This window comes from Lathamus discolor, chromosome 3, assembly GCF_037157495.1.
Source record: "Lathamus discolor isolate bLatDis1 chromosome 3, bLatDis1.hap1, whole genome shotgun sequence".
Classification (NCBI taxonomy): Eukaryota; Metazoa; Chordata; class Aves; order Psittaciformes; family Psittacidae; genus Lathamus; species Lathamus discolor.
Window position 1 is genome coordinate 2,010,110 of NC_088886.1, and position 478,952 is coordinate 2,489,061.

Below are 478,952 nucleotides of genomic sequence, written 5' to 3' on the forward strand. Positions count from 1 at the left end.
ACAAGGGTGACTCCCTCCAGCCTGCTCTTCCTGTGTGATCTCTAGGAATATCTGTTGGTTTCTCGCTCTGGTTTTGGTGATGAGGTTCCAGAAAGGAGAACAGTTTCTAGGTCTGATTGTACCAGGGACCACACAGGCAAATCTGAACAGCACTGAATGAGAGGTCTCTGGACACACCATGAGCACTACATTGATCTTACTGTGGTTGCGTGCTGTTGCAATGTCATAGTCCGTGGTTTTATTGCGATGCTGCCAACCCTCTATCATCAGCCACTATCCCTATGGACAAGATGCTCTCTGGCTCTTTGGTGCTGAGCTTTCAACAGCTGAAGACCGGGATACTCAGGAAGAGCCTTCTGAACAGCAGGGCCACCATGGGCGGCTGAGGACAGGGACTTCTGGAGCAGATGGAGCCAGCAGCACCAACACTTGGCACGTCAGCCCTCTGTGGTCACCAACCCGGCATACAGCACCAACACCAGAGCCTTCGTAACACTTGAGAAGCTGAAAGAAGGTACCATTAATTCAGTGTTGAATATGGAATAAACAAAACCAAATCACAGGTGGTGTTATTTGGAATTGTGATCAGCTGGGTATAACTTAGACTTGTAATAGAGTCGCACAATCCCAGCCTGGTTTGTGCTGAAGGGAGCTTAAAGCTCCTCCAGCTCCAAGCCCTGCCACGGGCAGGGACCCCTTCCACTGGAGCAGCTTGCTCCAAGCCCCTGTGTCCAACCTGGCCTTGAGCACTGCCAGGGATGGGGCAGCCACAGCTTCTCTGGGCACCCTGTGCCAGCGCCTCAGCACCCTCCCAGGGAAGAGCTTCTGCCTAAGAGCTCAGCTCAGTCTCCCCTCGGGCAGGTTCAAGCCATTCCCCTTGGCCTGTCCCTACAGGCCCTTGTCCCAAGCCCCTCTCCAGGTTCCCTGCAGCCCCTTTAGGCACTGGAGCTGCTCTCAGGTCTCCCCTTCAGGAGCCTTCTCTTTGGCTCCAGAGCAGGGCTGCTCCAGCCCTCGCAGCATCTTCATTCTTCGATGCAGTTTGCGGCATAGGACAATGACTCACATCAGCATCATCATCCGTGGAAGAGGTGGAACCACTGCACATGTGGTTGATGGGACTGGAATTCTCAGTCTGCTGAATGTCAAACCGCAGCCCAGGCTCACACAGTTCTGCCAGGAACTGAGCCTGGCCTTGTCATTCCTGCTGCCATTCTTGCAGCCATGCAGTCACTTCAGCTGCTTTAGTGACTTTTAGCTGCTCAAATGCTGGGTTCCTTGCAGCATGGAGTGGAGTTTTGGTCCATAACTCTGCAGTGGTATTGAAGGTACTGCTAAAGCAATAGAATAGGCAATAACTCACTGCAGTAAGTTACTGCATGTTTGCACATCTTCAGTATTCAGGCAGTCTGTGGGCTGGCTCCATTAGTTTTGCATCTGCTGTGTAGATGGTGATTGTGCATCATACAGGTGATGTGTGAGACACAGCACCACCCTGCATCCTTTAAGAGGTTAAGAACTGTGGTTTTTCCTAATATTCTTGTGGCAAGAATCATTCTTTTCTGTTAAGGAAAGTCTTGCTGTTCTGGTAAGCAGCAGTCCTGAAATCTCCTTTAATAGATCACTTCCACGGTTTGTTTTCTATTCATTGTGTTCAATGCTTTGATCGTCCATCTGAATCCTGCTCCCAGTGCTTTACAAGTGGTATTTCCATGGGATGTGGCTCTGTGCAGCTGACATTCAGCGAAGCCAGTCGAGACACAAACCACAGCCTCGCTTCTCACATCCTCTTCTATGAAATGCGAGTTTGGTTTCAGTCCCCACCGTTGTGCTCAGCTCCTGTACCCCGTGAATAATCCCTCTTAAAGAATTAATCCTCCCAAAGGCAAAGGGATGTGAGAGGCTGTACCAAACAGCATCATTTATATTGGATGTTCCTGCTTCTGTTCTGTGGCCATTTCTTCTGCTGTCACTTTTCCATCATTGTGTTTTCAAGCGCCTTTTGCTGATCCAAGCATTTATCTGCAGCTTTGCCCATAAGTGTTGGTCATAGAATCACAGAATCATAGAACAGTTAGGGTTGGAAAGGACCTCAAGATCATCCAGTTCCAACCCCCCTGCCATGGGCAGGGACACCTCACACTAAACCATCCCACCCAAGGCTTCATCCAACCTGGCCTTGAACACTGCCAGGGATGGAGCACTCACAACCTCCCTGGGCAACCCATTCCAGTGCCTCACCACCCTAACAGGAAAGAATTTCCTCCTTAGATCCAACCTAAACTTCCCCTGTTCAAGTTTGAACCCGTTACCCCTTGTCCTGTCACTACAGTCCCTGATGAAGAGTCCCTCCCCAGCATCCCTGTAGGCCCCCTTCAGGTACTGGAAGGCTGCTCTGAGGTCTCCACACCACCTTCTCTTCTCCAGGCTGAACAGCCCCAACTTCCTCAGCCTGTCTTCATACGGGAGGTGCTCCAGTCCCCTGATCATCCTCGTGGCCTCCTCTGGACTTGTTCCAGCAGTTCCATGTCCTTTTTATGTTGAGGACACCAGAACTGCACACAATGCTCCAGGTGAGGTCTCACGAGAGCAGAGTAGAGGGGCAGGATCACCTCCTTCGACCTGCTGGGCTTTGATCTTCTGTCGATGCCTTCAGAAACCCCCAGGGTTCTGCTGCTGTTATTTCAGCCATGTGAAACATTGAAGCTTTTACTCCCGGTTTAGGCTCTGCAGTGTATTTATCTGCCAGTAAATCCCGTCCCCCATTTACTGACAACCAAACGCTGCAGACCTTTCAGCATGGAGCAGTCGGGAGATGATGCAGAACAGAAATGAGCAGCACAAGATTACTCAGAAAATGCTTCTGTTTTCTTCCTATTCTTCTACTGTTACCAAATGCCGCACGGTGCTTTAGACCCTGAGGCTTTGCTGCAGGTAGTAATTGTTACTGTCCCGACTCTGTGATAGAGAAACGGAGGCAAAGTGGCTTGGTGAAGGTGATGCAGCCAGTTGGTGACTGAGCTGAGACTAAAACCCACCTCTCCTGGGCTTCACTCACTAAACCAGAATGAGTGCTGTGTCGTCCTGCCGGAACCAAGGCAATGGTGGCAGAGCAGCAGTAGAAATGGTTTAAAATTGTAGCTATTGATGCATAGTTTTGCATATTGATTGCATGTAATTGTAGCTATCGATGGATACTGAGGCCTGGGAGCAAGCTGCTTCAGTGGAAGGTGTCCCAGCCCATGGCAGGGGTTGGAGCTGGATGAGCTTCCATGTCCCTTCCAACACAAACCAGTCTGGGATTCCATGACTCCATACGTTTAATGCCTGAATTATGCTGCATGAAGTTTATTCGTTGTTTCTTTATTATGCATTTAATTTAACTAATTTTGAAGCGTGCTGTTTGAAGAAGGGTGATGACCATGTGCCAAAGGGAGTGTCTCTGGCTGCTCTGCACCAGCGCTGTTGGTAACTCCTAGTGCTGAGCTCAGGGCTTGTGCCCCAACAAGTTCACAAGTTCACACTTGGTACGCCCTTTACTGGTGTGATAGGATGGAGATAAGAACAGGCAGGGGATGGGTCTGCTGTTCTGAGCCTGCTGAAGCTCTGAAGAGACTACACCCAATCTTTTACTCGTTCATTTGTTCTCTCCTTCCATTTATATAAAAAGGTCTATCTGCAGCTTCGACTGCAGCTGCTTTCTCTGTGTTACTCATTCAGCACAGAAAGAAAATGTCCTGTCACAAAATAATGCCATGCAGATAACACAGATGACTTCGCAATATCGTGCAGGTTGGGTGAGGGTTGCATAAGAGATCAACACTTGTTGGTGCTCTCTGTGGGTAGTGACATTACTCAGCATATACTTCCTTTATGTGCCTCCAATATGCATAACCCCACATTGCAATGAAGCTGAACAACCCACAAAATTCATTGCAAAGTGATAAATAACCTGTGGAAATCAGCTAGCACAAGATATGGCCACCAACAAGATAACCAAACCTAGGAAAAGGTTCAGAAAATATCCACATCAAGACTTAGTATGTAATAGTTGAGGGAGGGAGTAAATGCTGAGGTGTTACAATAGATGTGCTGAGAGCAGCATCTTGATTTGACTCAAAGCACCAGGCCATCCGTATATCCGAGGGTTGCTCACTATGAGGATCTCGGTGTTGGACTTGCTCGCCAATAGTTCAATCCCTGTCACTCTGGATGCTGGTTTTGCACCCCTAAATACTGCACTTGGTGGAAAGAAGACACAAGAGAGATACAAAATGCTTTCCAAGGGTAAAGAAGGTGAAGACAAACAGCAGAGCAAAAGAATAGAGCTGAGAAGTAAGAATCTGGAAGTGAAGACATGAAGGGGTATTGGATTGTTACCAAAATTCCTGCTGTCAATTTATTCACCAATGCATTCATTGCCAGAGGTGAGCATCACGGGTAGACTCATAGGGTGGTTCAGGTTAGAAGGGACCTTAAAGACCATTAAGTTCCAACCACCCTGTCAGATCATTTAGCACATTGTCAGATGGTTCAAAAGACGCAATCAGATACAAGCACTGTCCAAACGGGTTAGAATGGAGGGAGAGGGGGAGATGTATTGTATGTTAGAATTTGCAAGGGCCTTTAGGGACAGGCCAAGGGGAATGGCTTGAACCTGCCGGAGGGGAGACTGAGCTGAGCTCTTAGGCAGAAGCTCTTCCCTGTGAGGGTGCTGAGGCGCTGGCACAGGGTGCCCAGAGAAGCTGTGGCTGCCCCATCCCTGGCAGTGCTCAAGGCCAGGTTGGACACAGGGGCTTGGAGCAAGCTGCTCTCGTGCCCAGAGGAGCATTTTCACCCGCAGGGTTTGGTAGTTGAGATGACAGAGGCAGCGCGAGCCTCAGGATGTGGACATAGAAAAAATACCTTCCCCACCTCGCGTCTGAGCTGCCGCCAGCCCGCGGCTGTTCTCTTACGGTTTCCTTCCTGCACAGGCAGCACTCACTAATTTTAGACTCAGTTACACGTAAAAGTCACATCTCTGGCTCAGAAACAGTTTGCTGCTTCTAAAGAAGTCTTTCCAGGTAGCTACTACCCTGTAAATGTGAGCAACAGATCTCTTGGGTTGCTAGGAGGAAACAAGTGCAGTGCTCAACAGCGCTGGTTTGAAGGTATCCAGGGGTAGACAACACAAGAAACCCATTTGGGCAACAGCAGTTAGAGAAACACATAGAGTGCCTAACAAAAACTGAAGGGAAGATTCTAATATCCAGATGTAGCAGTTCCACTGCAAAAAAGTGATTTCATGGTAAGAAAGTGGGTAACTCTAGATAGGTTATAGATATATCGGTTGAGGAGAACCCTGTATTTCATTTTCTGGGTGTCAGAAGATCCAAACCCATGTGCTTAATAAATGCTATTTCACCGTGTCACGTTGTGCTTTACACAGCAAGGCTGATGCGCTGACAAGCTGCTGTGCGATGATAAATCCCTGGCCCATAGTGGAGAATCTGTCCAGTGACTAATTCCAAGGGATTTAAAATCAGCCTGGCAGATGATGGAGGCTTGTTCTTACCTGATGTGTGGATTGTTAGTTAATGGGAGGGAAAATGAAATTGAGTTAGGAAAAGATTCCATGTTCTTGGTACCCGTGTGTGCTGTATGATATATAAATTGTCCTCAGTGTAGTGTTGCTTCATTTGGAGTGATCCCAAGATATTCCATACGTTTCCATCAGGATGTCTAAGGGATGGTTTTATCCATCTGAAGTGCAATCAGCTCCAGGGATGAAATACTCCAAATATTCCAACCCAAGCCTCTTCTATGATTTAACAAGAGAATGGTTTTGAATAGTAATCGAAGCATTTTGCACCCTGCAGCAGTCACCTGGTTTGTATTTCAGTTCTTATGGGAATCCAAGTTTTATGGGGTTTATGCTTGTGGCAAAATGAGGTAAGCTGAAGATTGTGATTTACTGGCCGAAACATTCCAGCACCCACGAGAATTTCAGATCTGGAGGTTCTGCCCCATCCCTGGCAGTGCTCAAGGCCAGGTTGGACACAGGGGCTTGGAGCAAGCTGCTCCAGTGGAAGGGGTCCCTGCCCGTGGCAGGGGTTGGAGCTGGATGAGCTTTAAGGTCCCTTCCAACCCAAACCATTCTATGACTGCTGTTTGCAGTCTCTGAGGCTGACAAGTGCCATGCTCATTGCTTTGGGGGGTTTTAAACAGAGCTGCACCTTCTCTCAAAATAATCTTCCCATGTTCTGTGGGAAGCAGGTTTGTATATCCACCGACCGCCCATTCATGGCTCGCAGGCAGGAGAGCAGCTCATCGGGGACCAGCATTTGCTCTTGAACCTCACTGGCCGCAGTGTGTCCCCACTGGTTGTCCAGGAGCGAGCCACATCCCGCCTGGGTTGAGCCGAACGTGTGGCTTTGCCCGCTCTGGCTGCTGTTCAAGACGAGGTTGATCTTCTCCAGCAGGCAGACGTGGGGTCCCCCTCCCTCCCCGTCCCACACGTGGGGAAAGGGGCTCGTGTAGTCTCTGAAGAAGAGGTTTGTCTCCGGTTCCGGGAGGGATGCTGGGGGCTGTGTTTGGTAAATATTGGCTGCTACGTATCCCAGCGCATTCCCATCGGACACCTGAGGTTTGTAATCACTGATGTGCTCGAAGGGCACAGTGGTAGCAGGCACACTGCTCTCCTTGTGCTCCCCATCCTTGGGGCTCTCTCTGCTGGGATTCCTTCTGGTGACCATGTTCTTGTACACCTCATGTGCTGGCACCTCCTCTACTTCCATAACTGTGGGGTCACTGGTGTCCACGAACGGCTCATGGAAGCTGTTCCTCAGGAAATCACTGTTTTCCTGCAAGGGAAATGATCGGGGTAGTAACAAACTGGCGGGTATTACCAACAGGAGAGCTATCAGTAGAGCATCCCAAGGAGGAAATGGGGCAACGACTTGGTGTCTGCATCCAGTCTTCCTTCCAACCTCTCTCATTCAATCTCCCCTGCGAATGAGACTGCAGTGAGGTGGATGAAAGAAGACAGGGAGCAGCTGTGCCCGTCTCTATGCTTCTGCATGCTCTTCAAGGCAGCTCGCATCCACTGTGGTCAATACACTACATGCAGTAAAGAGTACATTAAGGCAAGGTTTAAAGGCCTCAGCTAAGCTGGGCTCCCATGCACTTTGCAACTGCCTGGGTAGGAGATTCCTGATCAGTTCCTGGTCCATTGCAGCTCAGTGCTTTCCCCACCCTTGTTTCTCAGAGCTCTGGAGCAAGCTTTAATCTAAGGGGAGACAAGCGAAGCAAAGCTGGGAGCTCACGGTGCCATTACCTGGAGCAGCTTCACCATGTTGCTGTTTTCCATGTGAGGGATGTCTTCAAAGAGCCATTTTGGCAGGATTGACACAACCAGGGCATGAATTCTGTACCAAAAGGAACAGATAAACCCCAAGGTGTTAGTCTGTGCTATTAGTCACTTGTTCTTCATGCAGGATGAAATGTCCCTCAGTAGGAGAGGCACACAAAGTGCATCCATTCTTTAAGGATAGCCTGCAAGCTCCATTTGAATGCTAGCTCTGCATCTTTCAACCTTTTACCCCCCCAGATTAGATCCATGGTGGTGCAAGCCTGGAAGTTAAATGACTGCAGGTAAATCCTTGACGTAAAACTTCTCTGCATGTGAAAATGTTGTTATTCTGAGGGTCGATGGGAGGAGGACCGAGCATTGAACCAGAGGAGATGCATGCCTGGAGCTGGTGAAAGCAAACGCGCAGCACTGATGAAAGCTGATTTTCCTGCAGCCAAAGCTGCAGCAGAAATGAAAACCATTGGCAAGAGACTTGAATTTCACTGCTCTTTGCATGCCTTGGTGCTGGGAAACAGCCCCTGTTGCTGCCGGAATGCCCGTGTTTCACAATGACAGCGAGCAGAAGAGTGAGGCTGGGCTCAGGAACCGAAAGAGGCAGCTCTTCAACACCCTCCACCCCCAGCTCTCCTCTCCCGTCTTTCATGTTTGGTTGGGAAGGTCTGTCCAGCGCCATGTGCCATAGAGGTCTCCCATTCCCATGGGTCTGTGGCAGGGACAGCAGCGCCTGGACCCCTGGACATCCCCATTCCAGTTAAAGGGCAACCTCGGATAGATGAGCACTGGTTTGTGAGGGTGCCCAGGGAACAGCGGTTAAAAAACAGTGTTAAGATCCTCTCTGTTGAGTTTTCCAGATGCTCCAGTCTTCAATCTCTGCCTTCAGCATCCCCTCCTTTGCCAAGACTGGGATATGCTTTAATCCTAGGATAAAACTTACCACTGGAGATTATGGTTTTCCTCTCTTTTCCTACCCCTGCCCTCATATCTCTATAAAAATATCACATGTCCCTCAGGCCGGCCTTTACAGAGGAATGACTTTAACTCTGTGTTGGTCCCTGACTCGCTACAGAGCACACAGATGTCTCTTCATACAGCAATCTGGCCATTGGGTGGACTTGCCCTCAGAAAGAGCAGGCTGCAGTGAAAAGGACTGGTTTCTGTAGGCGGCTGTCAAATACTCTGGAACACAAGCATGAGTTGGAGATAAGGAACAGAAACTGGAGGTCAAAGTCATACCTTTTTCTGGCTGATTTTTTAACCATCAGGGTTACAAAAACAACCGATAATATGACCACGCTGATGCCCAGTCCCAGGAAAAGTCCAATGTCATCATCTGAAACAGGATAGAGAGGAAACAAGTCAGTCCATTGCCCCATTGCCATGATGTCTGGGCATGGACTCTTCATCAGGGACTGTAGTGACAGGACAAGGGGTAACAGGTTAAAACTGAAACAGGGGAAGTTTAGATTGGATCTAAGGAGGAAATTCTTTCCTGTGAGGGTGGTGAGGCACTGGAATGGGTTGCCCAGGGAGGTTGTGAGTGCTCCATCCCTGGCAGTGTTCAAGGCCAGGTTGGACAGAGCCTTGGGTGACCTGGTTTAGTGTGAGGTGTCCCTGCCCATGGCAGGGGGGTTGGAACTGGATGATCTTAAGGTCCTTTCCAACCCTAACTGTTCTATGATTCTATAAAGGGCAGATCTTTGCTAAGACAGCCTCCAGCATTTCTCTTGCCCCTTCGTTCCTCAGTTAAGGAAGCAAAGGCAAAACTGTGACCAGAGCATCTTTGTGCTCATGGCAGGAGGTCACTCAACTGATACTAAGAAGTGTGGTCACTGTGTTTAACCATTTCCTACCCAGCCTGACCTTCCAGAAATGTGGAAGTGAATTCCTCAGCTGTCATTGGTTTTGCTTTTGGTTTAAGTAATGCAGCAGATCAGAACGGAACCTTCAGCAGAAGATGTGCACACCAGAGCATAACCAAAGTTAGAAAAGTGGATGGGAGATGCTTAAATGAGTCTCTAGTTCAAAGTGCAAGATTGAAACAGCCTGTTGCTGTTGTGCTACATAACATTATCTTGTATTTCCTTGTTCTCTTATCTCCTACTTGTAATGTACAGTGTAGTGTAAGTCTCATTAGGAAGCAAAACTGAAGGCACACACTATGTGGGTGCAATCCATTCCTGAGAGCACTGCATGTGTCTCATGTCCCCATCAAGTAAAAAGCTGCTTTGGTGGCCCTAACCTCTCCGAAGCGCAAGGGAGCTTTCTCTTCCCCATCACCAGGTGCTGCAGGTGCTGCTCAGGCTAAAACTTCCACTTCTGGTCAAGGGGAAAGGTCCGGCTTACCCAGCCTGAGCTACTGTGCTCTTACCATGGGAGAGCTCGCTGTAGGTGCTGCTGTAGGTGCTCTCCAGGAGCTGGTCTTCTGGGAGGACTTAGGGAGAGAAAGAAAATGCCTTCATCTATGGGATGACAGAGAAGCTGTGGCTTACTTTTGTTTTGTTAATCTTATTTAGAAAAGTTAATAATGAGAAAAATAAAGCCCCTAAAGTCATTAAAAACTTCAGCTCTGGCTGGACTCTACATGATGTCCTGTTGCTCATGGATCCAATTCAACGAGATGCTGATGAATGCATAACACCAACTACTAAACATCTTCCACACACATCACTCCCCTCAGCACCTGAAACAAGAATTCCATCTTCCTGAGGAATTGCACATCATTCTTCATGAGCACCTACAGATGATTTCCCAAAGTGCCTGAATACCACGGGGCTGAATTTCTGATAGTACCTGGCTGTGTGATGGGCTGTGCAGTGAGGGATGATCTGCAGCTAAAGAGCAAGAAGTGTCTTTTTGCTAAAATAAGCTTTCTTCATGGCTAAGTTCAGCAATTCCCTTGGGATCTGAGACCCTGGCACAGGGTGCCCAGGGAAGCTGTGGCTGCCCCATCCCTGGCAGTGCTCAAGGCCAGGTTGGACACAGGGGCTTGGAGCAAGCTGCTCCAGTGGAAGGGGTCCCTGCCCGTGGCAGGGGTTGGAACTGCATGAGCTTTAAGGTCTGTTCCAACACAAACCAGGCTGGGATTCCATGATCTCTTCTCCTTAACAAGCACCAACACAAACCCAAGGCCAAATGCAATTTTTTCCTCTCTAAGGGGAAGAAAAATCCCAGGAAAGTTGTTGCCTCTGATTCTGTGCATCTGAAGCACACACACAGTTCCTAGCAGAGCTCCCGGAGTTCAGTATATCACTCCCATAAGCAGTGTCTCCATTACAAGTCCACCCAGCTGGAGTGCGCTGCAGATGCTGCAAAACATCTCTCAGATATATGGGATTGTGGAAGGAAAGTGAAGGAATACATGCTCTGCCGCCTGGGAATTCAGCAGTTCTGTGTCACTGGCACACTGACCGTGTATAAATGAGCAATAATATGATTATAGTAATGCCTTCCTGGTGATTGACAGGCTCATCTGAATGGGGTGAAGAATGGGTTTCAGCCTGTGGGGTCAAGCTGGAGGACTTCACTCTGTGTGCTTTGAAGGCAAACCTAGCCACAGACAAGAGCTTCACTGCTGCCCCTTATTGGTACTTTCGCACCTGAACCCCCAAGCTTCGTTAAAGGAGTCTGTGCTAAGGATGAAGTCTCTATTTTATTAAGCAATTAACACATTTCTAAGCCATTGTTAGTGCTAAGGCTAGAGCATCCTGCTTCTGACACCTGGCTCTTCCCCATTCTCTGGGCAGAGCCCTAATAGGCAACACCTAAGAGCTAGGGCTAACAGCCATGAGCAGCCTGGGATGAACCGGTCAGGAATATTTGCTCCTATTTGGGGTGAAAAATGGAATACGTGCCCCTCTCAAAGCCACGGGGGGTGCTGACCGCAAACACGGAGCTGGTTTGGCACAGGGAAAGCATCTGGGCAGCTTCAAAGAACCCATCTAAAGCAGCAGCGCAGCAGGGATGGGGAACTGGTGACCTCCTCAGGTGCTACCGACGCCTGCAGCTACTGCCGGCTCTGTCAGGGGATGCAGGGTGCTAACAGGGCTGAATGGGACTCACCTGGGACCTCTACCAACCCCTGCCCGGGGCTCTATATAAGCTCATCCCTGGGTCCCCACTCCCTTTCTAGGATATGCTGGAAGAGCTCTGGAGAGCTAAACCTTGATCTGACTTTGTGGCTTCCTTATCCCTATGGACCTGCCCAGCCACCACCGAACGCTGTATGCAGCACCCATAAACGTTTTGCCTGTGCCGTGGCATCCATGGAGCAGGTACAGTGGTGCTGGGAGGTGTCCTCAGTGCTCAGATGCTGAGCTGTGCATGGGTTATCTGGGGTGAGGACCGGCAGCAGGGTGGAACAGCTCAGGGACCTGGTGTGCCCTGCTCTTAAGGACACCCAAAGCCAACCCATGCAGTGCTGGAGGTGATGACAGTCCTCGCCTTCCTTTGTGAACTGGTCCATGCTCTTCTCTAAAAGAGCTTCCAGAAAGGAAGGCCACCTTCTTCCCACTCCAGATAAGGAATAGTAGCCTGCAGCTTGGCCATTTGGTCTCTATAAAAGTTGTTCTGTGTATTTTGGTTTATCTGTAATGCTTCATTGTCAATGTTTAAAGCAGCAACCTCATCTTTTCTGCCACAGAAAGGGAGAATGGTGTATCTTGTGGAATGAGTGTGGTTCTCATGTGTTAGATCTGTGCACAGGAGCAAAGATCAGCTAGAGAAGGCTTTCATGCAGATGCATTGATTAAAAGCCTCTGTTTTCATGCCCTGCAACCAAGAGGCTTCCACCCAGAGTCCTGCTTTCCTCTGGTCAATGAGGTGGGTTTCCATTTCATGCCTAAACCCTAAGTAATTCCACAAAGCCAGCAGACTGTGGGAGCATCAGGAAGGAAGCAGCAGGCTGAGCTCGGCAGCCCCATTGCAGCAAGCAGCAGCTTCTCTGCCCAGCCAGGCTTACCTTGGCTGGAGCTGGCTTTGCTGACACCATCGGGGTAGACTGCGTATACAGACACATCAATGCGACCTCCTGCCTCTGCTGGAAAGAAGCAAGATTTACCTTTAAAATGTGGCTGCAAGCTGCTGTGGAAGCTCTAGGCTTGTTCGAGGGCTTGTTGTTGCATGGTGAAAGTAGATGGAGGTGTGGGGGGATGCCCAGCTCTGAGTCTTCCGTCTCCTGGGAATAGCCATTGTGTGAGGTGTCCCCCAAAACACAAGTGGAAGAGCAAAAGCTTCATCATGTAACCAGCTAAGAAGGACCCCCCAAACCCAATAAACATCAGGATTAATGTGGGATACAGGAATGGGGTGGGATGGGTCCTGAGATGCTTGTGTTGTTGGGCTCAGGCTGTGTTGGTAAGGACCTGCAGGCTTGTCCCTCTGCGCACGGTGGGGAGGAGAGGTGCTACAGCAAGTCTTAGTGCATCTCTGCGTCCTTGAAATAGGTGCATCTCCTGTGCTTGGAGAGGCCTCCACAGGTCTGGTGTGGCTTCCCTGCCTGCCAGCTCACTTCTCACTTCAGTCTCTTTCCCTGTAACCTTCATCTGGAGGTCCAAATCCTCCTGGCTGTCCTCACGTCTCCTATTGCTTCATTCCCCCTTTCTCCCTAAGGGCTCTTCATGGTTCCACTCCCCAAAACCCATGGAGAGGGGCTCAATAGCAAATGAAGCTCTGCCTTTAACGTAGTTTGGCTTTATAATAACGCCCTGATGAGCTGCACCAAACAGCAACGAGACTCTTGGAATATCCTACCTTGGATGTCTGTGTGTGTTTCCTGGTACGGGACTTTCTTCCAGAAGTACTGCTCCTTGGGGCTGTATGGGGTGGTGGAAACCCATTCCACAATGAACCACAGAGGGGAGCTCCTGCTGTGGCTGGGGGGCTGCCAGGCCACCGAGACCTTGCTCTGGTTCTCAGGCTTGACCTCCACAGCCACTGGTGCCGGGAACTCTGTGGAGAGAGACGGAAAGGGGTCTGTATCCCAACCTCCCCTTGGAAGAGCAAGAGAATGGAAGGGTCAGCTAAGCACAGGCAAAATGAGTCTTGCAGGGTGGTGTTTCAGGACTGAAGAGGGAGCCTCTACCACTTTGTGATTGTTCTGCCCAAGACAGCCTCCAACCATCACATCGCCCACAAGCCCTTCTCTGTTCACAACCAACAGGCCCAGCGGGTGCCTTCCCAAGCTGGTTCCTTCCCTGTTTGTGTTGGGAAGTTCTCTTGCACACGCTCCATGAACCTCCCAACCTGTTTCTGCTGTATTGCATTTCCAACAGACGTCTGGTAAGTTGAAGTTCCCCACAAGAGTAAGAACTAGTGATTGTGCTTATAGACTACTTCATCCGCCTCTTCACCCACATTAGTGGTCTAGAACAGAATCCCACCATGATATCTGCTCTGTTGTCCTTCCCCCCGATTCGTACCCATAAACACCCAATCCTATTGACACCAGCATTAAGCTGTAGACAATCAAAACATTCCCTTATCCCACTGCCTCTTCTTTTGTGTGTCCCTTCTGAGGAGTTTACAGCCATCCACTGCAGCACTCCACTTGTGCCGGTCATCCCACCATGTCTCCATGATGGCAACTATGTCATCGTTGTTCTCCCTCTGCACAATGGCTTCCAGCTCCTCCTTCATTTGTTACCCATGCTGTGTCCATCAGTGTAGATCATGGAATGGTTTGGGTCAGAAAGGACCTTAAAGCTCACCCAGTTCCAACCCCTGCCATGGGCAGGGACACCTTCCACTAGAGCAGCTTGCTCAAGGCCCATCCAACCTGGCCTTCAGTGAGGCTGTTGGTCCCACCACCCTTTTGGAGGGAGAAGCCCTAACTCCTACATGACTGTTCTTAGACCCTTTCATGTTTTCTAACACATCAGGAACCCTGGCATCTTTGCTGGTGTACGCATCTCCATCCTCTGCCTCCACTGAGATGGCAGACTGAAGGACCTGCTGGCCTCTGTCCCTCCAACATCAGCGTGCTGCCCCAGGCTTATCTCTAGTGAGACTGGTTTTATCCCTTTCCCCCTTCAAATCTAGCTTAAAGCTCTTTAAACAAGCCCTGCTATCTCGTTTAGGGTATGTATGTGTATGTGCTCACATACAGGTATCACAAAAACACACCTTCACTTTGTCGTGCCTCTTGTGAAATGCTTTACTTGTCATTTCTTACAAGAAGGGCTATGATTCTGATAAGTAGGAGAGATTAGAGTGGGTTTTCCACCTTCTTCCTCCCTGGTCTCTTTTTAGTAACGGATTTGTCCTCAGTTTGAATGGGGCTTTCCCCCCAGCTGCTCATTGAAAGAGTCAGTTTTCACAAATAAGAAAGTGATGGTTGTGGGGAAAACCACAGCCTGTGGTGCAGGGAAGTGGCCAGGAAGGGTTGGTTTTGTCCCCTCCCTTTGTGCTTGCAAGGACCCAGCTCACAGCAGGGACTGTGTCCCTGGCAGAGGAGCTGATTTGCACTCAGCCGATGCACAGCACATCCCTGCCAGCCAACACAAGCAGGATTAACTCATGCTTAAGCTTGTTGCTGCAGCCTTCAGAGGCCAAGGGCTGAGGTACATGACTGTGGAGCATCTCCATCTCCAGGGAATGCTGGCTTTGCCTGGAGGATGATGTGTTCCTCAGCAGAGCAGGCAGAGCTCTGCCGGGGCTTTTCCCCTTGCTTTCATAGAATCCCAGCCTGGTTTGTGTTGGAAGGGACCTTAAAGCTCCTCCAGCTCCAACCCCTGCCCCGGGCAGGGACCCCTTCCACTGGAGCAGCTTGCTCCAAGCCCCTGTGTCCAACCTGGCCTTGAGCACTGCCAGGGATGGGGCAGCCACAGCTTCTCTGGGCACCCTGTGCCAGCGCCTCAGCACCCTCACAGGGAAGAGCTTCTGCCTAAGAGCTCAGCTCAGTCTCCCCTCAGGCAGGTTCAAGCCATTGCCCTTGGCCTGGCCCTGCAGGCCCTGTTGAAGAGGGCAGCTCCCAAGCCATGCATGCACAAGCTCCCCTCCCATGCCGACAAAAGCCCATCTCAGTTAAGGCTGCGGTCAGTGTGAGTTGGATCCTACCTTCCTGGCTGTTGCTGCCCTGGGTGAGGGTGATGTTGGCGGGGCTGGAAGCCCCCTTGGAGTTGTGAGCGGTGACACGGAGCGTGCGGGCTCCCGGGGGCACCAGGACGCTGCACCCCGTGCTGGAGGTGTTGCAGAGCAGCACCATTCCCTCAGGGATCTCAGCGGTCACGGAATAGCCCAGGATCCTCCCGCGGGCATCCTGGGGTGCCAGGGGCTGTGAAAGGTGAGACAGACAGTCCGTGGGGACGGGTGTGGGGTCCAGCACTGAGACACCCCCGTGCAGGACAGACACCCCCTTGGCTGGGCAGCATGGATGGGGTTTGCAAGGCTGGGGAGATTTTGCCCCAAAGGACACGCTGGGGTCTCCTGTTCTCGTCTCTTTGGTCACAGGGCTCTTCAGGAAGGGCATTGCCTTCTGCCGCCTCTCGGCGGGCGTTCTCCCAAGGGGAGGAGCAAAGCACGCACAACTTCACTGCCGCTGCCGAAGCCAGACCTTACCTTGATCAAGACCGTCACCTCGTGGCTGCCGTTCCGGAACGCAGGGCCCAGGCGCCGCCAGACCTCGGGAGCTGCAGTGGGGGCTGCAGGAGAAGTGTGGGATGAGCAACCCCAGGGCAATGAGCTGGGGCTCCCATCCACTTGGCTGGTGCCTCCATGCAGGGCTGGTTCCTACGTGGATGGTGATGGAGCCCAGCAGCAGCAGGGACGCAGGTTGGGAGCCCAGCAGCAGTCTCCTTGCTGCACAGCTCTGCCGCTGTGGTGAGGAAGTGACCCAGACTACAAACAGCAGTGAGCGATGCTTTTTTAGGGCAAGCTTGTCTCCAGGTTCCTCACTGTAACCAGGACGTGAGGGCATCCCTCGCTGGGTGTCTCTGTTGCTGCAGGCTGAGGTATCTGAGCGTCTAAGCTCATCCTGGTGTTAGTAACCAGGATGCAAAGGGTGGAGGTCGACCCAAGACAATGGGAATTTGTGGCTGGTGGGACACCTTGGATGATGTGGATTTTCCATCTAGGGCAAGAGGTGCTCCCTGCTGCTGGGGAGCAAGAAAGCTGCCAAAGATGGATAAGCAGATCCCATCCCTCTCTCTGTATGGAAAGCCCTGTGCTTGCAAAGCCAGTCTGGTTTCTCTTCTGTTCCTACCATACTGCAGCAGCCTCAGGAATCTGCCTAAATCACCATGACCTGCAGCATGCCACAGGGCCGGGAGTGCTTGGAGGGCATGAGATGAGCTGCCAGCATGTGACAGTGCTCATCCCTCAGCTGCAGTGTGGGGATGGTGATGTGGCGGCAGTCCTGGACCACAGCATCATGCCTGGTACGTGCCAGCAGTGTCTCCAGGGATGTACTGGCTCCCATTCCATGGCCAGGATCCCACAGAGCATCCCATGGAGCTGCTGGCTGCTTGGATAACGCAGTGCTGAGGCTGAGCTTACCTGCCTCGGGGGTGGTGTAGAGGAAGGGGGAGCTCCAGGCGCTCCAGGGGCTGTCGGCAGTGCGGAGCCGGCACCGGACCTGGAACACGTACTGGGTGTCACTGTGCAGGCTGTGCTGTGAGCGGGACCCGTGCTGGGCCGTGCTGTCCCACACCTCCACCTGCAAGGGAAGCAGCGTGCCCATGGCTGGCGGTGCTGAAGCAGAGGGGTGGGCTTTGAATGAGGCCAGATGCTCCCATGGCCTGTGGGTGCCCAGCACTGGTGCGTGCCCTAACGGGCAGCCGTGCCCATGGGAGGCGGGGGTCCCAGGCTCTCACATGCCACGCTGCGCTGCCCCTGGCTTTGTGCCGCTCCTCACAGCGCACGCTCTCCAGCAGTGTCTGCCTCTTCCAGTGGATGGTGGTGAGGGGAGCTGAGGTCTCTGTTGTCTCTGCACCGGTGACCAGGGGCAGAGTGGGGATCACTGCGGGGAGAGAAGAGAAAGCATGGGCTGGGGGGCTGGCATGCCATGGGGGGCATGTCCCTCATGTGAGCTGCAGTGCTCATGCAGGTAATGGAAGCATGGAACGGTTTGTGTTGGAAGGGAGCTTAAAGCTCATCCTGTTTCAACCTTCCCTTGGTGTCCCGAAAGTGGTGTCTCGGGGCAGTGTCTGTGGCCATGCAGAGCCCAGCACACAGAGCAGCTCAGGATGGAGGGGCAGAGGGATGGGGATGGACATACCGAGCTCCTGCAGGTTGAGGTGCTGAGGGGCTGAGCGGGCAGCACCCAGCACGTTGCTGGCCTGCACCCATGCCGAGTAGTGGTTCCCACCATGCAGTGTGCTCAGTGGTACCAGTGAGCCCGCAGGGAAGACCTTCTCCTCCTCTTCATTATTGTCCTCCTCCTTAGCATCCTCTGTCACTGCTGCCCCCGCTCTGAGAAGAAGACAACGTGGTCAGAACCCTTCCAGCAGCATGCACCCGTTGGAAAAGCAGCTACAGCTCTCTATAGGTTGCAGCTTGTGACTGGGGCGCAGTCATCTCCAAAGCCAGTGTCTGTCACTCCTAAGGTGAACTAGAAAGTGGTGCCCTCAGTTCTTGACCTGTCTGTGGAGCATCTGTGTTGGCAGCATCACTGCTGGAAGAGAGCATTCTCAGCCCTCTCTGCACAGCTCAGTCCGAGCCCAGGCAGACTCAGGCAGGTGGTTAATCACTTCCCTTCACAAAGCCTGCGTACGACGGGATTTAGTGCCTTTGCTTTACCAACTGAGTCAGGCTGGCTTTGGGAGCCTGCCAGTCTTGTGTCACCGGGGCTTCGGCGGCAGAAAGCAGCCCCGGCTGGGTAGGAAGGGCTGCGGCGCAGAGCGCGGCTGCTTCGGGTTCCGTCTTTGCACCCGGCTGGAGTTTCAGTTTCGGGGCTTGGGCGGTGCAAGGTGCACGCACGGCTGCACCCTCTGCACCCCCTGAGGCTCGGAAGGACTCCGACCAGCTCAGACGCGTTGCTGTGATGCGCTCCGACACGAGGCAGTGCCCACGGCGCTGAGCACGCGGAGTCCACCCAGCCGGATCTAACCCGCGGTTTAACGAGAGGTCTGCAAGCGGGGCACCGGCAGGACGCGAGCTTTAGGAAGTGTAAAGTAGGGCACGGGTGCCAGCAGCGGAGCAGCGCCGGCGTCACCCACGTCTGGGGGGGACCGCAGCGCCATGTGCCGGCTCCGCCGGTTACTGCCCTCCCTCCTGGTCCTGTCTCCATCCCATGGGCTCCCTCCCGGCTCCCTCCCGGTGCTTCCATCCCGAGGGAATTACCTGCGCAGGTGGAGGGTGTACTGGGTGGGCAGGTGGGTTGTCTGCCCTGTATCCCATGTGCATGCCATGTGTTCCGAGCGCTCGTGGATGGCGCAGGTCAGGTTGCTGGGGGGGTCCGGAGGGTCTGTGGAGACAAAGTCAGGCAAAGAGTGTGGAAAGCCCCGACTGGTGCTGCAGCTTCCTCAGGGCTGGCAGCTTCACAAAGGCCGCAGAGCTGTGAGCAGCTCTGAGGCAGCAGCACAAGAGGGACGTGGAGCTGTTGGAGAGAGGCCAGAGGAGGCCACAGGGATTACAGACCAGTCAGTCTCACCTCTGTGCCTGGCAAAACCTTGGAGCACATTCTCCTGGAAGGCATGCTAAGGCACATGAAAAACAACAAGGTGCTTGGTGACAGCCAGCATGGCTTCACTAAGGGCAGATCCTGCCTGACCAATTTGGTGGCCTTCTATGATGGGGCTACAGAACTGATGGACAAGGGTAAAGCAGTTGATGTCATCTACCTGGACTTGTGCAAAGCGTTTGACACTGTCCCACACCACATCCTTCTCTCTAAATTGGAGAGATATCAATTTGATGGATGGACCCCTTGGTGGATAAAGAACTGGCTGGATGGCCGCACACAAAGAGTTGTGGTCAATGGCTCCATGTCCGGCTGGAGACCGGTAACGAGTGGTGTCCCTCAGGGATCGGTGTTGGGACCGGTCTTGTTCAACATCTTCATCGCTGACATGGACAGTGGGATTGAGTGCGCCCTCAGCAAGTTTGCCGATGACACCAAGCTGTGTGCTCCGGTTGATACGCTGGAGGGAAGGGATGCCATCCAGAGGGACCTTGACACGCTTGTGAGGTGGGCTGATGCCAACCTTATGGAGTTCAACCACGACAAGTGCAAGGTCCTACACCTGGGTCAGAGCAATCCCAGGCACAGCTACAGACTGGGCAGAGAAGAGATTCAGAGCGGCCCTGCAGAGAAGGACTTGGGGGTGCTGGTCAATGAGAAAATGAACATGAGCCGGCTTCAGTGTGCGCTCGCAGCCCAGAAACCCAACCGTATCCTGGGCTGCATCAAAAGGAGTGTGACCAGCAGGGCGAAGGAGGTGATCCTGCCCCTCTACTCTGCTCTTGTGAGACCTCACCTGGAGCATTGTGTGCAGTTCTGGTGTCCTCAACATAAAAAGGACATGGAACTGCTGGAACAAGTCCAGAGGAGGCCACGAGGATGATCAGAGGCTGGAGCACCTCCCGTATGAAGACAGGCTGAGGAAGTTGGGGCTGTTCAGCCTGGAGAAGAGAAGGCTGCGTGGGGACCTCAGAGCAGCCTTCCAGTACCTGAAGGGGGCCTATAGGGATGCTGGGGAGGGACTCTTCGTCAGGGACTGCAGTGACAGGACAAGGGGTAACGGGTTAAAACTGAAACAGGGGAAGTTTAGATTGGATCTAAGGAGGAAGTTCTTTACTGTGAGGGTGGTGAGGCACTGGAATGGGTTGCCCAGGGAGGTTGTGAGTGCTCCATCCCTGGCGGTGTTCAAGGCCAGGTTGGATGAAGCCTTGGGTGGGATGGTTTAGTGTGAGGTGTCCCTGTCCATGGCAGGGGGGTTGGAACTGGATGATCTTGAGGTCCTTTCCAACCCAAACCATTCTATGATTCTATGATGCTGCGAGGGCTGGAGCAGCTCTGCTCTGGAGCCAGGCTGAGAGAGCTGGGCTGGGGCAGCCTGGAGAAGAGAAGGCTCCTGAAGGGGAGACCTGAGAGCAGCTCCAGTGCCTAAAGGGGCTGCAGGGAACCTGGAGAGGGGCTTGGGACAAGGGCCTGTAGGGCCAGGCCAAGGGGAATGGCTTGAACCTGCCCGAGGGGAGACTGAGCTGAGCTCTTAGGCAGAAGCTCTTCCCTGTGAGGGTGCTGAGGCGCTGGCACAGGGTGCCCAGAGAAGCTGTGGCTGCCCCATCCCTGGCAGTGCTCAAGGCCAGGTTGGACACAGGGGCTTGGAGCAAGCTGCTCCAGTGGAAGGCGTCCCTGCCCATGGCAGGGGTTGGAGCTGGGTGAGTTTAGTTCCCTTCCAACCCAAACCATTCCTTGGTTCCTCGGATCCCTACAGCCAGGGGTACTCACAGCCGGCCAGGACGGTGGTGCCGCACACGAGCTGGTACATGTTGGTGTTGGGGCATCGGGCGAAGCAGGTCACGCTCCCAAAGGGCATCCGGAAGTCCTGCAGCCGGAGCTGGACGCTGCTGCTGTTGAGGGGGGCCGGGGTCCCTTCAGAGTGGCTGTAGTTGAAGAAGATGCGGAACTTGGCCCAGGGGCAGCCGAGGGTGGAGATGCAGTTGATGGAGATGTTGGTGCCCATCCGCACCACCGGCGAGGGCTCGATCCAGACGTGTCCCGAGCACCTGATGTTGGCAACCCCTGCACCAGCATCAGCTGAGTCAGGGCAGCTCTGGGTGGGAGCAGGGGATGCTCATGGGCTGCTCTGCTGGGATGCGGGCAGCAGCCCGGCAGGACCCGCAGTGGGGTCTGTCCCTTTGCCCCCCCCCCGGGGTGGGGATAAACCCCTTTGCTTTCAGCACAACCCAGCACCCCCTGACTCCTCCCCCTGCTCACCAACCCCTCCTTTCACCAGCGCTGGTTCTGCTCTAACGTTAAGTGACTGCAGGGAAATAACCTGTTGTCTCGAGATCTCTGATCCCCTGAGATTAGAGCAGCAGCCCCTGCGCTGCTCCTCGCTATCAGATGAGAGCTCTGCACCGTATCCGGCTCCTTTTGCCTTCCCGGAACTAGTGTGCTCTGGCTCTATCTGTGCAAAGGCAGAACCATGTTGCAGCTGGATGTGACCCCACTCCAAGGATGTGAGTGGGAAGAAAAGGGTGCAGTGGGAGCTCCCTGCAGTGCTAACAAAGCGCTCCCCAAACCCCATAGCTGTAGCCCCATCCTTTTCCTTCTCCCACTGCAGTTCCCTGCAGGTCCATGGTGTTTGATCAGTGGTCAGTGGGGGTGATGCCCCTTACCTGCACACAGGCAGCAGAGCAGGATGTGCAGTGCCAAAGCCTTGCTGGACCCCGCCATGGCCTGGGCTGTGGTCACTGCCCGCACGTGGCATAGTCTGGAGGGAGGCAAGGTGGGAGCTGTCGCAGCAGGAACACCGCTGCCCCGTGCAGCCGCGTCTGCCCGCACCCTGGGGTATGCAGGGGCCATCCCGGAGGTGGGAATGGGGATGCGTGGCAAGGATTTCCCTGGGGCTCTGGGGTCAGGCAGGGCTGTGCTCACAGTAGGAGTGTGGGGAATGAGCCCGTGGGCACTCAGGAACTGAGTAACCCAGTGTCTGCCCCGGGGAGCAGCCCCGAGGCCCCTTTCCCCATCTCCAGTGGTGTTCCTCTTAGCTTTCCTATCCGGGAAATTCCCGCAGTCCTTCACTTCTGCTCTCGCAGAAGCACATTCCTGCGGTCCTTGGTAGTCCTGGGCAGGGAGAAAGATGCAAGGAAGTATCCTGGAACCAACCAGGTTGGAAAAGCCCTTTAAGCTCATCCACTCCAACCATTCCCAGCCCTGCCAAGGCCACCCCTGCCCCATGGCACTGAGGCCTCGTCTCCACGCTGTGTGAGCACTTGCAGGGCCGGTGCCTGCAGCCCTGCCCTGGGCAGCCTGTTCCAATGCCTGAGCACCCTCTGGGGCAGGAATTGTTCCTCAGCTCCATCTAAACCTGCCCTGGGGCAGCTTGAGGCCGGTTCCTCTTGTCCCATCCCTTGTTCCTTGGGAGCAGAGCCCAGCCCCTCCTGGCTCCATCCTCCTGTCAGGCACTTGTAGGGAGCCATCAGGTCCCCCCTGAGCCTTCTCTTCTCCATCTGAACCCCCCAGGTCCCTCAGCCGTTCCCCATCACACTTATGCAGGTGTCTGATGGGGGAGCAGAGGTGAGGGAGCCAGGCTCCTGTCGGTGGAGCCCAGGGACAGGACGGGAGGCAATGGGCCTACACTGAAGGTGTGGAACTCCCCATTTCCACAGTTAAACACAAGAAAAGGCACTTTAAGGTGACCACACAAGGGGCCGGCAGCGCTGAGGGGTTTCCCTGCAGTCTGCAGCCCTGGAGCTGCTCAGAGCTCCCCGGACACGGTTTTGTGGAACAGGAGCTTTCCCCATTCCCACATCATCTCTGCCACCCCTTTGCTGTGGCAGCTCCTGCCGCAGCCCAGCCGTGGCTGATTCCAGAACCCCAGGCAAGGAATTCCCCCCTCTCCCAAGAAGCCACACTTCCACCCCACATCCCGCCTGAATTATTCCCTGCTCCCTTCGCCTCCCTCCGCAGCCTCTTTGGAGTCACCCAACAAGGCGAAACCCCCTCAAAGGGGAAGCCCAGCCCTGTGGGGCTCAGGGCACAGGTTATGGGGCTCAATGGCTTTGCGGCAGCCACAGCACAGACCAGTGGGGTGCAAGGACGCAGCTCCTGGAGCTGAAATCAGAGCCAAGCCTTCCATAGGGCTTCCATAGTTTTCTTTTTAAGCCGTCAATAACTAAAATCATAGACGGTTTGGGTTGGAAAGGACCCGAAGATCATCCAGCTCCAGCCCTCTGGGCCGGGGGGCTGGGATACCTCACACTAGAGACAGAGACTAGAAAGGACTAGAGCTATAGACCAGAACGAGAGATACACACCAGCAATAGCCCCTGCGCAATCTGATGCTGCGAACAGCAAGTTTTCCCTTGAGGAACGCACCGAGCCGGAGTCAAACCAGCTGCAACGGCTCCCAAATGCTCTTGTTCAACCCAAACCAGGCTCCTGACGCCAGCGAGTGCTGCTGCGCTTCTCTGCTCTGCGAGCTGACCCCATTTGGTTTAAGGGCTGCTGAAGTATTCATGAATGAGTCAAATTTCAAGCGCTTTCCTATTACCTGACCCACTAAAAGAGCTTGAAGGGCCTCTCAGTTGCTTGCAAACGTGCAAGTTAGAACAAATGGGGGGGGGGGGGGGGGGGGGGAAAGCATCAAATCCAACCTTGTGCTGTATGGAAAGAGCTGAAAATAGAGCAAATCTGCCCCACTGCCAGCCCTGGGATGGGATTGCAGCTCTGCCTCCCCTGGGATTGCTCACACGTGTGGTTGTATTCCAGTCTGGAGGCACGTGCAAGCTCCAAAGCCAGGTGGAACGAGACGGTTCCCCTTGTCGCAGAGGTGACAGCCCGATCTCGCCTCTGTTAGAGGCTCCTTGTACATTGGTGCTGAAGAAATGCAAACTGCAGAAGGAAAGAGCTGGCCCTGCCTGTGCAAGCCCGAACCGTGCGAAGGCTTCGCTGGCAGCGGGTGTCGGACACGGCTGAGACACACAAGCAGCAGCTGACACACACAGAGCGGGGCTTTGGGGCTTTAAATCCAGGTAGGAGCAGGCTGGAAGCTGGGAAGAGCAGGGAAGGGGGGTTCTTACCTTGCCAGCGCTCAGGATGTGCTGCCGGGCCCCTCTGCCTGTGGCTGGGGCTGCCGAGCGCTGCGAGCAGCATCAGCAAGTGCGAGCCTGACCTAGATAGAGAAGCTGAGAGTTTCCAGGGTGAGTCAGTCCATGGGGAAACCCAGCATCCCCTGAAGAGGAGCCCCGGGGGGAGGGCTTCCCTTGCTCCTTCGGTGTGCAGAGAATCTGGAGCCACCCCGGCAAAGTGAAGTCCATCCCAAGTGGATTTAGGATGGAGTCAAGGAGCACAAGGTGGCAGGAGCTCAGTGAAGGGGTTCTGGGGAGCCCCACCAGTAAAAGAACGCGTTTCTGCTAATCCCAGGAGCACACAACGAGAGCCTCCTTAAGGGCTGAGGTTGTTGTCACCCCCTCTGCTTGTGCTGGTCCTAAGGGGGTGCTGATGGACCCCCTGCTCCCAAACCAGCCCCGCTGCAGGGCCTGCGGCTTCCTCTTTCATGTCGGTTGAAGAGTTAACCTCAGTAAGTGTTAACCTCATTAGAGTGCTGCAACCACAGGAAATACCACACTGCTCACCCGCCTCTGCCCTCAGAGGGGGAAACACTGGGGGGCTTAATTCCCCCTCCCTCGGCAAGGCAGACTCCCCCCCACCCTGCCTCAGACCTGAGCTGCTCTGGGTCTGGAATGATCCATGGGGGTTTCATGTTGTGGAAGCAAAGGGTGGGTGAAAGCAAGAGCATCCATCTGCTACCACCATGGCAGCGGAGCCTCGCCGTACGCTGGGACCATTACAGTAACATACATAACCCATCCGTATGTAGAGCGGTACGCACCGCGAGCAAGATGGGCAGGGGGTCAGTGGGAATTCTTTGTGCTATGGATGTGTTTAATGCCTTTTGTCAGGAAAGGATTTGTATGGATCGCTCAAAAACCCGTTTTGGGAGGCAGAGGGGTTGGGCTTTGCTGTGGCTCGGGGGTCCTGGCATGGAGGGGACTGAGCCAAGGAGGGCCCCAGGGGAATCCCAGCCCCTCTGCAGGGCTGCTGGGGCTGGGGCTGAAACCCTGTGGGGCACACATCTGGGGCCAGGGCTGCACATCTGGGCCTGGAGCAAGCACGTGCAAGCCAGGTTATGTCATCTGGATCCAGGGTGGCACTGCGGGGCTGCACATCTGGAGCTGGGGCGGCGCCAAGGGTGAGCACATCTGGCTCAGATAGCACATCTGGAGCCAGGGCAGTCGGGGTGCAGGCATCTGGAGCCAGGTGGCACATCTGGAGCTGGCACGGCCCATTTAGTGCTGGTACAGCACATCTGGAGCCAGCACAGCACATCTGGGTGTGCTGCCGCGTGCCTCCAGCCACGGAGCGTTGCAGCAGCTCCCCAGCACCCATGCAGCCCCAGCCTTTTCCCAGAAGGGGTGTCGCAACCCCCCCATGCTGCTGGTTCCCCTATGTCCCAGCCCATCACCGCTCTGTCTGGTGCCGGTTAAACTCGTGTCTCCTCATCACTTCCTGAGTGGCCACAGGGAGCCGCGGCTCCGAGCCCCGATGCAGCCGGGCCTTGGGCAGGAGGGGAGCAGTGGGAATGCTCCTGCGGGGCCCTTCCCCATGGCTTTCTCTTTCCCATCCTTGGAAATTCCGGGTCCTTTGGCCTTCCTCCGGGGCAGGTTACGCAGGGGAAAGCCTCGGCTTCCCCAGCTCCATCCCGCATCCGGCTCCCCTTGGGGCACTTGGCGATTTGCTCGGATCCTCCCCATAGCCTGGGGCCAGGCTGAGAGAGCTGGGCTGGGTCAGCCTGGAGAAGAGAAGGCTCCTGAAGGGGAGACCTGAGAGCAGCTCCAGTGCCTGAAGGGGCTGCAGGAAACCTGGAGAGGGGCTTGGGACAAGGGCCTGTAGGGCCAGGCCAAGGGGAATGGCTTGAACCTGCCCGAGGGGAGACTGAGCTGAGCTCTTAGGCAGAAGCTCTTCCCTGTGAGGGTGCTGAGGCGCTGGCACAGTGCTTCCATGGTTCTGCATCCAAAGGTGGGAATTTTGCTGCCACGGAGAGTCCTTCCGGAGGCTGGCATGGTACAACACGGCACAGCACAGCACAGCAGGGCAGGCTTCTCCCAGCACGCCCCAGGAGGGTGCCTTCACCGCTCAGTGCCTGTTTCCATTGGGATCCAGGATGTTCCCAGCCTGTTTCCAGCTTTCCACATGCTGGGGTGCACCCAAGCAGCAGAGAACATGGGCAGGGGAATGTGGGGCCTCTGCAGCTGATTGCATCTCAGACACTTCCTCACTGCCGGCACAGACCTGCCTGCCCCTGGCCCCGCACCAGCACCGGATCCAAATCCTGCCATCGCCTCTGCGCCCGGAGACCTTCCCTCGGCCTCATCCCGGCCTATGGAACCCGTTTTATCCCTCCCCATCCTTGGATGTGCACAGCACGCCGGGGTCACAGCCAGTTTGGCACCGGGGGAGCCCTCTGCCTGCGCCGGTGGCCAAATGAGATTGAGTGGGATTAACGGAACGTTTGTGATCCGTGGTGGGCTCGCCTCTGGCTGGGAATGCTGGAATCACTGCACTGAGTCACAGGCTTGGTTTAGCAGGAAGGAAAGGTCGGGCCAGGGCGGGATTTGCTGCCAAAGTGAACACTTGTGTCATACCCGGAGTTGTGCTTGGCACGGGGGATGCAGGGGACATGGGTATGCCCATCACAAGCACTGGGCATGTCTCCTTCTCACCACGTCTGCAGCTGCATCTTCTGCTGCCAACCAAACCCAAAGGGTCCAAAAGTCTGACCCTAAACCCTCCGTCGTGACGTTTGCGCTGTGGGTGCTGCTGGGGGACGAGGGTGCTGCACCCATGGGGGCTCCCCGCACCCTGATGGGGTTCCGCGTGTGCCAGCAGCTCTGCCAATCACTGCGGGGTCACCAGCGCTGCCAGCGGGGACGGATGTGCTGGCGGAAGGGCAGGCTGGGGAATGGGGGCTGCTTGCGTCAATCCCTTGGCGCTGGGGCCCGGGCAGGATCAGGTTCCTCTGTGCTGCTGGAGGAGTAAACACCTCCCGGTCCAAGCCCGCGCTGCAGCTTGATAAGGATGGACAGGACCTGGGGCAGGAATGAGGAAGGTGGTGCCAAGGAGAGAGCCTTTGAGTGTGGTCCTTGGCCGGGCTCAAAGGGCATCCTCAGTATGGGAAAGGTGCTCCTGGGGTTTAAAGTCGCCCTGTTCTTGCTGCAGCTCAGTGTGAGCCGTGCTGGGAGCAGCCCCTGCTCCTCCTGCTCCCCTTTGCTGGGAGTGGGGTGGCAGCAGGGATACGGGGTAAGAGAGGGGTTTGCTAGGAAAAGGAAAGGGAAGGTCAGGCAGAGGTTTTGCTTTCAGCCCGCAATGGCAGGGAGGGAACGTGCTGGGGCGAGCAGCAGCTCGTGCCGTGGGGTGCTGATGCTCCATTCGACGCTGGAGGGTTGGTTGTGCCCGGGCAGGTCTGGTTGAGCAGGGAGATAATTGGGAATAGGAAGTTTTCCAAAAGGGGATGTTTCCTCTGCCAACAGCACCATGGCCAAGGGCAACAAATACCCGCAGCCACTTTACCTCCAGAGCGCTGTGGCTGCTGGGCTGGGCCCATCCGACTTTAGCTCGTGGAATCATGGAATGGTTTGGGTTGAAAGGGATCTTGGAGATCATCTTGTTCCAACCGTGCCATGGGCAGGGACCCCTTCCACTGGAGCAGCTTGCTCCAAGCCCCTGTGTCCAGCCTGGCCTTGAGCACTGCCAGGGATGGGGCAGCCACAGCTTCTCTGGGCACCCTGTGCCAGCGCCTCAGCACCCTCACAGGGAAGAGCTTCTGCCTAAGAGCTCAGCTCAGTCTCCCCTCGGGCAGGTTCAAGCCGTTCCCCTGCAGCAGAGCCCCCCCGCCGCTCTGCCCCATGCACCCCGCAGGGCGCTGCTGCCTCCCCTCCAACCTGCCCCGGGTCGGGAATTCCCTCCCACGGAGCCCGTCCCGGGGGCAGGTTTCACCTCTGGAAGGGAGAGGCCGGAGCCAAACGCGCGGGGTCACCCGAGGGCAGCCCCCGGCTCGGCGCTGGCTGCCTCAGTGCAGCCGGGCCTGCGCCCGGCACAGCGGGGTGCCCCTTGCGGGGGCCACCTTGTCCCTGCAGGGACCCCCACCGCGCAGTGCCCTCCCCCAGGCCCCTGTGCAAAGCCTTCCCCCTCACCCCGACTGCTGTGTGATGACCCCCTATGCCATGCCCCCCATGCAATGCCCCCTATGCAATGCCCCCATGCAATGCCATGCCCCCTACGCCATGCCCTCCATGCAATGTCCCCCATGCAATGCCATGCCCCCTATGCAATGCCCCCATGCAATGCCCCCCATTCAATGCCATGCTCCCCATGCCATGCCCCCATGCAATGCCCCCCATGCAATGCCATGCCCCCCATGCAATGGCCCCCATGCAATGCCCCCATTCAATGCCATGCCCCCATGCAATGCCCCCATGCAATGCCATGCCCCCCATGCAATGGCCCCCATGCAATGCCCCCATTCAATGCCATGCCCCCATGCAATGCCCCCATGCAATGCCATGCCCCCCATGCAATGGCCCCCATGCAATGCCCGCATTCAATGCCATGCCCTCCATGCCATGCCCCCCCATGCCATGCCCCCCATGCAATGCCCCCCATGCCATGCCCCCCCATGCAATGCCCCCCATGCAATGCCATGCCCCCCATGCAATACTATGCCCCAACCCAGACCCCCGTGCAATGTCCCCTGTGTGATTCCCCCCCTTACCGGACTCCTGTGCGATACCCCCAATGCCCCCAGCACCAGACCCCCGCTCAGTGACTCCCTATGCAGTAACCCCGCAGCAGACCCCGGTGCCGCACTCCCCGCTCCAGAGGGAGCACGATTCCCTGTGCAATTCCCTGCTCCCACCACCAAAGACCCCCCGGGATGCTCCTCCCGTGCCGTGCCCCCCCGTGCTCTCCCCCCTGACCCCCACGCGATGCCCCGCTCCATGCAACGCCCCCGCTGCGGTCACCTCGACCCCAGCCCTAGCTCCCCGCCCCGCCCCGCCCCAGGCCCCGCCCCCGGCCCCGCCCCGGCCCCGCCCCCGCAGCCATGCCGCCGCGCAGACGCCCGGTGTCCGGTGCCGAGGGGGGCGCCCCCGCGGGAGCCCCCGCGCGCGGCGATGCGGAGCGGCGCATGGCGCGGTGCGCGCGGCCGCTGTCCGCGGCCTTCTACGGGCTCAGCTCCTGCCTCATCGTGGTGCTCAACAAGAGCGTGCTCAGCACCTACCGGTAACGGCGCCGCCGGGCCTGCCCCCCCCCCCCCCCCCTCCCCCCCCCGCCCCGCTCCCCGGGTACCGCCGCGAGCCCCCCCCTCCCCCCCCCGGCTCATGGCGGGGCCGCGGGTCTGGGGGTGCTGCCCCTCCCCCGCCCCTGTGCGCGCGGGGGGGTGCGGGGCTGATGGGGCCCCCCTCCCCCCCCCCCCCCCCCGGTGCGGGTTCCCCCTCCCGCCGCGTGTGGGGTGCCCCCCATGTGGGTGCTCCCCTTCCCCCCATCCCAATATGGGTGACCCCTTCCTTCCTTTGCCCCCTGTGTAGCTGCCCCCCCCTCTTCCTTCTCTGCTTCCCCCCTCAGTGCCGGTGCCCCCCTTCTCCCCCCATCGCTGGTTCTCCCTTCCTTTTAGGTGCCCCCTTCCTTCCCTTCACCCCCAGTGCAGGGGCCCCCCTTTCTCCTTCCCCCCCCTTGTGCAAGTGCCCCTCTTCCTTCCTTCCGTCCCCCCTAACGTAGGTGCCCCCGTTACTCTCACACCCAAATGTAGGTGCCCCCTTCCCCACCCTCATGGGGTGTCTGCCTCCCCGCGATGTGGGGTTCCCCCCGCATGTGAGTTCCCACTTTCTTCCCCTCCTAATGTAGGTGCCCTTCTTCCTTCCCCCCCCCCTTTATATAGGTGCCCCCTTCCCCCCCGATATGGGTGCCCGCTGATGTTTGCTCTCTGCCCGCAGGTTCCCCTCCTCTCTATGCGTGGGGCTGGGCCAGGTGAGTGGGGTCCCCCTGCATCCCCCTACCCCGATCCCCCCCATGCAGGGGTTGCCATGGGGCTGACCCCCCCCCCCCCCCGTGCTCTGTTGCAGATGCTGGCCACGGTGGCGGTGCTGTGGGCAGGCAAGGCGCTGCGGGTGGTCAAGTTCCCCGACCTGGACAGGCACATCCCGCGGCGGGTAAGGCCCTGCCGTGCCCCGAGGCCACGGCGATGGTCTCAGCCCCTCTGCCTGCCCTCGGCTCCACCGGGGTGTTTGGCACTGGGGTGCTCGGTCTCCTTGTCCTGGGAGCCTGTGGCAGTGGAACTGGGGGGGGGGGGAATAATACGTGTTGCTAAGATAGGGGTGCTGCTGGCTTCTTTCCGTTGCTCACTCGTGTGGTATCCCGCTTACAATATTCTAGACGTTTCCTCTACCTCTCCTGTATTTTGGGAACCAGATCACAGGACTGTTCAGCACAAAGAAGCTCAAGTATGGATGGCTTTTCTCTATTGGGGGGGGGGGTATAAACTGGGGTGTTTTGGGGGGCCTGGTGCTTGTGGGGAGCTGCTGCCAGCCCTGAGGCTTTGCAGGGGTGAGGGTGACCCGAGCAGGAGCCGCTCGGGGCGATGCGGTTCCTTCTCTGTCCACACTAAAAGGAGCCATGTGTGCGTTTCCATGTGCTTTACCCCAGCCAGAGGCACTGGGTCACCCCTGGGTGGGGGTTTGGGGCTGTCCCCGCGGTCCCCCACGCTGGCAAGGGCTGATATAGGGGATATCTTTTGGGGTGTGGGGGTAACACCGTTTCCATAAGGAAGCCGCAGGGTTTCCAGTGGCTCCGTGCTCCAGAGGTGCGTTTTGCTGACCCTCATTCCTCTCGCAGCCTGCCCATGTTCACTGTCCTGCGACGCTTTTCCATCCTCTTCACGATGTTTGCCGAAGGATTCTTACTCAAGTGAGTGTTCCCAGCCCCATTCCGTGGTGCCGGGTAGCGTCAGAGGATGGGGTAAAGCTCCCAAGGCCTGGAGGTGTTGGGGTGATGTGCGGCGTGTGAGTGAGCTCTTGTGTGTTGGGATATCCATGTGGTCAAGGGGTTTGGCGCTGAGCCGGGGCTTGGGGATGACGGCGGGAGGAGGAAGCGGATGCAGGGAGCTGCAGTGTGTTACGTGGTGTGTTACTTGCCTTGATCTGCTCAGCCCGTCTCTGGTGTGCCTGGAGGGAGCGGGTGAGACGAGGTGCTGTGCAGGGAGGGATGGATGCACTCTGGCCCTGCAGGGTGGGTGTGGAAGCGGAGGGTGCCGTGTCCACCCCATCTCATGGCTCGCCCCTGCCCCGTGCCCAGTTGAGCCCTTCTCTGCAGCAGGCAGAGTCATGGTGCTCTGGAAGTGCTACTTTACTGGCCACATAAGTGCTCAGTTGATGGAGCGCGGCCAGAGAAGGGAATGGAGCTGGTGCAGGGCCTGGAGCACAGCAGTGATGGGGAACGGCTGAGGGACCTGGGGGGTTCAGATGGAGAAGAGAAGGCTCAGGGGGGACCTGATGGCTCCCTACAAGTGCCTGACAGGAGGATGGAGCCAGGAGGGGCTGGGCTCTGCTCCCAAGGAACAAGGGACAGGACAAGAGGAACCGGCCTCAAGCTGCACCAGGGCAGGTTTAGATGGAGCTGAGGAACAATTCCTGCCCCAGAGGTGCTCAGGCATTGGAACAGGCTGCCCAGGGCAGGGCTGCAGGCACCGGCCCTGCAAGTGCTCACACAGCGTGGAGACGAGGCCTCAGTGCCATGGGGCAGGGGTGGCCTTGGCAGGGCTGGGGAATGGTTGGACCTGATCTTACTGTTCCTTTCCAGCCGAGCTGACTGCATACACTCGCACCTCACCGATGCCAAGTCGTGTTTGTTTTTAAATCACAGAGATAATTGTGTAAAACCGTCCTGTTTTCACTTGCTGCAACGCTTTGCTTGCGGTGTTCTCCCCCTCTGTACGTGCCGGGAGGAAAATCTTCTCCCTCTGTTCTCGCAAGAATTCAGTGCAGGTTTGTGCTGCCTCTGTCTTTAGGAAGAAGTTCTCTTGGGGTATTCAGATGACGGTATTCGCCATGATCATCGGTGCCTTCGTAGCTGCCAGGTGAGCTCCCCGTTTGCTGTCCCCTCTCCCGGGGCTCTGAAGGGTGCCGGACAGCAACGCCAAAGGGAATCCGGCACCATGGTGTGCTCCAAGAATAGACAGAGGGATTGCTGCCTCCTTCTCTCCCCCCCGGACATGCTCTCTAGTAGGAAAGAATGTTTCACCGACCCAAATCCCAGCCCTTCCTCCCATGATTAACTTTTTCTGACAACTTGCTGGCTAAACAGGAGGTGGAAGGAATCTTGCAAGTGCAGCTTCAGACTTTAACTTCGTTTTTTTTCCCCCTCTCCTTTCCCAGTGCTGACTTGGCATTTGATCTGGAAGGATATATTTTCATCCTGATTAATGATGCCTTAACAGCTGCAAACGGGGCCTATGTGAAACAGAAGCTGGATTCAAAGGTAGGCTGACCTTTGGTGCTGGGCACTGCAGCGTCGCTGCTTGGTTCGGAGAGCGTTAGCCCATCCCTCTCCCAAAAGCTCCTGTCCAGAAGGTTTGGCAATACCTTGCAGTGCCAGTGCTGCCAAACGGCACCAGTCAGAGCCACGTCCCTGTGCTGGTTATGACCGCAGCCTCTTGTGACAGCAAAGAAATAGCATTTTGATTGATGCAGACCATAAAGGCTGTTGCAAACTTGTTACCTGAGTCTGTTATTTGTATTTATATATATGTGTGTGTGCATACACACACAGAGCTATATTAATGTGTATATATTAAAATATGTAAAGTTATAAGATATAAGGAGGAAATTCTTTCCTGTTAGGGTGGTGAGACACTGGAATCGGTTGCCCAGGGAGGTTGTGAGTGCTCCATCCCTGGCGGTGTTCAAGGCCAGGTTGGATGAAGCCTTGAGTGGGATGGTTTAGTGTGAGGTGTCCCTGCCCATGGCAGGGGGGTTGGAACTGGATGATCTTGAGGTCCTTTCCAACCCAAACCCTTCTATGATTCTATAAATATCTGCATTTATATAGAGAATTATGGAATGAATCAGAATGGTTGGGGTTGGAAGGGACCTTAAAGCTCATGTAGTTCTGACCTCCCTGCTTCCAGTATGTATATGTATATATGTGTGTATATATCTCTCTATATATATAGAAATCTATATATATGTGTATATAAACATTATATCTGTATCTGTATAGTCAGAAAAACATAATATCTATATATAGATATTTATCTATACAGATAGATATCTACATATCTTTGTAGATATATATATAGTTATATAGCTATATATTTAGACAGATCCATATAAAACCACCCTCCAACTCTTCTGTCTCTGAGAATCCCCCATGGATTCAGCTCACAAACCCAGTCTTCAGCAGCACTATGAATAAGGTTTTATGTTTCTGTTTGGAGCCAGCTTAAACACACAGATGTGTCTTGTTTCTAGGAGCTGGGGAAATACGGTCTGCTCTATTACAATGCACTGTTTATGATCCTGCCCACCTTGATCATTGCCTACTTCACTGGAGATGCGCAGAAGGTAGGATTCCTGCCCCAAAAGACTACCATCTTTATTGGCACAAGAATTTAGGGGCAGAATGGGTTGCTGAGAAGAATGTTTTACTGTTCCTTATAATGTGCTTTGCTGTAACGTAGCCTTCTTAGGAAAAAATGGGAAATACTCAAAATGAGAAACTATAAAGTTGTTTATTAGCCCCAGTTTGCTCATAGGAACCACTTAGTGCCTGAGGGAGGAAGTTAGGGCAAAGGATAGGAGAGTAACCACCCCAAAACCATGTAAGCAGAAAGGAACTCAGCCTTATGCCGGACTTACTTTAATTCCACAAAGTTGCTCCATTCAAGCATTTTTGTAACGTTTGCATGGGGAAGTGGAAGAGCAATAGGTGAGACAATATTATTCAGAACAAGGAAGTTGAGTGTTTTCAGGATGAGTTTCTTCAAACTCCCTTGTGCCCTTCCCTCTTGCTGAGACAGCTGAGGTGCTGTAGGGGTCAGTTTGCTGGTGCTGCCTCATCAGGGCATGGTCGGATTTACATGTGGTTACATATATGTTACATTTATATCGTAGTATAATAATATTAATGATTTCACATTATTAATTATTAATAATAGCAATAATTAGTATGAATAATTATTACTATTCTGATGAATAATTATTGCCTTAGCTTATGTGCAGCCATACTCGGTTGCCTCTCCTGAATAAGAGCACTCCCTTTTCACTCCTGCACGGGTGGGCATCCCTCTCCATGGTTAGTAAAGGCAAATGTTGAAGGCTGGAGGTGTTGCTGGTGCCCCATAGACACCCCTGTCTGTGCCCCCCAGGCTGTACCCAGAGGGCTTTTCTCTCATTAGGAGCTTAAATCCCTAATGATGGCCCTCAGTAAGCAGCCACTAAGATAAGGATCTGTGATTAGTGAGGAGAGGTGACTGCTGAGGGTGAAGGGAGCTCAGACCCTGCCCTAGATAAGGGTTGACTTTGCCCGAGGGGAGACTGAGCTGAGCTCTTAGGCAGAAGCTCTTCCCTGTGAGGGTGCTGAGGCGCTGGCACAGGGTGCCCAGAGAAGCTGTGGCTGCCCCATCCCTGGCAGTGCTCAAGGCCAGGTTGGACACAGGGGCTTGGAGCAAGCTGCTCCAGTGGAAGGGGTCCCTGCCCGTGGCAGGGGTTGGAGCTGGATGATCTTGGGGTCCTTCCCACCCAAAGCAGGCTGGGATTCTATGATAAAGTGCTCATTTATAGGCAGGAGCTGGCGGGCAGGGAGCAGGATGTTGCTCTGGGCTGCACTGTGCAGCCTCTGTTCAGCCCGTGGAGAAATCTCCTTTATTTTTAGGGTTTTTTCCTCCCCTGACCAAACTCCTCTCTCCCTGGCCGAGCTCCTGGCAGCCGGAGGCAGACAAAGATGCGCTTGTTGGGGCTGCTGCCAGGAAACCACGTTTGCAGCCTCATGAAAACCCCCCTTGTGCAGGGCGTGCAGCCGGACATGTCCTGGGGCAGAGCAGGGCTGGGGGCTGCGTCGTCGGGGGGTCACGCTGGGGAGAGGGGGGGTTGCATGGGAAAACTGCCCCCATCCATGTGTTAACTCTTGTAGTTCATTAACAAGCATCAAAGGCAATGATTGTTATGTGAGAGGCAGAAATGGGGGTGCTGATGGTGGCAAGCAGAGCCCTGCATATAAAAGATAACTCCTGGGGGTTCCATCCCCCTGAGCGTGCTCTGCCCCAGGCTGAGCAGCCCCATCTTGATGAGCTTTATGGTCCCTTCCAACCCAAACCAGTGTGTGATTCTATGGTACTGTGGTTTATAACATATGTGTGAAATCCTCCTTCACGGGGAGGTGCAAAAGAGCTCCTTGATTTGGAGGTGACGCTGACGTGGACAGCCTGAGGACATCACCCTGAGCCATGTTAGGGTTTGTTTCTTCCTGCTGTGACGTGAACACCAACATCAGGAGCTTGTTTCTTGTCTTGCTGTGAATTACTGCATTTCCTTTTCCTCCTCTAAGGCTTGGGGTGTGTTTCTTGCAGGCGATGGAGTACCAGGGCTGGGCAGACACGTTCTTCATTGTGCAGTTTATGCTGTCGTGTGTGATGGGGTAAGGTCATCCCCTGCTGTGGTGGTGGGTGCTGCCATTTGGTGGTCTGAGCCATTCTGCGTTAAAGAAATAATAAATCCTTAGTCCTGATGGGGACAACATCGCTGAGAGCTGTGGCAGATGGAAATCATTTCCTACCCTGCTTCAGTGCAGGTTTAGCCTAAAAAAGCAGTGGTATAAATACCACTATGGGTGAGATGGGTGGTGATGCACAAAGCGTGTCCTGAAAGCTGATGTTGGCTCTTCCTCCTGCAGGTTTATTTTGATGTACTCCACGGTTCTTTGCACTCAGTATAATTCTGCTCTTACAACTACAATAGTTGGCTGCATTAAGGTAAGTGGCTTTCCCTGCTCCTTGTCCATCCAGCAAGAGCCCTGAACAGCCTTCGGGCATCCACAGCATCCCTGCAACTGCTTCCACTAAGCATCCTTATGGTGCATCCACACTGTGCATCCCCTGGCTCTGCCTACACAAGCACAGGGGCTCTGGGGCTTTCCTCAGGTGCTGCACAGGGGGCAGGACCGCTCCAGTGGGATTCATTTTTTAATGCATTCATTTCTTTGCTGCTGCCTGGAGTAGAGGCATACTCTGTGCATGGTTGCGTGGCAAGGAGCTGTGTGTGGCGCTGAGTGTGGTTGGTGCACTCAGCTTCCCCGGGGTTAATGATGTGGAAAACACCCAGAAACAGCTACAGCCCCTGTCATCTGCTGGGTCATTGTGGCCCAACAAGCCCATTGCATGAATAGATGGATGCTCCTGGGTGTTACGCTGGGTTTCAGTGCCCAGCAGTGGGTGCTGAGGCTGCTCTGGGTGGAGCCTCTGTTCAGCAGCTCTAAACCTGCCCATCCCTGGCAGTGCTCAAGGCCAGGTTGGACACGGGCTTGGAGCTGCTCCAGTGGAAGGGGTCCCTGCCCGTGGCAGGCGTTGGAACTGGATGAGCTTTAAGCTCCCTTCAACCCAAACCATTCCACGATTCTATGAATCCAGCCTTGCCAGCACTTGACTGTTCCATGCTTCCTGCACCAGAGGTTTCGTGTTTCCGTAGTGGTTAATGCATTGAGCGTAGGCTTGTCTGGGGCTGTACAGAAACTTGTGCTCTTGCTCCTCATATCTTGTTCCTTTGCAGAATATTTTAGTAACCTATATTGGGATGTTTTTTGGAGGAGACTATATTTTTACATGGATGAACTTCATTGGTCTAAATATCAGGTAAGAACAACTTTGTTCATAGGTTTTTGTTATGATTTTAAGGGAAAACTGCTGTCAAACTGGAATGGTTCGACAGGCTCCAGGCTTCTTTCAAAGAAATCCCTGTGGAATTGTTATCTATCTGTGCTGCAGCAGAGGAGCCAGCATGGTGTCGACCCATATCTTGGAGCCTGAGATGAGTCCAGCACCACTCGGTCCCTCCCCCCAGCTCAGGCTGGAGGAGCTCCTGGATGGACTTGGGTTGTTTTAAAGTCTGGAGAATGCATGAGCATATTTTAGCAGCAAACTGAAGCTGTTCTCAGTGTTGCAGTTGAGAATCCTGTAATTAAGGCAGCAAAAGAAGCATTCTTTGGCTTATTTCAGCTGTGTTTTAGCACAGCTTTGGGGAATGTTGCCTTTCTGTGTTGTGAAAAGTCTCCTTGTCCTTCAGCAGGATCCCTTCAGCGGGTCCAGCACCAGGTTAGGGACTTGGGGTAGCAATGTTTGGGCAGGAATTAGACCAAATACCTTGTCTTAGGAGGCAAATGGAGAATTTATTTGCCAGTTGATGCTTGCAGCAGATCCTTGACCATGGTTTCTGTCTCATGATGTCTCCACTCATTTTGCAGTATTGCTGGAAGCCTGGTGTATTCCTACATCACTTTCACGGAGGAGCAAAAGAGCAAGGAGTCCGAAGCTGGCAGCAAGATGGATATTAAAGGAAAAAGCTCCGTTTGACCAAGCAGAGGCTTTTTTGGGAAGCAATCTATTTCTGCTCAGCTGATCACGGGCAGAATGTGGGAAGGAATCCAGACATCTGCCATGGAGTAACAGTGATGCTCTTAATTTGCACAATCTCGATGGCTGCCTTTACAAATCATTGGGAAGATAACTACACGGTGAAGAAGACATCTAAATCAGACTGATCATGAGGAATTAATGGGGTTTTAATCACGCTGAGATTTGGCAGAAGTGATTGGCACAAGCAGCATGTGTTTGAATCATGGAGGACTGTGTTGGCTCTGAGGGCTGTACCTGAGCATCCTCGACCACATCCTGTCTTGGTGCAGCCACCACCAGGGTGGATGCTGGGTCTGCTGATGGTGCTTTTATGAGGCTTAGGGACATTCCCAACAAGAAGGTTTTATATCTCCCACCAGTGCACTTGGCAGGGCCACAGCCTCCCTCAACCCACCCCAGGGTCAACACACTTTGGATTTGGGAAAGCTGCTGGCTGTGCTGGGCCAGGGACCCTCACAGGGTGCTTTGGATCAGTGGGGAGCAGATGCAGAAAATCCACTGCTCCTGCCGTCCTCTTCCCACCCAGAATAATCTGGAAGAGGCCCAGGGACTTGAATCCTAGAATCCCAGAGTAGTTTGTGTTGGAAGGGAACTTAAAGCTCATCCAGCTCCAACCCCTGCCACAGGCAGGGACGCCTTCCACTGGAGCAGCTTGCTCCAAGCCCCTGTGTCCAACCTGGCCTTGAGCACTGCCAGGGATGGGGCAGCCACAGCTTCTCTGGGCACCCTGTGCCAGCGCCTCAGCACCCTCACAGGGAAGAGCTTCTGCCTAAGAGCTCAGCTCAGTCTCCCCTCGGGCAGGTTCAAGCCATTCCCCTTGGCCTGTCCCTACAGGCCCTTGTCCCAAGCCCCTCTCCAGGTTCCCTGCAGCCCCTTTAGGCACTGGAGCTGCTCTCAGGTCTCCCCTTCAGGAGCCTTCTCTTCTCCAGGCTGCCCCAGCCCAGCTCTCTCAGCCTGGCTCCAGAGCAGAGCTGCTCCAGCCCTCGCAGCAGCTCTGTGGCCTCCTCTGGACTTAACAAGTCAATGGGAGCTGCCTGGGGTTTTGAGGTGTGGGGTTGGTCCCTGCAGCACTGAGCACCAGCACTTCTGCTTTGGCCAAGCCCCGTCCTGCAGGTTGCAGGGTTTTTGATATTAAGTTGGTTTTGGTTTGTGACCCGTAAGAAGAATGGGGGTTTTAATATGTTGGGCAGTGTTAGCTGATTTTTAAAGGTTGTTTTACACAGCACTTCTTTCTAGGTCTCTTCTTGGATTGTCTTTTGGTTTAAAAAGGATTGTTTATAACTTTGGTTAAAAACACAATTTTGGTAAAACCGTATTTATGAATTATTTTGTATACGCTGCTTTGGTAACCAGGAAAACAGCTTCAACAGACACTAGAATTTGTTTCTGGAAGATACTTGCTAAAAACATAACTGCTGTTGGGCAAAGCTGCATCTATGGGGGTGCTTAACACTGAAATCCTTACATGTGATGTGGATTTCTGTAGCAGTGCTGCAAAAGCCTCATGTGCTGGTATGAGGCTGCTGCTGCCTGCTCCAGAGTCCCACTTCACCTGCGAATTCCTTCTGATTTTGCCACATTTGCTTGTCATTTGGCTGTGCTGAGGCAGCTGCAGTCAGGATGTCCATTCTGTCTAAAGCTCTGATGGGTTTTGCGGTTATTTTTTGAATCTGCTGGTTAGATTTGTTGGTCCAAATGGTAAGATATTTTTTAAAGCTTATTTTGTCTGTAACCAGGCACCCTTCAGTGCCAGGCTCTGGATGGTATTGCATACACTGGGAAAGCAAACAGAGTTCCTACCATGCTATTTTCTATGCTATTTGTCAACTAAAATTGTTTTCTACATAGAATCTATTTACAAAATGACCATTTTAGTGATTAAAAGGGTGACCTTTTGATTTGAATGTATGCAGGCTTTGGATGTCAGTCAGTAATGAGAGCAAAAAGAAGTTTATGTGCCTATGTATTTTTGTACTGGCTTCAAATAAACCAGTGTCCTTCCTTCCTCCTGCCCTGCTCCTCCTGCCACGAGCTGGCCTGTGCTTCCCTAGAGCAGCAAGAAAAGGCTGGAGATGGTGACAATAACAGGGATGCAGCAGGTTTGTTGTCCCTTGTGTGTACGGGTGGAGGGAGTGGGGGGTGAGGGAGGTCTCTTGGGTTTTCAGCTTTGACTCAGAAGTTAAAATTAACTAAGTAACAACCCACAAAGAAGTAAGTCATAGCCCACAGCTCACCCATTGCTGCCTCTCCTTGATGTCAGCACCAGCCTTCCTTTATGTGATGCTGCCTTTACATTAAAGCCCACAGGTCTCTGGGCTGCCTCTTCAGCTGCTCAGCTACCACCAGTCCTGGGCTGCTGCTGCCCTGGGCCAGTGTTAGGGAAAATGGATTCAGGAGCAACCTTGAAAGAAAGAAACAGTGCAAAGTTTAACCAGAAAAGGGTATTTTGTTTCTGTGGTTTTCACCAAGCTGCTGCAACGGGGTGGGTTCTTCACCTCCTCCCTAAGCAGAAATCCTCTATGCCATGCTTTGAGCAAAAAAACTCAGGAATTGTTTCTGCAGACAAGTTATGTTTAAAAAATAGTTTAATAAGCTTTTTCAGAATTGCAGACGGAGGGAGGGGGATAAGAGAAGGGAATTACTAACAGTGCAAAATTACTATGTGTGGAAAATGTATAAAACTAACTCGTAAGTTTTGTGTGTGTGGTTGGTTGGTTTTATAATATCCCATTTAATCCTTTAGGAAGCCCAGCAATGAGGCTGACTCTGTTGAACTGGGCTCTCCATGCAGACTGCAGTCTTAAAGCACTTCATCATGACAGCACTTCCAAAACACACCCAACTCGTGATGTGAGGCTTCAGCGCAGTTTGGAAACAAGGCTCCGAGCTCCAACCTGCACCAAAGGCTTTGCAAATGAAATCAGAGTTACTTTAGTTCTAGGCTTTTAAATAGCTTTAGTAGTGCAATGACTTATCAAGTTATAGTGGCTGCGGGTTGAAGACCATGAACAAAGTCTTGTATAAAACACCAGCATAAACAAAACCTAAATCAGAATTAAATATTCTTAAAGTCTAGCTGAGCATTACAGAGCTGCTGATTATGGAATGTCAGGTGTCTCCTATGCATCACCAAAAGGAAGGTAAGATACAAACCAAAGCAACAGTCCTGAAGATATACACGGTGCTGTATTTCACACACAAGCCTGAGACAATTGACTATCAGGTTGTGGAAGCAAACAAAACTGTATCAGAATAAAACTGAAAATAGAACTCTAGTTGCAAAAGAAGCACTGCACCACCGTCAGTCTGAAACGGTCTCAAGCCCATCCATGATCCAAGGCTGTGATGCTTTGGGTTTGATGAACCAGACTGGGAAGTTAACAGCAACCTCTTACTAAAGCAATCACTTCATTACTTGATGAACGCAGGCTGTAGTTAGCAAACCTCTCTGCTGTGCCTCTCCATGTGAACTGCTGGCTAATTCTAGGCAGATGTCACTTTCCACACGTCAGCTGGACCAGTCAGAATGGATCATTCACAGCACTTCTGGGAACAGCAGGTTAACAGCTCCTGCAACCCATCATGGTGACAGAACCAGGCCGGATCCAGAGGATTTGGCTCATTAATGACCATAAAGTCCACGTTCACATAGGTGAAGAAGAAACTAAACCAAACAAAACCTTTAGCAGTTGGGTTTTAGGGTGATAAATCAGTTTCAAAGCATAGGACCATACATTTAAAACCGGAATCATAAAGACTCATAAATGTGAAAATAACCCATTAAAAAAGGCCAGCATGCCTGTAAGCCACAGAAGGAGGAGAACACAAGATGACAAATTATACAAATGAACAATTTTCCTATTTTTTTAAATATAGTAGATGTGGCTTTAAAAATAACAACAAACCAAAACACTGGTATAAAAAACTTCTCCTATTTCATGGATTTGAACCCTACCTGAAATACTCTCACATTCTGCTAGTGGGATGGTGAGCATCACACCCTCCACATACACTATAACGAATCCTCCTTTCTCCTACCTTAAGCTTAAAATCCGTACCTACTCTCACTTGTTACATGTGAAGCTCTATACACTGAGTGTATCTTCTATGCCAAATACGTGTATATGATGCTCCTGCTCCCACTGAAACACCCATCCAGACAAGGCCCACTGGCTGTCAGACATTCCAGCCCAGGTTCCTGGCTGCATGTCCATTTCCAGGCTGTACAGCCAGAATCCCTTCCCACTTCCCTACCCTTCCTGTGCTTGGTGAAATGTGGAAGATGACAGTCTGCAAAGAAAGCAGAGGATGAGCTAACAGCTGATCTTGGTGAAGCATTTAGCTGAGGTGAAATTTAGCTGAGTTCAAAAAGAAAAGAGACCATGGCTAAGGGAAGCGAGGGACTTTGTGCAACGCAAGCATCATGCTTAACACATCCTTAGCATTACTATTTGCCATAAAAAGTAAGAAAAATCATAGTTTTCAAAATCAAATGACTTGTAACCATTCTTGATGTCAAGTGTTGACTGTTCTCTGATAAGAAAATAACATGATGGTGGCTAAAAAGCATCTTTTAAGTCGATTGGTTTGGTTTAGGGGTATTTTTTGTCTTTTTTTTTCCTAGAAAAGACTTCAGCAAAACAAAAGGAAGCTGACATTAGACTCAGGATATCAATTCTCTCATAAAAGTTTACCAACTGTACAAGTTAAGAAAATTATACAAGCTTTTGTTTTAAGAAAGGACAGTTCAATCAAGACATAAGTACTGTAAAAATCTTTCAAAGGCTACAAAGGAATCTGGAAAAATACAGAACGTATTTCTTTAGCCCAGATAAAGAATATGGAAAGACATCATTGATGTCAACAATTTTACATAGACAAACCTGACCTGGTTTATTTATTTACCTTTTAAAACTTCTATATATAAAAATAGTTGTGCTCATAACTTTCAGGATTCGTAAGGGTTCCTTAACAACGGGATGGTGCTTTCCTCTCGCTCTCGGTGCCTGCTCTGATGTGTGTCTTCTAGTTCATTTTAACTTCCTGCAAGGTTTGAACCAGCCCCTTGCTTCAAATAGGATGCTTTGTTCACTTGTACAATGCTTACATGGTGTATTGCACACAGAAGTTTCTTTAAATGGATCAGGCTGCGAGTATTTTTGTACGAACTCACTGATTTGTTTCACTAATGTTTTTAAGAGCCTTACTGTTGCTCCCAGAACTGCAGTTGCCAGCTCTGAGAAACAGAATAGTCTCCTACTGCTCTTCAGCACTGAATAAATCCCCAAAACTCATCATATCTTAAGAGCCACCTAGAAGGTAATAGGAAAAAAAATCTCAGCAGATTGCTTTAGGGAACTGGATTTTGCAAGGTAACCCATCAACCCTGAAAATTTTAGACACCCAAAATTTACTCCAAAGAATAAACTCAGCTCCTAGCACTCAGTCATCCAAAGTTTCTAGTTCTTCAAGCTTCCCGTGTGAATTTGATTCTTGGAAGAACTCTGAAGAACCTGGGCTCTCTTTGCCATTGCTGTTAATTCTTCTTCTTTTTAGAGGTCTTTCGTTTTTTTCTTCAAAATCGTTCTCGTTTCTTGAAGCTGAATGAGCAAGTTTTGGGTCGAGGGAAAGGTTCTCAGTCTCATACCCATTTGTATCCAGATCCGTGTGAGGTGTTTTCTTCCCACTGGTAGGTCCATTTACATGCAATCCTTCAGTTTTCGCTTCATCTTTGTTTGGTATCTCACCTGGGCCATTAGCAGACACCCCTGTGTTCCAGAGACACAGTGTAAGGCACACAGTAGAAGCATCACCAGTAACAGTACAATCTGAGACAGGTCAACAAAGCAGAAGTGTAACTACCCCATTCAACTAAAAAGCCAGTATTGTTCTCCAGATCCTTGCTGTGTGATGGACAAGTGATTTATTTGCATACAAATGACAGACTTATCACATCAGAGTTTCTGGAAGCCTTTACAAGCAACACAGCCAAGAAAATGTCCTGGAATCCCCTAACTGTACAAGCTGCAGGTGGACTGTCCTCACCTGGGCACTTCCCATAGCTTCCTCTTGGCTTTTACCACCTGAGCCACCCCCAAGTTCCTTCCTCCTCCTGCTACTGCTTTCACCAGCTCCTTTGAAAAGGCTGTCCCTTGCTTTTGAGGTTTTCTTCGCACATGAGTTATCTTGTCCTGGCCCTTTTTCCCATTCCTAACTGGCCTTCAATGCCTCACGCCTGGTAAGAACAGCCAGAGGTGCTCCTGACACAGGCAATGAAGTAGCACTAACGCTACACAATAGCCCAGTTCCCATCTTGGTCCCTGCACTGGCTAAATGCAAACGTGTAGCTGTTTTAGAAACATTTTGAACTTGAAGGTGCTAGCACCTTGGAAAACATTCAAAGCTACACTAGGTTTGTTTCTCCCAGGTGGCTTGTCACCTCTGATCATCTGGCAACTGTTTCAGAGGGACAGGGCAGGCACTCACCATTCTGATTGCTGCTGCTGGTTGTGCTGTCTTCCCGCTCAGACTGGCTGGTGCTGCTGTTGGAAGTTGTAGGAGGAGGGGATGGAGCTCTACTGGATGCAGCACTTTCACTTTCATCCAGGAGACGGTCCATATAATCCCTACACAACAGAAACAGCACATTCAGCTCTGCCTTTGCAGTGTGAAGTACTGGTGTTATTTGCACATAAATATTCCCTGTACATACTGCAAGTGTGACCAAGTCTCATTTTAGATCTGTTGAAATGCACAGGCTTATCTTGCAAAGTTGACAACTTCAGTATCTCCTGGGTTAACTTCCCCAGGTATGGTTTGTCCACAGTAACCATGTGTTTACTGACCAACCTCACAGCCAGCTTCTATAAATTCAGCCTGGGCTTACACTAAGTCCCGTAAGATCATGCACAAGCAGGAACTTCAATCTGCTGTGACGCTGTGGACTCTTTCAAGGAGATGCTCTCAGGCAGCTTTGTACTAAGTTCTTGCAATTTGCTGCAGCAGCAGTAACATACCATTAAGGTGTAAAGCAACACCATACCATTAAAGTAAGTTTTGTGCACGTACAGCCTCCACAAGGCCAAAGTTAAAAGGAAATGAAAAGCTTCAGAGTGAAAGACGATTTCCGTATCTGAAATCTATTACAGTCCTACAATTTAGGTCACTAATAGTAAATCTCTTATGAAAGATTTAAACAAACAAAGCTGGCTGGTAAAGCCCTTACAGTACCCTGGATTAGCTCCAGGAACAGCACAGCCTCACACATAACTATTCTGGAACTGATACTGCACCCTAAATTCCCACATCTATCTGCAAAATCAGTCAAGAATAGACAAGTACAATCCTTAATGGCACTTCGGTTCACCACATGCAGGTAACTGCAAAAGGATCGGAGAATGTTTGAAGTGATTAACAACCCAAAATGTCCATTTGGAAAAAAATAAGATGGAAGAAAAGGGGGAGACAGACAGTCCCGGAGAACCCGTTAAGAAATTAGCAGCTTCTCTGTAACAGTCTGCTTTACAAAGCCACAGATGGCAACTCTTAATGTCATACTACAAGTTCACTTCAGTGGTCCAACAGAGTTCAAACCATTGAAAGAAACACTGATATTACACAGAAGGATCAACAGAAGCCAGGAGCAAACTAGAAATGAAAAAAAAAACAGTAGAAAGACTTGGAAAAAAGTCAGCGGAAGGAGTGGGATAGTAAAATCACTGCACTGGAATGAAGGGCAGAAGAACATGTTGGCTCACTTGCCCAGATTTGAGAGAAGAGAATACTCAAGTTACACACATCCCCTCTCTGCCTATTTGAGATGAGAATGGGGAAAGGAGCACTGTACACCCAAAAAAGCTCCAATATGGAGCACTGTGCTGGCCAGCTCTTGCCAAACACCACATTCCGAGACTATAGTACAGCACAAATCCCTCCTGAAACTTGTGACTAATGCCTCTGTATAAAACATGTCTTTAAAGTAAACCAAGCATTTAGAAATAAACCCACATATTTGCAGAAATGTTACATTTGTGAAACACTTCAGCAGCAAAGAAGCTAAATTAAATAGCTGCTCAAAGCAAATTGTTGGCCTTACACCAAATAAATCTACTTTAGAAGCCAGATTATACTTTTCTCACACCTTGTCTGGCTTCCTGCTGCAAATCAGGACTATGGAATCCCCCTGTTGCGATGCCATTTCATATGAGAGCAGTATAAGATGAAAGATTTAGATGCAACATGTAAAAGCACATAGAAATAATGCACATCTTACGTTACACCAGGGTGAAGATTGTATTTCTTCTTTCCAAATCGCGTCTGCTGCGCAAAGAAATCATAACGCTCTGATTTCTTCCACATGTAATAAAATGCTACACACTCACCAACTGATCGTGTTCGTACCTAGGAAATAGGTGCCATGCAAGTTTGGGTGAATTTCAAGATCTTTTTTTTTGCCAAAAAGCTACTATTTAAATCAAAAGGTGGGAAATTCAAAGTCAATGCTTCTTTAGACAAAAGAGGAAACAGTGGAAACTATTGACTCAAAATTCCAGAGGCCCAGAAATGGAGATGTAAAGTTTAATAGTGTTTTGGAGGATAATGAAGATATCCTGAGGTGCTGCAAGCAACAGCTTCAGGAGCAATATTCAAGTCTCTTTCAGTGGTCCACTCAAGATCCAAGTCAAAGACCCTAGGGATGATGTAGGCACAGAAGGATTTTTGCACTTCCCTGAACTTTGGGTTCCCAGGCACAGTTATAAAGGATTCTGGACTTTGAGAAACCAATTTGGACATATATATATAGGAAAAACAGAAGAAGTAAATAATTTGTGAAGGAAATTGAGGGTAAGATTTCATTTATTATTACATTGCTTTAAATAAAATGTGAGAACTACGCTTAAAATCAGTTTTACCTTATTTGCTTGAATCACATGAAAATCCTTGCCATAGACTTTCAGCCCTTGTTCAAAGTTCCTGCATTCTTCTTCTGTCCAAACAGATAATTCTTCTATAGGACGAAAATGCAGTAAATAAAACACTTAACCAAAAAGCATACGGTCAATAGAAGAAAATTTCAGTGACAGCTTCTTACACCATCTGCTGACTCAATGAGATCCACCTCCAGAAACTTCACTTACTGATACCAAAATGAAACTCTCCCTTCTCTAGTGAGTAGGTGGGCAATTTGGCTGCCTTCAGGAGCTTGTCAGCAGGGACTGTTATAAACTTCAGCCCTGCCACATGGGGAAAATAATGAGGCAGCAGAAAAGAAGAAGAAGGGGGTTGAAACCTGCTCTTACCCTTCTGCCCCTACAGCCATAGGAAGCAGATATCCTTCAAGCCAGGACACAGCACAAAGGAGTTCATGCTGTGGACTCAGACTGATTGCTGGTAGTTGGTAGAAGCATGGGAAAAGGAATGAGGAATGAGATCTTCTTTACTGATGGCAAGAGCCAGCAATGACAGGCTGTTAAATCCAGGCAGGTAGTATAAGAAACTGTGTTGCTCACACTATTGGATGGGAAAACTTGGTCCCACTGAAGCCAGAATAAACCCCTAACAACTTTCAGCTACACTTCTAAGAACTTACTATAATTTGGCCTTATTGATTGTTAAGGTCAAGAATAAGGTTTAAGATAGTGGGAGAACAACCTAATCTTCTCTATTTGATCATTCTTGTCATGTGATTTGCACAGGTCTGAAAGCAGAACCAACAGATCAATGTGCAAGGAAAATAACTTGTGTCTTCTCTTAGTTTCTTGTTCCTTTGAGTGTAAGGATCAATACCAAACCAGGAAACGCTGAAGGCTCCCAAAGCATCTTTAAGACCAGGGTCTTTTTAGTGTTGCACTTTGTTAAACAAAAGGTTTAGATGCTCATTCTTCTTTATTTAGAATTGTGCATTATTTCATTTTTTATTTCATGGTTGTTCCATTAACTTTGATGACTGAAAAGGTCTAGAAGAACAAAGAAGAAATGTGCCCAAGGAATGCACAATTCAGTTCCTAAGAAGTCGTTTTAAATTTTAGCCTGTTATTAAAGTCACAGATATAAACCCAAGCTCTACTGGCAGGAAGTGAATTTACAAACCCGCTTTGAGCAGGTACCTGTTCATACTACATCTGCTGATTTCAATCTCCCAGAGAGTAGTAAGAGATTCACTGAAGGTGGCATTTAAATGGGCACTGGTGTATATGGCTTACAAGCAGTCAAGTTCTAATAAAACTTCTCAGCCTGCTGACAGCAACACCTATGCAACAAATAAAACCAGAGTCTAACAATATAAGCTTAACTTTCAGTATACACCCACCTCTGGCTGCTTTCACGTTAAATCTCAGCCTTCGTAATGATTCTTCAGTATCAAAATTGCACTTAACCAGTTCATACAATGCCTGGAAAGATGAAAAGACACACATTTAACATTCCAGATACCACTCCATTTACATTGTGCCACTGAAGCACACTTAGTAAATCACTAATACTTATTAAGAATAAACTCTTTGAATGAATGAAGTATAGTTTAAAACAGCACAAAGACATATTTTGCCTGCTTCAATTCCCAAATCTCTCATTACTTAACCAAGAATACATCCAGGCAAAGGATTTTAACATTTTTATCCACTGCATACATTTGGAAAATTGATGGTTTCTTTGTATGAAGAAAACAGTAAGTATGCATTCATACAGCTTTAAAAAGATTTATAACTGAAAGAAGCCATCCATACACAATTATTTATAGCTAAAATAATGCACTGATGCATAAAGCAACATTAAGCCAAAGTTAATAGTTTAATATTTATGGAGAGGTAAAAAACCCATCACATTTCCATTTCCACAAGGAATAATAAAGCTGTTTTGAATACAATTTTAGTTCTTGGGAATGAAATAAAAAAAAGGGATAATTTATTCTGTGATATTAAACTACAAATCCTCATTATTCTTATATACCTGCTCATTGTCTTTAATATGTGATCCTTCAGGAATTGCATCCAGGCCTTTCTCATCACCCGTACGCCTTGATGCTTCATTTAAGAACTCGATCACTTTATCTTCTGGTAAGAAGTCAGGATTCCAGAGCAGCTGGTCATCATTTTCATACACTGAATTAACCACAGGAGAAACACAAGCAAGTTAAAACAATATGGAAGTTTATTTTCTTATAATGCTAGTGATTATGAAGCCTTGGAAGACCATTAGAGCACCAACACTGATCCAGAACACACATAAGGACAGGCAAAAGGGAGTCTCAGGAATGCTGTGATCCAAATGACTAGGATACTATACCTTAAACTGTCTTCAAATCTCTGTCATAATCCACGCTCTAGATTCTAGGACCTATTTATGATATTCCAACTCCACCCTCCCTGTCCTCCTCTTACAACCAGGAGGTAGCAGCACTATCTGACACAGTCCTGAATGATCGACCGACCCATCCATCCATCCATCCATCCATCCATCCATCCATCCATCCATCCAGCCATTCATCCATCATGCCTTTTTCCCTAGGCAGCACAGTTTTGCTGCTGGCAGTCAACAGGCATGGAAAACTGTTCCAGAAACTAATCATATCTGTTTTCTTGCAAGACAATTGGGATCAGTCATGTAAAACCAAAAAGCAAGACACCAAAAATGATGCTAAAAAGAGTGCCAGGTGCCTGGACCACTAAATATCAAAGTCTCAGCCAACATGGCTGGCAAAGCCAGCAACAAGGTCCACTGCTTCTCCACGGAAAATGACTCCATCCAGATCCCAGACATTCTGACGTCAAGCAGCTCCTGAAAGGAAACTTTGCAAAGACCTTCCTACTACTTCCAAAAGATACTTCCTAAAACAGAATCAGATCATGGGGTTTAAATACTACCAAATCTCTGCTGTTCTTTCAGAGCTTTTGCATAAGCTTTCAGACCAGGGAAGCCACGATAAACAGAAATTAACTGGAGAAACACAGCCAAATGATGTATCCTTCCAATTGCCTTCCATTTTTAGTTTTCAAGAGCCTAGAAGCTTTGCAGGATTAAAATACAAGTACAGCTGAATCAAAGCAAATTCAGGTCATTAAAAAATCTAGAATGAGGAACCTTGCTTGTGGCCCAGTCTTCAGTGAAAGATAAACTTACAAAAACGAGATTCTATCAGCTTGGTAAGCACCTCTGACAAAAGGAAGGTGGGGAAAGCATGGTCACCATGGAAAGGGAAGACACAGTAGCATTCTATGCAGGTGGAAAAGTCAGAGTGGTGGCTAGACACATCTCTGCTTGAAAAGAAGTATTTTTAACAGGAAAACAGACTACAAATAACAACCCAAAGCTGGTAAGGAGAATTATGAAGCGTCTTGCAAAGAAAGACAGTTTCATTTCATGAACAACCCACTCTTTGGCACCAGCTCCCAACAAATTTCTGGGAGCTTTTTGCTTCAAAGGCATCAGTCCTACTCTGATGTTTGCTTGCTCATTCAAGAAAAAGGTTCCAGGTTTCTCAGGATTCAAACTCCAGAAGAAACAACAATTCTTTTCAGGAGGTGACTGATAATCAGTTCTAAGTCTCCCTTAATGATGAAGCTACATGCATGGTGGTGCTTATGAATGACAGTGGCTGGTAAGTCTCAAAACAACTTTGAGACTTGCAGTTTTCAGAGCTATCCTTTGATTTTTCAAGCCCAAGCCTTCTGAAAACTTATATTTTAACTCCATAGTAACCTGAATTTGTTTAGTAGCAGCCAGGTCTCCAGACATACTTCTCAGAGAGAAGCCCAGTAATTAGCCCAGTGTAGATCCCATGGTCGTGCTTTCCTTGCACCAGCATGCCAGAACACATTCTGAAAAGCAGTGTGGTTATTCTTCAGAGTTCCAGCATTTTTGTGCTGTTGCTTACAGGACTGGATATGAAAGGACTAACCACCTTGGGAATTTTACAGTCTGAATTTCCCCTTCATTAGCGACCAACTAAGATGATGTGATATGTACATGAAAGACATACTCTCAGACATTTATTTTCCAACTTTTTCAGCTCCATTATTAATATTCCAGTTGGAGTCCTGTCAAAGATTACATCCAAAGCACAGCAGAAAGGAAAGAAGTATCTGAAGATATATATATATGTGGTATATAAAACTGGAAGTGCCCTAGTATGATTAGTGAACCTATAACTTTTCCCCTCAGTGGTTTTGCCCATGACGTAGGTTCTTTGTTCTGCAAAGAGCAGTGTGCAAGCCTATGAAAACCTGTTTTATATGGGTTACTGCAATGCTCAAAGCAGCTATATCTTTTTTACTGCTGGAGGCCAGAAGCCATTTAGAGCTGAGTAAGTACCAGGAAAAGCAGGTGACCAGTAAAGCGTAACTTACTGCATTTAGGCAAACAACATAGTTTGAGCTCTATTATCAGACAAAGCAGGAAAGCTTGTAAAGAGCAACTTCTACACAGCTAAAAAGCAGATGCTTGCTAATTTGTATATTCAATGGAAGCTCCTGACTTCTTGCATAGCTTTAAATTCCATTCTCTTCAACCTCTCTGGCTCTCCAGAGCTGACAGAATCCTGCTCTAAAATCAACAGCAGGACTGATGCTCTTCCTACTCAGTTCTTAGCTAAATCAGTCTATAGTGTAGCTACTGCAACCTGGCACCTGGAGCAAGACAACTGCTACTACCCGAGTACATACTCACATACTAGGAAGGCACTGAGTTTTCTGCTGGTTAAAGAACTAACTTATATAAACCTACAAAAGAGGCAGTCTCAAACTGACCCGAGTGTAAAGAAATTCTTACTAATGGGCTGAATAAGGAGGGAAATTTGCTTCTTTTATGCTCACAGCTGGGTTTAAACTGGGTCTACCCTTCCTGACTTGATTATATTGACAGCATACAGCCAAACACTCCGGTTGTGAGGGGGGAAAGGTTGGGAAAAAACCCAAAAGTAGAACAAAAGGTTCTTTAATACTGATTGAAGAGTTACAAAATGTGAAGATCAAAGCTGCTGGTACCATTTTACCTCTTTTAATGTGTTAATCCAATTCCAGCAATGCAATTTCTTTACTACCTATTTTGTTTTCCATATACTAGGTGAAGTGGTTAACTATAAGCTATATAAGAAAGCTTGTGTACATTACCAGATTAGAATATAAGGGTTCAATAGGCAACAGGCCAACAATATAATCCTTCCTTTCCCCATCCATGACTCAAGCTTTGATGGTAAAGTACAGGATGAACTATAGCTTGAGATGATGGCTCTATTTTCCAGCTGAACGAGCCCTTTCATTTTGCAAGACACATAACATCAATCAAATCTTTTATTTCCTCCCATTAGGAAATTACCTTAAACAATGGTAATAATGCTAACTCTCACCTTTCTCATTCTCTTTGTATTTGCATGTGCCAGCTGGAATTTCAGCTTGAAACATCGAGCCCACCATGATTTCCTGTTTGGAAACAACAGAAACAAGCAGTTAAGCACCATAGCGGTGATATTTTGTTAGCAAACAAGAGAATCATCACATCTCTTTTTACCCCTTCAAACTTTCATTGTACAAGATCTAAAAACGCAGTTACCAGGCACTATGTGGAAATGGATTTTTTGACTTTTTGGGAGGTCTCTAACACTTCTTACTGTCAAAACTCTGATATTTATAGGGGAAAAAATGGAGAGGATTTGGGTGATCTATAGAGCTCAGAGTTACTAGGTAACCAATCAAATTATTATTCATGAAATACAGACATTTCTTCACAGCCCATAGTATTTACCTTTTTCCAGTCTTCTGAGGGAATATAATCTTCGTCTTCTTCAGATTCCTCTTCTATTTCACTGTCTACAAGAAATTGTTCAACCATTAACACAAAACGAGCTGTGATAGAGCCTGTACACACCAACAGCAGCCTCCCCCCAAGTGGGCTGAGCGAGGGGCCTGGAAGGTCAGTCAGCTCTTGGGAGCACCCCAGCAAGGGCGACAGGAGAACACATCCCACCCCGTCATCCCAGAGCCTCCAGCCACACGCAGCCCTGCTCAGCTTCACTGCCACCTCACCTAATACCATGCAAGTGCAATTGGCAGCTTTAGTGACAATAATGATGCTTCAGCATTGATAACTTTGAAGAATGACCCACAGTAAGCTCACAATTAGAATGGATTCAGATACAAAACGGGTGCTGAAAAGTTAAGGCACAAATGAACCTATCAATAAATTTTACTACTAAATAAGTAGTATTAAAACACAAAGAAGGATGTGGAGCTGTTGGAGTGAGTCCAGAGGAGGCCACGAAGATGCTGCGAGGGCTGGAGCAGCTCTGCTCTGGAGCCAGGCTGAGAGAGCTGGGCTGGGGCAGCCTGGAGAAGAGAAGGCTCCTGAAGGGGAGACCTGAGAGCAGCTCCAGTGCCTAAAGGGGCTGCAGGAAACCTGGAGAGGGGCTTGGGACAAGGGCCTGTAGGGACAGGCCAAGGGGAATGGCTTGAACCTGCCCGAGGGGAGACTGAGCTGAGCTCTTAGGCAGAAGCTCTTCCCTGTGAGGGTGCTGAGGCGCTGGCACAGGGTGCCCAGAGAAGCTGTGGCTGCCCCATCCCTGGCAGTGCTCAAGGCCAGGTTGGACACAGGGGCTTGGAGCAAGCTGCTCCAGTGGAAGGGGTCCCTGCCCGTGGCAGGGGCTGGAGCTGGATGTCCCTTCAACCCAAACCATTCTATGGTTCTATGAACCATCATTTACTGTGCTTGGACCCCATGTTTGCAGGATGACAAACTGCACTGTTACAGCAATCAGAGCAGTGCAGTGGAAGGATTCACACTGTCTGAGAACCTGCTTTTTCAAAACTGTAGAAATTTAAAATTTTCCATAGATTTAGTCTTTTCAAAAGAGACTTTCACAGAGTCCCAGATCTGCAGAGATTCAGCATTCAGCAACAAACAGGGCTTTTTTTTTTGCCTGTTATTTTGAGTATAATAACAATAAAGAGCAGTGTTACGAAGGAGATTAAACACAGGTTTATGGGTACCAACATGTGTATTTCCAAACCAGAATCCCACATTAACTAGAGCTGTTCTTAAGCCAAGGTCAATCCCAGTGAGATGACTGTGCTTAGAGCTGAACTTTACATACTTGTATCAAAATATTTACATCGACGAGGGCGAATTATCTCCTGTGGATCTTGAGAAGCAACAGATGGTGCTGGGTCGTCATTAGATGACTGTGTCTCATCCTCCTGCCCTGATGAATCTTTTATGGTCTCCTCCTTAAGCAGAGAAAAACAAACAAGAGATCAGTTATTCCTTGTGACAGACACTGTTTTGGCAGTATTTTCTCCAAAATGGCCTATATCTCAACCCCAAATATCTTTTAGGTGACTTAGAATCATAGAAGCATAGAATAGTTAGGGTTGGAAAGGACCTCAAGATCATCTAGTTCCAACCCCCCTGCCATGGGCAGGGACACCTCACACTAAACCGTGTCACCAAAGGCTTCATCCAACCTGGCCTTGAACACTGCCTTGAAGTGACTGCGTAGATTGTGGCCTGTCCAGACTGAGCCACAACAAAAGTGTAAACACATCATATTATTTATTGACCAGGATTTAAAGCAGATCAATTTAAACCACTTAGACTCCAACCTCCAAATCAGAAATGTGAACCACCATTAAATATCACCCCTAGTTTTTTAAATCAGGCAAGCAAATCCTTGTGGGTTTCATTTAATCTCATTTAACTTGAAATTCTACTTTGGTCTTTAAACCTTTCCTTATGAATTTTCAGTAAAAAGAGGAGGAATTGTTAACTGGCTCTATTTTCCTCAATCAAATGGAAATGTTACCTTCAATAAATATTAATGGCAATCGTGTGGTTCAGCCCCACAGGAACAACATTTCAGTAGACCCAAGTATGCACATGGAGTCATCAGAAGAGGAAAAATCAGAATCAGGTTCTTTATTAGAAGACAAATCACAACAACTATGGGAATTATTACAACTACGGAAAATTAAAACAGTAAAGGTTAAAATATATATTAATGTTTTCTATTTCAATGCATGTTGTCAGTATCTTTTCTGTGGTTCATGTCTATGCTGTAAGCACTCACATTTGCTAGTTCTAACACAGAAGCACTGGGCACAGCATGCGTTTATGTCTACCTTTACCAGCAGCCAGAGTATTATCACATGTACAGCTTAAAGCAGATTAAAAATAGAAAACAGCTAAGTGCAGTATAGCCAAATAAGCTGTAGAAAGATGAGCACTTGCAGAGAAAGCCTGAATGATTTATAAAACCATTCCACCCCCACAGATGTATTTTACTGCCTCTCTGCTAAGAGCACAGAAGCATTTCAGAGCTCTCATTCTTCTACCCTGAGGCAAACAACCACCACAGGTTAGGGGCTCTCTTTGTGCCCAGTCCTCTCCACCACCTTCATTCCAACCCTATCCAAACTGGGGCAGAATTGGTGAACACACACTGACAACCCCTGTGCCAGGTCTGCAACTGGGCTAAACCAGTGGCTGTGTTTGCTGGGCCAGATTTTGAACTGCTCCTGCTGATGAGAGGAATGTGCTTGCTTCTGCAGCACAACACAAAGGGTCAGTGCCCAATAGAGGGAGAAAGATGACTCTTTTTGCTGCTAACAAGACACTTGAGATTTTATCTACTGAAGAGCAGATAGGCAGTACCTTAAATTAACTGGTAACAGAACTGCAGAACTACAGAGGAGGTCATGAGAACAAAGAAGCTGGAAGTTGTGTCAGGAAGTGATTAAGAAACAAGGACATAAGAAGAGAATGAGACTTCAGGAACGCCACCATGCACAACTGCGTGCCTAGAAACGCTGTGACTGCCCCATCCCTGGCAGTGTTCAAGGCCAGGTTGGACACAGGGGCTTGGAGCAAGCCGCTCTAGTGGAAGGTGTCCCTGCCCGTGGCAGGGGTTGTGAATGGATGAGCTTTAAGGTCCCTTCCAACCCAAACCATTCCATGATTCCATGATTTCCATTTTGCATACTTCATGTTATGTACGTTTCTCCCCCTCTCTGTCTCCTTGAAACTTTCCTGATGTAACAGAACTAAGAATCTTCCTTCTTTTTGAACTACTCAACCCACACAAACGGCAATCTTTTACAGCATCTGTCAAGGGAGTTTGCAAATCCTAAGAACCTCATTTTCTGAATCAGATGTATCATCCCTCATCTCTGTGTCACATTCCAGAGATTCTGTAATGGGTAACATATAAAAAAAAAAACCCAAAAGCAGCCTTGTAAAAGCCAGCTTGGATAATACAACTTCCATTAGTGCCTGAGCTTTTTTGTTGCTGACAATACAAACGGGTTTGTATTTTAATGGAACTCAGGATGCAGCTCTGAATGCCACCAGTAATGGAGAAGTTACAGCTGTGCCCATGACAGGATTGCTGCAAATACGTACAACAGGAGAAAGGTCTAAAATCGGAACATTTCTTTTCAGAGCACACAGAAAAGGGTTTTAAAGTGCTAAGTTCAACCCTATACAGCTGGCAAAGATACTTGAAGCAGTATCCTCAGTTAACAATTTAAGTACAACCAAGGCTGCCGGGCTGAAAAAATACAATTTCAAATGCTAACGAGAGGAAACTTGCAGCAACCTCCAGTGCTCTGAGACACATTTAATTCAGTTCTACATTGTTCAGGTTCAGTAGAACAGCTTTTCATCTCGAAACAAGTATTCAGCCATATCTACTAAAGTGTCTTCAGGCATTTAAACCTTCAGGTTTGAAGTCTTACTGTTGCTGAAGGACAATTACAATCTCTTCTTACATGATACTGCAGGTATACATGTACTTTAATTTGCTTCTGCAACAGTTTGGAATGATACAGATGAAATTACTGCAGCCTTTCAATATGTTAAGGGACCTGTAAGAAACCTGGAGAGGGGCTTTGGACAAGGGCCTGTAAGGACAGGCCAAGGGCAATGGCTTTAACCTGCCAGAGGGGAGACTGAGCTGAGCTCTTAGGCAGAAGCTCTTCCCTGTGAGGGTGCTGAGGCGCTGGCACAGGGTGCCCAGAGAAGCTGTGGCTGCCCCATCCCTGGCAGTGCTCAAGGCCAGGTTGGACACAGGGGCTTGGAGCAAGCTGCTCTAGTGGAAGGTGTCCATGCCCATGGCAGGGGTTGGAGCTGGATGAGCTTTAAGATCCCTTCCAACATAAACTACTCTGGGATTCTAGGATTCAAGTCCCTGGGCCTCTTCTAGATTATTCTGGGTGGGAAGAAGACAGCAGGAGCAGTGGATTTTCTGGATCTGCTCCCCACTGATCCAAAGCACCCTGTGAGGGTCCCTGGCCCAGCACAGCCAGCAGCTTTCCCAAATCCAAAGTGTGTTGACCCTGGGGTGGGTTGAGGGAGGCTGTGGCCCTGCCAAGTGCACTGGTGGGAGATAAAACCTTCTTGCTGGGAATTCTACGATTCCATGAAGTTAAGAGCAATGAAGAGAGATACAGACAGTTAATCAAGAATGAACATTAGAATTCAGCACACAAAACATCTGAGATCAACTATATTATAGATCACTTCTGCCTTGATCTGGCATCATGAGGTGTTGTCCAGTACAGAATGGTTGCATAAAATCAGGTTGAAATTAATGTAAACACTTACTTTGTTTTCACCACTACAGCCACTGTTGTCATCATTATCAACATCATCATCATCTTCTCCCTCCTCCTCTTCCTCTTCCTCATCTTCATCATCATCATCTTCTTGGAGTGGAATGGTACCATCATAGCCGTAACGGCTAAGTAACTCCTGGATCGGCATGTCACTTTCCTGGTAAACAGCCAAACAAAGTTCGAGGTTTTAACAGGAATATTTCACATCCCACATCAGCTCTACAGCTTCAAGGTGCACACTTTGACCATAACACAACAAAACAGCTAGATGATGATCACTTACACCAAGAATGGCCACTCCAAAGAGAATGGACAGTGAAACCTTGAAGTTTTGGCTCCTAAGAAAAATGTGTATTTTCTTATGCAGGGTTTTTCTTTCCAAATCCTTTATAAATTCACTGCAGACCTCACATACCAGCAACCTCTCTGAGGGGCCATAAAGCTCATTAAAAGGCCACCAAAGGGCTGTATGCTCCATCCTTCCCTTGGTACTTGTCTACTACTATTCTACCAAAGCACAAGCACTGCAATGTGGCATGTTACATCTGGTTACACCGTATCGCCTTCAGTACATGGAGCAAATACACTCTTTTGTGGGATATATATTGTTTTCCCCTGAACTACCTGAAAAAAAGTAGTATTTAGTACACATTTGTAGGAGAAACAGGTAAAAACATGTGTCAGCAGCAACTATTTCACAGAGACAAGATACTGACTGTTTTGGCAGGCAGGACCTTGCTCTAGTGCATGGCAGTGATTTTTGCAGTGTCTCCAAGAATTCAGCAAAATAAGGACCAGAACTTGCAGTACCTGGCTTGAACATGGAATTACATCTTTCTTCGGTGAGTTTTACTATAGGTGCAATTCCACAGAGTTCTTCAACCCTGCCTTTGAAAACAAAACTGCACCAAAAATGCACCTCTTTACCCCATACCTCTCCTCATTCTGGGCAAAACTAGAAACTGAGGGGTTGGATGGGGATGAGGGTTCGCTTTATACTTAGGATCACCTGGTATCCAGGTAAAGACAGTAGTAATGTTTACAGATTCCTACACATTTTAAGTCAGCTGTCTACAAAACCATCCACAGATGAAGCAAATCTGCTAAAATATGTACACAGTTAAAAGTCTTTATCCTTCGAATGCTGGTCCACTCTGAAGAGCCACTGCAAATGATACAGCTGGTTCTCAAATGTAGTGGCTCCCAAACTGTTATCAATTGCATTCACTTTATTAATATAAATCATTAATTGCCATGTTTGCAAATTACTTAATCCCTTTTAATACCTTCATCCCCAGCCCTCAGGGGCAGCATGTGGCATCCCTAAGGAGACCTTTCAGAGCAGAAACTTTCAGAGGGCATTTTAACATGATCTCTCTCACACGATCAAATCCTTTGTTTGTTATTTAGAGCTGTCTGCTTGCTCTAAGTATTTCCTCTTAGTATGCAATGTGCATCTTGGCTGATAATCAGATTTTGTTAGTTACTGGCTGGCCTTAGTGAATTCCTGTCCTAAGGCCTTCACTCAACCACACAGCTCTAGTTTCTGGAAATGTAGTAACAATACCAATGACAAAAGGCATGTGTAGTTAGTTCTGCTGTGTAAGAGTAGGAGTAACACGGGTTAGGAGTACTCATTGTCTGTGTATCTTATTTTACTTCAAAGAACTAAGCTATTCTGCTACTCATTGGTCTACTCTTTGGTTAAGCTATATACACAGTAGATGCAGACCACGTGGACCTAAATGTCCTCACCTTCCTTCTTGAATTACTGGTCGCTATCATACCTAACTGTTAGAAATGGGGACCTATGTAACAGGCTTATTACTCACTATGTGTCACCTAGGAAAGTGGTCTTGCATTAACAACATTTTTCTTAGGTAGAGCCTCTTAACTTCAAATAGACCATTATAACACAAAAAGCTCCAAGGGCCAGAAACTCTCCAAGATAAATACAAATTATGATTTCTGTATTGCTTCAGGAGACAGCAAAAAGAGAAAAGGTTGAAAAAGGAACAAGGATTATCAAAGATAGGAATTTCTTATGCGGAAGGTGCTCAATAACAAGAAATGAATTCTAACGGATGTGTCTGGAGTAGAGGTGAGGGGAGTGATACAATGGAGAAGTGTGTCAGAAGCAGCACAGAGAAAGTAAATATAAATAACTCTTCTAATGGAAGAGCAGCCACTGAAATGGACATAGAACAGGCTGAAAACCCAAACATGTTTCTCACTAAATGAACTGTGCAACACTGCACATCCCTCGTGGACACTATGGTTACAGAGACTAAAAACTGAATGGATAAATCCACAGGAAGAGGGAAAATAAGACTAATGGGCATTACAGACATAGAGACAACATCTTTTTCATATGTGCCTGAACTGCATCCTGCTAGAGGCTGGAAGAGTGAAACAGTGTGCTCCCATGTATGGTTCTCTCATTTAAAGACAAGAGATGCTGGTGCATAATCCTAAGAAAGCTAAAAGCCCTCCCTGAAAAGGGGGACCCCAAAAGGAGAAACCAAATGATTATATGGAACAACAAAGGGGAAAAGGGAGGAAAAAAAGGCTTACAAATCTGTAAGTAATAGAGGGAGGCACCATGCACAGTGCCCTGGCAATTCTCACCCCATCCTAGAGGCACCCAGGGAGGCACACAGCACCCTGTAGTGCTCTGCCCATAGACAGGGCAGCACAAAGGTGAAGAACTTGGCCTCACACTCATCAAATCCTTCATGTCATGCTACCTCCAGCTTAGCTGAGAGCAGGAGGAAACCAAGTCTGCAACTTGCTGAGGCCTGGTCGTTTATTATGTCCAAGACAGACTGTGAATGCAGTTTCCTACTACCAAAATCATGCTGCCAAGTTTCCATGTGCTTTGGGAAACTGCAGCATCAGCATATGCCCAGGACACTGAGAGATGTGCTTTATCCCAGCACACATTCTCTGGGGCTGCTGAATGAACACTGGTTAGCCAGGATGCTGGTCACACCTGGTGTAGCTGCTACTACATACAAAACCAGTACTACTTGAATACATGTCTGGATATAGAATTCTAGAATGGTTTGTGTTAGATGGGACCTTAAAGCTCACCCAGCTCCAACCCCTGCCACGGGCAGGGACCCCTTCCACTGGAGCAGCTTGCTCCAAGCCCCTGTGTCCAACCTGGCCTTGAGCACTGCCAGGGATGGGGCAGCCACAGCTTCTCTGGGCACCCTGTGCCAGCGCCTCAGCACCCTCACAGGGAAGAGCTTCTGCCTAAGAGCTCAGCTCAGTCTCCCCTCTGGCAGGTTAAAGCCATACAATCAAGGTTAGTTGCGGCACCACCTCACTGCCCATGAGAAATTCTATTCAAGAACTATCACTGAAAACCACAAATTCTAATACTTCTGATTCACCAGAGTTCACCCAATAAGTAGAAAAGATGTTTACCCTCAGAGGAAGGTGTAATTCTTACGACAGTCAGGAGTGAAATCACCAAGGTTCAAAAATGCTTTTGCAAAACCTGACTGCCACCTCGCCTCTGAAGGAGCTGAACTAGTAAATCAGGCACATTCACAGCCTGGGGGGGAATCTGAAATAATACATGTAAATGTTTGGGGGGGGGGGGGGGAAGAAAAAGACAGGATAGCACTTGTCTTGACAATAGTCTGAGATTTAGATTGCCTACATACAAAAGTGAGCACTGATGTGCTCACAGGTTGAACACAGGGGCTTGGAGCAAGCTGCTCCAGTGGAAGGGGTCCCTGCCCATGGCAGGGGATGAACCTTAAGGGCCTTTCTAACACAAACCAGTCTGGGATTCTAGGATTCTGTAAGATCCTATGGGCATGGAAGCATCTGAACCTTAGTGAAAGCCCTACCTGCAACACATACAAAGTGACCACAAGATTCGCTGCTAGTCCGTAAGAGCATCCTGCAGCGAAGGGCAGCACAGGAGCAATGTGAATCTGTTGCACCACTGCTCACTGTCCTGATCTCATAAGAACTGACACATGGAGGAATAATACACTTGAACAAGGATATGAGGGAATAAACTGATGGCTGAAATACAGTTATAAACAATGCACTGTAATGTGGTGATAGAATTACACAACAGATGTTGACTTTTCACAAAATATGAGGGGAAAAACATGTCATAGGTGTGGAGCTCCATTCCTCCATTAATCTACATGAAGCATATTTAGATCCACAAACTATTTATCTTTATGTTTACCATTTAATATCAAACCTCAAGTTACCAAAAAAGAAATTATCATTTACATAGAATCATAGAACAGTTAGGTTTGGAAAGGACCTCAAGATCATCTAGTTCCAACCCCCCCGCCATGGGCAGGGACACCTAACACTAAACCATCCCACACAAGGTTTCATCCAACCTGGCCTTGAACACTGCCAGGGATGGAGCACTCACGGCCTCCCTGGGCAACCGATGTGAAATGTAGATTAAATGCACTAAATTAAAGTCATACTGACATAATCATTTATACTGAACAGGATTTATACATCAAATATGCATCTAAGAATCACTGATGATCCTAGGTTCAGGAAGTGTTTTCAGCCAATGAGGCCACAGACAGTATCTAAATTACTTTGTACTTATACTGAGCCTAGTTTGTAATTTAAATATATTCTTTCTACCTGAGAAGTGATTTAAGATAATACATAAGTCACCCTAAAATGCCAAATAAAGCTCATATGCAATTATTTCAGGAGACACATGTTTTATTTCTCACTATTGACAATAGTTCCTAGTGAGAAACAGATCAGGAGTTCTGATCCTAGCTCTGATGACAACTTTTTGCTTTGAGCCAATCATTTCATCTGTATCTCCATTTCCTCTACCTTAAAAATGAAGATACTCCTTTATGCTCCACTAAAGTGCTATACAAATGTTTGTATAAATATGCAAAAGAAATGTAAGATTAGGAGATTTTTTATAAATCAACATCTATCTGCACTAATCAAGTGCTTTAGAAAATAACACTGGAATATAGAAGTTTAGTGAGAGCATACTTTAACCTATATTATTAGCTCTAAAACAGGAATCCTATAGCAGCACATATATGCAAAAAGAAATCAAACAAGCACAGCGTTATACATTATTAAGTATTTAGGTACCAGTTTCCTTTTCCCACCTTTTGAGAACCTCATATTTAGTTCAGCTGCTTTCCCCCATCAGTATTATTTACCTATTAGTGATTTTGGGGTGTTTCGTTCTTTTTTTCTTTTTAAATCCCAAATATAAGGGGAAAAAACCTGTTTTGTGTGAGGCTGTGGGCTGTGGTTATGTTTTATGACTACTTAAGGCTACCTACCCTGTTAAGATCCTCTATTTCAGAACTGAAGTTTGTTTCTCCTTCCATCATTTCCTCCTCTTCTAATGTCCGTTCATCATCAAAGTCATGCACCAGCATATCAGCTGATGGATCAAATTCATGGTCATCAGATGTTGCTGAACCTCCTGATAGAAAACATTTTAAAGAATGTTTTTAGTTAGATCATGGCCTCACAGAGTTTAATTTTTTTATTTTGGTGACATTTTAATACTCAAATTATACTCAGAGATTAAAATATCTTTGAAATCCCTCCATCGTTTAACTCAGGGAAAGCCAATCTTGTTATTTAGAGGACAGTAAAAGCTGCCCTCTGAGTGGTAGATCATGGGGAAAAGACGCAGGAGATGCTGTTTAACAGCCAGATCTCAAAGCCCTACATATCTGGACATTAGGTCCCTAGTTAAATGCTTGTAAAACATTCAAGTTCTGAAGACTTAATTCCTAAATAATCATAAACCTGCCTGAATCAAGAGTTCTACTGGGAGCAGAAACACTCATTAAATATACACTCAGGGCAGCTGTTTCCTTTATACTTTGGAAGCTTTCTTGTTTTGCAGCTACAAAGACAGTCTAATGACTTTTCCAGACTTTAAGCTTCAGGTAAGCTCCAGAGTTATGCAGATTTTATTTATGATGCAGAATCCTTAGTTATTTTCCCCCCATGCCTTGTTTTTTCTTGTAGAGAAGTCTGGTTAGATTTTGTGACAATGAAAACTAAATGGATGGATGAATGGTTTGGCAGATGTAATTCAGCAATACCTGATTTCTAATTCCAACCCTGCTAACATTTTTCCACTTGTCTCCATGGACAACTTCAATTCCATTTTCCAAAGCTTGTGGAGCTTGCATGCGAAGGGTGCAAGAGGGAGGGTTTGCCTATAAGGGTTAATAATACTTTGTAGCTTGAAGTGTTTAAAGCAATTGATTGCTTCTCTGCAAGAAGAAGAGCTCAAGGGACAAGGGCAGTCCAGCTAAAGTAACTACGGGAAAGCTTTTCCACAGTAGGATGCCAAAAAGCTTGGAAATAAATAACACTAAGTACAGTAGGACCAAAGTGGACAGAAAAAAGCCTCCAGTTAGTCATAATTTACACTTAGGCTGACTACTAGATAGTGACTACTGCAACCAGTACTGCCACCAACCTATTCATCAAGTGATATCCTTAGATTACTAATAGCAAGAGACCAGCAAAACTCATTTAAAAAGGGTGCTTTGAAGTTTAGGAACCATCAAAAGTATTTACCTGGGCTTGAAGACTCAACAGAAGGCTAAAAAAAGAAAACACAGGAAATGATTAGTTCTGGGGTTGAACCTGCACAAGTGCAATCCAATAATTCATCTGATACAACACAAGTCACAGCAAATGATGTATTCACAAATAAAGCACCACAAACAGGCGGAAGCAAGTTGAGGTAAACAGTAGCCATTTCATCCTGCATGTATCAATATTGCTGCATGATTTCAGCAACAGTAACTGGAAGAAATGCCCTTTTTGTGGTGCAATAATTGAGTTGAACGTGTAAAATAAAGCAAACCAATTCATTCTGAAAGTAGCGTTACAACTCACAGTCAGCTTTAGTATGGCATAAATCAGTGCTGGGGCCAGAGGGGGCAATGCTACTTTCTCTCCATCTCTGCTCATTTTCAATTCTCCCTTTATGCCAGCACAAAACTGGAGACTAATAGTAGTGATAGTTTAGTTTTTAACAGATCCAGCTTTGATTTAACTCCATGTATTAAATCCCCTTTTCTACAGCCAAGGTATATGCCAGATTACACTGACTGGAAGCACAGTTTAAGAGAAATCATTCTTCCTATTTAAAACTGCACGTTATACAATACACAAATTCCCTGTCCTATTCAAATGAAGGTGCACAGTTAACAGGTATTTACAAATTACAATGAGAATCCCTCATAGAACAAAAGGAAAAAGCCATTTAATCTTGTGCTCAAAAACCCAGCTGTGAGAAAAACAGAATAACATGACTTTGTAAGCAAGACTTTCTTCCCAAGTACATTTTAACACAAATTAATATGATCACAGACTACAAACCAGACACGTATCTTTTAAATACAGGGGGGAAAAGAGACTTCTACAACAATTTCTCTGTAACAGAGACACCCTTTGGCCCACCACACTAGGTAATTTCACGTTTAGAATCAGAACAAACGTCGTCTTCCATGAAATTCTGCTTTCCTTGGCTTCTAACTTTGCCAGTCTGCAGCCTCCCGGGCTGAGATTTGCATGTCAGACATGCAGCCCTCATTTGTTTTGAAAATCCAAGCAAATGGTGCAGCTATTTTCAGGAACAGCCCCAGTGAAGTGGGTCTGTCAAAGCTGGAAGATGGATTTTGGCTTCGGAGAGCTGCAGTAGCCCTTTTCCCTGCCACCTCCTGCAAACTGAGATATCGTTTGGTATCACAGTTAAATTGCAAGCAATAATAATACATAATATGTGATGCCGTCTTCATGGAAAAATGCCTGGGTTTGGCCAGGGAATTATTGGGAAAGCTTCGATTTGCAGATTCACGGTAAGTGCTTTTGTGTGTGTGTAATACTCTGGCTTGGTTGTACTCCTACTAGAACTGCAGGAGCTGTACACCCTGCAGTATATGCAAAATTAAAACAAGTTACTATGTTAGAAACTGGGAAATTTACACTCAAGTAAAACCTTGTGCCATTATTCCAAGATTTTCCTTCTCCTTGACTTCATCTCACGAGGCACAAGCTGCTTCCACCCACAACAACCGGCCTAGATATGTAATGAAGCAAAAACTAGAAGTTAAAAAACTCCCTATAATTGTAAAGTTCTTTTCTATTAGCATCTCTACAAGGTGAAAAGAAATACGTCTCCTTATGAATCAATGACCAGAAGTCACTTACATGTCTGCCTATATTTAGTAAGAGTCTACAACGCACAAGTCCCTTTTCATCAGTGACTGTAGTGATAGGACAAGGGGGAAGGGGTTCAAACTGAAACAGGGGAAATTCAAGTTAGATCTTAAGCAGAAGCTCTTCCCTGTGAGGGTGCTGAGGCGCTGGCACAGGGTGCCCAGAGAAGCTGCGGCTGCCCCATCCCTGGCAGTGCTCAAGGCCAGGTTGGACACAGGGGCTTGGAGCAAGCTGCTCCAGTGGAAGGGGTCCCTGCCCGTGGCAGGGGTTGGAGCTGGATGAGCTTTAAGGTCCATTCCAGCACAAACCAGGCTGGGATTCCATGATGAGACAGTATTTGGATGCAAACTATGTGGAGGCTACTGTACTAGGTCAGTTCCTTGTTAAAAGGGGACCCTGGGATTGCAGGCATACCAGATAGGGTAGGTCTTCTGAGGGAAAGGGAGCACCCACTCCACTGTGAATTAAGGATAGCAGAAGTTCAAGCAGACAGAATCTAACATGGTGTAACAGCAGCAGTTCTGCCCTCATGGAGGAAAAGCCAAATCCAACCCCAGACACTGTTACGGATCTGCCAACAGCCAGAAAGCCTTGGAGGAGGCCTCCTGGACCATGAGCCTTGTGTAAAGGGGAACAACTAACTCCCCACCTTGATTAAGCAGGTTGGAGTCGTCAACAAGGAGAACAGGGTTTGCTCTTAACTCTGCCCTGCAGCAGTGCAGCATCCTTTGGATTCAGATACACTTTGTATGGGTTTAGGTGCATGGATTTTTAAGTGATCTGTGTAGAAATATATAAATGTTGGAGCCTCTTGTTTCAGTCCCACTCGAGGCTTCTATCACCCTTCACAAGTTTTCAGGATGGCAAAGGCATCATTCCCATCTCCAAAGACAAGGATACAGAGACAGCCTCAGCCAAGTGATGGAGCAAACACGAATGAGGACAAGGAGGTGATGGGAGCAGTCAGCATGGATTTACAAAAGGGAATTCATGCCTGACCAGTCCAAAAGCCTTCCTTGATGAGAAAACTGGCATGGTGGGTGAAGGGAGCACAGCGGATGTTGCTTGTCTTCATTTCAGCAAGGCTTTCCATGCCATCTCCCATCCCACCCTCACAAACTGATGAAGTAAGCCTGGACAAGGAGGGATGTGGATGGAAAACTGGCTGAAAGGGGCAGCTCCAAGGGCTGAGGGAGCTTTGATCCTCTGACAAAGGAGAGGCTCAGAGAGCCAGGGCTCTTCCTGGGGTCAGGAGCATCTGACCCCATGTCCAGTATCTGATGGAGGGCTGTACAGGAGACTGAGCCTATCTCTTCCCAATGGCATCCAGCAACAAGAGTCAATGGGCACAAACTGGAATACATTTAAACATACATTTAAATATATTTATATTTAAATATAAATAAACATATATTTAAATATATAACTGGAATAGCATGGAGAAGGCATGCCAGCTCAGGCAAGCACACAGCCTGGCCTATAGGCTAAAGTACTGCAGAAGCCGCCTCCTTCCCAGCTTCAACAGCATTGCTAGAACACTGCAGTGCCAATGGAGTTCGGCATGACTCCCAGGACTTTTTAACAAGTCCAAGTATATAACCAGTACAATCTCAGCCTATAGAAGGGACAAATACAAGCCCCAAGCAGATAATGTTCAAAACCCAATCACCTCCAGAAACATTAAGTCCATTTCAAGCTACCTCACAGAATTCATCTATCTTTTGGGAAGTTCTAGTTCATTCTCAGCCACAGACTCCATGGCCAGCTTTTAGAACAGCCTCTGAGTCTCTATTATTTTCAGCTAAGCTTTGCCTACCATAACTACCTAGTCTGTGGATTACCATCTCTTCCTTTCATGTTTCTAGTCTAAGTGATGCAATGTCCATCATCCTCTGCCTTCTATTCCTAGCTAGATGCAGTGTTACATTACATCTCAACTATATTAATGGCCAGCTGCTGCCAAAAGTAGTATGTGACCTCTTCCCACCGCTCCATGTGCTTCTGCCGCTTGTGCCAGGTCCAGCAATGAGGAAGCTGCAGCATGTGCTGGTTCAGCAAACCAATCTCAGAGAAAACTAACCCTAGTTTCTCATCCTATGAGTGAGCCAAAGGGCTCCAGCCTGGGCCTCTGCAGTCCCCAGTTGTGCTGCAAACAGCCCAGAGCATGACTGGAGCTGTGGCAGCAGATCAGGGGTAAACCTTTCAGTGACCATCTCCTAGCACTGCACATAAGGTAAAAGAGCATCCTATGATTAAAGAGTTGAGACAATTCCTGCAACGGTCTGTTATTCAGCCCTATTTCCTTGCTCCAAGTGATCATGACTCTGGACAGGGCAGCATAGATGGCTTTGAGGGCATTTGCTTATGAGAATTCCCTGGCAGTTATTAAAGATCATATGGCTACATTGGTGCCATCAGATCTTAAGTCCTAAGCTATGGTACATCAGGATAACAGGAATTCCTGTGAAAAAGATACCCTTGTACTTCAGTGGCTTTTCATTTGCCGCTGCAGCAATTCATAGAGAAGTACAAAGCACTTTTTTTTGCCTCAAGAACACTCATGGGATCAAAGAGCTGCTACCTACAGAATGGTATCCAAGGCCCAGGACAGAAAAACTATGGGGTACTTACAATATCTGGGCTGACACAACCCAATTGTTCTGTGCATTTGATTCTATTCTCAGAAAAGATAACAGTGACCATTTGTTGTGGGTTTAAAAGAATGAAAAATCATACATTAACTCCTAATTCATGGAAAGACTCAAAGGACTGAAGGAATGCTGCTGCACGGACACACCACCGAGCACATCGTTAATACTTCAGATGAACAACAGGAAGGAATGCCAGTTCTGAGACAGGAAGAATATAAACCTGATGGTAAAGAGAAAAAGACAAGACACTGAGCAGAAACACAGCATGCTTGGGTGACACTAAAAGGATATGTCACTGGTTTTATTCCATGTGTATTTTGAGGAGTCTCAGGAAAGACATGCAGAGTAGGTGTTTTCAAAAGGTCAGTGACCAAGATCATATCCAACACATTCTCCAGTGTGTGGATACAGGAATAGATGGGACCGAAGTCTGTAAGTCTTCTTCAGACACCTTCGGACTGTCAAGGGATGAACCCAGCAGACATCTGCAGTGTTACTCCAACAGCAAAAACTCACTGGGCTTTTGGATGCCTTTATTACTGTATTTTGTGATGGAAGCTATATGGTAAAAGTAAAGCTGGGTTGGCATGAAGACAGCTTTATGTAATGCAAAACAGTTCCAGAGACATCACTTTTGCAGTGTATTTTTGAACCCACTACTTCAGAACAGGGGTGGGCTTCCAGGCAATGCCATTTCCACATGCTGGCAGGAGATATTCCTGTTTATTCATAGCTTCATAGCTGCTGGGACTGGAATGGGATAATCCAAAACACGAAGGCTGTGGAAGCAATGCACTGAGTTTTCTCTCTTTACATTTCACCTACAGCAGGCAAAGAAACACCTGAACTGTCAGGACATAATACAGCTTCACTCCTACCCACAAAACTACTCCTGTATTTGCCAACATCGCTTATGCTATTTAATATAATCAATTCATAATGAAACATCTTAAAATTAACAGTATCTGCAGCCCCTAAAAGACAAATATAACTGAGTAAATTTGAACAGGACGTACCTTCAATAGCTCTTTAAGATAACTAAAATTGAATATTGTCTACATTGAGAGCAATAAACCTGCCAAATTCATCAAATAGATGCTCAGGTCTTTTGAACTCTGTTACAGGAACATATCAAAGTTAACTTCTGGGCTGCAGTGCCTTGTTTTAGCCACAGAAAACTTACAATAACCTCATAAGTATTCATATATGTGGTGTCAGCATCACTAAAGCTACATTTCACTAAGCAGACTAAATGTAAATCACTGATCTGCAAGTAGTAGTATGCATTCTGCTCTTAACAACTCACATTTATCCCCAAAAATGCAGACATACAGTTACATGAATACTATTCAAAGAGGGAAGTTTTGAATACAGATGGTTCAGGCACTAACCCTGCACTTCAGACTTAGAACAGGAGTCCTCAGCTAAAAGAATGGCATCTAAAATCCCCGCCTGAGTAAGTGGCAGCCATTTAACAACCTCCCCAGTGAGCAAAACTAAATGTTGCTCTGGAGAAAATGTCTAGTTAAAATGGGGGAAAAAACTCTTTTCTCAAGAGGGCACATGTCCCTTCTCATAAAGAGGGATTGCAGCGCAAAGCTCACAGCTCCAGCCTGTCCCTCTCTCCCCGTGCTGCGTATTCAAATCACCCATCAGCAACATATTGAAGTAAGGAGAAAACACTGATGCCCCTCATTTAACAGTTTCACATGTGAACACTTCTACAGCCAAAACCTAAAGGGACATCTAAGCCCTCTGCTCATGAAATGGAAGCCTTTCTACACATGGAATTTTTACTTGATTTTAGTTTGGTTGCTGAAGGAGGAAATTCTTGTAGAAGACAAAGCACAATGTTTCAATTCAAACATGTCCATCTAAGCCTTGAAACTACCACAGCATAGGTGACCTGGCTTGGCCATTATCTTCCTAGACTTGATTCCACTTAAGAGTTTATAGAGACAACTTTGACCCCCATGAGTCTCTTTGCTTGGAGATTTTGAAGACCAGACTAGAGGCAGCCCCAAGCAAGGTGATCAGACCTCAGAACAGTCCCTGCTGTGAGCAAAGGTTGGACCAGAGACCTCCTGAGGTCCCCAACTTATCTCAATCCCAAGGCTTGAGATTTGCAGGTAGCCCTGAAATGCTACTTATTTGTTCACTTTCCTTTCCCTGCCTGCTGCTTCTGAGAACAACACTGGGTAAAGGTTTGGTTTCTTCTGGAGAAGCTGCCCATCAAAGTGCCTGACTGTAAGAGCCACAGGCTGGGTTTCAATGCAGCTGTGTCAGTCCTGTATTACTCTACCTGTATCTCTGCACGAGGAAAAGACTGGAAAAGGGAAGCAGACAATGCACAGTGCTGCACAGGGGATAGTGTTCATGTGGATCTTTCAGACGTTTGGTTTGCAACATGGCTCCATACATCTGCAGTGGGAAGGGAAGCAAACTGCAGTCTAAGTCGCTGTACCACCTGAGGGCATTTTTCATATTGTAAATACCAGTGAAAAGCCCTAAACAGAAAGGGATTTCAACTGCAACTCTAACAAGAGCAGCAGCTGGTACTTTAAAGGACTAAAACCAAGCTGCGATTCAAGGGAACACAGAAGGATGTCAGGTGATGACTCTCCCTGGGGGGATTTACCTGCTATCTGCTTCACACTCATGTCGGAGGTTATCACACCACAGCAGGAGCAACAAAGTGAAAGTGCCAACAAAAGAGAATCTGCATGAACTTACAGGTTTCCAAAGGGTGATGCTGTAATACTTTGCTTTCTGCCACACTCACTGTAGAAGAAGTAGCTTCCAGCAAGAGGAAATAGCACCTTGGAAGTCCAGGAGGGAAAACACAGCAGGACAGACAGATGGCAATGACATAAAACTGTCAGGGAAGCTTCCAATCACCCTTCTGATCTCTGAACTAAAGGGATTCATTACCTCACCAGCCAGAACACTCACAGCACAACCTCTGCAAGAGGTACTGAAGGGAGGTCTTAAGAACATCCCAGACTGGTCCGGGTTGGAAGAGACTTGAAAGCTCATCCAGCTCCAACCCCTGCCACGGGCAGGGACCCCTTCCACTGGAGCAGCTTGCTCCAAGCCCCTGTGTCCAACCTGGCCTTGAGCACTGCCAGGGATGGGGCAGCCACAGCTTCTCTGGGCACCCTGTGCCAGCGCCTCAGCACCCTCCCAGGGAAGAGCTTCTGCCTAAGAGCTCATTCTCAGTCTCCCCTCTGGCAGATGTAGCCACATTTTTCAGGGTTGTAAGTCAAGAGACAGCACATTTTAGGGTGACAAAAGCAGCTTCTGTCCAATGGCTCATGACCATGCTGCTGCTGAATCATCTGCTGAAATCCCATGCTAATAGAACATATTTACAATAAAGTGGAACTGATTCTTATTCTCCTATGAGCAGATGACTAGAACCAGGAACCATCAACTATACCCTGAGGTAGTCCTCCCCGCTCCAAAACCAGTGTCCATTACCTGAAGGATTGAGGACTTGCACTGGAGCTGAGAGAGCTGGGCTGGTTCAGCCTGGAGAAGAGAAGGCTCCTTAAGGGAAGACCTTAGAGCAGCTCCAGTGCCTAAAGGGGCTGCAGGGAACCTGGAGAGGGGCTTGGGACAAGGGCCTGTAGGGCCAGGCCAAGGGGAATGGCTTGAACCTGCCCGAGGGGAGACTGAGCTGAGCTCTTAGGCAGAAGCTCTTCCCTGGGAGGGTGCTGAGGCGCTGGCACAGGGTGCCCAGAGAAGCTGTGGCTGCCCCATCCCTGGCAGTGCTCAAGGCCAGGTTGGACACAGAGGCTTGGAGCAAGCTGCTCCAGTGGAAGGGGTCCCTGCCCGTGGCACGGTTGGAACAAGATGATCTCCAAGATCCCTTTCAACCCAAACCAGTCTGGGATGCTATGATGATCAGCAAAACCGGATGGAGGAAGCTGCAGCCCAAGGGGGATGCCTTGGTTGACAGGACATTTTGCTCACTACAACTTCAGCATGAGAACTTCCATTTTCTAGGAGTATTATGAAACACAACCACAACAGTTACTCAGAATGTCATCTGTCTTATCTGAAGCGCATACTTCAACTGGACATTTTCTAACTCTTTACTGTTCATTTCCATCACAAAATACAGCAGCCTCAAATTCTTATTCTGAAATTCTTCACTAGAAGGTTTGGAAGTCTATGGAGTGATCACATCCCACTGTAAGATTTCAGATGGAACCAGATACACTCATATGCCAAGCAGTGCAAGAACACGTCCTGATGCACAATTTATGACATGACTGGATTAGCAGTGAAATATTAATACAGACCGAGGCCTCTGGCCAGGAATAAGCTCCAAAAGAAACTGAACTTCGCGACAAGTCCACTGCCTACCTTAAATCCCTCTGCTGTGTTTGAAGGAACTCTACACCCCAAACAGTAAGATCACAAGCATCAATATTCTATCACACACCAAGAGAGTCCACAAAACTCTTCTATTATAACAGAAAAAAACAACTCTTATCCAAGATTGGAAATGCAGAATGTTAAATGCTGTTGTTTTCCCTTCAAAAGCTTGCCAGGAAACCTGAGGGAACACAATCAATAGAATATAACCAATCACTTTGGAGTTTATACTCTTACCAAGGAAGTGAGAAAACTGGATTCCCCAATTTGCATTAGGTTCACATATACCTCTGTGAAGTATTGAACAAAAACTGCTCCAAAATGAAACAAAGCAAAGTTAAACTAAGATCAAATGAGTTAAAAATACTTTTGCTCAACAGGATGAACTGATGTGAATCACCAATTTCAATCAGGGTTTACAGCAGTCAGAAAGGATCCTTGATTTCACCTATTTTGACCTTATTTTGTACCCAGGTGTTACTCAAAAGCTGTCCTCCTTCACTGCTAAAACATATCAGTTTGCAACCCATTGGTGATGGTGTTAACTTCACTACTGCTTCGAGCCTATTCCATAGATATGCATATTGCTTTAAAGTAATAGCATAGCTTAATAAAAATACTGAGACTAAAAATGTAAAGGACGTTATTAGGAATGGTTATTAGCAAACGTATTTCTGAAATATTATGTCCTGAAGTTGTTTCAAGCTGCATAACAAAATGAGAATTTAGCTACATTCATAATGTTTAAAACTCTCCAACTGAAAGAACCTTAATATTCGGGAAGAAGGAAAGTTTTACCAGACATTATGAATTTAAAGGTGACTTATTAAAGCACCGACACACAGTATTAACAAACTGGTTTTCTGGTCAAAAGCAACAGAACTTTGAGAAATCCAAACAGCAATAAAATACACTCAAAGACATCAGGCTGAGTCAGTCTAACTAACCACGGACATGAGAAGTGGTCCTGCTCCTCTCGAAGACACAGAATCCCAGACTGGTTTGTGTTGGAAGGGACCTTAAAGCTCATCCAGCTCCAACCCCTGCCACGGGCAGGGACCCCTTCCACTGGAGCAGCTTGCTCCAAGCCCCTGTGTCCAACCTGGCCTTGAGCACTGCCAGGGATGGGGCAGCCACAGCTTCTCTGGGCACCCTGTGCCAGCGCCTCAGCACCCTCCCAGGGAAGAGCTTCTGCCTAAGAGCTCAGCTCAGTCTCCCCTCGGGCAGGTTAAAGCCATTGCCCTTGGCCTGTCCCTACAGGCCCTAATGAAGAGTCCCTCTTCAGCATCTTCATAGGCCTCTTTCAGATACTGGAAGGATGTCCTGCTTCTTCCCATATCTGACACCTTATGATGCTAATTGCACTTTTTAACCGCACTCTGCAGAAGGGAAAACCGAAGTTCTCACTCCAGAAAGCTGAATAACTTCATTGAGCAGTGAGAAACACTAGGAGCTGCCATGAAGGTGGCTGCCTGCTCAAGGGATGGGAGAAACAAGACTGCATTTATCCACAGCAGTAATGATGAACAGCTTCCTGCCATCAGGTCAGAGCTGCACAAGTCAAGGATATAGGCCCAGGAGAAGCTGAGCCAATGCCATAGCTTGACGTTTTTGGAAGGAGGACTGTATCATCCTCCTGCTGATCCCCACAACTGGCTCTGCTACCCCACGCCACCCCTCATACCCGCCTGAGTCTGCTGGATCTTTCCATGAGCTGATACAACTGGTTACCCTTCAGGAAACTTTTCACTTCTGAGCCAGTGAACCGGATCAACCCATGGCAGAAGCTTTGGGAGCACCTACACAAAAGCAGCAGGAGGAGCAGGATCTCTCCTTTCAGGCAGCTAGGAGCTGCTAGACCACCTCGACTGTTTCCATACCCCCTCAAGCCATAATTAACATCAGCTTGAAATTTACACCAACGTATGCCAATTAAAGGCAACAACAAAATTCGGTTGACAAGAAGCTCCTCATGAGCAAGCTTCAGTGTGTGCTGAGCTGCACCCCCAGAGTGTGAGCAGCAGCTAAGGGAGGGGATCCTGCCCCTCTGCTGCGCTCTGGGGAGACCTGAGAGCAGCTCCAGTGCCTAAAGGGGCTGCAGGAAACCTGGAGAGGGGCTTTGGACAAGGGCCTGTAGGGACAGGCCAAGGGCAATGGCTTTAACCTGCCCGAGGGGAGACTGAGCTGAGCTCTTAGGCAGAAGCTCTTCCCTGTGAGGGTGCTGAGGCGCTGGCACAGGGTGCCCAGAGAAGCTGTGGCTGCCCCATCCCTGGCAGTGCTCAAGGCCAGGTTGGACACAGGGGCTTGGAGCAAGCTGCTCCAGTGGAAGGGGTCCCTGCCCGTGGCAGGGGTTGGAGCTGGATGAGCTTTAAAGTCCCTTCCAACACAAACCAGGCTGGGATTCTATGATACTACATCCCTAACTCTCCCATCCCACCTCCGACCAAACAAGACCACTCTCCTTCCCATGCAGCAGCCCTGGTACTCTTCAGTTAGTAAAAACCAACCAACACAAACCCTCACTATTCTCCCATGACTTTTGCCTCTTCAGTATCCTGGCAAGTGCCTGTAGCAACCTGACTGACGCATCCTACCATGGCACAAAATAAAGTAACAGCAGGAATTCAGCATGTCTGGAAATTACAGGCATTATTTAGCTGCCCATCCCTCCAACACAAAAGTCTGACCCGGGCTCTGCAAGTTCTTTGAATCAGAAGATCTCATTCTGACAATTTATTCAGACATTATAATGGCTGAACAAACAAAAAGCCCCATTCGCTTTCACCTACCAAGCTTTTCAGTCCAAAAATCTTTTCTTCTCAATAGGCATTAAAACACTCATACTTTGGAAAAATATGTATCAGCATTCACTCCTCCACAAAGCCTAAATAAGCAGCTGAATGCATGATACAGTGATATTCACAAAGCCTGAGCTGGTCTGAAGTTCAACATGTTTTCTTTCTGATTTAAGACTCGAACAATCTTCTAACGTGGTGGAATATCAGGACTCAAACCAGTCATGTGAGCATGCTTTGAAGTAAAATGAAGCTCTAGCACAGGCAATTAACCCCAAATCTAAAGCTAGTTTAATATATAAACAAAATCTTTTGGGTTTGGTCTGTCCTTTACTCAAACTGGTGCTTCTGCGAAAGTGAAAAGCATTTTTTGTTAATTTAGTTTCAGTTTCTGGCCTCATTTACTCATTACCCAGATTCAGAGCTCCTGTCTGAAGAGCCTTCCCGTCAAAGGCAAAAAGGTTCGTATTGATATCTTTTAATTGTTGAGGTTTGTCTCTCCAGCATTAAATCCTAGCTGATTCTTTAGACCTAAAACCATTTTCCTAAAGGATGAGTTCCTGTGCATCCCTTCAGAAGAGCTGGAGTGATACTTTCCACTGGGAAAGCGATGGGAAGAGGGCAGGAGACACAACAGCAGCATTATTTTTTCCACCCACATTTTCAACCCATGCTCATCCCAGGCCCCTTGTGTGCTGTGACAGCAAGTCCTAGGGCCGCCTGAAGGATCAGTTTTCCCTCATTCCCAGTCAACATAGCTTTATCCCAACACCCCCTCCTTCAGCACACCACCACAAAGCTGCGGTTGCCTTCAGTTCCTCCAGGCAGATGGCTGACACCATTCAGTGAGACTTCCCATCCTATCCCTGATATTTCCTAAATTGTGCTAGGATCCATACTGAGGACGTTGCTCAGCTTAACTCACTGACAGAAGTCTTCTTATCTTTCAAATTCCTATTATTCCTGATGCAGAAGGCAGAGCAGCCATGCCAACAGTTGTGTGCAGGACTCGGCAGCTGTGAAGGAATGTTAGCCAAGCTGCTGCTGCCACCCCTGTGCTACTGAACTCATCCCACAGGTGGATCAAAGCTCTCACAGCCCCTTGATGCTGCTCCTGCCCCTTAACCTCAAATCAAGAAGCCAAAATAGGACAAAGAATTCGCCTTTGCTTTTCTTCACAGAACCCAAATGCTGAGGGGGAGGGGGGAAACCCACAAAACTCTTAGTTTCCTAGTAAAATATCAAGACCAACACATAATAGAAGCCTGACCCATTGGAACATCACCCACGAGGTGAAACCCAGAATCTGCCTGACATCCAGAACCCATGGACCTTTCACTGCTTTCTGCAGCACGAGTCCCCTCCAACTCTCAATGCTGTCACTGCTGCAACGTCAGTGCAAGTACGTGACAACAGAGAATAGGAAGTACTGCAGCGTCCTGCCCGTGCCTCTTCAGCAACATGGTGACTTGAGCTCCCCACAAGAAGAGAGCTAAGCAGGGGGATTTCACAATAACGCTGCATTTAATTAACTAAACTTACAAGCAATTGGTGAAACTTGAGACACAAGCCCTGAATACTGCGATGCCTACACCAGCACAGGCCCCAGTGCGCCTCTGTCACTTCACAGAAGACAGGGTTTTAATAGCCATGGGGTTTTGGCCAAGGAATAGCTCAGAGATCAGACCTGTGATTCTCTGCCCCTTGAGATACAGTAAAAAAAAGCCTAGGCAGATCCTTTAAACTTCTAAGATTAGATTGGTACGGCATGTACTAATAACAGGAAGAATGCTTCATTATGGTTTTCATTTGGGGGGGAAAGATAAAATAAATCTCAGTAAAAAGCCACACATATTCAGGAATTTCAAGGGAAGAAGGAAGAAACCTCATCTGTAAAATATTCTGATCCCAGTACCTTGAACAACCCCCCAGCCTGGCTGGAAGAAACTGCTGTCCCACACAGGCAAGGTGTTGGTTGTTGTTGCTTTAACAGCATACCTTTCAAACAAGCATTTCCAATTCATTTGTCAACACTGCTCAAGCAGCAAATTACCTTCAGATTGGAATCTTGGGATCATTTGAAGAAAACTTAATGAAACATCTATTCATCTGTCCTAACTTGCCTCCTAAGAAGCAAAAGAGCTGTTCACCCAGATCCTATCGGGATGGACAAATCCACACCTCAATAATCAAACACGTATCTCGCTCTGCCTCCCACAGAAGAAAAGAGGTCAACAAGCCTTTTCCCATTTCCCGCAAGCCTTCTGCCTTCTTCAGGAGAAAGGTCTCCCTCCCAGGCGACACCGTTCTACCTGTAAAGGCCGTTCCCCTTCGTCCCAACGGCTACAAGAAGGTATTTCAATATACGTTTTAACCTCAACCAACGGTGCTCTTATCAAAGCCCGGGAGGAACGATTCTTTCGCGCTGGGACAGACGGCCAGAGCCGGCAAGAGGCGCATCCCTCTGCACCCCGAAGGGCTCACACTCCCCCCAGCACAGCAGGTGAAGCTGCCCCACTTCCCTCCCACCCCCGCAAAGCTCAGCCCCGTCCCCCGGGCGGCACAGGCCCCGCTCCCCTCTGCCCGGGCGCGGGGCCCCTCTCCAGCATCGCCCCTCGGCCGCTGCCGCCGACAGACCCCCGCCTCCCCGGCCCGCGGGCGAGGCGCAGACCCCAGCCCGGTGCCGCCCTGGGGCGGGAGCCACCGCCTCCAGGCCCCCGGGCCGCGCTCAGGTCCCGCCCGCGCCCCGTCGCCGAGGACGGGCCCGGCCCCCCGGGGCTCGTCTCCCCGTCCCGGGGCAGCAGGCCCCGGAGCGGGGTGCGCGGTGCCCGGCGCGGCCTCCCCGGCCCCACAACTAACTTATGGGACGCTCCGCCCGGCCGCGGCCCCGCGCAACAAGTTCCCGGGCGGGCCCCCGCCCCGCCGCCGCGCTCTCACCTCCGCCATGTTGGCTGCGCGGGCGGGCGGCGGCGGCGGCGCGGGGGGGCAGGCCCGGGGAGGGGTCACATCGCCGCCGCGGCGGAGGCAGCGGCGCCGGCGGGTCCCGGTCTGCGCGGCGGCGGAGCGGAGCGGAGCGAGGGGAAGGAGGGGGCACGCCACGCACGACGTCACCGCGCACGGGCGCGCGCCGGCAGCGGCTGTCACTCAAGGCGCAAGGCCCCGCCCCCGGACTGTCAGAGCCGAGGCGGCGGCGCCGGGCGCGCCCCGCGGAGGGGCCGGCTCTGCAGGCCGGGTCCCCCCGCGCCCGGTGCCGCTGCCCCCCGCCCGGCTGCTGTCCGCCGGCAGCCGTACTCACGCGGTGAGGTGCGGGGAGCTGTCCCGGCGCGCTGCGAGGTCCTCAGGGAGCGTGGTGGGAGGCTCCCGGCGGGGTGACCCCGGCAGCGTTATGTTGGTCCTATGTAAAGGAAAACACTGAAAACAAGCCCCAAAACAAGCGCCCAGACCTAATTCTGCTGCTTTTCTCCCTAAATCCTCCCCCGGCTGCCTCACCCGCCCGGGCTCGCTTCCGTCCCAGCGCTGGCGCAAGGACAGGCACGGTCCTGCGGGCCAAGGGGAAGAGAGCTCCTGATGCAGCAGCCCGGCATCGCAGCGCCGGTAACGGCGAGGAGCGCCTGGGGCGCCCTGCCCGGCCCGCGGCGGCTCCGTCCCGCTCCGCCCGCGCACAGGTCGCTGACGACCGCGGTTCTCCCAGCCAAACGCGTTTCACGCCCTCAAAACGCTCCCGCGGCACAGCAACTGGGCCACCTCACCCCCCCGTCCTCCCCCCTCCGAAAGCCCAGACCTGCTCCGATCCCCGCCACCGGGGCAGAGCTTTACGGAGGGAGCTCCAGTCTCCCCCGGGCCGCCGAGGACCTTTGTGCTTCAGTGACAAAGGGGGCGCGGGGGCTGGCGGCAGGGGAGGAGCCCCGGGCTGGGCGGGGGGCGGTGGAAACCTGAGGCGAGGCCGAGGCGGGCGCGGAGGGGGCCCGGACACGGGCAGGCCGCGGCCCCGCGGGGTCCCTCCTCAGGCGGGCGGGCGGGCGGCCGCGGGGTGGGTAGGGGGGAGCACAGCGCAGCCCGCGCTGCCGCACGGCCTATCGGCGGCGTCGTCCTTGGCAGCCAATCCCCGCGCCGCGTCTTGGGGGCGCGTTGCCGTGGTTACCGCTCGACGCGGTGGCGCGGCCCTGGTTGTCGCCATGCAGGGCCCCGGCGGCGGCCGGCGGGGTCCTACGTGAGTGCGGGGCAGCGGCTCCAGCCGTGCCGGGCGGAGGGGGGAAGGAGGGACCGGGGCACCCCGCCACAGCAGCCCCACTCGCGGCACCCCTTGCCCCTTCACTGCCACATCAGTTCCCGTCAATGAGCTCCTCCAGTTCCAACCCCCTGCCACGGGCAGCGACACCTTCCCCTAGAGAAGGTTGCTTCGAGCTCCGACCAACCTGGCCTGATTTCAAGATTCGCGTCCTTCAAACCATCCCTGAAAGTTAAGGGATGAGTAGTTCAGTGCTTGCATTTGCTTGTTCACGTTTTACTGATCGAAACAAAACTTCTGTGGCCAATTCCAGGCTCAGGCAACCCTCGAGAACAAGTTTTTACAGTTACAGACAGGGGAGCGTCGCAAGCAGTATCTACAGGTACAGAGCGGGGAGCTGCAGAAGCCAATCCACCACGTCCGAGCGAACCGCAGAGAAGTACGGCATACGGGTGAGGAGACAGTTACGCTGCCCCAACAGTTCTGAATATGTAGTTATGGTGGGTGTTAAGAGCTCTCAGGAAGTACGAGAGGGAAGAGGAAAGGCTTCTCTGAACCTGAGCTGTGGAGGAAGAAAATGATCACAGAGCTTAATCTGTTCTGAAATGGCAATGATGAGTGTCCAAAACCAATCTCCAATGATAATAGTAAAAATTTAAGAGTAACAGCTCTAATCCTAATCTGGCAGTGTTCAAGGCCAGGTTGGATGAAGCCTTGGGTGGAATGGTTTAGTGTGAGGTGTCCCTGCCCATGGCAGGGGGGTTGGAACTGGATGATCTTGAGGTCCTTTCCAACCCAAACTGTTCTATGATTCTATGATTCTATAATCTGACTGGCTTTCAAATCCATGTGAGACGTTGCCTGTAGCACTTCTGTGTCTTCACCTAAAACCATGATCTGTTGTTTAAAGACCTTCTTGAATGCTTCCCTACAAGAAAATAATCTGAGCAGTACAATAAAAAGGATGCACAATTGTTCCTTTGTTGCTTTTGCTGTACTGTTAATTTGAGTTGAGGAGATACAGTCCATAAGCCACTGTTGGTAGTCATTACAGATTAATACTATAGTAATTATAGAATAGTCATTTAATAATAATAATAATATAATAATAATAAAATGTTAATAATATATATTATAGAATATATAATAGAAGATATCTAGAATATATAATAGAATAATTATAATATAATTTTAATAATCTAAATAATAATAAAACTATTATTATTGTTGTTGTTGTTATTATTATTTGAAAGGGACGCTAGGGCTGACCGGGTCTGACATCCACACAGATACAGTTTTTCCAGCCATTTGCAGCCATTTCTATAGAGAGAGTTCCAGAGGGCTTTCCCATCCTTTCTGCCAGCTTCCTGCCTGGATCCAGGTCATCTTCCTGTTCCAGATGAGATAAAATGTTGCAAGTGTCATCACTGTCACTTGTTGTGGGGAAACAGTGGAACTATTGTAACTATTAAAGTATTTCTCCAGGTTTTTGATGAAGGAAAGGATGTGACACCCCATCCACTCTTCCAATCAGACCCAAGTACTGCTGCACTCAGGCAAGACAAGCTCTCTGGAGCCACAGGATCCATTTTGCTCGCTCTTTTTCCCACGCAGCAGCTATCAAGAACTAGTTTAGCCTACCTCTCATGGTAAGTCAATGCACTGGTTCTTAAATATGGCCTCAAACCTAAGGCAGCCACACTCCTGCTCTTCACAGAGCTTTGGAGCTGGAGTTACTGTGCAGGACTGTCCAAGTACAGAAACACGCTTGTCAGTCTTCACTTAACATTTGGGGACTAGCACAAGCACAATGAATGGAATTTGTCTGTATTCATGACTATGTTGGAACTCCTGCTGAAATGCTCACAGAGGTGGAATCAGACTGAGACACACACTCCTGTGATATCTCTCATTTCATTCAGATTCTCCTTCCTTTGATTCTCCCCCTCTACTGCATAGACCCTCCCGCAGTCCTGATCCAGTTCTGGGGCAACAGCACAAGAGGGACGTGGAGCTGCTGGAGCGAGGCCAGAGGAGGCCATGGAGCTGCTGCAAGGGCTGGAGCAGCTCTGCTCTGGAGCCAGGCTGAGAGAGCTGGGCTGGGGCAGCCTGGAGAAGAGAAGGCTCCTGAAGGGGAGACCTGAGAGTAGCTCCAGTGCCTAAAGGGGCTGCAGGGAACCTGGAGAGGGGCTTGGGACAAGGGCCTGTAGGGCCAGGCCAAGGGAATGGCTTGAACCTGCCCGAGGGGAGACTGAGCTGAGCTCTTAGGCAGAAGCTCTTCCCTGTGAGGGTGCTGAGGCGCTGGCACAGGGTGCCCAGAGAAGCTGTGGCTGCCCCATCCCTGGCAGTGCTCAAGGCCAGGTTGGACACAGGGGCTTGGAGCAAGCTGCTCCAGTGGAAGGGGTCCCTGCTCGTGGCAGGGGTTGGAACTGGATGAGCTTTAAGGTCCTTTCCAACCCAAACCAGTCTGGGATTCTGTGATTCCTAAACCACGTATTTTTAGGTAACATACCACAATGGACCACTTTTAGAGATCACGATGAGCACCTCCTGGTTCAAACCGACAGCCACCTGAGCAGCAGGCTTTGCACTGGTGAAGGCTGCACACAAAGTTACAACAGAACCTACACAGGCACATCACAAAACACTGTTTAGACATTGAGGAGGCAGTGCTCTGGCTGTGTTCTGGTTGGCCAAACAAGGCTGTGCAGTGGAAGTGGGGTGCTTGTAGCTTGTTAATAACACTTCCTTTAGCTACTTCAGATCCTTTCTGCCTTTCCTAATCTTGGGTTGGTTTTTTTTTTCAAAACTGGAATATATCAACACCTGCCCATCTGTGGGATGGGAAACGTGAGGCCTGGTTTCACTGAAGAGCTACAAATTTATTGTAAAGAATTTTGTCTGTTTTAATGACACTTCTTAAGTACAGAAAGTCCTTTTTACAAACTCGAATGTCTCATTTCAAATACCTACACACTGTTAACACAGGAAGAATCCTCTATTTGAAACCAATTTAAGCAATTTAACACTCTGTGATTATGTGCATCCATTTCAAAAGATGCTCTTACACAAAAAATTGAGATAGAGCTGCTGAATTACATGTTTCACTACTTAGGAGCTTTATTTACAAACCTTCAGTACAGAGGGAATAAACAAAGTCAATGGACTTGAGCCATTTTCTCTTGGGGTGAGAGATTCAATTAAGTCATGCAAATGAAGGTAAAGGATTATTTGTGTTTCAAATGAAACATAATGAAGCACATCAGTGTATCAAACGGTGTGTGCTCACTCAGACTGCACAAGAGAAGATGTTATGTATTTAGTCCAAAGGGACTAAAAGACTGGTAAAGTCAGCACTGGGAATAAAACACAAAGAAAAGCTTTATTTACTGTTTTCTTTGGCAAAGTTAATGCCATGGTGATGTCTGAGAAGGAGGGATTGCAGTTTGGGAACACTCTCCTTGTCATGTTTCCTAGGCTGGCTGTTATAAAGGATAATCCCAAAGGAAGGGATATTAAACAGGAGCAAACAGACACAAAAAAAACCCCCGACTGAAGAATAAGAAGTGTCTCCTGAAAACTAAGCTCATCGTTTTTGGAGACAAGAGGGCTTTATTTAACAGACAAAATGAAACTATTTCACTTTAGGTTTAAATACAAACCTTAAAAACTGTCTTTTTCGACTGCTTTTGGTGTAACTGCTCGTATTCAGCTGCTGAGGCAGAGAAAATCTGCTGACAAACAGAATCACAGAATCACAGAATCACAGAATCCCAAGGGTTGGAAGGGACCTAAAAAGATCATCTAGTCCAACCCCCCTGCAAGAGCAGGGTAACCTACAGTACATCACACAGGAACTTGTCCAGGCGGGCCTTGAATATCTCCAGTGTAGGAGACTCCACAACCCCCCTGGGCAGCCTGTTCCAGTGCTCTGTCACTCTTACAGTAAAGAAGTTCTTCCTGATGTTAACGTGGAACTTCCTATGTTCCAGTTTACACCCATTGCCCCTTGTCCTATCACTGGACACCCAGTGAAACCTCCCAACTGTACCCAGTTTTGTGTTTTACCTCTGATTCTCACACCTACCCCTTCTGTGAACATCACCAATGGTTTTTAACAAGCTTTTCAGTGCATGCAAAGCACCAAAGGATGTGAATCCTGGTGGAGACAGGTGCTGTCTATGGGTGAGCCTTATCACACAGTGGGCAGCCAACACTTCACGCTACTATATGCTAGGGCTGAATCCAAGAGCTCAGCAGCTTCTTTTCCAGCAGCTCTTTAATTCCTCAGGACTTGCTGTCAGAGAAATTCTTCCTTTTTAAGTCTTTTTCAAACCATTTATTTTCTTTCCTGAGCCTTCTGCAACTCCTTTCACGACACAACCATCACCGTATGTGCTCTTACCGTCTTCATGGTTTATCCTGGTAACAACACTGCTATTTTTGTGGCATTTTGCTAACTGACATCTGGACCCTTGCATACTATTTCTGCTTATTTCTTTGTTACTGAAGGACATATGGAAGCAGCACCACTTCTATATCAAATGCCTCAACGGCTGAGTCTGTACTGGACGAAACGGCAGAGCCTGGCTCTCAAGGGGACAGAACCGCTAGTTTCCCTGGTAAAGAACATAAGTTATATAATTAAAGGCTTAATTCTTCTTTGGCACACTAGTTACCTGGTAAAGAACATGTGCTGTATAATTAAAGAATTCATTTTCCTTCAGGGCACTGTGATTTGTGGGACTCTGCAGTCAGTGGGTGTGAGATGCCTGGCACTTCACTCAGTGCCTCACAACTGATCATTCAATACTATCAGAATTAATCTGTCTTCCTTGACATTTTGAGCAGAAAAGGTCTCACTTATGGATCTCATCTAATTTTTCAGATGTGCAGGGGAGACAAGAGGAGATAAAAGAAGAACTGACAGAAGCAGACTTAGATAGGAGAGTGGATATTTACCTCACAGAGACAGAAACTATCTGGATACTGGATCTGCCAGCTGTTGTGATGTCTACAGAGTCAGAAGATGCTGAAAGAGTTCTGTATGTATCTCTGTAGTTGTGTACACACACGTATGCTCAGCACACTCAATTTCTGCTGGCGGTGAAGTCCTGAACAGGCTGCTTACACACAGGTTCAGTACTCTGACTACCACAATCAGTCATTCCACTTTTGTTTAAAGCCATATTGGGCTCAAGTCTCTCTTTTGATACAACAGCTTAAATTTCTTACAGCTCCATCTTGTTGAGTAAATTAGTTCTCTCTTGCACTGGTAAAAGAAGGCAGATTAGCAAAGGCAGGGGATGGTAACCAGAGAACACACAGGTGATAGGGGAAAGAGGAGATGGAGAACTGTGGAATACAGGAATTACAGGATTTAATTTTAGTGAAAACAGTACGAAATTGTAAACATTTGCACTGATTCTTGTGTGTAGCTTTACAGCTATTCATGTATTAGTAACAAAAATACAAACTCTTCAGGCTTCCTCTGAAGCTCTTCACAGTGCTGCTACCTAGAAGAAACCTCACCCCACCATGAGTGACCTTGCCTGTTAAAATACTGTGTGTCCCCCCCTTAGTTGCATCTGGTGAGTTTCTACTACAGTCTCCTCCCTGGACTGCCATGACCTTTGATAGGGAGTTAACACAGAGCACACAGGGTTTTGGCTTACTCCCAGGAGCTGGCTGGGACAGAGTGCAGCAAAGTTCTTTCCATGATGGATGTCAGACTGCTTGACTTGTCACACGGCTTTTGTAAATGGCAGCCCTAAAGCATGGGATGCACTGGTCTGCAGCTGGCAATTCAAACAACTGACCTAAGGGAGTTTTTTCTGCTAGTACAGAATCCCAGCCTGGTTTGTGTTGGAAAGGACCATAAAGCTCATCCAGTTTCAACCCCTGCCACGGGCAGGGACCCCTTCCACTGGAGCAGCTTGCTCCAAGCCCCTGTGTCCAACCTTGCCTTGAGCACTGCCAGGGATGGGGCAGCCACAGCTTCTCTGGTTACCCTGTGACAGCACCTCAACACCCTCACAGGGAAGAGCTCCTGCCTAAAATATGTATTTATTTATAATATATATATATATACACATAGATATACACACACAATGTTCATGGTAGGACACCAACCCCCACTGCCTGTGAATCACACTGGTGTGATTTTGGGGAAAAGGGAAGAGGAAGAGCACCTTATGAATCAGACTTAGCCAGTGTACACAGCACACAGTGCCAACCATATAGGAACAGGCAGTGATCGCTCCTGAGCACAGCAGCCTGTTTGTGATCTAAGGTGGGGTATCACCTCTATCTGCTATTAGAATATTTAAACCAGAACAGTAGAAAAAGCTTCACAATGCCCACTGACCATTCCTAAGAACCTGAGGGCTGGATGAAACAGAAATACTCTAGTTTCATTTCTGTTTCTTGGATGCACTGCCCTTCACTCCCAAGCGATGAGAGCTACACACTTCTGAACCCCTCTGAAACCTAACAAAAGTAGCTGGAGTAGCTGATGTCTACCTTTGCAGGCCATTTCTGGCTTAGAACAGCATCACAAGGTCACAAATAGCTGCTGAAAGCCAATATATGGAGTGAACTAAAATCTAGCAATCAGAAAAAAACCCAAGCAGTACATTTATGCCATGGAGTATCCTCTCCTGTCCAACCTGTGGTTAAATACACCAAGAAGTTGAATGCAAATGGTTTTCAGACTGTCAATGTACACTTTTTCCCCTTCTTTCTGAGGGAGCGGAACAAGGTTTACACTGACATGTGCAAGAGCAAGGCTGACGAAGACCGTTTTGTGGAAAAACCAATGCAAACCATCAACGGAGCCACCAAGAACAAGGAGGTGCAATGTGACAGAATCATCATGGAAAACAAAGGTAAAGTTCCCAAGGCCCATATAGAAAGAGTATTTAATAAGAACAGGCTCTCACTGATTGTACCCTCGGCAGTTTATTATTAGAATCATACAATCACAGAATGGTTTGGGTTGGAAAGGACCTTAAGATCACCCAGTTCCAACCCCCTGCCGCAGGAAGGGATGCCTCACACTAGATTATGTCACCCAAGGCCCTCTCCAGCCTGGCCTTGAACACTGCCATGGATGGCACAATTACCCCTTCTTTGGGCAACCTGCTCCTCACCACCCCCACAGGGAAGATCTTCCTTGTATCTAACCTGAACTTCCCCTGCTTAAGTTTTAACCCATTAGCCCTTGTCCTATCGTTACAGTCCCTGATGGAGAATCCCCCTCCAGCATTCAGTTTACTTACTAAACATTTATTTGGGCAAACTCCAGCATTACAGCTGTACTGTGGGACCTCAGCAGACTCCCTGCGCACAGTTTGGATACTGAGGAAAGGGTTTTCTTTCCATCTTCCATCTCTAAGCAGAAGATGTCTCCTCAACTTCAAGAGCCACTTTGATTTGGGGTGGCCTTTTCTGTCCTTCCCAAAACTCAAGCACTGGTTTTGGTGCGCTGTATCTGTTGCAATAAAACAGGCATTACTTTAGCAGACAGCTGCTGTGTCCTTCCTGCCTTGGCACCCTGCAAGCAGAGTTTGCTGTTCAGAAGGCAGAACTTTCCCCTAATACTCAACTATGCTCCTGAAATATGAAAGGACAGTTCCCTTTTTTCCCCTTTGCTTCTCAGTGATGCTGATTTCTATTTCTATTTGTCATAATGCAAAGAGAACCTCTGGTATGAGATTGAATGTCTTGGGGAAAGCAGAAAATCTTGGCAGTCTCACAAGATAGATGCAATTTTACACAATGTTCAGCCTCAACGCTCTAAAAAAAGGTTATAGGGGAATACCAAGGTTTTAGATGCATGTGCTGAGCTTTGCTTCACTAAGGGCATTTTTTTTGGTGTAGGAGGCCAAAGAAAACCATGGGAATTGTCATTGCAAACATTTTTCCTTTGTTTTCATTAAATGTATGTAAAATGGGGGGGAAAGAAGTAAAACAGATATTGATCTGATTTGAATAACTTATCTTCCCACTTTCTGCGTCCCTTGAGCATCAGCAGAGCTCATTCCAACCCACACCTGAAAAGCTGAACACGCAAAGGGAAGCCTATAGAGCATTGTTTGACCCTGTTGAAGGGAAGCCACATACCCAGGAGACCCCACTGGAGCTGTTACAGTCACACAGCAACTGTTGCTACAGCCTTGTCTGACCCACAGTTGGTTTCAAATCTCCTCAGCCAAACAGTAGGGAGCATAGTACGGGAAGTAAATCTTTGCTCAGCTGTACATAGTCTTTACCATAAGGAATCAAAGAGTGGTTTGGGTTGGAAGGGACGTTAAAGCTCACCCAGTTCCAACCCCTGCCATGGGCAGGGACACCTCCCACTAGAGCAGGTTGCTCCAAGCCCTGTCCAACCTGGCCTTGAACACTGTCAGGCATGGGGCAGCCACGGCTTCTCCATTCAATCCATTCCAGTGTTCCACCACCCTCACAGGGAAGAACTTCTGCCTAAGATCTCATCTAAATCTACCTTTATAGTAACATACTGAAACAAGAGACTTGCGTAACACAGTGTAATTCATTCCTAGGGGAGATGGTCACTTCCTGGGACTTTTATGATACATTTAATGCATCGGAAATAGAACCAATGTTCAAAACAGAAGGCAGCACAGACAACAAGACAGAGACGGCAACTGAAACAAGCAGCAAACCTCACACCACTAAAAAGCAGGATCAGACTACCCCTGTCTCTTCTACCAAAGGTAAGATTCTTCCAGTTTGACATTCCTGCCATGTTTTCATCCTTCTAAACCATGCACATCCCTACGGTGTGTGACGAAAATGCTTGGTCTGCCTGCCTGGCACTTGGAAGAGAGTTTGCCAAAGAATCTTGGACAGGTCTGCACCGAGACCGTCTGTGAACTGCCATCATATCTTAAATCTATTTATCTTAAATACAGATTAATAGCCAGTGACAAAGTTTGCTGGTATTTACTTAGGACAGTAGAAGCAAAACACGAATTGTGAATAACTCCACTAGTGTCTCATCATAGTACTTGAGCATGAAAATAATTAACAAAATTAAAGCCAGAAAAAATTAAGAGTGGATTTTGATGATGACAGATTCTTCTATGCTTTTTGCAGGTGGAGGAAGAGGAGATTTCTTATCCCCTTGATTTTTATGTGCTAAATATTTTCATGTTCAAAGTGTCTTTTCCTGTGTTATCTGTTGTCAGGCAGCACAACTTCTGTGACTTCGGGAAGTGCTGCTGTTGCCAAGAACCAAGAGGAGGAGGAGGAGGAGAAGGAGGAGTGCCAGTCAGAAGCTCTCTCAATACCAAGAAACCTTCAGGAGGCTTTATTTTTCATGGAGAGGATTGTAATGGAGAATATTTTCCAACCCAAACTTGCAGCTTATCGGCAGTTTCCCATCCTTATAGGTTTGATTCTTATTGACTACCCTGTTTTCAGCACAAGGCTTTGCATGCTACTGAGTCAGAGTCCTGTCCCTCATCCAGTGTCTTTACAGACAAGTCATTTAAGAAGTAGACAAAGGAAAGGAGACTTTAGGAGATGGCCATATGTACTTTGTAGTTTGAAACTCACTTTAACACACATCCCTACCATAACTGGTACAAAAACTGAATACATGAGTCCTCCCTCATCACCACAAACTGACTTAAAATATCAGTCAAACTTGTTTCCTGACAGTTAAGATACAGATTAATTCTGCTACTTCTCCAACTACCTGTTTTCATTGGAATGTCTTTTATAGTTTGTTTGGTGAGGATTTTTTGAGGTTTATTTTATGAGGACACTGATGGTAAACAGAAGTTTTAGCCTCATGGATGCTCAATGTCTAACAATGTACATTCATTGGAGACTGTAAGAGGCATACCCTGGGCCAATGTTCTAAGTAATATTTTATCTTGTACAGGAATTCCAAGTTAACATAGGGATTAAAACAAAAATCAAAGGCAGAGCCACACTGCTGATATTGTATGGTACCTCTATGTCCTAGAGTTACAGTTTCTCGAGCAATGAAAGTGTTACATCCTGTTGCTCTTCAGGAACTAACTACAGTGAGAGCACAATAAAGGCAAGGAAGACTATGGCAGTTTACCATGTTCTTACTCAGTTAACAGTGATCTGAGATCAATTTATGATTTGTACATTATATAAAGGGGTGACTAAACAAAAATACTTAGCAAACATAGTCTAAAAACATGCCCTACACTTGATTTTCCCAAGTAATGAGCAACTTAACTACAGTACCACGTAACTTACCTATGGTGTTGCAGCATCAAGGTGTAAGTGTGGCTCTTTAAAATTTGGCTTCTAGAAGAAAATCCCTGTTTAGACACATTTTTAAAGATGAGAGATTAGAAACATTCCTGGTAGGGGGTGAACATACATTCCTAACTTGTTGCTGGGTAGCTAAACCCACTCATTAAATCCCTGGAGCATACCTGGCACACCACAGCCAAATCCAGCCCCATCAACATTTTTGTTACGGTTTTATAAGTTAGGATGTCTTAATTCTTCAAATCTTTACTTCATTTTGGGTATTTTGCTAGTAAATATTTGCTGAAAGGGTAAATATTTCTTCTGATACGAATGACTGGAGTTGGATGAGTGAAATGTTACTACCCAGACTCTACCATATTGGTGTGTTACAGATCCTGGAGTTACATCAGACAGTAGTGGTATAGAGGAAGACAAAAAAGAAGCTAAACAGGAAGAGGTTGACAGGCAAAAGGATGAGCAAGAGGCAGCATTCACTGATCCATCAGTTCTGTCAACTCTAAAAGAAGAAACTACACCAGTTCCCACACTGGAATGGCTGTGGTCTTATGCAAGTGGTTTAACTAGTGGTCACAGCGTGAGCAGTATGGCCTGGAGCAAAGTAAACCCCGTGAGTTCACAAACCTTCTAAGCTGTTTCAAAATGGTCTAAGCCATTGTTGGTATAAAAATAACCCCCTGATTTTGATGTACTTTGTTGGGAGGGGATATCAGAGAGATGGATTCATCTTTACAGTCAGGTGGGCTGTCATTGCGTCTCACCCTCTGCATTTTGTCATAGAATCATAGAATAGTTAGGGTTGGAAAGGACCTCAAGATCATCCAGTTCCAACCCCCCTGCCATGGGCAGGGACACCTCACACTAAACCATCCCACCCAAGGCTTCGTCCAACCTGGCCTTGAACACTGCTAGGGATGGACCACTCACAACCTCCCTGGGCAACCCATTCCAGTGCCTCACCACCCTAACAGGTCATATAACAATATTGCTACATTATCCTACAGGTTGGACCACTGCAATAGACTTTCCCTACAAAATCTGTCACAAGAGCTTTAACTGGTTCAGAATTGAAGTTAATTGGTCCAGTTTACCAGGGGCAGTTACCTGAACAACAATAACGTTAAGATAATAGACTTGGTCTGTTATAGAATTAGAAGATTGACTTTAACAACCTCCTGCTAAACTTTTTTCATCACAGTTTATAGAATCCCAGCCTGGTTTGTGTCAGAAGAGACCGTAAAGCTCACCGAGTTCCAACACCTGCCAGGGGCAGGGACCCCTTCCACTGGAGCAGCTTGCTCCAAGCCCCTGTGTCCAACCTGGCCTTGAGCACTGCCAGGGATGGGGCAGCCACAGCTTCTCTGGGCACCCTGTGCCAGCGCCTCAGCACCCTCACAGGGAAGAGCTTCTGCCTAAGAGCTCAGCTCAGTCTCCCCTCTGGCAGGTTAAAGCCATTCCCCTTGGCCTGTCCCTACAGGCCCTTGTGCAAAGCCCCTGTCCAGGCTTCTTGTAGCCCCTTCATGTATTGGAAGGCTTTTATAATGTCTCTCCTGAGCCTTCTCCGGATACCACATCTTTGTTTCTAACTACAATCTCCCAGGAAAGCAGCATTCATCTAACTTTAAGGACAAGATGCAACACAACAGGCACAGATTTCTGAGCAGCTGGCCCAAGTTTATTCAGTTTGGTTTCAGTGCAGGTGAGAATGACTCAGTCATCTCCTCTTTCACTGTAATGTAAGGCTCAGTTTTTCCAACAGAGCTCTCTTATGGCCACAACAAAAATAATGAATGGAAGGAAAGTAAAAAGCAGGTGAGGATGAGAAACATAAAACCAGGAAGATTGCTCCAAGGGAAAATGGAAGAACACAAAGACCATTTCACAGTGTTAGCACACCAGATGCCCAGATATGATTAAGTTGGACACATTTATAGACATCAAACTTAGAATTGGAGGGCAAACAAATACCTTTTAAAGTGTTAGTTTCTCTGGAAAGAGACATATTTTTATGCTGGCAGGAGTGGGGATTGCAAACACAACTGACAGCAGCTATAAATGCACTTTTAGTTGAACCAGCTTCCAGTACTCCAGAAATTCTGTTGTTCTTGTGTGTTATTCCACTTGCACATGAGCATTATTTTTCCAGACTTTGCACTGTTATCAGAAAGTTGCCTTTTAGAAATACACAACTGAACTTTCAGTTAAATTGAGGTTATTTATGTTCATCTGTGCTTTCAGGATCTTTTAGCTGTTGGTTATGGAGCATTTGATTTTAAAGGCCAGAAGAAAGGCTTGGCTTGCTGCTGGTCATTGAAGAACTCCATGGTAATGAGCAGCCACTATGTTTTCTTTCTTTTTCCTCAGTGCATTTTCCTGCTACACTATTTCTGCTTTATATATTTCCCTCTTACTGTTTCTAAAAGCAAGACCTAGCAATGAGGTCAAATTTTATATTACAGACCACGCATCTCTGGAAAACTGACAGATGGCAGTACCTAGCAATGTGCTTAAATCCTGACCCCAAGAAAGCACCTGTAGGAAACAGTTCAGTTCTATGCCTGTCTGTCCTCTCAACTGACACTTCCAGCAGAGGTGATGATTGTATTGGCGGTTTGGTAACATGAACAGCTGTTCACAGGAACTAAACTCATTACAGGCCACCAAGTGGCTAGCAGATGGTCACTACTCACAGGTAGTACCAGTCTATGCCAGGCAACATAGCAATGCAGGTCTCTGTACACCATTTCCAATCCCTAGAGCCACCTACCCAGGACTCTAAACCTGTCTTGTTACTATTGTGGGTAGGCCCAGGTATGCAGAAATCATTATTTAGACTGGAAAAAAGTCCTGAGCACAGCAGATGTGAAAATAAATCCATTTACATTTTTTTTTTCCAAAATTTATAGGCCATTTGTTCAGTAACTCCAAACGCTCATCATAGAGAACAAGTGAATTTTAAATTCAAGGATTATCCTTTCCAATCCGAGAAAAGAAACCAAATCAAACAAACAAGACCTTCACACTGTATTCACATACCTCAGTCTTAGGGAACTTGATTCTTAGGTGGTTGGTTTGGAATAGACCCATCTAACTTATTTAATAGTGTAATATTTTGCATAGTCTTTATTTTCCCCTAATTACATCAGCTGCAGCAAGAAATCAAAGAATCCCAGCCTGGTTTGTGTCGGAAGGGGCCTTAAAGCTCACCCAGTTCCAATCCCCTGCCATGGGCAGGGACCCCTTCCACTAGAGCAGCTTGCTCCAAGCCCTGTGTCCAACCTGCCAGGGATGGGGCAGCCACAGCTTCTCTGGGCACCCTGTGCCAGGGCCTCAGCACCCTCACAGGGAAGAGCTTTGGCCTAAGAGCTCAGCTCAGTCTCCCCTCTGGCAGGTTAAAAGCCATTCCCCTTGGCCTGTCCCTACAGGCCCTTGTCCAAAGCCCCTCTCCAGACTTCTTGTAGCCACTTTAGGTATTGGAAGACTTCTATGAGGTCTCCCCAGAGCCTCTCTTCTCTAGGCTGAAATAAACTGAACCCTTTAGAATAGAGTACCTGATTTCCGTCTGTGTTTCTATAGTCACTATGGTCATCAGCACATGAATTCTCCAGCAGAGCCTGGCAATGCTGAGAAGACAGAAGTAAATTAAGAAACTAATTTAAAACATCCTTGTGTTTTCCTCCTGGTCAGTGGCCAGAGCGCATTTTCCAGTGTGAGTATGGTGTTACTGCTCTGGATTTTTCCATGGCAAGCCCAAATCTCTTGGCAGTTGGAATGTACGATGGATCTGTCACAATCTATGATGTACAGAGCTGTAATGACACTGTGCTCTTGGACAGCAGGTAAGGCAATGACTGCACATCTCCTCCCACCTTCATCACCTCTTAAAAAGTAAAGTAATAGCCACAACTGCGGAGCTGAGGGAATAGTAACAGCTTAATCTTCAGCCACCAGCATTCTCCTTCTGCACTGCCATCGTTCTCTACTCTTATTCTGGCTGATAAATGCTTAGATTACTTTAACACCACTGGTCCTTATCTGAGGTATGACACTCTCTGTGCCTGTTACTGTGCATTCAAAGGGAGTTCCCCGTGTTGGAGAGGTGAAACAAATGAGCACCATGCTCTAAGAAAGTTAATGCAAGTTACCACCACATACCATTTCATACTCCAGGTACTTACTAAGACAACCCTGCCCCACATAATTAATCCTTATGCGAAACCAGTTGCAGATTTTGGTGTTTTCTCACTGATTCCACTTGTCAAACAAGGAAAGAACATCTGAACAGGAGAGGGATAAGCAGGAGTTAAGAAGAAAATGGGGGGGTGGGGGGAGGAATTAGGGAGACATGTATCTTTAAGGGCACTCTCCTACGAGTCTCCTACAGGCTGATTTCATGATTCAGGTGTCAATGAAAGGTGTGTCAGCACATTAACATTGCCCTGAACCTAAATACCAAACATGCATGACAAACGAAAAAGTTTCCTGGAGAAAAGAACCAATGTTCAGATTTCTTTCGTTTTGTTTTTAAGAAAAGCTAACAATATCTTTGTTGTAAGACTTAACGTTCATTACAAAGTGGAAGGTTAATTATTTCTTGGGTTTGTTCATCTATGATTTATTACATGCATCTTTTGTCCCAGTGAATCCCCAAACAAACACAGAGGTCCTGTGTGGCAACTGAGGTGGGTGGAACAGGACAGAGGTGAGGCAGGAGGTGGCAAAAGAGAGAGACTGTTCTGTATCTCAGCAGACGGCCGAATAACCGAGTGGTATATACAGAAAAGACTTGACTGCACTGGTAAGCACCATCCTCTGCAGCGTTACTGCAGAGGGATAACACCTGAACTGCTCCATTTCATTTCAGGTGACATTTATACCAGTTATCATACACAAAACATCTAAGAGCATTCCAAAGAAGCACGAGTTACTCGTAGCACTGTCACATTCTTGTTTGACAAAAACTCTTGCTATTTGCACAGATCTGATGAAAATAAAGAGAAAAGAAAGTGAGAAGAAAAGACTACCAGGTAAGAAAGAGAGGAAAAGCGAAGCACTGATATCTCGACAGGCAGCTGGGATGTGCTTTGACTTCCACCCAAAGGTAGGCTCAGAATATCCATCCTGGTTAAAGTAGTATCTGGGAAAACCACACAGGAGGGGCAAGACCCTTAGCTGGAGCTACTTTAATATGCACTAGGCTGGGACTTGGCACTGGTACTTGAAGCACATTTAGTTCTGAAACAAATTGCTTCTTAGCTAGTAACAATTTTACCCAAGACGGATGAAATGTTAAATCAAACATAACCCCTGTATGAGAACAACTACATCATTTCAGCCATGTTACTCACATTCACCTTGGGCCAGATCCTAGGGCAGATCTCTGTGTGTTGGTCACATCAGTGAGAACTTGACTGCTCAGCAGCTCCCGTGCCCAGGCTCTACAGGGCTGTGCTCCTCCTCTTCAGCCAGCTGAATATTGTCCACAGAGCGCATGAGGAATTCATGTGTTTGCCCATGTGGACTGCATAAAGTCTGAGATTTTCAGGAGTCAGAACTCACAGTGTATGTTCCGCACAGAGAACACACATCACAGATCCCACACATTCTGGCACCACTGCATCTACTGCACATACACCTCAACAACTCAGTGCACAACAGCCTGGCAGCTCCATCCTTCTTCCTCAGTTTTGTCACTGCCAAACTCATGTAGTCCTTTCACAGACTTTCAGATGAGTGAGAAATAGGTTAATCCAATTTAGGCTACTTTTACCTTTCTTTCAGGATACAAACGTTTATCTGGCTGGAACAGAAGAGGGCTGTATCCACCAGTGCTCCTTTTCAAGCAACGGGCAGTTTCTAAAGACATACAGAGGCCACAAGGTGAGTGATACGTAGAAAAAGCAATGCCAGCAGAAACTGCTCAATTAACTTCACAAATGTATTAGTTCCTTTGCTTATTTTTACTAAAGAAAACACCTGCAACAAAAGAAACCTAAACTACTTCTATCAGGAACACATTTCCATAGCATAAAGCATCACAGTCTTATCAGATGACTTTCTATTAGGATTTTTAAGTAAGCTATTAAAACTTGTATTATAAACTGGTTTAAAGCTCTAGTTCTGGCTTTATATTAAGAAAACAACCAATAATGTGATTGGCCTGCAAACTACAGTTAAATAGTCTCACCTCTGAGGAAAAGGTGGCAGAACATTAACAGCACCTCTTTTGCGGTTAAGTCTCTGCCTCATCCAAGAAGCTGCCCTCTCACCATCAGCCTAACAACTGGTGAAGGGGCAGAATCAGCTGAATGATTTTTATTCCCAAGATCTCTCCTGCCTTATCACATCAGCTCCATCTTAATTTCCAATGGGTGACACATGATGCTGGTTTTGCTCTCAGGGTCAAAGGATAGCCAGAGTATCCATGAAAGGTCCCTATTAAAAATCATCCTGGGAAACTGTAGCTCTAGAATAACACAAAATTCTTTGTTTCTTCCCAAACACCAAGGGTCCTGTGTACAAAGTCACCTGGAACCCTCTCAGCACTGACATGTTCCTCAGCTGCTCTGCAGACTGGAGCATTATCCTGTGGCACCGGGATTCACAGACACCTGTTTTAACCTTCAGTTCCATCAGTGCTTTTGTTCATGACATTATGTGGTCTTCAAAATCAGCCTTCATGTTCGCAGCAGCGAATGAAAGCAGAGTAGAAATTTGGGATCTTAGGGTCAGCATGTAAGTAAACACTTTTCTCAAAGAAGATTCTGAAACTTAATGGCACAAAGGCTGCACACTATTGCCTCATCAGTGTTGTTACTCATCAGTGAGCATTTGCTTGCTCAGCTATTGAAAGTATTGCATTTTAAAATACTCATTTTGTAACAGCACGTGGTGGTTACCAGAGAACTGTGATTACAAGAGAAGGAGCTGGATGTTTTATGGAACTGCTAAAGGGCAAACTGGGCTCTGTTCCTGCAGAAATAACAGATTTCTGCCACAGTTAAAAGAACTGAGACACTTTGATCTTTCATAAAGACAGGATGGTCAGAAGTTGAGGCACCTCTCACATTTCCCCTCTACTGTAAAGCAGGTGCACATCTCACCTCAGTTAACCTGTGGCCTTGCACTGCTGGGCTGTTCCATTCAGTATTAACCACAGCCCATGGGGAGAAGGGGCCTGTCAAGTCTGGTGGCCGCAAAAAGCAAATTCTCCATATAATAAAGATATCACCCTCCAGCTCATATCAGGCAATAGAACAGATTTTAGGCAGCCAGGATAACTTAGTTAATTGCAGCTGGGATTTTGTTCTGGTAGAGGCCTAAACAAAACACTGTTTCACTTCTTAAGTTTTTGAGTGCATCTGGAACATAGAAAGTAAACCACGCAACACCTATCAGGCTCAGTCAACACAATGTGACCTGTTAATTCTGGCCTTCACTGCAGCTTGGAGCCTGTGCTGTTTCGCTTTGCCAACCCAACAGTCAAATTCACATCTGTCCTCTTTGCTAAGAACACCGACTGCCTTCTCGTAGGAGACAGTCAAGGAGAAGTTGGTGTGTTTTTGCTGCAGAACATGGCTGCTCTCAACAATAGTAAGGTATGATCTACATGGGAATGGTGGTAGCTCATGGAGGCCTGTGTGCTTGTCTAGCACGTCATTCATCTGCAAGGAGGTTTCTGCTAAACACTAGCTAATAAATATTGAAATAGGTGGAATCAGATACAACCCCATGAGCAGATTAAACCCTGAGACAGTTCTTGCTCTTCTGCATACCGTACCACTAGAAACCTCAGGAACGATGAAGTAAACGTTCAACTTTAGGTTTCACTTGATCACAAATCCAGAGGTTGGCTACAGCTGGATTTGGGAGGGACCCCTGGGTCAAGGGCAGGAAGGTAGAGCTCCTCTAAATACAGTCTGCAGGTGACTGTACTTGGCAGAATGCCTGTACATGCTGACAATGCAGGACCTGCGCTCTTCTGGCCACCCTCAAGACAGTCTTACTTTGCTGGTGGCAGCAAAGCCATCAGCCCTTCGGCTCTGCATTGCCCTCACTCTTCCAGAAGCCACTCTGGGTGCTCCAGCACCAGATGGATCCCTCCTCTGATCCATCATGCTGATATCCATCTAAGCTTCATTCTTAGGGTAATACAGATTAATAATTCACAAATGTCAGCTTTGCATTTAGAAATTCTGGTAATTACCAGCTTCACTTGCCAAGTGCTGTAAAATACAGAGCAAAAAGACAGTTCCCTTAAAAAATAAAAGCGAGGCCATTGTCATCTCAATCTCCCCTCTGGCAGGTTAAAGCCATTTCCCCTCGTCCTTTCCCTACCGGCCCTTGTCCAAAGCCCTTTTCCAGGTTTCTTGTAGCCCCTTTAGGCACTGGAAGCAGCTCTATGGTCTTCTCTTGTCCAGGCCGAACAACCCACATCCCTCAGCCTGTCTTCACACCATAGATGTATCATCTTGAAAATTAATTTCCTTTCTAAACAAGATATATGTTTGTTGCTGACACTACAAGCAGAATCCAAGCAGGCCTGCCAAAAGTGCTGTTTTCAAGGAGCACTGTTAGAAGTAAGCAGTGTATTACCAGAGTTCCAAAGAAGAATCAGCTGACACAACACAAACTACCTCAGCCTGTTCGCTGGATGCTCACCATGCAAGAGGCTCTGCTCTCAGTTTGTAAACAGAAATTGTGAATCACTGCACATCTTACACTGCTCTTTTTTTATCTCTTATTTTACAGGTTTAAGGCTTTACCTTATAGGATATAATTGGTCCTGCTGTAAGTGTTTAACAGTAGTTAAACAATACCCCTTCTCAGAAGGCAGAGAGTGAGAAAGACCTATTATAGTATTAACAGAAATCATTTTAATGATTGAAAAAGAATAAACTTTTCCATGAAACCATACTGGCTAGAAACTGCCTTCAAATGCTCTACATTTTCCCCTGGAAGTTCTCCCCCCAGTAGACAAGCAGTATTAATACACAGGGGGAACAGAATGTTCTCCCTGATCTTTTCTCCTTGGAGTTTTCTCCTTCATTTTTCCACCAAGGTGTTTTCTCCTTGGGTTACTCAAAAAACAAAAAAGCCAAAATCACCTCCTGCATAGGTCACTCCAAAACACAGCCTAAACCCCTACCAGACTGGCCTGCATCTGCCCTGTGAGATCATACACTAAATTAATGGAATTCCCATGAGATCATAGTATCATATAATCCCAGACTGGTTTGTGTTGGAAGGGAGCTTAAAGCTCATCCAGTTCCAACCCCTGCCACGGGCAGGGACACCTTCCACTAGAGGAGCTTGCTCCGAGCCCCTGTGTCCAACCTGGCCTTGAACACTGCCAGGGATGGGGCACCCACAGCTTCTCTGGGCACCCTGTGCTAGCGCCTCAGCACCCTCACAGGGAAGAGCTTCTGCCTAAGAGCTCAGCTCAGTCTCTCCTCTGGCAGGTTAAAGCCATTCCCCCTGGCCTGTCCCTACAGGCCCTTGTTGAAAGCTCCTCTCCAGACTTCTTGTAGCCCCTTTAGGCACTGGAGCTGCTCTAAGGTCTCCCTGGTGCTTTCTCATCTCCAGGCAGAACAAGCATCTTGTCTCTCATCCCATAAACCACCACTGAGATGGAAGCTGAGCTCTGAGAGGCACTGAGTGGTCTGGGAGCTGCAGACCAGCATACACCAGGCACAAGGAAAGACCAACCTTGTTCACCCTCTGATGAATTAGGGTAATATCAAATTGCCATTTAAACTCACTGTGTTCCACACAGACACTTTCAGAAAGCTCTTTACATGACATAAGTGTCCAGGCTGCTGGACCATGGTGTCTTAGAGAACTTCCAGAGCCTGACTGCTCTCAGAAAATACAGAGCATTTCTACAGATGAGCCACTAAGACCAAGGATCTCTGTCACAGGAGCGGGGTGACACAAAGCTTGGCTGTAAAGCTCCCTGCCCACCAGCTGATGGGGGCCATAGCTGCCTGCTCCCTCAAGCATTACATCTTGAGACATGTATTTCATTGATACAGAGCATTCAGACCCTCTCATTAGCCTGCCAATAAACATCCAACATTTAAACACATCACTGAAGTTAAAGACCATTTGTAAGGCATTAACGTTTACTTCCTCCTGCATTCTGCACATTTTACAAGGACTGTGCAAGCTCACCCTGGACATAAAATTAATCTTTGTGCATTTCAAAGAAGGACACCCATTAAAGTGAATCATGTGTTAACCATTATTACAGATCTGAACAAAATACACCACATATTTTCCATTGGTGGTTCTAACTGTTTACTTACTGATGCTACCAGTAAAAAACGAGCTTTCTGTCAAGGCTGTAACACATTGTAATTCCTCCTTTACACAGTGTAAACTTGTCATCTGGAACATTATGGTGCTGGAAAACACTCGTGGTGCTAGGAAGTGCTTGAGATCTCCTAAGATCCTCCTGCATTTTGTTCTTATCACAGAATTTCTGACCTCATAATTGCCAAGTTTTCTCCTTAAGGCATTTTATTGCAATATGTTTTTATAGAAGCTGATGGCAACTACAGCCAACAACATCCAAAGCACCAGGAAGGGACCACTCTCATAATCTACTAACCTCTGGTCCCAGAGCACAGTAACACCACTCCACCCTGCGCCAGTAAACCCACTTGTGTCTTTCAGCTACCACCAAAAAGACAGCCAGAACCCTGATCTGTAGCTGTTCCTGCTCTGTTTAGAGCCATCTCCTCTTTTCCCTGCCTTTTTGGAAATGGGCCACATCCACAGGCCTCCCTGCAGAGACATTTGAGCCCTGCAGCTGCACTGGTGCTACTTCCAGGCAAATACCTACGGATGCAAACTCACAACCAACTCCATCACTCTGTACAGTTTGTCATAGCCAGTTCACAGCCAGCTCCATGTGCTGCAGGATCGCATCCTACCACTCGGCACACCAGGAATCAGAGCAGGGCATCTGCAGGCTCTGGTGCCTGCATGAGCCCCCACTTTTGTTGTGAATGACTGCCCAGCACTGATAGGTTACTTCAAAGCATCCACAGTTACCAGCCTGACAAAGAACAAGGCAGAGGTAATGCAAAAGCACACAGTTGTAGACATCACAAGAGTTAAATCCCTCTTAGTTTGTGATCACCAACAGAAAAAGACCTGATGCCACTCAAACTGTAGTAACAGGCATGACTGGGAAGAGGCTGTATGCTGTGTGGGAAATACACAGGGATGACACTCATTATCTACAAACCATGTAAAAGCACCCTCTCACTTCTGCAGAACATACACATCAATGGTATCAAACAGCCTGCACCCTCAAAGCGTGTTATACATACCACATATGTTTGTATAGGAAAGCAGTTCTATAAGGAACTCCTTAAGGAGGCTTTAATACCTGACCAAAATCCCAGCACAAATCCTGATGCACATAAAACATCACATCACTGGAAGGAAACAAGCCATCAGCTTGTTTTCAGCAAACATTAAGTCATCCTCAGAATGAGCCGCTACTCAGTGGAGCGGACGGGCCCTTGGTATAAAGGTGAGTGTGGCGGCAGAACTCCCCACCTTGGCCTCGCAGATCCTTCCTGCCTCACCAACACCAGCTTCCAAGCACCCCGTCTGCAGCATGAGGGGCACAGTGCTAGCACTGGCCTCACTTGCACTCCTGATCACAGCACAGGAAGGCAAAGGTGAAGGGAACAGCATGAGGCTCTGTGGGAGAGACTTTGTCAGAGCCATAGTCTTCACCTGCGGCGGCTCTCGGTGGAAAAGGCACTTGACTGATTATCAGTACCTGTTTGGTAAGTACTCATTAATGCATTACAGTCTTATTGCCCCCTGGAAGGTGTGCCCAGCTCCAAGGGGATTCAGAAGAACCATGTCACCTGCACAAGGGCAGAGCTGTGCCCTCGGCTCTTGCTGCTCCCCTGAACAGGCACATCTCAGATGCCAACATCACAGGGTCTGCCTGGAGACAGAAAGTCTACTGTTTCCTTGCAGCTTGCTTGGCATAGCTTAAATAAAACACATTTAGAATGAGACTTTCCAAATCAACCTGAGAAACCATGAGTTAAGGCCAAGGCTACCCCCAGGAATCTCTATAGCCATGACATTTTAAATGTCAGGGACAGCTTTGCACAGTCCATGCAAGTTCTTTACCATTGTCTTCAGTAGGACACACTGCTTTCCCCACTAGAAACTATTTTACAACCTAATAATATTATAATTAAAGTATGTTAAATACATACTCTGCAATTTAAGTACCTTCATGTGGTAGTGTATATATTTGTATTTATTAGCAGTTTTAGATAGAGTCAGAAAATTTGGCAATTACTACTAGTAATTTCTAACTCTGATAGGTTAAAATAACTAGAAAAAGGAAACTAAATGAGGCAGATGAGAGAAGCTGAGGATTTCTACACCTTCCATTCAGTAAGTTCTGCCTTTTAAGAAAATTCTATCGTAGTGGCAGCTTTAAACAAACATAAGAAGTGATGTTACCTGCAACACCCTGCCTGAGTCCGTTACTGAAGAAACCCCTGCTGCTAATCTAAGCCAGAGAACTACTGCACCTTTACAAACTCCACGAGGCAGTGCCCACTTGTACCATGGTATTTAAAACGAATGCAAATTGCAAGTGTAACTTAAGTTGGAACATCCAGAACTTTGGAATTGTGGGGTATTTTGATGCCTTAACACCTGCTTTTCAGGAAACCCACACACAGCTCCAGGCTAACAGGCTGGTCAGGTGCCACTGACACATCAAATCACAGTTCTACCCTTCAAAACAAATATATGAGTGTGAGACCGATAAGGCAACTGCACCTACAAAGAACACTCTTTAATATAAATCCATGAATTACTGTTTTTTTTAACGTGTTAATCACAGAATGGGTATTCAGATATCTATTTTAATACTGCCCCGGTAAAAAGTCAGTGATCTGGTCCATCTTGGTTGTTCACACTGGAAACACAGAGCATAGATAATACCTTCAGCTCCCTGGCCATAGGCTGGTCTGTCTTTCTAGTAAAGATAACTATTAGAAACTGCTCATGATTCCATGACTTCTAATTTTTATGTGCCAGAGAGTGAAAATCCCCTGCCTCTCTCACAAGAGAACAATGGCTATGCTGACCCCTCGACATACGCAGACCAGAGTCTGGAGACCGACAGCAAAGAAATCCACAATGTCAAGCCTGAGACAGAGCAGGACTTGCAGCACTCCAGGAAAACATTTATGCTGCAAAAGCGTGAGGTAGCTAAGCTGCTCACATCCTGCTGCAGCATCGGCTGCAGTGAGAGGGATATCAGCACCCTGTGCTGAAACACAGCAGATGTTGATGAGGTTTGATGTTATGGCTTTCACATAATAAATAATCATGACATAAACCACTATTATTTCAGTTGTATTCTTGAACCGTAGCTTTATTCTCTGGAGCACACTAGGGAGTAAAGGCTGAATGTTCAATGTAGTGCAAGCTAGTAAACGCTGCAAGGACAGTTCAGGCTGGAATGCCTGGATGCCACAAAGTCTTCTCACAGCGGTTTAGAATTAAACTTCTAGTCATCAGTACAAATATCTCTTTCCATCTAACTACTGTTCTAGTTCCACATAAAATGCAATAAACCACGCAATTTATTATATGCTCATTCTCTTATGAAAGCCCAGCAGCAGGTTTCAGCTGTGAAATATGGGTAGCAACAAGTCCTTTTTCAGAACCAGAATCAAACCCAGGCCATGCAGACAGCTCTGTTGGAGTACCACACAGTGCAGCAAGTCAGCCAGACCCCACTACTGCAGCAGGGAAGGGCTGCAGCAGGCAGAGGCTGCCATCAGCCATCACCAGCCCCAAACTGGGCAGGCAATAGCCAGGATAAATTTCCTATTCCAGCTACTTCCAGTAATGACTATACAAGGTCCTATCAAGTGAACAGTTAACCTGCACCCAGGGAGACTGGAAACACACTTCCGAGCTCCCAGGGCTGTACTTCCTCTCTTAGCTATAGGTAACTATCAGCTGAGAACCCCAATTCAATTTTTCTTTGCTGGGTTCAAGCACCTTCAACAGAAGGGCCCAGATATGTTAGATCTATATACTTTAAACATGATATAGTTTGAAGATGTTTTCCACTTGATTCCAAACCCTATGGGACTAAGCTAGTCTCCTCAAATCAGAACCAGACACCTTCTCCTGGCCACCTTTTCTGTACTCAGGGTGCAAGGGGAGCCAGGCCAGAATGGCTCATTCTCCTTTCCTCTCTTCAGCAGGAAGGTTTGAAGATACCCCCCTGGCCTCCAGGCAGGGCAGGGTAAGTCACAGCACCAAGTTATCACAGGTTGATGGGACACAGCATCTGCAACACAGTATGTGCATGGGGCCAGGGCCACAGGCCCAGCATGTGTTTCCCTGCCTGCAGCTGCCATTTAACAGGGACAGTTTTAAAATGCTTTTGGTTTACTTTCCCAAAATCCCTCTGTGTTTTCTACTTGGGGTTACTCAGTAAGAGCAAATTCAGGGAGAAATAAAGTATTTCAGGGACACCCAGTTCTGAAAGCAGCTAGAATCAGGTGCAAACCAGTATGTCACGGCAAATCACGTCCCAGAGGAAACTCTGGGAAGTACAGTTACTACATTCACCACCGGAAGGCTCATGGTAACCACATTTCAAAGGTGAAAGTTGCCTTGGTCCTTCACAACCCTTTTCCGCAACAGAAACAGGGAGAGTTAGGCTGGATATTAATTTCTGCTGCTGTTAAACTCTACCTTATTCAAAATAAACAGCATAGACATTTGCAAGAGCAAACAGTGAAGCGTTCTTGAACACGTACGATGAAAACGTATCGCTCACAGGATCCCACAGGCACCTGCTTCCGATCTGGATGCTCGGCTCGTTCAGCTGCCCAATGTGTGTCACCACAACGATCTTGTACCTGGGTATCATCAGGTCTTTTACCCGCGCTTTAATGACCTGCAAGAGAAAACCAAGTTTAGACCGCAGTGAACAGCATGCTCTCCTCTGTACAGATAAGCGGTTACCCGATTACAGGGGGAAAGGAAGAGCAAACAGCACCCCTTTTTTAATGCCAGTGAGCAATTCTGAGCCAAATCAGCTGAGAATGAAGGGTCAGGACAGTCTCCCCTCAGCAACAAGCCTGGGTTTAACTGAGGAGGCGTTTGCACACCTACCACTGCTCAGAGGGCAGTCACTACGGTAACTATGCTGCTCTTAAGAGGTCTGATACATACCTGGATTTAGTTACGATATTCCCGGGCACAGCAACCACGGCGTGCAGGTTTTACCACGCCATGTGCTCGGCCAGAGCCACCGCTACTCGAACCAACCTCATCATTCACTCGGATAAACCCACACCCGCCTCAGAGCAACCTTCGGTGCGCCCTGTCCTCCCCCAGCGTTACTTTTACACTTCACAGCTACACTGCGGACCGCCCCGCGCCGAGGGCCTCCTCCCTCACACCCCGTCGAGGCGTGAGGACAAAATGGCCGCAGCGGTACCTCAGCGATGTCCTTCACCATCTCCCTGCACCGCACCGGCTCGTAGGGCTGCTCCCGCAGGCAGCTGCCCAGCACGTCCCTCAGGATTGCATCCACCGCCGCCACCGGGAAGCGCTCGGAGGGACCTGAGGGGCAGGCGGGGAGGTTAAGCTCGCTTTCCTGAGGGAAAACACCGCGCTGAAGCCAGAGGCCGCCGCGTCCCGACCCGAAGCGCCCGGCGCTGGGACCTACCAAACGGGGGGGGCTCGCTGCCGGCCGCGCCGCCCTGCATCCCGCTCCGCTGCTGAGGGGAGCCGCAATGGCGGCGGCGGGGCGGCCGGCGCCGGAGCACGGCTCCCGGCTCCCTGCGGCCGCGGGGCGGCGCTGCCGGCCCCCGTCCCGCGCAGCCGGGCGGCCGCCATGTTGGCTCCGTCCCCGCGGGCCCCGTGTGCTCGGAGCGCCCGGCGCCTCCGCGGACCGGAGCAGCCGGTGCAGGGCCCCCAGCCGCGGTGGGTCTTGTGTGCCCCCATGGCCCCTGTGGGACCTCAGGACCCCCATGCCCTCCACAGGTCGCCATGTGTGCCTACAACCCCCATGGGCACCCACGGCCTCCGCAGGACCCCACATACGCCCATAGCCCCCATGAGCAGCCGTGGCCTCGCATGTCCCCACATGTGCCTACAGCCCTGACGCGTCCCCATGGCATCCACAGTCCCCTCAGTCCTCACAAGCCCCCAGAGCCATGATGCCTCATGTCCCTACAGACTCCATGCATCCTGTCAGGCTCCACTCACCCCCATGGTCTCCGGGAATCACAGAACAGTATAATCCCAGCCTGCTTTGGGTTGGAAGGGACCTTAAAGCTCCTTCAGCTCCAACCCCTGCCACGGGCAGGGACCCCTTCCACTGGAGCAGCTTGCTCCAAGCCCCTGTGTCCAACCTGGCCTTGAGCACTGCCAGGGATGGGGCAGCCACAGCTTCTCTGGGCACCCTGTGCCAGCGCCTCAGCACCCTCACAGGGAAGGGCTTCTTCCCAGTATCTAACCTGACCCTCCCCTGCTCCAGTTTGAACCCATCACCCCTTGTCCTATCACTGCAGTCCATGATGAAGAGCCCCTCTCCAGCATCCTCGTAGCCCCCTTCAGGCAATGAAAGCTGCTCTGAGGTCTCTTCTCCAGGCTGAACAGCCCCAACGTTCTCAGCCTGTGTGGCTCCCATCTCCCCACATCTGCCCCCACACCACCCCCAATGTGTCCCCAAGCCGGGATGCTACACATAGCTCCAGCAAAGATGATGATTTGGGGCAGGGACATGGTAGCCCCTGATAGCTCTGCTCCGCTCCTCCGGGTACTCCCGCACCTGCAAGCAAAGCTCACTCAGAAAAGGTCGTGGTTTACAGATTTTTGTTTATTTTCAAGGAAAAAAAAAAAATAATAATCACATTTAAATTGCAGCTCAGTGGGGGATTTAACGTGGTTCTGATGTATAGAATTCATCAACTTTGTTCTGACGCGGGGGTTCGTTTGTTGCAACGTTAGGCATGGTAAATAATTGCATATTCAAGATTTTGTGAAATGGGCGACGGGGGGAATGGAGGGGAGACATTTATAAAAAACATTATTTACAAAAAAAACGATATCCACATCGTCGTCTTCTACCCTATAAGGCAAGTAAACATTTAAAATATGTTGGTTCATGATTATCTTCAACGAGTCAATACAACACATTCATATTACCAGTGGTCAAATACAAAGCTTTGCTGCGAGAGTCCGTGTGCAACAAACCCATACGGCTTTTACAGTGGTTTTTTTCTCTGAGAACAGTAGGTAAGCAGCAAAGTTTTCATCACAGACTAAGCAGTACCTAGGCCATCGTCGACTAAAGGTATAATATATCTCATTGCACGTTTAGGCAAAAAAGGCCAGCCATTAATTAACTTAAATCTTAAAAATAGACCTGTGCATCTTAATCCACAAATATTTATAAACATTTTATACACAAGGGAGTTCATAAAATGATACAGGGCGATACTTGGGGAAATCCAATTCGATTCCGGGGCATCCTCTGGGTTCAGAGGTGTCACAGTGAGGTTCTCCTGCGCCCTGTGCCCTTCACCCACCAACCCGGAGCTGCAGACCAGAGCCCAACCCAATCCCTCTCTCAGACCACAACTGACATCTCCAGATGTTTTATGCCATCCAAGCAACCACGTGATTTCATCAACCTTGGAGCATCCTGGAGTGGAAAACCCCTCTCTACGTGGATTACAGTCCCAACAGCCGGATGGCATGTCTGCAACCATTCACCCCATGTCCAGAAAGGGGGATTTCTAACAGGAATAAGATATTCTGGTATGTTTTATCACATACTGCTTGGCCTGAAGTCCTGCTCAAGTGCAAACCTTTGAATGCTTGTGATTTTAAGAGCAACTGTCAGCAGCATTATCTGCAGTCTCTCGTAAAGGGATAGGGTCACACAGAGTAGGGAGTATTTCTTGCAATGAGATAAGAATTGAAATACTGATAATCATAAAAACTTCCCAACTCTGCAAAAATGATTTTCCTTGCGAAATTGTGAGAAAGAAAAGAATTCTGGTTATGAAATTAAATCTTTGAGACAGTAATTTTTTACTGAGAAAGTTATTATATAGTGATGGTACAGATTTGGTCACACTAAGCTCCCAAAATGAAGTATTTTAACCAAGATATTTTCAAGTAAAACCAAGAAAAGGGTAGGGGAAAATCACTCCGCATTCAGTGTATTGAAGTGGTTTCATCAGGTAGATGTTGGGTGCTTGGGTAACAGACCCATGGGCTGTATTTCCAAAGATAAGATGAAACGGAGCAGAATTCCTCTGTGATGCACTGTGCCATGTGCCTGGCAAAAGGAAACTGCTTTCCTTCCCTATCCCTCCCTGCCTGCCAAAACAGGATGGCATTTTAACATAAAACTTCTCTTTGCCATCTATGTTTTAAAATCCTCCTATAGATAAATCTTGAAAGGGCATGCTGAAGACAAAATTAACCGAAATACCAAATAACAGCACTAACATCATTAAGTCCAACCTGCATCCGGAGTTGTGTAACTTACTCAGTTTGAGATCGTGCTCATGTGACAAAGCTTTTGGGAGTGAATCCACACACGTATGCATTAAGAACTCATACCCGCTGAGCAGGAATAGGAGTTTAATGAACAGTGGCCTCCTAGCAAAATAATAGAAGAAGATTATAACAGGCGTGTGATACAAAAATCAAATTAAAAGCTTATTATTTGGTAGTATTTGGTAGCTCATAGTACTGAGCAATTTCATAGTTACTAAGAAATATTGTTAGAGGACATTGGTCTGAAACAGAGGGGAGATTGAGATGAGCTCTTAGGCAGAAGCTCTTCCCTGTGAGGGTGCTGAGGCGCTGGCACAGGGTGCCCAGAGAAGCTGTGGCTGCCCCATCCCTGGCAGTGCTCAAGGCCAGGTTGGACACAGGGGCTTGGAGCAAGCTGCTCCAGTGGAAGGGGTCCCTGCCTGTGGCAGGGGTTGGAGCTGGATGAGCTTTAAGGTCTCTTCTAAGACAAACCAGGCTGGGATTGTATGAAGCAGCCGACAAAATAACCATCCCTGGAGCGCTTTGCCACTGCTCAGACACCAGTAAGGCAGCAAAACTAAACCATCAACATGGAGCAGCATCTCCTCACAAAGGTCATGCTGGGAGGGAAAGGGGAGACACATGATCCAACACTCCTGAGCAAACACCTACTGAACTACACCACCATGCAAAAACCTTGCAAAAGCAGTACACAAAAACATCCCAAACTGTCCCAAACTGCTGGCTTTGATCCCAGTGTAATAGGCTGGGAATAGCTGTTTGGTGTCTCCTGCTGGTGGCTGGAAGGGGACCATATAGAATGGGTACGGGACATTCTCATCTCTCTACCCAAGCTGCATCCCAGCACCGCCACACACCCGTAGTAGCTACCTCTGTTTTGTGGGACAGCACAAATGGACAGGCTGGGAAGCTTTGGGTTATGGGCTTTTTTGTTTAAAAAGCATTTAAAACCCCAATGCTAATGTAAACACTTTGTCTTTCAAATGAAATATAAAATAAAATAGCTATGTTCTGGTAATATTTACATTACAAAATCCTAATTTTCTGGACTACGATATAGATCTCTTTTGGAAGCGTGAGTTTATAACAATTGTACACAGCATCTACTGACTATGCAAAACCTGATCCTTATATTTTGCCCTATATCCCTGTGTCACAAAGGGGAAGGTTACACAGTTTATACGGATTCCTATTTCAGGGGAAAAATTATTAACAGAATTGAACACCCCATCCAGGAGTACCAGCAAGTGGACTTTCAAAAACTGCAAAGGGAAATGAAGCTGCATAACTGAATTGTGCTTAATCTTCTTTTTAACCTGCCCGAGGGGAGACTGAGCTGAGCTCTTAGGCAGAAGCTCTTCCCTGTGAGGGTGCTGAGGCGCTGGCACAGGGTGCCCAGAGAAGCTGTGGCTGCCCCATCCCTGGCAGTGCTCAAGGCCAGGTTGGACACAGGGGCTTGGAGCAAGCTGCTCCAGTGGAAGGGGTCCCTGCCTGTGGCAGGGGTTGGAACTCGATGGGCTTTAAGGTCTCTTCTAAGATGAACCAGTCTGGGATCTATGATTCTGTTTTGGGAGCAACCACGCAACTCAACCACCCTAACGTACAAAGGAGTCACCTTAGAACTGAAATATCTCAGATTTTCTTATTTTCTTTTCAGATGGGCATTGATTTCTGTTTTCTTACATCCCTCCAAACTGCTCTGCAAGCAAGCACTTCCCAACACGCACAGTCTGAAGTTTTCCAACACAAATGCACAAACCTGATCCTGGCAACATTTGCGACTGTAAAATTAGCAGTATTTGTCATCGTACACATTTCTGAAGTCCCAGCACCCTGTACAACAGACGCTCCCATGCTTCTCTGTGCATCTGAACAGCAAGTGCATTTAATTTTGGAAAGATCACTACTTTTCCCCCCCATATCACCACATTCTCCCAGGCCATGCACAGGGATGAGCAGCACAAGGTGCAGGAGCCCACATCGGCTCAGGGAAAATGCAGAGGGGCAATTTCCGCCCCACAACCTCCAGTTTAGCATTACCTAAACCCATGGGGCTTTCAAAAATGGGGGAAAAATAACCAAACCAGGAAAAGCAAGGAAAGGAACACAGAAGTGCAACCAAAGAACTGGGAGCTGCTTGGGAAACACATCCGTAAAAACAGCAATCACATTTCCAGGCAGTGCTGTAAGCTCAGATTTACTACCCAGCCTCTTAGCCTGCTCATTTCCTTATCTGCATCCCTGCAAAAGGGAAGGACACTAAGCAGAGAGAGGCGCTTATCACCCATGCACTCCCTGCTGGCACTCCTGAAGGTTAATCTGTGGCTGCAGGAGAACACTTGAAGGAGGTTTTTTGTAATGGAAATTTGAAGGAAATACTCTTTGAAGTGACTTTTTCCCTTGCATTTTGCTGGGAGACTGAATTAGGAACCTCCACATTTACATCAATATCCATCTGGAGTTAAACCAGCTAAACCTGAAGGTAGAGCTTTTTATTCATCACCGTGAGACGTACCAAGGACTGAAGTAAAAATAAATCAGCATGTCAGTTGTACTTAACTCTCTTTTGATGAGGCACCCCCTTCATAACAGCTATCAGTATTGTATTTAAATCGTATATATTGACAAAATGTAATCTACCTCTGTAAGCATTGTGCCATTCAACAGTACTACTATTAAATTTATATACCACAGTTTAAATTACATCCATTTCATGAATGGTAAAATGCTAAAACTCAAGTGTCTAACTGCCAAAATACAGCCTTACTGGAATGAGTACAATTTACAAATACAATAATTACATTTTAAAACCATTAACAATGTTACATCTAGAAGTAAATACTGTAGGACTGGTCAAGACGGTGTTTTCCAAGGAAAAAAGAAATGCTGAAAGTTGTCGACACTTCCAACAGAAATGTCCCGAGTGCAGGATTTAGTTCATTTTCCTTAAACTGTAATTAAAACCCGTTCCACGCACAGCAGTCCTTGGGTATTTTTCCATATTATTTTCCATAGACTTGCATAAGCTTCCTTCAGTTATCGGCCAAGTATTTACCTAGAAATGGGATCAGAAATCAGCTGTGGTGACAGAGCAGCCCTGAGTCCTGGGGGATGGTCACCCGCCTCCGCCAGACCCTGCACACACGGCAACGCACGAGCAGCACATGGAAAAGTACTTGTATTTCTGTGCACCAATGGGGCAAAAGCTCTTCCTGGAGATCCCCAGCCCTTGCTTTCTCCATGCAGGACCCATGAGTGGAAAAGAACCCATGAAATTCAAGGCTCTCACAGGCAGCAGCAGGATTTATTTCCTGCAAAGGAGCTTTTGCCCTTCTGCCACAGAGCAGCCCCTGTCATTCCCTGATGTAGCAGGACCTCTGTGCTTGAATGGTCAACACAAACACAGCAGGGGCAGTCCCAGGCATGCCAGCAGAGTGGAGGGGACCATCATGGACACGGATCCCAAGAGGAGCCACCAATGAGGCACCTACCTGCCGCAAACCTCTTCTTGATGAGGGAGAAGCGGTAGCCGGCACCGACGAGCTCGATGTCGCAGCTGGACAGCGTGCTCCCCTCGCTGGTGAACTGCACGGCCAGGGGGGCCGGGGTGCTGGGCCCTTCCGAGAGCTGGAATCGGGCCAGCAGAGACCCCACACCTGCAATTTAAAATCCCATGAGATCATTACAAGGCCGGAGGGGAATTCTGTGCATCCCCGAGCCGTGTGTGCCAGCAAAGGCGATGAGATGCCCAAAGCGCTGCAAGTGAAGCACACTGCTGTGGTGGTACCCAACTCCTCAGTATCCCCTGGATGGGGCAGAGCAAACCCCCTCATCGTCCCAGCAGATTTTATCTTTTCAGACACTGCCGCGATATGATGCAGAGGAGCTGCATCACTTACATGCGGAGAAGCACTATGGTTCCTCAACCAGGATGCAGCATGGGACATCAGACTTCAACGCAGAGGGTCAAAGGAGCATAAGACATGGCAAACAACCATGTCCAAACCAGGTGTGTTAATACCCATCTGTGATGCCAGAGCTGTTGGCAAAACAGTACGAGCAGTGCATACCACTGCTTTGTTCCTAGCTTTAAACAGCTCCCTCCCTGGCAAGTGCCAGCAGGCATCTGTGTGTCTGTGTTTGTGTGCAGGCGTGATAAACAGGTTACTGTCTGATTTCATTATTCAAAGTTAATAACATGAACATTTATAGGATTACCTCCGTTTTCTGACTTCTGAGAGATATCAGGGATCTTCCACAATATCCTTTGCTGTTCAGCATTCCTAAAAACACATCAAGAGGAGAATTGGCTCAGAGAGAATTGGCCAGGAGAAAAGAAGGCTCAGGAGAGACATTATAAAAGCCTTCCAATACATGAAGGGGCTACAAGAAGCCTGGACAGGGGCTTTGCACAAGGGCCTGTAGGGACAGGCCAAGGGGAATGGCTTGAACCTGCCAGAGAGGAGACTGAGCTGAGCTCTTAGGCAGAAGCTCTTCCCTGTGAGGGTGCTGAGGCGCTGGCACAGGGTGCCCAGAGAAGCTGTGGCTGCCCCATCCCTGGCAGTGCTCAAGGCCAGGTTGGACACAGGGGCTTGGAGCAAGCTGCTCCAGTGGAAGGGGTCCCTGCCCGTGGCAGGGGTTGGAGCTGGATGGGCTTTAAGGTCCCTTCCCACACAAACCAGGCTGAGGTTCTTGAACACTGCCGGGGATGGGGCAGCCACAGCTTCTCTGGGTGTTCAGCCCTGACCCTTTGCTTGTGGGAATGGCAAGAAAAAAGCACCCAATTGGGTTTGCATGCTTCCTGTGCAAGAGGAGGACAGGTCTGGGTCCCCAGCATTCCCCCACCCACAGCCCCTTCCCCAGGGTGATCCCACAGGATCCTGCAGCCAGGAGAGCTGGTTTAAGCAGGGGCATGGCAGAAATGGCAAGCAAGCTCTTCCCCAGGGGAGCGGTTCTTACCATACAGCAGGAGGAAGCACAGCTTGAAGTTTGGTTACTCCTCCGTCGACGGGAACGAGGAACTGGACGTTGTTTAGAGCTACCGGTGTGGTCATTGCCTCTGTATTGTATTTGTAGTCGATGCGGAGGTCAGTGCTTGCAGGGTCACACCGCCAGCTCACTGCAAGGTTTAATGGAGTAGACTGAATACCCTGGGCAGATACCTTCCAAAATGACAGAAAAAACATTTAGTTTCCATAGGGGTGAAGGGAGAAAGCCCATTTTATAGAAGCAGTAACTGCATTTGGTTTCAGAGGAGACAACACCCTGTGTTCTCATAGGAAAGTTTGAACTGGGCTCAAAATCAGGCAATCTAGTGACATACAGAAGGGTTACATCCCCCCACCTCACATTATCTCCCCTCTGCACTAGGGAAATACCATCTTTTACATCTGTAAGTTAAGCACACATTTTTTGGCATAGCTTTATCTTACAATAAAGCTCCTACCTGGTATTTGAGCATATCCACATTGTAATAGGTGGCTTGTGGTTTCTGTTCCGATACCTTCTTCAGGTGAGTCATCAGATTTGGCATGTTGACCCAGAACTCCTTCATGTTGGTGTCACTCTGGATGTTGTCACTGCACAGAGGTAGAATTAACACTTTGCATAAGCCACCTCAGCAGAAGAAAGCTTTTCCACCAAGCATGCAGGACAGCAGCGCCAGCCACCAGCTGAGACCGCAATAACCCCACCCCACGTTTAGGGAAATAATCCCTTCCTCACACACATCTCTGGCTTGTCCTCAGTCACATCCAGGGAGGAACAGCAGATGCAACCTGTTGGTCATCTTGGTTTGCAAACAGGAGGTCTGATGAGCAGAGCGAGGCATGAAAGAAGCAAACCCTATCAAAGCACTTGCTCCTCTCTGCAGATGCTCTTCTGCCTGGCAAAGGGGCTGATCTCAGAAGGGGTATTCAGCAAATAAGGAGCTCATGAAGTTCAACCGGGCCAAGTGCAAGGTCCTGCCCCTGGGTCAGGGCAATCCCCAGCACAAACAGAGGCTGGGGGATACTGGATGGAGCATCCCTGAGGAGAAGGACTTGGGGGTGTTGCGTGAGGAGAAAATCCCCATGACCCAGCTTCAATGTGCTCTTGAACCCCCCTGTGTGCTGGGCTGCACCCCCAGAGCGTGAGCAGCAGTTCCGGGAAGGGATCCTGCCTCTCTGCTGCTTCCCCAACTCAGGGCAGGCCTCCAGGGAAGATCATAGAATCATAGAATAGTTAGGGTTGGAAAGGACCTCAAGATCATCCAGTTCCAACCCCCCTGCCATGGGCAGGGACACCTCACACTAAACCATCCCACACAAGGCTTCATCCAACCTGGCCTTGAACACCGCCAGGAATGGAGCACTCACAACCTCCCTGGGCAACCCATTCCAGTGCCTCACCACCCTAACAGGAAAGAATTTCCTCCTTAGATCCAATCTAAACTTCCCCTGTTTCAGTTTGAACCCGTTACCCCTTGTCCTGTCACTGCAGTCCCTGATGAAGAGTCCCTCCCCAGCATCCCTATAGGCCCCCTTCAGGTACTGGAAGGCTGCTCTGAGGTCCCCACGCAGCCTTCTCTTCTCCAGGCTGAACAGCCCCAACTTCCTCAGCCTGTCTTCATACGGGAGGTGCTCCAGCCCCTGATCATCCTCGTGGCCTCCTCTGGATTTGTTCCAGCAGTTCCATGTCCTTTTTATGTTGAGGACACCAGAACTGCACACAGTGCTCCAGGTGAGGTCTCACAAGAGCAGAGTAGAGGGGCAGGATCACCTCCTTCGACCTGTTGATCCTGCCGGGCCATGTGTTTTTGCGCAGCACCCTGCTTTCCTGGATACCCGCATGCCTTTGGGATGCTGGTGGGGTGGGTGCTCACCAGCAGAGGAGCTGGGGGTTTGGCAGGACGTGCTCCAGCCTGTTGTAGTTCAGCACGCGGAAGGTGAGCACCGCTGGAGCAGGGTTGTTGGCAAAGTGTCGGGTGATGCCCGCAGGAAACGACAGCACCATCTCCCCTGTGATCTTCACAATACACCTGCAGCGCCGAACAGACACCAAGGGGGGAGGAAATGAGGGGCTCAAAATGCAGCAGGAGGGGACAGTGCAGTGACAGCCCCCTGCTTCCCTCCCACCACACTGGGGGAACGACCTCCTGTGGTCCTAAACCAAAGCGAGCAAAGTCTGGCCACTTGCTAGGGATGGGGACTGATGCTCATGGGGATGCCCCATGAGCATCCTGAGCCTGGACCTCTGCCTGGTGAACTGATACACCAAGACCAAAGCACCTCTTTTCCTCCCCCTCCCCACACTCACCCCCACCTCAACAGCACCCTAAGCCTGTCCTGCCTCCAGGACCCCCCATATCAACGCCCAGACCCCACCGGTTGGCACCTACTTGCTTGGGTCAGCCCCTTTGAAGTATGCGTTGACCGTTTCTGTGAAGGCAGCAGCGACGGGCAGGGTGTCCTGTGCCCCCATGGTCAGGGGGCTGGGGCCCCGCGATGAGCCTGCAACAGAGCAGAAACCTCCACTTCTTACCTGCAAAGAGAACCCACACTGCTCCCCCCAGCACCAGGGCAAAGGGGTGCTCCCCATGAGCCCCAGCCTAGCTTTATGGGCAAATAATAGCAACAAGTCCCCCAGGCTTGCCTTTGGGTGAGGCTTAAAAAACGCTCTGAAACGATCTTTCTCCCTCCCAACTGCTCAAGCAAGCAAAGAAATAACAGAGGTGCCCAGGCAGGAGCAGCATGCAGGGCAGCAAACCCCCGGCACGGCTCCGAGGGGCTGCCGCACAACAGGCTTTGCATGACAGTTTTTGCAGTAGGTTTCTGGGTTCCAGCAGGAGGGATTGTGGAGGTTCCCTATTGCTTGGCTGGAGAGCTCAAGTTGCCTGTGGGAAAGTGGGATGTCAGTGGGTTTCCTGCCCTCATCCTGCCTACAGCAGCCCCAACCATAGGGAGACCTTGCAATCCCTGGCATGCTCCCCTTTCCTGCCTGGCAAACCCCTGCTCACCCCACCAAGCCCACGGCACACTAGAGCACATCTGCAAATCGTCATAAATCTGGAATTGCAAAGGAGAACATGGGGACTCTGGGTGCAAAAGCCAGAGCTGTCAATCCACAGTAACAGCAGAAGGGGAAAAGTTTGCTTTGGTCGTGGCTGCATATCCATGGATGCTAGCCAGGCTCTAAATAATTCATCCCTGCATGATCACACACAGGTTTCCCTTTGCTGGCCAGGAATTCCAGTCACTGAACAACAACTGAAGATGAAAGCAGCACTGCAAGAGGACGCCAGAAGCTGTGGGCATGTTGGAGACCCTGCATGGGGAGCAATGTCCTGCTCCCTGTGCCCACCACCAAGAGAAGAGCAATGTGGACTGTTGGCACAGCAAAACTTTCCTCTTTTCCCCAAGGAAAGTGCTAGAATATCAGCTTGGGGTTAATTTCTGGTCACTCACCCAATGCATATGGTGCTGATCCCCCGGGCACCCAAAAAAGCCCTCAGGAGGTCACCAGCCCTGTGCTAGCATCACCAGTTCATATTTTTCTGCAATGTATCATTTTGGAACCCTTTCTAGTATCACAGTCTATGTGTCAGGTTAAGCACAAGGATTTAGGCCAGGCTGGATGAAGCCTTGGGTGGGATGGTTTAGTGTGAGGTGTCCCTGCCCATGGCAGGGGGGTTGGAACTGGATGATCTTGAGGTCCTTTCCAACCCTAACTATTCTATGATTCTATGATTCTATTGTTTTACCCAAAACCAGCTAAAAAGGAATGGCGAAAGTCTCTGGAGGGGCACTTCCCCAGAGACCCTGACACCCCCTTTACTGTTACCTTCATTTACAGTGTCTGAATCAGACAGGTGGAAAGGGGCTATTAAGTGAGCCCAGGGTTTTGTTCAGAGCATGCAAGCATGGGTCAGCTTCAGCCCAAGCCATACAGCATTAAATGCTGGCCTGGGGAACGGCAGCACCTCCACAGGCAGTGGAGGAAAGCAACTGAGTGAAGTGCGGCTTGTTTCTGGTGAGCTCCTGCTCAGGCTGTCCTCAGAAATAACCCCCTCCCTTCTTTATCTGCTGCTTCCCACCGCTGCCCTGTTGGCTGTTGCTTTTTTCTTTGCATCTAAGCAATCTGCCGTGGGTTTTGTGTGATGTGCAGTGAGGGCCTGGCTCACCGCTGCATGTTTTGTGCGAGTAGATAATAGGGTTTGGCTGCAGGGAATCAGGATTGGGAACATTTCCTGAGGAAAGTGCTTCTGTCACTTAGATTACACTTTGAGTTGTGATATATTAACTGTGAAAGAACGTGGCATTCGTAGGATTCCTCCTGCCTTACAAATCCATCCATGCAGGCAGTGAGTTAATGCATAAAAACACAGCCACTCCCTCACAGAGGCACACGTGAGCTTCTCCAGTGCTGGGATTTTCCCTTCCAATGTCTAATGGAGCCTAAAAGGGTGTAAAAAATTAATGTAGCCACACATCTCCTCTTGGACATACATTTTAAAAGACTCAGGGGAGTGATTTCAGCCATGGCCTGGAACAGTGATGCTCAGTAAGGGCAGCGCGTCCGGCTGTCCCAGCACCCGGGATGGGCAGGCCGAGCATGTCACACACACAGGACAGACCCATCACCACACACACATTAATTATCCTAATGACCCCAGGGAGGCAGCCTGGGCTCCCCAAGCCTTCTGCTTCTGAGGCCCCAGCCCCGAGCTATGCATCCATCAGGAACGTGGCCAACATCCTGTTAAAGAGCTGACACTTCCCATCAGTGCCAGCCACGCAAAGGCAACATGTTTTGTATAAACTCTTTCCACAACACAACTAATGGGTTATCAGGGAGCACAGCCTCGCTCCACACACACAGCAGCCACCCCACAGCACGTAGAATCCAGCTGAACACAGTGAGATATTCTCATCACATCCACCCAGAAGTACAGACGGGATTCAAAGCCATCAGTACAGACTGGCTATAGAGGGGAGAAAACTGGAGGTATCACTCAGCAGGGGAACACTGGGTTAATCTCAGCAGGGAAGGTGAGAGGAAGGTCTTTAACCATCCAGCAGCAGCAAACCCCGTGATCCTTGGCAATGCAATCATTGTTATTTGGGAGAGGAAAAAAGCCACCTCCTGAATATACGTGCTCTGGCACCAGCTGGGTTTAGCCTACACCCTGCATTGGGACATCAAATGAGGGGTTAGCATCTCTTATACCAATGTGCCTTACCCCTGATTTTCAGTCTCATTTCTTCCACTCATTTCTCTGCATGTACATGAGATTTCTTCATTCTCCAGAATGAAAATCCTATGTGCAAGAATAAACCAGCTCATCTCACATAGCTCTATCACCAGGCTCAGGTGGCCTTTGAAAATCTGAGTCTGTATGAACAGCAACCAAACATCCTCCACATTTCCAATCTGGCTTTGCATAAAGATCAGGAGGATGTAACTGGCATTCCCGGCTCTCAGTTCCCTCCACACTTCCCTCGTGAACCTCATATTCTTCTCTTAATGGCTTCAGAGACTGAACAACTGTTTCAATTAAAACTTTAACGTGAAAAGAAAAGTATAATCTATTTTAAACCCAAGAATTCTCTTCCAGAAACTCGAGAGACAAGTCTGGTTCCCCTGGAACGTCCCCACCAAAAATCCAGCTTCAGTGACTGCTTCAGAAGTCATTTATAGAAACTTCTCCTTTTGGCAAAATGACCTGGTAATCCTGGAGGGGAAAAACCCCCAGCACTTTCTGAAGCTTTGGACCCAGCCATATGCAGCTCACCAGGTTCATTTGTGTTATTTTCCCTACACAAAGGTGGAAAATACAGACATGGAGTAAGGATGGCTGAGTACCAGTGATCCTCGTAGGCAGCTCTGCCCCTGCATACAGGACAGCATCACCAAACCCCACCATATCTCATCACACATGAACACGCTGCCCTGTGTTCTGCAGATACACAGATCCAAACACAGAAAGACCCAAGCCCAGAAACATAAGATATCCAAAAGACCTGCTCGAGTCCAGAGGAGGCCATGGAGCTGCTGCGAGGGCTGGAGCAGCTCTGCTCTGGAGCCAGGCTGAGAGAGCTGGGCTGGGGCAGCCTGGAGAAGAGAAGGCTCCTGAAGGGGAGACCTGAGAGCAGCTCCAGTGCCTAAAGGGGCTGCAGGGAACCTGGAGAGGGGCTTGGGACAAGGGCCTGTAGGGACAGGCCAAGGGGAATGGCTTGAACCTGCCCGAGGGGAGACTGAGCTGAGCTCTTAGGCAGAAGCTGTTCCCTGTGAGGGTGCTGAGGTGCTGGCACAGGGTGCCCAGAGAAGCTGTGGCTGCCCCATCCCTGGCAGTGCTCAAGGCCAGGCTGGACACAGGGGCTTAGAACAACCTGTTTCACAACCTGCCAGCATTCCCTGGACAAGCCCACCTCCTGCTCCAGACCATCCACACTGCCAGGACAAAGTATAAGATTTCCGATATACCATTCCAAAACATTGACATACAAAACCATAGGAAAACCCCCAAATACTAAATGTTCTCACAGTGCTGGTGCTAGACAGAGTGAGGAGGAGAAGAAAACACAGAGGAAACACGGTGCCAGGTTATAACTACTGAGGGATACAAAGGTGGCTGCTTTGACCCAGCATGAGCTGTTCCTCCATGGCCCCCTGCCAGGTCTATGCCAGGAGCTGACATTGGAATGGGGAACATCAAACGGGGACCTTGGGACCCAGCCACTGTGGGTGATGAAAAGGCAAGAAGGAAGGGAAAAAGAAACCACTCTCCTGGTTACCACCACCTCCATCCCTGCCTTCTGCTGCTCCTACAGTTTCACGCTCACCAGAACGGGGTTTGCTCCATAAATACAAGCAGCCCGTGCTCAGCAGCCAGGCAGTGCAATCCCAAATCCCAGCCATCCGGCTGTTTACTGGAAGGGACACACTTATGGATCACAAATGGGATCCATCCTCTGGTATGTCCTGTGCCATTAGCATCTCCAGTTAGCCCCGGCACAGCTCTGCCTGCAAGTACTACAGCAGCTCCAAAGCTGGTTTTAAAGCACCGATTCCTGCTGCTAGCAAACCTCCCTGCTTTGCTGTTTTATAAGGAAACATGTTGGCATGGTGTCTGTGGGACGAAGCTTATTTCAAAGCCTCAGGGCTCTCAAGCAAGGCTGGCTGCCCAGCACTGGTGCCTCTGCCCTGTCCAAGATGTGATGCTGCTCAGAGAAGTTGCCATCCACCCCAAAACAAGCTCTTCTCCCCCTGCATCCTCCCCAAAGAGGCTTCTCACGGACTAGGGACCCCAAAACTCACAACACCTCTGACCAGCCACCCCAGCAGCACAAACTATTGGCATTTCAGCGATGCTTGCTGGCAATGCGGCACACCTCCGAGCCCTCACCATGGAAAAATCCAATGGGAAGGGGGCCCAGGCTTGGCAAAGAACCCGTCACCCTTTGGTTTGTAGTTAACCACACCGTGCCACAGCCTGCTCAGGGTGATGAGCAGCTCGCAAGGGAGAGTAGAAGGAAGCCCTGGTTGACAGAGTCAAGTTCCTCGGCAGTGCAAGCGGTTTGGCTCTCTGGTTTCCACCGCAGTCTCAGTATGAGAAGAGTCTTTTGGGTTTTGGTTTGTTTGGGTTGGTTTTGAATGAATAAACAGGGAAACAGATCATCAGGACAAATAGCACAAATCAAAATGATTCCGGATCCAACTTGCAATGTCATCTAAGTAGCCGTAGCATTTCGCATGGAAAGCCGGACTGGAGCCTTGGAAGGAAACCCCGGGAGTCAGAGAGCAAGGGCAAGGAAGCAAGTGGTTACCGGGTATGCTGTGCACAACTTACCTTCGAAAGTCAAATAAAACTTTCCTCTGTCAAACCAAACGAGGGAAGGCTGTTCATTCTCTGTATGGCCGGGAGTTGAAGCGGGATGGGAAAGGTTAAGGAGAGGGAGAGAGAAGGACACAGTGTGAGTCACAGAGCAGGTCATTTATCTCGCTACGGGGAGGGGACGAGGCACTGCAAGCCGTTCACGTGCAAGGAAAGGAGGGGCTTGAAACTCTGGTTTTGGCTTAGGAAACAGAAAGCAGAAAGCAAAGCTATGGAAGCCCAGATGGAAGAGTATTTTTGCCTGCTTGGTAAGGATTTCAGGGGGGTTTCTCTTTCTTTGTCTAGAGTAGAAGCAGCTTCTTGGCTCATGCACTCCAATAGCGTATTCTAACTGCACTGATTTTAGGAACCATGCCCTTATCCTCTTCACTTCCGGTGATGTCTCAGACAACAGCGTTTTCCCAGTGGGATGCTGAGCCGCATGCCACACCGGTGTGCAGAATAGGTGACAGTGAAACATAGGTGCTTTGTGTTGCATTTCAGGACATAAAACTTGCGGATAAACAGACACACACAGAGCAGGAGATGCCTAGCTGGAAGTTTCCCTTTCCTATCACAACTACCAGCTCCCTGCACTCAAACTGCTTCAAGAGCCACACTGGATAACAAGTCCTGTCCAAATAACTAAGGGCAGGGGTGGAAAACGATGTTTTGAGCTGTTAAATTAACCTTTTTGAACTCAGGAGGTGATGGTGTTTCACCTCAAAGTCCTTTTTGTCACTCAGAAACTGTCATGCAAGGTGCTGTGAGCGATGGGTGCCGGGGCGCAGGGTGCCCGCAGCCTCCCCACTCCAAAGCCAAGATGTCTTGATAGTGCCCTGCTAATACAGTACCTGCAGGCGTCTCACAGCGCCTTTCAAACGTGGGCAGTTTGTCAATAAAAGCATCATCTTCTGATAACACAAGCAGAAGAAACGCAAAAGAAAGGAAACAAAACAAGAATGAAAAAGCGAATCCCAAATGAAATCGAGCAGCGCTTTTAACAACGGGAAGAGACAGAGAAGGATCTTAACGAGAAGAGCAACAGGCGCTGACACAGGAAGAACAGCTTCTTTCCCTGCTATGACTTATTCAGACTGCACATGCAACCACAACGAAAGCAAACCAGACCAGCACAGAGGACAAGTAAAGGAAAAGGCACTGGAACAGAACGCCCATGGAAATTGTGAATGCCCCATCCCTGGCAGTCTTCAGGTTGGACACAGGGGCTTGGAGCAAGCTGCTCCAGTGGAAGGGGTCCTTGCACGTGGCAGGGGTTGGAGCTGGAGGAGCTTTAAGGTCTCTTCCAACCCAAACCATTCCACGATTCTATGATTCTATGGAATAACTCTTCCACATGCTCTCTGGACTAATTTCCTCAGACTTTGCCATGGAAAACAAGAGATGCAGAGTGTAGGGGAGATGGACCCAGCAGCAAGTGCTCTCATGGGATCTCCAGAGGTCCCTGACCCGCTGTTGTGACCAGACATCCCTGCTCCCTGCCCTGTACACCTTTTACCGTATCTTCTTTGTATTCTAAGCAATAAACCCATGATGGGTTTGCAGCCAGCACAGCGAGGTGAGTGCTGAATGGATGCTCACCCAGCACCGCTGCCTGCCCTCGCCCTGGCCACCTTGGTGGGGAGAATGGGGAGATGCCCCATCTGCCCCTGCCTGCCCCCTGTTCAGCTTATCCCAGGCCAAATCCTGGCAATAAGGCACCCACTGCTTTGTTTGCGTGGAGCTGGAAAGGCAAAACATGGAGATGCTGCTCCTGGCTGTCATGTCCAGTGTCCCTCTGCCATGGGGTGACCCCAGAGCCATGATTTCATCTCTCTGCCAAGGAAAGCCCCAGTGAAAGTGATAGGAGCCAGGGGACTGGAGCACCTCCCGTATGAAGACAGGCTGAGGAAGTTGGGGCTGTTCAGCCTGGAGAAGAGAAGGCTGCGTGGGGACCTCAGAGCAGCCTTCCAGTACCTGAAGGGGGCCTATAGGGATGCTGGGGAGGGACTCTTCATCAGGGACTGTAGTGACAGGACAAGGGGTAATGAGTTAAAACTTAAACAGGGGAAGTTTAGATTGGATCTAAGGAGGAAATTCTTTCCTGTTAGGGTGGTGAGGCACTGGAATGGGTTGCCCAGGGAGGTTGTGAGTGCTCCATCCCTGGCAGTGTTCAAGGCCAGGTTGGATGAAGCCTTGTGTGGGATGGTTTAGTGTGAGGTGTCCCTGCCCATGGCAGGGGGGTTGGAACTGGATGATCTTGAGGTCCTTTCCAACCCTGACTATTCTATGATTCTATGAGGCCAGCGGACACAGCTTCTTACCCACTCTGAATGCATCAGCCCCCACTGCTCAGGGTGGGTACATCATTAAAAACATCAAGCAGCAATTTTTGTTCACAACAATATGTGTGTTAGAGAGAAAAACAATAACTTTTAACCCAAGAGCAGGACCCGTTGCCTGCTCAGCCTACAGAACCAGCACACCACCCCCACTGCCTCTTGAAGACCGCACAGTTATCCCTGTCCTCAGCCTGGCTGCTCCCCTCCACCAATATCATGTTCACCACCATGCCAAGGCCACCAACAGCCCCACCACCAGCAGCCAAAGCTGCAGGACAACGGGCACAGACAGGACCGACACACGGGGGACGCTCGGGGCTGGCCAGCCCCTTGCTTGAGATGCTTCCTTTTCCCCACAGCACGCTGTGACGGTGACCAACAGCCGGCAAACAGGTACAAGCATCTACAACACCTCGAGAGTGAAGCAAACAACAGGACGGAGACGCAGGTCGGACACTCCAGTAAACCTACAGGGAAGGTTTGCATGGACACCATGGGCATGGCACCCACTGCACGGCACATGGAGCTGGGTGGTGATGCCACCACTCCCCATGGCTCATAAGGTGACAGCAACAGGACATGCTGCAGCCAGGACCATGGCCGAGCACACACAACCACCAGCCTGGTTCGGCTTCTCAGAGGGTTGGGTTTCCAGCTCCCCATATGGAGCCCATCAGCCAGCCCTCACCAGTGATGGACTGCAGAGCTCCTTCCCCACCACGCAAACCAGGAGTGCTCATCACAGGAGACATGGGAAGGAAAGAAAAAGGAGGAAGGTGTTCCTGGAAGATGGAGCTGCGGGAAGCAAGGGGCAGCAGGGCTGGCAGCCGGGTGGGATGGCAGGGATGGAGGAGGAGGAGGGAGCGCCAGCAGCCAGGACGGAGGGGATGGAAGGGATAGAGGGGTTGGAAGGGATGGAAGGGAAGCACAGTGGGGGGCCTGGCATATGGAGCCTGGGAGCTGCCAGCCAGACTTCATTCACATTTCTGATTCCAGGCCCCAGCGAGAGGCCTAGAGGGGCTTGGCAATATCCATGTTTTTCAGGACATTACTCCAAAAGAAAACTACAGCACTTGTATCTGTGTCCAGGTAACGGTTTGGAAGGGCCTCTTCCAAAACCCATTTCCCACTGCCACTTTAAGGGGAGGTTTGAATTTAGGTCATTCAAAGCGATACAGTATTAGTTGTCTCCTGGATCCCAAGGTCTGGCTTCCAGCCCCCCTCCCCTCCAGGCACAAGCATCTCCCGCTGTAAAAAGCTTATTTTGACCAGATGTACAGACCATAATCACAATGTACATTATATTCACTTGGTGACAACCTCTACCTTCACCAGTCATCTTCCCCATCATCCGGGGCTGCCACAGAGCAAGCTTCCCTAGCAGCATCACGCTCATGACACATCACACCCCCCCTCAAATCCCTCTTTGCGTTTAAAAGCCTGATGAAAGCTAATGAATGTCAACCCAAAGAACCGTACTGAAGGACATTCAGAAGTAGGAAAGGGGAAAGAACAGCAGTGCTGTATGTGTTTACCAACGGTGGGAGTGGTGGCTGCACTCAGGGAATTGGTGGAAGATATGGAAGAAGTACTTTCAGCCCGGGCTAAAGGTGCTATCGGAGGAGGGCTGGAGGAGTGAATAGGAGGGCTGAAAGGCCTGGACTGTAGAGAAACATAAAATAACAGCAGGTTAAAGGAAATATGCACAGCAACATTTGCATCAAACAAACAGAAGCTTTCGCATCAAGCCGTAACCCTCTGCGTACCTCCAGGCCCGCCAGTGCCACTGGCATCCCAGGGCAGCCCCACTGGGTTAGTGCAAGCCTGAACAACTTCAGTTCTTTTAGTGCCAATGGCGTTTTAGTCTGGACCTAGAAAACTGCCAGATGATTCCCAACATCTTGTGGGTCTGGGTGTTTGAGGTCCCCATCCCCACTGAGGATGGGAATTCTATGGCCATTAGATGGATTGAACGCACTTAGCATTGAAACGGGAGCAGTGCCCATCACGTGCCAGCTCACCAGGGATCAGCTCTTTATGTCCTTAAGGATCCTTTGTGGATTCCAGGCCAGTTGGACTGGGCTTGGAGCAAGCTGCTCCAGGGGAAGGGGTCCCTGCCTGTGGCAGGGGCTGGAGCTGGATGAGCTTTAAGGTCCCTTCCAACAGGAAACCAGGCTGGGATTCTGCAATGACTTTATATCTATAAACACCCTCTATAACTTACCTGAAGCAGCCTGGACAGAACCCAACAGCCCAGCCAGCACGTTATGGTGATGGCCACCCCCTCCCCTAGCCAGACACCCTTCCCAGCACAGCCAGAGCTGCCTTGCTCTGCTCCAGCAACCAGGCTGGGAATGGAGACCCACCAGCCCTCCCGGTGCACACCACACTCCTGACCATGAACATACCACATCGGCCACAGCGGGCTTGCCGGGGGGCAGCTTGGGCCGGGAGGGGGGCCGGGGTGGTGGCGGTGGTGGGGTGCTGCAGGTAGCCAGCGGCGTGCTGGGGCGAGCCGGGGACGAGGAACCTGCAACAGAGGAGAGCTGTGAGTGCGCTGCAGGCTGGACCCAGAGCTGCCCACCCCGTGCCCGTCTGGGTGCAGGGACCAGAGGTCTGTCCCGCAGGAGCTGGTGTGGGTGCTCACACATGCGCTGCACACGCTTCCATGGATCATTGCTCCACACCAGCAGCATGGAGAATTGCTTTTTGGCATTGCTGATGCGAGTGGATTTCTCACAGGGAATGCCCGTCTGTGCCGGGTACTCGACTCCCTCAGCCAGCATCCCTATGCAAAAGTAATGGAGGAATCTTATGGCTTTCCTGAGAACCACACATGGGCAGGAGGAAAACGATGCCTCACCCCTGCAGCAACTGATGCTGATGCCCCAGCTCCTGGGGTGTCAGAGCCAGTGAGCAGGGTCAGTCCCCCACCATGGCAATGAGGGGTCCTGGTCAGAGGGGTAAAGCTTTGCCTGAACAAAGAAGAGTGGAAGAGCAGGGTTACCAGATTTCCTGGAAGCTTAATGTGTTTTCCAGCCCTCTGGAAGTGTTTCAGAGAAGAGGGTGCTGCTGTTGGGATTCCTGTGGTTCCCAGCAGCCACTGCCTTGCTGCGAAGGGGAACTTTCTGCAGTCAAATAGAAGCGCTATCCGATGCTGAAGAGGATGCTCAGCAGATTGTTTTGCTCCAGGTACCGCAGCTCCCCCCAGGTAAGCTCAGACAGTAAATCCTGGCTGTTCACTTGCACAGCTCCAAAATTCAAACCTTATTTATTTAGAATCCTAACCTGGGAACCCGAGTGTAAACTTTTCCCTCCATATCCCAGTGAAAGCCTGACAAAACAGGAATTATTCAGGGAAAGCAACTACCAGCACTGTACGAGTGTCAGAAGGTGGAGGCTTCAAAGGTGCCCTTTGCTCCAGCTCAGAAGCAGACACCAGCTAGCCAAAACCCTGCCAGACCTCAGCTTTCATGCAGGGAGGTTTAGACCTCAGGTAGTGAAGGTCCCTGGGAGACCCATGTACCTACCTCTAGATAGCCTCTACAACAAGAAACTGTGACACCCGGTTGTAAACCAGCATGAATCAGAAGCCTACTTAGATGCTGGGCTTGGAGCAAGCTGCTCTAGTGGAAGGTGTCCCTGCCCGTGGCAGGGGTTGGAACTGGATGAGCTTTAAGCTCCCTTCTAACCCAAAGCATTTTATGATGATTCCATGCTGGTCCCAGCCCTTGGTGACACCCAGGAACCCAGGCAACCACGGGACATGAAGGCAGGAAGGTGCCCTAGGATGGTTCTGCTCCCTGGCATGTGAAAGCCCAGGGAAGGGTGCAGCAACGGTGGTCATGGAAAGGTGCAGAGGGCAGGAGCAGGACGGTGCTGGATCCACGCTGTGCATCCAGACTGGCTGCCACAGGATGCAGCTTTCCAAAGATTTCCCTGATTTTGATAGGGGATTTCAATACTGCATTTTTAGAGCCCGCTGTCCTGGGTAAGGCTGAGGTGTGAGTGGGCTGCAAAGCGCACCAGACAGGAGATGATTCCTGGGGAAGACACATGGATCCTCCCAAACAGGCAGCGCTGCCTCGCCAAGTGGGTTTTCTCCATCCATCCGGAGCCACCGGCACATCTGCATCCTGCAGATCTCTGCTCACACATGGCACTGGCTCACTTGGCACGGAGGTGGGGAGCAGTGTGGGAAGAAGCTTGCTCTTTCCTGCTGCCAATCTCCTGGAGAAGTCTCAGCTCCAACCAGTGCCCCAGCAGTCAGTCCCTGTCCCGCTCACCCACCCCACCGACCCAGCACAGAAAAGACATCACCACTGAAGCAAAGCCACACTTGCAGCAACAGCCACGCTCAGGGGGATGGCCCCAGCACCCTACATATATCTGTGGAGGTGGCAAGCCCTCAGAGCAACAGCATGGCCTTCAAGCTCACACGAGGCTGATGACAGCGGTTGGACACCCAACACACCCATCGTCTCCCACCACTGCCTGCATGGATCTGCAGGGGTAATCCTCCAGAAAAGAACTTTTCATGGATGCGGGATTTCTGGTGCGGATGGGATTTGAGCGTCACACTTCACTGGTACAGAAAGTGCCCTGGGGTCAGCCTCTAAAGTGGCACGATCAGGTTGCACCTCCTCAAGCACCGTGGGCACTGTGTAAGCTGACCCCTGCGAGCTCCTTTGCCCTGATGGGCACACAGACATTCATAATTCAGCAGGCGAAGCCAGGCAGTCAGCACCATGCTGCATGAACTGCTCAGGTTCTGCCCCGGTGAGAGGTTCACCCTGGAAGCTGTTCCTCCAGAGCTGGCTGGACACCCGAGCTCTCACGATTGAGTGACCAAGCACCATTCAGACCTGTGCCGCCTCTGAGTTATTTGGTATCTGCCACCCTGGGGTGACCAAATGCAGTGATCCATCCATCTGCAATAGGTTTATACCCCCCTTGGTGTGAGGCTTGCTCAGATCATTCACCTGACATGTTTCCACCTATGTTCACTCTGAAGCCTACTTAGGATGGAGCTGCAGCAACAGCCAAATTTTGCATGGTGGGGGTTATGTGCATAGCAAAAGTGGGAAGAACAGCTCAGGGAAGCTTTGGGAAAAGGCTGTCAGACCCATCCGACCATCAGACACGCAGCAAGGAGCAGGGGAGAGGGTGACACAGGAGGCAGAGTGCAGACGCTGGACGCGGAAGCACGAGACGGCTGGGTGGGAGCACGGCGCCCGGCACAGGCACAACCAGGCGGGAAGGGGATGACGGATGCGGTCACGGCCACCCCGAAGCACAGCCAAGGCCGCGGGACGTACCGCTGGTGCTGCCCGTGCCGCTGCTGCCGCCCGGTCCGGGTGAGGAGACCACCGTGCGGTAGGTGGGAGGCGGAGGGGGAGGCGGGGTCGCTCTTTGTCCCAGCCCAAAATCTTTGGGAGAGGCGACCGGCTCCAAGTTATCCTCCTTAAGGTGCTCCGAGACCTTCTTGGGAGCCTCTTCCAGGTGGAGCGGCGAGGGGAGCGGGCGCGAGGGCTCAGCTGCCGGGGCACCGGCCGGGCTGCCCGCTGCCGGGGACCCCGCTTTGTCCCGGGGCGTCCGCTCCGGAGTGGCGCTTTCCGGGGATTGATCGGAAAAATTGACCCATTTGTCTCCTGCGTTAACAGCAGCAGACTTGGGGGAGAGCACGGGGCCAAAGATGCTGTCCAAGTCATTGATGGACGGGAGTTTGTCACCTTTGAGCTCTGCTGCTGTCTGGTCCCCTCCTGTGGTCAAAGTAGTTGATTTTACACTTAGCATGAACCCAGAGCACTGTGGTCGCACTATTCTCTATGGGGCTCTACATCAGCTACTTCCTACAGGAGATGCTTTAAAACCACCTTTTCTTATAAGCTGCCAGGGAATATAATTCATGTGCAAGAAAGCTTCTGCATCACATCATGTGCCATGTAGAATGGACCACACTGGACTGAAATACATACACTGTATGAGAGAGCATGCACCCCGGGCCAAGACTTCCTCATCGTCATCGCTCCACACACACCAGTCCCATATCATCCCAAAGTCTGGAGCTGGCTCTCGGCCTTCGCTCTGTATCATCCAAATGATATTGCTGCATCATTATCATCACTCTGAATTATCAGCAGATATTAGACTTATGCACTCAGCTCTTGCACAGTCCCCTGAATATATCTATTTATAAACACATACATCTAAATATATCTGTTTAAACATGCTGGCTTGACACTCTCAAGAACTAGGACTGGGCATGCAGTGCAGGGAAGCAGACAAGGTGTATGTATTTCAGTTGCAAGCAGCAGCAGATAAGGGTATTTTAGGGCTCTGCTCACTGAGCTACCACATGTTGTTGTTCCTATCCAACTTCATAACCATCACAGAGACAGGGCTCATCAGCAAAGTGTTACACACCCAGAGGAGGGAGATCCTCCTTCACTTGTTTTCTTGCATTCATGTTCCCCAAGGGCTGGAGCTTGGGGATCTGGCAGCTCTCTAACACCAGGAAAGCTGCCCACTGCTTTGTGTTTCACAGATTGAATGGAAGGATGGAGCGCGGACCATGGCCCTGCTACAGCCATGTGCATATGGATAACACTAACGTGCCCTCTGGGCTCCTCGTTTTGGCATCCCACCCCTGTTCCTGCATTTGGGGGGAGCCATCTGCTGTTCTACATTTAAGGGATAAAATACAGTCTTGCTAAGACAAGGGGAAAGAGACTTCTGCTGCTTGCTCTGCTTGATGCACAGGCTGACGTGTGCAGCAAACCAGACCCCAGCAAGTAAACCACAACACATGGCTGGGCATCACGTCTGCTCTGGTTGATGTCTGTAGGAGAACGCTCTGCCAGCCTGGCTGCTTACATGGACAAATCAAGCTACGGAGCATGAATGAAATCCTGACAGAAAGAGCAGTCAGCTCAGAGCAGGGAATTTCTTCATGGTGATGGTGATGACCCCCCAAGGTGCTCAGTACATGTGGGTGCAATGAGGTGGTCTGTACCCATACAGTGCCTACACAAAGATTGAGAACACGCTTTCCTTCCCCAGACCAGCCCCTCCAACAGACAGCACCCTGCCAGCAACATGAATTATATGCTTATAAGCACTTTATGTCCTATTGCAGCGTTCAACATCATCTTTCAAACCCTTCTTTCAGGCTGTCCTTGGTTCCAGGTTTCATTCTTTCTGCCAGCCCCAGGGAGCTTTTCCCACCATCCCTGAGAGCACTAGGAATTGGGGAGGGCAGGACCAGCTATCCCCCAGCACAGGCAGGCACTGCATACCCTGTTATTTCATAAGCGGACTGCACAGTGCTGCTCCAGGTAGTAACAGGGCTCTCTTTATTCCCAATTTTGAGCAGGACTTTAAGGCTAATGTTGCATTTCATTTCTAGAAATGAAATTGATCTAGAAATTAGACTCATTCCAAAGGCACTGGGGAAGAGGGAACATTAATTTCACCAGTATGACACCAAATTGGGTGTTAAAGGCATCTCAGCACCAGTCCTAAAGCATCACCCTGACTGCAGCATCCGCTGAAGCACCATGGATGCAGAAGAAGGAGGATGCACCAGGGCTAAATCTGCATCCGAAACTCAGCCGCAGGGACACTACCCCCCGCCCCCAGAGCAGCCCCTGGATCAGGCTTCCAAGGCTGTGGAATGGCACAAAGTGCGGTGCTGGGCTTTTACCTATTCCCACAGTCAGAGGAGAGCCGGTGCGTGGCGGCGTGGCCGGGATGTTTTTCGGTGGGAGTGGTGGAGGTGCTGCAAAAAGAGCAGAGAGAGGGAAAGATTCAGTGGGGGTGCATTAGGAATCATGGAATCCTGTAATGGACTGGGTTGGAAGGGAGCTTAAAGCTCCTCCAGCTCCAACCCCTGCCACAGGCAGGGACCCCTTCCACTGGAGCAGCTTGCTCCAAGCGCCTGTGTCCAACCTGGCCTTGAGCACTGCCAGGGATGGGGCAGCCACAGCTTCTCTGGGCACCCTGTGCCAGCGCCTCAGCACCCTCACAGGGAAGAGCTTCTGCCTAAGAGCTCAGCTCAGTCTCCCCTCGGGCAGGTTCAAGCCATTCCCCTTGGCCTGGCCCTACAGGCCCTTGTCCCAAGCCCCTCTCCAGGTTTCCTGTCAGCAGGTTTGCTGTGAAAGGAGGATCTGGCAGCACCGAGCAACAGACGATCACTGCTGGCTTTTTTGTTGGGTTTTAGTTGCTGTTGGTTTTCATTTTTAAGTCTTTGATTGTACTGATGGTTTAAAACCCTGAATTACCATTTTAATTAAAACCCGTAGCCTCTGAGGCACATACCTGCCTCCGCGTTCCTCATGTGCTCATCCCGCATGAATCGGGGATGCTCATGTGGGAGGGGAACATCATGGCTAATTAACCCAGTGCTGCTTTACAGGGCTATTTTGGCAAAGCAGATGCAGAATCAACTAGGTTGGAAAAGACCTTTAAGATCATAAAGTCTAAGGATGCTATGTAAATAGCATCCAAGTTCTAAACACCTGGAGGCTTGGTTTCCTCTTCTAGATGCAGGTCAGCACCATTAAGCACGGTGTCCCTGTCTCACTTATAACAAGATTATCCTTAAGGTCCCTTCCAGCCCAAACCATTCCATAATTCTATGATGAAGCAACCATTCCAGTCACAAGCATCACCTTCCCCTGGCAAGCTCATGGTGTGAGCAGGCATTGCCTTGACCTTGCCACATCAGCACTGGCAGCCAGCAGCACCAGGGCTGGGGATGGGTTTGGCACAAAATGGGTTGTGCTAATTGCTAGTAAGGGGGGAAATGAGCAGGGGAACAAGGAAGGAATAACTTCGCAGCTAGGGAGGAGGAGGAGATGTGATTCCCCCAGCTGTGCCAGGCAATGGGAAAAGTTCCAATGAAAACCAGGGATTTAGAGCTGTTTGCCTGGAGAAACCGGTGCTTCCAACCTAAATAACCAGATCATTAGCATGAAGGATCAGGTGCTCCTTGCTCCGAGGGCAGGGTGGGTTTAACCCCTGGTTCCATGCAGGCCACTTGCCTTGGCTGGAGATGTTCCACCTTGCACATTTCCCCAGCGAGGCTGTGCATCATCCCCCCCACCTTGGGTACCATCCCTCCCCCATCTTTATCCAACCTGTGTCCTTCCTCCACCATCATCACTGAAGCCAGGGGAAGTGAAACCCTCTAACCTGCTACATGATTAAAACCTGCACAATTCCAGGAATTTGGATGAGGAAAAGTGAAAGCTTTGATTCAGTTTCTGTAAATACTGAGGAATTTCTGGTTGATACTTGCACGGTCACTTACTTCCAGTTGGAAAAGGTCTCGGTAGCTTTGGGGACTCTATGCTTGTGTTGACGGGCTGGACCGAACCCCATATCTCAGGCTGATCTATAGTGGCTGGAAAATAAACAGGCACACATGTAAAGGTGATGATCAACCCAACAGTCCAACAAATACCAGCACACAGAGACGAGACACACTCGCGTGACGAGGGGAAGCTAAATAGTGACAGCAACTCCTCATTAGTTAAAGACAGAGGGGGTTCTGTAATGTCAGATAATTACAGGCTTGCCTGATTGTTAAACGTGCAATTAGTTTGACACTCACGCTGCTTGACAAACAAACCGGTGCCATTTATGTATTTGGAGGCTTATTGCATTAAGTGAGACACTGCACTAATTGCAAAAATCATGAGGAACTCTAGGATATGCTGAAAAAACCTCCGGGTCTTAAAAGGAAAGGATCCAATTGTACTCACAGGGGTTGTAGGAGGGAAAACCCCGTTTTATATCTCATTTAAACTACTGAGAGGGGAGCTACGTGTAGGGAAGTGCGCACAAGCACGGTTTGATTAAGAGAATGAACTGGCATCACTGACGACGAGACAGAGCCAGGCTACAAGGGGCAGCGGCCACTTCGTGACAGCTGAGCAGAGCCAGGAGGAGGAGAACTCTCCGGGGACAAACCGCTCCAGCGGGTGAATGGGGTTTTTCATTGGGGAGAGCAAGCCCTGCAGCTCCCTGTGCCTTGGGAGAGCTTTGGGAAAAGAAAGGCTGGGAAGGGAGCCAAGTGTCACCCTGCTCCTGTGCAGGGGAATGCTGCTTCTGGGGGGAAATGGCATTACTGAGATAGCATCTTCATGGGCACGGGGAGCTGCAATGCAGAGAGCTCCATTCTTGTCCTCCTTCAATGAAATCAGTGCGATGCTGTGGTGTGCAGCACCGCTTTGATGTACATCAGCAGAGCCTGGTGAACAGGCGTAGCCAGAGCTTCATGTGAAATCGGTGGTTTTAACATCTGTCAGCTGCTGTCATTCAGGATCTGCCCCAAGACCACACAATTAAATAACTGATTTAAATACTCTGTTTCTATAGAACCTGCACATGCTCCATCCCTGGAAGTGTTGGACGGGGCTTGGAGCAACCTGCCCTAGTGGAAGGTGTCCCTGCCCGTGGCAGCGGCTTGGAACGGGATGGGCTTTAAGGTCCCTCCCAACCCAAACCATTATAGGAGTTGATAAACCCGACCCCGCAGTGACTGTAACACATTCATCCACCCTTTGTGTTCTGCTTTAGTTTTGCCTTCCTCCTCTTCTAAGAGCTCCAGGGGGTTACTGACCAGGGCTGCCCCATTGCAGGCAGAGCAGGGTGCTGTGAGCCAGCCCCAGGGCATGGCAGAGCCGTGGGGCACTGCCAGGAGATGCCCCCCGTGTCCCTGACCCACCGTCCAGCTTCTGCTCCTCAAACGCTGACTCCAGCGGGGGCCCAAAGAGTGGTGCCAGCGCAGCCGGGTCCTCCGCGGGTTTCTTGCTGTGGGATGAGGAGACAAGGGCAGAGGAACCTTGAGGTTCAGGTACAGGAACCTTGAGGCTCAGGTACAGGAACCTTGAGGCTCAGGTACAGGAACCTTGAGGCTCAGGTACAGGAACCTTGAGGCTCAGGCTTGCACTCAGACCTGGTGCTTGACTGCAGACCTGGAGGTTTCCAGGGAGTGTTTATGCTCCAGACTAACAGGCACCAGGCAAGACACAGGGGTTTGGGCAGAGAAAAAGGAGCGCAGAGTGGTAACATCGGCTGCAGCACTGCAGTGCGGACCCAGTAATGCCCCAGCAGCCACTGAGGCACTGTGCATTGCTTCAGACCACATGGGAAAGGGGGAAAACAAGTCAAGGTCTGGACCATGCTTAGCTCCAGCACAGCGTGAGTCGAGCTCTGTGGCTGCGCAGGGCACTCTGCTCCTGAGATTTGGCTTCTAAATCAATCTATACGCACAGCACACACATGCCAGCTCTCCCCAAGAGCAGGCTCAAGGTGGGTTCTAACAAAGGACGTCCTTGCTGCTCCTGTGGAGAGCCAGAGCTGTGCCTCTGAAACGAGGATGCCACGGCCATCAGCACCTCCATTCTGCATGGATTTGTGTGGCCATGTTCTGGGGCATCCATCCCCCTTCATTCCTCATTTACACAGCATCCAAGCAGAGAGCCCATGGACCAGCAGTAAATACCCAGCGAATTTAGCACCCAGAGGGTGCTGAGGCGCTGGCACAGGGTGCCCAGAGAAGCTGTGGCTGCCCCATCCCTGGCAGTGCTCAAGGCCAGGTTGGACACAGGGGCTTGGAGCAAGCTGCTCCAGTGGAAGGGGTCCCTGCCCGTGGCAGGGGATAGAACTGGGTGAGCTTTAAGGTTCCTTCCAACCCAACCCAGGCTGGGATGCTGGATTTGGCCTATTCTTCCCACTGAGCAGCGGTGCAAACACGCAGCTGCCCACTGAAGTGCTTAAAGACCACATCAGGGCGATGGGCCTGTGCTGGATGATGATCCCAATGGACGCTGCACTGACCTGGCAGGGTCTGGCGTTGGTGTGGAGCGCCGGGGCCGCGTGATCTCCTCATCTGCAGCACAGGATGGACAGCGCAGGGTTAGAGCCCTTCCACCACCTGCCCCAGACATCACCCTCAGCCCCCTCGGCCCCCCCGTTGGTGTGAGGCTCACACCACGCACAGCACGTGTCCCATCCCATGCCTGCTATGGGGATCCTGGCAGGAAAAGGTCTGGTTTTTAAGCTGGATTTTGTTTCTGTAGAGAACTAGACCAGGTAGCTGCTTCTATAGGTACCTCGAGGATGTCCCCTATGGCCTTCTTCAAGGAAGGCATTTGGATGCCATCATTTCTGCCAGAAGCACTGTAAAGCAACCCTAACCCACTCCCCTATATCCCCCCTTCCCGCAATACCACCGCCACACATATAACAACTGTTTCTGAAGGCTGCAGAGCATACTTACTGGATAAATTCCTTTTAATCGTCCCCTGGAATTAGAAACACACGAGGTAAGAGGGATGCACAGGGACACGGGTGCACGGCAGTTGTCACCCAAGGAGGGACACAGCGGGAGCAAAGCAGCCCAGCAGATGCAGCAGGAATTGCCTGTCTTGGGTGATATCTACTGTACGTGGCTGAGATATGCCCGGCTGCACATGTGTGTTGTGAAATCCCATTCGCTCCCAGCACACAGGGAGCAGAAAAAACCCTTTGAAAAGGATTTTTAGCCATGAAAATGCATCACCTGGCATGCTGCATTCACAGCCATCCCGACTGCCAGGGGCTTACAGGGGTCACTTACAGCTTCACCCCATGGTGATGGCACAAACCCCAAATCCTACGTTTCATGGCTGCAGATTGATCTAAATAATGCCTTTTTAGCAATCTAAATCCTCCCTTTTTCCATACAACACACATGGGCTTGTGCACAGCAAAAACCACCCCCACCTGGACCATAGGAGCTGGGGCTTCACGGCAGAGGGGGGAGCAGGATGGGCAGTGAGGGTACCCCAGGACCACAAGCAGCATCCCCAGGAGGGTTGCAAGGATGCAGGTCAAGCCACAGAGGATGCCCATCACTGGGGCCCACTTTGCCGTGGTGACAGTGACCAGGTCCTACCATCACCTGGGTCACACAACAGCGTCTAACGGCACCAGCACCCTTCCCCTGCGCTCACCACGTAAGCCCAGCACAGACTCAGCCCCCCCAGGCCCCCCATGCTCGAGCAGCAGGGGCAGGAGCAGCGAGCACGGGCGCTTACCGGGCTGCGCCGCTGCGGTCAGCGAGAAGGAAGAGAGAAGAGACACCTGGTCAGAGAGCAACAGGTCAGCACCCCGAGTCCCCAGCACCCGTCACACCCTCATCATGGCTTCGCAGAGCACAGTGCACGGGGGTTCCTCCTCCACGCAGCCCCCAGCACCCACCAGTGGGAGCAAACCCCTTGCCCGTGTGTCACTGTAGCCATGGGGCATAAGGCAGGGGGAGAGCAGCATCCAGAGAGCCCCCTGAGGAACCCAAACCCTATGGAATGAATGAATGTCCCCATTCTGGGCTTAGAATCACTGGAAGCCCAATCCTCTCAGGGAAGCCATCACCACTGCATACAGCAGCACTGCAGAGGTCATGGACCACCGATGGGGTTTTCTGCCTTCTCGTATCTTTTGATATGCAAGGATGCACGTAAAACATGCGCAGGTAAAGCCGTGCCCTCAGGCACCTTCTCCGACATGTGCCTCACCCACTACAGGGTGAAACTACACAGGGTTTGACGTGTGGGTTGGCACTCTGACGTGGTTTAGTGGTGGCCTTGGCAGTGCTGGGGAACGGTTGGACTTTGTGATCTTAAAGGTCTTTTCCAACCTGGTTGATTCCCTGGTTCTGTACGCCCCCAGACTACGCACAAGCAAAGCCAGCCTAGCTCCATAGTAAAGTGCTCCAAGTTAAATCAAGGGAGAAGGAAAACAAACATCACGCCTTCCAAACCAGTAGGATTTGTTATTTGCATTTCACGTTTCATTCTAGAGACATGCAAAATGGGGAGCGTGCAAACCAGAGAAGATTGTGTTAAGAAGCTATGAGAGACAAAAAAATGTATTTCTTACCGGACTTCTCCTCTAAAAGAAGGCAGAAAAAGGAAGAAAACAAATGAAAAATGAGAATATAAGAGATTTTCTATAAAGGGATAACAGAGAAGTAAAAGATTTGTATTATGAAGGACATTTGAAGGATTCACACGCTTTGTCATTAACAGGCCCCGTTAGCTATAGACTGGAAGGGCCATGTAAGAGGAAAGATAAAAGGAGCAGGAAAGAGGCCTGAATATGCTGGGATGTTGCTGATATGGTACATGGCGAGGTGCAGGTTGCCCCATCACTTATACGTGCGAGGAGTGAGACCCAAGCTACTGGGCTTCAGATGGAGGATGCGGCCAGCACCAGTTTACAAGAGCATCTCCAGTTTCCTGCTTGTCTTCAAGTTGAGGCACCATAGCTTACACCCCAGATGGATGGGGAGGACAGTGCCTATGGACACAGCACCCCACTGCTCTCGTCCAGGAGAGGCCGATGCACAGGAGGGATGTGGTGCTGGAGCAGGGCTTTGCAGCTGGTTTTGGAGAGGAGACGAGCCCGGAACAAGGGCATGGACTCAGACAAGAAAGGAACTCCCTTGGATACAACACTGCTTCAGCCAGCTCCTGCCCAGGGCACTGGTGCTTTCCCGGGCAGAGGGGCCAGTGCTGCTTGCCAGGATCCGGTGTACTGGGGAGCAGCACTGCTCATGTCTCCATCTGCGCCCTTTGGCTCTGTGCGATGGGATTTGGATCCCAACACAGGGAAGCAGCACTGTTCCTTCTGTCCAGCCTGGCACAGGGCTTTTCCCTGAGCCCTCCAGGTTGAGCAGAGTCTGCACTGTTCTACAGGGAGGCACCGGCTCCAGCCCCATGCTGTGTTTACTGCTAGAGACAGCATCACTTTATATGCACAGACTGGTTTGGGTTGGAAGGGAGCTTAAAGCTCCTCCAGCTCCAGCCCCTGCCACGGGCAGGGACCCCTTCCACTGGAGCAGCTTGCTCCAAGCCCCTGTGTCCAACCTGGCCTTGAGCACTGCCAGGGATGGGGCAGCCACAGCTTCTCTGGGCACCCTGTGCCAGCGCCTCAGCACCCTCACAGGGAAGAGCTTCTGCCTAAGAGCTCAGCTCAGTCTCCCCTCGGGCAGGTTCAAGCCATTCCCCTTGGCCTGTCCCTACAGGCCCTTGTCCCAAGCCCCTCTCCAGGTTCCCTGCAGCCCCTTTAGGCACTGGAGCTGCTCTCAGGTCTCCCCTTCAGGAGCCTTCTCTTCTCCAGGCTGCCCCAGCCCAGCTCTCTCAGCCTGGCTCCAGAGCAGAGCTGCTCCAGCCCTTGCAGCATCTCCGTGGCCTCCTCTGCCCTCGCTCCAATGCTCCACATCCGTATTTTTGGCTAGGCTCTCCAGAACCCCTACACCCAGGGCTGCAGCCCAGCATCAAGGAGCAGCTACTCCCACCTCCGCAGCGGCTGCGACAGAGCCACCAGCTACACCCGGGGCCAGCGAGTGCCCTGTGGTGACTGGAGCAGCAAACCCCGCAGGCAGGGGCTTGGAATAACGTCAACGAGGGGAGGAGAAGGCACCCAGACTTGACCCCTTTTGTAAGTTCTTAGTACTTTCCCTATCCCATTCTTAATGTGTTGCACTATTTCCTATCTCCTCACAAAATCACACTGTTTCATACGTTATACGCATATACATGTGTGTACCAGACTGCTGGGGCCATCACTTTGCAAAACCAAAATCAGCTTGGTTTCACAATACAAGATTCTGTGGGTTTTTCCCCCCTCAATCAAAATTATCCACCTCTTAGGCACGTAATTGCAGCCTCCAAAACTCCCCCCATCCTTTCTGCTGCATTTTGAGCTTGGGTTTTTAACTCTTTTTTCCTTTCTGTGCTTCCCAAAGCAGCCAACTGCAGTCTCTAACCCCTAAACCTCCCTGGTCACAGCACCGGCAGCATCCAGAAGTGCACATTGCCCAAAGGGACAAGCATCAGGGGGAGCAGAGATGTGCCAGGGGCACCCCGAAGCTCTCATTAAACTCGGCCACGTCGCATTGGTTTGGAAAGAAGAAATAAAACGCATTCATTCGATCTCATCTTTGCTTCGGGTTTGAGATTCATTCACACTTCAGATACGGGCTATTTATAAATCACAGAAAGCTTCATCTGAAAAGACACTAAAGCCCACACTGAAGCCCACTGAAAGGGAAAAACCAAATCTTTTCACAGCTGAACAGATTGGGATGAGATGACAGAAATCTTGACGAGTCTTAGGGAAACCAGAGGGTGATGGTATTTATACCATGTATACACAAGGAGAGGTGACCTTTCCTTCCAGGAACCCCACATTCACCCCTGGGGTGAGAAATCTCCCTCTAACACCCATAGCGGTGGTGTGGAAAGCCCTGGGAATGAGGGCAAGGCCGATCCAATTTATGTCCTGGATGATGGTTGCATTGAAAGATAAGGGGAAAAATAAGGGAATAGTATATTCAAATCCCAGTTGCCCTGTTTTATGAGCAGGAAAAGGGGTTTTTAAGACATTTGAACTGGAAACATCACTGCAATACCTCTGAGCTCTACCTGCAGTCACATTATTAGTTCCATATAGACTAGACCTTATAATTAAGGACATAAAGAGAAACTTCTCCCTCCTAAGGAAGAGCTTCCTGGTCACTTGGGATGAGCCCTCGGGAGCACAACTGCTTTTGTAAGCCAGGGAAGAGACAGAAACACGAGGACTCACCACGGGGGATGGAGAAAGTGCAATGTTGCCTATTGATGCCTTCAGCTCGTCCACCGTGGCCGCGCTCTTCAGGATGTCTTTAGCCTGCAAAGGCTTGATCTTGATGTTGAACTTCTTATGTGCCTCCTCTTCCTCTTCGGATTCACTTGAGGAGTAGAAGTGCTTTCCTTTGGTAGGTAGAGCACAGTTAAAGAAGGTTTCCTCCTGCTGTGAGGGCAGAGCCTTGCCAGTCAAAGGCTCCAGCACCCCTGAAGAGTGGGAATGAGGGGTTCCCAAAATGCTTATCCCAAACTCCCATGGATGGGATTAGTGTGGAGGGGCAAATCCTCCTGCAGTGCCTGCCACTACTGTGATGTTTCAGTGCTTTATCCATATGCAGGAACTGGTGCTCACAGGGATAAAGCCAACCCTGGTTTAGCCCAGCAGTGATGTGCATTAGTGCCTACATTCCTGGACCATGCGCAGGCTCTGGCCTTGAACATCGCATGTGCACCCACCACAGATGCGATAGGACATTACCTTCCCCATGGGATACCCTGCTGGGATGCTTCTGGCACTGCTCATCACACCTCCTCATTTCACAGCAGTGGATCAAAGGCAATTAAAATCACCCTCTGCTCTACTGCCTCAGGTAATTCCCTGTGGGATCCACTTAAAGCTGTGGAGTGACAGCTCAAAAGGGAAGTAAAAAGGGGGAAAGAAATAAGCATAGAATCACAGACTGGCCGCTTTCTTCTTGGCCCCGTTAGGCACTGGAAACTGCTCTAAGGTTTCCCAGAGCTTACTCTTCTTTAGGCATGATGATGATGATGATGATGATGGTAACAATAACAGTAATAATAACAACCATGTCAGTGGCCTGCCTGTGAACCCCAGCTCATCTTACAGTTGGTACCCCAAGAGGCAAAGCCAGCCATAAAGGATATAGCCTGGTTCCTCCGGCCGGATGCTGTATCCTTCCTCATCAAGCTCAGGTGAGTTCTGAATAGGGCACAAAAACAAAACCAAAAGAAAGAATTGGGAATGCTAATTCCATCCCTGGAAAGCTGGAGCAGCTCCTTCCTCCTGCAGGAAGAGATGCCCATCACAGCTCTCTGCAGCCTAATCCCACCCAAGAGGCACAAGGCAGCACGTGAGCACAGCCCAGGTCCCATTGGGAGCTGTATGGGTGCTGGATGGAGGGCAGGTTCCGTGGGGCACTTACATATCTGTCCCAGTCAATCTCTGCATAGAATCCATTCGGGGCTCCATTTGCTTTCTTCTGCAAGACATTGGAAAGGAAAATGTCCATGTTTTAAGTTAAGGAAACAAGAGCAGAGCATCTCTTATACGTGTGCATTGACACAGCTGGGATGGCAGTGGGTACTGCAGCAGCTGCCCCTGCAGGCACTACAGCGAGCTGCTCTGCATGTGCACATCAGCCATACACAACAGCACTTCCCACTTTGGGAATGTCTTCCACACCAGAGGGGTAAAAAGGCTTTTGTTGAACATTCATTAAGTGAACTTAAGAGGGGCCAACTTAAGAGGGGCCAACTTAAGAGGGGCCAACTTAAGCAAGAGGTGAAATGACCATTTCTCTATGTGCTGGGATGCTCAGCCCGTGGGGAGAGCCGGCAGCAGTGGGATTCCCCTTGCCCATCGAGCACAGGTAGCACCACTGTTTATAGGGAGATAATTACCTTCCCCAGAACACACCGAAAGCAGGATTCAGTTTGTGTTATTCAGCAGCCCAGCCACCCATGGCATGAGCTGGGTTGCAGCAGTGAGCGGTCTCTGGGCTAACCCAGCTGTGACCATGGAATCCCAGACTGCGTTGGAATGGAGCTTAAAGCTCATCCAGGTCCAAACCCCTGCTTCTCCATCCCAGAGAAGCTGCGGCTGCCCCATCCCTGGCAGTGCTCAAGGCCAGGTTGGACACAGGGGCTTGGAGCAAGCTGCTCCAGTGGAAGGGGTCCCTGCGCATGGCAGGGGCTGGAGCTGGAGGAGCTTTAAGGTCCCTTCCAACCCAAACCATTCCAGGGTTCTAGGACTGATTCTATGATTTGCTCTTGGCCACTCCGGTGGCTGCAGATATTACAGTGAACACATGTTGTAGGAAGAGAAGTTACATTAAATATCTCCATCCTCCAATTCCCCTGCCCCACATATGTTCAGTGGCTTCCTTATATCCCACAAATTGCGTTTCTCCATCTTTCAGCTTGCTGGAGCACTGGAGCCTTTTCCTGCCCTGCACTGAGCTCAGACAGCAAGCCTCATGGAGCAACAAGAACATGAGCCTGCCTGAGGGCACCTGAGCTCACCCGAGGTCCCTGCACCAAATCCTGCGAGGACAGGCTGCCCACAGCACTTCTGCTGGTGGAGGAGAGAGCTCAGGGCTGCCCCTTGCATGTTATTTGTGTGTTACTGTGAACAGAGCCTTGGTTCCAGCCCTACCTGAGCTGCAGACTCCTTTTTGATCCCTATTTCTTAACCATCTCTCACAGACACAGGGCAAGCCCAAAGCCATGCGTTTGGGGTCAGATGTGGAAGAAAACCCAAACCAAAGAAGTGATACCCCAGTTTTTGTTTGGCTTTGTCACCCCAGCATCACTCCCCTTGCTGAGCCTCCCGAGGGTCTCATTATTTTAAGGTGAGCTTAAACATCCGAATTTGCTCCAGAAAAACCAACGCAGTCACAGTCTGAACCCAACACTCATCAAGCTGCTACCAAATGGCGAAAGGAGATGCGGTCATTCCACTACCCAGGCCTAGCAGGGCCGTTTCTCTCACCATAAATCAAAGCAGCAAGAATCAAATTAACAAAACCAAGTCTCCCCTTGCTTTCAGTTTAACATAGGAAATAAAAACAGACACTGGAAACAGCTGTTCTGGCGACATCCCCTTAACCCATCCCACAGCAAATCTGACCCAAGCCAATTAGCAGGAGTGGAAATGGGGATATGGAGCCAGGGGGGGTTTAGCCGGACACGTGGGCCCTCTGCCCGAGGCTCTCTCAGGTGTTCGTTGTTATTTTCTCTATGTTAAACCCGCAGAAATCCTGGGATGTGCCATTATTTTAAACGGCTCCTGCCCAAGATGTATTTTCTATATGAAACCGAAATGAAGAGACGGTTCGCAAAGTGCTGATGGGGGAATTACCACTTAAGGAGCCGTATCAGGGGGGGAAAGCAGGATGAGGTCCATGCAATACTTACAATGCCATCCCTGTCTGGTGACCCTCTGGAAAGAACAGAAAGAAGCAGAGTGTTAGCTCCCAAACTGCACTAGTGCCCAATTAACTTGTGGAGATGGTTTTAATTACGAAGCTATCAGCAAATCTGAATTACCTGCCACGTGCTCTATATGAAACCCACACAGAGGTCTCAGTGCTGCTGATCTCATGTTATCAGGTGACAAATGCTATATTTATTCCTAAAGTGCTCCTGCTGATGATCCCATTCTCCTGCTGAGGAGCTGGGCTGGCTCCTCCTTGCACCCATACCACAGCCACAGCCCTACGCTGTGTGCACATCCTATGGCAGAAGGCACTAAAAATGACATACGGAGTGAGTCAGAGGTTTTATTCCGGCAACAGCACAGTCACTTCTCTTGAATGGATTTGAAAGCTGAGGAGATCCTCAGGGATCCTAATCCCCAACCACTTACGGGATTTAGACCCTGATCACGGCAAGCAGCGTGTCCGGCTCAGCAGCCGCATTCAGACGCTGTCCAAGGATGCTAAGTTGGTTAGTGAAAACACAGGTATGCTCATGAAAACCACGCGGCTGCTCCACCTCTCCCATGCTCCCTGATGCGTTGCCACAGATTTGCCAGCAGTTAATGTCTGGCTTAGGACATCACAGGAACCCTGCTGGGATCTGCTGCCCATCGAACTCTGGCTTGAGAGAATGACGCCTTTCATGGAACTTCTCCAGTTCACAGGTGTCTGGTGTCTGCCTCCCATCTCTCTTATCTCATATTTAACCTTTTTGCACAAAGATCTGTGAAATTCTTTGGAAGCAGCAAAGAATTCTTTGGAAGCAGCACAGATTGCTTCTGTATAGACCCCACACCGCCTGAGCTCCAGGGATGTCACCTCCTGCTCATATCCCAGCTAGAATGGCTATGGAGACCCTTGACTGGTGGAGGGAAGGTGTGGAAAGTCCTTTCTCACCACATAGCAAATCCAGCCCATTCCAGAACCCAGACAGCAGCTCTGGACATCCCACCCCATGGTGCCTATCACCAGGTCCATGGCAGGGGGTGACCAGAGGGTCTGTCCCAGCCTCTCGCTGCACCTCCCAGCCCCACACCGGCTGCTGATGTGGGATTTGGAGAGCACTCAAAGCCACTTGGGGTGATGACTGGGACGTGACCCTGTGCTGTGCTAATCACTGCTGCCTGCTAATTGCAAGTGTCTCCTCCACAGCAGCCTTTCCGCGAACTCATTGCCATTGGATTCGTTTACCATCTCCATAGGCTACCACCTTCCCCAGCCTCCAGGAAGAGCCGGCCGCTGCCAGCAACTGGTTAAAGGCAGGCCCTAGACCTGGAGCCATTGATTTTCCCTGGGCAGACGAGGATGCGGAGCAGCCCGATTCCTGCCCAGCATCCTGATAAATTATAAATGAAGCCACACACGGAGCTCCTGGCTGTCCCACAGCCTGCTTGGGGATGGACAGCCACCATTCCTGGTGACAAGCCAGCAGGACAAGGGCTTGGTGCTGCACAGCCCTCTTTGGGGATGCTCTCCATAGAATAGAATCAATGAGGTTGGAAAAGACCTTTAAGACCATCAAGCTGTACCCCATATTTTCAGGCCCCATTTTGCAGTGGGCAGAGCCTTGCAGGTGCTGATGCAACCAAGGCTCACTGTGGTACCAGGAGCATGGCTAGGGCTGTGGTGGCTGCCCTTTTGCAGAGGAAACCTCAGCAACCACCAGTGACATAGAAAATAGCTGAGGAAAGCAAATCTGAACAAAATAAAGCCAAAATCCCCCAGGGATTTTGTTGTGCAAGGCATTAAATACCTGTATGACGGTGAGGGAGAGGGAGCGGGGCTCCTCACTGCCTTTCCCCCTCTCCTTTGCCACACTGCTTTCTGATACACACCCCAAAATACATCAGTGGCAGCCAAGAGCCAGGCCCAGCGCCCCACCAGCAGTTCTGCACCCAGATGTGAGGAGACCCCTGCCAGATGTTCTTCCAGGGAGCAAAAGCATCTCCCACATCAAAGCCAAAGGAGCCCCACGCACCCTCATCATCCCGAGCCTGCCCCAACCAGGGCTCTTGGCTACCTGCTTGGATGCCTGTGCAGGCATCTGCTTAAACGAATTTGCATCTAAAAAGACCTCAGCAGACGGCAGATCAGGAGCTTGGGCAGGGATTAATCGGCTGAAACTCCCAGAGGAGCAATTTCCTCCTGATCACCGCTAACTGTCACCATCAATCGCAAACGCCGGGAGAGCCGGCTGGGTGGCACAGAGGCAATACCTGATTTGCTGTCCAGTGCCTGTGCGAGGGGAAACAGCTTAAATGTATTTGTTATTCCAAGACTTGCTCCAAGGGTGATGAATGCCTGTGGTGCTCCGACTTCCTTCCTGTGCTGGCACCCTGGCAGCAGCTTCTCCCCAGTATCATTATGCATTAATGTGGTGTATAGCCCACTGACTTACGTGGAATCGGTATCCTTTTCTTTCTTCCGTATACCAAAGGCCTTCCTTGTACGTTTTTTCAATCCTGTGGATAGAAGGGGTATAGATAAGAGTGCAATATTGACATCAGCCTTTACAGAAATCCTCCAAAAGGCTCCTTATTCCTTTGTCAGCTGGAATCTATAACTAAGGTTAAACTAGAAAGACCCAAACCCAAGAACCACCAGCAGGACTTTGCGGGTGGTTTCTACAATTGCTTATGCCTTGTATTTGCCCACTTAACACTCATTAACCTGCTCTCAGCATGTGTGACTACATATTTCACAGCTAATATTTCTAAGCTTACTGTCTCACTGATGCATATGGGGACTGATGCTCAGTGGGGAAATCTCTTTTTGGTGCAAAACCCACACAGTTTAAACCATGAGGCTGGTTGTTCTGCACTGCGCTTAAAATGATGCCTGGCACCAATGATGCTGGAACCAGCTTGGAGCCCATCACCGCCGTCACCACACTACTTAAAGAATGAATGGAGGAGAGTGGGTTTCTGAGATTTTCTCCCTCTTTTCCATCCTCAGAGCTACCCAGGAGAGGGATTTTGATGGCTGCTTGCAGCAAGGACTCCAAGGAAGGGATTTGGAGCATTTTCAGCACATTTCAGTTGGCTGGTTTTCATGCAGATGATGTTCCAGCTGTGACTGGAAGCTGCTCTCGTGCTGGCCACTGCTGGCCACGCTCGTCATGAATCTCTGCCAGGAGCATGACAGCAATTAATGTAGGTCACAGCTTAATTTAGGGATTCTGGTAGCCACAGGAGCCAATATAAACCACAGATCTTGAGCCTAGAACAGCTATTTCTGGCCTCTTTTCCTTTCACAGCTCCTAGGAGTTGTGCCTCGGTCTGGAAGCCACCCAAATGTGCTGTGACATGGGTCAGACGCTGCTGCAAGGGTGCAGCAGTGCTGTCGGGAGGTAGATGCAGTGCTCGCACTGATCCAACGAGCTGGCCTGTGTCAAATGGCCAGAACAAGGGTGCAGGGACTGCAGCAGGCCCCTACCCTGAAACCTCCTGGAAAGCAGAGTCAGGCATGACAAGGCAAAGAGGGACCATCACTAACCACAGCCCACAGGGATGGAAGGGAGGAGGAGCAGGGTTGGCAGCACCCACCCTGTCCTGCTGCCTCCTCGCTGGGTGCCCAACCAGCTCTGCAGGGACTCAGCCATGGGTGCATGCACGCAGCAAGGAAACAGCTACAGGGCGAGTCTGCAGGAAGATGAGGACGCTGCCATCGTGAGCCCTGTTGGATGCACGGATGCCTGCACAGCCCTGCACACCTTCCTCTCCCCAGTGCGGTGTGCAACAGCTTTCAAAGGTGAAGGCAAGGGTCAGTGGCACAAATAGAGGTTGCCAGGACTGAGACGTAGCTAACAACCAGTACACTGCTGTGCTCTGTTACACCAGAAGCACACAGCTATACCAGTGCTAAAACCTGCTTTGCTATAAACCACTGACCAGGTTTGGATGAGAAAACCTCGAACTTCAACCTCAAGCAATGTGTTGAAAGAGCCAAATCTCCTGTAGCTCCCCTGAAACAGGCTCTGGATACCCCAGGAACATGGGAGCACTTGTCCTAGGAGCTGTGTGCCCTGGCATAGTTCATTTATAGAATCCCAGCCTGGTTTGGGTTGGAAGGGACCTTAAAGCTCCTCCAGCTCCAACCCCTGCCACGGGCAGGGACCCCTTCCACTGGAGCAGCTTGCTCCAAGCCCTGTGTCCAACCTGGCCTTGAGCACTGCCAGGGATGGGGCAGCCACAGCTTCTCTGGGCACCCTGTGCCAGCGCCTCAGCACCCTCACAGGGAAGAGCTTCTGCCTAAGAGCTCAGCTCAGTCTCCCCTCGGGCAGGTTCAAGCCATTCCCCTTGGCCTGTCCCTGCTTCCCCTTATGATGCTACTGGGGGACAGTGGGTTCCTTTGGTCTGGCTCCTGCTTTGAACCTGCCATTGAATTGAAATTATTTCTTGTTTTCCAAGGAATATCCTACTCTTCTGGGCACTGGCACAAGCAACAAGCACTACAAACATGTGCTTACTGCAGCACATCATTAAACACTGGGTTTAAGTATTACCAAAACACAGTGGGATGCTTCATGCTTTCAACAACCCATGGCTGGGTGGTTTTTGGGCCAACGCTAGGACCAAACAAGCCAGGGCAGGACCAGGAGATGTCCCCTTGGTGCTGCTCATGGAGCTTTGCTTTGGACACTATCCCCTATGAAATGAGAAACTAAGAGGCTGCTCCTGAAAATCAAATGCAGTGCACTTCCCTTCTCTGCCCAAGGCATTACATGGTCAGGGATGAATGAATCCCATATAGGATCCCACACAGCCCATCCTGAGGAAGTTGGGGCTGTTCAGCCTGGAGAAGAGAAGGCTGCGTGGAGACCTCAGAGCAGCCTTCCAGTACCTGAAGGGGGCCTATAGGGATGCTGGGGAGGGACTCTTCATCAGGGACTGTAGTGACAGGACAAGGGGTAACGGGTTAAAACTGAAACAGGGGAAGTTTAGATTGGATCTAAGGAGGAAATTCTTTCCTGTGAGGGTGCTGAGGCACTGGAATGGGTTGCCCAGGGAGGTTGTGAGTGCTCCATCCCTGGCAGTGTTCAAGGCCAGGTTGGATGAAGCCTTGGGTGGGATGGTTTAGTGTGAGGTGTCCCTGCCCATGGCAGGGGGGTTGGAACTGGATGATCTTGAGGTCCTTTCCAACCCTAACTGTTCTATGATTCTGTGATTCTATGGGATCAATATGCCCCCAAAGTGCTGAAGCCGTGGGCTCATCCTGCAACCTTACATGGACGTTGTTTTTACTACATAGTGCTGCTCAGCATTCCTTGTGTTTCTTCAAGACTCAAGCGAGTTATTAATAACCAAGGAAGGTTTCCATTCATCTCACCCCCTGGAATAACTTCATCCTCCAAACTCAAAGTAGAACAGGGAGGGCCGAAACCCCCAGAAATGAGTTCTTGTTTAGTCTTACGTGAAGCAGCACCCGATTTGGCTGAATCCTGTAACAAAGCCGTCTGCTCAGTTACACAACAGGCCCACCATCTGCTTTAAATGGGAGATGACTGAGCAAAACATGGGCAAAGTGGCTGGCCCTTCCAAGGTACAACAGCTTCACATGCTGCAATTGGTCCTCATCAAGCCAAACGGCTTCAAGTGCTCTTACTCAAAGCCTCAGAGTAGCCACAAGCCAAAGCTGAACTAAGCACTGTGTGCCAGGGATCTCATTTCAAACACCAAAGGCTCTCCAAATTTGGGAGCATTATTCATCTTTTGTTTACTATTGCTCTTTCTTTTCCTGGTATACCTAATAATTGGCATCTGAGAAACAGGAATCGGTATTTAACACTATGAAGCTCTCTGTATCTTACTCTCAAGAACAACCGGCACCTTTTTTTCCTACACCAAAGACTTTACACCTATAGAAATAACCCCAATGTCCCAAACCCCGTCTCTCGCCCTCCATTCCCAGGCAGCTGGAGCAGCTGCTGCTGCTTCTGGGACTTCCAAATACTGAAGCAGGTCCCTAAAGGAAGAGCTATTCACTCAGCAGGATGGGCCTCGTAAAAGCAACACACCTCTCCAACAGGAGAGACATCAGGGAGAGTATCTTTGCCTTAAATGCTCTTTTGTAATGACTAAAGGAAAAAGAAATGATTGAAATTAGTTCTACTTGGTCTGTGCATGAAGATAAACGTTATCTATTGCCATGCCAGAGGCTCAAGACCAAAGTAGCAGCAGGGAGGGGAGAGAATAAGGAAGAAGGGGGAGAAATAGGGGAGGAAATGAGAAATACTCACTATTAGCTTTGTGTTTTCTTTGTTTTGGTGTGTGGAATTGTTTTGCACGCAACTTGGAGCTGGATTTGAGCATCCTGCTTCCCCACCGCACACAAACCTGTGTCTTACTGAATGTGCCGAGTCCAAAGACCTGGAAACGTGCTGCCGTTTCATAGCCAAAAAGCTCTCTGTATTTGGGTTTGGCTTGATTTACTAAAGAAATAATAATCCTCCCTTTGCTCAGTAAGACAAAGCAAAGGCAAGACAGAACTACTGAAAACCTGAGTCATACCCAGAGGAAAAAGTCAAAGAGTAAATTAAAGCCCCAAATAAATAACCCAAAGGACAGTGTCTCAAATGCTCTCTTGACACAGCACCTTAGGCCCAGCTGCCGCACCAACATTTTACATGAAAATGAGCATGTTTGGGCCATTGCAAACCCAGAGATTCTCAACTACTTCACCCTCAGCAGCAGAAGAGTCAAGTCTCAGTGGCCACACTGCTTCAGTCCACGTTATTTTTGTCCTTTCCCCACTTTATATGATCAATTTAATTCTATTATATATAATTAAATTAGTATACATCATGATAACATTTTAAATGCTTTACCTAACCCAGTCTTTGCATTACAGCTCATTACCAGCCTCTCAGCAGGCTTAATAACGCAGTGAGGAACCGAGCCCTCCGCACACTGCCTTGGTACAGTCATTAAGATTTTACCCCCCTTCATTTACAAGTCTAATTGCTCCACAGAGGAGAGGATGGACCCTCAGCAAGCAGCAGTCGGGCAGCAATGGCACCACTTCTGTTGGCAGCCCGAAGGGGCTCGTTCTGCAGCAACCTGGTCCTGCAGACCATGGATGAATCCTCCAGGAGACAAGGTCATCTGCTGCTGTGGTGTCATGGTAGGCACCAGGCTCCAGCCACAAACCCATCACCAATAAAAGACAACACAGGCAATAAATAACATGCTGATGTTAGTTATTGCCACTGTTACCGGATTTCCTTCCCAGTACAAAACGGTGCATCTCAACTACCGCAGTCTTAGTAAAAAAATCACTTTTTAACCAGCAGCACTTGTATTTATCACTGACTTAGCATTCCATCCTGGTACACCAATAGTTTCCAGTGCAAACTGGCACCAAAATACTACATTTAGCTTTGCCATGGTGGGCTAACAAAGCTGTCTTTGGTAATGAGCTTGCCAGGTGTTAAAGGGCCTTTCTTCACCCTGTTGGGCTCCCAGGGTACTGAAAACAGTATAATCTAGATAGCAAAGTCCCACACATGTGCATTACAATCTTCCACTTGCTTACAGCAGTTCCTACCTGTTAGGAAATGACAAAGACAAGGAAAAAGGGATGGTGGCCTCACCACCGCATCAACTGCTCTCTGCCAGAGCAGAACATGGTTGGGGTCTTGCCTGTGGCTTTCAAGAAAGGAAATACTTGAAAATTAAAATGAACAACAACAGTTGTAGGCTTCTTTTTAAAAGATACATAAATTCATGCTGAGAAGTTCGCTCCTTGTCGGAGATTCCGGTTGGAACACACTGAAGGACTAAAAAGTTCTTCACTTTGAGTGGCCCCAGAGCAGATCCACAGCTCATGGGAGAGTGATGAGGGCAGCCAAAAGGCTGGAGGACATGGTGGTGGGCACCTGTAAGAGCTTCAGCTATTCAGCGCAGCACCAAAACCTTGTCAGGAGCAGCTGCATCAGGATCCAAACGTAACCTCGGGAATGGAAACGTGGCGATGAAGGGATACCCATTCCAGTGGGTGGAGGTGATAAAAGACCCTGTGGCTGATTCAGAAATACAGTCACATTTCAACCATGAGGGTAGCGGAGTCTCTGAACAGGTTGTGGTGAACTGCCTGAGGAGGTTTTGAATTAACATTCAACACCTTCCCAAAATTACAAATCTTATTCCAGCCACTAGATGTGAAGAAGAACTTGGAGGAAGCCCTGTGGCCACCACCATGGGTCCTGCCTGTCCTGCAGCAGCAGCAGCCCCCATGTTGGCTCTGCTCCGAGCATCCCTCCCCATGTATCAGGAGGAGTTTGGGCTCCTAGGACCTTTCCATCTTTCCCATTCCCTTAGGTCTGCACCTTTCTCCCTCTGCAAACCACCCAAAAAATCCTTGCAGCAAGTCAGCAATTCAAAGGGCTGAGCACGTAAGGACTGCTGAACATCAGAAGGATGCCGATTGTTGCTCACAGGTTATTCACCAACCTCAGTAGGGAAGCTGCAGGAATACCTTGCTGCCTGCTGACCCCAGGGATTGTTCATATCAACTTTGGGAGCCCCCAGGTGTGGGACAAGCAGGGACGTGGGACACAGACTTCTCCACCGATCCTGTCAGTGAATTCAATGTGGGTACAGTCGTGGCTTTCATTCCCGCCTGGCACACACACAAGAACACCAGATGCATTTCTAAAGGTTGCTGTGCTGTGTAAGAAGTTGCCCAGGACAGGCTCTCCCTCCCAGATGACGCTCAGGCTTCTATTTTTAGGAGGTTTCAGGTTTTTGGTGTATCAGGAAAGGAAGACAACAGGGCTCCCAGATGCCTCCATTGGCACCGAGCAGCAGGAGGGCATTGGGATTGTTCAGGGGAACGCACACGGGAAACATCACTCATGCTGGTAATTCCTTCCCACTCCCCCAAAGAAAAGCCCACTGCAAACCTCTCCTCTTTGCAAGGCTTTGCCATCACCTCTGCTCCTCAGCCAACAGCAGCTCCCATCTCACAGCCCTGTTTTCAAAGGCATCTCCTTACAACCCATTGCTCCACGCACACCACAGGTTCCCAGCAGCTCCTGTGCCAATTTTCCATGAAGAACACACCAATTTTCCTTCTGTGCTGTTCACGCAGAACATAAGGACCCTACTAAACCCCACCAAATCCCTTCCCACTAAGAAACAGCCTTCCATCCGCCCATGACTTATTGACCAAGGCAACCCTACTGCAGCCAACATCCACAGGCTCCCATTCCCGATTTCCCAGGTGAAGAGAACACCCAGGCTGGCAGGAGATGCTTCCCTGGGGATAAGGAACAAATCCAGGCGAGCTGCAAGGGAAAAGCATCATTTGCGCTTAGTTTGGTCATCCCATAAAAAATAATTGGCAATATTCACATTCGCATATGATGAGGATTTAAACCCAAAATAAAGCCTGACGAGACACTTCTTCCCAGTTCCTCTCCCCATCCTGTTCCTCCCACAGTCTGCTGTCAAACCATTATCCTGATTTTAAAGCAGTGATTAACTGTGGCAATAGTGTAACTAAAAATAAGAGCCGGAGACCTGACCTGAAGAAAAGCTTCATTTCCAGGCAGTGTTTGACTAAACTGAAGGAGCTTCTTCCACCCATCTGTCTCCCTGCAGAGGAACTGTGCAAGAGGAAAGAGCTTGAGATCCCCATGGGAAAGGAACCGGGTAACCATGAGGCATAGATAACCTTATAATAACTAACTTGGACAATATAGATGACCTTATTGTTAATAACTTATACAGGCTTCTTTTGCATCTTCTGTACTAACACCAAAACCAAGCCAAACCCCTGCAAAACTCTAAACAAGGGGAAATGAGTTTAAACTTAAACAGAGTAAGTTCAGGTCATGGATTAGGCAGGAGCTCTTCCCTGTGAGGGTGCTGAGGCGCTGGCACAGGGTGCCCAGAGAAGCTGTGGCTGCCCCATCTAGGCTGATGTTTGAGACACGAGATGCTCTTAAAGCTGATGCTGCCTGTAACAAGAGCAGGGCACAAGATCCAGCCTGTCTGACCTGCACCCACTGGGCGATAAGCGTGATGCTGGGTGATGTTTTAAGAGAAGCACAAAACAACCAAATGCCCACTGAAATGCACGCATGGATTTAAGAGCCTAACAACCATTTAGTATTAATTATGAGCTCTAACAACAGGGTCCATCTTTAGTGATTTCTATAGACCCAGCTTTAGAAAACCAACATATTTGTGCGGCTGTATGAAACCCTGCAGGCACCCAAACTGGGGGCTGCAATGGTGTCGATTATAGAATCCCAGCCTGGTTTGTGTTGGAAGGGACCTTAAAGCTCCTCCAGCTCCAACCCCTGCCACGGGCAGGGACCCCTTCCACTGGAGCAGCTTGCCCCAAGCCCCTGTGTCCAACCTGGCCTTGAGCACTGCCAGGGATGGGGCAGCCACAGCTTCTCTGGGCACCCTGTGCCAGTGCCTCAGCACCCTCACAGGGAAGAGCTTCTGCCTAAGAGCTCAGCTCAGTCTCCCCTCGGGCAGGTTCAAGCCATTCCCCTTGGCCTGTCACTAGGTGATGAGGGCAGGCTGTGAAACCTGCCCCCAGCAGCACCACAGCTCCTATCCTCCTCAACCAACCCATCCCAACCCCTCTGCGAGATCCCACACATCCCACACATGATGACATTAATCTCAAGTTGATGTTTTAAATTCCCTGAAACACGTAGGTGGAGACTTGGAGATTTTTATTCCTCAATAACTCCCTCAAAAAAGGGTCATAATTTAAATGAATTTAAATGCAAAGAAAGATGTGCCAGAGTCACGGGTGCTTTTCCAAGGCTGGGATGGGTAAGGGTCAACTCCCAGATAATACAGGCTGCAAAGTACGACTTTCCCAGTCCTGATATCTTACTGCTTTCAAATAATATAACCATTGTCAGCACTAATCCAGTGTAAATGGGGACGTGGTAGGGAATTTCCCCTTCCCACCTCTGCAGTGAAGCCCACTGGCATGGATGGGAGGAGATGGGGTTTGTTGGACACGGTATGAAATCAAAACACACTTAAAACTAACCTGAAGACTAAAGTGAAGAGTTCTGTGAGGCTGGAAGTGCAAAAACCCCTCTTTCATTCACACAGATAAAGCAAAAAAACCTTCAAAAGCCCCCAGAAACATCAGCCTGCCACTGAACTTCAATTAAAAACAAAGAGCTGAGGCTATTCAATAGCTGGCAAGGCAAACAGGGCTACACTTGTACTACTGCGCTGCATGTGAGCATCCCGCACAGCTGACAAACACACTGTGTGGCAGCCAGGTGTTTGCCTTTTTCCTACTGAACCTGCAGGAACTCAAACATAGTGTCTTAAAGTTAAGAAAAGAGGCTATATTGGGCCAGCAAAGGAAAGGGGAAGGCCACCGCATGTGAGACAGCCAGCATCACACCCCATCGGCTCCTCAAAGGCAGATTTTTAGTGACATTCTCCAATTACAGCAGGATTTGGGCATCCAAATAGTTTAAGGTTGCTGCTTTAGGAAGGAGCTCTGCCCTTGCCCCCCTTCCAGTTTTCCCTCTGAAATGCTCCCTTTCAGACCCCAGCCATGGGGTCCCTGGAGCAAGTGCTGGGCAAATCACGTTTTATACCACCTACAGCTTCACAGCCTCAGCACGAGCATTTAGGGAAGGGTGCTTCCACTCAGAACCATGTTTTTCATAGAACCCCAGCCTGGTCTGGGTTGGAAGGGACCTTAAAGCTCACCCAGTTCCAACCCCTGCCACGGGCAGGGACCCCTTCCACTGGAGCATCTTGCTCCAAGCCCCTGGGTCCAACCTGGCCTTGAGCACTGCCAGGGATGGGGCAGCCACAGCTTCTCTGGGCACCCTGTGCCAGCGCCTCAGCACCCTTGTGTTGAACAACCCAACCATCTGCTCTTGCACTCCTGAAAGAACAGTTTCCACACCAACACCAAGGCCTGTCGGTTATGCAGCAGGTTCCAGCAGGTCTGTAAAAATCCCCCTTGCATCCCAGAGGACACAGCTGGAGATGCTCCTGCAAGACAAAGCCTCTTTGCAAGCCCAAGCTTGGTCATGGACTACAGCTCACACAATGCATTGGAAAACAGGTCCTAGTTTAGTGCTATGGTCCCAATGGATCTCTGGGATGGTTTTGCCATCCATGCCCAGATTTAGGTTAATTGTATCAAACCTGCTATTGGCTTTCTCAAATAAACCCCAAACTTTTCTACTAGGTCATTTCCTCGCTGAATCCCACACTGAGCACATTTAAACACACCAGGTACTGAAACCATAACACCAAAACAGAACAAAGCCATGTTTTTCCCCTAATCAAGAAAAAGACTTTTTAATGTGCCATTAGATTCCTCTGCTCCCAGCACTTCCTGTTCAGCACAATGAAAATGCAAGACCTGGAGACAACCACTGCCAAAGATGACTCAAGAAAGTTTTGGCCATTTTGGATGTGCCCAGTTATCCATGGAAGTCCCCAGAGGACCCCGCTTGCAGAAACATGTGCAAAAAAGCCTGGAGAGGTGAATTCCAGAGATATTTCCACTCTGAGGCAGCTTACCTCCAGCAAACATGAGATTTGGGCTCCGAAGGAACACAGGTACTGTCTCCTACAGAAGAAGCAATGACCTTCTCCCATGTAACCATGGCTGCTCCCATTAGCCGCAGTGCTGTCTTATCTTTCTGAACATCACAGAGCTTCTGGCTTGAGTGATATATTGCAGCAGTGATTTCAAAACTTAATTAGGCTGCATAAAATACCTTCAGTGCATTGGAGATGCAACAGATGGATTGGAAAAGGAGATAAACTTGTTCCTGTGCACGGATGTTTACCTTAACAACACATCCAATGTTTTTCTGAGTACTGCAGAGTTATTTTACAATCAAAGAGAACATCTAATTACCTCTTATAGCTACAGACACACATGCAGAGACCTTTCCAGCATGGCGTGGGACCTTTACCACAGAGGTTTGGGTCCTAGACCTAGTGCTGGCATGCAATACACTTCTGCTTCAGGTTATATGCCCCATCCCTGGCAGTGCTCAAGGCCAGGTTGGACACAGGGGCTTGGAGCAAGCTGCTCCAGTGGAAGGGGACCCTGCCCGTGGCAGGGGTTGGGGCTGGAGGGGCTTTAAGGTCCCTTCCAACCCAAACCAGGCTGGGATTCTATTCAATGATTCCATTTTTCTCACTTCAGACCTGGGAGGGTTTTAGTCCCCATCCCCAACACCTACTTTCCGTGTGTTTAAGTGAAGCCAGCCATGGCAAAGCCATCCCTAACGTGGATGGTGAGCAACAGCAATACTTGTGCACACTGCATCCCACCACACTATGGAAGACCATCTACTTCTGGTGGTTGAGACACCATGAGGCATGGGTTCAGCAAGGACTGGTTTCTCGAGACAGCATCCACACTTAGGTATCATTGCAATTTTTAAGCATACCGTGAAAAATATGCACCAGGAAAGAGAGGGAAAAAAATCCATATTGGGTTGAGAACAAACTAGTACAAATCGCAAAACCGGCATGGTTCCCAAGGAGCCAAATTCTCTCATTTCCAAAGAGGAGGATCTAAAACCACCAACCAAGCCAGGCTCATCCCTCTGGCCAAGGGTAATGCTGATGGCTGCATGCTCTGCACCCATGGGTACCAGCACATGCAGGGCAGGCAAAGACTGGCTCATCCCAAGCTCCACCCTCAGCTTCCAATATTTTGGTGAGACAAGTGATTTAAATAATTGTAACACTAATAAAACCCCTTAAAATGTTTAACACCCCATATAAAGAGAAAACTGGGGCTGTTCATCCTAGAGAACAGAAGGCTCCTGAAGGGGAGACCTGAGAGCAGCTCCAGTGCCTAAAGGGGCTGCAGGAAGCCTGGAGAGGGGCTTGGGACAAGGGCCTGTAGGGACAGGCCAAGGGGAATGGCTTGAACCTGCCCGAGGGGAGACTGAGCTGAGCTCTTAGGCAGAAGCTCTTCCCTGTGAGGGTGCTGAGGCGCTGGCACAGGGTGCCCAGAGAAGCTGTGGCTGCCCCATCCCTGGCAGTGCTCAAGGCCAGGTTGGACACAGGGGCTTGGAGCAAGCTGCTCCAGTGGAAGGGGTCCCTGCCCGTGGCAGGGGGTGGAGCTGGAGGAGCTTTAAGGCCCCTTCCAGCACAAACCAGGCTGGGATTGTATGTTTACTTCAGGGAACCACAGATATTATGTGAGTTTCCAAGTGTCAGATGAAATCTAAGCGCTTCCAAAAGCGTACTTATCTTAAAATAAAAGCATACAAATGAACACCTCATCAAGGTGTCAGTGTTCCAGTTGGACATCGCTCACAAAAGCCTCACTCTCCTACAAACAGAACCAGTTTTCAACTGGTTAAAAACTCAAAAGCAGTAATTATTTCTTCTCATTTTCTTGCTATCCTTCTAGGTTCCTGCACCTTTGGATAGCTGGGGAGCTATGTGTTACGCAGCTTCGCAAATTGCAGATAATGGGGAAATTTTGGAAATAATAAGTAAAAGCTACCCATAACAATTTTCTTTCTTAATGCCTGGTTCATAAAAGGTGATTCCATGTTCACCATAGACCAGTGAACCAGCTGCCCCAGACCTGGCCAGCATCCCCAGTGCCTTGGCCACGGTGGCCAAGACTCCTGCACAAGAGCAACCCATGGGCATGTCCCAAGCAAGGCAAAAATCCTCCAAGAAAAACAATCCACACCAAAACCCTTCCAAAATACCCCCCCCCCAAAAAAAAGACCCCAAGCACCCATCCGTCTGCCCCCCATCCAGCCTCTAAGCTAGTTAAATAACACAAACTGAGAACTGCAGGAGGCCAACTTCAAATTATCCACGTTCATCCCTCCGCGAACACAGGCGCTTCCTGGAGAAACCATGCTATTAATGATATCTTCTCTAAAATGCCCTGTTCCTGCAGGGCCTGGGTGCCTGCTTCCCAGTCATGTATGTCAGCATGGTGTAATGGGTTCGATGTCATGGCTTAAAATGAAAGTCTCTTTTGATCACGACTATCATCAGTATTAAAGGAGACGTTGACATGAGGCATTTCCTCCCATCAAAGAGCAACACCACTCATTTTCTTAATGCCAAGACATAGAAAACATAGCAGGAAGCAATTCCGGTGTGCTCACACATGGCCATCACAGCACCTGAATTACCAAGGTTAGGCAAATAATTCAAAGCAATAGGAGAAGTCTTGATGACACAGATCTTGATGCCTTCCTAGGTTAATGTGGAGTGGGTGGCAGAGCGCGATTTGCAGGGACACACCAAAAGGAAGCCCTATTTCTGCCTGTCATCTCGGGAAGGCCGGTTAGCATGCCGGCAGCGCCGCGAGCACTGTGCTGGATGCGGCTCCATGCAGCCCTCCCCAGGCTGGGCCCTGCTGCCTCGGCCAATGGGCCAGGAAACACAAATCCGAGGGAATATTTTGACATCCTCAGGTCTCTCCAATAGATCATTTTTATTTATTAGGATTAAAAGAGAAATATATTCCCTCAAGTACCCATTCTGCTCAAAATACAAATTAAAGTCTTCCTTCCCCTGCATCTGACTCCAGCAGGCATTAAAAAATTAAATAGAATTAAAAAGAGCTTTACATACAGTCGAGACAAATGACATAGGTTCAAATCTCTTTAATGCCCAAAGGCTTTTCCCACACACCATCAGACACAGCCTCACAACACTCTTCTGCTCGGAGCCCATATTTCCTTCTCATTTATTCCAATAAGCCACAATCCAACACCCCCCCACCAGAGCCTGCACCTTCAAACCAGTGACACAACATGGCAAAAATGACCCTAAGTTCAAATATCCTTGTTTCCTGCTGGAAAGATGGTCCTCCATGCAGTGTAAAGCCACCGAATCCCATTGAGCATCACCAGGCTTCACAGCCCTGGTCTGTGCATACAGCTAACGCTTAAATTCACCCTCTGTGCATCACAGCAGGTGGAAGAAGTGGGTTTCCAAGCAGAGGATAAAATAATGTCTAAAGGATCCTAATTCCAACCAACCCATCCGGGTTGGGGTTCATCTCCCTGCCCAGGCTGCTGCCTGGAGCGGGCAGCTCCGATGGATAGCTGGGTGTTTGCCTACCCCGAGCTGCCTACACAGGGCTGGGGAGGGAACTGCAAATAATCTGATGGGCTTGATATTATATCACCATCCGCCAGCTTGCCGGCAGTGGGCAGGGTGCTTCGGTTCGGCTGGGATTAGGGGGAGGGGAGGATCTCATTTTAGTATCATTATTATTATTATAATTATTATTTTAGGGGGTTTTAATAGGAAAAGGATTCACACGCGCAGGTTCAGCGCATCTTCCTTCCCCCACGGCTTTGAAAACTCCAGTGATCCCGAAAGACATGCTCAGATCATCACCTACCTTCCATCATGGTGGCAGAATTGCATTCCTCAATTTCCAAGGAGCCTGAAAAAATACAGGAGAATACGATCCCAGTTACCAGCTGCTGAACGGGAGCCCTTCCACCAAACGCCTCCAATCCCGTACAGCTGCCGGAATAACGAGGAGGGGAAAAACCCGAGTGCTGAGGCTAAGGGCAGGCCATGGATGCTGCTGTGCCTGTATCACCTCCAGGAGCACCGGAGGATGCTGAGAGAAAGGGAGGACGAGCCGGGCTCCGGCGCAGCCAGTCCCTCCCGCCCCGCACCTCCTCACATGCGCGCTCGCTCCCGACACCCCCCCCGGGAACACACCAACCTATTGCCCATTTTTTTCCCCTTTTCCCCCCCTTCCTTTCCACTTTCACCAAAAGCATAACCCCGCTTCGTACCTCGTGACGCACTTCCCCTCCCTCTAATCCTATTGCAGCGGCTGGGGGAGCCAGATTAATTACCAGGCGCTGTCAGATTAGGGAGACGGGCTGGAAACGAGGGGGGAAAAGAGATAAACCCAGGCTGGATGAGGCAGCGGAGCTCGCTCCGGGCCCTGCTCCCGCAGCCATTCAAGGGAGAAACGCATCGGGCTGACGTCACATCGCCTGCAATTAGCCCCGAAAGGATGATGCGGGAGCAATTTCCCCCGGGATTGCCTTCCGACAGCGCCTGGGAAGCGATTCCATGGGAGGAGCGGCCCCAGCACCGCCGGAGAGGGCAACAGAAGAGGCTGGGGCGGGACAGGGGCTGCAAGAGCTGAGCCCCGGCTCTGCCTGCGGACCCCTGCATGGGGACCCCCCATTTCGCATCACCAGGGGCACCAGCAGCCGGTGCCGCCCCCCAGCAGATGCCATCAGAGCCTGCCCCAGCCAATTGACACATCCCCTATTTGTCTGTCAGCCACAGCTCCCCTCAGCACAGAGCTGAGCCTCGGCCGGCCCCTAATGCACTGTGGGACGCTCACTGGCTTGGGAAGCGCCTCTCAGAGCTGCTTACAGGGGCTGGGGGTGACAGGGAGCTCCAACACAGGGGTTATGCGGGACACCACCGGGATTACCCCAGTAAATAGGTGAGGTACAAATGTGGTCCTGGCAAAACGGGTTTTAAACAGCTCAGAAAGTTCGGACACCCCTGGGGAAGAGAAGGCTCCTGAAGGGGAGACCTGAGAGCAGCTCCAGTGCCTAAAGGGGCTGCAGGGAACCTGGAGAGGGGCTTGGGACAAGGGCCTGTAGGGACAGGCCAAGGGGAATGGCTTGAACCTGCCCGAGGGGAGACTGAGCTGAGCTCTTAGGCAGAAGCTCTTCCCTGTGAGGGTGCTGAGGCGCTGGCACAGGGTGCCCAGAGAAGCTGTGGCTGCCCCATCCCTGGCAGTGCTCAAGGCCAGGTTGGACACAGGGGCTTGGAGCAAGCTGCTCCGGTGGAAGGGGTCCTGGAGGAGCTGAAACCAGCCTGTTTCAGCATTTGCAAATGCAGCTTTTCTGGGGGACTTTGTGTCTGATGGAAACTCAACCTCCACCTCTCACCCTGCGTCACCATCTTTAGGACCGTTCAAGGCAGCCACACATTTCTCAGGACCTCACTCTGCTCACAGGCAGGGAAAGCAAAACCCACATCATTTTCCTATTTGAAAAAAATAAACCTTTTTTCTCCCATTTAAAATCCTACCGTTTTTCCCATAAAAAAAAAAAAAAATCCCCATCTTTCCCCATTAAAAATTCCTATCTCTCTTCCATTAAAAAAAAACAACCAACCCAAACCACACAAACCAACTCATTTTCCCCCATTAAACAAATAAATCTCATTTTCCCCGTTAAAACACTCCCAAAGCCGAGCACCTCCGAGGGTCTGGATGCACCACTGGGGAAATGAGACTCAACCCCACAGCAGAGCTTCCAGCCTTGAGTGTCCCAACCCAAAGTGTCCCCAGCTGCAGCCCTCACCCATCACAGCACCGAGGTGCCCCCACGGGCTGGGATTATTTAGCAGATGGTGGGTTAATCCCTGCAGGAGCCCCTGTGACCTGTCCCAACTCCCAGCACCTTCTGCACAGGGCCATGGGATGGGGATGGTGCCTGTGGAAAATCCCTTTGTAATCCTAGGGCGAGCACAATGAGATGAACGTGGCTCCATTGTCCCCCCCCAACACACCCCAAGGAGAGAGGCTGGCACAGCGACAGGATGCCCGGGTGATGGGCACGCACACACCAGGTCCAAATCCCTCTGGACACACCGAATTAACACCTACTCTTGTCACAGCGCTGCTGTAGCCATCCCGCATCCCAGTGATGCTGCTTCCCATGACCCTCCTCAACCAGGTTTATCCTTCTTAACCAAGCAGGAAGAGCTGTAACTTCCCTGCAAACACCTTCCCAAGCTGGCAATGGGTAAATAAGTTGTTGTCACCAAACTCCTCCATTTCACAGCATCCTCCACACTGTGCCCCCATAATCCAGGGGTCCCCCCACCTGTGCCAACGTGGATTACTGCTAATGCCAGCACGGCTCTGCCTTGCTCAGCTCTGTGGGATGTCTCGACCTTATGAAATAATTCCTGCCATGTGGCAAGAGCGAAACTCATCTTCCTGAGGGTAAAGTTAACCCTGTGCTAACCCGGGGCCCCCAGCACAAGAGGGATGTGGAGCTGTTGGAGCGAGGGCAGAGGAGGCCATGGAGCTGCTGCGAGGGCTGGAGCAGCTCTGCTCTGGAGCCAGGCTGAGAGAGCTGGGCTGGGGCAGCCTGGAGAAGAGAAGGCTCCTGAAGGGGAGACCTGAGAGCAGCTCCAGTGCCTAAAGGGGCTACAGGAAGCCTGGAGAGGGGCTTGGGACAAGGGCCTGTAGGGCCAGGCCAAGGGGAATGGCTTGGACCTGCCCGAGGGGAGACTGAGCTGAGCTCTTAGGCAGAAGCTCTTCCCTGGGAGGGTGCTGAGGCGCTGGCACAGGGTGCCCAGAGAAGCTGTGGCTGCCCCATCCCTGGCAGTGCTCAAGGCCAGGTTGGACACAGGGGCTTGGAGCAAGCTGCTCCAGTGGAAGGGGTCCCTGCCCGTGGCAGGGGTTGGAGCTGGATGAGCTTTAAGGTCCCTCCCAACCCAAACCAGTCCGGGACTCTGTGACACCACGAACCTGCTCCCCGCACTGGCTCTTCCCATACCCAGGAGGCACAGGGAAAGCCTTGTTACTGGCACCCCAGCAGGGCAGCGTGCCAATGAGCCCATTCATTCCAAGGCAAAAATCGCTATTTGTGGATTTCTATACGATTTCCAACCGCACCAGCTGACACGCAGCCATTTCCCAGCTAAAGCACTGGCAATCTCAGGCAGCTCCTGAAGGATACGCGCTCGGAGGCTGCGGCAAACATCAACAGACAAGTCAATGGCATTAACAAAATGAAAGGCAGAAAGTGAGTCACTGAGCACATTACTCACATCCCAGCAGAGTCATGCTTGAGGTACATGTGACAGGCACCGGGAGGAGCCCGGCTCGGCCCCGGCCAGGACAGGGTGCCCCTGGGATGCAGCATGGACAGGGATTTGCTATATAAAGCTCCAATCCCTTGTCCCTGCGCAGGATGTGGCCCTGGCAAATCCCCCAGCATTAGCAGCAGTGATGGGCAGCCGGTGCCTTGTTTACATCCACGTCTGTGGCTCCACAACCCCTCTGCTAAACCATAATTAAACCTTCACTAAAATAAGCCCATCCTTCATCTGGCGCTGGAGGGAACACGGTGGAGGAGGCCAGACCCTCAGCAGCCTCATTACTGGTAGCTCCCATCACCACACAGCACTGGGGATTCCTCCCCATCACTGCAAAACAGACTTTCCAACAGGGTTCCACTATTTGCCTCTAGAAAATCAGGTTATTCCACGCAGGACACTGGAGGTTTTAAATCCCGGGATGCAGGACTCACTGTGAACATCGATGGCTTTGTTCTGCCATAGGACGGCTGGAGACAAACCCAAAGCCTCGCAGAGGCTGCCATCTGGGCTCTGATAAAGTGACGTATTTACAAGATACCTTGCTCAAAAGGCTTCTCCCGACCGGGGAAGGGGGCTGGGAGATGCAGGGCTCAACCAGGACCATCTCACCCAGGTCTCCTGCATGGAGCCAGATCAGCCCATCAGCCACATCCGCAGCACCAAACACCTCACACAGTCTTCTCAGGAATGCTGCGGACTGTGGAGCTGAACCTAAACATGCTGCACCTTGGGATGCTACTGGGCTGGACCATCATACGATCATAGAACAGTAGGGTTGGAAAGGGAAAGAATCTTAATACCACCCCTCACATCATGCTTTGCACAGCCATCACGCATGCATTGAGTCCCATGGCAGGAGCAGGGCTGGACCAGCCCCAGGACATCACAGGAATGAGCCCCCAGCTCATCCCTTGACCCTGACCACAGGAGCCCATCACCACCCTTCGGGGTGGGAGCAGCAGGGACTAAAGCAGAGGAGCATCTCCCACCCGCATCCCTGCGCATCCCGGGCACAGGGCCCCTTTCAGGCCGCAGCTGCTCCTCGCTCCACAATACAGCCCGTTACCTTCTGCTCTATTAGTTTCCTGCTCTATTCATCCCCGGTTTTCCCACGCACAAAGAGCCACCGAGCCCTTTCCATCTCACTGAGCTGCTCCGAGGACTGACACAAGGGATGCGGGATGAGCCAGGTCCCTGGGAGAGAGCCCTCTCCCCGTGGGACATGGACTTGGAGAGGGCGGAGAGCTGGATGGGTGCCTGCTTTCCCAACAGCGCCAGGGAAAACGTGCTTATCCTGCATTTAAAGGGAGACTCGGCGCACTGGGCTGTCCTCTGGGTAGAGGGGAGGGCACAGCCACAGCATGGAAGCAGCTCACCGGGGAAGCACGAGGAGCAGAGCACAGGCGCACGCTGCGCCCCAGCCCTTTCAGCTGCCTCTTGCCTTCACCCACTGGCACATAAGGAGCAGCCCCAGGGAGACACAACCACGCTGGCCCCCACATGCCCCTGCCAAGTGCTCTGCACCCTGTCAAACACCCCCAGAGCACCCAGCCCCTGCCCAGAACCAGCCCAGCAGCACCCCGCAGGACCCCAAACCATCCTTGGTGCGAGCAACCCCTGTAATCCCAACCCAAGTCACAACCGGGCTGGACACAGGCAGTGGCTCCCTTGAAACCCCCGCATGGGACCGACCACCTCCATCCCCAGGCCTGAGCTGGATGTGGGGCAAGGAGGGCACCGAGCAGCCACGGCCCGGCAGCAGGGAGCTCACTCAGTGGCCCCCAGCACTCACATTCTGGCGAGCAGGGCCCCTCCGCCGTGGCAGGGAGGTGCTGGCAGGGCAGAGCCACAACGTGCGCGCTCAAGGGGTGATTTAGCGCTGCCGGAGCCAGCTCTGCCGTGTTTGATCACTACCATGTAAGCAGAGGTAATCAGGCTACACCCTGGGGCGCCCAGGCACGACGGGAGCCCCACGCACACCCTGCTCCCGCCGGGATCCTGCTCTGTGCCACCGCACGTCGACCAGCAGCGACCAAAACCCACCTCCGCCGCGCCGGGAGGGCCACCGCGGGCAGCGCCGCGCCACAATGCGCCTTCCTCTGCTCTGCCCTCCTCTTCCTCCTCCTCCTCCGAGCAGCCTCCTCCCAGCACCAGGAGCTCCTCCTGGCTCCCACCCACAGCCAGGTAATGAGGGTGAGCACCTGCCCCAGCGCCTCAGCTCACACCCAATGGGATGAGGAGCAGCTGGATGGGGTCCAGGGATGCTCTGAGCTCCAAACCCAGCACCTCTGCAGCCCCCATACACCCAGGTGGTCACTGCTCCTGGGTATCAAAGGGACCCATCGCCCATGTGCCCAGTAAAGAGACGGAAGAGGGAACACTGGTTTGGTTTGGGTTTTTTTGCTGGGGAGAGGGGCTTTGGACAAGGGCCTGTAGGGACAGGCCAAGGGGAATGGCTTGAACCTGCCCGAGGGGAGACTGAGCTGAGCTCTTAGGCAGAAGCTCTTCCCTGTGAGGGTGCTGAGGCGCTGGCACAGGGTGCCCAGAGAAGCTGTGGCTGCCCCATCCCTGGCAGTGCTCAAGGCCAGGTTGGACACAGGGGCTTGGAGCAAGCTGCTCCAGTGGAAGGGGTCCCTGCCCATGGCAGGGGTTGGAGCTGGATGGGCTTTAAGGTCCCTTCCAACACAAACCAAGCTGGGGTTCTATGAAGAAGGCATTTGGGAACACTGAAGAAGACCTCGTGCACCCCACAGTTGGCGTTTGCAGCCAGCAGCCCCACTTCACACCCCACATCTCAGCACTGCTGAGCCCATTCTGGGTGTGATCACTGAGGGCATCAGCATTTCAGAATGGGAACAGCCCTGTCCATGTGCCCCCTGGCACGGGTCAGGGGTCAGCGCTGTGCCGCGGCCCCCAGCAGCCCCACACTGCATCCAGCATCCCCATCAGGCACAGGGAAGGGGCACCCCAACTCCAGCCTCTGGGCGTGCACGGGGGAGCCCCAGAAGTGCCATTTCATCCAGTTCCACCCAAGGAGACATTGATTTGATTTGAAACGCCGCACCCTGAGCGGGGGAAGGAGCTCGGCAGCACACGGGGAGGGGGGGAGCAGCATCAGCTTTCAAACGGAAGATGAAGTGTACAGACCAGTGCCAGCTGTGGGCATTGCAAAGAAACTCCTTCTGTTTTGGACATCGCTCCCTCCTTAGACATTAGAGACATTAAACCAGCTCCGAGCTCCTGTGTTGTTCCCCTCTTCCCAAAGTTTAAGCATTAACTTAATGAGGGTATTAATGAGCAAGGGGGAAAGATATCAAAGAATGAGGCTGGGATTGCCGATGATCCACAGCAAACCACACTGAAGGGAGCTTGTGATGCTTTGGGGGTGCTGCAAGGGTTTATGTGGATTTTCAGAGAACCAAGGAATGGGTTGGGTTGGACCTCAAAGCTCCTCCAGCCCCAACCCCTGCCACAGGCAGGGACCCCTTCCACTGGAGCAGCTTGCTCCAAGCCCCTGTGTCCAACCTGGCCTTGAGCACTGCCAGCGATGGGGCAGCCACAGCTTCTCTGGGCACCCTGTGCCAGCGCCTCAGCACCCTCACAGGGAAGAGCTTCTGCCTAAGAGCTCAGCTCAGTCTCCCCTCGGGCAGGTTAAAGCCATTCCCCTTGGCCTGTCCCTACAGGCCCTTGTCCCAAGCCCCTCTCCAGGTTCCCTGCAGCCCCTTCAGGCACTGGAGCTGCTCTCAGGTCTCCCCTTCAGGAGCCTTCTCTTCTCCAGGCTGCCCCAGCCCAGCTCTCTCAGCCTGGCTCCAGAGCAGAGCTGCTCCAGCCCTCGCAGCAGCTCCGTGTCCATCTTCTCCACCCAGCCTGTGTGTGCTGGAGGAGCTGCTGCTGGGGTGTCAGGGTGCTCCTGGGGATGCTCCACAGGGAGATGCCCACCGTGGGGTCTGCAGTGCCCGGGTATCCCTGGGTCAGGGGGTGCTGTTATAGATCCGCAGTGCCCTGCGCAGGCAGGAGGGGAAGTTTTGCCCTCACCAGTTTCCAAAGCCCCAAGGAGATGCTCTTCAACCCGTGCAAACGGCACGGTCCTGTTGTCTCCTTCACCTTCTGAGGGTGCTCCCAGACCTCTGCTGCAGGCTGGGTGGTGGCAGTGCTGTGTGCAGAGGTGGTGGCCAGCCTGGGTCAAACACAGCGTGACTGCTGCTGCTGTGTGTGACCTCAAGCCTTGTGACTCCCCACCTTTGAAGTGGTGCCAATGTCACATTTGGCTGAGCACCCATAAACACCTTTATGTGTTTGCATCCTCCAGCCACCAGCAGCATGGCCCACATGGCCAGGGAGGAAACGTTTATCCCTCCCTTATAGTAAAAGAGTTTTCTGCAAGACCTATATATTGGGAGCTGAAGGGGTTTCTTAGAGGGGGGGGACAGAAGGTGAGAGGCAGAGATGTGTGGCCGTGGCTGGGTGCTGGGTCAGGCAGGTGGGTTTGGATCCCACCAGCTGCATTTGCACATCAGCGCCAGGAACGTGGAGCCATGAGCTCCTGTGGGACAGCAAGGAGAAATGCAGGAGTAGGCTGGAGCAGGAGGAAGGAAGGAGTTGTGCTGGGAAATAGCTGAGTGATGGGGCAGGAAAGGCAGAGAGATTCCCAAAGGTGAGGGCAACCCAAAGCAGGCCTGGAGTTACTGCCTCCAGATGTGCGGGAATCCAGATGTGCGAGAACCCAGCTGTGCTCAGTCTCCAGCTGTGTTCAGTGTCCGCCTATGAACTGCTCCAACTACAGAGGCACCCCAGCCATGCACCCCTCCATCAGTGCCTGGCTCCAGCTGTGCGCTGCTCCAGCTGTGCGCGGCCCTGGCTGTGGGGACCGCAGCTGGACATGTCTCCAGCTGTTGAAGGTCCTGCCATGACCCGCTCCAGCTGCCCGTGGCTCCAGCTGTGCACGGCTCCAGCTGTGCCGGACCCGCACTGCGCGTCCCTGCAGCGCACATCCTGGCCGCGCAGCGCCCCGCAGTGCGCGCCGCGATGTGCAGTGGTGCAGGGCCTCGGCAGATGGAGCTCTGCAGCTGTGCAGGCGCCGTGAGCGAGCAGGATGGGAGCTGCGCAGATGTGCAGCAGCCACGCACAGGCAGGGGACGGGGACAAGGAGGGGGAGCCACAGCAGGACCTGCTGCCAGCAGTGACCCTCTCCTGAGGGTAAAATGCCTTCTGCAGCATATAGATATGTTTATACGCATATATATATGTATTTAATTGCAGCAATCTCTCTGTGGTGAGCAGCCTGCCGCGGGGATGAGGATGTCCCCAGGCTGGTCCCCTTGGGGACTGGGAGTCCTCAGAGACAGGGAGCCCTTAGGGACAGGCACCCGCTGTCACATTTGGAGAGCTAAAACACTTGAAGGCATCTTAAATCGCATCGGCTGCCCCACATTCCCCGTCCTTCCCGGGATCCAGCCGGACTCCCTGCTGCCAGACCCACCTCCCGTTCGCGCCGAGGCCACCGGAGCCGTGAGCCCTCGGGCTGGGTTCCAGCGCCGCAGCCTCGATAACATCAGTGCTTCGGGCGCCAGCCCCAGCTCCTTCCTGTTTTTGACTCCAAAGCTGTCAGCGACGGATTCTCGAGTCTCTCTTTTCATCCGTAGGGCTTTGAAGTGAACTCTGAACCGGTGGCACCTACACCTCCTTGGCTGGCGAATCCTTAGGGCTGCGTTACCAACCTCAAAGCAGTCCCTGCCAAGCATAACTAAAGGCTGGGGGAGACTGGATGGAGCAGCCCAGAAGAGAAGAACTTGGGGTGTTGGGTGAGGAGAAGCTCCCCATGACCCAGCTTCAGCGAGCGCTTGAGCCCAGAATCCCCCCGTGTGCGGGGCTGCACCCCCAGAGCGTGAGCAGCAGCTCAGGGAGGGGATCCTGCCCCTCTGCTGTGCTCTGGGGAGACCCCCCCCCTGCAGCCCTGATCCAGCTCTGGGGCAGCAGCACAAGAGGGACGTGGAGCTGCTGGAGCGAGGCCAGAGGAGGCCATGGAGCTGCTGCGAGGGCTGGAGCAGCTCTGCTCTGGAGCCAGGCTGAGAGAGCTGGGCTGGGGCAGCCTGGAGAAGAGAAGGCTCCTGAAGGGGAGAGCTGAGAGCAGCTCCAGTGCCTAAAGGGGCTGCAGGGAACGTGGAGAGGGGCTTGGGACAAGGGCCTGTAGGGACAGGCCAAGGGGAATGGCTTGAACCTGCCCGAGGGGAGACTGAGCTGAGCTCTTAGGCAGAAGCTCTTCCCTGTGAGGGTGCTGAGGCGCTGGCACAGGGTGCCCAGAGAAGCTGTGGCTGCCCCATCCCTGGCAGTGCTCAAGGCCAGGTTGGACACAGGGGCTTGGAGCAAGCTGCTCCAGTGGAAGGGGTCCCTGCCCGTGGCAGGGGTTGGAACTGGATGAGCTTTAAGCTCCCTTCCAACACAAACCAGGCTGGGATTCCATGATTATACCTTGGGAAACACGAATCACTCCATCCTGCTGGCTGGCATACTGGGGGAAACAGCGCTGTGCACCATGGTGCGCTCAGGCACATGGGGCATTCCCCATGAGGCCAGCCTTGGTGAGGCCAAAACACGGGCAGAAGCTGTGGCAGGGACCAGCATCACTTGCAGCTGCTGGCATGCGCCTCTGCAGCAGACGGCAGGTTGGAATGCCTGAGCTCCTCCCTCACTCCTATGGACCAGGAGGAAAAAAGCGCATGGAAAAGCATCCCCACACCCAGGAGAGCACCATGGGAAGCCAGCAGAGCGGGTTTGTTATTTCATTTCTTTGCACCATGGTTTCTATGAACAGCGCTGACCTCCGGGGCAGGAGTTTCCTGGCAGTGCTGGGGGCTCTGTGGGACCCTTGTCCCTGGGCAGCTGGGAAGGGCCGGCCCCGCTCCGGCACAGCGAGCAGCAACTCATCCCAGGACTGACGCCGTGGGGAGTTATGGCTGGTGGAAATTCCCTCTGAAACACCAGTGGGAAGCTATGCCCTTGAGGACACGGCCGCTTGGGCACTGCTGCAGCAGGGGTGTCGGGGGCATCCATCATTAACACTGGCAGCAAGAAGGGGAGAGCTCGTGGGTCCTTATCCTGCGTCCCTGAGGCTGGGTCCTGCACCGTCCACCCTCACACAGCACAGCCCCTGCTGCGCACCTGCACTGCACAGCCCTGTGCACACCCCAGTTGCATGCTGCAGTTGCACAGCTGGATGCACACAGCGGTTGCACAGCTGGATGCACACCCTGCTTGTACCTGGGAGCCCCCCCCTCTCCGGAAGGACACGCTTCCTGCACCCTGTTTTCCTGCAGGTTTTCTTTTTCATCCTGTTTTCCCCTCCAGGATCTGAGCTGTGGCCATTCCAACCCCTCTGGGTGCAGCCAGAGCTGCTGCGAATGGGGAGAGCACTGGGAAAGGGGAGCGGGACCCATCATCTCACTGCATCAATCTAGGAGGAAGCACCACACTGCATTGCTGCCTCTACGTGGACCCGCTTCTGATGATGACGGAAACCATGCAAACCCCATGGGGCGCTCAGGGCCAGTCAGTTTTGATGAAGCAGACCCAAGAGGCGTCCTCGTTCCCTGAGAAAAGGACAAAAAGCACCAGCAGCTGTCCCGCTCCTGAACTGGGATTTCCCACCCCAAAAATGGAAGGAAACCAGGAGGGATTTAGGTTAGCTTTGCAGCATAGCTGCCACCAGGGTGTTTCTCTGCTGCTGCAAGAAGGAGAAGTGAAAGGAGCTGTTATTTCAGTGCCAGAGCAAGAGCACAGTGTTTGCATGTACTTGTGATGAACCGGCCTGGCAGAACGAGGTCACTGGAAGGGAGAGAAACAAAGCAAGAGAAGGTTGGGGGGGGAACGGGGGACAACCGGGGCACCCTGTGCTGTGTCAGCCCCACACCCGGGCGCCCCATGTCCCAGTGCCATCCCTGGTGCTCTGGGGTTGGTTGTTCACCCGCAGCTCCAGCTCTTTGCTGCCTTCTCCACCCAGAGCTGCCAATGCTCTTCCACTCCAATAACCCCGTGGCCCAGCTCTGCACATCCCCGGGAGCCATGAGCGCAGCGCTGGCTGCAGCAAGGGCGAATGGAAACGATGCTCGGGGGGGAATTCATGGAGAACAATTTGGTATCGGCACCACCATGAAGCCTGCACCTCAAATCCATGCCAAGGGGCTGGGAGAAGCACCCCGGGAGGCTGCAGCCCCATTCCCGGTGTTACCATCGGCTGCTGAGGCTGCAGCCCCCTTCCAGCCGGATGAGAGGTGCTGGCATGCAGCTGTCCCCCATGAAGTGCTGGGTGAGAAGATGGGCATGGGATGGGGGATCTGCACTTCCACACTGCTCCTTCGGAGCTGGGGACCACTGGGTCTCCTCCAGGTACCACCAGCTCCCCAGCATCACCCGCAGCAAGGGCAGCCGAGGGGGAGTCCCTGGTCCCCCCCATCCCCTCATTCCCCCCCCCCCCCCCCCCCCCCGCCACCAGCAGGATGTTTTTGACTGGAAATCCCGTTGTTTTGGGTCAGGCCGGGACATGAAAGCATCCCCGAGCCCCGGAGCCGCCCCGCGCGCAGGCTGCGCTGCGGCCATCGCCTTCCTGTCTGCATCCGCTTTCCTGTCGCCGCTGCCACCGGCACGGCCCCGCTCAGGAAGGAGAAGGTCTCCACATGGAGAGGGGTGGCCGTGCCCTCTGCCCGCAGGAACACGTCTCTTCCCCTTTGTCTCTGCTGGGGTTGGGCCATGGGAGGGTTTGGTGTTACCGGTGCCAGCAGCCGGGTCGCAGCCGCCGTCGCTTGCCCACACCGACCTGTTAAAGAAAGCAGCAGCCACAGGGCAGGGTCATGCTTTCGTTTATTCACTTCATATAAAAATCTCTTTTAAGAATGCATCTGAACACAATATATAATACTATAACATACATTGTGTGAAACTTGGGGTCGGGGGGGGGACAATAAAATAACCACCTGGAACAATGCGGTGTTCAACAGACATACAAACCCATTGATCATGCACAACTGTGCTATTTTCATTAACTAGTTAGTCACAAGTTGGACCAAAAGCCTGAAACATTATTTTACAAACTGAGATTTGACACGGCTCACGACTGCCGGACAAGCTTTGTCAGAAGAAGTTTCACAGCACAATTATTACATCAGTTCACATTGGGTTGTGTGGCATAGAAATTCACATTGGGTTGTTCAGAAGGCGGAAGGGGATGTTTAAAAGCCAGCCCCACTGGGGGGGTGTGTGGGGGGTTCTTTGCTTAGGTTCCTTTCTCCAGGTCTTTTCCAGCGTTTCCATTCATTGCCATGGGGTCTGGGGCTGTGAAGATGAACCCCCCGCAGGCGGCTGCCACCCGAATGCCCTCCCTGGGTTGCGTCTGTCTCTTCAGCTATGTTCAGGGTCGTGTATTTTATGCAATATAAAAGGTTAGAAGGAAGAGGGTGGGGGGGAAAAGGCAACTCTTGTTCGAGTTTTCTACCCCTTGAACATCGCCGCCGAGAGGCGATGCCAGTTCATATATAAATTAATAACTTACAAAACATTACAGTATATACATGACGTAATAAATACACTGTTATAAACAGTAATGGAGGTGTTAGAGCTCAAGGCAGTGCAGGAGGACGACGGTGGACCTAAACCTAGGAGACGTGGAGGGGGGGGAAACACAAAGATCCGAGCGTGCAAATTCCACGGAGCCGAGGAGCTGCCGAGGGGGAAGGCGCGTCACGTCACATCACGTCACGCTGCCTCATCACTGCTTAGAGGGGTACGGCAACCAACGACCCTCTGTCCTGCTCACGACAGAGAAGAACGCCCCGTGGAGGAAACCCCACTGTTATTCCTAGCAAGCAAACGGAGATGGTGCATGAAGGGACTGTAAATGGGTCGCCTGGGGTAGCAAGAGGACGATTAAAGGTGCAGCAATGCAAAACAGAGAGGGTTTTCCCTTCTGTTTAGTCTGTAAAAGTGATGGACTGCAATAAAGTGACAGGTATTGCCATGGAAAAAAGGAAGACTGCTTCTTGTAACAGGAAGAATCAAAAAGGAATCCGTCAATTCTGAAACACTTTTGTGTCGCTTTTGATACTAAACTCCGTGTATTTCGGTTAAGAGACTCTTGAAAAGACATGAAAGTGTTTACAAAGAAGGCACACAGGTCTGCAGACAGGTGGTCAGGTGGACAGCTTTTATATGGAGAGTTATTAATCAGTAGTTTCTATCAGTCTAACTGGTATAAATTCCAAAGCTAACAGTATAAAATCTCTCAGTTGTGTGTCATTTACTCTTCAGTCACGACCCGAGCCAGCTCCAGGACAGCAGGATGCTGGGAGCTGACAAGGATTAAAACCACAACGTAAATCACCTGTTAATTTCCTGAGCAATCATTCACTACACGATCTTTAACCCTGACTCCAATCTCAAGTAGCTGGGGAGATCTTTCAGCCCGTGTTAGACACAGACCTCAGACCCAGGCTGCAGGCAAGTCCGTGAGACTGCTGCATGCTCCTCAAGTGTTTGAAATCCACTCACACGGGCGCAGGACATTATGTGTCCACAGGAGATGTGTCTTCTGTCACAATCTCTATGTTTGCCTCCCTCTGTGAATCCTCTTCCCCAGGCTCGGCCACGCTGAGTGTCTTTGTATTGCTGAAGTAGCCGATGCTCTCGCCGTCCTTCTCTGGTCCATCCGAGTCCTCCTCCTCCAGCGTCAGTTCAAACTGGAACTTCTCCATCAGGCCCTGGCAGTCCCTGCCCCGCTCCTCCAGTGGAGGAGATGGGCTCTGAGGTATCATGCTCTGGTACCAGTTCCTGTTGTCCTCCAGCGTGTCCAGGATGTCCTGGGCATCGGGCTGCACCAGGTCAGCCCACGTCTCCCAGAGCGGATGGACGATGTAGTCAATGAATCCCACCTAAGAAACACAGCAATATGCATGCTTAGGGAAAGGGAATGGCCAAGATGGATCTAAAAGGTTCAAATGCTGTTAATAGATGAATTTTACAAGCAAAATACCACACCCCACCCAGAGCAAGCCCCAAACCAGCACAGTCTAATTTCAGGTATAATGAAGATGCTGCAAGGGCTGGAGCAGCTCTGCTCTGGAGCCAGGCTGAGAGAGCTCAGCTGAGAGAGCTGAGAAGAGAAGGCTCCTGAAGGGGAGACCTGAGAGCAGCTCCAGTGCCTGAAGGGGCTGCAGGGAACCTGGAGCTTTGGATGAGGGCCTGTAGGGACAGGCCAAGGGGAATGGCTTGAACCTGCCCGAGGGGAGACTGAGCTGAGCTCTTAGGCAGAAGCTCTTCCCTGTGAGGGTGCTGAGGCGCTGGCACAGGGTGCCCAGAGAAGCTGTGGCTGCCCCATCCCTGGCAGTGCTCAAGGCCAGGTTGGACACAGGGGCTTGGAGCAAGATGCTCCAGTGGAAGGGGTCCCTGCCCGTGGCAGGGGTTGGAGCTGGGTGAGCTTTAGGGTCCCTTCTAACCCAAACCATGCTGGGATTCTATCATCTGACACCCAAAGCTGCACATACAACATTGGGTCAGGTCAATGTCTTGTCCAAAATCAAATCCTGGATGAAAGTTTAAAGGCAGGAGCCACAGGGAAACTCAGTGATGGAGCTGCCAATCCCATCCCTGGCTGCATGCATGATTTTAAATATCCCTGGAGATGTCTGCTCCTGACCAGGGGCTCAACCCCTGCTCTGGGAAAGTCAGGGTTAGCCATCACTTTGAAGACAGACCGTGCCACTGAGGGATGCCTCCCACCAGCTGTTAATGCAGAGGGGCAGTTTAGAGGATTATTGCCTCTACCATAAGCATCAAGAAAGTTTCCATGTCTCCAAGAGGATTCCCTGGTGGCTGTGGACAAGGCTGGTGTATTTATGGCAACGCTGCCATTACCCCAGGGTATGGATGTGGCTGGCAGCTGTGAAAACACCAGTGCTCCCAAGGCCACCAACTGAATGTCACTGTTTTTATGGACTAAAGTTTGACCTTTCAGTGCATTTTACGACAGTGTGTAGTTCGTACCTATTCTGAGCGGCTTCATGCCCTGCATCTTTAAACACTTCAGCACTTCTGCTCTACTTTGCAAGGCAGCCACCATGGTTCTCTGTGGAGGTGGTAGAGATTTCCTTTCCCTTCACTTTGGTTTGGAATGAGTGCTGAAAGCAGGTCAGAAGTGCTCCTCCTACACGAAGGAGGACAGAGCACTGCTGCCTGAGTCCCATGGAATGACATCCAGAGGTGGAAACGATGAGGGTTGTGGCCGAGCCTGTCAGCCCTTCCGCCGGCTGGAGCGTAAGCCCTGAGCTAAATCACTTTTCAATTGTCTGACTAAGAGGACGTACGTCCAGGATGGAGAAAACTCAATGGCCATAAAGAGGATTGAAATTCTTCCGTCTTGGCAGAATGTGTCACTTCTTGTTCTGCTGGACAACATTTCTGTGCAGCAGGAAAATGGCTCTCAGAGGGGCCAGGCTCAACGTGCAGATGTTTGCTTTGGAAATCGCACATGCCTCCTTCAGACACAACAGGATGTCAATAGAACTATTAACATTCAATTGTAACGTACTGGGGAGGCAGCTTAAACAACAAGGTGATGAAAATTTCCTGCAGCACATGTTCCAGAGCACTTTTAAAGTGAAGAAAGAAAACCATTCTCTATGGCTCGCTGATGGCTTCACCACCACCCAAAACGCTCCAGGGCTACCCAGCACCGATGGTGAGAGATCAGTCCCTTCGGAACCAGGCCACTGTTTCTTTAAACAAACATCCCTAATCATGGAATAGCCGGCCAGCTGGCTGAGCATTGATCTTCATGATTTTGATGTAAAGAGGTAATATATGAAGGCAGGCTGAGAAAGTTGGGGCTGTTCAGCCTAGAGAAGAGAAGCTGTGTGGAGACCTCAGAGCAGCTTCCAGTGTCTGAAGGGGGCTACAAGGATGCTTGAGAGGGACTCTTCATCAGGGACTGTAGTGATAGGACAAGGGGTGATGGGTTCAGTGTTAAACACGGGAAGTTCAGGTTAGGTACAAGTAAGACGTTCTTTGCTGAGAGGGTGGTGAGGTGCTGGAATGGGTTGCCTGAAGAAGTGGTAAATGCCCCATCCCTGGCAGTGCTCAAGGCCAGGTTGGACACAGGGGCTTGGAGCAAGCTGCTCCAGTGGAAGGGGTCCCTGCCCGTGGCAGGGGTTGGAGCTGGAGGAGCTTTAAGCTCCTTTCCAACTCAGCCCATTCTATGATCCTCTGATCTAGAGCTTTGCAATACTTGCATACTATATTGTAACCACTTCCTTGTTTCGCTCCAGAACAGACATGCCACCTCCCTTTCACCTCCGCCACTAGCTGGGATTTCAACAGTAGCCATTTTGTGCAACTCCTTTCTTGCATGGCAAAAATGCCATTTTGAACCTCTATGAAGCGCACATGTGAAACAAGAAATTAACTGGGGCTCACATGAGGAGCACATGGGCCTTTTCCGGCCAAGCCTTGCTGAAGGATTCATTTCTCATTAGGTTAACAAATAAGACAGATTTTTCCAACAAAATCACCATGTGGTTGAGTGAATAATTTTGAAACCACTTGGCTTAGCCCAAGAGGACATTTGGAAACAATTATCATCAATTTTGTTACTTATTCAAGCTGAAAACCCTCAATGATGACTTGCTGGAGTCATTTAGGAACAGCAACCAAGACACCATTATGTAAAGGTTGGAAGATGTTGAGGCAAACATAAATTACCAGCTTCATTACAGACTAACCGGGTGAAATTTTATGGCCTGTGCTACACAGGTCAGAACAAAATCTGGCCTTGAAACCATTTAATCTACGAATCAGAACTAGGGATGAGCTGGTTCATCTCAAAAAAAGAGAGATATCCAGCTCCTTTTGAGGTTTATATTGACAGAAACAAGTATTTCTTTGATATACTTAGCACACAGCACTCCATCAACCTCGAACTTAACTGGACAGATTGTGCAGTGCACAACTGCTCTGCACAAGGCTGAATAAACACCGCTGTCAGACCTTTCCAGTGTCCTCAAGTGGATCTTGGCTGGGAGAAGCTCCTAACGCTACGGTTCAATGCAGCTGGCATTGCTGTAACTGTCTAACATGAGGTGCAATGTCAGTAGGTTTAGGAGGTGCTAATTAAGGAGGCTGGGGGCTTTGAAGGCAGAAGGAGGGGGAGAGCAGAACTGCACTTTTTCCAGCCTGGGGAACAAAAGGAAACCAACTCACTCTGGAAACTGGGACACAAAGAGCGCAAGATGAAGAGGCACTGGAAATGATTTGATGCCAAGGGGTAGGTAAAGGAGCCTGAACAGCCTTGCGGGTCTATATGAGCTTCAGGCACAGCTGGATGTCAGGGTCAATCAGAACAATCTGAACAGCTGGCTCTTTGCCTAATTGTGCTAGAGAAAGCAGATGAATTTGGTCTGTGCTTTAGAAACACAAGCCTGGGCAGTACAGAAATGCAGCTCCCAGCCAATTACCTGGGATTTTTCCACTGACGCTGTGTGTTTGTCGCACATTGGGCTGATTTCCATCCCTCTCTCTCGCTCTTTGTCTCCCTGCTGGAAGAACTCCTCCATGATCCTGTCCGTCCATTGCCGGTACAGCTCCAGAGACTTTGTGGGATTACTCAGGTCTGCACAATGTACCATATTTCGGAGAACCTGCAATTACATTAATCAGAAAAGTCGTAAAATCAAATGGAAAAAGAGGATGGTTTCAAGCTGTATCTGCTTGCTGAGTTCAGAACATTTAACCACAAGACTCTTTGATTATGCAACAGCCTACAAAAGTATTAACATCCCAACAGCTCCATATATGAGACTGACTGCTATGGTCCACTTCAGGACTGAAATATGCCCTATGTTTTTCAGACATCTTACACAGGGTGTAGTTGTAGCCATGTGAATGACATCATACAGGTTTGTTTTTGAATGCAGGTGCTTCCCACCATTCAGACTTTATTTCCATGCTCTCAGGTGGTTAAATGCTCCTGCCTCATTAAATGAGTAATATCCCTTCCACACACACACAAACACTGTGGCTGCAAGGACCTGGACAGCAATGGAGTGACCCGTTTGAACATCAGCAGTCTTAAATAAAAGTGTAAGGAGAGGTTTCCCTGCTCTTAACAAGTTGGCCATCGAAAGTGGAGAGAAGATCAGGATATATCTTGTCCTACTAACTATGAAACCCTGCTCCAGTTTTAGTAACTGCTTCGTTCTTTCTGCAAATAAAGGATTAGATTATACAGGGAACAGACTGCACATCACTAATTTCAGCTCAGTGTGAGAGTTGCCTTAGGTAAGGGGTTACAAATTCACAATGCTCCAGCAATCTTGCTGTACTTTTTTTTTGACAGGAGGAACAAATGGGAATAAGCAGCAAGGAAATTCAGGAGCCCTCAAAACCTCAGCCTTGTAAGGCTGATCAGCTTCAGAAGAACGTGCATGTTTGCAGCTCCATGCTGTAAGTGCTAAAACATAACCCCATTTATCTAAAAAACATGGGACTATCTTGTGCCTCTTTGTGGTGCAGAACAGAAGAAAATCTAGGTCAGTAGCTTCTATATTTAAAAGTCACGGTAAAAACCGGAGCATGGTTTCACAGAATCAAGGAATGGTTTGGACTGGAAAGGAGCTTAAAGCTCACCCAGCTCCAGCCCCTGCCACAGGCAGGGACCCCTTCCACTGGAGCAGCTTGCTCCAAGCCCCTGTGTCCAACCTGGCCTTGAGCACTGCCAGGGATGGGGCAGCCACAGCTTCTCTGGGCACCCTGTGCCAGCACCTCAGCACCCTCACAGGGAAGAACTTGTGCCTAACATATAATCTAACAAGATACATAAAATCCGGGAAACCGGCTGACCTACCTGTATTCTGTCTGTGTAGTTGTCCAGAAGGAGGACCCCTGAACTGGTCACTTTCTTGGTTTCCACCATAGTCTTCAGATCAGCTAACAGACTCATATGCTTGGACATATCCGTGGCCAGCACCTTTACAGAAGTGAAAACAGGATCTCAGTACAGGCAACCACGCAAAGCAGCCAGTCTTTTGTTTAAGAAGAGGAGCAGTGTATGCATAGCTCATACCATGTCAATGACCATCTTCCTGAGCGTCTGACGCTGCTTCTTGGTCAGGTTCTGGAAGATGTCACAGTGCTCCTCTTGAAGCAGTTTGAAACCCACGGCGAGATGGTGGTTCTCCAAGACAGATTCATCATTGTACATCAGGGCTAGCTCAGAATCTAGCAAAGCAACACAAACATGTGAGTCCTGCCCGTGAAATGTGTGATTTCAAACAGCAAACTCTTGTCCTGAGTAATGAAATGCTGATCTCTATGCAACAAATTGGGCAAAGTTTCCTTCTTTGGCCTCATGTGTGCCAACAGCGTGCGGTTTTCCAATCTGAGCACATATGTATATAATATAAACAGCCCTTTGCTCAGTTCTAATGAACGAAATAATACTTGGTTGACTTAGTTACAGGCTTCGGAATCACTGACAACAGAGAGCATGAATCCTACAAACACACTTTCCATAAAAGAACAATACCCATCTTTTGGAATCAAGATACATGCTTAGGCTGTTGCAGAGCACAATATGAACCGCAATATTTAGCTTCATTGTTGTCAATAGCAATAGTGTTATTTCTCTTTTATTAACAATAAAATTTGCACTCAGGCCTGGAAGAATTATTATGCATTAGCAAGTAGTAATACTCATAAGCTTCAAGGGCACTTTGCAAATTGTTCTACAATAGCTTCCTTTGTTAGGAATTTCATTGCAATTACTGCTTATTTCATAATGTCTAACTAGTTTACTGCACAATAGTTTGAGAAAGTCATAACGGGTGACCCCACTGTAAGGGAAAATGCAGTTCCATTAGATTCCAAGTTTGAGGATGAAGTTATGACTGTATCTGAAACAAAACTCACTTGTGTTAATGAGAAATTGATTGGAGACCCCGGGGTGATCCACATCATGAATTGCAGCTGCAAAGATTGCAGCGAGGATTTCCAAATCAGTGAAGACAGCCTAGAAAAGAGAAAAGGAATTTATCAGAGAAGTCCTCATGTTTTATCTCTCAGCAGTTTGGGAGGCTGATGTAGAGAAAGAAACTGTGCTTTTTAAATGAGTTTTCTGAGGGCAAGACATTTAGGCAGAAGAAAGGTCGACAAAGCAGCATGTGCCCTTTTAAGATGAAACAGAGATTACAGGTAAAGCTGCTGCTGAAATTTCTCACTGGTGATTTCCCTGGCAGTAAACTGAGCCCTCAGAAGAGCAGAGAGCACACAGCCTTTTGCAAATCTGAGTGCTACTGGCCACCGGCTCAGCTTAAGGTTTCCCTTCTATATTCACATAGGCAATGTGGTGCTTTTAAGCCTCCATCCCACCTTTAAACCCAACAAACAACTGCCCAACACAAAGCACTGAGCTCAAACTGAGAAACTCACATCCAGTGCGGGGGTAGAGAGCAGAACGTGTGTGGACTGGGCAACATCAGCAGCGTGGAGGCTGTTGTGGTAAGCCACATCAGAGTGGTAGTGGTCTTCTAGTGTCATCATGTACGTCACGAAAGTGTCTGATGAGATCTTGAATGTTTTCAGTAGATCTCGCTCCTGTGTAATAAATGGTACAAGGATACATGCAGATATCAAATGAGGATGTCATGCAGTAGAAGGCAACAAGACAGGAAGCAATTAGGAGCTCAAAGAGCAGCAGATTTGATCAGAAAACCACCAACCTGAAATATCGCGTACATAATGCAGGTGAGCGGCCGGTTGTGGGAATACCTGGCCACGTTGAAGATGTTGAGACCCCACTTATTCAGATCCTCCAGTTCCTTTGGAAAGGACAAAAAGGGAATGGTTACAATCTTTTCCAAGGCAATTCTGCCTTTAGCACTTGCTCTGCATCTTTTGCATTTTCCAAATGTTTAAAGAGATGCAAATTCAATGCTCATTGTGGGAATTAGGTGAGTGAACGCATGTACTTAAAGCACACCGAGACAGAGGAACTGGAAAGGGCTGATGCCAAAGCACTTGTGCAAGGAGATGCCATTTGTGTGGCAGGAGTTATGCGTGATGTGTGTTTCCAGGCTGCAAGAAGAAATGCCCTGGCAAAGGCCCCACAGCCAGTCTGCTGGACATGGCGTTGTTATAGTTTCCTATGTCTGATAACTGCTCTCCTCAGCCTCCATCATATTTTTATTATTATTTTAGGGATATTTCCAAGGAATTTACGAACATAGAATATGCTGTTAGGGCCTGGAGCCATTAATTACAGTATTTGTAATGGCCACATCACTTCAGGGATGCCAATTCCAGTTTTACAAGGGGATACGGTCCAGCCAGCCAGACCATCCCCAGCTTCCAGATAACTCCCAGTTCTCACAGAACTGTCGTACCTTGGCCAGATGGTCTTCCTTTTCTGTCTTCACACCAAATCTTGAGATGCTGGTGTTATTTAAGCTTGAACTATGCATTAATTTTTTCACTCCACTGATCTGTGTCATGAGCTGCTGTTTTTTCTTCTTCTCTCTGTCTTTCTGGGTGGGAGAAGGAATCTCCACATCATTCTGCTTGTCTGTAATCAAGAAAGGTGGAATGAGTCAACGTTGTTTGCAGTGTGAGCACCATCACACCCCGCAAAATGAACCCTTAGCTCTGCTGACTAAGTTCAAGCCCACATGTTTCTGCTGGGGCCTTCTCTATTCTGGGGACTGAACTGAACCAAAAGCAAAGCAAAACAGTCACTTAATCTCCGTTTGCCCTTGGCAAGGCTGACCCTTCCCACTGAGCCCTGCTGGGCTGCCTTCAGCACAGCCATTGTCAAGCTGCATCACTTGGGGACACGGCACGTGTCCAGGACACAGCTCTCCATGCCTGAAGGGTACCAGGTTCTGCTTATGGATAGATCTCAATTAATTTTTCTTTCCTATTTTCAGGAAAATAAATGTATATTCAGACCAACACATTTTTCCTCAATAAAGATGAAAAGTAGATATAAGTTTGTATTTTCATATCCATTCTGTTGTTACTTATTACGGCCAAACCCATCTCCATATCCCCTGCTCTTAAAACACCAACCCAGTAACAAATTGATGTCACTGATTTATTAAAGGTTTACCCTTTACTTATGTATAGAATATCTATAACATAGAATCATAGAATAGAAACATGTATAACATATATAGATGGATGACTATATTATATATAAAATGTATATATATGTATAGCATATATAACAATGACATGTATAGAATAACTCAGCCATATTTCTGTTGTCAGGCTCGGAGACAATGACAATATTAATGCACATTAAGTAGGCATCTATCTAGTGGGGCACAAACTTGGCTGAGGAGATGTGTTGAACAGATAAGTCTATCCACATATGCTACTGACTGTCTTTACCACTGATTTATCTGCTGCATTAGAATGGACATAGAGTGTCTCATTACTTTCACGCTAACCATGAACTCTCAGGAGAGGATGCTATAATCTGTTTGCACCTTTGCATCGCTGAGGACCTCTGGAGGACTAAACATCAAGGCATTAGTTACCTTTGCCTTGGCTTAATTAAATATCTCTCAAATAAGAACTACCAGTGTGTCTGCAACACTGCAATTAAGAGAGAAGCCATTATTCACAGCCACAGTAAGCTGACATCAGTGGGTGTTTCCCTTGTGTCTTTCTGCAGAACAACAGAAGGACTTTCCTCTGTATAATCTCTTTAGCAATGACTTACACCAGGGTAGAGTAAAATGGACATTCTTGAACAGAAATGGCCAGTTTGTTAAATCAAGTCCCCATGGTGGTGGCAGCAGCAGCAACACCCTTCACCCCTCAGGAAAGCGCAAGTGCTGAAAGGCCATTGTGATCTTCCTCATTCATGTGGTGTGGCCAATGAACAAGGGCCTGTAGGGACAGGCCAAGGGGAATGGCTTGAACCTGCCCGAGGGGAGACTGAGCTGAGCTCTTAGGCAGAAGCTCTTCCCTGTGAGGGTGCTGAGGCGCTGGCACAGGGTGCCCAGAGAAGCTGTGGCTGCCCCATCCCTGGCAGTGCTCAAGGCCAGGTTGGACACAGGGGCTTGGAGCAAGCTGCTCCAGTGGAAGGGGTCCCTGCCCATAGCTGGGGCTGGAGCTGGGTGAGCTTTAAGGCCTCTTCCAACCCAAACCATTCCAGGGTTCTATTCTATCGAAACCACCAGTTTTCATCTTTGTCCTTCATAGGGATTTAAAGCTGAAGTCCTTGCTCTCACTGACCAAACTGACAGCAGTTCTGGCCCCTCTGGTCCCTTGGCTGTTGGTGCCTTCCTCAGCTCATTTAATAAAGTCTTGAGACTGAATAAAAGTGGAGGGTTTAATATCTATGTTAGCCCCTCTAGTACTGGTTGAAGATAAATTAATAGATAAATCCTATTCACTTGTTTCGTTCTGATTGCTTGTTCAGCTTCCCCAGTCGTAGACTCCTGTTATTTTGGGCATTAAATTTTCAATCAAAAGGGAGAAAAAAGTTATTTATAAAGGTGTGACAGCACGAATTCCTAAAAAAAGCTTGAAGATCCTTTTAAAAGCTTTACTCATTTCTTTTTAATATGCGCAATTAAGCCGCAATCTGCCCCAATCTGGTGAGCCTGCGCCACTTGGCAACACAGCCCAAAGAGGCTGAGTGGCTCTCAAACTGTCACAAACCGGGGAGGACGTCACCGTTACAAGACTGTGTGAGAAGAAGCAGAATAGGGATGAATAAGACCCATTGTCAAGACCTGCAAAGGGAAATGCAGTTACCTGACCCAGCCCAAATGCAGGGAATAATAGAGCCCCATTAGCACCAAGAGTGGCTTCAGCTAATTAGTCCCTGGTGCAATAGAGACTCCTCTAAGTTGACTGTAGGTGTGGTTTATGGGTTTTACATTAGGTCCACAGTTTCAAGCCACACTGGGTATCTCTGTCCAACAGATATATGCCTACTGGTAAGAGCTGCCTCAAAATGCAATGGTGGTCACGCTCCCCAGGATGCTGTGTATGCCCCAGGCTCTTTAGCTGAAGCAGCAAGGCAGCCTTGCTTCTACTCCCTGCATTAAGTCATGTTCTGGATGTCATGATGAAGCTAAGAGGTAAGACTGGGCAAATGGATTCCCACAAAGCAGCTACAGACTTACATGGATTACTAGTGATGTGATGTGTCCTAAATGCACGCAGTAGTTCCAGTTCCAACTGGCTACTGAAATCACTATAAAATCCCTTAATGGGAATAATTGTGTGTCATACAGTGAATGCATTCTGAGACGTCTTAACCGCAGGGCACGAGTCCCCACGAGCTCCAGCATCCCACATACACTCAGCACTTGAAGCTGTTGGACTCAGCAGTATAGAATCCCAGCCTGGTTTGGGTTGAAGGGACCTTAAAGCTCACCCAGTTCCAACCCCTGCCACTGGAGCAGCTTGCTCCAAGCCCCTGTGTCCAACCTGGCCTTGAGCACTGCCAGGGATGGGGCAGCCACAGCTTCTCTGGGCACCCTGTGCCAGCGCCTCAGCACCCTCACAGGGAAGAGCTTCTGCCTGAGAGCTCGGCTCAGTCTCCCCTCGGGCAGGTTCAAGCCATTCCCCTTGGCCTGGCCCTACAGGCCCTTGTCTCAAGCCCCTCTCCAGGTTTCCTGGAGCCCCTTTAGGTATAGCCCAAAGCTTCATTTTATATGCAAATGGTCACACATTCTAAAGCTGCTGGAGAACACAGAAGATTCAGGGGTTTATAGCAAATCTCTTTTGTAAACCCAGAGGATTCATTCCTCTCAGTAGTCCTACGAGATCCAACAAAACTAATGACATCCAAAATACTGTTCCTACTCTTTATTCTGACTTCCAGTGCAAAATGAGCAAATACACACAGAGTAATATAGAAGATAAAATGGCTGGGCTGAACCTGCTTCTCTGACCCCTGTCTCTGAAGGGGGAAGATGCAGCTGCATGAGGCAGCAGTTGCAAGGATGGGACGATGCAGCTGGGCTTGTGTGACTTTGTCCTTTATGTAAGGTCAACACAGAAGCAAATACTGCACAAGGCAGCTACCAGCAGCTTAATGCAATCTGAGCAGAAACCTCTTTTCATCTGGAGAAGGCATTCCTCTGTGGATAGACTTATCCAAACCCTGTATTATTCCCCTCCCTTGATCCATTTTGAAAGTGAAAAATCAAAACTAATGCTCTGCCCTAAAGGCAAACTGGGCACAAGTGCTGACTGGTGGCTATGAGGCTTCCATTCATCATGAGCTTTGAGTCACCCGAAAGCTTGGGATGTGATTCCTTACCCAGGAAAGTGTTGGAAATGTACTCGGACACCTGGTTACCGGAGCGGCTCATCTCGGAAAGGTGTGTCAGCTCCCGGTTCAGCATCCTCTTGAACTGGGAGGGAAAGAGCACAGACAAAAGATGGTATTTTTCTGGATGCTTTTCCAAATTCACACAGCTTTATCAGAAGCGAGTTCACAAATGAGATGTTAAAAGCAAAATCCTGGAGGTATTTGGAATGGAGTCAGCTGCATATGGTTTCATTTAGATACTGCTCAGCAGCATCATGACGAGAGATTTCCTTTCAGTACACTAAACTGCAAAATTCATTTCCTCCACAGATACATACTAGTTTTTACTGCAAGGAATGAGAAGATAACGTTGCAGGTAATCTCTCTGAACGATCAAATTCTTGCATTGGTTTTAAATCCCACATCCTATAACCTTCTTTTGTTCTGCGTTTCCTAAGTTTGCTCCATTTTGTATTATGCAAGTAAAAGACAACTGCATAGAAGAGCATAGCAGAGGAGAAATATGCCATAAATCTGACCATCTGCTTGGATCATTGCAGTAAAATGCAGGATTCAAGCATTGATTCACTCAGAGATACATGCTACGACCCTCCTAATTTTACAATCACATCTTTTCATTGCTGCATCATGTTATCCTGCACCACTGAATTCCCAAAGGGGGGAAAAATTGCATACATGTAAGCTGCATGCACAGTACAAACGTATGTACATCTCTTGCCCTGCGGTACACACAAATAACCATTTAAAAGCACGTTTTCCTTATAGAGGTTCTATCCAAGCAATAGAGCACAAAAACAGTCACTTACAAGCCTCGAGGATTTAAACCCACCTTAATATAACCCCAAGACACAGACAATAAATAGTTGGCTTCAGGCATTTTGGAAAACTCCTCAGCACCGTCCACAAATCCTCACGGAGAAGTCGCCGGTCAGATGGGAATGCTCCTCGGGCACACACGCACACCCCCTCCCCAGTCAATCACAGAAGGCAGCATCCATCAGAGCCGGCGATCCCCCCGAACCCGGCGGTTGCTAATCCCAGACAAAGCCAAGCCCGGCACAGCATCTTTGCGGAGGGCTGAACGTGGGTGTATTTGCTCGCAGGAGAGAATAATGAAATCAGGGGCTGCACGGAGGAAGGAGAACTGATCCAAACGCATTCAGCTGGAAGCACTTAGGGATTACGAATGGTCCTGGTTGCTTAATTGGCTGAAGGGGGTCCCCACTCCACCTCAGCCTTGCCCAGCTGCTCTCTCTGACACGAAAATGATGCTGGTTTCCGAGGGGCTGCCAGCTCTAGTCACACAGCCATCTTTTGATGAGGGAGATTAAAATGGAGGAAGCTCTGTGCATATTTAAATAAGTCAAAAGTAGGCAGTAGCTCTTCTCCATTTCTGCTTTGGTTTAATCCTCTTCATTAGATGCTGAGGATGTCCAAAGCAAGGATTCGCATAGGGGTTTTGAAAAGCATCATTTTCACTTTTTCAGTGAGATGAAAGAGATTTCTCCCTTACATGGTGAAGGGCAAAATGCAGCAATGTAGCAAAGTGCACCTTCATGACATAGAATTATTTTTCAGTAATAAACTAATAATTACCTTAAATCTGTAATGCCAGTGTGCGCTTAATAAATCCTTCCTTACAAGTATATATTCACAACCCCAATGTCAAGATTCAATCCTTTCTGTATTTTTCACTTGAGACTGATATGCAATGACTTTATTAGGAAGCTGTAGCTGTCCCTTTTAGCATCAGATCAAAAGCAAAGCCCGTTGCACTGCGTATGTGATAGAGATCACAGTGAGGAATCGCCGCTGATGCGCAGCATTCGCTGCTTTAGGACGTCCTTGGTGACTGTTGGCTGCAATACACTGCGCGACAGCAGCCAGCATTCCTAAAATAAAAGTGCAATCTGTGGTCTAAAATCATTTCCTTTCTCCATTAAACGTTATCAGCCTCGCCTGGAATGGCATCACGGGGCTTCCTCACGTGCTGCAGGACATGCAGGGATGGGGGAGCTGGTGCTGCATCGCATCCCCTTGTCCCTGCTGCAGCAGCTGATGCAAGCAGGGAGATGCGGAGCCTGCGGACAGCCCATGCAGAGCCTGCAGCTCCCTGAAAATCACCCCTTGCTGGTCATGCATGGCTCCACCTGTGGCTCAGCACCATCCAGATGGGACTGGCCACAAGAATCACAGAGCAAAATGAAGCTGTGAAGGCACTGTCTTCTCTCCTTAAATTCATGATTATCAGAGGTGGAAAGCTGATGCCATCTCCCTTTTGCCATGTGAGCAGACCAAAGATGGGTGCCATCTGCTTGGACTCTGTCACCACAATCTCTGCTGTCTTCTCTTACAGCAACCTGCCTTGCCCTGACAGTGTGAATGCCCACTTTCCCGGTTACTCAACCAGTTTAAATATTGTCTCATAGGATCTGGGCAAGAGCAGGATGTGAAGGATGCCATCTCATGGGATACAAACAGGAGTGGGCAGTGAAAGATGCCATCTGATGGGATATGGGCAGGAGTAAGACATGAAAGATGCCATCTTATGAGATATGGGTGGGAGTAAAAGATGACAGATGCCATCTCACTGGATACGGGCAGGAGTGGGATGTGAAAGATGCCATCTCATGGGATACAGGCATGAGTGGGATATGAAGGATGACATCCCACAGTGCTGGGTCATGGGCTTCAGCTCACAAGGTCCCCAGTAAACTTCACGTCAACCAAGAGGGACAAAAGCCTTTTGAAACTCCTAAGAGAGACCTTAGTGATGGAGAGTGAGTGGCAGGAAGATAAGAACCAAGCAAAGAAAGCCCGTGGGAGGAGGAGAGCTCTGACCCCGTCATTCCTCACACTGACGTACTTTGGCTGGTCACAAGCCCTGGCCACCAACACATGGATGCTCCCACAGGCTCCCAGCGAAGCATGTGCTGAAACGCTGCCGTGGACCGAGGCCTTTATCTCCACACGGAAAACACCACAATCAGATGATGACACAAACACCCTTTCGGCAATGTTGAATCAGGCAGGTTTGCCATACAATCACCCCTTTCAGGCAAATAATCACAAGGGGTGGGCAAACAGCTGAAAAAATGCCTTTACCTCACAACTGCCTTCCTCCAGGACAAAGGGTGGCTGCTGCCTTCTCACACAGGCACAGAGCCATTACTTGGGTTCCACAGGGTCACCCAAGCCATCCACAGCAGAGATGAGGCCAGATACAAGACCTTGGGATTCTCCTCTCTGATCTTTAACCAGAAACCTGTTCCCTTCATCTCCTCCAACAGCCTCACTCCTGCTCTCTTTTCCAGGCTTTTAATTAGCAGCCTCTTATGAAGGCAGACAGCAGGATCCCAGTGCTGCTAAAAGCACTGCGGGGGCCAGACCCAGCCGAGACACCCACAGCACTGTGAGAAAACACACATGCTTTGCAAAGCTCACTGTGGTTTAACGTCTGAGTGATGCTGGCACCTAAGGAGGGTTGCTTAGAATCCTGGAATCAACCACGTTGGAAAAGCCCTTTAAGCTCACCCAGTCCAACCGTTCCCAGCCCTGCCAAGGCCACCCCTGCCCCATGGCACTGAGGCCTCGTCTCCACGCTGTGTGAGCACTTGCAGGGCCGGTGCCTGCAGCCCTGCCCTGGGCAGCCTGTTCCAATGCCTGAGCACCTCTGGGGCAGGAATTGTTCCTCAGCTCCATCTAAACCTGCCCTGGGGCAGCTTGAGGCCGGTTCCTCTTGTCCCATCCCTTGTTCCTTGGGAGCAGAGCCCAGCCCCTCCTGGCTCCATCCTCCTGTCAGGCACTTGTAGGGAGCCATCAGGTCCCCCCTGAGCCTTCTCTTCTCCATCTGAACCCCCCAGGTCCCTCAGCCGTTCCCCATCACACTTGGGCTCCAGGCCCTGCTCCAGCTCCGGTGCCCTTCTCTGGCCCCGCTCCAGCCCCTCAATGTCTGTTGTAGTGAGGGTCCCAGAACTGGACACAGGATTCGAGGTTTCCCCCTCACCAGGGCACAATCACTGCCCTTGGCTCTGCTGCCACACTGGCGCTGACACAGGCTAGGATACCCTTTACTTAATAACACCGTACCTTTAAAAACCAACCCAGTTCAGCCTGCTGATGGTGCACATGGAAACCATGATGTCTTCACTGCTCCCAGGGGGTACCTGGGACTATTCCTGAGCTTCCCTTGATGTGAGGATGCTCGGGAGTGACACTGCTTGCTCTGAACTGCATTGCCATTTGCCTGCAGGCAGAGAAAGCAGGTTGCTGCCTCTGTCCAGATCGATGCCTGATGTCATGTGCAAAGCTCTGTAACGATCCCTTCATTGAATTGATGTGACAGCAAAGGGTAAAACAAACAGATTGCACGCTAGCGATGAGAAAATACCAACTGCTCTGCCACTGAGCAAACAGAAGTGTTGCTGCTTCTGAGAGCTCCTGCGTGGCCCTCAGCTTGGCAATTAGGATCGTGCCCATCAGCAACATAGGGAAACGTGCTCTTATTTTCATAATTAGTAATAATCGCAGAGCCTTTTCCAAAGGAAATCAGCACTGCTAACTCCATGTGCAGATGGGAACTGAAAAATGCATGCGGATGCAATAGGATGTACATGGGAGGGGATGGCCACCCCAGTCCAAGGGGGTCTTCATTGAATCCCAGACTGGTTTGGGTTAGAAAGGACCTTAAGATCATCCACTTCCAACCTGCTGCCACGGGCAGGGACCCTTTCCACTGGAGCAGCTTGCTCCAAGCCCCTGTGTCCAACCTGGCCTTGAGCACTGCCAGGGATGGGGCAGCCACAGCTTCTCTGGGCACCCTGTGCCAGCGCCTCAGCACCCTCACAGGGAAGCACTTCTGCCTAAGATCTAACCTGAATTTTCCCTGTTTAAGTGGGAACTCATCACCCCATGTCCTATCGCTCCAGTGCCTGATAAAAGAGTCCCTCTGCAGCATCCATCCTTAAAAAGAAGCAAAACCAAGAAGCAGGCTTAGTGCTCCCGTCTCTGTACCCCAAATTTGACCACAGGACCACGCAATCAGCTGATGAAAAGAGTGCAGATAACGTGTATAAGATGAAGCCCCAGCTGAGGTCTGTATTAACCAACCAGCCATGGTGCTCCAGCTGACCTTCCCGGCAAGTCACAGAGGTCTAAAACCATCTGGAGGGCTGTGTGAGAAAACGCCATCGCATCGCGTGGAGCTTTCCTGTTTTGCATGCTCTGCAGTAACTGCACAAGGCATCTGAAGCAAATTAAGTCTCCCAGAAATTGAATCACTCTTTGATTACCAGCAGTGACCCTTTCTCATGCGTGCTCTGCTAGAGGGAATCACAGTTGCTTTCCAGCTTCCCAGTCGTGCGTGTGTGTGGCAATTTCCTTGATTACTGTTGGGAAAGTTCCCTCGCGGTTCCCCTCCTGGCTGCCCACGCCGCTGCTCACGGCTTCCCTGCACTGCCACTTGCAGTGGTGGCTTTTACGTCTTCACTGCAGCGTGGGGCTGAGCGCTGGCCCCAGCACAAGGCTCAGCAAGGACACGACCACGGGGACCTCTGTGGCGGCATCGGCACCGAGCGCATGGCAGCTCCTTCAGCCCATCCTAACCAAACACTGCAGATGAAGCTCACCTGCCCTCGTTTTTGTGCTGAGGAAGAAGATTTGGCCTGGTTTATGGTAGGATTTACCAGATTTAGGAGCCCAAGCAAGCCTGGAGTGCACTGGCTCCAGGGCTACCACGTGCGATACGGGGTGGAGCCCAGGGCAGCATCCAGCCCCAATGCTTCAATGTGGAAAATCCCACCTTCTTGGCTCCTTATGGAAGAAGCAGATCTCCTCCTTTCTCGGGAAGGTTAGGGAGAGCCACACAGAGCTCTTGGCCTTTCCAGCCCCATGCTGTTACTCCCGTTCTTATTCCCCCTTGGAGTAGGGCATGAGAGGTGTTGCTGGTGCTTTACAGGGAAAAGAAAGACAGGAGGATGGATCTGCTGCTGATGTAAAGCCTTTGAAGTCAATTTATACCAGCTGGGGCTCCCTGAGGCCAAGAGTCCTTATGCAAAGAGGCTGCTTAAAAAAGCTGTAGTCCTCTGCAGGAGCTGAGGGCAATTTCAAGATAAAAGAGCTGCAGAGATGCTGTGGGCTCCAGCCTGGAGAACCTGAGGAGAGTGGGGTCCCACCCCACACTTTGATGAGGAATCTCGGTGCAGATCTCCAGTGCGTAAAGATGTTTATAAACCGTGTTCCCGGCGACCCACCCTTCTGACGCAAACATCACGTCCCTCGCTCCTCCAGCGCTCCTCGAGACCTCAGAACAAAGGGGTTTGTGGTACCAGGGCTCCTCTCGCCTTTGATTTCAACCCAAAGGCAGCTGGGCTGAAGCCTCCTCGGAGTAATTGCCCTGGTAAATTAGTACAGGTCCAGAGGCACAATTAAACTACGGTGGATCTGTTTTAACAGCTTTTCTCCTAGGAGTAGGGGATGGCCAGCCCTGGGAGCTGGGGAGAGTTGACACTCACCTGCCTGTGTGACGGAGCAGGAATGAGAGTCCAGCCGGAAATTATTTACACACAGGAGGGAAATTACTCATCCGTGGATACAGCAACCAGGTCCAGGAGTGAATGCGTAATGCTTTTGTCTGGAGCCCTGGTTACTCAAGGGGAATGGATGTGACACTCGTGCTACTAGAGATTTCAAACTGAGATTCAACTCATTGTCTGCATTTGAGAGCTAGAAGATGGGTTTGTTAATTCCTAGCCCTCTCTTCCCAACATGGATACCTCACTCCTGTATTGCACACAGGCACCTGACCCTTAGGCAGACAAAACTCCAGGAGTTAAGACTTTGCTTGGGCACAGGCAGAGTGATGCCGACTGGGTGCCATGCTGGGTACCCCTGGTCAGAACCAGACTTGGTACTTCTGCTCCTGAGAGGTCCAGGAAGCACATCTCTGGCACACCAACACCGTGTGACTTGCTGAAGGCAATTCTTCATTCCTCTGGGTTTTATCTCAAACTACATTTGGAAAACACGGTGAGGCGCTGGCACAGGGTGCCCAGAGAAGCTGTGGCTGCCCCATCCCTGCCAGTGCTCAAGGCCAGGTTGGACACAGGGGCTTGGAGCAAGCTGCTCCAGTGGAAGGGGTCCCTGCCCGTGGCAGGGGTTGGAGCTGGATGAGCTTTGAGGTCCCTTCAACCCAAAGCACTCTGGGATCCTATGAAAACCTGCCGATTTTGGAGGCTGGAGCATTTCTTTTGTTGTTTCTTCCAAGGTTTGCAAGTCAAAAGAGTTAAAAATCTCTGCTTTACAGGAACAGTAACTGGATCATGATCTGCCTTTTCCTGACATTACCTCACTTACAGAAACTATGTCAAACACATTCTCAGCTGTCCTTGTTCCTTCATAATTCCCATTGATTTTCCTTTTTAAGCACTCCCATGAAGGACAGTGGGATGGGGCATCTCAATGTGTAAAGAAATAATGAACCTGTTTCACAGAAGAGAACGGTTTCAGGCATATTGCAGTGCCTGCAGAAAAGTGGGATGGTTGCAGTCAACTATCAGTCATTAAAGAAATCAAATGCTTTTTTCAGCTCTTTCTTAGTTGCTGCTTCCTAAAACAATATAGTTTTTAATGTGCGAGAAACTATTTTTAATGAGATACAAAGTACTATTTGTTTTTTGGGGTTTTCTTGTTTTCCCTTCAGCTTATTTTTTAAACCAAAAAGTAAACAGAGGGTTATGAAATCTCCAATTTCACATCAAAGGCGAGTTGATTTATATATGTGTTCAAAGGCAGACTTGAAAGGAGTAACATCATGACCAACTTGTTGGCCTGATGTTATTAGAATAATTTAAAAATCCACAATGTAAATGTTGATAAATAAATAGCACGTTGCCATAAATCAGCATGTGGCTGCTCATGAAAGCACCGAGCTCTATCTGATGTAGACAGAGCAATATTCAGATTTCACCAGTGAAGTTTAGCATTTCTGAAAGCAGCAGAACCTCCCTGGGGTGGGATGGATTGATGCAACACAGGGCTTCAGAAGCGATGGAGTGGAACCTGAAGCAGGAGCTTTAGCACCGGTACCAGTTCCAGCTCATTTCCAGACAAATGAGACTTGAAACATGCAAATTGCATTCAAATGCCGGAAAGGAACAACTCCCCATAGGATCCTACCCAAGGAAAGTGTTGTGAATTAGCACTGCCTAGAAATGATACTGAATTTCCTTATTGAAAAGCACATTCGGGGCATGTTACTCACTTACTGGGAACAGGTAGGGCAGAGGAAAAACCCCCTCCACCCGATGCTGGGGAATGGATAAGGTCATGGAGAAACTACCCCGTTTGCTTTCCTGAAAGTGGATGTGTCATGTGTTTGTAAGGTGCGCCCTGCCCGCTGGAGCTGTTGTTGGCACAGGGAGAAAACGCCTGCCATGCCCTGCAGGGACAAATCTGCTCAGCACCTCCCGGATCCGGGCAGTCCTGCAGAGCCTGGTGCCGAGGGATTCAAGTCTTGGTGTATCCAGCACCATTGTGTTTGGTACCCCACAGCCCTCGGTTCGGATTTATGTTTGTTGGGATTGATACGGGGTAGCAGGGCTGAGAGAGTTGAAGATTTCATGCTGCACGGTGTGACGAAGCGCATGGTGTGTATCTTCTTGGGTGGAAAAGACATTACTAATCCTCGGGTGGATTAGACATTAAGAAGCTCTTCCTTGTGAGGGCGGTGAGGCACAGGGTGCCCAGAGAAGCTGTGGCTGCCCCATCCCTGGCAGTGCTCAAGGCCAGGTTGGACACAGGGGCTTGGAGCAAGCTGCTCCAGTGGAAGGGGTCCCTGCCCGTGGCAGGGGTTGGAGCTGGAGGAGCTTTGAGGTCTCTTCCAACACAAACGATTCTGTGAAGACCCGTGGCAGCAGGGTATGGCCCAGGCTGCAGCTTGAACTGAAGCTTTGGCTTCCTTTGGAAGAAGCTCAGATTGGTTTCTGCTTTATCCAAAATACTTTTCCTGTACTCAAGTCTCTTCTAGCCAACTAATACACACAGCTAGACCTGGAGTCTACAGATCAGCTTATTCGATTTGGTACGGGTTTCCTCACCAGCAAGTACCAAACTGCACACAGCAAGAGCTCTCAACTGGACACAAGCTCAGCAGTGATCCCCTGGGAACCACACTCTCTCTCCATCATTAGAAGGTGCATTTTGTAACATAAACCAAATTGCAAGGAGGAAAGACCACACAAACGGCACGTTAGAGGGAAGAGGCAACCCCCAAATTAGCACCATTTCTTCCCAAGTGGCTGAGCACAGCGTGATGAGCGCTCATAGCAGTTTTTCACCCCAGCCCTGCTTTGATTCTTCACTCCAACAAGAGGCGAGGAAGTAAAGCCAGAAACAAGCAAATAAACCACATTTGTTCTGCAAAATCACTTTTACAGAGTGGTGGAAAACTGTTTGTCATGTTAACTGCAAGAGGAAAATCGTGAGGAAATGATGCCGAGTGCCAGCCTGGGCTGAAGGCTTGGAAGCACCAGCGGAATGGAAACCTACAGCAGCTCGTTTGTTGGTCTTAAGTTGATTAAAGAAAGACCTGCTGCAGCTGACAACATCTGTGGCCTGGAGAGCAGCGAGTGCTCCAGGAGGCTGCAGATCTCAGACCAAAATCTGCTGTCAGTCACACCCATGCAAACCACACTGCTGAAGCCTCGAGTGCTAAAGGAAGCCAAAGGACTACGTCAAGAGCCCACAAACCAGCGCAGCTCCTCAGCCTCTCGCCCTGCTGCGGAGCAGCAGAGGCACCCCTGCTCCCCCTGCCATAGGCGATGCTGGACCCTCGGATGCAATATACCTGGGTTATATTCTCAAGCTTCAGGACAAAAACAACTGAGAGGGAAGAGCATTTGTCATTTAACAAGAGGGCAATGCAATTAAACAGGGGGTTTTGTTAATTGTATGAAGCAGCAATTTAAAATTCATTTAAATTTGAGTCAAGCTCTGCAGTCATCATTTAGGCAAATCCAATGGGGTTTTACCTGAGTAGGAGAACAGGCTTTGGAAAATTCAAATAGCTTTGTGCCCTCAGATGACTTTTCCAAGGTGCCCATGATGAGAAAAACTCTGGTAGCTTCTAATTGACAGAGGTCTGATTTGCTTCAGAAAACACAGGCTAAAGAGCAAGACACCAGTATAGCTCCACTACAGCAGTATCTCCCCCAAAACCTGTGGCCGTTGGTCCTGCCAAAATGAAAACGAGCCTAATGCAAGCCCCCAAACCCTCCAGAAAGCACTAATTCATGTAAATACATTTAAATGAAAACTCCTCCTCGCACAGAGATAGGCAAATGATTCGCAGAGTAACTTTTCTGCAGCGTTTGCCCAGCTGGGCTAAACCAGCAGCAAGGTGAGGCACTACTTGTTTGTTTGCTTTAAAAACAGAGCAAAGGCTTTAATCAGAGGAATCTCTCCCTCTAAGAGCTCTGACGGATGAGCCTTGAAACCAGTACATCTCCACAACATGTCCTGGCTTTGATAACACCACATCTTTCAATTAGGTTTCACTTAGTGCAAGCATTTTGATCACCAGCTGCCTCACTGAAAGCAGTTGCTTTGCAACTGAGTGAAAAATGAGGAGTTTGGAGCCAGGGTGTAGGATCCTGGTGCACAAAATCAGGGTCAGGGTGAGGACTACTCCAAGGGTTAAATCTGCCTCTGAAACCCAACTCACCCTCATCCTAAGGGATGCTTCTCCTCCGAGGTTTCGTGCGTCTCCAATATCCCCACTTCACTTGCAGAGAGGTCACTGCTCTGAACAGTTACTCACTCTCCAGTCCTTCCCTCAAATCATGATTCATTTTGAACCTGCCTTTGAGCTACTATTTATTTAAGCCCCACCCTAATGTGTTGTAACGTCAAAGTCTGAGAATGCAGAACTTTCAAACCCAGCACATCCTACAAGCAGAGATGTTTAAAGGACACCCTAGAAGGTCCTGGGCACCGGCATGTCCCAGTGGATCATAGAATCTGGGGATGGTTTGTGTTGAAGGGACCTTAAAGCTCATCCAGCTCCAACCCCTGCCATGGGCAGGGACCCCTTCCACTGGAGCAGCTTGCTCCAAGCCCCTGTGTCCAACCTGGCCTTGAGCACTGCCAGGGATGGGGCAGCCACAGCTTCTCTGGGCATCTCAAAAGGTGGTGCTGGCTCCTGACACTTTTCACACGGGCGCAGCCTTCCCATATTTCATTTATTTTAATATCTGAATCAGTTACCCAAGATATCTGGCAACTGACAGCCCAGAGGGCTCGCAAGACCAACAGATGAGACGGCTAAATAAGCCCACGTACGGCCCCACTGTCCCACCCCACTCTTATGACATATTTGATCTAATCAGAATGATTTAGAGGCCAAAGAGCGAGGGAGGAACAATAGGATGGATACAGAGAGAGCTACCCTAAAAGTCCATTTATGACAGCGATAAGAACAGATGCGCAGGAGGTGACTCAAAGCCAGGTCCCCAGGCCTTGAGGGCTTTCAGTCAGAGCCCCAGTGCAGAGCTGCCTCCTCACCCAGGACTTCACTGGAACCTGATGTTTGCCACTGCCAAATGCCTCTGTCAAAATCCTCGGCTCTCACATCCCACATAGCTTTGCCTTAAGAAATACAGCGCCGTGTCCCCCAAAACAGGGACATCCTCAGGACAGATGAAAAAGCAACCAGATAAAACAAAAGCTGGAGTGAATATTCCCAACCTCAGCCAGAAACAGCTCCCACCTACCGCAGTTCTCATGGAGCATCCCGACCGCCGAGGTCCTGCTCTGCAGCCAGCAGCTGTGTGGCTCAGAAACAGTTAAACCACCACCGACGTCAAACCGACACGGGCAACTGCGTTAGGGCTCTGCAGGGACCAGCTCTGCAGGGACCACGTGGAGCAATGCCAGGGGCTGCTCCGACCGTCGCAGATCCCCGTTTCCATAACGTGAGTCCCCGGGCGAGGGGAATACCGGCTCCGGAGCTCAGTGATTCATCCCGGCTTGTAAAAACAGGAGACGTGGAAGTCTCTTTGTTTCGCTGGCTGCTGCACAGGCGAACAAGCCTCTCTTTGTGCGGCGCTCCGGCTATTTTAAAGCACGTTAAACAAAGGAAGTGCCAGCGAAAGACTAAACAGCTCGGCACCACTTCAGGGAAACATCACGTACGAGGAGGACAAGATTCGGGGCTGATGGCCGGGCAGGAGATGGGAGAGCAGTGTGGAGGCTGTGCAGCGCGGCACATACGCCGCTGGCACTTGGCCCCGCACCGCACTCGACCTCCACCACTCCACCGAGGAGTTTACATTAGCGTCCAGATGTTTATTTAGCCACTGGCTCCTGAACGCTAGGTGCGGCCTCGCTCCTCTTTCTGACCAAAATGCCCTTGGAAAAACAAGCAAAATGACATCAGTTGTGTTTATCTTAACAGCTTCTGGCCCACAAGCAACCAAGATAGGAGTGTGGAGCCCCAGCGTGCCCTCAGCCGCTGCCCCAAAGCGGCCTTGGGTGGCAAGGTTTGGGTTGGGTTATCCAGCACTTGGGAGTAACGGAGACGTCTCTAAGAGCTGAAAGAAGAGAGCTTAAGGATTTAGTCTGCAGTGGTGGCAGGGAACAGTCTGGGTGTTGAAAGTTCCGAGAGCACAAGGCAGGCACCCTGACGACAACACCTCTGCCTACTCAGAATCAAAACATCCCCACAGACCACAAATTACGTTATCTGCCCATTTACTTACTCAATGGACTGTAAAAAGCTCTGAATAAGACTGAATTTAAGGGGGTGGGAAGGTGCTGCTTAGGTCTGTTCAATATATCTATTTTACCTGTGATCTGGGCTCTATTCTGCACGGACCAGCAGGCAGATGTTGAGATAAAACACATTTTCTCCATCCTTCATTTCTATAGTAAGTTCTAAAAACTTGGAGCTGGCCAGATCAGCTTCAGCCGGGAAAAATGCTTGCTCCTTTTTATGACCCCAGGGATGGATGATCCTGTCCTCCCCAGATCCCAAATTAGGTAATAGAGCCGAGGGGTCCTGCAGGACAAGTGGGGCTGCGGACAGCTGCCTATGTCAAATGCAGCATTACAGGGTGGCCACCAAGAGAGAAAATCCCCTGTCTTTTATCAGCAGGCTCATGACTCACAAATCCTTCAGAGCCCCAGCAGTTGCCTGAGCTGGAAGCTGGAGAGGGAGATAAATGCAGGGAAAAAAGCCTATATGTGTTATAATGAGGTAAATATGTGCTGCCTGCTTCTACAGGCTGAGCGCCTCCGAGTTTTCTGCAGGTCATTCTGTTTCACTGCAAACTGCAGTGCCATACTCTGTTCCCAGCAAAAGATAGTGTTAGGAAATCAATTCCCTCCACGTCGCTGGCATTCCCTGCAAGCAAGGAGTTTTCCAGGCAGTTACTTAGGAAGTTAAGGCATTGCGCACGGGCAGTTGTTCGGTAGCAGAGGCTGGCAGCTGGAGCAGGGACTCTGCTCTGGTAAATGCGTCAGGACTCACGGATGCTGCCAACACACCCAGGGCACAGAGTTCCCCTCTCTGCCAGTTTATGTCTGATCCCTGCTCTGGCACTGCAGGGTCCCACTGTGGAAGCAGCGCTGCTCCCCTGGCTCACACTGATGTCAGTGCAAGCAGGCTGTTAGCTCACAGCAAGATCAGCTCCTCATTTCCTCACTCCTCCTGTAATTAACTCACACCTTCCAAAAAGCACACGCACATGTTTGAACCCATGCTTCCCCAAACCCATCAGCTTAGAGCCAGGATGCAATCCACATGGCATCCCCCCCACCCCTTCAGCGATTCCTCTCTGGTGCAGGACTTCTGAGAATCCCCCTGCGAACACGTATGCCGCCAGCCTCCCCCTCTGCCTCGCTGTTGTTGCAACTCTGGGTTTTCTAAACTACGTCTGTCAGGAAGGAGACAGGAAATTCGAGTCACACTTGCAACAGCTGTGCCATGCCTACTATCAGTCGCAAATGACGTAGTTTGGCTTGGGTGGCGTGGGGCCAGGAACTCGGCGGAGCGGAGGTCAGGGAGATAGGTCACTGTTTATACTGCTCTGCGCTTGGGAGCATGCCGAGCCCATTTGCTTTCTTCCTATCTCTACTGTTTCTCTTTCCGTTTTTCTTTAATAACGTGGAGCCCAAGCATCCTGTTTTCAAAACACCGGACTCCTTTGCTGTTTATCGGTGACAAATTCAAATGCCTCTGACCGGAGCTGGCACTTGAATGGGTCACTTGGCTCCGGGACAGACAAGGACCGCTGCAGCCTCCTCCTCAAGATGCACATTTCAAACCCAACAGCTTCTCACACTGCAAGATCGCCCTGCAGATAGCGTCTGCCACCAAAACCACAAGCACCCAAACGAGCGTGTGTCCCTGTTCATCACTGATGAGGAAAGGAACCGAGCTGTGAGGCCATTTTAGGCTTCTCTTTTGCAGATGAAAATGATACTGGAAGTTGACCAAAAAGCGCAGACATGTCAGAAACTGGTTGTGAAAGAACAAAGTTTGGGGAACCTTCTGCTCGACTCTGCTCTAAATCGTTTGCACATGGAGGGGTCACAACTTTTAATCACTGCAGTAAGCAATTTAGTGAGTCTTTCACCTTCACAAGTCCAGCTTTGGCACGCAGCAGGAAGAAAATAAACTCCAAATGAAGGGCTTTAGTGTCCACACGGGAGGTGCAGCCTCCTCTGCAGCCTGAACCTGTCCCAGCTTTCACCCTGGCTTCCCTCAACACAAACTCAGGAAAAAAAACTATATTCCTTTCTTGAAAGCTGGGTCTATAAAACTTTTATTGCTTCCTTTGCCCCTGCACATCGCGGTAATCACAAACAGAGGAGGAAGCTGAAATAACACGGGATTTCTTCGCTCAACTTTTTCCATAAAATCAAGTTGGTGATTCAGCATTTCTAATTTCATTAATTCCCAATTAATGGGAAAAAATCACTAATATGGGGTTCCTGCAGCACAACTCAGAACTGGGTTTGGCCACGGCCACTGGTCAAAGGCAAGGCTGCAGCAGGCACAGTCCCTGTCCCAAAGGCGGGGGAGCCACCCTGGGGCTCTGACCCTCTCCATGGGACAAGGCACGGCTGTAAACGCTGCCTTCAAGCCTGGGTGCAAACCCGGGCTCGCCAAACCAAGACAGAGATGGGGGGAGCTGCCAAGCGCTGCCCCAGGGGAGGGTGCGACTCCTTCCAGCAGCATCACCCGGGCGACTTACGGTCTGCCCTGGGGAGATGCTGCAGAGAAGGAGCTTGGCTGATGCTTTAGCTCGGAGGGACGGAGCTGGGGAGTCCGGCTCCAGCACCGCGGGGGGTGTGGGGGTGTGGAGGAGGAACATCAACTTCCAGCACTTCACCAAGGCGTTCAGACCTCGCACTTCGCCTTCCTTCCCCTCTGCTGCTCCTCAGTGTACTCCTGGGACTCCGCTCTCCCTCCTGCTCCTGACTCGCAACACAACGCACTGTTCTTTATGTTAGCACCTCACTCCTCGCAGCAAACTCAATCTCCCTTTTCGCTCACGACGCATTAAAACCCCCCCAGAAAGACCAAAATAAGGTGGCGGGAGGCGGGGGAGCAGCTCATTCCCGCTGCACAGTCCTTGACTTCGCACCCTCCTCATGCGCTGGCAAACGGTGTGGAGCCAGCCCACCACATTAACCCCCAAATTAAACGCTTACCGAAAGGACAGAACAGCAATAAAATAACGCACCACTATGTTTAGAGCTTGCCGCTATTACGGACAGGCAACAATGAAGATAATTGAAATCTGACGTGATAATCTGTTAAAAGCGGCGGGTTTTACAGTGTTTCTGGTTAAATCGGTTCTGAAGGGAGCGCTCATTGAAAGCTCTCTGACTTCCCAGGAGCGAGCCTGGTTCGTTACGGGGAAGTCAGAGAGGTGCGGGTCGCTCTCCCCATACTGCCCCACCGCCAGTTTTATCTGACGGTGCCACTGCGGGGGAAACCCGCATCTCTTTTGCCGGGAGTAACTCGGAGTTACTCTCCCGCACTCCCGCTGCCGCGCACCGCATCCCCGCCGCTCCGCTCACCTTGTTGGATGCCATCTCACTGACGGAGCGGTAGGTCTGGATGGTCTCCAGCTGATCCAGGCACCAGTCGAGCTCCTCCAGCGTCTCCATGGCCAGCTTCTGGTAGGGCTCCTCTGCGAAGAGGCACACGGACATGTACTCGGGCTGGCGCGGCTGCAGGCTCTCCATGCCGGGGCCACCGCCAGCGCCGCCGGAGGTGCCGCACCGCTCCCTCATCATGCGGCCGCCGCTGCGCTCCCCTCGCCGCCGGCGAGCAAATCCCCGCCCGCCGCTGGCACCCGGCACGGCCCCGGCCCCGGCCGCCCGCCCCGGCCCGCCCCGGCCCCGCCCTGCCCCCGCGGGACGGGGAACCGGGCGCCCCCGGGCAGGGCCCGGCCGGGCTGCGGGAGCTAAGGGTGCCCCCGGCCCGGCTGCTGCGCGGCCCGGCACAACCGCGCTGCGCTCGCCCGCGCTGCTGGTCCTGCGCCAGCCCCGCTCCCCAGCCTCTCCTGGTCCTGCTCCCCGTCAGCCCCGCACCTCAACCCTGCCTGGTCCTGCTCTCCCCGTCAGCCCCGCACCTCAACCCTGCCTGGTCCTGCTCTCCCCATCAGCCCCGCACCTCAACCCCGCCTGGTCCTGCTCTCCCCATCAGCCCCGCTCCCCAACCCTGCCTGGTCCTGCTCTCCCCGTCAGCCCCGCACCTCAACCCTGCCTGGTCCTGCTCTCCCCATCAGCCCTGCTCCCCACCCTCTCCTGGTCCTGCAACCCACCAGCCCCGCACCTCAACCCTGCCTGGTCCTGCAACCTAGCTCCAGAAGCCCTGTACCCCAGCCGTGTCTGGTCTCGCTCCCCTCCAGCCTGCCTGCCTAACCTGAACAGCCCTGCTCCCCAGCCCTGCTTCGTCTTGCTTTCCAGCCCCACAAGTTCTGCTCCCCAACCCTGCTAGCCCTTGTCCCTAATCCTGCCTGGTCCTGCTGCCCGCCAGTCCCTGCTCCCCAGTCCCACCAGCCATCATCCCTGCTCCTGTCAGTCCTGGCTCTCCAGCTCTGCTTCCATTGCTCCAACCAGCCTTGACCATGCACCCCACCAGCCCCAAACCTGATGGTACCACTGCAGTGCTATCCTCCTGTGATCCCCCCAGGCCCTGCCACCCAGGCCCTGCACCCCAACCCTACCAGCCCTGTTCCCTGCTCCCACCAAGTTCTGCTGCTTGACCCTGCCACAGGACAACGTGCTCCTGAGCAGCATTCAGCACAGAAGTTCGGGTTTACATAAGCGGATACAGTGAATCATAAAATCTCCCCATGATTGTAACTGCTTCTCATAACAGCAGTGACATGTGCTTACCACATAAATCTGTCAAAGTTAATGGATTCAGCATTTCTGATGGCACTGGCCAAGCAGGTAACAGTGACATCAGAGGTCAGGATTGCTGCGATAGACGAGCAGCAACGCATCTGCTGTGCAGTGCACACACTGCATACACATAGGTCTCGTGTGTGTACACCCATGTCATCCCTGTCACACGCTGGTTGGGGCTGCATGGGGTGTGCTCTCCCACCAAGGCCCCCCAGGTCCTTGGGAGAGGAACCACACCTCAAGCTGCCATTCATCCACCTGCCTTCACAAGGATTCTCCCCATTCCCCATCCCCATCAAGCACTGCACAGCATTATAAGTTCTGTATAGAGACCATGTGTTCATCGTAGAATCCCAGGCTGCTTTGGGTTGAAGGGACCTTAAAGCTCATCCAGTTCCAACCCAGCCTGTCCATACAGTCCCAAGCCCCTCTCCAGGTTTCCTGTAGCCCCTTTAGGCACTGGAGCTGCTCTAAGGTCTCCCCTTAAGGAGCCTTCTCTCCACATGGCAGACAAAGAACCACTGCCAAGGAGTAATTCAGCAATGAACTCACAGGGAGCACTTGGCACAGGCACACTTTAAAGATTCAGTAAACCCGAACCTTTGTGGCACTGGAAGTTAATGTTTTTTTTTCTGGGCTCACAGAGCTCCAAACATGGCAAATAATCTCGGTCTTGCATACTTGTGTGATACATACATCAAAAAGCAGGTGGCAACAGCCAAAACACACAGGACTGGGGTGTATTTTCCTTTCTAAGACACCTATTCTCTATCAGCTACTTTATCATGTCAATGAGTTGACCTGGAAGGGCTCAAATTCCTTGTAATGGAAAACGTTTGCATTGATAAAACTAACATGGGCTACATCGTGATTTTAGGAATAGGGAAAAAAATCTCCTCCACCCTAGGGAAGAGGAGCTGCCTGTATGTTTAACTAAGGCACTGTGCTGCATCCCATGGGTCCTCCAGCTCCAAGGGGTTCACAGAGGGGAGAGCCTGTGACACCAGACCATAATTTAGCCCTTTGGGGTTGTCCAGTCCTGGCCAGGGTCAGGTTTGTGGAACCCACTGTCCCAATGGCTCCTCCTAAATCTTCAATTCACTTAAATCTCTGAAAGAGCCCTCCGAACAGAAATCAAACCTCAATATTCATAGAATCCCAGCCTGGTTTATGTTGGAAGGGATCATCTGGTTCCAACTTACAGCTCATCCAGCTCCAACCCCTGCCACGGGCAGGGACCCCTGCCACGGGCAGGGACCCCTTCCACTGGAGCAGCGACCCCTTCCACTGGAGCAGCTTGCTCCAAGCCCCTGTGTCCAACCTGGCCTTGAGCACTGCCAGGGATGGGGCAGCCACAGCTTCTCTGGGCACCCTGTGAGCTCCAGAGCTGCTGATGGGTCCAGGCTATTCCCTTAGGTTGTTTGTTGAGTTTTGGGTAATAAAAGAAGACAAAATAAACCAAAACAAAATGCAGAAACAAGGAAAGAGGGTACTTATGCAGCACCATCCCTCCCTGTGAGCCGCTTTACTGCTCCACTTCAGGATGACCCGAGCAGTGGGGGGGGTCCCTTCAGGCTGAAGCCTCCTTTGCCCATGTAAAAGCATTATCACTCACAGAGGCCTTGTCAGCAAAACCATTCAGAGGACAATAGAGGGACGATTTAACTGCAGATGTTTTGAGAATTGCCACTTAGAGTATCTCCAGTCCTTTCAGTGGCAAAGATGGAGTAGGGTGATAGTGACCAGTTCTGGTTAAGTACCATTTTAAGACAGAAAAAAAGTGAGTCCTGCTGCTGTTTAGGAGGTGTTTGTGGCCCACCCTACAAGTGTATTTCCATCTAAAAGCGCTTTTCCTTCAGAACTTGCTTTGTCTGACACTACCCACCCTGCCCATTCCCACTGGTCTGCCCACAGCCCCGCCAGGGTCTGGGGACCGGGGAAAGCTGCATCACCCCATCCTGGAATGGCTCTTCTGAAATTCCTCAGCGTCTCCTGGGTTTGCCTAATCTAAGGATTTGTTCAAAGAATCACAGAATCATAGAACAGTTAGGGTTGGAAAGGACCTTAAGATCATCCAGTTCCAACCCCCCTGCCATGGGCAGGGACACCTCACACTAAACCATCCCACCCAAGGCTTCATCCAACCTGGCCTTGAACACTGCCAGGGATGGAGCACTCACAACCCCCCTGGGCAACCCATTCCAGTGCCTCACCACCCTAACAGGAAAGAATTTCCTCCTTAGATCCAATCTAAACTTCCCCTGTTTCAGTTTTAACCCATTACCCCTTGTCCTGTCACTACAGTCCCTGACGAAGAGTCCCTCCCCAGCATCCCTATAGGCCCCCTTCAGGTACTGGAAGGCTGCTATGAGGTCCCCACGCAGCTTCTCTTCTCCAGGCTGAACAGCCCCAACTTTCTCAGCCTGTCTTCATACGGGAGGGGTGCTCATTTCACTCATTTCCTTAAGTAAAGGAGTCCTGAGAAGGTTTCGATGATGTGTGTGCCTCCTTCCAGCAGTGTGCATGCATCTCAGCTCCTGCACCCTCCTTGGTGCTCAGCCCCTCATTTCTCAGCCTGCTTCAGGGCTTTAGCTCGATTTCCTTGGCCAGTAGCTCCATCAAATATACCACATTCCTATGAGTTCCAAGAAATCGATCAAGCAGAAGAGAAATCCTTGTCCTTCTCGATAGAAGGAGGACATGCCGAGCTCAACCCTTCCTAGAAACCCAGTAACTGTCTCCCAAGCCACTTTCTATGTAATCCAGGCTGAGACCAATCAAACTGGAAACCCCAACTGTTATCAAAGCAGCCCTCCTTGGGCATGGACAACTGTTAACTCTATTGTGTTAAATTGGTGTGAGCATTTACAGATGCATTGTGAAAGCAGTGGCTACAATTCCACAGATCAGGCTAAAACCGCACCAGGCATTTCCAGCATGTGAAATTAAAATACATGCTCCAAGAACCCAGTGAAATGCTGAAAACTAGTCAAAGCCAACATTCAGGGGTAACACCAACTAGAAACTGCTCTTCTAGGAATGTAATAACTTTCTACAGGAATGACCTCAAAGGGAATAACACAGATTTTTATAGAATCCCAGCCTGGTTTGTGTTGGAAGGGACCTTAAAGCTCATCCAGCTCCAACCCCTGCCATGGGCAGGGACCCCTTTCACTGGAGCAGCTTGCTCCAAGCCCCTGTGTCCAACCTGGCCTTGAGCACTGCCAGGGATGGGGCAGCCACAGCTTCTCTGGGCACCCTGTGCCAGCGCCTCAGCACCCTCACAGGGAAGAGCTTCTGCCTAAGAGCTCAGCTCAGTCTCCCCTCGGGCAGGTTAAAGCCATTCCCCTTGGCCTGTCCCTACAGGCCCTTGTCCAAAGGGCATTTTCTAACCTTAATAGTTAATATTCATGGATATATATCACATTAATCACACTCAACTATGTTAACATTAACCATACATTTTGATACTGATAATAGTGACCATACTTCAGAGCAGAGCCCAACACAATCACTACCAGAAGGAGCAGCTCCTTTCTTCCTGAGGCCACCTTCCACCCTGCTCAGTGGTCCCACAGCATCTCCCCTACAGATGGCACAGCCGGTGCTGTGTCCAGTACAGCACAATATACAAGATACATTCTTGACATCCCATGATTCACGAGCACTCAGTGCCATGGGTTAGTGGTGTCCTCGGCAGTCCTGGGGTAGTGGTTGGACTTGATGATCTTAAAGGTCTGTTACACAGTTGATTCTATTCTATGATGCCATGACTGCCTGCTTTGGTAGAGGTGGTCATGAAGGGCATGGGAGGGACTGGAAGCAGTGGTAGGGTTAAAAATACAAGCAGAAGAACCCTATAAAAGCAGAGGGGGACAAAAACAAGAGGTGGACAGGGAGAAAGAAAGAGGCAGAGGAGAAAGATGGAGCACATCAGGATCCGCTTGCTGAGTGCCATCTCCAGGGATTCACATAAACAGTAAACACAAGTTTAGGAGCGATGTGACATGATCTTCCCCTGACTCCAATGTGAGCGTCCCGCTGACATCAGGAGCACAACACCTCTGCCAGAAACACTCCTCAACCTTCTCCTGTCGCAGCCCTCGATAACCTTCCTGGTACAGCTGATGCACACGGTCACTTACGGAAAGAGTCCCGGAGTTTCTGGATGAGGACTCCTGGAATCCCATCTGACACAGCTTCAACTGTATCGTGTTTCAGTTTATATTTGGGTGTTGCATAACCCAGCCCTTACCCGTAAAACCACAACCACCGCTTCTGGCCCTTTTCTAGAGCCCTACACGAAACCATTTCAGAGACTGAACAAAGAACTGATCAACAGCAGGAGTCTGCTTCAGTATTCAAGTACTACAGGGTGTTTGTGCCCGACTTTTGATCCCGGTGGCAATGGAGCGGGCACTGAGGTGACATTTCATCACAAGACCTGATTTGCTGCCAGTCCATCAGAGGACAGGCTAGTAGAGCCCTCCCAAGCAGCACATGGTTCAGCGGTTTCCAGCTGGCACTTAGAAGGCTGTAATGTACTGAAATATAATTCACTGATGGGCCAGTATTTGCTGTAACTGCATTTTTGGCATTTTTTGCTCTCCATTCCTTTTAATCTCTATAAGATGATGGAACATACAGGAACTCTCGCTAGAGCAGAGACTTAGCAGCCCATTTTTAGAACCATAGAATCCCAGTCTGGTTTAGGTTGGAAGGGACCCTAAAGCTCATCCAGCTCCAACCCCTGCCACGGGCAGGGACCCCTTCCACTGGAGCAGCTTGCTCCAAGCCCCTGTGTCCAACCTGGCCTTGAGCACTGCCAGGGATGGGGCAGCCACAGCTTCTCTGGGCACCCTGTGCCAGCGCCTCAGCACCCTCACAGGGAAGAGCTTCTGCCTAAGAGCTCAGCTCAGTCTCCTTTTCTTCTTGAACACTTAACAAGTGACAGGTTTTAGTGTCCTCCTTCCTGGGAGTGCTTCAGGGTAAGAGCAAACGTGAACTTCCTGAATGTGCTCTATGAAGTGTTGCAGATGAGGAGGGGGCTTAATACGACAAGCCTTTGCCTGACACCCTCCAGCCCTGCCTGTGTCTGTCTTCCGTACAGCACAGAGCTGCAGCCCCTCACCGCTACCCAGGATATCTCTGAGCACGAGGCAGTGTTATCTGCAGCTGCAGTTGGTTCCTCTCTCAGCCCTCAAACTCGCTGTCCGCATCCTGTTACCCAAATGCCCCAAGTAAGGAGGGATGGTGGGGCAGAGGCCCTTGCCCCCACACTGCAGCAGTGAACAGCGGTGGCTTTACCCTTGATTGACACAGGAAAGCAACCAAGTTAGGAAACATTTTGAAACCAGATCCAAACACCAAAAGACAAATCGAGTTTTTCTCTCCTGATTCTCTCATGATTCTCACTTGCCACCCTCGTCCCCTTTAAATAAATACATCAAGACACAGCATGTCTTGCTTCTGGCAGAAAGTGTAAAGGCTACAGAGTTTTAAGAGCAGGCAAAGTCAGGTGAGTCAAAGAAGTTGCAGAGGAGTTGCAGTTCTCTTTGTTCAATAGATTACTGCAGGTGCCAAATAACGCCGTTTTCCATGATGCAGCAGGTTAATAGCATTAACGGGTTTCTATCTGGTGAACAGATCATCCAATTCAGCAGGTGAGAAACATGAATACAAATATATGCAGATGTATTTAAAAACTCAGCTCTCCTCAAGGCTTAAAGATTACATTATGATATTGATGCTGGGCTGCACCCCCAGAGCGTGAGCAGCAGGTCCAGGGAGGGGATTCTCCCCCTCTGCTGCACTCTGGGGCAGCAGCACAAGAGGGACGTGGAGCTGCTGGAGCGAGGGCAGAGGAGGCCATGGAGCTGCTGCGAGGGCTGGAGCAGCTCTGCTCTGGAGCCAGGCTGAGAGAGCTGGGCTGGGGCAGCCTGGAGAAGAGAAGGCTCCTGAAGGGGAGACCTGAGAGCAGCTCCAGAGCCTAAAGGGGCTGCAGGAAACCTGGAGAAGGGCTTGGGACAAGGGCCTGTAGGGACAGGCCAAGGGGAATGGCTTGAACCTGCCCGAGGGGAGACTGAGCTGAGCTCTTAGGCAGAAGCTCTTCCCTGTGAGGGTGCTGAGGCGCTGGCACAGGGTGCCCAGAGAAGCTGTGGCTGCCCCATCCCTGGCAGTGCTCAAGGCCAGGTTGGACACAGGGGCTTGGAGCAAGCTGCTCCAGTGGAAGGGGTCCCTGCCTGTGGCAGGGGTTGGGACTGTGTGAGCTTTAAGGTCCCTTCCAACCTAAACCAGGCTGGGGTTCTGTGATTGTATGAAATTATGGACTGACTACAGCTAAAAGAGTTAATTCCTAATTCTGCATAGAAAATAAATAGTTGCTTCTAATGGATCGTAACTTCACTCATAAACCTCAGGCATGTAGAGTTTAAGACTCAAAGAAGCCTCTAATAGTCTCTATAAAAAAGGGCTGCCAAAAAACCTCTGGCAGCGAAGGTTCTAAAGCAAAGCATCCCAGCTGATAGCAGCCTTCCCAGCTTCAGCACAGCGTATCCTATTCCACATGCACAGCCACTTGTTTACAGTGCCAGTAAGACATCTACGGGGTTATTTACCTTTAATTGCATCCTGGCTGTAAGAAATTGCAGCTCTTTATAATTAGAAACTTCTTCACGACTCGAGGCTGCCCTTCCCACGAGCACATTGAGCTCAGCTCCTGCCTTCAGAGCAGAAGGTCATCCCAGACCCAAGGGATGGCACCGAGTCACCAAGTGCCCATTTTCCAGGGATTCCAGTTAATTTAGTAAAGAATACTTCACTATCTGAACCGATTCAGACCTGGGATCAAATCTGTCCATTTCAAAGTGAAATGAAGAAGCAGAGTTGCCTTGGAAAGACTTAGACACTGGATCTGTTCCCAACTCCAGTATGTACAACGTGGCAAGAGGCAGGCACTGAAATGTTCCCAGAATGTCTAACAAAGTGATAAAACCCAACAAATCCTGAAGCAGACAAAGCTCATAAGAAATAAAAGATTAAAATAGAAGTATTACAGAAGAAAACGCTTCCTAACTCCCAGCAGGGACAGAGAAGGAGGCAGTAATGGGCGTAATGGATGAACTGAGCTCCATGATGGCTCTTAGGTGAGCTGGGGCTTTGGAGTCCTCGTGTCCTTGTAAGGGAACACATAGATGTTTATCCCAGTGCAGGGAAGCCCTCGCACGCACTGAATCCTTTCTTTAGGAAATGCCTGAAAGCACATTCCCAGGCTCTTCACTTGAAAAGTACACTAAGGGTGCAATTGTAAAATGGGTAAAATTCCCAGTGTGAATCCATAGGACACAACCCCTGTCCCGGAGGTTTTGGGCACATTTGAATGTTTTGCTTATTTTCATATATTCAAAGTCATTTACAAAGCCAAAGAAAAGCAAGGAAAGCATGTTCAGATATGGCTTCTACTTAAACATCATAACAATGTAAATGACGAGTGTTTATCACTCAGAATTCAGCAGAGGACTTTCAGACAACCCATTTTAATGATATAATGTACTGTATTTATGACAGATTATCATAATTGTTGTCATTATTATAGATGACAGAAAAGATTAAGAAGAGAAGGGAGATGCTCTGGTTAATCATGTGAATGACAGATTATTACTTTGTGAGCAGTGTAGATATCATTGATGTTTACTGAAGGCTGCATTTACCTTTCTCAGCCCTTGACTGCTAATGACTAAGAGCTCGTAGCTCAGCAGGCTGGCAGAGAGCTCTCTTGCAGTGCTGGTCCAGCTCTGGGGCAGCAGCATAAGAGGGACGTGGAGCTGCTGGAGCGAGGGCAAAGGAGGCCATGGAGCTGCTGCGAGGGCTGGAGCAGCTCTGCTCTGGAGCCAGGCTGAGAGAGCTGGGCTGGGGCAGCCTGGAGAAGAGAAGGCTCCTGAAGGGGAGACCTGAGAGCAGCTCCAGTGCCTAAAGGGGCTGCAGGGAACCTGGAGAGGGGCTTGGGACAAGGGCCTGTAGGGACAGGCCAAGGGGAATGGCTTGAACCTGCCCGAGGGGAGACTGAGCTGAGCTCTTAGGCAGAAGCTCTTCCCTGTGAGGGTGCTGAGGCGCTGGCACAGGGTGCCCAGAGAAGCTGTGGCTGCCCCATCGCTGGCAGTGCTCAAGGCCAGGTTGGACACAGGGGCTTGGAGCAAGCTGCTCCAGTGGAAGGGGTCCCTGCCCGTGGCAGGGGTTGGAGCTGGATGCGCTCTGAGGTCTCTTCCAACACAACCCATTCTACAAAGCCCTTCTGGGATCCTCACACACCATGTGCTCCACAGAAGACTGGGTCACCAGCTGAACTCACCCGATTTTAAGTTTTGGTGGATATTAGAGGAGAGAAAAAGAGGGGAGAAGGAGGAGAAGGAGACAAAAAAGGCAGGGTGGCCTGTGTGATTTAACAAGGTACTCGTGTGCTCATGGCTTAGCTAAAGGTCACAGCAGGAGCTCCCATTCCCTTCAACAAGAGCATGTGGCTATTTTAACTGGAGAGCGAGATTTGCTACCTGCCCTGCAATCATCACCAGCCAGTGTCTGGCATCCCTCTACAACCCGGGAGCATGTTCAGGAAAACAGGTTTATCAACCAAGGGCATGCCAAAACTTGATAGGAGAGGGCCTTGTGCAGGCTGTCAGCCATTTACCCTTTGCCTTCCCTAATGTATCTGTGGTTACTTACAGATCGTGTGGACATGTTTACATATTTATCCTTGACAATGCCGAGTGAATAACTGACACCAGAGGATGTATTTGTTTAATGTATCCTGTATTCATGACTACCCGTGAGCAGAGAGCTATTTCCTTGAATAAAACCACCGTTCTAACAGATACAACAAATAGAGCTGTGCAAATGGTCTGGAGATGGGCTTGAAAATCCACACGAAGGAAAATCAAAGGGGCAAAGGACAACTGCAGTGATTCACGTAAAACCTGCCATGGAAATGTCCAGGTCTGATAGCACCATCTTATAAACTGCAAGCACTGAAAAAACCCTGTATGTCCAGGTTTCCTTATAGGTGCCCTCTATGTTTTCCAATATTCAGGAAGCAGATTTCCAACTACTTTCCCCAGCAAAGAATCTAGACATGTACCTAAGAGAAGGTATCATCTAAAAGCAAGATGTACCCAGCAAAACTACCCAACATCACACGTGCTGGTAACGCTGCCAGAGTACTAACATGTTCCCTCTTGTAGGTTTATGGACACTTGTGCACTCCCAGTCCGCTGGACTGCGGGGCTGGAATGACAGAGCAATCTAAAATCATGGGAACGACAGCAGGATTGATGCACTTCCCTCCTCCCCAGCAGTTCATTGTATGCAATAAAACTAATTATATCTTTTGCAAAGATAAGTGCAGATGTGCTAAGAAAGGCACAGAGCCCCAGCACCCGTGGAACAGGAGGAGCCAGTATGTTCTTGAGCAATTCCCTGAGCAAATGGATGAGCCTGCCCTGCTCCCCCCTCCCCATCATATTTCTGGGGCTCCAGTTCAACCAGTAACTCTAGCTGCCCCCTCTCACATTTCTCACACCTGCAGCTATGCTGCAGCCTCCCTGCAGCGTGCAAAGGGAGGTGGGAGTTAGGGAGAAGGGCTCTTGGTTTGCTCCCCAGCACCGTGCAGCTGTGATGGGCACTGGGAGAGCCATGGACCAGGGTCGGAGCTCGGCAGGGGCACTGCAGAGGCCACATGCAAACGAGCAGAGAGCTGCGTGTCTCCAAGGAACACTTTCAGTATCACAGGATCCCAGCCTGGTTTGGGTTGGAAGGGAACCTAACACTCATTGAGCTCCAACCCCTGCCACGGGCAGGGACCCCTTCCACTGGAGCAGCTTGCTCCAAGCCCCTGTGTCCAACCTGGCCTTGAGCACTGCCAGGGATGGGGCAGCCACAGCTTCTCTGGGCACCCTGTGCCAGCGCCTCAGCACCCTCACAGGGAAGAGCTTCTGCCTAAGAGCTCAGCTCAGTCTCCCCTCGGGCAGGTTCAAGCCATTCCCCTTGGCCTGTCCCTACAGGCCCTTGTCCCAAGCCTCTCTCCAGGTTCCCTGCAGCCCCTTCAGGCACTGGAGCTGCTCTCAGGTCTCCCCTTCAGGAGCCTTCTCTTGTCCAGGCTGCCCCAGCCCAGCTCTCTCAGCCTGGCTCCAGAGCAGAGCTGCTCCAGCCCTCGCAGCAGCTCCATGGCCTCCTCTGCACTCGCTCCAGCAGCTCCACGTCCCTTTTTTTGCACAAAGCCATTTCAGAAACGTGGACTTTTCCATCCCCAGCGCTAACAGAGGAGATGTGGTAAGAGAGGGCAGGGTAGTGAAACCCCCACAAAGAGCGATGATGGGATTAACGGGCAAAGCCACTGCTAGAGGTGCACTGAAGAGGTGGCACTGGAAGAGATCCAGCTGTGGGGGAGCACAGGCAAAATCTTAAGAGAGGCTCCAAAGCAGCAGAAACAATGGAGTCTGTGTTCGGAGATGACAGGGGAAGATAGAGACCGAAAAAAATGAAGTGAAAGCTTTCTACTGCTAATTGCGAAAATGCCAGGAAATGAGCGAGATGCTGCTGCCAGGAATAACGCCTGAGAGGCTGAAATTGCTGCTGAGAGCATCTGACAACCACAGGCAAAGCCCGGCCAAGGGTTTGGGGGGCAGTTTGCTTTGGGGGTTCTGTTTTCCTAACAACAAGGAGCAGAAGAAATGAGCTCTTCTGATGCACTGCTGAGGAGCCCAGCTTTGCACGTTCCCTAATGAAAGACAGGTCCTTTCTGGGACACACCATTCCGGCTGCCCGGAAAGGCTGCTGGGAAAACGCAGCTCCTACTAAAAAGGCTCCAACACTGCTGAAGATGCCAAGGCAGTGATTAAAACAGCACCCGCCAAGAACATCAGGGACACATCCAGGTCCAAACGGGAAGACTCCGAGGAGCCAGCAGAGATGCCTCACGGCGACCGGGGAGAGGAATATGAGAGGGAGAAAGAAAAGCCTCCCTCGTGTAGGGAATGACACAAACCCAAATGGCTTCACGTCCCCATGCCGCAGCCTTCCCAAGAAGGAAGAAGGCACAGCTCATTTCAGCACTGAAGCAGAGGCTCCCAGTGACGGAAGGAATGCCTGCAGCGTGACTCGGCCACGACGCGAGGAGCCCGAGCCGCCTGCTCCCTGCTCCACTGCCATAGTAGCAGTGATGTTTCTGAGTCAACAGCCGAGGCACTCGCTGCCCCATCAGCTGCGGTGTAACCCGAGCAAACCAGAGCAGCAGTAATATTAGCCTGCAGAAATGTCACTGGGTGGGGGGTTCAGCTGGGCTATCTTTAGCCATCTACAAGTTAATCACCTAAGCTCCCGCAGCCAGTGGAAAGTGGCTGTGGGACCTCCGAGGGGTGATCCTGGTCTATTCTCAGCACCATGGCTGCAATGGGCTGAATCACCCTCCGGAGGTGCCTGTCATCTTCCATCAGCTACAGAAGGCAGCTCTCTATCCCGGTCTCAGAGCTGGCTGGCAGGGACCTTTGGATGTCATTGGCTCCAGCCTCGCACCCCCAGCAGGACTGGCCCCAGTATCACCAACACAACACTGACGTGATGCTCCAGGAGCTGCAGGGCACCATCAGACACCCCAGGCCTTCCTGTCAGCAGCCACCAGCTGGACACGCAGCTTCATCACCACCCTTAGAGACTGGCAGTGCAGCAGTATCCAACCCTGCCAGGAGGCTGTCTGTCCCACCAATGCTGCTTCAGCTTCCACCCGGGAATGCTGTGGGAAATGGTGCCAAAGTGCCTATGGTATATGCACCCGCGGTGTCCCCACAGCCAGGCCAGACCCACTAGCCCTGGCAGGAGGAGGTTGGAGCTTTCATCTACCATTCCCAATCTACTTTCCTGTCCTTCGTGTGTTTGGAAATAGACTCCGGTGGACACCCTCAGTGACCTCTCCAGTGACCAACAGTCTGAGTGTTCCATAGTTCCCCAGATCCCCTTTGCCTTTCTCAAACATGGACCTTTTTCCTGCTGTCACAGACCTTCCCAAGCACCACAGTGTTTCATGAATGACACACACTGACCCTACAGTCACATCAGCCACCGCCTCCAGCCTGAATCCCGTCCAATGCCATGGGCCTGAACACATCCACCTCCTCTAAGTCACCCCTAGCCTGCTTCTCCCTTACTGCCCTCCATCCCTCTCCTTCCTAAGCAGGCTTGGATGTGCCAGGGCCCAGGAAAAGACTGAGATAAAAAAGACACTGAGTACTTTGGCCTTCCATGTACCAGGCGTCACCAGGCTGCTTCCACCATAGACTGACATCTTCTCTGAAGCTCCTTTCCCTACTTCATTGGCGTCCCCTCATTAGTCACAGCTCTACCAGCCTTTGGTCTGCCCTGCTTCACCCCTCATACCCAAACAGCACTTGTACATCCCCTCCTTCATTGCCAGTCCTTCTCACTTTTGGCCTGCTCTTTTTGCACGGACTCGCCAAGAAGCTCCTTGCTTCACCCAGTTGGCTTCTGCTGAAATTCCTGATCTTCCTGCACAACAGGATGGTTTGCTCCCCAGCTCACAAGATGTTGCCTTCTAAACCCAGCCACTACTAAAGATGGGGCTATAATTTTCAGGTGGCCGAAGGCAGGTGAAATTAATCTTGTGACAGTGACGGAGCCTTGAGACCAAGCAGCAAATGGAAGCCCTGGGCAAACAGAGGAGCTTCTGCAGAGCCCTGGTGCTGGGCAGCCTGCTCCCCTGAGCTTTCCTTTGACCCCAATTCCTGCTTCCCAGCCCAAGGTGAGCAGCAGGGGATACGTCACAGGGGCCCAACCATGGTTTTGAGGCAAAGATGAAACATTTCAAGGAAACTCACGGCAAGAGGTGAGCCTGGAGCGAGAGCCAAGCCCTGATGGAGCCAGTTAAGGCAGAACTGGACAAACCTGCAGGAGTGCTGATTGTACCCACCGGTGGCTGGGGTGGATCACAGCCAGGGCATGAGAACCAGGTCACTGCGGACCCGCTGGCAGCTCACTGAGCAGGCCACTGGCTGCTAGCAGTGACCAGGCAGGTGCTGAAGCAATTGGTGTGGGTCCAGGGATTGCGGTTTATTATCGCGGGTGCTGGAGAGGTCCCTGGATTTTGCCAGGTTTTGCGGCAATCACTGCGGGTGCCCACAGGCGGCACCGATCAGAGAACCTGGGAAAGGTTTGGGATGGAAGGGACCTTCAAGCTCCTGCAGTTCCAATCCCTGCCAGGGGCAGGGACCCCTTCCACTGGAGCAGCTTGCTCCAAGCCCCTGTGTCCAACCTGGCCTTGAGCACTGCCAGGGATGGGGCAGCCGCAGCTTCTCTGGGCACCCTGTGCCAGCGCCTCAGCACCCTCACAGGGAAGAGCTTCTGCCTAAGAGCTCAGCTCAGTCTCCCCTTTGGCAGGTTAAAGCCATTCCCCTTGGCCTGTCCCTGCAGTATAAAGACTAAAGATCAAGATTCCCAAACACTGCACCTTTTGCATGACAATGAGTTGCAAAACCAAGGAGTAATCACCAAGAACACCTTAATGTGTCTAATAGGAGCCAAGGAAGCTTCCCAGAGAGATAATTTCTGATCTGAAGATAAGCCTAAAGGTTTAATCTGAAATGCTAATGAGTGAGGAAAACTGGAGCAGCTCTGCAGAAGGGCTTAGATTGGAGATACCGCCTCATCCTGGAGGGGGATGGAGTTCTACCACAGGGCAGTTCCCATCTCGGCAGTGTCCTTCTCCCCCAGCAGCCACAGGAGTGAACAATACAGTGTCACCACCACAAATCAGAAGGGTAAGTGACAGTGCTTTTATGGTGCCAAATGGAAGTAACAAAACGCAGGAAGCATCTTGTCAGATGTCACTTAGCAGTGATATCACGGGGGAATCTGGGAACGGGATTTGCCTGCATAGTAGGAATTCCTCAGTCCATGGAGAGGGAGAAGCAGAAATGGCAAGAGGGGCAGAATCTAATCTTGGCCTGTGGAAGGATCGGGAAAGATTGTTCAGTTCCAACTTTATCTCGGGGAGCAAACACACGGTTTGGCACGTTATCATTTTACTGACCGGGCTTGATTCCTGCTGCCCTGTAGGATTCCTGCCTTCATCACGAGACAGGAGGGAAAACACAAGGCAAGGGAGACCTCTCCTCCACAGGGTCTCAAAAACTGAGTACAGAAGACTGACAATGTACTTAAAAGAAAGGCCTTCAAGGAGAACGCTGGAAATGATTTACCAGACGATGCTTTGTACGGGAACAAACCCAGACCTCAGACACCTTTCTGAAGACAGATCACAGTTACCAAGGTCATGATGAGTTTTTAAACGAAGTGAATCCCCATCACTCCTCTTTCCTCAACTGAAAGTGTGTGTTTGGGATACACTCAACTCTCACTGCCCCACAGAGCACAGTGAAAACAGGCCAGAGAGCTGCAGGCTGGGGATGGAGGTGACCATTGGTTCTAACAAGCTGCCGAAAGAAGCCTCAGCCCAGACCTATTGCTGAGAGCAGGGATTAAAACCCCAATCCCCATTTCCTGCTAATCATGGGGTGCCCAGATTGCGGTTTTGTTTTCCTAGCTAAACAAGGCAAGGCTGGATCAGAGTAAGAGGTTGTGTGAGCAGAAATGTTTTCTTCCTGAGCACATGGCCTGCATGTGAACGCAGGAGTGTGAGAAAGCCACTGAAAAAGCAGGATATGATTATGAAATGACTTCGGATTTACCTGCGCCGTCTATTATCTCCCTTGATACATGTGGGCAGGCTCGCAGAGGGCTGGTAAGCTTCCACGTGCAGGGAAACCAACTTGGATCCTGGAAGCAGCAGCGCTGTGCTAAGGAGGCACTCCACCTAGGAGTAATTAGCGCTGCCTTTCAACAGCATTAATTAGGTGGGGCACCATCCTGGGCTGTTGTGGCGAGACAGCTTCCGGCTCCGGAGCTGGCTCATCCGCAGCCGGGCTGAGGACTTCTGCTCTGCACTACCTGGTGCCACGCTCTGATGTGCGTGTGCTGGAGCAGGGATCTCGGCCCATGGCTGAGCCCACTGCCTCCATCCCCTGAGCTGTCCCCATGCATGCTCAGGAGTTCAGGTTAGGTACAAAGGCAGAAGCTCTTCCCCGTGAGGGTGCTGAGGCGCTGGCACCAGGTGCCCGGAGAAGCTGTGATTCTATGTATCTGTGCAAAGCTGAGAACTTCTCCTTGAGAAACCACGAGCTGACTTTCACAACAGGCCTAAGACAAGGAAGGAACTATCTAGACGGACCACAGCAACGATTTCAATTCACCAAGATGGGAAAACCCAAACCGAACCATGAAAGATGCAAGGGACCAACCATTCCCTATTTCACTGCTTCATATGAGTTTTGTAAGCCACAAACAGAAAAGTCTGCAGTGGGATCTGCCACAGAATTCAACATTACTTTCACCCACATGCCCATCTATAGATGGTAAATCAGCTTTTAAGACTGGTTAACCTGGAGATAATAAATATCCTGTCAAGAGTTAAAGCCCTTTGACTGCGGTGAAACAAATCCTGGAGTAGGGAATGGAAAAGGAACCTCTGCAATGAATCCTGGCAGTAAAAAGCACAGCGCTGATTTACCTGAAAGGCTCCACTTGGCCACAGGCATCTGATATAAAGACAAAGTTTATGAATAATCCATAGCTCTTCGTGAGGAACATTACTCAGAAACTCTAAATGAGGGTCGGAATAAAGCAACCAGCAGGGAACAGGCTCTTGGTAACATGTTAGACGTGCTTGAATCAGTTTCCTTCACTCCTGGAAAGGTTGGGGATCAACACAAAATTGTCCTTCACTTCCTCTCCATTTAATTTCCTGAAGGTCTTCAACATAAAAGTTAAGAATGTGGCTCCTGGAAGCATCCCAACCGCAATTCACTGGAATTCTTTAAGACACATACCAACCTTCGTGTCCTGATCTCAGCCTTGCAAAGACTGGGCATAGAGTCCTGGTTGTGAGCCACCATGCCAGCCATTTAAATGGTATTAATTAGCAAGTATAATTAAAAGGAGAAATAAATATAATGTGGGGCTTTTTCATGTCTAAATGTAATTTTTTGAAAGCATTATCCTTTAGGATGGAAGCTTGAAAAACTGCCTCAGTTTGGAATTTTAACCTGGATTCCTACAGCAGGTACTTTACGCACCCAAAGGGTAATGCCTACCTCTCTGATTTACCTCAGTTGAACTCTCTGTCCTTATTTTGCCTCAGAAAGGAACGGAAGAAGCTGTCATCCTGCAGCTGAACCCCAGAGCCATCAGGTACTCAGCACGTTGCAGAAATCGGCCTGTTTTGCCAGATTTGCTTTTCAGGTGATACTCTGAGTAAGCCCTATCGCCTGATCTGCAACTGCACGGCGCTACACCGTGGGTAGGCAGAGCATTGCTCACTGCGGCTCGTGGGTCGGGTACGGAGCAGGACCAGCAGAAACGGCATGAACCGGCTGAAAGCACACGCAATGAAAAACGATGTTTCTTAATCTGTGCTCCTCCTGCTTCTGAAAACATGGAAAGTTCTGGATGTTGAGCTAATGCCCTTCACATCGCTCTGTGGCGGCACCCTGGGATGTACAGAGTCACCTTTCGCTCAACCAAACACTGTTAACATCTGGAATGAGCCTCAAGTCCCAAACCTAAAGACCTTTAGACCTGCAGCAGCTGAGAACAGAGCCCAAATATTCTGTGTGCCAATCGCCTGTATTAATCCACCCTTGTGAACCACCTCAGCTGTCGGAGCAGTGACTCAGTGTGCTCTCTGTTTACTACTGCACGTACAGCCTGTTAGAATAAGCTGTTTGAAATCACAGAGCAAGTCCCAGGGTAAAAGGGTGGGGAGGAAGAGGGAGATGTCAGTATCCTACAAACCAGCATCATTTGTTTTGACAGCTTTTAATATTCCATATTAATCCTTTCACGTGCTGATCTCCACTGTGCCTCTGTGTCACCTTCAGGCTGAGGCCATCACACCCTGGGCACCAGGTTTAACTGTTCTATGATTCCATGTGTTTGGGACATGGGTCAGAACTGGACCATATTTCCCCAGACCCTGCCAGGGACACAGCAATGGGTTCAATACTTGCTTATCCATAATCAGAAATAGATAAAACAGAACATGAGATAATAATTTATCTGTGTTTTTTCCTTACATCTGGACCATTTTAGGCAGAAGGTGATTAAATCTGGAGGTCTGAGTCCTGTACAACTACTCTCCCCAAACCTAGGCTCTCAGTCCTATCCCAAATCATGCTGTTAACACCAGAGCTGAGCAGTAAGAGATGCCTTCAAGAGGCAGAGGGAGGATAAACTTGACCCCAGCAATGGAAATGCCAGGCGCTCTTGGAAGTGTAAGCACTTGGCAAATCACTGCAGCCAGCACAGGTAAGAACAGCCTTTCACTCCCAAAATACATTTAATTAAGGCCCTCAAAATATACTTCTTTAAGCACCTCAAACTGAGTTCAAGGAAATCAAAATGTCAGCTACATTACAGGCACCTTTATTAAGAATCCCAGTTAAAATATCAGATTAAATGGCCGTGGAAATGGAAACGTTCCCCACTGAAGGTCAAACACGGGTTGGCTGCCGCAGATGATTCCAGTGGTTACTTTTTATGATTCAAGTTTTATGCTCTGTGGCACCTTTCAGAATTTCTGCCATTTAGCAGCATAATAGAGGCAGATTGTGTGAGCCTTGGCCGAGGTCTCTGCCCCATCACTGCTTCTCCTAAATCATCAATTCTGTGGAATAAGTTGGGTGAAATTCATGCAATTTCTGTGAAGCATCTGACTCGAAGCTGCACATGACTTCCACTCCGGGCAGTCAGCAGTCAGAGCCATTCTAGCAGCATGTTAAACTGACCACGTTTGGCTGCGGTACAAAGGCAGGCTCAGAAGGAGCAGCTGCTGCTGAAAAATGTGCTGTGAGCATCATCTCTCCTTGGGTTTCATTTTCGCGTTGCTGATCTATAACGTGCGAGTAGCAGAGTTTTGGCTTTTAGCTACGGAGCCTGTTCCCACTGGAGGTGGATGGAAACACTGCAGAGTTTCACACCATGGAGTTGAAACTCAGGAAGCTGCAACCAGTGACATTTCAGTAACAGGAATTTTGGGAAATACCCTGCCCAAAGAGCTTGAATTGAGATGAAGGCCCAACATTCATGTTTGAGTGGGATCTGGATGCGGACCACATCCCATAAAGTACTACTGCTAAACCAGAAAACACTCACACTGGAAACTTGTGTCTGGATCTCTCTTCTTCAAGAAGGATCTTAGGGAAGGAAGGGAGGGAAACGTTTCACAACTAGCAAATTCTAGCAAGATCGGCTAGTGACAAACCCTCACGGGTGTTTGCTAACCTGTGAGGGAGTAAACATGCAATTCTGCCCATGGCTTGGCCCCACATTAGGCTCAACTCGCTGGAGCAGACGGTTATACCATGTCCTCTAGAGCAGCAGATCCAAATGTCCTGCACTCAAGTTGGTAACAGCAGGACCACCGTTTCAGGTCACTTTGGATGAAGCCAGAGAGAGAAGGAGGAAGGAAGGGAGGGAAAAAGGCAGGGAGGGAGGGAAGGAGCAGGAAGGCAAGCTGCCTTTTCCACTTCTTGGAACAGCACTCTGGGTTTTCAGAGAATACAATTGCTCCGTGTCCTGCTTTTGTCAACTTAATATATGGCATTTAAAGAAAAATACACTGCTTGTAAAATGTGACATTTTAGACTCAGTTTGGTATTAAGTGCTAAGCTCCTAAGCCCAAGTGAGGTGTGAAAGGCCTAACTGGATTCAACTCATTTTAAGGGAAAACACTGAGGTGTCTGGAACATGCTGGAAAGGCCCTGGCAGGCTGGACCCAAAGCCCTGCTCCCAACGCCTGGACCATGAAGCCTTTTAGGTACAGCACAAAAATATCTGTTAAAGAGATCTTTTGCAGAGTGTGGAGGTGTGGTGGAAGGTTTTCATAGGCACAGATGTTTAATTTCCTCTTGGAAAGGTGTATTTATGACAGCAGGAGATTTATACCAGAATATCTATATTAGAAAGCATAGCTCTTCTAGAATTCAATCTAACTACAGAAGTAGTTAGTACTGAGTAATGGCTCCTACGTAAGTATTTAGTACTGAATAATGGCTCCTAGTGAACAACACAAGCCAGTGTCTAACCTTGGGTCAGCCCCTGCTCCTGTTCTGGTTGGTAGCAGGCTGTTTGCCTCTGGCCTTCAGCAGGTAAAGGACTGAAGACAAAATCAAAAACCAGTCACTGTCAAATCAAGACCGTGCTGGATTTTGGGGGTTTTTCTTTCGGTTGGGTTTTTTTTTTTCTTGGTTTTTTACATTCTGAATTCCTAAAATTATGTCAATCAATGACGCCCTACAATATGAAAGCATCTTCCACAGGGACAGGCTTACTTAGACGGTGTTTAAAGTCTACTGCTTAAAACACGTCAATCTTTGCAAGCATCCATATTTTGCCAGTGAGCTGAGTTAACTTCAGAACCTGGCATGTTTTATTAATAACCATAAATAATTAACAGTTGTTTCCTCCCTGTCAAAAAAGTATTGCAATTATACACTACTTGAGGCTGTCATTTAGACACTTCTCACAGAGAAAACACTATTACAATAAAGTGTTTCATTAAGCAGTAGCGCAACATTCGTTACCGGTTGCACAACGCCATCATGCTCACAGTAATAAGCATTCCATGCTTCCCTATAGAAATCTTTTGAGTCAATCAGGAGATGAACAGATACCAGGAACAAAACCAGAGCATTACTGGGGAATTGGAACATTGGAGATGGTCAATATGTTCATTGTTGAGGATCACCGGTTGGGAATTGGTGAGTCTAAACGATATCTCAAAATGGATGCAATTCCCTCATGGAACAGAGCTAAAAACGCATTAGCAATCCTTTACTCCTGCTTTTAATTCTAGATATTGATTTTAAAAGCTCTTAAAGTTTTAATCTTTATAACTGTTATCCTATAATTGAAGAGTTAACTTTGGTAGGCAAAATGCCTACCCTAGAAAGTATGATCCTAGAGGATCACTGTCCTAGAGAGGACAATGATCAAATTCCATGTGTACATCAGATTCTGTCCATCAAGCCCAGTCCTTTACCCTCTGTGCATGCCCCCATAAACCAGAATCAAACACTGCTCCCACCACCACTAAGAAAGACAAAAGAGTCAGTGGGGTTCCTGCCCAGCCACGCACCGAACGATTTGGCCACTGACAGTCAAAACACAACAGCCAGAAACAGGTTTGAAAACACAAGAAAGCAACTTACACTTGGAATCAGATCCCCCCCGGAGGACAAAGCTGGGAGCACTGGGGCTGCCCCAGGCCAGGCTGGTGGCTCTGGGATCTGTGCAGTGCATTCCCCTTGGGAAGGTCTCCGCACAGAGCCTGGGATGCAGCCCCTCACACTCCCATGGCCAGCTGTGTGCGGGACACAATGCTGCAGCGCCGAGCTCAACCTCGGGGGAGGAAGGAGACACTTACATATAGCTGCTGCGGGGATGAGCTGCTGGGTGCTTTCAGGAGCCCGGTTCAGCTCCCACTGGCTGTAAAAGGCTGATGACATGGAAGTTGAGGGGGCCCAAATCTGTGGGACAATGAAGAACCCTATTCATCACTAAGGCATGCACAAACTGTGCCCCACGACCTACAAAAAAAAAGGAATAACTTGGGCTGCCAGAAGTTTGGTTTGGGTGGTTTTTGTTTGGTTTGGGTTGGGTTTTTTCTCAGCTCTCGTACACATTTCTCAAACTCATATGGAAGTGATTCAGTCCACTGAAGGCTGCGCTGTCAAAATCTCACCCACAGCAACTATTATCATTCTATACAGAAAACAAAAGAAACACAGATTTTATCAACTCCGATATTAGCAATGGCAAAGTCTTATTGTCTTCACAGAGGCCTTAAGCAATCCAGTCCAAAGAAACGGGAACTGAATAAAGCAATACAGGGCTTTCAGGGCTTGACCTGCACTAAAAGAGCACAGAGAATGTGGGTACGCAACGAGAACATGCCGCTATGAAGATGTCTCCGTTGCCACCTTGGTTTTGCAGTTGCCTGGGTCATTCAGAAGGAAACCATCCATCCCAGGGAAGCCCTTTTCAGAACCTATGCCTGGTATTATCCTGCGTAGCCAAGTGTGGTATCACCAGTGAAACGACCACCTCAACCAAAAAAACCCCAAACAACAATGGTTTGGCTCCTCAGCTGTTCTTCAGGAACACGCTGCTGCTGTTGATTACAACATACCTGCTTATCTTGTCAAAGCAAAGATACTCCTTCCACCTGGGTGAGGATGCCATCTATATATATCCTTAGGTTCTCAGCCCGCAGCCCCTTTGGAGCCCTTGTCTGACAGCCAGAGCCATTCCTGACACTGGCAAGGAGACCTGCACAGCCCAGCGCTGCCTTTAGCAATGGACAGGATGGCAGCTCCGGGAGGCAGGGATCTGCCTGGCCATGGGCATGAATGGATGCCTCGGCCAGCCCGGCTCAGGAGTACAGCGGGACAGTGTGAGTGCACACAGGGAGTCCCGCTGGCACGGCGGCCGCAGAGGGCAGCTGGGCCCCAGGGAGGAGTGACAGGCTCCTGATGGCAGCAGCACGTGTAGCATCTTCATGTGACATCCACAGGTGGGGCGGAGGGGAAAACAGTTTTTATGCGTTGCTATGGAGTCATGATTAGCTCGTATGCCTTCAGAGCCTGCCGAGGAGAAATGAAGGCTATTTTCTTATATAGATGTCATGAAATCAATCCTTGCAGAATTTCTGGAGTCAAAGGCTAAACAGGTTTGCCTGAATACCTTCTGTCACTTGAGACACAGATAAATCTAGCTGGGAGACCTAAAACCAGTGTCATTTTTCAGCTGGTTGCAAAACCCCTACTCTTTTAGTCTCATTTGGAGTTGTTTATGCACACAGCAACACAACAGAAGCGTGTTAAATAAAAAGCAGCAATTATCTTCACACAAAATGGGGCTTAGAAAATGAAGCGAAATAAAAAACCCACCCTAACCCAAAGCCTTATTGCAAAGCACAGGGACTTCAGAGGAAACTTTTCCCTTCTTCTCTCCAAATGCTAAAAGCAAACCTGATGTTCTTCTTTTAAAATGTGTCTGCCTCTAGGTCTTTGGCACAGGTTTGCTGATGGGAGGGCCGGCAATCTATTTAATGACTGCATTGACGTCAATAGCATAACTGAAATACTTACTAAGATGCATGAGTCCAACTCGCAGGGGGGGTGTGTGCACAGCAGGCGCAACACGCGAAACGGACTCGCTGCTGGAATGAACTACCCCCAAAGAGCAGGAGCTGCCTCGGGATGGCCCAGTGCTGCCCGGAGCTGGGGCACCGCGCCGCTGGCTCTGCAGAGCATTCCCGAAGTTCACCTTGAAACGCAGCTCTGATTTCTTCCAGCAGGAAGGATCGCTTCAGCATCCCACAGCCTTCACTTTGCTCTGTCACGTCATGAAGCTGCTCGGCTACCTGATTTCCTTTAGCTCTGCTTAGCTTCTAAGCAACCTGCATCGCTTTAGCACTGCATCCTTTAAAATGAGGATTTGTAGGTAACATTATGTATAGGTAAGTGTCCAGCACCACTGAGTTCACTGTGCACAAGCAGTTACTTCCTAGCTCAGCTATTTGGTAACAGCACTCTAGTTAAAAGCCTGAAACACCACATATTGACTTGTATAACCCTTCTCAAAATCAAAGGGCCACATCTTCAGCCAAACGTACAACAGACCAAGGGTGTTTCAAAATGAAGCCTCTATTTCATCTATGCCCAGAGCCATTCTGCACACGCCAAGCAGAGGAAGTGTGGTGCAAGAGCATCAGCTCCATGCTAATTGCTTGGGATACACAGGTATTTACAATCGAGAGCTGACTTTCATAGAATCCCAGACTGGTTTGTGTTGGAAGGGACCTTAAAGCTCATCCAGCTCCAACCCCTGCCATGGGCAGGGACCCCTTCCACTGGAGCAGCTTGCTCCAAGCCCCTGTGTCCAACCTGGCCTTGAGCACTGCCAGGGATGGGGCAGCCACAGCTTCTCTGGGCACCCTGTGCCAGCGCCTCAGCACCAGATGCAGATTTGATGCGCAGGGCTCCTGACCAAAGTGCTGGGACGCGGTTAGCACGGGCACCAGCATTATCCAGTGGTTTGTTTATGCTCTGTACGAACGTTCGTGCACGAGTCTGTGTGCATCTTACACCCACATAAGAAATGAAAGAGCCCAAGTTTGGAGTTCGTGTAAAGGCATGCGAGAGGTGCAGACAAACGTGCAGATGTACAGGAAAGCAGAGGCTAAGGCACAAGCAAGAAAACCGCCAATCTTTCACTCCCATCCCCAGGGAGGAATTTAACCAAGCTTTAATCCCATGAGCCCTGAAAAGCCAGTGTGGGACATATCCCAAAGCACTACACCCCCAAAGCCTCGGGTTGCACAGCACAGCAGCCCTGTTACATGGCTGGGGACAGTTAACTCTGGGGACAGGCCAGAATTGCTCAGTGTTGAAAGTATCCAAGGAGCACGTGGTTGAGAAACGTTCCTGCAGATCCCTCACAGCTCCGGGAAGAGTTTGACACCGTTTGCTCCCTGACACTGTGCTGTGCTCCTGTCACCATCGCCCACAGTTAGAAGTTGTTGCCTATGAAATGAACTGCAGAGGGAAAATACTGCCCATCTGGGTACTGATCTGACAGAAAGGTGGCACTTCTGCCCCTGCTCATAGAGTCACAGACTGGGTTGGTTGCAATGGTTGGATTGGACCTCAAAGCTCATTCCCTTCCAGGGATGGGGCAGCCACAGCTTCTCTGGGCACCCTGTGCCAGCGCCTCAGCACCCTCACAGGGAAGAGCTTCTGCCTAAGAGCTCAGCTCAGTCTCCCCTCGGGCAGGTTCAAGCCATTCCCCTTGGCCTGGCCCTACAGGCCCTTGTCCCAAGCCCCTCTCCAGGTTCCCTGCAGCCCCTTTAGGCACTGGAGCTGCTCTCAGGTCTCCCCTTCAGGAGCCTTCTCTTCTCCAGGCTGCCCCAGCCCAGCTCTCTCAGCCTGGCTCCAGAGCAGAGCTGCTCCAGCCCTCGCAGCAGCTCCATGGCCTCCTCTGCCCTCGCTCCAGCAGCTCCACGTCCCTCTTGTGCTGCTGCCCCAAAGCTGGATCAGGGCTGCAGGGGGGTCTCCCCAGAGCACAGCAGAGGGGCAGGATCCCCTCCCTGAGCTGCTGCTCACGCTCTGGGGGTGCAGCCCAGCATTCACCCAGAGAGGCTTCTCACTCCCTGCTGTCTCACGCCTGTACAGCGCTTTCTCCACAACCCCTGTGATGACACAGGAATGGGATCATTTACCCAGTGCCCACAGAGGGGACACAGGCTTTTACACAGGCACTGCAAAGGTATGGGTATGGCAGAAGGAGCCTATGCTAGTCAGGACAAACAGCAAGACAAGGTACACAAGCACTGGTGGCCAGTGTGGGAGAGTCTGTTCTGAGCTGAGAGAAAGAATGTTGGTAAAATACGAGCAAAACACAAAGGATACAAAAAGGACTGAGAAAAGACTGTACCAAGATGGGTGGAAGAAAGAGAGGCTCAGGCTGAATGTGGCAGCCAGAGACAAACGATTTAATTCAGAGAGAATTAGGGCCAAAGGAACAAAGCTAAGCAGGAGCTGCCAGATGTGTTCATGACTTTATTAGCTGAATCAAGTGGGTAGGAACTAAAGACCTTCTGCTGATGCCAAGGCAGCAGAGAGCTGAATTGAAAGAAGGTGCTGACGGATGCACTGAGCCCCAGGTTGAACAAAGGTCAATGAAAGCAACTGTGGCAGGGGCCACACTTTGAAACGAAGAAACCAACGTCACAGACATCTATGTGACACCACGTGAAGTGTGCTCATGTCATCGTTTCTGTAACTCCAGAAGAGGCAACTGGGTAGCATTCATTTATGATCATAGAATAAGGTTGGAAAAGCCCTTCAAGCTCACCCAGTCCAACCATTCCCCAGCACTGCCAAGGCCACCCCTGCCCCATGGCACTGAGGCCTCGTCTCCACGGGGTGTGAACCCTTGCAGGGCCGGTGCCTGCAGCCCTGCCCTGGGCAGCCTGTTCCAATGCCTGAGCACCTCTGGGGCAGGAATTGTTCCTCAGCTCCATCTAAACCTGCCCTGGGGCAGCTTGAGGCCGGTTCCTCTTGTCCCATCCCTTGTTCCTTGGGAGCAGAGCCCAGCCCCTCCTGGCTCCATCCTCCTGTCAGGCACTTGTAGGGAGCCATCAGGTCCCCCCTGAGCCTTCTCTTCTCCATCTGAACCCCCCAGGTCCCTCAGCTGTTCCCCATCACACTTGGGCTCCAGGCCCTGCACCAGCTCCATTCCCTTCTCTGGCCCCGCTCCAGCCCCTCAATGTCTCTCTTGCAGTGAGGGGCCCAGAGCTGAGCACAGGACCCGAGGTGCGGCCTCACCAGTGCCCAGTGCAGGGGCACAATCCCTGCCCGGCACAGCTGTGCTCTGTATTGCTGTACACCGCTCCCGAACCTCATGGTCTGAAGTATCCCCATTGTCCAGGTGCTCATTAAGGGTTTATGGCTTTGTATTTCCATGTTACGGTTTCTCGGTTAATTCACGCAAGCAATTCTGTGCGTTCCTGTGATCTACAACAAAACAACAGGAAAAATCTGCCACATTTACCGAAGCCGATACCAAGCGCAAAACACAGGATGCTCAATACACACTCCCCTTCCTTTTATGGCTGTGGTGGTAAGGTTAAGAAAGCTCTGAAATTCATGGTGACATCAGCGTGGGCTCTGAGAGCGCTTTGTGCCATGAAAAACCTGGCCAGGCTTTTCCATACATTGAGGAAAATGAAAGCAAAGCAGAACTCCATCATTCCAACACAGCTCATTCCCTTCACCCTGGGCCTGGGTCCTCAGCAATGCAACTCCCTGCGAGTACAGCGGCCACAGATCTGCTCCTCCAACTGACAAAGCCTGAAATATCCTAGCTGGAGCAAACAGCTGGCATGTGTTACCTCCAGCACAAATGCTGGATGTGATTTGCCTCCCTCCAGGGTACTTTGATTAATGTATGCCTGTTTGCTTCAAACCCCGAGTTCTGCCCTTTTCGTAACAGGATATAAATCACTCCACTAATGACAAATAGAAGGAGACATATACGAGGTGCTCATACTGATGTCAACTGATGGTGGTAAATCTGTGAATCAATGTGTGACATGGGAGAGCTAAAATACAATTCCAAGCTTTGCCGGCTAACCCACGTAGAGGATATCAACACGTTTCGCTTCCAAACACATTCTTTTATCCAGAGGGATGGAACTCAGCACAGTCCCAATCAAAACACTGCTGTTTCCTTCTCCAAAGCTTTCAGGAAGAACACCCCGTGTCCTTTCAGACACAGGAGCCATTGGCACAGAGCTGGAAGTGTTCCGATAGGAAAAATCTTTCCTTCCTCTCATCGTTTCCAAATCAGAAGCCATCCAGGGAAAAAAAAGCTGTAGAAAAATAAATAATCCCCTAAAAATCTTTGTTCTGCTGCACTGAAATGGAAACTTCCTTAGAAAGTCAATGGCTGTCATTGTTTGCTGCTGTACTGAGGTGGGCTCCAATATGCAACAAGGGCTGTAAACAGGGAAAGGAAGGCAATCAAATGGATGGAGGGAAGTGCTCTACAGAGTGACTCCAGCCTCCTACAGAAACCGGAGGGGCTTTGGGAACTGGGAATGCAGCAGAGTGGGGACACCAAATGCAACAAGTAAATAAGGCCAGAGGTCCAGGACAGTCCTGGTTTACACACAGCGAGTAACTGCAGGATAGAGCCACGCTGGCGCTCCTCACCACACCTCTGTCCTCACGTGGGCATGGGGAGCACATGAGCTGAGGGCACACAACCCATCACAGAAGCGAGCAGGAAGGTGTCCGGGTGCTGGCCTCCCCCAAGGACAGCCTGTCCCATCTCCCAGCTAGGGCCCCAAATGTTCTAAACCACCTGTTTCGGGCTGGTTTTCAGAGTCTGGCTCTGATGTGCGACAGCCACTGGTGCTCCTGCAGGCCCTCAGTGCAGGGATGTGATCCTGCAGCCAATGCAACAGCTTGGTCTGGCCAGGAAGGTATTAAGAGACCGGATCCTGTGGGAGCTGGTACCATCCATCAGCACAAATAATCTGAAATGGAATTTAACCAAGAACCCCAGGCTCTTTCACAATGCCAGTATTGGCTTCTTTCCTGTAGGAAATCACACAATTCCCTATGAATCTCAAAGATGTTTCTTAGTCTTAGAATCATAGAATAGCTAGGGTTGGAAAGGACCTCAAGATCATCCAGTTCAAACCCCCCTGCCATGGGCAGGGACACCTCACACTAAACCATCCCACCCAAGGCTTCGTCCAACCTGGCCTTGAACACTGCCAGGGATGGAGCACTCACAACCTCCCTGGGCAACCCATTCCAGTGCCTCACCACCCTTACAGTAAAGAACTTCCTCTTTGTGTCCAATCTAATCTTCCCCTGTTTAAGTTTGAACCCGTTACCCCTTGTCCTGTCACTACAATCCCTGATGAAGAGTCCATCCCCAGCACCCCTATAGACCCACTTCAGATACTGGAAGGCTGCTAAGAGGTCTCATCTACAAACTGTCACAATTTACCTCATGTAATGATATCACTCACACTTTTTCGTTTCGTTTGAAGACTTCACCTAAAGTCACTGAAGATTCATGGTTAAGAACTCAATTTACTTGAGGAACGCAAATCCAGCCTATGCTTCCCTACTTAACACAAATCCCACAAACCCTGAACTGCAATCTTCTTCCACAGTCACCAAATAAAAGCCTGTGTATGGAAAACTCATCCAGCGTGGCTCATTTCCACATCTGGTCATTCTCTTTTTCCACATCCTAGGTGAGACATGAATATAATTCATTTTAGATCTGTTCACCTGTAATTACCAGGACTGAAACATTAAAACCCATGAGTCAGGATCACAAGGCTAAAAACGCTAAAAGTTGGATTCTTCTCAGTGGCTTTGTCTCTTGGAGCTTTGCAGGGAACACAAAACTTGCTCTACAGTTACGTGAGTCAGGCCCTTCAGTCAAAAAGGAAGCTCAGATTTTAGTGCATGCCCAGCTTTAGAAGCTTGGCTTTGCTGGAAGGGAACAAGCATCCTACAGCTCTCATTGCAGAGAACTCTCCACAAAGCGTTAACACGCCGAAAGCCATTGTTTCCACAGAACACGTTGAGAAAGTTAACCTAAAGATTCCTGGAAGGGAATTCTCTCCTCGTTCTCGCAGTCTGTAACTCACACAAACACATCTCGGGAGAGCTCATGAAATTTTCCATGGCTTTTTTTTCCACCCAGGCCACGGAATCAGAAGTCTTGCTGGAACAGATCTCTACCTGAGGTGACGAGCTGCATTCCTGCCAGCTCTGCCTCGGCACTGTTCACAGGCAGGGAGGGAAAGAGGACTTGAGGATCCTGTCGTCCAGTTTTGTTTCTGCATCAGAGGTTTCCGCATCCCATTAACAAGGCTTGAGGAACCTAATCTGGACTACACGTGTCCCCCGACAGTAAATCCTACCCAGCATGAAAGGAAATGCTGGATAGTTATCCAGGCTTCACACACTGTAAAAATTAAGCTTTACGAGTCCCTCCAAGCACGTAATTATTGGAAAGGCTGAGATTAAGCCTACAAATGGGCACTCCTCCAAATCTTATCTCCTTCCCCGTGGGAGTAACCTTTAAATCAGTGCAAGCAGGGCCAGCTCTGTTCTGCAGAGGGGTCCCACAAGCCTTCAGCACTGCATGGCTAAACCCAGGTGTGGAAATGAACTTGCCCTAAGTAAGCGGCAGGCTGCCTCTGCTTCTCCCCCTCGCACTTCACCCTACCTTGCTCCTGGGTTGTAGTCAGACCTATCTGTGTTTGCTGTGGTCTCTGAGCTGACGGGGGGGGGGGGGGGGGGGGGTGAGGACAAGGGGGCTGAGGGACATGGTGTGCAGGGGGAGCAGACAGGGAGAAGCTGTGATCAGCCACGCTGCCTGACTTCTGCTCTCTTTTGATTGCCACATGTAGGTGTTAAAAGGGCACAAGCCAAGAACGAGATGGAAAAATGCCCTTGCTGGGCAGCCCGCTGAAAGCGGGGGAAGTTTCACCTGAGCGAGGTTTTTCAGATCACATTTTTTACATAGATCACATGGAAACAAACTGAAATAAACAGGGTAAAAAAAAATACAGCTGTGTCTGAGCCTGTTCAAGGCTCGTAGGCTGGGGCTTGTCCAGGCCTGTGCAGCACAGGGACTCAGGAGAACAGCAGTCACTGTGGCCGTGACTATCAGACCAAAATCGTGTTCATCTTCTATGCTAATACACAAGGATAAACCCCAACCCATCACAATAACAACATTTTGGGCTTGATGGTTCTTTCATAGTGGTTTTGCACGAGTAAGCCAGAAGCAGCTCTATGAGCACAGAAATCCACCAGGGAGAGGGGGCAGAGAAGTAGCTGTTAGTAAAATGATGTGCAATTTGACCTTGCAGGTGATTATCAAAGCCGCACACGTACCTTGCAGGTTAACTCTGGACACAGGAGGCTGACTTGTTGCTGGAGATCTCCTAAAAGAGATAAAGAACACTCTATCAATCGGCAACATTTTACCAGTTCAAACTGCCACCTCCCACAGTCCAAAATCCTTTTCCATATTCACAAAGAAACCCAGACACCTCCAGATTTGGCAGTTAAAGAGCACTATCAATAGACCTGTTAGAATATGCCTAGCCAGGTACGTCCCTTGGAAAGAAGGCATTCCAGGGAAGATATGCCATCATCCCATGCTGCCTTCACAATTCCTGCTCGAAATGTGCCTGGGAGGAGGCAAGGCCCAGTCTCTGTGGCTGAAGGGGTCAGTGGCATCCCCAGAATCAAGGCCTTCTCCCAAACAGCTTCTCCCTGCAAGATCTGGACCCTGAAGTAACATCAGAATCTACACAAGCACGCAGGCTGCAAGGCAAAGGGCAATGGCATAGCTGAGAAATGGTTTAAACCCTGCAGTTAACACTTTGAACTGCACCTGGAAGCAAGTAAGAGGACACTGCAGTCACTAAGAAAGCTCTGAAGCAGCTGAAGGACATCTTTTTGATGAGGAGCACTGATTTCATCAGGAAAGTCTGGATTTCAAACGCTACTTGATGAATTAGTTCAAGGCAAGGCAACAGGGTCTGACTGGAAAATGGCTGCAGCATCTCTTCAAATGTCAGAGGATTTCACTGAGAGATGTGCCAAATAAAACTGATGATTTTTAAGGCAAAACCACAATTTACTTGTGGAAAACAGAGACTTCTTTAAAACAAGAACTTGAACAGAGTCGACACCAAGATGGAGATCCTTTGTTTTGCACTGAACGCGGTACTTCAGGCTGACCAAAACCGAAACTTTGGGCTTTTCCTTCCTTCAGAAGTCCCTGATACATTTGAACCAAAGGCAGATTTCCCCCCACTCCCTCCCAGCCAACCTCCTCACCCCCATTTTTTGAGTCAGGCACTGAGCTGAAGCATCCATTATTTGCCAGCTCGCCTTTGAAGCTCAAATCAAAGCAAGTGAGCGGCTCAATTCTGCTGCAGTTGTAGCTCCAGGGGGGTTCTTCAGCCCTGCTCCAGGAAGGCCTCGCTAACCGGGTACAATCCGGGTCAGTGTCCAAAGCCTGCTCCTGAGCAGCAGCACCCACGTGCCAGCGGGGATTTGGAAAGCTTGTTTTTAACGGAGGGAGCTGCAGGACCCAGATTCTTCGAAGGGTTCAGCACAGGGCGCACAGGTTGGATGCTGACTGCTCTAAAATCTGCCCTGACCTGCCTCTGCTGAGCCTTTGAAAAGCCAAATCTTGAGATCTCTCAAAAACAGAAACTCCCCAATGGGGACACCACTGCTGCAGCGCTTCCAGTATCTGGGGAGACGTGCTCCAGGTATCTCCAAACCCCGCGCGAGCTGCACAGGCATGCCCGCGGGGAGGCGGGGAGGGATGAACACGAATCCAGCAGGGTATTCCCCGCTGCAGAGCCTGGAAACCTGGAAAAGGGAACGGCACCGCTCCCAGCATCCTCCAGTTATGTCCTGGCCATGCCCATCCTGGTTTCTGCAGCAGCCAGGGTGCAGACAACGGAGACCCAGAGATGGAATCATAGAATCAATGAAGGTTGTGAAGGACCTTAAGGTCATCCAGTTCCAACCCCTGCCACGGGCAGGGACCCCTTCCACTGGAGCAGCTTGCTCCAAGCCCCTGTGTCCAACCTGGCCTTGAGCACTGCCAGGGATGGGGCAGCCACAGCTTCTCTGGGCACCCTCTGCCAGCGCCTCAGCACCCTCACAGTAAAGAACTTCCTCCTTACTTCCAACCTGAACTTCCCCTGTTTAAGTTTTAACCCATTACCCCTTGTCCTGTCACTACAGTCCCTGACGAAGAGTCCCTCCCCAGCATCCCTATAGGCCCCCTTCAGGTACTGGAAGGCTGCTATGAGGTCCCCACGCAGCCTTCTCTTCTCCAGGCTGAACAGCCCCAACTTCCTCAGCCTGTCTTCATACGGGAGGTGCTCCAGCCCCTGATCATCCTTGTGGCCTCCTCTGGACTTGCTCCAACAGCTCCGTGTCCTTTCTATGTTGATCTGGGTTTCCACAGCACTGTCCCACCTTGGATACCACCCCACTCAAGTGGACATGGCTCGCACTTCCCATTCTTGCTCTCTTGCCAGTGGGCATTCAGAGGAGTAGGTGCTGGATGCTTTCTGACCATGTCTTGTCCCGCATCTGCCAAACTCAGGCACTCCAAACCCATTAATCATACACTCTTCTATTCCAATCAGGAAACTGCCTGAAAACCCCTGATGCTGAAGTCCAAAAAACACGACTTCTAATTAGGGTTTTTTTCCCCTCCAGCCCTCAACATTCATATTTTCCATCATTTCTGCAAATACGTGGGACAGCATCCTCTTTCTTTCTTGGGACAGGAGGAAAAAGAGAGGAGAGGACAGGCTGCAGCAAAGCTGAGATCCTCATGATCCCCAGAGCAGTAGCTGAAGTGAAATACCACGTATCATGAGACATATGATAAAATCATGAGCTGTAACCCAGCAGAGCTGGTTGGAAACAGTGCGGGAAGCTCCGCAGTGCCTGGAAGCACATTCCGCCACGGACTTGGATGGTTGGTGCATAATGGTTTAAACATTTCACGACTCTTATTTTGGCTGGGCAAGTGACTTTATACCTCAATCAAATCTGGGAATGCTTTCAAAAGGGCACTGCAAGATGCCTGTGTGTCCTACAGGCTATGCCCTCACTTCCTTCCGGCCCTGTCCAATTTCAGATTCCTCATTAGGAACTGCTGAAATGCTGGAGTTCTTCAGAAAAGCTGGAAGAAGGGAATCTACCTCCGCCATCTGTTTTTCTATTAGCCTCCATCTTGGGATGCGGTGGCTCCTTCCCATCAGAAATTGCAAGGAGAAATCAACAGGAGGAAAGCCGCCTGGATAAAGAGCTGGGCTTCATGTAACATACGAGTGTGCACTGGAAGGCGGAAACCTGAGTCCATGGTGGGCACCCAGGTGATGCCATCTTCATGTGCAGTACTGAAGCAATAGCATGGTGTCCTGATGGAGTCCACTTTTGCACCCCATATTCTGCTTCAAGAAAGAGCAGGATGCTCTGGATGAGCAGCCCCAGGGTGGGATGGATGGATGGATGGATGGATGGATGGATGGATGGATGGATGGATGGATGGATGGATGAATGGATGGGTGTGTAACCAACGTCACCAGGAACAAGTGATGCTGGTTTCACATAGAACAACTCTCTTGGGACAAAACAGGGTAGAAAATGATGGTGACTGGCTCATTATAAATAGCTACAGGGAAATGATGGTTCCGGACACAGGTGTAAAAAGGAGTTTGTTTGGTTTCTCCTGTTGAGCAGGTATAAAAACACACCTTCCTCTTACGTTCATCACCTGCCACATTCAGTGCAATTACAGTGTGAAATGAAGCGAGGTGGGCTCCCTGCCTGCAGGAAGCAAAGCCTGCTTCTCTGGGCATCCCCTCAGACGCAAGCCCTGGGTGAAATCCTCCCCATCCCCACATCCTCCTGCTTGGCATCTCCCTCCTTTGGCTGCGACCCCCTCTCTCGCTGCCAATGCAGGGCCAGCACCACATCTCGACCTCCGCTCCCAATTACGCACCTAACACACACCTGGGCCACCCCAAAGCGCCGCACATCCCACAACCCACCGTGCCCAGAAACACATCCCATCGCCTTCCCAAGCGGAAATCCATCGCTCCATCCTTAAGGATCGCTGCGGCGACCCCGAGGTGAGGCGCGGCGGCGGACTGCGCTTTGGCGCCGCCTGGCGTCCAGCATCGGGAAGCGCGGACCGAGCAGGGACGGCGCAGGGGAGCCGGGGGACCGCAGCCGCGGTCCCCCGGCTCCCCTGCGCCGTCCCTGCTCGGCCCCTGCTAAGCGATAACCATAAAGGACCTAAGAAGTACTTGCTTACTTGTTGGAGGTGCCGTGTAAATTGGTAAGGAGCGTGAAGTTGTTCCTCACGCTTCGTAGGCTGGCCAGCACCTATGGGGGAGGCGAAAGCAGAGATGTTACCTTCCCCGCCTGAGGTTTTCATAGAATCATCATAGAATAGTTCGGGTTGGAAAGGACCTCAAGATCATCCAGTTCCAACCCCCCTGCCATGGGCAGGGACACCTCACACTAAACCATCCCACCCAAGGCTTCATCCAACCTGGCCTTGAACACTGCCAGGGATGGAGCACTCACAACCTCCCTGGGCAACCCATTCCAGTGCCTCATCACCCTAACAGGAAAGAATTTCCTCCTTAGATCCAATCTAAACTTCCCCTGTTTAAGTTTTAACCCGTTACCCCTTGTGCTGTCACTACAGTCCCTGACGAAGGTTATTCATGAGGTTTTGTATTCATTGAACAGGTCTCCCACTCACCTGGGCGAAAGGTGTGACAATCAGGTCGTCCCCATGCCTGAGGAGAAAGGGAAATGTGTGAATTTGTGTGAATTTCCCCAAAACAGGTCACTTTAAGTACAGAGAGTGAGTTTTCACCCAAAACCCTATACTTTAACCCATGCAGCACGTATTTAACACCACATAAAAACCTTGTTCCTAATGGAAAGGTCTTTGCAATGTACATCCAAAACAACCTGGCTGGAGAGCCTGTTCGGATTGGTAACACTGGGCAATAAAAGCCAGGAAATACAGAAGTTAAGGCACACGCTTGCACCGTGGTGGAAAAAACCCTGTAACAGTCCAGGGAAAGGTCAGCTTTGAATTTCCTGGCATTTGCTGATCTCTGTCACAGACTTTAATGTTATTCAGGCGCTGGGTTTTGTCCGGCTGTTTTCATCATGGAAGATTTTCCAGTGCCTGAAGGGGCTGCAGGGAACCTGGAGAGGGGCTTGGGACAAGGGCCTGTAGGGACAGGCCAAGGGGAATGGCTTGAACCTGCCCGAGGGGAGACTGAGCTGAGCTCTTAGGCAGAAGCTCTTCTCTGTGAGGGTGCTGAGGCGCTGGCACAGGGTGCCCAGAGAAGCTGTGGCCGCCCCATCCCTAAAGGAACTAGACCGGGTTGCTTGAACACTGCCAGGGATGGGGCAGCCACAGCTCCTCTGGGCACCCTCTGCCAGCACCTCAGCACCCTCACAGGGAAGAGCTTCTTCCTTTATCTCCAACCTGAACTTCCCCTGTTTCAGGTTGAACCCATCACCCCTTGTCCTATCGCTACAGTCCCCGATGAAGAGCCCCTCTCCAGCATCCTTGTAGCCCCCTTCAGACACTGGAAGGCTGCTTTCGACTGGAGAATTCACACTGGGAAGTGGCAGCTCCCCAAGTGCTACAGGAGCCTTTACCCTGCAGTAAATGGATCTGCTGAACTGCAGGCAGCTGTGAAGCTGGGAGCAAACAGGGTGGTAGGCACATCTGGATGGGGATCTCCCCACCCCAGCACAGCTGGCTGGGAGCACTGGGCAACTGTTAAAATCCCCTGTTTACACAAAACATGGTATTTGCATAATTTGGAGTGATTACTTGGTCTCTGGTAAATATTTACCAATTGTTAACTAACAGGGAGGGACATTCTAATATCTGCATTTCTACCTCATGACAAAGCTTGTAGGGCTTTCATAGCAGAAACCTCTTTTCCTACCTTAATGGTCACTTTAAAGCTTTAAACTGGGCCTTTTAGAATAAAGGGCTGCAAATCTAGGACACTCTTTTAAGCTCCATGCTCTGTTGTATTGATCCTCTCAAGCTCAGCCATCTGTCTGGGCTCTCTGCTGTATTTTCCGCTCAGTTCTAGTTAACAGCCCATGACAGAAACCAGGATGGAGAAGAGCAATACTGTAAATGTAAGTACAGTCATATTCCTCTTGTCCAGCCTAATGGAGAAAAGAGCAGAGATGATGTTAACCAGGCTCTGCGAGCACGCACTGAGAGTATGATGGCAAAAAGGGAGCGTGAGCGAGCCAAGGACTGGAGTGACAGGGTTCTCCTGCCTCCAGGTTCAATGGAGACTAAAGGACCTCACAGCAGTCTCTGCCCTGCAGTTAGCTGCAAGCACTTCATACCACCCCCCCAAATCCCCGTGTGAAGAACTGGTATCAAGAAAGGTAAAACGCAAGATTTCTCTTATTATTGCAGGATATGGATGGAAAACTGCTGCTAAATTATGGAGAAAAGGGGAATACTTTCAGGGTGGGTGGGGAGGGGGAAATCATGCCTTGGCAGACCATAAAAGCACCCGTCTTGGGCACTCAGGCTGTGAAACGCGAGTACCACCCACAAGCTCCTCTTACCAGAGCCCTGAGGATTACAGGAGGCCATGTAAAGCTCTCAGTTCCCATAAAATATGATGTGAGCTGGATGTATGCTTACTGCTCGCTTGGGAGAGAGGAGTTCCTGGACATGGTCTTTGGTGATAAGTCATAGTCGCTGTCGGATCTGTACAGGAACGACTCCCGGCGCTGGCTGTGGCCCGGGAACGTGGTGTGCAGTACGAGTCCTGACGAGGAGCTGGCCTGCGGGTCCAGCGGGCTGCGACCTGGGGACGGGCCATTTTCCACATCGAAGCTGCGAACAGAACACACGCTGCGTGTCACGTGCATCTGCCAAGAGAGGGTTTCAGTGTGCGGGTCACGTCTGCATTGCCCACACCGCGGCCGTTGCTCGGTGCAGGAGACATGGGGCTGTATTTACTGGAGCTCTCACTGGTGTATTCCTGTTGCATGCAAGCAGGACTCTGCAATGATTTACACTTACCCCCTAGGCTTCTATTGGCCTACACAGAATCCTAGCCTGGTTTGGGTTGGAAGGGACCTTAAAGCTCATCCAGCTCCAACCCCTGCCACAGGCTGCAAGTGGAGAACTGTTCAAAAAGTGTTAAAAAGGCCCTAAACCTTCCGTCACCTTTTCCATTATACACCCATTTCCTTACGGTGTCATAACTTGGCCGCTGCAACTGGTGGCTGAAGTCACCCTGGACACTTCAGCAAGTGACACCCCTCATAAACCCTGAAAATAAGCAGGTTGGCCTCCTTTGCTTGGGCATTTGGATCCCGTATAAATACCACGGGTGACCACGTTCCAGCTAAGCCAAGTGGAGCACAGCTGCATTCAGGATGAACTTTCTTGCCTTTGGAAGCCTCAGGGTTCATCTCACTTGCAGTGAGAGCTGAGTTCTCCCTCCCCACAGGGCACATGACTCCCCTCATTCCCAATGTTCTCCCAATTCTTTTGGCCTGTTGGATGTGATACCAAGCTACAATCCCGGTCATGCATTTCTCCATCCCTCCTCACTGCTGCTTCCCAAAGTCTTAAGTCCAAAGATCTCCCTCTGCTCTGCAGAGCATGCAGGGTGCTTCTAACTGCATGAGGAGGCAGATGAAGTATAGGGATGGAACAGGGCAAACTTCTGCCACATCTGAAAGTAGTGCACATAATCATGGAAGAAATAAGGGAGCCTATGTCCGCTTGTAAAATGTATCTCAGCTTAGTCCCCTTCCCTGCTGCAAGTCCATACATGCACACAGAGATTCAATATAGGGTGACCAAGGGATGAATGAGAAGGGGAAAACAAACACCAAACACTGCAGAAGGGAATCACAGGTAGAAGAGGTCTTGGAGATTACTGCTAACATGAAGGTACCATTGCTGAACCTGACCTGCATTATTAACATGTGAGGCTGCAGCAAACGGAAGACCAAACAGGCCCGAAACCAAGATAGCCTCCCCTGTTTGGGCACTGACCTGACACTTAGAAGCACTGAGACCTTCTACCCCCTGACCAGGAAATCTGATTAAAATCCAAAGTTCATGGCATAAACAACAACCACCTCAGCCTTAGGTTCTGCAGAAGCGTTTCAGCTCCTGTATAATAAGACCATAGAAGCCCCAAGCTGTGGTGTGACACCAAACAGTGATGCAGCTGGGGGATGCAGGAGTGCCCTGGAAGTAGCCCTGATAGAGGAACACAGGCTGCATGCCCTGATGTGGTGCAAGCTGCTTCCTGGGATACACCAAACTCCTTTGTATGAACACCCCCCAGTGAATTACTGAACAGTTTATCAACAGTAATAACACATTGCACGTGGGGATTCTATGCTTTGCTCAAGCAGTTATATTCACAGCATAGATACAGATGTTTATTTGCAGTTATGCATGTGCTTGGGAGCAAGGGGGTGCTCAGGCAGCTCCTTTTGATGTCTCATGAAACTACTCACTGGGATAGGCCATGGGCAGGGACCCCTTCCACTGGAGCAGCTTGCTCCAAGCCCCTGTGTCCACCCTGGCCTTGAGCACTGCCAGAGGTGGGGCAGCCACAGCTTCCTACCTCTAGCATGCCTCACTGTAGCATTTACTTACCCAACTGCTTAAGTACATCTTGAAACTGGTAATGGCTCAATTAATATTCTTTTCTTTCACTCCTTATTATCTGCTCTTTCACCATTGACAGCTCGAGTACACTTCCTTTGTACGCACACAGTAATCAACAGAAGCAGCTCAGCTCTGTAACTATGGCATCTACAAACAAGAGGCAGCTGATAATTAATCCTACCTATTCAGAAAATTAACTGTGATTACTCAAAACACTTTGGTGCAAAACCTTCAGTCGAGAACATTGAGTTTACTGACACGAATGGAAATACAGCACTGCGCTAAATCTGAGCATTCAGCTGGGCAGAGCTTCTTCTGGCTCCTTGATACTGTACCTGCTGCGTGCTGGTAGGTGTTAGCAGTTGGTTCGGGAGAAGAAGTTAACCCATGAGGTTTAGAGAGTGTGTGAGAGGTGAAGGGAGGGAGATGGGGCAAGGCTGAGGAGGGGACCTTTTGCAAAGACATCTACTCAGCAGCAACGGTGTAAGTTTAATAAGAGGGGAATGATCCACCAAAGGTGGGGTTTGTGTTTGGGGTTTGTGGGGTTTGTTTACTGCAGCACGGCTTCTATGCCGTAAGGTGGGTGGAATATACTCAAATCCCCTCCCCTTTCCTCCTTTTTAACATAAAGGAAACCCCCTCTCTGCCAGCCTAGGCCTATTCTGAGTCACTCCTGCAGAAATTCCCACCTGAGCCCCAGGGATTTTTGATATCCTTGAAGGAGTTTTGTAGCAGAGGTGTAGGAAGAACCCTCATGCTCTATGACCTGGGTTAAAGGTGGAGGTTAAACCTTGGCCAAGGCAGAGATCCCCAGGAAACAGTTTGCCAGATTCCAGCAGCACTTATAGCTCATGCTGGGATGAGCTGGAGACATTCAGGCTGCAGGAGCAGGAAGCCTGGCATGGTCAACGTGAGGATGCTGCAGCACAAACTACACAGTTAATCCAGCGGCATCCACCTCATCCAACCTGCTCTAGTGGAAGGTGTCTCTGCCCCTAGCAGGGGTGGAACTGGAAGAGCTTCAAGCTCCCTTCCAACACAAACCAGGCTGGGATTCTGTGATTCTAAAAGCTGGGTGGCTGCAGAGCAATGCTCAGCAGGAGGTCACTGCAAGCGATGGGGCAGCTCCGTCTCCTTTGTCCCTAATAAACCAGGATGCTAATGCAGTGAAGAGCAAAGGAGACGGCAGGTGGCAGGAGTTAGCTGCGGCTCGCTCCGACAAGCGTCTGAACGAGGCCCTGGCTTTGGACCTGCGGAAAGATGCGGCTGTGACACAGTAACGAGGGGAGGACGCACACACGGCGAGCCGGGAGAAACCCCTGTAAAACACACCGGGTTCCATGACTCACTGTGCAAAACAAAGGCAATTAATACCAGCAATCCCCAACTGCCCAGAGTCTGCACTTCTACAGTAATGACTACAACGTCTCCGCATTAAAAACTACGAAGTCCTTCAGCACAGGGGAAAGTCCAACCAAGCCTCTGCAGGCAGAGAGCTCGTGCTATGGGACCCCTGTCATGATCCAGCCATCTCTGCTCCCACCCGGGGACCAGGCCAGCTCCCTGCAGTGAGCATGAGGACCTGTTCCCATCACACCTGCCCTAAATCATTCCTCAACCAGCCCTGCTCCTTCCCAGAACACCACCCTCACATGAAACTATGACAGGCGTCAAGGTGTCCTGACACAAGTCCCACTCTGAGGGTGCTGAGACACTGGCACAGGTTGCCCAGAGCTGTTTGTGATTCCATGACTCAATGTTTAAGATGCTGCCTCCGACTTATCCAACAATTCAGGCTTCCAAGCTCTTGGATCTCCCTCTGCAAGGGGGTCTTGACACAAAACTTTTAGTGGAGTGGCAATAAGGAAGAGACAGCATGGGGAACACGCAGTCCTGGATTAGCATCGTCTGCCAGCAGCCCTGGAGTATGGTTAAGATAAAATCCTAGAGTGCTTCGTGTTGGAAGGGACCTTAAAGCCCATCCAGCTCCAACCCCTGCCATGGGCAGGGACCCCTTCCACTGGAGCAGCTTGCTCCAAGCCCCTGTGTCCAACCTGGCCTTGAGCACTGCCAGGGATGGGGCAGCCACAGCTTCTCTGGGCACCCTGTGCCAGCGCCTCAGCACCCTCACAGGGAAGAGCTTTTTCCTTGTATCCAACCTAAATCTCCCCTATTTAAGTTTGAATTTGGCCTAAAACCTGACAAATATGATTGCACCACCATTTCCAAGTAATTCAGAGTCATTTGACCAGTCAAAGAGTTATCCCGAGAGAGCTGCAGGGCCCCACAGCTTGTTTCTAGGACTGTGATGTCAAACACAACACAAGGCACATTTCAGTCTCTCAAACCAGGCAGGCTGGGATGTGCTGTTTATGTTACAGGCTTACACTTTTCCTAGGGCTGACAGCACTGACTCCATGAGAGAGCTTTCCATCTGCTTTGCCTTCCCTGACCTCCTAACTATGGCACCACCTTGCTATGGTACCAAATCTGGTTCCAAAAGGCAGTATTGCAGGAAGTCTGAGCAGACTCTGCTATTATAAAGATCCTCTCACAGTCGTTAGAACCCTGTTTCTCACCAAGATGTTCAGCTGGATTTTTAACAGCATTAGCAGTGAAAAACACTGTTCCTTGCACCTTCAGATCCATGCAGACACAGCTGCTTCTCGCTGCTATCTAAGTTTGTGCATCTGTTTCCCATTATCACAACAGCTTGCTGGTTTTCCTAAATAGTCATTCCCAGGGAAAAGACTGTGCTTGGAACATCAGCAGGATGTATGGATGAAATGGAGCTGGGTCAGACACACAGTGGGCACACTGGGGCTGAGCATGGCTCCATGAGCCTGACCACTCTCAGCACCACAGGTATTAGTGCCCTTTTATCCCCTTCTTGACCTTCTCCCACCAAAGGGACAATCGTATCCTAAAAAACATGCAGATGAGGCCCTCAGTGCCATGGGTTTGTGGTGGTCTTTGCAGTCCTGGGGTAATGGTTGGCCTTGATCTTAAAGCTCTTTTCCAGCCTGGTTGATTCTATGATTCTGTTGCTCTCAGGGCCCTCTCAAAGAGTTCAGATCCCACTGCCAGGTTCATCCCTAAGGCGGCTCCTAACTCTCTTTTATCTCCAGTGCCTCCTGAAATACAGCTACCAAACTCCTTGCAACTGAACCTTGTATCACAGCTCCAAACGCATGCAACCCCAAACTCCTCCCCTCCCAGCACCATGTGGCACAGCTGCCCAGCGCAGAAACCCAGCAGCACTTCCTGAAGCGTAGACTCTCACCTGCTGCTAAACATGTTTTAAGCCTTTTAGTGCCTTTTAAGTCTTTTAAGCCTTTTAGTGCGTGTATCACAAAACCAATGTACATGTTTATTTGACTTTATCTCTGAATATAGAAGTTCACTCTTCAGCACCTGGAGCCCAATGCAGACTCAAGAGCTCGTGGTGCTCCCTTTGCAACCCAGGTGCATCTTCAAGATAAAGATGAATATACACAGCCAGAGCCCCAACATTCTTCGCTGTAACTCATCAGCAGTCCCCTCGCTGGGCTAATGCTCTGCCCAGCAGCAAACACGGGTTCAGTCCCAGCTCAGCACAAGCACTGATGGGTTTCAAAGGACATCACAAAGTGCTCATTTAGTTTTTAAAAGCCCCATTCTCTATGAAGGAGCCATTGTGCTTCCTGCTTGTTCAGAGTCTGCAGCAATTACTGTCTGAAGCTGCCTTGCACATCAGGTCCTCAAGCCATTACTTCTCCCCATGGCCATTCACTCACTGGCACTGGTGAAAGCCACCCAGCTGCGGAGCTGCTGCATGTCCCAGAGGATGTCTTGCGGCTCCATGTGGCCCCACATCACGCTGGGTCACCACAAGGAGGGAGACGGTTGGAAAAGTACAGGGGGGAGGTAAAAATGAGTTTGTATTTTCTTTCAGCAGAGAAGGTTCCAAAAAATCTCATCCTTTTCATGTTTACTCCAGATCAGTAGCTTGGCATTATCCTGTAACCAGCTAACATCATGTGGCTGCTTAAGTCCCCCAAAGAAGGAATCCTTGATTATATAAACCACTGCTATTTTTCCAAATGTACATCCTGGGCTATTTTATCATCTTGCTATGGTTCACTGCTGTTAACCTCTGGGAAAATTCAAGGAATAGAAACCACAGCAGACACCTTTCCTATTTGCCCTTCCAGAGCTTGTAAAAGCAGATGGGGATGAGCAGGGTCACTCTGGGCTCAGGCAGCAGTGCCACTTCCTAAGGACTATTTCCTCCTGAAAATATCCTAGCTATCAACTGGCAGTTTCCTTCCTGGCTGCTGCTGCCCACGCCAAGGTATTCATGAGGAATTGTGCTCCCTATGCAGCACGTACATGGCCCTTCTATGCGAGTGTTTCTGCCCAGCACCTTCCACTCCCTTCTTAGGGAAGAGCTTCTGCCTAAGAGCTCAGCTCAGTCTCTCCTCGGGCAGGTTCAAGCCATTCCCCTTGGCCTGTCCCTACAGGCCCTTGTCCCAAGCCCCTCTCCAGGTTCCCTGCAGCCCCTTCAGGCCCTGGAGCTGCTCTCAGGTCTCCCCTTCAGGAGCCTTCTCTTCTCCAGGCTGCCCCAGCCCAGCTCTCTCAGCCTGGCTCCAGAGCAGAGCTGCTCCAGCCCTCGCAGCAGCTCCATGGCCTCCTCTGGCCTCTCTCCAACAGCTCCACGTCCCTCTTGTGCTGCTGCCCTGTAGCTGGACACAGCTCTGCTCTGGCACATGGGCTGTGTTCTTGCCGCACTGAAGGACCTGGATGGCTCACCTTTTCCATGCTGGAAAGGTGCTGGATGTGCAGTTGCATGCTGGTGGCCAGGACTTCAGGAGGCACCGGGACAGCACAGTGCTCCTCAGTAGACACTTGTTGGATTTTGGCATCACCTGCTCCACAAAACAGTGATGTTCTGCAGCACAGACATTTACATTCAAGTTATGGGACAGTATTTATCTCTGTCTGCCCTGGCTGTTATGCTCTGCTCAGTGTCAGTTCAGCTTTTACAGCTACACAGAAGGACTGTAACATTTCACAGATTCTCTTTCCCAATATGCAAGACACCTCCATAGGAGGCAACATCCTTCTTAAAGCTTAATGGCTTTGAGATGAAACAGGGGAGGCTGAGCTGAGCTCTTAGGCAGAAGCTCTTCCCTGTGAGGGTGCTGAGGCGCTGGCACAGGGTGCCCAGAGAAGCTGTGGGTGCCCCATCCCTGGCAGTGCTCAAGGCCAGGTTGGACACAGGGGCTTGGAGCAAGCTGCTCCAGGCAGCCTGGTCTGTGAGTCTATGACACAGCCATATATTAAATCTTTTATCAATACATCTTAAAGCACCTCATATACGTTTTAGGTATAATGTGCACTTAGCACTCTTCCCAAAGCCTATAGTGCACTAATGGCAAGCACATCCAATAGCACAAGCCTCAAGGGTCCCACACAGCAAACAGCATCTGCTTCCAGTACATAGGGAAGTGTTCCCGTATCTGTACAGAACCGGAGCATCAGGAGGCGGCCAGCCAGAGTCATGGCTTATTCCATCCTGACCTCAGGAACAGGATCACTTGGCACAACTCCAGGAGGCACTTCTGCTTTTTTAGACAGGCCGGCGAGCGCTTTGCTCTGCCCTAACTCCATCCGGCTGCATCATCCAGCCACAAATCAAGTAGCTGCTCTGACCTGCAGTCAAACAGACCGGAGACAGGAATACGGCAACAGCCATTGTAACGAGCTGCAGAACCCATGGATTTTTCCATTGTACCTGAACTGGGACCGCCTTGGAGTCAGATTTTCTGCACTGATGTCCATCTGTGACACCCCAAAATCCAACAGTGGATGTGTGGAAAGCTGCTGCACTGAGACATGCACCAAACCTTTCCACTTTGATTCATAGAGTCATTATTTGACTTGGGTTTTGGATTTAACACCATAATCTGTGTCTATGTTTCCTGCCAGCAAGAAGACAATGGAATGTCCTAAGATGGTATTTGGATTATTAATCTTTTGGAGGCTCAGCCTTCCCATAAATAACTGATCTGGTTGGGTGCATTTCAGCAAAATCTTACTTGTTTCACATCTTTCAACTGTCTGTACTCTTCATCTCCGACACCAACAGGCAAAGACACCGCACACAGCAAACGGCAAAGTACATGATGCCATTGCAAGGACAATCTATTTTATAGCTCTTAGTGATCCTCTGAGGCCCAGCACAAACTTCATGCAAAAGGAGCCTCATCCAAATCAAGGGCATCAGCCAGCTGGCACTTTCTGAGGACAAAGTATTAAGGGTGGAAAAACTTGGGCCTTTGGCAAAGCTGCAGGTTTATTCAAAGTGGCTTGGCACATGGACCGAATGGATGGTTAGAAACAGCACCTTCTTCCAGGGTACCAACACCCTGTGGTTAATACAACTTCAACTGAGTATTTGCTATAACTGCATCAATGGCAATCACAGTATATTTGTCATCCCTGCAGCCAAGCAAGTGCAGAGAAATAGGATAGATTACAAAACTGCCAGAGAGACTGAGCTGAGCTCTTAGGCAGAAGCTCTTCCCTGTGAGGGTGCTGAGGCGCTGGCACAGGGTGCCCAGAGAAGCTGTGGCTGCCCCATCCCTGGCAGTGCTCAAGGCCAGGTTGGACACAGGGGCTTGGAGCAAGCTGCTCCAGTGGAAGGGGTCCCTGCCCGTGGCAGGGGTTGGAGCTGGAGGAGCTTTAAGGTCCCTTCCACCCAAACTATTCTATGATGGTAAGGCTGAAGCCACTCTGCCGCTGATCCTGCTGACCCGCCCCCAGAGGGATGATGCCCAGCTTCTGTACAGGTACCAGGGGCAAAGGCCAGCAGAAGAGACAAGATCCTCAAAGAAAAGGACAACACTGGCACAGGAACAAGCAGGTATAAACCGGACATGAATAAACTGAGGCAGGAAATCAGAAGGAAATCTTCTGCCTCAAGAGCAGGCAGATCACTGAACAGCTTTCCTGTAGGAGTGATGGGGGTAAACACCAACTTGATGTTATTACTGGTGGGATTAATAGCATCACTGACTACAACACTGCAGGATGGAGGAGAAGGCTCATCCCACAGTTGCACTTGAGCTTTGCTCAGACACCTCCAGCATCACCTCTGCCACCAACACAGCTACCATAGCTCCAGATATCACCCGTACCTCAGCACACAGCAAGGACAAGGCACGAACAACACAGGGTTTCCATACATTTGCATGTTTACTGATGTTAGTGAGCGGGGAGGGACACCCAGCACAGCCTCACAGCAAGCAGCAGTGACACGCTCTGCCTGCCCACACTCCCTCCCGTCTTCCTCAGGCTGTTTGAAAACAAGAGGGGGCAAAAGAGAGTGAATTTAAAATGTAGGCTTTTATTTTCTGCTTTTATTTTCTGCTATCAAATCAGATGCTCTGAAATGAGCTTTAATAACTCTGGGAAGCAAACGGGATTTAGCAGAAGGAAAACCTTCTACAGCGTGGAGAGATGATAGAACTGGTGGGGAGCAAGAGTGAAACCTTCTATAGGAGCGAGCATGGGCCCAAAAAGCCAGGCAGGGCAGAGGACCTGCAGCAGAATTCATGTAGTTTATGCCAAATGGTGAGCGTATATGGATTTTGCAGGTGTGGTGGAGCTCAGGATGTTGGGCCTTGCAGACCTGCCAGCTATTGACCACAGAAGGAGGCAACCATTATTACCCATTACGTGTGACATCCATTATCTGGGGGCTGGGTTTTCTTTTCCCTTTAACCTTGCTAGCACTCTTAGGGCTTGCTCCCCAGTCCAAACCAAACCTTCAAAGCACGGAGCCTGCCTGCACACGGCAGCTCTGATCAACGCAGCTCTCCTGCTCTCACCCAGACAGCGCAGGAATCTCTGCTCCCTTCCTGGCTCCTGCCGTGCAGCTGAAACTCCCAGCTTGCCACATCCCCTACCCAGAGTTTCACAACCATCTTGTGACTCCTCTGCAGCGTGTTTGTGCTTGCAACAGTCTACATCATCTCGCTGCCAAGTTACCTCCTTGCTCAAGTCCTACCTCAGCTCATCCTCGTGCCATGAGGCTGCTGCTGGCCTCCTACACTGCCTCCTCACATGCTGCACCTCAACCAACTCCTCTGCTCCGCGGTTCTAAAACCCTCTCGGGAAGGATTTATTTCCCTGATGTGAAAGCAGATAGTGCCCCGTTGGCACCCAAAATATCATTTAATAACACTGTTATTTTCCTTAGACCTGCAAATCTTCCTAAGCCCTGCTTCAGGGCTCATTTTGATCTTCCTTAATTAGTGATCCCTTAGAAGCTCTGTTTCATGTTGAAAAATCACTTGCTGGAATCCCTGTTTTGGAGTCACTTGTCACAAGTCATAAAGCTGCACTGTTCAAAAGAAATAGAGACGTGGGAGCAAAGAGCAAAATATATTGCAGCCCCAAACTATGAATATATTACATGCAGCTATAAATCATCAAGGCCAGTAACAGCAAACAGTGCAGCAGTGCAGCTACGAACACTTGGAGATTGGGAAGAAACACGAGCAGAGTACTTGTACAATTGATTACCATTTAATAATGAGGAAAGTGAAGTTTTCGGCATGAATAAGCAGAAATGTGTAGGCATAGCACAAAATCAGTGCATCTGATTCCACTGTAGGACTCACATCATCATAGTAAAAGCTTCATTCTTGAACTCAGAGTTTTGACATTACGAGTAGTTTATTGTAATGATAAAAAGCAGCCCTGAGGAGAAGGACTTGGGGGCGTTGAATGAGGAGAAGCTCCCCATGACCCAGCCTCACTGTGTGCTTGAGCCCAGAAACCCCTGTGTGTGGGGCTGCACCCCCAGAGCGTGAGCAGCAGCTCAGGGAGGGGATCCTGCCCCTCTGCTGTGCTCTGGGGAGACCCCCCCTGCAGCCCTGATCCAGCTCTGGGGCAGCAGCACAAGAGGGACGTGGAGCTGCTGGAGCGAGGGCAGAGGAGGCCATGGAGCTGCTGCGAGGGCTGGAGCAGCTCTGCTCTGGAGCCAGGCTGAGAGAGCTGGGCTGGGGCAGCCTGGAGAAGAGAAGGCTCCTGAAGGGGAGACCTGAGAGCAGCTCCAGTGCCTAAAGGGGCTGCAGGGAACCTGGAGAGGGGCTTGGGACAAGGGCCTGTAGGAGTTGAACACATCCCTGGCAGTGCTCAAGGCCAGGTTGGACACAGGGGCTTGGAGCAAGCTGCTCCAGTGGAGGGTGTCCCTGCCCGTGGCAGGGGGCTGGAACTGGGTGATGCTTTAAGGTCCCTGTCAACCCAAACCAGTCTGGGATTCTATCTTGGCTCAGGCTGGAGAAGCAGATGCCTGAGCTGGGGTGGGAGGCTGTGGGCTGGTGCTAAATCTCCTTCCAGTCTCCTGCTGGGATTTAATCTGAGCTTAAACAGGCTGACTTTAATCCATCTCTCCAACTGAAAGTATATGGCCAGCAGTGATCCAGCAAATGCAGCTCTCCTTGCAGGAGGTGTCGGGGTTCATGAGCTTGCTGGCCCTGGCTTTCAGCAGCTCTTTGTTAGCTCTCTTTCATGTGTTTCATTGGCAAAGTCAAATATTTCTTCCCTCCTCCACCTAGGGCATCCTTTCCCCCCCATCTGTGCACACTGTCTCCGGGTTTTGCAACACTGATTGTTGTCACACACATGGTCAATAGTTCGTTTTACTGGAACCATTTTGGGTGCTGATTACCTCTGCCTGCTCGTTCTTTGTTCACTCAGTACAAACCTTTATCATAGAGTCACAGAACTCTGGAATGGTTTGGGTTGAAGGAACCTTAAAGCTCATCCAGTTCCAACTCCTGCCATGGGCAGGAACCTCTTCCACTGGAGCAGCTTGCTCCAAGCCCCTGTGTCCAACCTGGCCTTGAGCACTGCCAGCAATGGAGTTTCAGAAACCCTTCCCTTTGCTCTCCATGCTTTTGCTGAAGTCCAGCAGAAATCCAGCTCCTTCCTTTCTTTACATAAGAGATGGAGCCAGTTCTGAGTTTTCAGGTTAGGAAACCTTGCTGCAAATGTGTTGATGTACTTGGAACTGGATGATGGCCAAGAAACGCATCAGTCCTGTATTGAGCAGGACCACGTGCTATCTGTCTGCTGGGAGCGTCTGGAAAAGATCAAGATACAGACCCAGGGTGGGAGACAAACAACAGGGAATTCTCTTTATCCCACTCAGGCAGAATAGAATGTGACACTATATTAATAACCCAGCAAAACATCTGACCAAGGGGACAGAAAATGCCACGCAGATATCGAGGGCCTGATGGCAAGTCATGTGAAGAGCAAACAAGATAGCTGGCTGACACGAGATGCAGCTGGGAACAAAACCCTCGTGTCAAGCCCTTTTGTGCTCAGCAATCAGCCCTGAATGGCTTGTGATTTCTGCTTTCTGCCAAGGTACTGCTTTAATTGGGCAAGGGAGAGTGGGCAGCATATTGAGTAACAAAGGGCAGAGAGGAAAGTGGCAAGTGCCAGGCTGAGAAGACATGTAGAAGTCACCCTGATGAAGTGCAAAGATTAGCAGTCGAAAAACATCTTATTCATTATGGCTTTTTACTGTTGTAAGCAATGATGTATTCTAACAACACAACCTTTCGTGTGCTGTTCACCAGCCACACACAGAAACCAAATGCTGCCTGAATTTATACTCATGGGTTCCACTTGTCCCAGTAAGCAAAGCCAGAATTAAATCCCATCCCTTTTCACTACCTTGGGTGAGGTGGAAGCAAGAGGCCACTGACGGCTGAGACAGCCTGAGAACATAACCATGAACATGCTGGTGGATCTCATCCCCTCCATGACTCTCCCTACACTGGACAAGCAGCAGCAAGGACCAAGCTGTTCCACTTCCTCACTGCTCCTACCTGCAACTCCGGCAAGGGCTGAGGGAGCAAAGTTCTCCTTGGGAGCAAGGGCTGAAACCTCCCGGGTGCCTTCAAGACATCAAAAGTTGGCCTAAACCCTAAATTATAGTGATGACCTGTATGGCTGCTCAAGTGAATTAGAGATGTAGAAAATGTGAGCAAGAATAACTGAGCTGCTTATTGACTTGAATTTAACAGATTAGTTAATAAAACCCAGTGCTTCCTCACACAAGTAACATAGAATCACAGTATCCCAGACTGGATGTATTGGAAGGAGCTTAAAGCTCACCCACCTCCAACCCCTGCCGTGGGCAAGGACCCCTTCCACTGGAGCAGCTTGCTCCAAGCCCCTGTGTCCAACCTGGCCTTGAGCACTGCCAGGGATGGGGCAGCCACAGCTTCTCTGGGCACCCTGTGCCAGCGCCTCAGCACCCTCACAGGGAAGAGCTTCTTCCTGTTATCTAACCTGAATTTGCCCTGTTTCAGTTTGAACCCATCACCCTTTGTCCTATCACTACAGTCCCCGATGAAGATAGAATCATAGAATCATAGAACAGTTAGGGTTGGAAAGGACCTCAAGATCATCCAGTTCCAACCCCCCTGCCATGGGCAGGGACACCTCACACTAAACCATCCCACCCAAGGCTTCATCCAGCCTGGCCTTGAACACTGCCAGGGATGGAGCACTCACAACCTCCATGGGCAACCCATTCCAGTGCCTCACCACCCTAACAGGAAAGAATTTCCTCCTTAGATCCAATCTAAACTTCCCCTGTTTCAGTTTTAACCTGTTACCTCTTGTCCTGTCACTACAGTTCCTGATGAAGAGTCCCTCCCCAGCATCCCTATAGGCCCCCTTCAGGTATTGGAAGCTGCTCTGAGGTCTCCACGCAGCCTTCTCTTCTCCAGGCTGAACAGCCCCAACTTCCTCAGCCTGTCTTCATACGGGAGGTGCTCCAGTCCCCTGATCATCCTTGTGGCCTCCTCTGGACTTGCTCCAACAGCTCTGTGTCCTTCCTGTACTGGGGACACCAGAACTGCACACAGTGCTGCAAGTGGGGTCTCACAAGAGCAGAGTACATCTGAGCAATGCTCCTGCTTTGACTCCTGCAGCAGCTCCGTAATCACCTGAATAGCATCTTTAGTACTTGAACCTCTTTCCAGCACAAAACCAGCTCCAAAGCAGCACTCAAGCCTGGAATAGCCAGACTGGCTATACTCTGTCTTCATGAGAGTATGAAACCCTTGCTGCTGCCTAAGAAAGAAAAATCACTTGGCACAAATAAGGTCTTTTAAAACCACTGATTAAACAGATATTCACAAGACAGAGCACAATGGTTTTGATGGAGCCATTGCAACCCATTACATAAACCCTCATTCGTGCCCACGAGAGCTTTTCCTTTTCTTCTTTTAATAACAGAAGAGAAAATGCAGCCACATAAGATGAAATTGAATAAAAACGTTTGACTGGGAAGTTCATGACTTAGAGGGGCAAATAGATGGAGAGTTTGGGCTGGAGATCCCAACTGATGCCAAGAACTTGCTCCCTTGGACTTGGCTCCACAGCACCGGAGACCCAGAATTACACCTCTTTTGAAGAGGACATAACTCCAGAGTTTATTTATGGGAGTGCTGACAAGGAAAACCAAGCATCATGTGAGGGGGGATGGACAATACTAAGGAACTCCATCCCTTACTCTATAAATGCTCCTTGTCCCCAGCACCTCCAGCCATGCCTTCAGCAACGCAGCCGATGTACGTCAGCAGCACCCTCTTTGTACTTGCACACACTGTTGTACTAACATGTCAGACCTGATTGAAGGCGATGCTTTTGCTAAAGCTTTGGCAATTCTCCGTGTTTCCTCCTGAACATGGATTCCTTTTCTTTTTGCCAGAAACCACTTCTAACACATCGAACCTGAAATAAATAGGTAATATCGCATCAGTCAGCAGCTGACCTCCTTAGCTGGGCTTCCTCTGCTCCAGCTAAAACTGGTCTGGGGAAGCTGCAGTCAGTGGAGAGGGTAATAAAACAGTTCTTCAAACACTGCTTCATTGCACTGCAGTAAAGCAAAAGGGGGTCAGCTTGTTCTTCCAGGCTACAGACAGTGACTACCTTCATGGAGGGGAAAAACCACGGGCAGCCTTTTGTGATCTGAGTGAACTGGGACTTGCAATCTACACCCGCTACAAAACCTCACTCACAGATGTCTATTCCTTCAGCTAATATTTATTCCCTAGATTTTCAGGAAAGCCCCACTCTACATGCCAGATGCAGACACAGCATCTCCCCTGTGGCCACTTTGCTCCGGTAAATCTCTGCTCTCATGAGTGTCTCTAACCACAGACAGATGAAATCAAACCGGAGCCAGGCAGGCTCACTCTCCCAGGGTTGTACAACATGGAGCTTGATGGCCCTACCAAGGTGGTTATGAGGGACTTGACAGCTTGGTCCAGCACCAGGACTCAAGCCAGATGTCAGTATCCTCACTGAGGCAGCACCAAGAAGCACGTTGATCTCAAGAGATCTGTAACTTCAGGAGCAGACAACGTGTCGTGAAGAAGCTCCTCACCCTGCCTTTCTTCTCATGGCTGGCCATCAGACCTCTGGAGCCAGGTTGCCCTATGGGAGGTGGAAAGCGACTTGGAGACACAGGATGGCCAAGCACAATGCTCCCAGGGCCTCTGGGGCATCCTCTCTGCCTTCTTTCTTGCAAGACAGAAACTAGTTTGTGCCTATGAGTGGTAAGCTTCCTTTCATATGGTCTGCAGTCCATATGCACATACCACACAGTGGTTCTTCACAGCCAGGCAGGATGCAGCTTCTCATGGATTCATTGACCCAATCCACTCCACACTCACTGGCCACTGATGTGGACAGCGCCTAGAACCAACCTCTTCTTCTCTGTTCCTCCCCATCAGAAAGGGTTAACAAGAAACATTTGTTCAGGAGACCAACAGGCTCTCGGTCCCAAAACTGGACTCGCATCACAAGACAGACACACACTGAACCCCTCTGGGTGCTCAGCCTCTCTCTGCTCTGCTTTGCAAGGCACGACTCAGCCGGAAGACCCAGGAACGCAGATCACCAACGTCACTATCCGTGTGAATTCATTCCTTCTCCTCCTGATGTCATCCAGCTCCAGCGCCCACGGGGCTTTCACAGGAGTCGGGAAGCGTTGACGTGTGTGGGGATTCTCACTTCAGCCGAAGGAGAGATGATTTATAAGAAATCCCTGGCTGCACTTCCTCCAGCTGGCTGCAAGAGCTTTCCCTTGGTGCTTTTGTAGTAAAGCTTCTCCAGGGCTCAGCTCCAGCTCCCCTCACCAGCACAACGCTCACCCCAGGCCAAGCAATGCAAGTTTTCCATGGGTTTATGGAGCTGAGCAGCCTCACTGCGGGGGCACAGGTGAGCAGGTGACACCGAGCCACTGATCCCATATCTGGGCTCCATACACTACATAAGGAGCTGGCTGGGATGGCTCCCATGATCCCAGGATCATGGACTCCGAGACCACTGGGACTGAGGCGGAGTGCAGCACTTCAGTGGGGAACTCACCTCACCCAGTATTTAAGTCGCGGCCTGGTTTGTGCTGGAAGGGACCTTAAAGCTCCTCCAGCTCCAACCCCTGCCACAGTCAGGGACCCCTTCCACTGGAGCAGCTTGCTCCAAGCCCCTGTGTCCAACCTGGCCTTGAGCACTGTCAGGGATGGGGCAGCCACAGCTTCTCTGGGCACCCTGTGCCAGCGCCTCAGCACCCTCACAGGGAAGAGCTTCTGCCTAAGAGCTCAGCTCAGTCTCCCCTCGGGCAGGTTCAAGCCATTCCCCTTGGCCTGTCCCTACAGGCCCTTGTCCCAAGCCCCTCTCCAGGTTTCTTTCCCTGCTTTAAGCTTTTCTGGAGGCCCAGGAGCAGGCACTGGTTTCCATTAAGCATTGCAGTGGTAGCCCTCCATCCTCATGTGCTGTGGTGCCATGAAGCCAACACCAGCTCATCACCTTCACCTACAGCCAACGGAACAGGCAGCAGCGAGGATGAAATGAATTCCCTGATCACCCACCAAGATGAATTATTATATATTTATATGAAGATTGCAAACATCTGGGAAACATTAACAAACTGCTGCAGAGAGCAGGCCTCTCCGAGGAGCTGAGCTGCGTCATGGCTCCTTCCTCCAGCCCGTGAAAGGGGGATTTTGGGAACAATCTCTGCAGATCCATTGACTCAGTGCCCTGTTGGCACCCGGCAGACCCACTGCCTCTAGCTCCCCAAGGCAAGATACAACAGGTTCCTCTCTTTGCCTTTTTTAATCTACACCCTTTGAATCACTGCTAAATATATCCAGCACCAATACACCAACTCTACAGAGAAACTGCTTCATGCTCCGTCTTGTCCCTGGTCAGATTATGCCAAAATGTCCTGGATCTGCTCCTGCAAGTGACAAAACTGCCAGTAAAATTGTGGTTGGGAATGTCCCTGCCTACACACCAACATGTACTTCTTGGATATGCCATGACTCAGCTCCCAGTGGGATTTCAGCTGGGGACAAACACGAAAGCATCTCCTGTTCCCATAGGTACCAACAAGCACATGGGCTGCTTTGAAGTCTGTCATAAAGCTTTTTTGCCTCTTCTCAGCTCTAGGCGAAGGCAAAAAGAAATAACCTCAGTGCTATGGCAACTTTCCATGGACAAACTTGACACCTACCTACTATTAACAAGTGTACCTCGACATTTCAGGTGGGCAGAAACAGCGGTGGGAACATGACTAACTGAGCGAGGATCAAGATCTTTTGGTGCTGACATTACCCTACACACAATGTACGACAGTATCGAGGCCATTTCCCTGGTGTTCAACAGCCACAAGTGAAGCACAATGATTCAGGCTTAGAAACACAGCAGGGAATCAAACACTGCCCAAGTGAATGCTGATGTCTTGGTTTCCTTTCACCTCAAGTCATTGCTAACAGGCACTGGCTGATTAGACCAGGAACAAGTCGGATAGTGTATAGAAATAGGTCTGGTTCCAGATGTGCTCCCAAAGAGCATCATTAGGGGAGGATTCCAGACTCCTTTTGTGCTGAGAGTTGGAGACATCATCAAAGTACCTGGAGCTTCCTCCAGTGGCACCAGGAAGACCCAGTGGTGCTCCTGAGCTGTCAAAGCCACGAAGGTGAGGTAGCCCATGCAGAGATGGGTACAGCAGACCCATAGCTAGCAGAGAAGGATTGGTCTGAACAAAATACCTGAAGCTTTAATTCTGAGCATGTTTTTAATGATGATTTCCTCTGCTGGTGTGAATCAGGACGTGAGGCACTGCTGAGTCATGTCTCTGCAGGGGTAATGGTGAGCCCTGTCTGTACAGACCCCAAAAATCCAACACAGCCACGCTGGCATGGGCAGGAAGGAGATGAAAGAGCCAACTGGAAGTCTTCTAGAATCACAGAGAAAGGGCAAACCAGGGTATTTGCATCTAGGATGTGGGAATATCCAGGCACAGCAATGCTTTGATAGCCTGAGAGCTTAAGGAAGTGACCATCTAAAATAGGTATGGGGCTTCCCCATGCTTTCTGGCAATGCAGAACGTGAAAACAAGCATTGCATATATCTAAAAAGGAACTGTAGGAACAGGGTGCAAGCTGGTGTGAAACAGCAAGAAGAAACAGCCTTCCCACACTGCTAGAAAGGGATACAACAGGCTGGGAACGCCGCCCAGGAGCTCCAGCGGGGTCCAAGGGCTGCGCCGGGAGCCAGCAGCATCCCTGAGCTCTCTGTGCCAGGCTCTCACGACACGCAGGTTGTGCCAGGGCCCTCCGAGAGGCTTTGACACCCACTTTCTCTTAGGAGAAGGATCCTGCCAGCAACTTGCCTCTCACTTCTGCAGAGTAGTTCCTGTGCTGCTGCTCCTTGGATAAACAGGCAGGGCCCAGCCCTTGGCAGGGAAGGCTGTTTGTGAAAACAAGCACCAGCCGGGGAGGACTCGGGTGGCAGCACATGCTCCCGAAAGCTTTGGGATCTCCTCATCCCTCTCCGGGGAACGCCAGCAGCTTGGACGGGATAAAGACAACTCCAACACTCACAGCATCAGCCCTTCTCCCACCAAGGAACAAAGAGCCACGGACTCCCCATGGAATTTCCCCTCCCACCAGTTTCCAAGACCAGATGATTCCACCCCAAACATTGCTTTATCAACTCACAAACCCGATGCACTAAACAGCTTTGCAAAACAAAAGGTGAAATCTATGCAACAACATCTAGAACACTGTATTACTGATCAAGTCGAAAGAAATGAATACAAACAAGGTAAGATTTAATCTCTGAGTTCTTCTCCCATTAAGTCATCCCGAGGACTTAATTTCCAAACACAAAAGTGTTCTGAGAATATTTTGTAATTACAAACCGATAAGAGAAATCATCCAGGAGGAATAATTACATAATTTCTAGATGAACTCACTGCTTAGAAGAGCTCACAGCTTAGAAGAGCAGTAATAAATAGATCCTCATATCATTACTGTTGCTGCAGCTGATGACTCACCACTGTTACTGGGATCATATCCCAGAATAGTCCTGCTACTCTGTGTACTGCATACAAAATTAGCCACGAGGGACTTACTATTAAATGAAACAGATTTGGGGGTTTAGGATTCATGTGGTCATAGCATAAACCACAAAAGCTGTTCAATGTTTCACCCGACGGCAGTGATTTTAGATCCCGACCCTGAAGGTGTCTGCTCGCCCTCAGACAGGATTAGCATCTGCATAGATCTGCATACACCGACCACGAGGCAACGACCTCCCATCACACCCTCCTGGTTCTGGCAGCTAGAACGTGCCATCTCAAGGGGAAAATACACACAGCTTCATAGAAACATAAGGGAGCAAGTACAGGTGACTGCCACAGTTTATCAAAAAGAAAGAGGACAACTAATTAAAACATACTTGCCTTTACCAACTAAAGAGGAACAGTGCATAGAGCTCAATTCAACATGCAAAACAAGGTGGTATAAACTATTAGAGATGGCCTGCTAGAAAACTGCTCTGGTAGCCTCCAAAAAACCTCATAGAAACAGCCCCCATTTCCTCTACTAAATACCTGATCACTTGATGGAGGTGTTGCCTGTGCTGATGGGCCACACCTGAGTGGGGTTTGGGTGCCATTCTCAGTGAATACCAAAAGCCTTTGGGAAGCGTAGGGCACATCCCCACATAGCCATGTGGGAGACTGACACAATGATAGGACCAGGAAAGGGCTTCCCCCTGTCCCTCCCAGCTTCATAACCTCATTTCCAACCATGTTCTGTTCTTTGACTGGCTGGTATTTATGCACATCCCTAAGTAAGTCTGCATCCTTTACCTTCACAACATGTTTCCTGGAAAGAATCCTAGAATCCCAGCCTGGTTTGTGTTGAAGGGAGCTTAAAGCTCATCCAGCTCCAACCCCAGCCACGGGCAGGGACCCCTTCCACTGGAGCAGCTTGCTCCAAGCCCCTGTGTCCAACCTGGCCTTGAGCACTGCCAGGGATGGGGCAGCCACAGCTTCTCTGGGCACCCTGTGCCAGCGCCTCAGCACCCTCACAGGGAAGAGCTTCTGCCTAAGAGCTCAGCTCAGTCTCCCCTCGGGCAGGTTCAAGCCATTCCCCTTGGCCTGTCCCTACAGGCCCTTGTCCCAAGCCCCTCTCCAGGTTCCCTGCAGCCCCTTTAGGCACTGGAGCTGCTCTCAGGTCTCCCTGAAGCCTCCTCTTCTGCAGGCAAAGAACATCCAAAGTTTACTTTTTGTTGAGTAAAACCCTCTCCTTGTGCATTATACAAATAACTAGTGTGTATTACAAGAGAAAACACATTTTTTTCAATCTCCAAGCAACATCAAGTACTCACTGGACAATAAAACACTGACAACATGCCACTACCTCAAGATACTTCTATTTTTTCACTTGAGCTGCACCTTCAGATTTACCAGTCACTAGTTCTTCAGCCATTCCTCTTAGGAAAACAGCTATTTTTATTTTATGCTGCTTTCTTAAGAGAACCTCTGGGTTCAAGGTTCTCTGAGACCAAGAGGTCTGTCTGTCAGTGCCACAAAGCCCTCTGTTCATGCAGCTCCCGCAGGTCACTGCACTGCTGAATCTGCCTCATTTTCTGCTTTAAACCCTGAACTTCCAAACAACTGCTGTGATTTCCTTGGAAATACGTCAGCTGCTGCCCTAGATACCGAGCCTGCTACACCCAATGGTCTTTTCCAGACTGCACAGTGACTGCCAGCTTAGTTCTTGTGTTATTCTCAGCATCCCTCAATTCATTGTGCCTTTCCTGCCAGCCTCCTGGAGGACCACCACGCTGCTGCCCACCTCCCTCTCCTTCTCCTTGACTAATATGCAGGAAACCAAGTATTGATTTGTCATTTTTGCAGCTTTCAGACAACAGAGTGCTCATTTCTCTGCAGATATCAATTCCTCCAGGCTAGGAAATATCAGGCTGAAGAAGCCTTTTCCTTGCAGGATCGTAGCGATGCTCCCGGACCACCCACTCCCTTATTTCGCCAACAGCCAGTTTTCTGGCTGTGTTGCAGCTACTCCCTTATAGGAGTCAACCGGAACCCTCGAAGTTGTATTTCATGTTCTCCTAAAAGGCAAATATATACTGTCTATCAAATTCAGTTCCTCTCCTAACTCTTAGTTCCATAAACAAACCCACCAATCACATATGCTGTGTTTTGCTCATGCTTGTGCTTTTGACAGTGGGCCAGACCGCTGAAATCAAGAGAGCTTCTGAGCCAGGACAGGCAATACAATCTCTGCTGCTTTAGCTGTGACAAACCTGCTTTTAAGAGGCTTTTAAGGATGACAGATTTTAATCCTGTGGAAGCAATTGTCTAGACTGCTACCTGTGTGTTTCTACAAACATACTCTGTTTGCTTTTTCCAGTCCTCTGCTTCCTCTATATTCCTATCCCAATATTGTATCACTTAAAGCAGCATGTGATATATTCATTCCACTTGTTTATATTCTGTTATTTAAGGAATCCCAGCCTGGTTTGTGTTGGAAGGAACCCTAATGCTCCTCCAGCTCCAACCCCTGCCACGGGCAGGGACCCCTTCCACTGGAGCAGCTTGCTCCAAGCCCCTGTGTCCAACCTGGCTTTGAGCACTGCCAGGGATGGGGCAGCCACAGCTTCTCTGGGCACCCTGTGCCAGCGCCTCAGCACCCTCCCAGGGAACAGCTTCTCCCTAATGCTAACCTAATCTGTGCTCTGTCATCTTAAAGCCCTGTATCAGCATCAAACTTGTGTTTGTAACACAAGTGTCAGATGTGGACATGGACTCTGGTATTAAGAAGAGAAGAGGCTGGCACAAGATGGTCTTTAAGGTCCCTTCCAATCCAACCCATGCAATGGCTCTATGATACGTAATGCAGGCAAACACATAAAGAAAAGTGAAAGAATGGCAGTTTTTCATCATAAAAGAGGAGCTGTGAGAGTTTCTATAAGGTTTCAGGATTACAGGAACCGCGCAGGATTATCCAGTTTCTGTTTTTGCTGTTCTTGCTCGCATGCATCCTTACACTGTTTGGGGTTAACTCTTACACACAGCGGGCATAAACACCTCGGAGGGACACACACAGCAGCAATTGCTCAGAACATCCTATGGCAAAGGCCTGCGCTCAGCGCGTGCTGCAGCCTCACCCCGTGTCACTTCCTCAGCATTACTTTTGCCTGGAAATGGAGCTGTTTTCAGGAATAAAGCGGTGGGAAGCACATTCCTCCCGCAGTACCGAACGGTCTGTCAGAGCGGGCTGCAGGCTGCGGGATGCGCTTGTTTCTTCTCTTTTTTTTTCCCCCCTCCATCTCAGGCTATCGCTTTCAAGGTTTAATTTTAAACTTGGCAATAGTGCCCCACCAGTGTTAGTCAGGGAGCAGCCCTTCCCCAGACAAACACTCACAGCTGACTCACTGATGGTCTTTTGAAAGCAAATCTTAGCACAGAAGCACTGACTGGAGCCTTTTCAGCACTGGGCTGTTAAGCACAGTCCCAAAGGTGACAGGCAGGGGAGCCTGGGGTGGAACCAGGCAGCTGCTGCCTGCTCCCTGCCCGCAGCATCCAGCAGCTCTGATGGGGTGTCAGACACTGTCCTAAAGCAAATGAGCTGAGAAACTTGGTTAAAGAACAGGTAGCAACATGACTATGGACAGTTCTACATGGTAAGGTCTTGATCTTGACCCAGGCTTTGGGTTCGTGCTGTGGGGATGTCCCTGAAGAGATGCTGGGCATTCAGCCACTGCTCCATGAGCCATTGCTCCAGGGAATGCAAAAATGGGTCTCACCAGTTCCAAGAAGTTCTGGGGCTTTTCCCACTCTTGCATCTTAGCAAGCTTAGGAATGCAGATTCTTGTTTCTAAAGCTTTACTGGGATTTCCTACATAAACCTCTTTAACAGAGGTTAATAACTGGATAAAGATTTCTTTCAGCTACAACCTGACTGGCAGAGAAGTCAGCCCCTGGGCAGTTAGCTGATACAGTGAACAACACAATGAAAACAGGGCTTGAAATCTGGATCCTGCAGAAAGAATATGTGGAATTTCGGGTTCCTACTGACCTGGGGTTTGTTCCATGACCCAGCTTCAGTGTGTGCTTGAGCCCAGAACCCCCCGTGCGCTGGGCTGCACCCCCAGAGTGTGAGCAGCAGCTCAGGGAGGGGAGCCTGCCCCTCTGCTGTGCTCTGGGGAGACCCCCCCTGCAGCCCTGATCCAGCCCTGGGGCAGCAGCACAAGAGGGACGTGGAGCTGCTGGAGCGAGTGCAGAGGAGGCCATGGAGCTGCTGCGAGGGCTGGAGCAGCTCTGCTCTGGAGCCAGGCTGAGAGAGCTGGGCTGGGGCAGCCTGGAGAAGAGAAGGCTCCTGAAGGGGAGGCCTGAGAGCAGCTCCAGTGCCTAAAGGGGCTGCAGGAAACCTGGAGAGGGGCTTGGGACAAGGGCCTGTAGGGCCAGGCCAAGGGGAATGGCTTGAACCTGCCCGAGGGGAGACTGAGCTGAGCTCTTAGGCAGAAGCTCTTCCCTGTGAGGGTGCTGAGGCGCTGGCACAGGGTGCCCAGAGAAGCTGTGGCTGCCCCATCCCTGGCAGTGCTCAAGGCCAGGTTGGACACAGGGGCTTGGAGCAAGCTGCTCCAGTGGAAGGGGTCCCTGCCCGTGGCAGGGCTTGGAGCTGGATGAGCTTTAAGGACCCTTCCAGCACAAACTAGGCTGGGATGCTATGATTTCTGCCAGCGCCCAGCTGCTGTCTTGATCCTTGCACTGGTCACCTTCTGGTTCACAATGAGCTATCTTTGCTTTGTCATTTTGGGGGCAACCATATACAAAAGAAAGGTCTGCAGTTTATAACACAGAACACAAAATGCTACTGTTCCACATAATATAACAACGTTAATGGCATGTTTATTTTGTATAAGTGTTGTAAAATGACGTTCTAAGCAGTCTGAAGGACAGTTAAAAAGCCATTCAGTCACCTTGGGAGGAACAGAGCAGCCATTGGGGCGGAGGTGCTGGTACCTCTCAGCAGGGCAGTGCGCCAGTGAGCCACGCTCCATTTCAGCTGGTGTACCTGCCACAGCCACAGCATCACAGAGCTGCAGCTGGTGTGTGCAGACACCCGGCAAACCCACTGCCACCAGCACAGCAGTCTGGGGCAGATGAGGCTGGATGCAGCAGGTAACAGCAGCAGGTCTCTTCCTGCAGCCCCTCCTCCAGCCCCCCCTTTCTCAGCCTTTCTGTAGTTCAGTTTGTCACCGATGAGCCTCAGGGCTCATTAGAACTGCAGTTTCATTTATTTAAACAGCAAGCAGATAAAGGGTGCGAAACCAGAACAAACCAGGAAAGGTTTCCCGAGGGGGGAAAACCTCGTTGTTATTCCTGCTCCCAGTTTTTCATTGTTTCATCTCTGTGCAAGTTCTCTTGACATACTGGGCTGGTTTGAAACCTCCCAGTGACGTCAATGGGACACTGAAATCAGAGCAGCAGCAGCTCCGCTCCCAGCCTGCCCGGCTCTGCTGCTGCTCTCAGACAGACACCATCCATCACACTGCAGCACAGCGGGGCTGCTTCACCCTGCCCGCAGCAAAAGCTCCCCGGCACCTGCAGAATACACAGATGTATTTTTGTTCAGTGCAACCAACAAAGGATGCGGCGTTAGAAAATGCAGATGGCAAAGGTATTAACGCCCGAAACTCATTACTGAATTCTGGATGTTTCATTTTGGGGGGACAACATACAAAATTCCAGTAACCAAAGTTCAAGTAACCAAATCTTTGCTTGGCTTATAAAGGGATTTAACAATCATTTAACAGGCTATATTCCCCCTTTGCCCTGTTATTTGTATGGCTCTGTTTGCTTTTTGATGTAGCTCTCCCTATAAATCCTAGAAAATACAACGGCCACAAGCCTTTCCTTGCAGTTTAGCTTCCTTAGCTTTTATTTTTTAAGGAAAGCATATGAAAACGTGTTAATTCTACCAGTCTGGCTGTTAAACATGAATCAATTTTCTCAGTGAGAAATCGACCCACGACTCTGAGCTGATGAATTCCCACTGTGCACTGTGAAGCCACATGTGCCCATTTCACAGCACTTTGGGTTTATCAAGGAGTTGTCCGGGTTTATCCAGCCCTTCCCATCCAGGATATTAAACCTGGCACAGCACAGGAGTGCTCTGCACAGCAGTTGTCTGCAGGGCCAGGCAGCATCACCTAAGCTTCCAGTGCCTAAAGGGGCCTCAAGAAACATGGAGAGGGGCTTTGGACAAGAGCCTGTAGGGACAGGATTCTAGCACCACACATGGTTTGCGTTGGAAGGGAGCTTAAAGCTCATCCAGTCCCAACCCCTGCCACGGGCAGGGACCCCTTCCACTGGAGCAGCTTGCTCCAAGCCCCTGTGTCCAACCTGGCCTTGAGCACTGCCAGGGATGGGGCAGCCACAGCTTCTCTGGGCACCCTGTGCCAGCGCCTCAGCACCCTCACAGGGAAGAACACAGATATACATGGACTTAGCTTAAAGGAGTTTCCTTCTCCAATAAAGTTACATAGATTATTTCACAGGAAATTAAGCTAATGAATGTGAATATGAGATCATGTAGATACAACCAGAGCAGCCTCAGATGCTCGAACTCTCATCTTCTACCTCACAAGACCAGCATGAAAATACAGCCAGAAACAACTTGAAAGGATACAGCATGAAGAGAAGGGAAAGGTCACCAAATACCAAGCACCATTCCTCCACCAGAATCCCTCCGTAACCAGCTCCTCGCACAGGGAAAGCAAACATTGTGCTCCTCAGACCCAGTTAAAAGCCCCTGATTTGATTGTTAAAGCCCCACTTCCAGCCAGGCATTGACTTTGCTGCAGACACATCTCAACAACAGATTCTTTATGCTTCCTACAGCCATTTGCAAGCACAAGAGAAATATTTGGCCTCCTCTTTCTAAACTGTGCCTACAGATCTCTGAGTTCTGTCTCTCAAACCTACCCTCTGCATACAAATCATTTCTTTGTTGAGATACTGCCTATTCATAGAAGGCCACTGAATTAATACATGAAGACAACCAAATTGTTCTAAGTATATCGCAAGTCACAGCTAAGCTCAACTAAAACAAGACAATGTGAAGGAAGAGCTGATTTATACCCATGATATTGGCAAGTGTTAACTCCCAGAGCAAAACCTGAGGACTTCAAACTCAAGCTCTAAATCAATCGGTACATATGGTACCACACGATGGAAATACTCCCAGCCTCATCCAACAGCAAACCTCTCCGCTCGAGTCAAGTGACTTGAAAGACTGGAACTGGGGAAAGCTGATTTCTTTCATTTCATGAACACACTTTGGGTAGTTCAGGTTAGGGAACACTTGTGCTTCCACCAAAGTTTTTCTCTTAAAGTTTAGTTAAAGAGCTTGCTCATGAGTGGTGGAGAGAGGAAAGAGCTCAGAAGAGGACCAAGAATTTACTGCAGAGGAACAAAGTGCCTGAGGGTACAGGGCAGAAGGCTGGCAGTAGATCTCAGCCACAGCACAGGCTCTGAACAAGAAACCAGGTGGTTATAAATGTTGTGATTAGCCAGACTCAGCCTGTAACTAGACCAATATGGGGTGAAGGACATGCTTTACTTCCACCTCTGCACAGGTAGTGAATTTTTATAGGATAACCCCTATCCTCTGCTTTATAAATCTGCCTCAAAGCTCATCTCAGTCTCCCCTACTATAAATCTATGTATGGAGAAACCGAACTATTCTGGTACAAAGATGCCAAATACTGGTAATGAGCTTGTCTGAAACGACAACGTGTTGCACAGCAATTGTACATCTGGCACCTGGATGACACGGTCCTTGCTTCTCTGCAGCATTACATCTGCCTGGGAGGGAACGCGAGTCGCACGGTCAGGTCACGAGCACACCCACCTGAGTGGACCACTCCGGCTGGGTAGGAACCTGTGCTGCCAACACCCGTTGCCCTCCCGAGCACACAACAGCCATGTCAGCCAGTGAGGTGACACATGTCAAGCGCGTCCTGCAGAAGGGCAGAGGGTGTTGGGCAGCACCGTGCCACCACTGTGGCTCCCCTGGGCTGGCACAGCCGGCAGCAGGAAGGAGAACGACCTCAATGTCCATCCCAACCCACAGAGCAGCCGGGACGGAGCAATCCTCCTCCTCTCAGCTGTCAATAGATCAGCGTGGAAGACACGGCCCTGATGTTTGTGCCCTGTAATGACAGACACCATTGGGTTTCTAATTAAGACCAACATAAACCGGCCCTTGGGAAGGGAGGGGACACAGCACCTCACACGGAGAGCTTCCCCGGAGGGACTCTCTTCCCTTCCCCTTCTTGCTGCCTCGGTGTCTCTATGGACTTCTGTTCCTTCCTTTCTTACCAGGTGCTTTAACCAGAGGTCTGCCAATAACACAATGAGGTATTTCTCTTCTCCTCTAAATATTTACCTTTCTATTCTCCTGCCCTGCACCACAACACACAGCTCTTCTCAATGACCAGACTAGATCTGAGGAGGAAAGCTACCTCTCTATCTTTACAGCACCATTCAGAGACTCAGAACCTTGACATTTTTACTAATATCTACAATTTAATACCTAGAAAACCCTAAGCTATAGGTTCATCTCAGAGCCTAATGCAGAGGAAGCTGCAATTAAATCATCATAAGCAATAATAAGATTACACAGAATAAATTCTATGTAAGAATATGTAACTATACGGAATATACTTGAATATCTAGAATAGAAAATTCTCTCTATATTGAATATTCTCACAAGATGCTGTATAGACTACATAGATTATCTATAATCACAGATTGTAGATTATAAAGCCACATATAGATTACAGATTACAATCCACGTGTATCACACTATCCAATGACTTCATACCTGACCTCCTAGGAAAGAGAAGCCCGTTTCAGGGCAGTCTCAGACTCAAATGTGCAGTTCCCGCTGTGGGATGTGCCTCTGGAGTTCCCTTCACATCCCCCCCTGTCCCAACACCACGGCTTCGAGCAGAGGCAACAGCAGCAGCAGCTCTGGCTGCTTCTTAGAATGCAGCTGGAGTTGCCAACAGGCTGGGGAAGGTGCTGAGGTAACACCATGGAACCACCCAAGTGAGAAGATGCTTCAGTGACTCATTACTTCGTCAAATGAAAATGTATGTCCATACACACCTTGTAGGGAAAATAATTAAGTGCAAGACAAGATTTCCCACCTTTTTCCCCCACCCCAGTTGTGAGGATGCATTGAGAGACCCAAATCCTGCCAGGAAAGACAGAGAAATGGAAAACATCCCGCAAACACCCTGAGATTCTGTAGCTTGAGGAGCGCGCGCATCCTTACCTGCGTTTCCATTTAACCTGGCTTTTTGCAGAGGTCAGATCACACATTTCCAAGCTCTTTTGCCCACCGTGACTACTCTGATGGGGCCAAACCCAAATGATACTCACCAAATCCACGAGTGACGGCGATTAGGTAAAAAATTAACATTCAACATCTTCCACGATGCTGCTTCTCTTCCGCTCGCCCGAAAGGAGTCAGCACATTTCCCACTGATTCCAAACTTCCTTCTGAAGTTCTACCAGTGGCACGGAGCTGTTTCCAGGAGTTTTTGTTCCTGTGGTTACATGTCAGTTCCCATCGCAGGCTGGATGTCACTTTAGAAACGAATGCAAATGACCTGGCAATCAGAACGTGAGGGTGCCTGTGGAGCAGCCTCTACGGACTCCCATATTTCTTCACTGCCATCAGGAAGAAAAAGACAAAATCATCTATTTCTGGCAAAGCCCTGACTGCAGTTTCCTGCTCTCATTTGTATAATCCTTTCCAGTGATCCCGAGACGGCGAGGGGGGGAAAAGCAAGCCTTTTCCAAGCTGGAGAAACATCCCCATTTTCCTGTTGATCCTTTCCAGGTCACATCCCTCGTTCATTCACCACCTTCGCAGATGAATCAAAGTTTTCTGACGCTGCAGAAACTCCGCTCTCGCTTCCCTCCTGCGCTCCGTGGATGTGAGAGATGGTATTCCCGGGGTGAAAACAGGGACCCAGCTCCCTCCACGTTACAGGCAGGAGGGAGCCCGGCCCCGTGGCAAAAGGCCTGGCTCATCCATCCCACCAAAGCAGAAGAAACAGCGATGCTCTCAGCGGGTTTGCGAGCTCCCTGCAAGGGGTCACTGCAGGAGCAGGGCTGTGCTCTGCGTCACTCCCGCCGCACAGGGACGGGGCTGTGTTTCTGGATGGGATCCCTATCTGCCCATCCAGCCCTCCCTGTGCCTGGCTGGAGAGGTGCTCTGCCTGCAGGAAGATCCTCGGAGCAGGTACCTCCGCAGCCGCAGCTCCCCCGGAGCCTTTGAGCCGGAGCCGATTTGTGTGTCTGCATAAAATGGAATTTTACAAGATTTACATCTAAATCCCGCCGCTAAACATCAAACCCGGCACAGCTCCCTGGTGCATCCAGACGTCAGGGGGTGGGTGGTAGGAACGCGGAGCGGCTCCTGGAATAAGGGCTTTTCCGCAGGAGCACAGCCCGGGGCTTGGCCGCCGGCCCCCCGCCACGCACCCGCTGCCGCCGGCGCTCCGGAGCGCAGGGAGGGGATGTAAGGACAAAGGGGTGGTGAAAGAAAGGAGAATGGAAAAGCGCTTCCAGCAGCAGCAGCAGCGCTGCGATGGCTTGGGAATGCCGAAAGGGAATCTGCTGACACATCCCTGCCCGGGCAGCACCGCTGCCCACCCGAACGCAGGGGTAAGGATGGGGGGTTAGGGAATGATGCTGGAATGCGAGCTGTGCTTCCCTCTGCTTGGGAAGCAGAAGTTCAATGTCAAGAAATGCGCAGTGTGTGCAAGCAGATTTTCCATTTACTGGATTTATTCCTCCCTCCCGCTGAAGTCTCCAGACATTTCACCTTGACAACCAACAGGAAGGGATTTGATCATGGGCCGAAATCAAATAAGCAAACATGTATAAATGGGCTTCCTATAGGTGACGTAGAAGTGGGGTTTACATTTCATCTGTCATAAGTGATGCAGAATGTTCCCCACCCCCAGAGAGGAGGTTCCCAAAGCAGCAGGAGGGGACAGCACCAGAGCCCAGCACCGCAAGGCACGGAGAGGGGGATCAAAACCATGGCTCGAGGAGCCTCTCCGTAAACTGAGACCTGAATCCCACCAGATCACCCTACCTTGCAGCTAAGACTGAACTAGAAAGGGGAGTAACTGGCATAGTAGTTATGGGCAGGTTGGACTGGGCTTGGAGCAAGCTGCTCCAGTGGAAGGGGTCCCTGCCCATGGCAGGGATTGGAACTGGATGAGCTTTAAGGTCCCTTCCAACCCTAACCAGTCTGGGATTCTATGGACCAGTTTGTGACTCTCATTTCCTTTGTTGCACCTCCACTTTGATCACTTTGGTTTGAAAGGAGCCAGTTTCACACGTGGTGGCAACTAATTTTGCTTTCAAATCAGCACAGACCACAGAAAAATGCATCTCATCTATGAAAAGGTCCCACAAATACACATGGATGGAGGTAAATATACAGACACATGCCCACCTTCAACGCAGCCTGTAGATTGTACTGGTACAACAGGTTCCACGTAATCAGCTTAGCCCAAACCTAAGGGCCATTCCCAATGGACATGGCAACACTGTGGGCTTGGGAAGCAACAAACCACCTCACCCTTCTAAACCTCCCACCCATCACCCCATGGGCATCTCCTCCCACCTGCACCCAATAAGTTGAAAACTCTCAGGATTTCATGTGACTCAAAGAAATTCCCACATGATTCTGCCCTTTGAGCTCTTCCCCAGCTCTCAGCCTGGTACATTAAATGTTCTGAGGTTTAAAATACCTGTGTCTTCCAACCCCATGCCTGGGAAAAAACACCCTCTCCAATGGCAAGTCCACCACATTTGCCTTCAACTCTATTCTTCTTGGTGAGAAAGACAAAATCAATTCACTGTTAATTTGGTAACAGGCCTTTTCATGCACTACTCTTTCTTTTCTGCCCTACCACACTGAGATCTTGCATTTTCCCTCTCTGCTCCCATTTGTGTGGTATCTCCCATCACGTTTCCAGCCTTTCCCTTCCTCAAGCATCCTGAACTTGATGTGGATAATTGCAGGGAACATGGCAGTAATCAAATGGTGGCTGGGTGGGAAGGATAATAAGTCATTCTCTTGGGTTTTGCTCCTATAGCTTCTCAGACAGTTGAATAATTATCCCCCACTAAAGACCCAAGTGCAAGAGTAGCAATTGCAGTATCAACATGACAGAAACGAATATAGCTCTCAGGGCTATGATCAGAACCCGCTTGTACCTCACTTGTGGGTCCAAGCACTGCTGAGTGCCCTGCCTCCACTCCTACACACTTCAAAAGATCATCAAGTTGTTCATTTTGGTCCTTATCCACTGGTGCCACGTTTACATATTTAGTATGTTTATTAATGAGAGGCTAAAACGGCTTTGCAAGCCCTCCTAATGATGAGTCCCACTCCCATTGGTCCAGCCTGGCAGCCCCAATGGCAGTGTTCCAGCAACAAAGTTTTCCATTAAGAAAAACATCAAATACGGTGTGAAAAATTGCTTTTCAAACCTATTTCTTGCTGGAAAAGCACCATGTAACCTTTTTTAATCCACACCTTTCAGAGGAGTTACAGAATGCAGCTATTGCGCAGCCGGCCCCTTACTGTGCTACCTTGAAACACTCCAGGCCCTTCAGCACTTCGTTACCTTCATCGCCTCCATCAACAGCAGGTTGCTGTGAAGGCTCAGGAATGTTCTCTGGCCTCAAAAGGCACAGATAGAGCAGCCTGGAAAAAACCCAGCTGATATTGTGGATATCTTGAGATAAACCAGAAGTGCAGCACATTTGGGAAGAACACACACATTGGATCCTGCCTCTTTCCAGGTTAAAGACCCTCAACAATTGCAAGAGGCTATCGGGGGTTTCACCCCAGATAAAGAAATAAATCAAACACTAACTATATTTAGAAGAATATTCCGTCTTCCTCCAAGTTGTTAAACGTGGAATAGTGGAGTGAGGCCAGAGGAGGCCATGGAGCTGCTGCGAGGGCTGGAGCAGCTCTGCTCTGGAGCCAGGCTGAGAGAGCTGGGCTGGGGCAGCCTGGAGAAGAGAAGGCTCCTGAAGGGGAGACCTGAGAGCAGCTCCAGTGCCTGAAGGGGCTGCAGGGAACCTGGAGAGTTGGGATTGGGCAGAGGGTTAGAACTGGATGAGCTTTCAGGTCCCTTCCAACACAAACCAGTCTGGGATTTGATGAATAATCAGGATAACACACCATCTCCCTACCTGATCAAAGAGCATGAAAACAACTCCAGTGCTGCCCCCAGTATTTCATTTGCTGTTTTGCAGAGGAGTATTGACCTTTCACCATGGGCTGCATTGCACAGTACAAAGCCATCTATTGATTTGCAAAGGATGCGATTGCTTGTGCACCAAACCAGATCTTCAGCCTCACAGGAGCTCTTCGTCCATCCTTTCTGGCCACACTGATTCATTATGATGAAATACTGATTTGTGATTCTAATTTCCTTCCTTCTCTTCAATAGGCTGCTCAAGGACTGACCCAAGGGCTCCAGGAACATAGCCTTGACAACCCTTACATTAAATACCAGTGTTCTTTAAGAAATGCAATCATACAGCATATACCCATTCAAAATAATTAGCCCTTCAACCACAATTTGAAGATAATCTATTTTAGCTTGAATTTTGGGATTCTATTCACCAAATAGTAAGCTGTACCTGCTGTAAGATAACTTGAAACCTGCAGGTAAATTGGTGTGCCAGGAAATTACCAGCTCCAAAACCCAACCTGGAGCTCCTGTAGACTCTTCTGCAAGATGCATATGGCAAACACCTCAGGGGAATACAAGTCTAGGATAAGGCAAGCATTGGACTGCAGAAAATAGCAGCATAATTACAGGTATGCATTCACTAGGGACAGGCTCACTGCAATCTCTTGCCAACGCAGATGACTGTTTAATTGTCAACTTGACTGTTCTGGGCTGTTCTTTCCCCAGCTCTGCAGCTGGTGCAGACCCCACACCTGTGCTGTGGGTGTTTAAGAGGTACTGAATGTGAAGGATGGGTTTCTTTACATGATCTTACTCTCAAGTTGAACTCGATCTGCAGAGCTCTGGGTAACTACAGGCAGGAGATGGCACAAGCACATTATGCCTTCCAAAAATGGTGTCACTGAAAGTCATTTGGCAGCAGGGAACAGCAGTTTCTGGAGCAATGCTCTCAATATAGCGTGAATGTCTCCTCTGCAACGCAAAACCAAAGTGCCCCCCAGGACCATTCATCTTTTCAAAACAGACGCATCACTTCTGAGCAGCACCTTCCTGCCAGCAGCTCAGGGAGGGGATCCTGCCCCTCTGCTGTGCTCTGGGGAGACCCCCCCTGCAGCCCTGATCCAGCTCTGGGGCAGCAGCACAAGAGGGACGTGGAGCTGCTGGAGCGAGGGCAGAGGAGGCCACGGAGCTGCTGCGAGGGCTGGAGCAGCTCTGCTCTGGAGCCAGGCTGAGAGAGCTGGGCTGGGGCAGCCTGGAGAAGAGAAGGCTCCTGAAGGGGAGACCTGAGAGCAGCTCCAGTGCCTGAAGGGGCTGCAGGGAACCTGGAGAGGGGCTTGGGACAAGGGCCTGTAGGGCCAGGCCAAGGGGAATGGCTTGAACCTGCCCGAGGGGAGACTGAGCTGAGCTCTTAGGCAGAAGCTCTTCCCTGTGAGGGTGCTGAGGCGCTGGCACAGGGTGCCCAGAGAAGCTGTGGCTGCCCCATCCCTGGCAGTGCTCAAGGCCAGGTTGGACACAGGGGCTTGGAGCAAGCTGCTCCAGTGGAAGGGGTCCCTGCCCATGGCTGTGGTAGGGACTGGATGAGCTTTAAGCTCCTTCCAACCCAAACCATTCTGTGAGTCTTAGACATGCAAGGAGTTACAGAACTTTACCTCCTTTTGTTTCATCCAGAATGCAGCTTTCAGTGTTTCTTCCCTAACCAAGGTTTTACAGCAACTGCATTCCCAAAGAAGTGGAGCGTCGAGAGCAAATACATTTCATCTTAAACATAAAGGCTGGTAATTTCTGGTAGTTTCTGTTTCCATCAGATAAATGATGCAGGGTTTTGGTTTAGTCACATTACGTGCTGCGGTGGGAACTCACATCCCCTGCAGCATCTCTTCCTCAAATTGGTTTGTGAAAGCTTTATAGTTTGGAAGTAGCCAAAGTGGAACATAAAATTAAAGCTCCCTAAAAATGCAGTAAAGCTGTCGATCAAAATATAAACCAGATGGAAACCTGCTCAGTGCAGGCACTTCTATATACAGCATGATCCCAGCTTTGAGGGTTTGGTGTGCTCTCCCCAAAAATGTGTACTCTAAAGATGCCATTAAATGCTGTTGACATAAAATAGATGAAAACTCTCCCATTAATTGATTGCAAGTGATGACAGAACTCAGACCCCATGGAGATGGTTATGAAGAGCATGGTATTTGCAAACCAGCTGCAGGTTTTGATTCATTGTGCTACCTTCTGTTGGAATCTTATCAGAAATGTCCCATTTACCCAAATAAGTCCGGCGCATTGTCGCTGGCTCACTGGTACGATGCAAGACCTGCTCACTCTGCAGCGGAGATTCCCCTAGAACAGCTTGCTCCAAGCCCCTGTGTCCAACCTGGCCTTGAGCACTGACAGGGATGGGGCAGCCACAGCTTCTCTGGGCACCCTGTGCCAGCGCCTCAGCACCCTCACAGGGAAGAGCTTCTGCTTAAGATCTAACCTGAATCTCCCCTGTTTCAGTTTGAACCCATTCCCCCTTGTCCTATCAGTACAGTCCCTGATGAAGAGTCCATGCCCAGCATCCTTGTAGCCCCCTTCAGACACTGGAAGCTGCTCTGAGGTCTCCACACAGCTTCTCTTCTCCAGGTTGAACAGCCCCAATGTTCTCATCCTGTCTTCATATGGGAGGTGCTCCAGTTCCTGAGCATCCTCGTGGACTTGCTCCAACAGATTCACATCCTTCTTATTCTGGGGACACCAGCACTGCACACAGTGCTCCAAGTGGGGTCTCACTAGGGCAGAGTAGGGGGGCAGGATCACCTTCCTCAACCTGATGATATCAGAATATCATCAACTGTCAGCACACTAAAAATTAGCAGTGAGGCGTCCCAGAGCAGTTGGGCGGTAACGTACCAAGCATCGTGAGGCTTCCCAAGCTGTGCCTCTGGGTCCTCCCTCCACCAGCGGAGCCATCTGGAAAAGCAGATGCCGAACAAACACCCGACGCCGGCACGCTCTTGCACTTCCCACTCCCTGCTGCAGGCCAGGAAGGAAAACTGAGCCCCACAGCCGGGCTGGACTTCTTCTGGGTGAGTAATAACCCCCCAGGAGTGCTGACGTTGCCCTGGAGCTTTCAGACTCGAGCTGGTCCCAAATATAGGTACCTACGTATAGAACCGGATTTGTAGATATGGTAAAGCACAAGGAGAGGGGCGGCGGGTGGGAACCATGCAGCAGCACCAGCCTTGCTGCTTCTCTGGACCTCATCCCCAGCACTGATTTGTACACGGAAAGAAGAATTAGCTCTTTAACACAGGTCATAACCCTCAACACTTTACATTGGTGTGTCTTCGACCCTTTCAGCTGCAGCTTTCAGGAGCATCAGCTTTTGTATCTCCTCCACTGAAGAAGGGGTATTTTTACACCGTGGCATTTTGTGTTAAAACAAGCAGATGACGTTTTGGGAGTGTGGTACTTAAGGAGCTATTTCCTGACAGGAGACAAGGGAAAGCAGCAGTTTCCTCAGGCACTCGGATTGCTCCTTTCTGCTCTCTCCCCTCATGTTAACTCCCATCGTGCTCACAGTTTCCTTTGACTGCAAATCCATCTGCACGAAAATATTTTACAGCATTTTGTATTGCATCTGATTTCACGACAGGGAGGAAGCCCCAGAACACACAGGAACATTTCATCACATCCTCCATATGCTTCCTCCTTTGCAAGCCAGCATTTTACATCCACCACTGGCCATGGGGATCCCAGGTGAAGCCCATGAGGAGAAGCTTCCAAATCTCTGCAAATCTATCACTTAGCACTTGTTTGGACATGAAACGGCCACGACCACCTCCATGAAATGGGCACCGCCAGCTCCTTGACATGGCTACCACCAGCACCTTGACATGGCTACCACCAGCACCGCCTGTCACCACCAGTGCTGATCCCAATAGAAAGTGTTCAGGTGGATGTTTAAATATCCATCTAGGTCACACAGACACTGGTTTAATGGCTACAGGATAGCACCAGTGTGTGTGAAAGATGAGGGTGTATAAAGCCAGTGAATATTGCAGCCAAGAAGCTGTTATCTCTTTGATACAGCTTCCACATCTAGCAACAAGGCTCTTCATCTACCTTTATCAAATACAACAATCCCCGACTTTCACTCTAAAGGAGGCAATACAATATCCTGAACCCTGAAGGGAATCTTCAGTTTCCCAGACCCTTTCGGAGAACTAAAGAAATCGAAGATAATATGGCAAAACTCACCGATGTTAAGATGTGAATACACCACTTCCTTGGCATACTGAAACTCCCCACTCAATGATATCTTACATTTCTGTAACAAAGAAGTAACTGGTATTGACAATAGTTATTTTTTCATATTGAAATCGCTCTCATTTTAACTTCCAGCAGCAGAATAAGCCACGTGTCTCTATGCATTCATCCAAGCTAGGAGATTTTGGCATGCTCGAACTGTGAAAAATCAGAACAGGAATCACTTTTAAATCATCTGAAACCAGTGATTGTGCCATCATTATCCCAGAACCTTTCCCAGCATTAGCTACACAGAGTAAGCCATGCTCTGTGATTTAATGCCTGTTTCAGAGCAAAAGCACGCTGTGAAATACATGCAGCACATGGCAGCGATCTGCTCTGAACCAGGTCCAAAGTGGGTGAGCTCTGGGGTGGCTTAGACATGCTGTGGGTACTTCTACCTCCTCTCAGTGTTCCTGGCTCTGCTGGTATCTGGTTTTAAATCTCCTTCACTTGGGGGCATGAAAGAAGCAGTGGTGGTTTGAATCACAGAATGAATCCTGGAATGGTTTGGTTGGAAGGGGCCTTAAAGCTCATCTGGCTCCAACCCCTGCCACAGGCAGGGACCCCTTCCACTGGAGCAGCTTGCTCCAAGCCCCTGTGTCCAACCTGGCCTTGAACACTGCCAGGAATGAGGCAGCCACAGCTTCTCTGGGCAACTGTGTTGAGTGCTGGGTGTTTTCTCCGGTTTTGCTGTATTGGCTGAGCTGTAGCCTCTGTTCCTGTAAAGCTGCAAACCCTTAGGTGCAGGGAGCATGAAGATCCCCAGTCAAATCCTTCAGTGGCCAAGAAAGGTGAAAACAAGGGAATAGAAACCAGAGGTTAACAAAGCAGTTGTTGAACATGAAGAAAGATACTTGGAAGCCTTAGCCACAACATTCACTGGTTTTATACATTCACATCTTTTACACATACTGGTGCTATCCTGTGACCATTAAACCAGTGTATGCATTAGATGGGTATTTAGACATCCACCCCAACACCTACCATAGGGATGACCCTGCAAAGAGGACTCAAATGCAGTTCAGCGGCAACACGGATGATCTGGACTAGGACTGAATAAAAACAAGGCGTTCTTTGCAAACCTGTCCTTCCTGCATTGTTAGCAACACACCTTGACACTTCTGTGACTAGTAGGTTTTGTTCCCACTGAATACTCAGAACCGCTGTTCTCAGGTTACATACATCAGGAATTCACCTCTCTCATCTTCCCAACTTCTTTCCTGGTGGGAAATCATCTTGGCAAAACAGAAACAAGGGACAAAGAAACACCAGGGAAAAGAACCTCATGGAATCATAGAATCCTGGGCTGGAAGGGATCTCAAGGATCATCTGATCCAACCTTTCTAGGCAAAGAATGACCTAGACTAGATGTCCCAGCATGTTGTCCAGACAAGTCTTTAAGTCTTGCTAGAGAACAGGTATACCCAGACAGAATTTGGGGGGTATCTACTTTTGTTCCTGGCAGAGCACAGAGACAGTGTCAGCAGGATCAGCTTCACATGAGCACGTGCATCCATGTGTCATTTTGAGGTGCACTGAAGGGGTTTATATCACATACCAGTACAGAATGTGCCAACACTCCTTTTTCTGCCTTTATTACCAGCAGTGGAAAAGCATCTAACGATCTAATTCCCAGGGCACAATGGCCTTGAGCTTCTCCCAGGGGATTAGGCTCAGGATTTAACAACCCTCAAAGCATTGCTCAATCTGAACTAGGTGAAACTGCTAGAGTTTTGCCAGGAAAGGCTTTGCAGGCACCTGGAGACCTTGCTCTTCAAGAGGGCGAGCTCTGCCAAAGCCCCACAGAGAACATACGTCTACTTTATTGAAGCCTGGCATCATGGCAATGTTTTGAAAGAGACATGACACTGCTCATAATTTATCACATCCATGCTCATTTTGAATAGGTAAAATTGATTAATCTACCTTTTCTAGGTAGAAACCCATAGTCGCTAAAGACACAAAGGCTAAAAAGAGGTATTTCAGTTCTATGTGGTTCAGGACCTGGTAAAGACAGACATGTTCTGCCTCTCTTGGCAGAGATGCCCCTTAGAGCCTTCGCCACCATCCTCAGTGATGTTTTCTATGGACTTGCTCTTCCTGGATGACCTATGGCAGCTAATGAAAACCCACTATTCCCAGAACAGGTTTCAAGAAGAGGTTTAAGTCCTTTGAGAGACTTACTCATGCATCTCAGAATAGTCCATGTTGCAGCATCGTGAGTGTATATATTTAACTGTTACTCTGTCACTTACATTCCCTACCCTCTAAATATCTCTATCTCAGGAGCAGGGAGAAGACACGCTCTTCCTAAATGTTTTCAACTTTTGGGGAAAACCCCAACACATAAGAAACACCTTTGGACTTTGGCATTTTTTCCCAATTTTTTTGCCCATTACTATGATTTTCAGGTCATTTTTTATTGCTCCTGTTTCCCTGACAAAGCCATATTTCAGAGAAAAGGGCAAGAAATCAGGAAGCATCTCCCTACTGCATGCTCCTCAGCCCTTTTTAACATCACATGTGCTCAAGGCAGCCTTTAGCACACCTGTAGCAAGGCATAAAACCACCACAGATAGAATCATAGTATAGTTAGGGTTGGAAAGGACCTCAAGATCATCCAGTTCCAACCCCCCTGCCATGGGCAGGGACACCTCACACTAAACCATCCCACACAAGGATTCATCCAACCTGGCCTTGAACACCGCCAGGGATGGAGCACTCACAACCTCCCTGGGCAACCCATTCCAGTGCCTCACCACCCTGACAGGAAAGAATTTCCTCCTTAGATCCAATCTAAACTTCCCCTGGTTAACTTTTAACCCGTTACCCCTTGTCCTGTCACTACAGTCCCTGACGAAGAGTCCCTCCCCAGCATCCCTATAGGCCCCCTTCAGGTACTGGAAGGCTGCTATGAGGTCTCCACGCAGCCTTCTCTTCTCCAGGCTGAACAGCCCCAACTTCCTCAGCCTGTCTTCATACGGGAGGTGCTCCAGTCCCCTGATCATCCTCGCGGCCTCCTCTGGACTTGTTCCAGCAGTTCCATGTCCTTTTTATGTTGAGGACACCAGAACTGCACACAGTGCTCCAGGTGAGGTCTCACAAGAGCAGAGCAGAGGGGCAGGATCACCTCTTTCGACCTGCTGGTCACGCTCCTTTGGATGCAGCCCAGGATATGTTTACTCAAACTAATAGAATCATCATTGAATGGTTTGGTTTGAAGGGACCTTAAGGCTCATCCAGTTCCAACCCCTGCCACAGGCAGGGACACCTTCTGCTAGAGCAGCTTGCTCCAAGCCCCATCCAACCTGGCCTTGAGCACTGCCAGGGATGTTGACTTTTAATCTAAGATGGAAAACAAAAGCTACCTGTAGAAGCAGAGCTGCAATATAAATTAGCAGGTGCCTTATTTTAACCATAAAGGATGACTCTAGAACACAGCATATTCTTTCAAGAGCACATATGACTCCTGCACAAAAGAATCCCCGCTGAGCCTGGCTGATGAATCTCAAGACTCAAGGATTCAGATGCCGACACTCCACCGCTTTCTTCCATGCACCCAAATAGTGATTTGAGAAAATACACTCCTATTTTCAGGAAAACACGAACTCAGATGTTTCAGAGAAAGGCTCCACAAAGGCCACCGTTACCTCCCAACACTTTGTTCTCCCGGTTATGGCATTTCCTCATAGGAAACATTTAATGGAAGGTAAATGTGGTGCATTTGTTTCCTTGGAAACAAACCGTTTCAACCTCCATCGCACACTGTCTCAAGCAAAAGCAAACTCTGTAATAAGGCCCAAGGTCTTGCTATTTTTAGCCAGAAAGATGTTAAATCATAACTATTTTATTCACAATAGAGCACAATGAAAATGCAGGGATCTCAATGAGTGGAGTAAGGCTTTGTAGCAGGAAAAACAATGAATGCATTAAATTACGCTGCGAAATGGAATTCTTCACCCATTTAAAAGAATTGGATAGACTTGGACTTTAATCAGGATTAAAAGAAAACTTCCAAGTTTAAACTGAGTTCAGTTCTGGTGTCCTCAGCATAAGCAGGACATGGAGCTGTGGGAGCAAGTCCAGAGGAGGCCACGAGGATGATCAGGGGCTGGAGCACCTCCCGTATGAAGACAGGCTGAGGAAGTTGGGGCTGTTCAGCCTGGAGAAGAGAAGGCTGCGGGGAGATCTCAGAGCAGCTTCCAGTGTCTGAAGGGGGATAACAAGGCTACCAGAGAGGGACTCTTCATCAGGGACTGGAGTGACAGGACAAGAGATGATGGGTTCAAACTGAAATGGGAAGTTCAGGTTGGAGATAAGGCAGAAGCTCTTCCCTGTGAGGGTGCTGAGGCGCTGGCACAGGGTGCCCAGAGAAGCTGTGGCTGCCCCATCCCTGGCAGTGCTCAAGGCCAGGCTGGACACAGGGGCTTGGAGCAAGCTGCTCCAGTGGAAGGGGTCCCTGCCTGTGGCAGGGGTTGGAGCTGGATGAACTTTAAGGTCCCTTCAACACAAATCAGGCTGGGATTCTAAGTGACAAATGAAACAATCAAGAGGCAACACTTACTCATTTGGGAGACTTTAATACCCTGAATAACCACCCACTGTTAGCGCCTGTTGTAAACAACATTTGGCCACTGAGGCTCAAGCACTATCAAGTACCACCACCCACATATGCATTGTCAGTACTTTACTCAGGCTCTAGGACAAAACAGCATCATTAACACTGACTTTTAGCCGAATACTGTTGGCTCTACAACAAACTGCGCTAAACTCAACACAATAAGCCTTAGTTGATCGGGTTACCTAGAGTGCTTTTGCAGTCAGAAGGAAAACCCTTTCTCATATCCCAGGAACCATCAGAGATCCACTTGTAGTAGAGTTGGCATTGTTGCTTCAGCCAGTGGGATCAAGAAACACTTGTATCCTGTTCTTCAAAGCATCCACTTTCCAAATCTTTATATTCATAAACTTATAGAAATGGCTTCAAGTTGCACCAGGGAAGGTTTACATTGGATATTGGGAAAAATGGCTTCAAGAACAGGGTTGTCAAGCACTGGAACTGGTTGCTCAGGGAAGTAGGCATCCCTGGACATACTTAAAAGACATATAAACGTGGCATTTAGGGATATGGTTTTGTGGTGAATGTGGCAGTGACGTGTTAACGGTTGGACACGATGATCTTAAAGGTAATTTTCAACAGGAATGGTTCTATTTTATGATGTAACTGACCAGGAGTCAGAACATAGAATGGCCCAAAGAGTAAATTACTCTGGATTTTCACCAGTTCTACTTTGCCCACCAGACGCAAAGATAAAAAGTATACATGTTACTGTGGTCTCCATGCTACGCTCCTAACAAACACATCTACATCATGCAAGGAGCTCAAGAACCAAAATCCTATAGTCAGGGAAAAGAGGTAGATTCTTTCATTAGTAATATTAATATCGCCTGAGGAATTTAGAAGGAACTGGATAGTTTCGTTTAAAATACATTGGTCAATTGTATTCTGCTTATGTTCTTTACTGTGAGGGTGGTGGGACACTGGAATGGGTTGCCCAGGGAGGTTGTGAGTGCTCCATCCCTGGCAGTGTTCAAGGCCAGGTTGGATGAATCCTTGTGTGGGATGGTTTAGTGTGAGGTGTCCCTGCCCATGGCAGGGGGGTTGGAACTGGGTGAGCTTAAGGTCCTTTCCAACCCTAACTATTCTCTGATTCTGTGATTCCTCAGTGGTTTTACTGCAGAAAACCTCTTTCTCATTTCAATTAAAAATGTGCCAATTGAATTCTACAACATAATTATCTGAAAAGATAAAGGGAAAAGAATTATCCATTAAATTCTATTGTGAAATTGATATATTTCCCTCAGAAGGCGTATTAAAGAATTATAGAATTATTTATTCTATAAATGTGTAATTCTACCGTTAATTTTTATACTTTTATACATTATTGGGTGTTTTTTTCTGCGCACTGAGCAGATCATCAAAACTATTCCTGACAAATTCTATTATTCGGCTGCTTGGGGAAAGGGATCATTAAAACCAAGATTTACCAAATTACAACTTCATGTTTCATACAGGAAAACTGAGCCTGGGAGTGAAATTGTTTCACAGCCCTTCACTTGTATTTGCTGCTCTCTGGAGATTCTCTCACTTGCTGCTGATAGATTTTCCTTTTCCTTGTATAAATGTTTTAACCTGAGAGCGATTTATTCTCTGACCATCACGTCTTTTTGATTAAACATTCCACTGCAGGCTTTTTTCCACCGTAAATAGAGAGATTTTCAATAAAAGGAAGCGTCGTGACACTTGTGAGTTGAATCACTTGAACAAACAGAGGTAAATCACAGGGAAGGGAATTTCAATGCTTTCATGGATAAGGATTATTTGGCTTAATGTTGAATATGTACTTCTTCCAGAAACAGAGGTTTAATCTCTTCATGCCTAAAACACTGCCCAAAGGGCAACCTATGGTGGGGTCATTTACAGGGGAAGTACTGGGGGGAAAAAAGAGGCTATTAAGCGATGGGAAGGCAAGAGGAGAAACAGAGACTTCAGGCTAAATTTCACTTCATGTTATCACACACAAATCAATGCATGGATATACCACTGCTGAATCAGCAGGTAAAACTGTCACAGTTTGGGTTTGGGAGGTATGTCAGTTCTCACACATAAGCCCCACCACAAACAGCAGTAAATCTGGCATCCCTATTAATCAGGAATTATATTTCTTCCCTGTGAGGGTGCTGAGGCGCTGGCACAGGGTGCCCAGAGAAGCTGTGGCTGCCCCATCCCTGGCAGTGCTCAAGGCCAGGTTGGACACAGGGGCTTGGAGCTGCTCCAGTGGAAGGGGTCCCTGCCCGTGGCAAGGGTTGAAACTGGATGAAGTTTAAGCTCCCTTCCAACACAAACCAGGCTGGGATGTGAAAGAACAGGCTGAAGGACTCCAGCAGAGACTACAAGCAACATCATCTGTAGTTTTGGTGCTTCTCTGTTACCCATACAGCAATTGAAGGATAATGTATCACTGCAGAACTGGTACCAATATTTCCATGATTGATGGCAAATCTACAACGCTGCACTGCAACAAAGCTACATAGATTTAGCTCAGTCTGCAATCACCATAAGCAGGCGTTTGTGAAACACCCTTCTCCATTCATGGTACAACACTCTTTATGCACAGCGTGTCGGCATCTCACTGCTTGAAGCAAGAAGTGGTGGTTAACTCAGAAGTGATAACCTTTTCAAATGTCAAGGTGTGATTGTACGGGTGTTATGCAGACACCCCCGGCCCCACGCTCACAGCCGCAGGGAGACCAGCAGTTATTGCTGCACTATTCAATATATTGCTATTTTCCCACATAGAGCAGGTTAGATATTAAATTCTCTCCCTATTCTGAAAGCAACAGACACAACAGCAGAAAATTCAGAGACAGATCAAGTCCCCTACATCAGGCAATTCACCGCTGATAAATGACACTTCTCTGTCTGCCTAAGAAATGCTTCATTAGAAGTGCAGCTCAACCCCTACTGTTCCTAGAGAAAAGATCCACTTCGAGTTGCTTTGGATCCTAATATCATGCTTCTGTCTCCTCAGCTCCTCCTAAACAACAGCTTTATACAGCTCTACATACTGCAAAGAGACATCTACCTGCTGAGACAGAAAATTGCCCCAGTTGTCACAGAAAGTACATACACCAGGAAGCAGCTGGCATGAAAACTATCTTGTTGTGAACAATGGGAAGCTGAGATTCTAAATGTTTTTAATTCCTCCAGTCCCTAAGGTATGTCTGATTCTGCTCTGCAAGAGATGACTTAACATTATGGATGACAAAGAAGGTTAAGTCACCTTGTATGTCAAATAAAGTCATCAATATCTGTAAGTTTAGTGCAGGGTAATATGGACCAGCTCTGGGGCAGCAGCACAAGAGGGACGTGGAGCTGCTGGAGCGAGGCCAGAGGAGGCCATGGAGCTGCTGCGAGGGCTGGAGCAGCTCTGCTCTGGAGCCAGGCTGACAGAGCTGGGCTGGGGCAGCCTGGAGAAGAGAAGGCTCCTGAAGGGGAGACCTGAGAGCAGCTCCAGTGCCTGAAGGGGCTGCAGGGAACCTGGAGAGGGGCTTGGGACAAGGGCCTGTAGGGACAGGGCAAGGGGAATGGCTTGAACCTGCCCGAGGGGAGACTGAGCTGAGCTCTTAGGCAGAAGCTCTTCCCTGGGAGGGTGCTGAGGCGCTGGCACAGGGTGCCCAGAGAAGCTGTGGCTGCCCCATCCCTGGCAGTGCTCAAGGCCAGGTTGGACACAGGGGCTTGGAGCAAGCTGCTCCAGTGGAAGGGGTCCCTGCCCGTGGCAGGGGTTGGGGCTGGATGAGCTTTAAGGTGCCTTCAGCACAAACCATTCCAGGGCTCTGTGACCACCAACCCTCATTGGGATCACAAGGAAGAAGACCAGTCTGTGTCAAGAAGATTCAGCAAACTACAGTCACCCTTGTTCTTGCACTACGTTGCATATATTGGCACACTGGGCAATTCTATGGTGAATCAAATCCACAGGAATCTCCAGTGTGAACATCTGAAAACCTCCAAGGCTTCACAGCTCTAAAGAGCATTTGCAGTGTGAGCAGTCTCAGTTGCAAGATGGATTGTTCCTGAACTTTGGAGAATGGAAACTTGGACTCAACCTGATTTTCCTTCAAGTCCCCCAAGTGAGAAGCACATCTGGAAGACATTAACCTCCTATACTGGTGTGTTTAGACATAAGAACTGGACAAAATGGTTCCTAGGCCAGTGAAGTATTTTTTGTTATTTTAAGAGCAATTGAAATCTGTTATATCTGATATTAGCTGAAAATTGCACCTAGTTAATAGAATCAGGACCAATCAAGTAGAATGCCATTTATGCTAAAGAAACCAGGAACATATAGATTAATGTTCCTCTAATTGTACATGGCAGTAATTCTACTGAGAGGGCTTCGTGTGACACTAACAAGGCAGAAGGCAGAGTGGGTAATAAATCTCACAGTAGCCCCTCTGTGGGATTTCAGCTCCACACGAATAATTCAGCTGCTTTAAAAAAAACAGCTTAATAGCTATTTTATTCCAACTTTTTCATTATGAATTTTCCCTTCCTTGCACTCATTGCCCTCACTGGAAAGAGCAATTTATTGTGCTTTCAGCTCATGATGCACCAATCCTTAAGCCTTTCTTTGTCTGAGGGAAGCTGCTCTGTCTAACTGCCATCGACTTCAATGAGATCTTGCTAGAAAATCTGTAAATCTGTTGCAAACTGGAGACTGATCCATCAGCAAGAGTTGGAGGCCTGGCTGATGGGAGCCACTAAGATAAACTCGTATTTTGCTAACAAATACCTGGTTACAGCACACCAATGAGCACAAGCAGGGCACGCTGGAGCAATGGTAACACTTGTTAATGAAACCGCGCACAAGTCCGTGGGACCTGATGGAATCCATCCGCGGGTCCTGAAGGAGCTGGCGAATGAAGTTGCTAAGCCACTGGCCATCGTATTTGAAAAATCATGGCAGTCAGGTGAAGTTCCCGACGACTGGAAAAAGGGAAATATAACCCCCATTTTCAAGAAGGGGAAAATGGAAGACCCAGGGAATTACAGACCAGTCAGTGTCACCTCTGTGCCTGGCAAAACCTTGGAGCACATTCTCCTGGAAGGCATGCTAAGGCACATGGAAAACAACAAGGTGCTTGGCGACAGCCAGCATGACTTCACTAAGGGGAAATCCTGCCTGACCAATCTGGTGGCCTTCTATGATGGGGCTACAGAATTGATGGATAAGGGTAAAGCAGTTGATGTCATTTACCTGGACTTGTGCAAAGCGTTTGACACTGTCCCACACGACATCCTTCTCTCTAAATTGGAGAGACATCAATTTGATGGATGGACCCCTTGGTGGATAAAGAACTGGCTGGATGGCCGCACACAAAGAGTTGTGGTCAATGGCTCCATGTCCGGCTGGAGACCGGTAACGAGTGGTGTCCCTCAGGGATCGGTGTTGGGACCGGTCTTGTTTAACATCTTCATCGCTGACATGGACAGTGGGATTGAGTGCGCCCTCAGCAAGTTTGCCGATGACACCAAGCTGTGTGGTCCGGTTGATACGCTGGAGGGAAGGGATGCCATTCAGAGGGACCTTGACACGCTTGTGAGGTGGGCTGATGCCAACCTTATGAAGTTCAACCACGACAAGTGCAGGGTCCTACACCTGGGTCGGAGCAATCCCAGGCACAGCTACAGACTGGGCAAAGAAGGGATTCAGAGCGGCCCTGCAGAGAAGGACTTGGGGGTGCTGGTCGATGAGAAAACGAACATGAGCCGGCTTCAGTGTGCGCTCGCAGCCCAGAAACCAACCGTATCCTGGGCTGCATCAAAAGGAGCGTGACCAGCAGGTCGAAGGAGGTGATCCTGCCCCTCTGCTCTGCTCTTGTGAGACCTCACCTGGAGCATTGTGTGCAGTTCTGGTGTCCTCAACATAAAAAGGACATGGAACTGCTGGAACAAGTCCAGAGGAGGCCACGAGGATGATCAGGGGACTGGAGCACCTCCTGTATGAAGACAGGCTGAGGAAGTTGGGGCTGTTCAGCCTGGAGAAGAGAAGGCTGCGTGGGGACCTCATAGCAGCCTTCCAGTACCTGAAGGGGGCCTATAGGGATGCTGGGGAGGGACTCTTTGTCAGGGACTGTAGTGACAGGACAAGGGGTAACGGGTTAAAACTGAAACAGGAGAAGTTTAGCTTGGATCTAAGGAGGAAATTCTTTCCTGTTAGGGTGGTGAGGCACTGGAATGGGTTGCCCAGGGAGGTTGTGAGTGCTCCATCCCTGGCAGTGTTCAAGGCCAGGTTGGATGAATCCTTGTGTGGGATGGTTTAGTGTGAGGTGTCCCTGCCTATGGCAGGGGAGTTGGAACTGGATGATCTTGAGGTCCTTTCCAACCCTAACTGTTCTATGATTCTATCTGATTTGGAAAATTTAACTCAACAAGCCCAGCTTGGAAGCTCTTCCCTGTGAGGGTGCTGAGGCGCTGGCACAGGGTGCCCAGAGAAGCTGTGGCTGCCCCATCCCTGGCAGTGCTCAAGGCCAGGTTGGACACAGGGGCTTGGAGCAAGCTGCTCCAGTGGAAGGGGTCCCTGCCTGTGGCTGGGGTAGGGACTGGATGAGCTTTAAGCTCCTTCCAACCCAGACCATCCTATCATTCATTCATTCTGCCATAACGTCATCTCCACTCATGTAAGATCCATCTTTCCATGCACTAACCGCTTTAAAGCCCTGTTTTCCCTAATTGTCCTGGTAGCTCATTATCGAGTTCATTATGAATTCCACAAGGCTAAACATTTAGCTCACACAAAATGCTGTAGTGCTTTAGTACTGCAATGGAATATATTAAAAATATGCCTAAGGAGATCCTAAAAAGCATGTAAATTCAGAAGCATCAACTCCAAGAACATGGCCCACACAAATCTGCCGGTTTGCAATTTCTCTTTTACCAGTAAGGTTATTCGTGTGCCTAATTTTCTGGTTTTTCATCCATTGAAGAGTCCACGGTCTTACTTATCATACAATCACAGAATCCTACCATGGTTTGGGTTGGAAGGGACCTTAAAGCTCATCCAGTTCCAATCCCTGACACGGGCAGGGACACCTTCCACTAGAGCAGCTTGCTCCAATGTGACCTTATCACTGTACTTAATTCCCACCCAACCTGTTGGAATCCACATATTAGGCTTCTCCAATCTGGCACCCCCTTGGATGAAAGCTTAGGACATGAACCCATTGTATTTGGCAGCTACCAATGCTTGGGAGAGAGGTGCAGTTCCTTAGCAGGCAACCCCAAGCCTGGAGCTGGAGGTCCACTGATACATGCCCAAACTGTCCCTTGGAAAGAGGTCCACAAAGAGCTGGAGGCAGCAAAGAGGCATCTTCCTCGTGGACCACCTGCACCCATCTCCCTGCACAAGTGGGGAAACCAAAGATCAATTTGCCCAAGTCACAAAGCCAATGGTGGCAGGCTTCAAACAGGGATTTGCTCACTACATCCTACTCAGATAATCCTGGAAAACTCAAACGGCAATTTAACACTTTAACAACACTAAAAGGTATGTTCAGTTAGATCTTGCAAGAAGAATTTTTAGTCAAGCAAATGCAGTAATAAACTGTAACCTTTTCTATTTTTTGTTTGTGACAATGTATTGGCATTAACATTCATTATTTCAAACATGAGTAATATAAAAATAAGAAAATCACATAGTAGGAAAGTATCAAAATGACAGCAGCAGCAAATAAATAGCTCTTTCAAATTAGGCTCTACTCTTTCATCATGAAGTAGAGCTCTTTTCCATTGCAGCAAAGTAACGGGCAAACTAATAATTTAATGTGAACTGGAAGGCGTGAGATAAAACAAGAATTAGGAACACTTTCAGACTTGCAATAAACTTTATTCGTTACATGCAAGCATAAATGTAATAGAACATCTGGAACTGCACATGGATGGATGGTGTTGATATAAGGTATGGAACTGGTTTATCAGAGTGAAAATTAACCATCTTAATGTGCACTGCATAGAAAATCCACTGAATTTCTGGGAATGAATGCAGCCAGAACTTGGAGCAATCCTGCTTAGTAACAGCTAAGTAATAGATAGGAGTTCTGAAGATGTTGATATTGGTTAAGCCAGGTTGGACGGGGCTTGGAGCAACTTGCTCTGGTGGAAGGTGTCCCTGCCTGTAGCAGAGATTGGAACTGGAGGAGCTTCAAAGTCCCCTCCAACACAAACCAGGCTGGGATTCTGGGATTCTATGAAAAAGAAGTGGTGGAAATTCATACAATCATAGAATGGCCAATTTGTTTGATTTCACCTTCCCAAAAGAATTGCTCAAGCTGACAGGGTACAAAGCTATTCTATAGGTTTTAACAGCACTTCAGCCCTCCTGAACATGGCCAAAGTCTGTTTTAGCCTTGGCCAGGGGTCATGATGCTCAGAAATGCAAAAAGTACTTTAGTAAATGAGGGGAATTTGCCTTTCTCTCTGCCTCGGGTCCTGCAGCTCAATGTAGATGTTTCTGTTGGATGGAGGAGCAATCCAGCACCCCACAAGCACAGCCCCGAAGTAACTTAATTCCTAGAGGGTTCAATAACAAGCTAGTCACTTGAACCACTTTGTAACAGCACTTCCGACGCTGGCCTGCGTGTGATCGACCCTCTCCAGGCAGGCAGTCACACAACGCAACCACCAGATGCAAACTGGAACTAAAAGCTTTAGGCTGGCTCCTGCTGCCCTTTCCCACGTCTGTATTTTCAATCTCTGCAGCACAAATATACAAATAGGTACACAGGGGGAAAAAGTCTGTTGAGTAATGAGTAATTTACCTTATAGCAACAAAATACTTTCCAAATCAGCAGCTAATGGGTTATGAAATTCAAACCTGAAGTTTATCAGTGTAGAGTAAAAACAGGCAATGCAGTGATTTTCTGCAAAACCATAGATGTATCCCACTCTAGTAGAAATTAAATGCAATTCCCAGCATTCTCTTGTATATTGGAGTAATATTCATCAACATCTTTAAACTTGTATGTTCCTGCTGCTCCTGAATCCATGGCACTGCATTATTATTCTGAGCAAGGTACTTCCTAAAATTCAGAGCTTCTATAGTGTTCACATTTCTTTTTCATGAGTGTACACAGATCACATAAGAAGAAAGAGTGGACCTGACTTGAGCAAGGATCCAGGACATTGAGCCAATTCAAAAGAGAATCAAATCAAAGCTTATAAACCTTTGAAACAATTTCTTCTGGCTTTGACTGCTGAATTTGGTGCCTAATCAGTAATCTCTGAGGTGAGAACACTGTGGGATATTATAAAAGATGGGTTTTCTCTGCAGAAACATTGACTTTACATCTCTGTTACTGCAACAGAGATAAAGCAGTAGAAAATATTGTTAAGGATCATAAGGTGAGACTGGCACCCAGATATAAAACCAGCAAGGTTGGAAAAGCCCTTTAAGCTCACCCAGTCCAACCATTCCCCAGCACTGCCGAGGCCACCCCTGCCCCATGGCACTGAGGCCTCGTCTCCACGCTGTGTGAACACTTGCAGGGCCGGTGCCTGCAGCCCTGCCCTGGGCAGCCTGTTCCAATGCCTGAGCACCTCTGGGGCAGGAATTGTTCCTCAGCTCCATCTAAACCTGCCCTGGGGCAGCTTGAGGCCGGTTCCTCTTGTCCCATCCCTTGTTCCTTGGGAGCAGAGCCCAGCCCCTCCTGGCTCCATCCTCCTGTCAGGCACTTGTAGGGAGCCATCAGGTCCCCCCTGAGCCTTCTCTTCTCCATCTGAACCCCCCAGGTCCCTCAGCCGTTCCCCATCACACTTGGGCTCCAGGCCCTGCACCAGCTCCAGTGCCCTTCTCTGGCCCTGCTCCAGCACCTCAACGTCTCTCTTGTAGTGAGCAGCACAGATCAAGATGATCCCCATGTCAAGAAAACCCCCAATCTTTTATTTGTGTATTCCAGTGCTTTTCAGAAAGGAAAGGACCAGGATCAACATCTTTAGAAGTTCTAACTTTAAAGACAGTGGTACTGCTAATAGTGTTCAGCAATGTCCAGTGGTGGTTTGGCAATACACAGCGCTGGTCTTCAACTTGGCCATCAACAGAGATAAATGAAAGGAAGCTTTTGGAAAGAGCATGGTGGAAATAAGCAGTTGCCACAGAAATGCAGCTCTAAAGGAATCCCAGCAGTGCTTGGGAGAAGCAGCAGACACTGGAAAACCTCAACCTCCAAAGTGCCAGGAGAACCAGAAGCCAACTTTCCAAGAACAGAGGTTCAGATCCATAGAACTGCCAATCTGTAAACCCTTGCCCCAAAGGAGAAGAGCAGTGAGCAGTAACACTGGGATACAGGCAACATGCAGGGAGATGCAGTCCCGCAGATGCACCAGAAATAGCTAAATCCTTGTGAGAGAAGCAGCTGTGGGCAAGCTCCGGGTGAATGCCTACAGCTCTCTCCCTTCTGACATGTACCTCCAAGCACTTCATTTACTTGGCAAAAGGCATTTGAAAGTAGCAGCCCCAAGCGCATCCTGAGATCACAGTTAGATCCATCCCACGAAAACCATTCCATCCATTCTCCCCATCTTTGCTGCCTCCGAAGTGTTTTAAAAGTGACTGGTACACTCAAACCAGTGGAAGCTGTGGCTGAAAATGAGCCATTTGCACCCCATCAGTCAAGCAAAGCGCAGTCTAAACATTGTAAATACAGTGTTCACTGAGAAACCCACAGTGACATCTGTGTGGGTGCTTTAATACGCTGGTAAATAAAACGCATTCAGAAGATCTCTCCAAATGCTGACAGCGGAGAGTGCTGAACAGGGGATTTGCTCGTGGGAAGATTCGGTGGGATTCCACCAGGAAACCATAAACCCTAATATTACAGTGCTTCCCCCCCAAGCCCCCCCAGCGACCTGCAGAGACAGCTCTGGGATAAAAATACCCCATTGAGCAGCAGTGCTGGTTAGAGTTACCCAGGGCAGTCTCCAGTGAAACCCTGAATTGGGTTTTGGGGGTTTTTTAACAGAAATCCTTCAGAGCTGCTGTATGATTTCCTCTCATTCAAATCAAATGAACTGCAAAACAAAATAAGCAACTGGGATGTTTTGGAAGTAATGAAACCACAAGAAATTCCGCTGCCAAAATGAGCAGCACTGGAGCTCATCAAGGAGCTTCCAGAAGAGATGGAAAAACACACCTTCACTTTGGTACCTAGGCGCTGTGATTAGTTTTCCACGATGCTATTTCATCATCCAATGCATGATGCAATATGCAGAAAATCATCATTCTCAACACAATCAAGATACAGTTGTGACCCTTTCTGCTAGTCAAAAGCTTCAACACGCACAGCATTCAGGTATCAAAACATGAATTAAGTCAAAACATGAAGACGAAAGGGAAACTTCACTGTCCACAGCTTTCTCTTAAATGCAACTCAGTAAGGCAGCAATGTAATCCACAAGACACTGGAGATGAAACTGTAATTCTACTAAATTGCAATTGATACAAAGGAAATATAAGCCTTAAGGAGAGATGAAGGAGACAAGTCCCTGGTCTGATCCAGGGCTGAGCTCATAGGACTGAAAGAGGGTAGACTGAGATGAGATCTTAGGAAGAAGTGGTGTGTACGCCTTGCCAGTTAGTGCATACAGTACCTAAACTGCCTTCAGATTAGCCCAGCCCAGGCATGTCTATGGGGGTGCAAACACAAACCTGACCCCTTCAGGTGCCAAAATAGAGGGCAGGGAGCAGTGTCCACCCTCTCCCTCCTGCTGCTGCTGAGGGTTTCACATCGCTGAGCTGCACAGCAATAGGTGTTTCTGTCTGGTTTAAAAGTCAATTGCTACTGGGTCAGCCCAGGCTGATCATGAGGTGACTGGGAATGTGTGACCATCCCTCCTGGCATTGGTGAGGACTTACCCTGAGCATGGACCCCCATGATCATCCACATGGAGCAGCCGTGAAAGAAGATGTGATTGACTGTCCCTTGCTTTATTCCAAAAGGAATAACACCCAAGTCAGACCTGTGACACTTTTAAGAGCTCAAAACATCCTGGACCAAAATGGCTTTGTCCACTGTCAGAGCTGTAACATTTATTAACATGAGCTGCTTTTCCAAGGAGCAAGGTGATGGTGTATTCCACAGCAACACCTTCTCATTTGCTGTACACAGCACTATTTGCAGCAGTCATTTAATAACCCCTCTAGGATTTTACTTTTTCACTTGACTGCAAATTTTCAAACCCAAGAATTAAATGTATTCAGGTTTCCCCCCCCATATACATGGTAATGCTTATGCTAAAAAGCTCTCAGCTCTTGAGTTTCATTTTTAAAGCACGGAGAGCAGGCTGTTCCCCATGGAAGTGTATCTGTCATTTGTGATGGTTTCCAAAATCTCATATTTAAAGCTGAAATCCAGCAAGATTTGGCAATGCCTAAGCATGGCAAGGCCAATGATGATACTTCTGGACATAACCATCTATTAAGCTGGCCTTTTAGAGAAGATGGGATTACTTTGGTCTGCATGGGAAGGAAGATAATGCTCTGGGGGAGCGAAAAGGAGCATCTGCCTCCCTCTGCAGTACGGACGTCACCAGCGTAATTCACTCGGGACCATGACGTTTGTAGGAACTGCTATGTGTGCCCTGGTGGGAGCCAATGGGTGAATGACATCTGGAGCCAGGGAGAAAGTCTCCTACCAGCTCACACCAGCAAGGAGTGCCATGGAGAAGAGAGTTAAATTCTTCTGTGTGGTGATCAACCCCAGGACTGTCCAGATGTCACATGGACAAGTGCTCTACAACTGCAGAGAGGACACCGACAACAGCGTTAGGGCCATAGAATCCCAGCCTGGTTTGTGCTGGAAGGGACCCTAAAGCTCATCCAGCTCCAACCACTGCCACGGGCAGGGACCCCTTCCAAAGGAGCAAGGCTCCAAGCCCCTGTGTCCAACCTGGCCTTGAGCACTGCCAGGGATGGGGCAGCCACAGCTTCTCTGGGCACCCTGTGCCAGCGCCTCAGCACCCTCACAGGGAAGAGCTTCTGCCTAAGAGCTCAGCTCAGTCTCCCCTCGGGCAGGTTCAAGCCATTCCCCTTGGCCTGTCCCTACAGGCCCTTGTCCCAAGCCCCTCTCCAGGTTCCCTGCAGCCCCTTTAGGCACTGGAGCTGCTCTCAGGTCTCCCCTTCAGGAGCCTTCTCTTCTCCAGGCTGCCGCAGCCCAGCTCTCTCAGCCTGGCTCCAGAGCAGAGCTGCTCCAGCCCTCGCAGCAGCTCCATGGCCTCCTCTGCCCTCGCTCCAGCAGCTCCACGTCCCTCTTGTGCTGCTGCCCAGAGCTGGATCAGGGCTGCAGGGGGGGTCTCCCCAGAGCACAACAGAGGGGCAGGATCCCCTCCTTCAACCTTTGCTTCTTCCTGGAGCAGGATGCAAATGCAGCCTCTGCCCTTCACAGCACATCTGAAGTTTGTTAAGGGTTGCTGAGGCATGGACCCTCGTGATTAGGCAGCAGTGATGTGTGGCCACTTTTGGACCATCTCTGCAAAGGACTAAATCTGATGACTCAAGTGCTCTCTTCTAAATGTCCTGCTGATAAAGACTACATTAGCAAAGCTCCTTGGTGAGGATGCGATTCCTGCTATGCTCTTTGCTACACTGGCTATTAGCATGAAGGAAAACCACCTGCCTTGAAAGACGAGCACATGATGAAGCTCCAGCACGAGGGATGTGATGGATCCCTCTGAAAGATGGCACTGGAGGATGCACGAAGAATCATAGAATCACAGAATGGTTTGGGCTGGAAAGGACCTTAAGATCATTCAGTTGCAACCCCCTGCCATGAACACTGAGTCACTCTCACCAACCCGACTGCCACATGTGCTAATTGAAAGGAAAAGTTGCCACCAGCTAAACACAATGTCAACGCTGAATTAAGAGTTGTTGGGCAAACTACAGGCTTGGAACCATTAAGATGCTGTTGCCATGAGCTACAGAAGTTATTTTCACACAGACTGCAGCCCAGGTGGCAGAAAGAAGCCTTTTAAAAAGATATTAATTTCTACGAACCAACACATCACATTTATTTATAACCCCTTACTAGAGGCAATAATCTAATACAGAAGTAAAAAGACAGTGGAAGGCATTCTGATACCCTCCCTGGCAACCCGGATAACAGCATTAGGTCTCAAGCAAAACGACATGGTTGGGGGTTTTTATTACAGGCTGATTTGCTTCAGGTTACACATGAACCTGCTGCATTGGTGAGGCAACAGCGTTGTGCCGCGTGTGGGAGTCAGCAAATTCAATTGTAAAGCTGCTCTGAAAACACTCTTCTCACAAAGAGATTACAAATGATTAAAGCGGATGAGCTGCTCCTGGCTCCTGTGTTTTCCCAAGGAGGTATCAGCTACCCATGAACAAGGGGCTCTGATGGCATGTTTAATTCGGAGAGATTTTACATATTCTTACATTAAATGGCGATTTTTATATAGAATTTAGCTTCATCTGTAATAGTGGGAAAATATTATTCATCTTGGGGTTTATTTGGGAGTTAAAACTGTAAGGATTTGATAGTTTTGATATCAAGATTGCTTTGCCTCCCAGAGGTAAGGTGCCTGTGATGTGCTATCTCATAGTCCAGGGATTTCCAAGGCACAGGGGTGCAGGGACACTATGAAACACTTTGGATGGAGGAAACTCCAGGAAACCTGCTTGAATAGATCAGGATGGATATTAATCAACTTTCTGACTAGTTTTTGCCAAGATTCACTCTGTCTTTGCCTGCTGAACATCCTGCATCTGACATAAACCCCAACTGAAATGTTTGCAAGACAGAATGATGCTGGTTACAGCTGAGATGGAGAATATTACAGTGTGTAATACATGTGCACCATCTACACCTGCTCTCTGCTTTATCAATATACTTCATCACACTTGGGATTCTGTGATTCCCCTTTTTTCCTCTATCTTCTCCTCTCTTCACATTAGTCTTGTAAGACTTTTCCTAGCAGGAAAATAGGCAGGAACCAAGTGTTACAGTTGGTCCTGAGTGAGAAATCAGATTATTCCATAGCTGCAAGGTATCTACGTATTTTCCTCAGATATTTCAGCTGGCCAATATGCAAGGGATGACTCTAATCCATCTGGATACAGAAATCAGACACTCACAGAACAGCTTGGGTTAGAAGGGACTCTGGAAGAATCTCATGCAGACCCCAATACAAGCAGGTCCAGGTAGATCAGGCTGCTCAGGGCCTTGCCTTGCCAAATTTGGGGCATCTCCAAGCACGGTGATCCCACAGCTACCCTGGCCCTGGCCCAGCATCTGACCATCCTGCCATTGAAACACTCTTTTCTTACAGAAAACCAGAATTTCCTGTGTTATAAAAGGGCGGCTCTGCCTTCTCTACCCCCTCCCATCTGATGCCTAGAGGCAGCAAAGAGATCCCCCATTCCCTTTTCTCCTGAGGGCTGAGCAAACCCAGATTTCTGCAAGGGGATTCTAACCCTCTGCTCTGCTCTGGTGAGACCCCTCCTGTACTCCTGTGTCCAGCTCACAAGTCCTCAGGACAGGAAGGACGTGGACCTGTAGGAGGGGGTCCAGAGGAGGGCCACAAAAATGATCAGAGGACTGGAGCACCTCTGCTATGAGGAAAGGCTCATAGAGGTGGGTTTGTTCTGCCTGGAGAAAACTCCAGGGAGACCTTATTGCAGTCTTTCTGTCCTTAAGAGGGGCCTATAAGAAAGATGGAAAGAGACTTTTTAGCAGGGTCTGCTGGGACAGGATGAGGGGTGATGGGTTTAAACTAAAAGAGGAGAGATTAAGGTTGGACACAAGGGAGAAATTCTTTACAATGAGGGTGGTAAAACCCTAGCACAGGTTGCCCAGAGCGGTGGTGGATGCACCTCATTTTGCCTCTGCTTGGAATCTGGTCTTCATTGCAGACACTGTTGTTGGTTTGAAAAATACACTCATCATTCCCATCAGCTCCTCATGAGCAAACAACAGACTTCTAAAATATGCACTGTATCATCAGAATTGATTTTAACTTGAACTGAAGCATAGGGATAATGTACGTTACCAAAACACATGCATTCTTCATGAGGAAAGTTTGCATCTTGGCAAAACACTGACTCTTAAATAATGGCTTAGTGACCATCCACATCCCAGTTATAAAACACACAAACCCTTCAAAATAGAAACCATTCAACACAAGGGGAAGATTTTGTCTTCAGCAAATAGAACTGACTCTTCTGGTGCTGCCACCAGGTACTGCCAAGAAGGATGCATGAATAATGTAGCAGGTATAAAGGGAAGAGGTTATTTGCCCCTTGAACATAGCAAAATAACCAGGTTGACCCAAAACATTACATTTCCAAGGCTTATTTTGCAAGACATCACTTACGGTACCACTGAGAGAGACACATGCTCCATGAGAAACCCCTACACATGGCTTGCAATAGCTGCTCTTAGCTCCGTATCTTTCATATTCTTTGATCACTCACCTTGATACCTCCTCTTTGATTAGATCCTGACTTGGCAAGCTGCAGTGACTGAACGTGTCACAATGCACATGATTTGTCCCATGACTCTACATCAGTAACAACAAGTTGGGCAAAAGTCATTTGTGCAGCCTTCATTAATTCTAGTAGAGCACGGGGGATTCATTGTGATATAGATAAATACCAGATATGTGCAAAAAGAGAAAGCAGGAGGGGTATATTCCCTCTGCAAGTACTAGCAATGCACTCAAATTAGATCTCTTGGCACTTTGGGCATGAATTATTAATCACCCTGAATGTAGGGAACGTAGGTGAGCTCCTACCACCGACCTGCTGTGCCTGGATACATTTCTCCTCCTTACTATTATGCAGATTCTTTCCTTCCTTCACCTCAGGGAAGTGAAGATCCACAGCAATCCCATTAGTAGAAATAAGGAATAGGAGCTGAAATCTGCTGTTCAGTGACTATGTTTGACCCTGTGGATGGAGAGCACAGACATACACATGGACAACTGCCTGTAGGCGAGCAAAACAGAGTAACAGCAGATGTGGAACCAAACGGGGCACTGGCTCTACCTAAAACTTAGGGCTATTGAACATATGGATGACTTAATATTCCATCCACATTCTACTTAACAGGTGCTCCTGCTATTCAGAAGAGAATACAAGGAAGACAGCAGGTTGTTCAGCCTGCAGAAGAGAAGGCTCCTGAAGGGGAGACCTGAGAGCAGCTCCAGTGCCTGAAGGGGCTGCAGGAAACCTGGAGAGGGGCTTGGGACAAGGGCCTGTAGGGCCAGGCCAAGAGGAATGGCTTGAACCTGCCCGAGGGGAGACTGAGCTGAGCTCTTAGGCAGAAGCTCTTCCCTGTGAGGGTGCTGAGGCGCTGGCACAGGGTACCCAGAGAAGCTGTGGCTGCCCCATCCCTGGCAGTGCTCAAGGCCAGGTTGGACACAAGGGCTTGGAGCAAGCTGCTCCAGTGGAAGGGGTCCCTGCCCGTGGCAGGGGTTGGAGCTGGGTGAGCTTTAAGGTCTCTTCCAACACAAACCTATTCTATTCTATGATTCTATTCTGTCCTATGATGACCTTGAACTTCGAAAGGTAACAAAGATCAACTAGTGGCTGTCTAGAAATATCTCTTATTTGATATATACACCATGAAAACACTTTTTGCATTTACTCTGGTATTTGTTAAAAATACAGAAAACATGGCAAGCACCTTGTCACAAAGAGGCTTTTCCTGCCCCAAGTTTAATGATTTCTCATGGGGCAGGTGGAGGGAGGGACTGGCAAACCAAGAATATGGCCAAGCTGCCCTCATAAACAAAACTGAAACATAAATACAGTGACTTTCTCCAAACACGCTATTCTTTGGGGGGAGGATGCCTTATTTACTTGGGGGTTTTAAAACCCCAATGCATTTAAACTACAGATGAAAAAGATGGATTGAAAAGGAGTGAAGTATTTCGCAGGAGTAAACTTCCATTTTATGAAATGTATTCCCTACAGCTGTGATACAACAAAGCCTGGAATTTCAGATCTGGAATATTACTTCTAAGAGGATGTGATGCACTTCTTCAGGACTGAGGCACTTTGTTTGGAAAAATAAATTAGAAGAATACTTTTATAATTCAAAGTTAATGCATTTTTATTTGTAATAACTGAACCAAAGAGGCCAGGAGAAAAGAAAATCTTCAAGGATGGTATTACTGAAACCCATCCTTGATTCACATGGTAACAAGTACCAGGCATAAGCACTTGTCAATCTGATTTCTCCCTTACACATCATAGCTCAATAATTCTTATTCATTGCTCCTGGTATTTCCTATGTGCAAATCTGCCCATCTACCACTCGCTTTCTGACAAGACCAGCAGAACACAGCACATAAAAGAACAGTAATTTTCTTCATAAACAGGTTTCTTCCTGAATCTGCGGAACATTTCAGGTGATCAAGTGTCTCCTGAAAACTGGAAAATTAACAGAAAACTCATCCCTGAGGAGCATTATCAGTTTCTGTGTCATGTCACCCACGTCATCCTCCACTTGCAGCAAGAACCCATTGCTAGCACTGATGCTGCCCTTGGGGACATGTATATACCAATGGCTTCCTCTGGGCTGCTTATTCCATCAGATGAATAAAATCCATCTAAAACCTTGTGTAAACTATGCACTGTTAACAACCCTTTCTACCACCAACTGAAACCCTTGAATAGACCTACAAGCTGTCAGTTCTGATGTGGGCTTTATTTCCTGGGCTTCCTCAATTCACTGTCATGGATAACATCCTGTAGTTTTTAACATAACCACAAAAAATAACCCCTCATCTTCCACTGAACTGGAAGCAGCAACTGATACATGTATATGTGAAAGGTTTGGCTTTGAATTAAAAATACCAGCCTACATATGAGCTTTGCAGCAGCATGGGCCTTGTGGGAGGGGGCTGGAATCAAAGCTGATAGACCTGATGGGTTGGTGAGGAGACAAGCAGAAAGGTCAAGCTCTGAAGCTTGCAGGGATGTCTAATAGCATCGTTTTCATGGGAAAACATGAAAGCATTTCAGCTAGAGATTAAAAACTCCACTGAAGGCCTCAGTGAAAAAGAACAGGATCTTTTCTACCTAATGTTTCCAGTCATGGAATTCTGCTAAACCACATAATGGATACATTCCATTTTTAATCAAAAATAGGATACTTCTCTGTATATTGCAATATTCAACCAGGATTTTTTTCATAACAGACAACATGAATATGTTTAACATTCTAAAAAATTGATTTACTGGGGCAATGCAGCTGCCACCTCCCACCAGGAGAAATGGTCCCACACAGCCAAGTTTGTGACAGCAAGAGGCATGGGGAGCATCCATGAACTATTCATTATGGCAACAGCACCCAGACCTCAGCAAACATCACATCTACTGATCTGTAAACTGATGTCCAGGCCCTACGAAAAGGGAATTTCAGAGAACCAGCAAATGGAGATGGAGACTACTTTGGGAGTCAAAACAAGCCTCAGGTTCCCCCCTTGCAAAGCAGGAAAGGGCCAAAGATATAAAGCCCAAATTAAAAGGAGACCCAGCATTGGTATTGTTCTAAGTAAAAACATAATAATCTTGATCACAGAACAAAGAATTCATTCTTGAACCCAAAATCTTGCAACAGCTACTACAGCTCCAGCACAAACTACAAGAAAGAATAATACATGATAACAGAATCACAGAGTGGTTTGGGTTGGAAGGGAGCTTAAAGCTCATCCAGCTCCAACCCCTGCCACGGGCAGGGACCCCTTCCACTGGAGCAGCTTGCTCCAAGCCCCTGTGTCCAACCTGGCCTTGAGCACTGCCAGGGATGGGGCAGCCACAGCTTCTCTGGGCACCCTGTGCCAGCGCCTCAGCACCCTCACAGGGAAGAGCTTCTGCCTAAGAGCTCAGCTCAGTCTCCCCTCGGGCAGGTTCAAGCCATTCCCCTTGGCCTGTCCCTACAGGCCCTTGTCCAAAGCCCCTCTCCAGGTTTCTTGTCCGTCCAGTATCTCTAGGTACTGGAAGGCTACAGATCCTGTGAAATAATGATGCCCATAAATCACCTTCCTGAAACGAGCCACAAGTTAATTCAGATGGTCATCTCATGCACTGCTGGGACAAGAAGCAGAACGTGCAGGCATAGGTGACATCTTTGCATTGCACATATGGGAAGAAGGCCGAGTGATGGAAAAGCTCAATGTGGACCAGCTTCCAGAGAGGAGTCAGAGAAGAGACTTCCTGAGGCTACTCCTTAGATTGGAGACAGGGAGGAAATTCTTTCCTGTAAGGGTGGTGAGGCACTGGAATGGGTTGCCCAGGGAGGCTGTGAGTGCTCCATCCCTGGCAGTGTTCAAGGCCAGGTTGGATGAAGCCTTGGGTGGGATGGTTTAGTGTGAGGTGTCCCTGCCCATGGCAGGGGGGTTGGAACTGGATGATCTTGAGGTCCTTTCCAACCCTAACTATTCTATGATTCTGTTCTATGATTCTACTGACAATTACAAAATAGAAAATTGAGTAAAAATAGAAAAATAAAATGAAATAGAACAGTAGAAAATATTAGGCAGAAAACTCACGCTAAACTACAGGTACACCTAAAGAAACTGAACAGGCCCTCCCCTTGCAAATACTATACAAATACTTCTTCATACTTCTTTCACATTCAAGAGGCTGTTTATTTCGGGATGTCATTTTTCTGTGCCCCTGTTCAGATGACTTTTAGAATAACCACGAAGTAGAATCATGTTGGGAGTACCGGGTGTTACTGACATGCACCACCCATTTGACACACAATATTGACAGAAGTTCAGGATAAAATGATAAATTCCCAGCCTGAAGATTTTCTCGTGCCCTTCCTCTGCTCCCCAGCTCTTGTGGTGGGCAAAGGTTCAGTTCCGGCTGCCCTGGTTTTTACAGTAGAAGGAAACAAACACATGAACGGGTTGCCCATCCGTGGCAGCGTGGGTTGAGCACGACAGCTCCAGTGCCACCCGCAGAAGCGAACAATGGGAACTTCCTGCTTCCAAAGGCTGATCCCTGCCCTGACTCAATGCGAACCAGCTCATCAGCCCAAAGCAATCTTGTATCCCACCGCAGAAAACCTTTTGGGCTGTTCCCATAGCTGACGTGTAGCTGGTGCTAGAAAGAACAACATGAAACCATATTGTTTGACTCACTATTATTTTCACTGGTCATCTCCAAGTTCTGCACTTCATGTTCTCTGTCCCCATCCCAAACTGCCCAAGTTTTCCTGCCTACACATCAGCAGCTCTTCTTTCTGATGCCAACAGCATATTGAAACAAGAGTCTGGGATAAAAATCTCTCTACAAATGTCATCTTTCAGTTTTAAATACCTGTACTGTCATCCTGCCACCCCTGCCCCAGACGACAGCGTTCTATCTCCTACTAATACACATTTACTGGCAGCCCACACACTAACGTATCTTCTGTCTTCTTCTGTACGCCCCTCTTAGCTTTCACACGTTATTACATATTCAGCTTGTTCCTGTATCATATCACTACTCCCATCCTCTTGCTCTATCAGATCATTCTACTCTACAAGGTAACTTCCGCTTTGCCGATTTCCAAAATTAAACACAGGTTATATCCTGGTGACTGGAACCAAGGATTGTGTAAACGGTAACAGAAACCTCATATTTACAACTAGATTCATCAGAGTCAGTCTGATCAAATCACAAGAGTTATGGATGATGGCAAATTTATGGGGCTGTCTCCTCTGAAGCCCCTCTGAGGTCCTGTTAAAATGGCACCCAGTCTTATCAGAGAATTATCATAGAATTATGGAATGGTTTGTGTTGGAAGGGACCTTAAAGCTCATCCAGTCCCAACCCCTGCCACGGGCAGGGACCCCTTCCACTGGAGCAGCTTGCTCCAAGCCCCTGTGTCCAACCTGGCCTTGAGCACTGCCAGGGATGGGGCAGCCACAGCTTCTCTGGGCACCCTGTGCCAGCGCCTCAGCACCCTCACAGGGAAGAGCTTCTGCCTAAGAGCTCAGCTCAGTCTCCCTTCCGGGAGGTTGAAGCCACAGAATCAGCAATGTTGGAAAAGCCCTTTAAGCTCCTCCACTCCAACCATTCCCAGCCCTGCCGAGGCCACCCCTGCCCCATGGCACTGAGGCCTCGTCTCCACGCTGTGTGAGCACTTGCAGGGCCGGTGCCTGCAGCCCTGCCCTGGGCAGCCTGTTCCAATGCCTGAGCACCCTCTGGGGCAGGAATTGTTCCTCAGCTCCATCTAAACCTGCCCTGGTGCAGCTTGAGGCCGGTTCCTCTTGTCCCATCCCTTGTTCCTTGGGAGCAGAGCCCAGCCCCTCCTGGCTCCATCCTCCTGTCAGGCACTTGTAAAGAGATGGTGGCATTTCACTCATGATACCTGAGTCTAAAAGGCAAAAATGTCACCTTGGGCTGAAAAAATTATTTTAAAAAAAGAAAAAATCTTTGTTTTGGCTCAACAACCTGATTGGTTCATGAGGAAAGGACGAGGTTTCTCCAGTTCTTGTTCTGGATCCTGGCAGGGCAATCACCAGCAAGCTATCACCTCGCATTGCGTGGAGACAGGCTTCAAAGAGAAGAAAACAATTGCATACAACTTGGAAGCTTGCACTTGTTTTGTACCTGACAAGGACATTGTGTTCTTCCTTAAATGCCACTTTTCCTACCTTAATGGTCTTATTTGCCTTCAGACTGACATTTTCTTCCCCAAGCTCTCTTAAATTAGCATGAAATGTAATCGATGAAGTGTTGAATGTACAACTATCAAGGTACTAATTTACATAGCACCAAATATTTAACGTTTGTGGTGTTAATGAAGGGAACCAGACCACGACGAGACACAGTGCAGAAAGCAAATTGTTTTGTGACAGTGCAAACAGGAACAATGCTGTATTTGTGCATGTTCTGCTCCAAATAACCGAGATATAAACACCACGAACATCATTCAGAGCAGAACGGGAAACAGCATCTGTCAGTAAGGTCAGCTCTGGATTCTATTATGTTTGAGTTTAAAAAGGGACATATGAAAGAATCACTAAATATTAGACTTTGGAAAATGGATGAAATTGCATTGAAAAAATAACCTTTTAAGAGTATTTAGCTAAATACAAAAATCAATTTCTAGGCAATATTTGGAGGGGGAATTTCAGGGTTTACAATTAAGAGGCACTCATGTAATTAATGAGAGGTGAGCACCATTAATTTATAAGGATACATCTGTCTAAGGCTGATAGGTTGAAAGCCACAGTACGGATTAAAGCAGTGGATGTGGGAACAGCTCAAAGCTGGCTTCTAAAATGATTATTTGGATAGACTAATGTGGGAAAGCCACAATGATGGGTCACCACAGGTCATCTGGGAAGAAAGCTGACGTTTTAAAGGTCTGGTTTATACCAGAGGGCTTCTGGTGCCTTTGCCTGGGGAGCTTCAGCTCCTAAGAGATGGGATGTGAACAGAATGAGGGTGTGAGGTCACATCTGGCAGGAGCCTGGACTAACACAAGTGTCACCCTGCCCCGTTCGGTCCTTCTCCAAACCTGAAAACTCTGGGAAACTGAAAATAAACAAGAAGTTCTTTATAGTGAGGGTGCTGGGGCCCTGGCACAGGTTGCCCAAAGAAGGGGTAAATGCTCCTTCCCTGGAAGTGTTTAAGACCAGGTCGGATGGGGCCTGGAGCAAGCTGCTCCAGTGGAAGGTGCCCCTGCCCGTGGCAGGGGCTGGAGCTGGATGAGCTTAAGGTCCCTTCCAACCCAAAATATTAAATGATTCTATAAGGGGAGGCAAATTCCCTTTGGGAGACTGGTGGGATCCAGGCTTCTGGAATGAGACACTAGTCATCAGGACATGCCCAACACCATGCACGTCAGGTCTACTAAATATCCCAGAATGCATATGAAGTTGGGTTGGGCAACCCAAGAGGTGGAAGAAGAAACAACAGCTCCAACTGGGCCAGGCAGGAGATATGTTATCACAGAATGGTTTGTGTTGGAAAGGACTTTAAGATCATCCAATTCCAACCCCCGTGACACCTCCCACTAGAGCAGGTTGCTCCAAACCCTGTCCAACATGGCCTTGAACACTGTCAGGGATGGGGCAGCCACAGCTTCTTCATTTAGCTCACACTAAATGAGCTTTAAGGTCCCTTTGAACCCAAACCAGTCTGTGATTCTACGAATTTACCTTCATTGAAATGTTCTTCTTGACATGTCCTCACATGTTACAAGCCCAAATAAAAATTCCAGCAGTAATGCAGCTGGTTTGTATCAAGAGATCTGGATCCTAAACTTCTGGAGTTTTATCTGTCTGTGCAACAGACATAGGTTGGAGTTTGGGGATCTTACAAGGTTTTGCCACAGAAGACTCTATGAAGTATTTATCTCCTGACAAATAACATCAAGCACTAGAATACCCATTCAGGTGAGAAAAATGAGCTATTACTTTGAATGCATTAAAATAAGGAAATTAAAATAAAGATTATTATGTGAACCCATGCACCTGTCAAAAGGCAACAAATGATTCCATCACACTTTTCCTTGGCTCCAACATCCTTTCCTGCACTTCCACAAAGCAGCTGTGCCTAATAATACCATGAATTTCCATGAAACCAATGTTCAGACTGCAGCCTGCTTATTTGTAACCTCATTTGCACATAAAGTACATTTAAAAATTGAAATAAGTTTTCCAATATTTGGCAGGCCTGGTGTCCTCAGTGCTCGTTTTCCCTCAGGATACGGAAAGCGTTGTCCACACAATAATTCATTTGATCAAAACCTGATTAACATCCGATAGTAATTCCCTAAGGTCTGGCTACTCGCTCCTTCTCTGTGTTTTGTGCTAAATATTTTTAGACTGAAATTACAGTTACTCACATAGGCATGACACATGGAACTTCTCACGAAGACAGGTGCTATATATACACCTTTAAGTTTTTATTATAGATCTTAAAAGCTCCACTTCTCTTGAAAGGGCATCAGGATTACATATGGCTGTTGAATTTGTAAACCTATACAAACAACAGGAAAAATCAATTCAAGCAATTCTTTATGGTAAGAAGCATCACCAACCACTTGAGCTACTGAAACAGGCTGTCTGTATAAAATCTGACCCAGAGCTAAATAGCCTTTAATTACACTGTTTTGTGATGAAGGCTCAACTCTGTATAAGCATAGGATGAAATGAGCTTTTAAATTATAGCTCTTAGTACACAGAAAAACATGTTTATACTGGATAACTATCTTCAAATATAACCCCCTTCTCTTATATTTTATGAATGAATATAGTACTTATGAGAAAGCAGCATGATGGAGTAGATAAATGCTAAGTCCTGCACCCTCTGCAGGGTTGTGCTAATGCACAATAAACCCAAACTCTGTTGTTGTTTCACTCAATCTGTGAAACAAGCTGTTGTTGTTTTCTGGTGTGGTACAAACTTACTGGTGAAGATGATCCCTGCTCCAGGAAACTTGTATTAATTAGAGATAACAGAAGGGGCAACTCCAGCAAAGCCAATCTCCACAGCACTGGCATCACGGAGCTGCTCATGCCCATTTTTACTGTCAGCCTCTTCTACCTCCTCTGCATCTGGGCTGGTCTGACCAAAACTGTTTGGCAGTTGGGAATATGAAACTGCAGGACACGACAGTAATGAGGACATCTCACTTTAGCACACATTTATACATTAGATCTCATTATCTGTCAACTAAAACTGGAGCTGTTGGAATGAGTCCAGGGGAGGCCACAGAGATGCTGCGAGGGCTGGAGCAGCTCTGCTCTGGAGCCAGGCTGAGAGAGCTGGGCTGGGGCAGCCTGGAGAAGAGAAGGCTCCTGAAGGGGAGACCTGAGAGCAGCTCCAGTGCCTAAAGGGGCTGCAGGAAACCTGGAGAGGGGCTTGGGACAAGGGCCTGTAGGGACGGGCCAAGGGGAATGGCTTGAACCTGCCCGAGGGGAGACTGAGCTGAGCTCTTAGGCAGAAGCTCTTCCCTGTGAGGGTGCTGAGGCGCTGGCACAGGGTGCCCAGAGAAGCTGTGGCTGCCCCATCCCTGGCAGTGCTCAAGGCCAGGTTGGATGAGCCCAACCGTTCTGTGATTCTGTGTAAACCAGACTGGATGAGCACCACTAACTCATGGCTTTATCCAAGGCATGGGAATGGGAAACCAGCCTGGGAGTGTTTCACAGAACCACAGAATGGTTGGGGTTGGCAGCGCCAGAGAGTTCCAGCACTGGCAAAAACTGACAATAAAATACAAAACCAAAATACAAGCATTTAAGGATACAGAGATTGCAGCTTAATGAACCTGCTCTTTGCTTTAAGAACTAAAGACTGCCATTAGAGGTTTGAGCAACAAACCCATTTATGAAATGATGAAGGACCCCATTCCCATTTCATTTCACTAGAGGGATTTAAGAAGTGACTAAAAGATTCTCCAGCTACCAAAGTGTTGCATATTCTCCACGAGTAACTATATATCTTATCCTAGAAGGCAAAGTCTAACTTCAGCTCTTACTAAACAAGATAGTACTTGACAGGAGTGACCACACGGCAAAATGTTCAGACTCCCTGCGGTGCCAAACCCCAGTCTCAAGGAACACAAGGCACTGCAGCCATGGGCAGGAATCGGATCAGCTGCTAGGAAATGAGAGAGGGTGAGCTTCTGAGTGATGGAGCATTTGAATTCCATTTCCTATGTGAACTGGATACAAATGCTCCCCTGGCTCTAACAGCAGGACCAACTGCTAACAGTGTTGGCACTACCAAATGCCCAAATCTCTTTGGCTCTCACAATAGAAACAGGTCAGTTACTCCTTTGTTCATCCATTAACACAAAACCCTACTAAGCACAAACTCCCAGAACCAAATGACTTCTTCTGTTGACTTGTTTTTCATGAGCAATTAAGGATACATTTCAGCTACTTTTTAATACAAAACTTTGCTGTGCAAATGATGAATGTCCTCTATTTTTCTGGAAAACAAAGTCTATTTCAAAGCTGTTTCTGGAGATAAAAAGAAATTATGTGATATTAAACCACACTATTGAACCACAGAAGACAGAGGTTGGAAGGGACCTCAACTTCTAGTGAACTACACAGGCAATTTTCATTAAAACCACAATGTGATTTTAAACTGGACTAGAAACTTGCTCAAGGGAAAGAAACAGCAGTTACGCTCTTAAGGAAAAAAAATAGCTCCAAATGTCCATGTTTCCATAGAGACAACCTCTATCCTTTTGTGCTTACTAATCTATCTTGGTCGATCAATACTTTATGGTAATTGTTTCCATGGTAATTGCAACTATAATAATCCCCTTTTTGAGTATAAAAGCAAAAACAAAACCACTTGGGAAACACAGACTGTGTCTGCCACAGTGACAGCAGAGAACACTCCTTTGGCTTAAAGAAAAGAACTGAGACATTTGGGCTTGATTAACCCAGCTGGAGTTCCCACTGTAGGTGAAGTTTGGTGATGAATCTGAGGATGAGGATGCAATCAATGTCTGTTCTCATCACTGCTGGGCTCAACCCTGGGCAGCCAAGTTCATCAAGCCAAGAAAAACAAACCTGAGAGAGTCCTTGGAGCTGACTGACCACGGTGGGATGGAACAGTAGGATGCTCTGGCATCACTGCTACCCTCCAGCACTCCTTTCCTGAGTTCTGGTGTCCTCAACATAACGAGCTGCTGAAGTAAGTCCAGAGGAGACCATGACGATGATCAGCCTGTATGAAGACAGGCTGAGAGAGCTGGGCTTGCTCAGCCTGCAGAAGAGAAGGCTCTTTAAGGGGAGACCTTAGAGCAGCCTTCCGAAATCTAAAGGATTTACAGGGATACAAGGATGCTGGGGAGGAACTCTTCATCAGGGACTATAGTGACAGGACGAGGGGTGATGGGTTTAAATTGAAACAGGTGAGATGTAAGTTAGCTATAAGGACGGAGCTCTTCCTTGTGAGGGTGGTGAGGCGCTGGCACAGGGTGGCCAACCTAACCCACTCTTTGATTCTGTGATACTGATTCCTTTCTTATCCTGGCACCCTGACGATGTGAATAGGAGCAAAGCCAGAACAGCAGGGACAAAAGAATGAGCCATTAATGACATAAACACAGAGCTGGGGGGCAGGAGGGGTTTATCTCCTTGTTGGACCCACACCCAACCTGAGCATCCAGGTGATTTGCAGCAGTGCTGGGTATCACAGAGCCTTGGGTGACCTGGTTTAGTGTGAGGTGTCCCTGCCCATGGCAGGGGGTTGGAACTGGATGATCTTAAGGTCCTTTCCAACCCTAACTGTTCTATGATTCTATGATTCTATCACCCATGGGGCACCACAGAGAACAGCCCCGAGTCCTTAACTCCCAGAAACGACCATTTCAATGTTCATTAACATCCAACTAAAACAAGAAAATATACTAAAGGGGCAACGAGTACTCCATGCTTCTCATGGGTCAGTATTTCAGCAAAAAGCAGTATTTCCACCTAGTCAAATGTCAAAGCAGCTGGGTAAAGATAACATCAGGTAAAGCAAACTTCATCAATATAAAGATCAGCAATTAGCAGCTTGCCAGAAAGGAAATTACCTGGAATACTTAAGGAAAACCCACCCCCTGAATTAGGACCAATTTAACAATTTCTGATACTTTGTGTGAACCAAGGAGAGCAACAGTATAGAAATTAATTATGTTGATTGTGTACTTGATTACAGTGGATTAAAAAGCATTATACAAGTGCTGTTCCCACAGCAGCATGAGCCTCACAAACCTCTGCCATGAAAACACAGCAGCAACGAGACTCCACCTCGGCTGGATCCTTCTCTACCTGTTTTAACCGGATACATTCATTTTCTGGTGAAAGCATCTACAAAAATGGAGGATGTGGCACTTGGCTGAGCTCCCTGCTCCAGCTGTGCAGGAGGTCTGCTGTATTTAACCAAGCAAAACCAGGAATAGAAAGTCACCAGCCAAAGGTTATGTTCATTAGCATGTGTTGGCTCAGCCTGGAGAAGAGAAGGCTCCTGAAGGGGAGATTTTAGAGCAGCTCCAGTGCCTAAAGGGGCTGCAGGGAACCTGGAGAGGGGCTTGGGACAAGGGCCTGTAGGGGCAGGGCAAGGGGAATGGCTTGAACCTGCCCGAGGGGAGACTGAGCTGAGCTCTTAGGCAGAAGCTCTTCCCTGTGAGGGTGCTGAGGCGCTGGCACAGGGTGCCCAGAGAAGCTGTGGCTGCCCCATCCCTGGCAGTGCTCAAGGCCAGGTTGGACACAGGGGCTCAGAGCAAGCTGCTCTAATGGAAGGGGTCCCTGCCCGTGGCAGGGGTTGGAGCTGGATGAGTTTTAAGGTCCCTTCCAACACAAACCAGGCTGGGATTCTGTGATTCTTAATTTGCTTTCACAATGCCAATGGCTCTCAAAAGAGCTCAGCCCATTGCTGTTAGGGAAGGATGGCATGGAAACCAAAGCCTAAAACTTGCATTTTAACTTTTCTTTTTTCAATCACAGACAAAAAAGAGCCAAAGCGTACTTGGTGGGGAGAAGAATAAAAAGGATCTATTTGTTCATATAATATGTACATTACACAGAATTCTCAAACCAGCCCAGAGGTTTAAACCCTTTGCTAAGCTGAGCTTATGCCAGGGATCACGAGTGGCATCACCGGTGATGGCAGCAGCTCTCAGACATCAGCCAGAGAGCAGAGGGACAGGAGGGATCACTCGACAGCATTGCCATCCCCTCTGAACCAGAGACTGCACAAATCACAGGCTGCCTACCTCTGACTAAGTCCCTTTAGAAGAAAATCAATGACACTGACACATATATGAGCCAACAGAGCCTGCGGTGCCACCTCCCCAAGTGCTGGTAGATCAGTCCAAGGATTCATTTGACCTGATGGCTCAAGCAGGGAGGCAGTTGCTTTGCATTTTACATCACTTTAAAATGCTGATGGATGTTTTAAATCAACAGCTAAGCTGTAACAATGCAAAAGCAAGGGAAACTTCAAGGGGGCAACTCCTGAAGGCACAAAAAAGGCTAATCCTGCTTTAACAACAGCTCACCTGCTTCAACAATGAAGTTGCCAAGGAACCCCTGAAGACATGGAGCTGCCAAGTCCAATCCATCAGCCGGTGCCGCATGACGTGTAGCCTGCTGTAAGGGCTGACCCTCCTGAACCTTGCCTGCCGTGTGCAGAACACAATGTACAGACCAAAGAGCCAAATGTGGGCAGAGGGAAAACTCGAAGTCAGTTTTGTGTTTAGCTTCATGCACATTTTATGAGCCTTTCTCCGGAGATCATCTACTAAAACTGGCACAGAAACTGTCTTCTCAACTGCTGCTGGGGTGGAGAGCCAGTTTTCTGCAATGACTGCAACCTGCTTGTGGGGCAGAGGGGAAGCATTTGAGGTGTTTGTCAGTTCACTATTGTGTATGTGTTACATGTATAACACATAAATATCTTTATACACACACCCTTACATGTAAAAAGTACCTACCTGCTTATACCCTCTACTGACTTCTCTAGGAGGGAGCACTTCCTCCCATAGGCACAAAGAAGGAAACTACTAAGCCCCATGGCTGGCAATTAGAAACTTTTCCATAAATGTCTGTATAAATGCTAGATGTATAGAAGCAATGAAAACACTTATTTCACATACACAAAGCACCATTTTAATATATATATAAATGCAAACGCTATATTTAACCAAGTAAATTCTAGTACTTGAATTATTTATGGCAATGTCCTTTTCAAAAGTCATTTAAGTACTCCAAGAATTAGAATGAAACATTGATGTTTAGTTCTGTTAGTGCCTATGGGTCAGAATACAGCCAGTGCACAACTCCTTAAAAATAAAGGTTTGACCAGGTTAAATATATAAAAAGCACCATTAAAATACCATGGTAATTCCACTGTGGTATTCCTTACATATGGAAAAGGTACCAAATTAAGTGAGACATATTTTACCCACCTATATAAGCCTCATCCTGCTCCCACTGATGTCAAAGGCATTTCTGCCATTGACTTTAATGACAGCAAAATTGCCCCTTAAATGTTTAGTAGACCCTCCTATGCTATGGGGCTACACAAACATGCAGGTGTCCTTCAGGGATGTCATTTCATTCTAAATGTAGACTCTTCACTTCTGAATTCCTAACTACATATGCTTGTCTTCTGAAAGTTCTCATTATTAAAGTGCATTTCTCTTCCTCCTCCACAGGTAGCAGATGGAATAGTACAAATCACACTTCATATATCCTTGGGAAGTGAGTTTGAACAAATATAGCTCTTTTTTAAAGCTGTAGCGACCAGAAATACGAGGAGAAATATGGCTGAATACATGTATCATGCTGACAGCCACGCAGCACTGACATTTAAGGGTTTACGACAGCTTACAGCTGTATACACATATATAACAATAATGAATTCTTTTCTTATCCCATTGAAATATCATCTGGTGGGAAAAGGGTCGGCAGGATGATAGTGCATCACGTAGAGCAAGGTGAGGATCATTGACTTTGCTGCCGTGCCTCAAGTCATGGGAAATGCGTGACAACCTAAAATATACATTATATTTTAGTGAAGAATTTGTCCTATTTGAAAGGCCAGACTGGGAATATGCAACATTGACAGAAAGCAAGAGAAGCTTCCAACCCAAGGTGTTTCTCTAAAAGCTAAATAAGGAGCTGCTATCTCTATTAAATATTGAATCTAATCTAGATACTTGGGACAAGGGCCTGTAGGGCCAGGCCAAGGGGAATGGCTTGAACCTGCCCGAGGGGAGACTGAGCTGAGCTCTTAGGCAGAAGCTCTTCCCTGTGAGGGTGCTGAGGCGCTGGCACAGGGTGCCCAGAGAAGCTGTGGCTGCCCCATCCCTGGCAGTGCTCAAGGCCAGGTTGGACACAGGGGCTTGGAGCAAGCTGCTCCAGTGGAAGAGGTCCCTGCCCGTGGCAGGGGTTGGAGCTGGGTGAGCTGTAAGGTCTCTTCCAGTCCTAACCATTCATTGACTCTATAAGACAATGTTGGCAGCTCAGAAAACTCTTGGGGTTTGCACTTGCTTCCCATGCTGATGACCAAGAAGTCAGAAAGGCACTTTTGCCATTTTATGTCCTGCTGTTTGATACAGGGACTTAACACATGTTTGAGTTGCACTGAGGATGCTGCTTACTGTTAACCGTCTCCTGCTGGCTTGCAACAGGACTGGAAGTAATTGGTATGGACAATAACACAGAATACAAATGCCAGGATACGTTAGGGGCAACCCACAAAAGACAACCAATGTAGTAGCCACTCTGCTCTTCAGAAAGATGCTCGGTGAGCTCATGCCTCCTGTCTCCTCTTCCTGCTTCCTCCCTGCAGTTCACTCCAAATCACCTTCAGGATTTTGCAGAGGGAGTTGATGGAGAACTCGTCAACGATTTATAGCAAAGACAATTTACGGAGAGAGGAAACTTTGATCTGAGGACACACAACAAGAGCAGCGGCAGTGCCTTTGATGCAGCTGATCGATTGTTTTGGGCAATGCTGTCCTCTTGTGCTGTTAGTTAAAGGGCTTTACCTTTCTTCTCAAATAAAGCCACGTAACATTTTGCTTCCTTTTATGCCAACCATTTTGTGTTGAATATATTGACTTAAAGCTTTGTTGTGGGAGTTGCCAGGAGTGGAAAGTTTCTGCAGATCTCCTTCCTTTGAAGAATGCTTCAATATTAAGTATGAGTAAGCTAAAGATGAAGATGAGTCAGAACTGCCACTCCACAAAGAGGCAGCGAGATGGACTTTGATCTACCGGAGATAATATGGAAGCCCTCAAGAAAAACTTACCTAAATGCTTCTTATCACTCGGAGCAGCCTCATGACCAAGGTATAAAACTCCTTTCTGATCTACTGTGTTTCCCAACGTATGTTCAATGGAAGAAAAATTCACTTTTAGCTTTAAAGAGGGTGCAAGTTATTACACAGCACTGACCTTTTAATATGAAAGCAATATCCAGCTTCTAGACTTGAAAAGCTGCCTGCAACTAAGAGAAATCCTCATTTCTTTAGCCTTTCTGCTGAGTTTTTGCCCTGAAATCTATAAATTTCTCCTCAACTTCTCCAAGTAGTACAAAGAGTGAAAATTATTCCAAAATTGTAGCTCATTTTTCTCTCACTACGTACTAGAGACAAAAACGTTTGACATGAACTTCACTATTTACTCAGAGAAGGAAAGAGCTCTACCAATAGTATCTACCTATGAACATAAATAACTCATTCTTTAAAAGACCAAACGTCCCAAACAGCAGTTCATTTCCCTGTTCACAGATTGTGTTAATTATCAGTGAACTGCCAATGTTCAGGGAAAACCCCAAAACATTCCTTGTAAGAGGGCCGCAGATCCTGCAAATCTCCTGGGAGGCACTATCAGCCTGAAAGCACTCCTGAGATTCCTTTACAATTCTCATGGGATTCTTTTCTTTCTCATGCCTTGTTGCATATGAGCTCCTGTCAAACAACTGCATTACAAACATAGAAGGATTTGCTTTTCCAGCATTACAAATGTGACAATTCCTTTATAATCCCATTCATTTTTTATACCACTTCAGGGGAAACTGGAACAGAACTGACAGTTCTTGGTACAACTTGTAACAGTCTTCTAACACCTAAGGAGGCTGACAAGAAATCTGAGGAGGGAGTTTTTACAACAGCAAGTAGGGACAGGCCGAGGGGAATGGCTTGAACCTGCCAGAGGGGAGGCTGAGCTGAGCTCTTAGGCAGAAGCTCTTCCCTGTGAGGGTGCTGAGGCGCTGGCACAGGGTGCCCAGAGAAGCTGTGGCTGCCCCATCCCTGGCAGTGCTCAAGGCCAGGTTGGACACAGGGGCTTGGAGCAAGCTGCTCCAGTGGAAGAGGTCCCTGCCCGTGGCAGGGGTTGGAGCTGGAGGAGCTTTAAGGTCCCTTCCAACCCAACCCGTGTGTGGTTCTGTGACCTGAGTCTGTGAATTAAGACTGGAACTGCAACCCAATCCACAGGCTCGAGGAATCATTTTCATTTTTAGAAAGAGGATTTCTCTTGCATGGCACAACTCAGAGAGGACCATGCCTTCAGGTGCGCTTTCAAAGCACAGTGTTTCTACCCCTACCCAGCTTTTAGACACAAAACCATATGTCAAACCTGCTGCAGCGTGAGACACTGACAGGATGGGGAAAGAGGAGGCGCAGGCAGCTGCAGCGGTGCTGTGCTTGACGTCAGCCCTGCTGACCCCCTGCCCTGCTTTGTCTCCCTCCTTCCTTGCTCCTCCTCCAGCCCCCATCCCTTTTGTCCTTCCCCTCACTGCATTTTCCTCCTCACTGGCATTACTTCATCCCTTTCTTTTCCCTTTAGGCTGTTTTTACATCAGCTGCCCTCCCTTCTGCAGTGTTATTATTTACAGGTTCGCTCTGGGTTCAGCAGAGCTATAAAAATCCCTTTAATGGCATTCCCAGCACACTAATGCTTCTCCATCACAGCACAGCCAGCTCTGGCTTCCATCACTTTTATTCAGTGAGGGTAGGACCAAAGAAGTGCAAGGCTGTTGAATCGGCAGAGTTTCACTCAAAGCAACGTTGAGAAGAAACCTGCTTGGTCCCCATCCCACCACCTCCCGCTCCCATTGCCCCAGTGAGCACCAGGGAGCTCTCAGAGGATCTGGCTCATCATGTACAGTGGTTCTTAGCAAGGGAAAAAGTCCCCTTTGTGGAAACCAAAATCATTCCCTGAGCCTGTGGATTGCTTTGCAATTCCAACCTATTCATAGAATCGTGGAATAGTTTGGGCCGAAGGGACATCAAAGCTCCTCCAGCTCCAACCCCTGCCACAGGCAGGGACCCCTTCCACTGGAGCAGCTTGCTCCAAGCCCCTGTGTCCAACCTGGCCTTGAGCACTGCCAGGGATGGGGCAGCCACAGCTTCTCTGGGCACCCTGTGCCAGCGCCTCAGCACCCTCACAGGGAAGAGCTTCTGCCTAAGAGCTCAGCTCAGTCTCCCCTCGGGCAGGTTCAAGCCATTCCCCTTGGCCTGTCCCTACATTCCTGGCATGGTTTTACATTTTACATTCTTAGCATGTTGTTAAAAAGCCAGAAAGGAGCCGAGAGTTAATCTATATGGAAATGAACAGCGTGCATATGGTACCGCTCTGCTAAGGCCCCTTGCACGGCAAAGCGGAGCCGCTTCAGCTTTGTTCCACAAATGTTCCAACTGCTATTTTCCCGGAATGACGTCCTTAGTGTCATGGTTACAACAATGCTGCAGAAAGCATCGCTCTCGCCTCTCCCCGCTCGCTGGGAACAGCTGAGCCTCCGCCTCCCTCCTAAAGGGAATCTGCACCAAGCCCGGTGCTCAGCACAGCAGTACTGTACAGGAGGGTGGACTGGGACACAACCTCGTTTCCTCATTGTATTTTAATAGTCTTATTGTATTTTAATGGTCTTTGGTTATTAAAAAACTACTCATCACTTGCAAAGGCTCCTTGGTTGACTCTGAGATGGGTTTGATATTCTGTAATTTCTCAAAGTCCCTGTTTCATGCAGCAAAGACCAAGCAAGTGGTGTTCCTGGCTATATGGACACTCAGTAACCTCTGCAAGCTCTAGGAAAGGAGTGTGATCAGCTCTTCCTGAGAGGTGTAATTTAGACCTGCTCTACATGGTGTAATTAAAGCCTGTTCTTCATAAAAACATAGAATCCTTGAATGGTTTGGGTTGGAAAGGACCTGAAGATCATCCAGTTCCAACTCACTTCCAGCACCTTCCACTAGAGCAGGTTGCTCCAAGCCCCATCCAGCCTGGCCTTGAACACTGCCAGGAATGAGGAAACCACAGCTTTTCTGGGCACCCTGTGCCAGTGCCTCAGCACCATCACATAAAAAACTTCTTCCTTATAGCCAACCTAAACCTCCCCTGTTTAAATCTGAATCCGTTACCCCTTGTCCTGTCACTACAGTCCCTAGTGAAGGGTCCCTCTTCAGCATCCTTGTAGGTCCCCTTCAGGTACTGGAAGGCTGCTATGAGGTCCCCACGCAGCTTCTCTTCTCCAGGCTGAACAGCCCCAACTTCCTCAGCCTGTCTTCATACGGGAGGTGCTCCAGCCCCTGATCATCCTCGTGGCCTCCTCTGGACTTGTTCCAGCAGTTCCATGTCCTTTTTATGTTGAGGACACCAGAACTGCACACAATGCTCCAAGTGAGGTCTCTGAAGAGCAGAGTAGAGGGGCAGGATCACCTCCTTCGACCTGCTGGTCATGCTCCTTTGGATGCAGCCCAACACAGAGATACCCACTCTGACTTCAGCCTGTTCTACATACTATTTCTCCCATTTGCAAATACAAATCAACTAATCTTTCACCTCTCCAACTCATTACCAAGGTTAATAACTGGGTAGCAGATTCTGAGTGCAGATAAGTAACCTCAGTCAGTCAGAAACTACATCAGTTGTGCTTCACAGTATTTCTTTTTCCCCACACTGTTTGCTTCCATCTCAACCCTTGTATGTGATTTTACATCACCATTTGAATTTCAAATGATCTCCCCTTTTCTGTAACCTGTTGATCCTTCCTGAGAAGAAGATTATTCTGGTCAATCTTCTTATGATGCCACGATCTCATTTTAACGTTACTGAGTACTCCTGCAATTTTGCTATTACCTGTTTTCAAATCAGACTCGAAGAAGAGGTTGTTTTGGGGGTGGGTTGTTTTTTGGGGGTTATTTTTGAGCTCGTGACTCCCACCTGTGTCGTTCATGGCACAAGGCAATAATTAAACCGCAGAATTTCAAACGCTTTCTTGACACAACGGTTGCTTTCCTATCATCAGACTCACCATTTCCCCCTCCCCATCACTGTTCTTAAAGCGATGAGCAAGTGACAGCCCTTAAATGTCAGTGCCGAAAACTGGCAGATAGATGGCAAACGACTTATGACTGAATGTGACTCGGTAAGTCTGGCCTGGCCACCCCTCTGACACAATATCAACACGGTTAGAAGCAATTATTCTTCAAATCAGTTAGAAAAGGGCAAAACCCACAGCACCTTATTTGCTGCTGGCTTTTCCCCTTTATCCCTTTAGTTCTGAATCAATCAGCTGAATGCCTGATGTAGAATCATAGAACAGTTTGGGTTGGAAAGGACCTTAAGATCATCCAGTTCCAACCCCCCTGCCATGGGCAGGGACACCTCACACTAAATCAGGTCACCCGAGGCTCTGTCCAGCCTGGCCTTGAACACCGACATGTAGAATCCCAGACTGGTTTGGGTTGGAAGGGACCTTAAACCTCGCTGAGTTCCGACTGCCTCTCATGGGGAAGAACTTCAGGGAAGAAATTCCCTGTGAGGGTGCTGAGGCGCTGGCACAGGGTACCCAGAGAAGCTGTGGCTGCCCCATCCCTGGCAGTGCTCAAGGCCAGGTTGGACACAGGGGCTTGGAGCAAGCTGCTCCAGTGGAAGGGGTCCCTGCCCGTGGCAGGGGTTGGAGCTGGAGGAGCTTTGAGGTCCCTTTCCTACACAAACCATTCCATGGCTCTATGACTCTGTGTCACTAAATCGATGTAAGTGGCGAGGACAATAAGAATGCCTACAGAAAATAAAATCAAGAAAAGCTTCATGGAAGACAGCACATCCTAACATTGCTACAGCATCCACATTCCTCACTCTAAACCTGAACAGCTCCTACTAAAACATGTTTTAAGATTCCAGCAGAATCAGATCTTATGCAGAACAATACCTGCCAGAAGTTAATGCTGTTTGGCTTGAAGTTTTCAGTCTCACCACAAGGTAAATCTGCTGATTTCTGATGATTAAAGAGGACCAACTTCTGCTGCTGTCAGTGTTTGAGTAACTTGTGGCATTTCACAAAGGGACTTAAAAGTCCGAGCACGCAAACACAGCACCCTGCAAGGCAGAATGGAAATTTCCACCTGAAGAAATACTCCTTTAAAAACACAGCTGGTTTATTGGGAAGCATTTGTGTTTCTTTATTAGCCTCTGCTGCTTCCAGTCCCCCAACAAGAAGGATGTTCTCTCTGTACACACTATCCACCTTGGGAGAACACAACAGAGAATGTACTATTTATGTCTTACAGCAGCTGTACCTGGGTGCTGGCATCTCATTTGGCACATGCATAACCACAAAACATGGAAAAGGCACAGGAATCCGTGCAGGTTTTCATTTAAATGTCTCACAAACTCTTCTAAAGCCTAGGTAAAGCGAAAAGGAAGACTGCTCCTTCAATTTAAATATCACAAAGGCACAAAACATATATATTTAAAGGTTAAAACTCCCAGTGCTCTCTCTTCTAAAGCACTCCAAATAACACAAAAATCCTTTTCTGTGTGAATGGGGTTTTAGGTGTCTTAAGCATTCTCCCTATGCCTATAGTAAGAATGACTGCTTAATGAAGGGACATTAAGGAATTACTCCCAATAGAGAATCCACATTGAGGAAAAGGAATAAATCATAATTCATTCTGCAAACCAAATAAATACCCTGAATTAGTTCTCATTATTGCTAACGCAGAGAAATATGCAATCATTTGTTATTGTTCTTGATTTGTTTGCATTAAACTTCACTATATATGTAGACAACAGGATCATGCCAGTCTCAAAAGTATATAAATTGTTTAACCAACAAAGACATAATGACAGACCACAGCAGAAAGGGAAAGCAACTTGGGAGCACTCAAGGATTCTTCAAGCAGCACAGAATCGCATAGGAACAGGACAGAATTCACTCCATTGATCAACTCATGAGGTCATCTCTTCGTGGATATTAATCCTTGGAAGTATCTGAGGCCAGGTTGGATGGGGCTTGGAGCAAGCTGCTCCAGTGGAAGGTGTCCCTGCCTGTGGCAGGGGTTGGAGCTGGATGACCTTTAAGGTCCCTTCCAACCCAAACCAGTCTGGAATTCAGGCTGCCATTTACCACTCTAGACACATAATAAACAAAATAAAAGTGTATTAGGATGTAATGCTGCTGTATTTTAATCTCTGGGTAGGAATATCAAATTCTGTCCAGAAGAGCTGGCATCAGAGTAAAGGATTCACAGAATCATAGAATAGTTAGGGTTGGAAAGGACCTGAAGATCATCCAGTTCCAACCCCCCTGCCATGGGCAGGGACACCTCACACTAAACCATCCCACACAAGGCTTCATCCAACCTGGCCTTGAACACTGCCAGGGATGGAGCACTCACAACCCCCCTGGGCAACCCATTCCAGTGCCTCACCACCCTTACAGGAAAGAATTTCCTCCTTATATCCAATCTAAACTTCCCCTGTTTCAGTTTTAACCCATTACCCCTTGTCCTGTCACTACAGTCCCTGACAAAGAGTCCCTCCCCAGCATCCCTATAGGCCCCCTTCAGGTACTGGAAGGCTGCTATGAGGTCCCCTTCTCTTCTCCAGGCTGAACAGCCCCAACTTCCTCAGCCTGTCTTCATACGGGAGGTGCTCCAGACCCCTGATCATCTACAAAATCTGATTATCTACAAAATGATAATTAACCTTCTACAACGTGTTCCTGGCTCACATAAAGAGCTGCCTTTTAGTCTATTCTGTAAGAGACCCAAGAATTAGATCAATGGTACAAAGATTTATGCTTTAGTAATAAAGATATCTGTGAAATGAAATCCTGCCCATGAAAATCCTGGTGGTTCCGGACATCAGTGGGCTGAAGTTTCAGCCCTTTGTACATCCCCAACCAACGGTAACATCCACTGAAACAACAACAGTGATAGAAAGAATGAAACTTTCTCTTGTGGCATGGAAGGGAAGCAGAATGTAAATGGGTGTCATTTAGCTTCTCAATGAGCTTATACAGCAACAGCCACTGCACTCCTTGCAGTATTTACATCTCTGTCATCAGACACGAATGAGATTTGGGATAGAGGCAGTAACTGAAATCATTCATCAGCAATGGGTACAGGTGAACTTCCTGGGGGAAAGCCAGATCGTGCACCTGGTTTTCATCCCCACCAAACACATGGATTTAAACACTAATTCTCAGGATCTCACAGGACATATTTAAATCATTTGAATAAAGCAGTTTCATTCTCACTAAAGTGCAAGACAAGACACAGGTACAATGGGTTTCTGAAGTATTTCAGTCCCATTAAGTAAAATACCTGGATATAACTTAGGGGGCATAAGACTATTGGGAATATTTCCTATTTGGGGATCTTTTAGTTTGTACAATAAGGGCACATGCTATACTCTACATTAACAGCAGCATCCCCTGCATACCTCCCAGTTCTTACTTTCCACACCTTCCACAGACACATCCTGACAAGCATCCCAATGTATTCAGGCTGCAGCAGACTCTGCTCTTCCTCCCTCTTACTGACCCAATTTAAAGGTGGTTGCTACAGCATCAGCCATGGAACACACACCTTAGTGTTTCTATGGTCCCTTGATTAACTGCCATAGTAACCAGGTAGTAGTGGATTTGTAGCTGACTACCTTATCTTATTTTTATTTCAGTTATTATTCTTGAGGAGAGAGTCTAACGGCAATTCCCCATCCTGCTCTCCATAGCCTACACCAGCAGTCGAGGGAGGGGATCCTGCCCCTCTGCTGCGCTCTGGGGAGACCCCCCCTGCAGCCCTGATCCAGCTCTGGGGCAGCAGCACAAGAGGGACGTGGAGCTGTTGGAGCGAGGGCAGAGGAGGCCATGGAGCTGCTGCGAGGGCTGGAGCAGCTCTGCTCTGGAGCCAGGCTGAGAGAGCTGGGCTGGGGCAGCCTGGAGAAGAGAAGGCTCCTGAAGGGGAGACCTGAGAGCAGCTCCAGTGCCTAAAGGGGCTGCAGGGAACCTGGAGAGGGGCTTGGGACAAGGGCCTGTAGGGACAGGCCAAGGGGAATGGCTTGAACCTGCCCGAGGGGAGACTGAGAAGTCATCCTCTGTACCTCTGCCTGTTTTATTTCCCATGGAAGACCTAAGAAGCTGGTAATAGTTTCACTACAGTCAGTCCACAACAGATGCTGCACTGTCTTGTTCAAACACACCTTTTTCTTCCTCCTCTTTCATTAAGGATTTAAAAATTCACGGATCATCTCCTTCCGCTGAAGAGAGGACTTTGGTCTCACCAGGGAGAGGGGATGCGCACCATGGAAGGGCTGCTAATGGAATCTAGCTTTTCCACCAGTACAAACGATACATATTTGGAGTAGGGAGGCAGGAGTGATCACAGCTGAACCTCTGTGTAAAAAGAGGGTTAAAAAAGCAATGACTAAAATGAGCTCACTGAAGAGAGCTGGAGGATTTGAGATTGGTGGGAGCAGTCACAGTGAGGATGAGAAGGTTATCCTGGTAACATCTCCGGCACCTTCAGCATCACCAAAGAGTGACTGTCGGTGTGACTGAAATGGGATATGTGACCTGTGCTGCCTTATGCAACTGCAGTCATCAATCTTTCCAGCAATTATTTTCCACTCTGACCTACGGTTCAAAACAACAGATACATATGACAGGATCAGAGAGCTGGGCTTGTTCAGCCTGGAGAAGAGAAAGCTCTTTAAGGGGAGACCTGCGAGCAGCTGAATTGAGGACTTGCAGTGGAGAACATCATTACAGTGCAGTAGTATTACCAGATGTCTCGTTTCTCTTGCTTTCACATAGTAGAATGAGATTTCTACTCACCTACATCTGCATAAAAATGGGACTTTAAATAGATGAGTAATATTTAAGATAAATGTTCTTTTATGTTCACTCCTATTATTTTACTCTCCGTATTACATTGCCACAGACCTCCATCAGCACCATGAATCTCTACCGTACCTCTCCTGTGAGCAGAAAGACAACCCTGTGAGGGATTTCAAGAAGTCAGCTGCTGTCTTCCCACAGTCCAAAACAGGCTCAACCATATCCAAAACTCTCTAACCTCACTCAACAAATGGTACAAGTTGGAGTTCAGCTCTTCACCATCCTTCTATCAAAGTGTTTTTGAATGCCCATAGCCAAATAACCTCCCTTGCTGCAGGATGTGCTGGTTATTTCTTCCCCTGTCTGCAGCAGATACGGAATGAAGCTTCCATGTCCTGAAACTTTATATATAACTAAAAGAAACCAATTACCACAAGAGTAAATAATACCAAGGTTTTAATCCTCCCTGATAGACAATGCTTGCTATTTCTGTCATTTTCATTTGGATTTTCTCAGACTCTTCCTCTTGAAGTGAGGTCCCTGAAGAGGGGACAGTCCTCCAGCTCTAACATCACTACCCTCAGTGGGGCAGAGCATCTCATAGCTGCCTCATCTTCTCAGAACAGTAATACCGAGAGTCGTGCTCAAAGCCTGAAGAAAGCATCAGTTGTAACTTGACTTCCAGTCTGATAACATGCATTCAGCCATCTCTAAATCACTAGAAAAGCAACTCTGCTTTGTTGCTATTCTATACATAGATTAAAAACAACCACAAAAGGCAACACCTTTCTAATGAAGAGCTTTCCTTTTTTCTTCCTGCCTACCACATTTTTCCACAGTAAAATTCTGCACACACCTCATGAAAGTAACACATGAAAATGTAAGTGATTTGCTCAGAAGATGCTTCCCCAGTCTTCTCTGATGTTATATTTTCCTTCCTGGGCATGGAGGTTACAAGCCCAAATATTGCTCCACCAGCCAAATAGAGATCTGTATTGCAAGAACAGGAATACTTTTATTTTAACAGATTACAATGCACAAAACAATATTGTTGGAGCAATCTCAGGCACAGCTACAGGTTGGGCAGAGAAGAGATTCAGAGCGGCCCTGCAGAGAAGGACTTCGGGGTGCTGGTCAATGAGAAAATGAACATGAGCCGGCTGCAGTGTGCGCTCACAGCCCAGAAACTAACCGTATCCTGGACTGCATCCAAAGGAGCGTGACCAGCAGGTCGAAGGAGGTGATCCTGCCCCTCTGCTCTGCTCTTGTGAGACCTCACCTGGAGCATTGTGTGCAGTTCTGGTGCCCTCAACATAAAAAGGACATGGAACTGCTGGAACAAGTCCAGAGGAGGCCATGAGGATGATCAGGGGCTGGAGCACCTCCTGTATGAAGACAGGCTGAGGAAGTTGGGGCTGTTCAGCCTGGAGAAGAGAAGGCTGCGTGGAGACCTCAGAGCAGCCTTCCAGTACCTGAAGGGAGCCTATAGGGATGCTGGGGAGGGACTCTTCGTCAGGGACTGTAGTGACAGGACAAGGGGTAACGGGTTAAAACTGAAACAGGGGAAGTTTAGATTGGATCTAAGGAGGAAATTCTTTCCTGTTAGGGTGGTGAGGCACTGGAATGGGTTGCCCAGGGAGGTTGTGAGTGCTCCATCCCTGGCAGTGTTCGAGGCCAGGTTGGACAGAGCCTTGGGTGAGATGGTTTAGTGTGAGGTGTCCCTGCCCATGGCAGGTGATTGGAACTGGGTGATCTTCAGGTCCTTTCCAACCCTAACTATTCTATGACTCTCTGATGCTCTGAGTTCTCTAGGCAAAATTATCTATCCACTCTGCTGGCCTAATCTCAGTATTTTAATATTAAAGCAGCTCACTTTTTCAGTCCAAGTATACTTCAAGTGTGATGCCTACACATAAACCTGACATGCAGATCAGTGCCATGAAATTGGCTAAAAACATCCCAATATTAATTTAACAATTAGAGTTGAGAAGATGCACACGGATTAATGAATTACAACTGGCGTTATGAATATTGCAACAAGCTGCACAATGAGTACATGCTATTGTGAGTGCTTGTTCTGCGGTGCTGAAATTCCTACAAGAAAGCAACTGTGAATCATCTGAACAGTCATGCTTCTCAAAGGGAACAAATCACCCGTGAATATGCTTTAATAATAAAGAAATAAATGTCTTGTGACTGCTTCCAGAATGTCCCACACGCTTTGTGGTGGGCAATGAAGGGTTATCAGGATTCATAGAATCACAGAATGGTTTGGGTTGGAAAGGACCTTAAGATCATCCAGTTCCAACCCCCTGACATGGGCAGGGACACCTCCCACTAAACTATGTTACCCAAGTCATCAGTTTCCCCTTCTTCCTTGGCCAGAGGAGGTGACACTGGGTGTTCCACACAACTGGCTTCACACAGTAGAGACAGTTGCTGTTCTGCAGAGTGCTGCATCAAGACAAGTCCTTCCTCCCCGCACTGGTACCTGCAAACACTGCAGTCCCAAGGCAGCCATGAATCATCATATAATCCCAGACTGGTTTGGGTTGGAAGGGACCTCAAAGCTCATCCAGCCCCAGCCCCTGCCATGGGCAGGGACCCCTTCCACTGGAGCAGCTTGCTCCAAGCCCCTGTGTCCAACCTGGCCTTGAGCACTGCCAGGGATGGGGCAGCCACAGCTTCTCTGGGCACCCTGTGCCAGCGCCTCAGCACCCTCACAGAGTGAAAAACAGTGGGATGGTCACTCCACCAAAAGGAGGAAATGCTCTATGCTTGGATCAGTCAGCAGCAAAGAGCAGGCAGAAGTCCCCAGTACACTTCACTCGCATTGTCCCCACCTCTTTTCCCATCATGTACTAAGAACTAATTTACACTGGAGCTTGGTGGAAGTTGCTAACTGTGGTTATGTCAAAGTGAGCTCCCACCAAATATTATTCCATGGTTTTGACCGGAGGTCAACAAACTGGGTACACTGGACATCCGTAAATCCTGACCGCAACGTTCAATAAACCACGTCAGGCAGATACAAATCATCTGCAATATGGATTAATGGCATTAATGAAAGACTACTCAAATTCAGAAAAGAACTGACGGGATGACTATGAACTTCCAAAAAAAAAAACCCCATAGGAATGAAATACATGATGGAAACTGCACGTTAACCTCTCACACTGTGCTGGGTTAAATGCACACCAAGAGGCACCAAAACCAACCCTGGCAGAATAAGGCAGCACTTTGGCTAATTTGTGTTGGAAGCAGAACAAAGAATTGTGGTTTATGGTCCAACCTTCTGCTTTTCAGCCTCATTTTCACCAGAGATCATCATCCGCCCACAATCATTCAGCAACTCACACTCTGAACCAGCCAAATTGCCAATCCTTATTTCCACAAGAAAACAGAAGGAGTTTTCACTTTTACTCCATCTGGACACTCCATTGATATTATCAGCTCTCAGCCATGAATGCATTAACTGAAGGGCTACTTACACTGAAAAACAAATTGTTCTCCAAACCTCATACAATGCAGCTCCCCAGATCCAGCGGTGCTCTGGCAGGGACTGTGGTTTTAACCACTGTTGTTTCATACACAGATACTTTGAGAACAGAGAAATGAAGCAGGCACAGTGCACAACTGAACAGCATGAGCCACAGGATGATTGATGGCTTTTTAAGGGCCAAAAGACCAATTAAAAATAGTAGAGGAACCTCAGCGGCAATTGGTGTAACTGCTGGATTTGGTCTACTACAGCTTCAGTCACAGCACGGTGCCCTGCAATATTGGTTTGCCAATAAGAAAAGGCTATAAAACAAAGCCACAAACAAAACCTGGGACGAATTCAGCTTAAAAAAGAAGTAAATTTAATCTCTTCTCCTGGATCTGATTTGTCCTTTGGGATAATCTCTTGGTGACAATTGAAACCTCCAGTGCAGGAGAAGGAGATGGACGAGGAGAAAACGTTATTGCTCCCGAACTCCCTGGACGATGGTTTCCAGCTCCTGTTCAACACTGTGACTTAAACATTCCTGGAAAACATATGTAGTGCTGGTAGATGGGGAACAGCAGAGATGTCATTACTGTAAATACATCAACAGGCCCTAGAAATGCCATGATAGATCTGGAATGATGGCGCATGAATTGGTGGAAGCTTGGTCAATAGTTTCACCTTGTGAAATGCTCTCATTCTCACCAAGGAAAGCTTGAGGCTGATCAGGCAGAAATTACATTTCCTTACGTAGGTGGGAACATATGGGAGTTGTCAAAACACATGCTCCTGCAGATGCACATGTCCCAGAGCTCCACTGCCTTCCACATTCTGGGACTTCACGTTATGGGACTTAACGTTGGCTACAGGAGAATTTGTAGTTTAATTACTGCAAGCTTAAGAATGATGTTGCAGAAGAGTACCTGGGGTCTCTCATGGTGCTTTGCAGAGCTCACAGCTCCTCGGCGCTGAAAGGAAGCCTGTGCTTCGTCACAGCAGCATGAGTGGGCTGATGGGAAGCAGTAATGCTGCTGGGCTGATGTGGAGGTGAGAGCAGTGAGCTGGAAGTGGTGGTAGGAGAAGAGTGTTTCTCACCTCCATCTTCCACCTGTTTTGTCTGTACCTTGAGATGACTCCATGCCTGGCACCTTGTAGCCCTTCCAGCAGACTGAGAGCTGGCGCTGCAGCAGCCAGAAACATCCTTTGTGTGGCTGACGACAGGCTGCTCCCTCAGACATACAGACAGCACAGTGAGGGGCTCCGCAGGAAAACAGGACTCCGACACACTGCACAGGAGGGGCTCCCTTAGGGTACAGCAGTGCTGCTTCCAAATTCAAGTAGTGAATGGGACATATAACACACATAGGTTCTGGCTTTTCCCTTCTGCCATCAGCCTGTCTCCTCTCACCTATGTGCCCCTGGACATGGAGCTCATCTGCTGCTTGCACCCGCTCCTCACCAAGCATCCAGACTGACTAAATGTCTTGCTTCCAATCTCCAAGTCCCTGATATCATCCAAGTCCCCAAAACTGCAAAGCATAAACCTAAGTGAGAGCTCTGCTCCTCAAACCCAACCGTTACATTCACTGACCACACTTCAAGCTATGCAAAGAGGCTCCACAGGAGCAGAAAGCTGCTTCCATTCCTGCCACTCTCTATTGCAATGCCATTGCTTCTCACTGGGACACCAGGGACAAAACAGCTTTGCCCCAAGTGGGTGGGCATCCACACACAATGACTTTGCCTACTGTAGATCAAGACATGAGCAAAGAGGAAGGAGAACCGCCATCTGGGTGCTGGTAAGGCACTTTCTATACTAACAGCAACTCAGAAACCTTCAGCACAGAAAATTCCTCTTGGTCTGTCCTCAGAAGACCCAAACTTGATGACCCGGAGATTAATCTTCTGCATATAACTTAAATCCAAGCATAGCAGCAGGAGGCCCACACATGTCAAACCAATCAAAACAGCTCAACCCAACCAGTTCAGGAAAGGATTACTGCAGTGGGATGAAAACAAAGTATGTTTTAGAAGCTAAATGAGCTAGCCAGGATCTTAAAAATACTGAAAGATGTGAAGATGTCCCCCATGTTTCTAAAAATTAACTGCAAGCTTAGGAATGTGAAGTCAGTCTATTCCACCTCAGCTTGAATGCCAATTCATTCACCCTCTGCAAGGTACGGGCTGGTAAGAGCAGGGACAAAAAATAGGTGCTGCAGCTGATGAAAAACTCAGCTAAACAAATTGTCTACAGGCAAATGCATTAGGCTGAGCCATGCAGGAACAGCAGGATACTCAGCTGAAACTGGATGCTTCAGATCGTATGCTCAAACCATTAGAAATTCCCTTGTTTATCAGTAGAAATGGGTATGATCGGGATACTCCAGGCATAGAAAAACAAACCCCATGCTGACACCTGAAATGAAAGCGTGTGCTGTGGGAGAAACTAGCTAGGTTTGAATGGAATGTAAAAGAGGCAAAAATGGCCCATGGGATTAGTATAAAGAAAGACTGAAATAAGAAAACAGACATCTTTTAGGCATGTTATAGCTGATACATTTCTGCCGACTGTCAACATTTGTTCCCAGGTGTTAAGACAAGAAGGAAGAAACAGAGTGGTAAAATTAAAAGCATGGTGAGGATTTATGGGATGAAATGCAAAAAAAAAAAAAGCAGAATAAAAGTGCGGGCTATTAGAAGAAGCTTTAGGAGCACAATATTCATTAAATATGAATAGTCCATTGAGTAGCTGAAGCTCTGGCACTAAGGACAAATAAGTGAGACTTCAGAGCAGCTCCAGTGCCTAAAGGGGCTACAAGAAACCTGGAGGAGAGGGGCTTTGGACAAGAGCCTGTAGGGACAGGCCAAGGGGAATGGCTTGAACCTGCCCAAGGGGAGACTGAGCTGAGCTCTTAGGCAGAAGCTCTTCCCTGTGAGGGTGCTGAGGCGCTGGCACAGGGTGCCCAGAGAAGCTGTGGGTGCCCCATCCCTGGCAGTGCTCAAGGCCAGGTTGGACACAGGGGCTTGGAGCAAGCTGCTCCAGTGGAAGGGGTCCCTGCCCATGGCAGGGGTTGGAGCTGGATGAGCTTTAAGGTCCCTTCCAATACAAACCAGGCTGGGATTCTATGAAGTTTCTCACTTTACTCAGAAAAGTCCACAGCTCATCAGTATCAAACCCAACCACAAGTACCTACTACAGCAACCACCTGAAACTGGAGGAGTCCAAAATCGAGCCCACGATGAATCTCCACTTTTTAAATTGTAGCAGTAAGCCAAACCCCCTAAAACAAAGTAACTCTCCCCAAAATAACATTCTTCAGCTATACAACGTGGTTAGTTCAATACTTTTGTCACAGGCTTCACAACATGAATTAATCAAAGGTAATAAGTAGCTGCAACCACTTGTATCCAGTATTCTTCCATGTGAACACAGCTGCAAAGGCTTCTCTCTGGCATGCCCCTTACATCACACCTACAGTTATTAAGCACTGAGAAGATTTTAATCCTGGTTATTCCTTTCAGTTGAGTCATTACCAGAATATTTTATTGCTTTCCTGGAATGATTAACAGGAGTGACCTTTTCAGCATTTGGAAGGATCTTTTCTGCATGTTAAATAATACCACAATGGCTTCATCCAAGCTGCAGCGCAAAGCCATTCTACCTAAATAATCCCTGTCAACAATGAATTTACCATTAAGAAAGTCAAATAAAAATACATCGTTTGTAGCAGTTCTGGCTTTAATCCATTTGCCCTCTTTACTACCTTGCTCAAGGCAAGAACTATTGGTGACAAAACCAGTCACAGTCCTCACATCAATTTAACTTCAGTGCACGAAGCCAAACTCCCTTCAGCTACAAGAAGCTCCAGAGATCAATGTTTCAACATCACAAGATTCTCACCATTAAAGTTTCCCTGTTCCTACATCCTAAGAGACTCACAAAGCCCTATGAAAGATCAGATGACCATAAAAAAAAAACCCCAAAACCAAACACGTCTCCATTGTCTCTTATAAATAAACTAATACATAAATGGTACCCCAAACCTCAACTGTACCAGCACGCATCAGCCATAAAGTTACTTGAAGGAGCTGTCTGCCACCAGAAAAGGCCGACTGAAGGGTACTGAACAGCTCTGAAACTTTAAGTGATCATTGCCATTTCCTTTCACTCAGATAAAATTACCTGTAATTTCTGTGAACAGTTCCCCCTCAGAGTAGAAATACCTACGCAATTGTTACAAGCTGCAGGATTCCCAACCCAGGGCTTTATGTCAAATGGGGAATATCAGATAATTGCCTACACCAGGGTCACACTGAAATGAAAAATAAAAAGCTATTTCCAATTGCACCATACTGCTGGTTTTGAAGGTTTCTCTATTATTTTAAACCCCCAAATGCCTTCAAAATGCAACTACTCAGAAAGGTGACACACGTCACCATGCGCTGTTCTGTGAGGCTCTGAAATTCTTTATTTGGCTTTGAAATCCCAAATTTACATCCAAAAATGTACATCCAAAAATGCAGATCAAGAGATCCAGGCTACCTGCAGCTCTGAAAAGCATTTGTATTAATGTCTGCTTCAATCAGTGGAGGCAAAGAGCTCCTGAACATTAACATCTCTGCTTTAATCCCCGTCCCTATCAGAGATTTATGTTTCTCCCTCTTATCTCTTTTTAACCTTTATCTGTGGTAATTGTTTCTGCTAAATCTTGTTAATTAAGACTTCAAGCTCATCAGGGAAACATCTTCCCTTTTGTTTTCCAGTCTGCATCATGCCTGGCACAAGTACAGCATCAAAAATGCAGCAGATACCTCATCCAACAAAACCACTGCACAGAACTACACAGTGGAGACATGGAGGTCCCTAAGTCTACTTGGGCATTGATATCAAAATGTTTCTGCTCATATAGTTTTTTTTATTATATAAATTATTTTTTATTATATAAAATATTACTGTATAAATTACTAATATAATCAGCTTGTTGCTTCTGGTGAGAGACTTTAATATTGACTATTAAAGCAATCTATCAGAATTAAATCATTCTCTCTTTCAGCCAAGAGCTGATGCCCTTCCAAGGTTCATAGGCTTATCACAGCATCCCCTCCCACCACATTAACTTCCCACTTTGGTCCTTGTTTTGCTAAGTGCTGTGTATTTATTCCCTTTGTCTAAGACCCTGGAAGCTGGCTTTCAGTCTGAGTTCATGAATTAGTGACGCTGAATTATTCAGTAGCTATTTAACCAAATGCTCCACCAAAAGCCCCAGTTGCTGTAAACCTAATGAAAATACCTTATAGATTCTATTTTTCTCTATACAGCACTAAATACTACATTTTTCTTTGAAAGATCCTTTAGGCATCACTTGCTTTTTCCTTAAGTGATACCAGGATAAAAGGCAGATTTAATAATCTGTTTCAGTTTCTTATCTTCCCTTTTCTTGAACCATTAATATAAGTGCAAGCAAAAATGTAACTCAGCTTGTTATCTTTGCAAAATCAAATACATTAGACAGGGTATTATTTGCCTCAGGCAATGCCATTTCGAGTTTGCATCACTGCTACCCGGGACCGTTCTGTTTACAAAGAACAAAAACCCGTGGAGTTGACAATGAGTGCTGCCATTCATTTCCAACGAGCAATTGCTCTTTCACCAAGAAATCAGCTTCCACCCCAGCACATCTGAATGAGCAAACCTGGGGTGTTTATTACATAGGAAATATTTTCCCCTAAAGTCTTGAAATAATAGGAATGTATTGCTCTTTCCCTTCAGATTAACAACAGAAATCAGAAACTAACCAAGACCTGTCTTGGGAGAGCAAATTTAACAACTTAGAAATTAGATTTCTAACAAAGAAATACAGTTTGGATGAGAGTCACTAAATAAGAAAAACAACCAACTAACTGCCTGTGCTTTAAACCTCCAGGTTGACTGTTCCAAATGCCACCAGCTCTGGGGACAAGTTGCTCTGCAGTTGACAGCATCTTTGAACATCTAGTCACGTATCTCAGACAACTTGAAAACTTAATGCTATGGTTTTGCAAATTTTGACCCATAAAATGCATCATTTGAAGATCTGTGAGCATCTGCCTTATGTTGTCATGCACACAACTTCAAATGAGTTTTTACAACATCAGGCCTACGTATTTTAGAGCTCTTCCATACTCATTATTTGCACAGTCAATAACTCAACACCCAATACTGTGCTTGACTATCTCCCACCATGTTTTCTTGCTCTATCTCCCTTCAACATAGAAGCAAGATTACAGCAAAAAAGGCTGCAGAATTGATGGACAAGGGTAAATCAGTTGATGTCATCTACCTGGACTTGTGCAAAGTGTTTGACACTGTCCCACATGACATCCTTCTCTCTAAAGTGGAGAGACATCAATTTGATGGATGGACCACTCGGTGGATAAAGAACTGGCTGGATGGCCGCACACAAAGAGTTGTGGTCAATAGCTCGATGTCTGGCTGGAGACCGGTAACGAGTGGTGTCCCTCAGGGATCGGTGTTGGGACTGGTCTTGTTCAACATCTTCGTCGCTGACATGGACAGAGGGATTGAGTGCGCCCTCAGCAAGTTTGCCGATGACACCAAGCTGTGTGGTCCGGTTGATACGCTGGAGGGAAGGGATGCCATCCAGAGGGACCTTGACACGCTTGTGAGGTGGGCTGATGCCAACCTTATGAAGTTCAACCACGACAAGTGCAAGGTCCTACACCTGGGTCGGAGCAATCCCAGGCACAGCTACAGATTGGGCAAAGAAGAGATTCAGAGCGGCCCTGCAGAGAAGGACTTGGGGGTGCTGGTCGATGAGAAAACGAATATGAGCCGGCTGCAGTGTGCGCTCGCAGCCCAGAAACCAACCGTATCCTGGGCTGCATCAAAAGGAGCGCGACCAGCAGGTCGAAGGAGGTGATCCTGCCCCTCTACTCTGCTCTTGTGAGACCTCACCTGGAGCATTGTGTGCAGTTCTGGTGTCCTCAACATAAAAAGGACATGGAACTGCTGGAACAAGTCCAGAGGAGGCCACGAGGATGATCAGGGACTGGAGCACCTCCCGTATGAAGACAGGCTGAGGAAGCTGGGGCTGTTCAGCCTGGAGAAGAGAAGCTGCGTGGGGACCTCATAGCAGCCTTCCAGTACCTGAAGGGGGCCTATAGGGATGCTGGGGAGGGACTCTTCGTCAGGGACTGTAGTGACAGGACAAGGGGTAATGGGTTAAAACTGAAACAGGGGAAGTTTAGATTGGAGATAAGGAGGAAATTCTTTCCTGTTAGGGTGGTGAGGCACTGGAATGGGTTGCCCAGGGAGGCTGTGAGTGCTCCATCCCTGGCAGTGTTCAAGGCCAGGTTGGATGAAGCCTTGGGTGGGATGGTTTAGTGTGAGGTGTCCCTGCCCATGGCAGGGGAGTTGGAACTGGATGATCTTGAGGTCCTTTCCAACCCTAACTATTCTGTGATTCTGTGATTCTATAAGATCATGGTTTCTCAACTTTATTGCTCCTCTGAGATTTGCATTGCAAGGGACAGCAAGTCAAGCAACAGAAAGACTGAGAGAAAGCCAGGTCTGAATGGTGAGAGTGATGGAGATGATGGTGACTGGGTGACCTAGATCAGCATTCACAAGAACACCCTGACAAAACCGCAATTGCCACCTCGAGCCACAGAGAGAAATTGTAACTTCTCCCACATTTATTATTATAGAACAATCCATGGTCTTAATTTCATAATATTTTTCAAGCTTCGTTAATTTAAGTCCTTTTAATCCATTCTAAGTTATTTTAAGTAATGATTAAAACCAAACCCATCTCTCAAGTCCACCTTGGGGCTAATTTGGAGCGAGTACACTACAAAGGGGATAGGCTGTCAAATACTGTTAGCAGTTATGATGCAGATCCTAAACAATACAAATACAGAATCACAGACTGGTTTGGGTAAGAAAAAACCTTCAGATCATCCAGTTCTAACCCCCTGCCATGGGCAGGGACACCTCACACTAGACCATGTCACCCAAGGCTCTGTCCAACCTGGCCTTGAACACTGCCAGGGAAGGAGCATTTACCACTTCTCCAGGCAATCTGTGCCAGGGACTCACCACCCTCACAAGGAAGAACTTCTGCCTTGTATCTAACCTGAAATTCCCCTGTTTAAGTTTAAACCCATTGCCCCTTGTCCTATCACTGTCCTCCAGGGTCCTGACTTACCCTTCTGTGGAGTCCTAGTGTACAGAGTTTGAGTAAATAAAATTCCAACCCAAAATATGAAGACTATTCTCAAAAAATACCCCTTCAATGCTTTCCAAGCGTGGCTGAAGAAGATTCACATTCCGTTCACAACAGGCTGACCAGCTGAAAGTATTTACAACTTGCTACAGAAATTCGTTTCCCTTGTAAAATAACAACTGACAAGCACATCATGAACACTAATAATCCTCTACAGCAGGCACGCGGTGTTCTGCAATTGTGGATGCAGAGAGCAATGCAAGAGCTGCTTTTTGGGCCATGCCGTACAAATAGCAAAGCTTGACATTTAAAGATTTTTGGGTTTCCTTATGGAGGAGGTTTCAAGTACAGTAGTGCAGGTTTTCATCGACCCATTCTTGAATGCAGGGCAAAGCCTTAGGCCTTGGTGACTCAGGCAGGTGTGCTTGTTGGAGGCGAAGAGTGGGAGAGCATGTCCTTATGTCTATGGAGATGATAGCTCAACACTTCTCTAAGTTAGAAGTGGCAGCACTGCGACTACAGATCCCAGACTTACAAAGATTGCCAAGATATTGTTCTCCAGAGAAGATTATTTCAAAACCTTTTTCATACACAGTGTGGGCTTCCCATTACACCAACTTCCCTTTCAATGTGCACCTTCCAGTGTTACCTCCTCCATCCTGTACCATCTTCTCTCTTTTGTTCCTTTTTTGTCATGATGCCAATGTAATCACCTGCATCCCATTGCCAATAGGATGCTGAAGAGGTCTCTTGAGACAGTAGGATTGTTCCTCTTACATTCTGCTCAATATTCAAGGATACTTCTCGCAAATACAAGTTAAATGACAATGGAGTTCCTTGGTGGGGGGGGGGTGGAGGTGTGGGGTTTTGTGGTAAGGACATCGTTTATCATTTGTTAGCAGCTGCCTTTGAGAGCACAAATAAATGATGTCTTAGAGGCTGTGATTCACAAACACAGAATATTTGCTGCTTCCATCAATTTCATCTGGGATTGAAGGAGCTCAGCGTCCAATAAACAGGGCTGCCTGGTACTAATTTATGAATACAGTGTGACCTCTTGATGAGCATGTTTACTGAATGTGTGCACTGGTTTAAATCTAACAGCAAACTGTTGGAAAAGTAAGCTGCAAGCCCAACAAGGGCTGGAGGCAGCCCCATCTACCAACAACACAAGAGCCATTTGTTTTCATGCTCCACCTCTGACCTCCATCAGTTCAAGCAAATAGTTTAAGGGGATCCAGCCTGACAATACAGACCTTGACTAGATTTGAAAGGACACATTCCCTAGGGGAGGGAAGAGCAAGCTTTGGAAAATGGACTGATTCTTAGATCTCTAAAGTTAAGGTGGTTGTGGCTTGTCATCATTAATCTATAGTGATCATAGCTAAGAGGTATGTATAATCACTGTATAAGTCAACTGCTAAAGAAATATTTCATTTAAGTGTTTCTTTAGTGGTTCAGAATGCTGGTCACTTACTCTGATAACCACGAGCAAACCTAGCTCATCTCCAGAGTACTGGAGCCCACCTATGCAATGGGATAACTCAAAGCTCTTGCTTCAGCCTGGAAGGCACGTTTCCCAGCCACAATACTCTGTGAACCCACATCTCTCCCTCAAAAAGACAGAACTCAGGCAAGTGGATTAAGGACAGAGCCGAGGACAGAGTAAACTACTACAGGAGTAACAACTGATGAAGGCAGCATGGCTGGAGAGGCCGAGTATCCATGTAGTCCCAGCCCAGTCTTATGGCTGGGACCCAGTGAAGACACCGCTCTCTTAGGTGCTGCATACCACGAAGGATGCACAGTAAGGGTACCAGGAGCTTTGCAGTGGTGACAGCCCTCAGGAAATCAAGCCCTTGTATAGACTATGAAAATGCTTGTGATTGTAGTAACTGAATACTCCCTATGATTACTTGCCTCATGTGGTTTTTATGCAAATATTTTGACTTCCTACCCATCTAACTTGCTTGAAGATAAAGCAAATGGGCTGAGAACCTCTTAAATGAGCACCCATGTGTTAACGTATAGGAATTATACCCTCAGCTGATCACACGCTTGTGGATGAACTCCTACAGTGGGACTCCTGAGCCATTAACAGAAACCACACCAATCTCACACTTGGTGCCATGCCATTTATCCACCAGCAGAGAGGTGTCTCCATCTGTGGTGTGCAAGAACAGCTTGATATTCTGACAGAGGAAACACTGCTCTAACTCAGCGTACTCATGTTGATGGTCATTATGCTGCTATTTCTGTTCCTGCGAAAGCTGCAGTATGAACAGTCTTTGGTGGAAATAGGAACATATTCCAGGTTGTGAGGTAAGGGAATCACCTAGAAACATATATGCTCAGATGAGCAGAATCTAGAAATCTGAGGTTACCTGAACCAGCAAGATGCCAACAGAGAGACATCTAAGAAGAAAAATTGTATCACATACTCTTTGCTTTTAGCATATTCATACGGAAAACACCAGTATCCTAAATATTGGGCAGGAAAGGAACTCCAAATGCTGGACCAAGTGCCTGGAAGAGCTCCAACACTGAGCCACCAGAAGCAGGTGCCTGTATAAGGCTCTCCAGCACAGCTTCTCAACAGCTTGGGTCTATATGACTTAAGCACATACTTCTGCCAGAGAGCACTACCTCAGCCTCTTAAAAGCAAAGGCTATTGTTATGAAAATTCACAGGAACTTGATATTTCAGGATAAAGTTCTCAGTTTTGAAGATAAAACAGGGCTAGGAACAACTGTCTCATGCTGCGAGCATCACTTATTTCCCCATGAATAGCACCAGGACCTGGATTCACTTGAATTTTTCTTTCTTAGGCAGGTAAATGAGTCCCCACGTTGCTATCTGCAACATTTGCACAGCAATAGTCTGCATGTATGTTTACAAGTCTCTGGAAAATACACATTCAAATATCGTAAGGATGGTTTAATAAAGACTTGAGAGCTGGCCCTGAAGTTTAATGGAAAAGTAGATGGCTGCATTACAAGCCACCTTGAGGCTGGCAGTGTATTCATTAAATACACTCAACCACTTGAAGGTGCAAAGACCCTGGAGGCAATAGTGTGTAAGTTACTAACCTCAGGTCCTCACCTGAGAGAAACAGACAAAACTTCCAAAGCCTGAATCCAAAGGGAGTTTCAGGGGTAAAGGTCAGATTTGAAAGAACTTTGCCTCAGGTCTTCAAAGACTTGCTTCTTCCAATGGCATCAGTCCACCAGCATGAATTCCAGAGCTGGAACTGCCTAAGGACAGCCTAACATGCTAGTGACAAACAGTGATTGCATCACTCAGAATTCATGCAGAGTCACCCAGAAGCTGTTTCCCACAGGATTAGTCCCCCATCAGCACTTCCTGCCCCATTCTCTCCTTTGCCTTAGCTCTGTGCTGCTTGTCAACCTCTTCCTTTGTTTCCACATGTCGTATTTGATTATTTTTCATTCTTTCCCCATTGCCCTCACAAAAAAATACACAATAAATATCCCATACACAGTCAAGAGGATTTCTTATCTAAGTAATACAGGATAGGATCATGCTCAGCCACCATATTGTCTTCTCTGATTAAAAAAGAGAAACCCTGCAGTACAGAGCACCCAACAGATGGAACTTCAGTCATAACTGGATGATTAGGTCTATGATAACCGTTAACTTTAAACATTAATGCCTAATATGACTTAGTATGCTGTTTTAAGCAACAGGGATCTGAAATACCCATAAACCTAGAAGGACTGAATTGAAGCTTGCTGTGTTCCCTTAGATCTCATTTCTGCGGCATGAGCTCTGCAATGTTCTGAGCTCAGTACAGGTTCAGTCTCCCCAATTACCTTAGTAATAATGAATCCAATAAAACAGAAGAGCTACTTCTGTGTTATTGTTATGAAAGAAAACTTTCCTTCTAAGCTAATGAAGTTGTCCATCATTATGCAGTTATTACCTGCATGTGTCCAACGTCAGCAGGGCTCATTAAAGCTTTCTGAAATGAAGTAGCAGCGCAAAATGTTTCTCATTTGCAGATAGCTCTTTAGATGGTATATTGAAAAGAGAGCAAGCAACTGTTAAATTACATGCTGTATTCTGCACATTTTAAGAACACACAGGAAATAATGGGGTACTCTGGTAAAAACTACGTGCTAATATCATAAAAGGTAATTTCTTTAGCATTTTTCTTGTACTTGCACTTTGCCAACCATTGTCAGTGTAAAAGCTGTGCCTGAGCCAAGAGAAAAATCAATCGATTTCTGCTTTCGTTGACTGATAAAATAAGATTAATATCTCCTTATGTTTCTTTTCAGGAGGTATGCTTTCAGATAGTGCAACACGCTTGCTTTTCCATGCCAACGTCTAGACAGCTAGCTCTGCCAGAAATCAATGAAACAGAGAAGTTACTGTACCAAGACAAACATGCAATGAAATGGAAATTATTCAGTATGTGCATATGTAGGAATCTACCTGCAGTACATTTTTATTCAGACTCCCTTTCTGAGATCTGCATTGTGCTGCATTACACGCTGTACACACAATGAAAAGTCATCATAGAGTCACAGAGCAGTTTGGGTTGGAAAGGACCTTAAAGCTCCTCCAGCTCCAACCCCTGCCACGGGCAGGGACCCCTTCCACTGGAGCAGCTTGCTCCAAGCCCCTGTGTCCAACCTGGCCTTGAGCATTGCCAGGGATGGGGTTTCCTCACAATAAAAACTGAACCATGCAACATTGGACACGTGGAGCTGTTGGATGTGCAACAAAAACTCTTTCTCCAGATGAGTACAGATTGATTCAGGGCAAACTGGGGAAATGGTCCTCATTTAATTCCAGTAACTGCCGTGCAGATGCTTTATTGTCATAGCATTTAACTCTGCTGTGGAGAAAGCTGCAATAAATTGCTTTATCATGATAAAATCACAGATTCACAAATAAGGGCAGACTTGAATTTACAAACCCTTGTCAGCCTTCTCGCTCCAAGTTCTTCCCACATTTCTGTCTATCAGTTTTATCGGAAACAGTCAAACCCCAAAGCCATCTGGGTCAAGCCTGATTCCTAGTTAGGTGTCCCACACTAGCGACATGGAAAATGTGAGTGTACTATAGCATACCACATCACAAGGAAGGTCTATATTTATCAGGAGCTACTAGTAGATGAAGTATTTTCTCCAACACAAAAGAATTAAGTTTTTTTTTTTACCATAAGAAGAAAGTAAATCAGGTAATATATTGCTGTTTCTCTAGAGTCTTATTCATATATTATTCAATACCTTCTCTGCCCCTCGGCAATACCCATTTGCTGCACTGAGAGAACAAAAGAATTGAGAAACCTAAAAATTTAATACAGAATCTTCTTCCTGTGCTTCCCAATGGTTCATCCAAGAGAAGAGATTGAATCTATGTATGTATTTCTTGGGAAATAGACCTATTTTTCATTTTAATAATTTGTTCTATGGGTAGCTACAGTGATATTTTACCCTCAAACACCATCAGCTGCTGTTGCATCAGTTGTCCTGTTTTTCTTTAGTTTTAGGCTTGTGTATGCGTTGCCATTTCAGTTTATTATATAAAAGTCTGTTATTTATTGTCAGGTTTGCTTTATATCGTGCTGAGAGAGGAACTCACACATGTCAAGCAATGCTGCCTATTGAGTCACGAATGTGGTACAAAGTCAGAGCACCCCATGAGCAGAGTTTAGGTTTGTTAGTTACATTTTATATATCATACCCATACATATAGTTCAATAGGAATTTTCCCATCCTTCCCAAATCTCTTCTTTCTACTTCCTCAAGTCTATGTTGGCAAATCTGCCCATCCCAGAACCAGCAGAGCATCTTCTGCGGCATTGCTTTTACTCACCCCTGCCAAGAACATCGTCCATGTTTCAGCCTGAACTGACTGACAGTTCTGACTACTGCAGAATGCCCATACAATGATAGTTACAAAGAACCTACAAACCCAACTTGTCAAACTACCCCACACTTGTGCCATGCGACACAGAAACATGCACGAAACCCGTGTAATGTTCTCATAGGTAATGCCAGGTAATACAAGTAAAACATGGAGAATGACAGAATCACACAATGGTTTGGGTTGGAAGGGACCTTAAAGCTCATCCAGCTCCAACCCCTGCTGCAGGCAGGGACACCTTCCACTAGAGCAGCTTGCTCCGGGCCCCGTCCAACCCGGCTATATGTCTGCAGAGACACTGAGAGGTAACTGTGGTTATTCAGAAACAAAATAGTTGAAAAAGACCAAAAACCCCCCAGTGATGGACCAGAGAATGCACAGATCTGCACTGAAGCTAATCTACACTGCATAAATTATGTGGCAGACACATTCGTGGTTTGTCATCTGTCCTGGCAACCAACTTGAGCACGTAAGAAGCAAACTGTACCTCCTAGGAACACACAGCGCAAAGCTGTAGATGCTACCACAACGGCAAGTTTCTCACATCAACAGAGCTTTCAGCAAAGCTAAATTCAACAGCAAAGCTTCCTTAAGAAACCATTTCAGCACAGACAACATTCACTTAACCATGAAGCCTGTTTATGAGAGTTGGGTGTCACAGATTCTCTAGGCAGGTCTTACAACCATGGTAAGTCATGAAACCTCTCCGAACCCATATTCCCCATAGATAAGCACACTGTGAACATTAAAACCTTACTTACAGGTACTACAAATTCCAGAAATAATGGGGTTTTTCTCCTAGAAGGGACCCACTCTTTTTCTCTCTCCTTCTCTTAGAGAAATGGCTGAATTTATCCAAATCAAATTGTCATTAATACAATAACCTGCTGTATCTACCGGAATCTTGAGCAGTTGCTGAGCATTCTAACACCATGTTTTCCCACTGGGGAATGAAAGAAGTTTCCCCTTCCTGTCACCCATGGTTGCAGAGAGGGTTTGGAGGCAATATATAGACAGAAGAGATGTAAAGATTACACAGCTGGGTCTGTGTGTGCTGAGTGTGCTTATTTCTGTTGTCTGAAGAGCTCTTTCCTCCTCACCGTCATGTCCTTTGCAATCCTTCCTGCCACTCACTGTTAGCACTCAGGAAGTCTCCTCAGGACAGATGGGAGAACATATTAAGCAGAGGAAAAGAGAGGAACCTTCTGGTTTCTCCATCCTTTTCCCTGCTCACTTCAGCTTGTTTCTCCTGGGACTTTCAGTAGATAAATGAGCAATACTGTGCGTCCAATACCAGTCCCAGCTCAAGATAGAAACTCCAGAATGCAAGAGAATCACCCTGTTTCTCCAAAATACACAAAAAACCAACCATAAAAAGCTTAAAATCACATCAACAAACAGCAAGAACTGCAAACAGACCCAGTCAAACTAAAGACAAGTGTGTTATTCAAAGCTGGAACTACGGCAATGCATCCTGATATATATATATATATATATATATATATACACACACATACACATATCAAAGTTGAAAGGGGTCTAAATGCATATCATGTACCTTCAGGCTATGTGAGAGACACTGGCTTTGTCTCAAAACCAAAAGTCAGCTCCTCGAGCCCAAGTATTGGCTGAAGCTGGCCAGGAAATCTCAGATCAGGGGCAATGGTGTGTTTGATGCCAGCCCAGGGCAAAGGCCACCTCATCACAGTCAGACACAGAAGGGCTTGGTGCTGAAAGGGGCTCCACTGGGACATGGTCATAGAATCCCAGCCTGGTTTGTGTTGGAAGGGACCTTAAAGCTCATCCGGTTCCAACCCCTGCCACGGGCAGGGACCCTTTCCACTGGAGCAGCTTGCTCCAAGCCCCTGTGTCCAACCTGGCCTTGAGCACTGCCAGGGATGGGGCAGCCACAGCTTCTCTGGGCACCCTGTGCCAGCGCCTCAGCACCCTCACAGGGAACAGCTTCTGCCTAAGAGCTCAGCTCAGTCTCCCCTCGGGCAGGTTCAAGCCATTCCCCTTGGCCTGGCCCTACAGGCCCTTGTCCCAAGCCCCTCTCCAGGTTCCCTGCAGCCCCTTTAGGCACTGGAGCTGCTCTCAGGTCTCCCCTTCAGGAGCCTTCTCTTCTCCAGGCTGCCCCAGCCCAGCTCTCTCAGCCTGGCTCCAGAGCAGAGCTGCTCCACTCCACCACACAGGTTCTGTCCTGTGACTTGAACACACCACAATAACTCCAACAAAACACTGAAGACACTCATGTATCCTACATATGCCTCAGCAATTTCAAGCACATGGGCAGTCTCCAAACCCTGCATTTTCTGAAGCACCCTTCCAAGTGTGGGTTGCCACTAGGTAAGTCTTTCTTATTTGGTTCTAGACGCACAATGATCAGAAAGCAAACCAAAACGTGACATCTTCTGATAGCTTTGATTTGCCTCTAGTGCATTTGGCAGCTTCAAGTAATTAAACCCATCAGCTGTTATTCACCAGGCTTGGAAAAAACTCAAACGCTTCCCCTCTGACTGGATTGTGCCATACTATTTAACTTACGGAATTCCACCACTGCAGATTATTGTGTAACGAAAACAGAGCTTGTTTTCAAAAGATTCAGGCTACCATATGATTTACACTTTACATTGTATTTTAGAAAGCAAACACATGTCTGTACTTCAACTGCATTGAAGGAGAATCAAAAGAATAAACAGAGCAAAATTTCATAGTATACCTTTTCTGTTCTGTTGTTGCTTTATAACTAGATAACAGGTATAAAGAAAAAAAAACAGGCTTAAACCCACCAAAATAATGAAAGGTAAATGTGAATTAATTGGAGAAAACCCCACAAAAGTCTTAGTTAAGACAATAAACATCATACTCTACAAACCACTTCACTGGGGTTGGCGTAGCCAATGACTGTCTATATATTAACAAACTGAGTAAGTCATCTAGGCTGCATAAATATTACTGAAGAACTATTTATAAGCTTGAAGACAAACACTGCAAGATAATGAAACCCATTTAACTAAATAAGTTAACTGAAACTAAACATAATCCAGTTCCAACCCCTGCCACGAGCAGGGACCCCTTCCACTGGAGCAGCTTACTCCAAGCCCCTGCGTCCAACCTGGCCTTGAGCACTGCCAGGGATGGGGAATATCAAGTCAGGTATCAAGCTGTGGCAGCTACTACTTGCTCTTCTCCTCACAACCCGCCCCCCAAAATGCAAGTGATACAAGGGAAAAGAAAGGAAGAAATAGGATTTGGGCTTTCAGGATCTCCAAAACAAAAGTGATGGATGCAAGAAAGCAAGAACGAGACCTGTGGATTCTGGTGGACAAAAAAGGCCAAAGGCTTAAGAGTTTTTGTGCTGCTGTTTTATATGAAATGGGGCATTTGAAGACTGGACACAGCAATAGCAGCCGTGTCAAACGGTTGAAGGGGTTTGGAGGAGGAAGGCATCAGTTTGACATACATCTGAAAGAGCACACTGGTCATGTATTGTTATGAGAACTGGATCCTGAGGAATAGAAAGATTCAGAGAACAGAAGCATTTGAGTCTTAAAAACACCTGAAATTTTGCTTTCCTTTTCCTGTTTGGATAAGATCTGGTGAGTGGATACTGGAGAAGAGTGGTGATGACAAAGGCTTCATCAGCATAAGTAGAAAGAAGTCAAAATGTATTTGGTTATAAAAGAAGAAAAAAGCCTAGAAAAGACTATTAGTTAGAGAGCAAGGGAAGGCAGAAAACTGAAAATAAGAGGCACAGAAGAGGGACTAGAAGATTCATCAAGAAACAGCATTAGCAATGATGGCAAAGGTGGTGACAGATCATAATTCACCACACCACAAACCCCAAACTGAGGAACTTTGCTGTTTATGAGGCTATGAATGTTAGAGCTGATAAGAAATCCAACAGCATGAATTGACTGCCCTGCTTAGCATTACTGAGTAGCTGATATTTCTTGCACATTTACTTGTGAGGTAATTCCTTTGCAACATAGATACCACTTCTAACCAGATACTACTTCTACCCAGATATTCCTCTACCCACATACTACTTCTACCCACATACTCCTCTACCCAGATACTACTTCTACCCAGATACCCCTTCCCAGCTCACCACAAAACAGCACCTTATATAAATGGCATTTTGGCTCAGCACAGGTGATGATGTTTCCATGCACTGTGCAGCAAAAGTACAACTAATGAGCATATTCAGTTACACACCTGAAAGTACAGGCTACACCACACATGCCACAGCTTACAAGCACTGCACAGAAATGCTGTATCACACTTCAATAGTTTAAATTCCTGGTTTAGAACATGATAAAGCAAACTGAAAAGATGCCTGGGTTTGATCCGTGTTTTGACTGTGTTAAACATGTGCTCACATGCAACCATTCTTGAAACCTTTCTTTCTAAGGGGGATTTTCTTCATTTCTACAAGAGTTTGCTTCTCACCTGGGGTTAAAACACTCGTGTGCAGTTCATAACCACCTGAGAGTAAAAACTTGAGGGAAAAACTGAAAGAGGATGAGATCTTTCCATTAAGAGCAATCCCACTTCCTGTACAAGTTGATTCTAGAGATTAGTAGTTACACCTATAAATATGTGTGTATATACATACATTTATCTTTCATCAAACAATACAGATTCCCTGTACTGAGTCTGACCACATCCTGCCCTACTAATTCCCAGCAGCAGCATCTTTCCACGGCACACATTCCTAGCAACACTAGTGGGGGTCAGACAAGCAGCCCCCACTGTTCCAGTGCTGAGAGATATGACAGATGCTCAGAGAATTAATGTGGATCAATCTAAACTCTACTGACTACAACCAATTCAAATGCTTGGGGAAGCTAAAGAACATACCGGTTCAGTGTGGTTACAGCACGTACCCAGTTTGGGTGGCTGTGATTACTGCTTGGATTAAAGGAAATAATAAATAAATCAGGAAGTCTCCATGATTCCAGAATCCTAATTTGAACTGAATGCTGCTCCACCCCAAATTCATCTGAAAAAGGAATTAAACAGTCAGTTATCCCAGTTTTACTCAGTACAATTCCCTAGTATCCAAGTTTAGTTTTTCCTCTGATTTTCCTTAGTGTTTAACAGCACAAAACAAGTGTAAGAGCTACTAATCCACTCCAAGCAATTAGTAACTCACTTCAGAAGTAAACACAGCCTTGAAACATTTGAATTAAAGCATTTTTAATCCATTTTCTACCTTTAAAAGTAGCTGATGATGATGGAGTTTTTCCAGATACCCCAAAACAACTGCCCCAGACACATACAAATGGGATAATCTCATTCTCCCTCCTCTGATTCAGTCTCAGGGATAGGAAAAGAATGGAGCAGGGTTTAAAAATATTCATCTTACTGAAAGTTTTCTGGATTGATTCCCACAGTCAAGTCCTGCGTATTTATGGAGACTTTGGGAATTTGGAAGGTGGTCCCTACAAGACCCATATAGAATAAATAGAGAAAATGAGCTAATGAGACTCTTACAGACATTCCTGAACTGTGTATTTTGATTCCTGCTTATGGCATGGTTCAACCAGGATAACTGACAGTCAGAGGCAGCTCACAACCAGCTCTAATGGCACACAAATGGACTATTTGGGGCTACTAATTGACAGGGGGGGAAAGCAGACTCTTAGCTGGGGTTCCCTTGCAAAAATGGCTGAAAGAATGATATTTGTAGCCAGAAAAACTGTTTAAAAGCCCCTCACAGGGAAGTTAAAGCCCTTTCCAGCATTTGTTAAGTGTTTCCAGTGTAACCTGCTCACATCACCTGTACTGTCATCTGCAGACAGAGCTGGTGGGGGCAAAGACAAAACCACATCTTGAAGGCTCTGAAATGAATTCGTGTGTTCTACCTACAGCAACATCATGCCTGGGAAAGTTACCGGCTGCTGCCTTTGTTCAACAGAGATTAACCACAGCACACATGAATAATGGGCTGCATTTATTCTGGAGAGCAGAAGCTGAATGACAATCGTCAAGGCAGTGCATTATACAGACTTGGGCTGCCTTCTGCTCTATTCATTTAACACTTGCAGGGAGTACCGTGAATGAATCTCAGCTCATTTTTCCCGTTAAAACCCCAGCCGCGCACACTCTGCTCTATAAACCCACGCTGATACACCCAGCAGACCTTACCAGGTATGTGCCACCGTGAAGCGACGACGCTGGCGGATGCTTTTATTCACCAGCAACTTTCTGAAGAAGCACGGAGAGTTCCTTGGAGAACTGCGAGGAGAAATTTTTGGAGACGTTGGTCTGTTGCCGGGCAGCTTGGGAAGCTCGAGCTCGAGATGCATTTGTTCTTTGAAAGTCCTTATGTAAATCTCGGACTCTGGAGTAGTGAGTTCCCTAGAAGACTCTTTTGCTGTCATAGCTTCGACGTTGTGTGAGCTATCACCATTCAGAGAACGCACCAAAAACACATCACGCAGGCACCGCCGCAGACTAGCAGCGCTGACCCATCGGCAGAGCTCCCTCTGCTCATTCACAAGGCTGGGCTCCGAATGGAAAGGTTGCCTGAAGCAAGAGCAGCATAAATCGAAGGCCGATAAGCCAGGGCTGTCAGAAAGCCTTTTATCAGCCCAGCTCTCCGTCTGAAAATGCGCCAAAGTGTTTGTGTGTCAGCAGGCTGTGTGTGGATGCAGCTCGCTGCCAGCTCCCCACCGACGCGCGCCGGAGCCATTCAGCCCCGCACACCAGCTCATGAAAAATTCATGGCAGGCAGCTCCTGATCAATCCCTTTCCTATAGCGTTTTGGCTTCCCATCCTGAACAGAAAAACACTGGATTTTTCACTAATAAACCCAAGGAACTCCCTAGCTTGTCTCACAAAGCCAAGTAACCCGATTCATTCAGGCCCAGCGTGTTTAACAAAAAGGTCTCCATTCAGAATTAGTTTCACCCGTTCTGCAGTAGCTCCACCCATGCCATGCTTATTGGCTCAGTATTATTTTGACAACTGGACTCTGCTCAGCTCTATCTGCTGTGATGAGCGCGCTGGATTCCCATGAAATGTTAATGAGCCGTCTCACACCGTCACATTGTCGCTGGGCGCCCCCGGAGCACCCCGGGATGCCAGCAGCATCTGTATCTCCGATAGAGACATGAGCAGGGCTCGGGGTGGGACAGGAAGGACAGGTCTAATAGAGGGGAATAAAACCACAAAGGCAAGGAATATTCTGCAGGAACAAAGCATCCACAGATGAAGCTGAAAGCAGCCACAGCAGCGTCCTTTGCTGTGCTGGGATTTATGGACGGTCAAAGGGCAAAATCGCTGCCAGACACTGCACAGCCCGACCCAGCAACAAACACAGGGAGAGGAAATCGAGGGAAATAGCAAAGGGTGGGGAGCTGGCACGTCCCTGCAAGATAATTCCAATTCATTTAAGCAATAAATGTATTTAGAAACACAAACCCCAGTTTTTTTTGTTCTGGACATAAACACCATGAAACCAACTTGTACACTTGCAAGGCTAAAAAACTAATTAATCCAAGCAAGGAAGTTAAAGACAAGATTTGATGCTGGCAGTAAGAACATCATAAATACTACAGGCAGTGACAGTGTCTTTTTAACTGGTCAAAAGTAGGTGACCTGAAATATGAATACAATAATTCCTTTGAAAGAAGGGAAGATAGGAAGGAGTGTAACCAGGCAGGACACGGTGAGTGCTTTGATCTGAGTGTAAGACTTCGATTACAGAGTATGGGCATCAAGCACACAACAGATCCCCACCAGTCCTATCTCATTCCAGTGTTCTTTTCATTCATACATCCCAAAAGACTTTACAAAATCATTACCAGACTCAAGCAAAAGGTTTGCTATAGAGAGCTTCCCTGGAGCAGAAACTATAGAGGAGTAACCAGACATTCTACCTAACCTGCTACTGTGCTATTCACCATTCACACTTATTTAAAACCAAACCAGCAAACAGAAAACACACAAAAAGAGAAGGATCTGCCTGAGCCTAACCTAAGCACCCTGGCCATGCAGTGCTAGTTAATACTGAGAGGTCCACACAGTAGCACAACAGGAATATTTAATGCTTTAGGAATTATGACGTGTTAGACTGTGACATCTCGACTGTACTGACAGGGAGTCAAAGACAAAGGGATGCTCGAGAGCTGTGCTGAATGGTAAATGAAATCCACACAAATGCTTAGAATCTGGAATTCCAAATAGGAAAAATGAATTTTCTAACTTATCAGGAAATAAAATAGGATAATGGAGGGGGGTTGTGAGAATTAAACTGATATCAGAGAAACAGTATTTCCCTGCCTTTCCATAAAGCTATTTAAATGATAAGGAGAATAAAGGGGAATGCACGTTTTAAAAGCACTCTGCAATAAAACATGCTGTCCAGTGGCATGCTCCTCACACTGAGGATGTACTTTCCTTACCCAAACCCAGAGATGTCTCAGAAGAAGTCTCCATTAGGAAATGCTTATTGTTAGGATATTCATAAATGAGTAATGAAATGTCAGCCCCATGGCCTGCAAAAGGTGCTCTGGCAAGATGTGCACAGGCAGTTGATGGAGCAAAGAACGCACACAACTTCAGAGTGTTCCGAAGGCTGACCATTAGCACAAGAAATCTCCTGTTAAACATCTTCCAGATCTTGGTGGCACTGGGAGCTGTCAGTTACCTGACAATCTCTTTCCATTACAGCTACTATCATAGAATCCTGGAATGGTTTGGGTTGAAGGGACCTTAAAGCTCACTCAGTTCCAACCCCTGCCACGGGCAGGGACCCCTTCCACTGGAGCAGCTTGCTCCAAGCCCCTGTGTCCAACCTGGCCTTGAGCACTGCCAGGGATGGGGCAGCCACAGCTTCTCTGGGCACCCTGTGCCAGCGCCTCAGCACCCTCACAGGGAAGAGCTTCTGCCTAAGAGCTCAGCTCAGTCTCCCCTCTGGCAGCTTGAAGCTATTCACCCTTATCCTCTCACTACTTGCCCTTGTCCAAAGCCCCTATCCAGGTTTCTTTTGGGCCCCATTTAGGTATTGGAAGTATTGGTATCATCCTTTATCCTGCCAGTTTCTGATGTTGCATGCACAGAGGACTGTTCAGTCAATATCTATAAAGTCTCTACTGCTTTGTAGTATTGGAATTCAATCAAGATACGCCTCTTTACTCCAGGATAAGCCAAGAGGTGAGAATAAGAACATCTCAAGAGACTTGAGCTAGCTGGAAGCTTGGTATCAGAATAAACCTTACAATAATTTTTTATACTTGCTGAGGCTACCAGCAGCAACAGGAGTCAACACTACGGGCACCACAACACCTGGAGAGGATACCAGGTACAAGGACCAGTCTACTGAAGTTCCTCTAACATACAAATGAAGGTGGTCAACATGCATCTCACTCTTTCCTGACTTTCTGTAATGTCCCAGTAACACAGTCTAATGCAATAATTTATCTATGGACAGAGATTATTGTGTGCAATATGAACAGCATTCCAAGAGGAACAAATAATTTCAGAAAAGGGTCCAGGAATACAAAGGAAGAATTAAGGACGGGGAAAAGATGATGAAAGAAAAGGGCCTGGTGGCACTATCAGGAAGACAAAAGCACTTGGAAGAACAAGAACAATGAAGGAAAAGTTCAAAGGTTGAAGTGTACTTGGGTGAGTTTCCATACGAGCTTCCTAGATTACCAAAGTGTCCAGGATGGCACAAGGTTTTAATATCATTTAATACATTTCAATACCTTTTACCAGAATAACTGAGACAGGTGGTAAACATTTCCAAGCATGTAATTCCTCACCAAAGGCTGATCTTCCTTATGTTCAGAGCAATTGCTAAGCAACAAGCACACATACTTTTTCTTTACAGTAGCACTGTATTTACCTGTTTCTATGTTGTAATTGCCAGGATAAAACAAAATGGCAAGGAAGAGGCAACCGTGGAATGTCCTACGTGCTTCAGAGGACAGGACGAGCTGTTAGTTGCCTTTTCACAGCAGTTTCAGTCCATGGCAGAGTAACTTCCACACAGCACACCCTCTAGAAGCACATTAAGATGAAAACAGCCAGGAAGGTCCCCTCTGTTATCTAGGTCCTTGCTCCATCCATATATAAGGCAGAAGCTCTTCCCTGTGAGGGTGCTGAGGCGCTGGCACAGGGTGCCCAGAGAGGCTGTGGCTGCCCCATTCCTGGCAGTGCTCAAGGCCAGGTTGGACACAGGGGCTTGAAGCAAGCTGCTCCAGTGGAAGGGGTCCCTGACCGTGGCAGGGGTTGGAACTGGGTAAGCTTTAATGTCTCTTCCAACACAAACCACTCTGGGATTCTATTGATCCATACATATGAGCAGGGCATCCTAAAAAGAGCTAGTCTGACAGAAAATTAGGTAGAAAATTATTCCAAGGGATTCTAGTTTTCTGGTTTTACTTTTCTTTCTTTTTCAAAGGAAGGAAACAAAGAGGAAACGTATTTTTAATCAAGTACAGAGCCTCCTTTTCCAAAACCCTGGCTTTTGGCATTCTGTCTTTAAAAGCGAAAATAAGGATCTTTTTCAAGCTTTCAAACAATGTGAAAATTAAGACATGTGCCAATCATTATAAAATATAAACCAGAGACAACACCAACCCCATATTTTTAATTGTTATTCAAGCAATTTAATAAATGCATACATGTAATATGTGCTTCTGAAACAACAGAGTCTGTACCTTTGCACTTGTTAGTCCTGGCAGGACTTTGAGGCCCCTCATACATCAGTGTTTGCTTGGTTTAATACAGGCATCTGTGCAAGCACCGGACTGTAAAGGTCACTCAGGAGAATGGCCATCTCTAGAGCTTTTATTAATAGCCGAGGATGCTCGAGGGAAGGGCTTAATCAGACTCTCAGGAGCCAGTATCTTTCTTTTAGACTATAATTTGAGCACATTTGATGTAAAATACCTTTTGAGCCAGCAACACGATGGAATCTCACAGCACTGTTGCTACTTAACATCTGGATTTCTGCCAGTCATCCAGGGTAGAAGATGGTTTGGGAGAGGATCCATGATGGACTTCCAGCAGAGAAACTCTAGAAGCTGATGAGCTCCATTAGCTCAGAGAGAGGTGAATAGGCAATGTGATCCCAAGGAGGAGGCAGTGAAATCACTGTCCCCCTTCAACAGATCATCTAAATGGTGATCATGCAGGAGACTAGAAATTGGAGTTAGAATTGGGTCATTGAAGCAAGTGAGTTTAGAGGAACAGAGCAGTTGAGGAACATCTGATTTTGAGGAAAAGGGGAAAATTAAACCAAGGTAAGTGAGGAAAAAAGCTATAAAAATACAATTTTCTCTTGGAAGACAAGTGAATAGAAAAAGCAGAGGAAAGGAGAAGGTAGAAGAGAGAGTCAAGAATATGGAAATAGTCATTCGTACTGGAAAAGAACTCAGTCACAAAGACTGCAGCAGAGGAGGGAATAGACTTGTGGTGGAAATGTCACAGGGCTGACACGGGTGTGATCTTCAGGTTGATGCCTAAGGCAGAAGATGTAATTGCTCAGATGAGCCAGTGCTGGGAATAAGAGCAACCCAGGCAATGGGAGACAAGCAAAGATGAGAGGGGGATGCAAATGAATCAAACACAGCAGAGATGTCTAGGAGGAAACTTAGAGCAAAGCAAAGGATATATCAATGAACTGGAAGCTGTAGAAAGGTAAGAAGCCAGGAAAACTGGTGCAAAGGAAAAGAGTGCTTCAGTGTGAACATAGAAGCCGCTTGAGAATGGATAGGAAATGACAGCAAAGGCTGTAAGTCAGAGTAACAATTGGTAAAGAGCTGGGAGGGTGACAGTGATGTGAGAAGAGCTGGATGCAGTATTGCCAAAACCTGGGAAAGATTACAAGGAAATAAAATAAAGCTGTATAGCCAGTGTTACACATAAGGATGTGTTTGTGGTGGGAAGCTTAAATCTTTCCAGTGATGGTGTTAGTCCTCTAGACACAGCAGAAGTGGAAAAAAAGGGAAAAGAAAGGTGAAGAGGATAAGCTGAAGGGACTGACATGAGAAGAATCAGTAAAATACATACTTTATGCCTTCTTTACTTCCTTTCTATCACCACACTGTGCCCATCCCATAGTGAGTGCTACTTATTACATTAGAGGCAGAATCAGCATCAGTTAATTCTACCGTATCCTAATCCCAACTTTACTTTTAGCTCCCCCAGAATAACAGCAAATGTGGTGATAGCCTCTATTCAACCTATACCTGTGACTGACATTTGAAACCATCACACCAAATTCTGATGCATTCAAATAGTCATTTAGCCTGTATACTAAGAATCCACCATTCTAATTTGGGTTTGATCAGCCACATCTTCCTACAGTGTAGTAAAGCCACAACACAGAGCACTGATCAAACCTTCAAAACATGCAGTACCAACCCTGCTAAACAGTAATACAAAGAAATAGGATCTGGAAGCTGTGAAGAGATGCTGATGTAGCAAACTTCTACAACCCTCCCTTACTAATGTCTTATTTAATACAAGGCTGAGCAAACCCAATGCAGGAATTGAGATGCTGAATTGAGAGGCAGAAACCCATCACTAATTACTGGTTTACATGACAAAATTCCCACACTGAAGAGGCAAAAAGAACAACAAGTCACTGCAATTTATATTACCATTGAAAGATAAAGCTTTTCTATATTTAATAGCTTAAAATTACATAGTTTGTATCCCCATTCCCACAGATTTAGGGGCCTCTGAAATCTTCTGAAGGGCAGACACCAGTAACCCTTGCACAGGCCTTTGAAGCAGTGTTTTGGAGGGCTATAAGTGGTGACAGAACAGCTGAGCCAACTGCCAAAGAAAGAAACTCTGTCCTTATTTAATCCAGAGTCAGAACACCAGCACAGATATGACCCACATCTATGAGCTTAGTAAAGGTTGAACTTGACCCACCCTATATAAAAGGTAACCTTTTGAGCCCTTCCCATTTCAATGGCATCTGGTTGCTTTTGAACAGGCTATTCATTCAATAAGCAGCTTGTACATTAGGTTTTGGTTCGACAGCCAACAATTGCAGCCTCTGTATATGACTTCATAAAGGTTTTGCCCTTTAAAACCTCTAACACGGCCAAGAAGATCCAGAGGTCTTTAGAGATTAGTCACAAATAAAAGAACTCCATCTTTAAGAAAGATACCTTGAGAGTTCTGAGTGGCTTGAATGCTTGTCCGCTCACACTGAACTGGGAGTCACCCAGGTCATCGTACTGCCTGAGTAAAGCTCTACAAGGTGTCCTCTGTCACTGCCAAATTGCCTGCATTCAGGACATGCATGAAGCAATCAGTAGTAAGGGTAAGCCTGATGCCTTTCACCTGCCAGGTAGTCCCAAACTGGATTTGGTACCTTTTTATCCATAGTAAATTACAAAACAAAGACAGAAACACAATTTATCCGAGTTCTTTGCACTTGCTAATATTTAAACAAAGAAGTACAGTTTTTTATCGTTCTACAATTATAACTTTTCCTACAGGTATTTATGTTGTTATCTCCTAGTAAACACATATAAGGAAAGGAATGTAAAATACTATAAACCCTCGGGACAAAGTAAGATACTTTATTCATAATGGTGATTTCCTTAGCAACTTTGAGCTGGGTTTAGAGTACTTCTCAGAGAACATTTAAATGCCTTCTATATTATCCACAGTAAGCAGTCAGATATGTCAAGCCAATCTGTATTACTTGTCATTATTTTCTCGTTTCAGAGCTATAGATTAATATTTAACAAATTAATTCAATAACCAAGTAATTCTTCACTGGCCTCTGCGGTGGCTCCAGAGAAAAGAGAAACTAATGCAATAGAATCTTGTAATTTCACACACTCTTTACATCCAGTGCAATGATAGAAGAGAGCCTACTACAGAGACGTGATATAAAGGAATCCCTTAAAAAATATTTGCCTGGACAGGTTACCTCACCCCTTGCCAGGCTACTGAGTTATACATAGGATCCCAGACTGGTTTGTGTTGGAAGAGACATTAAAGCTCATCCAGCTCCAACCCAGCCACGGGCAGGGACCCCTTCCACTGGAGCAGCTTGCTCCAAGCCCCTGTGTCCAACCTGGCCTTGAGCACTGACAGGGATGGGGCAGCCACAGCTTCTCTGGGCACCCTGTGCCAGCGCCTCAGCACCCTCACAGGGAAGAGCTTCTGCCTAAGAGCTCAGCTCAGTCTCCCCTCGGGCAGGTTCAAGCCATTCCCCTTGGCCTGTCCCTACAGGCCCTTGTCCCAAGCCCCTCTCCAGGTTCCCTGCAGCCCCTTCAGGCACTGGAGCTGCTCTCAGCTCTCCCCTTCAGGAGCCTTCTCTTCTCCAGGCTGCCCCAGCCCAGCTCTCTCAGCCTGGCTCCAGAGCAGAGCTGCTCCAGCCCTCGCAGCAGCTCCATGGCCTCCTCTGGCCTCGCTCCAGCAGCTCCACGTCCCTCTTGTGCTGCTGCCCCAGAGCTGGATCAGGGCTGCAGGGGGGGGGTCTCCCCAGAGCACAGCAGAGGGGCAGGATCCCCTCCCTGAGCTGCTGCTCACGCTCTGGGGGTGCAGCCCAGCACACGGTGGGGGGCTCAAGCACTCACTGAAGCCGGGTCATGGGGAGCTTCTCCTCACTCAACACCCCCAAGTCCTTCTCCTCAGTCTCAATCCAGTCTCCCCCAGCCTGTGTTTATGCTCAGATCTGTGCTCTGTGTTCATTTGGTTGTGCGAGCTGAGTGCAACCAGCATGAGCTGCACCTGCCTCTGCCTTGCACTTGCTTGTGACTCAGCTCCTCATGTCACATGCATCACCAGCACTCGACAGCCAGGACCTGGCCTCTCAGCCCCTGTCAAGATGCTCTGCAGATGCCTCCACACTCATATTGCCCAGCAGCACCCCTTGAAATTCAGCCACAGGTAACCTCCGTGTTCAATATGAAATGCAAGCAAGCGTTAGGATATGTGATTTCATGTAACTGGAATGAAAACGACACTGTACAATGAAAAGTATGAAAAAAATCAAATATCTCTGTCAGAGCAATGTTCTCACTCGCAACAGATAATCTTGTCTAACCCGTTCAAGTACGCACTTGGGCACTGGTGCATCCTGCATACCTTCCCCTAAATACCCTACAGTTTGGTTTGGTTGGCAGCATCTCCACTCACACAGGCAATGGAAAGGGAACAAAAATGGAAGTTTGGGCATGGAGAACCCTCCTCCTGATTTCAATGGAAGGATTTATATCATTTTCATGAGCAAAGATGTGTCTCTTATCAGTTCCAACTATAGTAGCTGAACAGAGAACTCCTCTGTTAATGCAAGTCTGTTCAGGGTATGTATCTTAATCTTGCTCTTGCAGGTTCTCAGCTCTTCAGCAGTTGACTGATAAAGCATCATTCCACTTTGCAAGCAAGTTATTTTAATTAGGTCGTGTTTCAGAGCTTCTGCACCTTATCAGCTCTCTCAAACACCATCAGGTTTACAACAAACATCTATTTATAGTTATTTTTCCCTAAAAAGAACTCTAACACAACCAGGCAAAGCTCACTGCATTCACTGTTCAACAGTGTGGTTGCAACCTCCAGCTTTGCCAAGTGCCTCATGCTTTGGTGCTGGGAAACAACAGCAAATGCATCATGCACAACAGTCCTAACTCCATACAGCTTTGGCCACAGCAGCTTAAATAAAGGAGTAAATTTACAGCCAAAAACCTGGAGACCAGCACACTGCCAGTGCCAATAGAGACGGGTAAAGAGAGGAGGTGGCTGTGGAAGGCCAAGTGTATAAGAAATTTCATGCTTTTCTTAATGGAAACAGAACCTCGAGTGATGGGTAACGAGCCCTCAGAGCAGCAGTTACGTGAGAACCTGCATAATGTGACTGAGGCTGCAGCAGAGGACAAAGCTACGGTCTGAGTCCTCTAATTCATTCCAGTGATGGTTTCACTGTTATCAGGGTCTCTGTTCAAAGGACCCAGGAGGGAATCAATACCATAAGTGAGTTTAAAAAGCTTCCAGGAGATCATGGCACAGCTACTGGAAACACGCAACAGAAGGTTGGGAAAGCCCTTTAAGCTCATCCAGTCCAACCGTTCCCAACACTGCCAAGGCCACCCCTGCCCCATGGCACTGAGGCCTCGGCTCCACGCTGTGTGAGCACTCGCAGGGCCGGTGCCTGCAGCCCTGCCCTGGGCAGCCTGTTCCAATGCCTGAGCACCTCTGGGGCAGGAATTGTTCCTCAGCTCCATCTAAACCTGCCCTGGTGCAGCTTGAGGCCATTTCCTCTTGTCCCATCCCTTGTTCCTTGGGAGCAGAGCCCAGCCCCTCCTGGCTCCATCCTCCTGTCAGGCACTTGTAGGGAGCCATCAGGTCCCCCCTGAGCCTTCTCTTCTCCATCTGAACCCCCCAGGTCCCTCAGCCGTTCCCCATCACACTTGGGCTCCAGGCCCTGCACCAGCTCCGCTGCCCTTCTTTGGCCCTGCTCCAGCCCCTCAATGTCTCTCTTGTAGTGAGGGACTCAGAACTGAACACAGGATTCAAGGTGCTGCTGTGATGGTCACTAGATGATCTACTAGATAACCACTAATTCCCATAACATTTCCTTCTATTCTATGTTTTAGAAATACACACACCTTCACAGCCAAATTTCAAGCTTCTTAGCTGGGAGAGCAGCACAAGACCACCATCAGAAGCATCATGTGTAATACTGAGTAAATATCTATCTGATTCCATAGCTGAGAGCCAGAAGGCAGCTCTCCAGGTAACAAAGCAAACTGGGTTTGATCTTTCCCTTCAGATGAAGCTATCATTAGTCAGAAGTTTAAAGCTAAGAGAAAGTTGTGTCAAATTCTTGTCTGATTCAGCTTTTGTATCACCTCTATTTCCATATTCTCCATTTATTTTATATTCTTGGGAGGATGAAGTTTGAACATAATATTTCAGAAGCTTCATTGTCTTCTGCTAATTTACAGTGACTCATTTCTTTCCATTCTAGATACATTTCAAGCTGTCTTCTTTCATTCTGGATCAAGGTATATAATTACATTTGCATCATTAGAAGCCCTTTTTTGTGTGCCTACAGCTACCTCTGTTTTGAGTGACTTGTATCTGGGGGCAAATCCAGTAGCACCAAACTTCACGATCATCTTCAATGAAATGACTGGGCTCACCTTGCAGTTCATACAGAAAAGGGATGCTCCCATTCTAAGCACTAAAATCCAACAAATCAAATCGATGCAAGCTAAGAAAAAGATTATCTTGCAATAATGTAAATTGTCTATAAAAAGGCATTTATAAAATGTCTCTGACTAATCCAACATCACGTTTCCTCTTAAAAATCCTCTATACCAAACTACACCACCCATAAATCGTGGCTAGTCTATTTAGGCCTTCTAGAAAACATAGAAATAAGAAATATGCTAACTAAATCAGAGATCCAAGAGCTTCAAAAACTGACAGAACCAGACAATGGCTAAATATAGGCAGTCAAAACACTGATCTGTGTATTTTTAGCTGAGAAAATAACCCCAGTGATAACTCAGAGATAGCACAAGTTATCTCTGCAGCAGTTTCTCCCTAGATAGGTTTGCATTTGTACTGACTCTGTTTCTTTGATAGAATCCCAGCCTGGTTTGTGTTGGAAGGGAGCTTAAAGCTCATCCAGTTCCAACCCCTGCCACGGGCAGGGACACCTTCCACTGGAGCAGCTTGCTTCAAGTGATCCTCTACCTAGTTTCTAGTGAGGAAGAACCACCATCACCCCAACCAAGTCAGAGAGGATGGGGTAGCCTCTGATGGAAATATCTTACTAAGGGAGAACATTTCTCTAAATTACCTCAGTATCGTCATTAAAATGAAGCTGGGGGCCAACAATGACAACAAATTCAAGGAATTTCCTCTTTTGATAGAAGCCAAGCAGCCCCTGCCTCCTGCCTTGGCGGGCTCGAACAGATTAAAGCATCAGAGGACTTCTTTATGTAATTTTCATGATCTACCTGTAGACAACATAAGAACTATGTTGCAAGGCAACATTTTCAGCCTTTCAGAGACTATCCCCAGCACTCCACGCTCCAATCAGTTCCTGTGCTCAGCACCAGGTATGAGCCATCCCTAAATGTACCAGATGATCTTTCTACCTACTGAAGAACAAACAAAATCACTGAGCAGATGAAACCCTTTAGGACTCTTTCCAGCTCTAACCCTCTTCAATACTCCCTACATCCGTCATGCTGTTAGGAAGCTTAGGACGAATCACAGTAGGTCTGATCTTCAAAACGAAGTGATCATGAACATTTCCTAGTCACCACAGTGTAATTACAAACTATTTTCCCCAAAGAATAGATGAGCTATTATGATGAATACTGTTGACCTCCTTTCTCAAGGTAAGTAAAAGCCCCACAGGAACGTGGTACAGGCTTTAGGAGCATGCTCAACCAGAATAACTGATCCTGGTTTATTGCAACAGAACCTGCTGTAATTTAGAGAACTAATACACATTTTGGAGGAGATGATGTGCGGATGATGTCCCTTCCAACATCAACCATGCTGTGATTTAAATAATCTTAAATACAGGTAGAAAAATCAAAGTATGGCTGTAAGGGTTATCTTTTTACCTCTTAGGTTTTTATTTTTCCTATCATATGAGAATCCAGCTCACCTTTTTTTCCTCTATTCCATGCTTGCAGTGTAGCTCTTCAGTTCTTATCCAGCTGCATATGAAATGATCTAAGAAATTAGACTTCAACCTATCTCACAGGGTATTATCTCACAGTCTGAAACACCATTTAAAAAGCCAACATGAAACACAGAAGCCCCACACTTCTCTAAAACAGCATTACTCCTTCTGAACTTACAGCTTTCATCCCACTTTTCCTCCTTAAACTTCCTGTTACCTGAAATATTTCCTTTCATTCCATGGGATTTACAGATTTCAAACAGGTAAATGAGTGACTGGACATTACTTTCTGCTTAGTTTACTGGACTGACTACAGTCTTTTTACCCTTTTTAATCCTCCATGCAAATCTCCATTGCCTTTATGGATGGACTCTAACTTTCCATACCCATTTCCATCTTTATCCATATCTATCCATAGCTATCATTTAATTACCATCAGCTTAACAGCTTCATGGTGGCTACGAGCCATCCCTAACTGAAGCTAGCACTGATTTGGTTTGGTTTGTTTTTCATGTTGCATCTAATTTGCTGCCCAAGATCCCCATCTGGAGAACAACGTGCAGTACTACAAGCATGGGTCTGGCACTGAGTCACACACTTATGAAAGCAGGAACGCACTTGCACACCATTCCTGGCATAGCCCAGCTTCAGGAAGATTTTCAGATGGACATGGAAAACAGGAGCAAGCCATTCATTCTGACCTGCACAATAAAATTCCAGAGGGGACTACAAGGACGATCAGGGGCTGGAGCACCTCCAGTACAAAGACAGGCTGAGAAAGTTGGGGCTGTTCAGCCTGGAGAAGAGAAGGCTGCGTGGAGACCTCAGAGGAGCTTCCAGTGCCTAAAGGGAGCTACATCCTACTGAAGGATGCTGTGGAGGAACTCTTCATCAGGGACTGCAGTGATAAGACAAGGGGTAATGGGTTAAAACTTAAACAGGGGAAGTTTAGATTGGATATAAGGAGGAAGTTCTTCCCTGTGAGGGTGCTGAGGCACTGGCACAGGGTGCCCAGAGAAGCTGTGGCTGCCCCATCCCTGGCAGTGTTCAAGGCCAGGTTGGACACAGGGGCTTGGAGCAAGCTGCTCCAGTGGAAGGGGTCCCTGCCCGTGGCAGGGATTGGGACTTGATGAGCTTTAAGGTCCCTTCCAACACAAAACAGTTTGGGATTCTACAAAGTAAGCTATAGACCTGTTCACTAACAGATGACTAGCAATAATGCAGCAAGCTCACAGACACACAAAATACTACATTTAGCTGTACTGTTTGCACTAAAAAATACTCTAAGTACAGACAGGCTAATGGTGATTTTTATTATTAATTTTTTTAAGTGACTCAAATTGAAGCCAGCTCTGTTAGCAGACAGCTTCCCTCAAACCTAACCAGCTCCTGTTTCACTCTTGCAGAAGAGGGAAGTAGCTTTTGTGTTGGCCAATCTGCTACACACATATTTCAACACAGCATTTAATACATAGCTTAAATGTTCAACACAATCTCTATGCCCTAAAGAAATGCACTTCTTACTGTACTTAACATTCATAGAATCCCAGACTAATCTGGGTTGGTAGGGACCTTAAAGCTCATCCGGTTCCAACCCCTGCCACGGGCAGGGACCCCTTCCACTGGAGCAGCTTGCTCCAAGCCCCTGTGTCCAACCTGGCCTTGAGCACTGCCAGGGATGGGGCAGCCACAGCTTCTCTGAGCACCCTGTGCCAGCGCCTCAGCACCCTCACAGGGAAGAGCTTCTGCCTAAGAGCTCAGCTCAGTCTCCCCTCGGGCAGGTTCAAGCCATTCCCCTTGGCCTGTCCCTACAGGCCCTTGTCCGAAGCTTCTCTTCTCCAGGTTTCTTGTTGGCCCCTTTAGGTATTTCCTTACACTTTGTGACTCAACATAGAACTTATTTTTGTTTCAACATAGAAACTTGATGCAAAACTGTCAAACTGTCTCCACAAACCTGAGTCTAAAGTGAGAAGTGGTGTAAATCAGAAGCTAGCTGTCAAATCTAATCCAGGAGCTGCTGAGCATCAAAAATAGGGTAAGAGAACTATTTTGGATGTTCTAAGTGTAGGTACAAATATATTCTTCACACCCTCGTTCTTCCCTCTTGCCTGGTTTTATTATCACAAAGCTTCAGTTATAAAATATAGAGCAGGATTGTGGAAAACATTTTAACCACTTTTATGAAAACACAGACAAAATGTGCTCAATAGAAGCTTGTAAGACTTTCACATTCAGATTGCACTTGAAGGTCTATATCCCATATACCCTTTCCCTTGCATGGCTCATGAAAGCTATTTTGTATGGGTAGTGCCTTGCCATGGTCCCACTAAATACTGTTATATCACAGCTGGCTTAGAATGATTGCTTTGGAGTCAGCCTGCCGCTTTCTCCTTTGCTGGTCACAGATCTCGGCTGGTTTTCTTGGGCTCAAGAACACACAGTCCTGATAAAAACATTTAAAACTCATTGCAGGAGCAGCTTCATCTTTAAGGTTCTCATGTATCTTCAGTGTGAGTCATGGCTCACCCTGTCACGGGTCCTACTTTTGCATTACCACTGGAAGGAAGTTAAGGCGATTTCTGACAAGATGTGCAGAAAAACTACTTACAGAAGGAACAGGCTTATTTTCCTCTGTCCCTCCCACACGATGTGTTCTGTATTAGAACTGTCTCATCCTTTTCTTCAAAGCGCAGTTACTGCAATCGCAGGAACAGCTCATTTTCCACGACCAGTGCACTCTTAGCACATAGTAGCACAGCACTGATGGTGCATGTTGAGTTTTGTACCATTTCAGTGATGATAGAACTAAATTTCACCCTACCAATAATGAACTATATTCTTAAACAAAGAACAAAGCACCGAAGCTGCTGTAATACAACCTATATTCTCCATAGGTACATAAGGTTTTGCAGAGAGCTGGGTAACACACAGAGCTCTGCAAGATGTATGGTTAATAGCAGAAAGCATTGTATTTCACAGATGTGGCATCTCTTAAACTGCTCCAGGAAGAACCACAGATCTATTATTATACACAAACCCTCTTCCAGGGTTTCAGGGCAGAAATCCAATTGGATAACACAGGTATTTGCCATCTGGTATTTTGCTGACCAGACACAGGGAGACTTTATTCTCAGCTGAGGACAGTCACACAGTAGAACAGATTGCCCAGAGGATGTGAAGTCTCCATCCTTGCTTGGAGGTTTCAAGATCAGACTAGATAAAGTTCCCTGAGCATTTTGCTCTGGCCTCACTTGGAGCAATGGCTGGACTAGAAACCTCCAGAGGTCCCTTCCAGCCTGAATTATCCTATAATCCTATGAAACTAAGAGTTCGATGCTCTTTTCACAGTATCCTATTTCCTGTCCCAGTCTGAGATTTACAGTTTAATGGCATTAGGCTCCCTGTATTTCCCCCCACCTCCAATTGCTTAAAACATGTCAACTTTCTGCCTGTGGCCTCAGGATCTTTATTAAAGCTCCAGGGAAAGATACCTGTAAAGTGAGGTGAAAAGCCCAGATCTATATTATAGTATACATACATAACGGTACATCTAGTCCATGATCTTGTCTCCCACAAGATACTAAAGGCACAGAGCGGAAAGGAACAGAAGGCAAACACGTAATACTTCCCCTCAAGTATTTTAGCAGCCTTAAACAACTTGGAGCTCAGAAGCTGCACAAGATGTATTCAGAAGGAAACCACAACAGAGTTCTCCTCCCAGGATCTGTCAAGCATTCCCCTTGAGCCTGCTCGAACTCCCAGCATCCACAATATCCTATGGCACAAAGTTCCCCAGAGGAACTATAAGCTGCATAAAGAAACACCTCCCTGCACCTGCTTCATGCTTGCCATACCAATTTCTTTCATGGGCCCTTTTTCTCATACTGGAAAGGACAATAAGCGATAAATCAACTACCTCTGCTCTTACCATTAGTAAGATCTCAGTCCTATCTCTTTGCTCACTGCTTCTTTCCCATGCTGAAGACTTCAAGCCTCCTTGGTCAATCCCAGTGCAGAAGCTGTTCCGTATCTCCAATCACCTTGGAGGCCTTCAACTCTTCTTAGCTCTGCTATACCCTTTTTTGAGAGGAAGGACCAGAACTGTACACTATATTCAATGTTTGACCAATACCATGGCATCCCAATGTCCTATGCTTTATCTACTACTCTTTTCCTCCAAATCTTTAACAGTTAGTTTGGGGTTTAGACCATTAATAAGCACTGAACCTGCAGCTCTGTTGGATTTCTATACTATGCTCCTGCACAGTTACATTGCTTTGCAGCTACAATTCTTTCATGCACAGATATATCATTTATGTCTCCACACTGAGATTTTCCTATCACTTTATTGCCCACTCACTGAGTCTCTTAATACTTATATCATTCCAAAGCTATTTCAACACAATGGCACATACCAGCTTTATACAAATATAATCCGTGTCTGGGGTATATTTCATGCAGAACTGAAGCAGAATATAAAGTCCAAGCAGCTTGGAGATGGGATCATGCTTGTAATGCTCCTACACAAACTAATATCAGTCATGACTATGAAAGTGTGATCAGGCCCTGAACAACTGGAGATTGTGTATGTAAAGAACTGCTGGCATGGGGCAGAGAACAGTGATAACCCCATCAAAAGCCCTTCACAACTACAAGTTGCATAGAAAACCAAAAGATCAGGCCAATTCTCTGCCCAGCTGTAAGAACAGTAGATCTAAATGGTGCCCCAGTCAGAAAGGGGAGGAGGATGCAAAGATGCTTCTGTGAGGAGGTGCTGAACAGCACCCTGCACCAGTCACACACTGACCAGCAACCCCCAGCTCATACAGGGCTGTGCACAGGTATGATAGATTCGAGGAAACCAGAGAAGTCAGAAGACATCTGCTCACTTATAGGGGATGAACAGCAGTGACAAAAGAGCCATAACCCGAGTATAAGTGTTTTCCCTTTGGCACACCACTGAAGAAAAATACACACTATGCGACACAACACACACACTGCTTCTGCAGTAATGCAAGAGAGGAGCAGCAACGCCCCCTTGTGTTTATGTACAGGGGAAACCAATGACAAATCCAGCTGAATTCCTTGCGTTTTCCTTAATTGTGCATGAAGGTGCGTACAAAGATCAGAACTAATTCATTCTTAGAAGCACACCTGAGGAATAGCGTCCACATTGTCTTGCTGTCAAGACTACAAACTGCTGCAGATACACAGTAAGGAACACTCCTAAAGTGCTCATGAAGATAAAACCAACCCTTTCACTGTCAAAATACACAATCCATCTGAAATTAGATGGATTTCATTTGTCATCTCATCTTGTTAAATTTACCCACAGCAATTAAATGCAAAAACTGAACAAAAGCTCCTAATTCCTCTTTGTTTTCTGCATTTCATCTATTCAAATGCATAGTTTAAAAATCCTATTTTCAGTAGGAAACCTGTTTGTAAAGGACTCTGACAAACGAATTTAGGATCCCCTCCATAACTGTTCAAATGCAAACTTAAATGCCAGCTCTGAACACTGCTGAGCTTAACAGAAGCTGAACCCAGATTCAGGCTTGGAAACTGACGTGAGCATGTCCTGCAGCCAGCAAATGAAATTGAGAGTGGAGCATTTAAAACCTGGAATCTACAGCACACTTGAAATCTGAAGGTGAGTACAGGGTTTAAGGTTGCACAGCAAAACCAATTCAAGATTCATAAGGCAAGGGGAACATCTAACCTTGTTGTGCCATTAAAATCTACCACTGCAATTCCAACACATCAACACCTGGGGCTTTGTCTTCCTCTCCTCCCTCTAGATGAATTCCCTTGTTTTGGTACTTAGTATTGAGTTGGAATCATCTCTTAGCAATCCCTTTTTAATCAGCTCTCTGAGAGTTTCTTTTGAGACTTTTCTAGAGCTTAGCACCAGATTTAAATGCTTTTCTAAGCCTTTCTTTTAACTTGGAAATAGAGCTCAATCCTTGCTCCTCAATCTGTCGTAGAAGAGTCTACCACCACCCTGAACTTTTCTGTGGGTGCAAAGCAAGTAACACAAACCCTCTGGCCAAGATCAGAATTTACAACACAAAAGTATCATGAAGATATACAGAAAAGTGAACAGAAGAGGTTTTAACAGAAGTAGAACTTCAAAAACAGGCAATTCCTTTGTAAACTTACATCCACGATGCACCAGTTGATAGAGATTAACAGCACTGATCAATATAGGCAGGATATTATTTCTTTCAATAAACCAGAAAACAAACCCAACCAAACCTAAACCCCCAACCGTGTGAGACATAACAAAGGGAAATAACTCACCAGTCTTGGTAAGTGGTGATGGCAATGCTTGGAGGTGTCAGCAAAGGCAGAGTTGTTGGTCTACACACAATGTCTCTGTCAGGGGTCTTTGCCTTTTCTGTTTGTCTTTGGGATAATGGTGGTAACTGCAGATTCCCAGAACAGCACCTTCTTCCTCTCCAGAGGTCTATGCCCAGAGCGTGGCTGGAAGTGCTGTAGGACTTACTCAGCCCGCACTCCAGGTAATCCAGAGCATTCTGTAAAGACAGAGAAGCCACTGAGGTTCTGCAAACACGTTTTCCTCCATGAGAACAAAGCACATTCAAGTGTTGTCCTACAGCCAGAGCTGCCCACAAAGGGGAAGCATCTGATGAAACCTGGCACAGTCTGACTGTGCTGCATTGTTACTTTATCAAGTTGTGTATGAACTTGAAAACTCAATCCTAACTTATCTAACAGCTAATTCTAATCAAAGTGAACACTTCCCTAATCCAGGTCACTTCAGCAATATGTTAAACTTCTGTTATTTTAAGCTTTTTCACAGAACATTCCACTCAACATCATCTAAAGTATCACTCCTCTCAACACAAACATATTGGTTTGGCACTCGTTTTGATGAATCACCAGGCAGAGAAAGGTGAATACTGGATATAGACACATCTAAATCATCCAAGAGCCATTCAGTGAGATGAACTCCCAGCTAAGTTACCCTACCCTATGTCTAGAAATAGATTCAACAAAAACTTTTCATCAGTCAGAGCGGTTTTTCCTCTTGTAGCTTCTACTTAGTTTTATTTAAAGGCATCGCCATGATCACAGAATTGGCTGTCAGACTTCTCAAACCCGAGCCAGAAGTTCTCCCACAGAACAGCACTGCAAGAGGGCTGTCAGTTTGGGTCTTGCTTGGAGAATTTAGCTACTCAAATATAGTTGTCCAATATAAATGAGAATGTTTCTGTACTGTGGGTGATGAGCTACCAGTAGAAGCTGGAGGGTTGTTATGATCAGTATATTTTATATATACAATTGCAATCCCTCTACATTTTCCTCTTCTACCCACTCCTGAATGTTGATCTCCACCTCTCCACCCTTCACAGACCTTTCCAAGCCCAACTCTCAGCCTCCCCAAACCCTTTGGCTCACTTCCCTACAAACATCTAACACTGCCCTCTCCCACCGAGCACTGCGAAACTTCAGAAAGAGTGGTTTAACTCTCTGTAATCAGTTGTTATGTCCTCATGACTGACTGTGAAGTAGCACGAGTCCTCCATTGCCTGGTAGTTTCTAATGGAAAGTGTGTTTTCTGTTGTCATGAAACTATTAAACAGCTCTGTGGTATCATCAACTCTCTTTCCTCAGCAAGAGACAACCTGGCAAGGAAAAACAAAACTGGCAGGAGAAAGGTACACTACCAGTTCTCTCAACTTCCCTACTTGCTTGTCCATTCCACAACCATGTGAAGCATCCAGAATGGAAACAACATGGCCCAAATCTTCTTTACTCCTTGCATATAGTCTGAAGGGCTACCACAGACATTGGTGCAGCACCATGAATTTACTAAAGCATCAAAATCATAATGACCTAGATAGAACTTTAAAATATTTAGCATTCTGTTTCCAAACATATGCTTCAGTCATCCAAACATGCTCTTACCAGCACAAAATCAAGTCAAAACCACTCTTAAGAACCCCAGAAAGGAAAGCCTGCCTTCTATGTGAGGATCTGACTTAACCTGCCACAGCTTCTCTGGGCACCCTGTGCCAGCACCTCAACACCCCCACAGGGAAGAGCTTCTGCCCAAGAGCTCATCTCAGTCACCCCTCTGGCAGGGTAAATAAAGCCTTGTCCTGTCCCTACAGGCCCACGTCAAAAGTAACATGCGGTCTAAGAGTTTAAAAGAAATGGTTATTTATTGTAGGAGTGCTATAGATTGCTCTAACTATTAGGTTCCACTCCTCCACTGTGTTTTCTTTTACATTCCACGTCATTTTCCGTGTTTGGTGAGCCTCAGCTGTGACAAACAGGACAATTAAAGCTGCTGTTATCACACCATCAGTACAAACTGATACATCTCTCCAGAGAATGGGAACTAGAGTATAATTAATAGGGGATTAGGATGATGATTAGCAAGCGTGGTAATGGAGAAACAAGTGCATCATCACATTAGGAGTCCAGCAGCTACAGTGGGGGAGAGATGCTGAAACACAGAAGTATATGAGTAGAGCACATGCAAAAGATGGGATCCAGAATCATAGAATCATGGAATGACTTGGGTTGGAAAGGACCTTAAGATCATCCAGTTCCAACCCCAATGCCATGGGCAGGGACACCTTCCACTAGAGCAGGTTGCTCCAAGCCCCATCCAACCTGGCCTTGAACACTGCCAGGGATGGAGCCTTTATCACTTCTTTGGGCATCCTATTCCAGCACCTCAGCACCCTACAGTAAAGAACTTCTTCCTTCTACCTTACCTGAGCTTCCCCTGTTTCAGTTTGAAGCCATCACCCTTTGTCCTGTCACTACAGTCCCCAATGAAGATCCCCTCGCCAGCATCCTTATAGGCCCCCTTCAGATACTGGAAGCTGCTCTGACGTCCCCACGCAGCCTTCTCTTCTCCAGGCTGAACAGCCCCAACTTCCTCAGCCTGTCTTCATACGGGAGGTGCTCCAGCCCCTGATCATCCTCGTGGCCTCCTCTGGACTTGTTCCAGCAGTTCCATGTCCTTTTTATGTTGAGGACACCAGAACTGCACAGAACTGAGCTGCCTGCCCACATTACAGTGACCAAAGATGAGTAAAGGCTGTGCTTTGCATAAAACTCCTCTAAACTTGTTGCTTGGTTCATTTTGAAATGTGCCAGGTTTATTTTCTGCTTATTGTATGAGCTGCAAACAACTCTAAAGAAATCAATGAGTAACCAGAGCAAAACCAGCTGACACTTATGAAATAAGACACAAAACCGAAGTTTTTATCTCATTTTCATCAAGTACTGGGAATAATGAAACCTTTACAAGAAACTTACCTCATCTGCAGTTACAGTCATGACACTTCTGCTTTTCTTCATTATTGAGACTGAAGTGCTTCCCGTTACACAGAACTCTTGTTGTTAAATCCAATTTCTTCAGATGGGCCACCTGAAAGAAAGAAAAGGGATTTCTGAATGACAAACTCCTTTTGGCAACAAACTATGGAGCTAACTTCTAACACAATGGATTTATAACCTCCTGCCCCCTTTCAGCAGCAGATGTTGTGCAAGTGGAAGGGCAATGCAATATTTAGTAAACCACGTTAAAAGTAACCAGTGCTCACAAGGCTTTGCAATCTCAGCAAGCCTTGAAACACCTATGCGAATACAGGACCAAAGCTACCAGGTTCTCCTTGCAGAGCCCTTTTCAGAGGTACCATATAGGTCTCCAAGAACAGCTTGGGCTGGCCCTCATAGAAGAAAAGGAATTGTATTTGTATGTGATTCAAAGATTTAATCATAACTCACAAACATATTTATTATTACACTGGCACATACACACCACTTCAGCCACTGAATTAAAGCCTTCTGTAAAGAGAGACCCTGCAGCCACTTTGAACCACGTAAGAGTGTTAAAGGGAATGAAAGAGCCGAGCAGCTGAAGCAGCAGGGAAACCAGCACATGGCAACAGCCCCTTGGAGTGTTCCAGGCCCCCTACGCCTCCCTGTTGTGGATTTAGTGCTCATAAAGAAGCTACATTCATGAGTACATAGAGAGAACACTGAGGACTGTGGGGTTTTTCCCTTTCTTTCATAGAATCCTAGAATGCCAGGTTGGAGGGACCTCAAGGATCATCTGGTCCAACCTTCTAGGCAAAACATGACCTATACTAAATGTCCCAACACCCTATGCAGTTGAATCCTACACGTGTCCAGTCCTGGGAACCTACCACTTCCTTGGGGAGATTATTCCATTGGCTGATTGTTCTCATCAGGAAAAGTTTTCCTCTTATGTCCAGTGGAAATCTCCCCAGGAGTAACTTCTGCCCATCACCCTTCATCTTTTCCATGGGACTCCTTGTCTTTTGAGTCTCCATCTTCTTTGTAGCCATCCCTTCAATACTAGAACATGGGGATAAGTTTTCCCCTGAGCCTTCTCCTCAGAAGAGAAAACCCAGCTCTCAGCCTTTCCTCACACACTGCCCAGCCCTTGGATCATCTTTGTGCCCCATCTCTGGATCTCTCCAGCCCATCTGCACCTTTTTTCTACAGCAGGACCAAAACTGAACACAGTATTCCAGGGGTGGCCTGACAAGTACTGAGTGGGTCAGTGACATCTTCACGTCTGCTGGTGATGCTCTTGTTGATGTTCCCCAGCATCCCATTGTCTTTTTCTGCTACAGCTGCTCGTTGTTCAATCCTATGGAGCTTGCGTCGCCCAGGTCCCTTTGCACAGAGCTGCTCCCAACCAGGCAGATCCCAGCCTGTGCTGCACTCCTGGAGTGTGTTCAGACTGCTGGAAAACAGGGCTGCCAGACCCTGGCACTGTGCTAGGTTAAATGCTATTTAGCTGGCACCTCTGTCTAGTTAAATCAGAAAGATTAGAGACAATAAACCAGACACACTCTATCAGGTATAGGAGCTGAATACACAGGGGTTTCTCTGATCACAGGGATGTAAGGACACTGCAGTCTCCAGGAGCCAACTGCTCTTCTGCTCCTCCTCACACAAGACAAGAGCTGTAACAAACCTGCGTCCCTCTAAACCAGATCACTCTTGGGTGGGGGGAAAGAAAGAGATAGGGAATAAAGCCCCCAAGGGAACACCAGCGCACAATGGCAGCGCTGTAGCTGAGCGTGCTGCAGCTCTGGCTGCGGCACAGGCACCTCCAGTTGTTTTCATTCCCTTAGGGTTCACCCATCCAACACACACATTTCCCTCCGCTGCCAGCCAAAGCATTCGGAGCTCTCAGATCCGTGCCAGACGGAACTGGCTGCCATTTCAGCACAAGTGCCAGCACACAGGGCTGCACATTCATCCTGTATGGAGCAGCACTGGGAGAGAGCTGAGGGGTTGGTCTTCTAAAGCACCCCCAGAGCTTCCCTCTGGAAGAGGAGGAACAGGACATCCAGGAGCAAAACCAGAAAGGGCTCAGCAATGCCTCCCGTCAGGCTTCCTTTCCTCTCAGCATCCATCACTGGCCAGCACCAGAGCCAGGCCAGTGGGATGAAGAGCTTTATGGCCTGACCTAGAGCTCTCCTCTCATGGCAACAGGCCACAGGCACGCTCCAGCTAAGGAATCAGGGTGGGTTTAGACATTAAAGCAGCAGAACGGCTACTAAAATCCTGACTCTAGGCAAGTTGTGTGGCAAAGTTACTTCTCTCTGCAAAACTTACCTAGCTTTGGATCCACGTTACAATCAATGAGCAGGCTCGAAGTAAGAGAAATGATAGAATCATAGAATCCCAGATTGGAAAGGACCTCAAGGATCATCTGGTCCAAACTTTCCAGGTAAAGCATGACCTCTACTAGATGTCCAGCACCCTGTCCAGCCAAATCCTCATAGTGCCCAATGCTGTCCACTTCCCTGGGGACGTTATTCCAGAGGGTGGCTGTTCAGACGTTGAAAAGTTTTCCCCTTGTGTCAATGAGTCATTACTCGAACAGCAGCGTAAAAACCATACTACAGTATCCGAACAAAATTCCATACTAAGTTTAATGATTTTATCTTCATCAATTAGGACAAACTAAAAAGAATCCAAACCTGACAGCATAAAGCAAATTCGATGAAACTGTCCCACATATCATGCAGGCAAAGATGACCATAACACTGATATGTATGCATAGACTAGGAATCATAGAATCCCAGCCTGGTTTGTGTTGGAAGGGACCTTAAAGCTCATCCAGCTCCAACCCCTGCCACAGGCAGGGACACCTTCCACTGGAGCAGCTTGCTCCAAGCCCCTGTGTCCAACCTGGCCTTGAGCACTGCCAGGGATGGGGCAGCCACAGCTTCTCTGGGCACCCTGTGCCAGCGCCTCAGCACCCTCACAGGGAAGAGCTTCTGCCTAAGAGCTCAGCTCAGTCTCCCCTCGGGCAGGTTCAAGCCATTCCCCTTGGCCTGTCCCTACAGGCCCTTGTCCCAAGCCCCTCTCCAGGTTCCCTGCAGCCCCTTTAGGCACTGGAGCTGCTCTCAGGTCTCCCCTTCAGGAGCCTTCTCTTCTCCAGGCTGCCCCAGCCCAGCTCTCTCAGCCTGGCTCCAGAGCAGAGCTGCTCCAGCCCTCGCAGCAGCTCCATGGCCTCCTCTGCCCTCGCTCCAGCAGCTCCACGTCCCTCTTGTGCTGCTGCCCCAGAGCTGGATCAGGGCTGCAGGGGGGGTCTCCCCAGAGCACAGCAGAGGGGCAGGATCCCCTCCCTGAGCTGCTGCTCACGCTCTGGGGGTGCAGCCCAGCACACTGGGTGGTTCTGGGCTCAAGCGCTCACTGAAGCCGGGTAATGGGGAGCTTCTCATCAACCAACGCTCCCAACTCCTTCTCTGCAGGCTGCTCTCAGTGGTACAGCATGACTATTTGCTGCCAGAAATAAATACATATTCTGCTGTAATATGTAGACAAAATTCATAGAAATCAACCAGAAGCAGCTGCATAAGCAGAACTAAGGAGCCTGTAAGTCTATGCTTAATAATGTGCAGATTTGTGCTCAGTGAAGTATAAGCCTGAGTTGTTCACTGCTGCCCTGCTGTGCACTCTGTGATGCCGACCACATGTGAGCTCACACTGTGGCATGTCCCACAGTGGGACTAACAACTGCATCTCCCTCCTGAATATGTGTCACTTCACAACTAAATAAAGGAGAAAATACATCATAAAAGATATTTGAACACAAATATGTATCCAGGCAAACATCTTTGGGAAAAAAAATCTGGAAGACTGAGAGTCAAAGAGCATCTCCCAAATCATGCTGAACTTTGGGATCAGAACTGACACCAGACATGGAGAGATGGATCAGGCTGTGAATGCCTGAGTCCTCCTATACATCAGCTTCCCTTCCCTTATAAATATTTATCAATTTCTCAAAGTTTAACCAGAACATGAATAATTATAACCCCACATTTTGCTCAGTGTGGATTTCTGGCATTTCTGAAGAGCCTCCCAAGAAAGTCTAACACTTCCGTTAGTCACGAGGAAATTATGGTTAAAATCTGACTCATTCTTTACTTCTGTCTTTACGTAAAAGAGCTGACACCTGGGACAAGCATCTGGGGTGTGGGGGGGGAACCAAACAACATCACCCCAAAGAGGCTTGCTGGGAAATTGCTCCTGTGCACATTTCCTAATTTATGCAACCTTTTGTTACAAGCAAAGAGTTTTTCTCCACTACCCAAATTCAGAGAATCCCAGCCTGGTTTGTGTTGGAAGGGACCTTAAAGCTCCTCCAGCTCCAACCCCTGCCATGGGCAGGGACCCCTTCCACTGGAGCAGCTTGCTCCAAGCCCCTGTGTCCAACCTGGCCTTGAGCACTGCCAGGGATGGGGCAGCCACAGCTTCTCTGGGCACCCTGTGCCAGCGCCTCAGCACCCTCACAGGGAAGAGCTTCTGCCTAAGAGCTCAGCTCAGTCTCCCCTCGGGCAGGTTCAAGCCATTCCCCTTGGCCTGTCCCTACAGGCCCCTGTCCAAAGCCGCTCTCCAGCTTTCCTGGAGCCCCTTTAGGTACTGGATTCTCCAAGAAGAAACTACATCCCAGCAGACTGGTTAGGTGTCGGTAACAGGAAATCATAGAGCTCCAGACTGGTTTGGTTGGAAGGGACCTCAAAGTTCCTCCAGTTCCAACCGCCTGCCATGGGCAGGGACACCTTCCACCAGAGCAGATTGCTCCAAGTACTGCAGCTGTATCCCAGATATATCTCATTTTGTTGGGCCGTATCACAGGCAGGGTATGAGGCTTTTTTTTGCACCAAGCTGACCTATTTCTTCTACTCGAAGCTGTTTTGTGTTCAATGACCGTGATTTTCACAAGCGACAGTAAAGGCTCCAGCAGCCTCAGAGTGTTAAAGCCTTGTAGCAAAGGTATGACTTAGCAGGGTTCAAACCTGGCAGCTGGCAGTGGTGAGGAGAAAACTCCATGGACACGTGTGATGGAGCCTGCTTGTCCTACACACTTCTTTAAAAATAGCTATTCAACTCATCCCCTGTGAAAGCCACTATTTAAAGAGATTCCTAAAATGCATCTCCATGTGCAGGTTCTGGAACCATTTCGAAAACAAGACACACATCTCACCACGTCACTGCTTTCCCACCAGTTTGGTTTCTGCATGGGAAGGTGTAGAGCCACAGGGAGACAAGAGAAGCAGATTAACCCTCTCACCCCTAAAGATACTGCCTTTGCAGTGAAACAGGGACAAGGCTGGGCCAGCAGGATGAGGGTTTTGCTGCTCATGTGGTGTTCGTTCTTTGCATTAACAGAAGGCTTTGGCAAGCAGAGTTGGTTATCTGGCTCTCTGCATGCTCTAAGTTATTTTCCTCCCACTTTTCAAGGCAGCACGACCAGTGACTGAGAGACAGCAAAAACCAACCCAAACCCCAGTGAAACTCAGGTAATACAGCCCATTCTGCATTGCCATACCTGTTTCTTCCCAACTGCCAGCAGTGCTGGAAAGGCCACCATACACATTGCTGGGGCAGTTTTTCCTAGCAAGAAAATGCTGGTCCATACAGGTTCAGCAGAACCTGAAGATGCTAAAACCAGAAGCCCAAATTAATAGAGAAGCTTTACTAAGGAAAGGGCTGGCTGAAGGAGATTATCTGATTACCCAGATAATAGCATCATGGGTGAGCTGGGATTCAGACAACTTGGTTCTCCTTAAAGATCAGCAAAACTTCACTCTGATGATCTCAGGTCTGCCTCTCCCAGACGAAACTCATGGGCTCTGCTTCTGGCTTGGAAATGGCACATGGTTCTTTGTAAGAAAAACAAACCCTGCATGGATTCAACACTGGTATAAATCACAGTTAGTACCTGAACAGTGATGGTTTATGTTTGCCTTACCACCACCAAAACAGGAGAGAATGCCTCGGACTGCTCCGAAGGTCAGTTTGCTTACAGGGAATGGAGGTCATGGCCAAGTGGCTGCACAGCACGGCAGCAGCCCCATGCGGCCTGGAGCCATCCACCTACAGCAGGAACCAGCACGCACTGTGGGTACCAGCTGTACAGACAGCAAATACAGCTTCCAAGAAATAGCAGTCAGTTCTGCAGAAATTGCATTCCCCTGGAAATACTGGGTTTCAGGAATTCCACCATTTTGTTTTTGAATCAAGGGGGAATGGCTTATAGAAACTCCCACAGCTCCTCTTTTATGATGAAAAACTGCCATTCTTTCACTTTTCTTTCTATGTGTTTGCCTGCATTACATATCATAGAGCCATAGCATGGGTTGCGTTGGAAGGGACATTAAAGACCATCTTCTGCCAACCTCTTTTCTTCTTAATACCAGAGTCCATGTCCACATCTGACACTTGTGTTACAAACACAAGTTTGATGCTGATACAGGGCTTTAAGATGACAGAGCACAGATTAGGTTAGCATTAGGGAGAAGCTCTTCCCTGTGAGGGTGCTGAGGCGCTGGCACAGGGTGCCCAGAGAAGCTGTGGCTGCCCCATCCCTGGCAGTGCTCAAGGCCAGGTTGGACACAGGGGCTTGGAGCAAGCTGCTCCAGTGGAAGGGGTCCCTGCCTGTGGCAGGGGTTGGAGCTGGAGGAGCTTTAAGGTCCCTTCAACCCAAACCACTCTGGGATTCTGTGATAGTTCCCAAGCTGTGAATTACAGATTGAGTATTCAAACCAAGTCTAAATTAATTTACTGGTTTTAAGCAATGTGATAAAGCTGCAAATTTATCTAGCATATAAACCAAATGTACGTATTTTATTATAAAAAGAGAATTCAATATGCAGAATATCTGCAGAGCCAGAAAAAACCCTTTAATACTCCCCTCCCTTCCCACATTACCACTGTGGGTAAATTGTCCTTATTAAAACAGTGTCTTCAGTTTCATTAGGAGCTTTCTTATTGAGCTATCACCAAGGTTAAGAGGATTGCAAAGCCTCATCTTTTCTCTGGCAACCTCATCATTAAAGATGAGAATAACCAACTCAGTCTATTCCAGAAATTCCAGTAACTCTTTGACTTCCAGGAGAGGGTAGAGTGAGGTTGTCATTGCTCTTCATTTGTTTTAGTCATGATAGGAAAAATCAATGCTAATTTGAATCCATCCTTACTTTCTCATTGGCATTATGCCCAATGTGCTCTGCAGAATTCAAATGAAACACAAGCAACGTTTTTCACTATTACTGATGAGGAAATAGCATCTTTTTGAGGGAACTTTGAGGCAGACGTTCATGTCCTGGGCAGAAGAATTGCAGAAATCACTGTCCTCTTTTCATTACTCTGTTAATGACTTTTAAATCTTACATTTCTAAAGCAGTTTGTGTCCTATTGTGGTTAAATGTAATTTGAAACTCAGTTCTGACAGTATCAAAGAATACAGTTTAATGATGTTACCTGCAGCACATAGAGGCTTTTCAGGGTAATTCCTCAGTCAAATGAAGCACACTATTAAAAGATGCAATTTATACCTTTTTGTTCCCTATGCAAATGATAGCAGAGCCTCCCACTCCTTGCAGTGGAACTAAGCAGCATTCAGAGAGCAAAGAATGCTTTAAAATAAAAGATCAGTTGAAAAATACAACTAAAAACATGATGGAAAATGCACACAAGGCAGATTTTCCCCTTTTAGATTGGTAGTGGCTTCTTCATAAACAGACCTCTTGTATCCCTGTGTTTTTAGAGCAAAGGAACAGAATGCATTGAGCCTCACTGGTCTCCATAGATAAGGGAGATGCTGCAGATGAGGCAGGATTAGCATGTGCTGGATGATCAGTGCGGGGAGCTCACTGTGTCACCACCAGCTACATGGCACTTGCTTCATGCCACCAGTTTCTTCCTTACCATCCCCTAAACTCACCCAGATTTGCTCTAGTCCAAGAAGAAAAGTTCTAAAATCCTCAGATCTCTCTTTCTTGCATTTTTTAGGGGAAAAGGCAAGTTCAAACAGCCTGCAAGAAGGCCTTTTTCCCTTTCAGAGTCATGCAAAGCCAATGATCCCAAGCACAGAAGTGTACCACCAAGCCTACAAATAAAGATCATCCTCAGAAGAACATAACCTCCAGAACTCTTGTAAGATGAATATTCCTCACCATGAGCAAGCTGCTCTAGTGGGAGGTGTCCCTGCCCATGGCAAGGGGTTGGAACTGGATGAGCTTTAAGGTCCTTTCCAACCCAAACCAGTCCAGGATTCTATGCCAATTTTTCCCTTCAGAAAAAAGACTCAGGAATAGAGAGGAAAGACAAAATGCAAAATCAGAACAGCAAGAGCTCCTTAGATAACCAGACTAAAGCTGGGACCTGCAGAGGAGGAAACCCACCAAAGTCACACAAAATCCTCAAGATGAAATCAGACCAGCGCACAACAAGAGGCTGCAGGAGAAAGTTCAAAGCACCTATGAGAAATGCTAACAGCTTCATTTGCCCCATGCAAATGAAAGACTTGCTATAAACACCATTTCCACACTGCTTTAGAAGATACCCCCACCCTGCAAGGAGCCAGCAGCACCTCAATCCCACCCAGCCCTTTTGGGCTTGTCTGATACTGTTTACACAGATAAAAATCCCATAAAAATCAACAAGAATCTCCCTTGAGTCTCCCATAACCCTTCTTGCTATTCTACTTGCTTTTAAAACGGGAGGTGTGGGGCTCAGAAAGGACCATCGGATGCCCAGAAGCATCTTCCACCAGGAGAAGACACTAGTCAACATCTCTCCATGGTGGTTTTCTGTACCAGGGAGTCAGGCTCAGGCAGCTCCTGCTCATCTCGCAGCCCAGCATCATAAACACAACCATGTGGGCCATGAAACAGCACCTAAGAGAACAATATAATTGCCTGAGGCAAAACCTATTCCATGGCCAATTAGAATAAACGCTTCCAGCATGCTAACAGGGAGCTCAGCTTTTCTGACCACAGACACACACAGAAACTAAGGAAAAAGGATGCTCTGTGCCAAGGTAAACAGCTGCTGCCATTCTCCTCCTGCCCCCTGTGTCCTCTCTTCACCAGGAAGGATTCTGCAGCTGAAAAACTGCCTTTTCAGATGGGCATCCCAGGCTCACAATCCTGTAAGGAATCCGAGGCAGGAGAATGGAGAGGCTGGGAGAGACCTCGCCATGCTGTGAAACGAGTACAAAATGAGGTTACTTGGAGGGTAACAGCATCTAGCCACACACGATGTATTGCTGCAGATGGGCATTGCTGATGACCGTCTGCAGCACCATTTTTCTTGGAGAAATGCAAAGGATTTATTTCTTAGATCACTGCGTTTGTGCAGCAGTAGCTGCTATTACTCTGTTATTAAGAACAGGGATAATCATCCCATGCTACAGTGCTTTGTCTCAGCAATTTCATTAAATACCCTGGCACATGCACATCATCTCTCAGGAGAAAAGCATCCATATATCAACAGGAAAGCCAACTGTTGTCTCAGCAGCTCCTACCTGGGTTTGGATACACTGAGCATCATTCCAACACTTTTCACCCACAGACCTCAAAGCACTTGGTAAGGGTGCTCAGCCTTAATATAGCAAACATTAATGCACAGGAAAAAACCTAAACTGACTGACTCAAAATCAGTTATGAGTCAAAGCAGAGCCAGAAATAAGGCAGAGAACCAGCTATGCTCACCACTGCACAAGAACACTCAGGAAGGAGTATGGAAGCTATGTATAGAACAGATTTTAAGCCATGTTCTTTGCCTGACTCCCCTCTTTACTATTTATCGAACCCCAGTTACATCCTGAGGTTTCAAAAATAACTGTACATTTAGACCTAAGGAAAGTCTCTAAATGTAGGATTTGAGGCTTGACAGGAGACTGAATCCCATTGGAAAATTCATGCCTGAAAGCATTTGCTGTAACACTCACTTTGGAGAGCAAGTGGTTCATCAAATGACTCCACGGCCTTTTTCATACAGAAACAGTAATGAGAATTCAGTTTCCCATCTCACCTGCAAAGGCAAAGCATGGTTTTGGAGTGTTAAAGAGGATACAACTGCATTAGCCCAGCCTGGTCAACCACAAACTTGATTTATCCTAGGTTTTCTTCCATACCAGCAATTTCCAGAGTTACCTTTCTATGTGTCTATCCAATAAAGGAAGAGATAAGACTAAAAGAAAAGCCTTTGTCATTCTTCAAAGACACAGATGCTTTCTACCAACCACTGGCTATGACCACTTCCACTGAAATATTTCACTTCATATATCCTAAGAGGCATCTAAGGCAACATTTCTGGATTCTGAAAAACTAAGCTATACCAAGAGATTCAGACTAAAAAGCCTCATTTAGAAGAACACTGAAGCGTGTGCAGTTCTGGTGTCCTCAACATAAAAAGGACATGGAACTGCTGGAACAAGTCCAGAGGAGGCCACGAGGATGATCAGGGGACTGGAGCACCTCCCGTATGAAGACAGGCTGAGGAAGTTGGGGCTGTTCAGCCTGGAGAAGAGAAGGCTGCGTGGAGACCTCAGAGCAGCCTTCCAGTACCTGAAGGGGCCTATAGGGATGCTGGGGAGGGACTCTTCGTCAGGGACTGTACTGACAGGACAAGGGGTAACGGGTTCAAACTTAAACAGGGGAAGTTTAGATTGGATATAAGGAGGAAATTCTTTCCTGTTAGGGTGGTGAGGCACTGGAATGGGTTGCCCAGGGAGGTTGTGAGTGCTCCATCCCTGGCGGCGTTCAAGGCCAGGTTGGATGAAGCCTTAGGTGGGATGGTTTAGTGTGAGGTGTCCCTGCCCATGGCAGGGAGGTTGGAACTGGATGATCTTGAGGTCCTTTCCAAACCCTAACTATTCTATGATTCTATGATTCTATTCCAAGATTTATCCTTTAGCCAAAGCAGATGATACTGTTTCTTTCCACCACGGCCATTTTCTCTACCTTCCGTATCTGAATGTTTACTCATTGGGAAAATACATGCATTTTTCTGAATTCCAGGATGAAATGATCAGTATTTTGTTGTTGAAGAAGGAAGAGTGCTTTATAGCTTTATAGTGATAGGACAAGGGGTAACGGGTTCAAACTTAAACAGGGGAAGTTTAGATTGGATATAAGGAGGAAGTTCTTTACTGTGAGGGTGGTGAGGCACTGGAATGGGTTGCCCAGGGAAGTTGTGAATGCTCCATCCCTGGCAGTGTTCAAGACCAGGTTGGACAGAGCCTCAGGTGACCTGGTTTAGTGTGAGGTGTCCCTGCCCATGGCAGGGGGCTTGGAACTGCATGAGCTTAAGGTCCTTTCCAACCCAAACTATTCTATAATTCTACATCACTCTGCAGTTTTCTCAGAAATCAAGTGCTGTTATGTCAGGTGAAAGTAGTAACACCAACATTTTCCTCAAACTTCTCATTGCAATTCCTTCCTAGTTATATAAAACACTTAAAAACTTCAATCAAGTGGGGTGATACTTCAGCACTCAGTGTCTGCCTGATGCTGCATCCTTTCAATTGCTTCAAAGAGCGCAATTAATGAGGACATCACTGTTAGCAACCTCTATATGCAGCATCCCCACGCTGCAGAACAGAGACAGCCAGGCTGAGAGAGCTGGGCTGGTTCAGCCTGGAGAAGAGAAGGCTCCTGAAAGGGAGACCTGAGAGCAGCTCCAGTGCCTAAAGGGGCTGCAGGGAACCTGGAGAGGGGCTTGGGACAAGGGCCTGTAGGGACAGGCCAAGGGGAATGGCTTGAACCTGCCCGAGGGGAGACTGAGCTGAGCTCTTAGGCAGAAGCTCTCCCCTGTGAGGGTGCTGAGGCGCTGGCCCAGGGTGCCCAGAGAAGCTGTGGCTGCCCCATCCCTGGCAGTGCTCAAGGCCAGGTTGGACACAGGGGCTTGGAGCAAGCTGCTCCAGTGGAAGGGGTCCCTGCCCGTGGCAGGGGTTGGAGCTGGATGAGCTTTAAGCTCCCTACTAGCACAAACCAGTCTGGGATTCTATGATTATCATTTCACAGGGATCAGCTTCTTTTGTGTGCATCACCATGAAAATTCTGGCTCTTCTGTCCAAGTTATTCAACGCTGAAGCAGCAAAGCCAATTGCAAAACTGGAAATTCCCAAACCTACAGATGTATAAGAGTCCCAGGTCATTCAAGGCATGGTTAGAGGAACCCCAACTTAAGCAAGAAAAGGCCTACTGCTCTGCACAGAGCTGGTGAGTTTGCATAATTAAAGCAACAGAAAACAAAGTCTTGATGTCTAATGTCAGTATTCATATCTATAGATGCAGTAGCTGCTACCATTTTTATAGTCTCTGGCCTATAGAATAAAGAGATACCCAACTGCTGCTGAAGAGGAGGCTGGCGACTGTTTTTACTATTGCTCTTCTAATAACAATGGTGGTAAAAGGCAGTTCCTCCTTTGCAGCAACAAAGCAAAAGGATGTATCTGAAATATTTGAGTTCTTCTTAAAACATGCAATTCAAAATAGGCCACAGATGACTATGTACAACCTCATGCATCATTTTCTCCAGAAACAAATTTTTTAGGTATTATCAATACATTTTTCTTTCAGACTAACTTTATGTTAGGGCAAAAGAATATGATGCTTTTGCTTGTTCCAGTGCAAAAAAGTCAAAGGCATAAGGTAGACACAAAATGACCTTTTTATGCCACAAAACATCAGCCTACGCAATGTTGTATGTCACAAGAGTGGTCTAACATTTCTGCATTTCCCATTCTGAACTTACAATTTGCTTTCCCCAGACAGAAAATGCATTCCTCTGTCTGGATGGCCAAGTAGAATTTCCTTCTGGGCAGAGGAAACGCCAGCTTTAGAGACAAAACATGTCCTGTGTCCTGTATTCTTTCCCCATAACCAAGATCATACACTGGGACCTGGCCTTGCTGCCACTGCTCCTCTGCTGTAAGGCAGCGCTGCTGCACTGAGCGTCTGAGAAGCTTGTGGAAGCTGCTTGGATTGTCCAGAGTCCGCATGCAAACATGATTATAGAATCCCAGACTGGTTTGTGCTGAAGGGACCTTAAAGCCCATCCAGTTCCAACCCCTGCTATGGTCAGGGACCCCTTCCACTGGAGCAGCTTGCTCCAAGCTCCTGTGTCCAACCTGGCCTTGAGCACTGCCAGGGATGGGGCAGCCACAGCTTCTCTGGGCACCCTGTGCCAGCACCTCAGCACCCTCGCAGGGAAGAATTTCTTCCTTATATCTTAATCTGAGCTTCCCCTTATTCCTGTAGTAAACCAGCAGTATTGAATTACTGGATGGTTTTTACAGCAGTGATTGTTCTCCCTGTGAAATTTAAAGCAATATATCAGCATCATCTTCCTTACAGTTTATATAATGACAAAAAAAGCAATCAGCTTTTCAGCTTGTTCTCATCATCCTAGGAGAGAGCAGATCAAAGAATCTCAAGTTACTCAAGTAACAGAGTATTTCCTCGCATGTTTTAGTACAAGCATACACTCACCTCCAATTTCTGTACAATTAAATATACAAGAATTTACCTTGTATGAATATACTGAACATTTCCACTGACTACATGGAGCCTGACTACTTTTAATCTTAATTGCTGATAGACAATGTTCACTTTAAATCAGAAATGGATACCCTTAAATTTCATTAGGAATGAATGTTTATCCACAGCACAAGAACTCCATGTAAACTTGAAATAACAGCACGTCGTGGTTTAAACCGATCCACACAGCCCATCCACTCACTCCCCCCCTTCTTTCCCTCCCTCTACTCCCGGAGGGACAGAGAAAAGAATCGAAAAGAATGCAACTCCCACGGGTTGAGATAAGAACAGTTTAGTAACTAAGGTATAACACAAATCACTGTTGCTACCACCAGTAATAATAATGATAAAGGAAATAACAAGAGGAAAGAATACAACACCTCAACACCAGCCGACCAATAACTCGCCCCACTCCCCCCAGCCAAGCACCGACCGATACCTCGTCCAACCCTGCAGTCCCCCAACCCTTCCAGGTCACTCCCAGTTACCTCCTGGCCATGCCGTGCTGTGGTATGGATACCTCTTTGGTCAGTTTGGGTCAGGTGTCCTGTCTCTGCTTCCTCCCAGCTTTCCCTCCTCCCTGGCAGAGCATGAGGCTCAGAAAGTCCTTGGCCAGACCAAACATTCGAGCAGCAACTGAAAACATCTTACAGCGTTATCAACACTGTTCCCAGGCCAAAAAATCAAAGCACAGCACTGCACTAGCTACTAAGAAGAAGAAAACTAACTGCTACTGCTGAACCCAGGACAGTATCACTAGGCCAGCTGATGAGACCACACTAAGAAGTCAGCACAGACTGTCCAACAGAGTCAGCCTCCGACCTCTGTATGGGTTTTTAGTAAATCCAAATTCTTATATATGTGACAAGCCTTTTTAATGCCCATTTTTAACTGAAGAGCTGCAATAAATCACTATATATTGACTAAATATTTAAGATGTCTGTAGACCTTCACACTACCAAACTACTTCTAGGTTTAGAGTTTGCCATCATGCAATTAATTGCTCAACAAGGTCTACGTTGTTCCTAAGGCAGAAGCTACACACAGTCATGGTAATTACACTCTGAGGCAGCAAGCTTTGCTGCTTCGAAGGTTTGTTATGAATTCTGGGTGCAGAATTCCATGCTAAGAACCAACCAGATTACAACAGCAAAACCCATCCTCCTGCCAGGCTGGAAGAAGCATCCCAGATCTCTGCACTCTGTTATCCAGATGTCCCTGACATTACCACTTGCAGAGAAGCGGGTAGATGTGTTCATACCCATTGTGGCAGCAGCTGCATGGAGTGCAGATAATAAATGAGAGATGCAAAGAAACAATCTTTCCCATATCCACTCTACACAAGTGTTTTCTAACAAGGTCAATGAAAGCAATGTACTTCCTTCTGGAGCTATAAGAAGATCCCAAGGAAGTTATCGGAAAAATTCCTTATTTTGGAACCTCAGAATCACAGAATCACAGAATCCCAAGGGTTGGAAGGGACCTCAAAAGATCATCTAGTCCAACCCCCCTGCAAGAGCAGGGTAACCTACAGTACATCACACAGGAACTTGTCCAGGCGGGCCTTGAATATCTCCAGTGTAGGAGACTCCACAACCCCCCTGGGCAACCTGTTCCAGTGCTCTGTCACTCTTACAGTAAAGAAGTTCTTCCTGATGTTAACGTGGAACTTCCTATGTTCCAGTTTACACCCATTGCCCCTTGTCCTATCACTGGATATCACTGAAAAAAGCCTAGCTCCATCATCCTGACACCTACCCTCAAGGAGGAGTTGGCCAGTTTCACATGGGTAAATTTGGAATCGGTGATTTTTCTGCTTCACATCCTACGTGTATTCCTCATCACACTAACTGCCACAACCATTATAAACTTTCATGAACTTTTATTTTTGTGCAGACTGACTTCAATGAACTGGACCTTGAAACCTTGGCTCCTTACATTCCTATGGATGGAGAAGATTTCCAGCTCAGCCCAATCTGCCAAGAAGACCGTCCTCTCTCTGAAAGTGCACAAAATACCCAGCAGAGTCTAAGTAGCATGAGTACCATCTTCCAACCCCTTGCTTCTGCTTCACAGAATCAGTTTCTCCCAGAGAAATATTGTCCACAGCTATCAAATAAAAAAGTGAATCCTGGTCGTGGGTCCCTGTCATCGGTGTTCTTCAACAATATGAACAGGTCATCATTGCCACCGTACCATGACCAAGCCAGCACTCCCTTGTCTTCGATGGGAGGAAGACCAAACACACAATGGCCACCTGATCCCCCATTAGAATACATCCCTTCTAAATGGAGACTCATGGATAAATACTCAGGATCCCTATCAAGTTCCCCCTCAGGACCACCAATACATTCTCCAAACATGCCCATATATAAAAAAAGGTAAGAGTTTCTGTGTTATATCTACTTATTTTACTAAGAAAAGTTGGGTTTTTTTTTTTTTGGGGGGGGGGGTGTGCAAAATAAGAGGGATCACAATCTCGACTAATTCTTTTTCTCAACTCAGCTGGAATAGCTGTTTTGCTAGGCATCAGACTGCCTCTGGGGAAGTTAGTGTGGTGCTCTCCTAGCAGCAGTCAGTCTGGTGGAAGCAGAAGTGGGCTAATTTTTTGTTGCCTGTAAGGACACACAAATGAACTTTCTGCTGGGCAAGTAAGCATTACCCCAGTAATTTTGCACAAACTCCTTTATGTGGTTTAAGAGAGGTAGTGAAAAGGCTTTACTGGGCCAGCAGTAAGCTGCGACTCATGCATACTTTCTTACCTTGCCTAATTTTTTTTGCACAACAGAAAATAGGGGAGAGGGAGAGATGACAGTACACTTAGTGTTGGTATATGGAAAAACTAAGAATTAAAACTAAGATTTAAAATTACAGGCTTTTTTTCGACAGCCCTTCCTTACCTTGTTCACTTTCTTACGGAGTTGAACAGTACATGAGATGTAGATCAAAGGCCACAGTCCTAGAAGCTTCCTATGATAGCTGGTAGTTTCTCTGTAGCTCTTGGGTCCTCAGTGTTGAAACAGGCAGGAAGTACGTCAAATGGAAGTCATCATTTTAAAACGTGAAGCTGTGCAGTTTGCCTAGTTTGCATGCTGAGATTTCTTGTTGGCAGAAATACCGGTATCTGAATATGCATCTTAAAAATCAGAGGTCCTTCTTCCAGGGTACCTCCAGAAATGAGGTGGTGGAGACAAGAACCCCAGATCCCTATATCATGAAAGAGCATCTCAGAAAGACCAAGCGCTGTTACCAGCAGCACTTACTTTGAGGGAGTTTTGCCAACTTTCCTCAAGGATCACCAGACGTGCTGCATTAATACAGAGACAACCACCAGGAAAACCACATCCTTTTTTTGCAGCAGACAGAATAGACTCCTTCTTCCTGCTAACAAATATGCTCAGGGTTGGTAAGAGTTTTACACAATGCAACATGCCTACAGCAGAGCCTTCTGGGGCATGGATAGAGCAGAGATCAGGGATAAGGATGCTGCCAGCTCTCCCTATGTGGGCTTCCAGATCCCTTCCCCCAGAGCTGAGTCACTCAGATCATACGTTTTAAACCTTCCCAGTTACTATAACAACTTAATGGATTTCTTCTTGATGTTATTAATTACATTCACTTGAATCTGTTCATACAGGAGTTGGGGGGAGGCACTATGTGATAGCTTCTCCTTTCAAAAGGCTTTTACATTCCAAACTCGTTCCAATACTCAGGTGCTCCTCCATAAATCTGCTTTCACTGAGATAAGGAAATGCTCAGACTCCTTCCTTTGAGAACTCAGAACAGAGGGAAATGTTTTCCCCCCCAAACCAAGCCAGATGCCCACAAGCAAAGCTGTGAAAGATGCACCCAGCTGTTTTGCTACAGAAAGCACGGTGCAAACCGCAGCTGTAACCTGGCTGGGAGCAGCATTTATAACACATCCCAGAAGAGAAAGACTGAGCACTTTGCAAGCAAAACCACTGAGAGCCAAAGCAAAGAGGCAGTCAGGATCTAATTTATTAGGTCTGCACTTCACAGCCTCAGGGTATGAACCCTGAAGCAGACATCTACTGCTGGTAATGGGAGGAAAATGTAAGAAACCTGAGGTAAATCCTAAGGTCCAGCAGTCTTGCAGTGCACAAAATACACAGCATCAGAGAATCCCAGGCTGGTTTGGGTTGAAGGGACCTTAAAGCTCATCCAGCTCCAACCCCTGCCACGGGCAGGGACCCCTTCCACTGGAGCAGCTTGCTCCAAGCCCCTGTGTCCAACCTGGCCTTGAGCACTGCCAGGGATGGGGCAGCCACAGCTTCTCTGGGCACCCTGTGCCAGCGCCTCAGCACCCTCACCAAGAAGAACCGGAGGAGCTTTAAGGTCCCTTCCAACACAAACCATTCCAGGATTCTATGATTCTGTTTTCCTTCCTCCAGAGCCTGGAGCAAGAGGAATCACCTCAGTGCATCCCTCCCTCAGGCAGGGGCTTCTCAGCAGCCAGTGAGCTAACTTGGCTTGGGAGACAGCCCATGTATCCTCACAAATGACTGTGGGCCTCTGCGATAGAAGATTTGGCTGATTCCCAGAGAGTTATTAAATGAAAATTCCAATATCACTTTATACACTTATTTTTGGAAATGCGTCTACTTCCAACTTGAAAACTAAGTCTTATTTCAGTGCCAAGCCATAAGCATGGAGAGAAGAACCTGAACTTCCCACAGAAGAACCTGGGTGCAATGAAGAACCTGAACTTCCCACAGCATGGGTGACTCGGGAATGAAGCATTCCAGCCACCTTCTCCATTTAGATTTATCCATTTTAGCTGTAGCAAACTGAACTCATCTGCAGAAGCATCGCCACGCAGCACTCAGGATAATTTTAACCCCACAGACATATGGAGAACACTCCTTTCACCCTCCTCTGCAGGAAAAGATGATCTGAGCCTACAGACTTCCAACGGGGGAGAAAAACTTCTCCAGATATTTGAAACCAGAAAACTTCACAGAAATGATGATAATGGTTGTTTATATTTACAGTGTAAAAAACACGCACCACGTTTAATCCCCAATTATGCAGTGACAGATACAAGAACACAAGGGAAACAATTTGATGCTCCTTGCAATTCTTGATGTCAAAGTAGTTTCTATGAATTTAATTACTCTGATTCTAAAGTACAGCTTTGAACACCTACAAATGCCCTTTTAAACCCTCTCATTGTAACCATGCTTTAAGAAAACAATACTGAAAGCACACGTGTGAATAAAACCCTGTGTGAAGCAGCTGTGAGCCACATGCTGGCACTTGAGAGCATTGATCCAGGTGCAGCTTTGCTTGCTCCCAAAGACACAATATCAATACTCAAACCCAAAATTGGTTTTGTTTCCTGAAAATCAAAAGCTTTCTTCAAGCAAATCTGCTTTATACAACCACAAAGTAACTGGTAGAAATGAAAAGAGAATTAAAGGATTAAAAGTGCTCTGGTGCAGTGATGGAATAACTACCAAGTGCAGATGTATTTATCCTGAACTCCTGGAGATGGGACTGCCATGGCTCTAAGAAGAAGCAGGTAGACCTTAAGATGGTTTTATAACCATCATTTATGTTTTCCCCAATCCACAGCTTATCTGCAGACTGGAAAGATCCCCTGCACTGCTCCCTGCACTGTAAGGTACTGAACATAAGGTCAGTAAGTGCAACAGACCCCTGCCTTCAGATGACACACAGACTCCACTCGCACTGCTGTATCAATCCACTCTTTTTACCTGGCCAGGATCCACCTCTTAAAGAGAGCTGAAAATGACAAACTCAAAGCTCTACCATTGCCCAGCCTTCTCCATGCAAGCAAACTTTGCAAAGATGAGCCTTGCCCCACCAACTCCAATGGAGGAGCATCCATTTCAGTTCACCATTTCTTCACTGGTTTTACATTGCTATACTGTAAGACAAGTGCTGGTGCCCACCAACATGCAGATCTTTGACCCATTACACAGCCACAAGACCTACCAAATAAACAGAGATCTCTGCAGAGTAAGATGGAAAAAGCAATAGCAATGACTACTCCAGGGACTGCAGCATATTGCAGTCTAATCATGTAGTGAAGAATGGGAAGTGAGAAGGGCTTTTTTTTCTGGGGGCTTCTTGTAAATGCATCCTCTGATGAATTCAACCACAGCACAGATAGAAAAGGACTTTCACAATAGACAAGTTGTACAGGAGGAACATGACTACCACTACCCTAAGGTGAAGCAGAAGAGGAGCAAGTGCGTTTCTGCTTGTGAAGAGGCATGTAGAAGCACAAGCCATTCCTTGGAGTTTGGAAGATAGAGTCATAGAATAGCTTGGGTTGGAAGGGAACCTAACACTCATTATGTTCTAACCCCCTGCCATGAGCAGGGACCCCTTCCATTAGAGCAGCTTGCTCCAAGCCCCTGTGTCCAACCTGGCCTTGAGCACTGCCAGGGATGGGGCACCCACAGCTTCTCTGTGGGGAGAGAAGCTGTTCTGATGTTCTGATGGGGCACCCACTTCTTCTCATAGGGAAGAGCTTCTGCCTAAGAGCTCAGCTCAGTCTCCCCTCGGGCAGGTTCAAGCCATTCCCCTTGGCCTGTCCCTACAGGCCCTTGTCCCAAGCCCTTCTCCAGGTTTCCTGCAGCCCCTTTAGGCACTGGAGCTGCTCTCAGGTCTCCCCTTCAGGAGCCTTCTCTTCTCCAGGCTGCCCCAGCCCAGCTCTCTCAGCCTGGCTCCAGAGCAGAGCTGCTCCAGCCCTCGCAGCAGCTCCATGGACTACTTGAGCAGGTCCATGTCCCTCTTATGTTGGGGGCAAAATGTCTCCTGCTTGTTCCTTGTTTTACAAATAAAACAATGGCACTCACAACACGCAGCCAGAAGCAATTCCTCCTGATAGCAACAACAAGGAGCAAACCACAACAGCAATACATGGGGTCAAGGAAGAGAAGCAATATTTTATCCAGCATAATTCACGAGAGCTTTTTATTGATGCGCACAACATCAATAGGAGTTTGCTTAGAGCTAAATCACTATTTCTTATCTTACAGCTTCTCTGATTTTACATGAGTCTAAACAAATAACTTATGTTTTGCTTATCAAATACTTCCTTTTACTATACATAACTGAATTGAGATATTCATTTCATTACAGCTATGTTACACGGCAGGAGCCCTGCATCAGAACAGCACTAGTCTTGTAGACCAGTACATGTACAAAGTATTTTCTACACTGATAGTGGATGATAAAGAAATAAGGAAGGATGCTAAAGTATGTATCTTTCTCCTTCCTCCTAGTTAGCTACTTGTTTGTGACCACATTATTTTCCCTCTTTTAAATATAAATGTAGTTTCATGTATATGCCAGCAGACCCCTGAAGAAAGCAAAGCATGAGGTGAACATGTATTTATTTTCAGTTCTTATGCCTGGCTTCATCTGAACACTGCTTGTTCTTCTCTTTCTGAGAAAAAGCATTTCAGATCTTCAATTGAGATTGGAACTGATTCATCAGTGACTTCCAAGCAGCTTGGAGAAGAAAAAAAGGCCCACTGCTCCTCCAGAAATGAATAAAAATGAATGAAAAAGCAACACAAGGTCCGACTTACCTACAGAACAAGGAACATTGGACATGTGGCCTGTAACACATCAAACCTTTAACAGTGTGGGGAAGGGATTTCAGGATACCAGACCATTAGGCATATGCTGAAAGGAAATGAAAAGCTTAGAATGGGAAAAGAAGATCACCAGCTTCGTAACACTGCCGGGCTCCTGATGATCCTGCTTAGCCAAGTATTTCCCTTTTGTTAATGGTTTTCATCCATCTGTAAGTTATATATATACATAATTCATCAGGAAAGTGCAACGAAGAGGGGTTATAATAGAGATTTCAGAATGAATTCCAGAAAGGAAGTGAAAAAATTGAGACAGAGAAAAGAAAGGAGAAACCATGAAACCAACTAAGATATACCCACATCTCCCAACCCTGTATACCTGGGAGAAAAAAAAACAGTGGGGAAGTACCCCAAGAACTGCTACAGCAGAATAGTGTTACATAGCAGTAGATCATTGGCCTAAAGCTTCTTCATGATGCACCTCATTTGGAGTTGTCTCAAACAAGAATCTGTCGTAAAATCCTCAGGGTCAACAAGATGTTGTTACACCCCATCTGTCCCTCCAGCTCTGTTCTGGCTCTGCACCTCACCTCCAAGGCTCCCTGGAGAAGCCTCTATAGCTTTCAAGGATGACAATGATGTGACAAGTTTCCTGCTCTCCTTTAAGGGTCCCAAAAGATATACCCTGGATATCCTTAGAGCTTTCTCCAGTGTGAAAAGGAGCACTTCTTATTCCAAGCTCTCAAAATAACACTTAACATTGTGCTTCTAAACGCTCTTTGCCTACAGGCTAAGAAAGTTGAGGCTGTTCAGCCTGGAGAAAAGAAGGTGCATGGAGACCTTAGAGCAGTTTCAAGTACCTGAAGGGGGCCACAAGGATGCTAGAGAGGGACTCTTCATTAGGGACTGTAACAATATGACAAGGGGTGATGGGTTTAAACTGAAACAAGGGAAGTTCAGGTTAGGCAGAAGCTCTTCCCTGTGAGGGTGCTGAGGCGCTGGCACAGGGTGCCCAGAGAAGCTGTGGCTGCCCCATCCCTGGCAGTGTTCAAGGCCAGGTTGGACACAGGGGCTTGGAGCAAGCTGCTCCAGTGGAAGGGGTCCCTGCCTGTGGCAGGGGTAGGAACTGGATCAGCTTTAAGATCCCTTCCAGCACAAACCATTCTAAAATTCTATGGTTCTTTTGTGGACCCAAAACACCAGCAGCTCTCAGATGAAAAAAATGGAGAATCCTGTGCTATTTCAGTGACAATTTTCAAGCCAATGCCTACAGCAATTGTGAATGTTATACAGGGATGCCTTTTCCTCTAGTGGAATGACCAAAATAGGCAGTGGTGGGTTTAGCTCTTGCACCACTTGTGAGCTGTATGATTAGTATTCCTGAGCATGCTGTGCATCCCGAGAACATGATTTTCTTTGAACAGAATCCCATCAAACAGAAGAAGAGGAGCAGCTTCACCCTGAAGGTTTCCATATGTTTTATACTTATTTTCTTCTCAAGAGCTCTTGTGAGGCTGGATCATTTTCTGTTTCTTATTTGGGTTTGTAGCTTCAGAAATGGTTACTACTGAGGATTAATCACTCTGGATCCCTCTCTTCCTGAAGTTCCTGGATTTGCTATTTACAAGCACTCATCAAAGTATCCCTGTTGCAGGGAACTCCATTCCAGATTTCTCTCTCACAATTAACAAGTGCTTTGGTAATTTCTGAAGGGGTTTTCGGTCCTGTTTGTTCTAGTGCTGTGCAGTCTATTGCTTCCTCCAGCAATTACTGAATTACTAAAGCATGAATGAAACAAAAAACAACTGCAAGAATTCCTTCTGAATCTCAGCATAGCTCTGTTCCTTCCACCAATGCTCTGAAGCAATTCTTCACTTGGTGACCACCTTGCAGGCAGGAAGCATTCACTCCACACCAGTCTGCAGGACTCAATATTAAGCTTTGTTCAGCAACAAGAAGGTTAGAGAAGGTTCTCGCCCATAAGGGAAATTTTTCCCCTTTTTGCTTGACATTTCATAGTTTATTTACCTCCCAAACCTGATTCTTATACATTGGTGAGAAAATGCTGCAGCTCCAACAGCTCCCAGGCTTCTTCTATGCTGCAGACAGGCACTTCATGCGGATTAGTTTCCAGAACAAACACTGTTTCTTGCATGTGTCAGTGGCACCTGAGTTCATGCAGGACCTCAGGTAAAAGCAGAAGGAAAATATGATGGTTCTTTATTCTAGCAAAGAAAAGGGTCAAGGTCTTGTTTACAGGTTTAGAAACACTGTTGTGATAGAAAAACATCTAAAAGAGTATGACAGAGAAAAGCCTTTGCATTAAGCTCTCACTCCAGCTCTCTTTGCAGCTTCCCTAAGGGAGCTTTGTAAGAACTCTGCAAGAGTATTGTGTATAAAATGTTTCAACAGGTCGAGTTTCCTTCTGAGTTTGGGAGAGCTGAAACTTCCCTTCCAGACACGACTAACAAAGCCACCCTACAGCAGCAGCTTATTCACAGCTCCCCAGTCTTCGAGACATACTGTTTCACTGAATTTATTTTAGGTGACCTCTCTTTCCCCTTTTCTCTCTTCCTACTTCTGCACTCGTAGAGCAGAGCTTCTGTGTGTTGTTCTACAAGCTGTGCCCTCAGCAGCTTGTGAAAAATCATGCTTTCATTGCAAACATCACACAAACAATCCCTGCCCTGGATGTACAAATTGAAAAGTATTTGATAGAAAAGGTTTTAGTAACTGCTGCTGGTTACCTGTTAGTCAACCTTGTATCAGCTGGTATGTTTTAACTACCCTCATTCTATTCTGGTGCTGTGTTACTCAGTAGCACTTCATGCTTGGAATCACAGAATCCCAGCCTGGTTTGGGTTGGAAGGGACCTTAAAGCTCTTCCAGCTCCAACCCCTGCCACAGGCAGGGACCCCTTCCACTGGAGCAGCTTGCTCCAAGCCCCTGTGTCCAACCTGGCCTTGAGCACTGCCAGGGATGGGGCAGCCACAGCTTCTCTGGGCACCCTGTGCCAGCGCTGAACCAGCCCAGCTCTCTCAGGCTTATGTTTTACCATTTGGATGGCACACATTTTACCACAAATAGCTGCTATTCCCTGCAAAATCTGCTGCTTAGAATCAGGTCAAAAGCAGGGTATTATCAGCTGTGCTGCAAATAATTAGAGAGCAAGTGAGCCCATATTAACTGTTCAGCCACTAAGTCGAGTCAGTTTAATGTTCTCCACAGGCAGCTGTTTGCAAATAAAGTGTATATCAGCAAATAATATCCAAAGTATTTCCCAAAAATGCCATCGAAGAGTTTGCATCCTCATGCTCCCACTGAAATGCAGCCCACACCTTCCGTGTAAATCAAAACCACTGAGGACATTTTCCATCCTTTTGCTAGGTATCACTCATGACACTCCAAAGAAACATCAGTCACCTCAACTTCTCTGCTGCATTGCAAAGGATCCTGGTGGCTTCTCTGCTTTTCTGTTACCAGAAACTAATTTAATATCTGATAAAGTACATCATACACTGGAATTCTGGCATTTCACCAACTCCCTACAGCCCACAGGAAAACAGAACTGCTGCAAGGTTCCTTGGGCAATCAACAGCAAAATCAAAGAGGCTTTCGACCACCTGAGAAGATGGTTGATTCAGAACCTCTGAATTAACTAGTGTTTCCGTTATAAAAAGAGACTTAGAAAGCCTCAGCCAGCTTAGTGCTTTCATTTTCAGAGAATGGAAAGTAAAGAGAGGGGAAAAATGCCTCTGAAGAACAGCAGTAAGGATTTGAAGTCTTCAATGATACAAAAATCCATGAAGCTTGCAGCACTTTATGATCATTTCCTGCCCAGACAGGACATTCCTCAGCTCCAGCTTCCCCAGGATGGTGTCCATGGCCTGGTTTGGAGTCACCTCTGGTGTAGGGCACCAAAAGGACTGACACACTGTGTTTAATGTTGGATGGTGAGCGTCCCACAAGGGGAGGGCTGCTCTAGTTAAACCTGTGATTCAGGTCTATGAAAGGAACCTCTACATTTATTCCTATGGCTAAAGCCAGTGGGGCAAGGGGCGAATGTCTCGGTTTTCTGGCAAAGAAGGATCAGTATGGCCAAGGGTTGAATGACCTCTCTCATGGAGTGAAAGCTCTACAAACATTAGAGCTGACTCCACCTGCAGCTCTAAGGAAAACAGTCTATGCTACTGTTCACAAGGGTGACAGCCTAACAGGGAACATAAGATCCAGGTTTCCATTACAACTTGCTATGCTTTTAACTCCAGCTCAGCAAGGCTGCTCATCTTCACAGCCCATCAAAAGACATTTGCCTACTTGGCTCCAGCCATCACAATGTAATGACCATAATTCAGCACATTTCTTAGTGGGTTAGCTGCTCCCATTTCCAACCCAAGATCAGAAACCTAGCCCTATCTGTGGCTTTAACCACCATCTAGTCAAGACTTGTCCTACAAGGCATTTCCCCCTGTTAATATCAGCCCTTACTGCTGTTACAGTCATCAACTCACAGTCTGCCAACCCCTAACCCTAGTTTTAATCATATTATCACAAGCTTCATCTAAGCTCTCATCCCTTTCCCAGTGGCTTTTTTATGTTGTGATGTCCTGAACTCTCAAGCTCACCAGAATCTACTGCAACTTCAGATAGCCGAGTGTAACTCCATATCATGAACCCACCTCATCCTCTGCCCAAACACCAAATCCATTCCAGCCTCATTTCACTCTCCTGCAGCTCCTCAGGAACCATCTGTGCTAGCACCAACTCCAACCTGTCTCTCAATTCCCCAACGATTTAACAGTAAAGATGTTCAGCCCATAAGGTACCAAGATTTATAATTCTATCCCAAATTAGCTATATTAAATAACAATCTATACAATACCTTTGGTCTACACTGTCCCAATTTTCACCCTGCATTTTCAGTATCATCAAGGTTATCCTTACTTCTTCCAGACCTTGAACCTGCACATACCCTTCCAGATATTGGTTTGTCCTAGCCTGGCTTCATGCTCTCATCAAACACAAAGCAGCTCTGCTTGCCCTAATGGAAAGGGATTATCAGTGTCCTACCCACACCTGATAATGCTTTCCCCCATAATGGGACACCTTCCACCCCTCAGCAGGTGAAAGAAGGCAGAGGTTGAAAGAGGAAATCAAATGCCAACATGAGCATAAAGCACTATCCAGCCCATGACGCAGCTCTTGGTTCCACTTGCCTCCTCATTCCCCGTATATATATAGATATAACACTCTATGCTTGGCTTCTGAAGAGGAGAGAATATTCAGGAAAGAGAGATGGATGGAGGGGAGGAAAAAATCCCACAGACCACACTGAAAACCCACACAGACAGAAAGAAACCGAGAAGCAGTGATGACTACAGGGGAATTTTCTGGATCTTCTTCCCCAGACTTCTTAATAAAGTGTATTGTGAAGTGCGCAAACACAAGAAAAGTGCCAGACGTGGAGTGCACATGTGCACTCACAGAATTACACTTTATAAGCCTCAGAATAGCCACAGATCTAATCCATCATCATCCACTAATCTATTTTCTCATCACTGACAGCAACGCCAGATGCTTCGACAGAAAGTGCAAGAAATTCCACTGTAGGCAGACACAGGATAATCTGCTCTCCTGAAGGCTTCCTCCAAGCCTTATTTCTCAGAGGCTGCTTTCAGCTCTGAAGGGTAAACATTTACATCTTTCCTGCAGCTCTCCAGAATTGCCTTTTTAGTTATTTGCAGAGTTTTCCCTACTTCTGGATACTTCTGTGATTCACAGGAATTATTTTGGATCTAGCCAAGTTCTGTGCTTCAAAAAAGCTCTGGCAAATAGTCCCTTGGTCTGATTCTATATCTAATGGAAACAAAATTCACAGGCTTGATTTTTTCCAATTTCACTCCACGTTTACTTGTTCTTATATTGTATGACCAAGAAAAAGGTTCTTAATTTACCTTTCTGTACTATTCATCATCCTTTTTCTAATACGCTAACCCTTAAACTGATTGAGATGTATGTAACGTGTAGGGCTGAGAGGCAAACAGAACCAACAGCATTTTACCCTCACAGAAGAGAGAAATAGACCTTTCAGGCACATTTCAACCAATGTGATACTATCAATTTGTTCTTTTGTAAAAAGAGAGCTGGGCTAGCTCAGCCTGGAGAAGGCGCCTTAAGGAAAGAGCAGCTCCAGTGGCTAAAAGGGCTGCAGGAAACCTGGAGCTTTGGACAAGGGCCTGTAGGGATGGGCCAAGGGGAATGGCTTGAACCTGCCCGAGGGGAGACTGAGCTGAGCTCTTAGGCAGAAGCTCTTCCCTGTGAGGGTGCTGAGGCGCTGGCACAGGGTGCCCAGAGAAGCTGTGGCTGCCCCATCCCTGGCAGTGCTCAAGGCCAGGTTGGACACAGGGGCTTGGAGCAAGCTGCTCCAGTGGAAGGGGTCCCTGCCCGTGGCAGGGGTTGGAGCTGGAGGAGCTTTAAAGTCCCTTCCAACAGAAACCATTCTAGGAGTCTATGATTTTTCAAAAAACAAGTTTTAAAGCTCAAAACTATATTCATAATTAAAGGCATTCAGCTAAAATGTTTTACCTAAAGCAGCTAAATAACCATTCCTCCGCATTGCCTGAAACCAAAACACTGCAGCAGCAAGAATCAGAAAGCGAAGCTGACAAATTATTTTAATTCTCTAAACTAGAAATAAAGAGGGGAGAAAAACCCACAAGCATGAGTAATAACATCAGATTAATATCCTTTTGCTTCAAAAGCAATATTCAATATATGTAGACACACATTCGTTTGCAATAGCCCTCAAGTTTAGGGGAGTTCTTTCACATCATCATTTTTTCTATGCTCTTCTGTTAGTTTTCTTCCATCTGCTAAGGCTATATTTATCCTCCTACCATAATTATACAACTCCATTTAGTGATGGAACTAGTGTAGAGACTTGCATGCTTTATCTGCTGCATGACAGGCATTGACTTAAACAAACCAAGGTGTCTCTACGCAACGTCTTGTCAGTGTTTCTCAGTGTGTATAACGGGATACTTGAACCACGTGGATGACTCCAGGGGAGGGTTGTTTGGGTAAAACAGGTCTTCCCAAGTTATCAGTGCTTCAAATTGCCATTTTAGGCAGGTTTCAACGCTTCTATCCATTTCAAATGTGGAAATTCAACCTGATTGTAATGACTTTTTAAACAAGACCAATGTTCACCGAGAGAATTACTCCACTAATCTAAGCTTCCCGGTAGATAAGTCGGATTCTTGAGTAAGGATGTGAATGCTGAGTAAGGACAGGCCTCTGTGTGAGGTGGAAAGAGATGGGATATAAGCTCAGGGGTGGTTGGGATGAACGGGAAGGTCTAGGACACAAACGTTCAGAGCTGGACAAATGGAGGGGCTGGTGAGCACCTGGAAAAGCAAGAGGAAAGATGATGAACAAAGCTGCCCAGCCCTCTACAGTACTTCAGAGCAGCAACAGAGGAAGCAGCAGAAGGATCTAATGATTCTGTTCAGCATGGTCAGAAAATGGTTTGGACAGTGAGGTTTTCATCAAACATAAAATGGCACATACGGGGGCAAAGGAGGAAACTGCAGGAACCAGAAAGCACAAAGAGCTTTTGTGACCTAGGCAGAAAAAGGAGAGGCTGTATTTGCAGAAGGCAGCACTGTATTTACTACCAGTAAATGAGAAAAGGCTCCTACCAACAAGCACCAAAATAGCATGGGATCGGGATTTATTATACCACTTATCTCCGTAACACGGAGTAACCTTCACTTGCAATTTGGCACCTTGATGCAAATTCAACCTGAATACGGTTTGGGAAGAAGCAGCCAACAAGCCCGAATCTTGTCTTTTACTTCAGGTTCACGTTTAAGCACTGCCTTAAAAATGGTTTACTGGAATCTGAAACCTCCAAGGAGGAGAATGAAGTAAGATTTAGCTGTACCTGGAGTACCTGAGCAGGCACATGGAAAGATATGAAAATAGATTAGACAAGAAAAACAGGTAATTACAATGAACGATCTGCTATACGCAGCCAGTACAGTACAAAGAGTGTTTTCCTAGTACACTATTAGGTAAAGAGCTTTAGTTTCTAGATGATTTCTAAATCTGAGATTTATTTACAATCTGGCCACCATCTCTGGAGCCAACAGAGAGGGAGGGAGCAAACAAGCATCTCAAAGTGGTATAAAAAGTTCCCTGTTCCATTGGATTTCAAACATGCAAATGCAGTTATTCAGCTTATTCCCTGCTGCTCCCTCTGCATACCAGCATTTCAGAGGGAAAAAACATGAAATCTGCTGTTAAGAGAATTTACAAATCTGTCAGGAATTGTCTCTTCAGCATCGGTGGTACTTGGATAGGAAATATATTTCCTGTTGTGGCAGATGCTGAGCACCACAAAAACAGCTCCTTACCTGCGTGGCTGTGTTTCACCCCGAGAGACCTACGTATCTCGCTGCGTATCAGAGCTGATTTATCACTCCTCAACCATCACCCAGCGGTGAAAGGAGAACCCTTCCCTGCTCTCCCGCATGGCACCCCATGGGCGCACTGGGAGCTGCTGCTGCGGGGCTGGCATGGAGCTACGCAGAGGAAACACTGAACTTCCAGATCCTCCCTGAACTCAGCAGCACCCAGCAGGCACCGAGCAGGGAAAAGGAGCATCAGAAATGAAACAAACCGATTCAAACCACATGTTAGCGGGCATGATGCATCGAGAGGAGAAAACGCCACAGGGAAACTGAGGCTGGGAGGGCTGACCCGGCAGAGGGACGAGGGCCCAAGGCTGCGCATCCCCTTGGAGGCACGGATGGAACCTGACCTGTTTCTGATGGGGGGGACAACACCTGGCATGGCATCCCCCTGCCACACAGCACCACGAGGAAATGATGCCACAACAAAACAGCCCCAACGGGCTCAAAACGACACAGGCGATGCCAACAGGAATTAGGAAAAATTAAAGAAAATAATGTGAAAAATAACCCAAACAACAATTAAAATACATCTTCCTCTCTGGAAAACCTTTTTCTCCTAAGCTCTCAGTTCTTAACCCCATGCGATTCAACGCGACAAAACTTGCTGGAACCCCCGGAACAACCCACAAGTGACTACGGCTTCTGTTTGCCTCTCCGAGCCTGGGGCGCTGAGGTGGCGGCACCGCCATGGCCCGGCCCGCCGGGACCCCTCCGTCCTCCGGCACCGGGACCCCGGGCACGGCGGCTCTCGGCCGCGTCCCGTCCCTCCCGCTCCGGAGACCGACAGGGACGTGGCCCCGGGCTGCAGCCGGGGCAAGCAAGCGGCGCTGAGTCGCTGCCGGCCCGGAGCGGCGGGCAGGGAGCCGGGGCAGCGCTCACCGCTTACCTCAGGCAGCCCGGCGCCGTCTCCGCGGGCTCTGCCGCTCTGCCGCCCGGCGCAGGTTCCCCGCCAGCCCCGCTCGCCGCCGCTCCTCAGCGCTCCATGGCTCCGCCGCTCCCCGCAATGGCAGCAGCACGAAGCGGCAGCGGCTCCGAGCGCGGCCACCACCTGCCGGGGCTGCGCCCGCTCCGCGCTGCCGGCTGCGAGCGGCGCCGGCCCCTGTGGGCGCGGGGCGGGCTCGCCTCAGCGCCCGCTGCCCGCCCGCCGGGCGGGGCGGCCGGAGGGGCGGCCATGGGGCGGGCCGGACCCGCGGCCCGGTAGACCCGCAGCGGCCGCCGGGAGAGCGCTGTGGAAGCGGCGGGCCTGGCCCGGGCGGGAGCCTGGGCCCAGCGCTGCTCGCTGCGGGAGCCATGAGGGGGCATCCCCCGCGCCTCAGCCTTCCGGGACGGGCAGGCACCCTCGGGGCCTCGCTGAGCGGGTTTGGGCAGCAGCCGTGCTGCTGCAGGGTGCCCAGGGTAAGGCAAGAAGCCGGTTTATTATCGCTGCATCAACAGGGGCAGAGCGGGGACTGTTCAGTGTGGAGAGAAGGCTCAGGGGGGACCTGATGGCTCCCTACAAGTGCCTGACAGGAGGATGGAGCCAGGAGGGGCTGGGCTCTGCTCCCAGGGCACAAGGGATGGGACAAGAGGAACCGGCCTCAAGCTGCCCCAGGGCAGGTTTAGATGGAGCTGAGGAACAATTCCTGCCCCAGAGGGTGCTCAGGCATTGGAACAGGCTGCCCAGGGCAGGGCTGCAGGCACCGGCCCTGCAAGTGCTCACACAGCGTGGAGACGAGGCCTCAGTGCCATGGGGCAGGGGTGGCCTTGGCAGGGCTGGGCACGGATGGACTTTGTGATCTCAAAGGTCTTTTCCAACCCGGTCCATTCTGTGATTCATGGAGCTTTGAGGAGCTGCCGTACAAAACACTGCCCTCCGCACCCAAAGGAAGGCATAGAGCATACCACAGCCTGACAGAGGAGCCACTGGAAGGTATTTAGGCACCAACACACACCTGAGCCACTGGCGTAACCTGGCCATGCTGGCCAACACTCAGCTGCTTCTCTTACATGTGTTAGAGCAAAACGCTCACCTCAGCACGCTAAAGCTGCTGCATGGTCTCACCATCCAGAAACACCCATGATGTGGAAGATAACTCATTTTATATGGTTTTGTAGGAGCTTCTGTTTGATCCCAGCGGCGATGAGCGTGTTTGATGTCTCCATCAAAAGCCAAGTTACTGGAGTAACGATGTGAAGGACTTAATTCACAATTTAAAAGAGGACGTTTCTAGTCTCTGTGGCCGCAGAGCAGCCTTTTAAAGCTTTATAAAGCCTTTTAAAAGCTTAATGAACCCTCTCCAAGTGCCAAAACCTCAGAATCCTGAATGCAACATAAAATGTATTCATTATGGAACTGTTTAAATTAAGAGTTAAACTCTTTATTTGTGGATGACACAGAGACCCTTGGTTAATGACCACAGCCTCTGAAAACCGAACACAAGGCTGCTGTGTTGTAACTTCGCTCAAGTACCACCCCATAGCCTAGTATCCCACCTGCCCCCCGTACTGACCATACCAGATCCAGATAAACCACTCTTTATGCAGTGCAGTGTAAAGGAACAATATTGAATGAAAGTTTTGTACCATATAATCATAAAGAGAGGGGGGGGAAAGGCTGTAGAGCTGTTCAGTTACGTTGTGGTAAAGCTAAGAGCTGATAACTGCTTGACGGAGTTCTATAATATAGAGAAGTTTCCTTCTGCATACACAATACAGAAAACTAATTATGAATAAATTATAATTTTCCCTTCTCTCAAATAAGGGCAAATTTATCTCTGTGCATGTAGTGTAAAGCAAGTGTCAGGCTGCTAATAGTTGTAATTCAAATGACGATGTGGGTATATACTGTGTTGCCTTCATTACTTCATATTGCAATGAAGAAAAGCAGCCTCCATGGATACATGATGCTGTAGTGCCAGAGTTGTTAAAGCAGCTGAAAAGCAGTCTCTGCAATGTTTTGCACTGTTACAACTTATCACCTCATCCTTTCCTTCGCCAGCTAAAGACCTCTCCAGACATGTACTAGCCCATCCCAAAGTCCCCAAAAAGAAAGATTTGCACCACTAGCTTGGATACCTTTTACCAATGTCATGGTTGGATGTGTGACTATGCTTATGTTTGGTTACAGGAGCTGAACTTCGTCGTCTCACACTAAAGCAAGGCGCCAGGGGCTGAGGTTGGGCAGGAAGAGGAGCTCACCTTGCAGAGCAACCAGCAAGGCTTTTGCCCCTGTGAGCACATCCAGTCCTGCAGAAGAAGGTAACTTAGTGCCATACCTTTACTGAGCAGCTCTCCTGGGATGGTTCACCCTGGTGCAAAGCAGCAGCAGCCAAAGCAGCCTGTGTGGCAGTGTCTGCAGGCACCCTCCTTGGAATGGGGCTGTGAGCCTCTGCAACCCTGCTCAGGGTGGCACTGTGGGTCTGAATGCACTGGGGTGGCTCACAGCCCCATACACTGACAAGGATGGACACAGACCAATCCTGCCCCAAGCCTCACCCTTGGGTAGAACACCTTCAGTTTTGTCATGTGAAGGATGTTCTTTTGGGAAAGAATAAGGCACATGGGTCCCAATTGCCTCCAGAAGAGGCAAGCTGGACCAGCACCAGACCTGGTCTGACCTGTACTTCATAGGCTTTTAATTTCACCAGTTTCCTGCTGCTCAGCCCTGTGTATCTGACTAAAGCCTCTCTCCCAAAGTCTCCCATCCTGGGTCAGGAGGTAGGTCAGAGAACGCACCACTTAGCAGAATGCTCCTCCTCTGGTTGCTCATTGCCAGCAGTAAAATATGTACTTAACACCCCAATTTGAACTTGACTGACCTCAGCTTTCAAGCAGCGGTTCTTACGCCTTCCCCTGCTAAACCAAACACTTGGAGTATTTGACATGCTAATAAAGTCACTGCTTAATCCACTGTTTGATAAGCCAAGTAGATCCAGCTCTCCACATTGATTATACATGGCATTTTCTTCTCTCTTTACACATTTTTACAATTTTTCTAGGCCTCTCTAAACATGCCAATCCCTTTCCCAAAATTTGGGTTGCAGAACCATTTGTAGCATTTCAGAAGCAGGAAGGAGCAGTGAGTAGAAGCAAGGTGATCCCCTTCCTCCATGAATGCTGCCTTGGTCAGAGAGTCGTGTAAGAAATCTGATGTACAAGGATGCTCAGCTTGTTAGGTTCAGCAGCTCTTCTCTGGATTCTAGATGAAATCTCTGTGGCTTAGGCTGACAAATCCCCAGTTGTTGCGTGTGGAGCCTTTTGTAGAGCTGTTTCTTATCTATAAGCACCACACACTTATGACAGGAAACCCTTATCTTCTAGGCTACAAGGCCAGGAAAACTAACACCTTGCTCTTAGTGCCCCCCAGCCCTCAGGCAGCACATACTATCTTTTAACTCCCTGGCAATAAGGAATAGCAGTAATCCTGATACAGCCAACTATTCACAAACACTGATGAGGTTCCAAAGCCTAACAACAGACAGAAGTGCTTCACCCTGACAGGAGGACCTGGTTGTACTGCTGCGTGGTAGCTTGCTGCAGCAGTAGCCTCAAATGATCCTCCTCTCCTCACAGCCCTCTGACATCCTCTTGGAAACAAAAACACTGGTAGCAAAGGCTGATACAGGGAGGATGAGATGAAGAAACTCCTTCAAGCTCATCCTGTGATCATATCACAGGCTGTGTAATTCTTATCTTCCTCAGCTGAATCTGCCAAGTCAACTTCAAGAAGTCATCCATGGCATTATGTTCCACCGACCCAAAGCACTCATGATCTGCGCTAGAACTGAACACTGTAAGCTGCAAAGCTTCCTGCTCTTGCACTGCTGGACCAATATTTACCAAATACCAGCCATGCGCACAGACTTCTCGCTATCGGCAAGCTCTAAACATCCAAAAGGACTGAATTCCCATGAATGTGACTGATATCCTGCCAGCCTTGTGAAGAGGTTGTGACTTACAGTCACCAATACTGTTTAATTAGTGCTGTTGTCATCTGTAACTCTCAAACATGCAATAGTCAGGCAAACCCTGTATTCCCACTTGTGCCACATCACAGAATCACAGAATCACAGAATCCCAAGGGTTGGAAGGGACCTAAAAAGATCATCTAGTCCAACCCCCCTGCAAGAGCAGGGTAACCTACAGTACATCACACAGGAACTTGTCCAGGCGGGCCTTGAATATCTCCAACATAGGAGACTCCACAACCCCCCTGGGCAACCTGTTCCAGTGCTCTGTCACTCTTACAGTAAAGAAGTTTTTCCTGATGTTCACATGGAACCTCCTATGCTCCAGTTTACACCCACTGCCCCTTGTCCTATCACTGGATATCACTGAAAAAAGCCTAGCTCCATCATCCTGACACCTACCCTTCACATATTTGTAAACATTGATGAGGTCACCCCTCAGTCTCCTCTTTTGCAAGCTAAAGAGACCCAGCTCCCTCAGCCTCTCCTCATAAGGGAGATGTTCCACTCCCTTAATCATCTTTGTGGCTCTGCGCTGGACTCCTTCAAGCAATTCCCTGTCCTTCTTGAACAGAGGGGCCCAGAACTGGACGCAATATTCCAGATGCGGCCTCACCAAGGCTGAGTAGAGGGGGAGGAGAACCTCTCTTGACCTACTAACCACTCCCTTTCTAATGCACCCTAAGATGCCATTTGCCTTCTTGGCCACAAGAGCACATTGCTGGCTCATGGTCATCCTCCTATCCACCAGGACCCCCAGGTCCCTTTCCCCTTCACTACTTTCCAGCAGGTCAACCCCCAACCTGTACTGGTACATGGGGTTGTTCTTCCCCAGATGCAAGACTCTACACTTGCCCTTGTTAAATTTCATCCAGTTTCTCCCCGCCCAACTCTCCAGCCTGTCCAGGTCTCGCTGAATGGCAGCACAGTCCTCTGGTGTGTCAGCCACTCCTCCCAGTTTTGTGTCATCAGCAAACTTGCTGAGGGTGCACTCAGTTCCCTCATCCAGGTCATTGATGAAAATATTAAACAGCACCGGTCCCAGCACCGACCCCTGAGGAACTCCACTAGTCACAGACCTCCAGCTAGATTCTGCGCCATTGACCACAACTCTCTGCCTTCTTCCTTTCAACCAGTTCTCGATCCACCTCACTACTTGATCGTCAAGCCCACACTTCCTCAGCTTATCTATGAGGATGCTGTGGGAGACAGTATCAAATGCCTTACTGAAATCAAGAAAAACTACATCTACCGCTCTACCATCATCCCTCCACCTAGTCACTTCCTCATAGAAGGCTATAAGGTTGGTCATACATGACTTCCCCCTCATAAAACCATGTTGGCTGTTCTTAATGACCCCCTCATCCTTGATATGCCTAGTGATGGAGTCAAGAATAAGTTGTTCCATCATCTTTCCAGGGATGGAGGTAAGGCTGACCGGTCTATAATTACCCGGGTCCTCCTTCTTGCCCTTCTTATAGATTGGTGTGACCTTTGCCATCCGCCAATCCTCAGGCACCTCGCCCATTTCCCACGACTTACCAAAGATGATGGAAAGTGGCCTAGCAATGACCTCCGCCAGCTCCCTCAGCACCCGTGGGTGCATTCCATCCGGACCCATCGATTTACAGATGTCCAGTTTGCATAGCTGATCCCTAACCCAATCCTCATCTACCAAAGCAAACTCCTCCTTTGTCCTGACTCCTTCTGGGGCTATAGAAATCCGGGGCCCTCGGGGAGAGTCTGCAGGAGTAAAGACAGAGGCAAAGAAGGCATTCAGCACCTCTGCCTTCTTTATATCCTCTGTCTCCAGGGTACCCACTTCGTTCAGCAGTGGGCCTATATTGCCTCTTGTTTTAGTTTTATTTGCTATGTATTTGAAGAAGCCCTTTCTATTGTCTTTAACCCGACTAGCAAGATTGAGTTCCAAGGAGGCCTTAGCTGTCCTAATTGCCTCCCTACATCCTCTAACAACTGTCCTATATTCCTCCCAAGCGGCCAGCCCCTCCTTCCATAATCCATAGATTCTCCTTTTCCACTTGAGTTTGCCCAGCAGCTCCTTGTTTAACCACGCCGGTCTCCTAGATCCCTTACTTGACTTCCTACTCATTGGGACACTCCGATCCTGAGCTTGGAAGAAGCGGTCCTTGAATGCTAACCAACTATCTTGAGCCCCTTTACCGCCTAGTACATCAGCTTAGCCAGTTCATGGCCAAACCTCCTCATTCCTGTGAGGCCACAGAGAAGCTGCCCAAAGGCCACCTCCAAGCACATCTCTCTGAAGGTGACATTCTTCGCAGCTTAGCACATATTGAGGCCAAGGCATGGAGATGAAGTCATTTTACTGGTAGTGATGAACTGGGCTCCTCCTCTCAGAAGGTAGGAGAGAGGCATCTGTTCTCATTCTCCAGAGTCACTTCACACTTAAACTTTTAATCCTGGGATCGCACAGCCTTCCATACAGGAGCTGGCAGGATAATACACTATGAGGCTTTGGATGCTTTCTGAAAGGGACAACCATTTCACTGAAATGGGGCTGTCTTCCTCCACTCCTGGACCTTCCCCTTACAAGGTCACATCCCCGTCAGTGGACAGACAGATGGTGAACACTTACGTGCCAATAATGCAGAGATGATGCACGAGTGGTCAGTAATGCGGCAACTCAGGGGCATTTCTGGATGCACTGTTCACAATGAGCTCTCATTTACCAGTCTGAGTGATGCTTTCCATCCTTTCCATGGATGGAAAAGGCTAAAAATTTCCAGGATGGAAAATTGCCTTCTTACCATTCCTGTCCCATTCTGGTGTGTGACTGCAGTTCTTCAGGCCTTCATCCTCTCTCAGCTGAACTACAGCAATGTGCAGCAGGTGGGAAGGAAGCTCAGGGCACATCAGAAACTCCAGCTGGTACCCAGGACATTGCATCGCATCACCCCAGCAGCTCCAGGAACCATCCTGGACTCAAGTTCCTCATAAAACAAAACCAAGTGCAGGGTCCTCACCTTCCAAATCCTCTGTGCTGCAAACCCACCATAGCCAAAAAAGCTGCTCAGTAAGATGCTGAGTATTGCCAACACCTCCATTACTGCTGGATGGTGGAGCTTTGAGGCCAGAAAGTAGAACTGTCTGAGGATCAAATCCAAGGATATAGAATGAACCAAGACATAGATATCATTCATAAATGTGTCACCAATTATTGCTCCATGTAAACTGTACCTTTCTTGGGCTCTACTTTCTCTACTGTAAAGAAAACAGAGCAATGTGCATTTAAAAAGGTGGGGGAAAGTCCCTCTTACCAATGGATGCTATTGCATCCATATTTTTTCCCTAAGGAGACAGAAAAACACTAACCTGGCAGATGTTACTCATTCTGCTTAATGCACTCATATTTTGGTGATAAATGTGGTAGGAGAGCTTGTACAGAATAGAATAAATGGCTTCAGTGAGGTACTGTCAAAACAGTAAGAAGAAGATGTGTTTCCCATTAAACTAGAGAGGGAGTAAAAGCAAATGTGTTTTGAATGAGGATGGCTGGTATTAGAGATGCTAAAACCATGGGGAAGTGAAGGGGAGCACAGCATTTACTCCACTGCCAAGAGAGAGGAAAATGGTTCTGTCTCTAAGGGGAAATGACTTCTCTCCCATCTCTTCTTTGTTGGTTGACCGGTTGAGGACCCACCACAAAGGACATCGCAAGCAGGAAGGTTTCGCAGATCCTGGGGTTCCTGTGCCCACCAGCATCCCCCAGCAGGCAGCACAGCCCCAGAGCTTCCACTGAGAAGCTGGTTCCTGTTCTGTGGTATTTCACACAGTCCTCTGGCTTTGTTCCCTTTCTTGGCATTCAAGCAGAGAAGGTGGCCAGTGCCTCCTGCATCATTGTCTTCCTTCCTCTGTGCCTTTGGTTCATCAATCCCGAACAGCTTTGTCATCTTCTTCCTCTTCCATGAAGGTCTTGGTACCAGAGAAAGGAATTCCGGGGAAAACTGATGGGAGGCTGCAGGCTGCCAGGAGATGAACAGAACAATATGGAAACCAGGGAGGAAATAAATGCCCTGAATACCCTGAGATCAATGAATTAATTCATTCTCCAGGATTAATGAGTGCTTGTGCTCCCTCCTCTGTCCTTCCACTGCAGCTGAATATATACACTGCAGCTCATATATATCAAATAGAGGGGAATTAAGTGGGGTATAACAGATGCTTCTGTGCTCCTGGCATCAGGCAATGCAATTCACCCACCACATTTAACACCAGCAGTAGAATTGTTGCTTTCAAGAGCTGAGGGAAGACAGACTGAGCAGGAGGGACAAGGTGCAGGGCAGGCATTTCATCCCTCCTTAGCATCCTGGTAGCATTAGAAACCTGTTTGGGATAAGTGCACGGAACAGTGAGCTGTGCTGTGAAGGGGACACTTGCCGTCCCTTCAGTTCATTGGGAGGCTGTTTGTAAGTCCTTTTCCTCACAAGTGGATGAGAAGACTGCTATTGATTCCCAAATCAGGCACATAGAGAGATAAATCCAGCAATCCAGACAGCCCCACCACCCAGACTGGCTTCCTTAGAAAAGACCAGCTGGTTTTCCATATGAAAAGAGCGGTAAAACCAAACCCCTGAAGCTTGTTCATTTTAAACCCCTCTAAAATACAATGGACTTCTTAAAAACGGGAATTTCTCATTTCTAACCCAGCATGCAGGTGTAGCCTGCAGTGGTCCGGACATCAGGAGGTGGGAAGCAGTGGTGGCATGAAAGGCTTTGTCACAGCATAAAGCCAGTGGGGATTACTCTGTGGATGTGTTCTTCTTATGGAATAAGTTTGAAAACCAGAACATTCTGCTTAAAGACAAGAGTATTTCAGTGCAGAAGTAGCACTGCAGCACTTGCAGGGAGGTGAGGTTGAGATGACGCAGACTCCTGGTTTTCTCTATAGACTGGGCTTTAGGGAATGGGGGAATTCTGAGCCCTGGGACAGCTGTAAAATGAACGGGAAAACCCCAGCAGGAAGGTGGATTTTGCGCCTTGTTTGGAATTGGTTTTAGCAGGGAGAGCAGAACAAAGCAGGGCTTTTTCCAGGCAGAGCTCAGAGAAGGAAGGACGCGTCTGTCACTTGGAGCGCTGCAGCTCTCACACGCTGCTCCGTGCAGGCGCTTCCCTCCTCTTCCTCCCCCTCAACCACCCAGTACCGACTGACAGGGCTGTCAGACACGGCACTGATTGACTGCACAGAGCCCCTCATGAGCATCCCAACCCCTGCGAGGGTCAGAGAGGGAAACGGAGCTCAAGGGCAGAGCTGGCACGCAGGGAAACAGGCTCTGAATAACTCCCATCCTCACAGCGAGCACTCACTGGCGCGCGCCCAGTGCTGATGCATCCAGCCCAGTTTACAGAGCTGTGGGAGGGAGGCCTGGCCTGGCGGCTCCATGTGGATGAATCCCGTGAAAGTACAGCCACTAACAATGTTTTTCAGCTCTTCGCTTGCATAAGAGCTGAGGCTGGAAGGGCCCTGTAGCTATCTGATGAGAGCGCCTGCCAAAGTTCCGTCGGATAAACTGATCTGATCACAAGTCATACACGAAACAGACAGAAGAAATGAAGTCCTGACATCACAAAATCCAGCATTTCCTAACAAATGAAGAATGAGAGTTATAAAGTGCCAGGAATCCAGCCACTTCATTTAATTAAGCATCAACATTTTACATGGAATAGAAAAACAGGTTTACTTTGAAACAAGTCCTAAAGGCTCAGACAGGTTTAACATCATTTACCCTCAACAAATAGCTACAACCACAGATTTCTATGAAGATTCAACCCATTCTCTCAAATGGCCTTTTGCTTCCCACATGTGTTGTGGAAATCCCAAGTGATGATTCCTGCACCACCAGTTCTCCGTTATTATACCTTATTCAGGTATCAGATCCCAACTGGACACAGCCCTGGGCAGCCTGCCCTTGCTGACCCGGCTTTAAGCATGGGGTTGGACTAAACAGCGTCCAGAAGTCCCTCCCCACCTCTGTTATTCCGTGATTCTGTTCACACAGTACTATTCCTGTCAGGATACTTCCAAATCCCCCACCCAAGCTGGATATATGCTCACCCAAATGGTTTATTCTGCACACCATTTCCTTATAGCTGCTTAGGGAAGATCACCAAGAGAGCTAAAAAACCCCGCCAGCTATTGCACTGTATGAGATTTATGCCTGGTTTGTCCTAACACAGACCTCACCATTCCTCCAGGCAGACTTCCAAGCCTCCATCCCAGGGTGCTGGGGACAGTAATGCTTTCCCTGGATCAGCTCCAATGGCAGTAACTGGAGGAGACACATCCCAGTGATTGCCAGGCAGGTCCATCACAATGAGAGAGAGCTGAGCTGAAGCCAGCCCAGAGACTGGGATCAAAAGGGACCATGTAAAGCTGTGATAGAAACACAAACACCAACCAGCACAACCCACAGGAGGGCTGAAATTAGAGCCCCTGAGGCAGGGCCTGTGGGGCATGGCCCAGGTGAGGCTGGTCAGGGCTCTCCACTTCTCACATTGCAAAAGGATTTACTCTCTTTTCCCACCAAGAAAAACAAGGAGAACCACAGCAGAGGCACTGTGCAGGGAGCAGGAGGCACATACAGCATTCACCCACCTTTTGCACTGCTGCACGGGAGAAAATGGAAGCTTCTTCCAGACTTCAGCCTCCCTTTCCCAGTCTCAATCTGCAAGTCTGAGTCTAGGTGAATGCCTGTGACCTGGCCTGTGAAATTCCTCTTGGTTGGAAGTCCTTAAGGCATCTGGATGACAGGTCCCTGCTACTTCACACTTCTCTTCAGCTCTCCATGTGTTCTGAGCAGAATGGATGGCTCCAAACTGCCTAAGGGCTACAATAGAGCTGTACAATGCAGTGGTTTCCCTGAGACAAATTCAGCACATGATGAACATTCCCTCCACGCTGGCCTGTAGCACTCCCATGCTTCTCATCCTTCTTCCCAGTTGTTCATCTTGGCTGATGACATCATTCCCCTTAGGAATCACAGTCTTTCTCTGATTTGAGTCAACCTTCTGCTTTTCCTTTTCCAGGTCACTATACTTGGTAAATAGGGCACAGAGCAGTTGTAGCTGTCTGCTGTGAGCCGTGTCCTCCGGCTGGCTCAGAGCTGCGTGCAGCACCCAGTCCCATCTCTCACAATGTTCTTTATAAGGCAGTTTTCTTCACTCCTTCTCATCTCCTTTATTGTCATTGCCTCTGCTTGCACACACAGAGAAACCCACAACGGCAGAGTGCAGACCAAGGAAGCTGCATCTCATGCACCAGCACCCTCAGCAACCCACAGCCACTGACAGCAGGGCTGTGGACACACAGCGTTTGCACAGTGGTGTTGGCTGTTGAAGCCCAAACACCTTCCCTGAGGACACTGCTCTGTGTCAGCCCCATGAGCAACCCTGAGCAGCAGCTCCTGGTCCATCAATAACACTAGCTGAAGGAGGCAGCTACGTGATCTGTAGGGTTATCATATCATAGAATCCCAGATTGGTTTGTGTTGAAAGGGACATTAAAGCTCATCCAGTTCCAGCCCCCTGCCATGGGGGTTTGCCCTCTCGAGGTTTCCTGCAGCCCCTTCAGGCACTGGAGCTGCTCTCAGGTCTCCCCTTCAGGAGCCTTCTCTTCTCCAGGCTGACCCAGCCCAGCTCTCTCAGCCTTCTGGGCTCAAGTGCGCACTGGTGGGTCATTCCCACTGATCAGAGAAAGAGCAAAGGGGACCCACAGTTATAAGAAGCAAATAAAATGATGTCTTTTCAGAGCCCATTCCCAAATCCCACAGATTGAAACCAAAAGAAACCCCCAAGCCCCCGCCTGGGGAGGAGCAGCTCCTCAGCTGGTGTTTTCATGGCCCACCACCAAAGCAGAGGGATGACAAGCTGTTCCAGCAAAACAGCATCAGGTTCTGCAGCTCCCTTCTGACATTAGGCAGGCAGAAGACTAAATAATTATGTCGGTGCCAGGCTCTTCTGGCCCAGATCTTTAATCATCATTTAAAGCTTGAAATAAGGCTCCAAGTGTTTCCTTCCAGCACAGGTTGCAGCCAGAGTCTGCGGCTCCCAGCACTGCCAGCTTTGATTTGGGAGAATTAGCAGTGAGGCTGTTCGTGGCTTCCCCATTACACCCATTCTGCTTCCCATCACACCAGAGGCTTGTGACAAGCTGCTGGTTTCAATGCTGATTTTCTCTCTACAAGTAGGAGCAGAAGGTTCCTTGGTTGGTGCCAGTCCTCAGTGCTGTGCTCACGTTTGAAGGCATAAATAGATGGTTTTAAAGTCATTTTGGTGATAGGAAAAGGGCTTCATCTGCAAGCAGATTGGACCCATCCAGGGCCATGTAAAGAGGTGCTGCACCTTGCTGGTGACAGGAAAGGCAGGACAAGACACTTCATTACAGCCAGACTACAAAGAGAGGTGTGACCTTTATCACACACAGGCTCCACACAGCCCAGAGACCTCCCTGTCCATGGCTTTCCATCGACATGAAAAGCCCCCCCAGGATCTCCTTTCCTTCATCTCTCTTCATCATTTGTTTTCCCATTCATTCCCCAGCAGCAGGACACCGCGTTATTTCCTAAGCCATCAAGAGTGACTTTCAGCTCTCCTGAAGAGAGGTTCTCAGTGTCTCTCCCTGCATTGCTGATGACAGCCCTTGCATAAGCAGCTCCTGATGGGTTCTAATTAGAGCCTCACACAGACAATTCACTTTGCCTTTGTTTAGCATAATTAGTGAACAGAAGGACACCTGCCAAACCCAAGTGGGACTCCAGCCCTGAAGGTGCTGCCGTTTCCAGTTTGGCTCTTATGGAAGGGGGGTTGTTCTTGTGGGTGCTACTGGTGCTCCCAAAGCTGTGTGCCAGCAGTGCAGTGCTCTGCTGGGAGAGCCACAACCCTGCCACTGAGGCTTTGGGAATGCAGCCGTCCAGAGGAGGCCACGGAGATGCTGTGAGCTCTGCTCTGGGGTTGAAACTGGATGAGCTTTAAGGTCCCTTCCAACCCAAACCAGTCTTTGTTTCTATAGCTGTGCCTGAGAAGGGGTTGTGCTGCAGGTGTAATTGCTGTGCAGCATTCAGAACTCCTGTACACTTCAGAATGACATATCTACCCTTAAAAACCAGTGCTCAAACTACTGCCACAAGCAGAACTCCGCTGCCATGGATGGAGTGTGTCTCCAGTACATAGAGGGGGAACTGGGTTTTGAGCATCCACCCACCCCAATCCAATCCTGAACACAAGGAAGCAGCTCAGCACTGGCCAGGCGCACACTGCTCCAGCCCTTTCCATGCAACAGAGCACCAGACAGGGAAAGCCACGCTCCAACATCAACCTTGCAGAGTGCCTCTGCCCAGGCACCATCCCCTGCACCCAGGAATAAGCAAATGTGGTTTGGCTCCTGTGTAAATCAAGTGCATCAGCTGCCCAGCAAAAGGAGGCTGCTGTGAACATGGAATGAACCAGTTACCCAGCATGATGTGGGAACTACTTGGCTTTGTTAAACAAGGGAATGACCTGAAGCTGAGGGTTAAAATACGTGAGGAAAGCATGTGGTAACTCACCGCAGCTCTTCACTCCCTTTCCCAAAGGCAGACACTGCCCACAGGAGCCGAAACTGTAATTGGAGCCTGGGAAAGGGCAGGCAGCAGCAGATGGTGGATTCAGGATATGCAGATTTTGGCTTTCTACAAGAGCAGAGAGGTAAGGAGCAGACTGAGTGTCCATTCCACAGGAATGCAAATGCCAGACTGGAAGCCTGCTCCAGGAAGTGCTTTATTGAACAAACCCACACAGCTGTATCCTGCCCTTCCTGCTGTCAGGACCGGGTTCACCTGCACTGTCAGACACTGGGATTGGGGATACGGCCTGGAGTCTGCTTCAGGAAAGGCAGAACTACCCAAGGGATTAAATTGCTTGATTCCACAGTAATTACACTTAAAACCTTTTGGTTTTGCTGAAGCACAAGGGATCAGGTAACATTTGCAGTATTTCTTACGTGGACAGCAGGGGTTTTGTAAATACCAGGTCAATTTGTGTGTCTAAGGAGCACCACTGGCACTGGCCATGATAACCCCACAGTGAGATGGCAGAGGCACCCAGGAGGACAGGCCAGGCTTCCAGAGGTGGGAATAGCTGGATATCCACCCGCTTCCCTAAGGGAGACATTCTGCACTGCTTTGTTAATACAGAATCCTCCAGCACAGCTGAGGAACACCAAGGCTGTGAACGCTCTTCTCCCATTAGCTCAGAGGCACATCAGAGTCCTGCGTGATGGGGGAGAGATGAACTCCTGCCTCTTCCCAGGAAAGACTTCCCTGGTTCTGATCATTCCTGTGGTTCATGGTCCTCCTGTCCTCACAGAGGCACTGGATAAGGATTTGGTATGGTAAAATCAATGCGAGCTTTTAATTTCTTGGAGATTGATGTTCTTCAAACACAACCAAGTATCTTTTCTGGACACTGCAATTAAAGAAAGCTCAAACCTGATGGTGAACCCCACATTTATTCTTGCAGTCTCCAGCTCTCACACAACTATGTTTCAGTGGCTCCCATTACTCTGCACCCCAGGCTAGCAAGAGGAGAAGGCTGATGTGCCCAGATCCAGGACTTCCACCCCAAATTTGGTTACACCACAAGGGATCCCCTGTGGCATTAGCTGGCACAGTGTGGGGGCAGCCAAGCTACACCAGCCTCCCCACACCTTCAGGGGATGCTGGATCCGGTGGACAAGCCATCAGGAGAGGCAGAATCCAGCACCTGATCCCATTCCCAGGGGAATCATGGGACCACAGAGGTTGCATCAGGTCAGATTCACATGCCAGCAGGAGGGAAGTTCTGTTCTGAGATGAGTTCCAAGCTCAGCATTCACCTGGGTGCCGACCACAGCTTTGCTGCTGGGACTCTTCAGGAACCTTCTGGTTTGTCCCCGCAGCTTCCAAGCCTATTTTCAAGTGACAACGATGTCTGGTCACTCACACAAAAGAGGTTTTAATCCCACACAACAGCTCCAGAACAAGTACATTGGATCTGTGTCACATTCAGTAAGAGCAGTGGGGGCTTTGGAAAAGTTCAGCTTAACTCCAAAGTGCAGACACACACTTGCTGTGGTCCCTTCTGCTCCTTAGGATTTCTTACCACTAATACTCAGTGTTTCCACGCCTCTCCTACCATGTACCATCATTGCTGGGGTTTGCCCTTTTGGGTTTAAGTACCTATGTAAGTTTTCCATGAATTTAGCTTTGGAATACAGAATATATTCATCTTCCTTAGCTCCTCAAAATAGCTCTTTAGTCTACAAAAATATTTACTATCAAGTAGAAAAAGATATACTTGGCTTTCCAACAAGTGTAGTTTCTTTACCTGCTCATCCCAGAAAATACATCTCAGATGCAAGATGCGGTTTTCCTCCCACCTGAAGCTTTCCAGCTGAGCAGCACACGGCTTGTGAAGGCAAAGTGATGTCTCCAAGTCCATGCAGACAGAACAGCTCACCACAGATCAAAAATACAGGATCAAACCACTGCCTTTGTCACTGCAGGCTCTTAGGAAAGGGGGTTGGAAATGATGTTAGCTTGGCAGCAGTACCATTTGTACTAGAATCCCATGCTCAACAACAAGAACATGGACATTTTACTTCCAAGTACATGGTTTTACCTGGATAACACCCCACAATTAAGGCAGCCACAAGAGTTTTGATTCTTTCCTCTGACCTCATGATGCTCTTTGATGCTGATGATGAGTATTTTCAATTCACTTTAAAAGAGATGCTCTAACAGCAGCCACAGGTTAGCTGTCCTTGATCAGGGCCTCCCTTCCAGCAGCTGAAACACAGTGTTCCCACTGCTTTTTCATGGGGACCATTTGTGTATTCACAAGCTCTGTTTAACCCACATGTCAGCTCAGCAATAAATACATCAGGATCTGGGAGGAAAAAAGCCTAACGATTATGTTTGGTATTTGTACAGTGCATCCATTTCCCACCAGCTTAAGTGTATCGTAGCCTGGAGTCTGCACCGCATCCAGGTCAACTCACCCTGTTGCACTCAGTGTCACAAATCGTTCCCAGGGAAATGACTCATTCCAGCTTTCCCTCCCAAAAAAACCACCTCACATGTACATATTTCAACCTCCATGTTAGCTCACTCCTTCCTGTCTCACCCTTGAGATCCCAAAGCAAACCCTAAACCAAGAACAATCTCTTTCAGGACAGTTTGCTGTGATGTTTGAGGAGAGAAGAAATGTGTGTGTGTGTATCTGTGCTGCCAACAGACACACTCTGCTATGGAAAACACAAGTCCATTGTGATCACATCCAGTCCTTTCACCTGAATGTCCATGGCATTGAGTCCAGTTCCAAGTGCAGTTCTTCACTGGAGTGCTCGCACATACACCTGACAGGCATTGACACAGAGATTATGGCACCAGAGGCTAGTTTGAACACAAACAAACCCCCAAAGCAAGGCCCCCCATTTGAAAAATAGGTGAAGAAATGGAACTTCTTCCTGCTAAAACCCTGGCACTCAAATACAGAACCAGTTACCCAGCTTCGAATCAGGAGAACTCCTGCAACAAGTCAGCAAAGGGAAACCAGGAGAACATACCAACCCCTGAAATACCATTAAGTGCATCAAGTCATGGCGTGGTGACTTCAGAGGTCTTCTCCGTGCTCTCCTGCACCTTTGCTGCAGTCATCTGGAACTGTGGCATGTATGGCATGATGACTTTGTACTGAAGGCTACTTTGGATAAAGGCATTTAAATGAGGTGGTGTGTGCTGCAGAACCCCCCCATCCTGGAGCAGATCCATTGCATGCAACTGACACATCACTCCAGAGCTGTCTGTTAAGAAAATGTCATTCTCCCTTTTTCCCAGTGACGTTATTCCCAGGTAACACAAGCTCTGCTCAGGGCTGTCTCCATCTGGGAAAGCATCATCATGATCTGAAGGCTCTGAAAATCCCTCTGAAGAGATGAGGGACAGGGAGAGAGTCTTGGGCTGCCTGATGGGAGCATCAGGGAGTACCAGAAATGCCCCGTTTCCCACCACCCAGGGGCTGCTTGAGAAGGAGCCTGTAGCTGAGGAGTCTTCAGCTAAGAGGCATCTATCAAAGCAACTTCTTGGCCTCACTTTGTGTTCATAAAGCCCACTTAATCTGGAGCTACTGAGGACAGTAGCGTATTTAATATCAGACTCCCCTGTCACTTCTGTACTGCTTTGGCCATTGTGGGAGCTCTCAGAGAAGCTGCTACTATGGAAATGGCTGCTGGAGCAAGCAGAGTCACGTGCAGAGTCTTGTGGTGTAAACATGGAATCAATGACTAAAAAGTCTTGAGAGTCTTCCTTTTTCAAGACTTCAGTGACAGTGATGTCTTCTAGCACTATTGCTGGTTCCAGAAGAAGAGGCTCAAATGACATTGCTTCGGGGTGCTTGATGAAAAGATGCTCAAAAGTTTCAGGCTAGAAGAGAAGATAGATTTTAATGCTCAGTCTTAGTTCAGGATTAAGCTATTAATGTAAAGAATCACAGACAAACCCTCCCATAGCTTTAGTATGAGCATATTGCTGAAAATCCTCTAAACCACATTGTCCTCTTCTCTTTATTTCTGTGTGTAAGTAAAGACCAAGGACAAGACAAAGACATGAGAAGCTGTTGGTGTGTCAAGTGCTGCAAAGCAAGTGTTCTGCTTACCCTGTATTAAGCGTACCCTTAAACATCCCTGGCTTCTTATTTAGGTTGTATAACCCATAGACTTCATCATTTACTTGTCAACTAAACGAACTTTCCCTGCTAGGATTATATATTTGGGGTCAAATTCAGCCTTTCTATAGCATTTTTAGAGCATTCTCATCAGAACAGGAGCTGTAGGTTAGAACTGCACAAAGAGAAACACACATTTATTTTGGAGAAACGTGTGCTTTACTACTACCTAGTATATATGCACATAAAACATACAACAGCATGAAGTGGGTCTCCTAGCTACAGAGGCGAATTCACTTGAAAACCTTGTATTTGCTAATGAATTCAAGGCAAACCAAATAGATAGAAACAGTTTCTGTGTGTATTAGCAAACCATGTTCTACAGCAGGAAAGCTGCCAAAACAACTAGAAACATGTCAAAATACTTAGACTAGTCTGCAATTATAGAAGAGTCTATACTACCTCTCCTAGCTTTAGTCTAGACTAGCTATTGGTAGCACCTATGCCCTCATTTGGCAAAGCTGATGAGCTGGTGTCTAACTGCTCTGGTACTTGCTGCTCACAAGTCCATCATCTTCCTACACTGAAACCAATCGTGCACTGGAATCTCTCCTCTTCAAAATGATGTCAGTAACTGCATATAACATTATCAGGCTACTGAAATAAGATGTCGGTTTCTACTATCTGTATACACCAGGCTGTAATAATCGTAACTGGTATTGTCTGGTGAAAGTGATCTTCTCTCTCAGGGTTGCTCTGCATTGACACTGACACAACCACAGCCAACCAGTGTATACTGATTGCCCCCAATGACATTTCCAAACAGGAGACACATATTAACAGGAATCACAGAGTCCCAGCCTGGTTTGTGTTGGAAGGAACCTTAAAGCTCATCCAGTTCCAACCCCTGCCACGGGCAGGGACCCCTTCCACTGGAGTAGCTTGCTCCAAGCCCCTGTGTCCAACCTGGCCTTGAGCACTGCCAGGGATGGGGCAGCCACAGCTTCTCTGGGCACCCTGTGCCAGCGCCTCAGCACCCTCACAGACAAAAACTGCCCAAGAGCTCATCTCAATCTCCCTCCTGTCTGTTAAAAGGAAGCTTTTAACAACCAAACCCCCACATTTCCTTCCAATAGACCTGCCCTCCTACAAGCAGCATCCAGTTTATCTTCAACAGAGATGGTTTCTATTCCTCCCAAAACCTGTGTGCTCCTTCACACCAGCACTAGTATCTGCTCTTACAAATGCACAGAAAACACAAAGATAGATAATACTGCCTGCAAGGATTAAATACATTCCATTCAGAGGCAGATGTGCTGCTTGGCAAAGGCCACCATCTCTTCTTAAAACGTGTCACATCACTTTTTAAAACATGTCAGGTATTTAATCCGGTATTTAATCCAGTAAAACACATATTCCAATGTCCTGAGAAGATGTAGAACTCTTTCATCTCACAACTACTTAGTAAACTGGGAGAACAGTGCTGGATTTCCATAGCAGAAGCATGTGCAATATAATCTGGACACCAACTGTGTTAAACAACAGGCAAAATAGCTCCATACTTTGGAAAAGTCAGTCTTGGGTCACCAGCTCCCAAACTTTGCCCAGCAGATGAAACGAGATCCAACCAACCCAGGAATGTCAAACAAGGCTGTATTTTGCTCTCCTGCTCACTCTAGGGTTTAAGCTGTATTTGTCTCGGAAGCCCCAGGCTACCTCTGAGCTGGAAGCCTGAGCTGGGTTCAGGTCAGAATTACTTTGCACTCCAGCTGCTAAACACAGATATATCAAAATATGCTACTGGCCTAATTCTGCCATGACCAGATTTGAACTTTCCCATACATTGAACTCCACACATTGCAGATTAGCTGATGGACACAGCAGGATAATTTAGATACATGTGAGTCTTTGCAAGTTTAGTATTAATTTCCCTGTACAATAATATCTGTAGTTGTGTTTAAGTCATCTCTCCAACAGTACAGGAGACTAAAACATTACTATTTTATTGAGCAGATAAGAGGAATTTTTATGATTTTTGACATTATGCATACATGTAAAGGCTTGCCAGACGGAGTCTAGATGCAAGACCTGCCTGGTTTAGATTAGGATTCATAGGTTCATAGAATGGTTTGGGTTGGAAGGGACCTTAAACACCATCTTGCTGCTGCGAGCAATACAATCAGGATAAAATAGTCTACAGATGCAGTTCTGGAGTACCAAATGTGAGATATTGAATATACAGAGTAAGGATCAGATGATTTAATATGGCTGTGTACTGGGACAAGACAGGAGTTTCACATCAAATGCCTTCGGAATGACATCAGAAGTTCCCAGCAGTGGTATAAAGGCTATTTATGTAATCAGTGCTTATCACAGCTGAATAAAAATATCACATGTGAGCTGTACACTGCTTTTTGTCCAGGAACTTCCATCCACACATACAAAAAAGCAGGATCTGGCTCCAAAAAAACGGTTTCAAAGAACATGTGCCAGCCTTGGACACTCATGAGGGAGAGATGCCAACCTGAGGAAAGGCCCTGTGCGTTGGGTGCAGTTAATATTTCCCAGTGGGGTTAGTACAATGCATGGAAGAGGCGTGCGTCCTACTAGACAAGCTGTCAAAAAGCATGTCAAACTTCACTTCCTTTCATCTTCCATCATTTTTTCCCCACTATTATGGGGCCAGGCATATGGATATGGAGTGGGATCACCAGGGTGTCAGCTTCACCCTCCCTTCCTAGTTAGAACTTCATCAACTTTAATACCCTTATTTCAGCTCAACCAGTCAGTAAAGAGAATCATTTCCAATGTGCTAAATCCAGCATGTGAACTTCATGCCCCTCTGCAGGTGGGGACAATGAGGATTGTCATGAACTCCTTTTGCTATACATGAAGATCAGACAAATACAGTTGTGCTGGTGCTACTCATACCCCTGCAATTGAGATCTATTCACAGACTCCTTCCACCTACCACCAAAATTACATCTTCCTTTAGGATTTCTGGCCTCTTTTTCAAGTACAGATAAAATGTCAGAGATTATTCAGGCACCTGCACTGGGCTGGCTGCATGTTTAGATGATAGCAAATGAAGAAGCTGTATAAATAACACGCACATTGGTATTTCCAGGAAAAAGCAAGCAAATAAAAAGCTCAGTAAGGCACAAAACACACCCAGTTTCTGCATTCTCTGAGTTGCTGCTACACCCAAATGCATACAAAAAGCTCAAAAGACCATAATGGGACAACGAAGTACTTGTGTGAATAGAGATTTGATCACTTTGATGTGCCTGGAGTCAGTGGAAACTCCCAAGCTGACTCTCGATTAGAACAAACACTCAATTAGAACAAGAAACTACTTTCAAGTGGAGTTGGTAGCTGTAACTGGGCAGATCTTGCACTCAAGCTGGATAAATTCCAAACCAATCTGATGTCTCTGCTTCCTGGGCTGCATCCTAGGAAGGGCTGGGCTCTCCCAACTCCTTCTGAGAACTAGCGTTTGAAAGGATTCAGCCCTTTGCAAGTCTGCAGAACAGCAAAGAAAAGTTAAAACCACCAAATCCAAAGTCAGTGCTTCCGCCTGTGCAAGTGACAAACTGGGCTTGGTTTTGCTTCTAATTTTTTCAAGGGCATTTTAGATTTTTGACCAAGTTACTTCCAGGACTCATATTTAAACAACTCCATGTTGCTTCTGTGCTTCCTGTCTGCTGAATAGAAATATAACAGTCTTCTAACAGCTCTGCACAGAAAACCTGAAAGCTGGCCCAGTGGTTCAGCAGGCACTGATCATGATCAGACTTCAAAGAATGTCCATTCTCTCATAAATGAAATGAAAGGCTGAGAGAGCTGGGCTGGTTCAGCCTGGAGAAGAGAAGGCTCCTTAAAAGAAGACCTTAAAGCAGCTCCAGTGCCTAAAGGGGCTCCAGGAAACCTGGAGAGGGGCTTTGGACAAGGGCCTGTAGGGACAGGCCAAGGGGAATGGCTTGAACCTGCCCGAGGGGAGACTGAGGTGAGCTCTTAGGCAGAAGCTCTTCCCTGTGAGGGTGCTGAGGCGCTGGCACAGGGTGCCCAGAGAAGCTGTGGCTGCCCCATCCCTGGCAGTGTCCAAGGCCAGGTTGGACACAGGGGCTTGGAGCAACCTCTCTAGTGGAAGGTATCCCTGCCCATGGCAGGGGTTGGAGCTGGATGAGCTTTAAGGTCCCTTCCAACTGAAATCATGCTATGAAATAAAAGATGAGAAAAAGAAACCTTCATTGGGGAATGCAATTTAAATACCTGAAAAATCTTCTGCCATTAGATGCTCTTTTAGAAATAACAGGCCTGAATTTGGATTATTATCTCAGTGATTGCACAATGTTGGATGCTGGGACCGTGAGAAGCTTAGTCTACTGCTAAGCCCACATGAAGACTACGAACCACCACAGCGCCCGAATCACAGGCAGTTTATCCCAGCAAAGAATTTGGCCTTTGATACACTCGTGGCACTCGCTGAGGTGCACAAGCACTACATCCATGGGATTCTGCAACTGATTTAGTGATTGCCCTGAAATTTAAACACCAGCTACATTCAAAAGAGACGTCAGTCTCTGGTCCTGGCCTGGTTCCAGATGTCAGCTCTCTACAGCAAAGTGAAGTGCTGCACTGGTAACTTCAGAAGCTCAAGTGGCTTCATGCAGTAGATCAGGCAGGGTCTGGTCTACCCAACAGCAGTCAGAGCAGTGGGGTGGGGGAAAAGGCATCACTAGAGAAATACATACCTTCTGAAAATTAACTCCTTGTGCCCAGGAGCAGTTCTTGGGGTTTGGAACATCTTCCCAAAACAGCTTCTTCATTCTGAAACATGAGGTAAATCCTGGAGTTGGTACTGGTCTCATACTCTCTGTACTGCTCTCATTCCCCTCTGCTGTGTCAGAAAAGGAATCTGTGCAGTTTTATTTATCCAGAGCACTGTGACAATGACATTTTCACAAGGTAACAAGACCGCACTCAATTCTGGGTGCTGTATTCCACAGTTCACTGCCTTTCAGTACAGTACATCAAAAATATGCGTAAATAATCCCTAGCTTTCCCCAGAAATATCCTGCCCACCAGTTCAGCACTGAGGCATCCCCTAAGCTGCATCACCTTCTTCTGAAGGCCTCTGGGCTTTTGAGATGACAATGAACAACCCACCTTTGGTGTGAAATCAGCAGTGCTCCAAGCAACAAAACTGAGGTTGAAATGACTATTGGCAGAACCACATAGAGGTTGGCATTGTTCTCATTTTCATATCCAGCTGGAAATTAAAGGGATTCAGTTAATAATGCAGTCAAATTGTTTGTGTACAAGTAGTTTGCATCTAAATCATTGTCCATAGTTACCAGCAGGGCGAAGGAGGTGATCCTGCCCCTCTACTCTGCTCTTGTGAGACCTCACCTGGAGCATTGTGTGCAGTTCTGGTGTCCTCAATATAAAAAGGACATGAAACTGCTGGAACAAGTCCAGAGGAGGCCACGAGGATGATCAGGGGACTGGAGCACCTCCCGTATGAAGACAGGCTGAGGAAGTTGGGGCTGTTCAGCCTGGAGAAGAGAAGGCTGCGGGGAGACCTCATAGCAGCCTTCCAGTATCTGAAGGGGGCCTATAGGGATGCTGGGGAGGGACTCTTCGTCAGGGACTGTAGTGACAGGACAAGGGGTAACGGGTTAAAACTGAAACAGGGGAAGTTTAGATTGGAGATAAGGAGGAAATTCTTTCCTGTTAGGGTGGTGAGACACTGGAATGGGTTGCCCAGGGAGGCTGTGAGTGCTCCATCCCTGGCAGTGTTCAAGGCCAGGTTGGATGAAGCCTTGGGTGGGATGGTTTAGTGTGAGGTGTCCCTGCCCATGGCAGGGGGGTTGGAACTGGATGATCTTTAGGTCCTTTCCAACCCTAACTATTCTATGATTCTATGATTCTATGTTATATTACAATTATAATTACACACAGTTATATTACAATTATAATTACAAATATAATTAAAGTGACAATGTATACATATACAAATATAAATAAAACTGACATGTTTTTCTTGTAAGATAGAGGCTTCTCCTGCATTTAAATGTTACTTTTACAAGCTCCTATTTCATAAAGAACGTGGAGAAAGATCCTGTATGTCACCTTTGGTAAACTGATCCGTTGCTCTGGGTTTGCCAACTCCTCCAGCAAACACAGGATACAGGCTGAACTGGTACTTCTCAATCAGGATAAAGTGATCTGGAAGGAGAAAATCAACCTTCTGAATCACAACTATTATCCTACTTTCAAACAATCACCTCCACAGATGCTCTGGTCACGTATCAGAGCTCAGATCAGCACACAGAAGGGAATAATGAAAGCTGTCTTTTATAGATACATACTTTAATATCAGAAGATTAAACACATTAATCTATACAGGACAATATAGTATTATTCTGCCATGGAATTAACACCTTTATGGAGCTATTGTAACAATTTTTACGATTAAAGCCAAAATGCAAATGGAATGAACACATTAACTTAGATATTAGCTAGTGTATTCAATATTCCAGAGCTGATTTTTTTTGTATTGTCAAAAAATGAACACGCTCCTGAGCTTCAGTCTTTGTTAACCTGATTATAAATGCAGCAGTCAATCCTTTACAGTCAGTGCTCTAATGCTGATTAGGAATTGCTCTGCTGGTCCTTATCATAAATCAGAAACAGAGAGGGGGAAAAGGAATCACAGAGCTCAGTAATGTCCCATTTTGCTGCTCCATATTAACATAATATATTCTATTTTCCAGCGCACACTCACCATAAATGTAATATTTACTGATATTTGGAGGAACTCGCACCCATTTCATCTCCTCTTCTTTGTTAAGGTTCTTCCACTCAATAATAAAAGACATTACCACGTATATTGGAGGGGAGAGTGTCCAGATCAGAATCACACAAGTGCTGTTCACTGGGTAAGCACTGAGGGACCGCACAACACTCACTGACAGGGCAGAGAGAAACCATCCATGAGTGAGCAGAAGCAAGATGACGATGGGTTAAGGAAGAGAGGTGTCTACTGCAAACTACATGCATATGGGTGACTGCTATGGTTTCAGCACATGAACATAGTTATCATAGAATCCCAGACTGTTTTGGGCTGAAGGGACCTTACAGCTCATCCAGTTCCAACCCCTGCAACGGACAGGGACACCTTCCACTAGAGCAGCTTGCTCCAAGCCCCTGTGTCCAACCTGGCCTTGAGCACTGCCAGGGATGGGGCAGCCACAGCTTCTCTGGGCAACTTGTTCATTTATCATTTACTTGTTCAATTGTCTTCGATATAATAAAGCCAGGTCTCTAGCTCACATAAACGAGCATATTTCTCTTTAAGCCAGCACAGCTTGGTTCACACCAACTAGTCCTGAACATTAAACAGATCAAGTTTCTTACCAGACATCAAACAAACATCCTGATTCTCATGTGCACTTCCGTAACTATAACTCCTTAACAAAAAAACCTATCAACATGTACTGAACTGTCAACATTTATACAGCAAACACACTGAGAGCCCTGTAAGGTAAATCCTACTGATTCCAAGCAATACACCAAGGTAACAATCCAGCTGGACAAAGGCTTCCCATGACATCTGCTACCAACCACAGGGTTTCCAGAGCACATTTACACACAATATCAGAATGAATTTTATCCACAATAATGCTTTTAAAATAGCATTAGAGCAGAAAAGTTTTCCAAATAGGCTGCAGTGATGTTTCCCACAGCATACAGTTGCACGTGAATGTTACACAATTGAAGTATTTCAATGCAACAGGCTTTATTTCATTAGTAAAGCAGAGTGAATCAATAAAGCAGCTGAATCAATGAGAGGCTGCTTAGGAAGTAAAGCCAAACCCCTCAAACTATGTACTCTGGCAGCCCCTCAGGTGAGCAGCCAGAGAAATAAGACCATATATCATTTCGGAAACAACCAAACATTCCCTAGAAGGAATGTTGGGTGTTCCTAAGACAAAGTAGATGAAAGATCAGTCCTACAGCAAGAATTTCTTACTCTTTGATTAATTATTTTAGATTCTGCTAGTGGAAAGTAACAGACAACTCTTTTCCCAACCCAAAGGTCGTTAAGGTTTTCATGCAATGGAAATCTCATTTTTCAACTAGCTCTGTTGGTGAGATGCAGAATCTGTTTCCCATATACAGCTGAATGTATCATCACAGAACATTTTTTATCCTAAGAAAGAGAATTTGATTATAAAGTAAGCTTTGTCCAAAAGCATCACAACAATTCCCAGCATTTTCCACATCTCAAAATGGTCACTAATAGGTGTTTCTTACCTGTGCTCATTTGCTGGGATAGAGTTAAATTAAAATTAACTGAAGAAACTCCAACTGAATTCATGGCCAGAACAGTAATGGTGTGTGTGTGTTCAGTCCATGGAAATGAACAGGTAGTGCCATTGTCAACATACTCTGACCATGTGGTGTTTCCTGATGTCTGATGCTGTATAACGTATCGGCTCACACTGCACAAGGAGTGACTCTTCATCAGTGGCTGCAGCAAATATTGGCATGAATTAATCTCCCAGCCTTTGATTTCAGAAGCAAATGTTATTTGGGCAGAAGGCACCGTTCCAATGTTAAGAAAACATGATCCAGTAAAAATATTCTATAGGCTGTCTACTGTCCTTTTAGCAAAGGCTCTGTAGTCTATCTAAAGACTTAATTCCTTCTATCTCCCTCCCTAAGAGCTGACACAGTTCCTTGCTGTCTTTCCAGGGGGAAAAAGAGGGCACAAGGAAATACAAACTTTCAGGCTCCTTTAGTAACTCACTGTTTCACATTCAGTCTTTTTCAGGACTGAGAAAACAGAACAGATGACTGCACACTACACATGGGCAAACAGGAGTGAGTAGTCATGGATATGTTTTTTTCTCTGTCCTGTGTTAACCTGTTCACTGTGCCCAGTTTACGTGCAGTTGTAGTGGTGTTTGTACAGGCAGCTCCCTAGGAGTCAGTGGCACATTCTGCTCAGGCATCTCAGTCAGCAGAACTTGGCAGCTAAAGACTGCACCTCATTCTAAATTGCAGTCTGTGATTCCACATTACTCTTTCTTCTGAGTGTTGAGAGCAAATTGCATTTTAAGTCTCTGTTTCATGGCATTTGTGTAACTAACACTGAAAGTACAGGTCTCCACACAAAGGCAAGGAAACTTGTAGCTTGCCTGGAGATCTGGGGGCTTTCCTGTAGTGAGGACTGTAAGATATCAGGAGCAACAGGATGCTCCCCATGGCTGTGATGCAGCCCCATGTACAGTTCAACACGGCTGTGATGCAGGTAACTGGACCTCAGATGGGTCCACTCTACAGACATCAGTTCAGGAGGTTGGCCTGTGAGCTCCCCAAGTGTGGAACATGCCTGCGGCCAGTGCATGTCTCATCCAACTCACAACCAACCACACAGTACTAGGAAAGTTCTTGTCCTACTGCATTACTGTGAACTTGGTAATGATTAGGGTACAAGATTAGCTCAACATGTGCCAGCAAGGTGCAGGAGAGAATAAAGAGAATAAAACCAGAAGGGAGTAAAGTCCAACACAAGCTGATTGAGCAAAGAAGACAAACCCACTTCCCACTGTATCACAGTATTACAGTCAATATTCACCAGCAACCTCCACTTGCCTCCAGTATTAGCCAAGCAAGAGGTAATAACTCAAAAGAAGTCACATCCCAAGTGAAGCCCCATAAGCAGTGACTGCCCAGCTTTACCTCCCAGGGAAGCATGCTCATCATGCTCCCTTTCTGGCAATTCTACCCATGGGTTTTGGATCAAAGTGAAAGACCAAAATGGAATTGTTCTCACCTTCCACAACAGTGTAACATTCTTCTGCCTCCTTGCTGGATCTTCAGTAATAATCCTCCAAAATTCAGGGCCCTGTAAGGGAGCTGCAGTTTTGAAAGAACAGTGTCACTCTTCGGTCTGAAGCTGCACAGACCCAAAGAATGCACTCTGAAAGCACAAGTACCTTTAATATCTTTTACAAGGGTATAGGCTGATCTGCTCCAGTTGCTCCAGTAGCCTGACCCATCCAGCTCCCTGCACCGGACCTGAACAACATACTCAACACAAAGGTTTTGAACTTCTATCACAGCTGATCTTGTGGGTGCACTTGAAACTTCATAAAGCTGTAATAGAAGTCAAAACAGGCTGAGTAAGAACAAAAGGCTGTTTTAGCATCTGTCAGAGTCAGAATTCCTGAAAATGAATCCAGTGAGAAAGTGAATTAATCTGTAACATAACCATTATAACCATGATTCACTGCATGCCACAAATTCCACCTAAACCCAGTTAACACACTCAGTGACAACACTGCATCAACCCATGATCTAGATTAAAAGAGACAGTACCTCCCACATCATTTCCTCCCTGTTCACAGCATACCGAATCTGAAATTTCAGATCACTGTTTGCAAACAGAGGGTTTGTCCAGCTCACGTTCAGCAGCCCAACATTCCTGGTGAGTTCTGCTTTAACATTGGAGGGAGGAAGCAGCTTCACTAGAAAATGGAAAGAAAAAGAAAGGTTATAAGGCCTGCAAGGACATTCCTCGTTAAACCCACTCATCCTGGGTTATTTTCTTCTGCCCTGAGTGTGGCAGGTATCACATTGTGGCTTCTGCCATCCCAAGTAAAGCTGGACTAGAATGTAAATATAACCATTCACCTACCCAGGCTGGCTGGGCTATTCTCTGCAGACAGAGCATTGCTGACTGAGAAAGACAATGCTTGTCAATGGGAAATTCATTCTGATTTTGACCCAAAGTAAAATCACCAAAGAAAATCTTAAGTTGAAATCTCAAAATCAAAGTTTCTGACAGAATAAGCATTTCATTTAGTAACAAAATAATCATCCATGGACAAGTTTCAATACATTTCATTTTAAACCAAACCCCAATAGCTTATATTGGTGCCAGCACCTTGTACCTCCCCTGGTACAAACAGCAAATGATTTTATACATATAAAAATATATATAAAACTTGTTTTGGCTCATCAGATGGTGAGTGAGGAGAAAACAACAAAACTAGTAAAATAAGCTTTCAATTTTGGGTGGTGCTAGAATGAATCTGGTTTGGTTTACCACGACACAGAGCACCTTTCATCCAGTGTAGGTCAACTCTACTGCTTTCAAGTGATGACTTGAATAAACCAGGCTCCTGAAGTTCTGCTACAACTCCTCACTGTGCAGCACTGTCCAAAGCAAGCACCTCCATCCAAAAGGGCACAGCCAACTGAGAGCACAGCCGTGCCCACTCCAGACTAACACTACAGCTGCTCTCCACATACATAATAGATGTGTTTTATTATTCTGCTTTATTTCATGTAGCACTTCTGTGCTCCAGCTGCCATGTTTTCTCTGTACATATTGTCCAATTTTGTGTCCAAAAAAGAGAGTCTAATGAATGCTCTGAGTCACAGAGCAGATAATAAGTGTTTTCACATTTTGCAATGTTTCAAAACACTCAAACACTGCCCCTGCCTCTTGCTTTTATACAAATTTAAGTGCTCTGTGTCACAAAAGAAGCTTTGCAAATACATGCAAGAGCATGAGCAGTCCCTATGATTGTAAGTGAACAGGTAACTGTGTAACACATATAGTGCTGCATCAAAGTATAAACTACTTAAAGACTTCAGAAACATAACCAAGAACCTTCAAAATGAGACTTTGTTCCTAAATCTAATCCTTGCATCTTCTATACATCTCTTTGCAAAACTCCCTATAGTATAAACACACAAAACTGGATGTTTCATGTTCTAGGTATTAGCTGCAGCTACAATCTGCTCCTATGCCAAGCAAAGGTATGGAAATATCATTTAATCCAAAGTCTTTTAGAAGAGAATATCAAAGCTTTTATGTGCTTATGTTCTTTCCACAATCTAATTGAGTTAAAATGCTATGAAGAAGTACTTTACCTATACCATATAAGGAATGAAATCCAAGGTCACAAGTGAAGAAAGACGTGCACGAATCTGGACCTACCCACATCAGCTGGAACGACACAAGTTGGTGAGGATTCAAGTGTTCCTAGTAAGTGCTTAAATTCTATCCACATGGTATATCCAGATAAAAGAAAAATAGGCTGAAATGTGCACTCATAAGAATGGTTCTTCTGCAAATTACATTCTTTCACCTCTGATTTTGGAGATGTACTTGGAAAGTCGGAACAATAAATTCTGCTCCTTAAAAGAGAGAAAAACCACATTCAGTCAACACACTGCAACTATAAGCTGCCTGTGGCATCAGTAAAATAGAACTCTGAAGGCAATTAAAATAAGTGGTGTCACTGGAACCATCTGGGGTTTTCTGATGATTATTTGGAAAGATCTTGAACTTGAATCTGCACAAAATGGATAAATAATATTGCAGTTTTACTCCTCCAAGCTTTGGCTCTTAGACTGAACAAAGCAAAACATGAAGGCTCTCCCCTGTGGAAATCTTCTGATAAGAAACTAACTACAGGAAGAAGGAGGTACAACAAGAGCAGGCACCAACAAATACTGATAAATTATAGAATCCCAGACTGGTTTGGCTTGGAAGACAATAAAAAGTTCATGCAGTTCCAACCCACTACCACGGGCAGGGACCCCTTCCACTAGAGCAGGTTGCTCCAAGCCCCTGTGTCCAACCTGGCCTTGAGCACTGCCAGGGATGGGGCAGCCACAGCTTCTCTGGGCACCCTGTGCCAGCGCCTCAGCACCCTCACAGGGAAGAGCTTCTGTCTAAGAGCTCAGCTCAGTCTCCCCTCAATCTAAATCACGTTCCTTGAGCGGTGTTTATTAGCAATACACATAGCACGGCAGATCTCCAGCCAAGAATTGACTCCAGCTGAGAATATGGCTTTCAAAACAGCAAAGGGCATCCAGGGGAAGGCTGCCACATGGATCAGTCAGGCAGTGAAGTCTCCAGGAGATGGAAATCCCATAAAAAAATATCAGTTCTGGAGGGTGCTATTGAAATACCACATACAGACAGTATCTCATCTGGCAACAGAAGAGAGGAGAGCTGGACTCTGGGTAAAATAGCACCGGACACTTTATCAGTGATGGAAAGTGTTCAAATTCCTCCTAATTTTTCCTAAGCTTCGTGGTCAGCTTAGATTTGTGGTGAGAGTGGCCAGATAGGGATTAGTTATCCAACTGAACCACAGAAGTTACACTGAGCTGAATCTCTTCCTGTCCACACAGCTAATAGTGATTAGATTGGTGCCTTGTGCTTTGAAGATTCAGCTCGGCATTCCCTGGATTTACAGGATGATCATCTCTGCACTGTTTCTGTTGGCAGCACTGGCTGTAAAGGAAGATGTAGTTACAACCCAACCAAAACAAGACACCAAGAGCAAAGCTATCACACCAATGTACTGCAGAACACTGGCTTTCATCTGCAGGACATAATTGCATCAGTCACTAAGAAGAATAGCTGTGGGCTCCTGGAAAACCAGATGTGTCTGATGGTGATGTGACACATCTGACTTTCAACTTTTACCATGAGGACTTGCTATGTCTAAGCAAACACCAGCAATTCCTGCATACTTGTGGTGTCTCTTACAAAAAAGTTAGGTAATTAAAACCCCTGTTTCATTTGGTTTCAAAATTCATATTCTTTTTCTGTATTTTTGCTCCCAATACGTAACAGAATCTTATACAAATAACAGTGGTGATTCTGCCTCTCTGCTGCGCTCTGGGGAGACCCCCCCTGCAGCCCTGATCCAGCTCTGGGGCAGCAGCACAAGAGGGACGTGGAGCTGCTGGAGTGAGCGCAGAGGAGGCCACAGAGGTGTTGCGAGGGCTGGAGCAGCTCTGCTCTGGAGCCAGGCTGAGAGAGCTGGGCTGGGGCAGCCTGGAGAAGAGAAGGCTCCTGAAGGGGAGACCTGAGAGCAGCTCCAGTGCCTAAAGGGGCTGCAGGAAACCTGGAGAGGGGCTTGGGACAAGGGCCTGTAGGGACAGGCCAAGGGGAATGGCTTGAACCTGCCCGAGGGGAGACTGAGCTGAGCTCTTAGGCAGAAGCTCTTCCCTGTGAGGGTGCTGAGGCGCTGGCACAGGGTGCCCAGAGAAGCTGTGGCTGCCCCATCCCTGGCAGTGCTCAAGGCCAGGCTGGACACAGGGGCTTGGAGCAAGCTGCTCCCGCGGAAGGGGTCCCTGCCCGTGGCAGGGGTTGGAACTGCATGAGCTTTAAGGTCACTTCCAGCCCAAATCATTCCACGATTCTATCATATTGGTATTCTCATAAGTGTACATTTTCAAACGTCTTAAACTGTATGGAAATCACTACATGAATGGGGTCCCCCATTATTTATTTGCTTTATTTTTCCTCTGTCAGATCCTACTATTAACAAACAAATAAAATCCCAAAGAAAGATCACAGCAAATACCAGCTTCTGAGCAGCATTTTCACTCTGTATTAAAGTTCACTGTTTGATCTACCAAACTGTAACAAATGCACGAGGTATCACCTCCTGCTAGAAAAGAACATTTTTAAATAAACCTGATCAGGTAAAAAGTGGGAATAAAAAGCTTGGCAAGAGCAGCATGGGTTTTATTTCAAGCTCCCTGCTCAGCTGCACACTCATTACATTCATATTTTTGAAGACAGTTTAAGCAAAACCTACCTTAGCAGCCAGTTAGTCACTAATCCTGCCCTAAAAACCTCCACATGCAATCTCAGGCATCCCAGTTCTTACTTTAATACAGAAAACGCTGAGAAATATTCACCTTGGTACTACAATAGTATGCCTCCAACAGAGAAGACAGTTCAGCTTCCCAAAGGATTGGACCCTCACGGCTGCTTTAAGCTTGTGTGCCAAAACTCTGCATATCAGGTCCAGCAGAACAGTGAAACTAAAGACATTTTCTTAGGAAGGGGTGTCTGTCTGTCTTGTTTCTATAAAGACTAATACAGTTCTAGAAAACTCCAAAGTATTAGTCCAATATATTAGTGTATCTGAAGGATTTTTTTTTAGTTTCATGGTAAACCAACACTATCAGAGGCAGTATTTGTGCACATGAATGAAGATAAGGATGATCACAGCACTGGTTTAATACTCAGGTTTGTATTTTGCAAGCAGGAATGTTTGTTCTACATCCCAGTTCTCCTGCTCTTCCCCAGACAGACAAAATTAGACCACCTAAATGAAAACACCTGAAAAACACCTGAAAACTAAGAATTGCTCTGGCCACCAAAAATACTACCTACCTTCATAAAGCAGTATTCCCTTTATGAACTAAGATTTGATTTTCTCTATATAAGTAAGACTTTTTCCATCTTGAATGGAAGAAGCTTTTTCACAGAATGCGTGTTACACACTTGGGTATCTATGGTCCGCCTTCTAAACATATATCATAGAATCCTATAATAGTTTGGGCTGGAAGGGACCTTAAAGCTCACCCAGCTCCAACCCCTGCCACGGGCAGGGACCCCTTCCGCGGGAGCAGCTTGCTCCAAGCCCCTGTGTCCAACCTGGCCTTGAGCACTGCCAGGGATGGGGCAGCCACAGCTTCTCTGGGCACCCTGTGCCAGCGCCTCAGCACCCTCACAGGGAAGAGTTTCTGCCTAAGAGCTCAGCTCAGTCTCCCCTCGGGCAGGTTCAAGCCATTCCCCTTGGCCTGGCCCTACAGGCCCTTGTCCCAAGCCCCTCTCCAGGTTCCCTGCAGCCCCTTTAGGCACTGGAGCTGCTCTCAGGTCTCCCCTTCAGGAGCCTTCTCTTCTCCAGGCTGCCCCAGCCCAGCTCTCTCAGCCTGGCTCCAGAGCAGAGCTGCTACAGCCCTCACAGCAGCTCCATGGCCTCCTCTGCGCTCACTCCAACAGCTCCATGTCCCCCTTGTGCTGTTGCCCCAGAGCTGGATCAGGGCTGCAGGGGGGGCCTCCCCAGAGCACAGCAGAGGGCAGGATCCCCCCTCCCTGAGCTGCTGCTCACACTCTGGGGGTGCAGCCCAGCGTATGGTTGGCAGTACAAATAGTTAATACCTGTGGATTTCCAGGAGGGAAAAATTTCAGCTTACAGGAGCTAAGGATGTTTTATAATTACATCTATTCAGAATTCTTTGCTGTAATAGTATTTCCAGAGCAACACTTCCCAAACATAATGAGTGCATTAACAGCTATATACACACCTGTGGTATCTTAACTGCAAGGAACTCCCCAGGAGCACAGTGTTTGGGTTTGCAGACCATCTGCAAGTCATTTTAGTTAAGTACCCATCCGTTTCACAGGTGATATTAATATTCACATCTGATTAAAACACATGGAAAGTTCAGATTAATGAAGATATAAGTGTTTGTATAAAAACATTTATTACAACTGCTCAATAAAATCTAACTGGAGCTTACAATGGAGATATTCTGATCTTACGATTCAAAGGCAGTGAAATGATAATTTAAAATCATCTGGAATCTTACCTACTACATATAATTCAGCGTATCTATGATGACATTCCCTATTTTGATGACAACAGTACAATGCGTTATAGAAGAAACTTCCTCTAGGTTTTGTTGCTTTCAAGTTGAAAAGAGTAACTTTGCTTACACGGTCATTCACAAGCGTATACTGACTTTGTGGGATTTCTTCTACTAAGTTCAGCCACCAGACAATCTTCTTGGATGCTACAAGCTTGGTTGTATTTTTGTAGATGCAATGAAAGGAAACATTAGAACCAACACTGGTCAGTAGCTTAGGAGGGAAGTACAGGACTTGAGCTACACAGAAGGGGAAAAAGGGGGAAAAATATCAATTGAGATTAGAATCCATGCAAAAATACCCATAAAGGAAGATACAATACAAAAATATTAACATTATCCAGGTGTATTTCTACATTTCCTACTTCTTAATTACTAGGAGAGGGTCAGGAATGAGCCTTTGACTGTCTCACTCAATAACTGACATTTGTAAATTCTGCTAAATATCTTTAATATCCTCAGGCAAACCTGAATTAAATGAGCAGAAATCACCGGAGGCTCCAGTGAAAGCAATACACAGCAGCACAAGGGAAAAAGGGAATCATAGGAGCTGCTGTAAATTAAATCTCAGGAAACCAGATTAACACTGCTGCTTTCCACTCAGCCAACTTAAGGCACCAGGTCAGCTTATTCAAATGTTGCAAGTAGTACTTGCAAGATAGAAAGGGTTTGCTTCCATAACTCATCTCAAAAAGACAGTCAACACATAAAATCGTAAAATTGAGAGAGGATCCAAATAAGAGAAGAACAATGTTTGGGTTTGGAGGAGTGAGGGGGGAATAATCATCTGACTCTTTGAACCCTGCAGGGTCTTGAAATCATGTTAGCTGAAGCATTAGCTGAAGCTGAAGCATGGGCTTGTGCAGCTTGCAGAAGGTTTGGAGAGACCTAAGAGCAGCTCACAGTGTCTAAAGGGGCTACAAGAAACCTGGGGAGGGGCTTGGGACAAGGGCCTGTAGGGACAGGCCAAGGGGAATGGCTTGAACCTGCCCGAGGGGAGACTGAGCTGAGCTCTTAGGCAGAAGCTCTTCCCTGTGAGGGTGCTGAGGCGCTGGCACAGGGTGCCCAGAGAAGCTGTGGCTGCCCCATCCCTGACAGTGCTCAAGGCCAGGTTGGACACAGGGGCTTGGAGCAAGCTGCTCCAGTGGAAGGGGTCCCTGCCCATGGGGAGCCAGAAGCAGAAAGGGAAAGTACTTTCATGGGATTTTTCAGCTCAACTCATGCCTGCTGTACCTTCCTAGTATAATACATGCTCTCAAATACTCATTCCACAAAACAAACCAAACTGGGAAGTGTATTCTATTCCAAAACACTGCACATAAGTGACCGCATGAGACCTACCTCCCAAGTTGAGGTTGTATGGTGTGCTCCAGTCACTCCAGAACCCCGGACCATGATGATTCCTGCACCGCACTTGAACTAAGTATGAAGACCCAAGCAGTGTATTGTTTATGGCCAGTGAGGTTTCCAGAGCAACTTGAACCATCTGTGGGATTATCAGAAGCCATTATTATTGTATAATGAAACAGGACAAAGAAAGACAGAGGGAACCAAAACAGTCTAGAGAGTAGGTTTTAGGTGCCAATTTCAGCAAAAAAAGGTTTCTTCTTTAAATCTATGTAAATCCAAATATGGTAGATATTGCACGACCCTGTAGAAAACAAGTTATTTCATTATGAACTCCTAAATAACAGCTCCTTTTTATTGCAGAGACAGTTGTGTGGTAGCAACAGGAAAAAGCAATTCACTAATAAAAGCTATAAATATTTAACTTATCATGGAATTTGGGGGTTGCTGAAAAGAAAGACCTTTGCTTTTAGACTTCACAGAGTCTAGTATTTCATCCAAAAAGAAAGATGGGAGTTTGTGTGTAAGACCCAAAAGGAGATGGGTCTTGTATCAGTGTAGTGTCTCTGCTGGTATAGCAGATGTCAAGTCGAGCTCACCAGCACACTGCTGACGTTTACCAGGGTCTGCTGGACACACCGGCTCAGTGTGCCATGCCCAGCTCCACCAGACCAGCCACTGCCTAAGGAGAGTTCTCAACCCACCAGATCTACTTGCCCAAGGACAAGGAGGGTGCTAAGAAATCCTGGGCTCCATAGAAACCCACCAACCTGCACTGTAAAATACATGAGCAGAGCTGACTCACCTGCCAACTGTTTTGACCTGAGTTTGCAGAGATCTTCACTTCATACTGAAGTGGGTATGGCATCAACAAAGGGTCAGACCAGCAGATCTTCATTTGACCTTCCTCTGTCATTTCTAGATGCAGGTTCAAAGGAGGTTCAGGCTTGACTGCAGACAAATTAATTGACAAGTTTACCACTAACCTGATTGCCTGTGACTGCTGATGGCAATGGGTCTTTTCCATGCCACTTCTTTGAACTCAGTTTCCAAGAGCTTCTCTACAGCTGGTGTATGACACACTAATGTGTAATATCACTGGAAAAGTGCACCCTGGCACTGTTACAGTTAGCAGGACATGCTGTTTGACCCGATGTTTGCCTTAAAACTGCATTCATTTCTTGCCTTGGGCCATGATTCTCCCCATTAACCAAACATTAATGTACCTGTTTTGCTGCAAAGAGGACTGAGAGGGATGAGAGTGCTGAGCAAAGCAATTTGCTCAGCTCCTGAAGAGACAGGAGATAATGTCCTCATATCGTACACAAAGAATTGCTAGATACTCCCATGCCTTCCACAGTGCTTATGGCTATGAAAAAAAGTCTCCAGGAGAGCTACATTAGGGCAAAATAAAAAGGAGGGTTTCAGAAATTTCCCAGGAGGATGAACAGAACACTCTGGAGAGGGAAATGGATGGGCAATTTAGAATGATCATCAGGATTACATTCACTCCTCATCAGACAAAGGCAGGGAGCCTTGATCCTGCTTTTACCTGTTGCTGAGACCTTTTCAAATCACTATTTAAGTACAGTGTCCTTTGGCTCACCTTGTCCTCATTCACAGCTCCATGTTTGATTATATAACATATAATGTTATGCAAGTTCTAAATACACTTTACTAAGTGGCACAAACTAATTATGTTATCTTAACTTATTCTGTTTGCAAAGCACATCCTTTAGGAATAATTTTATATAACTCCTATTATTTCCCCCCACAGCTGACCAATTCCCCACCTTTTTGAAATCTGTCAAGATTTGCAATAACTGTGCATATTGGATAGCAACACATATCAAAGTCATAATATCAGTAGAGTTTTAACTTGATTAAATACAGAGTAATGGATTTGGAAATAGCTGGAAAACACTGGCACTGGTAATGCGTAAGGAAGAAAGCATCAGGACAACAGAGCTGCTTGAGAGAAGAGGGAGTTTTATTTGCTAAGTCACTTTAGGAACAGTTCCACCTGCTTTTTAATTGAAGTCTTCACAACATAGAGAACCTCCACCATTGCCCCAGACTCAGGCACAGAGAGGTCTGAATTAGAACTGAAAGCTGAAGCACATTGGCAGCATGGCCTTTGCTCAGTTTGGTTTTGTACCAGAGCCCAGAGAGGCATTAAAAGGCTAGGAAATGTGTACAGCACCACCCTGAGCAAGTGAGACAGCACCAGGATGCCTGTTCCTGTTCTGTGTCCTCCTTCTCCAAAAGAGACATTCTGCTGCTGTCCTCCATTCAAAACTATTTCAAATATAGTTGTACTTACCTATGTCTATGGGCTTGACTGACATCAAAGGTGACCACAGAGGTGTAACACCAACCATCATCTTCAGCCACATGATGTAAGTGTAGTTGAGTCTCAGGGCAGGCACACAGCACTCACACCCATCATACTCACTGCAGTCACACTGTGCAGCCGCGACAGTCCCCTTCAGAAAGCTCGTAGATACATCCCCCAGAGACAGCTCTGACCTGCAAGGGAAGAAGCAAACCGTAAACCAAGCCAGCATCTCAGCAGAGTTTGTCCATCTGGATAAGGCTTATTGATAAAAAAGGAAAATAACGAAAAAGGTAAAAAAGTGAATAATCGCAACCAATTGCTTTTGCTTTGCTGCTTCTCCTTTTTGAAATGGTTTCCAACTTGTTAAGATGCCTTCATGAAAAACATTCCTAAGATTTTACTTTAAAACAGATGTGTCACAATCTTAGATGATACCTGTAGTTCAGTCAGACTAGTTTCTGATTCCTGATGGTAACTGTTACTACATACATCTCAGGCACTCAAAGTTAGTTTACCTTACAGTAGACTAACAGCCCACCACCACCCTCACAGAGATTATGTTCCAGTTCCTATTCATGAGGCACTGAAATGAAATCTAAACAATTTAACATCCCTTTCAGCTTCTGCTACAATGAAGCGTTACAAGTAATAGAATAAGCAACCATTTTTCAAGTGAAAAACAAGTTTTGAAGTAAAAGGCTAAAGAACTCCACCATTCAGAGCAAGTTTTAGTTCTCATTTTCAACAACTTACAGTACTTGAAACAAAAAGACATCCAAGTCTTCCAAAAGTCTTAACATTGTGCAGTTAATTCCAAGAGAAGGCTTTATTCTCATTTCTCTGTCACAGATATTCTTTAGGCTCTTTCAAACTCAGATGCATGTTTATGGTGCACTGCAGGTATTCAGTGACACAGACCTCCTTAAGGTAGGGAATTTAATAGCATGAATACTTTGGCCAAACTTCTCACGGCAGCAAAGCCAAGACAAATCCTGAGAGTTAAACCATCCTGGATTCTTTCCTGATTTTGACATTTCATCCTTATAACAAAAATCTTGTGTTTTAAATTGTTCTGAAGTGATTCTGGAATTGTTTCTGTATAGTAAAGGGTTTGTGTTACTTATTCAGAGAAAGCAATTGAAGTTAATGGAATAAGAACCTTTCTGTGAAACTGCCACATAGTTTTAGAGTTGGTGTGACTCACTGTAACACTTGAATTCAGGGAGGGCAGAGAACTCTACACTGGAAAAGAAGAAAGGACAAGATTTTCTGCTTTGATTTAGTGGATTTGGTGTATAGTACATTTAACGGACTGGAGAGCACAAGGGAAATGGGAATGATTCACTGATCCCGATGCCATCAACTGCCCTACTTAAAAAAGAAAAGGTCAGAACCTGAGGAAGGGTTGGAAGTGAGCAAAGGGATGATGAATTATGGGGAAGAGCCTGTGTGAATCACACTGACTGGGACTGAAAGGAAACCTGCAATGAGCACACACGGATCCTCTGGCATCAGGGCCAACTCCCCTCATCATTCACTGATGCCCACACACACACATTATGCATCCACCTTGTATTTAGGATACTCTTTGAAGCCGTTTCTTTTTACCAGGACCCATAGAATTTAGGACAGGAGAATTATGGAGCCTTATACTGATGGTATCTGGCAAACACAGTGCTTTTAAATTACTTGGAATATTTTTGGTTTTCTAGTTGTGGCTCCACTTCTTTCTCTGAATTTCCTTTCAAAGACTTCGCAGAATTGTCTTTAAAGTTTCCCTGCCTTGTATTGCTGATCGCAGATGTTATTAGTCTCAAAAAACCCACAATCAATCCGTAAGAATGTAGGCTTCTCATCAAACCATGTCTTTAATCCAATCTATCTGGAAAGCAGTTACCATACCATCACTGCCCCAGCTTTCTCCTAATCGTTACTTCAACTTTTAACTGTCAAACTGAGCTTATCTGCACCCAGATGAGTCTCAGTGCACAGGAAGGGAAGTGCTAGAAAGCTCCTCCCAGTAATATGTTGTGCCATTATGTTTCAAAGGCCACTTGTTTGTGAGTAACCAGGAATGGGATGTTATTTCTCCCTGTTCCCACCAAACAAACCTTTTCATAGAATCCTAGGCCATTTAGTTCCATGGGCAGAGACACCTTTCACTAGAGCAGGTTGCTCCAAGCCCCATCCAACCTGGCCTTGAACACTGCCACGGATGGGGAAGCCCATTTCATTGCTTTACTGTATAAAATGCTGTGGGTAGGGATTCAAGCGTAACTGGAGGAGCAGCCATGGCTCCAGGCCAGGCAGGTCTTCCACTCCTATGTGACAGAGAATTACCAGTATCTCATTTCTCTGCTCTAGACTTCTCTTCCAGCTCAGTACCTTTGCAGGCAGCCAGGGCACAGATGGGAGAAAGACCAAGCTATGCCAGGTCTGCTGCTGGAGGAGGATATCCAGACACAAGAGCAGAGTAATAAGCTTTGCATTCCCATGGACTGGCAAGATACAGGGACCATCTCAACAGATCAATGAAGGATATAACCATGAGGACCCCACATCAACTTATTCCAACTTGCTAAGCTTGGCCTAAATGCATGAGACCTGATCACAAGCAAAACAACAGAAAGCCAAAGTGCTTTGGAGATCAACAGTAGCCTGGGACTGCATGAGCAGCCCATCATCTTCAGTTTGGCTGCAGAGGGATCCTGTCACACAATACCCATCCTTCCTAATCTTTACATACTGGCTTTAGAGAAGCTTATGCTTATAAAGCCCTCACAAGTTCAGGAGAAGTCAGTGCCTTCATTCCATAGAATGAGAGGAGATATCTCGGGTAAGCCTAAAATAAAGCAATAGACTATTAAAAACTGGAGTTTTCCATCACACTTGCAGCACACTGACTTGGAGGAGCTATAAATCCCTGTTCAACAAGCACTTTACATCATGCAGCACTGATCACATCTAAGCCAGACCCAAATTGTGGAGGGGGGGAGGAAAGACAGAGGGCATATAAAATACGTAAGTGCATACTATGTCCTCACTCAGTTTTATAGTGCTGACTGATGGAATTGGAGGGATTTGTCTTGGCACAGAGAGAAAAGCATGAACAAAATAGGAACTGAGCATATGGACTTCTGAGAAGGGATTACCAGAGCCCACCTCTGAGATCCAACAGCAAACTAGTGAACTAGACTTCAGTTTTAATGGCTAGCAGAGAAGGGAGGGACAATGAGCAAAGACAATGCGACTTTAAGCTGGAAACATGGGACTAAAGCATAAGACACTGCAGAAGAGGACAAAAATAAGTAACTACTGCATGCCCTGAACCCCAGAAGTCATTAACATTGCAACAAGGGCATGTGTCCAAGGCCTGCTTTTCTTCTCCACTCCAAACACTGCACAGAGAATTCTCTCAGTCAACACCTTAAGTTAACACCTCCTAGGTGGTTTATATTTTGGTGCACAGTTCAACCACGCTTCGGAAGGTGGTGGTACTGCTGCTGAATTAACCTGTGGCAAACTTGGAGACTTTAAATCAGACCATGCAGAATGTCTTTGCTGAATTTCAATCAGTTTCTTGCAATTGGAACACCAGAAACAAAAGGTCAGAATTGTTTTAGGAAGAAACACATGAACTTGTATAATTCCTCTGATTTCAGGAAAGGCAGAACACCACTTTCAGGCAGCTATACTGAAACATATCAGAAATACAGGAATTGCAAGCCCTTTATTGGGCAATTTCTTTCTTAGGAATTGATGGAACAAAGCTGTCTGGGGCTTTAAGGATATTCAATAAGATATCTCAATGTATTTGATAGACAGTAGCTCTAGCACAAGACTGATTTGAACAAGCTGTCCCATTAAACTGCAGAACACCTGATGGCTGCCTGGCTGCTGAGAGGGTAAGTCTCTAATGCAAGGTTAATGTTCTCCAGCTGAAGAAGGGTCTATGTGTAACTGATGCACTCAACTAAGCCATCAGCTTCCAGGCAAATTGCATGATTTCTCCTTAAAAACATGGTAGCTTAGGCAGACAACTAAAGGAAAGCCTCAAAGGTACTTCAAATAGGTCTGAGATATCAGTTCATCATATATATCACCATCTGCTGAAAGGGCAAATTATAATCAGTCTCAAAATTAAACTAGAAGCATTCATCTGTGTCACTACAAAAGGATCCCTAAGGCAAAGTGATTTTAGTTGATGTAATTAACCATCAAGGTTTACAGCATTCCTAGAATACATACAACTGGAAAGCACATTCACTTTTGGTGGAAAAATCAGCCTCATTTGTCTACTTAAGCTGCAGAATAATCCTCCTCCCAAAGACATGCTGCTAGGGAAGGTAAAAGCCCTGTCCTTACTTCTTATAGAATGTACTGTGATAGCACTGCTTTGGACAGAAGAAAACATTTCCTATTTAAAGTAACTTGGTATCATTTAGAAGCAGAATGTGTAAAATAAAAGGATGCTACTTTCATGCTGAAAAAATTAAAAGCTGCTGAGGACTTCAGCTTTTTTGTTGTAGATTCTTCTAGGTCATTTTTTTGTGCATTGCCTGTCCTGTATGTGAGAATTCTGGCTTGATCTCCAGACTCCCAGGGAGAAACACATGCCAGGAATGCATATTTTTAAAACTGGAATGTTTTCAAGGTATTTTGGCTGATGTGACTAAAATGTCAAGGTATCAGCAAGACAACAGGGAAAGCTGTCACCTCACCAAAACCTCAACTGCTTTGCTAGCTGATCCCCCAGAAGACAGGGCCCTGAAAAGATAAATATGAATATGAAATCTGGGGAGTGAAGTAAGTTCTCCCATGTGAGTGCCTGTGCTGCACCTCAGCTCTGCAGCACAAAGTAATCAAAGACAGTAATGCTACAAAGTCTCTGGTGAGTCTAAAGCGGCTGCCCTCACAAATTGCATGACACTGAATGCCCTTCCTCATATAAAGAGCCTGTTCATCCCAGCTTGGACTCAAATCCCTTGTTCCATGGATGTTAGGCATACCAGAAAAATTCAATAGAGAGATTACCACACTAGGATTAGTGGCAAAGATCTTTCTATTGCAGTTGAGACTGGATGGAACGAGGCAAAGTCAGATCTACTTCTCCTACAAACACACAGAATCAGAAATCAAAGTAATGGGGGGCACTGGAAACAGGAACCAACTCAAAATCTGATTTCAGCTTTGAAGTAGTATGTCAACTAAACACCTACAGTTATTACTAGTTAATACACCTGCTTCTACCCTGACTTCAGGGGCAATTTGTGTGATATCCGGCTTTTAAAGTAGAAGTCATCACCTGTAAATTCAGCTAATTCACCCATTGATGTTTAACCTGTTTCCTAAGTCTGTGTGTTCAACCCATTCCTTCCAATTTATCAGTAATTCAGAACAATCTGTGTGGCTTCATAAGTAGAATCAAATGGATCTTTTTGTGATAAGTTCAGGCAGGTCATGTACAAGATCTGCCCATACACCAGCCAGGATGATGACTATCTATTGCCATCCCAGAATGTATTTACCACAGTGACAACTGCACAGGTGGGTGTCTCTCAGAGGCATCAACATGATCAGAGTAGCATTTGGCATTGTATTAATATTAAATAGTGTAATTACTTCAAGAGAGAGAACATTATGGTCAAAAGTGTAAAAAAGGCAGAACCAAGAGCACAGCTTTAAATTAGGCTATTGTAACAGCAAAGATTCTCAAGTCGATGCTGATTTCATTAAAGCATTTTAAGAAAGGACAGAGGAGGGGGACTCTCCACTGCAACCATTTGTCATTTAAAGACAGAAACCATTTCCATATTGTCCAAGATTACTTTTAGATAAGACAAAGGTTCATAATGTATCATCCGCTTGCAAAGCTAACGTAACACCACACTGCAATTTGGATTTCTAATGCTAAGAGTGACAAATTTAAAAGAGTCTGTACTTACACAGTATAGAAAAGATTAACCTTCAGGTCAGCTCTCAAGTACAACTTCAAAAACTTCAGAGTACAAACCAGCAGGTCCAGCTTGCCTTTAGTCCAACATTCAATGGTCCAATTTAAATCTGAGCAAAAGAAAGAGATTAAACATTTATGAACTATATTAAAAGAAACACAAAACCCAGCTGAAGAGTCAGGATAAAATTCACTCACAAAGAGAGAACAAGTAACAGATAGTCAGGAAGGTGACGGTGGACCACAAGTGTGCAAATGTTTATAAGTAATCCTTGCTGAACTGGGCACCAGTGTGTGCACTTAAATGTTTTAAGGGCTGATACTGCTGCATTCTAATTGTTAGAGAAGGAATATATTTTATCTGGCTTTACACACCAGGCCACAAGGGGAAGAAAGAAATTAAGTTGCTGCTGCTGCTTGAGGGTTTTGCTATTGTTAACTAGTACAGCCTCTACGTGGCCATACTTTGTGCATACATGCATCTGTATTGCACACAAAACAGCAACACATTTAGTGTGGCAGCCTGTAACAGCGACTTATTTGTTCCATGGGATAGTTCTTTTAGAATGAAATTCTAACTCTACTGAGGTCAGTGAGACTCCTGCCACTGATAGCAGTATGCCAAGAGGCTACATGCTCCTCAGAGACTATGGTTTACAGGAGAAAACCAGCCTAGGGAAAACTAATTCAACCTAAGCCATGTATTGATATTTACTGAGGCACAATCATAGTCCAGGCAGAAATGATGGCACTTGCTCTTCATCTCCTCCACCTTCTGAGGGAGTTTAAAGCCCAAATTCACAAAAATACTTAAAATATTTCTCATAGCATCTAACACCTTTGAAGATCTGGGCTTGTGCAGTGCCACATATTTTATTCAGCATTCCCTTAGAAAGGCAGCCAACTTTTTTTACCCTTTGAAACTGTGCTATGCGATTTCCTTCATCTTCCAGTATAGAATACTGTGAGGAAGGGTTTGACCAGACTATGTTGTCTGCTCCGAATACCCATCAATACAACCCACATAAACCCCCTCCCAACCAACACAAAACCCCAACCTCTTTTTGAAGAAATAACTTCTTATTCCCTTGACTGGAAAACCAACCTTTTTCTTGAGAAGCAGAACTACTTATTTCTGAAGGAATAAACTTCCTTGCTTGCATGCTTGCTCTGTACAAAGAACAATCAATGCTGCTATCATTCCAAAGGCAGCACAGAAAACTTTCTTCATCCAGTAGCAAGGGAGGTTTGGTTTTGGATGCTCCATGCCCTCTTCTCAAACCAGACCAGCTCTCTACAACTCCAACAGAGAAAGGACTCAAAACTGTTTCATTTAGCAGCATACAGGGTAATGTAAAGTTCCTGGGAGGAATTTGATGGAGCATACAGTGGGCAACTGCCATCTGAAGAAAGTCTGCAGACACAAAGGCAAATATATGAGGAATTAAAAGTTCATATTACTTGACAATGAAAACCTAGTGGCTGGTGTTATACAGAAATACATACATCAAAAATCAGACGGTTTCCAGGGGCTATTCTCTGAGTTGCAGACAAAATGACTAAAATCATCCCCTCTGAACTGGTGTCACAACTGACAGACGTCAGCCTTTTCCCCAGAGTCACTACACCTAGCTTCTTGTTTTCTCAACCTCTTGAAAGACAAACCAAGACTGTAGGGGAAGCATCTCTTTGGGATAAATTGGCTTATATTAATTCAAAATACAGTGAACCATAAACCTAAGTTCACAGAGGTCTCATCTCCCCCTGCAGTGCTGGGACATTTGCAATCCAGCTCTTATAACACAGCTCCGTTACTGTAGAAAAAATCATTCCATTGTAAATATAACACATAATCACATTACAACTGTTAAATACCAAAGAATAGTGTTACAAGAATATCCAGTGGATGTAATGACACAACCTGAGGGCATTATGTGGGAAATGAGATGCAGGAAAAGACTAATCTTCTCCATCAGACTTGCATTCTTCAAAATAAAACTGCTCTGACCACATTTGTAGCTCCTGTTGGTCAGTCATAGCTTGAATTACACTAACACTGATTTTCAGAATGATGATCATGTTGGTTTTGGAAATGGCTTCTGTAAAACACTGTGCGAATTTCAAAGAGTAAAGCTCTAGTTACAGAAAGGTATGTGGGTATTTGTGCATTTTTCATGAAGTTTTTCACTCAGTAAGGGCAGAAATATTTTAAGCAGTTCATCAGATAGAAATTAATTGGTGCTCTATGCCTTGAATAGGCAAAAAAGAAAACCAGAATTTCTCTAGCACTGTTTAATAGCATATAAGCATAAGCTAAAAGATATAAAATGAATGAATTTCACAGAATGGAAAACTTTAAAAAAGTAGATTCGCGCTACTTTAAAAGCAGACATTGAGTGCTAAAGTGTTTTGTTTTCTCTTTACACAGATCTTGTATTCCAGACTCCTGAAGTTCTGCTCCTTCCTCCTCTCTCATCTAACAGGGTTTGTGCCTCTGTAAATCCCAGTCTCATTGGGCCTCCTGGCTGCTTGTGGAGGATTCAGCTGACCAAACACACTATTAGTCCATAACACATGATTTAAAAAAGGACAAATGAGTAAGTGACATGACTACCTGCGAAGCAGGACAGATAAGTAATGTGCTACCCAGCCCGCAGCATTCATTGAGGGTGGGAAGGGACTCCTGCCCATCTTCCCTTTTCCTACAAAACCACTTCCCCCTCACAGATCACACCAAACAATTCCAAGCCATTAATTAAACCCTATAAAATCAAAGTGTGCTCAGAAATGTAAAAAAGAGAATTAAAATGCATTGCAAGAAGGCTTAGTACAGCCCTGCTATAGCTCTTCAATGCCCATTAAAAAACCACAGCATAAATTAAGGATGTTTTCCAGCTACAGATGTAACAGTTTGTCCATGACACAGACACAAAGAAACCATCATTTAACAGTTCTGTTGCTACAGCAGCTGTGTGTTTGCTTGTCTGGGTTAACAGGGCTACAGAGATGCCAGCCATGGCGATCTGCTTATTCAGAATTAGGTGAAGATGGGTAGCCAGTAGATACACTGACTTGCAGTTATTACAGGCCATCAGTGAGCAACCAACTGCTCTGAAGCTTAATGAAGACTCCCTGAGATACAAATTTTGAATCTGACTTTACTGGATTACAGCATCTACTCTTTCTCTAAGTGTCATCACCAAAAGCCTTTAAATAGTTCCTATTTTAGTTAAAAAAGGCAAAAAGCAGCTGTCCCTGAGCCTCATTCACCAGTATTGTTACAGATGTTATTACATTCAACATTTGCAGGTAGCTGAGCACCCTTCAGCAACATTGTGCACTTGAAAGCTAGAATGTCAGCTACCTGAAAAAGCAGAGCTCCAACTCATTGACAGCCTGGCTACACTGAACTAAACAGAAACTTTGCAGTTCTGATGGAACCGGGATCCTCCCTTCTTTGACCTATTAAACAAAAACAAATTCCCCATGAACTTCCATCTTATCAAATTTTGACTGAGGCACTTACTTGAATGCATCTTGACTCAACACACACTTTCTACTGATGCTTCCTGATCCTAAAAGTAAGTTGCACTGATTTTTGGGATAAGACACAAAGGCACAAGCTGAGGGTGTCAGCGTCTCAATTCCACACAATGATAACATAAAATGATTTGCACATTCCAGTTGCATGCTGTGATAAGATACTAACCCAGTAGCGTGTCTTGAAACACCACTGTAAAACAGAAATGGTGATTACTCTTCATTCTACATAACTTCCAACAGAATTACGTGTTTTAGTAACTTACCCAATAGCACAAGCAGGGTCAGACTGATTTGCCAATACATCTTGTTTTGGAGAGCTGATCTGAAAAATATACAGAAAATTAACTGAGAGCTGTTAATTATCAGTCTATTATTTTAATAGGATTTCATTTTGGTGCACTTCATTTGATACGGCTTTTTAAACAGAAAGGAAGAACAAAATGAGAACGTCATTTAAGGGAAAAAAAAAAACATTGCTTAGGCTGCTTAGAACATCAATTGAATATCAATGCAGCTCCTTCTTTCATCATTGGAGCTATATAGTACTTAATTTCTCAGGCTTCTGCTGATCATCATTCACCTTCTAGGCTTGATCACCTGAAGGGCACTACAAATCCAAACAACCAAACTGCCCAAGAGATTATCAATTTTCAAACTATAGCATACATTGAAGCACTCAGACACCCATTTCATAGAATAATAGAATCCAAGAACTGGTTTGGGTTGGAAGGGAGCTTAAAGCTCCTCCAGCTCCAACCCCTGCCACAGGCAGGGACCCCTTCCACTGGAGCAGCTTGCTCCAAGCCCCTGTGTCCAACCTGGCCTTGAGCACTGCCAGGGATGGGGCAGCCACAGCTTCTCTGGGCACCCTGTGCCAGCGCCTTAGCACCCTCACAGGGAAGAGCTGCCTAAGAGCTCATCTCAGTCTCCCTTCTGGCAGGTTAAAGCCATTCCCCTTGGCCTGTCACTATATGAGCAAAGACTTCACTGAACTTGACAGCAGTATTTCAATATTGTTCTTTCATTTCAGGTACTTTGCTCTTTCTTATTTTCATCCCATAGTTACATAAATTCTGTAAACCCCAGATATAAGCACTTTTAAACTTAAAAAAAACAACAAAACAAAAAACCCAAAAAAAAAGCTCAATAGATGATATCAGAGCAAAACATACAGATTTTAGTTGCTGCTGCAGTTAACCAAAACTAAATGATCAGTAAAATTTACAGCTCAAGTAAGACAGAGAATGCTGGGGTAAGAAGTAAGATTCAGGGAGTCCCTCCAAATTATTCTCATTCCTTAAATATTTCTTAGAACAACTTCCTTGAGAACATCTATGTTGCCAAAAGAACTGGTGCCAATGCTGTGCAATCCACTGGCCCTCCAGTTTAGGGTTCACATACTGGACTGTATGTACATGTATGTTACATACAGATGGCTACAATGGGAGAGTCTCTTTACTGGCTATGGAGCAGCTCGTTCTGCAGCCTGGAAGTAAAGTGCATGTGGACACAGAGGATTAGAAGGAGAGAAAAAGGGTGATTCCTTCCTGGTTTTCACCACTCTTGTTAGTGCACAGTCCGAATACATCCCCCTTGTCTCACCCAGGCACTTCAGCAAGCCCCCATGGAGTGGAGGGTCAGCCCCACAGAGGAACCAGTGGCTACTAATAAAACCAAAGAATACAGTACGGAAAGCCACCCTCACTCAGAGCTATCCCTCCCTCTGCCCTCACCAGAGACATTGATATGATCATCCAGTGACCCTGACACTGCTTTAAGCCTTGAGCACAGCCGAAAGCAGAGGTGATTTAACAGAAATAGCATCTACCTGCAGCAGCTGACAACCTAAGCTACAGTATTTCAGTATTCTTGTCTCCCTGTAAGCTTGTTTCCCTCAAGGAGAGCCCTTGCAAATCCAACCAGAGCCAAGCCATTCTTTCAGCACAGACCATCCTCCTTTTGGTCTGCAAGATGAGTCAGTCCCAGCCACTTTCCTCCCCATTCACCCAGGTTATAATCAGAGTGCATTTTAAGCTACATTTTGAGCAATTAAAGAGGAAAGCTCAACATTTCAAAGGCAGTGCTTCACAAAACCCTGCTTCAGAGGAAAATGTGCCTCTCAGCACAGCTGTTAGGAGGCCTTACCCAGACCTCTTCCATTAGCCTATTTCTTAATAGGTGAGCCATGAAGGCCACAGGAATTATGTAGCTACAACATCTATTAAATCTGCCATTTTACAAAGGTACAGGCCAGGACCATTTCCAAAAGCAGATGATTGAAGTTATCTAGATTTTTCCAAAGTTTCTGACCAAATAAAACCCCCAACCTTTTAAAATACTTGACATAAGTGTAAGCTACTGCTCATACTATTAGATGTATGGTTTAATGAAAAACAGGCCATTTCCCTCTTCTACAGGTGCAACAAAAATTTGCTGTTTACAGCTCGACCACTTCCCAGTAGGAAACTGGTAGAAATCACTTCCATATGGGGAACAAAAAAAATCAGACATATATTTCAAAAGCCTATCAAAGTTACCAATACATCACAGATATTGGTGAAAATGCTTTAAAGCTCTCACTTTCAAAACAAGTAGAAAAATTCCACCATCGAGGACTCTAAATAATCCATAAAGTCGTGGTCCATCATTTGCTCTCCCATCACAGGCACCACAAGAAGCAAGAGCTGTCACCCTAATATCTCAGCCCTATTGCTCCTTGAAGGAAAGAACCACTATTTTGGTAACTACACATTTTCCATTGCACTATTTCACAGCAGTATGTGAACCATCACACCATTGGCTATTGGAATTAAGATGACAAATAGTTAATGGTGTTAACAGCAGCTGCAGTGTTAGTTTAACCCTGCAATACCTACTGTAGACCGGAAAGAAAGCAACCACAGGTCCCCATAACCACCTACCCCTCAAAGAAGGAAAGTTATCATTCTGTAGTCTACTGGAGATGAAGGCATTTTCACTTCTTGCTACCATAAAAATGGCCAGATAGAGCAATCAAAGCGACTCTGATATCAGCACTGGTTTAACTATAATTAACAATACATGGACCAGAAGGCAAAAATACAGTTCAGACCAGCCCGAGACATCTTCTCTTCCTACTCCTATTGCATCTGCCTGAGGTTGCTTTTTACAAAGGTGCTATTTTTCAATCCTGGTTCCAACAACATCCATGAACAATAAATAGTACTGTACATGACTTCAAAGCAAAATAAGCTGCATGTCATCAGCACTTGCTCCTTTTCTGTTCAAAGTTCAGTAGTGCTTGTATAAACTTTACACAGGAGTTGGGTCAAAGGAGATGCCTACAGACAGGGCAAGCTAAATGTACTACTTGACTGGACAAATACCTTTTCTAGTGAGATTATGGAAATTATTACAATTCCTAACCTCGCTGTAGGTAGAATATAAGTTTTGCAAGAACAGTTACAGGGAACAGGAAGTTAAATAAAGGAGAATTATAAAAGCTTGTAACTATGGCTGTGTTCCAGACAGACTAAGTTCATACAGCAAGGACAAACAGTTTTATGAGTGGCTGGAGAAGTACCCATAAACCAGGAGGAATCAAGGCCCTTTTTAATACATCTGTGTTAACATACTGCATTCTGAAACCACCCACTTTGCTGCTGTGTACAAGAAGTTTCCAATTTCATATGGAAATAGTATGCTCCTCTCCATGCTAAACACTGTGCAATGAACTTCAGCAAGCTCTGCTTTGAAAAAACCATCTGATTAAAATCAAAACACAGCAGATATGACAAGGACAACACTGAAAGTGAGATCATTTGCCTCTACAGGCCAGCTGAGAACTTATAAAACCCACTGGCATATTAGCAAGGAAAACATTTTCAGCACAGCCTGAAACAAGCATAGTTCGTGATCCACAGACACCTGCTCACTGGGCACGGAAAATGCACTGCAAGTTTTCCTTTTCCTTCTGGAGCTGCTTTGCTATTTCACTTTCTTGCCTTGCTAACTTCCATTTGTGCAGGTCTCCTTTGTGAACTCCAGAAAGAGGTCTGATGTGAAAAGAGGACCACGGTACGAGGCAGGTCTACCTGTCCAGTGTGAACACCAGTGAACAGAGGGTGGCACTGGTGACCACGAGTGCCAAGTCTCCACAGCCCATCCTGGATGCAACAGAGTAGCACAAGCCTGGTACACACAACCCTAACACCGCTAAACTCAAGCTGTAAAATTCTCCCCAGTTTTTACAGCAACAAACAGAACAGATGAGCCGATGTTGTAAGATCAGAACATAATACGTTAGTGTTTTCCAGTGAGCTATTTGAAAGCTTATAGATACGTATAGAAAGTTGCCAGGATCTCCTCTTTTCCCCCAAATGATGCACCCCGCACACATACAGAGTCTGGAGTTCTCCATCCTTATTCCCACCCTCCCCAAAAAACAACAACAGCTGCTAGTTAATGGGAAGCAGGCACATAATCCCGCAGGCACACAAACTGTCCCTGACTTTTGCAAGCACTCCACTACAGCTGGCTTTAAATATTTAAAAGATCTCTATAAAGCATAGCCATATTTTAGTAATCATGCCTACGCACGTCTCCTGGCCTGCTCTTTAATGGTGCTGAGGGCTTCCCAGTCCTGTTGGTTTTGGCAAGACCAGTGGTTGCTGGTCAGCCCTCCTGGGCTTGGAATTTCATCGCATTTGTTTGTCATTTAGTGTATTAGAAAACGTTACTAATGAGGATTTGAGAGTAAATGGAACATGCTAAATAGCAATGAGCATGACTAGTGTTAAATACGTGTGCTTTTTAATATGAAATCCTTAACCAATCAACCCGAGCTCCATGCTTCCCTACATGCTCAGTTCCGTGGGACTAGCAGCAGAGTTACCCTCGGTGCATGACCACAGAGCCACAAAACGAGCTCCAAGTGTGCTGATGGAGCCTCTCCTCTCGGCCCAGCAGCAAAACATCCCAAATTCTAGAGACTTTCTGCAGACTGTACAATTTCTCCCGATTTTGGTGGAACTCCCCCTTCACTTCACACCCCCACCCTGCTCACGGGCAGGCTCCCCTCAGCACCGGACGGAAGGCAGAGAGCTCCTGCATCCCCACTACCCAGCACTCGGTCACAGAACGGTCGGGGCTGGACTGCAGTACCAAACTTTGTGCACGCTCCTGACACACCAGTTGAGACTGCCGCTGCGTGAATAGTCCCGATTCTAAGTCAGCAATAGAGAAAAGTGGTTTTAATAAGCACTTCCCCTCGCTGCTTTTCACTGAACATGCATTTGGCTTTCCTCGCAGGGCTCCTGTAGTTACCTGCCACTTAAACCTCCTTCGTGCTATAGCCACGCTTGCTAGTTACAGGGCTCCCAGTGTTCTTACAAACTCTTGTTTATGAACAGCATGTCAATAATTAACATTACGTTTCCAAAGCGCTCTTCTACCCGAGCAGAACAGCATCACTGATTCACAAACCACCCGAAAGATTTCCCTGTTACTTTTGCCTCGGGCACCAAGCCTCAAGAGGAAACAGAAGGAGAGGGAGCAGGTCTGATCCGGGCGCCCCGTGCTACCTCCCAAGTTGGCTGGTCCTGCAGAGCTGACCTGAGGGAAGGGCCACGCTCGCCACCAGTCTCACACACACCTCAGTGTGTCCTGGCGACAGCCAAAGGGCTTTACCGCGTGGCACCCCCCGCTCTGGGCACGGGAAAGCCGCCAGGAACCTCAACTGCAGAAACACGAGGACAGAAAAGCCAAAAGTGAACTCACGGATCTCGCTCGCCCCGGTCACAGCCGAGCAGTTCCGCCGCTGCCGCCCGCTCCCCTCAGCGGCCCCGCTCAGCCCCCGCCGCCGGCCGCGGCCCCGCCTCGTCCTAGCGCCCCGCCCGCGTTACCTCACGGCTCGGCGGCGGCGAGGAGAACGGAGCCCCCTCAGCACGGCCCTAACGCCCGGGCTGGGGCAGGGCCGGGGCCGGGCTCTCCTCACACACAAGATGGGGGTCACACGGGTACGTCAGAGCGCGGAGAGCCCTGGCCGCCCAAACCGTGTCCTGGCCGCCCAAACCGTGTCCGGAGCCACCGTCATCCCCTCCCTCGCCAGAGCGGGGTTAAGCTGTGGTGCATCGAGCTGAAAAGTTACAGCACAGGCAGTCACTTCGTTCTCAGTAAAGCCTGCTAAGTGCCTTCATCCTGACGAGGTGGAAAGTTTGCACACATCCCAGCACGGGGAGCCCATCCTTGCTGACTGGGTTGGAAACGTTAAATCCCATCCAGCTCCAACCCCTGCCACGGGCAGGGACCCCTTCCACTGGAGCAGCTTGCTCCAAGCCCCTGTGTCCAACCTGGCCTTGAGCACTGCCAGGGATGGGGCAGCCACAGCTTCTCTGGGCACCCTGTGCCAGCGCCTCAGCACCCTCACAGGGAAGAGCTTCTGCCTAAGAGCTCAGCTCAGTCTCCCCTCGGGCAGGTTCAAGCCATTCCCCTTGGCCTGGCCCTACAGGCCCTTGTCCCAAGCCCCTCTCCAGGTTTCTTTTCCAGCCTCCAGGAAGCAATTGGTGCTGTCTGGATCCACACAGACATTTCTTAAGAATTTAATTAATGTTCAGCTTAAATTCTGGTTAGTGGTTCTAACAGTGGAGGCTGTACAAAATAGCCCATTATTAACATCAAAGGAGATGGAAAAGCACAGGGAATGCTTTGTGTGTATTAAACCTATTCTTTGTGTCCCAAGGACCACTGAATTTTCACAAAATTATACAAATAAATGCTGTGAATTCTGACTCAGAATCCAAATTTGCCTATTTGTCAGCAGAAGGACAAAATGTGTAAAAGTCTGCTTCAGATACAGGTCACTTCAACAGCACATCGAGCAGTGCTTCACAATGGAGTTGTGACGATATATTGACATAGAGCATTATTTCCTGTTATGTTAAAAACTACACATTTCTGTGAACAGCCAGGTTGCAGCGAGACTGTTTTCATCTCTTCACTACTCCTCCATAGCTAATGATGTTTTAATACCAACTATACACGGATTGTTATCACAAAGACTTTAACTTAAAACCCCAGCGCAATACCGAAGAAATGGGGCAGTGACCATTATTAACTAGAACCAAACGTCACTTCTGACTTGAATTGTTGAAATGAGGTCTTTGGGTATTCAATGTGTGAAGACCAGGGCTGCAGGGGGAAAAGTGAACATCCCCAGGCAAAACAAAGGGGTTCTAGAATGAGGAACCGCCGCACCACAGCAATCTGTACTTATCCAAAAGGCTACACCATGTGTAGCTTAGGAGCTGCCCTCACATGGAAGTCAGAATTCTAGTCACCAAGACAAAAATGCCACTTCCTTGTACATTTGTGCTTTCTTCTCACACACATGTGAATTCCCAGCTTGGATCAGGCCCGCAGTAGAATACACACCAAGAGTACCTTGTCTCTAGTTGTGGTTTAACCCCGGCCAGCAACAAGCCCCACACGGCTGTTTGCTTACTGCCTACAGCGGGATGGGGGGGAAGAGAACTGGAAGGCAAAAGTGAGAAAAGTTGTGGGTTGAGAGAAAAGCATTTTCATAATCGAAATAAGGTTATGATGATAATAATAATATTTGTACTGAAAAGGAGAACATCAGAGAGAGAGAAATAAAACCCAAGAAAGACAAGGGATGTGAATGAGAGTAATTGCTCACCACCAACCGACCGATGCCCATCCCGTCTGCAAGCAGCAGCCTCCCCACCAGCCTTCCCCCCAGTTTATTGTTAAGCACAATATCCTATGGGCTGGAACATCCCTTTAGGCAGCTGGAATTGGCTGTCTGGGCTGTGTCCTCTTGCAGCTCCTTGTGCACCCCCAGCAACACATTGGTGAGGTGGAGGGAGGAGCAGAAAGGGCCTTGACTGTGCGTAAGCGCTGGTCAGCAGGAACGAAAACATCCCTGTTATCAACTCTTGTTTTCAGTACAAATCCAAAACACGGCCCCATAGTAGCTACTATGAAGAAAACTGACTCCACCCCAGCCCAAACCAGTACATGCCAGGTGTCACCATAGATATGGCAAGAAACCCTATCAAAGGAGGCTTGGAACAAATACGAAACCTAACAGCAGAAGCAGAGATTACAGGTTTGCTACAACCCCAATGAGATAAAGAATCTATTCTGTTTGCCATGAAGATAACAATGTTGAACATGGCACTAGGAGCACGAAGGATAACAGAGGAGCAAGGAAACTAAAATTGCTATAGGCACAGTAGGGAGAACACTGGAAGAGTTTAATACATCAAAACGGAGTTATGAGCAAATTAGCACATGAAATTGCAAGACCCAGGCACTGGTATTTTAACCAAATCTGTTAAGGAGTAATACAATAAGAGTTGGGGGAAAAAAAAAGCCAGCCTAACCAACAAAAACCCCTGGCCCGGGGTGTGATAATACCTAATTTCTGGAGCATACAAAGAACAAGTTGGAGGTGGGAGAGGTGAACATTTGGGAAGTTAACCCCAAGGAGAGGCAGTTATGAACTAGTTACAGCAAAGAACAATACTGGCACTAAGTCAGATGGTTATAAACCTGCCATGGAAACATTTAGGCCTGTTATTAAAATCTCAGCCAATAGAAGACTCGTTTCTGGAATAAATTCTAATGGGAACACCAGGACAAAAATTAAATTGTTTAAATGGGGGTTTAATAAGTTTATGAACAGAGTGATTAAATAGGTTTGTGCCTCTCATAAAAACAAAACTCAATGCAATACACTAGTTCAGGCCTCATGCTTCTTTGCTACCAGTTAGAGTTCCTTGAGTGACCACCCATTTCACCCACATTTCAGACCACTCAGTACACCTGCCCTTCCCACACTCACCCATTTAAATTCTTACACTGTCAGTCAATTATCTCTCCCTCCCTGTCTGAATACACCTTTCACCACAACTGCTGCTTTAAATGAAGCTACTCTATCTTCTGTTTCCTCACTTCTGCAGTGCTTTCCACATTTGCCTAGTATCCCCTTGTATGGGTTATTTTCTCTTAATGGGGTTAATTCATTCAGATCTCAAAGATCTCAAAAATATCACAGAATCCCAGACTGGTTTGAATGGAAAACAGAATGGTTTGAATGGGAAACAGAATGGTTTGAATGGGAAACAGAATGGTTTGAATGGGAAGGGACCTTAAAGCTCCTCCAGCTCCAACCCCTGCCATGGGCAGGGACCCCTTCCACTGGAGCAGCTTGCTCCAAGCCCCTGTGTCCAACCTGGCCTTGAGCACTGCCAGGGATGGGGCAGCCACAGCTTCTCTGGGCACCCTGTGCCAGCGCCTCAGCACCCTCGCAGAGAAGAGCTTCTGCCTAAGAGCTCAGCTCAGTCTCCCCTCTGGCAGGCTAAAGCCATTCCCCTTGGCCTGTCACTAAATGCACATATCCATTACCTGGTGGCTCTCATTTTTAAGAGTAATGGATAAAAATCACATTTTACTCCACAAGCAGTGAGTGACCCTTTTGCAGTTCAGTGTTTGCCTTCATGGATAAGGAGCTCTTTGAGAAGAGAGACAATGCATATGTAAAGCAATGCCACGTATTCAAAAGGCACTTCTAATTAAAAACATAAACCCCAGAAATTATGTCAAGGAACTTCAAGTGAGGACTGAACCCTGTTAGAAAAGAGTTTAGAACCAGTGTACCGGAGACATAAGTCCCAGACATTTGTAACGGAGGAGTTTCTTTACAATGTCTTTTCATTAATATTAGTTTAACATAAATGCAAACCCAGTATCTCTGCTTCATAAGCTATGAAGAAAAACATTTGTATTTACCTACTACCAGCTCTTCTCAGTAAACACACTTGAAGGTGGTATCAAACTATCTTGTATTGTGTAAATAGTTCTACCAGGGCTGTATAAACAAACCTACCGAAGGGCTTTAATTTATTGAGTGACTTTCTGTGATTCATCAGCCGTTTCCTCCAAGTAGCATCAGCCAGTTTCACTCCGTATTGACACAACCACCATCTCTAACTGATAAATTCGATTTGAAATTATTTCTGTGTTCTGATACATCAGTTTGGAAAATCTGACTACATCTGATCTGTGTCTGAGGTTAGGAAGCCGTCAAAGTTTGCGTATCCCAGACTTACATGGTGTGAGTAAAAGCTGTCCCAAGCTGTCTCCCCTGCCATGTCTCTGCTAGGCAGGAGGGACCACTAGAAAATAACTTTCCATGTAGGTTAGAACATCTTGAGACAAACATTTGACAGATTTAAGTTTTCTTTGACTTCTCCATGTTCAGTGAACCAGAGAAATAAAACCCTTACATAACCTACACTAATGCGCATTTACTTCTTTCTTTTTAAAAGGTTTAATACCCTTCCTTTTTCATACACCCAAGGAAGGCAGAAGACAGGAAATTCCTCCTTTCAGAAGTCCTGATGTATGTTATGTTGTCGCATACGGATCATCCTTTGCATTAGCTGAAGTTCCAGTTCTTTCAGTCTTTCTTTATAGATCGTCTTATCAGGAGACCTGTTAAGAACTCACCTCCTTCAGACTCAGTCCTGCTGCTCGCCCTCTATTCTGAACAGCAATGTCCAAAGTGCTCCAACCAAACTCTTGGCAGTGCTCTTTAGGGGGAGGAACTATCTCACCCTTTACATGACAGCACCCTGTTTACACATCCCAGAAGGATGTTTGCTTTTTTCCCTCCCAACAGTGTGCCTGTGTTGACTCAGGCTTGGTTTGCACATCTCCCTTCCCCTCAGATCCTTCCTGCAGAACTCCTGCTTGTGCAGTTGATCATGCCTCAGTGAAGTGCCTTGCACTGTGTTGAATTACAGCCTAGTTATTTCAGTCCACTTCTGCAGTTTGTCAAGATCTCTTTAAATTCTGATCTTGTTCTCTAAGGGGTCTGCAACATTTTGTTCTCCAAGGGTGCAACAGAACATGCCCTTTTTAACTATTCAGGAATTACTGAAAATACCCAATGATTTTAGACTTCAACAACCACCTCACATACAGTCTGCCAATCTGTGACTTGTTGACTGCTCTTCTTTCCTTTAGAAAGTTCCTTTCCACCCACTGAATGCTTTACAGTCATTTAATGTAGACAAGACTTTCCTAGCTTGTTCAAGTGAGTTGTCAGACAGCATCAACAACATTGCTAAAGATAATGTACTGTGAAAAAGATAATGTACTGTGAAGTCAGAAGTTTTCCATATCTGTAGGAATTCCCCTCACTACCAAGAACGTTTTCTTGGTCACCCTGAGAGACCCTTTTGGTTCCATCTGCTCTGCCTTTTGCCTTCCAGATTTACCCCTACATGCTTTTGTTATTCTTCTCCAAGTCCTCTTCAATAACTTAACCCAGCTTTCAATTTCAAATAAAGTTGTACTTTATTGTGGAAAATACTATTTGCTCCTCTACTGACTGTCCTACCTTTAGTTCACATTGGAGCAGGTGCTTTCCAGCTTTTCATATATATTTTTGCTAAGAAAATGCCAGCTCTTCTGGACAACTCTTCTCTTTAGACTGACTTCCCATTTGTTACTCACCATAACTGAGTTTATTGAGGTTTTCTTTCTCAAATACTTTTGTCTCTGTTCGGCTGCTTCCTTAAACCTTCACATTCTCAATCCAGGGGAAAAAACCCTAAAATCTAAAGCGTTTTCTCTCAAGATGTTAACCAGCTCTGGTTAAAAAGGTCCTCAGATGAGAAGCTGCATGGAGACCTCAGAGCAGATTCCAGTTTCTGAAGGGGGCTACAAGAATGCTGCATAGGGACTCTTCATTAGGGACTGTAGTGATAGGACAAGAGGTGGTGGGTTCAAACTGAAAAAGGGGAAGCTCGGGTTGGATATAAGGAAGAAGTTGTTCCCCATGAGGGTGCTGAGGTGCTGGCACAGGGTGCCCAGAGAAGCTGTGGCTGCCCCATCCCTGGCAGTGCTCAAGGCCAGGTTGGACACAGGGGCTTGGAGCAAGCTGCTCCAGTGGAAGGGGTCCCTGCCCGTGGCAGGGGTTGGAGCTCAATGAGTGTTAGGTTCCTTTCCAACCCAAACCAGTTTGGGATTCTATGACTTCCTTGGCAATATCCAATAAACACTTTTATCTTTTCTTCATATCTTTGCCCAAAGATCTTCAGTAACTTCACCTCTTAGAAAGGCTGGATCTCATAAAAAATCATACCCACCCTTGTGATAAAGGCTTCATTCCTCCCATGCTTTCAGTCCTCTCGGAACAAGTCTTTCCTTTCACACCTGAATTATCTCATAAAGTTTCTCTATGCTAGTGCAGTTATTGTTTTGACTCAGTACAAAGATTTCCAGTTTCTCCATACTTTATCCATTGCTATACAGACATCCAGAATGCTACGCAAACTCACCCATGATTTTCCTTCCTTTGCTCCTGTATCTGTACCTTGAGTGAGCTCCTGAGCTTTTCATCTTTTCATGTTATCAGATTCATACTTAATCCTTGGGCCTATGACAATTGGCCCCTGCCCAGTCTATCACAGGAATCCACTCCAGTTTAGCAGACCTGTGACTGAACACAATATTCCCAGCCCCAGCACAGCATCCCCATTTCTTAGGGCCTCATCCTTCATGGAATGTTTTTTGGAGAGTGTCTTCTTATGACCACAACAAGGAGTTGATTTTCCCTCAGCCTCCACATTTCCCCTCAGACGTTCTCCCTTGAAGCATTATAACAAAGGTCCAGGAGCCTTTCAAAGAGTTACACATTGAGGAACAACAAAATGCCATCAAATGCCGAGCCCCAAGTGTTTATGCAGAGCACGTGAGAAGACTTCAGTGACCTGTGTGCATGCTTTGGAATGGACTGTGGGCAAGAAACACGTAACTGTGGGGGAAGTTTTGCTGACAGAACTAAAGCACTTAATGTTATTTAAGCTTGAAGGTTTATTTATTTTAAAACCTCAACATTAAAGCAATTCCTTCCCTTCCTCCAGTCACATACAATCATACAGCCACTGCGTTCACATACAAGAGTACTCTGACCTCTGACAAAGCCATCTATAGTTTCCTGCACAGCTTTACATCCACATCTATGTGGATGATGCTAATCTTGCTGACAGGTAGTACTGCAACCAAATCTCATCTGGGCTCATAGAAAAAACTGCAAACTTCCTGCTCAAGAGCAAAAAACCCCAAACCACAAGTTATTTTCCTCCTGTAGTGAGCAAAAACTCCAGCCATCTGCCCTGACAGTAACAGGTCAGTGACAACATGATCTAGACAGGGGTACTTTCCTGAAGTGTCCAGTTCTGAATAAAGATGCAGATATCTAAAGCATATCAACATTAGCTACTCGGTGCCAGCTGAGTGATTAGGCATCTGAAGGAGCTAGAAAAGGTGTTAGAAGTTCAGCTCTGGTTCTACCAGACTCAAGTTGTCATTTCTGAGCACAGCTGGGCTCCTGCTGGGTTTTAATGTGGGTTTCAACATTTGCCTTGGGTTTTTTTCCTTCTAATCCACACAATTTGATTTGTTCCAGGTCAACCAGTAAACAGGTGAAAGAGCCTAACTACAGGACTGCTACAGAAAAATCAAATATCATTGTTCTATATAAAACCAAATCACACTTGTACATGTATATCAGAGGTTTTTCTAAACCAGCAGCGAAAAGTCAGTTTTCATAATGAAGGAAATGCAAAGTTGGGCTCTACCTTCATGAGGGGATGCTCTCAATAATTCTTTTTTGCTGCTGCAAGAATCTTTGGCACTTAACCTCTCTGCAGCTCTTTCCCAGCATCCAAGCTTTAAAGTAAATAGAGTTGTCTTATAACCAGGAGGAAGAACAATTGAATAGACATTAAAATTTATTGCACATACTGTTATCAAACACAACCAGGTAATTCCATGCATGTTCCTCCTTTGCTTGAATCCCTAAGCAGCTGCCTGCTCAGATTTCCTCCCAAGATAAATGCAAGTGTAACTATATTTGTTTAACAAAGATAACCCCAGGGACACATCTTTAGAGCAGGATAATTCCAGTGCTGGGGCAGCTCTGCTCTGGAGCCAGGCTGAGAGAGCTGGGCTGGTTCAGCCTGGAGAAGAGAAGGCTCCTTAAGGGGAGACCTTAGAGCAACTCCCAGTGCCTAAAGGGGCTACAAGAAACGTGGAGGTATAAGGTGCTTTCCAACCCAAAGCAGGCTGGGATTCTATGATAATCCTATTATTCCAAAGTCCCCTGTTGATTCATTTCATTATAGGACACAAAGTGCTGCTTTGCACTGGAAAAACAATTGCAGTTCTTGGAGCACACATACGGTTACTTTCCAGGACAGAACCATTCACGGCTAGGTATCTAAACCTCATTGACAGTGATTCCCCCTAGAGGCATATAGGAATGAGTCACATCTGTAACAGCAGAGATGCTGGCAGCTAAACAGGGATCTTAAAACACTGACTCACTCTCAGACGTGTTATGCCAGCATCAAGAGTAACTTTTGAACAAGGTGTAGTAAGAATTGATCTTCTCTTCTTTAAAGATCTGTAAAACTTGTGCCTTTGTCTTATATGCTGGCAGGATAAGGCCAGTTTGCCTGTGAATAGTGGAACAGCTGAAGCATCCTGGCTGCAGCGCAGTTATCACAGAGGCTCTGGTAACATGCTATTATGATGCCCACTGGGAAAAAGAGGAGTGGGATTCCAAATCCATATCTTTGTATGAAAGAATAAAATTTATCTCTGCTTCTAAGACACTGGACAAGCACCCAAAAGCAAATAGATCCTTCTGTGAGAAAAATCCAGGGAAAATGATTGGCAAAGAGTTAGTAAGTTCTGATACGGGGGTTAAATTTCACATTGATGGAAAACCCACCTCAGTCTCCAGAATTGTGTTAACCTTAAACCAAGGAACTTCATGGTTTAGATACTTTAACACCACACTGTGAGAGAATGCTCCCTCCTGCATCCCAAAAAGGATGCAGGAAAAAACAGAAGGATGCAAAGGGACAGATTAAAAACTTATTAAATAATAGGTTTCCTATATAATGGAATTTCCTAAATATATCTGCACACTGGAATTTCCTATATGTATGGATATATATAGGAATAATAGGAGTTTCCTATATATATAGTGCAAGAATTTCTTACATAGTAGTAGGAGAGATCTAAATACATGCAGATTGTGATATAAACTACTATTGCCATCTTAAGTGGAAGTTTGAGACAAGAAAGTAGTTGCAGAGAATGAAGTAATTCAGTGAGTCAGGCAGAAATTACACAAAGCTGGTAAGGCTCAAGGATAATAGAGACACTGAAGATTATTCATGAGACAAGTGTAAAAGCTTTGATTCATATGTGACAAATTGCCTGCTTTTCCCTCATGCTTTTTTCCCCCCACATTAATAATTCAAGTCAATAGACACATCAGGCTTCTCAATTTTTATGTTTTCTTGCGCTTTTAAGCATCTGTGTTACTACATGAGCCATCTCGGAGTTTACCAAATAACTCAGTCTGAAGCACCTACATGTAGGAGGCTTGTTCCCTTCATATCTCCTTCCCCAGAACCCGGCAAGACATAGCCTGAAGGGTTCCAAAACCCCTCCAAGAAGATAGAGCTGGCAGATGCAAAGCTTGTATCTCAACCTCTTTGCAAGGACCTGCTGAGCTTGTGATGTTCCCAAATGCTTCTGAACATGATCTGTTAGGAAAAAAAATCATGCCAAATACATTACAACGTGGGTTTCCTCCTGACAATCAAATGCATCAATGGTCTAGGTACAAAAGCGTCACTGTACAGCACAGAATAAGTGATGTCAACAGGTTAAACAGCAATGACCCACTCTTCATCATCTTTTAGGCAAAGAACTAACAGGAGTTTGTTGCCAACCATGTGCTGGGCTGCACCCCCAGAGTGTGAGCAGCAGCTCAGAGAGGGGATTCTGCCCCTCTGCTGTGCTCTGGGGAGACCCTCTCTGGAGCCCTGATCCAGCTCTTGGAGCGAGGCCAGAGGCCACAGAGATGCTGCGAGGGCTGGAGCAGCTCTGCTCTGGAGCCAGGCTGAGAGAGCTGGGCTGGGGCAGCCTGGACAAGAGAAGGCTCCTGAAGGGGAGACCTGAGAGCAGCTCCAGTGCCTGAAGGGGCTGCAGGGAACCTGGAGAGGGGCTTGGGACAAGGGCCTGTAGGGCCAGGCCAAGGGGAATGGCTTGAACCTGCCCGAGGGGAGACTGAGCTGAGCTCTTAGGCAGAAGCTCTTCCCTGTGAGGGTGCTGAGGCGCTGGCACAGGGTGCCCAGAGAAGCTGTGGCTGCCCCATCCCTGGCAGTGCTCAAGGCCAGGTTGGACACAGGGGCTTGGAGCAAGCTGCTCCAGTGGAAGGGGTCCCTGCCCGTGGCAGCGGTTGGAGCTGGATGAGCTTTAAGGTCCCTTCCCAAAACATCTTATGATTCTATGAGTTTACACTAGAAAGCACAAGGAAGTTTTCAAAATGCAAAAGATGAGCCCCAAACCCATATATTCTTGCTATTCACAGGCTGAGTCTTCATTTATGCAAATCTGTAATTACTTTATAATGAAAGCATACAATGCAGATTGGAGAGAGCAGAGATGGAACGGGAGGAAGAGCAGCACTAAACACACGTGGTTTCTCACGGGACACCTCTCTCCTGTTCAGCTGAATCAGTGGAATATGAGGGAGGAATATATAATATTTCATAACATATTCTTAATTCCTTTTATAGTTGGGTAGCTCTAGCTGTTAGGAATAGGCTTTGGAGGGAGGCAGAAAGGAAAGGTCTACAGGAAATTCACTAGAAGGCATTTTCAACCCTTTTTAACCCTTCACAAGGCTGCATAAGAGGTCCCAGGTAATTAGTGCTGTCTCCATTAGCAAAGCCTATTTCCTGAGTGCCAAAATGCAATTTGGCAAGGAGAACATTGAGTGCATTCAGAGGGGAAATTGCAGCAAAAACCTAAGTTTAGCCAAAAAAGTGTTCCTCCAACTAGCAGGCTCTGCAGTTTAACTTACATTTTGACAAGTTATGGGGTTTGATATGGCTATTTACTGGGCTTTTAAATAAAAACACTAGTTACTATAGTAACATTTACATCATAGGTTGTACTCACGCTGCCTCTGAGCTCCAGCAAATCGGTCTGCTGTGTTAACCTTTGTACTTCTGCAGTGTTTTCAACAACAAACCTGCTTTCTAATGAATTGTCTTCTTCTCTGAACAGTTTACTCTTCATTTCATTAGAAAGTAAAATATGTTTGATCTAATTTTCTTTTACATGACTAAGCCCCGTGTGTGGGATCATGAAACCCGGTTCCAGGGGGAACAAGGAGAATGGATATAGAAAGAAAACTGCAATAGGGGGAAATAAGACAAATCCTGCTTTTCAAGTCCTTCTGTAATTTAGTTTCCCCTTTTAGGGATCGTGGTAACATGATAAGTATTATTTCTTTGAACAAGGTCTTCTCCTGTGTAGCTTTTATTTTTGCCTGTTAGAATAGCAAAGCAGCATGGTCCACTCTGAGCTCTGCCTCTGCTGCCCTTCTCACAGTCCTTCCAGTCTCCTATTAGTTGGTTTATCATTTTCAAGTGTTTCTCTGTATCTCCTATCTTTGCACCCCTCCATACCTATCAGTTTACTTCATGGAAGTTACAGTGAGACACAGAACACAGACAACCCTGCAAGTGCTCACACACCGTGTAGACAAGGTCCTCAGTGCCATGGGCTAGTGGTGGCCTTGGCAGTGCTGGAGGAATGGTTGGACCTGATCTTCAAGGTCTTTTCCAACCTGTGATTCTGTGATTCTAACCTCGCCCAGTTCAGCTGTGTTCTCGGGGCTCCCTGTCCCTGGGGGAACACTCCCAAGCTTGCAGTGTCCTGATTTAGTGCTGGAAGCCTTACTGTGCTCTCCAAGAGGTCATATTGCTGCAAGGTGGTATGGTTAAACTCTTTTCAAACGCTACAAAAGAAAGATATTTAGATAGGAAATCATGACCCTCTTTGGCAGATGAGGAAATGAAGCAAGGACATACAATACTAGAGAACAGGTGCCTATTGCTGCACCTTTCCATAGTTTATATCAGTATAAAGAGTGAGAGTAGAAAGGCACGATCAAGTTACAATAAAAACAACTGTTGAAACCTTCTCCTGTGTCCCAGTGGTGGGGAAAACAGAAACAAGCCCTCCACATGTTCTTACATGTTGATTTCCCTCCCTGTCCAGAGAAGCTGTGGCTGCCCCATCCCTGGCAGTGTTCAAGGCCAGGTTGGACACAGGGGCTTGAAGCAAGCTGCTCCAGTGGAAGGGGTCCCTGCCCATGGTAGGGGTTGGAACTGGATGAGCTTTAAGGTCCCTTCCAGCACAAACCAGTCCGGGATTCTATGATCTTAGAGCATTTAATACATATCTAACTTAGAGTAGCAGAATGAGATCCTCCACAATTTCTCTCCTCTGCGAAGATGTGCTTAAACACTTCCTAGGAAAAAGTGTTTGGAGTGAGCGGAGTGGATCAAAAGGGAGAAACATTCCTAAAATAGGGAGAACATCACACAGGCCTTTCATGGCTCTTTTCAGATGTATTATTCCTCTCTGAAAAAGGAATGGATGATGTATCCATCCATGATAGCTTCAGAGCCCTTTCTACAGTAGGACAAAAGAGGTGGTCCAGAAAAGAAGCAAACCCAACACTGTTCTTTGACTGGAGATTCCAAAATCCAGCAGTATTTCATCCTTATTAAGATGTGCTGCGATCAAGACCTATTCAAAAGCACATCTTAAATGTGTCTCAAAACCAGATGTATTGGGTTGCTGAGACATTATGTGAAGCAGTGCAAACATTTCTGTCTCAGTAACTTTTCAGAGCCAGAGCTGAATTTCAAAAGGTCAGGGAACATTCCAACATAAGTGGCCAACAGTTTGGGAAGGAAATGAGAGAAACAGAGTGGAAAAAGAAGTGGGGAATGGGTGAACTCCTTTCTACGCCGAGATGCTGACATTGTGCATGACTTGTTTTCTAGACAAATAGTAATGCATGAGAAGGAAGGCACAGCATGAGAAAACAGCATGAGAAAAGCAATACAAGGGTATAGAAAGAGTGTGTGGTAGGAAAACAGGCAAAAATTGACTAGAAAGGGACAGATAAGGGAAGAAGCAAGAACAAGAAGCAGATGGACCCTGCTGGGGCGGAAATGATGTGTACAGATAGCCCTGGCACAGAGGAGGTGTGACTGAAGGGAAGATCATGGGATGCTGATCTGAGGGAAAAGGGTTAACAAGGAGACAAAGCCCCGACAAAAGGGGGTTGAAGTCCCTGTGAAGGGGCTCATGCCACCAGCAGGAACCACCTACCCACTGCCAGCAATAAGGGTGCTGCACCCTCGTACTTAGGAGCTGGGACACTGGATTTTGAATATACCCTCTATATTTGGCAGCAAAAAGGGAGTAGCAAGGCACAGACACCAAGCCAACAACCACTGGCTTGGACAGCTGCTTCCTGTTGTAGCAACCCCAGTTTTCACCGCCATGTGGAGTAGGCTCTGAGTATACGGACGCATTGAGTGAGGCTTGTGGGGAAGAAGATCTATATGGCATGATTCATTCCCACATGAACTCCCCATGTGAAACACTCCCTCAGACAGTATTACCTCCCTTTGCCAAGTGCTCTTGCTCTGCAAGAGGAGGTAAAGGCCAAGCCACTGCTCATGCTGGAGAAGATGAGAAGAATGGGCAGGGAAGGAGTCAGCCCTCTCATGCTGGTGTCTGTTGGCAGGGACCCACATAAACACGAGTGAACCTTTAGATCTGGATCAGGAGGAGAGCAGACGTGAATTCCAGTCCTTCCACACAGAGACAAAACACTGTGCTAGGACTAGATTATAGCGGAAGAGAAGATTCAGGTACAGAACACACTCTAGTCTTTCACTCATATCTCATGCCTTGCACTCTGTTTAAAACAGAATAGTCCTCTGCCTTGCACATTTAGAGGTCCTCTGCATCTCCAAACATCAAGATTCTCCCGTTTTGATTAGATATTTTAGCCAAAAGGTCTCCACTTGAAGGGTGTCAAACACAAACCTGATTTGATGATTCAGTTCAGACAGGTTTTCCCTTCAGAAAGGTCACATTTAATGCAGCACTATTCCATCACACATCTGACTGCAGCACATCTGAATGGCTTCTAACACTGCGGCACCCACGGTAGCCCCAGTGACACATCAGGTGCCTTTCCCTCCCCACCTTCTTATTTCCACTATTCCAGTTTCTTTGTGTGTGGGTTGAGGTTAGGTACAATTGACTATTGAACAGGATTAATAAAACTAATCCTAGAACGCTTTGGGCTGAAGGGACGTTAAAGCTTATCCAGCTCCAACCCCTGCCAAGGACAGGAACACCTTCCACTAGAGCAGGCTGCTCCAAGCCCTGACCAACTTGGCCTTCGAAAGGTTTCATTTTGGGAAGGAAGGTTTGATGTTTAAATGGGGACATGCTCAGTCTCCAACTAAAAGTACAGTAATAACAAATGGCCTATCACTGCAATTGAAAGTTTTCCGAAGGCCAGGGCAATGCTATCAAGTTAACCCAATTACTAAAAGCGCTACAGGAAAACACATATTGACTGATCCTCATAATGAGTTTACCTACAGACTTCCTCATTACCTACACATTACTCAAGAGATTTAGTGAGGAGAATACAATTAGCTTCAGTAACTTGTAATACTTCACACCATAACTGAGAGGGGTTGTGTACAATCAAAACGGGAGCTTAAATGTCAGACAAACAAATGGAAGAATGATGGTTTTACCCTTGATTTACTTATAAAGCCTTTTACACAGAAGCAGAAAGTTCGGGATCTATGTGTAAATGATCCACCAAGATTGACCTTATTACAGTCTATAGGTGTAGTTATTCTTGTCACTAAAGAAAAAAGAAACACAGAATCATAGAATGGTTTGGGTTGGAAAAGACCTTAAGCTCATCCAGTTCCAACCTTCTGCCATGGGCAGGAACACTTCATACTAGAGCAGGTTGCCCAAGGTTCTGTTCAGCTTGGCATAGACATCATAGATATCAAGCATGCAGAGATACCAGTGCTCACATTGACTTCCACCAATTGCCAGAAGCATTCACTGTATAAACACAAGACGAAACAAAAATTGGGCTATTTTCATACCAAATCAAAGGTATGCATTGAAAAATACCTTACAGTCTGAGAAACTATTATTGACCAAATGTCACCCAGTGAAACCCAGTGAATCATAAACACTGCCAGAGCATATACTTTCAAGAATGATAAAACAGACATTAGGAATTCTTCCATTCTGCACAGAGCTTAGGACATGAGTAAGAGTTTACATTTAAAATGGAAGATTAAAAAACATCCAAATATGCCAAATCAGAGCTAGTGAAAGAGTTAAAAACCATAGAATCAGCTGGTTTGGAAAAGTTCTTTAAGCTCATCAAGTCCAGCCATTTCCCAGCACTGCCAAGGCCCCCAGTAACCCATGGCACTGAGGGCCTCATCTACGTGGTTTGTGAACACTACCAGGGATGGTTATTCCACTTATGCTGTTTTCCTTAAATAAGGCAGTGCTTATATATATTTGCTTTTTTTAGATGTGTGTCGCTATAGCAAGTTATACACAGCTCCTGGCTTTAATAGCAAAGACACCAAAAGGCAAACGAGGGAAAATAGGGCAAGGACAATCAAGATAACAGCACTCAGAAGGAGAAACTATAATTGCCCAAGCTGCTTCTCTCTGGATAAAGAAACTCTTATCTCAGAGTGGTTTCTTGCTGTATCAGAGAGAGTCAGTTCCTACAGAAGAACACCAAGTACTTTTAGTCTCTCTCTGTTACACACACATCTTCAGTAATTAGGAATTGGAAGTCAGAGCCATCAATTTACATCCAGAAACAATTGGTATTTTATGACATAGTTCTAAATCACCACTTGCCTGCTCCTTTTCCCACCTTGTTAATACCATCCATAAATCAGTGTTTGTCAAGTTGTTTTGAATGCGTGACTTGCTTTTGGCTCAGCTTCTCTTGACACCTGGAGCTGACAATAGCTCAATCCCACCAGGGCTGGGCAACAAGGAGTGGTTGCAATTGCTCACTCTGTGGGGGTTTAAAATTCACTCTCTTATTCCAGAGAGCCTGGAACTTCCAGCAACTGGGGTACAACTGCTGTAAAAGAGGAGAGGGACGAAAAGACACCTGAATCAATCTTTAGGTGTCTGAAAGGACTTGAATAATCTGAATCCAAACTGAGGATATTTGCTGAATCGTGATGAACTTTACACGTCACTCGCTTAAGAGACTACCAGATAAAGACTGTGCACTTTGAAGCTGTTATCTAAAGACAGATACAGGAGAGCATCTCTTTGGTTATTACAAGATTCTTCTAACATATTTTCTGCTGTAGATTTTAATTAAACAGCAAAATATTTGTTAAGAATATAATCTGTTTTGAAGGAATGAATAGAAGAGACAGCATGCTCTGGACTGCTCTTTAAAGTATATTATTGTGTATTACCCGATTCAAAAAGTAAGATTTATTTTATGTATGCATATGAGAAACATCCTGCATCTCTTAATATTTTAAAATTAACCTAAGAGCTGAGTTCTGTTTGAGATTTATTCTGTAGGAAATTGTTTGATCGTCACAGAGTTGTATAAAACACCCTAATGCCTCGTAGCATTCATTAGTATTTAGTTAAGAAAATAGGACTATCAAAGAAAGATTGGCCACAGTGGGTGACACTGAACCATGTTACTAGAAACAAGGACAAGCTGTTAAATCTTATCCTGGAGTGAAATGCTCTCTGTGGGAATAACAGCATATGGATTTCTGCAGCCAACATCTTCTGTTTGGACACTCGAGACAGGAAGGACAGTCTGTGGCACAGGAGTGACTCATGAGCACGCTCACAGATTGCCCTCAGACATCACGGTGTCAGCACCTCACTGCGTCGGGTCTCTCTCATCTCTTCTTCCCACCCCATCACCCCAACAGCAAATTCCCACCAGCTTCCAAAGGAGCACTTGATCAGTAGCCAACAAGTTACAGCTATTGCAGCTTTTGTTTCTGTCTCGTGTAAAGGCTTTTTCTCTTTCAAGGATGGAAGACTGGTAATAAAGCTCCTATTATATTGTGAGATACTAGTCTTAGGCAGGAATTACATGAGTAACAAAACCACAAGCCCAGATCGGTCACAACAAAGGGTAAGCAAAACATATAAATGTCACAATCAATCCTCTTATTCCAACATACGCTTTGTAAAGCACAAGAAATACTGTTTAACTTCTCCCCAAATCCTCAAGCAAACAAAAACATACAAGCAGCATCTGTCATTAATATTGACCAAGAAAATGAAAGCACCTTCACCAGGATACTGCCAAACGAAGCTCAAAGCAGGTGATAACCCAGAATTCACAGCCTCAGCTGACCTGCTGAACCTATCAAGAGACATCAACATCCCTTTTTGCCTTGAGCTCTGTTTGAGCCTCAGCACTGTATTCTCCACTTAAGGGTTTCAAATACATTATATACAGCTTGAGCCTGAATACGATTTTGGGGTGGGGGGGTTGTGTGTGTGGCTTGGTTTTTTAAACCTCACAAAACAAGCAGTTAATTTTATCAGGTTCCGCAGGAAAACATGTGGTTAAAAACACAGCATAACACAGGCAGCTTCCACCAGCTCAGCTGTCAGCAAGCAAACCGCTAACACTGAATATATCATGGTTCCAGAGCACAACACCTGGGAGGGCCACTGTAACTACATGTATTAAATTCTTTACTTTAATGGACAGCAATGCTATAAGCATGTTCCACAGGAAGAAGTCTTCCCTATATGCAAAGACTCTAGCGAGACTCTATTACGTGTAATTTTGCACAATTATGGTCATTACACAAATTACTCCATTAAATGAAGCCATAGGTTTAGTCTCAGTTTGAAAACAACCCTCCTCCTATCTCCTAGAGAACTTTCTGGGGAAAAAAGGGCATGTTTTTATACTCCCCACCCCCTCCCCAGCAGCATCTGCTTCATAGATAGCCACAAGCATGTCCAAGTGTTAAGGGTCAGCAGAAAGAAAACCATCTGCCCATGCAGACAAGGGCTGATCACCCTCATGGATGAGGATGCAGGGAACAATAAACCAGTCCATTTAAAATGATCCACTAGAAAGAAAGAGAACCCAGAATATTTGTTAAAATTCAGAACTAGTCTATGGAAGTAGTAATTCCAGAAGAAAGAAGTGAAATATTCGATTAATTAAAGAAATAAGTGAAAAATTCAATGAGAAATTGAACACGAGCCGGCTTCCATGTGCGCTCGCAGCCCAGAAAGCCAACCGTATCCTGGGCTGCATCAAAAGGAGTGTGACCAGCAGGGCGAAGGAGGTGATCCTGCCCCTCTGCTCTGCTCTTGTGAGACCTCACTGGAGTATTGTGTGCAGTTCTGGTGTCCTCAACATAAAAAGGACATGGAACTGCTGGAACAAGTCCAGAGGAGGCCACGAGGATGATCAGGGGACTGGAGCACCTCCCGTATGAAGACAGGCTGAGGAAGTTGGGGCTGTTCAGCCTGGAGAAGAGAAGCTGCATGGAGACATCAGAGCAGCCTTCCAGTATCTGAAGGGGGCCTACAGGGATGCTGGGGAGGGACTCTTCATCAGGGACTGTAGTGACAGGATAAGGGGTAATGGGTTAAAACTTAAACAGGGGAAGTTTAGATTGGATCTGAGGAGGAAATTCTTTCCTGTGAGGGTGGTGAGGCACTGGAATGGGTTGCCCAGGGAGGTTGTGAGTGCTCCATCCCTGGCGGTGTTCAAGGCCAGGTTGGACAGAGCCTTGGGTGACCTGGTTTAGTGTGAGGTGTCCCTGCCCATGGCAGGGGGGTTGGAACTGGATGATCTCAAGGTCCTTTCCAACCCAAACTATTCTATGATTCTATGACAAGTATCTCCAGCTGAAGTGCTACTCATGGGGTATAAACTACTATAATCAATTTTTGATGATAACCCAGACATGCAGCTCAACTAAAACTCAATATAAAGAAGCAAAACAAGACAAATACGGGAACAGGCTTTTGGAGAACATATTTCTTTAAAAGTGTTCATCTGATCTTTAAAATTTAATCGCAGTCCCTCAGTCAGTCATCAGCCCTTGCCTGCATACTGGTCATGTATTTGCAGGGGCCACTTAAACAAATCAATTAGCCATTAGTACCTGGGGTGCATCCAGCTTAATGAAATAGTCTTTTCATCCATTATCCTAGATCAGAAACAATCCCTGCAGAGTAAGTGATGTGGTATCTTTAAAGTCCTGCTGTGTTAAAAATTGAGATCAGGGTTAGAGAGATCATTTTAAAGCTTTACATTGTTTTTGGTTTAACAATAAGAAAATCTGCATATGGGTGACTAGGATGACTTTGCTTAACTCCTGGGTATTAATGAGCTTAAACTCATTTTAAGGGATTAAAGTCTGTTTCAAAGCTTTAGAATGTTACCCAAGGTCCTCTTTAGGAAGGTCACCAGCTTTCTAAAAGGACTGAAGAGACTCCAAAACCAGTGCAAGAGTCTGCCTGGTATCCACTGATCCTGACCCCTTATGTGTATTTTATTTCTTCCCTCCAGTTATGTTGACAGGGAACAGCTCTGCTAACTACAAAAACAAGGAGCTACAAGAACAAGGGTGAGAAGCACAAGAAGTTTTCCCATACAGACACTGCTAGCAAATCCAGAACCAGATTAAATAAAGGAGGCTCAGGAACCAAGCCTAGAGCCTGAAGTTACTCTACAAGCTAAGCAAGAGTTGGGCAAGGCAGCACAAAACAGCAACCCCAAGCATTCCTTTTGCAAAGCCAGCAGCTAACTGATTCAAAACACAAACATACCTTCTCCAAAGCCTAGTTGCTCAAATCATTGCTGTTAACAAAGAGCATTGGGTATTCAGAACACAAACACTACAGCCACCTTGTGATTTCACAGTTAGTAAACTAACTGAGCAGGCTTCCTTTTCCCAAGCACTGGTAAGATCAGCATCACCCAGTTGAATATATTTACCAACTTAACTACAGGAGTACTTGCCTAGAAAAGAAATAGAGCTGTGATACCTGTTGCACCCCTGTCCAGTGCTGATGCGCCTTACTCTTCAGTCTCTTGAAGCAAGGAGAGTGGAAGAGGTCAGGTACTATCTCACATACCATTTTCTTTTGAATGCCTTAAAGCTCACAGATTTACCACGTCCGTAAGAGATAAGTGATAATAATTTACCAGCATAGTTGAATACAGCCTCTGCAATACATTCTAATGCATGCCATAACAGTAATTCCATCTCTTGCAATTACACCATGGCTCCCAGAAATCTGTTCATCACGCCATTATGAAAGCACCACTGGATGTTTTCTCTTTCCTCTCACACAAGATTCTCTTGTCACCCCTTGAAATTAAAGACAGACACACACGTAAGCATCAGATGTTTATTAGACAATTCAGTCAGTTTTATTAGACAACTCAAAAAGAAAAGTAGAATATATTTTAATTTCCATGTTTTAATGCTTCATCTGAAGAACCTGGCGATCACAGGAAATAAAACCCCTGTTTACAAAAGTTACAAAAGCTGCACTGCATTCTGAATTACAGAAAACATGGTTAGTCCACAAGGAAGCTTTAGAAAATGCAGTCACAGAACTTCAGCTATGAAACACAGTGATATTGCCATGTATATGCGCCCACAAAATCGGCATAGTATGGAAATTAAGGCACTTTGGATACATAGTATTCACTTCCATAGAGGAAAACAATTTCAGAGAAACCACAGTAAATAGCTACTGGTGGATAGTGACAGTCCATGCCCAGTACTGGCCATCAAAGCACCAGGTTCATGTGAATGAGTGAAACTCTTGATAAAAAAAAGCACTGACAAGTTCTTTCACCCTATTTGGTATTGAAGACTCATTGAAGCAGATTTACTTTTCAAGAGGTCAAGGAAGGTTTCCATGGTTTAAACACTGTGAAACTCAATTCTGAAAGTTAACACATCTTAAAATGAAAGTCCATGGTGAAAACTGCAGGAAGTTCACATTAGGGATTAGTGCATGAGCTGCTTCAAAAGACAACATAAAGCAAAGCATTGACTTCCTCCACTCAACACTGACCTGCCATTTCCTGAGGCACCCACCAACCACAGGAATACCAGAGGAAATACAGTACAATGGAATCATGTCCAAGAGACAATCTCAACACTGCACTTCCTAGTCCTCCTTCTCATTTTAGATTGTCACATGCTGACGGCCTGTACCTCTATCTGCACAAGCACACTAACAGATCCACAGCAGATTCTACAAAGAATGATTCCATAATTTCATCAGTAATTGAGTAGTTTTAGAGACTTCTATTGCAGCCTTTGGTACATAAATTCTAAGGAGCAAAAATACTCAAGAACCCTGCAAGCACATGAGTATTTTAACAGGAGTTAAAGAGGACTGTTAGCAATGACATTAGGCATTTACAGGATCAGGCACTAATATTGTGTGTTACTGTTGCTGGTTTACTTCAGTAATTTGAATGAAAAATGCCATTTATAGGGGAAATAAAAGCGCCTTCTTCAAAACTCAAAGCAGAGAAGCCACGTTTACTCCAAACAACTTGGCTCATAGTTAGAACAATTTCCACAACAGTACTTTACAAATTAGTAGGGTCCAAGATATTTCATCTAAAGTCAGGAAGAAGACATTTGCTTATGCACAGCATCTTTACAAGTATATTCCTGTTATGCCTTTGATGAAGCATTAACATCCAGAAAAGAACATTTCCTTTCATGTTAGTTCTTCTTTACAAGAACGACAGGCACACTTCAGTGTAAAACAGAGCTACTCAGCATTCCTCAGCACTGTTCACCATACACACATCTGAAGTTTAAACTTAAAACATATAATTACCCTTCCTGAAACCCGATATTCCATTCCTACTTCAGTGATGTTACATTACTTGGCCCACAGCACAATTTCTATACCCAGTAGCAGAGTGCTCATGTAACATTAAGTCTTGGATCTTTGCTCTGCACAGCAACCCACAGGGCCCCATTTTGCAGTACATGAGTATTGGGAGAGTTTGGAGAGCAGCAGCAATAGTTGCACACAACTTAGGAGGCAAAAAGCATTGCACTGATGAAGCTGCCACATCTTGTAGCGTGGATTCTATTACCTCCTCACGCTGTGTCTCTCACAGCTACACAGGGTGACAGCAGTCAGCTGTGAACTGACTCAACACGACTATAAAACACTCAGTTGCAACCTGCTAGCCTAAAGAACTTGCAAATGTAAAACATACCCTAGGCAGGAGCTCAGCTTCTTACTTCACACAGCAGAAACCTCTTTATGCCTATTTTAATACGAAAGGATAAACTAAGGCATCTCTTCCTTTACCCCTTTGCAGATTACTGAAAGGTCTTCTCGAGTGACTGTTATAACAGGATGCATTTTTACCAAAGGACACGCCTCCACACTTTGCAGGATTCAGGAAGTCAAGCCAGTCAGAAAGTTTACTTTTAGAAGTGCGATTATGTGAAGGATAATGCCATTTTAAAAATATAGTGTTTTAATAGAACAATCTTCTGTCACAGCCAAAAAATAGCAGTTGAATAAGTATGTTTTGAAAGCAATGAGAACAGAGGAGATAAGAAGTCCTGCCCCAGGGAACACTCACTTTGCAATTCAGGCATTTCACACATAAGAATACAGAGTTCAATATTACACTGTTTGTAAGTGTCCTGTGCATAGTTTCTTCTTTTGTGAACCTTTCTAAGAGAAGTAATGTCAGCTCAAAGCATTAGATTCTATTATTCCCAAAGTATAACCACAGGTGTTAAGTCTGAATATCCTTGGGAGGGAGAATTATATTTCAAATGAACACCGTATGTGGAAGGAAGGATGTTTAACCAGGGTTAGTTTCTTTTTCTTTCATTAGGTAGTAGAAGAGTTGAAAAATCTATGTTTGGTTTGATGTTATCAAGAAAAACACACCAAAATGATTATGGAAATGAAAAGAAAGTCTTTGTTCACCCCCAATCAAAGCAGAAAGATGATCAAGTTGAAGAATACCAAGTAGGATCATCTTTATCTTGGCCTACTTTGATTACACAATTAAAACCCAACAGGCATGCTTGACCAGTATCACGTGTCAATGGTACTACTATGATTAAAACAAAACTTAATGCACATATAGTAAAAAAATGAGTAAAAAGGGTTATGTCATGTAAACTTTAAGATTAGGAACAGGTCTGCAACGTGGTTCCAGCTTTTATTGACTACATCAGGACAGATGTCACAAGGGCTTTTTCCCTTTGGCTGAAAAGCACTTTAAAAAAGCATGTTATGATGTGATAATGTAAAGCTACATGTATATGCACATACATCCAGCTCAGCGTGGACGCACACAGCTGTTATATCATATACACATATACACACACAGAGGATATATATGGTGATACATGCTGTGAAATATTACCAGCACCAGAGCGATGTTCTACCACTGCTCCCAGCTAAAGTCATCTCCTCTACCAAACACAAGGAAAAACCCTAAAATAGTAAGGAAAATGACTGCATTGCCAGCCAGCACCAGACCACAGGCTCCCCATTTGATCTGAAATGCAAGGAAATGAAACAATCAAAGCAGTTCTTCCAGGTTCAGGCCAGTTCTTTAGATGCATTAGATAAACTAAATTAAATACTACAGAAAGGTGCTAAAAGCATAAAGAAAAAAAAAAGACAAGAAATAATCCAATTTATGTGATGAATTATTCAATTAGCAGCCACTCATATTGCTACGTACATGTACTCATGTAACACTTCAAGAGACTGCTAATGCTGGTTTACAACAAAACAATTACTTTGCCATACAAATCAGTAAAACATTCCTTAATGATAGATAATTTTGGTGAAACCACTGCTCTCCTTTAACTGCTATGCAACGAAATAAAAGCTAGCCTTTGAAATGCCAGTAACAAGCACGAAAAACAGAATGTGGGCTTCAAAGTAGCTTGTTTTACCAAGCTGCACGACTAAATGTACTCAAATAAGCGACGTTTGTGCTTAAAAGACAGAGCTATGCATTAGAGTTCCCTCTCGTGGTCACTTCTGGTTCTGCTTACTGTCAGGTCCACAACCCCCCCAAAAAAGCAGCGTCAGGGAAATCGCGCATTACCAATAAATTAAGACTAAGCACACAGGTTTCAAGCAAAACTGAAAGACTGAAGGGAGAAAACTAATGCAACACACAAACATGTTTGGGTAGTTTGGGAGACAGGACAAGGCAAAGAGAGTCCTTTGCGCTGCAAACAAACGTAACATAAACCTCACCACTGAAGAGCAGCTCAAAAAGCAAAGAGAAACGAAGTTAGCAGAATGTCCTCAGACTTTGAGGGGGCAAAGCATGAGCTTGGGAAATGCTCTGAAAACCAGAAGGGCAGCTCTGGAAGTTTGGCCTTTTATCTTTTAACTGCTAATGCACTCCAGTCACCAAGTTTTCAGCATCCTAAATGGAGAAAGTAGATATTCTGAGATAAAAATAAGGAAGGTGGTGCAGGAAGTGGTGCGAAAGTTGATGAGACAAAGAGGCACAAGATGTAGGAGGAGATAATATCTTGTGTTAGGCCAAAACAAAACTGGAAAACACCCAGCTACACTTTCTAGTCATGCATCACAATAATGAAATTAAAGACAGGATTAACAACAGCAAGGCTGCACTTAAAGATTCTACTCAGTAACTGGTGTCTTTCAATAAAAATCAGCAAGCAGGACTTACCGCTTCAACCCGTGCCAGGATTATAGGGAATCCAAAGGCAGAAACAACAATTCCAGTTGTGAAGAAATATGCCAATTCCCTGCAGGCACTGCTGGCTGCATCACTGTCATCACTGACTCTTTTTGCAATGAAGTGGGGAATGGGGCAGATGAAGTAAAATATTAAGACAAACAGAGGCCAGTATACACTGGGAAGGGGGAGAAATGAAACACATAATCAGTTTAGATGGATGCTTCAATAAAAAGTATCTTCTGCATAGAAAAAGAATAACTGCAGTAACTGTGATTGTACTTCCTGGTTTGAAAAGTGGATTTAATCACATGCTTTCACCCAAAGAGGCAACCCTGGATCACTTTCCTTGTACACACACTAATATGACTTCACACAGAGCAGGAACCACTCTCACAAAGCCAAGCATTCGTTTATTCTATATTTGCATCACGTTGCTCATTCAACTCGCACCACAGCCACACAAAACCAACAGTCACCGCACAGGAACAGGAAACGCACACAAGCGGGATGGGAACCAACAGCTTTCCCAAATTAGAGGGATCTCAGAGTATAAACAAGCCGGCTGTGAAGGCGCAGCCTCGCACTCCCCCTTCTGTGCTTTAAGTGTGCGAGACATCCCAACTGGAGTCTTGTGGTAGGAGGGCTCTTCACAGAAACAGGGAAGTAAGGGAAAGCACTGTGCGAGGTTAAATGTCACTGTTTAGCAAGATGGCACCGCTTTTCCTGAGAAAATATAGGGCTGTTTACACTGTTTAAAGGAAGCGCAAGTACTGGCTAAGGAGGAGGTACCTAACCACAACAAGCTGCCATGTGTCAAGAGCCAGGAGGCAGGCGACTGCTGTTAGATACCCAGAGCCAAACAGCTCCGTTAAAAGGAGATTAACACCTCCATTAACACACACGAAGGGGAAGCTTTGGAAACGAAGCCGTCCCGCTCACCCGTAGTACTCCAAGGCGCATCCCAGCATGAGGAACGTCAGCCCGATGGCTCCGCTGAAGGACAGCGCCACGAGAGCTGCAACGGTACAAGGCAGGCGGTGAGGCGGGAGCTGCCCCACCGGTTACCGGGGATCCCCTCCCGGCAGCCCCCACTCCCTCCATCCCCGCTGAGGCGATGCCTGGAGGGCGGAAAAAGCGACGCGGCCGCTCCGCTCCCTCAGAGAAGCCCCAGACCCGTGGGACGGCGGCGCTCGGTACCTTTGATACCCGCCATGTCCGGGGCTCTGACCGACGCCGAGCTGAGGTGGCGGCGGGCGACTTCCGCCTACCGAGCCGCTTGCCCCGCCTCCTCTCGCGTCACGTGAAAAGCCGCCTTAAAGGTGGCAGTGCCGGCGGTAGGGCGGTCCCGCGCTGCCCCGCCCCGCTCGGGGGTGGTGCCCACTTTAAGGCGCGGGCGCTGAGGGGAAGCGGCCGGGTCGAGGCATTCGTTGCCATGGTAACGGAGCGGTGCTGCGCGGACTCCAGACGGGCCGCGGGGCCGCCGTTTAGTGCACATAGGCACAAACACGTATATATTCTTACATAGAGTGTATAAACACACGTATAAATGTGTGCACGGGCGGGATTTAAGTACATAAATACAGTTTTAACGACTCTCAAGACATCAGTCACTGCCATTTTAGAGGCTACTTGTGAAAAGCCCCCAAAACGGCCACAGGCTCACCTCATATAGTGCCTTCTCAGTACCTGCATCATCCACCTCCTGCGAGTCCGCACCAAGAAGGGCACATCGTTCTTATCATATTTTTTAAGCCCTAAACTTTTGAGTTCACGTTTTTGACCCAAAACCAACGTTTTCGACCCAAAACCAACGTTTTCAAGGGAGGTTTTGTACATCCCTTTACACACCTTCAACAGGGAGGTTTTCTTTAGCTACCTCCCATCTCTGCCTCTCAGCCTTTTGTCTCATTGCACATCTGCTCTGATGCAGACAGAGTTTTCCTTAATTTCGGTATTAATTTCCAATTCAAGGTTGGACGGGGCTTGGAGCAAGCTGCTCCAGTGGAAGGTGTCCCTGCCCATGGTAGCGGTTGGAACTGGAGGAGCTTTAAGGTCCCTTCAACCCAAACCAGTCTGAGACTCTGTGATAATTCATAGCCAACAAGGCTGCCTAATTAAAAGAGTAACTTAAGTAGCTAAATGCTTCAACTGGACATTGCATTAACTGGAATGCCAACCTATGGCACTTTAAAGATGCAATACTGACACCAGCCAATGCACCGCACCTGTGGTATGGGAAATGTAGGATTTCATGTTGTTTGTGAGCTTAGTTTGAGAGAGAATATAATGTAAAGCCCCTTTTACTGTATCTTCCCCCATAGTGTAAGGGGCAGAACAGATCCTTTGGCTGT

The 478,952-nt window shown here is 47.8% G+C and overlaps 10 protein-coding genes and 3 long non-coding RNA genes across 39 annotated transcripts; 4 read left to right on the top strand and 9 right to left on the bottom strand.

The window, feature by feature from the left end:
• Nucleotides 1-5,322: 5,322 nt before the first annotated feature.
• On the bottom strand, nucleotides 5,323-24,257 carry IL23R (interleukin 23 receptor). Of its 10 annotated transcripts, XM_065673078.1 has the most exons (17): nucleotides 24,032-24,051; nucleotides 23,606-23,828; nucleotides 23,267-23,456; nucleotides 21,626-22,073; nucleotides 20,733-21,026; nucleotides 18,623-18,746; nucleotides 17,559-17,752; nucleotides 17,155-17,300; nucleotides 16,838-16,997; nucleotides 15,902-15,984; nucleotides 15,401-15,617; nucleotides 13,097-13,294; nucleotides 12,306-12,383; nucleotides 9,717-9,779; nucleotides 8,582-8,678; nucleotides 7,313-7,403; nucleotides 5,323-6,839 (listed from the first exon to the last, which is right to left on the bottom strand). In XM_065673078.1, exons 4-17 carry the CDS (start codon nucleotides 21,810-21,812, stop codon nucleotides 6,219-6,221), a joined length of 2,553 nt encoding a protein of 850 aa, XP_065529150.1. In that variant the 5' UTR covers nucleotides 21,813-22,073; nucleotides 23,267-23,456; nucleotides 23,606-23,828; nucleotides 24,032-24,051; the 3' UTR covers nucleotides 5,323-6,218. The 10 variants fall into 10 exon arrangements, with proteins under 10 accessions (XP_065529150.1, XP_065529154.1, XP_065529155.1 ...); XM_065673082.1 differs by lacking the exon at nucleotides 24,032-24,051 and having other exon boundaries at nucleotides 20,733-20,887; nucleotides 23,606-23,989; XM_065673083.1 differs by lacking the exons at nucleotides 23,267-23,456; nucleotides 23,606-23,828 and having other exon boundaries at nucleotides 20,733-20,887; nucleotides 21,626-21,720; nucleotides 24,032-24,119.
• Nucleotides 24,258-29,106: 4,849 nt separating this feature from the next.
• Nucleotides 29,107-38,413, top strand: SLC35D1 (solute carrier family 35 member D1). The gene is made up of 12 exons (XM_065673098.1): nucleotides 29,107-29,291; nucleotides 30,002-30,035; nucleotides 30,131-30,217; nucleotides 30,441-30,508; nucleotides 30,900-30,971; nucleotides 32,071-32,139; nucleotides 32,438-32,540; nucleotides 33,533-33,625; nucleotides 35,629-35,696; nucleotides 35,952-36,030; nucleotides 36,824-36,906; nucleotides 37,515-38,413. The coding sequence occupies exons 1-12, from the start codon at nucleotides 29,113-29,115 to the stop codon at nucleotides 37,621-37,623; spliced, it is 1,044 nt and encodes a 347-aa protein (XP_065529170.1). The 5' UTR covers nucleotides 29,107-29,112; the 3' UTR covers nucleotides 37,624-38,413.
• A 1,840-nt stretch (nucleotides 38,414-40,253) lies between these two features.
• On the bottom strand, nucleotides 40,254-104,773 carry MIER1 (MIER1 transcriptional regulator). Of its 6 annotated transcripts, none has more exons than XM_065673094.1 (14): nucleotides 79,278-79,352; nucleotides 78,641-78,739; nucleotides 63,867-63,891; nucleotides 62,603-62,748; nucleotides 57,274-57,441; nucleotides 53,768-53,900; nucleotides 52,423-52,487; nucleotides 52,028-52,100; nucleotides 48,634-48,785; nucleotides 47,996-48,077; nucleotides 46,599-46,693; nucleotides 45,959-46,086; nucleotides 44,173-44,312; nucleotides 40,254-43,454 (listed from the first exon to the last, which is right to left on the bottom strand). In XM_065673094.1, the coding sequence occupies exons 4-14, from the start codon at nucleotides 62,699-62,701 to the stop codon at nucleotides 43,129-43,131; spliced, it is 1,461 nt and encodes a 486-aa protein (XP_065529166.1). In that variant the 5' UTR covers nucleotides 62,702-62,748; nucleotides 63,867-63,891; nucleotides 78,641-78,739; nucleotides 79,278-79,352; the 3' UTR covers nucleotides 40,254-43,128. The 6 variants fall into 6 exon arrangements, with proteins under 6 accessions (XP_065529166.1, XP_065529165.1, XP_065529169.1 ...); XM_065673093.1 differs by lacking the exon at nucleotides 79,278-79,352 and adding an exon at nucleotides 79,127-79,212; XM_065673097.1 differs by lacking the exons at nucleotides 78,641-78,739; nucleotides 79,278-79,352 and adding an exon at nucleotides 104,692-104,773.
• On the bottom strand, nucleotides 68,454-71,227 carry LOC136011396 (uncharacterized). Its single transcript, XR_010611362.1, has 2 exons — nucleotides 70,470-71,227; nucleotides 68,454-68,988 (listed from the first exon to the last, which is right to left on the bottom strand). It is a non-coding gene; the product is annotated as an uncharacterized LOC136011396 (long non-coding RNA).
• DNAI4 (dynein axonemal intermediate chain 4) lies at nucleotides 78,643-98,770 on the top strand. 6 transcript variants are annotated; one of them, XM_065673085.1, is made up of 17 exons: nucleotides 78,650-79,010; nucleotides 79,887-80,025; nucleotides 81,059-81,222; nucleotides 84,086-84,195; nucleotides 84,462-84,618; nucleotides 86,321-86,460; nucleotides 88,138-88,311; nucleotides 88,786-88,989; nucleotides 90,229-90,464; nucleotides 92,093-92,179; nucleotides 93,542-93,693; nucleotides 94,495-94,652; nucleotides 94,834-94,955; nucleotides 95,636-95,734; nucleotides 96,363-96,589; nucleotides 97,299-97,452; nucleotides 98,606-98,770. In XM_065673085.1, exons 1-17 carry the CDS (start codon nucleotides 78,913-78,915, stop codon nucleotides 98,609-98,611), a joined length of 2,427 nt encoding a protein of 808 aa, XP_065529157.1. In that variant the 5' UTR covers nucleotides 78,650-78,912; the 3' UTR covers nucleotides 98,612-98,770. The 6 variants fall into 6 exon arrangements, 5 of the variants coding, with proteins under 5 accessions (XP_065529162.1, XP_065529161.1, XP_065529157.1 ...); XM_065673088.1 differs by lacking the exon at nucleotides 78,650-79,010 and adding an exon at nucleotides 79,476-79,555; XR_010611361.1 differs by lacking the exon at nucleotides 96,363-96,589 and having other exon boundaries at nucleotides 78,643-79,010; nucleotides 94,834-94,881.
• On the top strand, nucleotides 101,487-103,237 carry INSL5 (insulin like 5). Its single transcript, XM_065673100.1, has 2 exons — nucleotides 101,487-101,661; nucleotides 102,947-103,237. The coding sequence occupies exons 1-2, from the start codon at nucleotides 101,487-101,489 to the stop codon at nucleotides 103,183-103,185; spliced, it is 414 nt and encodes a 137-aa protein (XP_065529172.1). The 3' UTR covers nucleotides 103,186-103,237.
• DYNLT5 (dynein light chain Tctex-type family member 5) lies at nucleotides 103,213-105,778 on the bottom strand. Its single transcript, XM_065673099.1, is given in 4 exon segments — nucleotides 103,213-104,831; nucleotides 105,378-105,502; nucleotides 105,609-105,717; nucleotides 105,719-105,778. Coding segments are annotated over 4 exon segments (498 nt in total). The 3' UTR covers nucleotides 103,213-104,627.
• A 4,128-nt stretch (nucleotides 105,779-109,906) lies between these two features.
• Nucleotides 109,907-165,539, bottom strand: SGIP1 (SH3GL interacting endocytic adaptor 1). The gene is made up of 22 exons (XM_065673101.1): nucleotides 165,443-165,539; nucleotides 159,918-159,962; nucleotides 145,951-146,014; nucleotides 143,491-143,515; nucleotides 141,498-141,554; nucleotides 141,220-141,274; nucleotides 140,294-140,469; nucleotides 135,942-135,966; nucleotides 135,500-135,551; nucleotides 134,385-134,470; nucleotides 132,966-133,058; nucleotides 131,358-131,432; nucleotides 128,971-129,414; nucleotides 126,061-126,182; nucleotides 125,188-125,314; nucleotides 115,836-115,947; nucleotides 115,320-115,475; nucleotides 113,904-114,036; nucleotides 113,417-113,619; nucleotides 112,676-112,740; nucleotides 111,949-112,113; nucleotides 109,907-111,512 (listed from the first exon to the last, which is right to left on the bottom strand). Exons 2-22 carry the CDS (start codon nucleotides 159,925-159,927, stop codon nucleotides 111,490-111,492), a joined length of 2,268 nt encoding a protein of 755 aa, XP_065529173.1. The 5' UTR covers nucleotides 159,928-159,962; nucleotides 165,443-165,539; the 3' UTR covers nucleotides 109,907-111,489.
• A 6,696-nt stretch (nucleotides 165,540-172,235) lies between these two features.
• PDE4B (phosphodiesterase 4B) lies at nucleotides 172,236-398,576 on the bottom strand. Of its 5 annotated transcripts, XM_065673102.1 has the most exons (18): nucleotides 398,394-398,576; nucleotides 367,871-367,982; nucleotides 364,871-365,106; nucleotides 346,078-346,458; nucleotides 239,139-239,333; nucleotides 237,195-237,231; nucleotides 236,739-236,809; nucleotides 232,769-232,818; nucleotides 201,816-201,928; nucleotides 185,718-185,811; nucleotides 181,816-181,994; nucleotides 181,153-181,251; nucleotides 180,863-181,027; nucleotides 180,344-180,443; nucleotides 179,499-179,653; nucleotides 179,280-179,402; nucleotides 177,892-178,074; nucleotides 172,236-174,315 (listed from the first exon to the last, which is right to left on the bottom strand). In XM_065673102.1, the coding sequence occupies exons 2-18, from the start codon at nucleotides 367,910-367,912 to the stop codon at nucleotides 173,950-173,952; spliced, it is 2,589 nt and encodes an 862-aa protein (XP_065529174.1). In that variant the 5' UTR covers nucleotides 367,913-367,982; nucleotides 398,394-398,576; the 3' UTR covers nucleotides 172,236-173,949. The 5 variants fall into 5 exon arrangements, with proteins under 5 accessions (XP_065529174.1, XP_065529176.1, XP_065529177.1 ...); XM_065673104.1 differs by lacking the exon at nucleotides 346,078-346,458 and having other exon boundaries at nucleotides 398,394-398,571; XM_065673105.1 differs by lacking the exons at nucleotides 346,078-346,458; nucleotides 364,871-365,106; nucleotides 367,871-367,982; nucleotides 398,394-398,576 and adding an exon at nucleotides 267,994-268,652.
• Nucleotides 263,427-266,559, bottom strand: LOC136011399 (uncharacterized). The gene is made up of 2 exons (XR_010611363.1): nucleotides 266,456-266,559; nucleotides 263,427-264,144 (listed from the first exon to the last, which is right to left on the bottom strand). It is a non-coding gene; the product is annotated as an uncharacterized LOC136011399 (long non-coding RNA).
• A 112-nt stretch (nucleotides 398,577-398,688) lies between the features above and the next one.
• Nucleotides 398,689-412,956, top strand: LOC136011401 (uncharacterized). 2 transcript variants are annotated; one of them, XR_010611364.1, is made up of 4 exons: nucleotides 398,689-398,902; nucleotides 400,614-400,744; nucleotides 412,059-412,170; nucleotides 412,514-412,956. It is a non-coding gene; the product is annotated as an uncharacterized LOC136011401 (long non-coding RNA). The 2 variants fall into 2 exon arrangements; XR_010611365.1 differs by having other exon boundaries at nucleotides 412,659-412,956.
• On the bottom strand, nucleotides 412,954-451,639 carry LEPR (leptin receptor). 3 transcript variants are annotated; one of them, XM_065673110.1, is made up of 19 exons: nucleotides 451,596-451,639; nucleotides 446,102-446,160; nucleotides 443,401-443,589; nucleotides 442,288-442,405; nucleotides 436,328-436,533; nucleotides 434,810-434,955; nucleotides 433,999-434,143; nucleotides 432,601-432,897; nucleotides 432,316-432,433; nucleotides 428,189-428,388; nucleotides 426,559-426,707; nucleotides 426,177-426,336; nucleotides 426,014-426,096; nucleotides 424,489-424,705; nucleotides 422,957-423,139; nucleotides 422,302-422,397; nucleotides 421,336-421,438; nucleotides 420,921-420,996; nucleotides 412,954-415,925 (listed from the first exon to the last, which is right to left on the bottom strand). In XM_065673110.1, exons 2-19 carry the CDS (start codon nucleotides 446,139-446,141, stop codon nucleotides 415,101-415,103), a joined length of 3,351 nt encoding a protein of 1,116 aa, XP_065529182.1. In that variant the 5' UTR covers nucleotides 446,142-446,160; nucleotides 451,596-451,639; the 3' UTR covers nucleotides 412,954-415,100. The 3 variants fall into 3 exon arrangements, with proteins under 3 accessions (XP_065529182.1, XP_065529181.1, XP_065529183.1); XM_065673109.1 differs by having other exon boundaries at nucleotides 443,401-443,709; XM_065673111.1 differs by lacking the exon at nucleotides 412,954-415,925 and having other exon boundaries at nucleotides 420,987-421,063; nucleotides 443,401-443,709.
• Nucleotides 451,640-472,251: 20,612 nt separating this feature from the next.
• LEPROT (leptin receptor overlapping transcript) lies at nucleotides 472,252-477,896 on the bottom strand. Its single transcript, XM_065673112.1, has 4 exons — nucleotides 477,799-477,896; nucleotides 477,541-477,616; nucleotides 476,590-476,776; nucleotides 472,252-475,428 (listed from the first exon to the last, which is right to left on the bottom strand). The coding sequence occupies exons 1-4, from the start codon at nucleotides 477,812-477,814 to the stop codon at nucleotides 475,312-475,314; spliced, it is 396 nt and encodes a 131-aa protein (XP_065529184.1). The 5' UTR covers nucleotides 477,815-477,896; the 3' UTR covers nucleotides 472,252-475,311.
• Between the last annotated feature and the right edge of the window lie 1,056 nt (nucleotides 477,897-478,952).

Coding starts and splice junctions, on each gene's coding strand:
- LEPR (XM_065673109.1), bottom strand. CDS start 446,141: ATGTATTGGCAAATCAGTCTGACCCTGCTTGTGCTATTGG. Junction 434,144..434,809: donor CAGGTCAAAACAGTTGGCAG/GTGAGTCAGCTC, acceptor ATAATCCCACAG/ATGGTTCAAGTTGCTCTGGA. Junction 426,097..426,176: donor CCTTGTAAAAGATATTAAAG/GTACTTGTGCTT, acceptor TCAAAACTGCAG/CTCCCTTACAGGGCCCTGAA.
- SGIP1 (XM_065673101.1), bottom strand. Junction 129,415..131,357: donor TCCTCTGACTGTGGGAATAG/GTAAAAGCCCAG, acceptor CTTTGACCACAG/GAGGGGACCAGACAGCAGCA. Junction 111,513..111,948: donor CAAGAAGAGGTTTGCGGCAG/GTAGGTGCCTCA, acceptor TCCCATTTCTAG/GTAAATACTTGGCCGATAAC.
- SLC35D1 (XM_065673098.1), top strand. CDS start 29,113: ATGCCGCCGCGCAGACGCCCGGTGTCCGGTGCCGAGGGGGGCGCCCCC. Junction 30,036..30,130: donor TATGCGTGGGGCTGGGCCAG/GTGAGTGGGGTC, acceptor GCTCTGTTGCAG/ATGCTGGCCACGGTGGCGGT. Junction 30,972..32,070: donor GCCGAAGGATTCTTACTCAA/GTGAGTGTTCCC, acceptor CTCTGTCTTTAG/GAAGAAGTTCTCTTGGGGTA.
- DNAI4 (XM_065673085.1), top strand. CDS start 78,913: ATGCAGCAGCCCGGCATCGCAGCGCCGGTAACGGCGAGGAGCGCCTGG. Junction 84,196..84,461: donor CAGAACCGCTAGTTTCCCTG/GTAAAGAACATA, acceptor CTAATTTTTCAG/ATGTGCAGGGGAGACAAGAG. Junction 86,461..88,137: donor AATCATCATGGAAAACAAAG/GTAAAGTTCCCA, acceptor ATTCATTCCTAG/GGGAGATGGTCACTTCCTGG.
- LEPROT (XM_065673112.1), bottom strand. Junction 476,777..477,540: donor TGCGCCTTGGAGTACTACGG/GTGAGCGGGACG, acceptor CCCCCTTCCCAG/TGTATACTGGCCTCTGTTTG. Junction 475,429..476,589: donor TCCTGGCACGGGTTGAAGCG/GTAAGTCCTGCT, acceptor CTTGCATTTCAG/ATCAAATGGGGAGCCTGTGG.
- MIER1 (XM_065673091.1), bottom strand. Junction 53,901..57,273: donor GCTGTAGTGGTGAAAACAAA/GTAAGTGTTTAC, acceptor TCTCTGCTTAAG/GAGGAGACCATAAAAGATTC. Junction 43,455..44,172: donor CAGCAGCAGCAATCAGAATG/GTGAGTGCCTGC, acceptor TCTGGAACACAG/GGGTGTCTGCTAATGGCCCA.
- IL23R (XM_065673075.1), bottom strand. CDS start 22,187: ATGGGGCAGGGGTGGCCTTGGCAGGGCTGGGAATGGTTGGAGTGGATG. Junction 21,027..21,625: donor GCTCTGCTGCCTGTGTGCAG/GTAAGGGGCATC, acceptor ATGCTGGTGCAG/GGGTTGCCAACATCAGGTGC. Junction 15,985..16,837: donor CTACACCACCCCCGAGGCAG/GTAAGCTCAGCC, acceptor CTTCTCCTGCAG/CCCCCACTGCAGCTCCCGAG.
- INSL5 (XM_065673100.1), top strand. CDS start 101,487: ATGAGGGGCACAGTGCTAGCACTGGCCTCACTTGCACTCCTGATCACA. Junction 101,662..102,946: donor TGATTATCAGTACCTGTTTG/GTAAGTACTCAT, acceptor TTTATGTGCCAG/AGAGTGAAAATCCCCTGCCT.
- PDE4B (XM_065673102.1), bottom strand. CDS start 367,912: ATGAAGAAAAGCAGAAGTGTCATGACTGTAACTGCAGATGAG. Junction 185,812..201,815: donor GTGAGATGGCATCCAACAAG/GTGAGCGGAGCG, acceptor TTTCCCTCCCAG/TTCAAGAGGATGCTGAACCG. Junction 178,075..179,279: donor ACTACACAGACAGAATACAG/GTAGGTCAGCCG, acceptor ATGTAATTGCAG/GTTCTCCGAAATATGGTACA.